Below are 576,716 nucleotides of genomic sequence, written 5' to 3'. Positions count from 1 at the left end.
AGGCTTGGCTGAGAGGAAGCTGGGAGGTGTTAGCCAGGGCTCCTCCTCCCTAACTATGGCCCTTGCCCTGGGTGCTGGGAGCAACTAAAGTTGCCACTGTAGTTCCCTTTTTCCATCCCAACCAGCCCCAAAGCACATCACCTCCAGAGGTTGAAGGGGACTTTCTGCACCCTTCCCTTGGACTATGTTATAGGAATTAAGCAATGTTGCCCTCCACCTTGACCCAACTCACCATAAGGTCATGGAAACCAGCTCTTCAGAGACACACTAGAGGCTATGTACCTGAGCTGGCTTCTCACAGAAACTGGGCCTGGCTGAGGCTAGTGACCCTGCCTGGCACCGGGAGAGAGAGGCCTTCTCCACAGGCAGAGGCAGCAGCAATGAGACAAACCCCAAGCTTAGCTTATTCCGGGTTGCTGGGCAATTATCCAAGTCATTTCAAGGGACAACAGTAGCCTCCACAGCCCATGAATCAAATAGTCTAAGAACACTGAGGCCACTCAGCCAATATGGTAAATGTCTGAGACAATGCAGCAGGATGAACACCATGCCTGGCCAAGATGCCAACACTCTGGGGCAGTCCCTCAAGAGACAAAGTGTGAGGGATGGTACCATGCTCTTTTCCAAAAGAGCCAATTGTAAGACCTGGTTAGGAAAGGGAGTACTCAATATTGTTTCCATCATAGCAGGCCACCCAGGGCCATTTGACACTCAAAACATAGCCCTGGGGACCTCTGGGGACCCTGTATCTGATACAATGTCCTCCACTGATTCCAGCGTCCCCCAGGATGCCACCACTAGACATACCAGAATTCTGTCCAGAGACAGAACTGAGAAACCCCAAGGACTTCACTACCTAGTCCCAACCCCACATTGCCCAGAACAATACCATTAACATCATCACAGACACACCCCCTTTCCAAGGTCACAGCAGCATCTTGGATGGGCAGATGTCTTTGCCATGATTACATACTCTATCCTGGGCACTGGACCTCTATATGTTACAGCTACTACCCTTCTTTCCAACACAAAATTATTCTGTCTCCAGGGGAAGTCTCCCACTCAACCTAACAATCCCAGCCCTTGAATCATATCCCCATTCTCAAAACTCCTCTTCACATGACTTCACATTCACATACAGGTGTCTACCATCTGTTACCCATTAGTCCCTGGCAAGATCAAAGACAGTAGAGTCAGATATACCTGGATTAGATATCTAGTCCTTCCATAAGTGTGGGTCTACACCTTATAGAAAATAGTTGCTATCAAACTAACCAGTCAATAGATGTATCATGTATCCAGCCCTGATTAGCTATGTGATGTTAAGCAAAATATTCCTCTCTGCATTTAAGTTTCCTCTTCAATAAAACAGGGTGATAACAGTACCTATTTTACATGGGCATCGCAAGAAGTGTGTGTGTGTGTGTGTGTGTGTGTGTGCATGCGTGCACACATATACACACACGTGTTCACACAATGGAATCCCAGAATACAGCCACCACTACCACCTCTAGCACCGTATCTCCTGGGTGACACAACTGGCCTGCCAATCTATATCATTACCCAAATTGGTCTGAAATGCCTCATTACCTCCTTCACCCATAACACAGTGTTCCATACCAATAATGGCTTCCCTGAAAGACTGAGTACCCCTTCCATAATGGCCAACTGATACTTGGAAAGACTATGGGATCCTCCCCAAGGAAGACCCCAAGGATCCTCTTCATACCTGAAACCAAAGCAGAGCATGCACCTATAGGCATCAGGGACCTGAGGCACTGAGGATCTCAGGAGCAAGTGACCATGGTTCTCTATTCTCCACCTCAAGCATGGGTGCAGACTCTCCGTGCTACAGCTGTCCTGTCAGCTCCGCCGTCCACCCCACACCCTGAACAAACTGAAGGGAGTGTTTTCATTAATATATAATTTAGTTTTATTGGGTTGCTATAACAGAATACCATAGACTGAGTGGCTTTTCAGTAGCAGATTAAATGTATTTCTCACAGTTCTGGAGGCTGAAAATTCTAAGATCAGGGTGGCATTAGATTTGGTGTCTGGCAAAAGCCTGCTTCCTGATCCATAGATGTCATTCTGCTGTGTTCTCACATGGTGGAAGGGGAAAGGGAGCCCTCTGGGGCCTCTTTTATATGGGCACTAATACCATTCATAAGGGGCTCCACCCTTATGACCTAATTACCTACCAAAGGCCTCACCTCCTAATACCATCACCTTGGGGGTTAGGTTTCAACATATGAATTGGGGAGGGATACAAATATTTAGTCTATAGTAATGTGTATTAGTTAACATAACAAATAAACTTCAATATTTCATTGCCTTAATTCATTTTAATAGTCCAACATGGGTATTCCTGGTTTTTCAAAGGCCTTCCACACAGTTATTTGGGAACTCAAGCTCATTCGATTTTGTGGTTCTTCCTTAACTATAAAATGGAGCAAATAATGGTACCCTTCTCTAGGGATATTGTGACAATTAAATGAATGGATGCATGGAAAGAACTAAGTCCCATGTTGGACAGATCCTAAACACTAAATAAATAGTAGCAAATATCACCATCATCATCATCATCACTTCCAATATTACTATTACTGCTATTGACACGAAGTTTCTGGTTCCTCCTCCTTCCCTAGCCACCCTAGAACTCATGGTCCACTCTCTCACTAATAATCCTCATTCTCTTGACCCCTTAGCCCCCACTGCATTCCCCTTATCAAACCTCAACCCTGAATTGAGCCAACCTCCTTCATGCTCATCCCCAGTTGCTGCCTTCTGCTGGGGAAACAATCACACAACCTGTAAGTTAGAAACACCACAAGGTGGCAATTTTCTGTCTAGGCTGGGTCATCCCTGCCACCTGGATCACAGCCATCTTTCTCCTTGTCCCTGGCACAGTTTTTTCAATGCTCCATGTCAATGTTTCTGAACTTTCACCATCTTTGTAAACTCCCACTCCACTTCCTCTTCCTCACTCTGAGCAGATAAGTAAATTTCCTAAGTTTCCCCCAAAAAAGGACCTAAATGGGAAAAGTCCCATGGACCTTGGTCTCCTCTTCATCCCTCAGGGCTCACTTAGAGGTCTTCCCCCTCTCTGTCCCAGGTTGTCCCCTGGGTTCTGGATCCCCTGGCCTCCACTTTCACATTTCTTTCCCTGTCTTCCCACCCTCTCCCTCTTCTCTGGGAGGCAGTGTCATAGGTGGGCTGGGAGCACAGTCTCTAGTGTCATCTTCCTGGGATCAGAACCGATTCTGTCACTTACTAGCTGAGCAATCTAGGAAGGTCTAGAGCTTCCATTTCCTCAGCCATAAACCTGGGGTCAATTATAGCATCTATCAGCCTCACAGGATTGTGCTGACGCTCAAATGAAGTAATGCATCAATGTATTTTTAAATGTTTATTCATTTATATTAAGAGAGAGCCAGAGTGTGTGTGTGTGTGTGTGTGTGTGTGTGTGTTCACAAGTGGGGGAGGGGCAGAAAGAGGGAGGGAGAGAATCCCAAGCAGGCTCCATGCTGTCAGCCCAGAGCCTGATGTAGGGCTTGAACTCATGAACCATGAGATCATGACCCGAGCCAAAATGAAGAGCTGGATGTTTAACCAACTAAGCCACCCAGTCGCCCCTGCACGAATGTTTTTTTGAGTAAAGTCTGCCACATAATTAGTTATAGTCACTAGCCTCTTCACATTTACAAAATCAACTGAAGTGCCCATATCCGTGCCAAAAAAAAATCCTTCTCTGGACTCCACATGCCACTCCAGCAACCACTCCTTGTTTCTGCTCCCTTTTACAGCAAAACTCCTCCAAAGAATAGTCTGTTCTCCTTGTGCCCACTTCTGCTCCTCCCTTTCTCCCCCCAGATCTGTCCAATCAGGCTGACAAAAACTCATTGCTTCACCAAAACCACTCTTCTCAAAATACTCTCTTTCCTTAACTTACATGGCTCCCACATGTTCCTGATTTGCCTCCTTCTCTGGCTACTCTCCTTTGTAGGCTTTCCTTTCCTCATGGGAACATGTTAGCATTTCTTACGACCCCAGGCCTCTTCTCTTATTTGATATTTTATCCTTTGGTGATTTCATTAAGAAATAGATTCAAAACATGGGCAAAGCTCAAGAAGTAGTGCTGAGCTTTAGATCTAAGAAGAATGGTAAAGTTGTAAGTAGACCCAGCATGGGGTTACACGGTCAGAAGATGGGTGGATTGGGAACAAGTTGGGGAATAGAGTCATCTGAGGGTTCAAGTGCTGGAGATTAAGGATAAGGGTCCTGAACGATGTGAGGGTTTAAAGGGCCTTCGTGCTAGCTGCATAGTAGGCCAACCGGCTTCTATGACCTGGGCAGTGCTGGACACTCTCTCTTACACCAGGGCCTTCTACCTAGGAAGACTTGCTCTCCTCCTCTGCTCTTGGGGGCTGGTCATAAGGCCATGGTGTACAAGCCAGTTGTAAGCAACACAGCAGTAGAAAACCTGAGCCCATGAGAAGAATGGAGTAAGTTATAGAAAACAGTCAATGTTGAAGAATAGTGTAAGCTGGAGGCAGAGGGCAACTTATCCCATTTGAAATGAGCTCAGAGACTCATTCTTGAGTCTTCAACAAGGCCAATGGAAGCAGCTGTGTAGAGTGGTGAGACTTGAATGTCTCATCTGGTATGCAGGGCCTGGGGCTGGGGACCCTGGGACAACGGTTGGCACCCCAGAAGGTGCCCTGGATGATGTGGTGTTCTCCAGATGCAGGGTGATGTTGTAGGTGTTGCTGAGTGCTGCCAGTAAAAGGCAGATTTCCTGTAATGGGGTAATCATCTGTGGAAAATTTCAGGGTATTTGCCCACATTCAGTGGTTGGGAAACATGGGGTACAATCATGTTCAGTGTGGCATTTTGTTCCTAGGAAAAGAACAGGATAGTAACTATAACTAAGCCAGGCAGTCTCCCACTATTGTTGAATGTATCTGTTGCTCTAGATACTCACCAAAATTTGGCATTGTGGAGCTTTTTCATTTTGTCATTCTGGTGGGTATGTGGAGGTATCACAATGATGTTTTAATTTTCATTTTTCTGATGATCAGTCAAGATGCACCCATTTCGTATATTCACTGGCCATTTTTCTATCTTCTTTTTTAATGTTTATTAATTTTTGAGAGAGAGAGAGAGAGAGAGAAGGGGAGGGGAAGAGAGAGAAGGGGAGAGAGAGAGTCCCAAGCAGGCTCCATGCTCTCAGTGCAGAGCCCAACTCAGGACTTGAACTCACAAACCATGAAATCATGACTTGAGCCCAAATCGTCCCAAGCAGGCTCCATGCTCTCAGTGCAGAGCCCAACTCAGGACTTGAACTCACAAACCATGAAATCATGACTTGAGCCCAAATCAAGAGTCAGACGCTTAACCAACTGAACCATCCAGGCACCCTATTTTGACATCTTCTTCATGAAGTTTCTCTTTATTCCACTCAGTTTTCTGTTGGGTTGTCTTTTTCTTTTTATTTGTGTATATGTCATTATATTTCTTTTGACATGACTTCTTTGTCGTGTCTGTGTATTGCAAATATCTCCTACTCTGTAGCATGCATTTTCACTTGCACTTTCTCTTTATTATGTATTTTAATCAACAAAATTCTTAGTTTTAATGTAGTCCATTTTACTGATTCTCCCCATTGTAGTTAGTGCTTTTTTTGTCCTAGTTAAGAAATCTTTACCTACTCTGAAGTCATGAAGATGTTCTTTTATTTCCTAAAATATGTATTGGATTTACCTTTCGCATTTGGGTATTAATACATCTGGAGTCAATTTTTGCATATAGTGTAAGGTGGGGTCCAGACACATTTTCCCCTATGCAGATATCCAGATGGTTAGCATCATTTCCCAAAAAGGCCATTCTTTCTCCTGAACCGCAGTATGATCTTTGACATTAATCAATTGACATAAGTTGGGTCAGTTTCTAGACTCTATTCTGTTCCATTGCTCAGCTGTTTTTCCTATCCTTGTGACAATAATACACTGACATAATTACTGTGGCTTTACAAATCTTGATATATAGTGGTATAAGTGCCCTTGGCTTTGTTCTTCAGGATTATTTTAGCTATTCTCAGTCCTTTGCATTTCCATATAAATTTCACAATCAAGTTGTCAATTCACACACACACATACACACACACCCCTTTCTGTGATTTTTTATTGGAATCACATTGGGTATGTAGATCAATTTGGGAAGAATTAACATCTTAATAATATTGATCCTTCCAATCCATGAACATGATATATATCTCCATTTCTCTAGATCTTCTGTAATTTATCAGCAATGTTCTGTGGTATTCAGTGTAGAGATCCTGCACATCTTTTGTTATACTAATCCTGTGTAATTGATTTTTGCTGTTGCTATTGTAAATGACATTAAATTTTTTTCTATGTGTTCGTTACTGGTATATATAAAGGCTTTGTTCGTTAATTCTAATAGTTTATCAGTAGATTTAAACTTTTTAAATGTCTGTTCCATATTTTAAGTCCAAATGTTACCAAAAACACTGCATTAGTCCAAAAGCTCTACTACCTAACATATTCCAGTCTGCTCTATACAGATGATAGCATTGATGAAAAGTCCTCATGGGATGAAACCTGAGGTTCATGAGACCTGCCCCTGGGCTTCTAATGTCAGGATCCTGAGATTTTAAGCAAGTGAAATTTAGAAATAAATACATAAAACTTTTAGTGAGTGTGTTTTACTTGTCAAGCACTTCTCTAAAGGACTAGTGCTCTTAGTCTTTTACATGTATTAACTCATTTAATTTCCTTAAGAGCCCTATGAGGTAGGTACTATCATAATTTCATTGAACAGATAAGAAAACTGAGGCACAGAAAAAGTAAACATTATCCCGAGGTTAGACATCATATTGGTGGCTAAGCATTTCACCATTGCACTATTTGACCACTCCTAGTCTATAAAATTAAAGTCTTCAGCTTGGGGACGCCTGGGTGGCTCAATTGTTTAAGCATCCGACTCTTGATTTCAGCTCAGGTCATGATCTTGTGGGCTCTGTGCTGAGCATAGAGACTATTTAGGATTCTCTCTCTACCTCTTCCCCTCCCTGCCACTTGTACTCTTGCTTGCTCGCTATCTCTCTCTCTCCCAAATTATATACATATATATATATATGTATATATATGTTTATATATGTTTATATATATAGCCCATAAATATATATATATATATATATATATATATATATATATATACAGTCTTCAGCCTGGCTCTCCCATCTGGAGACTCTCTCTACCTCTTCATCCTAAGCCCTGGGCTCCTCCAAGTCATTGTTACATCTGCAGTTGACTAGTGCCTCTCACCTCAGGGCTACATCTGAAGGTTAAGGATGGGGGGAATCAGGGAAAGCTTCATGGCAGAGGTAAGCTGGGCTTTAAAAGTCACTTATATGTGGAATTTAGGAAACAAAACGAATGAGCATGGGGAGAGTGGAAAGAAAGAGTGAGGCAAACCAAGAGACAGACTCTTGACTATAGAGAACAGTCTGATGGTTGTCAGAAGGGAGATGGGGGCGATTGGTGAAATAGGTGATTGGGATTAAGGAGTGTACTTGCTGTGATGAGCACCGGGGGTTGTATGAAAGTGTTTAATCACTAAATTGTACACCTGAAACTAATACTACACTGTGTTAACTAACTGGAATTTAAATAACAACTAATTTAAAAAGCAGGAAAAAGAGTCAAGTAGGTTTGAGTATGTAACGATGAAGTGCAGGACAGTCTCAAAGACATGGAACAGAAACATAGAGGGATATAGAGTATAGGTTCTCAATATAGGACTGGTCTTGCTGGGAAACAGAGTGTTCATATCATTTATTATTATTACCAATATTATTTTTGCTGTTAGTGCTTTCATCACAACAATCATATTTATTGACGTCAATACTAGAGTCATATGAAAAAGCCCCATCTTTGTATTGTTCAACCATTGTGAAGGTCACATTTCTTCCACAGTATTATTACAACTTTCAATTACTAATGGGAATACTGGAGTTACTAATGGGAATATTTGAGTGTGTTTGTGTTGCAAAGCTATGGAAATACAATTTGCTACAGCCTCCCTCCATCCATTGTAATTGGATCTAGGCTCATAACTTCCCATAAATTAGCAATATCACAACATAATATCTGTAAACATATCAATGTGTTCTCAGAAAAAAAGTAAGGTTTTAGTTTCTTTGCTTGAGACCAAAGACCTTCAATACAATGATTGGGGATAGAGCTGGGGTTGTCATAGGATAAGAAATATCAGAACTACTGCCTTGAGAAGCAGTCAGATGACTCCAAAAACCCAGGATACAAAAGAAAAAGAAGTAAGTTGGACTTCATGAAAATTCAACATTTTGTGCATCAAAGGACACTATCAAGGAAGGGAAGATGACCCACAGAATGGGAGAAAATATTTGCAAATAATATATCTGATAAGTGTCTACTATCCAGAATACATAGACAACCCTTACAACTCAACCATAAAAAAACAAATAACCTAATTAAAAATGTGGCAAAGTATCTGCAGACACATTTCTCCAAAGAAGACCTACAGATGGCCAATAAGCCCATGAAAACATGCTTTACCATCTTTAGTCATTGGGGAAATGCCAATCAGAGCCACAATGGAATCCCACTTCATACCCACTACAATGGCTATAATTTTTTTTAAGTGGAAAATACCAAGTGCTGTTAAGGATATGAAACATTGGAACTCTTATACATTGCTGGTAGGAATAGCAAATGGTGCAGCCACTGTGGAAAAGAATTTGGAAGTTCCTTTAAAAGTTAAACACAGAGTGCTATCATATGACGTATCAATTCAATTCCAAGATATATATCCACAAGAAATTATATATGTTCACACAAAAACATGTATATAAATACCCTTAGGATAATTATTATAATATCACCCAAGTGGAAACAAACCTGATGTCCATCAGTGTGTGAATGGATATACAAATGGAATACAATGGAATATTATTCATCAAAAAAAAGAATGAAGTACTAATACATGGATAAGCCTTGAAAACATTATACTAAGTGAAAGAAACCACACTCACAAAGCCACATATTGTATGATTCCATTTATGTGACATGTTCAGAATAAACAAATCCATAGACACCAAAAGCAGATTAGTGGTTGCTAATGGCTCAGGAGAGGGAAGAATGGGGGGGGGGGCACAGAGTTTATTTTGGGGGTGATGAATTGTTCTTAAATTGATTGTGGTGATTGTTGCAAAATTGTGAATATGCTTTAAAGACACTGGATTGTACACTTTAAAATGAATTATATGGTATGTGCCTTATATCTCAATAATGCTGTTGTTAAAAAATGCAGCCAGAGCTTTGCAGCCAGGTGATATATCAGATTCTTGAACCCAGCTGTAGTTATTTTTTCAGATTAGTTTCAGATTGGTTTCCATGGAAAATTATCACCATATTATCATCAACCTCATTGAGCCGTGTTCTTTCTCCTAGCTTTCACTAACTAGGCTTGAGTCAGGCACTTTCATCACCATTGTTTGTTAAGTTGCCCACAACCCTGCTCTCACTTGCTAAAAGGGTTTCATTCTGCTCTGCTCCCCCCCCCCCCGCCCATGATATTTCCAGAAGGTTCTGCTTTCTGTTTGTCCACTCCCCACTTTGGTCACTGCAACCCATGGCAAAGAAAAGCCCACAGTTACTAGTTATAGGAATATCAGGGTCTCATTCTGCTCTGTCCCCCTCATGATATTTCCAGAAGTTTCTGCTTTCTGTTTGTCCACTTCCCACTTTGGTCACTGAAACCCATGGCAAAGAAAAGCCCACAGTTACTAGTTATAGGAATATCTCTAGATATTTGCTCTCAGAGTCTGCTGGCTTGGGAGTTTCTCATTCTTCAATTTATTACCCTCTTATCAGCAGCTCTAGCTACAAGGGCCTCCATTACACCCTAATTGCCGGTGCCAATTGCCCTTATTTTTTATATTAAAAATCCATTTGTAAACGCATTTCAGCAGCTCCCCCATCTTAGCATCATTGCTAATTTAATCTCCCTCCCCTTCTATTAGCGCCGCAGGGGGCCGACCAGAGCAGGAGGCGCCTGGGCTAATCAGATCAATAGTTTGTCTGAACATTATGCTCAGCAGGAACTCGGTGGGATGTACTGGGTCAGACTGAGGGCAGATTAAATCTTCACCAGCTAGCTCTCAGGATCAAGCAAGGGAGGCACCTGGAATCAGCGACAGTGAAAAGGGGCTGGTGGTGAACAGTCTGGGTGACCGTTAGGCAGGGTTGCTGTAACTGAGGGCTCTGCCGAGATGTGATTTGATGAGAAGGAGAATTTCCTGGCCAATGAAACACTGCTTATCATCTGGTCTGTTCTCTCACCACTTCTCAGAAGCCCTTAACACAGTGTGCTATGTTAGAAAATGCGTTGACCAGCAAGTCAGGAAACTGGGGACTTTTTAGAACTCTGATCCTAACCGAGTGTCTTGGTAACCTCTTTAATCTCTCAGGGTATCATATTCTTCAACTGGGGGGGGGGAGGGTTATAATCCCTACCCTACTGACCCTTCAGAATTTTGAGAAAGGCCAAGTGAAATTTAAAAAAAACCCAAAACCCTTTAGTGAGCATGTATTATTTGTCTACTACTCTAAGAGAGTACTGTTCTTTGCAGTATTAACTGTATTAACTCATTTAATTTCTCAACATCCCTATGAGGTAGTACTATCATAATTTCATTGAGCAGATAGAGAAACTAAGAGAGGGTTAAAAGTTTCCCCAAGATCACACAACTTGTTAAATGCTAAGCATTCTCCATTGCACTATTCAACCACTCCTTGTCTACAAAATCAAACTCTTCAGCCTGGCTCTCTCCACTGGAAGTTCTCTCAACCTCCTTATCCTGAAGCTTGGTTCTCACCTAAGGGTGAGCTTTCTTCTCATTCCACAGTGCTCTTCTCAGGCCATTGTTCTGCCATTTGCATGTGAAATCTCCTGCACTTTACTTACTTTCTCCACCCATTGACTTTACCACCCTTCTTCTCTCCTGGTTGCTGTCATATAATGACCTTCTACTCACGGTGTCTCAGTCACTGGAGACTTAGCCTACAGGATCATAGTATTTTTCCTCCCCCAAAGCCGCACCATCTTCTTGGGTGGCTTCAGTGTCCAAGAGGACAAGTCAGCCATAACTGCACCAGTCACAGTTCAGTCAGGGCAACAGACTCATTATGGACACTATGGAAAATTAAGCCTCACAAAATGGTGGGAATAGCTGGGAAGTGAAGAGATTATTAGAGCAAGGGTTACTAATGACTTCCCCTGAAGCACTGGTGTGGTGGACAAGTCAGAGCTTACAGGAAAATCCAAGAAGCTATGTACATTTAGCTGCTTAAGTCAGCAAAGAGGAAGAGTCTGTGATGAAGTCTATGGGAAGTCGCTGCCTCTGTGTGGCTAGTACCTCTGGTAGGTCCACAACCAAGTGTCTGGTGGTGGGCTTGAGGCCCCAGGCCACTGCTAGGAAGAAAAGCTGGGTACAAAACAGACTAAAGCAAGGACAAACTGGAACATCTACATACATATATGATCACCATATATGATCACGAAGACTTGGAAGGAATAATAGGCTCTTCACACATCAGCCTTCTCATCACCAACGACCCTCCCCTCCAGCCCTCTTCAGCTACCCCTTCCGTAGTGAAAACCCAAATGTACCCATTTTCCAAATTTCCTCATGTAGTAGTCATCAGATGATCTGACCACAGCCCTTTAAGTCAATTATCTGACCCTTTATGTTGTTCTCATTGAAGCCACCAACCACCTCCTTGTCATTTATTCATTGAAAAAACATTTATTGAACCAAAGGATAACTACAAATCAAAACCCAGTAATATATATGCAAAAAAATAAACAGAAAGGAATCCAAGTATATCACTAAAGAAAGCCAACTAGCCATGAAGGAAGAGAGCAAGAAGAAAGGAACAGATAACTACAAAAATGACCATAAAACAAATAACGAAATTGCAATAAGTACATACCTATCAATAATTACCTTGAATGTAGGCTTTTTTTTTTTGAGGGAGAAAGAGAGAATATGAGTGGGGGAGAGGGAGGGAGAGAGAAAGAGAGTCTTAAGCAGGCTCCATGCTCATGGTGGGTCCCAGTGCAAGGATCCCACAATCCTGGGATCATGACCTGAGCCGAAATCAAGAGTCGGACACCCAAACAATTGAGCCACCCAGGTGCCCCCCCTTTTCTTTTAGAGAGAGAGAATGCAATCGGGGGAGAGGCAAAATAGGCTTTAAAACAAAGACTGTAACAAGAGACAAAGAAGGACACAATGTAATCATAAAGGGAACAATCCAGCAAGAAGATATATCAATTGTAAATACTTATGCAATCAATATGGGAGCACCCAAATACATAAAGCAGCTATTTACAGACATAAAGGAAGTAATTGATAGTAATACAATAACAGGAGGAGACTTTAACACCCCACTTACATCAATGGATAGATCACCCAAACAGAAAATAAACAAAGAAACAGTGGCTTTGAATGACACATTGGACCAGATAGATCTAATAGATATATGCAGAACATTCCATCCTAAAACAGCAGAATACACATTCTTTTCAAGTGCACATGGAACATTCTCCAGAGTAGATCATATATTAGGCCACAAAACAAGTCTCAACCAATTAAAAAAAAATCGAAGTCATACCATGCATCTTTTCTGACCACAATGCTATGAAACTAGAAATCAACAACAAGAAAAAATATGGGAAGAGCATAAATATATGGAGGTTAAATGCCATGCTACTATAAAATGAATGGGTCAACCAAGAAATCAAAGAGGAAAATTAAAAATACATGGAGACAAACAAAAATGAGAAAACAACAGTACAAAATCTTTGGGGTATGTCAAAAGCTGTTTTAAGAGGCAGGTTTATAGCATACAGGCCTACCTGAAGAAGCAAGAAAAATCTTGAATGAACAACTTAACCTTATACCTAAAGGAGTTAGAAAAAAACAGACAAAACCCCCAACCAGTAGGAGGAAAGAAATAATAATGATTGGGACAAAAATAAATGAAATAGATACTAGAAAAACAATAGAACAGATCAATGAAACCAGGAACTGATTCTTTGAAAAGATGAACAAAATTGATAAACTTTTAGCCAGACTGATCAAAAAAAAAAAAAAAAAAGAGGATTCAACTAAACAAAATCAGAAATGAAAGAAGAGAAATAACAACTAAAACCAGAGAAATACAAAGGATTATAAGAGAATATTATGAAAAATTCTATGCCAACAAATAGGACAACCTAGAAGAAATGAGTAAGTTCCTAGAAATATATAACGTACCAAAACTGAATCAGGAAGAAATCAAAAATTTTAACAGACTTATTACCAGCAATTAAATGAGATGACTAATAAAAAAAAAAACTCCCAAAAAACAAAAGTTCAGGATCAGATGGCTTCACAAAAGAATTCTATCAGGCATTTAAAGAAGAGTTAATACCTATTCTTCTCAAATTATTCCAAAAAATAGAAGAGGAAGGAAAGTTTCCAAATTCATTCTGAGGTCAGCATGACCCTGATACCCAAGCCATATAAAGACACCATAAAAAAAGAACTATAGACCAATATCTCTGATGAACATAGATGCAAAAATCCTTAACAAAATATTAGCAAACTGAATCCAACAATACATTAAAAATTATTTACCATGATAAAGTGGGATTTATTCCTGGGATACAAGGGTGGTTCATTATTCACAAATCAATCAATGTGATATGTCATATCAACAATAGAAAAAAATAAAAACCATATGATCATTTCAATAAATGAATAAAAAGCATTTGACAAAGTACAACATCCATTTATGATAAAAACCCTCAACAAAAAAGGTTTAGAGGGAACATACCTCAACATAATAAAGGCCATATGTGAAAAACCCTCAGCTAACATCATACTCAATGGTGAAAAACCGAGAGCTTTTCCCTTAAGGTCAGGAACAAGATAAGAATGTCCACTCTCACCACTTTAATTCAGCATAGTACTGGAAGTTGTAGCCATAGCAGTCAGACAACGATTGTTTTATTCCAACAAAGGAATAAAAGGCATTCAAATTGATAATGAAGAAGTAGAACTTCTACTATTTGCAGATGTCATGATACTATATATAGAAAACTCTAAAGACACCACCAAAGAACTACTAGAACTGAGAAGTGAATTCAGTAAGGTCACAGGATACAAATCAATATATAGAAATCCATTACATTTCTGTACACTAATAATGAAGCAGCAGAAAGAGAAATTAAGAAAACAATGGCATTTACAACTGCACCAAAAATAATAAAGTACCTATAGTAATAAAATACTTCCTTAACCAAGGAAGTGAAAAACCTATACTCTGAAAAGTATAAAACACTGATGAAAGAAACTGAAGGTGACACAAAAAAAATGGAAAGACATTCCATGCTCATGGATTGAAAGAATAAATACTTTTAAATGTTTATTTATTTTTGAGAGAGAGACAGACAGAGAGAGAGAGAGAGAGAGAGAGAGCATGAGCAGGGGAGGGGCAGAGAGGGAGGGAGACACAGAATCCGAAGCAGGCTCCAGGCTCTGAGCTGTCAGCACAGAGCCTGACATGGGGCTCAAACTCTCGAACTGTAAGATCATGACCTGAGCCAAAGTCAGCCACTTAACCAACTGAGCCACCCAGGTGCCCCGAAAGAATAAATATTTTTTAAATGTCCATAAGACCCAAGCATCTACAGATTTAATGCAACCCCTATCAAAATACCAACAACATTTTTCACAGAACTACAACAATCCTAAAATTTGTATGGAACCACAAAAGACCCCAAAGAGCCAAAGCAATCTTGAAAAAGAAAAACAAAACTAGATGTATTGCAATCCCAGATTTCAAGATGTACTGCAAAGCTGTAGTGATCAAAACAGTATGGTACTGACACAAAATAGACACACAGATCAATAGACCAGAAATACAGCCCACAACTATATGGCCAATTAATCTTAGACAAAGCAGGAAAAAAGTCTCTTCAACAAATGGTGTTGGGAAAACTGGATAGCTACATGCAAAAGAATGAAACTGGACCACTTTCTCACACCATACACAAAAATAAATTCAAAATGGATTAAAGACTTAAACGTGAGACCCGAAATCATAAAAATTCCAGAAGAGAGGACAGACAGTAAGCTCTGCTACATCAGCCTTAGCAACATTTTTCTAGATATGTCTCCTGAGGCAATGGAAATAAAAGTAAAAATAAATCGTTGGGACTTCATCAAAATAAAAAGTTTCTGCACAGCAAAGGGAACAACCAATAAAACTAAAAGACAATCCACTGAATGGGAGAAGATAATTTGCAAAAGACATACCCAATAAAAAGTTAGTATCAAAATTATATAAATAATTTATATAACTAAACACCAAAAAAATCCAATTAAAAAATAGACAAAAGACATGAACAAACATTTCTCAAAAGAAGACATACAGATGGTCAACAGACACATGAAAAGATGCTCAACATTGCTAATCATCAGGGAAATGAAAACCATAATGTTATATCACCTCGCACCTGTCAGAATGGCTAAAATCAAAAACATAAGAAACAAGTGTTAGTGAGCATGTGTAGAAAAAGGAACCCTCTTACACTGTTGGTGGGAATGCAAACTGGTGCAGCCACTCTTGAAAACAGTATGGAGGTTCCTCGAAAAGTTAAAAATAGAACTACCATATAATTAACTAATTCTGCTACTGGGTATTTACCCAAAGAATACAAAAACACTAACTTAAAAAGATGTATGCACTCTTATGTTTATTGTAGCATTATTTACAGTAGGCAAATTATTCAGCTAGAGTATAATTCTAAGCGAAATAAGCCAGTCAGAGAAAGACAAATACCATGGGATTTCACAAACAAAAGGGAAGAGACAACCCAAAAACAAACTGTTAACCATAGAGAACAAACTGGTGGTTGACAGAGGGGAGGGGAATTGGGTGGGGGATGGGTGAAACAGGAGAAGGGGATCAAGAGTACACTTACAATGATGAGCACTGAGTAATGTCTAGAATTGTTGAATCCCTATATTGTACACTTGAAATTAACATAACACTGTATGTTAACTACACTGGCATTAACATTAGGATAAAAACACATTTACTGAGCCCCCACTCTGTGTCAGGCACTGAGTTAGATGCTGGGATGCAGTGGTTAACAAAAACAGATTAGAACCTGAGCTTCTAGTCTGATGGAGGAGATCGGTATCGATTCTATAATCCCACAAATAAATGATGAATTGCAACAGAGAAAAGCATTCTGAATGACAAATAAATATGTGGTATAATGAAAGAGTAGGATGGCAGAATTTGTCTGAACCAGGGAGGTCAGGGAAAGCTTCCCTTAGGAAGTTAACTAGGCATTGGGAGAGAAAGGATTTCCCAGGAAGGGAACAGTGTCTGCAAAGGCCCTGGAGCAAGAGAAAACAGGATTCAATGGGATCCCAGTTACTTCTCAACTCACTCCAATCTGATTTCCTTCTCTATTGCATTAGCAAAACAGTTGCTGTTAGGGTTACCAGGGCCCTCATCACAAAATCCATTGACCATTTTTGATCCTTATCTTACTTACACATCCTCTTTTTCTCAATCTCTAAACAAGGATTTCCTCATGTTTCAGCCCTAGACCCTCTCCTCTTCCCACTCTTCACCCTGAGCCTTCCCAACCACAGCCACCCCCATGGCTTCCATGACTCATGTGCACAGATGGCTTCTAAGCCTATGTCCCCAGCCCAGACCTTTCCCATGAGCTCCAAGTCCGTAAATACACTGATTGATGAAACTTATCTCCTCTTACAGACATCTTAAAGGCTCTCCGCACTCAACATGCTCAAAATCAAACTCTGCTCTCCCCCTCTTCCGATGGAAAATTGTTCCAAAGTGTATGTCAGTAGTACTTCTTGGAGGAGTTATATTCCAGGAGAGGGTGGTTGGCTAGTTAGCATCTTCAGGGTAGATGTAGCAGCAGGACGTGGTGAGGGGAGTGTGAAGGTGCTCGTACTGAAGGTTTTAGAAGACAGGAATTGAAATGACGCATGATGGGGCCAAGATAAATTGGGAAGACAGAGAGCTAGAAGAGGCTAATGAACTACTAGTGAGTGGTGTAGAGGGAATAGCATGGACAAAGAGTGTGTGTGACCTATGAGAGAGGACTTGAGTGGCTGGAGTGTGGATGGGAGCCTGAGGAGAGAGGCAAGGAACAGGACCTGGGTCACATAGGTCATGGTAAGGAGTTTGTAGTATGTCTTGATAGCCATGGACCTCATGGAGGGTAGGGCATGAAGTTAGACCTGGGCATGGTGACTGGATTTTGGTTGTGGGATGCCCACGTGAAAATGGCCACCTTGCAGTGAGGTATATGATTCTGGAGTTCCGGGAAAAGGTCAGGGTAGAGCCATTGGTAATTCAGGGCCTCAGTGCAGATGAGCTTGGTGGGGAAGGCATATGGCAGAGAAAGGGCCAGGAACATAGAATGGAGTCCTGAAGGACAGATTAAGAATTTTGCACAGAAGTTTTGGAGTTGACATAGAGGTCACAGGAAAGTGGGGAGAGGGTGGTATTCCTGGAAGCCTGTGGAAGACAGCTTTTTGGAAATCCAAGAGGAGTGACAGGTCAGAGCTGGCAAGAAGTCCCAGAACAAAAGAACCCCTTTGAGTGTAGATGGCGGGCCCAGCACCCAGAAATGTGTCTGGCACAGAAGAAGCACTCCAGGTTTGTAGAAGGAGGGAATTCGGGCGTTTAATGTCTCATTAATAAACAGCACAGGCAGTAGTCCTTGACATAAGTGTTTACCATAGGGCACCCCTAGGGCGTACTGGGCTCCTGTCTATACAAACAATTTGAGTCACTAAAATCAGCATGTCAGCACCAGTCTGGCAGCCCAAACTTTCTCCCTCCTGAGAAAGAACGACCTCGCTGGCCACCGGGAGCGATCTGTTTTCCAGACCGACCCCCTTCCCCCCCCCCCCCCACCTCCGCCCTGGAACCAAGGCCTGGCCTTGAGGCCCTGCAGTGACTTCCATAGGCTGGGGTCCCAGAGCTTCTCAGGACATCTGGTCCACCCTGTGGGTGGGAGTAGAAGATCCAAGGGACAGTATAGGAGCAAAACCCGAACCCACGCAGGTCCACAATCGAGATCTGCTGGGGACTTCCTTCGAGGAAGGCACTGCAAAGCAGAGGACCCCTGAGACACTGGGCCCAGGGCAGGGCCCTGGCTTGCTCTTTCTAAGGGCGACAGCCACAATAACCTTGTGAGGTGGATGCTTTTGCCTCCGTGTGTAGTCCCCAAAGCCGAGACTCCGAAAGGGAAAGTCGTTCTGTGACTGTGCATAGGAGGATCCTCAAGCGCTGCTCGGGAAGGGACTGCGGGGACAAGCAGGCAGTTGGGACCGGGACAGATGAGCTGCGGAAGCAGCTGCGCACTCTCAGCGGCCGCCTGTTCACCGCCGTCCCCCTCCCCCGCAAAAGATTCCATTAAGCCTAAACGCAGCCTGCAATGCGCCTGCCTGCCGCAGGGTGGCGCGCGCGTCCAGGGTGGCAGCGGTCCCCGCGCTCCCGCCCAGCCAGCCTCAGCGGCCGCAGCATTTGTATTCCCTGCGAGCTGAGCCGAGCCGAGCGGAGCCGCAGCGTGAATTATTAAAACCTGACTCAGAGCGCGCTCTCCTGCGTCGGCGTTCGTCGCCCTCTGCGGAGCTGGCTCAGCGTGGCGACGGAGGCCGGCCTCTGGCTAAGCCGCAGTCCCTCGGGTTCGAGCTGGAAGACCTTGGAAGTCACTTGGGCCCACCCTCTACTTCAAACATGCCATCCGGAGGGGACAGGGCCTTGCTCAAGCTTCACGGCGGTACACCCAGGAGCAGAAAACTGGCCTCCTGAACACCGGTCGTCGGGGACCTTTTGCAAAATTCTGAATGTCCCTGGGACTCCAGAGTGGACTGAAGGTCCCCAATGCAAAAATCCCCCTCTAGCCCTTTCCCTGGTGTCTTGCTGTCACACCCATCCCAAGCTTCCAAAAGCACACTGCTTCTTCCCCTCTCCAAAAATGCTCCTGCCCAGTTGTACCTACAGATCCTTTCCTTAAACACCTCCATGGTACAGCCAACAGACCGGGAGCAAAGGAGGGGAGAGGCAAGGTCTTTCCAGATTTCTGCTCAGGGCACACCAGGAAATACCAATGGGGTCATTTGATAAGGCAGATGGAAGGGACTTCTCCACTTTCCCTCTGTGTCCTGAAGTCTTCCCGAGACTGCCACAAGCTGTAAGCACCTGCAGAAGGGGAAACTGAAGCAGCTAATCAGTTAATGAGCAGGCAGCCTTCCTTCCTACTTGCCTGCCAGGCCTGGAATCCGATCCTCCCACCAAGTACCAAGGTCCTTGGATCCAAATTCTCCCAGACGCCTAAAGGGATTCTCAAGTTCATGCACTCAGTCCTGAAGCAGGAGCCTCCCCCCTGGGGGTCTGCTCTTCTGAGAAGAACCTGAAGGACTAGATGTCTGTCTGTCTGTCTCTCTCTCTCTCTCTCTCTGTGCGTGTGTGTGTATGTGTGTTTGTCTGCCTGTCTCTCTCTCCTAGAATAGAACATACATGGCCAGCTCCAAGGGAGTTTGAAGCAAAATTGAACCACAACTAGTCAAAAAGTTGTCCACTCCCACCTTTTAAAACCTACCCTGCTCAATTCCCACCATGATTCTACAGACAGGTTTCTCAATTCAGCGGTTCAACCCAGCAGATGGGATAAGCCACCAGCATGTCTCACCTGGATGATTACATTAGCCTACCTGCTGCCTTATAGTCTATTTCCAGCACAGTCGCCCAAGCGATCCTACTAAAACACAAGCCAGGACCCATCCCTCCTCTACTCAAAACCCCGCACCAGCTCCTATCTCATACAAAGAGCCCAAGTCCTCATGGCCTGCAAGGCCACATCTGTCTCCTGGCCCTGACCACCACTCTTACCTCCTTGCCTCTTACCACTCCCCACCCAGCTCGCGCTCTGAATCAGCCACACTGGCCTCTTTGCCTTTCTGCAAGCACTCTCCCACCTTGGGGGGCTTGGCTCTAGCTGTCCCCTCTGCTGGAATGTTCTTTTCCTGAATTCATCTTCATCCTTTAAGTCTGCTCAAATGTCACTTTCTCATCAAGGCCTTCCCCAACCACTCTACTTAATATTTGTGACCCCCTCCCCATCTTGTTCTTTTTTCCCTGACACTTGCTAACCTGCTATATTGCTTCCTTTTTATGATGCCTACCGTAGGTCTATGCAGTCGTTTTATATATATAATGCCTTTACGTCGTGGCTCTGGATGTGGCATGAGAACACCAGAGCTGGAAGAGAGACACATACGCCCAAGGGGCTCACACCCAGGCCCACAAATGCTCTTAATCACAAGCTACCTCTCATCCTCGTCACAAATAAATGAGGATTCATGGGGGGGTGGGGGTCGTGTTGACAGGAGACTCCAAACACAATTCAGGGATCAAAAGCAGGTCTTTCAGCCGATGCTCCTGGAAATTCGCCACCTTTGCTCGAATTGTTTTCTGTGAAAATGGGCCTTGAGGTTTAAAAAAGAAATGAAAAGCATTTTGGAAGCACAGCCTCAAATTCCTTAATCAGGATGGCCTGAACTGAAAACGTGGTGATGGCCCCACTAGAGGGACTTGCGACCAATCTGACACGTCATCCAATCACGTATGGCATCCTGAGTAATGTCCGAAGGACAGTTGGTCGACCAGTTGATCAGCCCGTGTCCAATGCTTCATCGGGAACAGATGTGTTTGTTGTTTTGCTCATTACCATGATTTACTGTCTTCTGGGCATATTAAAGATGAAGGCTGGAGCCCACTTTGGTGTGTGTGTCCTGGGGGAATGGGGGATGGAGGAAGGGAGGGAAGGAGAGAGGAAGGCAGGGCCGGCCAAGGAGCTTGGGAGATTTCCACTCTGCACTGGTGGCTGGGTTCCCAATGCTGCCACCCACAGCCGTCCTCTTCCCCCAGGGCACCCAGTTGGCTGAACCTGGCCTGAAGGGTTGGTCCACTTCGTGGAGGGCTCTTCACCAGGCCCCCTTCAACAACCACACAGCATCTGCCACTACCAAAGTCACACAGCCTCATTCTGTTACATGACCAACCACCAAATGAGCAGAGAAAGAGCTGACATTGCTTTTCTCCACAACAGAGACCGGGAATCTATTTCATTTAGTTAATAGGCTTGTGTGTTTTAGAATATTCTCATTCCACAGCCATAAAAACCCAGATTCTCTTCCTCAGGGCTTGGGCTATTTTGCACACACACGTATGTCCACTTGCACAATCACATGTACACATATTTACACCTATGCTCACAAATGGTCACTGACACAGATATATACATTTACTCATGCATTCATACACATACTCACATACTCATACACACAGGAAATCACTCACAACCACATACTTTCACAGCTATCCCCACAGATGTACTGACACTTTCATGTTCATACACTGGCACTGATGCACTGACGTGTCCCCAGGACACCAGTCACCTTTGACAACAGTATTTCTTCCACACTGTTCTGTGGGATGGAGAACTGGGGGGGGGGGGTGCGGGGAGAGTGGGAAAGAGTTGGAGAAACCTCCAGGCTGGCAAGTCTCAATTTTTTCTGGCTTAAAATCTTCTTTCATAATAATAATACTAATAATCTAATATCATTCATAACACATAGACAAATTTAGACTTTTCCCATCTTCCAAAGTGACATATACTCCTCATTTTAATTTCTATGAGTTATGAAATGCAAAGAATGGTTTCTCGACAGATATCTTCCAAATGACATTAAGCATGATTAGCTTGGAGACCAAATGTATATTAAGATGTGGGTTACATTCAATCACATGTTAGGATCAAATGCATGCAAACCTACTTTTATGACCTAATGTTGGGACTATTCTATTTGAACTTTGAAAGTTAAGTAATTATTATATTTAATTTACAGATCTTATGTCTAAATGATTAATTAAGAAACGATATTTAAGGCTGTTAGTTGTAAGGAATTTACTCCAAAAATAATTTCCGGGGCACCTGGGTGGCTCAGTCAGTTAAGCATCCAACTTGGGCTCACGTCATGATCTCACAGTTCGTGAGTTCCAGCCCCGCGTCGGGCTCTGTGCTGTCAGCCCACAGCCCGCTTCAGATCCTCTGTCCCCCTCTCTGTCCTTCCCCCGCTTGCAATCGCACACGTGTGCGCTCTCTCTCTAAAATAAATAAACATTAAACAAAAAACAAAACTAATTTGCCAGTCTTTATTCCAAATGAATGAAAAGCCAAATTGGCTATAAATGCCCCTATATTATCTCTCCCTTAGTTTTTTTTTTTACGTTTTTTTTTTATTTTTGAGAGACAGAGTGAGACAGAGCACGAGCAGGAAAGGAGCAGAGAGAGAAAGAGACACAGAATCTGAAGCAGGCTGTGAGCTGTCAACACAGAGCCTGACGCGGGACTCGAACCCACGAGCTGTGAGATCATGACCTGAGCTGAAGTCGGACGCTCAACCGACTGAGCCACCCAGGCACCCCTGTTATCTCTTCTTAACATTGTTTTGTGAAGTAATACAAACTTCTTGGTGTGTTTTACAGGAGTTTGGGTGAGATGAATATGATTTCCATATCTTGTGAAAACCATCCTGAGGTAAATTTGCCAAATTATTATCATTTTTATCCTTGTCACCAGCTTGTATTTGAATATCAGGTATTCCTTATTCTTATGCCTTTAAGCAATAGCCCTTTACAAATATAAAATAAACAATGTTTTATTTACATAAGAATAAAATCAATTTACAACTGTATAATGAGTCAAAATGGTCACAAGGGATAGCAGTATTTTGCTGAATTATAAACTGATATTAATTATATCTACACTAAACCCCACACATGTTCACTTCATACTCAGTGAGCTACTTTCAAACTACTCTGGCTTTAAAGAGGAAAATGTTTACAGTTTTTAATGAAGTAACTTTTAATTGAAATCTAACCAGGAGTTTCACCATCTTCAAGTCTATAAAGCCCACGGAACGCCATCACAAACCTTAGCTGGGACAGGCTGATTAAGGCCGTGACCCTCATTTCAGGTGAGAACATGGAAGTCCAGGGTTATAGGACAAGGCATGGGAGGGCCATGGCTGAAAGGCAGGGCAGCAGGGTAGGAAGATCAGAAAACCCGGCTCTGAGTTCTGGCTCCCCTACTAACATCCATGTGAGCCTGGATTAGATTATTGCTTCTCGTGGCTTGTGTTTCCTCAGGAGCAAAATGGGAATAATAACAAACAGTGCCCTACTTACTTTACATTATTTGTACAATTATAACCCAGATTTGGAGCCATGAGAAATCCTACAAGCTTTGCTGAGGGGTTTGAGCGGAGTCCATAGCTAGCAAGGGTGACATCGTAGCACAGACGAAGTACTTGGGTATAGGTATCACCAGCAGGGAGGAATAGCCATCTTGTCCAGTACACAGGGTCCTGACTGCAGCTAAACTAGTTCATACCCAAGGATCTCTGCGTGGTCTTCCAACTTCTGTTGGAGTAGGCTTGAAGAATGCAACCAAATTCCTTGTGTGTTTTGCCGGAGTAATAGTCTGGATGAGCTAAATGGGGGATGGGCATTAAAGAGGGCACTTGTTGGGATGAGCGCTGGGTGTCATTTATAAGAGATGAATCACTGGATTCTACTCCTAAAGCCAAGACTGCACCGTATGTTAACAAACTTGAATTTAAATTAAAAAAAAAAGAGGGGCACCTGGGTGGCTCAGTCATTTAAGTGTCCAGCTCTTGATTTTGGCTCAGGTCATGATCTCGAGGTTCGTGAATTTGCGCCCCACTTCAGGCTCTGCGCTGACAGCACGGAACCTGCTTGGGTTTCTGTCTTCCTCCCTCTGTGCCCCTCCCCTGCTTGCTCTTGCGCTCTCTCTCAAAATAAGTAAAACATATAAATAAATAAATAAATAAATAAGAAAAAAGGAAAAGAGAAAAGAAACAAAAGAAACTACTCTGGACACAGGAGCTAGAGAGAGGAGCAGTGTCTGTATCTTCACTCCTAAACCACCGCCAGTTACAGACCATGGAAGAAGATGGGCTTTTGGGACTCCTGCATTACAAGACCCAAGTGGCACTCGAGACATATCCTATAAGCAGCCCGAAGAGTCATGAGCATGTGTCAGGTCTTCCCTGGTCACTAGGAAAGCAATACAACAATATTAAGACAATTTTGAAATTAAAAGAAAATACGTATAATCCCCTATTCTAGCAGAGCGTTAGCTTTCTCCCTTCCAGGCCTGCCCAGAAGCAACTCCGTGCTCATACTGTGGTTATCATCAGGTACAAAGGATTTTACATTCTGCTTTTTCTTGCCCAAAATTGCATAATTAATATTTCCAAGTTGCTACAGTTTCTGTCATTGTTTTTTATTTGTATTTATTTCTTTAAAGGTTTATTTATTTTTGAGAGAGAGAGCACACAAGCAGGGGAGGAGCAGAGAAAGTGAGGGAGAGAGAGAATCCCAAGCAGGCTCTGTGCTGTCAGCGCAAAGCCCGACACTGGGCTAGAACCCACAAACTATGAGATCATGACCTGAGCTGAAATCAAGAGTCAGACGCCTAACCGACTGAGCCACCCAGGTGCCCTTCTGTCATTGTTTTTTAAAGATAACTTTTTCTCTGTAATAAAGGTAACACATACGCATTTTAGAAAAGTGAAGAAGCACAAGCCAAAACACACACACACACACACACACACACACACACACACACACACGTTTTCTCTGTAACCCACCTCTGTTGTCAGTCGATGTTTGCCTCTGGTGGAAGCTTCAGTTCTGTAAAGCAGCACCCACATTTTGTCCGCTGCCGCAGAAAGAGACTAAGGAAAGAGAAGGCTTCGACAGCAAGCAGCGCCAGGCTGGGAGTGTGAGTTACTCCTACTTGGGACGGGGCAGGAGTGGCTCCCTTCCTGCAGAGGCTGCCGGAGGCACATCACTGCCTTAGCCAACAAGGCCTCACCTGATCTGGTGTCCATAACCTCTCTGAAGTCACCTCCTCCCACTCCCCTGACCCCTCGGTTTCAATGACACTGGCCTCCTTGCTGTACCTTGAACATTTTAAGCACACTTCTTTCTCGGGGCCTTTGAATTTGCTCTCCCCTCTGCCTAAAAAAACCACTCTCTCCCAAGATATCCAAACGGCTAGCTTCCCAACCTCCTCCACAAATGGCACTCCGTAGAGAGGCTTTCCTTGGTCATTGAAACAAAAATAGCACCCTTTATCCCTTGTTCCACCTTGATTATTCTTAGTAACATGTCCCCTGCAGACGTGGTTCCCATGTATCTGTGTGTTTATTTTATGTCTCACCACACTAGAATGTCTGCTCCATGACAGCAGGGGTTCACAGTCTGTCATTCACTGCTGTATTCCCATCCATGGCACAGGGCCTAATTGTTGAATGAACAAACACAGGTAATCCCACCTCAAATGCCAGGTAAGAGAGAAGAAAACACCCATCTTATTTCCAAAATGAAAATAATTTGATTGCATTCTCTGATTATAAGGGTAATAGTACATGATCATTATAAAACCTTCAGAAAATAGAGCAAAGTATTCAGAAGGAAACAAAACATTAGCTGTAATCTGTTCTCAGAAAACGGCTGTTACTATTTTGATATACCTCTTTTCTCTCTCTCTCTCTCTCTCCTTCCCTCTCTATCTCTCCCTCTCCTTCTCTCTCTTTCCATAGATAGGTAGATGATAAATAGATAAAAAACGGAACTCATGCTGCACAAGCTATTTTGTAAGATTACTCTGTACCGAATATACTTGTCATTCAATCTTTGCCCACATCCTGAATTATTCCCTGAGGATAAATTACTAGAAGCAGAATTGTTGGGTCAAAGCAAATGAACTGTCGCATGGCTTAAGCTATGCACTGACAATTGCCTTCCAGAAAGACTGAACCAGTTTTGCTCCACTACCATCTCGTACCCTCACCAACACTGGTGGTTCTACCTTTTTACAAATACTTGCCCATTTGATAGGCATCATTGCTTTCGTTCGCACTTCTCTGTTTATTAGTGAGGAGGAACTATTTTTCAAGTCTGTGGACTACTTGAAGTTCATTATTCCAAGGCTCATTATCACTGTGGGGCACAATAGAGCCAGATCCTCCCCCTCCACTGGCCCTGGCTTTGCATCCTAGCCTCCTGTACTCACTGAGTGACTTTGGACAAGGGTTACCTTTGCGGAGCCACCATTTCACTGACTGTAAACAGAGGATACTGCAGCCTTCAGAGGATTGGCATGAGGATTAATGATAAGGTATGTGTAACGAACTTATCACAGGATCTAGTGCTTAGTAAGTCCCAGTAAAAGTACAAGAAGAAAAACTAAATTGGTGTTATGTACTCTCAAGAGAAAGGACTTCCCACTGTGTCCTGAGTTTCATGGGAATGTCTGTAGGGGTTCAAAGTTAGCTATAATTTAGGCTATTCATTTGAGATTTAGTTTTTAAAATCAAGAAGTTTGCCAAATCTTTTAGTAGAAATATCCCTTCAATTTTATCCAATGTCTGTTTGGCATGTATTGAAATTATGTGCTTAGTCACCTTTGAACTCTTCACTGAAGTCATTGATTATAACGGTGAATTTCCTAATGTTGAATCACCTTACACTCACATATTCATTCAGTCAGAAAATATTCATTAAGGGGCACCTGGGTGGCTCAGTCGGCTAAGCATCTGACTCTTGGTTTCAGCTCAGGTCATGATCTCACAGTTTCATGGGTTCGAGCCCCGCATGAGGCTTGGGATTCTGTCTCTCTTCCTCTCTCCCTGCCCCTCCCCAACTCATGCTGTCTCTGTGTCTCTCAAAATAAATAAATTTTATTTTAAAAAATTCATTAAACATCTGATGTGCCAAGCATTGTCCTAGACTCTAGGGATACAACAGTAAACAAGAGAAAACAAGGCTCTGCTCTCATGAAGCTCATATTCTACTGGTAGAGAGTCAATGAAGAAAGAAATAAATGTACAATGTCCATGCAAAAGACAAGAATACACTTGGCATGTTTGAAGAATGGCAATATGACTTGGATGACTAAGAAGTCTTTGAAGAGTATTAAATGGGGGATTGATAGTCTGACTTATATGTGAAAAATATCGCTCTGGCTGCTGTGTTGGGAAATGGATTGGAGAAGAGTAAAAGTGGAATCAGGAAGACCTTGAAGGAGGCTCCAACTCTCATCCAAGTGTGAGCTGTTGGAGGACTTTGGCTTTGTGGAGCTAGCAGTGGGGGTGCGTTTGCTACACATTTTGATGTATTTTGAAGAGAAAAGCCCATAAGATTCAGTGACGCATGGGCTATAGGGCATGAGAGAAGTAGAGGAGTCACAGGTAGTAGAATGGAGTTGCCATATATTGAAATGAGGAAGACTGCATGAACAGGTTTTGGAGGGAAGAGCAAGTGTGGCTTCTTAGATGTTAAGTTTGAGGTGCCTGTTAGACGTGCAGAAGAAGATGGCAAGTGGTCATTTGGAATAATAACTGCTAGATGTGTTTCATTGTTTATTTTATATCATGCTGAAGTCTATTGCTAGCATTTTGTTTAGGAATGTATATTATATTGGTCTGCACCTTTTTCTTTGCCTTTTGCGTTGTCATTTTCAACCTTTCAAACCCAAATTATGCAGAATACTCTGATCTAATTGGTCTGGGTTGGAGCCCAGGTATTCAGGAAACAATATGCTTCTACGTCTTCAATTTCTTTCAACATTATTCTTCCATTCAACTCTATTTAGCCTTCAGTCCATTTTGGTCACTTATATTTCCCTATGAAACCATCCACGACATCTCAGATTTTCAAAATTTATACTTTACATAATAATACCTCAAAATTTAAAAGAAATCTCTGCATCTTGGCTGGAAATATCTTTCTGGCATTCTGAGTCATAAATTTGTCTGATACTTTTTTACTGATTATTTGTCAGAGTTTAGCCAATTTTGTTTTATCTCTTCAAATAACCAGCTCTTCAATTTACTTTTCAATTAGTTTTCACTTCACTAATTTATTGTATCTTTATTAATTGCTTCCTTTTATTTTCTTTAGGTATTTCATTATTGTTGATGTTATTATTTCTAACTTTTTGAATGCAATAGTCAATCTTTTCCTTTTATTATTTCTTATTCATTTAACAAAGGAGTTGACTTCTGGGAAAGATGTCAGTAAAAGTGTGCCTTGACAGAAATCTCCCACTGAAATGAACAAACAAGCCCAAAGAGAGAAGAAAACCTTTTTTCTAATGAATACATATGCCAGCTACAAAATATAACTTCTACTAAAGCGAAACAGGGTTTTAGGAGACAAAACCCAACCCTCCAGCTCTGGGTCGTAGAGCAGTGAAGATAATTTCAATTGGTATCACTAGTTCTCTCTGGTTTCAAAGAACAAGATCTAAAAAGTACTTCAGAAAAGACAAGAAACACTCTTTTACTTAAGCCCTGTTCTCCATTGAAGATTACTGGGGAGTGGAGTAAAAATCTTAATATATAATTGTGATATTTTTCTGCTAAAACCAGCTTGTGATGCTGAAAAAAAAATTAAGGGAAGTAAGGCTTTGTTACCTAAAACAGGGGGTAGGTGGGAGTGGAATCAAACACAACTCAAGCTATCAATAAAAAAAGAACAGAAAACAGTTGATCACTGGATATATCAGGAATATCAGCAGCAAAAACCATCAAGGCAATCCATCTGAGAAATGAGTTCAAAACAGTGAGACAGAGTCAATCTAGTGAACAAGAAAGAACTTTCTAAAATCTAGTTGGTATTTTCTGTGATATTTTAGAAAATATGCATATATAAAACAGGAACAAACCACTGTAGAAGTAATGGAAAATACTACAGAACAAAAAAGAATCTTTAGAAATATTCAACATAACTGACAAAGTAAAAATACAAATGAAGTACGAACTAGCAAATTGAATGCATAGACATTAGTGTAGTACAACTGCAGAACACCGAAAACAAAGATAAGATCTTGAAAACTTGGGAATGTAAACTGGTGCAGTCACTCTGGAAAACAGTATGGAGGTTCTTCAAAGAGTTAAAATAGAACTCCCCTATGACCCAGCAATTCCACTATTAGGTATTTATATAAGGGATACAAGTGTGCTGTTTCAAAGGGGCACATGCACCCCAATGTTTATAACAGCACTATCAACAATAGCCAAAGTATGGAAAGAACCCAAATGTCCATGGACAGATGAGTGGATAAAGAAGATATGGTACACACACACACACACACACATACACACAATGGTGTATTACTCAGCAATCAAAAAGAACGAAATCTTGCCATTTGCAACTACATGGATGGAACTAGAGGGTATTATGCTAAGCAAAATTAGTCAGTCAGAGAAAGACAAATATATGACTTCACTCATATGAGGACTTTAAGAGACAAAACAGATGAACATAAGGGAAGGGAAACAAAAATAATATAAAAACAGGGAGGGGGATAAAACATAAGAGACTCTTAAATACAGAGAACAATCTGAGGATTGTTGGAGGGGTTCTGGATATGGGGATGGGCTAAATGGGCAAGGGGCATTAAGGAGGGCATTTGTTGGGATGAGTACTGGGTGTTATACACAGGGGATGAATCACTGAATTCTACCCCTGAAATCATTATTGCACTATACGCTAACTTGGATGTAAATTAAAAAATAAATTAAAAAAATAATAAATAGCAAAACAAATTTTAATATATGCATTTATTAACATAACAAAATACAATAAAAGAGTAACAGTAGAACCAATAAAGAAAAAGATGTGGCATATAGAGAACAAGCAACAAAATGCCAGACATGAGTCCAACCATATTCATAATCATATTATAAATACGAATGAGCTATTTCCTTTGTTTTGTTAATGTTGTAGATTGTATTGATTGATTTTTGTAGGTCGAATCATCCTTACATTCCATTCCAGAAATAAATCCCACTTGGTCTTGGTGTATAACAAAAAAAATCTTGAAAACAACTCAGGAAAAAGAAAAAATTACTTATAAAATAATGGCAGTTGGAATTACAGCAGACTTTTCAACAGAAACTGAGTAACTCAGAAGACAAAAAAATAATATCTATACAGGTAAGATTAAATATACATAAACCTAAAATTGGTATGCAGTGCTCATCTTTCTAGAATAAGAATAAGTACATTTACAGATAAATAAAAACTGAGGAAGTTTAACACAAAAGATTTTCTTTACCGGAACTTGTAAAAAATGTAATACAACAAGAAGAAAAATAATCCTCAGAAGGACAATCTTAAATGTAAGAAGGAATCATGAATAATTACAATGGTAAATAAACAGGTAAATCTAAACAAATACTGTTCATATAAAATAATTATAATAGTGTCACATTCATAGAATTAAAAAATACAAAACTGAAATACTGAACAATAATATATCACATTACAAAGTGAAGATTAACACTAAAATGTTTTAAAGTTTGTGTGTCATTCATGAGAAGAGTCAAAATATTGTTTAATTTTAGCCTTTAAGTTAAACATGGATGGTAAGAGTTCAAGAATAATCATAAATGATAGAAATAACGGTCATACATTAAAATCAGTAGGGAGGAAAAGGTGAAAAAAGAGGCATGGAGAGGAATAAAAATATTTAAAATGAGGGGGGAAAAGAAAAAATAAAACATAGGGGAAAACCAGGACAAATAGAAATCTAAAAGTTAGATAATGGAAATAAGTTTAACTATATCAAGAACACAATAAGTGTAAAGAGATTAAACTTGACCTTGAAAATATAGAGATTTTCCTGTTGGATAACTGAAAAGAAAACCCAGATATGTGCTCTTTACAAAAGGCACACATAAGGTATATGTAAGGACATAAATTGAAAATAAAAGGATGGTAAAAGATATGTCAGACAAATACTAACCAAAAGAAGGATAGTGCACCTATATTAAACTCAAGAAAAACAGGTTTTAAGACAAAGAATGTTGTTAAGAATGAGTGAGAGGCTCATTACACCATAATAAAATTCTTGACTTGCTAGGAAGTAATGCAATATAAAACAATATATGCATAATAACATAACTTCAAATATAAAAAGCAAAATTGACAGACCTGCATGATGAAAATAGTAAATCAACCCTCATAAAGAGTAGACATGCCTTTCTCAATTGTTGATAGGCAAGCCATCAAAAAAATTGCATATGTGTAAAAGATTTGAACACAATTAGCAAACTTGATCTAATGGACTTACAGAGAGTTATAAACTCAATAATTAGAGTATTGTATTCTTTCAAGTACACATTAAACATTTATAAAAAATTAGCCATAATGATAGCCTCATCAAAATTTCAAAGAAAAGATATTATACAGACCTGTTTTCACTAACCAAAAGAAATCCAAAGAAGATTTTTGCTTTTATGAAAAAAAGTCATTACTGTTAATGTAGGCCTTTTGTAAAAGTAAAGTGGCATAATGCAAACTTCCAGAAGGCAGGGGATACCTATATGTGTCTGTAAGGTCCATTTGGTCTATAGTGTTGTTTAAATCTTCTGTTTCCTTATTGATTTTCTGTCTGCATGATGTATTGATTGTTGAGAGTTGGACACTAAACTTCTATATAGGGACAACTGGAACAGACCAATGGAACTAGAGAGACCAGTAACTGATTTGCTGTATGAGAGAGGGGGCTTGACAGTTCAGAAAAAGGCATTATTCAATAAGTAGAGCTGGAAAAAAAATTACTGTCCATATGAAAAGATGAAATTTAATTAGTACTTTATATCACAATGAAATGAACTGCCTTACACAACAATTAATTCCAGATGGGTTAGAATTTGGATATCAAAAAAAAAAAACCCTCAAACTTTTAGTTCAAACTAGAGATGAATATATTTTTCACCTTGGAATGGGGAAGTATTTCTATCCATCAAGATCCACTTATAAAAACAGAATCCATGCTAGGTAGATCACGAGAGAGCAATTAAGACAGCAAACTAGTTGCAAAGGTGTTGGAAAGATAAACAGGCAAATAAAAGACAATGAAGCAACCCAGATGTTAACAACTATAGAAGGTCCCTTTTACTCCTAGAAATAGAAGGACAAAGGGAGGAGCTAATGTCACCAGAGCTTAGTAACTGGGGTCACCTCTTAGGAGCTGTAATAGTAGAGCCTATTCAGTGGGAGCAGAAACAGGGTGGCCTAGTAGGAACTGTAACTATAGAAGAGACATAACCACTGCCCAGAGATGCCACCCACAGCAAATTTGCATTACATTAAAAGCTACAAATTGGCAATTCATATGATTGTAAAGGATTGATATATAAAAGACTGCAAATCAATAAGATAAAAACAAATAATTCAACAGGCAAATAGGCAGAAGACATGAATAGACATTTCATGGAAGAGGAAACACATATGGCCAATATCCATATGAGCAGATGCTCAACCTCATTAGCAATCAGGGAAATGGAAACCAAAACTACAGTGAGATGCCATTTTACACTGATTCCATTGGCAAGAATTAAGAAGTCTGACAAGTGTTGGAGAGGATGGGGGCAACAGAATATCCTATATTTGCTGATGAGAGTGACAATTCATACTACGAGGTAGTCAAAACAATTTGGCAATATTGTAAAGTTGGATGTTTGCATACACAATGTAGCAATTCCACATTGGGGTACAATCACAGACATGTATAACAATGTCCACAGAAGCACTGTTTGCCATAACATGAAACAAGAACAACCTAAATGACAATCAACAGGAGAATGAACACGTTAGGATATATTATTCAGCAGTGAAAATGAATGAACTAAAGTCTTAAATGATAATATGGAAATTTTTCAGTAATGATGTTGAGCAAAAAGAGACAAGCCCAAGATTACATATATAGTATGATCCTCTTTTTATAAAGTTCAAAAAGAAGTAAAAATGAAAGCCTATCGCATGGGTGTGTGTGTGTGTGTGTGTATATATATATATATATATATATGGTTACCAGAGGGGAGGTTGGGGGGGGGATGCATGAAATAGGTGATGGGGTTTAAGAGTGCACTTGTTGGGGCACCTGGGTGGCTCAGTTGGTTGAGTATCTGACTTCAGTTCAGGTCATAAGCTGAAGGTTCGTGAGTTGGTTCGTGAGTTGGCTCATGAGTTTGAGCCCCACATCAGGCTTGCTGCTGTCAGCCTGTCAGCCTGTCAGTGCAGAACCTCCTGGGGATCTTCTGTCCCTCCCTCTCTGCCCCTCCCCTACTTGCACTCTCCCAAAAATAAATATTGAAAAAAAGAGTGTATTTGTTGTGACGAGCACTAAGTAATGTATAAAATTGTTGAATCATTATACTGTACACCTGAAATTAATATAACACTGTATGTTAATTATGTTTGAATAAATAATAAATCAATAATAGAAGCAATTAAAAATCTTAAAAGGATTTCTATCTCAGGCAGCTTTTACACCTCTAGTCAGGCGACAGGAGATTTAATCTCTGGGAAATGGGGAACACCAGGCACTGGGAAAGATGCGAGGGTAAGTCTCTCCCTCCCCCAGTCCATAGAACTCTGGAAGCCAAGACTACCAAGTAACAAACCTACACACACACACACACACACACACACTGAGAGAATAAAAAAATTTTTAATATTTATTTATTTATTTTTGAGACAGAGTACGCAAGCGGGGCATGGGCAGAGAGAAAGACACAGAATTCAAAGCAGACTCCAGGCTGTGAGCTGTCAGCACAGAGCCCCACTCAGGGCTTGACTTCATGAACTGTGACATCATGACCTGAACCGAAGTCAGATGCTTAACCCACTGAACCACCCAGGCACCCCTGAGAAAACACTTTTTAACATTAGAGTATCAATCTAAGAGGTCTAACATGCAATAAGAGTTCCAGTAAAAGAGAACAGACTAAATGGAGATAAAAATTTTAAATAAATGATACAATAAAATTTCTCAAAACTGAAAGACATGAGTCTTCACGAGGGCATGAGATCGAAAGGGCTCCAACAAGTACCCATCAAAATAAATGAAAACAATATCCACATGGAATCTACAGTATCACGAAAGTTCAGAATACTGTGGGTAAGGAGAAGATCCTAAAAGCTTCAGGAAAGGAAAAGTGGGTCAAAAGATTGGTAATCAGAATGGTAGAAGACTTACCAACTGCAATAGTGGAAGCTAGAAGACAATAAAGGCATGCCTTAAATTTTTTTAGAGAAAATAATTTCCAACTTATAATTCTAAATTTAGCAAAGTATCAATCCCATGTGAGGGGACAATAAAGCTATTTTGAAACATATGATCCCCCCAAAAATGTAACTCATGCACCCTTTCTCGGTAAGATACTAGAGGATGTCCCCCCTCCAAGAGTAAGAATTAAGACATAAAAAGAGGGTAATATTGGATCTAGGAAAATGGGAGAGAAAGAGGAAGGAGAAGAGAACTTCCAGGATGAGAGCTGGGCAACATGTCTAAAGAAAAATAAGTCCAAATTGGAGCAGGACAATGAAGAAGTCATTATAGGAAAGGGATCTCCAAAGGCAAAATAATAATAATAATAATAATAATAATAATAATAAGGAATCAAACCTGTTGTGCTTGGCTGTATTAAGAGAAATTTTACATCTCTGGGTAGAAAATCTTGACAAAAACTTAATTGTAGGTGTAGAGAAAGCAAAAGCAAGTGGACTAAATGAAGCAAGTATTGACTTCAGGAAAAATCAAAAGGCTTGTAATAGGAAAGAAAAGGGAATCATATTTCACTTGGTGGCTCAGCTGTGGGTAATGTCTACATAGTCATAATAATGTAAACACTGAACATTTTCTTCACCCAACATTATGATAGAACTATATTGAAGCAGGAGGAAGAGAGAGTTTAGGGCAACAGCACCAGTGTAAGAGAGACAACTCCTCATCGTAAATGGTAGGGCCTTAATAAATAATGTGTAAAATTGAAAAATCAAGAAATATTAGCACAAGAACATTGTTTTAAATGTAGGGGGTTCATACCAATGACAACAAATCTGATCTCTGGGGGGTGACACTCAGGAATGGGGAGGGGGCTGAGGCCAGCTGTGTTTCAATATACTGAGAGTGCTGCTTTGTAATTGCATTCATATATCAATGCATTTGATAAAACATTTTTAAAAACCTGAAAGTTCTCCCTCACCTTCCCTACCCGCCCAAGGTCACCAGATGTTTTCCTCCACCTCACACCACGTACAATTAACCCCAGGTGGATCAACTGCTTAAATGTCAAAAGTAAAACATAAAAACTTTTAGTGGACAATAGTTTTCTGACATTGGGGTAGGGAAGAATTTCTTAAACAAGACCCAAAAGGCACTGAGAGAAAATTGATAAATTAGAAAGATCTATTCATTAAAAGACATTCTAATCAAAATGAAAAGACAAGTCCCAGATCAGAAGAGTTTTGTCACACATATAAACAATACAATATCCAAGGCAAAGAACTACAAATCATTAACAAATGGATAAGCATTGCAATGAAAACAGGTAAAGGACATGAGCAGGTATTTCACAGGCAAAAGAAATACATATAATCTCTCTCTGTGTCTCTCTTCGACTCTCTCTCTCTCTCTCTCTCTCTATATATATATATATATATATGTATATATATATACATATATATCAATATAATCTCTCTGTGTGTATATCTATATCTACAATCTCTTTCTGTATGTGTGTATATATATATAATATTCTATATATAATATACATAATAAATATATACAGAGAGAGTGAGAGAGGGACAGTCTACCTTATTATTGATCAGGGAAATCAAGAGAAGCTGGAGCCATTCTCAAATGTCACGTTCTGCATGAGGCCTTCCCTGACCACCTTATTTACAATTCTAGCCCCACAAGGGGTGCCTAGGTGGCCCAGTCGGTTAAGTGTCTGACTTCCGCTCAGGTCATGATCTCACGGTTCATGAGTTTGAGCCCCGCGTTGGGCTCTGTGCTGACAGCTCAGAGCCTGGAACCTGCTTCAGATTCTGTGTCTCCCTCTCTCTGCCCCTCCCCTGCTTGCGCTCTCTTTCTCTCAATAATAAATAAACATTAAAAATTTTTTGATAATAAAAAAATAAAAAAACAATTCTAGCCCCACAAATTCTTTGATTTATATAGCATTTGTCACCGTCTAATACAGTACAGGTGTATTTGACACCGTCTAATACTGTACAGGTTTTTTTTATTTCCTGTTTCCTTCATCCCCCTCAAATGTCAACTGCAAGAAGGCATGGATTTTTGTCTGGCACAATGCTTGGCACTTGGTAGTCCCTTAATAAATATTTGTTGACTGAGTGGATGAATGGATTTAATAAAACAAGAGCTCAGAGAAAACACAACAAATAAAATAGAAAAATATTCAGAGGTTTATTGTGAGCAAATTTCCTCAAAATAGAGCAAGAACTGAATCAGCAGATCATAAAAGCATACCACATATGAAGAAAAAATGAATATAGAATCATTAACTTGGAGGTATGTCCTGATTAAATTATTTAACTTTTAGTATAAAAACAGTTCTTGAGATAGTCAAGCAGAAAGAGCAAATCAGCAAAGGGAATAAAAACCAGACTTCCCTGTACTTCTCCATAGAAACTATCAGCGCCAAAAGACAGTGGAGCAATGTTTTACAAAGTTCTGAAGGAAAGGAAGTATGGCTCAAGAATATTACACCCAGCCAATTTATTCTTCAAACATAAACGCTATCCACGGTCAGGAAAGACTCAGGGAATTGAGTATTCATTAACTCTTCTTGAAAAACATACCCAAAGAGAAACATCCTGCCAACGAAGGGATAGGTCCAAATTCAGAAATAGAGAGCTATGAGCAATGAACCCATTAAAATCTAAAACTGGGACTTTACTATAGAATCTCTACTAAATGACTAGAATGCATTATAGCAATTGACAAAGTAAAGCCAATATAATCAACAAAAATCAGGATGTGGGCGAACAAGAAAACAGAGGTCCCATCCTCTGTTGATAGTGGCTGCATAGATTTTTAAAAGGAAGGGAAGGGAAGGGAGAAAGAGAGGAGGCAGGGAAAAGAGACAGGAGATAGAAGGGGAGAGAAGGGGAGGGGAGGAAAGAAAAAGAAGTTTCCAATCACTTCACTCTACTAGTAGACCTTAAGGAGAGAAGCAGTAACATCAAGTCCTTCAGTTCCTTTATGTTCAGATTCGTTTCTTTTTTATCATTTATATTCAAATAAAACCAAATTTCATACTTTTCGTTGAAACTAACATGACTGGTATGATCCCGGTGTTATAAAATTATTTCTAGATAGTTTGCGGTCTTCTAACTGGATGTGTATATAAAGAGATGTTTGGGATGCTGTTCACCAGATGTTAACTGTATTTTTTTTCTTCTCTATGTAATGAAATTCTTGGTGATTTATTTGTCTCTTCATTGTAAATCTTAAATTACTTCAATTTTATAATATGCATTACCTACTTTATAAAAACAATACAGGCCTTATTCTTTTCAAAATATTAGGAATGAAGAAATATTCTCCCTTGTGTGTTAACCAACCCATAGGAAGCTGTTTATTGCTGCATTTTTTTTATAATAGGGAAAAATGAAAACAACATAAATGTTCATGTTGGAGGAATGGTTACAAAAATGCTGTGGTATTTCCAAAATAAGCTACAATGCAGCAACTTAAAAGAAAGAAGTACAATTCTACATGGAAAGATTGCCAGGACAGATAGGTGAAGAAAGCAAGTTACAGAATGATGTTTATAGTAGGATGTCATTTGTAGTTCTTTTCCAAACACACACCCCCAAAACCCTATGTTTCTGTAGATGGGTTATTGTACAGGAAAAAGTCAGGAGATAGATGCACCAACCAGATAACTGTGATTCACCAGAGAGCAGCCACGGATGGGGCTGAGTCCAGGAAGCTGGCCTATCTGTAAAGGATGGCATTTTTAAAAGGTGGATTTATCAAGTATTAATTACATAATTTAAAACCCCTTTATTTTTAAGACAAAATGTTCAGCTTGATAGTTTGAAGCTCATAGAAGGGTCAGCTTTGAAGCAGAAGAATCATCCTCTAGTCTAGACCCAACAGCAAAGAGCCAGAAGAATCCGTCCCCTCTCTCCCCAAGATGGGAGGCGGTGGAGGACATGGCTCCCTAATGGGGCGAGGCCTTTTCCAGTTAAGGCTGCAAGGGGATGAAGAAAGACTTCTGGGAAGACATTGAGGAGGTGGTGGCATTTGTTTGCAGCAGAATGGGAGTTCTAAAGGGCCTTTGGGAAGAGCTTGGTGGGATGGGGTACTAGCTGGGCGGAAGCAGGGAGAGAATGCTCCTAACAATACTGGGATGGGGATATTGGGTGGGGAAGGGGCTTGTTTGCCCTGAAGTGCCTGAGGATTGCAGTGATGAGAGGTCTAGTTGGAAATGACTGGCCTCAGACATGCCCAGATTGGCTTATGGTCCCTCTTATGCCTGAAAGCGCCAAATTGGCAGCTGGGCAGCAAGAAACCTGTTCTTGGTGAGAGCTGCCAAGAAATTTGTGGAGCGCTGGCAAGAGCCCTGCTTACCTGGCGAGAGGAGTGGCAGCAAGGTGCTTGGGATGGTGGCAAAGGTCATTATTTATCCTCTACTTATGTATGTAATGGATATAATATTTGTTAATAAAAATAGCAAAGACATAGTGCTTACTATGCGTCAGGCGCTACTGAAATGTTTTTACACACATATTCAGTCCTCACAACAACTCTAGGAAGTAGGTCTGTCTCCATTACACAATCATGGAAACTAAAGCACAGTGATGGTAAAAGTGACTGGCCCAAGACCCCCATAGCTTGTACATGGCAGAGCTGGGATTCAAACTCAAGCAGCCTGGCTCTAGTATCTGAGCTCTTAACCATCATGCTACTTATAAAATAACATATTTTAACAATTCTGAGATTCTTCTTTTTCATCTCTGAAGTTGAGATGCATCTTACAATCAGTGGTATTTCATGTTTTAGCTGGCAATGTTTTCACTTTCTTAAGGGTATGCAAATTCATTCTCCTGAAATCACAGTGCCATGGGGCTTCCCATACACTAGTACTTGGGGGAAGATCTTCAGCACCAGCAAGAAAGACCCAAAATGGGGCTGAGGTGGCATGATGACCACTTCATGGTCCATCTCCCAAATTTCATTAGGTAGCCCTTCAGCAGCAGATGCTAGCAACACAGTGACCAGGTAGGACAAAGGGCATGGTTACAGTGGCCAGCAGGGACCCACAGGGCAGCACAGAGACCCCCATGTGGATCTGAGGCCCCCTCTCCCTGAGGAAAGATAAGAATCTTCCCCATGGCATCTGGCAGCTCTCCATACTTTTGTCTCCCAGTGGCCTCTTCTCCACTCATCACTAACAAGCTGCACTTTCTGGAATTCATTCCATGCCCCGGCACATGATTTTGCCTCCTCAAGCACAGTGCCAAAATACCTGGCTCTTCCAGGAAGCCCACACGTCCCCTTCTGTCCACAGAATCCAAACAAATCTATGGGTGAGAGATTTCAGAAGCTTCATGCCCTCAGCCCCAGATCTGGTAGGTCCAGGAACAGGAGGATGTTCCAGGACACTGTCAAACAGGATAGAGAATTGGAAAACCAGAGTCCTTTTCAAGAGGAGCTTAAGTTATGGCTCAGAGATGGCATTATGTGTCAAGTTCAAAAGGGGGCACAGGCAAAACTAGTGGGAGATTAAAGCTGAACTGGTAGCTGGGGAAGCCTACTGGAGTTTGAGCAGTTAAAAACTAATACAACCCTTTCCTTGTCTGTGCTCAGAATCAAGAGAAAGAGACAAAGTTCAGGACTTCCCTGAACCGCAGGGATGTGCTCACCTTTTTCAAGTTCAAGACTCAAATCTTTTTGCCATTTCCACTTAGCATGCTACACAGAATTTCCCTAAACATCAAGAGAACCAAAATCAAAGGAGGGAAATGACAAGCAGCACTTGCTCTAGGGTGGGGGTCCTGGTTCCAGAAAGAGATTTCTCCCAGTTTCCTCTAGTGGGGGAGAAGGGAGGTCATGCAGTGAACGTGTATGTTTTGGTAGGGCCATAACCCTTTTTCCATCATCTAAGAACACTCAGTTTATCTTTTCAGGAACTACTCTTCCTTAATTAATATGGTCTTAGAGGGAGGGGGCTGTCAATCATATCTCCGAAGAGCCAATGAGGGTAATCCACCCCCCTAGCCAGAGGAATTGGTCTGGGATGAACACATGACTGAGCTTGGGTCAATGACAGTCTTCCCAGAAAAGTACATGTTGAGAGAAGCTCTATTGCTCCAAGCATCACAAACTGTAAGAACCAACTAACTTTAGTCATTAGTTACTGTCTACAGAAGAAACAAATTGTCTAAAGAATGAAGTCAAAATTTGAGAAGAAAACGAAGAGATGGAAGAGAAGAAAGTAGAGGCAAAGAGAAATAGAAATATTGAGCCCCTAAGGCCAGCTCAACCCCTGGACTTCCCAGTCTAGTGAGCCAATAAATGTCTTTTTGTACACAAGCTAGTTTGAGTTCGGTTTTCCATTACCTGTCACCTGAATTGGCAATGCACATACATGGAAACCCAGAATTCTGAGTGGATCTTCACTCAGGACACCAAGGTGGCACAGCTCCTCTGCATTGTTTGCTTATAGCTACTGTCACAAACTGGCTTCTTCACCGTCAATTGTCCACTTCTTCTCTCTTCATGGCTTCTATAGTCCTGTGGTTCATGTTCCCTGATAACCAGCCCCCATATCTCATCCCATGGCTTGTCTGATCTCTACGGACCTAATGATCTTTCAACTTCTGCTCCCACTGCTCAGTATCTTATCCTCCAAAAGTTCCCACCTATAAGTTCCTTAGAGGATCTGATAGGTCAAGATAATTTTGTGTGTGTGCTGGGCCATAGCATAGACCAATACATGGCTACCCTGAAATCTCCTTGAAGGCACCTAATAAGTATTTCATATTTGGCAAAATTGTATGTACACACACACACACACACACATATATATACACACACACACACGAGCAGGGGAGAGGGGCAGAGAGAGAGAGTCCCAAGCAGGCTCCACACTCAGCATGGAACCCGATGTGGGGCTCAATCTCATGATCCTGGGATCACAACCTGAGTTGAAATCAAGAGTCAGACGCTCAACTGACTGGCCACCCAGACATCCTGTGAAATTTTAAATAGTAGTGTAATTTTTAATTTTTCATTTCCACATGTTAATTGCTAGTATATAGAAATACAATTGATGTTTATATGTTGATCTTGTATCCTGCAACATTGTTGAACTCACTTATTAGTCCTAAGAGTTTTTTTTTTTAAACTATACCACTTTCTTACACCATACACAAAAATAAACTCAAAATGGATGAAAGACCTAAATGTGAGACAGGAAACCATCAAAACCCTAGAGGAGAAAGCAGGCAACAACCTCTTTGACCTCAGCCGCAGCAATTTCTTACTCGACACATCTCCAAAGCCAAGGGAATTAAAAGCAAAAAGAAACTATTGGGACCTCATCAAGATGAAAAATCTTCTGCACTGCAAAGGAAACAACCAACAAAACTAAAAGGCAACTGATGGAATAGGAAAAGATATTTCAAATGACATATTGGATAAAGGGTTACTATCCAAAATTGATAAAGAACTTACTAAACCCAACACCTGAAAAACAAATAATCCAGTGAAGAAATGGGCAGAAGACATGAATAGACACTTTTCCAAAGAAGACATACAGATGGTCAACAGACACATGAAATGATGCTCAACGTCATTCATCATTAGGAAAATACAAATCAAAGCCACACTGAGATACCACCTCACACCAGTCAGAGTGGCTTAAATTAACAATTCAGGAAACAACAGATGCTGGAGAGGATGTGGAGAAACGGGAACTGTCTTGCACTGTAGGTGGGAATGCAAATTGGTGCAGCCACTCTGGAAAACAGTGTGGAGGTTCCTCACAAAATTAAAAATAGAACTACCCTACGACCCAGCAATAGCACTACTAGGAATTCCCCCAAGGGATACAGAAGTGCTGATGCATAGGGGCACATGTACCCCAATGTTTACAGCAGCACTTTCAACAACAGCCAAATTATGGAAAGAGCCTAAATGTCCATCAACTGATGAACGGATAAAGAAGATGTGAGTTATATATACAATGGAATACTACTTGGCAATGAGAAAGAATGAAATCATGCCATTACCAGCAATGTGGATGAAACTGGAAGGTATTATGCTGAGTGAAATAAGTCAGTCAGAAGACAGATATCATATGTTTTCACTCATATGTGGATCTTGAGAAACTTAACAGAAAACCATGGGGGAAGGGAGGTGGAAAAAATAGATACAAACAGAGAGGGAGGGAGGCAAACCATAAGAGACTCTTAAATACAGAGAACAAACTGAAGGTGGACAGGAGGGTGGGGGAGGGGGAAAACGGGTGATGGGCATTGAGGAGGGCACTTGTTGGAATAAGCACTGGGTGTTGTATATAAGCCATTTTGACAATAAATTATATTTTTAAAAATTAAAATAATAAAAATGCACTAATAATAAATAAATAAATAAATACATAAATAAATACATAAATAAATTCCCTGAGGTTTTCTACATAGAAAATCATGCCATCTGCAAATGAGGACAGCTCTGTTTCATAAGGCCAAAATTAATAGAACCGAAAAAATAAATATACAAATCCATAATTATAGTTAGAGACATCAACCCCCCTCTGTTAGTAATTGATGGATCCTGCAGGCAGGAAATCAGTAGGGCTATAGATGACCTGAACAGCACTATCAATCAATTTGATCTAATAGACATGTTTAAAATACTCCATGCAGTACCTAGTGCAGACTTGGCTTATGATCCTAAGAAGCATCTGAAGTGTGTAGCAGCTGCAAAGCATTGGATACTAGATAAACTAAACAAAGTGCTCCTGGTCCATACGCCAATACTCACAAGCTGAGAGAATGTCTTTCCCCCATCCTTTTTCTAAGGAACAGACTTAAGTATGCTCTAACAGGAGGTGAAGTAAAGGCAATCTGCACGCAGTGGTCCATTGAGATTAATAGCAAGGTCTGCTATTAATGTTGATGGATGTCATCAGCACTGACAAGACCAGAGAGAATTTCTGTGTGATCTATGACACTAAGGATTGCTTTGCTGTCCATCATATTATACCTGAGGAGGCCACATACAAGTTGTGCAAAGTGAGAAAGATCTTTGTAGGCACAAAAGGAATCCCTCATCTGGTGACTCACGATGCTCACACCATCTGCTACTCTGATTAAGGTGAATGACACCATTCAGATCAATTTGGAGACTGTATGGTGAGAAGTGCTAATTTGGGGAAAATTGGCGTGATCACCAACAGAATCAGACATCCTGGCTCTTTTTGATGTGGTTCGTGTGAAAGATGCCAAAGGCAACAGCTTTCCCACTCAGCGCTCCAACATTTTTGTTATCGACAAAGGCAAAAACAAAACAAAAACAAACAAAAACAAAAACAAAAAAACATGGATTTCTCTTCCCTGAGGAAAAGGTATCTACCTCACTATTGCTGAAGAGACTGGCTGCCAAACAGAGTAGTAGGTAAAATAATCTGTAGGTAAGGTGATTGGAAATGTCTTTTACTTAATTAAAGATAATATGGCATGAAAATAAAATACTCCATCCAGGGCACCTAGGTGGCTCAATCGGTTAAGCATCAGACTCTTGATTTCTGCTCAGGTCATGATCTCATGGTTCATGGGATCAAGCCCCGCATCGGGCTCTGTGCTGATGGTGCAGATGCTGCTTGGGATTCTCTCCCTCTCTCTCTCTCTGCCTCTCCCCGGTGCGCTCTCTCTCTCTCTCGCCCTCTCCCTCTCTCTCTCTCAAAATAAATACATAAACTTAAAAAAAATACTCCATCCAAACAACCACAGAATACACAAACTTCTCAAGCTCACATGGAACATTCACCAATATAAACCACATTGTGGACCATAAAATACACCTTGTGATTTTAAAGAAGAAATCATATAAAGTATGTTCCCATACCACAGTGGAATTAAATTAGAAATCAGAAACAGAAAGGTAGTTAAAAAACTGCCAAATATTTGGAGATTAAACAGCATGCTTATAAACAACACATGGGTCAAAGGAGGAGGCTAAAATAAATCTAAAAATAATTTTAACTAAATGAAAATGAAAATACATTTATCAAAGTCTGTAGGATGCAGCAAAAACAATGCTTAGAGGGAATTTTATAGCATTGAATGCATACATTAGAAAAGAAGAAAGATCTAAAATCAATCACCTAAGCTTCTATGTTAGGAAAATAGAAAAAAAGAGCAATTTAAGCCTAAAGGAATGAGAAAGAGAAGAAATAATAAAAATTGAAGCAGAAATCAATGAAATTGAAAACAGGAAAACAAGTGAAAAAAAAAATCAATGAAACCCAAAGCTAATTCCTAGAAAAGATCAATAAAATTGATAAAACTTTAGCCAGGATAACCAAGAAAAAAAGAGAAAAGGCACAAATTACTAAGCTCAGAAATGAAAGAATATCCATCATTATTAATCCCATGGACTCTAGGATATTGAACACCAAAAACAACTTTATGCCCATACATATGATAACTTAGATGAAATAGATCAATTCTTGAAAGATACAAACTACCAAATTCATGCAAGAAGAAATATATATGAGGACGCCTGTATAAAAGAAATTGAATCAATAATTATAAATCTTCCAAAACAGAAAGCATGAGGCCCAGATGACTTAACCGGTGAACTGTACCAAACATTTGAGGAAAAATGATTACAATACTCCACAGTCTCTTCCAGAAACTAGAAGCAGAGGGAATACTTCTGACTCATTCTACAAGGCCAGAATTACACTAATACCAAAGCCAGACAAAGACATGACAATAAAGGAAAACTACAGGTCAGTATCTCTCATGAAAATAGATGCAAAAATCCACAAAACTATTAGCAAATCAAATCAAACAATATATAAAAATAATTATATACCATGACCAAGCAAGATTTATTCCAGGTATGCAAGGCTGGTTCAACACTCCAACTCAATTAATGTAAGCCACCACATCAGCAAACTGAAGAAGAAAAATCATATGACCATATAAATTGATGCAGAAAACACATTCAACAAAATCCAGTAGCCGTTCATGATTTTTAAAAAGAAACTCTAAGAAAACTAGGAATAAAGAGTTGGTTTCAATTGTCCATTTTTCCTTTAGGTTTTGAGCTAAATCTTGACTTCTTGCATCACTAGTTATTCTTTTACTAAGTGCCAAATACTGTTTGTAAAAAATTTAAAAGATACCATGATATTGTGAAGCTGCAGTTAATGATATATTACACTGTAGTTTTGTTTCGAGCAGATAACTAGCCTAGGAATAAATTAGATTAATCCAATTAGGGATTCAGATGACTTTAAACTGACGTTCTGTCCTTTTTAGGGCTAATATAGTTCTGGCTAATGCTTATTCTTAGAATGTAAGATTCCTTCAGGATCCCAGCTCAAAACCTGGGGTGGGGGGTGGGAAGGAGTTACCAAGTCTCTTCTTTAGTGGGTCCTGGACTCTAAGTTTGTCCCCCGACACCCTGAATCTGCACAACTTCTCATCCTGTTGGCTGTGGCTTTTTAGAATTGGCACTTTCCCCTTGAAAGAAAAAAAGCCAAATTCCAGGCACTGCTCCCTGGGCTTCCCTTCTCTTCCAGACCTTGGCCCTATAAATTCTTTCTGCCTTGGTAGCTTTGTGATGTTCTCAGGCAGGGTATCTTAATGCTTTTCTAGCTTCTCTAATTGTTCTCAGTTGGAGGATTTGAAAGCAACATTCTCTTTCTACATTTTAGAATACACTGATATTTTCTTTACGGCCCAATATATGTTCCACTCTTGTGAGTATGGAGGGGTACTGACAACCTGAATTTTATGATTACACAGTATAGAATATGATATATATCAACCAGATATTGTGATAGATTATAATATTGTTCCCAACTTTCTGCTGCTGTCCATATAAAAAGACTACACAATCCCTGCCCACTAGCATGTGATTTGTGGTGCCATCCTGTGAATGGAATATACTTCCCCATCATCTCAGTGACATTAGGCTTGGCCATATGACTTACTTTGGTCAGGGAAATAGGATTGGAAGTGGTCTGAGGCCACAAGGACCTGAAGGAAGCAGTCTGAGGCCACAAGGACCAGAAACTTTAAGAGCCATCACTGGCTGCGCCATTGTTCTTTTCCCTCTGGCGCAATGCCGACACATCCTGGAGAGGGGCTTCTCCTTCACTGGATTTCAGATGGAGCAGAACCAGAGCCTACGCCAACCAACATGTAATGTGATCAAGAAATAAATGCTTGCTGTTGCAAACCACTGGTCCTTGGAGGTTGTTTCTTACCACAGCATAACCTAGCAAAAGATGATAAATATAGATAGATTTTATCATATTGTTTAGATCTTCTATATATTTGTTTATCTTTTGTCTATTTGTTCTGCTATGTGCCAAGAGAGATAAATTTCTTGACTCCAAATGTGTTTCTATTTCTTGTTGCATTTTCTATCCTTTTTCTGCATGAATTTTGACACTTTATTATAATTTGGTTCAAATGAAGGTGTCAACTTAAAAAAGCATATATCCATTACAGTTAGTAAAATGGTGTTAATGCTAATTCAGCTGTAGCTATGAGGAAGACACCCTGGGCTCTGACTCCTAGCAAGGTAAATTCTCAGAGTTCTGTTGTGCAACTAGGAGAATTTATCAAGACTTGCCCCTAGCCAGAGGCAAAATACCTTTCAAGATCAGTGAACTCTACTGGTTTTTGAGACACCTATAGTAACTAACTGGATTTTCCAAGTGTTCTGAGACTGAGATGGGAATACCGTATAAGTAGAAGGCTCCCATCGCTGTACAGCTATCTCCCAGAGAGGGATGAATCTGCTAGCTTCCAGTCCAACCACTTGAGGGTTTAGGTAGAGTGAGCTACTGCCCCACCTTACTCCCACTGTGAACCTCAAATTTCAGGATGAAGTGACAATACAGATACATGGGCTCTGCAACTCTAAGGGAAAAAATAGTGGGTTTTGGTGATGTACTGCCTCCCCTTAATAACTGGTAATGTTATTGTTAGTATAATAATTATTATATGACATCCCTGCCCATTCTATGTGGCTCAGAGGGGCTAAAATTCCCACTCTGCTTGAGCCCCAGGGGTGGTGCTACATGGCTATGCCCCTAACCTCCAGAGGCACAGAGGCATAGACAGTTTGTTCACACTCTCTTCTTCTCCTTCTCTTCTCTTTTTTTGTCTCTCTCTGTTCCCCTCCTCTTCCTTCTCCCCTCCTCCTCCACTTTTCTTCTTCTTCTTCTTTAGTCTCTCTCTCTCTCTCTCTCTCTCTCTCTCTCTTTCTCTCTCTCCTCTCATTGCTGGGGGTAGAGGTGCACCAATCTCATGAAGCAGCTGGGGAATGAGTCAGGCTATTCCAGACACCACTGCCTAGCACAAGGCCCATTTACCCTCAGGTTCCTCTGTGCCAATCTGGCATAGTTACACCTGGCAACTGAAGAGTGTGGCCAGTTGCCCAGGACAGTGATCCAGGCCCATGACGTGCCTCTCATGTGTGTTTTTCTATTTTTTTCTGGAAATGGGTTAGGCATGTGGTACCATTCATTACAGTCCAGGTTCCTTTTGTGTTACAAGATGCTCTGATTAAGTACTTAGGATTATGATGACAAAAGCCTCTCTTTCCTTGGATCCTCCAACGTTCTCACCAGGCACTTGAAAGTGTCGACACAGTGCCTAGACACTGCATGAGCCCTTAGGAAGGAAGTGTTCTTCATTTCTTTCTGTTTCCAGATGGGGACATAGAAGTTTACATCACTGGTTAGAAGAGAAGAAAGGCCTCAGAGTTTTTGATTCCAAGGCTAGTGCTCCTGGCCCTACACCAAGCTAAGTTTCAATGAGCAATGCCAAGCCATAATGAATAGTGCTGAGGTAAGAGCATGGGCCTGCCAGTCGGGAGGCCTGATGTACGAGTTTTCCTGGGCTGCCATAACAAAATTCCATAGACTGGACAACTTAAACAACAAACATCTATTTTCTCATATTCTGGAGGCTAGAAGTCTGATCTCAAAGTCACATAGTCTTCTCTCTGTACATATCTGTGTCCTAATGTCCTTGTGTTATAAAGACACCAGTCATATTGGATTAGGGCCCACCCTAACAGCCTAATTTTATCTTAATTAGTTCTTTAAAGACCTTGTCTCCAAATACAGTCACATTTTGAGGTATTGGGGGTCAGAACATCAACATATGATTTTGAGAGGATTCAACTCCGTCTGCTTCCACCCTGTCACTCCTAGCTTTCAACTTTGGGCCAGTCCCAGACTTCAAATTTGCACCCTATGAAAACAGAATTGGGCCAGATCTCTGAGGCTCTGTTCACTCCTGATATCTTCAGTGTCATAATCCCTCTCATCAGAGATCTATGGCTGGGCAAGTTTCCAAGGCACCCAAACAGACTGGAGCAGGGGCTGACTCTGTAGAGAAGAGCTGCACCCAGAGGTACTAGGGACCCTGCATCGGGGCCCAGAAATTCGACAGCATCAGGACAGAACAGAGAGAATGGGCCAGGAAGATGGGGGGAGTACCCACTTGATATGACTCCACACCTCTGTTGAGTCCAGAACAAGGGAAGTAAATCCAGTGGTCAGGAGCCCATGCTTTAGGGTTAGACATCTGCATTGGAAAGTCCACCTAGCGACATAAGTGGAGGACCTTGAACAGGCTACTCAATCTCTCTGGGTATCTTCCATAAAAATGAAGCTAAGAATAACACATAATTCACAGGTTTGGTGTGAGGAATAAATGAGATAATTTTTATAAAGTTCTTAGCCGAGTGTGTGGCTTATAGTAAGTCCTTGGCGATAGCTAAGTTGGTGCTGCTGTGGTACACCACCCAAATCGCCCTTCAGAACTAAAGTGCTTGTTTTCTAGCTGCTGGGAATGCTGCTTCTCAAGTGTCAACTTCCTTGACTGCTCCATCAAGTTATCAGCTTTTGCAGGAATTGCCCACAGGTACCTAGAGCAACGTAGCCCCAGGTCACAGCCCCTCTGAGGGGCAGCCTCATCCAGTGACTGGTAGATGTTAGGGAGGGGAATAATGACAGTCTCTCCTCCACCATTCAGAAAGATAACTCCAAAGTTCCCCACCAGGTTGGGTGTGTCCTTGTCATGACTTCACCACAGCGCAACTTGTTTCTCTGCTTCCTGCCCTTCCCTTGTCCAAGTATTGATCCTGAGAGAACATTTCCATGGTACAATGGAGGGAATCGCTCTGTGATCTCATTCTTTTCAACTCTACCTTCACTCACCCCATTCCAGGCCCATGGGCCTCCTTGCTGTTCTTCACACACACCAAGCTGCCTTCTCCTTACAGTGTTTGCACATGCTGTCCTCCCTGCCTGGGACACACTCCTCAGCCAAATGGCACACACCTTCAGTGCCCAATTTCTGCACCATCTCCACTATCTGGCACCTGCTGGCCTTTTTTTATGCTTTATTTTTATCCATAGCACGTACTGATATACTATGCAATACAATCCTTTATCTTCTGTATTGTCACTATCCCCCAACCAGAATGTCATCTCTGTGAGGGCAGGAAATTTTGTCTGTTTTTATCTGGCTTGTCTGTTTACCCAGCACCTTAGTCAGTGCCTGGCATGTAGTGGATACTCAATAAATATTTATTGAATGAATAAATGGATGAATGACTAACCTATATGGGAATGGGAAGTGCCACCTAAGCTGAATGTGAAAGTGAATCATGACCATGGGGGTTATTATTCTGAAGAACCTCTAGGAAACAGTGCACAGGAGTTTGACTTGTGAGTTTTCCACCTTGGACTTTTGGGTACTTTAAGGTTATAGGTTTTTTCCATGTAATTTATTTTACAGACCCTCAAAAGTCAATCAGAAACAAACTTTTTTTTTTATTTTACAAGTGTGAGCATGTGAGGAATGTGGTGCAGGCAGAGGGCCCTGCAGCCTGGTTCATTGGCTCGCACACATATGTAAAACCCATTCATTAAACAGGTTTTACAGTAAACAGAAGTCTTTGCTTTTAACTCCTTTTTGAGGTAGCCCATTTCAAAGTGGGCAAGCCCTTCGTGCGATGGATAGAATTCAAGCCTAGAGTCCTTTGTGAGTGGCCCACACATGAGAAACGTTTGAGAAAGACAGTGAATGTATTTTCAATAAAATCTCTGCAGTGGCCTGGGAGATAAGATGGTATGTTCTGGTTAATACATGTGTCTGCCAAACAGAATTGATGTGAATCCCCAGACCTCCATGATCTTGTTCCAGAGGACTGGTGCATATCAAGTATGCAGAATATCAACATTCCACCAAACAGAACTGTCTTTTCCTTTTATCATTCAGGAGCCACTTGAGACACTCGCAAGCCTCACAGCCACTTTGAAGCTTCTTAATGCTCAGTGATCATGCGAGTTTGAGATATGTAGGTATCACTGGCCTCTAGTTGGGAACATGTTCAGTGGTTTTTATAGTGAACTTATCAAATGAAAGTCAGTTCCTTGAGAACTTGTTTTCCACGTATCTTCTAATGTAGCAGTTCTCAGGGCATAAATGGTTTGGAGGAAGCCCCCTTGAAAGGAGGAAAGTCTCTGAATTATCGGGGGAACTTTTTCAATGTGAGTACTCTCACTCACCATTCAGCACAGAGATTCGGACCCTCCCACGGTTGATAACAAAGCAGGTACACTTATATCTGCATCACCAACAAGAGCACTGCTCAAGCACAAACCTTGGGCTCCACTCCCCACCCTCCACCTAATGAGAGTCCAGCAATGGGTAAGCGGGAGGTTGCGATCAGCCTGCCTGCTCTACCTATTTGCAGTACGATCTTAGACAATGAACTTAACATGTTTGAACCTTAGTTTCCTTTTTTGAAAAATGGGGCTAATCATCCCTGCACTGTCTCTGCATATTTTCTACATGCAGGTGGCCACAAAGCCACCTGCAAACAGTCTCGTCTCTGCGTGTGTCTGTGTGGGTATGCACATGCACACAACAAATGGAGTCACACAAATGGCATTTATGTGTGACCAATTTCAATAAATATTCCAAAGGGCCTGCTGCCCTTCTCAGATAAAGACTACCCTTTGATATATTCCAATAATGTTTCTGTATATTTATTGAGTTCTACTCTGACCTCCAGATCATTTTCAGTTTTGCGTGTCTGACCTGCTAGGAATGGCCATTCTGAACTACAATTCAAGTTAGATTTTTCAGGGTGCTTCTCATCTTCCTACATTGTTGCTCAAGGCTAGAAAGTGTGCATATCCTTAGAAACTGAGCTCAAATGCATACAATCACTCATCTATTTAATAATTCATTTTTTTATTTTGCAAATATATGCTGAGGGCCTACTAAGCACCAAGCATTCTGCTAGGCTGCAGGATACAAGTATAGTTTCTACCTTTATGGAGTTTATAGTCTAAAGTGGAAACAAAACTGAACAAAGAAATAGTCAAATACTGTGACAATTTCATGAATGGAGTGTCATGACAGACAATGGAAGAAAAGGATAATCTACTGACATAGGATAATAACAGGTAGTGTCTCTACGGAGGGAACATTTTAGCCAAATCCAGAAGTATGAGGAGCCAGATATGAGGGAATAGAGAGAGGGCATTTCAGGAAGAGGAAAGAATAAGTACAAAGGCCCTGAGGCAGGAAGATGTGATGGGGGAAAAAAAGACAACCTCCTAGTGACCAAGAGGTTGGGCTGGCTCCCCTGGCTTCCACAGGCAACAGGATTCCCCATTTTCTTTCCTGGCTCAAGATGGTAAGGGGCTTCTTGCCCACCCTTGCTTCTCTGTACTGAGATACCAGCTCTGGGCTGGAAGTGGCTTCCTCACTAGGCTGGAAAAAGCAAATGGAGGAGAAATGGGTGTCACCAGTGAAGCTATGTTTGAGGAAGTGCCATCTCACAAACCCCAGAACCTCCATGGTCATTGCTAGAAGACTTTGGGGTAGGAGAGAACAACGCAGGCCCATTACATTCACCCTGATAATTTGCCTACCATGGAAGTCCCTCGCTTGTCACCATTGCCAACACATGCCCTTTTCCTCACCCCAGGACACAACTGAGACCATGTTAGGTATCTAAAGATTCACTTGAGTGCTACAGGGTAATAAAACTTAAAGAAACACAAAAAGTAACATGTAACCAGAAGTGACTTTACCAGTTTAGCATATGGTCTACCAAGGTGTCTCCCTTTCTAATAGCATCTACCTCCCTGTACACAGACTGTTTTTATCTCTTGCCACCAAAGAGGAGTAGAATCATAGACTCTTTGTCCAAACAGGGACTCTTTAAAAACTGAAAGAGCACTACTAATATTTAGGCTGGAGGAGTATGTAGAAATTGCCTTGGCTAACCAGGACATATGGTTACCCTCGGAAGAGCAATATGAGGCAGAGAGAGGCAGAAGCCCTTCCCAGGCTTCCAAAGGCCTGCTGTTTTGCAGATATTTCCTATTCTTTTCGTAGGCATATGATAGAATTGAATTTCCCTGATCCCTTGATATTAGGTGCAACCAAGTGACCTGCTCCAGCTGATGGTTTATGAACACAAGGGTGGTGTTTCACTTCTGAGCAGAAACAGAAAAAACAGTATATAATAGGCCATGTTTCCTTTTTTTCTATTTCAGTGTTACTGGAATCATGAGGTCAGAGCCTCCCTCAGCCTGAGCTCTGAGAATGATATGGAGCTAACCATCAACTGAGCTGCAATCGGCATAAGTGACTAAGTGAGAAATAAATCTTTGTTGCGATTTTTCTCTGAGATTTTGCAGTTGTTTCTTACTGCAGCATCACCCAATCCAACTGACTGATTCTACTCCCAGGTGTCAGTTCCAGGTCCCCATGATGGAGCACCTCTGTGCACAGATCCACTCTTCCCCTAGACCCTTGCACTAGCCTGTCTTCTGGGTTGCCCTGAAGCTACATTCCCCAAATGATGACAGTGGCCTTCTCAACTAGCTGTCCCAAGCCCAAATGAGAGCCCAGAGAAGAGCCATACTAAAGGATGGAGTCACGAGTTTGTAAAGGTATGGTCTTAGCAGTGAAATGAAGGAAAAAAAATGATTGTTATGTGATTGAATTGTGTTCCAAAAAAATTCATATGAATTCCCAACCAGCAGACTCCAGAATGTGACTTTATTTGGAAATAAGGTTAATGCGGATGTCATTAGTTAAGATGAGGTCATTAGGGTGGGCCCTAACTCAGTGTGACTGGTGTCCTTATAAAAAGGGGAAATTTGGACACAGTGGCACGCACACAGGAAGAACACCATGTGACAATGAAGGCAGACATCAGAGCGATGATTGTACAAGCAAAGGAATTGCAAAGATTTCCAGCAAACCACCAGAAGCTAGGGGAGAGACGTGGAACAGATTCTCCCTTACAGCCCTCAGAAGGAATTATCCCTGCCAGAATATTGACCTCAGATTTTAACCATCAGAACATTAGGACAATAAATTTCACTTGTTTAAGCCACCCACCTTGTGGTAATTTCTTACAGAAGTCTCAGGAAACTAATATAATACAAAACAATGGTGGATCTAGCAGCAGAGCTAGCAGGCAGATTTTATAATCCTTCCTGCAAGTCTCAGAGCATCTTCAATGTCCCTTGACACAGATATAGACCCAGACACGGGGACAAATAGAGACACAGATACGGGTATAGATAGACAAACAGATACAGGTATATATAGGGACACAGATACAGGAGAGAGAGAGGTACAGATAGACACCCAGCTATAGGAACAGATAGAGACACACATGCAGGTACAAATACAGACACAGACAAAGGTACTTGTATACAGGTAGATACAGGTACAGATGGAGACACAGATAGGAGTGGATATGGAGATAGAGACAAAGATACAGGTACAGATAGAGATACAGATACAATGTAGAGAGACACAGGTACAGATAAAGATAGAAACACAGATCACAATGGAGACCAGTTAAGATACATACAGATAAACATAGACACTGAGGAACAGGTAGAGATACATAACCAGATACAGGTATGAAGAAAGAGAGCCCTAGAAAGAATTACATATAGAGACACAGATTCAGGAACAGGTAGACATCTGTACATAGGTCCAGATAGAGACACAGATAAAGATTCAAATAGAGACCGGATACATATATTCATATGTATGATTAGAGACCCTGATACAAATATACACAGAGAACTAGAAATAGGTAAAAATACAGTAACACAGACACTGACAGATACAGATAGAGATACAGATATACAGAAAGGCAAAAATACAGATACAGGTAGAGATAGACACAAGGACAGATCTAGATCGAGATACATTTCCAGATAGAGATATAGATTCAGATATAGTCACATGTAAATACAGATAGAGATAGTGACCCAGATACAGGGATAAGTAGAGACAAAAAATGTACAGAATGAGATCAGATACCAGTACAGATAAATGCATAGAAACGGATTCGGGTTGAGATATAGGTAGAGGTATAGAGAGAGTCAAGATTCAAGTACATACAGACCCAAAAATATAGGAACAAATAGAATAGTACAGGGATAGATAGAGACACAGATACAGGTACAGACAGAGCCAGTAACAGGTACAGATGTAGACACACATAGAGGTACAGAGACCCAGATAGGGGCACAGACAGAGAAAAAGTATAGATACAAAAGCCCAGATGTAGGTAGAGATAAAGATCCAGAAAGCATTATGGATAGAGACACAGATGAGGGTACAGTACAGGGAAAGGTACAAATTTGCAGATAGAGGCACAAATACAAGGACAGATGAAGATACTGGTACAGGCTGATAGAGATGACAGACAGATGGAGATGCAGATACAGAAACAAGAGACCTCAATACAGGAAAAGAGAGATACAGATACAGGTACAGATGGAGACACAGATTTGGGAAAAGATAGATATTGACCCAGGTACCTAGGAAGACACAGATACTGGTTCTTATAGAAATGCAGATAAGTGAACAGATAGACAACCAGATACAGGTACAAATAGGTACCCATTTACAGATACAATTAGGGACACAGATACTAGTATAGATAGAGACCCACCTACAGATACAGATGGAGACCCACACACCTACTGAAAACCAGATACTGATACTTGTAGAGATACTAAAACTGGTACAGATAGACACAGTGACTGATACTCATATAGATAGAGAAACAAGTGCACATGGAGACATACTGAAGTATGGAGAGAAGCACAGATACAGGCATAGACAGAGACATAGTTACACACATACAATTACAGATACAGATGTGAATACAAATACAGACACAAATACAAGTACAAATAGACAGTCACTGATATAAATGGAAAGACATAGGTACTTATGGGCACAGATAGAGGTAGTTAAAAAGATAGACACAGATACAATTAGACACACATATACAGATACAGGTACAGGTAGAAACCCTGCTACAGGTATGACCAGAGAGGTAGATACAGGTATGATATAGAAACAGATACACATACAGAGACATAGATACAGGTACATACATAGACACAGATTATTTGGGTGCAGATAGAAACTCAGATACAGGTACGGGCAGAGACATAGATTGATGAATAGAGAGAGACCAAGTACCAGTTAAAGATACAGTTTGAAGCACAGATAAAGACAAGGATAAGTCTGTCAAATAGATTCAGTTTCACATAGGGACACAAATCCATGTACAAACACAAATACAGGTACAGATAAAGACATAGCTTCATGTATACAGACAGATCCAGACACGGGTACAGATAGCGACACAGATACAGGTGCAGGTAGAAACAAAGACAGTAGTACAAGTGGAGAGACTTATTTACCATTACAGATAGAGACCAAGATACAATTACTTATAGGAGAAAGATACTGATACAAATAAAGACACAGGTATTGTTACAGAAATCGATACAGATGCAAAGTTACATTACAAATAGAGACAAATACCAGTACAGATAGGGACACAGATACTGTTGGATATAGAGACACAGAAACACTGATACTTGTCCAGTGGAGAGCCAAATGAAAGTACACATATGCAGGTATTTATAAGGACCCAGATACAGGTACAGATTGAAACAGGGATACAGGTACCTCTCTCTGTACAGATACAAGTACAGATAGAAACACGGATCCAGATATGTTAATGACATAGATACAAGTACATATATAGTTCACACAGAAGTAAGGATAAACCCAAATACAGGTATTGATGAAAACAAAGATAATAAGTACAGATAGAGACTCAGATACAGTGACAAAGACACAATACAATTAAAGATGGAGACCCAATTATAGGTACAGATGGACACACAGACATAGGTGCAGATAGAGAAAGAATACAGGTACACACTGAGACATAGATATATGTACAATAAGAAACACTGATTCCTATACAGATACAGACCCAGATACAGTTACAAATAGAGAGACAGATACAGGTAAAGATGGAGACCAAGACACCAATACTTAGGAGACCCAAATACAGGTGTAGAGAGAAATCCATAGAGCGGCTCAGATATAGACAAAGATACTGTATACACACGTGGGTACAAATAGAAACACAGATTCAGATACAAATAGAGTCATATATACAGGTACATATAGAGATTCAGACACAGGTACAGATAGAGACACAGATACAGGTACTTATTAGATGTAGATACAAGTACCTTTTTTTTTCTTTAAGCACGAACCCAGTCCCCCACTCCCACAAATGATGCAGTCGAGTTTCCCACACTTGGGGACATCACAGGGGTCAGCACATCTGAAGTGCAATGAATAAGCCTCACCCTGGGAAAACCACCCTCATGATCACGGTATCTCCCCTGCCAGGTAAGTATTAGATACAAGTATCTTACAGATACAGATACAGGTACAGATAGAGATACAGACACTGATATTTATAAAGACATAGATATGTAAGATAGAAACAGAGATACAGGTACGGACTGAGACACAGAAAGAAATACAAGTAGAGACACATTTAGAAGTACTCATAGAGACCCAGATACTGATAGAGCTCAGATACAGGTACAAACAGACACACATGTACAGGTACAGATAAAGATACAGATACAGAGAGTGACATAGATGCAAACACAGACAGAGACAGACACAGCTACAGATATAATTCTTCCCCATCACTGACATCAAAACTCAAAGGCGGCTTTAATGGCAACTGGGAGATGTCAAGTGCTAACAGTTGCCAGTATCATCAAACAGCATTTATAAATGCCTTTTAGAATTCTTTGACAGCTATGTTTCCTCTAAAGAAGTTCTCACTGGTAATGAGAATTATAAGGACAATTGGCTTTCCCTTTTCACTTGGGCAGCCTGGCAATTCAGAGCGTATGAGACAACCCCTCCTGTCAACGGTAGCCCTGATATTCTGCATATTCATACATTTCTTTGCTTTGATTTGATTTTCTACTGTTGTTTGTGCTTTCTCTAGGCCTGCTTCTCTATTTCTATTGTATTAGATTGCACACATTTTTTAAGCTGTCTCAAATTTCTTTTCAAATGAAGCCAGGTGTCCATCAATGAAATGGAGGCAGCTATACAATACAGTGGTTGGAACAGACAGACCAGCGTCAAATTCCAGCTCTGCCACGTCCTCCGAGCTAAGACCCCACCCCTGTTCCCCCAGAGATGCTTCAGTTTGAAGGGAAAGGCAGCCATCTGGGTAGTGGACTCCGTGTGTGTGAGACTGCCGGCCTGGGCTGCCTCTCCCACACTTGCCCTTGATCCTTTGCCTGAGAAGGACTGAGGCCAACAGTACCTATGGGGAACAAAAGGCAATGATTAACAAGGCTCTGGGCAAGCCGACCCGAAGTATGAACCCAGCTCTGCAGCCAGCCACCCAACATAAAAGCCTCAGCTCTTGGCCTCAACCTCCTTTCGCCTTGCCCAGAACCTGTGTGAACTTGACCTGGGCCACAGGCCACAAGGCCAAATCCCAGGCTAATGCGGGTCTGGCTCCAGGTCCCAACTAGGCCCTTCTCCCTTCCCAGCTCAGTTTCCTCACCTAGTCAGCATTGTTCATATGTTTATAAAAAGGAGAAAAAGAGTTTCCTTTTGGTTTCTCCTTCGTACTACAGTAAGAAGTACATGTTCAATGTACGAAGATTTTAAAAATACAGATGACCTTCGGATGCCTGGTGGCTCAGTCCGTTAAGTATCTGACTCTTGATTTCGGCTCAGGTCATGATCTCATGGTTTGTGGGTTCTAGCCCTGCATTAGGCTCTGCGCTAACAGCACGGAGACTGCTTGGGATTCTCTGTATCTCTCTCTCTCTCTCTCTCTCTCTCTCTCTCTCTGATCCTCCCCTACTCTCTCTTTCTCTCTCTCTCAAAATAAATAAATAGACTTAAAAAAACAGAGATGGCCTTGTGATGAGTACTGGGTGTTGTATTTAAGTGAAGCACTGAATTCTACTCCTGAAACCAAATTGCACTGGATGTTAACTACAATTTAAATGAAACCACTCGAAAAAATACAGATGACCAAAAAGAAAACAGCGCCCAGTACTCACCCCCCAAACAGAGCCACAGTTAGTATTTTGCTGTGGGTACTTCCAGCCTTGATTCTACCAATGTATATTAGTTGAATCTTGGGAAATTGTTGTTTGGGATGGGCAAAAATGGTTGAATATCTGCTATTGCATACGGCTTATTCTAATAATACATTTAAATTTTTTTTTTAATTTGAGTATAGTTGACACACAATGTTACATTACTTACTGGTGTACAACACAGTGACTCAATACTTTATATGTTGTGCTACGCTCAGCACAAGTGTAGCTACCATCTGTCACCACACGACGCTGTTACAATACCATTGACTATGTTCTCTCTGCTGTGCCTTTTATTTTCGTGACTTATTCATTCCAAAACTGGAAGCCTCCAATCATTTATTTATATATAAGCACATATATGTTAATTTCTTTCAAAATAGGATTATATTATACGTATTTATTTATAACATTTCATTTCTTGAGATAGTGAACACAGTTCCATTTAATATGGTTAGAATCCATATCCGCATTGTAGAGAATGTCTCAGTATTTCAATGTATAGATATATGATAATTCCTTTAACCAGCTGCCTATTTTTTATTATTTACTATGTCAGCTACCTATGAGTACTAATGAATCACTGCAAACCTTGGTGCCTTAAAATAACAATGATGTGTTATTTCTCATGATTTTGCAGGTAGGCCTGCTCTCCTTCTGCTGGGCTCTCCTGGGCTCCCTCATGAAGCTGCAGACAATCAGGGAACCTCACTGAGCCTTAGTGTCCAAGGTCTTTATCGCAGGTCAGGCATGGAAACATGTAGTGCCCATGTAACTGGACTACTCAGACTCCAGCCCTCCAGAGGCCTCCAGCATGACCCAAAGCCCCAGGCCCACATAAATGCACTCAGGCAGGACGATCCAAAGGCTCACAGGTTGTGTCTCAGGAGCCAGTGGCAGGCTAGTCTTTTCTTTGGAACATGCAGCCTCTGAGCACCCCAAGCCTACAGGGTAAACCCTTTACTGCATGTGTCTCCCCTTCCAACCCTGGCGGGTGGCATAGTGGCCTAAGGATTCCAAGAGGATGGAAATGGAAACTGCAAGATTTCTTAAGGCCCAGCCTTGGAAATCACACAGTATCCTTTCTGATGCATTGCACTGGGAAGGCAAGTCACAAGTCCAGCCCAGGGTCAAATGGGTGGGAAAATTCACCCTACCGCTTGATGAAGGGAACAGCAATATTACATCGCAAAGGAGGATGGACACAGGGAGGTATAATTCATTGGGGGCGTCATTATAACAACATACCAAGCAAAATCTCTTCTAATTATTTGCCATTATAAGCAGAGCCATGATAGTCACCCTTATCTAATAATTTTCCATCGATAATGCACTTTCTTTTTCAACATTTATTGTGAAATATTCCATACATATAAAAAGTATAAAAATAATGTAAAAAGCACGTAGATGTTCTAAGTTTAAAGATTTGTAGACTTAAACCTGTGTAGACTTTTCCTTTGCAATTGTAGGTTTTCCATCTGTAGGACAGTGTCAAATTCCGACACTTAAATATATTTAATATGTGATTTGGGTATTTCTGGATTCTGTAGCAAAGGAATACAAATGGAAAATCTGTCAACTTTGTGAAATTTTTGACTTGGATAAGTAGTGAGAAGAGAAATTAGAAAAAATGTTTGTTACCTTAATATGGGCATGTTTTTGAATTGGCTATATTTTTTAAAGCACTGTGGAAGTTTGTTTTTAATAAAAAATCACAATCTGAATTATTCTAAACACACTTTTAAAAGAATATGATGGGATGCACTTACATTTTTGCATGTATGTCAATGGCTTTCTTAGGGTACCCCCCAGGACTATAGTATATGCCCTTTGCACAAATGTTATATGTGTTGCTGAATTTCCTGCCACACATGCTGTCCTAATTTACTCGCTCACCCTTCTTTTGCAGCCTCAATAAGTGAAAATAATTTTTTGTTTCATTTTGTATTTTTTATTACGTTGAAGTTTTTGTATATTTAATAATTATTTGCTTTCTTTATTTTTGTGGGCTTTTTGTTTGCATTTATTTTTCATTTTTATTTTTTTAACTGATGAACAGATTTTTTAATTTTTTTTAATTTTTTTAATTTAAATTCAAATTAGTTAACGTACAGCGTAGTCTTGGTTTCAGGAGTAGAACCCAGTGGCTTGTCTCTTAATATGACACCCAGTGCTCATCCCCACAAGTGCCTTCCTTAATGCCCATCACACATTTAGCCCATCCTCCCTCCCACCTCTCTTACAGCAGCCCTCAGTTTGTTCTCTATATTTAAGAGTCTCTTATGGTTTGCCTCCCTGTGTTTTTGTCTTATTTTTCCTTCCCTTCCCCCATTCATCTGTTGTGTTTCTTAAATTCCACATGAGTGAATCTATGATATTTGTCTTTCTCTGACTGACTTTTCTAAAAAATATTTATTTATTTATTTTTGAGAGAGAGAGAGAGAGAGAGAGAGAGGAAGAGAGAGAGAGAAACAGAGTGTGAGTAGAAGAGGTATATAGAGAGAGGGAGACAGAATCTGAAGCAGGCTCCAGGCTCTGAGCTGTCAGCACAGAGCCCGACGCCGGGCTCGAACTCATGAACCACGAGATCATAACCTGAGTCAAAGTCGGACACTTAACCAACTGAGCCACCCAGGCGCCACAACTCTGACTGACTTTTTTAATCATTTTGTAATTGTGGGGTTTGTCTTTTGCCTATCGCTATTGGTAACTCTTTTATGTTAAGGATATTAACTGGCTATCTGTCCATTTCGGACTTAAGAAATATGTCAAGATGCATGAGGAAGGTACGATGCAGTTGTTCTTGAGCCCATTTTATAGATGGGGAAAGTGAGGCTCAGAAAAGAGAATGCTCATAGTGACATAGTAAGTTCGTGCAGAAGCTAAGGGAGGAATCCAGGCTTCTGTCTCCCAGCCCAGATCACTTCCTCAGCACCACAGGCCTTTTTACAGCACTGACATTCTAGAAGGAGAGGTGACCTTCATGGGAGTCTGAACTGAAGCTTGGAGCTTAGCCCCAAAAGCCCCATCCTCGAAGGGGAACAGGAACAACATTACTGGGGGAGGGGGCCAGTCCCAGCAGACACTGGGCTTTCCACTCCCACTGGCCACAGTGAGACAGTGGGTTTAAGGAAACAAGTGGACTGGCTGAAGGTCAAAGCTTGTAAAACTGGAAAAGAAAAGACCTATTATTTCTTCCCTCCCCCGGCAACCCCACTGGGGCTAAGCATACTTTGCACCTGGTTTGCAGAGGTCAAAGGGTTCAGAGGAGAAATCCATTTATCTTTACTTTTCTCAAGTGACTGTGGTTAACCTGTCACCAGGCAGAAGACCTTGCTCTACCAGATCAGGGCACCTGCTACTGCGGGTCAAATCCAGCTTTCGGCGGCCGCACCCTGTTTATCCATCAACATGAAGCTCTGGCTTGTTCTTTGCTAAGCGACAGCCAGCGGGTGCTTGCCCTTCCCCCTCAAGACAGTCCTTGCTGCATGCTCCTTTGCTTGAGAAGAGTGCAAAGGGAAAAATGTTCTATTTTTTTCCATCATGTGCACAACAGGAAGGATCCTGCCCGGCCCACAGCTCCAGCACTAACATCTGTGAGACTTCAGATAGCTCCCCACCCTCTTGGGACCTCAGCTTCCCCCTGTGAATGATAAGGATTTGGACTTGATGCTCCCACAGGATCCTGCTAGGCCTCCCATCTGGGATCTCTCTGTTTATTATGCCAGGATGTTTGAGTACCCATTTCGGGTATAGCCAAGACCCCCTCTGTAGGAAAGTCCTCGGCGTCAAGAAGGCCTTCAATGGAACAGGCAGAGGACAGGTGCCGTAAGGTGATGTGAGAGGACCCAATAAGATTTCCAGGGTTTGGTGGCAGCAACAGAAACTGACCCAGATAAACCAAGAGCCCCAGAGTAGGGCCAGGGCCAGCTCCTCAGAACTAAGACTGACTTTCATGCTTCTCTGCTGGGAGAACCCTCCCTTCCATGGAGGTGGTAGAGATGCACGGGAAGGAAAAAGTACATGAAAAGATGTTCAATGTCATTAGCCATTACAACAATGCAAATCAAAACCACCGAGAGACCACTTACCGCCTACTAGGATGACAATAATCAAAAAGGTAGAGCGTAACAAGCGCTGGCAAAGGTGTGTTGAAATGAGAACACTCAAGCGTTGCTGATGGGGATGTAAAATGGTGCAGCCACTGTGGGAAACAGTTCTGTGGTTCTTCAGTAAGTTACACATAGAATTAGCATATGGCCCAGCAATTCCACTCCTAGGTCTAGACCCAAAGACAATTGAAAGCATATGTGCACAAAAACTTGTACACACATATGTGTAGTAACATTATTGATAATAGCCAAAAAGTGCAAACAGCCCAAATTTCCATCAATTGACGAGTGCATAAACATGATGTGGTGTACCTACACATTCGTAAAAAGGGATGGTGTGCTGATACACACTGAAAACATAAAAGACCACACACGACATGATTCAGTTCATACGAAATGTCCAGAAGATGCCTACAGAGAAACACAGAAAGTCAATTAGTACATGTGTTATATTTTACAATGAAACAACAAACCCGAAAAGAATAGCCTGGCTTGGGCAGGGCAAAAGATTTTGTTCTCATTAGAGTCTCACACCAGTCCTGTGAGAAAAGACTTGGAAAGGAAAAATAAAATAAATAAAGCTTAAATATACAACCTAAAAATTTATGGTAAAGAAAATTCCTGTGTGGTTACCATCGGACTCAAGAAACAGAAAATTGGAAGCACCCAGAAGATCTTGTAGGAGTTTGCTAGGGCTGTCATAACAAAGTACCACAGACTGGATGTCTTAAACAACAGAAATTTATTTATTTATTTATTTATTTATTTCCTCACAGTTCTAGAAGTTGATCTTAAGATCAAGGTTTCAGCAGGTTCAGTTTCTTCTGTGGCCTCTCTCCTTAGCTTGTAGACAGTCTTCTCCCTGGGGCCTCACATGATTTCCCCCCGCCCCCAGACCTCTTGGTGCATGTCTGTGTCCTAATCTCTTTTCATTATAAGGATACAAGCCATATTGAATTAGGGCCCATCCTAATGACTCATTTTAACTTAAAAACCCTAGCTCCAAATATGGTCACAATCTGAGGTACTAAGGGTGGTGATTTCAATATATGAATGGGTGGGGGGTAGCTCATAACACCCCTCATGGTAACAACCTTCTTCATCCCCCACCAGAGGTAAACACTATTTTGACTTTTATAGTATCGACTACTTGCTTTTCTTTATAATTGAGCCATCTGTGTGCATCTCTAAACAACAGAGTTTAGTTTTGCCTGTTTATGAATTTTGTATAAATTGAATCACACAGCTTCTTTCACTCAGACAATGCCTATGAGATTCATCCATGTTGCCGTGGATATCGCTGAAGTTCATTCGTTTCCACTGTATGAAGATATCACAAATCATTTATCCATTCTGCTATAGATGGACATTTGGCTTGTTTCCACTTTTGTGAATTGCAGGTGAATTGCGGTTGTTTCCGCTCTGTGCTCATTATAAACAGCCTGTTGTTGTTTGCAGTCCCTTTCTTGGCCCTCATGTGCCTGCCCTTGTGTAGAGAGCACATGTAATTTGCTAAGTGATGCTAAACCATGTTTCAAACTGGTGCTACTGACATAGACTCCCATGAGCAGCCCAGAAGTTCCACTTCCTCCACATCTTCCTCAATCCTTAGAATTGTCAGACTTGTTCATTTCAGCCAATCTCCTGAGTGTCTGATGGTAACTCATTGTGATTAAAAGTTTTGTGAAGTAATTGTTCCAACCTTTTGCCCATCTGTCTGACTTTTTCTTATTAATTTGTCAGCATACTTTATATATTCTGGATGCAAGCCCTTTGCATTTATATGTATTGCAAATATCTTCTCCCACTTGGTGGTTTGCCTTTTCGTGTCTTTTGATGATGATCTCTATTGCAATTTATTAGCCTTTTATGGTTAGTGGTTGTTATGTGTGTCTTGATTCCAAAGTATTTCCTTATTTTATGAAGACATTTTCCAATATTATGTTCTCAACATGTTACTGGTTTACCTTTTCACCTTAGGTCTGCAATCCACCCCGAATTGGTTTTTGTGTGTGGTGCCAGGCAGGGCTTTAATTTCATCTTTTCATATGGACCTCTCACTGTCCTAGCACTCTTACACATTTGTCCTAGCACACTGACACACTTGTCATAGATCAAGTGTCCATGTATGCTCTTGGTGGGGTCTGGACTGTGACACTTTGTCCTAAGCTCTCAGCTGTTTCTTCTAGTTCAGCCAACCCCAAACAACCCAGGGCAAAAGCAATTCCAAGTGTCAGACTCACCTCTCTTGATTCCCTACTCTCCCAGATCTTGGCTTGGTATTGTATTTCACTATCTAGTTAGCTCATTGATGCTTCTTTTAAATTTTCTCTTAATGTTTATTTATTTATTTTTTGAGAGAGAGCATGAGAGCAGGGGTGGGGCAGAGACACAGGGAGAGAGAGAAAGAATCCAGGCAGGCTCTGTGCTGCCAGCACAGAATCCTGGCACGGAGCTTGAACCCACAAACCACGTGAGCATGACCTGAACCTAAACCAAGAGTTGGATGCTTAACCAACTGAGCCACCCAGGCGCTCCAGCTCATTGATGCTTTTAAAGTGATATTTTAAAATATTCTGTCCACTTTTTGCCACGGGAGGTTTGGTTCAAATTACCTAGTCTTCAGTGATCAGACATCAAAGTCCAGAACACTTCCTTTTCCTTGATTAAAAAAAAAAAAACTTTTTTAGTAAGAGATAATGAACATACAATAAAGTGTATAAAGTCTTCTAACCTTAACTGTACCCCTAGATGCATTTGTATGTATGTATGCACCTGTATATCCATCATTCACATCAAGACCAAATGTTTGCAGCACCCCAAAAGATGTCCTCATGTCCCTTCCCAGTACCCCACTCCCAAGAATATCCACTATTACTATCCACTACTTTTGCCTATTTTGAGCTTCATATAAATGGAATCATTTGATATGTATTCTTTTTGTGTCTCAGTGTTTTCTTTCAACATTATGTCTGCAAGATTTACTCATGTCATTGCGTATACCTGCATTTCATTACCTTTCATTATCACATGATATTCTATTCTACTGGATGAATATACCACAGTTAATTTTCTCTTTCTTCTGTTGACGAGCATGTGTGTTGTTTCCAGTTTGGGGCTGTTATGAATAGTGCCATCATGAACATCTTGTTCATGGCGTGTGGGTCTGGAGCTATTTCTACTGGTACACACACGTAGGAGTGGAATTACTGCATTGTAGGGTATGCCCATGTTTTGGGTTATTTTACAATTAGTATCTTTCCCAGTTTTATTTAAATAGCATTGGCATACAGCACTGGGTAAGTATAAGGTGTGCAGTGTAGGGGCACCTGGGTGGTTCAGTTGGTTAGGCATCCAACTTTTGGTTTTGGCTCAGGTCATGATCTCACAGTTTCATGGGTTCGAGCCCTGTGCTAGGCTCTGCACTGGCAGTGCGGAGCTTGCTTGGGATTCTCTGTCACCCTCTCTCTCTGCCCCTCCCCTGCTCTCTCGCTCTCTTTCAAAAATAAATAAACATTAAAAAAGATAATAAACGTTAAAAAAAAAAAAGGTGTGCAGTATAGTGACTTGACCGACATATATTGTGAAATGAGTTTAGTTAACATCCATTATCTCACATAGATACCAAAACGGGGCGGGGGTGGGGGAGGGATGCTTCTTTCCTTGTGATGATAACTTTTAGGATCTACTCTCTTAACAACTTTCAAATATAGCAAATGCTTCGTTTTCATAAACACTACCAAGCAGCTTTTCACAATGAATCTACCAATTTATACTCTTACCAGCAATGTTGTCTGTCTTTTTTATTTTAGCCATTCTGGTGGGTGTGCACTGGTAACTGATTGTAACTTTAACTTGCATTTCCCCGTTGGCTAATGAGCATCTTTTCACGTGCTTATTGGCCATCCTGACTTTTTTTTTTTTTTTACGGTAGTCCTTTAATTTCCTTTATATAATCTGTTAATGATTATTTCTGTCTTTAAGGTTTTTAGTTTTTCTTGGGTCAATATTGGTACTTTATATTTTGCTAGGAAATCACCTTTTTTCCCTCGACTCTTTCAAATGTATTGTCATAGAGTTTCTGTAACAGCTTTATTGAGATACACACGTGCCATACAATTCACCCATTTAAAGTGCACAGTTTGAGGCACCTGGGTGGCTCAGTCGGTTAAATGTCCAACTCTTGATCTCAGCTCAGGTCTTGATCTCAGGGTGGTGAGTTTGAGCCCTGCATTGGGCTCTGAGCTGGCCATGAAGCCTACTTTAAAAAATAAAAATAAAAAATAGGGGCACTTGAGTGGCTCAGTCAGTTAAGTGTCTGACTTCGGCTCAGGTCATGATCTCGCGGTTTGTAGGTTCAAGCCCCATGTCAGGCTCTGCGCTGACAGTGTGGACCCTAGTTGGGATTCTCTCTCTCCCTCTCTCTCTTTCTGCACCCTCCACTTGTGCGTGCTCTCTCTCTCTCTCTCTCTCTCTCAAAATAAATAAATAAACTTTAAAAATGAGCCAAGTGTCCAAGAATATTCAAAATGGCCTTTAAAAATAAAAAATAAAAATAAAAAATAAAATGCAAAGTTACATGGGTTTTAGCATACAGAGTTGTGCAACCATCACCACTATCTGATTTTAGAACATTTTAATTACCTGTCCCCTAAAACCCCATTAGCAATCACTCCCCCCATTTCCCCCAAACCCCCATTTCTCAGACCCAGGACATTCAAATGTCTATCCATGGGAGAAAATACATAATTTATAGTATATATACACAATGAAATACAGTAGTCAGAATGAATGAACTAAAGCAACACAATGTGCATGACTCCTTGTGATGCAATTTTGTGTGAAAAAAATAAGCCTTAAAAGATGCATATAGAGGGGTACCTGGGCAGCTCAGTGGGTTAAGCGTCCGACTTTGGCTCAGGTCATGACCTCATGGTTGTTGGGTTCAAGCCCTGCATCAGGCTCTGTGCTGACAGCTCAGAGCCTGGAGTGTGCTTTGGATTCTGTGTGTGTGTGTCTCTCTCTCTGCCCCTCCCCCTCTCGGCACTCTCTCTCTCTCAAAAATAAACATTTATTTTAAAAATTAAAAATAGAGGCATATAGAATGGTAGTACCTCTTTGTAAATTTAAATGCAACTGAAATTTTCTGATGTGGCTCTCAATGATTTCCACCTCCTGGTATTCATGCCCTTGTGTAATCTCCTCCCTTTGAGCGAGGGCTGGGCCTAGTAACTTGTTTCTAATAAATCTAACGTGGCAATGGTGATGGGATTTCACTGCTGAGATTAGGTTCCAAACAAACTGTGACCTCCACGTTGCTCACACACCCTCTCTCCCTGGCCCTTCTCACTTGCTCTTCCTGAATGAATCAGGCACCCATGTTGTATGCTGCCCCGTGGAGAGGCGCATGTGACAATGAACGGAGGGCAGCTTCCAACCAACAGTGGGAAGCTAACCACTGCTTAGAATCACGTGAGTGAACTTGGAAGCTATCCTCCTCCGCACAAGACTGGAGGTGACTGCTACCCTCGCCAAGACCTTGCACCAGAGCCTCCAGCCAAGTGGTCTGGATTCCTGACCCAAAGAGCCAGGAGATAATAAAAGTTGTTATATTTCAAGCCACTAAAGTCTGGGGTAACTTGTTATGCAGCAACACATAACGAATATACGTCTCATTAAAGCAAACTGCTTGTGAGAAACAAGGGAAAGGAAAGGAGAAAGGAAAGGGGAAAGGGGAAAGGGGAAAGGAAAGGAAAGGGGCGCCTGGCTGGCTCGGTCGATTGAGCGTCCAGCTCGTGATTTCGGCTCACGTCACGACCCCAGGGCGGTGGGATCGAGCTCCGTGTAGGGCTCTGTGTTGAACGTGGAGCCTGCTTGGGCTTCTCTCTCTCCCCCTCCTCTGCCCCTCTCCCCAGCTCACGCTATCTTGCTGTCTAAAATATAAAATAATAACAATAATAAAGCAAACTGCTTGCAATTCCCTGGTACTCACTATGCTGCTTCTTTGCTCTGGGCTTTTGTGTGTGCTAGTCCCTCTTCCCATCCCTCTTCATTTAGCTAACTGCTCTGTTTAAACAAATAGCTCCAGCTCCCCTCCTCCAGGAAGACTTCCCTAATTGGGCGCTGCCTAAATTGCCCCTCCTCCTGACTCCCTAGGAGCCCCCTGCTGACTTCTATTAGCCCAGTTACTGTATTTCAATTGCCTGTTTACTTAACTCTGCCGCTGTGTGCCTTCATTTCCATAGCCTCAGCCTCTAGTGGGATACTTGGTACTTAGCACGCATTTCAATAGGCAGGGTGGGTAATCACACAGATTTTGGAGTCAGCGGACATCAGTTTAAATCTACCCCCAACTATCTGTGTAACGTAACACAGGTCACTTAGCCTCTCTAGAACCTAGACCTTCTTACTCCTGGAGTAAGGAGGGGGTGAGCAGCCCCACAAAGTGCATTCCAGGCACTGCGCTAAGTATTTGATGTTCCCACTACAGTCCCGTGCGGCCTCTTAATCTTAGCATGATCTCCAATATCTAAATCAAGGTAGAAACTTTGGGGATTATGCTACTCAATCGGCTGCTTTTATTTCATAAATTAAATATACGCAGAAGAGGGTTTCTTGATATAGAAGTTAAAAGCAGTTCCAGCACAAGAGGATTAAAACAATTATGGCTAGCCCAATGTTTTTAAGTGACATATTTCAGCCTTCTGCTAATGTTTCATCACTGAAATATCAGCCCTTTTTCATGTAAACCACTGAGGGTTTGGACAGAGGACAAAAGCATCATATGTTCTACACATCTTGCAATGAGAACTGTCAAATGTTGCAATCAACATTGCCATAGTATCACCGCTGACATGCTTCCAAAAGACTTTTAAAACAAAAACCCACCACAGGCCTGGAACAAAATACACAGCCTAGGAAAATGTGCATCTCATATGTCCTCTGTGGATTGAAAAAACCAACTGTGGCCTGAGGCCAACAACAGGAAGGCTCTTTGAGCTTTTCCTCAAATGCTCCCAATTTAGAAACAGATTTAGAAGTGTGACTATAGAAAGGGGGAAGCCCCCTTCTACCCAAGGGATTTAGTTTCCCTCCGGGGAAATTTCTAGCTCTGACACTCTGGTAAGATCATACTATAGCAGACAGATCCTACCAGGGTGTCTGCTGGAGGTTTCCCTGGGGGGGAAACTGATAAAAAAAAAAGCCTGAAAAATGCAAATTCCAGACTAGTCCTAAAATGGAAAGACAGGCTGACAGCATGAATGGTCTGTGATTCCAGGTTACGAACTTTCCCTTGTGGGGAAATGTGAGCTTAGACACTGCTAACCTTTGAGACGATTCCCTCTCAAACCTGCTACTCTTCAGGGGCTCTCAATTTTTTTAAAAAGTCTGCTACCCGTCCAGTGCCCCAAGTAAGAGGATAATAGACTCATTCTCAATTCCTCCTTCTTCCTCATCCACCCCACACCCAACCCCTCAGCAAGTCCCCATAATCCTAAGTCTCTCTTGAATCCAACTCCTTTTCCTACCCCCATGACCACCACTCTTGTCCAAGCCGTCAGCGTCTCAGCTAGATAGACTCCAACAACCACCCTTTCTCTCACCTTCCCTTGCAGCTCAGGTGGGAACCATAGACTGCAGGTGACAGGGATGGAATTTTGCTTCCAGGCCTTATCCTAAATGCTGCTTTTCGGTGACATGGAGGTCACGGGTTGAAAATGGTGGCACCACAAATGGAAGGAGCTGGGATCCCTGAGTCACAATATGGAAGGCTGCCAGCGACATATCTCCTTGGACTGTAATGCCAGTGAGATACAAACCTTTTCTTGTGTTAAGTCACCATGTTAAGAATTGTGTCAACAATTGAGGGTTGCTCTTTGTAGAAATTGGCTTATCCTAACATCCTGCTTCCACTCTTGCCCCTCCCCACATCTTCTTTTCTCCTCACAGATGCCAGTGTAATTTAACTACAATACATATCTAAACATATCGCCATCTAGCACTCCCCAAACACCAACATATGAAAATTCTTAAATGCTTGCCCTGGACCTTAGGCAAGTTCAAAATTCTTAAGATGGCCTACAAGGTCTACCCCTGGTGAACTTTCCCCTGATCTGTCTCTATTCATTCATTCATTCGCTCATCCATCCATCCATCCATTCACCCATTTATTTATTCAGTGAATATATACTGAGCACCAACTATGTATCATCTGTAGCTATACTAGGTCCGGGGATAGAGTAAGGGTAAGAGAGAAAGGAGGAAAATCATTCGGGAAGCTATTACATTTGCCTAGGAAAAAAGATGGTGAGGACCTAAGCTACAGCATGTCTCTAGCTCTAACACTCCAGCTCTCATGGCACTTAATAGACAGATCCAACCATGGCACCAGAGTGGAAGATTTCCCTGGAGGGATACTGATAAGCAAAAACCTGCAAATGCAAATTCCAGCCTAGCCGAAAGAGGGAATAGGAGAATTTAAAGATATTTGCCTACATGCCCCTCATGAATGAGAAGAGGGGTGGGTCCAAGATATTTTAGGAAATACATTTGGCAGGATTTGGGAACTGACTGACCAACTGACTGTGGAGGGTGAGAAAAGGAGGCTAGGTGGAGCTCCAGATGGCAGGCTGTGGTGAAGAACACATCTGGAGGAGATCATGAGTTTATGCCAGTACCACACTGTGTTGATGATTGTTGCTTTGTAGTAAGTTTTGAAATCAAGAAGACTGAATCCTCCAGCTTTGTTCTTCTTTTCCAAGATTGTTCTGGCTATCCTGGGTCCCTTGAATCTCCATATGAAATTTGGGATCACTGTGTCAATTTCTACAAAGAAACCACCTGGGATTCTGATAGGGATCACACTGAATTTATAGATCAATTTCAGGAGTATTGCCATGTTAACAATCTTGTCTTCCAACCCATGAACATGGGATGTTTTTCCATTTATTTAGGTTTTTAATGTCTTTCAACAAAGTGTGGTACTTCCCCTCACACAAGTTTTGCACTTCTTTTGTTAAACTTATTGCTAAGTATTTTATTTTGATGCTATTGTAAATGGCTTTACTTGGTTTTATTTTGAAATTGTTCATTGCTAAAGTATAGACATACAACATTGTTGTGTACTGATCTTGTATCCTGCAGTTTTACTCAACTCCTGTATTGCTTCTGACAGTTTAATTTTTTAATGTTTATTTCGAGAGCGAGCACAAGTGGGGGAGGGGCAGAGAGAGAGGGAGAGAAGAATCCCAAGCAGGCTCCAAGCTGTCAGCACAGAGCCAGACTCAGGGCACGATCTCACCAACAGTGAGGTCATGACCTGAGTCAAATTCAAGAGTCAGAAACTTAACTGACTGTGTGACCCAGGCAACCCTCTTCTGACAGTTTTATCTGGAAATTCCTTAGGATTGTCTATATACAAGTCCTGTCATCTGCAGATAGAGCTAGATTCATTCCTTCATTTTCAGTCTGATGCTTTTGCCTTTTCTTGCCTAATTTACCCAGCTAGAACTTTTAGTACAATGATAAGTACGAGTGGCACAACTGGGCATCTTTGTCTTATTCCTGAACGTGGTGGGAAAGCTCTCAATCTTTCATTGAGTCTATTAGTTGTGGGTTTTCCTAAGTGTTCTTTATCAGGTTGAGCAAGTTCCCATCTATTCCCAGCTTTCTGAGTGGTTGTTTTTTTTAATCACGAAAGGATGCTGGATTTTATCAATACTTTTTATCTATCTATTGATGTGGGGTATTTTTTTTTCCTTTATTTTATTGATATTGTATCTCAGTTTCTTTTTTAAACTAAAATCTAGAGTGTCCGGGTGGCTCAGTCGGTTAAGCATCCAACTCTTGATTTTGATTCAGGTCATGATCTCACAGTTCATGAGTTTAAGCCCCACATCAGGCTCTGCACCTGCTTGAGACTCTCTCTGTCCCTCCCTCGTACTCTCTCTCTCTCATAAACAAAAAAAAAAGCTAAAATCTTAGGAGCCTCAAGATACGAAACAGTGGGGGGTTGCTCTGGTGGAAGCAGAAAGTGAAGCCTGGGTTCCACAGGAAACTAGCCAGGGTCCGAAGAAGACGAAGTAGCCCTCGTGGCTGTCATCTAAAAGTCCTCATTGGGCCTGGCTCTGTCAGCCAACTAAGCCCTGACCCTCAGCCTCAGGAGGCCCTGGCTGGCAGGGCTGGCTGACTACAAGTACTTAGCCACTTTATCAACAGCAGCTCATTAGCATCCTGCAAATTGCATATTTATCCCGGCACAGGGCTCCAGAGCCAACTCCCCCACTACCCCTAGGGCTGAAGGGTTGATCTAGGGGCTTTGGAATCCTCAACACTTGCCCTTTTTTGATAGTATCTCTCGATTAAAGAGTTCAGATTCTTGGTTACAGCAAACCTTGTACTTCTAAAACCTTGATTATAATCAACCCAAAATACTGAAGTTTGGTGTTTCAAACAGATTGCAGACAGCCCACTGATTACTTTTTGGGAAGACTGATTAAGACACTTTATTACAGAAAATGAATGCATCCAATGTCCCCAAACACATTTGTGACAAGAACAGACACACAGGAGACACAGACAATAGTTGCTACATCACAGGCCTTGTTCTTTCCAAAGGATAAAACATCATTCAAAAATGGGGTAACGGGGTTGGGAGAGAGGTGGTTAGAGAAAGCAGGTACCGTCCTTTTGATTAAAAAAAAAAAAGTAATAGGTTGACATTGCAAGAAGCCTTAAGTGGTGACACCATCCACTTGTAACTTCACAGAGAAGCTACAGACCATCATACCATTGAGAGGAGCCACTTTGTGCTGGGGTGAAAACGTGAACCAAGTGGCCTTAGCTGGAATCTTTAGAACTAAATTCCTTAGTCAAAGATCACTCAGCACAAGGGGGGGGGCACAAAAGTGTCATCCCCTTGCATAGCTGGCCTGTCTAGCTACAACCAGATAGTCACCACCTAGCAAGTTAGCTCTCCTTTGGGATTACAAGTTGAGCTTCTCTTCCACGTTTGATGAGGTTGACCAGTTCCCAAATCTTAGCCTGGTACATTGTATGTCAGGAGGCAGCAGTTTTAGCCTACGATGCCAAGCCATGGCTAGACAAAGCGACAAGAGCATGGCTGAGGCAGGGGGTTAATCCTGGAATAAGTGCCTCTGGGCAAACCTCAGGACCAAGGGTTTTTCAATTAGTGGTCGTTTTCTAGAGGAGCTAGAAAAACACATTTAGGACAAATGGTTCTGATGTGAAAAGCAATGGCTATGAATACAGATTACAGTTTGGGCCAGTGACCATGACCATGACATACCCATCCGGGACCAGACAGGGTGGGGAAGACACAGCCTGCAGAGGCATGCAAGTTTCCAAACAGTGAATTTTAAGAAAAAAGCTGCTTTCTCCTGAGTCATGTCACGAAAATACTCCCGAGTGCTTCACAGCCTCAAACATAACAGTATTCATGCCAGGTGATACTAATGCTCACCCACAATATAGTTTCCTCTATTGCCAATGGTGAAGATGAGTCAGCCCTCAAAAGGGTTTTCCACACCACCACTAGCCACCGTAGCCATCGCATCACCCCCTGCCCCAACTTGGACAGAATGTTCCACCAGCCACCAACATGAAATAACCACTGAAACACAAGCCGAGCTTCTCCCAGGTTAACAACATGTAACAACCACCTATGTTTGCAATCAATGAATGCCAATTGTGGGCAGGCCATCCAACCTCACATATGACGCGTGTGATGCTTAGAAACAACTGATCCTGGCAGCCTACCTGCAGTTCAGGTGCCCTGAGATGGAGCCTGCAACGCCACCTGTAGCCAGCTTCCTTGGGCTGTTTCGTTCCTTGGAGAGGTAGGAAAACAAATGGATACCACTCCCTACCCCACCACCCTTCCCCCCTCACTGGGGTCCGGTAGACAGAAGCGATAGCTGTGCAGAATGGTGTTGTGGTTGTTGAGCAGAATGGTATTCTGCTACATGTACTGGGGGCAGGGGCGATGAAAGAAGAAAAAGCAAGCCTGAACGAGATACACCATACCCTTAGGAGATTGTTTTTCGCTGTTTAGCAATGAATTTGGCCCCACAGCATGGGGGGCAGGGAGGGCGGTGGCAGGAGGCAAAAAAAAAAAAAAAGCCCTGCATAGTAGTCAGCCTCAATCCTAACCACCCACCTTCCTGCACCTCTGAAGGCTGCTGCTAAAACTTGCCTGGGTCAAGTTATCTTGGCTTCTACATTCAGCAGTTCAGACTTCATCTTACGCCACTCAGACACAAACAAAATCATGCAATACCTTCAAGTAGCCTCTTCATCTCCATTCTAAGTAAGCTGGCCACATTCAGAGAAGATACCAGATGTGCAGGGAGGCTAGTCCCCAAATACAATGGAGGGGGTTGTTAGCTAAGACTGCTGGGAGTCAGAAATTTAGACTGTTATAGTAGAGAACAGTTTTAAAAACGTAATACTGTTTATTTAACTTCAAAAACATTTCAGCATTCTAAACATACAAAAAAATAACAGAACGTTGCAAATTGTGTTTAGTACAGAAGGTTCTTGAACTCTCATTGATGCAGTGGCTCTTCGCTTTGCTGACAATGAAGGGTTCTACGGTTTGTTTCAAAACAGTTTAAAACTACCGCACTTAACTAAAAAAGATCCAAACACTTCTCATGCCAGCTGACCCCCCCTTTTCCACAGCTAAGAATGCCAGCAGAATGCTAGGTCACTATATACAGAAACAAGACAACCTGAAGCTAAACAGATGCCCACTGCAGTGTCCACAGGCCCAGCCTCACAGTGCACGCCCTGAGCTACAGCCCCTCCAAAAGGCATCTTCCCCACAGCCTCAAGCCACGCAAGGAGCATCAATCAAGATTTTGTCTCGGTTGTTCTGTCCTTTTTTTTTTTTTTTTTTTTTTTACAAACTATAGATATGTACAGTTGAGAACTCAGGATTTCTAGCCAATAACCATAGAGTTAACACCACCTTACAAATTCAAAAAAGAAAATGCCAGAAACATCTTTAAATGCCTTGTCACACCAACAGCAAAGTGCACAGAGTGAGGAGAACACGAGAGCCTTTTCATTTTAAAAATGTTTGGAAATATGTACAACTTTGATACAGTTTCAGGGTGCTCCAGACCCCCATGGCCGCTTCATGTAAACCACTGACAATTTCTAGAGCACTTTGAAGAGACTACAATATGACCATGACCCAATTGTGTAATTAAACCTAACGAGGGCAACAGACACGCCTCAAATAAGAGAGGTGTCAATGACGGCGCTCCCTACTCTAAGGTATTCACAAGGAGACAGATAAACAGTTTTTTTATTCATCCTCCTCCTCCTCCTCCTCCTCCTCTTCTTCCTCCTCCTCTTCTTCATCTTCCTCTTCCACCTTTTTCCGGGCAACTTTTGCAGGACCCTTTGCGCCATCAAACTTTCCTTTAGACTTATAGTCAGCGACATCCTGGAAGGAACAGGGACACATTCCAAGTGAACAGACAAGCTCTCCCGCAGCCGTTTTAGGCAATGATGGCAACATGCCATCCCACCTCAGAGTAAGAAAGCAGGAATGGACAACAGGTACGACAGGGCAGCTATCTGAAGTAGGTTTTCAGATACATACAAATTTGGTTCTAAGGCGCTCAGATTTAAAAGTTAAGGGGTGTTCAACAGCACTACCAAGTCCTCCGCCCACGGCGGCCCATGTCATCAAAATTTTTAAGCCTGCCTGCAGTTGTCCCAAAGACCAGATTCTGTCAGAAGCATGAATGCCAGCACTCGCGGCCGATCTTGCAGGGAGATGGTCCCTCACGAGCTATGCTAACTACTCAGCCCACCGAAGCAACCTCACACCCCCCACCCACCCACACCCAGGGCGGCGGACTGCCCACCCGTCCAGCTTGGTAGCCTGGGGACAGCTGGTCCGCCTCACCTTCTCATACTTCTCCTTCAGCTTCGCTGCCTTGTTGTTGTAAGGCTGCTTTTCACTGTCACTTAAGTTATTCCACATCTCGCCCAGCTTTTTTGCCACGTCTCCAATGGAGATACCAGGGTTTGTAGATTTGATCTTGGGGCGGAATTCTGAACAGAACAGGAAGAATCCAGACCTTGGGGGGAGAAAATTGTATATGTTAGATGAGAACCCACAAAAACGTGAGCTTAAGCCAAAAATCCCATTCCTGAGCTCACATACTTCCTACCGCTTGGACACCCCCCTAAAGTAATGTGTGATACCATATTGACAACGTGACCAAGTGGTAGCTTCCAGAAGGTTTAAGATGCTTCAAAAATACCTGGTGCTTTCTCAGTCTCTCAGTTACTGGGAAAAGGGGAGAAAACGTGCCTAAGGACCCTGATGCCCAGACCAGGCTGCCTCCTTCCCAACAGAAAGGCCAACAGGCAGCCAGAAGCACACAGCTCACAAATACTCAGCCTTAACAGCGGACTTCCCTGGCCCAGCCTTGTTAAAGCCCCAAGTATGGAACACTTTGCAGTGTATCTCAACGTTTTTTAGGTAACGTGTCTTCTTAAAATCTTTCAGGTAGAAGGAAAGCTCTTAACTGTTATCCTGAATCCTACAGTCACTTACGGTGGCCTTTTGGGGGCATTAGGGTCCTTCTTCTTCTTGCCTCCCTTAGCTGGTCCATAATCCTTCATTTCCCGATCATAGCGCACTTTGTCTGCCTTTGCCATTTCATCAAATTTAGACTTCTCTTTCCCAGACATTGTCTGCAAAGAACAGGCAAGATGAGTCCAAGAGGAAGAAAACAGCCCCATGGGGCTACTCTGGAAGTGAGTAACCCCCTGCATATGAAATCCAACTAAGACTACCTTGAAGGACACAAAAGAAAAGTACCTTCCACCTCTCAGAGCACTTCTTGGAAAATTCTGCAAAATTGACAGGGACCTCTGGGTTTTTCTTCTTATGTTCTTCTCTGCACGTCTGCACAAAGAAGGCATAAGCAGACATCTTGCCCTTTGGTTTCTTGGGATCACCTTTAGCCATCCTGACTGTGATGGATGAAGGCAGAGAGACAAAGAAAAACAAATACAATGACTAAAACAGACCTAGGAGACATACCAAAGGCAGAGCAAAATTAAAATTAACGTTGCCATGAGGAAGCAGCCCCCCACCCAATGCCTGATGCCACTGGCAGCTGAAGGCAGAGTGGGGAGGAAATCAGCTTCACTGTCGCTTGTCATTTAACTTTTGACCAGCATGAAGCGCGCTGGTTTGCGAGTTACTTCTCCGAGAGCGATCAAGTTCTCCAAATGGAACCGACCCAAGTGGGGTGGCTGAGCGCTACATTCCGATTCAGAGCGACTGCTACGCTTTGAAAACTACAACCACAAACTGGGAAGGGCGCGGGGAGGACACCTTTGTAGGGGTGCGGGCGGATGCCAGAAGCTTGAGACCAATGACTTAAGGCTAGCTGTCAGCTGTTTAACTCCTGTGTTACAGACAAAAATATGGTCACCGCTGCTACACGCGAGATCAAAGCAGAACTGTAAATAGGGAACATTTGAAATTTCACTATTGTTGACACGTTTTTGGCTTATAAAAATGGCTTTTGCAAGAAAGGTGATCTGGCAAGTGAGCAGCTATCCCTGTACTAGTAGTTCAAATCCGTCACTTTGTCATTATCTAAAGGGGGAGGGGATGCCAAAAGGGCTAGTCTTGCTCATCTGTAAAGCGGAACGCATGTCCAGCCAGGAATACTTTCTCCAAAGTTTCCAAATAAAAATGCAGCTGTGGCGTGTCATCGTCCCTGTCCCACCCCCCCAGCTTCCCGCCATCTTTTCCTTTTCCCACACCCAAGGTCATCATGTAAAACTAAAGCGCTCCCCTTTGCAGGGACCAACCGAGGGGCTGCGTTAGGGCCCCGCAGTGGCTGTGCGGGTGGGGCGGGACGGGGCGCAGGGGAGCCCAGGGCTGGCAGCGGGCAGCCGGGCTCGGCCCCGTGCTGGGTCACCCGGACACCCATAATTCACCTTCCATTTTGTCAAAAGCTTCCTGATGAAAGAAACTGCCCCTGAAATCCCCCGCTGCCACCCCCGGGGGGCGCGCGGGGCCGGGGGCGGCGGTGGCAGCAGCGCGCCGAGGGCGCGGAGCCGGGCCGGCAGCGACGGCTGCGGCGGCGCCCGCCGTGCCTCCGAGCCCCGCTCGCTAAAATGGCTGAACCGCGCGCGGCCGGCGCAGGCGGCGGCGGCAGCGAACAAAGCGGTCCCGGCCCCGCCACCGCCGCCGCCGCCGCCGCCGCCCGCTCGCCGGCCCCCACCCCGCCCCGCCCCGCCCGGGCCGCCCGGGGGCGCGGGGCGGCGGGGGCCGCGGGCCGGACCCCCCACCCCCCCGCCGGCGCGGGGCGCACTCCTCGGGATAACAAAGGCGCCCGTGCAGCCATGACGCTCGGCCGCGCCGGGGCCCGCGGCGGCGCCCCCGGCCCTCCACGCCGCCAGCCCCGGGCCGCGGGCACCGGGGCCGAGGCCAGAGCCCGCTCTGGAGCGCCGCCCGCCCGTTCTCCCCACGCCGGAGCCCAGCATCGCGCCAGCCATGTTAGCGGCGGCGGCGGCGGTGGCGGTGGCCGCCAGCGGGCAGGCGACGAGCGGGGGGCGGCCGGCCCGCGCACCCCCCGGCCGCCGGGCGCTCCCGCGACGGCCATGTTAATGCAGAAGCAGCAGTGCAGCCCGCGGGCCCGCGCGGCGCCCGGCCGAGCCCGGGAGCGAAGTTTGCCCGCGCCGCAGCCCCCGGCGGGCACCGGCCGCCCGTCCCCCGCCGAGTCCGTCCCGGGCCGGGGAGCACCCGGCCCCCTTCCCAGTGCCGCCGCCCCGCGCCGGGACGCGCGCCGCCCCAGCCCGCAGCCGCCCCTGGGCTCGCGCCGCCGCCGCAGCTGCCCCAACATCTGGCCTCTGGGGTCCGCGGTCGCTCGGCCGCTGCCCTGGGGGGCGGGGGCAGGGCGGCGGTCGAGGGCGGCTCCCCGAAGGGGGGCTCAGCCCCGACTGCGGGGAGCTGAGGATGAAGCATTGAAAAGTTGAAACACCTGAATTGCTTCTTCCTTCCCCGCCACCTACCAAGAAGGAAGGAGAAGGGGCGGGAAGGGCGCGGGGACGACAGGCAGGGGAAGGCGGCGGCGGGGCGCGCTCGCGGCGGCGCGGGCCGGAAAGTTGTGCGGGCTCTGCGGCGGCGACGGCGGCAGCGGCGGCGGCGGCGGCGGCGGCGGCGGCGGCGGCGGCGGCGGCGGCGGCGGCGGCGGCGGCGGGCGCGGGCGGTGCGAAACGTACCTGTATTGTTCGCTAGTCTGGGCAGCGCAGGGCACGACGCGCGGCTCAGCGCTCCCCAGCCTCGCGCTAGCTGCCTCCACGAGAGCCGCCTGATTGGCCAGCGGGCTCCGCCGTTTAAAACAGCCTCCTCGCCCGGCCATTGGCCGCGGGCCTCATGCATATTAAACAGGCGCGGGCGCCCATTGGGCGCGGCAGCTGGGATCATTCATTCAAACAGAACAACCCGCCGGCGCTGGCTGCTGAGGCAAAACAGAGGAATAATAATATTCTCGCTTTTCCACACCGCCCCCCGCCACCCCTTTGAACCGAGCTGGGATCTCAAAGGACTTTGGAGGGGTGGCCACGCCATTCCCGGAGGCCTCGGCCTCTGGCGTGGGAAGACGAGGTCGAGCCCGGCTGCTCCAGCCTCTGCTCCCGCCCCGCTGCGGCCTGGGCGCCTCTGGCCCGGTCCCCTGGCCCCCAGGCAGCCCCTCAGCCCCAGAAAACCTCCAGGGACCGAGCGGCAAGGGTCGACGGTCCTCCACCTGTACCCAGTTTTCGACACAGCTCCGCGGCGGGGACCCTGCCTCAGTTCGCTGGCTCCTCATTGCAGGTGGAAGACAGCAGCTCGCTCGCCAACACCTCGAGATATAGGCGCTAGGGCCATGCTACCCCTCCCGAAGGGGACCGGACTGCGCTCCTGCGGATCGCGCTCGGCTAGGCTCTCTGCACTAACTGCCAGAAAGTCGATTTGTGCCTGCATTCGCGGAAAAGACAAGCTAGGTGGGCTGGAGGAGGAAAACGGAGTTTGGCAAAAGCAGAAAAATTGTGAGACATTGTAGTTTTGTGGGCAGGGACCCCCTCTCAGCTGCCTCAGTTCAGACCCACATTCCCTCTGCTCTTCTGATAACACACCTTGGTGAAGAATAAAAGTTGTTGGAATAAATGAATGGGCTTTTACTTGGCCTTGGCTTTGCCACTAGCTGGTGATATGGCCTCCAGCAAGTCACTTCTTTTCGGGGGGAGGGGTCAGGCAATGGTTTTCAAAATGCAAGGGGTGTTTGGAAGTGCCCCATGACTGGGAGTCCTTGCTGGAATTTTATAAGAGAAGGGGATGGCCAGTGATGCTAAATGTTCTGCACTGCACATGACAATCACACACAAGGAAGTCATTTCCCACTCCAAAAGCTAGTATCAGCCTTGTTGAGAAATATGAGGGCCCTTCCCTCTTTGAGGTACCACAAGCTTCCTGGAAAGAATGGAAGAAAAACGAAGGATGAGGAAAAAGAGCACATTTTAAGGGTTGAAATTTGGAGAAAACAATGTAAGAGGAATCATGAGCTTTTCTATAAGAATTTCCCTTTCTAAAGCACTTGAGCCAAGATATCCAGCTATTTATAATTCACATATTTAGAAATGAGACCCACCAGAAGATGAGTGTTCTAAATGCCGTTTCCAGAAACTGTGTCTGAGTTTGAGGCGGGCAAGGGAGCTGACTTCGCAAGTCATGTTCCTTGCTACCCCCACCCAGCTCTTGCCAGCTTCTCTGAGCCCCCTGGGAAGGCCTGAGCCCTTGCATCTGGCACTGCTAGGCTTCCATCATTAGGGATCCAACTGAGACCAAAACACAAGGTAGTGCCACTTTTGACAAGAGCTAACAAGCAACAAGTCATTTCCCCAGGTCCCCAATTTAAAGACTCTCAGGAATGCAAACATCTTAAGGCCACCTGGTCCAATCCTTTGCCTTGTCTTGTGAGAGCTAGCTGAGTGGTTGCCTACCTTCTGCTTGCATATCTCCACTCCTGGGGAGCTTACCACCTCACTTTGGGGCTGTCTCTTCCATCTCAGGCAATCTCTGAGCCTTGGGGTCACCATCCTGCACATAGCACAATCTCTTACCCTTCTGGGATTTCATGGCAGGCCAGGTGTCTTCTCCAGGCAAACGGCTCCAGGCTCTACCATGATGGGGCTCTCAGGGTCCAACCTGCCCAGACCACTCCCTCCTGCCCTGTCTCTGCCCTTCCCAGAGGGGAGCAGGGTCTCCACATGTGATCTGACCACTGTCTCCCCTCCTCCAGAGTGCCCTAGCCTCTCAATGTCGTTAGGCCTTTCTAGGCCCGAGATGTGACTTGGGGTCTCAGGTAGGACAGGAGTCTCCTTCTGATCCAGCCACTGCCTGGTGTACTGGCCACATCGGGAAGCTGCACTTAGCAGCTGGCAGGTACCAAGGTGGGGGAACCAGAGTGGTCAACCTTCAGAGCCCACAAGGCACTACTTGGGGGGACCCTGGGTGGATAGTGAGGTTCACACTTATAAGCAGAGGCAACTCACAGACAGCACATGTATACACACTCCCACCAGGGCACACTGAGGGCATTCCCAGAGACAGCAGCCTGAAGGCCCCGTCTAAAAGAGACTGTACAGTAAGTGGTGCCCAGACACCACCCTCAAGACCCATTCTTCCCCACCCCCTGCCACAGCCCTGCCCATTGGTCTCCTATTTCTGTGGACATACTTCGAATGATTAAGGGGTTCGTATTCTTCAAAGGAATGATTTCCATCTCTGCTCCTGAGAAAGTTCCTCCTTCTGTCAAGCCAAAGCGCTTGTCCAGAAGCTAACGCCTATGGACACTGTCATTAGAACTTCACAGAACATGATTATGACATGGCTGAGTGAGTCAGAGATCTGAAGATGGTTGCCATGGTTCCTTGCTCCTGCTGCCCCCCCCAAAATGCACATATCACCCCAAGTCTCTATGTCCTACCTCAGCAGAAACTCATAATTCAGTTCCATGTTCAGAAGGGGGGTGAGGGGATGTGGGGGTGGGGCAGAGGCAAGGTCCTGGGTTTGGGGTCTGTCAGTGACTTTGGGTTTGCCTTTAGCTATGTCACCTCACCTCTCTCAGCCTCAGTGTCATCTCTCAAAGGTGATCTGGCCCACCTATCCACCCTAGCCACTGTGCAGTCTGCTTGTGAGCGAGGTGCCTGAAGGTGGTCTGCTTGTCATCACCACCTGGGAAGGGCTAAAGACCAGTCTGGAAGTTGAAAAAAGTGACTAAAAGTCAGGGGTGCCCAGGCATGGCCTGGACTCAGGGGGCCGGAGGCAGCCTGCCTCCTCTGTCTGCAGCAAAGCCCAGGGCCACGTGACTTGTAGCTCCAACTGGTCAAGGTGATGGAGGGCATTCTGGGCCTCTTTCTGCTCTGGCCGGCACTGGAAAGCACTTTAACCACATTAATCACCTCTGAGGCCCAGCACCAGGCCAACCCCATCCACAGAAGGGGAACCTCAAACCAGAATCCCCTAAGCTGCTTGGCTGCCTGGGGAAACCTTGAAAGTAAATAGGAAATAGGGAAAAGTGTGGCAAATGCTGTTTAACGGGGTTTTCAGTTCCTACCAACTCAAGGCCCCCAAAAGATTAAAGACAGTCCTCATCATTCAACAACAAAAACGAAAGCCTAGTCCCCTACCTTCTTCTCCACTCCTCCCCTACTGCACCACCCTACCCCCAGGTCTTCCTGGGGTTGCCCAAGGCTTAAACGCGGCCTCAGCGAGGCTCAACCTGGGCAGCCTCCTTTCGAGATTTCATTCAAGTGCAGCCAGAGTGGATACCGGGTGGGGCCAAGTTTTAGAATCTTTTAAAATATGTTAAGGGTACTGCTGTGAAGATCCTACAGGAGGCCGACCCTTTCAGGAGGGGTCTAAGAGCCTTTGTAATTCAGATCTTCACAGGTAGGAAGTCTTTAACGGCAGGCTCCCAGTCCCTCCCTGGGGTCCTGCCCTACCCTGCTCACCGCCCCCCCCCATCTGGTTCCGGGCCTGGAAACTCCCGTCTCCCCCCCCCCCGCCCCCCCGCTCTGCTCTTCGGTGGGAACTGCATTCCAGCTGGACTTTTTTTTCCCTAGGGAGGAAGATAGGTGGTCAGGGTCTCTGGCTATTATAAGTTATTGTAAGTACACAGCTGGGCAGAACCTTCGGGGACCGCTAACCCAGCCTCCTCCTGACGCAGGGGACTGCACGGGAATCCACAGGAGTCACGCCCAGCGTACCCTTAATAGTTCAGCCCCACCGTGGGCGCGCCGGCCACTGGCGAACTAGCGGGGGGACGAGAGGGTACGGGAAGGGCAGCCGGCGGCCCCGGGAAGCGCAGCCGGCGGCCCCGTGAAGCGCAGCCGGCGGCCCCGGGAAGCAGGGGCTCCTGGCTCGGGAGGCCCGCCCTCGCTCTCCCGCCGCGACGCCACGCGCAGGTCTGGCCGCCGGGGCCTCCCGGGCCGCGGCGTGCGCGTCCCCGACCGGCGCGGCCGGGGTCTCGCCTTCCCCGAGCGGCTCCGGCCCCTGCGGCGGGAGCGCGCGCCTGGGCCACGACACCGGAGGCGGCAAGTGGGGCAGCAGCGGGAGGGTGGCTGGCCGCCGCCTCCCCGCCCGCCGCCTCGTGGGGACGCGGCCCTGGCCACCACGAGCCAGCGGCCCGGGCCTGCGGGCGAGACGGGCCTGGCACGCAGGGCCCCTGTGCCCTCCAGGCCCGTTCCCGCGAGCGCGCTCGGGGCCGGGGCCGGGGCCGGGGCCGGGGCGGGGGCGGGCCGCGGCGCCCCGGCAGCCACGGGCCGGGCCGGCCCCGCGAGGTGGCCGCGCCGCGGGGTAGCGGTCAGCACGGCGCCCGCGGCTGCTCCCGCCTCCCCGCCCCCACCGACGTCGCGAGGCCCGGGAGACCGGCCCTTCGGTGCCTGGCCCGAGAGCTGCCGGGCCGACTCTGACTCACTGAGCAGCTAATGGGCTGGGACCCCCTGTTCGGGGAAAGGTGCGAGCTGTTTCTCTCCAGCCCGGCGGAAGGGATTCACGCTCCGAAGGGATTCCTGCGGGGGGGGGGGGGGGCGGGGGGCGGGGAGCTGAAGACTGCCGCTCTGAAAAAATGCCACTGGAGTTGCTAGTTTCTGAAATGCACCCCGTTTCCTCTTTCCGGGCCTCAGTTTCCCATCACGAAAACGGGGGGCAAGGGCTGGTCCCTGGGGTCCCTTAGAGCATCAACGTGCTTAGGATTGCCGGTGAGGCCTCACAAAGGGAATGGTTTTCCTATCTTCACTCGCTCCCTGGTTCCCCCCCCCCCCCCCACCTACCCGCTCCAAACTCAAACCCGAAAGGTGGTCCTCTGCATGCACCAGCCCCAAGTTAGGACGACTTTACAAACAGGCCCCATGGATGATGAAAGTAGCTGACTGAGGTGCATGGCCCTTGTACTGACCACACTTGTCCCCACCCCCTCAACTTCAGTCTGTAGTCAGAACAGCAGCTGGAGGGCTCTTGTTAAGTCAGACCCTGCTCCTCCTCTTCTCAGGACCTTCCGACCATTACCTTGTCGCCTCAGTCTTCCCAGTGTCCTTCAGGGGCTTACACAAGCCACTTCCCAACACACACACCTCTGATTCTATGTCTCAGTTCTCTCCTCACCCTGCCCCCACCTGATTCATGAATAGCCGTCCCAGGACCTTGGCACTCGCTCTTTCTTCTGCCTGGGACGCTCTTCCCCCATAAAGATGTACAACTCTCGCCCTCACTTTTTAGGTCTCTGCTCTAATGCCACCTTGCTGATTGATGGGCTCCCCACCTGACAAGTGGCCACAAGAGGACAGAGACCTCTGTTCTCTTTGCAGTTTCCCCAGTATGTGTCTCAGAGCAGCCACTCCATTCAAATTTGTTAACCTACAAATGCATTTTCAATTGACCTTGATGCTCTAGGTAAGCCCCAGGGCAAAAGGACTTCCTTACATTCTTAAGACAAAGTCTCTGTCCTCAAGCAATGCGCCATCTAGACAGTAGACACACCAAAAGCTATCAACAGTCCAGGATGAAATAAATGCCAAGACAGAGGGGCCAGCAAAGTAGAGCAAGTAAAGGCCAAGAAGCAGCCTTTATTCTGATTGTGAGTGCAGCCAAGTCTGGCAAGGCTTTCTGGCTAAGGGGGTCACTTTGAGCTGGGCACCGAGGGTTAGCGAGGTTTCCATGGGCAGAGAAGAAGCAGATTACCCGGGCTGTGGGGAAAGGAGAACACGTTAACCGAGGTGTGGATGTGTGTGATCTGGTGGGAGGACCCAAAAGCTAGAGTGGTCAGGGAGGGCCTCAGTGAAAGGGTGTCCCCGCAGATGTTCTCACCTGCAGGTTCCGAAAGGCCCAAGGCAATAGGGAGCCGCTGCAGGATTGGGGGCACATAGTGACCCAAACTTCTGAGAAAGCTCTCCCTGTTGCTGAGGAGGGGTGGGCCGGAGGCGGCAGAGGCAGAGGGCTGGGGACTTGGGTTTGGGATCCGGGCAGTGAAGGTGGGGAAAAGTACGTGGATTTGTGCCCCACCCACCTCCCATCCAACCTCCAGCCAACAGCAAGTGTGATCTTTTTTCAAAGTGTAAATCTGACCTTCTTGTCAGCCCACCAGTGCCCTCTCCTCCCATTGCAGTGAGGACAACATCCCCGCCAACACACACACGTTTCTGTAGCCTCTTGTAACTTGCCCTCCCCTTAACCGTTAATGCCAGTTCCCTCAGGGGGCCATCCCCACCTCGCTACCAGAAGTGCAAACGTGTACCTGCTGTTCGGCTGCCTAGACCCAGTCCCCTTCTGGGGCCTGGGCAAGGCCTACCCACCCTGGAGACCTCAGCCCAGTTACTCCCCAGGGAGGCTCCTGAGGTCCCCCAGACCACACTTTCCTTTCTCCCTCTGGCACTTCTCCCAGCGCTCACTTGGCCAGTGTTTGGGTGATTGCTGTCTCTGCTGGGCTTCTGCCCAGCTAACGCAGGGCTTGGGACCCAGGAAACGCTCGGAAATGCTAGATGGAGGAATGAACTCCTGGGGAAGTGAAGGCCTGCCTGTTACTGGATGCTCAGTGCAGGGAGCACACCCTCTGTCTGGTTGGGGAAGAGGCTGATGAGAAAACTCAAGGACAAATGCCAACTCCAGAGAGGACTTAATTCAGCCAAGCAGGGGAGCCCCTCTGTGTGTACATCTGAGGGCAGTCCCCTCTGGGTGCCTGGTGCCACGGGGCAGCACTGGGGAACTGGAGCGGGCTGGGTTGATTTTCAGCACTAATCAGGACTTGCTTGCAAAGGGAGCCCCATGGTCCAGTTAGCACCACATAACTGTGTGACTCGGGCAGACAACCTCAGCTCTCTGTACCTTCGTTTTGCCATTTGCAAAACGAGACCAGCAACAGGACCCACATCATAAGTTGCTGTGCAGATGCTATGAAGCACTTGGCGCAGTGCCCGACACGAAATGAGCGCTTGAGAAAGGTTCACTGTTGGAATGGTTCCCTTGGACTTCACTCTTAATTCTTCAGACAGTGCAGAAGAGCAGTAGTTGGAGAACAATCCCAACATCTTCCCTAGCGAATCGCCTCTTTCTGGGCTGTGACCTGAGCCATAGGATCAAGGCAGGCTGGACCCATGTATCTGAATGCACGCACCTACACCCACACTAGCACTACCTTAATAAGCCTTCGTTACGGAAATCCATGGTGGGGTCCCAGTCTTGTGTACCTGATCCTGAACTAGCAGCCTAGGAGTGCGGGACGAGGCTGTGCTCTCTGCTGTCACAACTTCAGGGCACCTTGGAAAACCCCTGGACAAATCCCAGAGCCTCACTTGTCCTCAGTTTCCCCTTCTGTATACTCAGAGAGTAGCAGTAGTATCTAGCCACACTCAGGCCGCTGGAGCGTAAGCTCCCCAGGGCGTCGATTCCCCTTTCCGTGGTCCCCACGTGCCTGGACAAGCACGAACACTGGCTGAGTGAATGGATGACGGTGCACCGTTTCTAAATGTCGCAGTGAAGTGGAAAAGGTATCTTTGTCTTCGTAAACAGGTGTCCTTTGTTTGCTAATCTTTTCAGATTTTTCTGGACAGCTTTTTAGATATGATGTGACTCTCAGATCAGCCAGATCAGCCTGACTTGAGATAGTTCAAGTAAAAGCCTTTTTTTTTTTCTGCCCCCTTTTTTTTTCTGCCCTCCATGATTTATCTGGATTATCATCTCAACTTTCCACTTACCCTGGGATATGTTTGTGCCTGGCCTGCCCAATTCACCAGCTGTTGGAGAAAAGGACAATCAGATAAAATGATAAGGGTAAAACATAAGCTACAAATGGCCCAAGTCAGATCAGAGAACATGATGATAATGACAGTGATGATAATAATAACGCTACTGTTTTGTTCCGTAACACTTTACAAAGTGCTTGCACGATCTGCTGTCTCACCTGTGCCCTACAAAGGTCCTGGGACATATTTGGGCATATTTTGGAAAAATTGAAGCCCAGAAAAACATCTCCTGCCTCCCAGTGTCTTTCAGAGGCTTCACTGCCTAGTTGTTATCAGTGGGCAAACAAACAAAGAGACAGTGGACCCAAGGAGCACATTTCCTGTGTCAGTGACCATCCAGGATTCTTCTGCCTGCCTACAGCCACACACAGGGTCAAAGGGCCTGTGGGCAATTGCTGAAGTCATCAGATGGATGACCTTCCAGGGCCTTGCCCCAGTGTGTCCCAAACCAAGCTCCCCAACCTTGGCCCCTCTCCCATATGCATCCCCAAAGGGTGGCACCGCTACTGCCACCGCCCCCCCCCCCATCATCCTGCCTGGCTCCCCTCCCTCCCTTATCTCCCATATCCTTGCTCTTTTCAAATCCCGTCCATTAGATCTCCCAAATATCTTCCAAATCCAGATGTTTCTCCCCATCTCTCACTACTGACTCCACGATCGTTGGATCAAACCACAGAAAGATGCTTCAAGATCCAGTTCCAGACAGGTTCGTGCCACCAACAAGCACCACCCCCGAACACCTGGCCCCAGTCTCATACGTGGGGGTCCTGTGATGCACCTCAGCATGGTCACACTATTCCTAAGAGTCAGAATGTCGTGAGTGTTCCAGTTGGTTCTGCACCTGCCTGGCTCTTTCCACCAGACCTGGAACGCCCTCAGGGTCAGAACTGCCTCCCATAGCTCTCTAGAGGGCCTGCCGCCCTGCAAAGGGTTTGGTCCCAACTCAGATCTGGTATTCAAATTTGAATTGAATTGAAGTGGCTTGGCAGTGTCGAGAGATGAGGGCAAGCGTTGTTTGGTCATAAGAGGAGCAACCTAAAACTTATGAGAAAAAAAACAAGAGTGAGGAGAGCACAAGACCCACAGTGGCCTTCCTGCCGCTGGTGCTGCAGCGGCCTCTGGGAAATGTCTCCTGCTAGCTTCCTGCCTTCAATCTAAGAGCTGGGTGATGATAATGATGATGATAAGCCAGAGATCACACAGAAAGCCAGCTTCTGGAACACTTGATTGGGGGATCTAGAGAGAAGAGAGTATCAAATTATGCATCACCCTCTCTCTCCTAGATCTTGCTCCACAATGTGGCTTGTGATTATGTGATGAGCTCAGCATATGTTGCTAGCTAATTTAAATATTTATGATGAATTTTCAAAGCACCTTTTAGCATGCCAGTGTTGACATTCTATAAATCATAGAACCTTACAGGTGAAAGGGCAATTAGCATCTCGTGTGAATTTTGCCTTTTCTAGGTGGGGAACCAAGTAGTTCTAGAGACAGCCAGGAGCTGGCTCAAGGTCCCACGGGGCTTAGTGGCAGAGCTGAGCCTGGAACCAATGGCCCCTGGCTCGCTGCCCTGAGCTCTGCCCACTGCACCACACTGCCCTCCTATCCCAGCAAAGTAGGGACTGGAAAGCTTCCTATGTTTTGCAAATGGAAGTGGGTCATGTTTTTACTGCGCCAAAGGAACAAGAGGCACATAATTATCTGGAAAAGAAAATGGATGTGGATGGTGAGACAGTTTAAGGCTGGGAAAAGTGCACATGACCTGTCCCTTACTCCCCAGTTGTGGCACCATTGCTATTGTCCTGACTGAATGAACTCGCCTTTGGAATATACCACACTGTTCCTGCTCCAAAGGGTTGGGGATGGGGAAAGAGTATCCCACCAACTGAAGTTCCCATTCAGGAACTCCAGATTGTACAGCAGCCTCAAAGAATGAGACTTTGAGCAGGATAGAATGTAAGTCAATCCTGGCAAGGATGCATAAGTATGCATCCTGGTGGGGATATTCCGTAGTTGGGTTATGTTCTGGTGAGCATGGGATCTTGTTGTCCTGTTATTTTTGACAGTCTTGGATACCAAATCGCACTGAAGGTGTGTGGTGGGTTCAGAGGTCAAGAGCATGGGCTTTGGAGTCAAGAGTACTTGGGTTCAAGTCTGAACTCTGTCCCTTCCTAGCTGAGTGCCCTTGGGCTGATTGCTGCACCTCTCCATGCCTCAGTTTCCTCGTTGGTAAAATGGGTCTCAATGCCCACCTTATAGGGCAATTGTGAGGACCGTGGGGTATAAAATACAAAGCACACCTAGACTGGGTCCAGGCACATAGAAAGTGTTCGGCCAATGTGCAATGTGATTGTCCTGGAAAGGCGGAATTATGAGTGATCCTTTATTCTATTTCTTTATAGTTTTTGACACTGATCAGAAATTACTTTTGGGGTGCCTGGGTGGCTCAATTGGTTAAGCATCCAACTTCAGCTCAGGTCATGATCTCATGGTTCGTGGGTTCTAGTCCCACATTGGGCTGTCTGCTGTTAGCACAGAGCCCACTTTGGATCCTCTGTCCCTCCTCTACCCCTCCCCCACTCACGCTCTCTCTCTCTTTCAAAAAAAAATAAATCACTTATAAAGGGGGGGGGACTATTCTTGCAACAAAATATTTTTCAATCTACTCTTTCATGATGAAGGAATGAAGTTTGTTCCCTATTCCTGAGTTGAATGAAAACAGTATTGTTGTACTTTTAGGTTCTTTAAGATGTGGGAATATAAGGAAAGCTACTGAGATGGGAACTGCGCAGGGGGTATTCCTAGAGTCTTACTGTTCTGGGACACCTGGGTGACTCAGTTGGTCAAACGTCCAACTCTTGGCTTCAGCTCAGGTCATGATCTCATGGTTTGTGGGTTCAAGCCCCACATCAGGCTCTGTGCTGACAGCTCAGAGCCTGCTTGGAAGTTTCTCTCTCCCTCTCTCTCTCTCTCTCTGCCCTTCCCCTGTTCGTCCTCGCTCTCTCTTTCTCTCTTAAGAGAAATAAACTTAAAAAGTACATATTAAAAAAATAGAATCGTGTTGTTCAAAAGCTATCCACAGCCTATTCATCAGAAACTCTGGATGTTAACTTATACATCAAAAAAAAAAAAAAAAAAAAAAAGTCGGGGCTCCTGGGTGGCTCAGTAGGTTAAGCCGACTTCAGCTCAGGTCATGATCTCACAGTCTGTGAGTTCGAGCCCCGCATCAGGCTCTGTGCTGACAGCTCAGAGCCTGGAGCCTGCTTCGAACTCTGTCTCCCTCTCTCTCGGCCCCTCCCCTGCTCACACTCTGTCTCTCTCTGTCTCAAAAATAAATAAAAAAAAAAACATTTTAAAAAATTAAAAAAAAAAGTCTATGTTGATGTAGATGTAAGAAAGTTTAGGATATCAACATGGCAAGATGATCCTAGATTATCTGGATTGGCCCTAATGCAACTACATATATCCTTATAAGAGAGAGGCAGAGGAAGGATAGACACACAGAAAATAAGGCAATATGAAGACAGAGCAGACAGAGATTTAAAGATGCAGGTTTTGAAGACTGGCGTAATTCAGCCACAAGCCAAGGAACATCAGCAGCCACCAGAGGCTGGAGGAGACAAGGAATGAACTCTCCCTTAGAGCACCTTGATTTCGAGCTAATGATACTGATTTTCCAGCTAACAACCGATTTGGGTGTTCAGGCCCTCAGAGCCAGGACGGAATACATTTTTGTTGTTTTGAGCCACCCAGTTGGTGGTAATTTGTTACGGCAGCCACAGGAAACCAGTACAGGGACCTTAGAGTTCATCTAGTCCGATGGCTTCCACACATTTTCAGCAGCAAAAGGAATGACTTTTCCAATGAAATCATATGCCACAGTGTATCAAGACAACAGATGAAAGTGGAGGGGCAATGGTTGAAAAGGGCGGGGGGAACAGGATTCTTACCTGCTAAGTCTCCTTCTATCTCCATGGTGGCTACTGAAGCACCTCCTAGAACCTTCCACCAACAGAGTATGAAAATCTGCAACTAGTTCCAACCACCTCACTGTACAGATGGGTAAGTTGAGGCCCTGGGAGGCTGAGTGGTTGGCTGAAGGCCTCTTTTGGTGGGAGGCAAGGAATGTTTGCTTGGGAGACAGGGATTTACTCCAACCAGGAAAGAGAAGAGGAGAGAGCAGGCTCCTGTCTCCCAAGCAAATGATTAAGGATCCATTGGAGCTTCTAGATGAATTTTGTTTTTAGCACCAGTTTCTGTTCTGAACGAGGAATGCCAATTGTGTCAAGTGCGGCAAAGCTCTGATGAAATATATGTTCATGAAAAGCACAGACCTTGAGCAGGCTGTTAAAGCATCTTCGGAGATGAAAAACCACTGCTTGATTCCTCACCTGTGTTTGGAAATTTCATCTCCCAGGTATGCCTGTAACAGTAGGAGTGAGGAGGTGGACAGGAATGAGTAGCAAAATCAAGCAGCTGTTGGGGTACCTGAAAATATGAATCCCTTAGTGGATCAAGAGAGCCTAGACAAGAAGACAGCTGAGCACGCGCCACAATCAGAGTTTTCCTGTTGTTGCTAGATTCAAAAATATTGAAGGTCAGTTCTGCTAAAAGGCCTTTGTGGGGAATAAAGAAAAGGTTACAATAAAATATTACTCCCCTTTTCCCTCTGGCCTTGGTACTAATAGACAAAACGTTAAAAGTCAGGTTCTCTTTCCTCCCAAGCATAGCCAAGAAGGATGGCATTTTCTTTTTTTTTTTAATTTTTTTTAATGTTTACTTCTTTTTGAAGGAAAGATAGACAGAGTGTGAGTGGGGGAGGGGCAGAGAGAAAGAGAGAGACACACGCACACAGAATCTGAAGCAGGCTCCAGGCTCTGAGCTGTCGGTACAGAGCCTGACGCAGAGCTCAAACTCACGGACCGCGAGTTCCTGACCTGAGCCGAAGTCAGACGCTCAACCGACTGAGCCACCCAGGCGCCCCTGAAGGATGGCATTTTCAAGGGGAACTTTACAGGGAACTAGGAGAAATCCAAAGGGAAAGAAGCAAACAAGATCCAACCCCCTTCGCCACGGGTCAACATGGTAGACTATTTTCCAAACCGATTCACGGTTCGTGATGACTTCTATGGTTGTTTCCAGGGCCATTGGTCTCATTCTATTTTGCACTCCTGCTACTTGATCAAGTGGCATTAGAAGTATCTGGGAAAAGGGAGGCTGGGTGTGTTCCAAGAATGAAAACACCATGAGAGGTCTGAACCAAGACCAACGTGAGCCAACAATGTCAGCTGCCCGCTCAAGACTGCTGGGAGGCAGCACTCAGCACAGCAGATGGAAAACAACTGTCAGGCAACAGCAAATGGCATTCGTGTGGCTTTCTTTGTTCCTTGGTGTTGCTAAGGAGGGTGTCCTCCCTCCACTCTCGAGGCCACATGGTTCCTCCCTTCCCAAAGGGAAGGATGAAGCTCCCTGGCTACCAGCCGCCACTGCTACAGATGATGGGGCAGTGTATCCTTATGTAAAATGCACCAAGGCGCTTCCAGAGTGGGGCAGCCTTCACTGGAAATGACCTGTCCGGGACTTGTTCTTCTCCTTTGTCTCTTTTGACCCTCAGGTAATGACATTCCTCAATTCTTGGCGTCACCATCATTGGTGTGTGAGGTTCCTCTCTGGCTGGATCCATCCATCCATCCATCCAGTCCTGGTAATGCCCACTTTCTGCTCCAATTCCCCTTCCCTCAGAGTATTTGCTCTGGCAAACGGGTAGGGTAGTGTGTGTGCGCACATGTGTGTGTGTGTGTGTGTGTGTGTGTGTGTGTGTGTGCATGTGTGCGTGTGCATGTGTGTGTTTCAATAAACACAAGTGACATTGTCCTGGAGAACTTGTTCCATTTCTTCCGGAGTGCTTTTCCACTCTGCCCTATGTGCGTGACCTCTCCATGCTGCTGTGTGTCCCTGAGTTGGTTGCTTGTAACCACATGGTTGCTTCTCCTTTCCCCCAGTGGTGGATACCTGGTTGCTTCCAATGCCCTGGTAGCACAAGCAATGCACGGCGAACTCCTTGTGCGGGTCCGAGAGCAGACTCCCCCAATGATATCAGATTCCATTCCCTGGACCCTGTGCAAGTTACCTTATATGGAAAGTGGGTCTTTGCAGGTGTGATTAAGTCAAGAATCTTGAGATGAAGAGATTATCTTGGATTATTTGGGTGGGCCCGAAGTGTAATCACGTGTTGAAGAAATTTCCTGGGGCTGCCATAACAAAGTACGAACAAACTGGGTGGCTTAAAACAAGAAAAATTTACTTCTTCATGGTTCTGGAGGCCAGAGGTCCAAAATCAAGCTGTCACCAGGGCACACTCCCTCCAAAGGCTCTTGGAGAGAATCCTTCCTCCCCTGTTCCAGCTTCTGGTGGCTCCAGACTTGGCTTGTGGCCAAACCATCTCTCCGTCCTCACATGGCCTTCCCTGAGCTTTCCTGTATCCTTTCCTCTTTTTATAAGAACATTGGTCATTGGATTCAGGGCCTCTCCTACTCCAGTAGGGCCTCATCTTAACGAATTACATCTGCAAAGACCCTATTTCCTAACAAGGTCACTTTATAAGGTTCTGGGGGAATATGAATTTGGGGGAGACGATATTTAACCAGTACACATGTATTCTTATACAAGGCAGGCAAGGGAGACATCACACACAGAAGAGAAGGGATGTGAAGGCACAATGGGGAGAGATGTGAAGGTGCTTGAAGATGTTCGAAGGTAGAAGCGAACATCTGCAGCCACCAGAAGCTGGAAGAGGTGGGCAAGGACCTTCTCTTAGAGCCTTTGGAGGGAGTGGGCCCTGCTGACAACTGGATTTCAGCCCAGTGACACTAATCTTGGACTTCTGGCCCCCAGAACTAGGAGATGACAAATTTCTGCTGCTTTAAGCCACCCAGTTTATGACACTTTGTTACAGCAGCCACAGGAAACTCATAGTCCCTCTGTGGGCCCGCAGGAGAATTCGTCAGGGGTTGTACCCAGAAGACGGATTGCTGGGTCAGTGTGGACATGTACACTTGATCCTGCCACATGCTGCCAGGTGGCTTTGCAAAGCAGCTGCATCCATCTAGCTGGACTCCCACCAGTAGCACACAATGGTTTCCCTTTCTCTTTATCCTAGCCAGCACTTGGCATCATTTAGCTGCTTTTTGCCAATCTGACATGTGTGTATCCTATCTCATTGTTTTAATTTGCATTTCTCTGATTACTAACGAATCTGAGCATCTCTTCCCATACTCACTTGCTAGCCTTTTGGGTTTCTCCTTCTGCGAATTGCCTATTCATATGCTTTGCTCATTTTCCTGTTGGGTCTTTTACTTGTTGGTTTGCAGAATATTCTTGTATATTTTATCTATTAATCCCTTGTTGGCTTTAAACAGCAAATATCTCCTCCCCATCTGTCATCTGTCTGTTAACTATCTGTGGTGTCCTTCATGGAAAAAAATTCTTCATCTTGCTGTAAGCAAATCTATCTAAAGCAAAGCTGCCAACAGAGGGGTGGACCGATCAGGGACTGTTGTGCAAACAGAGTAAGTGCGTGTGTGTGCACGTGCATGCGTGCTTGCAGGCGCATATATGCATGCAACACAGGCCACACGTGAGCATGTTGACCCCCAGAGATTGCACATTGTCCACCATTTGGGATGAACTGCCCCCCTGCTTCCTCCACTAATACAAATGGTCCGGCATAGTGGTTCTCAGACTTCAGGGTGCACTACAATCACCCCGTGGCTTGTTAAAACCAGATTCTTTGGCCTCACCCCAGAGTTTATGAGTCAATGAGTCTGTAGTGGGACCTGATGACTTATATTTCTTTTTTTTTTCTTTTTTTAGTTTACTTATTTTGGGGAGCCTGGGTGACTCAGTTGGTTGAGCGTCCAGCTCTTGGTTTCGGCACAGGCCATAATCCCACGGTTCACGGGTGTGAGCCGCACATAGGGCCCCCTGCTGAGAGCATGGAGCCTGCTTGGGATTCTCTCTCTTCCTCTTTCTCTGTCCAACCCCCGTTTGTGCACGCATCATGAGGTCAGATCCGAGCTGAAACCAAGAGTGCCCCTTGAGGATTTGTGTTTCTGATAAGCTCCCAGGTGCTGCTGCTGCTGCTGGCCCAGGGACCACCCTTGGAAAGCCACTCTACAGGGAAGGCCAGTGTGTGGATCCAGAGGCCACACCACCTTGCACATAGCCAACCAGTAGTAGAAGTCTGGAGAGGACAGGGCAGCAGCTTATAATCAGCTTAGTGCCCGTGCTCAAAGGAGCCCCACAGGCCATCCAGGCCAAACGATTTCACAGTGGAGGCAAATGAGACCCAAAAGGGTCAGTGATTTGACCACAGGCACACTGCAAGCCAAGTCCTGACTGCCCACTCAGTGCTCTTTGTTTTGAGGCTACCATGCAGCATTTCCCACCCCACCCCCACCATCACAGTTGGTCCAGCACAAGGAAGCCAAGAAGTACCTAGAAAACATCCAGGGGACACAGCAGCCCTGCCATCATCCATTCTTTGCTTTCTCTGGCACTCAAGAGCAGTACTGGGACACCAGGTGTGTTTAGGAGGGGATCATGGGGGGTGGTAGACAAGGAGGTATAGACAGGGCCCCACCAGGAAGTTCCATCCCTGCTCGCCTCTCCCAGCCCACATCTGCCACCAGGCTTCCTGAGGCCTGGAGGGGTGCTCCTCCCTGCCTCTACCTCCCCACCACTCTCTGTCCACACCCCTTGGCCTCTAAGGAAGGCAGGGAGACTCATGCCCAGCCTTCTCAGCCACCTGGCAATGGAGAGAGGTGGCATGTTCCCTGGGCTGGCAGCAAAGAATGGAAGGAGCGGGAAAGGCTGAAGGCAGGTGAAGCCACCGCAGCTCAGTGAGGAGAGGGTAGGGAGGACTCAAGGGAGAGTGCATGGGGAAGGAAGAGGTGGGGGAGAAGAGGAGAGGAGAGGGCAGGAGAGGCAGAGGAGGGAAAGGAGGGCAAAGGGAACCACACCAGAGAGTAAATGGCCAGAGACTGTTTATCCCAGCGAGCCTCCCCCAGGATATCTACCAGGAGGCACCTGGCAGAGGGGGCCGGGTACAGGTGTCCCAGCCACCAACAGCCAGTGGGAGGCTGGCTGGGTGGCAGGCAGCGGTGGGTGGTGGGGAGTAGGTGAGAAAGGCTTTGGAAAGGGTGACTGATGTGCTTTGGGGGAGGGGGAAGCAGCACAGCAGGATGGTCCCAATACCCTGGCCACCTCCCACTTTGCCCCTAGCGCTCCTCCCTATCCTGACGCTGCCCCACCTTGCATTCTCGGGCTTACTTTCAGTCCTGGAAGGCCAGCCTCCCCAGGTTCCTGTAAAAGGCCAGCCTGGCTGAGGAGAGTGGCAGGGCATTCAGAGACCCCAGGGACTTGGGATTCCCCCCACCATGCCGGTCCAATCTTACCACGGGGCCTTACAGCAAGTTGGGTGGGGGCATCAGGCCAAGGAAAAGGGAGCAGGAGGACAAGGCCCAGAGTGACCCTTAAACCGCTTGGCCGGCCTGCCTCTTGTCTCCTGGTCCCTCTGGCTGTCCGTAGCCCCAATGGCTGCCACCACCACCTGCCCCTGAGTCTTGCCAGCTGTCCCAGAAACCTCACAGGATCTCATGCAAATGGACTCCTGGGAACCTGTGAGGAATTTCTCTCTCTCTGTCTCTCTGTCTCTCTCTCTCTCTCTGTTTGTCTCTTCATTCATCCAAACACATTTTTTGAGTCCCCACCATTTGCCAGGCACGAGGGCTTTTTCCCCCTGGAGACAGGCACCTGTCATTCCAACAGTGTTCCAGCACTGCCCTGGGTTTTGCCAGTTTCCCCAAATCCCGTCTCCTCTGGCTCCCCTAGCGCCCTTGGGCCAGGTTTCCCGGTCGCTGGCTCTGGACAGTCTCTCTCTTCCAACAAACTGTCAGGCCAGCAGGGCCTCTGGGCCTTCACCACACATGCTCCAACCCCCCAGCAATAACGGAGGGCACCGCCAGCACGGTGGCCAACTCAAATCATGTCATGCAAGCCCCGCAGCCTTGACAAAAGCCCTCCCTTGGACCCCATCCCCCACCCCTGTCCCTACCTACTGCACCACAGTGACCATCCTGTCCTGGGCCAGCCATCTAAAGCCACACACGCTGTCCACTTCCTCACCTCCTATCACACCTTAAGCTCCTGCCCCAGCCCTGGCCGTGAGATAGCTCACTAACTAGCCCTCCCCAGCCTAAAGGTTCCCAGGACATTGCGCACCCATGGTGTTCCTCCACCCTTCCTAGCTGCTCCTCCTGGTCTCGTTCAGATTCCTCCTCCCTAACCTGCCCCTTACAAGTCAACACCCACAAATAACAGCTGTGGGTGAGGGTGTGGAGAAATCGGACCCCTCATTTACTGCTGGTGGGAATGTAAGCCGGTGCTGCCACCGTGGAGATCGGCTTCCTCAGCCAGGCACATGCAGTTCCCCGTAGGAGCCAGCAATGCCGCGCCCAGGTGTAGACCCAAGAGAACTGGAAACAGGGACTCAGATTGTGCACCGAAACAGGGAGTGTACATGAATGTCTGTGGCAGCATTATTCCCAGTGACCAAAAAGTGGAAACAGCTCAGATGTCTTTTCAACTGATGAATGATAAACAAAAATGACACGTGCTATGGTGTGGATGAACCCTGAAAACAGGATGCCGAGTGAAAGATGTCAGACACGAAAGACCACATACGGTATGCTTCCACTTATAGGAATGATCCCAAGAGGTGAGTCCATAGGGACAGAAAGCTGATTAGTGTTTGCCGGGGGCTGGGGTTACGGGCGAATGGGAGTGACTGCTTAATGGGTACAGGCTTTCCTTTCGGCAGGATGAAAAGGTTCTAGAATTTTGTAGAGGTGATGGTTGCACAACACTGTGAATGTATTAAATGTCCTCGAATTCTCCACTTTAAAGTGGCTAATTTTATGTTTTGTGCTTTTTGCCGCGCGCCTGCACACGTCACCATCCATCATTTTGTGTATTTTGCTGCGTGCGCGCACACACATCGCCATCTATCCCTTTTTGTCCTTGGCCCTTTCCTCACTCACACTCTTACTCAGCCTTCACAATTCAGCTCAGTTGTTGGGTCCTTGTCATGCTCTGCAACCTTGCCTCCCACCCCCACCATGCTGAGGCTCTCTTTCCTCTCTGCTCTCCCAGGATCCCCTCTGTTCCCCGTGCCTGGACTAAGAGTGGAGTCCAGCAGGTGCGTATTTGGCCAACCAATGAATGAACCGATGAATCCAGTGCCACCCCTCATGCTCACATGGAGAAAGTGGGAGCCGTTGAGGGGAAGTGATTTACCCAAGGTTCCAGGTCTGGCCAGGTGCCTTTTATGTCCCAGCACGCCCTTCCTTCCCACCTCTCAGCATCTTTTCTGGCCCGCCTGTCTTCACCGGCTATTTCTCATCCCCGGATGCCCCCAGGGGCTTGAATCAAATGGCCACTCCTAAGCCAGCGCATCCTTGATGGGAAAACCAGTATGAACAGGTGGACCGGGGAGCCTGAGAGTGTCTGCTTCTGCCCTGGTGGAGGGGAAACCCTGCCGTATCTCTGTCAAGCTCACACAGCACGACCTCACTGCTGCAACTGTGCACTTCTGACCTGGTTTGCAGAAAGGGCCACCAAGAGGCCCCGGGAGCAAAGCTGGTGTAACCTCACTTCTGCGTTTCTTCTTCTCTAGGGCCCATGGCACCCAGGTGTGCCCGGGCCTTGAGGAAGGTGCCCGGACTCAGGAGCTGGGTGCCCGGGCTCCTCGGGCAGGCTCTCCCCATCTCTGTGCCACGGAAGAGTGGCACGGCTTTCTGGGCTTCAGCTCACACATTAGGGAAAACAGGAAACGCCAGCAATGGATCCGAATTCAAGAGCTGCCTCTCATCCGGGCCCTTGTACTCAGGGCAGGAGAAGAGTGTCAAGAGACCATGGCTAATGTACTGGAGCTGCTTTGATGGCAGTTAGAGGAAGCCACGGGGTTTGAATGGCTCCTACAGGCCTCCCACAGACCTAAACTCCACCATGAGAGATGCGATCCTTTGACTTGAACTTGCCTTCTCCCTTCTTCCTCTGTTTAAATTCTCTATACTTTGAACAATTCTTGACATTTATTTGTGTGACATTAGACACTCCTGCCTCACAGAGTCATTGCACTACTGCCAGGAGCAGGCAGGGTGGAACAGGGATTACAAATCTGATTCTATCACTGCAGAAAGCAAAGTCCAGAGAGGGTGATCTATTTCCTGCAAGGAGCCCAGCTAGCCTAGTACTCTTGACCTTGAACTCATGTGTCTCTACTCCCTGTAGACCATAGCTGACTGTAACAGCTTCCCCCAATACAGGGACAAGTAAATAATTAAGTGCAAAACAAACCTTTGCTCGGGAGCCCAAAATCCACATGGAAGCCACTGGAGTTAGAGTTTAGAGTTCAAACTGCAGTTCATTCAGCTATCCCACAAGCATCTTTTTGGGAGGTCACCATGTGCTTTGCACACATCATAAACGCAAAGCTCACCATGTCCCCTTGCTGGATCCCAGGTTGAGATCTGGATTTCTTTCTTTCTTTTTTTTTTTAATTTACATCCAAATTAGTTAGCATGTAGTGCAACAATGATTTCAGGAGTAGATCCCTTAATGCCCCTTACCCATTTAGCCCATCCCCCCTCCCACAACCCCTCCAGCAACCCTCTGCTTGTTCTCCATATTTAAGAGTCTCTTCTGTTTTGTCCCCCTCCCTGTTTTTAGATTATTTTTGTTTCCCTTCCCTTATGTTCATCTGTTTTGGATCTTAAAGTCCTCATATGAGTGAAGTCATACAATATTTGTCTTTCTCTGACTGAATAATTTCACTTAGCATAATCCCCTCCAGTTCCATCCATGTAGTTGCAAATGGCAAGATTTCATTCTTTTTGATTGCCGAGTAGTACTCCATTGTATATATATATACCACATCTTCTTTACCCATTCATCCATCGATGGACATTTGGGCTCTTTCCATACGTTGGCTATTGTTGATAGTGCTGCATAAACATGGGGGTGCATGTGTCCCTTCGAAACAGCACACCTGTATCCCGTGCATAAATGCCTAGTAGTGCAATTGCTGGGTCATAGGGTAGTTCTATTTTTAGTTTTTTGAGGAACCTCCGTACTGTTTTCCAGAGTGGCTGTACCAGCTTGCATTCCCAGAAATCTGGATTTCTTATAGCAGCTTCTTGGTCCTCCCCTCACACCTTCTAGCTCCCACTCAGGTTTCAAGATCACCATTGAATACAAAGGATGCAGAGGTTTCATGGGTTACACTTCCCAGACATACTTGCCTGTTAATAGCTGCTAAATTCTCAAAGAATTTAGCCTAATGGTTGGAATCCAAGTCCCTGAGATCATCTGTCATCATCAGCCCAGCTGAGGCAGGTGGTAGTCAAGGGCGATGGGGTAAGGACCTCACCTTCCCTTCCAGTCCTCCCTGGGTTGTTCAGTCTTGCTCCAGATGGAGAGAGGAAACCCAGATCGGGACTGACTTTGCCTGGTGTTCCCCCCACGCACCAGGCAGATACCTCTTTCCTCCCTGGAGTTCACTGCCAAAGTTTCTGTACATGTCTCCCATGGGGATAGTGTCTGTGGGTTATTCAAAGTCTCTAATAAGTCACCCTAAGGAAAGGTCAGCTGCCCTGTGGAACTGACATAAAGACAACGAGATGCATATACCCCATCATCGCTCCCTCTTGGGCATTGCCTACCAGGAAACTCAAAACTGAACTTTATGTTCAATGACAATAACTGTCTTGCCATGTTTACATTTCGAACATTTCTTTCTGCATCGTAAGTGGCTTTGATGTGCATGTATCTTTATTAGCAGCTGCTTTAATTCCTTTTGGGCAATAGTGGGATATAAATCAGAGACTGTAATCAGAGATTGGGTGGCCACGTGGAGATTGGAACCCAGAGCCCCTGTGTGGATTTGAGCCCAGAAGATCCCCTACTGGGGGCCAGGGGCCAGGTTTGGGCTCCAGTTGGGCCAGAACCTCCCACTGGCTGAAACCTGGGCAACCTTACCCCCACCACCCCATGCACACACACTATTGCTTGTGTGCCCCATTGGCCATTCCCTTCTGCCTGCCAGTTTGGGGCTGCGGCAAGGGAAAGAGGGGAGTCTAGGCTACGGGTCAGACAGCTTGCGTGTGATGCAGGGAGAAGTGGGGCCTTGGGCTGTTTGCCAGCCCCTTGCCTGGGAAAAGGAGCATGCTGAGGCAGGGCCCAAAGCTGGCACAGCAGGAGCTTCTGTGAACAGTCTCAGGGCTCTCTGTGCAGCCCAGTGGCCATGGCAGAGGTTGCTGATAGAACAGTAATCAGAATAATGGTTCAGTTTCCTGCTTCTTACCTTTTACCAAGCAGTTTGCAGGTATTGTGTCTTTGGTGGTTTCTGTTATTGTTCCCACTTTACAGAGGAGGAACCTGAGGCACAGAGAAGTTAGATAACTTCTCCAAGTTCTCACAATGAGGCAGGGAGAAGCTGCCTTTTCCCTGCGGAATGTACCAACCAGAAAACTGACAGGTGTGGGGGGAACCTGGGTGGCTCAGTTGGTTGAGTGTCCGAATTTGGCTCAGGTTGTGATCTCACAGTTTGTGAGTTCTGTGCTGACAGCTCGGAGTCTGGAGCCTGCTTCGGATTCTGTGTCTCTCTCTCTCTCTGCCTCTCCCCCGCTTGCTCTCCCTCTGTCTGTCTGTCTCTCTCTCTCTCAAAAATAAATAAGCATTTAAAAAATTTAGAAAGCTGACAGGCTGACTATGTTTTCCCCACCAAGACGTCACCAACTTGGGCTGACTGGGGCAGTGGGAGTGAAACATTTCCAGCCACCTGAGGCCACTTGCACAGGGGTTCCCCAGAGGTCAGTCCCCTGGGCTCTCTCTATCCTCTTCCTTGAGGTCAAAAGACAGGCACCAGCCCCCCCAAGAGCCTTTGCTGGTCTTGGAAGGCCTTGATATCCCCTCTGCTGAGGGACATCTGGAAGCTGGGCAGACGAGAAAGGTTCCCGGCCACAGTGGCTGAGGGGATAGAAAGGCCAGTAGCTGAGCACCTGGCAGAAAGGAAGTGGAGAAGCAGGCAGCAGACCTTTTCACCTGGTGAAGGTGAGGTGAGAAGCAGGGAGAAGGAAGAGACACGAGGATGTCTTCTGTGTGGGGGATTTGGCCTTTTCACCAGCCTGGACAGTACTACCCAGGCAGTAGAGTGCAACCTAGGGGTCAAGAATATGGGTTCCGGGCCCAAAGGGACCTGGGCTCAACTCCCAGCTCCACTCCTCCTTAGAAGTATGACCTTGGGCAAAGCACTTCAGCTCTCTAAGTTTGCCTCCTCAGCCATAAGCCTAGAGTCCTCTGGCTTCTGCTACACGGGGGCTGCAGTGAAAATTCCAGATGTGAAACCCTTAGGGCGGTGCCTACCCTGTCGCAGGTGCTGCGTTAGGGTTAGCCGCCATCACCGTTTGGTCCTAACCTCCATCGCTGCAGTTGCTGAGTGATGGCCCCCGAAGATGTCCCAATCCCCAGGGCCGGTGAATACGTTACCTTGCAAGGCAACAGGAACTTTGATGATGTGATTAAACTAAGGATCTTGAAATGAGTAGATTATCTTCAATTCTCCAGGTGGGCTCAGTCTAATCACAAGGGAAGGAGGAGACAGGAGGGTCAGAGAGAAGATGTAACAACACAGAGGCTGGCGTGACACGAACAAGACCCAACGAGTGCAGGTGGCCTCCAGACGCTAGGAAAGGTAAGGAATGGATTCTCCCCGCGAGCCTCCAGGAGGAACACGGCTCTGCTGACCCCTTGATCCTAGCGCAGCGAGACCCTTGTCAGCCTTCCAACATCCATAATTAGAAGGTAATATATGTTTAAAGCCACCACATTTGTGGCGACTTGATCCAGGAGCACCAGAAAGCTAATATAGCTGCTTTTTCTCGATACCTGTGAGCCTTTCCTGGCCAAACCCATTGCTTCCCAAAGCCAGTGTGCCCCCTCCTCTGCTCCCCTTACAGACTTCTATCCCAGGGCCTGACCCATTGGTGAGCCGGTGCAATGCTTGCTTGTTCGGTGTGCCCCCGGGACCAGCAGCAGCAGCGTTGTCTGGAACACATAAGAAATACAAGTGCTTGGGTGCTACCCCAGACCTCTGGACTCAGAAACTCCAGGCTGGGCCCAGAAATCTGTGTTGTAAGAAGCCCTCCAAGGGAAGCTGATGGACCCATAAGTTGGCCAAGCACAGGGCTCCTTTATTTGTGCGTCTGCCGCTCCCAGTGGAGACCCAGCAGCGTTAATGCTGTCGGCTTGCCCTGGACAGGGAGGGGCCTCTCCTTCATGTGTCCATATAGCACCTCCGTCCCATCAGCTCTTGGACCCCGCTGCCATTCTCCACTTGTATGTCTTTCTACTAGACTGGGAGTTCTGCCGGGGCAGGGGCTATGTCTTCTTGTTCAAGGTTGTATGTATTCCTGACATCTGGCTTCTTAGTGGGCGCTCAGTCAATATTTAAGAGTATCTGATGGCCTGACCGACTGAATGAATGAAGGGGCTTCCCTGCCGCTTGAGAGACACGTGTGCCTAGCCCCTGTATTTCTTGTCACCTTGCAAGGAGGTCGACAGGCTTGGTCAAAGAAATACGTATTTTTGAAAAGCTCTCCAGGAGTTTAAAAACAAAAATAAAAAGAACTCCTGCTCGTCTTTCAACCGAGGAACCAACCTTCCCTTCTCATGTTTGTGTGAAAGCCACCTTCTCCACCCAGAACTCTGGACCTGCTGGCTTCCTCAGCTCACGAGGACACCCAGGTGGGACCCAAGGACCGCCACAGGTGGGAGTGCCCGGAACGATAGCTGGAATGAGTGAGCGCGTGTGGTGCGAGAGAACGTGTGCGAGGCCTTTTGTGGCGGTGTGAGCACGCGTGTGTGAGGGAGTACGTGTGGAGATGAGAGTGTGGCTGTGTGAGGGTATGCGGGTGTCTGAGTATACGAATGTATGTGGGTTTACGGGTATGTGCAGACATGGATGTAAGTGAGAGTGTGCGCGGGCATGTGCGAGTGTGAGAGAATGTGAGTGTGACCTGGGTGAGGGTGAGAGTGTGGGGGGTATGAGAGGGCATATGTGTGTGAGTGGGGGGCATGTCTGTGAGGGAGTATGTGTGACAATGCGTTAGTTAGGACTTATATAAGAGTGTGGGGGGGGGGCGCCTGGGTGGCACAGTTGGTTGAGCGTCTGACTTCAAGTCAGGTCATGGTCCCATAGTTCGTGAGTTCGAGCCCCACGTCGGGCTCTGGGCTGACAGCTCAGAGCCTGGAGCCTGCTTTGGATTCTCTGTCTCCCTCTCTCTCTGCCCCTCCTCTCTCTCACTCTCTCTCTCTCTGTCTCAAAAATAAATAAACATTTGGGGAACCTGGGTGGCTGTGTCAGTTAAGCATCCGACTTTGGCTCAGGTCATGATCTCAAGGTTCACAAGTTTGACCTCCGCATCAGGCTTGTGCTGACAGCTCGGAGCCTGGAGCCTGCTTTGGATTCTGTGTCTCCCTCTCTCTCTCTGCCTGCTCCACCACTCATGCTCTCTCTCTGTCTCTGTCTCTGTCTCTCTCAAAAACAAATAAACATTAAAAAAAAGTCTGTGTGTGTGCGTGTGTGTGTGTGCGCGCATGTGAGGACATATGTGAGTGTGGGAGGCAGGTGGGGGGGCATGTGTGTGAGGGAGTATGTGTATGTGTGTCTGTGAGGGCTTGTATGAGTCTGTGCACAGGAGGACACACGTGTGAGAGTGTATAGTGGGTACCCTAGGGCATGTGTGTGTGAACGTGTGTGAGTGTGTATTTGGGGTGGCAGTGTGCAGGGGTATCTAAGAGGGTGTGCGTGAGTGTGATGGAGGGTGCAAGAGACGTGAACGCATGCGGGGGTGGGGGGATGCACGGTAACAGCAGGTGGCTGGCCGCTGCTGCACAGGGAGGAGCCCGCCAACAGCCCATGCGAAGTGCGCTACTACACTGTGCGCCCCCGGGCTCTAAGCCCCCGGAGCTCGCACGCCCTACCTGGCCACTTGCAGGCCAGAGCACATGAGGTCAGCAGAACTGCGGCTTGCATTCCCACAGCACTTGCCCAGGGCGTCTCACAGGGGCCAGCCAGGAAATGTGGGTCGAATTGAATTGATCATTACACGACTGCCTTCAGTATAGGGTTTGCCCCCTCTGTCAGGCCCTTTCCCTGCTCCTCTCCTAAGGCCCGGGATCACCCTGAGCTCCGTGCCTGCAGATCAATGAATCGACTGCCCCAAGTCGGCTAAGTGGGATATAATATGGCTTTCGAAGTCAGCAACAAATAATCACTGACTGCTGACGGTCTATGAGGCATACACTTGTGTAGAAGCCAGATTCATCCAACAGGACCGAAGGCGGCTCAGTGCTTACAGGAAGCCACGTTGCAAGGCTGGCCTGTGAGCTCTGTTGCTGTGGGTCCGTTGCCGGGAAGGGAAGGCCTATATCACCTGCGACAGGACGAGCTTGGGTGCAACAAGAGAACCGTGGTCTAGGGGCCGCACCCTCCACTCAGGGTCCAGCCACTGAGGAATTAGGGGTGGGCTCTCGGCTTTAGGGCAAGGAATGGGTGGGAAGAGTAGCCCAAAGTGCCGAGGAGTACCAGACTGAGTCCCGGCCTGTCACAGATTGTCACCTGTGCTACTGGGTGACATAACCACCCTCATTGTTGTCCATGTACACTATTACGTCACTTCTGAACTTGGCCTCATTCCCTTGTCACTGCCTAGACAGGGGATAGGCCGGAGCAGAGTCATCAATAATTGATTTCAGGCCCCTTTAGGGCTCCCCCTATAGGAAAACTGGGATGTACAAACTGGGATTTTACACCTAACAGGATATCAAGCCCATCTGGCTCTAGCCAACAGCTTTCCCAGAACAGCCCTGAAGTGGACATAAAGTGATCATTTTCTCCCCAACAAAGAGGCAAGAGATCAGGGCACCTTAAAGCTAAGGTGTTGAGAACCACCACCCAGTGATGCCAAAGGAGGATGATCCCTCTGAAACGATCAATGGGGGAAAGTTAGGTCTGAATTTTCAGACCCTCCTGCAAATCAAGGTCATCTACCTGAAGGAGAGGGTACTTAAAGACCATTTATGGAACCCACAGGGTTGAATGGGGCCCATATGGATGAGCCTGCCTTTGGGCGGCAGAGGGCAGGGATCTTTGGGCTGGGTGATCTCGCAGGTGATTGGAATGTTTGCTGGAGTTTAAGAACAAAGGCCACTCCAGAGGGCCAGAAGGATTCACACAGGCTCCTTCCTAGGGGGGGCCTAGGTCAGGGCTTCAACAGAGGAGCCAGCTCACCCAGGATGAGCTGCCATTCAGGGAGGGTGGCGCTCTCTCCTGTCTCCCCTCCTTCCCTACCCTGCCCTTCTTTGTCCCATGTTCCCACCACCCCACCTGCCCCAGTACTCAGGCCCAAGCCTTGGGGCCCCACACTGTCTGTCCCAGAAAAGCTCAGACTTTCTGGTGGCCTTGATAAGTTGTCCCCTGTAGAGTGCCTTTTCCACATTCTGTACCTTCATCTGCTTGCTGCAGAGGCCTCACTTTGAGATCCCCCTTCCCCTCCCTCTGCCCTCCTCTCCCCCTGCGGCTCTTCCTCCCCATCTCCTGCAGCCTCACCATTTGAGGTGATCTCTAAGTGCCGCAGAAAGGAGAGATTTTCCCAGAACTTGGCCACCCTTGTTGCCTGTTTCCTTTTGCCACTGCCACTGCTTTAGTTCCTATTCGCACCCCCCTCCTTGGCCTCCTGCAACAGCCTCCTAACTGGTCTTTGCCTCCAGTCTTATCCCTCCCCCTACCTGCTCGCCCCTCCCCTTCACTTACTCACAGGACTGCCAGAGCCTCTAAAGAAAATGTGAATTTGATCTGCTCACTCCAGTTCACACCGGACCAGGTCCCAATCCAAAATGTGAGCTCCAGTTTGAGAAACGCACGCGCCTCACCTTCTCATGAGCTTTAACCCCACCCAGTGCTCTGCTCATTGTTCAGAAGAGGCACGGACTTTTACCTGCCACCCCCATTGCCTGGGTGAGATGGGAGCGAAGGGCGGGGCCCAGCATCACACAACAGGCGGGTGTCAGGTTCCGAAGTATCAGGCAGGTACGCCAGGCAAGCCCGGCAGAGCCACAGCTGAGACAGCCTCTGTGAACCGGAGGGTAACACTATGGGGGGAATTGAGCAAGCAAGGAAATATGTTGAGGATAATAAGGACCAGGTTTCTGGTTATCAAAACAGGGAAATTGCAAATATGGAAAAGTGGAGCGCAAGGATAAACTCGAGGCAATTTCAAATGATAATAGATATAGATGCAGACGTGTGCGCACGCGCATGTGATTATACCCATATTTATTTCCTAGCTCTGTCCCCGGAGAGGGCCCAGAAGCAACAGCGTCCCAGTAGCAACGAGCACACCTAGCCCCCAGTTCTTGGTTTCTAAATAATTTTGTACCCTCAACAAAACAGGCTTCTTGGAGTAATGGCTGATTCCCTGGTTACAGTGAAGTTGCCAGACGAGCCTGGAACATCTTGTACATCTTGTACTGCCAAGAAGGTAAGTATGGGCCCAAAGAATGATGGGACATGTTAAAAAGACCCAGAAGCCAGTTTGAAGGTGCTCCCACTGCCCAAGTCTGGGACAATAGAAGCATCAAAGTAAAACACGTAGTAATGAATGATGCCTGTTGAAAAAAATAGGAATGCATGAGCCCATACTGATATAAACAAACAAAAAGTGTGAGAGGAAGGAAAAAAAAATGAACGTAAAAGAAGTGATGGAATTAGAAAATCATCATCTGGCATCATCATCATCATAATTGATTCAAGCAAGAATTCTGAACGGATGCCAAAAGTTACAGGTGAAAGTTGAATGAGGAACAGACATTTATATCATCTCAAAGTATCTCCTCCCAAATACTATAATTGATAAATTAATAAATATAAAATCCTTGCTAATTCAACTTACAGTGGAAAAGCCTGGCAAACAACACTTTAATCAAGTGATCAAAGTTAATGTTACCAGTAATAGGACAAATCAATCTCATAATCCACATGATATGATGTCCTGAGAACTCATCACTCCCAGGTGTTCTTGAGGGAACATTGATCAAATCCAAATGGAGGACAATCTACAAAGTAACTGGCCTGTGCTTTTCAAAAGTATCAAGGTAATATAAACCAAGGAAAGGCTGAGAAGCTGTTCCAGATTGAGGGAGACTCTTTAAAGAGACACAACAACTAAATGCAACATATGATCTAGGATTGGATCTTGGACCAGGATGGGAACTGGAAAAAAGAAAGATGTTTTGTTGGCAGTTGTTATTGTTGGTGGCAAAGATGATTTTTATTTGTATGTTTGTTGTCTTTGCACTCATTATTTGGACAAGCATAGAAATTTGCAAGGGGTCTATGGATTAGGTAGTAGTTTGCATGGCAATTTTCTAATTCTGATGTGTATCCTATGGTTATGTAGGAGAGTGTCTTGGTATTTAGAAAATATACACTGAAGGATTTAGGGGTAATGAGCATCATGTCAGCAACTTACTTTCCAACAGTTTGGAAAAAATGAAAATGTGTGCGTGTGTGTGTGCGCACATGCACGCGCACCTGTGCACGTGTGCACATGCATGCATGCATTCACACAAGGCCTGGTCTCTCTGGAGCATTCTCCAGTGGCCTACTTGGGTGACATCCAGAGGGGCTGCTCAACTGAGGCCTTGTGGGGTGGACAGATAATCTCCCAAAGATGTCCACATCCTAATTCCAGAAACTTTAGATGTCTTACCTTCCATGGCAAAAGAAATTTAGCAGATGTCACTAAGCTAACGATCTTGAGATGGGAAAATTATCCTGGATTATTTGGGTGAGCCCAATGTAATCCAGGGTCCTTATAATAGGGGGGCCAGGAGGGTCAGCGTCCAAGAAGGAAATGTGACCATGGAAGCAGAAGTGGGGGTAATGTAGCCACAAGACAAGGAATGTGGGGTTCTCTAGACGCTGGAAAAGGCAAGCTGCCAGAAGAGATGGGACCCTGCCCACAACTTGACTTTAGTCCAGTGAGACCCATTTCAGACTCCTGATCTCCAGACATTTAAGACAATAAATGTGTGTTGTCTTAAGCCACTAAATTTTAGCAATTGGTTACAGCAGCCATAAGAAACTTACATAGTCCATTTCCTCTACTGTGGAGAATGTGGGGTTCTCCACAGCCTCAACTGCCTTTCTCACATCCATATCCCTTGTGAGGCCTCCTCACTAGGGGACACCTTGTGAGTGTCCCCTAGTAGGCACTCAGGAAAGGTCTGTTTGAATTCACTCATCCAGGGAAGGCAGTGAGGGTCAATGATGCTTGGCAAACGTGTGAGGCCCCTCTGAAGGAATCAGGGTTCCTACGGATGCTTACACTCTGCTCTGTTTGCACAAGATTGGTCATACCTCCAGCTGCAGGGATGGTAAGTGTGCCTATGAAGGTGAGGTCATTTTAATGCCTGGGAAAGGAGTCCCCGATCCAAGCACTCTGCCCAGGAAGCATCAGGCAGTAGGTCCAGGCAGTAGGCTCTAGACCTTCAGGTTCCCAGAGCTCCTCACTCATGGACCTTCGCCATGCCTGCCTGCCCGGGCACAGATAGTGTGGCAGAGATGGCTTGAGAACCCAGGTGGTTGGTCCCTGGGTAACCGAGCTCTCATTCTCCAGAGCCAGGAAGGGGAAGGAAAAGGACATTGCACCTCTCTCTGGATGTGTCAGAATATGGAGGCAATGCAGAGTTTAATGTCCCCAAATGACGGTGATGATGGCTGCACATCTCTACAAATTTCCTAAAAAACACTGAATCATACACCTACAATTTACAGTATCTACATTAAACCTCCATAAATCCGTAAATAACCAAAGACATTATAACATCTCATTAGAAAACACATAAACAAACGTACGTTTTTGCCAGTATACGCTACTGGCAGGGAAGGCTTCCATTAATATTGTTGCCCACTGAGGTGTGGGTTTAAAACTGTGGGGCCCCTTAGCAGCCCATCTACAACTATCCCTTCTCTGCCCTCAAGGAACTCCCAGCAGGGAAGGAGATAAGGTGCAAAGAGAAGTATCAGGAATGCAGGGGTGGGGCGGGGGAGGATATCCTGGAGTGACAGGTGCCAGGGACATGAGAGAGGAGAGACAAACCGGCAAGAGACCAGAGGTCCTTGGGACTTGGTCTCCAGCCCCAGCCCTAGTCCCCCACCAAGTATGGCGAGTGCCAGCACTATATGAGCCCTCTCCAGCTGACTGCCTTGGGGGCCACGCAGCTGGACCCCCCCTTCCACCGCCGCTTTCCTTCTATCTCTCCTTCAGCTCAATCCATTACTTTCTGTTTACAGCCTCTTCAGACAGTTTTCCTTGGCTTGAGGCCAAGCCAATTTGAATTAATTTTCCAAGCATGACCCTGTGAGTCACTATATTAAATGCCTTCCAGATAGTTCTCATTGCTGCATACACACGGTGCATTTGGCCAGCCATCTGCAATCACAATGAGGTGCCCAGCCCAACGGCGCGGCACCCAGCGCCAGCAACAGCAGGCCCAAGAAGGATGCTCATACGGGCCAGGCACAGACGGACCCGTGGCACGCGTTCTCCTGGGGTTTCTTGGAAATTTAAAGAGATAAGTCAGCTAACGAAGGGCTGCCCCATAATTGGCTTTCTTAAAAATCATTGTACACCTTAAGTGGGTAAGTCTATTCAGAGGTATGTGCAACCATCCGCGTCATCCGTTTTAGAACATTGCTGTCACCCCAAAAGGCAACCAGTCTGGACTTTTCGTATAATTGGAGTATGCGGACTTGGATGGTCAGCTTCTCAAAATTAAATTGCCCGAGGACTAAAGAGCAGGATTTGGGGGAGGAGGGTATGTCCTTAGGCCTTCGCCCTGCCCGCCCCCACCCCCAGGTTGGCTTTCTGTGGGGCAGTTGTCCCCGCAGGAGGAGACAAGGAGGGCTAGCTGTTTAATTCTCAGAAGGAGGCTGCGGGAGCCCTGTTCTGGTTGTACCCCACCAGGAGAGGCACACGTGCTCACGTGCTCACATGGGGCTCACACACGCAGGCAGCCAGCCCGCCCACCAGCAGCCTCTCTACCTACTCACAGAGTCCGGTCCCGAAAGGGGGCCTGCCAGCACGTGAATCTACTGTCAGCCTCCCCTCCTCCTCCTTGCTGGAGCGAATTGGCCTTTCTCCAGTTCACGAGAGCACTGCGGAGGACTTTGGCAGCCTCCCACGGAGTCGTCACCTGACTCTCCGTGTAATCCATAAAACCCAGGCTTCTCAAGGTTGCAGGCTTAGAGGTTGTCTGGCCCAGATCCCCGCGTGTGGGGTGAGCCACGCCACGCGCTCATCCAGGCTCTGCTTGCACACCTCCGGCGCCCCGCTCCTCACTACCTCCTGAGGCAGTGCATTGCCTCTTGGTGAAGCCCTGTAGAAAAGTCTCCCCCACCTCTTTCTAGGGCTCCTATCTTTCCTATTCAGGCATCAGGGAGAAAGTCTAACTGCTTCTCTCCTCAAGGGCCCTGAAGGCCTATGGAGACAGACACCAGCCCCGCCCCCTTGAGTCTTCCCTTGCCCAGGATGAGCGAAACAACCAGGCCATAAACACAATTACAACCGCACCGCCTACATTTATTGAGTTATCCCCTGAAACCCTCATATCTACCCTGCGAGGTGGCTATTATCAGATGCATTTTACCCGTGAGGAAACTGAGACGTGGAGAGGTCAGCAGACGACCCAAGGATGCTCAGGTAGAAAGGGGTATTTGATTCAAAACTTGAATCAAAGTCCCTCTGAGTCCAGAGCCCATGTTCTTGACCTTTGCACCCACCACATGATCTCAGTGCAGCTTTTGCAGTTTATTTTTATTGAGCTAGAATTCACAACCCATGACATTCATCCTTTTGAAGTGGACAATTCAGTAGTTTTTAGTGTATTCACAGGGTTGTGCAATGATTGCCACTATGTTATTCCAGAACATTTCATCACACCCAAATGAACTCTCGTACCCATTAAGCAGTCACTCCCCATTTCTCCCTCCCCCAGGTGCTGCTGGCAACCACTAATCTAATTTCTTTCTGTTATGGATTTTTCCATTCTGAACATTGCATATAAATAGAATCATAGAATACGTGGCCTTTTGAAACTGGCGTCTTTCGCTTACTATGATGTCTTCATGGTCCATGTTGTAGCACGAAGCAGCACTTTTTTTCCTTTTGGTGGCAGAATAATATTCCATGGAATACACACACCACAATTTATTTATCCATTCATCTTTTTTTAAAGCAAACTCTACACCCAATTTGGGGCTCATACTCATGACCCCAAGATCAGAAGTCACATGCTCCACTGACTGAGCCAGCCAGGCGCCCCATCCATTCATCTTTTGATGGATATTTAAGTTGTTTTTACCTTTTGGCTATTGTGAATAGTACTGCAGTGAGCATTTGCACACAACACATTTGTTGGAACACCTCTTTTCAATTCTCTTACATACATACCTAGAGGTAGAATCGCTGGGTCATGTTAATTCTACATTTAATTTGTTTTAGGAACTGCCAATCTGTTTTCCACCATTGCTGCGTCATTTAATATCCCCACCAGCAATATAGGAAGAGTGCAGTCTTTCAGTGACTAGTGTCCTTTGAAGCACCAAAAGGTTCACATTTTGATGACTTCCAATGTATCTACTTGGTTTTTGATAACTTGTGCTTTGGGTGTCATATCTAAGAAACCATTGCCAAATCCAAGGTCATACAGATTGACATCTGTGTTTTCTTCTAAGATATTTATACTTTTATTTATTTATTTATTTATTTATTTTTGAGAAAGAGAGAAAGGGCACAAGTGAGCAAGGGGCAGAGAGAGAGAATTACAGGAGGGGGCAGAGAGACAGAGGGAGAGAGGGAGAGAGACAGAGAGACAGAGAGAGAAGCAGGGCTCACCCAAAGGGGGGCTTGTGTTTACCCAAAGCATGGCTCGAGCTCACCTGATGTGGGACTCAAGCTCGCAAACTGTGAGATCATGACCTTGAGACGAAGTCAGGTGCTTAAGGACTGAGCCACCCAGGTGCTCTCTATTTTTTTTTAATTTTATTTTTAAATGTTTATTTATTTTTGACAGAGAGACAGAGCATGAGCGGGGGAGGGGCAGAGAGAGAGGGAGACACAGAATCAGAAGCAAGCTCTAGGCTCCAAGCTGTCAGCACAGAGCCCAGCGCAGGGCTCGAACTCACGAACCGTGACATCATGACCTGAGCCAAAGTCAGATGCTCAACCGACTGAACCACCCAGGCGCCCCTATTTTTATTTTTTTTAAATAAGACTTAGGTTTATTTATTTATTTATTTATTTGAGAGAGAGAGAGAGAGAGAGCATGAATGGAGGAGAAGGGCAGAGGGGGAGACAGACAGACAGACAGAGAATCTCAAGCAGGCTCCATGCTTAGTGTGGAGCCTAAAATGGGGCTCGATCCATGACCCTGCGACAATGATCTGAGTGGAAATCCAATCGGACGCTCGACTTAGGGGCCATCCAGGTGCCCCCTAAGATTTTTATACTTTTAGTTCTCATATTTATGGCTCAGGTTCATTTCAAGTTGCTTTTCACATATGATAAGATATAGGGGGGTCCAAACTTACTCTTTTGCATGTGAGTATCCAGTTTTCCCACCACCATTTGTTGAAAAGACTATTCCTTCCCCATTGAATTGTTGTGACACAACTATAGAAAATCAATTGGCCATAAATGTGAGAGTTTATTTCTGGACTCTCAGTTCTATTCCATTGATCTATATGTCCATTCTTATGCCAGTACCATGCCTCTGCATTTTTTTTTATTCGAGACTATTGAAACAATGGAACAGCAAGGAAGTATCCTCATCAGGATGTATCCTTGCCACGATGTATCCTTTGAAACGGAAACGTTTTTAATTTTGATGAAGTCCAATTTGTCTATTTTTTCTTGCGTGGCTTGTGCTTTTGGTGTCGTATTCAGGAAACCGTTGCCAAGGTCATGACAATTTAGCTCTATGTTTCCTTCTAAGAATTTTATGCTTTTACAGTTGTAGCTCTTATACTTAAGTCTTTGATGCATTTTGAGTTAATGGCAAGGATGACTGGTTTGCTTTATGTTCTGTCTAGCTCAAGGTCTCATTCGCTAAAGCTGTTGTTTCATTTTTAGCCTTCTGAAGGTAAAGCTTAGCCAGTGCTCACTCTGCTATAACTTGATCAAGAGGCTTGGGGTATAAAGCAAGACTCCATCAGCAGCACCAGAGGACCTCTCACCCCGTCCTCACCCCTTTGGAGAAGGGGCTGAGTACAGGGATTTTTCACTGCCCGCCCCCCACCCCCCGCCGCCTCCTCTAGCTCCATTCCCCTTTCAAATGAAAAGACTTGGGCTCTGGAGGAGAGGTGATTGGATGAAGGTCACACAGCCAACAGGTTCACAGCTGAATTGCAATTCATGTTTTTTTGACTCCAAATCCCATATTCTTTCTATTCTGTCATGATGCCTGCCTATAATGAAACAAATAAGTCAGAGACAGAAAGCCAGTGGAGAGAGATGGAAAGAAGGTGAGCTCACAGCAGATCACCCAATGGGTATCTGTTAGCAGTGATAGGTTGGACACAGGAGAATTTCTGGGTCTTTAGGAAAACTGGAGTAAAGTTTGTTGCAGTGTGGGTAATTCCTAAGAATTATAAGAGAGAGAGAAAGTACAAAGGAGTTGAAATAATTTCACTTGCTCAAAAGGTGTAAGTAAATTAATGGTGCCTTTCTAGTCTACCGATGTTCCATTCAGAAGGTATTGTACACTTAATCCAAGAACCAAACAAGCTTCTGTCATGGTAGAAAAGGTTGACATTAGCTCCAAAGAAGGGCTTCTATTAATTAAGAAGATTCTTTAGTGATGAACTTGAAACAGCCCATCAGGAGGGACCCCTTTAGATTGACTTTCATCCTCTCCTGGGGCAAGGACCCAGTCTGCCTTGGGCCAATGGTTACCAAACACCTAGCATATGCAAACCAGTGTCCCTGGGACTGAGAGCACCAATCCCTCCCGTCACTGTTGGTGTAGAGCCTGTGCAGAGTAGCAAGACCTCATGGTATTTCCCAATGGGAAAATCACCTACAGAACCCTCCAGAATGACTAGGCTGCAAAGACTGCTCCTCCTCTTTCTCACAGTACTCCCCCAAGAGACTCTGCATCAAATACTCTATCTAGAACGGAGCTTCACTACGGTTGGCTAAATAGTGGCCAGCTCTCCACGGTGTCCATTCCTAGGCCCCAGAACTGGTGACTATCTTACTTTACATGGAAAAAGTGACTTTGCAGATGTGATTAAGTGAAGGATCTTGGAATGTGGAGATTATTTGGATTATGCAGGTAGGCCCAGTGTAATCACAAGTGTTCTTACAAGAAGAAGGCGGGGGATGAGAGTCACAGAGAAAGACAGATTGTAAGATGTTACACTTCTGGCTTTGAAGATGGAGGAAGGGGCCATAAGCCAAGGAGCAAAAATGGCTTCTAGATGCTGGAAAAGACAAGGGAACTGATTCTCTCCTAGAGCCTTCAGAAGGAATGCAGTATTAAGGTCATCCTTAATACCATAGAACAGAACAGAGTGGAGGTATATACCAGTTATCTTAAAGAACTAAGTGCAGATTATTTAGTAAACTTCAATTTCCTTGTAATGCATGGGAACTGAATCCAAGTGATAAGCTTAAAATATGGGTGGGATTGGGGCACCCGGGTGGCTCAGTCAGTTAAGCATCCAACTTCGGTTCAGGTCATGATCTCATGGTTCATGAGTTCGAGCCCCAGGTCGGGCTCTGCACTGACAGCCCAGAGCCTGGAGCCTGCATTGGATTCTGTGTCTCCCTCTCTCTGCCCTTCCTCTACTTGTGCTCTGTCTCTCTCTCTCTCTCAAAAATAAACATTAAAAGAATTTAAAAAAATAAAATAAGGGTGGGATAAAGCCAAATTAATTTTTTTTAATTTTTGTCACTTTTATTTTTTTATTAACAGATATAAAGTGCTTTATTTATTTTTTAATATGAAATTTATTGTCAAATTGGTTTCCATACAACACCCAGTGCTCATCCCAACAGGTGCCCTCCTCAATGCCCATCAACCACCCTCCCCTCCCTCCCACCCCCCATCAACCCTCAGTTTATTCTCAGTTTTTAAGAGTCTCTTATGGTTTGGCTCCCTCCCTCTCTGTAACTTTTTTTTTCACTTTCCCCTCCCCCATGGTCTTCTGTTAAGTTTCTCAGGATCCACATAAGAGTGAAAACATATGCTATCTGTCTTTCTCTGCCTGACTTATTTCACTTAGCATAACACTCTCCAGTTCCATCCATGTTGCTACAAAAGGCCAGATTTCATTCTTTCTCATTGCCATGTAGTATTCCGTTGTATATATAAACCACAATTTCTTTATCCATTCATCAGTTGATGGACATTTAGGCTCTTTCCATAATTTGGCTATTGTTGAGAGTGCTGCTATAAACATTGGGGTACAAGGGCCCCTGCATAAGCACTCCTGTATCCCTTGGGTAAATTCCTAGCAGTGCTATTGCTGGGTCATAGGGTAGATCTATTTTTAATTTTTTGAGGAAACTTCACACTGTTTTCCAGAGCGGCTGCACCAGTTTGCATTCCCAAAAGCCAAATTAATTAAACAAAACTATGTAATGACATAATAGTTGAGTTTGAGACCTCCATATAAGCATAGCTGAATAGGGACTATATACTCTGTGCTTATATTATATGTCATGTACAGATAACATGAGTTTGTAACATGTTTTTATTTTTATTTTATTTTATTTTATTTTATTTTATTTTATTTTATTTTATTTTATTTTTGGGAGAGAGAGAGGGCTCAAGTGAGAGAGAGAGAGAATCCCAGGAGGGGCAGAGGGAGAGAGAGAGAGAGAGAAGGAGAAGGGAGAGAGAGAGAGAGAGAGAGAGAGAGAGAGAAAGCAAGGCTCACCTGAAGCAGACTCGAACTCATGAACCATGAGATCATGACCTGAACCAAAGTCAGATGCTTAACAACTGAGCCACCCAGGCACCCCTATGGCATGTTTTTAAACAGCTTTATTATGATATAATTCACATACCACATAAGCCACCCATTTAAAGTGTGCACTTCAATGGATTCTAGTATACTCATAGTCGTGCAGCCACCAGCACAGTTAATTTTGGAACATTTTCATCACCTTGACCCTTTAGCTACCATCCCTCATCCCCACCAGCCCCCCACAACCACTAATCTACTCTACCTGGATAGATTTCTGTGTTTTGGACTTTCATATGAATATAATCGCGTAATATGTATGTGGTCTTTTGTGTCTACTTCTGTCACTTAACATGAACTTTCCAAGGTTTATTCATGTTGGAGCAGGTGTCAGTTCTCCATTCATCTACTAATGGGCATTTGGATTGTTTCTACTTTTTGGCTATTGTGAATAATGTGTCTATAGACATAAGTATATAGCTTTCACTTGATCCAAGTTTGGGGCAGAAGAACACGCACCATGACTGACAGCCCTTTGCAGCCGAGCCTGCTTCAGTGAAGCCAGCCAGGAGATTGACATCTGGACCCGTATCCAGCCCTTCGTCTACTGTCAGCCAGAGCGGAAAGTCCATTGAACCTGCCGGCCAGTGTTGAATATCCAGGACCTGGGGGTGGCTGCTTCTTATCATAATGTTCTAGCTAGCTGAAGGAAGAGAAACACAGTTGACACTAAATGGGAGGAACAGTCCTCTTCGCCTCAAAGGAGCAAGATATTGCCAAGGCTGTTTGGAAGGTATTCTGGGTTAAATCGTGTCTCCCTGAAACATATGTTGACGTCCTAATCGCTGGTACCTATGAACGTGAGTTTGGAAATAGGGTCTTTGCAGATGTAATCAAGTTAAGATGAGTTCATAGTGGATTAAGGTAGGCCTTAAATCCAATGACTGGTATCCTTCTAAGAAGGCTACATAAAGATACAGGGACACAGAGACACACAAGAAGAATCCCATGTGAAGACAGAGGTGATTCTGTCTTGGAGTGATGCATCTACAAGCCAAGGAACACCAGGGATTGCTAGCAGCCCCTGGGAACTAGGAGAGATTCTTTCCTGGAGCCTTCAGAGGGAGCATGGCCCTTGATGAATGAATAAGCAAACACAGCTCAATTTTTAAGACACGTGCAGTTGAGGGCGCAAAGTGGAAATTCATAAAGGCTTGACAATTGCTAGACAAACCAAGAGATGCCTGGAGAAAATCCACTGGATCAGGAGCTCTAATCATTTCTTGGAGTAGACACTGCAGAGTAGATATGTTAAAATAGTGAAAGAATACTCCTTTTGACCACATTCTGCCCTGGCAGGTAGGGCAGATGGCACTCTCAGACACATGGACAGAGTTGGGCAGAACAGGCAAGATTCTGCACCCTGGGAAACTGATCTGCCAAGGCTGAAGAGGGTGGCCCTCCACCACGCCTCTCGTTATTCCATGAAATGTTCCAGTAAGTTCCAGAACAGCCAGGGCATTGCACAGAAAGAAAGTCAGTCCCATGTAGACTGTTGTTTGCAAGGAGCAAATGATCACTGAATGCCCTGCTCCTGAGCCCAAACTTCTGTGACTACAGTACCTTCTCAAAGCATACCTCATCAGGGGAGTTGTATTCATTTCTTTGGGCTACTGTAACAAATTGCCACCAACTTGGTGGCTTCAAACAACACACATGTATTCTCTTACGTTTCTGTAAGTCTGAAGTCCAAAATCAGTTTCACTGGGCTGAAGCCACAGTTTTGGGTGGGCCACCCCCATTGTGGGGCTTTAGGCGAGACTCTGTTTGCTTACTTTTTCTGATATCTCAAGCTACATTCCTTGCGTTCCTTGGCTCATGGGCCCTGCCTCCATTTTCAAAGCCAGCAGCAGAGCATCTTGATTCAGTGGTCACATTGCCTCTGTGTGCAAGGATGGAGAGAAAAGGCTTTCTTTTGGAAGGACCAGTGAGGGAAATTGTCCTAAAGGAAGCAGCCCTTGAGAACCTGTGTAGAGTGAAGAATGACCATGAGTTCCTGAGCCAGAGATACTTGTGTTCGCATTCTGGCTCAGTATTAGTTTCCTATGGTTGCTATAACAAATTCCCACCAATCTGGTGGCTTGAAACAACACACCTTTATTCTTTTATAGTTCTGGGGGCCAGAAGTCCAGAATGGGTCACAGATGACCTAAAATCAAGGTGGTATTGGCAGGGTCCCTTCTGGAAGGTCTAGGAGAGAATCTGTTTCCTTGTCTTTTTTTTTTTAATTTTTTTTAAACGTTTATTTTTGAGACAGAGAGAGACAGAGCATGAACCGGGGGGGGGGGGCAGAGAGAGAGGGAGACACAGAATCTGAAACAGGCTCCAGGCTCTGAGCGGTCAGCACAGAGCCCGACGTGGGGCTCGAACTCACGGACCGTGAGATCATGACCTGAGCCGAAGTTGGATGCTTAACCGACCGAGCCACCCAGGCGCCCCTGTTTCCTTGTCTTTTCCAGCTTCTAGAGGCTGTCTGCCTTGCTTGGCTCCTTCAATACTTAGCCTTTTGTGCCTGGCTTCTTTTACTTAGCCTATTGTTTTCAAGGTTCCTCCACATTAGCTATAATGAATAATGCTGCTATGATTATTCATGAGTAAGTCTTTGTGCAAACACATGTTTTCATTTCTATGGGCAGATCCCTAGGAATCGAACTGCTGGGTGATATGAGAGCTCCAGGAATGAGCACTGGGTGTTGTACGTAAGTCATGAATCATGGGAATCTACCCCCCAAACCAAGAGCACACTGTGTATACACTATGTTAGCCAACTTGACAATAAATTATATTAAAAGATAAAAAATAAATAAAAGCAATCGTGAAAGCATTGCCCCACAGAGTCCCTATATGGTGTGAACATGTCCACATTTAACGCACAAAGAACAATTTTGTTGTTGACCATTCCTCTTCCTAAATCCATTCAAGTGAATCTCTTTGAAGACATACCACCCACAGGTCAGGGGACTTCATCATCAGTTGAACTCTTTCCAAGTACAACCTGTGACAATTTCCTCATTTTTACAATATTTACCCTTCGAAACGGGCCTTGAGCTCGTGCATTTAAAGTGGGGAGTGGAGTTTAGAGAACGTCAAGCAAGTTAAATGGTTTGAGTTCGTTCGTTCTGTTCTATGCCCACGAATAGCATTGGATTCATGGCCTGCAGATAGAACTTTGGACAGGATAGGCTCATCGCAGGGCATAGCAGAATGAGACTCAGCACACTTTCCAAGCTGTCTCTCTGCCTAGCTGGTCAAGTCAAACTCAAAAAAAGCACAAATCCTCCGATAAGGACTGTATTGTTTGTGCTTCCAAATAGCCCACAGGAAATGGTGCTAAGAGAAGCAGCATCACTTGTAAATTATGAGCATTAACTGACTAACATTGAAATCAGCTACTGTCACCCCTTCAAATGCTGTCACCCCTTCAAATGGGTCCTGCTGGAGTGTCAAATTATCCTGTTGGGTAAGTACTTGGTCCCTCCTGGGGTTTATGTATAACTGAAAACCCCGCTGCCGGTTAGAAACCATTCTGCTTGATTTGAACTTGTCGGAAGAACCTCATACAAATGAAAGACCTCCTTTGAGCTGAGGGAACAAGATGGCATGATTGATCCCCAGGAGGCCACCAAGAGCAGCCACAGCCCAGGCAGCCACACCATCTGCAAGTCCACGTGAAGGCAGGCGGCCTGGTTTACATTGCTGATGCCTTGCTTTGTGACTTTAGACAAGTCACTTCCTGTCTCTGGGCCTCAGTCTCTCCATCTGTAAACAAGAGGCTGCCAGACCAGATAACACTGAAGGTAGGAGCCTTCTGCTTGGAAAGCCCCCCACATACCTTTCAATGACCATCTGAGTGAAGAACTCTGTAAGGGTATCGATCACATTTAAATGCCAGGATTTCATTTTCAAGAGATAAAGGGGCACACTGAGAAATGAACTTCAGAATTGTGTTCTCTGGAAATGATGGGCTGGGCACCAGTTCATCAGCTAGACCCTGCCCTTGAAGCAGATAGAATCCTCGCAATTATTTGTGTGCCTCCCCCACTCACTCGTTCATCCTGTTTGTAAAGACAAGACAATAACTAGGAGCTCCTAACAGAAGCTCACAGCCCCACTCTCTCCCCTGGGGTCACAGAGCAAGGGTGGAAGGTGGGCAGAAAAATCTGCATTATGTTCAGCTTGGCCACGAGCAGGACGTGGCAGAGTCTCAAAGGTGTGTCTCAAATTTGGGCTCAGACTAAACAAAGAACCTGCCAAACCCTCTCTTTGCTTTGCTCTAGCTGTTCTGGAAACCAGCCTTTCACTATTGCCCTGGCCCAAACCTGGTGGGGGAGGTGAGTGAGTCATATGGTCTCCAGGTTGGAAGGGACATCAAAGGGGCACTACAGAACCACGCCTAAGCATCCCCAAGAGACCAGCCAGCTCTTCCATCTTGAGGTTGTTCTTCCCCTTAGAAAGTTCCCGAATCCATCACCCCATAGCTTGTCCCCTTTATCCTTATTTCCACAAGTTGAGGCAACACGAAACAGATCAGAACCTTTCCATCACCTTTTTTTTTTAACCCCTTAAAGCCATCTTTTTCTCTTGTCTAAACACTGTCCAGGATTGTTCCTTTTATGAAAGTTCTGAGTTCCTGCTGACATCCTGATCACTGGTTCCTCAGCTTGTTACCATGTCTCAGAGAGGTTCCTGGTAGCCAGAACAAGGCATGCGGCCAGGCATTGTGGGCTGACTAGAAGACCGTAGGACGCTCACCTCCCTCCTTCTAGATCTGAACAAAGCCCTTGGAGAGGGTATAGGGAAAATGATGTCAAAATATTTCTGTTCTGATTTGGGAAGTATCTATAACCCAGATGTTTCTCTTATTGTGCCTCATTTCTTTCCCACCTGCTTAGCCAAAATAATAGCTAAAACAAGCAAAGTAAAAAGCTACTACTGTTGAGAGCTTACTGTGTGCCAGGAACTGTTGTGTGCACTTGCTCTGTGTGTTAACGTTTTTACCCTCTATTTTATGTATTCTGACACTGAGGTCCAGAGAGGCAAGGTGTCTTGACCAAGGTCACACAGTAAATGCTAGTAAATGGCAGAGCCACATTTGGAAGCCAGAGCTGGCTGGCTCCAGAGGCAACACTCTCTGAGCTTACCTCTACAGCTGAATGCTATCCTCTATACCCCGAATGAGCCCATGCCTTTAGTCTCCTCCTAGCAATAAGCAATGCCAGGACCCAGTATTGGCTTCCGTATGCCTCTGCTCCATGATTCAAGGTCCAGCATATACAGAGGCAGAGGTCTGGTCCTGGCATTAGGAAAGCTGAAGGCCAGGGATGCTCTCCCTGGCTGTCTCCTGGCCCTCCAGAGTGGATCCCCTGCTGGGTGGGCTTGGCCCACTGGCCCAAATTTTAAGGCTGAGATTGGGTGGGTGGCAGCCAGCTCCTCTGAAGGAAGGAAAGAGACCCCCTTACCACTGACTGACCTGGGATCTGGGAGCCTTATTCTGCCAGGACTCCCCAGGACAAGCAACTTCTAGGGATTTAGGACCCCTCAAATCCCTCTTCTGGAGTGCCAATGAGGAACCAATTATCCCTTTCCTGACCACAAAACCTGTAGCACACAGGCACACAGTTGTCTACATGACAGACAGTCAGGTGCAGGGGTTTGAAAGCCACATCCTGGGGCTGCCACTTATGGGCTGCATGACATTGGGCAAGCTACTTTACTCTGCCTCGGATTCTTTAGCCTTAAGATGGATATAACCATGGTGCCTATCTGTCTTAGCGTGGGCTGCTAAAGCAAAATACCACAGGCTGGGTGGCTTAAACAACAAGACATTTATTTCTCACAGTTCTGGAGGCTGGAAGGTCCAAGATCAAGGTGCCAGCTGAGTTCAGTTTCCGGTGAGAGCTATCTTGCTGGCTTGCAGACAGCTGGCTTATTGCTGTGTTCTCACATGGAGAAGAGAGAAAGAAAGAGAACTCTGGTGTCTCTTCTTATCAGGGCATTAATGCCATCATGGGGGCTCTACCTTCACGATCTCATCTAAACCTAATCACCTCAAGAAAGCCCCACCTCCTAATATCAGCACATTGGGGGTTAGGACTTTGATATGTGAATTTCACATGGAACAAACATTCAGTCTACCCCTCCATCTCATAGGGTTGTGATGAGAATCATGGAGCTAATGCCTTCAGAGTGTTGGGGCACCTGGGTGGCTCAGTCAGTTAAGCGTCTGACTCTTAATTTCAGCCCAGGTCACGGTCTCATGGTTCATGAGATCGAGCCCCGCATCAGGCTCTGCATTGACAGTGCAGACCTGCTTGGGATTCTCGTTCTCCCTCTCTCTGTGCCCCTCCCCCCTCTCAAAAGAAATAAATAAACATTCTTAAAAATGCTTACTCTGTATTGGGCATGGAACAACTGCTTCATACACACTTGCCAATTGGTTCCTTTCCATTTTTTTAACAGCTTTTTTTGAGATATAATTCACATACTGCATAACTCACTTTCAAAGTGTACGAGTCAGTAGTTTGTAGTCTATGCACAAGGCTGTGCAACCACCATCATTATCTAATCCCACAACGTTTTTATGACCCGGAAAAGAAGCTCTGCCCCTCTTTACCACCACCTCCCAACCTTCCCTCCCCACCCCAGCCCTAGGCGCCACCTATCCCCTTTTCTGTCTCTCTGGGTTTGCCTATTCTGAACACATCATGTATATGGAATCATACAACATGTGGCCTTTTGTGTCTGGCTTCTTTCACTCAGCATCATATTTTCAAGGCTCACCTATGTTGTGGCATGGATCCATACTTCATTCCTTTTTATTGGCTCATGAAATTCCATTGTGTGGATACACTACATTTTATTTGCCCATTCATCAGTTCGTGGACATCTGAGTTGTATAAATAATGGTGCCATGAACACACATGTACAGGTTTTGCATGGACGTATGTTTTCATTTCTCTCGGGTGTACACCTAGGATTGAAATTGCTGGGTCTGTGTTTAACTGGATGGGGGAACCCTCAGAGAGTTTTCCTTAGTGGCAGAAACGTTTTACATTTGCTATAGACTGAATGTTTTGTGTCCACACCCTCCCCAGATTCGTATGTTGAAATCCTAACCCCAAAGCGATGGTATTGGGAGTTGGGCCTTTGGAAGGGGATTAGGTCAAGAGGCGGAGATCCCACGAGTGGGATTAGTGGCCTTATGAAAGAGACCTTATCTCCTCTGCTGTGTGAGGACACGGGGAGAAGACAGCTGTCCATGAACCAGAAAGAGGGCTCTCGCCAGAACCTGAATCTGCTGGGGCCTTGATCTCAGACTTCCAGCCTCCAGAACTGTGAGAAATCCATGTCTGTCTTTATAAGCCCCCCAGCCTGTGGCGTTCTATTATAGCAGCCCAAACAAAGACGGTGCTCCTAGCCGTGTGATGAGCGTACGAAGGCTCAAATTTCTCCGTATCCTCGCCAACACCTAATATTATCTGCCTGTTTGATTATAACCTCCCTAGTGGGCGTGAAGTGGGATCTCATCATGCCCTATTTCTTTCTTTAGAGAGTATTTATTGACTTCATGCTGGGGCAAAGTCCCAAGATGGGGGGAGGGCTGAGGAGACAGGGCTCAGAGATGAGGTGACTCTTTCAAGATGTATTACAAGTGGTCAGATGTTTCAGGAGGGGGGACCTGCCTGGACTGAACCCCAGAGGCATCGACATGCCTGTTTCATTTTGGAAATGAATTGTGCCCTAAGTGCAGTATTAGAATCATAGGAGGTATGAGAGGGGCTGCGACCCAGGGTCAGAGGGTCAGCTCACCTAGAACACCACTCTCAGGAGCTGCGTTTTATCTCAGAGACCAGTTGCCATTTGTGAGCTGGAGAGTGAAAGAAAAACAATCTGTTTCCGGACAGTCACCCTGAGTGTTGTGCGGAGCATGGATTCCTGGAGGCAGCACTGGAGGCAGCGGGACCAGGGAGCAGCTGCTGTAATAATCCTGATGCGATATGGTGACAGCTGGAACCAGGGCAGAGACGGTGGCAGCAGTGAGTGGGAAGAAGTCCCAGAAGACACAGGGAGCAGATCTCTGAGTGGGGTGCTTTCACTCGGTTCTTTCACAAGCTTTTGCCACAGAAAGATCATCTTGGAAAAATTCAAAGGTCAGAGTTTCTAAGGGAAACTTCCGACAGATGACAGAAGGAGAGCTACTGACCTCTCCATGCCCTGAGCCCAGGGCCACCCTCTCTGCTAGAGCCTGATGGAAAGAGTGAAGGCAGCTGAGGCAGGAGGGACCTGAGTGCCAAGAGTACCGAATAATTAGATGTGCCCTTTGTTTTCACCAAGCCAACTTGGTCAATGTTCATTTTGTACCAATTACATGCAGAGGAGAGAAATGCAAAGAAAGATGAGTCCCTGGCTTCCAGAAGTTTCCCTCTAGATAAAATTAATATCGGGGTACATTTTGAAAAATAACAAGAGATGGAAATGCCCACCCAAGGTGGTGACAGATGATTTCCTGCTAAATATATAAGATTTGACTTTCAAAGACCTCCAGAAAGAGGTGCATGATGACCTTGGGCCCAGGGGACACTAGCATTTGGGTACTGGGATAGAGAGGCTAAAGGAAGCACAGTGGATAACAAAAACCTCAGGTGAAAAGCCAAGGGGACAGGGAGGTACAAAGCCCTTTCAGGGGACAGTGAGGTCACCTGTTGGACCAGAGGTACGAAGGCAGGGCAGGCTGGGCATTGAACTCCAGGCAAAGGCATGCGGCCTGATCGCGTAGGCAACTGGAAGCCAAGAGAACATCATATCCAAGGGAGGACACGAGTAGGGTGGCAGACGCTCTCAAAGACAAGCCACCACTAAGTCAGCAGAGGGCACTGGGGGAGTAAGATGGCAAATGTCACTCCCAGGGCTCTGTTAGACTGGGATGGGGGCCAAAAAGAAGTGACAGGAAGCTGGGACATGTGATCACAAATGGGCTGGGTGTGGAGGGCAAGAGTAAGAAAAGGAGATACCAGTGCACGAAAACCTCTTTCTCTTAGGACTCTGCCTAAGCAGAAAAGGAAGGGCCAAACCCTGGGGAGAGAACTGGCTTCAGGGAGCACTGCGCAGAGAGGCCTCAGTGAGTATGCCTGCCCGGGGAGGTTGGCCCCATTGTCACTCCAGTGCATTCCAGAGGCATTCATGGGAGGCAAGGTGAGGCGGCAGGAGCTATGCCTAGCCGACTGTCCCACATTTTCCATTCTAAAGTGCTTTCCTTCAAGCTCACAGGGTTTGTTTTTTTTAAACAGTTTTTTAAAATTGTGGTCAAATACACATAATGTTTATTATTTTAGCCATCTGTAAGTGCACAGTTCACTGACATTAATTACATTCACAATGTTCTGTAACCATCACCACCATCTATACGCAAAACTTTGTCATCATCCCCAACATAAACTCTATCCATTAAATAATAACTTCCCCTTTTCCCCACCCCAACTCATCGTAACCTCTATTCCACTTTCTGTCTCTATGAATGTACCTATTCCAGCTTATGCACTTCCTATAAACGGAATCGTACAGCGTTTGTCCCGCTGTGCCTAGTTTATCTCACTAAGCGTAATGTTTCCATGGTCCATCCACGTGGTCGTATCTATCAAAATTTGGTTCCTTTTTATAACTGAATAGTATTCCATGGTCTGTATATGCCACATTGTGTTTACCCATTCATCAAGCAGTGGGCACTTGGGTTGTCTCCACTTTTTGGTCATTATGATCATGGTCACACAAACATCTGTTCACATCTGTGCTTCCAATTCTTCAGGGCATGTGCACAAGGGTGGAATTGCTGGATCATATGGCAATTCTAGATTGAATTTCTGGAGGAACAGGTGTGAAGGAGTATCTGACTGTGGGTTTGGGAGTGACTAGTCACTTCTTGGCTTTGCACATCTTCTTTGGAGCCTACTTGTTTAATTGGGTTGTTTGTTGCTGCTGCTGGTGGTGGTGGTGTTGAGTTATAGCAGTTTATGTTAATCCCTTGTCAGATATATGATTTGCAGATATTTTCTCCCATTTGGTAGGTCGTTGCCTTTTCACTGTTGATGGTGCCCTTCGAGCTACAAAAGTTTTTAATTTTGATGAAGTTCAATGTATCCGTTTTTTCTTTTGTTGCCTCTGTGTTCGGTGTCTGAGCCACCAGTATGGCTAGATCCAACATCATGAAGATTTTTCCCAATGTTTTCTTCTAAGGGTTTTATAATTTTAGCTCTTACATTCAGGTCGTTGATCCATTTTGAGGTAATATTCGTATATGGTGTAAGGTAAGGGTCACGTGGGCTTTTTGTATGTCTTTTTTTGTCTCTCTCTCTCTGTGAGAAGGGAGGTGTTAAAATGATCCGGAACTCAGCATTGGCTCCTAAGTCTTTAAGGAACTAGGTATGAGGGTAACTGGTCTCATGGCACGAGAGTGGGCTTCAGATTTCTTATCTGTAGACTGAGCCCTGTAGAGGGCTGAATTGTGTTCCCCCAAATTCATGTCCACCAGGGACCTCAGAATGAGATCTCACTTGGAAATATGGTCTTTGCAAATGTAATTAAGTTAAGGATCTCTAGATGATACCACACTGGATTTAGCACGGGTCCTACATCCATTGACTGGTGTCCTTGTGAGAAGGCCATTCAAAGACAGAGCCAGAGATTGGAGTGATGTACCTACAATCGAAGGAACAAGGAACCAGAAGCTGGAAGGTGGGAGGAAGGAGCCTCCCCTAGAGGCTTCAGAGGTAGCACAGTCCTGGTGACCCCTTGATTTTGAACTTCTTGCCTCCAGAACTGTGACGGAATAAATTTGTGTTGTTTTCGAGCCATCAAAGTTTGTGTTAATTTGTTACAGCAGCCACAGGAAACTAACATCCTCCCTCGCAGAGTCCTGAAATTATTAAATAGGATCGTACTCAAGTGCATATCACAGTGTTGGGCACACTACCTAAGGCCTCTCCAGAAATTCTTGTTCTCCTCTTGAGCTCCGCTCACAGCTGCTCACATCCACAACATAACGCAGAGCCGGTCACCACCTGCCGGTGTGCCCTCCCGGCCGGCCACGTTCTCTGAGACTGCGTCCGCTTCAACAGCAGGCACCTGGCACATCCGTGTCACTGGAGGGAATGGGACTAGCTGCACTGGAGTGTGGATGCTGGGCAGGGCACTGACTGGCTGGGTAGCCTGGCTAATGTCACTTTTCCTACCTGAAAATTTGTTGTGTCGTCTGTAAAGTGGCGATAGTAACGGCAACGGCAGCCTTCTCTTTGGGTCGCCAGGAGGACTCGACAAGGTGATGCAGAGGACGGACAGTGCATCTGAAAACTCAGAACTGCAAGGGGCTTCAGAGATAGTCTGCACCACAGACCCACCCCAACGGGGCTTCCCCCAGCTCCAGAGAGGCCGCTCCAGGAGAGAGTGGGTTTCCAGCAGTCGAGTGAAGAAAGGGCCAGATGGTAAATATTTTTAGTTTTGTGGGTCACGCAGTCTCTGTCACAACTACTCACTCCACTGGGCCCCGTTAGTACAAAAGCAGTTCTAGACAACAGATAAACGCATGGGCGTGGCTGCGTGCCGACAGAACTGTATTTATGGACATGGAAATGTGAAGGTCACATCGTTTCACGTGTCATAAAATATTCTTCTTTTTGATTTTCCTCAGCCATTCTTAGCCGGCAGAGCAGACGAAGACAGCAGTGGTCTCAGTCAGTGGTTCACGGCCTTAGTTAGCTGTGTATTCGACTCATCAGGGGAGCCTTTAGAAAAACACTAGTGCCTAACCTGCCTCAGGTCAACTACATCAACATCTTGGGGAGTGGAGCCTGACAGGGGGTAATTTTAAAAGCTCCCCTGATACCCAACAATTCAGGTACAAAGTCAAGAGAAATGAAAACACATGTCCACACAAAAACGTTTACATGCAGGTTCATAGAAGCATTAGTCACAATAGCCCCAAACTGGAAACAACCCAAATGTCCCACTTTTGGTGAATGGAAACACAAAATGTGGTTTCTCCATACAATGGAATATTACTCAGCCAAAAAAGGAATGGGGTTCTATTACCTACTACAACCATGGATGAGCCTTGAAAACATGATGCTTAAATAGAAGAAGCCAGACACAAAAGGCCACATATCATGTGATTTTTTTTTTTTTTTTGTAGGAAATGTCTCGCAGAGGCAAATCCGTGGAGACAGAAAGGAGATTAGTGGTCTCCAGGGGCTGCGGGAGGGGAAATAGGGAGTGACGGCTCAAGGGTATGGAGTTTCCTTTTGGGATGATGGAAATATTCTGGAAGTAAATAGTAATGGTTAGGCAACACTGTGAATGTACTAAATGCCACAAAATTGTTTACTTTGAAAGGGTGCGTTTTATGTTATGTGAATTTTACCTCAGTTTATAAAGGAATCTGAAAGCAGCACGCCCAGTGCGAAGGTAGAGTCTAGCACAGAGGCTGTGGGAGTAGAAAGGTCACTAAGGCCTTACTAGAACATACTAACTGTCAGTACAGATGATGGAAATACACAGGAAAACCTGGAGGCACGAAGCAGTGAGAACTTGTGAGAGCAGTGAGTCAGGCCAGATCATGGAGCACTCTGCAGGCCACGGACAGGAATCTGGATTTGCTCTGAGCGAGATGGAGTGCCTTTAACATGAGATTGATGGGTTTCAAGCAAGGGAACATGATCTGATTTACTTACTAAGAGGCTCCCCCTGGCTGCTGGGTGGAGAACGGGCTGGAGGCAGCTGTGCAGTTATTCAGGGCAGACTTGGGTGCACCCATCCAAGACGATTTAGAAGGCAGAGTTTGCAGGACTTGGTCATGGAGTGAGTGAGACCAGGGAGGGGTCAAGGCTGCCTCGTAGGTTTGGGGCCTCAGCAACTGGGATATCAGTGGTGCCATTTACTGAGATGGGGACCACGGCAGGGAGTGGCAGGGTGCTTTTCGGGACAAGGATGAACAGTTCTTATCTGGACATTGCAATGCCTCTGAAAAAGCATTAGACAATGCAGAACAGGCATTTGAAGGTACACGTACCTTCCCCAGGGCTGGGAAGGTAAAGGTGGGTGTGATCGGCATGTGAGTGTGAATAAGCTGGCCCAGAAGAGAGAAGGGACTGAGACGTGAAAAGATGCCCAACTCATCACTCATCATCAGGGAAACAGAAATCAAAACCACAATGAGATAATCACCTCACGCCTGTCAGAATGGCTAAACTCAGCAACACAAGAAACAACAAGTGTTGGCGAGCACGTGGAGAAAAAGGAACTCTTGGGCACTGTTGCTGGGAACGCAAACTGGTGCAGCCACTCTGGAGAATGGTAGGGATGTTCCTCAAAAATTTTAAGATAGAACTATCCTACGACCCAGGAATTCTATACTGGGTATTTAGCCAAAGAACATGAAAACACAAATTCAAAAAGATATACGCACCCCTATATTTACTTACAATACCCAAATTATGGAAATGTTCACCAATAGACAAATCAAGAAGTGATATATATATATACATATGTATATAATATATATTATATATGATTCATATATATATGAATATTACTCAGCCATCAAAAAGAATGAAATCTTGACATTTGCAACAACATGGATGGAACTAGAGAGTATAATGCTAAGTAAAATAAATCAGAGGAAGACAAATACTATATGATTTAATTCATGTGTGGAATTTAAGAAACTGAATGAGCAAAGGAAAAAACAGACAGAGACAAAGCAAAAAACAGACGGTTTACTCTAGAGAACACACTGATGGTCATCCAGGTTAATAGTTTCAGAAGGTCCTACTTCCCGTACTGTGAAGAGTGAACAGGAGAGAGGAGAAGGAGAAGTAAGGGCCCCACTCGCGTAGGGTGTCCTTAGTGGGGACGGAGAGAAGGGGTTGCTTTAAGAAGTCTTGAAGAAGTAGAATTGCCAGGCACTCAATCGATACATGTTAATCAATTTTTGTTGAAGTTCATATAAACAGGTAGAGGCAGATCCACGCCACTCCAATTTCTCTGCCTTGGTTTACCCATGCCAGGTGATAAAATTCTGCAGTCAAACAGGTTTGGCATTTGCATAGGAGTTAGTGGAATCGAATGATCATTTTGGATGGGCTGGGGTTGGGCTCCTGTAATATTCAAATTCCTGTACACTAGCACCGTATATACACGTGTGTGCTTATGTGTGTATGTGGGGAGAGGTGTTTCATGTAGCGGTTCCCCAAAGGGGAGGCAATGCCTGTGGAAAGCCAACAATGCAATGATATTACTATTAATGGGGTGCTATTTTCTACATTTGTGCCCTTAACTTCTTCTGCACTGCTTTGATTACATGCAAAGACCTAAAGAGGCCACATGTTGATTTCTGTGGTTTTGAGTCTTCTCACTGCTTCAGGGAGACTTCACCAGGTAAGTTACATAAGGTCCCTTACTCCTTTGCATTGCAGGGGCAAATGTTAAGTCCTATTCCCGCAGAGTAGAAAATCCTGCCTCGGAAATATTGCAGAGACATAAGTTATTTTTTGCCAAGTGCTTATGCAAATTTCATATTAACTTGACTGAGCACTAGAAAGAAATTTACAGAACAGTCTCTCCCATTAGGAAAACATGCAGGTATAAGGTTTTGCCCTGCTTGACTTGGCACGCAGGCTTCCAGAAGACGAGTGGGTGTTCTGCATTTAGATTTCTGGAGAAGAGGACTCCTTCTCATGATAATGAGACTTGAAACTGAGTCGTGACCCACGGGCATTTTGCACCCGTCTTCCTTTCCTTCTACACTGTTCTCATTGCGCCATCATGGCCACTATCCTCACCCTTATATGGTCCTTGGTGTGTTAAGAAAACACCACCGGGCCTCCCCTGGCTCCCCATCTCTGGTGCCTCTTCGCTCTTCTCCCTGCCTCTGCATGGCATCCAGCTTCTCCTCCGCTCTCCCCAGGTTGTCACTCTTCAATGGCTCTGTCACCTACAGCAGCATTTTCTAAGGCAGATGCTGAAGTAACGCAGTCCTGAGTCTCCTTGAAGAAATGGATCCAGGAAATGCCAGTCTGATCTCGTCACCCTGCAGCCTCACCCCAGCCCCACTTAAAACGCACTGGGGTTCTCAGTCACGTTTGGATAGAGTCCAGATCTTGCCTGCTCCGTGAGCCCTGCGTGACCTGATTCTAGCCAACTCAAATTCCCTCTGCTGCCCACTCTCTCATTTCTGGGCGTCTCTCTCAGACACCCCTTCCCCCTCCAGCCCTCACACATGCCCATCTGTCTGCGCAGTGGACTAGTACTTCGATGCTCCCCTCTGCTCATAAGTGCCTGTGTCACGTGAAGGCACAGTTGCTTGTCGTGTGTCTCCTCCCCACAGGGCACCTTGGACTTGCTATCCTCTCCTGCCCTGAGAATAGGGTCAGGCCCCCACACACGTCCCCTCCTTTCTGTAGCCACATACATCCTCTGAATCCAAACCCTTCTCTTTAGGCCCATGGCTCCCAGCCTCTTCTCCGAGATAATGCCAGGAGCCATTCCTATGGACCATTTGTGCTGCCCCTCTGCCATGCTTAAAACCCTTCAAATGGCTTCCCTCTGTTCTTAGGATCAAATCTTTGTCATTAGCATGGCATTCAAGGCTCTGCCTGACCTTGCCTTACTATAAAATCCAAGAGAGGAGACTGAGGAATAATTTGTTAACAACTCAAAAAAATGTGAGGGAACATTGTTTCAGAATCCATTTTCAGAGCTTCTGTTTACATGTGGAGTGTGTTTTAAAAATTTCCTACCTACCAGGGCCCTGGGTGGGCTGAATATTGCTGGTGGTTCCCAGATTTGTGAATTTCACTGGCGAGTAGATTTCCTTTCTTCTCTTTTCTTTTCTTTCTCATCTTCTTTTCTCTTCCTTTTTTTTTTTTTTTGAGAGCAAGCGAGCAGGCACAAGTGCATGCACAAGCTAGTGTGGGGGAGGGGCAGAAAGAGAGAGACTCTTAAGCAGGCTCCACGCTCAACATAGAACCTGACACGGAACCGTGAGATCATGACCTGACCCAAAATCAAGTCAGACGCTTAACTCACTGAGCTACCCAGGCACCCCACATTCCTTTCTTTTAATTTGGGGACAGATAGGATTGCTAACTTTTTATTTTGCAAAGTAAGCACATTAAACAAAACCCTATTATGTCTTCAGGATATAAAGGACTTTTGTATACCACGCAAAAATCCACGATTTCGGAATAAAGGTCAGTATTCTAACTTTATGGGGGATAACTTGCCACAACAACCTCATTTGTCTTATGTCGCCTGGGACTGTTAAAGACTTGCATGTGATGTCAGGCATCTTGGGAACTGTTGTGGCCCACAGTGCTCCCCTCCCTGCAGCTAGCTGTTTGATATGCAGGGAGTCTTTGTCTCCAAGTTGGCCTGCACAGTGGGGAGCACGATGGGAGAGTGTGGCAGCCCTTTTGTACCTGCTGCGGAGCAGGACCCCACAAACTACTCTGGTGATGGATGAGGGCCCCAGGCTGTGGGAGGAGAGAGGAAGCCAGGAACGCAGCTGACCTGCCTTGGGTCCCAGGGGCCAAAAGACGAGCTGGAGTTGGTCCCTGCCAGGGCTTTGTCCCTGCCCCTGCCTGCATGTAAGCTCCCTCTCCACTCTGGTGCCCCAAAGATCGGCGAGGGGGTGGGTTTCCCAGGAAATGGCACTCCTGACATGGACAGTGGTGCTTTCGAAATGGGTACCTTCAGCCATGGTGGGGCTGGTGGCAAGACCATTCCAAGGGCTCTGGTGAACTGGTAACAGCAAGTGGGGCTGACTTTGGCCATGGGTCAGTGAGGCCCCCTTGGGGGACTTTATAAGGAAGGGTTTGTGGCATTTGGGGGCAAGAACAGGAACCCTGCACTAGTGACAGTGAAGTAACAGCTGTTTTGGAATTTAGAACTCATCTTCCCAAGGATATGGTGTGCAAGGAGGAAGTGGGGGCAGAGGTTGGGGAGTGGTGGAAAGACGGGCTAGTAGTCAGAAGTCTACCTCGGATTAGGAGAAGCTGTCCCGGCCCCATTTATGCCTCTTTTGTACCCCCGGACCAGCCTGGTGACAATTTTAAGGATATAAAAAGTTCAGGAAAGGTTGAGGAGGAGCAGGATGGTGAGGTCAAGGGGCTGGTATGGACACAAGGCAGATATGGCCAGGAGTTGGTCCCAGCAGTCGTACTGGGGAGCGTATATATGTGTATATGGTACGTGATATTGGTATACAGAATCACGGTTTCTGAGTGTAGAATTTCCCGAATGTAAATCAACTCCATGTTCAATTGTAATGCAGTGGAGTAGCAGCTACCTGACTGAGAAGCTCACCAAGTCCCAGGCTGGACTTCAGCTTGGCAAGGATCAGGGCCTCGATGTCATCAGCCCTCTCAGACTCACACAAACCTAACATATAAAAGACTGAGAGATAAACCAGATCCAGATGAATCATTTTAATAGGGAGAGTTATCTGATAGGCTAACTGACCTCAGACACTTGCAGTATTTTGATTAGTGGCTTTTTTTTTTGAGTGGGTGTCTCTTGGCACATGGTAAACATCATCCTTTTCTGTTGGTGTTGGGTTTTTTCTGTTCTTTGTTTTTGTTTGTTTTTTTTTTAGAGACAGAGACAGAGTGTGAGCGGGAGAGGGTCAGAGAGAGAGAGAGAGAGAGAGAGAGAGAGAGAGAGAGAGACACAGAATCTGAAGCGGGATCCAGGCTCTGAGCTATCAGCATAGAGCCCAATGTGGGGCTCGAACTCATGATCAGTGAGATCAGACTCAAGCCGAAGTTGGACGCTTAACCGACTGAGCCACCCAGGTGCCCCCTTTTCTGTTGGTTCTTATGGCTGTGTCACGTCCTGTGCTCATTCCGTGCCACACCTGTTAACATTCATCCTTGCCACACTTCCACCTGCTAAAAGGGAGGCTGGCAAACTTTTTCTGTAAAGGGCTGTGTGGTAGAGATGTCAGGCTTTGCAGGGTCCATGGTCTCTGTTGCAAGTATTCAACTCTGATGTGGTAGCACAAAACCAGCCATAGACAATACAGAAATGGATGGCTGTGGCTGTTTCCACAAACTTCATGGACCCTGAAATTTGCATTTTGTGTAACTTACCATGTCACAAAATAACCTTTTGATCTTTTAAACCAGTGAAAAATGCAAAAGCCACTCTTAGTTTGCAGGTTGTACAAATAGGCCGGTGGGCTGGATTTGGCCTACAACTACCCCTGAGCTAGGGGATAGCGTTCCTGCATATTATGCCGTGGCCACCGCTTTGCTGGTGGGATTTAGGCATCTCCACGCACCTTTACCAGGTAGAGCTCCATTAGGGTGTGACTGCTGCATGGTGAGTGCATTTTCCTCACCTCCTCGTGCCTTCTCCATGTGAATGGGTATATACGTGCTGGGGTTTGCCCCTTAGAGCCTGTAGGGGTCTTAAAGACCATGATGTCTAGTGCCCTCCTGGTACACATGTGACCACTGAGGCCAGGACACAAGAGAATGGCCCAGAACACTGGAGAGTTGGTGGGAAAGATTGGGGGCATATCTGCAGCCTGGCGTACATAGTAATTGCTCAACCTCACAGTAGCCAGTATTTTTTTTTTTTTTTTAGCTGTTACAAGACTCACAAGAACCTCTCTGCTCACTGTGTCTCAGATCACCCATTTCTCATCATACCATGAAATCCTCACCATAACCTTTATTGGTCCAGCCAGGATCTCAACCCTGTCTGGCTCCAAAGCACACGTTCTTAGCAGCCATTTACTCACTGGGATTCCTAGTGGTTTCCCTGCCTCTTTGATACTGGGGGACCATAGCTGGTTAACTCCCCAACCTCAAGCAACCTCCACTTTTGCTCCTTTCCCCTCATTAGTTATTGGGGTGATGCAGGAAGTTGTGAGAAATAAAAAATAAGGGGGAAATGCCTGGATTATGCTGTGTATATAGTGTTACCTAGCTACTAGGTATTTGTTAATTCTCCAGGTAGTTAGTGTCATTGGATAAGTACTGTCTGAAAATCAAGACATCCACTTACTCCTTACATGTTTTGTTTTTCTAGCCCCAGGATTCAGAGCAATGGATGGAAGTCATACCGGGAAAGATGTCGGGTCTATGTCAAGGAGACCCCTGCCCCCTACTATGGCTCAGGGGGCAGGAGACGCTTGTGCGGAGGTTGTCTCTGGAGGTGCTGGCGGGGCAGAGTGGGGTGGGGAGCCCAGGAAGCCTGCCTGGGGTACACTGGGGGTAGGTGGTAGTAGCCACCCTCTAAGGAGGATGTGATCCAGGGCAGCCCTTGCCGAATAATGGCAGGGACAGGCCGACGCCGCCGCTCTGCCACTCCGGAGAGCAGTGGAGCTCTCTCTTTGTCCTGGAGAGCTGGCTGCAGCTGGAGCCCTTCTGGAGGGTGTTCACGTCAAAGGCTGCGGCGGGCATCTTGCGGTTCAGGGCAGTGTTGGATTCTGATTTCGCCCAGCCCCGGAGATGGACTCCGTTTGCGGGGGTTCATGGGAAAGGACTGCAGCGCGTCTGTCGATCATTGAGCACGTTTTCACATCGACCCTGCAGATGTGAACCTGCGCTTTCAGCGCATTCATCAAAGCCTCGGGAGAGCTGACCCTGTGTCTCCCCCCTCATCTCCCGGGCCCAAGGCGTTCTGGCTCCAGGAGCCCCCCCCCCCGCCCCGCTTTCCTCTCGCCTGCCCCGGCACCCCCGGCCTTGGGCTGATTTCCTCGAGACGTGCCGCTGTTTGCCAACAGCAGGCAGCCACGAAAACGGCCCCTTTCTTTCATCTCCGGACGGGGTTCCACTACAGTTTCCTGCAGGGATCGGCGAGTGGGCGGGCAGCCAGTTGTGAACAGCGAGCTCAGCCAAAGCGACTGGGGCAAGAGCACAGTGCTGCGTCCTGGAGCCGCAGCTGGAAGGGACTCCCAGGGAAGAGCCTTTTACCGGGAAGACGCCAAGTCCGGAGGGAAAGAGCCCTGTCCAAGGTCACCGGCTGGCAGAGCGCACCTGTCGTGTGCGCCGCCTCGAGTCCGCTCCGGGCCGGGAGGAGTCTGGCTCGCGGAATGGAAATCACTGCACACCCTGGCCGCCCGCGCCTCTGGCTCTTCTGCCACTGTTGACACTCCGGACCCGCAGGCTCACCTCTCGAGGACTGGGCGGGGGGTGGGGGGTGGGGGTGGGGAGGCCTTTCGGGCAACCAGCAACGCGCTGGCTCTCGCCGCAACCCGGGCGGACCCACCCGCCGGGTGCCCACCCGCCACGGCCTCGCTCACCAGCCCGCACCCAGGGTGAGGGCCTGCCCTCAGACTGCGGCCCCGCCCCTCGCGCGGCGGCCCCGCCCCCCGAGACTGCAGGCTGGCCCCGCCCCTCGCGCCACAGTCGCAGCCCCGCCCCGCCGCACCTGGCCCCAGCCCGGCGCGCCCCCCAGCGCCAGCGCTCGCGCGCGCTCCTCCGCCCTCCCGGGGGTGTGCGGCGCGCACCGGCTCTGGGCGGGGCCCTGCAGTGGCGGCGGGGCTCCTCCTCCTGCTGCTCCTCCTCCTCGCTCCCAGCACCTCCCCGACCTCCCCCTCGGGCGCTCTCGCGCTAACTGCGCTCTTCCGGGGCCCCTCTGCCCGCTTCCAGCCATGGTGCTCTGGCGCTCGGCGTTCTTCATCTGCCTCGCTTTCTCCTTGGCCACTCTGGTCCAGAGAGGTAAGGCGGGCGGGGGGCGCGCGGGGACCCCGCCCTGTGGGCCCGCGGGGCGGGGGCTCGGCGCCCCGCGGCCCCGTGGTGCGCATGAGCGGCCCGGCCCCCACCTCGCAGGCCTGCGGCGGAGGCTGCGGGCGGGTGGGCGGGGCAGTGGGGGTGCGAGCCCCGGGCCCGGGGGGACTGACCTTGCCGCGATCCAGGTGGTCGGAGAGGAGGGACCGGGACCCCTCTGGGTGCTGGGCTAGAAACAGCGGGTTAATCCTCCTTTAAAATCCTGAAAGAGGTGTCACCGCCGGTGACAACAGCTGTCCCCAGGAGATTGCTTTTGGGAAAACCTTGAAGAGAGCACACTCATTCCCTTGAGCGGGGCTTCTCAGAAAGAGCACACTCATTCCCTTGAGCGGGGCTCCTCAAAATGTGTTTTGAGGCCACCTGCAGCAAAAGCACCCAGGGAGATTCCTGGGCGAATTCCTATCCCCTTTTGTCAGGATATTTGCGGGGACGGGATGGGGGGGCAGCGATGTGTAGGTCTAACCAGCTCCCCAGGTGCTTCTGGTGCCCGCCCCAGTTTTCTAGCCATTGGCGACTTTTGCCAAGGAGGTAGAGAGAGAGAAATGCTGCGGAATCAAAAGAGCAAGTGTCCTAGAGCCGCACTACTCCAAGTGTGGTCCAAGGGCCCTCGTAGGCATCACCTGGGACTTCTTGGGAATGCAGCATCTCAGGCCCCGCCCCTGACTTAGTGAGTCTGATTCTGCGTTTTAACTAGATCCCCGGGTTGTTCGCAGGCATATTTGAGAAGCATCTTAGAATAAATGCAGTGTGTGGTTAAAAATAGGACCTCCAACACGTACAGACAGAATCTTCTTACACTTATTTATATCCCATCTCCACATCAGAAAAAGGTTTGAGGAAAACACTGCAATTAAGTAGAGTTGGGCTCTGAGCTTCCTGACAAGGAAGGCAAATTCAGCTAGTGAAAAACATGAGCTCAGCAAAAACAAAACTTTGTCCTTGTACTGAGTGCTAGTGAGATTTATGTTACACACGAGGAACACTGGAAAACAGTAGACAGTCTAAGGTAGTTTTACAAAAGATGCAGAAATATTTCTCATGTGGGCAGCCATCCTGGACCTGATACAAGAAGAGCCATTCAACATTCTACAAAGGTGTCAGGCTCTGTTCCAGAGACCGATGATGCAGCAGTGAATCAAACTAAGACTGCCTTTCTGGAGCTAATGCCCTGGTGTGGGGAGAAAACAAGCATAGACATCACAATCTACATAATATATTGTTAGTGCTGTGAAGGAAAATAAAGCAAGTTATAGGGTTGTTGCATTTTCTGTTTCATTTTTCTTCTTCGGGGTTAACATTTTAATTTTTTATGATGCATTTGTGGGAAAAAGTGTAATTGCTTGATTGACTTTTGTTGGTATGGAATGTTTGAAAGTGCACGCACAGAAAAATTAGAAAAATGATATTCCCTTCAAGGCTATATTCTTCAGCATGGTATGCACACTGAGAGGAGGAATAGAAATGAACAGGTCTCAGATTTTCACCATGATGTGTCATACTAGGTGATTTAGGAGGTGCTGGAGGAGTCTGTGAACCATTGCAACCATTTTACAGGTGAAAGTGGCACAGAGAAATGTGCGGTAACTTGCCTCAGGTGGCAGAGCTAAGATTTGACCCCAGGCTTGTCTGATGCCACGGTCCTTGCTTATAAGCACCTGGAGGGTGCCCTCCTGCCTTGGGAAAGTTTTCTGAATTTCACTTGGTTTGCTCGGCCTTGTTAGGCCTAACAATGGCATTTTGAGGGGACCAGGAGTATGTCACTCTCAGATCTGTGGCCCTGCCACCAGCTACCACCTCCTGAGTGCTTGCTGTGTGCCAGGCACCTCACATGTCTTGTTTTCAGTTGCCCCAACAATTTTGTAGGAAGGCATTACTTTGCCCTTCAGGGTCTGGCAAGTTGAGACAGACTGTATTTTAGTAGTTCTGAAAAATCCTCTGAGGACAAATATGTTGCCTGCATGCACCTACAGAAATGGGAAGCTGATCTTTTGTGTGGTGGGGGAAGAATCACAGTGGTACAGGAGGGGAGTAATGATCACGAAGGTTCCATTTCCCCAAATGCCTTCCACGCACCAGGCCCTTGGTGCCTCACACACATTTACCCCTCATAACCACCCTGAAGGTTTTGACAGTATGACCCCTCTCGCCTTCTTGTGTCCATAACGGCCATTTGTATATGGCCTTGAAAAGTAACTCACTGGTAACCCATTTCTCAGATGAAAAATGAGTGGCCCAGCGAGGTTTAGGACTTAAACTCAGGTTTGTCTGAATAACCAAAGCAGGGGTCATGAACGTAGAATACCTCTGGGCCTCAGTTTCCCCATTTGTAAAATGGGGATAACCAGAGCATCCACATCAAGGGATTGTTAGCAGGATTGAATGAATACAGATGGATAAAGTGCTTAGCACAGCGTGTGGCTCCCAGCGAGCTGTTAGTAATTCTTACGTTGCCTAAAACATTCCAAGCCACGGTTTAAAAATACGCAGTGCAAACCTTGAAAATATCAAGCTAAGTGAGAGAAGCCAGACACAAAAGCTCACATATTGTATTGTCCATTTATATGAAAGGTCCAGAGTTGGAAAATCCATAGCGACAAAAAGTACATGACTGGTTGCCAGAGGCTTTTGGGGTGTGATTGGGGAATGGAGGAGTGACTGCTTCACATAGGTGCAGTTTCCTTTTGGGGTGATGAAAATGTTCTGGAACTAGATAGAGGTGATGGTTGCACAGCCTTGTGAATGTACTAAGAGCCATCGAATTGCACACTTCTAAAGGGTGAGTTGTATGGTGCATGAATTATATCTCCGTTAAAATTTTTTTTAATATAAAAATTTTTATATGTCCATTAAAAAAAATTCACTGTAGTCCAAGCAGAACAAATGAGAGTGATGGCAGCCTGTGACCCCTGGGACTTGGTCACATAGGGGAGAGAGAAGAGCAGTGGGCCCCAAGTGCTGGTGGTATTGGGATGTAGGCTAGGATCCAGGCAGAAGCCCTGTGGACCTCCTTGGGATGGGATATTGGGTATGAGCCAGAAAGGCCACAGGGGCATGTGCTGGGTTGGCCAGATCTACCCAATCCCTCCAGCCTCCATCCCTGACTTTCCTGGGTTCTTCCAGCACTTGGTGTTGGTGCTTTTCCTGCTGTGTGCCCACTCCTACTCTTTGCACCTGGATGTCCTCGTCTGCTGCTCTGGGTGGGCTTGGGGAGGCCTGGCCGCAGGGGGTCCTGTCTGCCAACCCAGACTTGGCTCTCCCTGAGTCTTACTCACAAGTCCACTGATTAGCCGATCTCGGTTTGCATGTAAAAGGTTAAAAAGTCACCGTAAACGTCTAACCAAAACTTGTGGGCAGTACTTGAAAGAAGGGAGATGATCCATATGAGGGTGAGTGGGAAGCTGTGCTGGGTTCCCGCAGATAGCCAAACCCTAATCCCTGGCACCTGTGACTCTTAGGGTATGTGTAAAGAGGAATTAAGGTAGCTAATCAGCTGGCCTTAAATAAGATTCTCCTGCATTATCCTGGCCAATTGAGGGACAAGGGTCCTTTAAATATGGAAGGTGGAGGTAAAGGAGTGAGAACGGTGCGATGTGAGAGAGATTTGGCCCAAAGATGGAGGGCCACAAGCCAAGGAATGCACACACAACCTCTAGAAGCTGAAAAGGGGGACAGACTCTCCCCGAGAGCTTCCAGAAGGAACAGAGCCCCGCTGACACCTTGCTTTTAGCCCAGTGAGAACTGTGTTGGACTTCTGACCTCCAAAACAGTAAGATTAAAGAAATGAAGTATGTGTTTGAAATCTTTCGGAATTTGTTGTAGCTGCAAGAGCAAACTAATAGAACAGCTAAGGGGTAGATAATAGCTTCCTCTTCATTCCTTGAAAAAACTAGCTTGTGCTGTCTCCTTACATTGTTTCGGTTTTGCTATCTTAAACCAATTCCCTATATGCTCTGAGTTCAGGAGTTTAAATGTGCAGAAAATTGGATTGCAGTGATGTTCTTGGTGTGGAAATGGGCGTTTAGAAGCACCTCTGAGGGCCCTGGAAGACCGCTACATCCTTTTTGCCTGGGTTTGATTTTTTAGAGCTACTTCACAAGGAAATTGGAGCCGGTGCCTACAGTGCCCCCGCCCAGAGGCCTTTACCTTCTCTCCCCCCCCACCCTGAGTCCTGATGGCTGCTTGATGCAGTGCTCTCTGTGGCCCAGCAGACAGATCGAGGGGTTTGGATTTGTCCGGCTACACCTGCCCCTTTGCTGAGGAGGAAGGATGTGCGGCCCCACCGGTGTCCTGGCTTCAGCTGATTGTGTGGTTCCCACTCTCCCCAAGCCGGTGGGAGAAGAGAACCAGAGCAGGAATGGGGCCCGGGGGTGGTCCTGGACCTCCACTTGAGCTTCAACCTGCTTTGAGCTCTGTTTTTATGAGTTTTTGGTCCAGGGCTGCTCATAAGATGTCAAGGGGCTCTGCAGCTTTAGACCAACAAACACACTTGGAAAACTGTGGTTGAATTCCAGAGAGTGGTGCTCAGGGAACATCTGTTTACTGGGGGGCTAGACAACATCTGGCTGGCAATGCCAGGTGGTTCGTTTGGGATTACTTTCCAAATTAGAGACGGTACCCTCAGCAGGAAATACTGTTGCAGTGCGGAATTCACTGCCACCAAAATAGTGCCCCGGCACAGACTGGGCTCATTTTGACATTCTTTTTATTGCTGCTTCAGCTAGCCTGGGATGACGGAATTAACACACAGCCTGCATTCCAGCGTGGCCCCCGCCATTTGCTGGCAACAGTTGCCTTATCTGCACCAAGAGGCTGCTGATGTCTGCTTTGTTGGCCTCACAGAATTGTTGGAGTAGCCAGTTAATTGCTAATGCAAACGGGTGGTGTGTTAGGTTCCCTAGATGGGCCAAGAAGGCGAAGAGGCCACCTTCCTAAGGCGGTTCCAGTGAGAATTCGGGCGCTCGTGTTTACAAAAGCCTTTACTTGGCCTGCACGAAAACGCCCCTGAGTTGGTGAGCTGGGCTCAGAGTCCGAATGAGCAGGAGCAGCTCTAATTTAGTTGCTCTTTATAGCCCTTTCACTCCCTGTGGAGTTCTGGGCTCTTCTGCAGGAGCGATCCCTTTTTTTACCTTTCATCATTCATTCATTTGGCTCCTCGCTTTGGCTCAAAAAATGCAAGAATCCACAGTAGTGCTTAAAAAGAAACAAAAACTGTGTTTTAATCTTTTATTCATCACATACTCTATACCATGTGGACTCGTAGTTTGGGGGCTCCATTAGTTTCTTCCCACCTCTCCCCTGAAACTGCTCCTGGCCAGGGTCAGCGATGGCTTCCTGTTGGGGGAAACGTGACACCTGAGGGACATCTGCCACCTTCTGGTCACCCCTGCACACACTGGAAGCACTTTCTCCCAGGCTTCTCACCTCTCTGACCTCAGGTGCTTCCAGGCTTAAAATTAAATTCCGTCTGCATACCTCTGAGTCTTCAGTTTCTATCCCCAGCCCTGAGAGCTCTTTACCTCTAGTCTCCTACATTCAGGATCCCCACAGCTGCAGGGTCCCTGCTAGTGGTCAGGTTCTTGAAATCAATCCTTCCAGTTCAGTTCTCCCCACCCACCCACCAGATCCTGGCCCTTCCCCCAGGGTCTCTGGAACTCCCATCCTCCCCATAATCTGGTAACCACAGGGTTCATGCCCTGTGCAGCTGTGGTAAATTATTTTGACGCTTACCCCTGCTAATAGGCATCTCAGAAGGACCCTGTGCCATCCTGAACTTCTGCTTGTCCCCTCCAGACCTGCTTCTCCCACCTGAGTACCTGCACCCTGTCCTGCCACGGCTCATTCTTTCACACCCCACGTCTGATTGGTCCACGGACTGCCCTCCGAATCCTTCAGATTCCTACCTCCTCCCCCCTCCCCCCGGCTTCCTCTCTTGGTGGGGTCACCAGTGCCCCTCTTTGTGGGGCCCTGGCAGTGACCTCCCAAGTGGTGTCCCAGAGTCCACTCCTGCCCCCTACAGTTCAGTCTCCACACAGCAGCCAGGTGATCTTTCAGAAACCTAAGGTATCCTGTCCCTCTGCCCAGAACCTTCCAATGGCTTTGAATTATAATGAAAACCAAATGCAAACCCTTACTGAGGCCTACAAGACCCAACAGAATGGGGCCTACTCATCCTCTGGCCTCTACTCCCTGCCCCCCAAGTAGGCTAAGCACTCCCCTCTAGCTGGAAGGTCCTCCCGCAGATAGGTGTGACCTCACTTCCGGTCACATGCCCCTACCTTAGGCCCTCCCTGACCCCCTACCTGAAATAGCATCCCAATACCCTTCTATCCCAGCCTGCTTGGGCTTGCTTTAAAGTCCTCATGCCCAGATATTTTCTGTCTGCTGTCTTGTCTCTGCCGTCAGACTTTTGCTTCATGAGGGAAGGGACTTTGTTTTCATCTGCTTTGTCACCAGTATCTAGAACAATCCCTGGCACAGGGAGTGGGCAGGAAATGGATGGCAGGCATAGATACAGCAATTCAACCTCTAATTAAAGTGCTGTTTACAAGATCTGGGCAGAGTTAAGGGAGGCCAACAAGGGCTGGTGAAGCAAACACAGGGAGTGATTTGTACTCTGGGCTTCAAGGGAAGGAGGGGTTCTGACGTCCCCGGGTAGATAGGGCTGGGGGCGCTGGACAGGCCACCTGCGGGGCAAGAGCTCAGACAATAAACATGCAAGCATGCCCCCCATCCTTCCAGTCTTTGCTTCTGCATCCTGTGGCTCATCCCGTGGGTCCTGAGCCGTGTCCCTGGGGGCACTGCAGCAAACTCTTGGTGATGCCATGGATATTTTTTCAATTTTGAGGAACATGCATCAATCAATGTCTGTCAGATACCACACAAACTGCCACCGTTGAATTGGTTGGAAGGAAGCACTTCATAAACAGAGCTGTTAGGTATTTCTTTTGGTCGAGGGGTGCTGTGGGGAAAACCACAGAGGGCAGGCCTGCACCTGCCCTCAAGGAACTTACAGAGCTGGGAGCAACTCTGCATAGTGACTGCCGCACGTGTCCTGGCTCCGGACCACTTGTTCACGCGGTAGCAGATAAGGCCTCCCTTGCGCTCTGACTTCTGGTTGGGTTCAGCCCTTTGGGTCTCTTAATGTCTCTGTGACTTCCTCACACTGAGAAGTGCCCATCCATTCATCAGCTGATGGACATTTGGGCTGTTTCTACCCTTTGACTGTCGAGCATTGTGTGGTCATGAACATCGGCGTATAAGTCTTTGACCACCTGTTTACAGTTCTGCAGGGCACATATCTAGCGCACGGCCTTGGAAGCCACACAGCGTCCCTTCTCTAACTGCTGGTTCTTTATGAACTAATTGCCATCATGCATCTTATGGTTGATAGCTGTGCTTTCCCCTCTTCCCTTGATGCCATGCTGCTGTCATCAGCTCTCAGGGTGTTTCTCCAGTGAGGGGGTTGGACTAGCTGGCTCTGAGGGTCGTTCCTGCGCTGATGTTCTATGAGCTTCACTTGGCCCTATTTGCACAGGCTCCCTCCATGAGAGGGCGAGCACAGTACCCAGCATGTGGCCCCCTTGGAAGTGCCTGCACAGTGGGAGTTTCAAGGGCTTTGGATTATCTCATTAATGTAAGGCAGCCGGGCATTTGTTCTTCTCCCCCTCTGACTATTTCTACTTGAGAAAGAGTCACGAAGGGTTGAGTACTTTCTGTCCTGGGTAGAGGCTGTTGAGCTGAGTTTCTCTCCCAGGGCACTATTGACATTTGGAGAGGGATCATTAGGATATTTAGCATTCACCCCCGGCTTCTACCCATTAGATGTCAGTAGCACCCCGCCCCACCCCGAGTCTTGCCAACCCCAAAATGATTCCAGACATTGCCCAGTGTCCCCAGTGGGCAGAACTGTCCCAGGTTGAGACCCACGGCTGTAGAGACAGACATGTTGTTTGTAATTCCAGCCTCTGTTTTCAGTATTCCTCGTGAGTCCCTAAAGTTTTCTGTCCTTGTGTTGCCTGCAGATAGACATGTGGGTGTAAGTCCGATCACACCCAATCTGGCTTGGTATCCGCTCAAGCTGACTCTAGGCTTCTTGGCTAGCTTTGAGCTCATCCTAGTCTGATCAGGTACATCCCCAGTCTCTTCAGGTAGTTATTTTCTGCGTAGATTTCCACAGATGGCTCATCCCATCTAGTTTGTGTTCATCCTTATTAGTTTCACTTTTAGATGGTGACCTTGTCTCTTTAAATACCTTTGACGATTTTCTGAGAACCAGTGGAGAAAAATTGAACAGAAAAATGAACCGAAGACTTGACCAGGCAATTCATAGGAGAGGAAATCAAATAGGACAACAAGCATATGAAAAGATATTTAACCTCATTAGTAATCAGAGCTGCAAATTAAACTGTAATAAGATAAAATTACCTACCCTCCAGCAGGCTAAAAATTATAATAAAGCCTGATGATACCAGGTGCTTACATGGTTACAAGAGTAATATGCATTCTTTGTGGTAAACTTGGAAAGTGTAGAGAAAATCCAAATCCTGTAACCCAGGTTTAAGCAGTGTTAATGTATTGGAATATAGTATTTCAGTAATATTTATTATGCAGAAATATATATTGCACATTATTGGTGTCAAACTGTGCATATAGCTTTAACCTTTGTTGTGAAATCTAATATAGATCCAGAAAAGTGAGCAAGGCCTTTAAAATGTGTCCTCACCATGCAGATTGAGAAACAGAATGTTGACAATACCCCCGTAGACGTTCACAAGCCCCCTCATGATCCCAGCCCCCTCTCCCCTACCATCTGATTTTTGTGGAGTCATTTTATTTTCTACTTCTACCACCTTGTGTATGTGGCCCTAAATAATACGATGTAGTTTGGCCTGCATTTTAACGTTACAGAAATGGAATTGCACTGGATGTACGTTTTTGTGTTTTGCCTTTGTCCCCCAACATGGCTAATGATCTGTTGTGTGTGTTTGTAGTTCATTCATTTTCATTGCTATGTATTTTTCTGCTGTTTGAATATACTGTAAGTTTTTGTAATGCATTATCTTACTGACATATATGGAGATAATTTCCAGTTTTTGACTGCTTCAAGCAGTGTTGTGCCATGACCATTCTTCTGCAGATGGGCACAAGTTTCTCTGGGAAAGGAGTTCTCAACCAGTGGTCTGGGGACCTTTGGAAAGCCCATGAGACAATTTCAGCTTGAATTGCTAATATTATAAGTATCAGTGGATATACCTCAAGCACAAGATCTCTGACATTCTCAATTGTTTAGTATTGGAGTCACAAGGCCAAAATTTTGAAAATTGCTCTTCTAGGGTTATACTTAGTCGCATTTCTGGGTTAAATGGTGTTTGTAATTTCAGTCTTAACAGGTGATGCTGCACAGTCTTCCAAAGTGTTTTTACGGGTTTATCTTCCTATCAGCAGTGTATAAGCATTTCTGTTGTACCACAACCTCACAACTTGAGTATTACGTTAGCTGCTGGTGGGGTTATAATTTTATATTGTTATGGTTGGTTTTGTATCTCTCCGCTTACTCATGAGGTTGACCATCTTTGCATATATTGTCCCATTTGATTTCTTCTTTTATGCATTGCCTGGTCAAGTCTTGGTTCATTTTTCTATTTTTTAAAATTAATTTATATATTTTTAATTTACATCCAAGTTAGTTAACATATAGTGTAATACTGATTTCAGGAGTAGAATTTTAGTGCTTCATCACTTACATATGACACCCAGCGCTCATCCCAACAAGTGTCCTCCTTAATGCCTCTCGCCCATTTAGCCCATCCCCCCCACCAAACCTCCTCCAGCAACCCTCAGTTTCTTCTCCGTATTTAAGAGTCTCTTATGGTTTTCCCCCCTCCCTGTTTTTATATTCTTTTGGCTTCCCTTCCCTTATGTTCATCTGTTTTGTATCTTAAATTCCACATATGAGTGAAGTCATACGATATTTGTCTTTCTCTAATTTCACTTAGCATAATACACTCTAGTTCCAACCACATTGTTGCAAATGGCAAGATTTCATTCTTTTTGATTGCTGAGTAATATTCCATGGTGGATACACACACATACACACACATACACACACATACACACACATACACATACACACACACACACACATACACACACACACACACACACACATACACACACACACACACACACACATACACACACACACACACACACACACACACCCCATATCTTCTTTACCCATTCAACTGTCAGTGGACATTTGGGCCCTTACCATACTTTGGCTATTGTCAGTAGTGCTGCTATAAACATTGCGGTGCACGTGCCTCTTCAAAACCGCACACCTGTATCCTTTGGATAAATACCTAGTCATACACCCTTGGTTGTAAGGTAGTTTATTTTTAATTTTTTGAGGAAACTCCATACTATTTTTCAGCGTGCCTGCAACAGTTTGCATTTCCACCAACAGTGCAAGAAGGTTCCTCTTTCTCCGCATCCTCACCAATATGTGTTGTTGCCAGAGTTGTTAATGTTAGCCATTCTGACAGGTATGACATGGTAGCTCATTGTGGTTTTGATTGGTATTTCCATGATGATTGATGTTGAGCATTTTTTCACGTGTCTGTTATCATCTGGATGTCTTCTTTGGAAAAGTGTCTATTGTCTTTTATCCATTTCTTCACTGGATTATTTGTTTTTTAGGTGTTGACTTTGATAACTTCTTTATAGATTTTTGGATACTAACCCTTTGTCTGATATGTCATTTGCAAATATCTTCTCCCAATCTGTTGGTTGTCTTTTAGTTTTGCTGATTGTTTGCTTCACTGTGCAGAAGCTTTTTATCTTGATTAGGTCCCAATAGTTCATTTTTGCTTCTGTTTCCTTTGCCTCTGGAGACATGTCAAGTAAGAATTTGCTGCAACCGAGGTCACAGAGGTTGTTGCCTGTTTTCTCCTCTAGGATTTTGATGGCTTTGTCTTACCTTTAGGTCTTTCATTCATTATGAGCTTATTTTTGTGTATGGGGTAAGAAAGTGGTCCAGGTTCATTTTTCGCTGTCCAGTTTTCCCAGCACCACTTGCTGAAGAGACTGTCTTTATTCCATTGGATATTCTTTCCTGCTTTGTCAAAGATGAGTTGGCCATATATCTGTGGGTGTGTTTCTGGGTTCTCTATTCTGTTCCATTGATCTGAGTGTCTGTTTTTGTGCCAGCACCATACTGTCTTGATGATTACAGCTTTGTAATACAGCTTAAAGTCCAAGATTGTGATGCCTCCTGCTTTGGTTTTCTTTTTCAAGAACGTGGCTGTTCTAGTTGTGGCTGTTCTCTGGGGTTCACTGGGACCTTTGCCTGTGGAGAGGCCGTATAGCCTCTACCAAATGTTCTCCAAGCAGGGGAACTGCTTCTCCTCATGTGGCCCATAGACCTCTCAGACCCTGCTGCTGCGTGCTCCTGGGTATTCACCCTTCCTCCCCACCAGAGCACCACCAGCTACTGAGTTTTGGAATTTCTGACTCTGCGCTCCTCGTGCTCCTCTGTTTATAGAGTCCTAATGGTATTGAAACCCTCTCCTTTCTCCCCATCAGTGGTTTTGGGGGAACAGATTTCTTGCTTAGTCCCTTGTGAGAGTTTTCACTCTCTCTCTCTCCAGCTACTGTTGGGGGAGTTGTTTTCCTGCACTCTCCTGATGTGCCACACTCTCCCCTACTTTCTCTGTTCTCTCAGCAAAAACAGTTCCCTATCCTCCTTGGCTTTTCTCTCCCCCAGTTCCTCTCCACACTGTATACCTGCTGAGTTCTGTGGCTCAAGTTATACAGATTGTTGTGTTAATCGACAGATCCATTTCCTAGGTGTGCAAAATGGTTTGGTGCTGATCTAGCTACATTTCAGGGACAAGATGAGCTGAGAACTCGTGTGCTGATCCACCATCTTGAAAGAAAAAAAACCCATTTTTCTGTTTTTATATTCTCATTAACAATGCTTTATTTCCTCTTGTGCTTGGCTATTCTTGGCTGTGTACTCCTCATTGTCCTTGAAATATATATGTGGGGATTCTTTGAAGGCTAGGATAAATGTGCCTTGTTCCAGAGATTTGTATTTGATTTTGTTAGGTGCTTTGGGATGCTATTCATCTTGGCTCACCTAAAACAGGTTCCTAAGCTTTCCCCCTTGTTTCTCCAGCACTAACGCAGCCTTCCTTGCAGCCCTCTGGAGGCCAAACTGGGAAAGGACAAGTTTGTTTCTGAGTCACCCTTATGTCAAGGGTGTAGGTCTTTAGGGTCCTGATTTAATGTTGGAAGAATTTGCTGTTAGATTTCCTCGATTTAGGTGGCATGGCCCATGTTTCAGATCCTTTTGCCTGCCTTGGAAGGTTGTGGAAACAAGTTTATCCAGTTTGGCAAATGCCTTCAGGGCAGACAGCTGGATCTGCATGGGTTCCTAGTCTCTGGATGTCCTGCCTTCTGATAGGTTTTGTTGTGGTTGTTTTTACCATCTTGTCAGCTGTTCAGGGCTTTTAAGGGGATGTTCTTAAAATCAGCCCTTTTCATCATTTGTAATTGGAAGGTCAGTCTGAATGATGTGTCCTGCCATTGCTAAAAACACAAGTTGAGATACATAAATATCGTGTGTGTGTGTGTGTGTGTGTGCGTGTGTGTGTGTGTGTATCTTTATCCTGTTTATATAACCTCATATTTTCTTAAGTAAAATTGTTTGGAATGCATGATTTTTGATGGATATTGCAGTGGACTCTAGGTCTTTGCGGTTATAAAGTACATTTCAAAATCTTTGTTCATAATATTTGAGGATAATGGTACCTAATTACGGGGTGGCTGGGAGAGGTGGAAGCGAGAAGGTCTGAACCTTAGTGCTTAATTCATGCCAGTGATTGTAACTGTTGTTATCACCCGCGCATATGGAATGGCTTGAGGGGGCACATGGAGCAGGCCTGCCTAATGGCCTGGCCTCGGTGTTTTCTGTGAAGGGAAGACAAAGACAAGTCTTGTGCTGCGAGTGTGAGGAGACAGCTAGAGAGTGAAGGTTGGAAGGGGCAATGCTGGAGGATGGAGGAAGCCGATTAAGGAATTTTGGATTGCCCAGGCACCCTGAGGGCCTGGCTCGAGGAGCACACCTGGAGCCAGCGTCTGTGCCCGTGCCAGTCAGCACGGGGATGCCAGGCCTGCTCCTGAAACCTGGCCCCAGCCCAGAATGCAGCAAGGTGAAGTCGGCTCCTTCCTTGAAGTGTTAAGTGCTGCTTGCACCTGTTGGTGCTGGGCTGGCCCAGATGACTCAGGCACTGGCTTTGCTTCAAGGAGCTCCCAATCCAGTGTGGCCAGAGGGTGACCTGTGGTAGAAAGGGAACCCGGCCACTGCCAGGCAGCTCCACTGTGCTCCATGAGTAGGAGGGAATGTGCTAGAAGTCGGGGGGGGGGCAGCCTCAAGCAAAGGGGCAGTGGCCAGGTAGCTGTAGCCTCAAAAGAGGAGGGAGGTCTGTCTGACAGTGAGGATGGTTTGTTTTGTTTTTGGTTTTTGGTTTGTTGTTTTTTTTTTTTGTTTGTTTTTTTGTTTTTGTTTTGTTTTTGTTTTTGTTTTTGTTTTGGTGCAGCCACAATCCTCCCTTTAACTGAGGAAACAGGCAGAAAATCACAACAGGACTTGCCCATGATCACGGAAGGGACCTTTGTATCTGCTGCCTCTGAAGTGCAGAAGCCTTTGTGTAACAGGTTGATTTCCCTTCCCCTCCTGTATATTAACATAATTCCATTTTTACATACTGCACAATTCAGTGGTTTTTAGTATATTCACAGAGTTGAACAACAATAACCACGCCAGAATTTTGGAACACTTTTTCACCCTGGAAAAAAAAAACCCATTCCCCACTCGCTAGTCCCACCCTCCTCCCCAGCCCTGGCCACCACTAATCTGTTTTCAGTCTGTATGGATTTGCTGGTTCTCAACATTCCAAACAAACAGTTACATGGTATTTCTCCTCTCGTGACTGGCATCTTTCATTTAGCACCATGTTGGCAAGATGCATCCGTGTTCTAGCACGTATCTGTACTTAATGCCTTTTGATGGCCAAATAGTATTCCATTGTGTGGGCATAGTATTTTATTTATCCATTGGTTAGTTACAGACATTTGGGTTTCTACTTCTTGTCTGCCATGAATCCTGCTATAAACATTTGCATACATGTTATTGTGTGGACTTAAGTTTTCAATTCTCTTCAGTGGAATTGCTAGGTCACATTGTAACAGTATATTTAACTTTTTAAGGAACTGTCGGGCTGCTTTTCAAAGCTGCTGTATCATTTTACATTCCCACCAGCAGCATATGATGGTTCCAATTTGTCCACATTCTTACCAACTCTTTTATTTCTGTTTTTGTTTTTGTTTTTGTTTTTTGTTTTGTTTTTTAGGAAAAACCCTAATGAGTGTGCAGTAGTGTTTCATTGTGGCTTTGGTTTGCATTTCCCTAATGACTCATGAAGCTGAGCATCCTTTCACGTGATTATTGGATCATGTCCTTGAGTGACAGTCTGTCCAGTGCAAAGGGTGTTAAACTGGGGCCAGGAGACCCGGAGCTATCCCTAACCCTACCCCAGCTCACAGTGGGTGCTTCACATTGTTAGATTTATTGATTCCCCGGTCCTTTATGGTCCAGGGTTTCTGTTTTAAATTTGTCTTCCCAGCTTCCAACCCCTTCTTGTCTCTTTCCATCCATCACCCTCTCCCTTTCTTTGATTCTTCTCACTCGTCTGAGGACCTGCTCAAGTTTTCCTTCATCCTGTCACAGCTCTGCCTCCTGCCTCCCTTTTCAGCTCCTTTCCTTTCTCCTTCCTTCAAATTTCTATTCACTGCACTTTCTCCTCCTCTCCCTTAACTTCTCAAACAGGAACATGACTTCTGTCATTTTCCCCACTGGTCTACAGAAAGGTTTCATTAAGGCCACTGGGGTAAATGTGTTTTTTTAAAACTTGGTTTTTGAGGTAGCAGGTCCCAGACGGTTTACACTGGTGACCTTTCTGGGGAGTGGAATTAGAAGGAAGGGGGTGACTTCCTCCCTACTGTAGTCTTACTTGGGAATGTGCATACAGGGAGATTCCTGAGTACATTTACTTGAGAGCAGGCAACAGAAGTAATGGGGCATAGAACTGATAATGGAGGTTTAGACTAGTGATGTCCAAACAGTGGGCCCCAATAGCCTTTGAAATGACACTGGAGTCAAGCATTGTCTGTAGACACAGTACTGAAGCTAGGTCATTCATGTACTGCAATTTTAAAGTATATTTAGATGTTACTCTGATTTAAAAATTGCAGAAATCTTAGAGTCTGATCGAGCAAGTCTTCCTTAAATTACACTTTTTGTGAAATTTCCTACTTTCCCAAGTGTTTCATGCATATATACTTTAGGGTAAACTTTTCAAAATAAAAAAGTCCATTGGGATTTCGATTGGAATCACATTGACTTGATTTTTAGAGAACCAGTTTTTTTTTTTATCAGTATTGAACTTTCCCATCCAAACACAAGGTTTCCCTCTCTATTTAGTTCTATGTTCTTTTTGTGTTTTATTTTTTTTAAATTTTTTTTTTAATGTTTCTGAGACAGAGACAGAGCATGAGTGGGGGAGGGGCAGAGAGAGGGGGAGACACAGAATCCGAAGCAGGCTCCAGGCTCTGAGCTGTCAGCACAGAGCCTGACGTGGGGCTTGAACTCACAAACCGTGAGATCATGACCTGAGCCGAAGTCAGTCGCTCAACCGAGTGAGCCACCCAGGTGCCCCTCTTTTTGTGTTTTATAACTTCTTCATGTTTATAATTCACATTTCATATTACTTATTCCCAAGTACTTTATAGTATATACTCCTGTTGTAAATAGGCTCTTATTTTCCCGTTAAATTTCCTAAGTGATGATGTTTGGGATCTGACAAAGCTCCTGAGTTTGTATTTATTTTTTATTACCAGCCACCTACCCAAACAATCTTTATATTTCACCTAGTTTTTCACTTGATCTTCTTGGCATTTCTAGGTATATAATCAAATATTCTGCAAATAGTGATGGCTTTGCCTCTTCTTTTCAAGTATTTCTTTTCTTCCTCTTTGTAATCTCTTATCTGATTCTACTGGCTAGCACACTGAGGAGCATGTTAAGTAATAATGGTGCTAAAGGGCCTCCTTGATTGTTCATGATTTGGGTTAAGGATAAATTCTTACTCCTATTTTACTAAAAATTTGGCTTTTTAAAAAATCGGAATTAAGACACTGTATTTTATGAAGTGATGTTTTGGCATATCTTACATCTGTCTGTTCCCCTTTAACTTATCAATATAACAAATTACTTCACTGGATCCTTCTCTGGCATCCAGGTGATCCTTGGCAAGCCCACTGTGGTTTGTATATATTCTTTTTAAATATCTAACTGGATTCTATTTGTACACTTTTTAAATTGAAGTTAAATTGTTATATAACATTATGTTTTCATTATACAACATACTCATTTAGTATTTGTATACGCTACAAAGTAATCATCACAATAAATGTAGTTACCATCTGTCACCATACAATTGACCCCCTCCCTCGCCCCTCTGATAACCACCAATCTGTTTTCTGTATCCGTGAGTAGGTTTTGTGTTGTTTTGTTTTTTAGATTCTGTATATAAGTGAAATCATGTATTTGTTTTCTCTGTCTGACTTAATTCACTTAGCACAGTATCCTCAAGGTCTATCCATGTTGTTGCAAATGGCAGTATTTTCTTTTTTTATGGCTGAGTAGTATTCTGGTGCGTGCGTGTGTGTGTGTGTGTGTGTGTGTGTATGTGTGTGTGTATCTCACCCTTTTTTATCCATTCATCCATTGATGGACACTTAGGTTGTTTCCATATCTTGGCTATTGTAAGTAATGCTGCAGTGAACACAGGGGGACATCTATCTTTTTGAATTAGTGTTTTTATTTTCTTCAGATAAATATCCAGAAGTGGAATATCTGGATCATAGGGTGGTTCTCTTTTTAACTTTTTGAGGAACCCCCATAGTATTTTACAGAGTGGCAGCACCAATTTACATTCCTGTAAACCATGCACGAGGGTTCCCTTTTCTCCACATCCTCTGCAATGCTTATTATTTCTTTTTGGTACTAGCCATTCTAACAGGTGTTAGGTGGTATCTCATCATGGTTTTCATTTGCATTTCCCTGATGATGAGTGATGTTGAATATCTTTACATGTCTCTGTTGGCCATCTGGATGTCTTCTTTGGAAAAAATGTTTGTTTAGATCCCCTGTTCATTATTTTTATTTTTATTTTTTAAAGATTTTTTTGAACATTTTTATGTCTTTTTTTTTTTTAATTTTTAGAGAGGTGACAGGGGGAGATGGGCAGAGGGAGGGAGGAAGGGAGGGAATGAGAGAGAGAGAATCCCAAGCAGGCTCCATGCTCTTGGTGGTGCTTGCTCTCTTTAGATTTTCTTTCTTCTTAACTAATTTTTGAAATTTTACAGTTTTAGGATAATATTCTTTTAATCCAACTGAATGTAAGCTCCATAAAGACAAGATTTTTTTTTTTTGCCTGTTTTGTTTACTGCTGTATTCCCAGGACCTAGGACACATAGAAGGTGCTTACTTACAAATATTTGTCAAATGATTGAAAGAGGAAATCCGTGAATAAAGTCAGGTTTATTGCATTTATGAACAAAGGTTGTGAAAGCTGTGTTTTGTTATTTTGATTTCCATTGTGTTAGTAGTCTCTTTCTCATTTGTAACGTATGTATCAGTTAGTTTCTCCTCCATTTTTGATTAGGTTAGTGAGTGATTTATCTATTCTGGTGATCATTTAAAAAAAAAACCTAGGCACAATTTCCCTATTAGAAGAAATGAAGCCAGGTTCACTTCATCCTTCATGACACTGTTGGATAGCAGAAGACATCACCACAGTCTCTCTACATATATCTGAGGGGAAAAGTATGTGATCCAAGTTGCCTCTTAGAGGCAGCACAAAGGCATTCGGAAAAATGTAGGGCTTTCTGTACAGAAATGTTGATAGTAGCTTTATTTGTAATTACCAAACACTGGAATCCTTTGTGGTCTTTGATGTTTAAATGGATAAACAAACTGGTCCCTCCACTCCATGGAATACTACTAGCAATAAAAGGAAACAAACTATTGATACTCACAACAACTTGGGTGAATGTCAGATCAATTACACTGTGTAAAAGAAGCCAGTCTCAAAAGAATACATGTTGCATTATTCCATCTCTATGAATTCTTGAAATATCCTTATAGAGATGGAGAATAGATTAGTGGTCATCAGGGGTTATGGGCAGGTGAGAGGAAGGTGAGAGGTGGGTATGGTTATAAAAGGGCAGCATGAGGCACGGAGGTGTTCTTTTTGTTGACCATGTTGATGGTTGCATGAATCTACGCCTGTAATAACATTGTATAGAACTTACAGGTAAAAATAGGAAAACCTGAATGAGTGGATTATATTAATGTCAATATCCTGATTGTGACTGTATACTATAATCTTGCATAATACATATGACCTTTAGGAGAAACTACACAGAGTGTACAAGGGATCTCCTTGCCTCATTTCTTACAACTGAATTGAATCTATAATTATCTCAAATTTCAATTAAAAAATGTAATGCTTTTTAGGAGCTACATGTTGTTCAGGAGACATCTGTTTAATAATCTAAAACAGTCAAGAAGTGGTTCAAATAAGGATTCAGAAAAAGGCAGGTTTAAAGAAGGGAAGCGTTGATAGTGAACACTTTGAAGAGATCTGAAGCATTTCAATAGATCTCAGACCCTAATGCCCTCTCCCTGTGCTCCCAGAGAATGTCTGCCCCCCCTTTCCAAACTGAGTTTTTTTATCTTCTTTCTCTCTCCCCCAGGCCTTGGTACTTGGGAAGTCTTCAGTGTTTGGTGACTAAGTTATCCTGTGCTAACTTTCTGCTCCATAAGCCTATAAAAAGCATTCACTTGAAGGATTTCCTTTAAATGAAAGCTCCCTCGGTCATTGAAAATACGATTGGATTTGCTGCGATTTGAATCGCAAGCAGCACAGTCAGAGCGCTTCTGTTGTGTTAAAGCCAGACACACAGCCCCTGGAAGAACACCATGTTTCATGTCTGGGAAGCCAGGCTCAGGCCCTGGTTAGAGGCTGGATGTATTTATAGTGAGCAAGACATCACCCTGCCCCTCCTCCTCACGCCCTGGGTACTTCCTTGCTTCTCGACCCTTCTCCCACTCCCTGTTAATGAAGGCAGCTGGACTCCAGTCTGGTTCCCTGTAGTCTCTTGACTAGAATCACTTTCACACCGGCTTCCCTGCAAACATCCCATCTTGAAATGCAGTTTAATTTTTTTATGGCTTTTGAAAACCTTGAGATATGATTCATATACTATAAAATTCACCCCTTTATACAATTCAGTGGCATGTGGGGTGGTCACAGAGTTGTGTGACCATCACCTCTGTCTTGTTCCAAGACCATTTCATCACCCCAAATGCAAACAGATGGCCTATACCCATTAGCAGTCACTAGACATTCTTGCCTTCCCCAGCCCCTGACAACCACTAACCAGCTTTCAGTCTCTAGGCACGCACCTATTCTGGTTGTGTTATATAAATGGAATCACGCAGAATGTGGCCCTTTTTGTCTGGCTTCTTTCACTTTGCGTGAGGTTTACAAGGCTCATCCAGGTTGTAGCATGGCTCGGGCCTTCATTCCTTTCGATGGCCAGATAATATTCCGTTGCATGGATAGACCATTCCCACTAGAATTCTCTGTGAGGACATGACTTGTAGTTGCCTTGTTTGCCGAAGTTTCCCAGGGCTGAGATCAGAGCAGGGCAGCTTGTCAGGCTCCTCAATAACTATTTGTTTGATGAATGAAGGGAAGTTGCTGGTTTCCCCCAGTGTCTGGTGATTCTTGGTGTCTGCTCAGTGGAGACCCGGCTGGGGATTCCTCTCCCTGGGCTGGGAGGCAGGCTGCAGGCTGGGGGGATTGGGAATGGGCACAGCGTGGAGGAGGAAGGGCTGCACCCTGGGGCTGTGGGTGGTCAGGGAGCCAGGGAGCAGGCTGGGGCTGGCCAGGTCCCAGGTCTGCCTGGGCTGCCAGCTCCTCCTTGCCAGCTTGTTCAGTTTCTTTAGCAGGGAGATGTCCAGCTTCTCTGCGGTGAAGGGGTGGGGTGTGTGGGCAGTGCAGGGGAGCGGCAGGTCTGTGCTTCTTCCTTGGCCACTTTCCTAGGCCCCTCCTCATTCCCTGTCCCGCTGTTCTCCCCCGACACTGACTTGCACCCAGTGGAGATTGCTTGAGGTTGGGGAGTTAACCAGCTACGGTCCCACAGTGTCAAAGAGGCAGGGAGAGGGGCACCTGGGTGGCTTAGTCAGTTAGGTGACTGACTTCGGCTCAGGTCATGATCTTGCAGTTTGTGAGTTCAAGCTCTGCGTCGGGCTCTGTGCTGACCGCTCAGAGTGTGGAGCCTACTTCAGATTCTGTTCTCCCCCTCTCTCTACTCCTCCCCTGCTCATGCTCTGTGTCTCTCTGTCTCTCAAAAATAATAAACATTAAAAAAATTAAAAAAACATTGACATCAGGAGAATTGACCTCTTTATGATGTCACATCCTTCCAGCCACAGCTTAGTATGTCTTTTCAGTTGTTCAAGTCAAGTCTTCATTTATGTTCTTTGATAGTGTCTTAAATTGTTTCTTCACTTAGTTCTAGATAGTTATTAAGTCCCTCTTTTTATTGAGGTATAATGTACACACAGGAAAATGCTCAGATGTTAAGGTTTTCAGGGTTCTTCAATAGCATTTACAAGTTTTTGTGCCCCCAGCTTTCGTAAGGTTCTCAAGGATTTCTTTTATCGAGGTAAAACTTACAAACAGTAAACACTAAAGTATTGAGATCCTTAATTTCCCTTTACATCACCTCTGAGACTGCCTGCCCCCAAATCCAAGCAATAGCTGATCTGATTTCTGTGCCCTAGGTTAGTTTTGTCTCTTCTAGAATTTCATAGAATTTCATAGAAATGGCACCATATAATATTAGCTCTTTTGTGTCTGATTTTTTTTCACGCAGCATAATGTTTTCAGGGTTCGTCCATGTTCTAGTATGTATCTGCAATCCGTTTTATTGCCGAGTGGTTCGTGTCATGTGGCTATATCACATGTTGTTTGTCCATTCTCCTGCTCAGGGACATTCGGGTCGTTTCCACTCTTGCGCTATTACAAATCAAGCTGCTAGGAACATTGGTGTAGAAGGCTTTTTGCAGACCTGTGTTTTCATTTCTCTTGGATGAAGACCTCGGAGAGTGTGTTTAACTTTGTAAGAAAGTGCTGGAGCTTTCTAAAGTGGTTGTGCCACCTCCCCTCCCACCAACAGTGTAGAAGAGTTGCAGTTCCCCCACACCTTCTCCCATATTTGATGCCATTCCGCTCCTTTGCCTTTGCTTTCTCTGTTCTGATCTCCTCCACCTGCATTCTTCAGGTGGCCGGTCTCTCCCCGACCCCCTCCTGCTGCCAGTGCTTTTCTGACCTTCCCCAGGGGGTTCAGGACTCAGGGAATGTACATGTGCTGGGTCTGCCATCTGGAGCCAGAAGTCAGGGCAGATTCTTAGGTTTTTGAGTAGTTTCCAGTGTGGCGCTTTACCTTGAAAGTGTGTGTTACAAACATAAAAACGCAATTGTTGTCCTGCCTTTTGTCTCCCTCCTCTCTGCATTTGTTTTCAAAGTAGAAAAGAACAAAACTGATGCTTTCTGTTCCCTCCAAGCCTTCTGATAAAGGAATATTAACCTTTCAGCCTAAACTTTACCGCACGTCCAAGAATAACTGAAGAGGAAATGGTACTGTTGGCATTTGACATGATTTCAAATGTTAAAGATCATTGTATGGGCAGGATTCACTGGACGAACTGTGTGAGACACACGGTGGAAGGTGGGGGGGGGGGTGAAATCCTTTCATTCAGTCCCTAGCCTGTATGTCCAGTGTGTGTGGCTGCTACCGTCCCTGCCTGTTGCGTCTTCAGGAAGATAACCGCCTGATGCTTTTTCTTATGCAGGCTTTCCTCAGAGGGTCAGGAATGCTAGAGCTAGTAGGAAAAGGGCCATGCGGGGTGGGACAGTGGTTCTGGCTGTCCCAGCCCTGCCAGGGGGGGGTGTAGGACGTGGGGCCTGTTCAGTGGCAGCAGTGCCTGGGTTGGGAGAATATCTGAGAAAAATCCATTGTACCCCAGGTGTTAAAACATGTTGCATGAACAAAACCCATAGTTTCGGGGTTTGATCTATTGCTTAGGTAATCTTTTCAAGAATAGAGTGTGATACTTCTAGAGTGGGATGGACACCTTTGTGTACTAAGCTGCTGGGAAGCAATTGCATAAGCTAGAACGCATTGCTGCTTTTTTGTTCCCACCTCCGAATGTCTGGTTCAAAACCTCTGTACTCTGTAATTTCTCCTCCTGTCTTCGGCTGCCTTCTATCAGGGATGTGTTGTCAAAATGTGAACATGCTTTCAGGAAGGAATATTCCATCCTGGGAGGGAAGCACACACAGCCAGCCCGGGCTGTAGGCCTGCTGACTTTAAACATCTCCTTTCACCAGAATTTCTCCTAGCCAGAGAAGCCGGGGTGGGGGTGGGGCGACTGGGGAAGAAACCTAATTATGCAAATTTTGATCTTAAAGCTTTATTCGTATGTTTCCTGGCAGGCTGTTCTTTAATCTCAAGAGCAAGATTGCTCAGAATTACCATATATTCCAGTTAATTGCATTAAAATTATAGCAAAGGTTGTTTTTGCTATAATCAAGAATGATTTTGATTAATACTTACGAAATCAAATGCCTCCCCAGTGGTGGGGATGACAACAACCTTCTCAGTCAGCTGTCCCTTCTCTTCCTTCCCTCCCCCTGTTCCAAAGGCCAAAGGCACAAACATTTGAAACGGTTTTCTTTTTTTAAATCTAGTTGCCTCTATGGATAGTGATTTTTTTTTTTTAAGAAAATTTCTCAAAGACCGAGGATGATTATTTTCCTGTGTTTAGCACAAAGGTTATAAAAGAGTCCTTTCTCCAGGAGGGCAGTTGGAGGGTCTGAGCAGAGGTCTTGGCTGGTGAGGGTGACAAGAACACATGCCACGTGATTGGCAGAGATTCGGAGTGCTCGAAAGGCTATCTTCTGTTGGATCAGTAGAGGTTCTCGGGAAGACCCAGAAGAAGCCTTTTGGAGGAGACGCGACCTGCCACATGGAGAAGATGTTAGAATCCTACAGATAGGAGATAGAAACAAAATGGGAAAAGGACCAAGGTGGGGGCAGTGGGCCTGAAAGGAATGGCTGCACTCGAGATTTTTCAGTTGAGTTGATGGGCTACATGTGGGTGTGAGGGGCAGGAGGAATCAAGTGTCCTGTCACAGCCCAAGTTGCAGCTTGAACAGCAGTAACTGGTGGTTCCACTTACTCAGAAGGCAATGGTTTGGGGGATCCTGGTCTGGGGAGGGAAAGGACAACATTTGCTCTTAGTTCTGCACAGAGGCCACCTGGTGAGCCAGCCAGGGAATCAAGTCATTGTAGGGTGTGCCCTTTCACCCTGCAGCTGAGACCGTACCTCTCTTAACCTAGTTACTCCCCAGTTAACGACCGCGATAAGACCCACTCGGCAGAGACCTTCCTGAGAGTGTTCCGGGCGGTGACAGGTGACGTAGAGTGCTTAACGTGGTGCCTGTGCTGAGGAGGCCCTCGATACCCGTGAGAAGCCAACTTCTTCCAGAGCCCTTCTTGCCAGAGTAACAAACCCCAAAGGGAAGATCGCCCGTCTTCCCCATCAGCAGAAAGGTGGGGCCTTGGATGTGGCAAGGACATGTGGAACCAGTGTTTGACCAGTGGAATGACCTGCCACTATTGGCGGAATGACCGCCCTTGAGAATACCTGCACGTGTACTCTGCGAGGACAGCGGAGCAGCGCTCCTGTCCTGACTCACGAGGTGGGGAAGTAGAGGTAACTTGGGGCAATACTGTTCCAGCCACCAGGAGGGTGCGTGTCAAGTGGAGGCCTGCAGCCATGAGTTCGGGGGTCTCAACGTGAGACGAAAGCCAAGTCCGCATCACCCAAGGAGGGGAAAAGAGGAGCGAAGGGACAGATGGATGGACGGATGGAGGAAAGCAGACAGGAAGGAGTAATGGCATAGTTTAAGGCTGAGGAGGAGATTCCAGTCGGGAACCAGCTAAGGGATGGCTGACCAGGAGGTCGAAGGAAAATCCGAGGAAAGAGAAGTCAAGGTGCACCGACACAAAGAGCAGGGAGTCGTGTCTTGTGCTCCAGCTCAGTTTCTGAGGACGCCTTCTGGGAGCGGTGGGCGAAGCCAGCCTCGTGGGGTGAGGCCAGCTCCGAGGTTCTGGGAGAGGCAGCACTGGGCTTTGAGTGCACTTGGCCCCGCAGGGCTAGGGCCCCGGACTTACTTTGCTGCAGAGGGGAAGTGTGATTTGCACCCCGGCTCCCCATTCCTTCGTTGGGCTGCCTTCCCTTTCCTTCCCCATCTGGTGCCTGTGGCAGCTGTGACATTAGCTGCTCCCTGTGGTCTGCGTCAGTCACAGAGCTGAGGAAACCTCCAGGCTGAACTCTGGGTCTGGGTGATCAGAGCTGGGGGTGGGTGGTGGCTTCCTGGCCTCTGTGTCCAAGACCATTCAGCCCCAAAGATGGGCCCCTAGACTGGCAAGTGGCTGTGCCTATTCTGACCGCCCCAACCCAAACCCCGAAAGCTAGCTGCTAGGTCCAGGTCAGGTTTACTGGCAATGACCTGATGTATACATCAGGGGAGCTCTGTAAGTGAGCCGGAAGCTTCCAAATCCTCTTGTGCCCTCTTGCCCCCTCACTCTCTCTTCCGTGGCCTCAAATCACATTTCTCACTGCATCCTGTTGATTGTACCCTGAAAACCTGCCTCCTCTACATTTCCAGCTCCATTGCTGAAGTTCTCCCATGCGATCATATTCTTTTTCTGTGAGCTATAATTCACATGCCATATAATTCACCCTTCATGGAGTTCGGTGGGTTTTGTTTGGTACAATCACAGCGTTGTGTAACTATCACCACTGTTGAGCTCCAGAATATTTTCATCATCTCAAACACAAACCTGGGCCCGTGTGGTAGTCACCCCTCCCCCCCATTCTCCCTTCTCTGTGGCCTCTGGAAACCACTCATCTTTCTGTCTCTATGCACTAGCCTGTTCTGCAGATTTCATATAAATGGTACCATGTAACACGGGGACTGTAAAGTTTGGCTTCTTTCATCTAACATGATATTCTCAAGGTCCATCCATGTTGTAGCAGGTGTCAGGGCTTCATTCCTTTTCATGGCTGAATACTATTCCATTGTATGAATGCACCACATTTGGTTTATCCATTTATCTGTCGGTGGATGGGTCTTTTAAAATATTGACATAAATGTCATTATACTCTATGTATCCTTGTTCTACTCAGTTATAGGTCTCCAGGATCTTTCCATCTAGGTCCCTGTCATCCGTATAAACCGCTGGCCCATATCCACACTACAGCTGTACCTAATCCGATGGAGGCATTTCTCCACTGACCATCGTTCGGGCTGTCTCTGATTCTTCCATACAGAAGTACTACAACAAGCACCTTTGTGCACTTCTGTGGCTGGATGCTGAGAAGTGCTCGCAAGGTGACAGAATTCAGAGTCCTATCTTAATAGATACTGCCAACAGGTACCCCGTCCTTCTGGCAGCAGTGTGCCCAGGTGCTGTGAAGACAGTATTTCTCCTGCAGTTGACGTTCTTAGTAACTGCTCTTCGGATTGTGTTTCCTGGATGTTTCTCTTGTTTTAGTTTACCTTCCTCAGGGCAGGGTTGCCGCCTCTGAGCAAAACTAGAACTGCTAATCACCAGAACCAAGGCTGGAGATGAGGCCAGGAGTCCAGGTGAATTACCTGTGGAGTGAAAGCAGACTCTCAGATGTCTGCAAGAACTGAGACCTTGTCAGCACTGTGGCAAGCATCATCCTCTGTGTGCCCGTGGGCCCTGTGTAAAACCTTCTCTGGGCTTTGTGCCCAGGAGTGGGGCTGTGTGGGTCATGGGGCACACACATGCCAGTTCACCCCAGTGCCACTGAGTTACTTTCACAATGGCTGCACCGGTTCATATTCCCACCAACAGGGCCCCTGGGATTCCATGTTCCCACATCCTTTCCAAATCTTGGTTTTATCCATTGTGCTAATTTTTCCCTTCACCGTAGGCATAAACTTGGATCTCCTGGTGTTGAGCAGCTCTGGTGCCACATACAGTGCCTTGTGTGTGCATGTGCAGATGCCTTGGTATCTCTAGGCTGTGGATGGATTCTGTATTCTGCTTAGATGTTCTTGGTCCCCAGCCTTTCTCCTTCCCAAGATGTGTTCTTCCTACTTTTAGAACCTTCTGTCAAGCTCACAGTTTCCTGGGGAGGTTTCTGGATCAACCCTACCTACTCCTAACTCTTGATTATTCTAGAATGCCTAGGTAATGTGTACTTTAATTGTTTTCCTACGGCTGCTGTGACAAAGTACCACAAAGTAGATGACTTAAAACAACAAAAATTAATTTTGTCACAATTCTGGAGGTCCAAAATCAAGGTGTCAGCAGGGCCAAGCTCCCTGGCTCCCTCTTAGACTCTGGGTAGAATCCTTGTAATAAAATCTACAGCCAAGTACAAGTACATAAACAATCCCCAAAAGAAGAATGTTCGTGTCCTGATGGCGAGGCAGTGTGAAGGTCCACGTGGCCGCTGCCCTTGAGCTAGTGCTTCAAGATCCACATGGAAAAGTGAGACAGGTACTCGGCGAATTCTCACGTCTTGACTTGATGCCTTTGACTGATTTGTGCTTTGGTCTTTTCATCTGAACGTAGGAATGTGAGCAGCCTACCTTTCCGTAACTATTGTGATAATTCACAAGACTAGCAAATGAAGTTCCTTTAGGGTGGAGTTGATACCCACTAGAATGGAGCCCCTTCTGTGTTTTGGGTTAGAGTCACCAGAAGATGTTTTTTCTCAGGTAGAAAAGTCTCTGGTGGTTGTACCACCATCATTTGTCACCTCACCTTGTGCTACTGCCCTTGCAAGTGCAATAATTGGAGAAAGCTGCCCAAATGACAAGACAGTGGTGTGATGTTCACAAATGTCGACTTGTAGCAAAGACCTAATGATACACTAGGTGTGAATCATGGACCATAATTAAGGCCTTTGTCAGTCATATTACCCAATTAGAATATACATAATTGTAAGTAAGACTCTTTTTTTTAAAAGAATAATTGCTTGTTGAAAGTGTGACATTACAGGGTTAGCTGAATAACTACGATCTGGAAAGATTTCCAAATCAATGTTGCAAACGTGTTCAGAACAATGGTGGACACTTGGGCTGCTTCAAACAGGTGCCAGCTGCTTTGGTGACTTCTCTGGAGCAAGGAATGCACTGTTCTTGCTATTCCCCAGGTCTAGGATGATGTCTGGCACGGCATGAATGCTCAGCAAGGGTTTGTTGCCAGAACAGATGAACACGTAACATTGAAGGAAGGAAGAGAGTGTATCAGTCTCCTCTTGCCGCTGTAACAAATCACCGCAAACTTAGAGACTTAAAGTGACTCGATTATGTTCTGTTATATTCTGGAGGTTGAAAAGCTGAGAAGGGTCTCAGTAGGCTAAAATCAATATGTCAACAGGGCTTTGTTCCTTCTGGGGGCACTAGGAGAGAATATGTTTCCTTGACTTTTTTTCAGGGTCTGGTGGTCACCTGAATTCCTTGGCTCATGGCCTCCTTCCTGCCATCACACTGACTCTGACCCTCTTTTACGAATAGGGACCCTTGTGATTACCTTGGGCCCACTGAGATAGTCCAGGGTAGTCTCCCCATCTCAAAGCCTTAACTTAATCACATCTGCCAAGTCCCTTTTGCCACATAAGGTGACATATTCATAGGTTCCAGGGGTTAGGATATAGACATCCTTGAGGGATTCTGCCTACCACAGGGAGTGTCATATAGTTGTTATTACTGCTTTTTAAGATTTTATTTTTAAGTAAGGTCTACACCCAATGTGGGGCTTAAACTCACAACCCGGAAATCAAGAGTTGCATGCTCTAATGACTGAGCCAGCCAAGTGCCCCTACCTTTTTAAATTGAAGTAGAACTAACATACAACGTTAGTTTCAGGTGTACAACGTGATTCAACAAATTCGCACCTCACTCAGTGCTCACCATGTAAGTGTAAACCCCATCTATCACTGCAGAACATAGCTAAGGCTATGATATTATGCACTATATTCCCCATGTTGTACTTTCATCTCCACAACGTTTATTTTATAACTAGAACTTTCAGCCTGTTAAACGCCTTCATCTATTTTGCTCATTCTTTCTACCTCCCCCACCAGTTCTCTGTATTTAAGAGTCTGTTTCTTTGTTGACTTGTTTTTTAGATTCCACATATAAATGAAATCATATGGTTGGTATTTCTTTCTCTGACTGACTTATTTCACTTAGCAGAATACCCTCTAGGTCCATCCATGGTGTTGCAAATGGCAAGATCTCATTCTTAATGGCTGCGTAATATTCCATTATATATATACACCACATCTCCTTCCTCCATTCATTTACTGATGGACACTTAGGCTGCTTCTATAATTTGGCTATTGTAAATAATGCTGCAACAAACATAGGGAGGCATATATCTTTCTGAATTAGTGTTTTGTTTTCTTTGGGTAAATATCCAGTAGTGGAATTATTGGATCATATGGTAGATCTATTTTTAATTCTCTGAGGAACCTCCATACTGTTTTCCAGAGTGGCTGCACCAGTTTGCATTCCCACCAACCGTGCACGAGGGTTCCTTTTTCTCTACATACTCCCAACACTTGTTATTTCTGGCCTTCTTGATACTAGCCATTCTAACAGGTATAACAGGATATCTCACTGTGGTTTTGATTCACATTTCCCTGACAACTGGTGATGTTGAGCCCCTTTAATGTGTGTGTTGGCCATCTGTACGTCTTCTTTGGAAAAGTGTCTGTTGAGGTCCCCTGCCCATTTTTAATTGAATTGTGGGTTGTATATGTGTGTGAATGTGGGTGTTTTTTTTGGGGGGGGGTGTTGTGTAAGTTTTTATTCTTCATATAACCCCTTATTGGATGTCATTTGCACATATCTTCTCCCATTCACTGGGTTGCCTTTTTATTTTGTTTGTTTTCTTTGTTGTGCAGAAGCTTTTTATTTTGATGTAGTCCCAGGAGTTAATAATTGCTTTTGTTTCCCCTTGCCTGGGGAAACACATCCATAAATATGTTACTAAGTGTGATGTCCAAGGGCTGACTACCTAGGTTGTCTTTGGAAGTTTTATGGTTCCTCATATTTAGGTCTCTGGTTGGTATTAACTTTGAATCACGTTATATAATAATGTTTTGTTTTTGAATATAAAATTAATAGTCTCAGAAAATAAGACAATAGGCATCACCTGTGGATAATTACCATTAGTATTTTGGTATATAGTATTCCAGACTTTATGAGAACAAGAAATGAGAGACTCTAGAGAGGGTTGGTGAGGTGGGAGTGTATCTATAGGCCCTCAGAAGCTATTGTGACGATTCAGGTATTTGCTTCCCTCCCCCAACCCCAGCCCAGGGGTGTATATCGTATTGTTGTCTCCATCAGCCCCAGAAGTTTCCTTGAGTCCCTAGGGAATCTCGCTCTGGGTCCCCATCCCCAGGCAACCACTGCTCTGTTTTCTGTCACTATAGATTAGTTTGCATTTTCTTAAAAACAAAGCCAACATACAAAGATTAGTTTGTATTTTCTAGCGTTTTTATAGAAATGGGATCAAAACAGCATGTACTCTTTCTTTTTGGTCTGGCTTCTGGCACTCCGCGTAATTATCCCTGAGATTTATCCATGCTGTGGTGTATATCAGTCCTTCCTTTTCTTCCCTCAGTTGGGTGAAACCTCCTTTTTAAAGGTTTTGGTATTATGAAAAGAAAATGTAGGGCTAAGCGACTTCATTGGACAAAGGTGATGAGTTCTCGGGCGACCTGCGCCACGTCTGGCCTTGCTTCAGGTGCCACGGAGGGGAAGAGGCACAGGAGCTGGCCTCAGACCTCCCAGACCCGCTTTCTGTGGCAAGGACTGCCATAGATGGGGGTTAGAAGTCAGGTTGCTGGATTTGTTTCTTTGACAAAGGTGCCAAGACAATTCAGTGAGTAGCGCTGTGTTGCAACATTTGTTGCTTGCTACCTGTGGGTCTGCTGGCTGCCTGTAGGTGCTAGGTGGGGATGAACATGGTCTGCAAAATGGCTGAGGTTCTTAATGGTGAGCATGCCCACTGCTGAGGTTGCCTTGGTTCATGCTTTAAGGTGCACATGTGGGCTGCAAAGAAGCTTACGAAGCAGACAAATTGGATTCTGCTCCTGACACACAGGAAGCTTTCTTTGCACTCCAAACTGAGCGGGAAGGTTCTACAATGTAGACTTGCAGGATGCTTGTCATTTCCGATGGGCTTTTAGAAATTGCCTGTATCCTCAAAATCTGCACATCCCTCGCACGCTCCACCAGCTTGTGTACAAAGTAGTAAAAAAGGGAAAGTTCAGCTGCACAGCTGTGACTTTATTTTGCACAGTATTAAATAGCTTATTTGATTTATATTATTTCATAGAACTGGCTGATTGACAGATTTACTTGGCCAGATCAAGCACACACAGGCCTGGATATTGCTGTACAGCCCACGACACCTGTCTCCCAAACCTGGGGGCGGGGGGGAATGTGTGTCTCCTTTTGAGGATTTGTGTTGAAGGGTGAGCCAGATTGATTGCCTGCTTCAATGATAAACTATCCCGGGGAGGAGGTTACGGAGGAGGATGTATTTATACCCACAGGCTGGCTCTTTCTATGTTTGACACTGCTACCCAGATTGCTTAGTCAGTGTTTACAGAGCACCACACCAGTGCCAGAGGCCATCAGGGCTTCATCCCTTAATCGTGTATAGTGGTGTTGATAGAAGCAACAATCTGCCGCTGGGTATATCAGGGAAGGGAATTAGAGTAAGCCATTACTTGGAAATATGACATACATGAACAGGCTTATGGAGAAAAGTCCTATGAGTCGAAGGGAGGAAGGGGTTGAGGAAGAAGGTGGTGAGTGTGACAGGCAGATGAGACCTCCTGGCCAGTTTGGGCGTCAAGACAAAAGACATTTCCAGCAATCCAGCTTTTTAAGGTATGACCTTAAAAACACCTGCCTGGACCCTCAACCCAGGTGTTCCTGAGAGGGAAGAGGTTCCTAAGCTTGGTCAGCCTATCCTTTCTGGCTGAGAACCTCCGACTTCTACACTGGAGGTGCGTTTGCTGTCTTCTAAAGGATGGTGGATTAGGTGACGTTTCAGGTTGTGCCCAAAGTTAATATTGCTCTGAGATGGTTGACCTCACTTTTGTGAAGTTTGTTTTTAAGAAACCATCGCTTGCTGTTATTTTTTGAAATTTTTAACTGTGGCAAGAAAAAAACCCATAACCTGAAGTTTACCATCTGGTAAACTTTGTACCGTCCAGTAGTATTAAGCATATTCGCCTTGCAAAACTGAAACTCTACCCATTAAACAGTACGTCCCCGGTACCTGTCAACCACAATTCTACTTTGTGTCTAGGAATTCAGTTACTAGGGACCTCCTAGAAGTGGAATCACACAGTGTTTTTGTCCTTTTGTGACTGGCTAGTTCCACTGAGCATTATGTCCTCAAGATTCATCTGTATTGTAATCACTTGCTGGTATTTTATTTCTTATTCTACTCCACATTGTCTAAGATTTTCAGAGTGGGCATACATTACCTGAAAACAGAGGCAGAGTACAAGAGGGGTGTGCAGAGAGAGGTAGGCAGGGGCCAGATCAAGCCTGGGCCTTGCAGGCCATAGTTGAGCATGTGAAATTTATATTCTGTAGCAAAGGGGGCCTCTGAGAGTTTTGAGCAGGGAAATGATGTGCTGTGATGTTTGTTTAAAAAAAAAAAAGAAAAAGGGGTCTCCCCACCAGCTGTGTAGAGGATAGGTTAGGGTGGGGAGTAGACCTGTGCGGGCCATATGGGTGGCTCTTGCAGTCATCCAGGTAAGTGGGTGGACCAAGGGCATGTCGTAGTAGTGGAATTGACCGTTCATGATGGCATGGCTGTGAGCACGAGATGTCCAGGACATTGTGCAGGTTTCCAGATTGGACAATGGGTGGGCGGCTAGGTCATTCAGCCAAAGAGAGGAGGAACGCAGAAAAAGGTCTTGATTGGAGGGGCAGGTGCAGGTATTTGGTTTGGGGCATGTTGAATGTGAGGTGCCGTGAGGCCTTGAGGAGTGATGGGGGGGGGGAGGAGTGTTTGGTTGTGAGGAGGAGGAGAGAGGGGTGGGGATGTACAGTCAAAAGAGGGTTTTCTAGTTTCAAAGGGGAGAGATGTGAGCATGTTTAAAAATAGACGGGATAATACTTCCCAACTTGATCTGCAGATTCAAGGCAAGTCCAGTCAAAATCCCAGCTGTTTCTTTTGTAGAAATTGACAAGGTGATCCCAAAATTTCTGGAGAAAGAACAGTCTTTTCAACAACTGGTTCAGGGACCACTCAAAATGGGTCTGAGATCCAAAGGTAAGCACTGACCGTGTAAAACTCCTGGAAGAAGAAAACACAGGAATGACTCTTCATGTCCTTGGTCAGGCAAAGCCTTTTTAAACGTGGCAGCAAAAGCCCCGGCGCAGAAAGGAAAACGAAGATAAATTGGGGGGGGGGCACTCCTGCACATCCCATATCTGATAAGGGACTCTATCTGGATTCTATAAAGAGCACTTACAACTCAACAATAAAGACAACCGAATTAGAAAACGGGGAAAGAATCCGAGTAGACCCTGAGAGCTGCTTCGGTTTCCCGACTGATCCAGAAACCAATTACCAGGTAAGCCCTTCGTTCAGATTGAGTGTTAGGTGTCTCTTTAATTGTCTTCCTCACTTGCAGGCACTCTCTTGTTAGAAAGTTCTCAAAACTTCGGTGCTTAGGGGAGGGATATCATAGGTTTTCCTCAGCAGAAAATTTGTTCACTGGTTTAAAGAATGAGTTGAAAGTGTTGGTTCCCTGCACATAGCTGGTCTTAGGTTTCCAATTGAAGCACCTGCTAGAAGACTGTTTAATTTGAGGCGGTGAACTGAGCACTGTTATAGGACAAGGCCCTGTAGTCTGTGGGGGTATGCAGAAAGGCTCAAGGCCTGGTCCCTGTCTTTTTTTTTTAAATCTTTTTTTAATGTTTATTTTTGAGGGAGAGAGAGCACGTGTGTGTGCAAGTGTGGGGGAGGGGCAGAGAGAGAGGGAGACACAGAATCCGAAGCAGGCTCCAGGCTGTGAGCTGTCAGCACAGAGCCCAGTGCGGGGCTCGAACCGACAAACCATGACATCATGACCTGAGCAGAAGTTGGAGGCTTAACTGACTGAGCCACCCAGTTGCCCCCCAGTCCCTGTGTTTAAAGAATTTACAGTCCACTATGAGCGTGACAGGTCCAGTTATAAGATGAAGCATGACCAATGCGATGAGTTTTACTCGGCAGAGGGGGCGGGCACCAGATGGGCTGCATGGAGGAAGTGCCCCTGAGGATGCTGATGAAGTCTACAGAAAGAGAAGGAGGTTAGGGTAAAGAGAGCAGTGGGCATGGAGGTAGGAAAGTACAGAGAATGGTTGGGTTTTGAATGATAGGCAAGGGGTTTGGAGTTGATTCTTTAGTCAATGGGGAGAAGTTGGTAGTTTTTGAATAACAACGGTGACCCAAGCAGGTCTTTGTATCACATTTTTTGGGCAGCAGAATGGAAAAAAAGACTGAAGCTAAGGAGGGCAGCTGGAAGGCTGTTATAATTGAAATGAGATGAGAAACTAAGGGAGTGACCACAGAAGTGGAGGTGATGGGATGGATATGAGATTATTGTGGTGGTAAAAGTCCTATAGCTCCTGCTATACAAAAGGGAGAAGCCAGAATCGGAAGGACAGGAAAGACAGAAGCTACTTGGGCATGTTTCTTTGGAGGAGCTGTGGAAATCTACTCTGAATCACATTGCCGGCAGGATTGGATTTCAGGAGAAGGGTCTGGGTTGGGGACCTGTAGAAGCTGCTGTGGGCTGGCACAGGTGGTAACACTGAAATCTTGATGGGCTGGTCAAGTGTAAACTCAGATTCTACTTCCAAGCCTGCTCATGAACATGGATGGGGAAGTCCCTAGCTAATGCTGGACCTCATGATGTGATTGCTTTGCTTTGCCTTTGAAGTTAATTGGGTACATCAGGCTGTCTGTCCAGGCTGGCTCTTTAAGGGGCCATGATACAGTCCAGGCTTCACCCAGACACATCTGTATTACATAATGAACTGTCTTACAATGGGATTCTCTCGTTTTTGTTTAACCACATTGAAACAATCTCCCCTCCCCGCCAAAGTAAACCTTTTACTGGATTCTATCTCTAAAATGAGTGGGTTGGACTAGGTGATCCCTGAGGTCCTGTTCAACTATGCCTGGCTCTGATTTGGAAGTTTCCATCTATGCAACATCAACCAGAGATGTCTTCCCACCTCACTTAAGAAATTACATAGATATGGGTGGCTCAGTCAGTTACGCGTCCGACTTCGGCTCAGGTCAGGATCTCACGGTTTATGAGTTTGCTCCCCGCATCGGGCTCTGTGCTGACACCTCGGAGCCTGGAGCCTGGAGCCTGCTTCAGATTCTGTGTGTCCCTTTCTCTCTGCCCCTTCCCTGCTCGCTCGCTCTCTCTCTCTCTCTCTCTCTCTCTCTCTCGCAAAACTAACACATTAAAAAAATCTTTTTACAAAAACAGAAATTAAGCATGTAGCCACTTTACATTTCTCTTGGCTTCAGGGGAAAGGAAATGCCACATACATTGTAAGTAGTCAAGAGCCTGTGGCTTAGAAGTGTTTGGGGATCACCTGTGACACTGTTGTGTCTTGATTTGCCAAGCTTATCTCACATCAATAGGATGTAAAGGTTCATCAGACACTAGGTGAGTTCAGATCAGAATGTGGCTTTCCTCTCTGCGTCTTTTAAGTTTTTGAACATTTTATTAAGCCTCTTCTATAAGCTATTTGCTTGTGTATTCTTTTTAAAATTTTTTAATGATTTGTTTTTGGGAGAGAGAGAGAGGGAGACACAGAATCCGAAGCAGACTCCAGGCTCTGGGCTGTCAGCACAGAGCCCGACATGGCACTTAAACACATGAACTGTGAGGTCATGACCTGAGCCGAAGCCAGACGCTTAACCAACCGAGCCACCCAGGCGCCCCTTACTCATGTATTTTTTGAGGGCCTCCTACTTAATAACCTGTTACTAGCTTCTGCTTTACTTAATGCCAAATATAATAATTATAGCTAATATTTGAGAGATTCCTGTATGTCAGCTACTGTGCTAATCACATCCTGTATAATGACGAATTTAACCTTCACAGCAGCTTACTGCAGTAGTCTAGCATTATCACCGTTTGACAGGAGGAAACTGAGGCACGGAGCCATCTCTTGCCCAAGATTTCTCTGCTGGTGAGTGGCAGAGCTGGAACGTCGGCACCCTGGCTGTTGGGTTCCAAAGCTGGTCACTAGGACTGATACCCTCATGTGTTGTGTTGGAACAGCCTTGGACTGGAGTTGGGCTCCAGTTTTTGATGTGACACCAGCAGTATCACTCTCAGCAAGGCATTTAGTATCTTGCACTGCTTCTTAGACACTGTGGCCCTAAGAGCAGTGTGCCTCTTGTCGTAGGGCTATCGTGAGACCCAAGCATCCTGGCACATCATGATGGCACTTTATTTGTCTGTGGTGGCTTTGTTTCGGGCATGTCCCCCACCTTATTCCATTGGGAGATTGAGGAATCAGGTATGACACCTTCAATTACGTATGGGGAGTAGGTCACTCGTATGACATCAAGTGAATGCTCCAGGGCCCCTGATCTGTGAGTGACAGCACTGTTACAAGGCATAGTATCTTCGGGCTCCAGTGCTGTTTCTGTTTCTGCTACCAAATGATTAACTGCTGGGGTCCTCAGGTTTCTGCCTGATAAGGCATCTGATCTCTGAGGTCCTGGGGTACCCCCGTGCACAGCTGAATGCTGGGATGGCACCTGGACACAGCTACTGCATTTTATTGAGATGTGATTCACATAACTTAAAATTTACCATTTTAGGTTCAGTGGTTCTCAGCATACTCACCCCTATGTAACCCACATTCCCCCTTGCCCCCCACTTTGGCTGAGGAGTCCCTTAGCTCTCAGGTTTTACCTCTGTGGAAAAGGTTATCCTGGGGGCGCCTGGGTGGCTCAGTTGGTTAAGCGTCTGATTCTTGATTTTGGCTCAGGTCATGATCTCCTGGTTTGTGAGTTTGAGCCCCATGTTGGGCTATGTGCTGACAGTGTGAAACCTGCTTGGGATTCACTTTCCCCCCCCCCCTCTCTCTCTCCCCTCCTTCTCTCCCCTCCTTCTCTCCCCTCCTTCTCTCCCCTCCTTCTCTCCCCTCCTTCTCTCCCCTCCTTCTCTCCCCTCCTTCTCTCCCCTCCTTCTCTCCCCTCCTTCTCTCCCCTCCTTCTCTCCCCTCCTTCTCTCCCCTCCTTCTCTCCCCTCCTTCTCTCCCCTCCTTCTCTCCCCTCCTTCTCTCCCCTCCTTCTCTCCCCTCCTTCTCTCCCCTCCTTCTCTCCCCTCCTTCTCTCCCCTCCTTCTCTCCCCTCCTTCTCTCCCCTCCTTCTCTCCCCTCCTTCTCTCCCCTCCTTCTCTCCCCTCCTTCTCTCCCCTCCTTCTCTCCCCTCCTTCTCTCCCCTCCTTCTCTCCCCTCCTTCTCTCCCCTCCTTCTCTCCCCTCCTTCTCTCCCCTCCTTCTCTCCCCTCCTTCTCTCCCCTCCTTCTCTCCCCTCCTTCTCTCCCCTCCTTCTCTCCCCTCCTTCTCTCCCCTCCTTCTCTCCCCTCCTTCTCTCCCCTCCTTCTCTCCCCTCCTTCTCTCCCCTCCTTCTCTCCCCTCCTTCTCTCCCCTCCTTCTCTCCCCTCCTTCTCTCCCCTCCTTCTCTCCCCTCCTTCTCTCCCCTCCTTCTCTCCCCTCCTTCTCTCCCCTCCTTCTCTCCCCTCCTTCTCTCCCCTCCTTCTCTCCCCTCCTTCTCTCCCCTCCTTCTCTCCCCTCCTTCTCTCCCCTCCTTCTCTCCCCTCCTTCTCTCCCCTCCTTCTCTCCCCTCCTTCTCTCCCCTCCTTCTCTCCCCTCCTTCTCTCCCCCCCTTCTCTCCCCCCCTTCTCTCCCCCCCTCTCTCCCCCCCTCTCCCCCCCTCTCCCCCCCTCCCCCTTTCCCCCCCTCTCTCCCCCCTCTTCCCCCTCCTCTCCCCCCCTCTCTCCCCCCCTCCCCCCTCTCCCTCCCCTCTATCAAATTAACATAAAAAAAGGTTATCCTTGCAGGCATTCTAGACACCTTTGGTATTTCTCAGAAGAGCCATCAGAGACATTTATGTTTCTGTGTGGAAAGGAGGAATGGGACTGTCCTAAATCGGCAACAAAACTAAACAAAACCCTCCTCCTTCCACCTTTTAAGTCAAGGTCCTTGCCAGGTACATAGGACACTTGGTTGCTTTCTGGAGATCTATGAAAGGATTTTTGGCCATGGCCCCTTGCTTTCCAGGTTCCCCCTTACATAGGTGCGTGGAGTGAAGTGTGCCCTGTGAGTACCCGAAATTAGCTATCTGGGTCGCATGTTGCAGATGTACTGATTGCGGTGGCTGTTGTGGGCTGAGATGCTGACCCCTGCCTTCTGGTGAATTGTTGCCTTCACATCACTGTTGTCCTCTCTGGGAATGCGTTAAATTTATTCATGAAACTAGTGGGAGCTCAGGTGGCAGTAGCTAAATCCATTTAGTAATCAGAATAAGAGCAAAACCATTTTCATGTCCCCTTGCAATGCTGCAGTGCTTAGCTAACCCAGAAGATATTAATTACTCAGCGTGCTTCGAGGTGTAAAAGCATAAATTTATCGAGACAGATGTGTTCGAATGTACATTGAGGCAACAGAAGTTAAAATGGTGCAAAAATTCACGGAAATCAGGGAGCAGCATAACTTAGCGTCTTAGTGGTTTGTTCTCACCCACTCTAGCACGAGGTGGGAGACAGATACCTACTTGTTTGTGTTGGGGTGGGGGGGGCGGGAATTACTTTCACCAGAGACATTTGTAAACTTGACCATGCATGGGAATGAGTTTGTCGCGTAGATTTCCTACCAGCATTTTTCAGGAATGTTTCTATGGTAGGCAGCAGGGAGGTATGAAGTTGTCTTTCTGACGTGCAGGTTTTCCTTTTATTACTCATAGCCCCAGCAGCCCCCTGCCAGGGTACAGGGGAAACACACCAGCTTGACATGCAGCCACATCCGATATGAGGTCTTTATCATATCAAGGTGGAGCATCCTTAGTCCGTGGCTCATTTCAGGTTACATCAACCTGTGCCCCCAACCCCTCCATGAGTAGGCTCTGTCTATAGAGACTGATTTTAGTCTTCTTCCTGAACCCAGGTGCTCGAGGGGCTTATGCCACAGTCCCACTTCCTGGGTTACGGTTTGACCCCTCAGGTCCAAATTTGATTCTGGCCTGTCTTCTAGTGGGTCTTCCCTGCACTTTGTTACCGGCCTTACTGTCGACCAAGTCCGTTTCCCCCTGGAGAAGTAGCTCCACTGTCCTGGAGTTGTGGAACAGAGGCAGGTGCCGGCCCCCATGCCAGCCAGGGTGTTGTCCTGGCTCTCTTGGACAAACTGAAGTATAGCACGGGTATTCATGGGAGCTCCGTTCAGACAGACAAATGGAAAATGCTGAGATGACACATCATGATTTAGTAGGCTCAGAAGTCCGTTGTGTGCTTTTTCATGCACAGGAAAGGGTCAAGATTTTAAAATCTGAAAACCGAAGCCATTTAAGTATTATTCACTTACAGTTTGTACTGAACCCTTCCCCTCCCCAGCGCTGCCCCCCCCCCGCCTGCAAAAAAAAAAAAAAAGCTGCTTATGCATGAAAAGGAAAAAGGTAGAAGAGCAGCTATGCTTAGAGCGCAGGGGCCAGGTGTCCCTGGACACCTGACGGGTGCTCCTCTCCCTGGCTGAGCTGTGATGGCATCTGAGATCTTGGGCAGCCAGGGCTCCAGGCTGCCTCTGCAGTTCTTAACTCAGCAGGGAGCAGACACGTTCCTCTGCAGACAGGAGTTTACTCTTGGCATGAGACCCAAATGGATTTGTCACAAAGTAATAGCAGAGACTATCTACTGGTAATTCCGTGTGAACAGATCAAAGGTATTCCCGCCGCAAGCAGTCGGAGTTTGGAAAATCACGGTGAACGTGCCTGTCGGGTGTGCCTCCTTGCTCTCCGGCCCGTGTTTGGCGTTGGCATACAGCTGACCAAGTCCGAGGCCCTGCTTCGAGCAGCTCCCTGTCTGGAGCAGCACTGTCCAGCGGAACTTTAGGTGATGATGGGAATGTTCTCTGGCACTGTCCTGACACAGTAGCCGCCAGCCACACGTGACTTTTGAGCACTTGGAATGTGACTTGTGTGGCTAAGGAACTGCAACTTACAGTTTTTACTGAATTTTCATTTTATTTTATTTTATTTTTTTAATGTTTATTTATTTTTGAGATACAGAGAGACACAGAGGGGCAGAGAGAGAGGGAGGGAGAGAGAAAGACACAGAATCTGAAGAGGCTCCAGGCTCTGAGCTGTCAGCACAGAGCCCAACGTGGGGGTCGAACTCACAAGCCGTGAGATCATGACCCGAGCCCAAGTCGGACACCCAACCGACTGAGCCACCCAGGAGCCCCTGAATTTTCATTTTAATTGACACAGCCACATGTGGCTAGTAGCTGCCATGTTGACTGGAAAGGACAAACACAAACAACCGGGATGGGTGTGCCTTCGGCTTGAACTCAGTGGAACAGGTCGGGGGACAACAGAGGAGGGAGTGATTAATTAAATCAAAATGAAAGGCTACTACCGGGGCACATCAGGTGGGTCTCCCTTGGGCATCAGGCATTTAAATGAGGGCTTTGGCAGGTGCTGGATCCCAGCCAGCGCATGCTGGAATTCTCTAACAAGGACCTGCAGTGCCTTCTTTTACAGTCCTCATTAAAATGCACCCTTAGCTTTAGACACCAGTCACAGTGGCCATATGAGGTCAAGTTTGTTTCCTCCCAAAGGGACAAAACCTATTTTAGGACAGACACAAGCTGCTGGGGTGTCTGTGGGTAGAACTGGCAATCTGCTTCTCAAATGGATCTTTTTAAGGGCAAGTACAAGTCCATGGGTAACATTTCCAAAATTCTGCCTAATGTGAACAGACATTTGCAGACAGGTGGTACCAGCTCACTACATGCCTTTTCCATTAAATGAAATTCTTTGTGGTCTTCTGCAGTGGAACGAGGCAACTTAATACCCCCCCACCACCATAAGGTGATTTGGGGCTTGTAAATTGAGCCTGAGATGAATCAGCTACTTTTTAATGTCTATTTACACCCAAACTGAGTTGTTCTACATTGCATACAAAAGACCTAGAACACTACCCTATTTTAGAGCATTCGAGGTATGATCTCTCTCATGAGAATATTTGTTCCCTTCTTGATTTTAACAGCTGTGCTTGATTGTAGACTCTGAAGAAGTCTTAATTAGCTCCAGATGTAGGTTGATGCTGAGTGGTTCTGTCCACAAATGGTTTAAGTCCACTGAATCCAAGGTCAATGAGGGCTTAATAAATACTGCAAAATTATGTTCTGTTGCTCTTAACTCTTGATGACGTATAGCAGGATATATCAGCAAACAGTGGGGGAATGGCTCAGGCCAAAAACATATTATTACTTGTGCAAGATGTTAATTGGATGACTGAACGTAGGCTTGCAATTTTGGGGTTTTGAAGGAAGACCCAGTAAAATGATTGGCTTATGATTTGGGAGGGGTTGATCCAGAACTTTTAAATTATTATGATAAGAGAAATACTTGTGCCTGATTAAAAACAAATCCGAGAAGCATTTAAATTAATAATCAACATTCCTTCTCCCTGACCCCTAATCATGTGTAAGTTTCCAGAAAATTTATATGGATATAGACATACACACAAATGGAAAACTACTTGCTTTATTTAATACTGTATCTTGGAGCTCTCTCCCATGTCAGTGTGTATGCTCATGCTGTTCTTTTCTTTTTAATAGACTTCATTTTTTATAGCAGTTTTATGTTCACAGCAATATTGAACAGAAGGTAGAGTTTTTCCATGTACCTCCTGCCCAAACACATGCACAGGTCCCTTCTCAACACCGCCCACCAAAGTGGTACATTAGTTAGAATTGATTAACTTATACTGACATTCTATTATCGCCCCAAGTCCATACTTCAGGGTGCACTCTTGGTGTTGTATATTCTGTGGGTTTTTACAAACTGACAGTGATGTGTACCCACCATCAGAGTATCCTATGGAATATTTTCACTGCGTTCCAGCTGTGTGTGCATCCACCCCAACCTCTGGCAACAACGATCCTTTTGTTGTCTCCACAGTTTTGTCTTTCCAGAATGTCATAGGGTTGGAATCCTACACTTTGTCAGTTTTACAATGGGCTTCTTTCATTTAATAATATGCATTAAGGGTTCCTCTGTCTTTTCATGGCTTGATAGCTTTTTTTTTTCTTTTTAGCATGAAAGAATATTCCATTGTCTGGATGTACCACAGTTTGTTTATCCATTCACCCTACTGAAGGAATCTTGGTTGCTTCCGCATTTTGACAATTCTGAATAAAGAAATTATAAGCATCTGTATGCAGATTTTTGTTTGGACATAGGTTTTTTTAATTCCTTTCGGTAAACACTAAGGAGTACAGGTGCTGGATTGTATGGTGTATCTGTTTAGTTTTGTTAGAAACTATCAAACCGTCTTCCAACGTGGCTGCACCATTTTGCATTCCCACCAGTAATTGAGATTTTTTTTGTGTTCTGCATCCTTGCCAGTGCTTGGTGGTATCTGCAATTTCGGCCATCCTCAGAGGTTATGTTAGTTTCAGGTATACATTATAATGATTCCACAACTCTGTATATTACATGCTCATAACGATAGATGTGATAAGTGTGCTCTTCATCCCCCCCATCTATTTCACCCATCCCCCATCCCCCACCCCCACTGTCTGGCAACCACCAGTTCTCTATATTTAAGACTCTGCTTGTTTTGTTTGTGTCTTTTTTTTTTTTCATTTGTTTTGTTTCTTAAAGTCCGAGAAAGACAGATACCATATGTTTTCACTCATATGTGGATCTTGAGAAACTTAACAGAAGACCACGGGGGAGGCGAAGGGGGGAAAAAAAGTTACAGAGAGGGAGGGAGCCAAACCATAAGAGACTCTTAAGGACTGAGAACAAACTGAGGGTTGATGAGGGGTGGGAGAGAGAGGAAAGTAGGTGATGGGCAGGGAGGAGGGCACCTGTTGGGATGAGCACTGGGTGTTGTATGGAAACCCATTTGACAATAAATTCTAAATAAAATAAGTGAAAAAATAAAGTTGACTTGGTTCCATTGGAAAAAAAATTCCACATGAGTGAAATCATATGGTATTTGTCTTTCTCTGACTTCTTTCACTTAGCATTATGTTCTTTAGGCCATCCATTTTGTTGCAAATGGCAAGATCTCATTCTTTTTTATGGCTAAGTAGTAGTTCATTGCTTTAATTTGAATTTCACTGATGACCAAGATGTGGAGCATACTTTCACATATATAGTTGCCATCTGTGTGTCTTTGGTGAAGTATCTGTTAAGTTTTTTTGGCCCATTTTTTTCCCTTTGGTCAGCTGTTGTTTGTGTATAGCTTTAGAAACACCCTAGGGCACCTGTGTGGCTCAGTCTGTTAAGCGTCCAACTTCGGCTCAGGACATGACCTCACGGTCTGTGGGTTCGAGCCCCGCATAGGGCTCTGTGCTGACAGCTCAGAGCCTGGAGCCTGCTTTGGATATTGTGTCTCCCTTTTTCTCTGCCCCTCCTCTGCTTGTGCTCTCTCATGTGGTTAATCTCTCTTTTTCCTTATCTCTTTTTTCCAGAATTATTGAGATATAATTGATATTACACTGTATAAATTTAAGATACAATGTGATGACTTGATACATGTGTATATTGTGAACTGATTACCATGGTAAGATCATTTAAACCCCCATCACCTTACATAATTACCATTGTTTTGTGCATATGGTGAGAACATTTAAGATCTACCCTCCTAGCAATCTTCAAGTATATGATACAGTATTGTTCACTATAGTCACTATACTGTACATTAGATCTCCAGAGCTTATTTACGTATAACTGGAAGTCTATACCCTTTAAAATTTTTTTTTAATATTTATTTATTTTTGAGAGAGCGTGCGAGCGAGCAGGGGAGGGATAGAGAGGGAGACACAGAAACTGAAGCAGGCTCCAGACTCTGAGCTGTCAGCACAGAGCCCGACGTGGGGCTGAAACCCACAAACTGCAAGATCCTGACCTGAGCCGAAGTCAGATGCTTAACTCACTGAGCCACCCAGGCGCCCTTTGAGAGTCTATACCCTTTGACCAACATCTCCCCATCTCCACTGCCTCCAGGTCCCTGGAAACCGCCATTCTTCTCTGTCAATTTGACTAGTCTACATAGCCTATCTAAATGGGGTCACACAGTATTTCTTTTTCTCTGTCTTATTTCACATAGTATTAATGCTCTCAAGGTCCATACATTTTTTTCTTGAAAAGGTAGAATTTCCTTTTTTTTATGGCTGAGTGATATTCTTTGTGTGTGTGTGTGTGTGTGTGTGTGTGTGTGTGTGTGTGTGTGTGTATCTTGATCTTTATCCATTTATCCATCAACGGTGGACACGTAGGTAGTTTCCATGTTTGGCTATTGTAAGTAATGCTGCAATGACTATGGGGGTGCAGAGACCTCTTTGAGATCCTGATTCCCTTTGTTGAGGATGACCCATACTGTTTCCCATAGTGTAGTAGCTGCACCAATTTACTTTCCCACAGACAGTACACAAGGGTGCCCTTTTCTCCACATCCTCGCCAACACTTACCTTGTCTTTTTCATTTTAGCCATTCTAACAGGCATGAGGTGATACCTCACTGCAGTTTTGATTTGCATTTCTCTGATAATTAGTGATACTGAGCATCTTTTCATGGTCCGGTGAGCCATCTGGATGTCTTCTTTGGGAAAGTGTCTATTCAGATTTACCTAACTGGGCCTTATGTGGGTGTGGGGGATGACTAGGCACCAGAGGCACCTGGGGGGTGGGCCACATTTTCATCGGGTTGTTTGTTATTAAGTTGTAAGCATTCCTTGTATATTTTGGGTAACAGTTTTTTGTTATTGTTGCTTTGTTTTTTTTTTTTTTTTTTTTATCAGATGTGTCTTTTGCAAATCTTTTCTCCAGCCTATGGCCTGTCTTTTCATTCTCTGGACAGTGTTTTTCACAGAGCAGAAGTTGTTAATTTTAATGAAGTCCAGCTTAAGTTTTTCTATGGATCATGCTTTTGGTCATTGCCAAACTCAAGGCATCTAGGTTTTCTACTATGTTGCTTCTAGGAGTTTTATCATTTTGTGTTTTATATTTAAGTCTGTAATCCACTGGAGTTAATGTTTGTGAAGGATGTAAAGTCTTTGTCTAGATTCTTTTTTTTTTTTTTTTTTTTTTGGAGGTGGTTGTCCCAGCTCCATTTGTTGAAGAGACTGTCTTTTCTCCACTGTGTTGCTTTTTCTCCATTGTCAAATATGAGCTGACTGTATTTATGTGGGTCTGTTTCTGGGCTCTCTATTCTGTTCCATTGATCTGTTTGTCTCTCTTTTTCCTAATACACACTATCTTGATTACCATAACTTTAAATTTTTTCTTTTTAACGTTTATTTATTTTTGAGACAATGTGAGAGACAAAGTGCAAGCAGCGGAGGGGCAGAGAGAGAGAGGAGGACACAGAATCTGAAGCAGGCTCCAGGCTCTGAGCTATCAGCCCAGAGCCCGACACGGGGCTCGAACTCACGAACCATGAGATCATGACCTGAGCAGAAGTCGGACGCTTAACCAACAGAGCCACTCAGGCGCCCCTACCATAACTTTATAGTAGGTCCTGAAGTTGGCTAGCATCAGTCCTCCAACCTCATTCTTTTCCTTCAATATTGTATTGGCTATTTTGGGTCTTTGTGCTCTCCATATAACTTGTTAAAAGTTTATTTTTGAGACAGAGCATGAGTGGGGGAGGGAAGAGAGAGAGAGAGAAGCAGACGGAATCCTAAGCAGGCTCTGTCCTGTCAGCACAGAGCCCAATGTGGGGCTCAAACTCATGTGAGATCATGACCTGAGCTGAAACCAAGAGTTGGACGCTTAACTGAGCCACCCAGGCACCCCTCCATATAAACTTTTGAATCCGTTTCTCGGTATCTACAAAATAACTTGCTGACATTTTGATTGTGATTGCATTGAATCTATAAATCAAGTTGGGAAGAACTGACATGTTGACAGCATTGAGTCTTCCTATCTATGAACTTAGAATATCTCTACATTTACTTAGTCCTTTGATTTCTTTCATCACAGTTTTGTAGCTTTCTTCATCTAGATCTTAGGCTTTTTTCTTTCTCTTTCTTTCTTTCTTTCTTTCTTTCTTTTTTTTTTTTTTTCTTTCTTTCTTTCTTTCTTTCTTTCTTTCTTTCTTTCTTTCTTTCTTTCCTTCTTTCTTTCTAGATCTATACCAGGATTTCTTTTTGGGGGCTGCTAATGATGCTTTTTAAATTTCAAACTCCACTTGTTCATTACTGATATATAGGAAAAGGATTGACCTTGCCTCCCCCAACCTTGCTGTCGTCACTTATTAGTTCCAGGAGTTTAAAGAGTTTTTTGCATTTGTGAATCCTTTTGGATTATCTGCATAGATGATCATGTTCTCTGTGAACAAAGAGTTTTTATTTCTTCTTTCCCAATCAGGATCGCTCGATCGATCTCTTTCTTGTTGCAGTAGCTAGGACTTCCACTATGATATTGAAGAGCAGTAGGGAGAGGGGACATCATTGCCTTGTTTCTGATCTTGGAAGGAAAGCTTTAGTCTCACCATCAAATATGGTGTTAGCTATAGGTTTTTTTGTAGATACTCTTTCAAGTTGAGGAAGTTCCCTTCTATTCCTAGTTTACTGAGAGCATCCCATTCTTTTAAACAGCAATGTAACGTTTCATTGTATTGAACTACGTTTTGTTTAATTCTTCTTCCTTGATGGACACTTGGTCTGTGTCCATTTCTTGTTGGTATTTTAGGCAGTACTGTTTTGTACAACCTTGCACATACCCCTTTGGGCACATGTGCAAGTATTTTTCTGTAACAGGTACCTAAAAGTGCAATTGCTGGGTTGGGATATACGTATTTAAATAATTTTAATTTTTTAAATGTTGAAATAATTACAAACCTACAAGAAACTTGCAAGTATAAGGAGGTTCTCCCCACCCCCACAATCACCTGAGAGTAAGTTGCTTACCTGATACACCATCACCCTCCCCCTAGTCACCCCCCCCCCACCCCGCACATCTGCAATATACCTTTAGGGAGCATTTTCTTTTTTTTTTTATTATGAAATTTATTGTCAAATCCGTTTCCATACAACACCCAGTGCTCATCCCAACAGGTGCCCTCCTCAATACCCATCACCCACCCACCCCTCCCTCCCACCCCCCATAAACCCTCAGTTTGTTCTCAGTTTTTAGGAGTCTCTTATGTTTTGGCTCCCTCCATCTCTAACCATTTTTTTTTTCCTTCCCCTCCCCCATTGTCTTCTGTTAGGTTTCTCAGGATCCATACAGGAGTGAAAACATATGGAATCTGTCCTTCTCTGTATGACTTTTTTCACTTAGCATAACACTGTCCAGTTCCATCCACGTTGCTACAAAAGGCCAGATTTCATTCTTCTCATTGCCAAGTAGTATTCCATTGTGTATACAAATCACAACTTCTTTATCCATTTGTCAGTTGATGGACATTTAGGCTCTTTCCATAACTTGGCTATTGTTGAGAGGGCTGCTATACACATTGGGGTACAAGTGCCCCTATGCATCAACACTCCTGTATCCCTTGGGTAAATTCCTAGCAGTGCTACTGCTGGGTCATAGCGTAGGTCTATTTTTCATTTTTTGAGGAACCTCCACACTGCTTTCCAGAGTGGCTGCACCAGTTTGCATTCCCACCAACAGTGCAAGAGGGTTCCCGTTTCTCCACATCCTCTCCAGCATCTATAGTCTCCTGTTTTGTTCATTTTAGCCACTCTGACTGGCGTGAGGTGATATCTGAGTGTGGTTTTGATTTGTATTACCCTGATGAGGAGCGACATTGAGCATCTTTTCATGTGCCTGTTGGCCATCTGGGTGTCTTCTTTAGAGAAGTGTCTATTCATGTTTTCTGCCCATTTCTTCACTGGATTATTTGTTTTTCGGGTGTGGAGTTTGAAAGAATATCCAATGGAAAAAAGACAGTCTCTTTAACAAATGGTGCTGGGAGAACTGGACAGCAACATGCAGAAGGATGAAACTATACCACTTTCACCATTCACAAAAACAAACTCAAAATGGATAAAGAACCTGAATGTGAGACAGGAAACCATCAAAACCCTAGAGGAGAAAGCAGGGAAAAAACCTCTCTGACCTCAGCCGCAGCAATTTCTTACTTGACACATCCCCAAAGTCAAGGGAATTAAAAGCAAAAATGAACTATTGGGACCTCATGAAGATAAAAAGCTTCTGCACAGCAAAGGAAACAATCAACAAAACTAAAAGGCAGCCAAGGAATGGGAAAAGATACTTTCAAATGACATATTGGACAAAGGGCTAGTATCCAAAATCTATAAAGAGGGAGCATTTTCTTCAAGCAAGGACATCCTTTTATATATTCTCAGTGTAACTATCTGAGTCAGAAAATTAATGTTGATACCTTACTGCCACCTAATCCTCAGACCTAATGCAAGTTTCACCCGTTGTCACCGTAATGTCTAATACAAGGAATTCTGATTTACTGTCCACCTAGATTTCCCAGTTGTACCACATTGGCACTGGTGTGTGTAGGTGTCTCTAAATATTTTTTCAGAATCACTTCAGAATCAGTGGCAAGCAGGCCGCTCATTAACTCTTAATACTTCAGTGTGCATTTCCTAAAAACAAAGATACCTTCTTCCCTGACCACAGTAAATCCATGAAGATGGGGAAATTGACAGTGATCCAGTATTACCACCTGGTCAACAGACCTCTTTCAAATTTCACTAAGTGTCCCAATAATGCCTCTTATGCATTCAGGATCCAGTCCAGGATCACCTGTTGGATTTAGCTGTCACAATTTCCTTGATCTCAGGGATTGCTGTTCAGTGCTGAAAGCTATTGGCTCATGTTTTGTCCATTTTATAGTGTTCACAGTGGGAGAGCTAATCTTATGCCAATTACTCCATCATAGAAAGAAGCAAAAGTCTACTCCAGAATTTTAGAAGCTAGGTTACTAAGTGTCATAATTTTTATTTTCTTGGTGGATTATATGCTTTATAAAATATTGGCCTTTTCTTATTTAGATGTTGGGGTCTTAAATTTTATCGTCATATTAATATTGCCACATCTGCTTTCTTCTTGTTAACATTTACCAGTGTATATTTCTGTTATATATATTTTGTGTGTGTGATTATGTTGTTTTATGTGTATATTTTGTCAACAGCATATAGTTATATTCCAATTATCTTTGGATAGGAGATTTACCCTCTTTATACTCATTTTTTTTTTTTTACTGATAGGATTGTACATATTCTTGTGTTAAGGTTCATATTTTCTGTTTAACTGGTTTCTTTTTTCTGTTTGGTGACTTTCGTTGGATTGATTTTTAGCTGTTGGTGTTGACCTTTTTTTTTTTTTTTCCTTAAATGAGGTAGACGTAGTGGTTACCCTTAATTCTTTTGCTATGGGAAGTGGATTTTTAAAAATAAGACACGTTTTTAGAACAGTTTCAGATTTATAATGCAAAGCTTGTAAAGACACTTCTCATATGCTTCACATTCGGTTTCCCCTATTTTTAACATTTTACATTAGTGTGGTGTATTTTTCACAATTAATGAACCAATATTGATATACTATTATTAACTAAAGTCCATACTCTATTCAGATTTCCTTTGTTTTAACCTGAAGTCCCTAGTTTTGTTCCAGGATCCAATCCAGGATACCAGTGACCTTCCATCATTATATCTCCTTAGGCTCTTCAGGCTGTGCTGGGTTCTCAGATTTTGTTTTGTTTTTGATGACCTTGGTTTTGAGTGCTGGTCACATATTTTGTAGGATGCCCATCAATTGGAATTTGTCTCATGTTTTTCTCATGATTATACTCGGGTTATGGGCATTTGAGAGGAAGACCACACATGTATGGTGCTTGTCTCATCCCACGATATCAAGGGTATATACTATCAGCATGACCCATCACTGTTGATGTTAACCTTGATCTGATGTAGTACTTCTTAGATTTCTCCACTGTAGAGTTACTCTCTCCTCCTACCTACCTTCTCATATTGTAATCCTTGGAAGGAAGTCAACACTTATGGAGTGGAGAGTTATGCTTCATCTCCTTGAGCTAGAAATACCTACATAAATTAATTTGAATTCTTCTGTTTTATCCCTTTTATGTATTCATGTGTTTATATCAACATGGACAAATGGATATTTTATACTTTGTATTATAATCTAATACTACTTTATTGATTAAATTGTTCCAGCTTTAGCTGTTGGGAGCTCTTTCAGCTGGCCCTGTGCCTCATTGACATATACCCATCAATATCAATATTTTAAAAAATACCTCCTGGAACTATAAGATGCTTCAGACTCCTATATTTCTTGTTCCAATCCTAGAACCTGCCATTTCTCCAAGGAGATCTGTTTTTCTTTAACTGGAGAATGGTATTTAGAAACCACGATCTGGGTGCTAGGTGTGCTTATTGCTACTGGGGTGTTACTGCTTCCAGGCCCTCTCAGGTCACAGAGCAGAGGTGTATGTCCGCATACTAGCCCATGTTTATATACACACGTGTCTATAAGTATTTCTATATGTAACCATCTGTATGTATGTTAAGCTAAACATGATTCATACTGAGGTCTCCAACTCTAATCCATTATCACATAGGTCGTTTTAGCCTTCTCTTATCTGTAACCTCTATCTGAAACAGTGAGAAGCCTGGCTTCTACAGTTCACCACCCATTTACCGATGTGTTCAGTTCCAGTATACATGCATGGTAGTTTGAGAATTGATAATGTATATACCCCTGTAGGAAACTACATGCCCATCAGAGGGAATGATAACTGTCAAATTCAATAGCAGGCATAATTGGGCAGATGGGTCCACCTCTGAGAACAGATTCTCTCGTTAAAAGCTTTTCCATAGAGCCTTTTAAGTTATGTATAATCAGAGCTACTAGATATGGATGCTGGGGTCAGGGGGGATGATACGCTGAGTTGACAGTGGAATGGGATGAAAGAACCTGGCACATATCGATGGAACTTTGGACTCCAGTATTCCTCATTGCAAAAGTCCTACATACCATGGAGAAGGCTTTTTGTAAGATTGTACTTCACGTTCTGTACAGTTGAGCCTTCAGCCTTCTAGTGGACTGAAGGTGGTTGTTTTTTTGTTTTTGGTGAGGGTAAGTTGTTTGTAGAAGGTTATCAACTAAATATATCTTTGGGTGGCTTCCACTGATTTCCTTTTCTTGTGTTACCTTCGTGACACTGTATCTAAAGGGAAGTAACCATTATAAGTACTATTTTGTTTTACGCAAAAATAGTTAAATCTTTTTTTTTTTAATTTATAGGATCTGGGGACTCTGATTTACGTCTGGAGGATGCATTTGAAGAAACTTCCTCAGTAAAGCGTGAGTAGTAAATCAGACTATTAAACAGCAAACAATAATGATTAGTATACACTACCCGCTCAGGAGACACACTCAAGGAAAACAGTAGGTGGCCTATATTGATCAGATAAAATATGGGTGTCATAAATTACATTATTTAAGACAAAATCTGAATGTTTAACATCATTTGTTTCCTTTGCAAAGAATACCAAACAATGTAATAGCTGAGACAGCATTTTCTTCGGCAGCAGCCTCAGAAGACTGCCTTTCCCTAGCTCAAGAAGAGGTACTTTGAAGTGAATAAGAGATTTGTTTCTCCTCCTAGATTTTTTTATGACTTTTCTTAAAATGGCGTCTATATGTAATCTCTCAAATGCTAAGCTTTGTCATCAGTTTCTCTTTAGTTTTTTTTGAAAAAAATAAACCATTTAAAAAAATATGTGAATGTTAGAAAGTGAAGCTGAGATTTTGTGTGATCTTTCCCCATCCTGCTAACATACACTCCCATCCCAGGAGGGAGCTGCTGAAGTGAGTTTGGATCTGCTGGTCCCAAATGATTTTTTGTGCTGTTACATACATCTATACACATAGATTGTTCGGTGTTGTTGTTGGTTTTTTTTGTTTTTTCGGGTTTTTTTTTTGCTTTATATAACACGTGTAGAGCTTTTTAATTTAGTTACATGTGTGTTATTGCACAACCTTTTTTATTTAATATATATTGAAGACCTGAATGAATATATCTATCTGTATTAATTTCCTACAGCTGCTGTAACAAAGTACCGCAAACTGGCAGGCTTAAAAACCAGAAATGTATTCTCTAACAGTTCTGGAGGCCCACAGTCCAAAATCAAGGTATCGGCAGGACCACACTTCCTCTGAAGGCCCTGGGGCAGAAAGCTTCCTCACGTAGCCCTGCTTGTGGTGGCTTGTAGCTGTGAGACTCCAGTCTGTGTGTCCATCTCAACAGGGCCTTCTCTTTTGTGGGGTGTCGTCTTCCCTTCTGTCTCTTACAAGGAGACTTTTTGTTGGATTTAGAACCCACCTGGATAATCCTGAATGATCTCATCTCAAGATCCTTAACTTAATTACATCTGCAAAGACTGTTTTTCCATTTAAGGTCACATTTATGGCTTCTGGGGATTAGGACTCTGCTGTATATTTTTGGGGCCACCGTTCAACCTATATCATCTATATATCTTCATCTTTATATCTGTCCTTCAGATTTAAACTTGTGTTTCGTGGAGCTGGCATTCCAGTGGTGTGGCTTTGGCCATGGCCCATGATGCCATTTCCTTACTGACAGATGATGTGATTTGTTTTTATTTTGCATAATTACAAATAGGGCTTCAGCGAACAGTCTTGTCCATATCCCTTGTGCACGAGTTCAATGGAACTACCAGGTCGAAGGGTATACGTATTTTATATTTTAATAGATTCTGCCAGAATGTTTCCAAAATGAATGTTTCATTATATATTCACTGAACACTGTTGAGTTCCTTTTCTCCCAGATCCGCACATCACCAGGACCACGTTACCTATCCAAGGCATTTTACCAATATGATGGACAAAATATCTTCTTGCTTATTAAGCATTTCTCTAATTATAGTAAGATGGAGCATCATGCCATAGATTTACTGGCCATTTGTATTTTCCTCTTTGGTGAATTGTCTGTTCCTATCTTTTCCCCATTTTCTTGCTGGTTTGCTTGTCTTTTTTATGGGTTTGTGGGCTCTCTGTATATTCTGGATGGTGAAAGGGAGGGGCTCTGGAGCCAGACTTCCTGCGTCTGAACCCTGCCTCTGCCACTTATTGTCACCGTGGGTGAGTTACCTGACTTCTCTGTGCCTCTGTTTCCTCGTCTGTTACGTGAGGTTAATAACGAGCCCTACCTACTAGGATTATTGTAAGGATTAGATGCGATGGCCCATGTGAAGCACTCAGCACAGGACTGGTATGAGGTGAGGGCTCAGTAAGTTCAGTGGAATAGAATTGAGAGCCTAGAAATAAACCATTCTGTCTATGGCCAGTTGACTTTTGACAAAGATGCCAAGATTGTTCAATGGGAGAAGAATAAGCTCTTTAATAAATGGTGCTGGGAAGACTGGATATCCACATGCAAAAGCATGAAGTTGGACCCCTGCCTCACGCCTTATACAAAAACTAACTCAAAATGGATCATAAACCTGAAACTACAAATCTCTTAGAAGTTCATTTTCATGTATGGTGTGAGGGAAGAGCTTAGGGCATTCTCGGGTCTTTCCTGAGTATGCACACAGTTCTGTCCATCCAGGTGGCCTTTTGGATTCCCAGGAAAATAAATATACTTAGTTTATTAGCAATGATGGCTTTCATGAAGTCATTTAACATCTTCCAAAATAAATATGACCAAAAATTAACAAACCCCAAATAAATATAAGTATAAAGATCCCCAGTTAGGAAATTGTTCTTTTCCTGATGGGAGACCTTTTACTATTTACATCCCTTTCTCAGTTGTGTACCTGCCAATCCGATCTCCATCACCTATGAGCCAGTGTGTCAGGGACCCATAGGACCACCAGCATGTGATGTCTTTGGTCAGATCATATCCTTCAAAGCCTTATCACTCTGCCATCCTTTTTTTTTTTTTTCCTGTCTTAGCTTACGTCTCATGCTACTGAGGGTCAAAGAGCTAGACCTGTCCATCTCTTCTAAGCTCAATTATGTTTTCTGGTGGAGAATGTTCTCCTTTGTATATCGTACCTTTCTTACATAAAGAATCCCTGGACCTTCTAGGTCTGGCTGTTGTGAAGGACCTTCCTTCATCAGCTCAGCAGTGATTACTGAGTGCATGCTTGCTGCCAGGCACTACTCCAAATCTGCCCTCACAATGTTATTATCTCTGAAGAGACACAGTACACGAAATGATTTCAGGTATCGCTGAGCACTCTGGAACAATTATAACAGGGAGATGGGACCGGGAGGGCCCAGGGAGGTGGTAAGGGGTGGCTACTTTACATGAAGTGGTAAAGCCCCCCCTCCCCCCCCACTGGACAAGAAGTGACCTGCAAGGAGTGGGGAAACAGCTGTCAAGGCCGAGGAAGCAGGTGTAAGAGTCCTGAGGCAGAAAAGAACTGTGTTGGCTCTGAGGCTTGGAAGGTGTGTGACTAGCGTGTGGTGGACGTTGGAGAAAAGACAGAGAAGTTGGAAGGGGCTGGGTCATATGGGGTCTTTAGGGCCTGGTGACCACTTGATTCTAAGTGCAAAGGGGAAGCTCCTGGAGTCGTTTTAAAAACTGCTTTATTGAGATATAATTTACATAAGATACAATCCATCCATTTAATTTTTTTAATGTTTATTTTTGAGAGAGACAGACAGAATGTGAGCAGGGGAGGGACAGAGACGTAGGGAGACATAGAATCTGAAACAGGCTCCAGGCTCTCAGCTGTCAGCACAGAGCCCAATGCAGGGCTCGAACTCCTGTACCGTGAGATCGTGACCTGAGCTGAAGTACAATTTTTAACCGACCACCCAAGTGCCCCATAATTCACCCATTTAAAGCATGCAATTGAGTGACTTTTTAGTATATTCGCAGGGTTGTGAAACCATCACTACAGTCCATTTTAGAACCTTTCCATCACCTCAAAAAGAAACTCTGTACCCCTTAGCTGTCACTCCCCAATCCCCTGATTATTTCCCTCCTCCAGCCCCTGACAACCACTGATCTCCTTCCTGTCTCTCTGGATTCCCCTATTCTGGATATTTCCTATAAGTGGAGTCCAATAATAATGCAGACTTTATGTTCGGCTTCTTATACTTGGCATAATATTTTTGAGGTTCATCCATGTTGCTTTCAGAATTTTGCTCCTCCCTTGCTCCCTCCCCCTTCTGCTTCCCTCTCCACCCCTTTTCCCTCCATGTGTTCCTTTTGCTGTGTGTGTAATCATCTCATGGGGAGCGTGCTTCTGCTTTTGCCCTCTAAAGCTGCTTATGATTGTCCCTATTTCCTCAGAAGGCCACGGACACCATCATTAAGCCACAGCCGGGCAAACCTGGCCGGTTTTGTTTACTATGTTGTAGCACATAGGAGAAAGACTCCCTTCTGGTAGGAGTGCCATATTGCTGGCAGCATTTGCTGAGCAGCAGAGAACATTTTCTAAGTTTGTCATTTTGAGCTTCACAGAAATAGGTGTCTTTATTTTAGGAGCTCACTGCTTTGATGAAGTTGACCTACTATTCTAATTCCTTGGTAAGCAGCTAGACTTTCCTCGTCCCAATTGTGGGTGATAAATCCCATTTAAAGGTTCATGACAAGAAAATCTGTAGTTAATAGTATCTTAAAAATCCCACAAATCCAAGCTCATGTTCCCCACAGGATTCACATGCATGAATGTTCTCTCAAAATGGCACCTACAGCCATTGATAAGACTATTGATAAGCTATTGATAAGACTGTGTGGTACTGGCATAGGATTGACATGATTAGATCAATCAAACAGTCTGAAAATAAACCCTTACATGTGTGGTCAGTTGATTTCTTTGTAATCTGGAAAAAAAAGTAATTTTACATGAGCTATTGGAGTCCTACGGATTTGGAACTAATATTATGTAGGTGGCAATTGCTTTTTTGAGAATTGCTCAGGTAATGGTTTCAGCATCATAATTTCTCCTTCCTACCCATACCTATCACCGTAACATAGGTATACGTCCAGAACCTTCTTCACACACGTGTGCTGTACTTCGTTTTACAGCTTAAAGTCCAGCGGAAATTCTATACCTAAAATCCTCTCTAAACTGATGATGAACTAGATTCGAAAGTACATTGACAGTAGGTTATCACGTGTGGTCGCCTTACCGTAAAAACCTGTGCACTGGTGTGGTTTTCACATTGAGGTGCACGTTGGTGTACCAGCTGCCTGCCCAAGGAGTTAAGCAAGCACGGTCGTATCAAGGGAAGGACTTGCCACATTCTCAACTTCCATGTGCACTTTTCCTAAAACTGACTTGTGGTAGAACGGACGTGCAGTTGTAGTGATGATCTTCTCCCCGCCCCCGTCCCTCTTTGTTCAAAATAATTCTTGAAGTGAAATTCACGTAACGTAAAATTAGCCATTTTAAAACATTCACTGTGTTGTGTAGCCATCTTGTCTGTCCAGTCCCAAAACCTTTCCATTCCCTGAAAGCGAAGTTGCTTACCCATTAAGCCGTTTTTCCTCCTCCCCCACTCCCTTTTCCCCCAGATGATCACCAATCTGCTTTCTATAGCAGTTGATTTATCTATTTTGAGTATTTTGTATAAATAGTATCCTACAATATGTGACCGTTTGTCTTTCACTTAGCATAGTATATATGCCACCTTGTAGCCTATGTAACAGTGCTTCATTCTTTTTATGACCAATATCCCATCGTATGGATAGACCTCGTTCACTCGTTGGTTGATGGACATTTGGCTGTTTCTGCCTTTTGGCTGCTGTGAGTAGTGCTGCTGTGAACATGCGTGTGTACGTTCTTGTTTGAGTGCCTGTTTTTAATTCTCTGGGGGCGTATACCTGGGAGTGGAATTGCAAGGTCATATGGTCGTTCAGTGTTTAATGTTTTGAGGAGCCACCAGACTACTTTGCACAGTGGCTGTACCATTTTACATCCCCACCGGCAGTGTAGAAGGATTCCAGTTTCTCCACACCCTAGCCAAGTTACTTCCCTTTTTTTCCCCCGAAATTTTGTACTCTTTGACTAACACCTCCCCATTCCCTCTCCCCCCGGCCCTGGGTAACCACCATTCTGGCCTCTGATTCTATGTATTTGACTACTTGAGATGCCTTGTAAAAGTGGGATTGTGCACTATTTGTCCTTCTGTGTCTGGCTTATTTTACTTACATCATGTCCTCTGGGTCCATCTGTGTTGTCACAAATAGCAGGATTTCCTTCTTTTTAAGGCTGAATAATGTTTTACGTACATTAGCACATTTTGGCTCTCCATTCATCCATCAGTGGGCGCTTGGATTGTTTATTACAGCTATTGAGAATAATGCTGTGATGAATAAGGAAGTGCGGATCTCTCCCAGAGATCCTGATTTCACTCCTTTGGGCTATATGCCTAGAAGTAGGATTGCCACATCCAGTGGTAGTCCCATCGTTTTCATTTTTTGAGGAGCCTCCATACTGTTTTGTTCGATGCAATTTTATCGCACGTGTAGGCTTGTGTATTCACCGTGAAAGGCACAGAACTGTTCGTTCCCCGCCAGTATTGTTAGGTGGAGTAAATTCAGTCTTTTATGAGACCGAAAACAGCTAATTCAGCTCAAAATTGAAATAATCACATAAGTGACTTTTCTTGAGTCACTTGTTACGCTTTGAGCAGTATAATTGCTTTAATAGCCTTTCCCATTTCTTTGCCCAGAATGTCAGAAAGTTGTGTACTGAAGGTTGAGCTTTTAATCGAGTATTTTTTCTGCTCCCTTCTATTAATTTTGTATCGCCTCATAGTCAGTTACCATAGATTACTGAGTTAGAACAATTCCAATGCATTCTCTTAGTCACCTGGGTCAGGAGTTTGGGTTCTGTGTTGCTGGGTCCTCCACTCAGTGTTTTCTACAGAGCTACAGTTGACATATCGGCTGGGGCTGGGCTCTGACGTGAGGTTTGAGGTTGTGTTAGTTTTCTGTCACTGCTGTAATGGATCACCGCAAAGCTGGTTGCTTAAACAATACACCTTTATTATTTTATAATCATTGAGATCAGAAATCTGATCTGGCTGTCACTGAGCTAAAACCAGTGTGTCAGCATAGCCGTGTTCTTCTGGGGGCTATAAACAACATCGATTTCCTTGTCTTTTCCAGCTTCTTCGGGAGGCCTGCGTTCTTTAGCTCAGGGTCCTTTCCCTCCATCTTCAGAGCCAATGGTGCCATGCAGCATCTGCAGATCTGTCTCTCTGGCTCTCTCCCTTTTAAAGACCCTTGTGATCGCATTGAATCCCCACAGATAATCCAGTATAGTCTTCCCATCTCTGTATTCTTAACTCAAAAACACATGTAGAACCTTTTGCCGTGGAAGGTAACGTATTCACAGGTTCTGGGAATTAGGACATTGCTGTCTTTGTTGGGGGAGCATCGTCTTTCTACCACATCTGCTCTCTGGCTCCCAAATATCCATATCCCTCCCACATGCAGGAGACATTCACTCTGTCCCACCATCTTCACAAGTTTTAACCTATTACATCATTGACCCAGATTCCAAAATCTTAATTTAATCAGCACAGATGACCAAAATCTCACCACCTAAATTCTCTACATCAGGTGTAGGTAAGTTTCTGGATATAATCCTTTCTAAGGTACGATCCTTCTCCATCTATATACCTGTGAAACTCAAGAAACCGGCTACTTGCTCCCCAGAATATAATAATAGAGATATCCCATTTACGGGAGTGAGCAAATGGAAGGCAAGAGGACTTTACCGGTCTCTAGCAATCCTCAGAGCCATCCTTCCATTTCCATGAAAAATAGCACGTGTTTGCAGCTGAGTCATTCTATCCGCCTGTTTCTCTGCCTGTAGAATTGTGGGAGGCTAAACGGCGTTTTTCCTTTTGTTCTCTTTCTGTCGCCTTGACTTCCAAGCTGGCAGTGTTCCTGCTGCTGTCAAATTCTCAAGAACCTTATGGACCTCCCATGTGTGTCATGGAGATCACTCCGTTGGACAAGAGGCTCCTTCACAGATCTTTCCTGGATGACCCCATCTCTATTCGTGGCTTCTGCTGAGGTGGCTGAGGGAAACCATGAGTCACACGTATAATCTCTTCAGAGAGCCTTTGTGTGACTGAATACTCTGACCTTTTGACCCTTCCAAGGCACTAACGCAAGGTTTTCCAGGCACACCATTGGCCGCCTCTTCAGAGCATGCTCTCTTGGCAGTGAATTTTAGCACTTTTTGCAATTAGGTCAGGATGGAAGTTTCCCAAATCATCAAGTGCTGGTTCCTGTCTGCTTATGAGTTCTGCCTTCAGTCTTTGTTTCCTCTCACATTTTCCTATGGACAGCAGAAAGAAACGAGGTCAAACCCTTAACACTTTTTTTGGGGGGACCCTCCTCAGCTAGCCTATCCAAGTTCATTATTTGTAAGTTCCGCTTTCTGCGCAACTACAGGATGCACAGTTCAGCCAATTTCCAATAGCATGTTCCTCAATTCCATCTGAGACTGCAGTGGCAAAGCCTTTAACAACCATGTTTCTATCAACAGTCCGTTTGTGGTGATTTAAGGACTCTCTAGCATGATAGGAGTATTTTTGACCATGTTCTTTCTGAATCCTCATTAGCTGTCACTAGTTAAGATCCCTATTTCTACTGACAGTCTGTTCATGGAACCTAGGCTTTTTCTGTGATGCCCCTCAGCATCCTTCCAGCCTTTGTCTATTACCTGATTCCCTAGCCACTTCCACATGTTTAGGTATTTATTACAGCAGCACCTTAATCCTACTACCCAAGTCTATAGTTTCTTATTGCTACTGTAACGAATTACAGCAGTGTGCTGGCTTAAAACAGCACCGATTTATTCTCTTACAGTTCTGGAGTTCAGAAATCTATGATTTGGGTTTTCACTGGACAGAAATGAAAGTACTGGCAGGGCTGTGTTCCTTTGGGAGGTTCTAGGCGGAAGTCGGTTTCCTTGCCTGTGTCTGCGGAGGCCGGCCACCTGCATTCCTTGGCTAGTGGCCCTTCCTCTATCCTCACAGCCAGCAGAGTGGTATCTACACATTTCTCCCTCACTCTCAGCCCTGCTTCCCACATCACGGTCTCCTCCCCCTGGCTCTCCTGCCTGTACCTTCCCCTTATAATTACCCGGGGCTTCCTACGCAATCCGGGATAATCTTTTCATCTCAAAGTCCTTAGCTTAACCACATCTGCACAGTCCGTTTCCCCGTGTAAGGTGACCTACTCACACAGTTTTGTTGGCAGAATTCATTTCTGTGCAGCTACAGAACTAGTGGCCACTTCTTCAAGGTCAGAAAAAGGAAGAGTGTCGGCTACCTTTAATGTCAGCTCAGGGAAGGCCGAAAGCCCTCTTTCCAAGGACTTACCACCTGATTATGTCTGAATCACCCAGAATATTCTCCCCTTTGAGTAATTCATTCATATTTATTGGCATCCTAATTATATCAGCAAAATCCCTTCACCTCTGCCATATGTCATAACCCGATCTTGAGAGTGACCTGGTTGCCCCCTTCCCCTGGGCCCCTGCACTCAAGGGGCTGGGTTTATATAGGCTGTGTACACCAGGGGGCAGGAATCCTGGCAGCTGCCTTTAGGATTCTACCTACCATCTAGGACATTAGGTAAAACGGTCATTCTTTCTTTTTTAAGTTTATTTATTTATTTTGAGAGAGCGCACACACACACGAGTAGGGGAGGGGCAGAGAGAGAGGGAGAGAGAGAATCCCAAACAGGATCCGTGCTGCCAGCACAGCCCAATGCAGGGCTCAGACTCACAAACCGTGAGGTCATGACTTGAGCCGAGATCAAGAGTCGAACGCCTAACTGACTGAGCCCCCCCCCAGGCACCCCAGAACTGGCATTCCCTTTCACCTGCTATTGTGTAGTGAAGAATCTAATTCATTCTCATAACGTTTGGTGCTCCTGCCCTGGTTCACACTAAGGACCAGTTGGTTTACACGCAATTGCTTTTGCACCATGTAAAAAGTGCAAAGCACATCTGAGGATTATGAAAACAGTTATGACTGCATAGACCCCCAGGGGTTCTTGGAACACTCTTTGAGAACTACTGTCTGAGAGCTATTTATGTGGCATCCGTCTGTTTTACCCTAAATCAAAGATTTCTTCATCAATGCATGCTGAGCATGTATTTGTGGAGCTGGGGCGAGCAGGAAGGTCATTTTAGATGTCTTCTGTGGTGTCAAGCTCTGCCTTTACAATTTCACTCCTATAGGCAGTCCTATAAGTGAGGTCTACCTTTGGAGAGGGCGACTTCATAGCATCTTTGAAGCAGCTCTGCTTCCGAGCATTTTCCTTCTAGGCACACCACTTCGTGTGCACAGCTGTCTTGTGTTTTATATCCACCCCCAATGGAACGCTAAAGTCCCACAGTGAAATGGCTACATTCTAAGCATCTGTGCTCTCCAGCCAATATGGAGAATAAGGTCGGTCTCTGGAACTGACATGAGGAAGGTAAGTGACAGAATCAAATGTATGTAGTATGAATCAACTTTTATCCAGTAAGCGTATCCAAGCACACGTACGGGAGTGCGTGCTTATGTGAAAACATTCAGAGTAGCCACCTCTGAGGGTTGATTCGAGGCCAGCTTTAGTATTTTCTTTGCGTTCTCTACAATCAGATTACTTTTATATTAAGCATACATTACAAATTTAAAAAAATTCTGTACCATTGGATTACTTTTACATTGACCATATCTAACAAATTTAAACAAATTAAAGCCATCTTTACATGAGGAAGAACTCTAGGTGTCGGAACTGGGGAAACCTTCACGACCCCATCCTTCCCTCCTGGTTTAGATGAGAAGGGCTTGTCCAAGGTCCTGCTGCAAGCTAGCAGGACTGCGGGACTGGAGCCCAGCGGCTCTGGCTTTTCCTCCAGTGCCTTTTCTCCACAGCACGCTGCCGTTACATGTGTCTGCATGGGGAGGGTGATGGCCCCAAAGGGTAGTTTAGCATCAGGTGGTGCACCCTGGCCAAAAAATCCCCAGAAAAGGCCGCTACTGATCCACAGGTCAACCTGCCCCAAAGAAGTATTACAGTCCCTCGCCTCCAAAATGGTAAGCTTTGGCTTTATGGTGATGACTGGCCTGCGTGGCAGTGTGCCTCGCCCATGGAAGATGAGATCCAGTAATCTAGAAAGAAGATGAAAATGGGACTCTGGTCTTTAAGAGGTAAGCACGATGTGCTAACAGAAAAATAGTGACCCCAGGCCCTCTGGAAAAGTCGTATTTTATACCTTCATCTCAAAGAGACTGAGAACTGTGTTATTTGTCCTGTAAAGATATCCTCTCTGGAAGATTTTCATTGTGCCGCAAACCATTGGGATCAAGAAAGAACAAGCTTTAGTTGCCTGGAAACTTCACTCGTGTTACCACCTCATTCCAAGATGTTCTTACTGCCCTTTCCTACTTGATTTGCTCTTTAGTTGGGTTTTTTTTAAAACATTTGTTTAGGTTTGAGAGACGGAAAGAGAGAGCACAAGTGGGGGATGGGCCGAGAGAGAGGGAGACACAGAATCTGAAGCAGGCTCCAGGTTTGTAGCTGTCAGCACAGAGCCTGACATGGGCCTCAAACTCATGAACCATGAGATCATGACCTGAGCCAAAGTCGGACGCTTCACTGACTGAGCCACCCAGGTGCCCCCAAACTATTTTTTAACAGACTTTTTTTCTTTTGAGGTAATTGTAAACCCCTGAAGATCTAAGAAATGCTGAAGGGAGATTCCGGGTATCCACTACCCAGTTTCCCCAAAGGTGACACCCTGCAAAACTATAGTATAATATCATAAGCAGGGTATTGATATGGACACAAAGCCGTGTGTGTGTGTTTTCATTACTGTGCGGTTTTGCCCCCTGGGTGGGTGAGTGTGTCCACCACGATAGTCCACAGGGAGCTGTTACATCACCATAAAGACCCCTCCTGCCGCCCTTTTATGAACACTGACCATTATCTCCTCCCCCCGCCCCTGCACCTTTCTAGTCCCCACCCCCTAACCCGTTGTCCATCTGTAGAATCTGGTAATTTAGAAAATGTTACGTAAATGGAATCACGTAGTATGTAATGTTTGGGAATTGCTTCTTTTTTTTTTTTTCACTCAGAATTCCTTTGAGATCCATCCCAGTTATTACAAGTATCAGTAGTTTGTTGCTTTTTCCTTGCTGAATAGCATCCCATGATGTAGATGTACCACAGTTTGTTTATGAAGGTCATCTGGGTTGTTTCCAGTTTTCGGCAGTAAACATTTATATATAGGTTTTTACATGAGTGTGAGTTTTCCTTTCTCTGGGGTAAATGCCCAGGAGTGTAATTGCCGGGTCTATATGATAGTTGTAGGTTTAGTTTTTAAAGAATGTCGCCAACTGGGTTTCCAGAGTGGTTGTACCACGTGACATTCCCACCGGCAGTGTGTGAGTGACCCAGCTTCTCCGTGTCTTTGTCAGTCAGTACTTGGTGTTACCACTAGATCCTAGTCATTCTGATAGGTATGTTGGTGGCCTCTCATTGTGATTTTAACTTGAATATCTTTTGCTCATTTCTAGTTGGATTGTCTGTGTTTTACTTTTGGATTTTAGGAGCTCTTCATAGATTGTAGACACAGTCTTTAGTCATATATGTGTTTTGCAAGTATTTTCTCTTAACCTGTAGCTTGTCTTTTCAGCTTATTAACAGGGTCTTTTGCGAAAGGAAATGTTTTAATTTTGATGTAGTCTGGTTTATCTTTTTTTTTTTTCTTTTGTGCAGCATGGTTTTGTTAGCAAGTCTCTGCACTCTTCACCAAGCCCTCAGTCCCAAAGATTTTCCTCTGTTTTCTTTTCTTTTTTTAAACATTTTTAAAAATGTTTCTTTACTTTTGAGAGAGAGAGAGAAAGAGAGAGAGAGAGAGCCAGCAGGGGAGGGGCAGAGAGAGAGGGAGACACAGACTCCAAGCTCTGAGCTGTCAGCTCAGAGCCCAATGTGGGGCTTGAAGCCACAAACTGTGAGATCATGACCTGAGCCAAAGTCAGATGCTCAACCGACTGAGCCACCCAGGCGCCCCTAACCATTTTTAAATGTACAGATCATTGGCACTGAGTACATTCCCCATGTTGTGCAACGATTACCACTACTATTCATTTCCAGAATTTTCTCATCATCCCACACAGAAGCTCTTTACCCATCAAACAGTAACTCCCCATTTTTCTCTACTCTTACCCCTAGTAATCTCTAGCGTCCTTTCTGTCTCTAAGAATTTGCCCATTCTGAGTGCCTCATGTAAGTAGAATCCTACAATATTTGTCCTTTCGTGTCTGGCTTCTTTCACAGAGCATAATGTGTGCAAAGTTTGTCCATGTTGTAGCCTGTGCCAGAATTCTATTCCTTCGTGCGGCTGGGTGATACTTCATTGGATGCGGACCCCATTTTGTTTGTTCACGTGTTGATGGACACGTAGGTGATTGCTGCCTTGTGGTGATTGTGCAGAGTACTGCCATGGGCATTGGTATGCAAGTATCTGGGTCCCTGCTTTCAGTGCTTTGGAATGTATACCTACTCGCGGACTTACAGGACCGTGTGCTAATTCCGTGTTTAACCTCGAGGAACTGCCATGCTTTTTCACAACAGCTGCAGCATCTTCCATCCCCTGTACCAGTGCGCCAGGTGCTGGTTTCTTCACATCCTCTCCGACACTTGTTAGTGCATTTTCTTTTCAGAACGGCCTTTAATGATCGTGAGGTGGCAGCTCCTCGTGGATTTGATTTGCATTTCCCTTAACAACTAGTGATGCCGAGCATCCGGTCATGTGCTTATTGGCTGTACTTGTATATCTTCTTTGAAGATCTGTTTAAGTCCTTTGCCCAGTTTTTTTTTTTTAATAATTTTTTAAGTTTGTTTATTTTGAGAGAGGAGAATGAGAGTGAGTGAGCGAGCAACAAGCGTGGAAGAAGCAGAGAGAGAGAAAGAGAGAACCCCAAGTAGGCTCTGCACTAGAGCCCGACTCAGGGCTCCAGCTCAAACCGTGAGATCATGACCTGAGCCGAAGTCAGACACTCAACCGACTGAGCCACCCAGGCGCCCCGATGCAGAAAAGTTTTAATTTGATGAAGGCCAATTAATCTTCTTTATTTTGTTCCCTGGGCTTTTGGCATCACATCTGAGAAATCCTCACCAAATCCAGGATCATGAAGATTTTCTGCTACTTTTTTTTTTCTAAGAGTTTTATAGTTTGAGGTCTTTGATTCATTTGAATTCGTTTTTATATATGGTGTCAGGTACGGGTTGAACTTCATTCCTTGGCGTGTTATGACCAGTTTCTTGGTGCTCTTGTCCAGAATATACATATTGGCCGCATATCTAAGTGTTTATTTCTGGACTCTGTTCTATTCCATTGACCCAGGTGTCTGTTCTTATGCCAGTACCACACTGTTTCGATTACTGTACCTCTGTACTAAGTTTTGAAGAAGAAATCTTCCAACCGTGTTCTTCTTTTTCAAGATTGTTTTGACTATTTGGGGCCTCTTGAGATATTCCACATGAATTTTAGAATGGGTTTTTCTAGGGTACCTGGGTGGCTCAGTCGGTGAAGAGTCTGACTTCGGCTCAGGTCATGATCTCACGGTTCGTGAGTTCAAAACCCCGCATCGGGGTCTGTGCTGACAGCTCAGAGCCTGGAGCCTGCTTCAGATTCTGTGTTTCCCTGTCTCTCTGTCCCTCTCTTGCTCACACTTTCTCTCTCTCTCTCTCTCTCTCTCTCTCTCTCTCTCTCTCTCTCTCTCTCTCTCAAAAGTAAATAAGCATTAACAAAATTAACAAAAGAATGGGTTTTTCTGTTTCAGAAAACAAAGTGTCTTTAGGATTTGGGTAGGGATTGCCTTGAATCTAGATCGCTTTAGGTAGTATTGTCATCTTAACGATGTTTGTCTTCCAGTACTTGAACGTGCACGACTGGGTTGAGTTGTGGTGGTTTGTGGGTTTTGAGAAATTGGTCCATTTCTTCTCAGTTGTCAAATATATGAGCGTAAGTTCATTACATTTTATTCTCTTCTAATGGCTACAGACTCTGTAAGGAAACACCTGGTTTCATTCATTATAATGGTATTTTGTCCTTTCTCCTTTATATTTGTTAGTAAGGCTAGAGGTACGCCAATTTTATTGACCTTTTAGAGAAGCGGCTTCATTGATCTGTATTTTCTATTTTCAATTTTGTTGATTTCTGCTCTTACTTCCTTCTGTCTGCTTGCTTTGGGTTTGTTTCCCTACAATCTAGCATTTCATTTTCTAGCATCTGGAGTTAAGAACTTAGATTATTGATCCGAGGCCTTTCTTCATCTCTAAGCATTTAATGCTAGAAACTGCCCTTATCACTGCTTTAGCTGCATCCCGCATGTTTCAGTGGTGGTGTTTTTCACACAGTTGTATTTAAAAATTTTTTTCTTTGACACTTTCTCTCTGATCCTGGTTTTATTTGGAAGTGTGTTGTTTATTTCTAAGTGCCTAGGGAGCTTCTTGTTTTCTTATGGTGTTTTTGTTTCTAGTTTGATTCCATTATGGTCAGAGACCCCACTCTGTATAATTTCAGTGCTTTGAAGTTTATTGAGCTTGGTTTTCTGGTCCAGGATGTAATCTCTGCTGGTGAATGTTCCATGTGTGCTTAAAAAATTCCTTATCCTGCTGCGACTGAGTGGAGCGGATATTTACTTGATTGTGTGGTTCGGTTCTCTGTCGTTGCTGATTTTTATCCTAGTAGTTCTGTCAGTTGCTGATGGTGGAAGTCCCAACTCTAATTGTGGTTTGTTTGGTTTTTTTTTTCCTTTTAGCTCTATCAGTTTTATCTCTGTGTGTTTTTATGCTGTTGTTTGGTGCATACAAGTTTAGGATTGTTCTGTGTTCTTGGTGGATTGACCCTCCATCATGATGTGATGTCTCCCTTTATACCTAGTGAGAAATGTCAGGTCATGTCCTACTGTGTTTTTACACTCTTTCCAGAAGATTCAGACTTACATTTCTTTGATCCACAGGCCTTAAGGCCCTATCTAGAAAAGACAGGTAATGCATTGTAAATTACCTGGGCAGTTTGAGGATTACACCACCACCACCATCACCACCACCACCACCACCATCATCATCATCTAGAGAGAGAGAGAGCATGAGCGCATGCACACCTGAGTGGGGGGAGACAGAGAGAGAGAGGGAGAGGGAGGGCGCATCTTAAGCAGGCTGCATACCCAGGACAGAGCCCAATGCAGGACTCCATCTCACGACCCATAAGACCATGATCTGAGCAGAAATCAAGAGTCAGACCCTCAACCAGCTGAGCCACCCAGGCACCCGAGGATTACATTTTTGATCTGTAAAACTCACTGAGATTTTTTTCCTCACAAATATTGCTGTTTCTTTTCTGAGTGCTTGCCATATATAGTACTGTCTTTGCGTTTCTTCTCCCTTAAATTTCCTTTCCCTCTGCCACCTACAGTTGTAGAACAGTTTATGGAACATTCTGTAAGCTCAAGAAAAGAAACTATTAGAAAACTCATGCATGTCATGCCATGTAATAGATGTGAAAGAAGTCCATATTTTTAGAGGAATCCGGGTGAGCTGAAAAAGCTAATAGTTACAGTAGTAACAACCATGCTTCTATAAAATATTTTGTTGGTGTTATACTACTTTCAATTGATAATAGATACCCCCGTACCCACCTGGGAACATAGCCTCAGTCCATCCCTGGGCAGTATGATTTATGATTCTGGTGCCAGGTTGATAGTGGTGGAAACCAGAGCCTGAAGTCTCCAAGGGTCATGCACAAGCTCTTGAACTCCCTGGACCCACGGGGTCCCATCCAGCAGATCTAGGCTGAATACTTAGCTCCATGAATCCCCGGATCCTATCTGGGAGCATGTCTGCCTTACCACCAATCCTCTGAAGAGAAGTGAACAGAACTCCTCTCATTTAAACCTTCTACATTTCTTTGCCTTTCTCCAAGGGATTGTCAGAAGCCTTAGAGGGGCCTCAAGGTCTGAGACAATGGTACATACTCATGATGTGACATACCTGAGCCAAGAAGTGGCTGCTGTATTTTGTTACTAAATGTGCTTTCCTTGCTGCCCTCCCTCCCATTTTAGAGAGATGGGACCATGGCACCACTACAACCAAGAGACCAGTAGCAACCAGAGCTCCAGCCAAGCCTGCAGGTAATATGGCTGTTCTGGGGAGGGCAGGAAAGAAGAACACTGTGGAACTCTCTTTGGGCCAATGTCCACGGAGCTACCTGCAGCTTAACCTGTTGACTTTCTCTTTTATGTTTTGGGGCCCACTGCAGATAATGATTTTAACTTGGCTGATGCCTTGGATGATCGAAATGATCGAGACGATGGCCGCAAGAAACCAAGTGCAGGAGCAGGAGGTAAGTCACAGAAGGTTGGAAGCGCCAGCCAGCACTGCGGCTCCCTGGCCAGGTCGTTTCTCACGAAACTACAACAGCCCGCAGAGTCACCCGGGCATGGCAGGCCTGGGGGTACTTCAAGGCCCAGGAGAACCCTAAACCGTAGTTATCGAACTTTTTGGTCTCAGGACTCCCCAAACCATTGAGGATTTCAAGGGCTTTTGTTTATGTAGGTCGCATCTAACAATATTGTCTTTGAACTAAAATTTAAAAAAATATATGTAAGCATGTATTCATTAAAAATGAACAACAAACCCATACATGTTAACAAAAATAGCATGTTTTTGTAAGACATAACAGGCAATCCAAAACCAAAATTGAGTGAGAAGAGTGGCATCATTGTACATGTTTTGCACATTTCTGTAGTGTCTAACCAGAAAAGCTAGACCCTCTCTGCTTCTGGATTCAGTTGTAATGTGTTGTGATGGCTGAGGTGTATGAAGGAAATCTGGCTTCGTATAGATATGTAGTCAAAAAAGGGAGGAGTATTTTCATAGACTTTTCTGATCAACATAGATCTTTTCCTTTAGTAACACACCCAAACTCGACCAGTGGCCGTTTGTTACCATTTAACTACAGTGTGGGACGTGACCATACCAATGAACTTTTCATACGTGATTCTTTACAACCCCACAGGACTCTCTTGCGCTTTCAGTGGAGCCTCTCCTCATTTGTGGTTTTGCATATTATGTATGCATTGGTCATTTGGAAATATTGGTGTCCTGGTCTTGTGAACTTCCAGATAATGCCCATGTTTCAGTACGCGGTATCCCAAATTCACATTTGCTAATATCACCCCCATCTCCTTAGATAAAGTCTTTAAGTACTGGGAAGCTGCTGAGATCAGAGAGGTGGATGTAGATTTTTCAAAATTACACGTTTTGTTTGAAATCTTCCCATTGGCAACAGACACGGCCAGTGGTGTTCTTCATAGTGACCACCCCATTTTATTCATTTGCAAGGAAGCATGTGCCAAATAGTCAAGCCACCATAACCATAGTTTGATCATCATTCATTCTTCCTAGGCAAAGTGGTCTTTCAGAGCACAAGGCAGATAATACAGCTCGGAACTGAAACACTCAAGTGCTCTCCAGAGTAACTACAGTTGAATCAAAAAAGCATTAGTTTTCTATTGCTGCTGACAAATTACCACAAGTTCAGTGAGTTAACACAGCACCTGTTTATTAACTCAGTTTCCTTTTCATGAGTGGGGAGTTGAGGAACCGCCAAGCTGAGTTTTCTGTTCAGGGCCTCATATAGCTGCAATCATGGTGTCTGCCAGGTCCGGTCTCCTCTGCGATCGGGTCCTCCTCCAAGTTCATGGGGTTGTTGGCAGAGTACGTTTCCTTGCAGTTGTAGAACTAATGGCTGCTTGCTTTTTCAAGACCAGCAGGAGATAGAGACCAGGGAGAGCCCAGAGAGGAAGACTAGCTCTGTTGTTTCTAGTGGCTTCACCCTGGTTTAAAGGGCTTTACCTGATGGGGTCTGGCCCACCAAGGATAATTTCCCTTTTAATTCATGCAAAGCCAAACTGATTTGGGATCTTAATTCCATCTGCAAAATCTTTTCATGCTTAAAGTGATGGGATGTTAAGCAAGGTGTGTACTCCAGCGGGAGGGAATCAGGGGCCATTTGAGAGTTTTGCCTACCATATTCATCAAGGGTATTCTTAACTGGACGTCCTTTTCTGGGGATGTTGGGCAACATTAACATAAGGTTTTTGTCCCTGAAAAAGGTGTTTTGGAATTGAAATGTGTGTTTTGTTTTCTCCAGGTTTTTCAGACAAGGATCTTGAAGACATACTAGGTGGTGGGGAATACAAACCTGACAAAGGTAAAGTTAGGAGTGCTGGTCCGTGTAAATACCTTACTCTTGTTACAAACGTGATTACATGGCGACCAGGTTGATTGAGCCGTCCTGACGCAGCCTCTGTGATGGGAGAGGTAGTTGCCAGACATCCTGCTGATAACTTGCGGCTCACTTGGAACAATGTGGGCTGTGCCGCTCAAAGCCGGGATTTATAAGCCAATTTGGAAACGCCACGTTGTTCCCCTTGATGTCCCTAAGCCAAGGTGCCGCATGGGTTAGGATCTCCATACCGAGTCGGAGCCTCTTGCCCAGGCAGCGCCAGGTACGGGTCAGGGGACTCACTGGGAACAATTCCCACCTCCAGCCTGGGGATCTTGTCACCCTTGGGATGCAAAGAGCAAAGCTCATCATGACCAGCATTTTTTAGGAGACCCATAGCAAGTCCGGCATCTTTTAAAATACTTTTTAGTTTAAGATACTTTAAAACTCATGGGAAGTTATAAAAATCGTTCAGGAGAATTTCTGTGTACTCTTCACCCGGCTTCCTCTGATGATGACAGCTCACATAACCATAGTATGTTGTCAAATTGATACAGGCTGTTACTAAGTCACATATAGGCCTGATTGACATTGCATCAGCGAGTGTGTGTACTCGTATGTGTGTGCGTGCATGCGGACACACGTGGGTCTATGAAATTTTGTCATGTGTGTGAATTTCAGTAACCATGACCGATCGGGATGCAGAAAACAGAACGACAAGGAGACTCCCTCGTGCCAACCCTTTCTAGTCACGCCCTCCCCCCAAACCACCAAAGATTTAAACCTTTTATCTTAAATACACATCAAGAACTGATCATACCATGGAGACCATCAGCCAGATTCAATATGACAAAATATGTTATGGTTGGAATTTGTGACTGTTACTTGCGGTTGTAGCCTATTGTGACGGTAAGTTGTGGTTGTGACTTACTGTGGTTATACGTGCACGAGTTAGGTGTGTATCTGCTGGTAACCCTGCTACACTCCCCGCAGTCCTGGCTGTGGCGTCAGCATGAGCTCCCTTCTTGTGGGGACCGTGTGCCTTTCATATGGAACCGTGTTCTCTTCTGATTAAAGGATACTGTGGTCACATCTGTCCTTCAAAACCCCTTTCCAGACAATGTCATCTTGAGTAAAAAGTTCTAAAAGCCTTTAAATGAAACTCACAGGTGTCAGAAGAACATGGAACGTTTAAAGGGCAAACCCAGCAAATTGGCCAATTACTCCTGGGTGACAAATGGTATTTCCAGATGGTGAGGTGCGGGCAGTGATAGCGTGTGGAAGCGTGTGCACAGATGAAAGTCTGAATGGCACGTCGGGGGCTTCCTTATTAACGGTACATGTTTTAGCAAGGAAGAAGTGTTGGGAAATTCTTTAATTAGGCTCATATTTGAATTTCTCTTCTAAAGAATAATCAATTGTTAGCTTAAGTTATACCATCTGTCATTATAAGCATCATTAAAAGAAAATAAAGGGGGTCCCGGCAAAAAATACAAGTGTGAGCCTGAAACATGGTTATGATGAGCACACGATGAAATTCTCAGACACTCGCCTCTGTGCGGACATGTGGATGCCACGAGTGAAGATAAAACATATTTCTGTACATGATGATCTTCAGCATAAAAACAATCCTAATTAATGTATTTTCCAGCTTTGGGTCTTAGGCACATCAACTCAACTATGGTTTTGGAGTTTATTTCTGAAATAATAGGTTATCTGTTATGTATTTTTTTTTCTCATGAGAATATTTCTCTTGGCCTTGCAGGAGCCCCATATTTTGTTCCTAGGGGACACTGGCAGTCTCTTGTCAGCAGGTCCCGTCAGCCACCTACTGTGTGCAAGCCTCTGCTCCCACTCTTGAGTTGCTCTTTGTTCCCCAGTGACCATCTGCTGCCTCACACTCTTTTCTCCCAGCTTCTCCTGGTGCTCTCCCACTTCCTTGGTCTCGTTCACCTCCGAAACACCGTTGCCTGCTGGGAATGTTTCCTTGGGGATCCTATTCAGTACATCGTTCTCTTCCTCACCGGAAGCGATCGATGTTAGAAACAAAGATCTGAGTGTTGAGTGTGTTCATCACTTTGTGAGATGTCGCTATTTTCTACCCTTTCAGTGGGCAGAAGTTGGCGATAAGTACATGGATGTATACCAAACCATGTATACAAATGTATCTGTAATTATTTCTCTATTCGTCAGCATGTACATTCACCTCAACATGAATTCCTACTTAAGTCTCCAACTGGAATCCGGTGCTGAAAGCTTTATTTTAGTCTTCCTTTCTGTAACTCCCCACTCTGACAGGGAGAAACCTGCCATTCGTCAACCATTTGCTTCCTTGCTCAGTTGTGGTACCACGGGTAGCATAGTCAGAATCGTCAGCTCATGCCTCTGTGAGAAATAGCTTTACTATTGAGAGTACAGGGTTTATGTGTAAATTCTTGTGTCTTTACCTTACAGTTTCCAGTCGAAAGAGCATTTTTCAAGATGACTTGGGTCAGCCCCTTTATCCCTCCACCTCCATCCGGCAGTTGTGGCCTATGTTTCTCAAGCAGTTAGACCCAATTGTTACAGTCTGCATTCCGTCCCGGGATCTGCCACCCACCTAGTTGATGTTTTGTTTCATTCTTTTGCGCGCATACGTTAAAGGTCACTCTTCACGATGTACAGTTACGGGTTCTTACAAATTCATATAGTCATGTGTCCACCACCCAGGTATCATACAGAACAGATCTATCGCCAGGAATGTTCTTCTATATATCCCTTTCGTACCCAGCCCTTCCGCAACCCCAATCTGTTTTCCATTAGTGCAAGCACTACTGTGTTTTACTTCTTTGTAGTTTTGTCTTTTCCAGAATGTCCTATAATTGGAATCTTACAGCATGTAGCCTTTGCTGACTGACTTCTTTTGCTTAGCGATATGCATTGGAGGTTCTTCCGTATCTCTTCATGGCTCAATGGTATCTTTCTTTTTAGCATTGAATAATATTCCGTTGTCCAGATGTACTGCTTTTGCTTATTTGTTGACCTGTTGAAGGACATCTTGCCTGTGTCCAGCTTTTGATGATTATAAAGCTGCTGTAAACATTTCTAAACGTTTACATACAGGTTTTTGTGTGGACCTAAGTTTTCAATTCCCTTGGGTGAGTACCTGGGTGCATGGTGGGTCCACGTTTGGCTTTATGATAAACTACTGAGCTCTCTTTCTTCTAAAGTGGCTGCGCCATTTTGCTTGCTCTGGAACAACAGATGAGAGTTCCTGCTGCTCCCCGTCCTTGTCAGCAATTGGAATTGTCAGCTCCTTTGGATTCTGGACATTTTAATAGTTAGGAGGGGTATCTCCTCATTTTTCATTTGTATTCCCCTAATGGCCCATGACGTTGAACATCTTTTACATTCTTCTTTGGTGAAGTCTGTTCAGGTTTTTTGCCCATGTAAAAAATTCAAGTTTTTGTTTTGTTTGTTTGTTTTGCTTTTATGAGTTCTGTATATAATCTGGATACAAGTCCTTTATCAGGTATATGATCTTGGAAATCTTTTTCCCAGTGTGTGGCTGTCTTTTTTTTTTTCTTAAGAGTGTTGTTTGTTGAATATTTATTTCTTTATAAAGGGCAATGTATCAATTTTTTTTCTTTTGTGAATGATGCTTTACTGGTTAAGAACAGTCAAGGTCATGGAGGGTTTTTTTTTCTTACGTCTTCTAAAAGTTTTATAGTTTTAGCTTCTCCATTTGGGTCTTTACCGTTCCATTTTGAGTTAATCTGCGTACGGTTATCGTTTTGCATGTGGCTATCCAATCGTCCTGGCACCATTTTCTGATAAAATTATGCTTTCCCCCCACGGAACCGTCTTGGCTCCCTCGGTGAAAATCAGTTGACCAGAAGTGTGAGGTTGTGTTACTGGATTCGGCCTGCTCTGTCGATCTCTACCACCGGTCTTCAGCCAGGGCCAGACTGTCTCTGCTGGGCATGTGCTCAGCTTCAGGGCAAGGAAGGCTATGTGCAGAGTGTATCCAGTCCCCTATGGCTGCCTTAGCTCCTCACCTCCGTACTGAATCCCTGGCCAGTTGACTGCTTGGTGTAGCTGACGGTGCTCCGAGTCACGTGAGTCCCTTTGGCAGCTGCAGCATTTTGTGGCCTGTCTGCCCCTCCGCAGACTAGCTGCTCTTCTCACTGCACCTAAATGTGTCTCTGGACATGGCTGTCTTGGGTTGGCCAGAGTTACATTTGCTTTGTGAGGAGAGGATTTGCTGGGCTCCTCACTCCATTCTGCCTGAAGTCCTCTCTCCTAGTATCGTTTGACTTTGGAATATGCTCTGCTTCCCCTCAAGCCTGCACCCGCATCTCCTCCCCTTGGGTCCTTGCTTTAACCTCGTAACTGGCCTTCTGGTCCCCACTTGTCTTCCAGACAGCTGCCCGACAGAACCATCAGGAGCATGAAACGGATGTGGTCAGTCGTCTGTCTAAAACTATTGTGTAATAATGAAAAGACAAATAGCCCAATTAAAAAAGGAGCCAAGGGGTGCCCGGGTGGCTCAGTCTGTTGAGCGTCCGACTTCGGCTCAGGTCATGATCTCGCGGCTCACGAGTTCGAGCCCCGCATCGGGCTCTCTGCTGACAGCTCAGAGTCCGGAGCCTGCTTCGGATTCTGTGTCTCCCTCTCTCTATGCCTCTCCCCCGCTCATGCTCTGTCTCTCTCTCTGTCAAAAATAAACATTTAAAAAACTTTTTTTTAAATGAGCACAAGATTTGAATACTTTATAGAGTTCTGTGAAGCTGCTCAAAATCATTATTTATTGGGGAAATGCAAATTAAATCCACAGTGAGCTACCATAAGACACCCAGCAGAATGGCTAAAATTAGAAAGACTGACAATACCAAATGTTGGTGCGGATGTGGGTTAACTGAAAGTGTCACGTATTGGCGGCAGGAATGTAAAGTTTCCTATCAAACTGAATGCATAGACCTAGTCAGTGACTCTGCAGTTTCACTTCTATTCACAAGAGATGACGGCTTCTGTCCAAAAAAGCTTCTAAAGAATATTCATAGCAGTGTTTATAATAGGAAAACAAAAACGAAAAATCGGGAACAGCCCAGTACCAACAAGAGAACGGATAGACAAAGTGTGATGTATTTATATATTCAGAGGACAGAATGAATTCCCAATACGAAAACGTGGGTAAGTGTCAAATACATTATGCTGAGTGAAAGAAGTCTGTGAAAAGAGGGTATATAACTAGATGAGCCCAATCTTCTGAAATGTGAATGCTTGCAGAACTGACCTATAATGTCAGAAATGAGATCCGTGGCTGCCTGAGTTGGGATGTGGAAGGGGATTCACTGGACAGGGATGTGAGAGAACTTTCTGGGGTGACGGTGCCATTGCATATTTTGGTGGAGGCTTGAGTTCTACAGGTGTATGCATGTGCCAGAACTTTATCAAGTGTAAATTTGTAAATTTTTACCTTAGAAAAGGCATTGTAAGCAAATGTGGAACCCTGGGTAATAGATAATAGGTTCAGGGTGGGGTGTACTGATGTCTGCGACTGACTTTGAAATGCAGTATAAACATAAGAGACACTGATAGATGGGCAGACAGATGGAAGGACATAAGATAAAGCAAATAATGCAAAACATTACTTACAGAATTCAGATGGTGGGTAGGAGTGTTCACGGTATGATGTTTTCAACTTTTTAGTATGCGTGAAATTTTTCTTACTATAGGGAAAAATGTTTAAGGAAGCCAAAACAAATGGGCCCCCCGCTGCCTCCAGGATAATTTCCACCCTTGGCCTGCTGACTGGTCTCTCCGCCACACAGCACCGGGTTCCTTTCAGCTCCCAATATGCAGACGGACTCGTAGGTGCGCCTCTCTGGGCACATGAATTCCCGCTCATTTTCCAGCGAGTGCTAAGCTACCCCTCCCTTAACTGAGGCCTCAGAGATCACCTCCGCTGTCAGGACGGCCCTGGGGTGCACATCTTGCCTTTGTTCTCCTCCTAGAACCTCTGTCGTCCTGCCGGTGCAGGCTAGCACAGACCGTCCTGAATCACGCGCTTTCACCCCTGCTGGATTTGGCTTCCCAAAGGCAGGCACCTTTTTTCTCGCGCATCCCTGGCACCCCAATAAATGTTTGCTGCAATGAGGGGGACTAAAGTAGAACAAGCCCTCTCATGTGTGCCTCCCCGTGAAGGGGACTGGTTTGGCTGATGACCCTCTGGGCCCCATTTGTGATGGGGTCGTGGCATGAAATGCTTTCTCCAGGACCCTGAAGGGCCCTCTGTGCAGCTGGCTGGGTAAGCGCGCTCTTAGAGGCTGTGAACTCTGTGATCTGGTCTGTAAATGCAGCTTTCCCCCAGGTGAGCTCCAACGGGATTTTGTGAGAGGGGAGTGGATGAATAGGAAGCTTCCATTTGGCCACAGGCTGTGCCCCTTAACGTCGTATGCTTTGGTGGAAGCCGTAACCTTAGCAGTGATGGTGTACTTGTGTGGCCCCTTCATGAAGCAAATACTTTGCCTGATTTTCCTCTGGCTCCTTGCATCTGTTCTCAGTTGGTAAAGGATCCGGAGTGGAGGAGGGGTGTCATGAGCACACCCGGATCACCCGCGCTGGTGTGTTGTCTGAAACCCCTTGATAAGTTGACCCAAGGAATCCAGTGGGGCTGTGAGGGGAGAGCAGGCTGGGGAGGGCGCCCAAAGGGACAGGCCCTCATTCACAGCCTTCCTGGTCTTGGGAGGGTTTTCCTCAAAGATTGTTCTGGGACAGTAGCTGTTTGGTGGTCTGGCTGGAGGGTGACCTTTCTCATCTCTGAGGTGCAGGATGGAAGAGATCAAGGCCTTAGAGACTTTCCAGAACACTGAGGAATGATCTCTCCAGTGGTTAGCTTAGGCAGCCGTGTTCTGGTCGGTTTTTTCCAGTTTGGTTTGACTTTGTATCCATGAGTCAATTGAAGCAAGTCTTTTTCCTTATTTATTTTTTTAACTTTTTAATTTATTTTTTATTTTTCATTTCTGCCGCCGGTTTTTCTATAATGAACATTAAAAAAAAAAAAATCTGGAAGCCCTAGCTGTGCGTGTTGGAAGTCTAGAATATTTACAAAAGTCCTGAATACTTGAACCCCGCCGCCCCCGCCCCCCAGCAGTTCTAGATAGAATCTCCCCACTGGTACATGACTCTCCGTGCCCTTGGCAAATCACACATGTGAGGCACTCACTGTGAGTGAAGACTGGCGTGCACATTGTTAGCTTTTGTATTTGAAGATGCTATGGATAGAACCCTTGTGTTAATGACCGGGCATATTTAGGAGTTCCTCACGGAGGTCATGCCTCCTGCTCCAGTGCTCCCTGTGGCTACGGCAGTCACCGTAGGTATAGGAGGAGTTCTAGCTATGGGGGTGGCTGTGGCTACAGCAGTCATCGTAGTTTCAGGAGCCAGTTGTCCCTAGAGCTATGGTCTTCCACGTAGCTATCTACATGGACAGGTCTCTGTACTTAAAGCAAATTGCAGGATGAGATCTGCTCTGCAGGGCAGTTTCTCGTACATCAGAGGGCAAGGCTAGTCTCTTTGGTATGCAAGTATGGTACATAGTTGTGGACTCAGAAGGCAGGTGGAGATATAAAACATACTGTCCTTGGGGCACCTGGGTGGCTCAGTTGGTGAAGCTTCCGACTTTGGCTCAGGTCATGATCTTATGGCTCATGAGTATGAGCCCCGTGTCGGGCTCTGTGCTGACAGTGCAGAGCCTGCTGGGGATTCTGTCTCTCCCTCTCTCTCTCTCTGCTCCTCCTCTCTCTCTCTCTCTCTCTCTCTCTCTCTCTCTCCCCCTCTCCCCCTCTCTCCCCCTCTCTCCCCCTCTCTCCCCCTCTCTCCCCCTCTCTCCCCCTCTCTCCCCCTCTCTCCCCCTCTCTCCCCTCTCTCCCCCTCTCTCCCCCTCTCTCCCCCTCTCTCCCCCTCTCTCCCCCTCTCTCCCCCTCTCTCCCCCTCTCTCCCCCTCTCCCTCTCTCCCTCTCCCTCTCTCTGTCAAAAAATAAACATTAAAAAATTTTTTTTAAAAAATCATCCTATCCTTGAAAATGAAGATCCTGCCAGTGAGCTGTGGAACAGCTTCTGTGAGCTGTCCCTCAAGTTGTGGGACATCATGGGCTTGTCTATTTTCAACATTTTTTATAAATTATATGAAAGTACTTCTTTTTTTTTTAATTTTTTAACATTTATTTATTATTGAGAGACAGAGAGACATAGAGTGTGAGCAGGGGAGGGGGCAGAGAGAGGGGGAGACACAGAATCCGAAGCAGGCTCCAGGCTCTGAGCTGTCGGCACAGAGCCTGACACGGGGCTCGAACTCACAAACTGTGAGATCATGACCTGAGCTGAAGTCGGATGCCCAACCGACTGAGCCACCCAGGCGCCCCTATGAAAGTACTTTTTTACTGTTTCACCATCTAGGAAGAATTACCAGTAATACTTTGGAGTAATATGCTTGCGGTAGTTTTTCTGTACATAACAATACATTGGTAAATATTTCTTTTTGTGAAAATGGGACCATGCTGCTCTTTTAAAACCAGTTTTTATTCAAGAATATCTTGAATATAAGGGGCGCCTGGGTGGCTCAGTCAGTTGGGCGTCTGACTTCGGCTCAGGTCATGATCTCACGACTTGTGAGTTCGAGCCCCGTGTCGGGCTGTGTGCTGACAGCTCAGAGCCTGGAGCCTGCTTCTGATTCCGTGTCTCCCTCTCTCTCTCTCTCTCTCTGCTCCTCCCCTGCTCACACTCTGTCTCTCTCCCTCCGAGATGAATAAACTTAAAAAAGTTATTTTTAAAAAAGAATACCTTGAGTATCCTTGTCAGTCATTAAAGAGTACTGTAAAATACCGTGTTAATGATTACGTAATGTTATACCAGAATTTGTTTAACCACTACTTGTTTTGAGAGGGTTTATCCTAGCCAATATACAACCGCCATCACTTGCCAGATAAACTCCTAGATGTGGAATTGCTGGGTCACAGGAAGTGTATACCACTGGAAAGGAAATTCTGGCTTTGAAATCTTTGTAAATTGGATCAGTGTAGAATGCTGTCCTGTTGACATTTGCATTTCTTTAAACGCAAGATCTTATTAGACACTCTTAGTATATTGTGTCACATCGCCTCTTCACATTCAGTGCCTATCTTTTGTTTTGTTTTCCTGGAGTCTGCATCTTTTCTTATTGATTCGTAAGGGCTCATTTTACATTAAGGATTATTAAGCCCTTCTCATATATTCCAAAAACATCTGATTTACCGGTTCATTAAGTGATCGGCCTTGGGGTGGTTTCCACTGCTTGGCTTGTATGAATAACACCGTCCTGTTCACATTTTGTGTAACATTCTCCTCGCTCACGGTCCTACAGATTGTGAGGTTCAAGTTGCTATGTCCTCGTGACCAAGTACTAATGAGGAGAGGGAGGGGCACATCTGGGTGGCTCAGTTGGTTGAGCATCTAGCTCTTGATTTCGGCTCAGGTCGTGATCTCACAGTTCATGAGTTCGAGTCCCGCGTTGGCTGTGCTGAGCGTGAAGCCTGCTTGAGATTCTCTCTCTCTCCCTCTCTCTGTCCATCCCCACCTTGCGTACACGCACACGTGCTCTCTCACATTAAAAATTTGTTTAAATATATCAACCATGTTTAAAAAAACAGTAAGGAAAGAGAGACTTGAGGTGAAAGAAAGAATGGGTTGAATTGCTCGGACCTATCTGGAAATCTGGTGATGTGCGCACACCGGTAGAGGACGCCTGGGGGGGGGGGGCCTGCCCCCACCCTTGACGGTGGCCACCTGCAGCACAGCTGAAGGGCCAGCAGTCAGACTCCAGGTTGTCACGAGTGACCTCGCTGGTGACAGGTTAATGCGCAGAGGACCTCGTGTCATCCTTTCTGCTCGGAACTTTCCAGAGGCACTGATTGTGCTTTTGCAAAAGCCAGCTCTCCTTGTGTTGTAGATAACCATTCATGTCCAATCAGGGTTCTTTAAGTCAACGATTCAGCCCTAAGTGGGAACATAGCAAACCTCACTCTCTTCCACCCTGCACTCTGTCCAAAATAGGCCTCACTTTCCAGAGCAGTTTTAGGTTCACAGCAAAATCGAGCAGAGTGTGCACTTTCCCTGTGCCTCCTGCTCCCCACGGGCTCCCCCGTCACACACCCACCCCCACGGAGGCACACGTGTTCCAGTCCACACAGGAACACGTCCCCAGACTCCCAACTGGTGAAGGAAATACCAGAGTTTGTTGCCTCCAATACCCCAGAGCGGGTTCCCGTAAAAACCCTGGGCTCTGGGGACGCAGCGTCCCTCCATTAACCAGCACTCTGCCCTGAGGACGGAGGTCTGGAGGAGGTAAGTGTGTGTGTCTGTGGAATTCTGCATGGTGTTGTCATGCCCCCGGGTACAGACGCGTGTGACCACTACTGGGCCCCGATAAAGACCACTTCTGTCCCCACACGGTCCTCTCCCTCCCTCTCCCCCCACCTTCATCCATGCCAGCCACTAATCTGTTCTCCATTCCCATGATATTGCAGAGCCTTTTGAATTTCAAAATATTGGGTGAGAGATTGTCGGTCATCCTTTGCTTGTGTGCCAAGGTAGAGGTGGAAGGCCTTAAAAACGTCAGGGTCATCACATGCTCCTGCAGCCTCTCGCTAGGGTGCTGAATGTGTAGCTAAGAGCTGATTTGTTTTTTTTAAGAAACAGATTTATGTAAGCATTGTGTATAATCAGCTCAAGAATAAATACTTCTTACAGGGGTACACGTAGTGCTGTCCCTCAGAATGAGTCTCGTCTGGCATGGGCCCCGCTCTGCCACCTGGTGGCAAGTCCCTCCTCTGTGAGCCTCACTGGTTTGAAAGAATCCTGCGTATGAGGAGCTGCGATCAACACGTGCTCCATGCATAGTCACTGTCATTTTACAAAGAAAAAATCCCGCTTGGCAGCTGGGGCTTTGCAGATGACAGGCCACAGGAAGCAGATCCGGCTACAGTCAGGCAGAAGCCCCGTGGGGATTTACTGGCGGGGGCTCTGTGGCAGAGGTGGAAGCAGAAGGGTCAGTGAGTTGGGAACAGGCTGTCCCCCAGCCTTGGGGTCACGGGCTCACAGCAGACACTAAGTGCTTTTCTTCTTTCTCCAGGTGATGGTCGGTATGGCAACAATGACGACCCTGAATCCGGTGGGTTTGCATCCCGAGGTCTGTGTTGGAAAGCCCAAGGACATAGTGCTGGCCTGCCGGCGTCCCAACCTTTCCCCTCAGTGTCCCCAAGTAGGGAACCGTGAGGCCGGTGGCAGAGGGATACAGTGATTTAAAGGAATGAAGCACGAAAAGCGGGATCCCCAGGGAGGTGGTCCCGTGGCAAGGCTGCCAGCCTGAGACCCAGAGGCCACGGCCACCTTTCAGGCTTCTCAAGGTGGACAGCCTTATGGACAATGAAAAGGCCTTGGCAGACGCCTTAGCTGCAAGTGTCTGCACCCTGTCATGCTGGCGTGGGGGTCATGGGCATCTGAACGACCTTATTAGCTCAGTGGCTGGAGGGGAGCCAGGGGTCCGAGCCGCGGCACCGCCCCCTCCTTTGCCTCACGTCTGCACCCTCTCCTTTGCCTAGGAATGTCGGCAGAGGCTGGCACAATCGCTGGCGTGGCCAGCGCCCTGGCTATGGCCCTGATCGGCGCGGTCTCCAGCTACATCTCGTATCAGCAGAAGAAGTTCTGCTTCAGCATCCAGCGTGAGTGCGGCCACCCCGCGGGGTCTTTCTGGGGAAAGGGGCAGGGACAGCACGCTCGGGCCCGTTCCGCAGCCCACCCGAGGGAAACTCCCGACGAGGCCTTCCAGCATGGACAGGTCGAGGCCGGACTGGAGTGTAAGGTGGCCGGATCTCTGGGGGCTGCGCCCGGGGACAGGGATACCATGTCTCACAGAGCTGGACAGAGCCCGGGGTCTGCAGTCCACCTCGGGCCTCACCTGCTCGCGCTGCCGGCCGCCTCGGGAGCACAGGGCCGTGGCCTCGGGTGCTCGAGAGCCAGGCTGCTGGGATGTCGAAGGGCTTTAGAGGAGCAGGAGCACAAGGGGCAGAACGGAGTGTGGGTTTTGCCCCACTTTCGTGCTAGACGTTCATTTTCTGCTATAGCTCAGTGTGTCTGCGTTGTAAGTCGAATAGCAACCAGCACAACGGTGTCTGCCCAGCCTGCGGGGACCTGTGCTGGGCGGGGGGGAGGGCGGAGGGGGATGCCAGGGAAGGGGAGTGAGAAGAGCACCCTGGCTGCTTTCACAAATACAGCTCTGACGTGTCCCTCCTTGCTGAGGGTGTATCTCTAAAACACGCGATTTTTAGTTCCAGTGAGAGGGCCTGGTTCAAGCATGGCTTTCCTCTTTTCTGAAGCTTAGGAGCATGTCCTGTGAGGCGGCCTCTGCCCTTAATTGTAGCCTGGGGCCAAGCTTCCCAGCAAATGAACTTGGTCCCCAGAATGCTTAGATGTACATGTTGCAGAAGCGTCTACCTGGTTTTCCTCTGGCAATCATATTTGCTTCCCTTGCTCTTGTACAATATTCTTAACCAGGGCTACCACATACAGTTACACAGGCTGTGCACAGCAGTACTCCTGGGGCACCGTTCATGTCTCAGTGCACAACCTGCACAACTGTTCGTGGTCGCCCTGCTTGAGATCCTGTTGACCCGCCATGGACCCACCAGCTTGGCTGTAGAGTACTGTCCACAGGGAAGTGTCAAGAAGGAGTGTTGAACTGGAAGCTGGATTGTCCTTAGAGCTATCCCTTGTCCTAGTTCAAAAGCAAAGAAACCAGGTGGCTTAAAATGACACAATCTATTCATTCCCTCATGGTTCTGGAAGCCGGGAGTCTGAGATCAAGGCATCAGCAGGTTATGTGCTCTGTGGAGGCTGTAGGGGAGGATCTTTCCTTGCCTCCTCCAGCTTCTGGTAGCTCCAGGTGTCCCTCAGCTTATGGCTGCATCCCTCTGATCTTTGCCTCGGCCTTCACATGGCCTTTTCCAGTGTCTTTGTGTCTTCTCTTATAGGGACATTTGTCATCCAGTGCAGGATTCACCCTAAATCCAGGCTGATCTCATCCTGAGATCCTGAACTTAATCACACTTGCAAAGACCATTTTCCAAATAAAGTCCCATGCATAGGTTCCACACGGCTGAGGACTCGGCCATGGCACTGGGGGACCACTGTTTGCTGTGGTATGGCATTGCCCCACCACCAAGATGCGTACAGTCCGTTGTTATCAAAGCTGGGCAAGATGGCTCATATGCCAGGAGATGGCGTGAAGACATTAGGAAGCAGGTTGGATAAAAGAGAAACTGTTTACATTTTTTAATGTTTATTTTTGAGAGCGAATGAGCAGGGGAAGGGGCAGAGAGAGGGGGAGACCGAGGATCTGAAGCAGGCTGTGAGCCGTCAGCACAGAACCTCATGTGGGGCTCGAACTCACGAACCGTGAGATCATGACCTGAGCCAAAGTCGGACGCTCAGCCGACTGAGTCACCCAGACACCCCAATGGGGAACCTATCTAAAAGCTGGGCCCATAGTTACAGTATGAACGGCTTCCCAGGCGTTGTGTGCTCCCCACCTGCCTGGCGCTCCCCGGTGCCAGATGGGGGTCCTCGCCCCGCTGGGTCTGAGAGCATCCTCGCTTTATCGGCGAGGAGACGGAACAGCATCGGAGGACCGTTGACGGGAAGCACTGTGTCCCACACGGGTGCCGGGAGGTAGGGACAGGAAGGGGGAAAGCAGCAAATAGGCCTCGTGACTGTGCGTCCGCATGTCTGTCTTGGGGCTGCGGGGGGAGGGGCACCAAGGGCAAGTGCCAGTCCAATTTGGGGACACCTGAAAGCTGTGTGGCAACACTGTGGGAGGACCTGGGTTTGCCCTCTTTGTGAGGGCAGCCTCACTCCATCCCTCAGGCCTCCTCCTTGGCCCCCATGTTCCCCTCACATCAGTGGGCCCCCCGCCGCCCGCCCCCCCGTGGCTGGTGCCCCCTGTGCACGTCTGCTCTGGGGCCGCCCCTATCCATCGCCACTGCCGTGGCCTCTGCTTGCCCAGGGCCAGGTCTGCCTGTCCTCCATGTGGATGGTCCCGTCAGCCTCCTGCCTGCCCCGATCTCCCCCACGGTCTTCTCCGAGTGGCCAGAGCGGGCAGCTCTGCCTGGACCTCCCATGTTCCCCGCTGACCTCCAGGTCACGGTCCAGCCCCTGAGCTCGGCCACCGAAAGCCTTTCCTGGTTTAGCTCCAGCCACGCCGGCAACCTCTGCCCCCCACAGCCAAACTCCTGTCCCTGAGTGCTCCACGCTCCGCTGTCCCCCCTCCTCACCTGGCTGCTCTGATCCTTGGGCCTGGGCACCCTCCCAGGAAGCTTGCTTGCCCTGGCAGCCTGTGCCGAGTGCGGCCACGGCGCCCCCCGCCGGCCAGGCGTGGAGCCGCTGGGGCGGAATTGGGCTTGGTTCCTGTGGCAGTGACTGCCCTGCCCCACCCCCATCACTCTCGGGACTGTGTGTGCTTTGTCCACTGATGTGTCCCTGGCACCGAGGCTGGGCTGGAACTGGGAGCAGCCCATGGATGTTTGTGGAGTAACTAAGCTCCCTGAGAAGCTGGGGGCCAGGACTTGCCATTCCCACCCCTTCCGCCAAGCCTCTTCTCATGGTGGCCACGGCCACAGCTGCACGCAGGTCGGGAAAGGCAGAGCAGAAACCATCCTGCACCCCGTCACCGGGAAGCCCCAGGAAGATGGCGTGTGGCTACTAGGAGAGCCTGTCCCCGTTGTGGTGCTCGGGGACCTCCAGCCTCAGCTGCCACCCGAGGGGCCCAAACTTGGGGGACTTTCTGCTTTCTGTCTCTGCCCTCAGTGACAAAGTTACAGTGACAGGGTCAGTGCGTTTCACAGGAGGCCCCTGTGGTCTGTTGCTGGGGGCGAGGTACTCCAGAGTCCTAAGCTTTGTGTCTTGCCTTCAGATGCAGCAGAAGGTCAAGGTAATGACATGCTTTGACTTCATTTTCCTCATCGTCCACCCTCCCCACCCTGCTGTTCTTGCTGTCCACCCTGACCCCTTCCCTGGCACTCACCGACTTGGCTGTGACCATAACCATCTTTAGCTTGCCCTGGTGTGTGTTGGGAGGGTGCCGGCCAGGTCCCCAGACCAAGTGGGTCTGGCTGCAGGGACGCATGGGCTGGTGGGTAGGGGCCCCGTCGGGAACCCAGATGCCCACTGGTGGTCATCACTGAGGAACACACCGACAGGGCTTCCCATGGGCAGAAGACAGCTTCCCTGGGTCCCTCACCTGCCTTGTCCCAGATGGTGGCCCAGCCACACCCACCACCGAGCAGTGCCCACATTCCTCCCAGGCCTGTGTGCTGTCTACCTTAAGCTCGGCAAGCACCGGGGCGGGCAGGCGGGGAGCCTGGGTGTAGCCTGGGGCAGCAGCTGGACGGAGACTGGCACCTGCTCAGTCGTGTGGTGGCTGAGAATCGTGGCCCAATTTTCCCACGGGCCCTGGGCTCTGCTACGGGCTTCCGGTCCCCGGCTTCTCCTGGGCCACAACAGGGACTCCTGACTCTCCCTAAGTAGCAGCAGGCCAGGGTTCGCTCTGAGTCCCGAGTTCGGGCTCTTGCACCCACACGGTGCCTCTCAGGGACCCGAGTGATGGCATGTGGCGGATGCTTGGAGAGTCCCCAAGCCCCTCATGGAAGTCACTGGAGAGAAAGGCCATAGGACTGACCAGAGCAGCGGTGGGTGGGCCCGGCTTCCTCTGCACTAGGGTGGGGACAGCACGTACCGCTTTGGGCTGGAGGAGCCTGTTGGCCCCGAGCTGCGGGTGTTGCTGGGAAGGCCGGAGGCGGCAGCCCCGTTCAGCCATCTGCCCCTCCACCCTGCATCTGTCAGTCACTCATGTGGCGCTTGGCTCCTTCCCCACCCTCCTGGCCCCTGGGCTGGCATGTGGACCTGTGGGTAGCGCTGACCCTGCCATCTGGTGCCTTCTGTCCCGTCCCTGGTCCCACACGGGGTAGCGCCTGCCCTACGGGGATGGCTGTCAGAGGCCGCTGCCCTGTGTCATCTCTGAGGACAGTGACAAGAGCCCCCGGGCTTGGTTGGGGGCCCTTTGGTTATATGTCAGTCACCAACTCTGCCCTTTGCCCTTTGCAGAGGGTCTAAATGCAGACTACGTGAAGGGAGAGAACCTGGAAGCCGTTGTGAGCGAGGAACCCCAAGGTGAGAACTTAGGGCTCATGGTCTCTTGCTGAAGGGCCGCTAGTTGGTGGGCCAGGCACTAAGCACAACTTTGCTAGGAAAGCGCAGAGGCGTCCGTTTCTAGAATTTCCAGCCAGAGCTGGGGGCTACGGGGTCCCAGGGGTTGCTGCGCTCTGCCCTTGATGAGGCAGTCTCCAGCCTCACGCCACCAGGGGCACAGGGACCACAGCCAGGGCTGTCTGCTGGCATGTCAGGGACTTCCGCGCACTGTTGGGACCGTGCTCCCTGCCGGCGACAACCGATGCCTCCCACACAAATGCCAACGGAGCTGCGGGGCATCCTTCAAATTAGGCCTGTAACTTTTCATCTTGAAAACTGCCACAGGCCCGAGGGAACTCGGCTAAAACAGAGCCTCTTACCCCAGCCCTCGGCCCTCCCTGCCTGCCCCTCCTGCACCGAAGCACTTTCTGGGTGCAGGAGCCCCCGGCGATTGGAGGCTTCGTGAGGAGCAGCCAGCCTCTCAAGGCAGATACGTGTTGCAGATACAATGTGCCGGTGAAGATGAGGAGCAGGCGGGGAGCCCGGGGGCGTGTTGTCACTGGAGCTGGAGGCGGCAGTGGGGACAGGCCCGGTGCCGGGTGACGGGGAAAAGTGGCGCACAAAAGTGACCCGAACTGCAAGCAAGAGTCGGACACTCAACCGACGGAGCCCCCGCGGTGCCCCCCTCGCTGTAGTAATTCTTAAAACGGCGAGCCCTTCACGCGCCTCTACCACTGGCCAGCAAGCCCAGTCAGGAGCATTCCCATTTTCCAGATGAGGAAACAGAGGCCGAGCTGTCTACAGGGTTTGCCTAGCTTCCTCCTCCTCTCTGGGGACGGAGGGCGTGCCAGAGGGGAGGCTGGCTAGGAGCGGCTGAGCTGCCCCAGCCTCTGGACACAACAGGCCAGGAAGCAGGTTTCCGCCCCGGCAGGGGCTTGATTGTGCACCTGTACCTTCCGTGCGGGGTGGAAACGACGCCCTCCTGACCACTGCCTTCTCTCCCTAGTGAAATACCTGACGCTGCAAACGCAGTCTGCGGAGCTGCCGCCCTCCGACGCGCCCCGGATCTGAGGGCCCCGCTCCGCGGCGGGCGCACACGGTGCCACCGCTTGCGACCGGCTCCTTGTTTCCTTTGGACCCCCCGCTGCCGTACTGCTTCGCTGTCGTCATTGGCTTCTCGTCTTAAGTTTTCCAGAAGAGCTGTGGGTGTGTGTGAGTTTGGCTTCCGTGCCGGCCCCGCCACAGGGGCCCTGAAGCCGCTCGGTGTGGAATCCTGGCGGAGAGCCAGCACCTGCCTCGGAGTCGCCGGGCCGCCACCCCCCAGGGCCAGCCTGTGCCCGGGCCTGAAGGAGCTGGGGGCTGGGGAGACTGAGATGACAGAGGGCGGGAGGACCTTTTTGCTCAGGGGATGAGACTCTGAACCCAGGGTCGTGTGATCCCCCACACGCTGCGTTGACTCAGCGTGGCCCTGGCAGTGGCCTCCAAGTGCTATGCGTAGGGATCCAGCAAGAACCTGGTTTGCTTGGAGCAAACCAGCGAGCATCAGGTAACCACACACACACACACACACACACACACACACCACCCAGTGGGGGTCAGGGGGTCCGGGAGCAGTGCGGGGCGGGGGGCAACTTTCAGCCCTTCTTTCCGGTCCCAACGTTTACACTGCTGGGCTCCCAGACAGCTGCTCCAAGTGGTGGCCTTTCATTTCTTGAAGGGCAAACATGCATGTTTGGATAGTCCTACCCTGAGAGTTTAGGAACCTTCTGGACAAGTAGGAAGCTGTGACTCTCAGGTCTAATTCTTGGTGCGGTCTCCCGGCTGATGTGATTAGTTTTTAGGAATCGTTGATGCATTGAAATGAGTGCTCCCCTTCCACTCTGTATTCTTGTTTTAGCCGCAAAAGCTACAGACATCAAGGACGAGCAGCGAAGCCGGAAGCATGCATGTTGTTTGCTTGAAATTGTATTTGATGTGGCAGGGGGATGGGGAAAGGGACGTCTCCTTGGTTTACTGAAACCTGCCTGAGTCCGTGTGTCCACTTATCCTGCCTGGCCTGTTCTGAAGAGCCTTTGGGGTGTTATGCTCACTGCAGTAAATACCAGAACCCAGGGCCTGGCCTGTCACCCGGCCCGGAGCTGTCTGGTCTGGGCTAGCTCCCTGAAACGTTCCATATGGCCCCCATGTGGTCCTGTCTCCGGGAGCTCTGCTGAGGCCGAGCTAAAGTGTGGAGCCACCATCTACTGATAATCAGTGTGTTGTGTCCAAAAGCACTTCCAGAAGCATAGGTCGGCAGGAAGGCGGGGTCCTATGGATACGACTGCACGCGCCCCCTTTCGCCGCAGACAGCCCCAAGCATCGTACGGGCTGTGTGTTAGCGCCCTGGCGTCGGCTGAGCTGGGATGACAAAACGGTCAAATCGGGGCGGGCCCTGCAGGTTGTAGAACACACACCTCGTGTGCCGGGGTTAGCAGCTGTCGTAAAAACACATGTGGGATGGGCCTCTGCTGCAGCGCGCATCCGCAGGCTGCCCTGCAGACCCATGTCCGCGTGTGTCCGTGGCCCTGAAAGGCCCCTTCCCCCAGCGCGACCGTGTGCGTGCGAGGCGGGTGTGTGGCACTGAGGAGACCCCTCTGCGTAGAGCCTCGGGGTCGTCGACTTGGCCGGGCTCGTCCCTGCCACGGGCAGCGAGGGCCGACGGCCCCATCCCTGGCTGGTGCTGGGCAGCTGTAGAGGGTCTCTGGATCCCTGGCCTGCCGCCAGCCAGTGTCCTAGGTGGTAGGACTTGGGCAGGGATCAGGGCGGTGCTGGGCGGCTCCCCCGGTCCGGATGGCTGCCCCGCGAGGTCCCCGAGGCATTTCAAAGGAAGAAAAACGAGGCAGTGGTCGTGCGTGGTAAATTCTCTCCCTGCCGCGGGGAAGTCCGAGAAGTCAGTCATGGTGGCCCGGAAGGAGGCTGCGTGTGTTGTGCCCCTGCCCCCCGTTGCCAGCTGTGACTCTATAGGGAGGCTTCTGTGGCGGCGGAGACCCTGCACTCCCACCGCTCTAATGTACAGTCAGTGCTGCGTGCGAGTCCCTTCGCTCACAGCAGCGACTTCAGTTAAGAGACCTGTTTTGCGCTCCCTTGCGAGAACGGCCGTAGCCCAGCGCCCGGCCCTCCTGGTGACGGGCTGGGCCTGGAAAGTCACTCGGTCACCTGACTGCAGAGCTCCCGCCCCTCGGGGTGCTGGGCACCGATGCCCGCAGAAGCGTCGCCTCTTGGAACCGTGTCTATTTGAACGTTGCGTTGACGGCCCCGGGCCTGCCCCAGATGATGTGGAAGCCTGTGGGAACTAGAAGGGCCAGTGGAGAACACGTGACTCGTTTCAGCTTAACCAGGCAGTGGGAGTGCAGTGTGGATGACCGAGTGCTGAGCGCGGGAGGAAGGGCGCATGGCCGCTGGCTGGCGGGGTGCCGTGGGGCCCGCCAAGCTGGGAGTGCCTGTGCGCTTTGTCCGAGGAAGAAATGGAGACTGGCTCAGAATCCTCTGTACTTTTTGTGTGCTTGTGTTTAAACGTGAATTGTCAACTGTCTTGTGTTTGCATTAAACAAAATGGAACCTAACAGCTCATCATGTCGTGAAGGCACTTCCTTTGTCCAGTGAGGCTTCTTTCTTGAGGCAGTTCGTGATGAGGAGGCAACCTTATTCCCCTCCTCTGCAGCCTGAGGCATTTCTCCAGAAGGTTCGAGTCCTCCCATGTACCCCGTTGGTGAATGGCTTGGTGTCTGGGCTCCCGGGTAGCCCCTCCGGTACCAGGAGCTGAGGCCCGGAGCTGCACGGGGACTTGCCATGTGCGAGGTCCGCTGTCGGGGGCGGCAGTGTCCGGGGCGGCTGGAGACTGGCAGAGGCCGTCCCCACGCTCGACGTCCTCATAGCCGGCCGCGGGCCGGGGCGGAGGCATGTGCCGTTGCCTCGCTCATTCCAGCCGTACTGCAGGATGGCCTTTTGGGAGCGATGGTGCCCTTGTCCTAACTCCGTGGCTTGGCTCACAAACAGCACAGCCGGACGCTAGAGCTGAGCGCGATGTGGAGGGCGCCGGGTCCTCGCCTGTGTGTGTCACACCAGCCACATAGTAAACGGCGGCGAGTCCTCGCACGCACACCCGCCACGTGAGGCTTCGCTGAAGGAGGTCTCCGTGGCCGGTGGGGGGCCAGCAGAGCAGGCAGCCCTCCCAGCCTTGTGACTCAAGTGTCGCCGCTGGGGACCACAGCTGCGGCGACTGCTGCAGGGGGACATGGACCCTAGGCCCTTACAAGAAGGGAGACCCACGGGGGGGGGGGGGCAGCGAAAGGTCCCCAAAAGGCCCCTGTGCCTGCTGTAGACTTGGGGTACGGACCCGGGGCTTCTTGGGAGTCTCCCATTTCCGGCTGTAGGACTCAGGGCCTGGAAAGAGCACCCGGCCCCCTCGGAGTGGCACCTGACTCTGGGGTCCCCGGACCCCTGGGGTCAACATTTTCTCAGGCTTATGTGTGAGGAGCATTTCAGATGTTAAAATCGGAGTACTTACCCAGTTGGGCCAAAACACTCAAGCCGTGAGAGACTGTGTTTATGATTTAGTATAAATCCTGTAAAGGTACTTTATGTCTATTGACTGTGCTTGACACATAAAATAACAGGTATTGAAGGTTTTGTCGTTTTCCTCAAGGGAAAAATCGTAACTTAAAAAACCAGACCGTGGAGCAAACATATTATTTTAATTACAGATCGAAATACAGTGCATCAGATGAGGCAAATACGTACTGTACCAGTTTTTAAAAATCGGAACCATAAAGGTTTTACATTCTAGTACACTTAAATAAAAGAAAAAAAGAACTGCTTAGGTAACAGTATTCAAGTTGTTTTAGAGAGAGTTCTGTGCTAGCTACACTCCAGGAGAACGGTCTGTTCTGCTTCTCAATCGCACAGGTGGGTCTCGGGGTCGCCTCCGGGGGAGGGTGGCACCGCCCGCTCCAGCCCCCCACCCCACCCCGGGCCACCCCACCGCTGGCTAAGGGGAGCTCCAGGGAAGCCAAGGGTCGCCATGCAGCCGCACGAGCAAGCAGAGCTGGGGAACGCACCTGGTGGAGCAGGGGCAGCTGGGGACGATGGCCATGCGGTGGCGAGAACAAACAGAGCCGCAGGGTCTCTGTAAAACGAGAAACCTCTCTGACAGGCAGCTGCGGGACGGGGGCAGGCTCGCATGGGCACACACAGCCGGCAGCAGTAAAGGAAGGGCCGGTGCCGCGGCCCGGGAGGTGAGCACGGGTGTCTGGGGGGAGGACAGGACATTGTGCCATCTCCAGGGCCCCGTTCGAATCACGTGCCAGATGTGTACCACATCAAGTTGGTGTGAGCTTTGTGCGCAAGGGCTTGCCCAGCCCGTGGAAGCGGACGCCTCCTCGTCTAAACGTAAAAAAAAGGGCGTAGGAAAATAAAGACCGGTTTCTCTTTCTTAAAAATGCCTTCTATGTACACAGCAGTAACTGGTGCAGGAGGCCCCTTGCGTGAAGGGGACGGGAGACGTGGTGGCAGCGGTGGGCCCGCCCCCACCCAGTAGTTCAGTTTGAAACGTTTTTCAGGTTGGAGCAAAGAGCTGAAGGAAGCCACGTGGCTGGCACGCAGTCTGGAAGTGAATGGAGTGCGTTTGAAAATGAAGGATTTACCTTCCAAGGAACTGGAGAGAGACCTGAAGCCCCACACCCCATGCTTCCTCCCCGTCCCCATTAGGCGCCGCCACAAACAGCCGGCGGGAGGGGCACGGGTCACAGAACAAAAAGCACTTGACGGTGGGAGCGGTCCTACCCACACAAACGGTCAGTGGCTGAAAGTGCCTTCCAGAATGGGAGGACGTCGGGCCCAAGCCTAGAAGAGCAGAGCACAGGCTGCGGTCCCTCGCCTGGGCCACCGGGCAGGACGTCCTCGCCCACTGGAGTCGCCGGAAGTGCCGCCCTCCGCAGCCCGTCAGACGGAGGTGTGGACGGGGGTGACCGAGTGCGACGGTGACGAGCCCCGCTCGGACGAGGACGAGGCGCGCGTGGCCACCTCCCGCTGCAGGTCCTCCACCCGCTTCTGCAGCTCCGCCTTGACGGCCAGCAGCTCCTTGAGATTCTGGTGAATGGGCATCTGGGGAGGCAGAAACCACCGCAGTGAGTGGGCCTGTCCCTGGGCACCAGGACGCCTTGTGCGATCAGCCTGCCACACCATCTGCCAAGTGTCCCCCCCACCCTCCCCCCCACAGCCAGGGGCAGCAGCTGGCGCACTGCTCAGCCGGTTCAGGGAGGAGCAGTCAACTAAGGACACTGCAGAAAGGTGACCAGTGCCCAGCCCCCCTGCCCTCTGCGGTTTTGCATTTTTATAAATTGCCCTGCTGACTGAATAGTATTAAATCACCACCTTCTACAACCTGAAGTTGTGTTCGTTTTCATCGGTCGCAATAGGCGTAGGCAACGGCCCCTGGACAGGATGGTGCCGGAAGAGTGGAGCCTCTGGGGGCCCAGCGGCCTCCCTGCACAGGGAGGACAGGCTCTGTGCACAGCATCTCCAGCCCCACCGCAAGGCCTCCCCTGAGTATCTCTCTTTTAAGCCCATTCATGGGGTGCTGGGCCATAAAGCACTGAGAAGGGTTTTCCTGGGACATATGGGACACCAGGTCTGACTACTGGGGTCACAGCATCTACTCCCTCCCTCCCCTAGCAAGCCCAGAGACCCAAGACCTGACCTTTCCCTCCTGCGGCTCCCAGGCTGGGGGTGAGGCAGACCCGGGAGAGAAGGCACCACGTGGGGGGCTTCTCTCCTTGTCTCTGCCCACTCACCTCCCCTTGTCCCCGATCCAGTGTGCACACTGCAGCCACACGCCTGGGCCCTAAGCCTCACCCAGGCTATGTGATGCCAACCTAACGGCGTCCAGTGGCTTCCTTCTGCAGCCCTGACCTTGGCCTCAAAACCATGCAGTGTGGCCCCAGCCTGCCTCTCTTCATCTCTCCCCAGGTCCCGCCTCCTGTCCCCTCCTACATTCCAGAATCTTCCAGGTTTCGAAAGACACCATGAATGTGCTGTCCCTTCTGCCTGTGGCACTTTCCCCAAAGCCTCGGCCAGCTCCCTGGAGACTGTGAGCTCTCCCATCAGGGTTGCCAATGGCGATCAGCCTCACTGGAGGGAACTAGGAGGCAGACACAGATGAGACACACAGGAGGGAGGGGGAGAGGCAGAGGAGGAGGACAGCTGGGTGCCTGGGAACCAGCAAGAAACTAAGTCTTGAGCAGGCCACAGGAAGAAGGGAACGGACGACAATGTGCATCTGATGGTGACAGCCCCCAAAAGCAAGGGAAAGTTACCTTATTGGCGGCTGATCCCAGAGGCCACCGTGACGTGGGCAACAGCACCCCTCTTAGCCTTGGAGCCTCTTGCAGGATCACTTGGTTCCCAGGGAATCACACAAGGGAACGTTCTGCAAACTACTGTTACTACCGTGACCTCAGAGAGGGGCAGCCTGTGCAGGGGACTCCACGATTCCACACGCACCCAGGCCGAGACGATCGTCTGACATCTCCATGCTGCCTTTCCTCATATGTCCTTTACAATAAATCTGACGCATGCTCACTGAGAAAATGCCCAGCAGGGGACCTCACTCAGTGGGTGCTAGCGCGCGTCAGCCACGAGCCAAGAGGGCCCCAAAGGAAACAAGACAGCCGCCTGGCCCTCCTCCCCACCCAGCCATCTTCTGACGGATGCCCAGGGAGCTACTCTCAGGGCAGCCAATCTAGCCCCCTCCTCCTCAGAAAAGGGGCCAAATAGGCTAGTCCCCTGCCCTTCCTCCCCAGCCTGCTCCCCATCCCCACCCATCACACTGACAGCAGCCTTCTCACCGATCCCTTTGCCACAGCCCTTCCCGCCCCGTAAGTTCCATGTGCCTAGTACCACGACGAGCTTGTCCCACGAACCCTGTGGCAGCCTGGCCTGTCCACCTTTCTGGCCTCTGATGCCCCCCTGGGCCCTGCCTGCTCCCCAACATGCCTCCGTGCCAGCCGCATTCAGGACACCTTCCATTCTCCCTTCCATACTGCATGGTGCAAGAGGAGCACGGAGAGCCGCAGGCCAGCTTTGGAGGAACCCATTTCACACTCGTGCTCCTGCTCACATGAGGTCTCAGCAAAGCTCGGGACCCCACCCACAAGAGGCATCGAGCCGCTGCTAGGAGGGACTTTGGCCCTGGCCGGTGGGCGCCCTTCCCTTCTGTAACTACACGTGCCAGGTAGCGAGAACGTGACAAGCCACGGCTCCTCTGGCCCTTCCCTCTGCCCGGCAGGAGGTCATCAGCATCCCCCGGCGCCCAGAGGGTCTGGACTTAGAGCAGCGAGGGCTCCAGTTCCCGTCACTGTTGTGATGGCCACAATGAAGCTGACTGCTCACACATGTAAGGACCCGAGCGCGGTCGGGAAGGAAGGCGGCCTGCGGCTCGCAGGGTTTTAGAGACCACGTGGGAGCTAGTGCCGCCACAGCAAGAGCGGGGGCCCACGGGACACCCTTCATTCCAGCAGCAGTGCCTGTGCGGGCTTTCTGTGCTAAGGTTCAGGGTAGCCCCCTGACCACCTGTCCTTTGTGTCACCAAGAATACGATGTGGTAACCCTCCCTACGTGATTTCACAGAAGGGACTTCCCTCCACTCTACGCTATAGCCCCTCCTCCTTGTTGCTATGACACACGAAATAGAACCACCCAGGAAAGGACTCGGCAAAGAGCCTGAGGAGGACAGAAGCACATGCCGGTTAGGAGGGAGCTGCAGGAAGGCAGATGCTGGCCTGGGTTCTTAAGGAAAATGGACTCGAGCAACTGGAAAGAAGTGCTTAAGGGGCCCCCTGGTCTGGCATTCCAAAATAAAGCAGCAAAGGTCGGAAAGAAGTATAGTTCTGGAAGCTGGCCCCCATGAAAGGAGGGCAGTGCACCTGCACTCAGACTGTCTCAGTTGTGAGCCACCACAGAAGCTGCTGACGGGGCTGGCCACCTCTGGCTCCCGGATGCTTCTGGGCCCGCACCCATTTTCTCTCTCACATGTGGCTCTCATTTGGGGGAGGATTCAATCTAATAACAAGCAATTATGGCAGAGGCCTACCCTTGCAGAACACAAAGTCTGAGAAACAAATAGAAATAAGCTGTCACCACAGTCCGATGGACGTAATCTGGAGCTTAGATGATGGGACAGTGGGGGCCAGGGAGGTAGAAGGCACGGAGAGCTGGAGCCATCCGGTGGCCACGGGAAGCCAGTCCCGTGCCCAGTGGCCAACTTTGGCCACGTGACTAGGGGATGGGGAGTCGCAGGAGGTATGGGTCACTCAGAAGAGGGAAGAGAGAAGGATTCGGGGACCATGCTTATGAGGAGGCTTTCTGGAGGCCATGGGCAATGGTCAGCTAGCTCCACGGCACTCTTTATAGATGCCACAGAGCTAACAGGATGGACACTATCAGCACAGGCAAAAGCATAAAACATTTGAAATTAGTTACTGATGGCTCACCGGCCACAGATAAAATTGAAAACCTGTATTTAAAACACTAACCACTGACCAAAGAACTTGACTGTATGTATAATGTTTGTTTTATGGAGAAAAGAGCAGAGGAAATAGTGCCATAACACAGGAAGTGGCTAATGGCCCCTTACTCCCGGTTAGAAATTTGCCTGGTACACAAGGACAGCAGGTAGGTAGGTCTTCTTACAGTAAACGGAGGGAAGTTTCAATCAGGGAAGGTTTCCTAAAGAAGATTTTCAGAGGACCAGCTCTTGGCACGGTGCCAGGCTGAAGCAGAGCATTTCCAGAGTTGGGGAGGGGGGTTAACAGGCCACCTACAGGGACATGGAGTCCCTCAGACCAGGGGGAAGAGGGGAACTTGAGGCCTGGGTGCAAGGCCTGCTCCGAGAGAAAGACAAGTACTGGGCTGGGCAGGCCCTGACCACGGTGTTCTGGAAAATGGTCCAGAGCCAACTCAGAGGGTCTAGAGGAGGAAAGAGCTTTCATAGGTGAAGTTTTATGGACTGGAAAGCAGCCAGAAACAGGGAAAGAGGCAAGTGGGGAGCAGCGGGGGCGGTGCTGCTGGGAGCAGAACAGGTCAGGAGGGGAGAAGCACTGTGCACACTCAGCCACTTCCTGGAGCTAAACCTACAGTGAGGGAGTTTTCCACCGGGGAGGGAACATTACCGAAGTGATGGTCCCTCCAAGGTTCAGGCGCCCGGCGACTGGAAAGTGAAACGAAGAGTTGGGTATTCTCCATGGTTAGTGGGACCTGGGGGTGGTTATGGGTTAACTGGTCACGCCAAGTTCCTATGTGGACGTTGTACCCCCAGTCCCACAGAGTGTGACTGTATGTGGAGACAGGTCTTTGCGCAGGTAATCCGCTTACGATGCGGTCATCAGAAGAGGCCCTGCCCCAATGCAACTGGTGTCCTTATAAAAAGGGGAAATGCGGACACAGACGCACACATAAAAGGAAGACAATGTGAAGGCAGGGGGGAGACGGCCAGCCACAAGCCATGAAGCGAAGCCCGGAACAGACTCTTCCCTCACAGCACACTCGGAAGCAAGCCATCTAGTCAGCGCCCTGACCTCCAGGCTTCCGTCTCTAGGACTGGGAGAGGATGCGTCTCCACTGCGTAAGTGCCCCCGTGTGTAGTACTTGGTTAATGGCAGCCTGAGCGAACAGAGAGCCGAAACACTCCTGAGTAGATGGCGAAGGCACTGAGCAAGAACGAACTACTGAGGAGGACAGAAGTAATGGTGTTAAACGAGGCCCCAGAAACCCGTTCCTGGCAGGCCGCCAGGAAACCCAAAGAATACTCAACCTACCAAGACCCTCAGTAGAAGGTCCTCTGACCCCACAGAAGGTCCTCTGTCCCCCACAGAGCTGCCTCCATTGCTCTACCCACCAACTACCACCGACGGCACCCAGCCACCCACATGCCACCTGCATGGACGGGAGAGGGCAGGGCAGGACCAACAGGGCACAGGCTTGGGGGAGCACCTTGGGAACCCTAACTGGTGGTGCCTGAACCACAGCCCGGGCTTAGCCACTGGACGCCAAGGGCAAACACAGCTCGACTCCTGCCGTGCATCGTTCTGCTATTTGTTCCAGTCTCTGGTTCTGCCGTGCATCGTTCTGCTATTTGTTTCAGTCTCAGGAAATGTTATAGTGAGAGTGTGGCAGGGAGGGGGAGACTACCCCTTCTTCAAGGGTCGCCTACCTGCAACTCAGCACGTGGTCTCTTTCTCTTTTGCTACCAGCGTCTACAAACTCACCAAGTCATTGGAGAGACTAAGAGTCCAATGCAGTAAACAATATTACTTCATCCATACACCTTTAGCAAAGACAGAGGTGCTAAGATGTTTAACTCTAAGCCAGCAAACGGCATCTGGGTTGGTGTATGAAAAGAAGATGCTAGAGGCACGTGGGTGGCTCAGTCGGTTAAGCGTCCACCTCAGCTCAGGTCATGGTCTCACAGTTTGTAAGTTCAAGCCCCACATCGGGCTCTGTGCTGACAGTGCCAAGCCTGCTAGGGATTCTCTCTCTCTCTCTCTCTCTCTCTCTCTCTCTCCCCCTTCCCTGCTTGCTCTAAAATAAATAAACAGAAAGAAAGAAAGAAAGAAAGAAAGAAAGAAAGAAAGAAAGAAAGAAGAAAGGAAGGAAGGAAGGAAGGAGACAGAGGAAGGGGAGAGAGAGAAAGGAAAGAAAGAAGGAAAGAAAGGAAGGAAAGAAGGAAGGAAGGAAAGGAAGACAGGAAAGAAAGAAAGAAAGAAAGAAAGAAAGAAAAGAAAGAAAGAAAGAAAGAAAGAAAGAAAGAAAGAGAAAAAGAAAAGAAAGGAAAAGAAGGGAGGGAGGGAAGGAAGGAAGGAAGGAAGGAAGGAAGGAAGGAAGAAAAGCTGCTAGAACATGAGCGCAGAGGACTGAACCCTGAGAGGCGAGGGCAGAAGTACAGCATGTCCATCCCTAGCATGAACTCATTTCTAAACCACCATCTTTGCTCAGAAAGACACACTCTTTTGCGAAGAACAAAAAGATACCTGAGGTCTCATTCGTGGGTTCCATCGCACATAATAGTTTACCCATAGTTCCAGATGACTCAGACTAGCAACGGGGTATAAGACATGGTTTTCATAATTCACAAAGAAAGGATTCGAAAATTCTTCGAGCTGGCTATTGACATACGACCATAAAGATATAGTCTTCGTATATACATCCTGAAAAACAAAAAAAAGGAATACATTGAAATAAATTCACCTTTTTTTTTCAGATTCTCAAGAATCTGTGTTGCAGAGAAAAAGACTTGAATAAAAGGAGTTCAGACACTGAAAAAGCGTAGAACATTTACTAAGCCCCAGCCCCATCCTTAGTGCTATGGCGTCACCTCACGCAGGGGAGGACATGAAAACGCATACTGTCCTGGAAAAACATATTGCTGAGTTGAGGAACATCTGGGGACTGTGTGTGTGTAGAAGGCAAAACGAGAACTTTCTAGCAACCACAGGATGATGAGAATTTTCTAGCAACAACAGGATGATGGGGCCCATTGATAACAAATACATTTTTTATTTCCAGTTTGCAGTTTGCTTTTGTGACTCTTACATATTGAGGGTTGGGGTAGAGTTCACAGATAAGATTCCTTTCACTGGAAAATCATGGATGGACATCTGGGGAAAAACCTGTCAGGGTGGCAGGCCGGGGAAACCTTACATAGAGAAGTAAATATATCATTAAATTCTATCTCCCCACCTCCCGACCTTCGAATACACTGAATACAAATGCTGGAACTATTGGCATTGCTCATGTGAATGAAACCCTACAGGCACAGGAAGGCAGGTAAACATGGAACATGGATTGAACACCGTGACAAAGTCAAAATCAGAAAATCGCAAAAGCCAGCTGATTTCCTTACAGGCTATCTAGACATAGAAAATTCTGTCAGGACCTTTTCATGTTTTATATTTTGTATTTATAAGAGAAACGCCAGCAATAATTCACAGGACCCTGAATGGCCAAAACATTCTTGAAAAAGGAACGAATGTGGAGGTCTCACACTTCCCAATTTCAAAAGTTACTACAAAGTCACAGTAATCCATACGGTGGTGCTGGCCTAGGATGGATAGATGTGTGGAATCGATGGAAGAGAACAGACAGTACAGAAATAAGCCCTCACATATACCGCCAACTGAATTCCAACAAGGGCACTGAAACAGTTCAATGGGGGAAAGAGAATCTTTTCATCAGCAGCATGTGAATGACAGGTTAGCCACGTGCAAAAGAATGAAGTTGGACCCTTCCTACACATCGTACACAAAAAGGAACTCCAAGATGGATCACAGACCTAAATGTGAGAGCTAAAACTATAAAAATCTTAGAAGGAAACACAGGCTCAAATCTTCATGACCTTGAGTTAGGCAACAGCTTTTGCACATGACCCCAAAAGCACAAGCAAGAAAAGAAAATAAAGTGGACCTCATGAAAAGTAAAGACTTGTGTTTCAAAGGAGACCATCAAGAAGGCAGAAAGAAAATGCACAGAATGGGAGACGATGTTTGCAAACCATGTATCTGATAAGGGACTTGTATATATCAAGAATTCATCGGGAACTCTTACCAGTCCCTAATAAAGAAAACCCGACTAAAAACTGGGCAAAGGATATGAATAAACATTTGTCCACAGAAGATAAACAGATGGCCAATAAACACATGAAAATGTGCTCACAATACCATTGGTTAATTGGGAAATGTAGATCAAAACTCACAATGAGCTACTCCTTCATACCCACTGGGATGACTAGAATAAAAAAGATACACAACAACAAACATCTACAAGGATGTGAGGAAACTGGGTCCCTCAGACATTGTTGGGGACAATGTAAAATACTGCAACTGCTTTGGAGAACAGTCTCTGGGTTAAACATACACTTGCTATAGGACTCGGCAATTTTACTCCTAGGTACATACCAGAAAAATGAAAGCATAGGTCCACATGAAACCTTGCACATTTGAATGTTCCCAGCAGCATTATTTGTAAGAGCCCGAAGTGGAAACAACCAGAAGTCCATCTGCGGATGACTTAGATGAACAAAGTGTGGTGTCTCCACACCGCGGGTATTACTGAGCCATAAGAAAGGAACAAAGTACCAACGCCTGCTAAGACACAGATGAACCTTGATGACATTAAGCTTGGTGAAAGAAGCCAGTCACAGGAGGAGAAATACTGTTTGATTCCATTCATATGGAATGTCCAGAACAGGCGAATCCATACAGATTGAAAGCAGATCAGTGACTGCCAGGGGCTGGGGGAGGGAGGGACGGGGAGTGACTACTAATGGGAATGCGGTTTCTTTCTGGGGTGATGAAAAGTTTATGTGGTTTAGGAAATTAGATGGTGGGGATGGCTGCACACTCTGAATATACTAAGGACCATTAAACTGTACACTTTAAAAGGGTGAATTGTATAGTATGTAAATTCCATCTCAAGAGAGCTGAGTTTTTAAAGAGGATATTTGGTTAAAACAAAAGAGAAGACCATAAGTGTTTAAATTCTACATATGAACTTCATTCTTCTGTTCATATTTTAAAAATAGCTTTATTGAGATAGAAGTCAAATACCATGAAGCTCGCTCTAAATTTTTTCTTTTTTTTAAGAGGTTAACAGGTCTCTATCACCCTGGGCCCACAGGAATGTGGATCTTACCGGGATCACGACAGAAGCCACAGGGAGGTTTCAAGCAGGGGAGAGGCTCAGGATGGGACTAGAGTCAGGGAATGCAGCCCTAGTTGCTGGAGGTCAGGAATGACTGAAGCACATTTACCAGCAGCTGCCTTAGTCTGGCCGCGAGACCGTGGGGGCTTGCACTAGGCTGTGGGGCAGTGACAAGGGGGGACCAGCTGTGGCAGCTGGGGGCAGGGTGAGGGAGGAGGCAAAGGTAGCTCCTGTGCATCTCGAGGAGCAGGGGTGCCCTTTACGGACATGCAGAAGGGCAGAGGGAAGAGGAGAATGGCATTTAGATCCTGAGAGGAGACAGACAGCGACCTAGACAGAGGACAGAGTTTGGGGAAGAAGACGACCAGGGACTGGGCCCAGGCAGGCTCCCAGCTGAGAGAAGGGCTAAAGGGAGGAGACTGAGTGGGGTGCAGGCAAGGAATGAGGGGTGACAGCTGTGGGGAAGCTGCAGAGGGAGGTGGGTGCTAGCAACCCACTATTTTTCCTGAAATTCGACAATGTTCTAATGTACTTAGCCCACAGGCGTTGGCCCTTTTCTGTTAACCAGAGGACACTCTAAGGTGCCTTTGCCCAATGCTTCCTCACTTTTGATCATTTCTTTCTTTTATCCCAAAGAGGAAAGAGGGGAAATAGAACTCAGAAGCTGGGCAGCTGCTTCATTATGAACCTGATGGAAAAGAGTCTGGCTTGCTCCTCAAGGGAAGTTCTGGGCTCATCTACAGACTTCACCTTCCTAGGCCTCCAAGTACCTTTGTGCCCAACGGCCTGGAGAACGAAGGGCAGAATCACATCATTTTGGAGTCATTGCAGTAGAAAATAGAAAGTACATGAGCTTGGGATTCAGGGGGTCCAGGGTTTAGAACTAAGCCTACAAGAACTGAGAGACGTCAGAGAGCTATGGGCTTGCTAGGCCCCAGCCCCCAGCACCCACACAGTAAGGGGCTCGTGTCAGGCCACCTGGAAATTAGACACATGCACTGGGGCTGCTGAGGCCTGGAAGGGCATCTAATGCAATCTCTCCATTTACGCACGGCAGCAGGGCTAGACCCAAGTCCCCTTTCCACCCAGTCCCCCTTTTACAGTGGTGCCTCATGGGAAAGGCGCCCGAGTAATTGGGAAAGCAATAGACACTTACCTCTTTGAGTCGCTGCTGTTCACAGTTGCACAAAAAGGTCCCAAAGAGACAGCTGTAGAGGTGATCCAAAATCGTGATCAAGAACAGTTCATTGAACTCGAATGCTGAAGGAAACTTAAATGGAGAAAGAAGGTTTAAAGTTCAATTTCTAAAACATAGTGGTACTAGTTGTCTGTGAAAGACCGCTAAAGTACAACTCGGAATACAGTCCAAGATTAAAAGGAAGACTGAGCCCACGTAGAATTTAACTTCCTATAGTTTCAAGTCCAAGCTTATAGATCTGGCTGAGAACCTGAAGTAACGAAAACTGTACTTTTCAATGCCTGAATAAGCATCGTGCAGCTTCCACTTCTTGTCATGCTGGTAGAACACAGCCCACAGTCCTCCTTCTGCCAGAAAGCACTAGAAAACTGGATAGAATACATGAAGCGGCTGTTTTCAGACACTGGCAACAGGCAGCAGGAGGCCATGACCCCACCCCCAGCACCAAAGGGAAAAAGACGAGTCAAGTCCAACTCCTGTCCCAGCTTTCTACCTGGGGTACATTTGGAGTCACAGAGAAGGGAGGTGGGTTCCCGGGCACAGCATATACCAAAACTGATTCACGAAGAAACAAAATCTATTCTCTACTACTCATTGTTAATAACCTTCCCACAGAGACAACTCCAGGAACATACATCCCCGTGATCCTTCCTAACGTATAAATAAACTGACCCCCCGGCAACATATACAAAGGGTAGCACAACATGACCTCGCAGGGTTTGTCTCAGGAATGCAAGGCTGGCTTAACATTTGAAGATCAAGGTTAAAAAAAATAATAATTACTGTAATTCATCATATTAACAGAATAAGAAAATGACATAATCATCTCAATTATCGTTTTAGGTCATTCTTAATGGGGTTTTGCCAAATTCCAACAAAGACTTTACCATTTTTGGGACATCCTAGCCAGTAGGTGTCATTTAGTAGCCGTGAGGAGACGGTCTGGAAATGACAATAATGATTAATGATAATGATGATGATCCTAGCGGCAGGCAAGTACTGGCTGCCTCCCATGTGCCAGTAAACAGTGAAATATTCATTACATGCTGAATGATGCAGAGCCAATTAGAACTAAACCAAACAGAACTACCCAGCATGTTTTTATTTAACTCAGTTTACAGTATCAAACCATTCCCCAATCAGAGTGACATTTGCACATGATCATGAAATCATGTCATCTCTAAAGAGACGACCAGGGTCGCTGATAGCCTTATTACTTTACAAGGATAGGGACAAGCTTCCCGATTAGAAATAATGGCCAATCCAGGACTATCCACGCTCTACCTGAAATTGTTCCCTTCCTCACCAGGTTGTTTATTATATTAGCCAACTTGCGGAATTCTGCTCAGCTATCTTGGATTCAGATGTGCCTCTCTCTCCATCCTAAGGATTGTTCCCATAGAAACATACAACTGTCTTCTGAGGAGCCCCATCAGAATACTGCTTCTTCAGAAACCTCTGGAAACTAGCTATGGTGGTTGTTCTTACCAGCACTCTTGTTCTTAGATGAACTAAATCAACTAAATCTGGCCAAAATGCTAAAGAAAGCTACTGATTAATCTGAGCCTTTAACTTGCAACTCTGACAATGGCCTCACATTCCAAATGGCTATCTTTTAATAATTTTTTAAAAATGTTTTACTTATTGTTGAGAGAGAGTATGAGTGGGAGAGGGGCAGAGAGAGAGAGGGGGACAGAGGATCCAAAGCAGGCTCTGTGCTGAAGGCAGCAAGCCTGATGTAAGGCTTGAACTCATGAACCAGAAGATCATGACCTGAGCCAAAGTTGCATGCTCAGTCGAGCTACCCTGGCACCCAGCAAATGGCTATCTTTTTTTTTTTTTTTTTAATCTTTATTTTTGTGAGAGAGACAGCATGTGAGCAGGGGAGGAGCAGAGAGAGAGGGACACACAGAATCTGAAACAGGCTCCAGGCTCTGAGCTGTCAGCACAGAGCTCGACGCAGGGCTCGAACCCACGAACCATGAGATCATGACCTGAGCTGAAGTCAGATGCTCAACCAACTGAGCTACCCAGGCGCCCCATCAAATAGTTATCTTTTAAAAGGCCAAGTACATCCTGTCCACTTTTCCCAGCATTTTTCTATGTGGTTTAGTTACGCTCTATGCATAAATTATTGGCACCACAAAATTTATCAATTTGAAGCAAATATATAACATTTATGTACACTGAAGCTTTATTAAATCAAGGATAGTAATGGAAGATCTAGATTTTCAAACATTTAAATTATATGTTTATTAGCAGGACAGCAAAGCTTCTATGGGCACTTTTTTTTTTTTTTTTTTTTTTTTAAGTCAAATGAGTCTTTATTCCTAACCCTGAGCACTCGTTCTGAATCTGGGAGCTTGGTTGGATGTATTCTAGTACCACTGACTACAAGCCTTATTGTGGCCAAGTGGGTACCAGGTAGGGGAGGTCAGGGTGGGTGGGACTCTGCCTAAGGCCATCAGCCCCCGCAAAACCAGAACGCAAGAGCTCTGCTCATGTTCCGTCAGGACTGCTATTCACCTTCAAATGGCATTGTGGCCTTACGCTCAGCTCCAAAAATATTTCATTTAGAGGAAGTAGCAACAGCTAGAGTAATAAAAATAAAAGATTAAATGTCATAACTCCGATTTTATTTTGGCCTGTTCTTGCAGAAACTATACCATATACCTAAAACGTATAGTCTCAAAAACTCCATAGAAATCCATAATGAAATCCTACACCTCTTGAGAAGGGTAGAGAGTCCATTAAACTATGGCTATTGTAGAAGGTTGGAGACTCTTTTCTCAAGAGTCCCCTCAATTACTCTGCCCTTAGATCCTTTTCTATCAATTTGTGTACACAGGCTAGTTCATTTTATCCTGAGATTTCTAACAATTTCATGAGGATTTAAGCTTCCTTGATTTAGCAGTAGGCAACCTCCAAATAAATTAATCTTATTACATTAATGCATCTTTTCTAACAAGCTACATGTCTCATCCTCTTGTGACTTAACTGGTAGACTAAGCAGTGATATTTCTTCTTCTATTGCATTAACAACATTGTTTTAAGAGACATTAATTATACGCATTTCAGGGACAGAATCTTAGAGCTGAGAGGCATCTGAAATCTAATCTACACCCCTTGTGTTCTTAAAATCCAATAAACAGCACAAAAAATATATAGATTGGACATGAAAATAGACACTAAGCAGTATTGAGAACGGAAGTCAGTTTGAGGATATCACAGACACACACGCACGCACGCACGCACCCCTAGGCATTTGGGAGGGAGAAGCTACTTAACATCAGAATTATTTTTTGTGTTCAGCCTTTTAATGCGATTTTTCTAAAAGGCATTTTATACTTTTTTGTTTTGACCTGAATGTAACCATCATTTAATTTTGTTACCAGCTCAATCAATTAATACAAACAGCAAGAAGTTCATGGTGCTACATTACAATAAGACCTCTGGCCAGTCTCCCGGCTTTCTGAGTATGTGTTCACTGTCAACTGTCACTCACCCTGTCGATGTCGGTGCCTACCTCTCTCTGAGACCCGCCCCCCCTCACCAGGTCTTCCCTCCAACTGGCTGCTCTGAACCAGTTGTGACCTCGCACTCAGCTAACTGAAGATCCCCATCAGCTTGGGGAAGTGGGCCTAAAAGTAAGAGGAAGTTCTAAGTGCAGGCCTGAGGCTCACATTCTGTGAGATCTCCTCTTACTGATTAGAACCTACCCACCACCCCCTTCCTTTTTTATTAAGTTTCTTTTATTTTTGAAAGAGAGCACACACATGCACTCACACGCAAATGGGGAGAGGGGGGAGAGAGAGGATCCCAAGCAGGCTCTCCACTGACTGATGTGGGGCTCAAACTCACAAACCATGAGATCATGACCTGAGCTGAAGTCAGACACTTAAGCGATTGAGCCACCCAGGCACCTCTTTTCTTTCTTGTTTCTGAAAGTATGCCACTCTCTCTAGATCCTTGCTACTGGGGGAGATCTGTGGGAAATGCAGACTCTCAGGCTTCGGGGCCCAGACTCACAAATCAGAATCTGCATTTTAAGAAAACCACCACGTCCAGTGCCATGTGAGTTTTCATCTCTAAGTCCCCAAGGGAAGCTGAGGCTACTAGCCACAGGACTGCACTAGGACGGAGCTCCCTGCCTGGATGCTGGCCTTCTACCTCACTGGTACCACAGAACCACCTGGGGAACTTTGTAGAACCACACACACCCGGGCTTCCCCCTAGGACCACGGGAGGAAGGGTCTGCAGGGGCGGGGCCGAAGCATGTGCATCTTGACAAGTTTCCAGGTGCTGACAGTAAGCCCTCAGGTGGAGAGCGAGGTTGGGGTGCCCTAGATGGCCCTCGAGGAATCGCTGCCACGAGGGGTCCAGGCTGAGGCGGAGCGGGGCAGCATCAGCAGCGTGGTGGTTCTCTCCTGCCCCCAACACCCCCCCCACATCGGTACAGAGGCTCACGGTGAGAGATTTCACAGACAGTGGTACATCGGGCACTCTCCGGGCTCAGGGAGGCAGAGGTCCTTTAAAAAGACCCTAAGGTGTTGGTGCTGATGTGGTCAGGAGTCTCAGTCACGAGCACCGTGGCTGCTGGTGGAGTCACTAGAGGTCGCCAGCAGTCTTTCCGGCTGGCCCCCTTCACGTGACTAAAGCAGCTAAGGCTAGACCTCTGGGCCAACAGGAAGGAGAGGGCCCAGGCCATGGTTCTCCACCCTCGGACTCCTTCCCCACATAGGCACTGGGAGGACTCCTGACCTCTTATTCTCTCCGTGTTGGTCCCTTTGCGTCTGCGACTCTTGGTCTCTTCCTCTGTGTCTGTATCTGTCTCTTTCTGTGTCTGCGTGTCTCTCTGCATGTATATCTGTGTGTCTCTGGCTTGCTCTCTCCTCACCCCTCTCTATAGGTCACTCTATCTAAGTTCCTCTCTCTGGCTTGATCCCCAAACTTGGGCTCGGATGTTGGAGACTAGGGAATAAATAGCACATGCCTCATGGCAGTCCATGCTTTAAGCTGAAGCCATCAGGACCCACCCAGCTCAGGGAAGGAGGATACCTGCGTGGCCAGCTTGCTTCCCAGGGCTCCGTGCACTGGGGTTTGGAAACTAGGCACCCAGTAACTAAGCACCAGCAACTCCCTATCTGTCATCACTTCCTGGACACTCCTTTACTTCACCGACTCTGCACTGGGGATGCTGTAGCCTGGAGTAGGTGTGGAGATTCCTGAGTTCCGGGTCTAACACTCCCCTCGCAGGCAGTTCAGTCACATCCCCATTTCTAACACCTGGCTGAATCTTCCTGTACCCAGCCAGCAAGGAACTCTCACCCTGACAGGGGACAAGAGCAGCAGGAGGACTGGAGCACAGCTGGCAGACAGGATGACCGACAAAAGCCATTTGCACAAGGAATGGAACTTTTGTGGTGAAGTTGATCATTTCTAATTTTCTGCTTATACTTCTAAGTGAATTAGAATCAAACCGAGCTAAATAACGGAAGGGGTCCTGTTTTCACATACATACACATGTCTTCATTTTGAATGAACATGAACGTTTATATAATCTTAAACTGTAAGGTCAGAAATATACTTGAAATCACTCACCTGTCTTGTCATTTGCCAAACACAATCAATAAACTGAAGAAAAATAGGGGACCGGTCAGCATCTGCGTGGTTGTCATTGCCATGGCCCACTCTCTGAAAAGAAATAGAGGTTAAGCATGTTAATGCAGGCCACACTCCTCCATAAAGTCACTTAAAATTGCCTAGTGGCAAGCATCAGGTGTCATTTGTACATCCCAAGGCCTAACAGAATTCTTGGCACATAATAAGTACTCAACAACGTTCACTGAATTGAACTGACTTCCATTACTCTTAGGAAACAAAATTTCAGTGTACTATATTTTCCCATGTTGACGGTTTTATAATTTCACTTTACTGTAGTTGAGATCAAGAAGTTACAAGCAAATAGCCAGTAAACTTTTCAGTCCAAATGATGGGGTCAAGCCCAGCCACCACCACAAGGGCACAGTGTCACTGTGAGACTACCAATTAGCAGCTCATGAAGCACATTACGACTCCATTCTCTCCACAAGCATAAAAGCAGGTTTTCCCATTTTTCAGAAATGTCACGAAGTGTGAGAATCAAAATAATAATCTACAAGCTTTAACCAATTCTACAGGACTCAGAAAACCCCCAAATCTCACACTTGAAATGGTGGTGGGGAGTCCTTGCTCAAGGAAGTCCAGTATTGTATTCCGTTTGCAATTTTGAGATATACTTGACATGCAATGTTATATTTCACACCTTGTGGTATTTTTGAACATGTTAATAGATTCGTAGTAAAAGGTAAAAGGATTTCAAACATAAGTAGGACAAAAACATTGAAAATCTCAGGTTAAAAAACAGCTCCAGAATGAGCATTCTAAGAGAACGCTCAAATAATCTGATAACTAAGCAAAAGGACAAGAAAGGAAAACAAAACAAAACAAAACAAAACAAAACAAAACAAAACATCATGAAGATACAATGCAACCAGCATAGAGAAAGTACAAGAAACACTGGGTCTCTGAAACTGCCAGCAGGAAAGACATAAAAACAAGGAAATCCACGCCTCGCAGTAACAGCATATGGTCTTTCTTCTCTACTGGTTTGTAACTGTGGTGAAACACACATGACATCAAATTGACCATCTCAACCACGTTTAGCATACAGCTCAGTGTTGTATGAAGGACATTCACATTGCTGTGCGACCATCGCTGCCATCAATCTCCAGAACTCTTCCGTCTTCCCAATCTGAAACTCTTCCCCATTAACACTAACTCCTCCTCCCTGGCACCAACCATTGTACTTTCTGTCCCTATGAATGTGACTTGGTGACCTCTTAGGAGTGGAATCATACAGTAGATGTCCTTTTGTGACTGGCTTCTTTCACTCAGCAGAAGGTCCTCAAGGTTCATCTGCACTGTAGAAGGTGTCAAATTCTTTCCTTTTTAAAGCTGAATACTACTTCCATTGTATGGACAGACCACATTCTGTTTATGCGGTCATCTGTCGGCGGACACTTGGGTTGTTGCTTCTACACGTGCACTATCGTGAGTCATGCTGCTATAAACATGGGTGTGTAAATATCTGAGTCTCTGTTTTCACTTCTTTTGGGTCTATACCCCAAAGCAGAATTTTCTGGATCATATGGTATTTTTAATTTTTTTGAGGAACTGCCATACTGTTTTCCATAGCAGCTGCATCAACTGCCTTATTTCTGCACTTCTCCTTTACAGAAATAACTTGTAGAGCCTGCTCTTCAGTATTTAAGGCACCTTGGGAACAGTTTGGCGTGACCACTCACAATTTAAGATTCATCCTTCTACTAGGCATTTATTGAATTCCTATGGTGGATGCAAGGCATCTTGCCCGGCCCTTGGAATTTCAGCAAGTTTCACGGTGTCCAGTAGAGGCCAGGCTCTTGGCTACACACCTGACGCACCAAGACAAATGAGATGCAGTACTTGTGCTAAATGAGTAATTCCCTTGTGGTCTAGTTGAGAGAAAGACCTGTAAATAACAAGGGCAATAAAATGTTCTAAGGGTTTCCAAGTCTGTGATGGGTATCCGGGGGCCACAAAGGAACAAGTGGCCAACGTAGGATGGGGTAGAGAGGGGACAAGGAAGGAAAGTCACAGTCACGGAGGAGGTGTCATTTGAGATAAACCATGAAGGATGGAAGGAGGTGCCTGCTTTCCGGCTGGCCAGAGGTACATTATAGTAGAAGCAGTGGGAACATGGAGGGGGGGATGCCAAGGGCACCGTAAGTAGCTGGACATGAGGAAAGGTGGCAGGGGGTGGGTTGGGGGGCGAAACAAGGCTGGAAAGGTGGACTAGACCAGATCACCAAGGGCCTCAAATGTTGAGCTGAGGAATTTGCCCACAACCCCACAGGCCACGGGAGGGCTCGGAGAGATTCACAGTGGGCAGCAGCAGATGGGCTTCTTGGAACACTCCATCTGGCTGTAGCAAGGACAAGGATTGGAAGGGGACACAGGTGATAGAGAAACTAGTTAGGCTGCCATCATAGCCCCAAGGCAGATGGGCAGGCTAGAAGGAAGGGGGCATCAGTGGCACTGAGGACATGGCAGATTGGAAATACACATATTTAAAGATGAGGGACCAGTCGGGATCACTGAGGTATTAGGCATGCAGAGAAAAGAGAAATGATCTGAGAACTGAGCCCCAGGCCTGCCCCTCAACACCACGAGGCTGGGGAGAGAAGGAGGACCAGAAGACTAGAGGAAATTCAAAAGGCTAGAGAGACCTAGAAGCCAAGGGAAGAAAAACAGTTTCCAGAAGAAGGGAAGAACCAACAGCCTCCAGTGCGCAGGCCAAATAAGAGAAGGACTTGGCAAAGTGGCAGTCATCGGTGGTGGTGACAAGCAGCTTCGGGCTGGAGTGGGTGTTGTGAGGAGAAAGCCTGGTGAAGTGAGTTCAACATAGCCTGAAAGGAAACAGCAACAGTAGGTACAGACTACAGCTCTGAGGGGCTTTGTTGCAGAGGGGGCAGGTATCTGCTGTGACAGATGGAGGGGGAAGTCGGGTCAAGAGAGGGATAAATAGTGGCAGGTTTCTAGACCAGTAGGACCCCTCTAGGCAAGAGGGGAAATGGAGGCAGGTCGGTGGCAGGTTAGAGAGTGGTCCGGGAAAAGGTCCAGGAGGTAGAAGATGGAACAGGGGGGCAAGGACAGAAGTTGGCCTCAGACAGGAGCTTAGACAGAACTCAAGGGAAGGGAGAGTAGAGGGAGGCAGCAAGAAGGTGGCTGCAGGATGGAAACTGCTGTGTGGATGCCGGTTCAATCCTCAATGGTTGGGTGACCTCGGTCAGATAACTTCTACTCCTGAAATGTCAGTTCCCTCCAACTGCCAGTTATAGCAGCTGCCGCTCAGGGTCATTATAGGATTGAAGCAGATGATACGTGCCACGGTGCTGGATACACAGTGCCGCTCAGTAAAGTGAAGCCATTAACAATCCTAGGATCTCACTACCATGGCGAACCCCAGCGTCAACAAGTAGGGATGGGAGAACGTGTGCATGTGCCCTGACGTGTGCTGTGCAGGGCCGCTACTGGAGTCTCAGTAGGTGGCCTTTAGCACTGCCCACCTAGTCAAGGGCCCCTGCCGGCCTCCTGTCTTCCAGGACACACAGTGTGGAGAGGAAAGGTGGAACAGAATGCCCTGGGAGCCTTCAGAGATGGTCAGATGCAAACATTGGGGAAAACTCCACACTCTCTCCTCTCCCAGGGAGAAGGAACAAAGGAGTTCGCGATGATGTTTAAAATAAGCACAGGATCTAAAAGGTACCCAGCACGGGCCAGGCCCTGTCTGAGCACCTGATGTACACAAACTCCCCTCCTCTGTAAAACACTCCACTTTGAGAAGGGAACCAAGGCGCAGACAGGGAAGGCATGTAGCTGAGGACCGGACAACAGCCCCCAAAGGGCATGTGGTTCAAAGCCTGTGGAACTTCCTTTCCCTCTCCTCATGGACAGTGCACTTGGTACCCCGTGGTGGGAGCCACTGAAGCTCTCCACTGCCTGTCCTGCTTTCCAGAAGTGGATCTGAATGTGGCTTCAGGGAGTTTTCCAATGCACAGTTAAGATGAATCCCCAATGGCTTAATGACCGAGAAGGACGAGGAACAGCCATTAGGACTAAAGCACAAAAATATGTACCAGATGATGGGGGCACCCAGTTGGCTCAGTCAGTTAAGCATCCAACTTCAGCTCAGGTCAGGATCTCACAGTTCATGGGATCGAGCCCCACGTCGGGGTCCATGGTGACAGTTCAGAGCCAGTTTCAGATCCTCTGTCCCCCTTTGTCTCTGCTCCTCTCCCACTTGAGCTCTCACTCTTAAAATAAACAAATTTAAAAACAAAAGAACACCTACCAGATGACCCAGTAATTCCACTAAAAGGGAAATACCCAAGTGTGAAAGCAGGCTGTTATGGGCTGAATTTTGTACTGCCCCAGTTCCTGTCTTGAAGCCCTAACCCCCAGGGCCTCAGAATGTGACTATATGTGGAGATAGGGTCCGTAAAGAGGTGATTAAAGGGAGGGTGGCAGGGTGGGAGGGTAGGCCCTAATCCAATCTGACTGGTGTCCTTTTAAGGAGAGGAAATTTAGACACAGAGACACCAGAGAGGTGCACACAGAGGAAAGGCCACATGGAGACAGAGTGAGAAGACGGCCGCTTACAAGCCAAGAAGAGGGGGCTCAGGAGAAACCAACCCTACCAGAACCTTGACCTTGGACTTCTGGCCTCCAGAACTGTGAGACAATACATTTCTATTGTCTAAGCTACTCAGTTTGTGGTACTGTGTATGGCAAAAACTTGTAGGTCAATGTTCATAGCAGCATTATTCACAATAGCGTACTGCTGGAAATAATTCAAGCATCCACCAACATAAATGAATAAACAAAATGTGGTCTATCTATACAAGGGAATGCTATTCAGCTATGAAAAGGAATGAAATTTTTACATAGGCTAGAATATGGATAAGCCTTAAAACCAGTGTGTTTAATGAAATAAGCCAGTCACAGAAAAACAAATATTATAGGATTCCACTTATATGAGGTACGTAGAACAGGCAAATTCAGAAAGCTAGAAAGCAGGTTAGTGATTGTCAGGGGCTGGGGGAGAAGGGAGATGAGAAGTGACTACTTAATGGGGTGGAGAAATGTTCTGGAACTAGACAGAAGTAGGGGTTGCACAACGTTGTGAATGTACTAAATGCCACTGAGCTGTATGCCTGAAGATAGCTAATTCTGTTATATGAATTTTGCCTCATTTATGTAAAAAAAAACATACCTACACTAAAAAAAATTCTAAAAAACAGAGTGCCCTACCAAGAAACATACAATGCTGAGGGGCCCATCGTCTTCCATTATGGTGACTCAGGTCAGACACAGAGAACCCACAAGTGTGTACATGTGTGTGTGTGTGTGTGTAGATGTGTGGTGTGTGTGATACGCACATGCATGGGAAAGAACAGTCAAGCACATACCTCACTGTCTCAACTTACCAGGGCAAACCTATGTCCGAAGCTTATCCACTCCTTTTCTATGAGAGCCTCAAAGCCTTTAATGGTGCGGTAATAACTGTCCAACATCAGCATAGCCAGAGAGGTCAGCTGGGCTGTTCGGTCCCAACCATCGCTGCAATGCACCACCACCGAAGTTTTCCCAGATTCTATCTTATCAGCAATTCTTACTGCCCCAGCAAGAAGCATCTTCAGAAAAGAAGGCACATTAGAGCAGGCTACATTTAATTTCTAGGACAGCATTTAATTTCCAGGACTGTGAAGAATGCTGGAAGTTCAGGTCAATAAACCAAACAATGCAATCAACTGAGGATCATTCGGAAACAGTAACATTGGGGGTGGGGGAACACCTTACATGAAGAAAAATGACAGCAGTAAATACAGTCCTTTTTTAAAGGGCCACAAAGGTCTTTAAAAACCTGATCTGAGGCAAGCATTATCCCTTTTTATGTCACAGAAGCCCTCCAACAAAGACCACCGTCTGGATACTGCCCATGGAAACTGTGACAGCAAAGATGTGCTTATTTCCAGTGTTGAGAAACCACATGGATGACCAGATTTATGGCAGGTACAGAGAGAAATCTTAACCAGAAAGCGTGTAAAGGACCAGCCCACTTTACCCTTATATACTCCAGCCAGTGCGTCCCATCCACGTTGGAGAGCCACCGTGCCTCATCGATTGAGGGGTACACGATCTCTTTCAGTTTACGCAGGGACTCTCTCATCACGTGAATGTTGTGGATCTCCAAGAACACAAGCTCCGCGTTGGGGTAAGCACCTTCACTTTCGTATCCTCCACCCTTGGCCTGTGAAAAACAAAAGATACATCACTTCATCTGAGTTCCCAGTTCTAGTCTTTCTAGTGCTATCACACGGAGAGCACTAAAGAAGCGACAAGCTCATCTCTTTGTAATCAGCCTCCCGATCCTCGTGGGACTCTCCCCTGGCTGCTGGAACACAGTACCCCAAACTACGGGGCTTAACACAACAGAAATGTCCTCTCACGGTTCGGAGCCCAAATCAAGGTTCTGGCAGGGCCGTGCTCCCTCAGAACCCTCTTGGGGCAGAGTCTGCATCTTCCAGGTTCTGGTCGCCCCAGGTGTTCCTGGTTTATAGACAATCACTCGAATCTCTGCCTCATCATCCCATGGCATTCCCCTTGGGTCTGTCTCTCCTCTTCTACTAAGGACCCCCACTCAGACTGGATTAGGACCCACCTGTGAATGAGGCCACATTCACAGGTACCAGGAGTTAGGGCCTCAGCATATTTTTTGATGGAGACACGATTCAACCCATAACAATCGTCCATCACCCATCATCAGTTTCTAAGCCATTAACAACTGGATCCTACTCTAGGTAAGTTAGATTTTTAAGGGTTCTCTTAGTGCTATCTGTCTGAACAGAGAAAGGTTGTACTACCGCAACATTTCCGTATAATCAAACTATTTGTAAATCTCAAAACAGGGAAGTTTAAGCCACTGAAAGGAGAATGCAAATGAAACAAAAGTGGGGGATATGGCTGGCTCTTTGGTAATCTCCTAACAAAATCTGGCCTATAGTTAGTTTATATTCAACATTCAAAATCCATCCATGATGGGAATGTAGAGATATTGAAACCCTAATATATTGCTGGTGGGAATTAAAACTGTGCAGTCTCTGTGGGAAAAAGTTTGGTGGCTCCTCAAATTTAAACACAGAATTACCACGTAACCCAGCGGTTCCACTCCCACCGAAGACAGGTACTGCAACAAAAACCTGTACGTGAAACACCACAGCGGCGCTATTCACCATAGCCAAAACCTGGAAGCAAGCCAAATGTGCATCAGTGGGTGAATGGATCAACGAAAGGTGGTCTCTGCATACCGTGGAACATCACACAGCGACACAGAGGAATGAAGTACCTTAAAAACATTACACTGACTGAAAGAATCCGGGCCCCAAAGACCACATATTGTAGGATTCCATTTATATGAAAGGTCCAAAACAAGGAAATCTATACAGACAGGAAGTCAATACGCAGTTGACAGGGGCTGGGGGGAGGGGAGAATGGGCAGCAGCTGCCAGTGGGCACAGGGTTTCTATTCGGGTCTATGAAAGCATTCTGGGGTTAGACAGTGGGGACTGTCGCACAAAACTGTGACTATTATCAGAAATCATTGAATTGTGAACTCTGGAATGGTTAAAATAGCCTGAGTAACAGTATAGGAACTTTATCTCCGAAACACATCATAAGTGCATCTGTGAACCCAAAGACCACATTCTTCAGTTAGGCTCCAACCACCATCTGAGCAGGTATTACGCCTGGCCTGGAGCGAAATGCTGGGGTGACAATTATGAACAAGCAGAGACCCTGGTCCTCCAGGCACTCAAAATCCGGCAGGGTACGCAGGTGAGGAGAGGGCACATGCAGCACAGGGGGGCAAGTGCTTTGCTGCTGGAGAGCACAGGGTACACTGGGCATGAACGGCCAGGCCCGAGAGGCTCCCAGGGGAACAGAAGAAAACACAAGTCAGGAAAGCTTTGCCGTGTGGAGGAAGGTCAAGAATACACAGGGCAGAGGGGCCATGGTGTGTGGATGCCCAGAGATGGGGGAGGACACGGCTTCCCGAGATGCAGGCAAGTTCAGCTGAGAGGACCCCACGGCAGTGGGGAGAGCAGCATGAGACTTGGCCCAGGGCCGGATGGCATTGGCAAGGGGAGGGCCAGACTGCACACAAGTGTGGGGAGGGTACCACCAGACTTGCGCTGTGGAGTCCGCACTGACTGCGCTGGGTGGAAGGGCCTGGAGGAGGCTGGGACCCCCACGGGTAGACCAGCTCAGAGATGGGCACTCATGTGGCTGAGAGAATCCCGGTGCAAGCAGCAGGGCAGACAGACGCACCTGACTGGAGATATTTAGGGGGCAACAGAAGTAAGTAGGACATGAGGAGGCCGGGATACCGATGGCTCCAGGCTGGGTGACCCAAGAGTTGGTGAAACCATTTCCTGAGATACAGACTATTACAGAACAGATCGAGCATTCAGCTGTGTGTGTAGTGAACGTAAGATGCCTGGGAGAAATGTAAGTAGAAGAGTCTATGGGCAGCAGGTCTGGAGCTCAGAAGACAGGTCTGAGCTGTGGCCAGCAATTCAAAGTCACGGGCATTTGCAGGATACTGGAGGACAGGGGACTGGCATGTTTAAGGACATGCATCCAAGGACAGCGTGTAAGCGAAGACAGAAGCATAGGCCAGAAGCCTGAAGAAGGCCAACATTTAAGGCACATAAAACAAAAGGGATGGAGAAGAGCAGCCAGAGACCAGAGGAAAAAGAAAAAGGGAACAAGTACTGAACTATGTCAAAAGGTTGAGAAGGCAAGGAAAATAAGAGCTGGAAAATATGCACTGGATTTTGTGATGAGGAAGTACTGGGTGAGCACAGAGACGGGATGAGCTAGTCTCACGGCGTGAGGGGCAAGTGAGCAATGGGGCAGCAAGAAAACCCCTCCGAGACGTCCGTGTGTAAAGGGCAAGAAAATGGCAGTGCCAGCTGGAAGGGGACAGTGACAGTGGTTGGAGAGCTTATCTGTGTAGATGGGAAAGGCTTCATGGCAAGGAGGGCAGAGAGGAAGGCACCCCTCCACCATTACAGGAGGCTTCCATGGTTGGCAGTACAAGGTAGTTTCTGGATACGGTGGCAGGAGGGGAGAGTGGTCCTGAGGGTTGGTTTGTCCTCTGTGCAGAAGGGCAAGGTTAGGGGGCGCCTGGGTGGCTCAGTCAGTTAAGCGTCCGACTTCGGCTCAGGTCATGATCTCGCAGTTCGTGTGTTCGAGCCCTGGGTCGAACTGTCTGTGAGGACAGCTCAGAGCCTGGAGCCTCCTTTCAGAGTCTGCGTCTCCCTCTCTCTCTGCCCCTCCCCCGCTCACCCTCTGTCTCTCTCAAAAATAAATAAAAATGTTAAAAAAATTTAAAAGAAAAAGAAGAAGGGCAAGGTTAGCTACCGAGGATGAATGGGGTGGGGCAGGGTCATGTATTAGAAAAGAGTCATAAATGGGCTGAAGTGGTCTCTGGAGAGCCTAGGGGATCGGGAGGAGGGACTTCCAAGCACCACCGAGGGCCTCAGAGGCTGGAGAATTCCAGCGTGAATCTGGAGTGGTTCCAACCTGCACATTGTGAGCCTCTGTTCTCACGGCACATTCGGCAGTCTGGGGTGCTGGCAGGACAAACACGGGCAGGAGAACTGAACTGGGCCGGGTGGGGTGCCAAAGGGCTAGTGGGCCAAGGTGTTGGCCGGAGGACAGTAGGCAGGACAGCCTAAGGAGGCCAGGGCTGAGAGGGAGCCAGGAGGCTCTAGGGACAGGCTGTGGAACAACCTGGCACAAGAGGCTGAGGTCCGAGAAGACAGGCTGCATCTAAAAAGTCAGAAGGCAAGTCGTTCCGGGGAAGACAGGACTGTAGGTGGCTGGCTGAAAGCCCAGACACGGACATGGGAGCAGGTGCTAAGTAGGAGATAAAGTTTGCAAGTGGCAAATGTGACTGGCAGGAAAAGAATTTCATATATTTGGATGCCAGCTATACTTCAAGTTATTCCACAGAATTATAGGAGACGCTTTCGCTTCAAGGAAACACTTTCGAACACCCACTATGGACAAAGCAGTCTGGAGCACAGCCCTGCCTCCATGACATAATCATCTTTTCTTAAAAAAATAACCTAAGCATCCAATGAAAATACTGCCGGTTAAGGTAGTAACAGCATAGAATGGAGGTTAAAGGCGCAGGCTTTGGCGGTAGGGGAAATGGGCTTGTAATCCCAGCTCTGCCACCCAGATGGTTATAGGGTCCTCCCCATTTCTCTGCACCCCAACTTTCCCACCCGTGAAACCTTCAAAGCACCGCTATGCAAATTAAATGCCAATTAAATGAAGTAAAACCAGTTACAGTAATGCTAATCCACGCAAGGCTTAGTGCTTCCCACCCCACAAGATTCTTAAGCACTACGACGTGATGACCTCATCGAGCACCTTCCATGTTCGTAGCCCTGCGCCAGGTGGCCGTACTGGACCCAGTCCCCGCCTGACAGAGCCCAGAGGCCCGGGGAGGCCACTCTGTGAGGTGGTGTGCTGGGCTCAAGCTGATCCAGCACTTCAGCACGGAGGAAGCACGTGCTAAGGAGGAGAACCAGGAGAAGCTTTTTAAAGGCAATTTGTTGCCCAGAAACCGATTACTAAAGACACAAATAAGACAAATGAAAATCAGGAAATGGCCTTATGGAAGAAAACGGACGCAGAGAACAGGCATCTGGAGGTCTTGACATGGAAAGGGAGGGAGGCTGAGAAGGGGTCCCACCTGTACCCCAGAACGAACAGGGGGAGGGGTTTCAGAGCATCCCGGAAGACTAGACTTTGCTGACCAGACCTCCCTGTATAGGGGCAAAGCAGGGTTCTGGGGAGAAGCCGGAGATGTTGGGATGCTGTTACCCACCGGCCCCAAGGCCAAGCTGACAGCAGTGGCGGCAGCGTCATCCCCAGCCCTCACGAGAAAGAGAAACACAAACACCCCTGGGGAGCAGCCAGCTGAAGGATGGACTCAAGTTTCTCTGGTTTCAGACCAGCTGGCCCGCACTTGGTGATGGCCTAGCAGGCTGTCAGCCCAACCGTCTGCCCATCCTCCTCAGCACGGAGGGCTCCTGCGTGACAGACCGGAAGCCTCCTAGAGGGCAGGCAACTGCCAAAGGCCAAAGGCATGAAGTGGCGGGACAGGGTCCCCACGCCCTGAGACTGCAGAGTCCACACATCTCTCTCCAAGTGTGGGCTGCATATTTGCATCCCCCAAATCCATGCACTGAAGCCCTAATCCTCAAAATGATGGTGTGAGAAGGTGCGGCCTTTGGGAGGGGATCGGGTGGTGACGGGGGAGCCCTCATGAAGGCATCAGTGCTCTTTTAAGAGACAGAAGAGAGAGTGCCTCTTTCTGCTCTCGGCAGTGTGAAGACACAGCGAAAAGGTGGCTATCTACAAGTCAGGCAGATACTGAGTCTGCTATTACCGTGACCTTGGACTTCCCAGAATCCACAGCTGAGAGAAGAAATGTCTGTTGTTCATAGGCCACCCAGCCTACGATATTTTGTTGGAGCACTCTGAGCTAAGACTCCTCTCACTCCCAGTTCTCCTGCTGGACACTCCTCCTCTCCTGGCATCTAGGACGGGCCGCTCCCTCCCTCCTTGGGGTCTCCTCCCACCACTTGAAACACCCCTTCCTCCCTTAATCCGTCTCCTGTCCTCCACAGATGGCTCGCACAACCTGGACTCCTTTGGTGGCCTCACCCCTGCCTGCCCCCAGCCTGTAACCACCACCTAGCATGCTACTGGGCCCCAACCCTAACGTTCAACCTGACCTTTCGCTGAGCTCCACAGCATTCTCTTCCCCACACAAGCTCCACAAATGCAACAGTTAAAACTAAATTCCTTCCCCCCATTTTCACTCTCTCAAGGAACAATCAGACTTCAAAACCCTTTGGTGACATCACAGTGGTTCCACAATGCAGTCTGGACTTTTGAAATTAACATACAATGTGACCTGTCATCAGATCCCCTACATGGCAACTATCCACTGAGAGATGAACCCAACCCGACCCACCGACCCCTCGTTCCAGCCATGGAGCAGCTATTGTGTCCTAGCTGGGTTCTGGGGGTCCTCACAACAGTCCCTTCCCTGCCACCATGGACCCAACAGCCCAGCTGCTAGCTATGCACTGAGTGAGGAAGTGCTACCGTGCTCAGAGCTACAAAATGTGCCAGGCGCCACAGCGCAGGGGGAGCTCCGCTCATCTGGAAAGACCTCCCCGAGGAAGTGACACTTGAAGTGTCATCTCAAGGATGGGGGAGTGCTTAGCTGTGGGGGCGAAGGCTCTGAGGGGACACTGGGACCCACTATGGGAACTGAAAGCAGCAGCACACAGGGGGGATGTGGCCCTGGGAGCCATGGAGATAGCAAGGAAGGGCCGGGCTGGGGGAGGGCTTTCAAGGCCCCGTTCAGGAAGTAGATGTCGCTGCCTCCACGTTATGAGACTGTGCGACACACTGAGAGCCGGACACTGAGAAGATCACTCTGGCCATGATATGGACACCACACTGCAGGGAACCCCTACACAACACTCGCAAACCACATCTCGCAGCATATGAAGGAGATTGGACACCATGACCGAGGGGGATTGACTCCAGGAACGTAAGGGGGTTGTACGAGTTTCCTAGGGCTGCACCAACAAGGTACCACAAACTAGGGGGCACAAAACAACACAGACTTATTCCCTCACACTTCCGGAGGCTAGAGGTCCGAGATCAATGTGTGTGGCAGGCTTGCTTCCCTCTGGAGGCTCTGAGGGACACTGTTGCACACCTTGCTCCGGGCTTTTGGTGGCAATGCTTGGTGCCACTCGGCATGCAGCTGCGGTGCTCCCATCTCTGTTCGGTCATCACATGGCCACCTTCCCTGTCTGTGTCTGTCTCTATGTGGCCTTCTTACAAGGATGCCAGTCACTGGATTTAGGCACCCCCCTCCTCCAGTATGACCTCATCTTCACTAATTGCACATACAAAGACCTTATTTCCAAATAAGGTCACATTCTGAGGTTCCAAATGAACATGAACTTTTGGGTGACACTATTCAACCCACTACAATGGTCAATATACAAAAGCCAGTCGGCATAATACACCAGAGTACTAAAATGAAGAAGAAAAAAAAACACTATCATCTCGATACAGGAAAGGTCTTTGAAAATCCAATACCTTTCGTGATAAAACCACTCAAACAACTAACAACAGAAAGGAAGTTCCTTAACCCAGTAAGGGCATGTTGAAAAACCCACAGCTGATACACCCAATGATGAAAGACTGAAAGCTTTCCCCCTAAGATTAGGAACAAGACAAGGCTGACTACGTGCACCCCCTCTATCCAACATGGTACTAGACAGAGGTTCTTGCCGGGAAATTAGGCACGAAGAAGAAATAAAGGGCATCCAGATCGGAAAGGAAGAAGTAAAGCAGCTCTGCTTGCAGGTGACATGATATTACATGCAGAAGAGTTAACCAGGACCTAGACAGATAAATGTCCTTGCTCACTTCTGAGACACCACACCACTACAGTTAAAATCATCGTAGACATGCGGTTTGCTGTCCTGCTTCCGTGTCTTCCACGTGACATCACACACAGCGGGCCGCCCTTGCTCTCTTGGATGTTTAGAAGAGTGCCTCTGTGAGTACAGAATTTCTCGGCCTTCTCGTTGCCCTGGGATAGTGCTGCGACATCACAGACAGGTGGAAAGATGGACGGGGTTAATGACACACCAGTTAAGGGAGCATGGGGAGCTAATTATGAATGACCCCCTGTGGGAGGCTGAAAAACACTCCCTCCCACCCCCGGATATCTACATCAAATCCTGGGTGATTGTGAATGTGACCTCTTTTAGAAAAAGGGTCTTTGACTCATAAAATCAAGGATCTTGAGATGAAGAGACCATCTGGATTATCTTGGGCGAACCCTAAAAGCCATCAAAGGTACCCTCAGAAGACAGAGGGGGGAAGACACAGACACGTGGATGAGAAGCCCCTGTGAGAGCCGAGGGAGAGATGGATGCACTGTGGCTACACACACAGAGCAGCCTCCAGGGGCTGGAAGGGGCAAGGAACAGACTCTCCCCTGAAGCCCTTAAGAGGGATCACAGCCCCGGCAGCTTGCAGACTTCTGTCCTCTCGGACTGTGAGAGAAGAAACTTGTGTTGTCGTAAACCACCCAGGTGTTTGTGCCAATATGCACAGGGCCGCGGGCAACTCCTCTCCTGCCCATCTCCTTCCCCGGCCCATTCCTCTGCCAGTCTTGTCCATATCCATAACTGGCACCACCAGTCATCCACCCCCCCCCCGCCCCCCGGTCATACAACTGGGGTGGCAAGTTCATGGGCATCACGTACTGTGGCCGCTACACACATCCTTCTCAGTTTTCATGCTTACGTCTCCCATCTTGCAGAAGACGCGCCTGGGGCTTACGGCGAGGTCAGTAACCTGGCCAGGGTGCAAGGGCACCAAGGGCAGAGCCTGGAGGAAAAGCCAAGCAAAACGGATTGGGAAGGCAAGGGTTCTCATGGCCCCACCTCTCAGGCCAATTTGGACACACTGAAGCCATTACCTGGGGGATGGCTGAGCAAAGATGTCAACCAGGCAAGTGGATTGAAATGCTGTCACGACTTCAGGAGGGATCAGGGTGAGATGGAAATCCGGTGTCAAATTCAACATACAGAGGGTGTCTGGAGTCACGGCATCGGAGAAAAAGGCCCCGGGGAGATGGTGAAAAGTAGAAAAGGGGAGCCCGTATGGAGTTCAGGAAGCACCACCATTTGGAGGTTAGGAACGGGGGGAGGGGCTAGTGAAGGAGACTGAGCAGCCCAGGCTGGAGAGAGATCCAGGGGCCGAGATGTCACGAAGGCCAAGCGGACAGAGCATTTTCCTCTGAGGTCAGGAATGGGGATGGCTAACACGAACCCAAATGCTCTCTCTGGGACAGGCCCTGTCCCAGGCCATTTACAGCACTTCCTTCACGTTGACTCCAAGAAGTAGGCGTACCACCAGTCTCATTTTAGAGACGAGGCAATTGTGGTCTAGAGGGATGAAGTCGCTGCCCAGGGTCATGAAGCAAATAACCGTGCTCCTTTGACCCTCCCTCAGAGCACGCTTTATGTTCTCCATGCCACACTGGATGCCACTTGGCACACTACGTGACTGCTTGCTCAGCGTCTCTCCCCAGTGCCTAGCAAGCCCTGACACACAGCAGGCACCCAAGGACTGAGGGAAAATGCCATGTCCGATGCCCTGTTTGACCTACAAAGGAGAAGGTAATGGCTTCTCTCAAGAGTGAGCAGAGGAGGCATGAGGTAGGGGTTTTGGAGATCATGGTCAATGACAGAATAATCACCGTAGCAAGAACCGGCACAGACTGCCAAGAGAAAGACACTCCCAAGCACTGCTGAGGGGACACAGGCTGGGCATGGGGTTGGTGACCACACCCTCAGACCTCTTCCTTCATGCCAGTCTCGTGAGCGACGTGCTCTGCAACACTGTTAGATAGGGACCCGCGCCCGTCTCTTCTCACCTACCACCAAAGCCACTCAAACGCCTCCTCCTCCGTGAAGCCTTGTCCAACTTCACAAGCAGGGCTAGCCAGGCCCTCTCCTGGCCCCCCTGCATGTTGAGCTGACACCTCCTATGATACAGCACCTCGCCTGGTCCACCTTCGTATTCCCCAGCACCTGGCCCTAGTAGGTGCTCATTACACGTCTGTTACCCAAGCGTCATTTCACAAGTAAGCATGAGACGGTAAGGGCTGTCGCCACCTTCCTGATCCCTGAAAGCACTTACAGAGAGGGCCAAGTCCTCTGACTGCCAGATGTACGCCTGCAGTAACACACTGTCAGAAAGTCATTCTTGGGCAACAGAAATGACGCGGTTGAGAGCCTTCCCTACTTGGAGGCCAGGTGCTGGAGGTGTGGTCTTATAGCTGTGCCTGGGTATGAAGGATCCTGCCCCCTTTGGCTGGTGGTGATCAAATGGCAGCTGTGTGCACATGCCACTGCCGCATATGATTTATGGAAACTTTGTGTATTTGCCCGGTTGGACACAGGTGACCGTGTTCTAACAGAGACCACATATGTCACAGGTTAAAGGGACTTCTAGCGGCCTCACCATCATTTCACTAAAACTTGATTCTTTAGGTGGTAATTCGCTTTCTGGGCCTTTGCTGACCTAGTGGAGCCGACAGGATTGTGGAGAAGCCGTGAAAGAGACCCCACATGTAGGCCCACAGGCCACATAGCAGGGATGAACAGCTATGGGCTGCTCCGATGGAGCCCACCTTCAGGTGGGGAGGAACTCAGCAGTCCGACTGAACCGCAAAACAATCTATGGCCACTGCATTAAGAAAAGATCCACCGTTTCTGCAAGTTTGTTGACAGTGTACCTTGTTGGTATCAGCAACGCTGTTTTGTCGGGCATCGAAGATGATAAGTTTGTGAGACTGTGCATTAGCATCCATTATTGTTTGCAAGTATTTTTCATCTTCTTTGCAGCGTTTATCATTGGGACCCACAAGTGGCTGGCTGCAACGGGTAATTGTTGCCTGACTTTCTGGATGAATCCATGATAACACCTGGTGTTTATAAGCAACAAACATTAGTACAGTTCCCCTGATCACCCTGATTCCCCTGTTCCCCGATCACCACGCCTTAAAAATAAGTTCTCTCTTCAAGCACAGCTTCTTCTGCGTACTTTTCTCAAACATGATGGGTAAAACCAAGCACAGCATGATAGTGGCCATGGAACTCACTGTTTTTGAGTCAGGTTGGAAGGAGTCTGACTCGATAAGCTCCAAAAATCCCCTTCCACCACTAAAATTGTATTCTACGAAAAACAAACTAAGTCAAACTATAACTAATGTCAAGCCCCACTCCTATTTGAATGATTAGTTTTATTTTGTCTCCTAATTTAAAAACATCTTTGTATCTTAACCATCACATATGTGGCAGGATGAGGGCAAAGTGAAGACGGTCCCTTACAGGATCTGAAACTATGCCCCCAAACCTCCCATTTTCCTTAAGCGGCCAAGAGACTCGAGATTATACCCGACCACAAATGCTAAGTTCAAAAACGTTCACTTCCTCCTTGATTATGGTGAGAGGGTCACAGGTGTGTATACATATGTTCGATCTCATCAAGCTGTACATGTGCAGGTTTTTGTATATCAATTATACCTCAATAAAACTGGCTAAAACAATTCACCCCCTGCTGGCTCCTATGTCTACTTTTGTAATGATGTCCCTGTTGTGCAGCTATAGTATTCCACTTAGCATCTAAGAAAGCGTATTTGCTCTAAGAGGACTCATGGAAACCAGAGATGCACACAGTGTCAACGCAAGAGCACGCTTTCTTGCCACTCCTTCCTCATTTGCAGCTGCCTTTTGAGGTTTTTCAGCTGAGTTTTCCACTTTCTATTTTGTTCACTAGAGTTTTTCTGTCTTGTTCTTTCCATGTTAGATCTCATACAGAGTGTGTTTGTGCCTGAGTGATGATGTTTATCACTTACGGGGACTCTGCCTTTTGCTCGAAAGGCCGCCACTTTTGAAAGGTCATCATCTTTTACACTAGTTGGCACCACAATGACAGCAGGATAGGTGTCGCAGAGCTCATAGCTACTGTTCACTTTGGATATTTTCCAGCTCTCATTTGGCAAGCCCTGTAGCACATTAGAGAAGGCAGGGGAGGGGGGGAACAAACTTTTACACTTTCAAAAAGTACTAGGCATGAACCACATCCATTTCTTATTTTCCCCTAAAATCCATTTATAATTTGTTGTTCATTGGTACTTAAAAGTTTAAATATATATTTATCTAACATAATCCATTTCTTACCCATGTTTAAAAATGTAATGAAACAGAAGAATTTCTAAACATATTTTAAAATGGAAATTATATACTAGAATCGAATCCCATATATATTTCTTGTTGTGTTTTCTTTTTCTTAAAAGTCTATTTATGTATTTTGAGAGAGAGAGAGACAGCATGAGCAGGGGAGGAGAAAAGAGACGGAGAGAGAGAATCCCCAATATGGGGCTCAAACTCACGAAACCGTGAGATCATGACTGAGCTGAAACCAGGGGTTGGACACTCAACCAAGTGAACCACCCAGGTGCCCCTCTTGTTGTATTTTCTATATAGAATGAGGATGGTGTTGCCTCTGAAAAACCCACGAAAGTTGTTTAGGAAACAACATGTACATGAACATGTACAGAAACTTTTTACAAACATCTATAAAATAAGTAATGTAAACCACCATACCAAATATACAGTGGGGGCAAAGATTAAATGTCATGCAAACAGTCTAAGAACATCTTGAAACTGACAATGCACTGAAAACTACATAGGTATAGGAACACCACAGCATACTGATATAGTCAGGCCACACACATCATCTGATTTAAGCCATTGGTTTGATCCTTACTCATCAACTCATCACCAGAGTATGTAATAAAACCCACCCCAGCCAATTTGCTTTGTAAACCCCTGTGCTTGTACTCCACTCGGCCTCTGGAAAAAGGACGAAGAGCAGCGTAACGAAAGGTGTGGCATCGGGAGAATGAAGAGCCTACAGGCTAAGTGAGTCACATACACAACCTGTTTCAAATGGTTTCTTCTCTGCCACATTCCTAACCTCTGAGAAAAGGGAAAAAAAAGCTCCACCCACTATTTTCGGTTCGATAAGCATCATACTTTACCTGTCTCTTATATTCAGATACAGGATCATAAACTTTCCATCCGTTTATCGGAAATTTTTCTTTGTAGTTGAATGCAAAGAGAGTCTGGATACAATACAAAATATACATGTTGGTATTTCTCTGCTATATCATATATCCAATACTAAAGCTGTTCATTCAGCTCATAGCTGAATAGATTAAGATTTCTACTTTAACCTATAAATTTTGAAGCAACAAGTTGGCAGTTTTCTTAATCGTTACACAGAAGTTACACAGAACTGACAAATTTTAAATATCCTGGTATTAGTTACAAACAGAGAAAAATGAGATGAAAGAAACCTCTGAAAAAAAGGAAAAATTAAACATGACTTTTGGACACCCACCCCCCAAATGCATGCAAAAATGGTTTATTTGGGTGTACTTACCTGCCCATTAGAAAGAGGAAATGCGTGTTTGTTGAGGTTCTCAAATATCCCAAGTTTACTCTGTTCTTCCTGTTTATAAGCAAGTCGCAAGTTCCTCATATCCTATTAAACAATTAGCAAAACTCATTTATTCAACATTTATTGAGTATCTACGAGGCAGCCACCATGCTATAATGAGATTAATCATGTTAGATATTGCTTCTACTAACAAAAGCCAATGAACAGAAACACTCCCCACAAGATAAAAGCAACTGTGCAAACTGGAATAAACGGGACATGTTGGGGAAAGAACTCATCCAGATGGAACCAAGAAGGCGGCTCGTGCCTGGAAGATGTGCGACCGGGTCCTGTGCACTTACTGCTAAAGCTGTGCCCCAGAATCATCAGCTTTTAGCTGCCCGAAGAGTCGATTACAGATTTTGCACCATCCATACACCAGAAATACACCAGAGGTACTCATAGCAAGGACTCTATGTCACATAAAGACTATGTCCCTCGGTGCACTCCTTACAGAAATTATAATGCCGTTTCTCAAAATCACAGTTTCTTAAATGCCCCACCATGCAAGCTGCTGGCCGCGGGCCCGAATGCAAGCCCACAGGAGCACTCCTAGTGATGTGGCTCCGACTTTTCCCCAAGACTGCTTTGAACAGGACCCCCTGACCTTTTTAAACTTATGCCATTGATTAAACACAAAAATCTCAGTCTTCTTTAACATTACATGTAATTCGAAGATAAATATGACCACAAAGAAATTACGAGCAAGAGCAATTTGGGAAGTGATGAGGTTATTGTCGCAATGTTACTTCTAACAGAGAAGAAGGGAAAGAACTAAAATGTCCCTCAACAGGGTCTGGCTAAATAACCTATAGTACTGCTAAGGGAATACTGAAGAGATGTTAAAAACCAGAAGCAGTTCTTTCTGTACTGATGCTGAGGGCTTCCAAGACATATTGTTAAGGGGGAAAAGAAAGGGACAGAACGGTCCATGTAATATGCTACCATCTACATTTGTAAAGACCATACATACATGCTTGTGCACCCAGGATGTGCAGGGAAGTTGGAAACAGCGGGTGCCTGCACGGAGTGGAACAAGGTGGCTGGGGGTTGGGTGGACAGAGACTTACTCTTTCCTACACACACCTTTGGTACCTTTTGAATTGTGTACCACTTGTTAAAAAAGAAACAAACCCTACATCTTGGAATGCTCCCCGGCATGAGCTGAGAGGGCTGGGAGTGTGGCCCTAGTAATACTAGGCTGGAAAACATTTTAAAGCAGCTATTAGCAAATGCTCACCCCAGCCATGAAAACATCTTCTTTAAACAGCCACAAGGCACCTGCCTAAACAATGTAACTTCCTGGTGCGCCCTCCCTCCAAGCTCCTCCCGCTACAGACGTGGTAGCTCATTGAGCTCTCTCGCTATTTAGGATTGCTGAGAGAGAAAAGCATTCTCAGCAAAGGAAAGAACGCGTGCGAAGACTCCAAAGTGGCGGGGGGGGGGGGGGGGACGACAAGGTGGACGTGAGCAGCTAAAGGAACCGGGATGGCAAGAAGGAGGGTAGGGTGGTTGGAGAGGACACTGCAGACGGCAGTCATCCAGCTCAGACACACGGGCTTTGGGTAAATTTTCCCTCTAGCCTAAGGATGATGGCAAACTACTGGGGAGTTCTAAGAAGGGAAATGTCATGTTCCCAAAATGCAGGATCAAATCATCGCTCTGCTTTAAGTTGCACAACTGTTACACACATCTCCACATGTGGAACCCCGGCCTGTTCTAGAAGGGCAAATGCAATTTGGCACAGGATAGCACAGCCATGTAGTGTCCATAGGGAGTCTAGTGTGCCAGCAGATTCATGATCTGCAAGAGTAAAGGATTCTTTGAAAAAGTGGGTTCAACTGCACTCTGGGGCCAACTGGAGGGAGCTGTCTTCAGAGACGTGATCGCAGCAAACAGATGGGCAGGAATGCAAACCCCGACTGTTGGAAGGGACCTTGGCGATGCTGCACAGGCTCTTTCCCAGAACTTTAGGTAGGGGCGTTAATAATGTGTGCCCCATGAGGTAAAGTATTAGGGAATAAAATATACCAGTTAAAGTGTTTCTTAAATGACCAGTCATCATTAAAGTAATCACACACATTTCTACTTAACCCAATGGAGGAAGGGTAGGAAACCAAACATAAGCACGGCTCAGGTGTAAGTGCTGACACTGTGTGTTTAATCACAGAATTTATGGAATACTGCTGTTCCTTCAGGAAGTCTTTGACCATCCTCTGTTTTGAAGGGTAGTGTTAAAACAACAAACTGAAAACAGTATTGATCTCTGCTTTTCACTTGGTTTCTCTGAAATGTAACAAATAACACCAGCGGTTACAGGACCGCATTTATCAGAACACTTCAACAGAAAAGAAGAGGTTTACTTAGACTGCTTACATAGTGGTAAGAATTAGCTGATACAAGTTGTGAAGAGGCCCCTGTCCAGAAAACACTGGAGTTACTAACAGTAGCAGTTAGTTTCACTGCCCAAAGACCGTGAAGAATGCGTCAGAAAAAGCTCCAAGCTGACCGCCCCCTCTGTTTCAGCCGTGTTTGTACAATACCTTGCACACGATCTCTATACCACAGGAATTGTCCCCGTGGCTCTGTGCTCCGATCTTCTCAACTCTGCTGATCACACCAAGGGGAACATCAAGAACAAAATTCGGGTCCTGGGTTGACAAATTAAAAGGAAGACCTATCATTGTCGGTCAGCAGCGCTTTCATACTTAAAGTATTCGCTGGGTTAAAACACACATTTGTTTATGTCACATTTCCTCTTTGTCCCAACTACAAAACAAAAGTCTGATTTATAACCTGCTTTATGAAGTAGATGTTCAAGACTATAACTCAACGCCTCCCACCAGGTGTGATACTTTATTTTTTGGGGGTTTTTTATCTGTTTAATGTTTATTTATTTTTGAGAGACAGAGAGAGACAGAGCCTGAGCGGGGGGAGGGCAGAAAGAGGGACACACAGAATCCGAAGCGGGCTCCAGGCTCTGAGCTGTCAGCACAGGGCCCGATGCAGGACTTGAACCCACAAACCGTGAGATCATGACCTGAGCTGAAGTGGGATGCTTAACCGACTGAGCCACCCAGGAGCCCCTGTGACTGCTACTTTAATAGCATTTTTTCCCAGATGCACAATCTGTTTGCAAATGTGCACATGTTAAAACTTACCCTCCGGTCCTCTCAGGGTGATGGGATTTCAGGTTTCAGGGTTCTTTGTACTTTCTTCGTTATTGTTTACTTTGTTTTGAAGTGTCTTTAAAAATGAAATACCCCTTTAAAAACTTACCCTCTCCACACTTTTGAAGTACATCTTAAAGTCTGTCACTGTTAGGGTTCCAGTCACTGCTCCCACAAATGGACAAATGTACATGACGTCTTTCACTGAAAGAAAAAACCCAGAGTAGCAACTTCTGCCATAGACATGGGCTTCAATAAATCTTGAGCTTCCACGTATATATATTTGTGATGCCAGTTTTCTAGGAATTTTACATTTTTATTACATTAAATAACAACATAGCTAGTCTTCGTAAGAAAATTTCATTTTAGGGGCGCCTGGGTGGCTCAGTCGGTTGAGCGGCTGACTTCAGCTCAGGTCATGATCTCACGGTCTGTGAGTTCGAGTCCCGCGTCGGGCTCTGTGCTGACAGCTCAGAGCCTGGAGCCTGTTTCGGATTCTGTGTCTCCCTCTCTCTGACCCTCCCCCGTTCATGCTCTGTCTCTCTCTGTCTCAAAAATAAATAAATGTTTAAAAAAAAAAAAAAAGAAAGAAAGAAAATTTCATTTTGTAAAACAAAATTCTGATTTGTTTATTAGGGAGGCCCTTAAGTAAAGGGCCTCAAAATAAGTTACATTTTGTCATTGTTCTCCAGGTAGTTAACATTTTCCCTGAGTGATAAATTCATCATATTCAAAAACACATTAATTAAACTCTGAAGACCCTGGGCTGCTGTTTCATAAATTACTGCTACTGAGAGCTAATGCACCTGCAAAGGAAACTGTTTTACAGATGACAAAAACTAGAACCGCATCAGTGGACTGGAAAATGGCTTCTTTGCCTCAAATTACTTATCAGCTTCCATGTCGAGTTTTCTTATTGTTGATCCCAACATATTTAGCATCACTCTCAACAACATACTGGATTCCTGCGGGTTTTTGGAAGGTCACACCTGTCCCAGAGGTACCACATTCTCACCATCTTCTCTAAGTGCCACTCCACAGGAATAACAGGGGCGTACACGGCTACATAGGAGTTTCGGTGGGACCTTTAAAGGCACTAAAGTTGTCATCCAGCCAGATTCTCAAAACACTTCCATTAGACTTTTCCACAGCTCAGTATCTAACAAGCAGCGCCTGTTGTTGGGCTTAGAGGGCAAAGCGGGCAGAGTCGCTGCTTACAAACAGCCAAGCCCTAGGAGAGGCACTACACAAAAAAATCACCATTATACTATAGCCTCACAAATGCTATCATAACCCTGTGGACACAGTAAGAGCTCGGAAAAGGATCCACTCAGATCAGTAGGGAAGGAGGGGGGTGAGGAGGGATGGGGCAAAGGGAGGGAACAAGAAGAGAGCACAGAGTTGTTGGAGGTTAGCAGGGCTGGGTCAAAGCATGCAGCAAGGATGATAGCACATGAGGCCAGAGAAGACTTATTCATGAAGGTTCACAGCAGCTTTATCCGTAACAGCCGCCAAGTAGAAACAGCCCAAATATCTACCAATAGATGACTGGATAAGCAAACTGTTGTGTAGCCACACAATAGGACACTGTTTGGCAGTAAAGAGGAATGAGTGTTGACCCTTGCCACAATGTGGAAGAATATCAAACTAATTATGCTGAGTGGAAGAAACTCGACAAAAGAAGAAAATACTCAATGATTACATTTCTATAAAACCGTAAAAAATACAGTCTACAGTGCTTGGGATGGGGGAGATGGAGTGGGAGGCAGGGATTATAAAGGGCCCGAGGAAACTTCTGGGGGTGATGGATATGTTCATTATGTTGACTGTGATGATGGTTTCCCAGGTGTATAATGTGTCAAAACTCTTCATGTTGTATATTTGAAATCTGTGTGCTTTGCTGTCTAGAGAAGGAGAGGCATGATGTAATGAGCTCTGCATTTTAGTCAGATCATTACTAAAGCAGTGTGGAGGCAGGACTACAGGAACTCCCAGAGAAGGAACAGAGAGGCCAGAAGTTCCAGAAGCTAAAGACAAGAGTTTCCAAACCATGGATGGGATGGGATAAGCAGGGTCTGGAGCCACAGACCAGGATACTCAGCAGCAGTATTGTTTGGAGGTCCTGGTAGGAGAGCCCAGCTACTCAGACGTTCTTGACACAAGACGATTATACTCTGAGACTGAGCACAGTCTCTGGGAGGGCACCATGAGGAAAGAAGGGAACACTCGGCGTGGCAACTAGACTATCCAACCCACCCCGGCCATCATGAGGTGACCAGGTCGTGACCAGCCGCCCTCCCTCGCACCCACGGCACGGTGCACTGGGTTGTTAAACTGTTAAACAGTTAAAGTTACAGTTGTAACAACGCGAGGTGGCAACACACCCTCTTTTCCTTGTGATCAAACTGTACTTTCTGGAATCTCATAAGCCACTGAAATTGCTCTGCCGACTTCTCAAAACTTTATTAAAATAGGATATGGATCTTCTGTCAACATATTTTCCTTACAGTGAAGGACTGCAACAAATCATTACTTTACAGTCGGCGTCTAATCAGCCTTCGGTTCACACTCAGTTGGAACTTATAGTAGTCCTATATAGTCTTCTCTCTCTTCAGGTCATGAAGACATTAATAAGAATGAATAGACCTAGTCCCTTTGTCCTCTAATTAAATTGGTTTGGCTGATCTCCAGCATATACATCACCCGTGCTCACAAGTGCCATTTCATTTTATGGCTCCCTATAAGCAAAGTGTACTCATTATACTTACCAGTGGCCTTGATTGATTCTCCTGGAAAAAGTGGCGCTTCTTCCATCTGTGCCAGTTTATTTCCATCTCTTAGAGCCTGGCAAAAAACCAAACAGGAGTAAATCTCACTTTCCTGCTGTATACCCGGAAGAATTGCGGCGTCCTGTGCTCTTGCTACGTGGCTATAGAAGCGTGCAAAATGGACGCCCCCTCCCCTTACAAGACAATCTCAAAGCTCAGCATCACAGGACACCATGCTGCATATTCTAGCAAATTGTTACACATATTTAATTCACAGTTAGAAAGCATTAATACAGAAATGGCTTGACATGACAGATAGATACTGTAATCACTACACAGACAGCTATCATAAGGTGCCTCCAGAATTTGGAAATAAGGTCAGAAAAAGGTTACCTTCTGAGCATGAAACTAACACAAATGAAGTCAACATTAGATGTAGGTGCTTAGCTAGCTGTAGACATTCCCCACCCAGCCTATGAGCACTATCTAGTGTGAGAAACTCTGAAATCTGATCTTTAACCAGGGAGGGGGTCTCATGGCAGTAACATTAAGGAAAGCCCTGGGCTTCCGTGTTGCAGCTCAGCTACCCGTGTGTGTGCACAAAGCGTGGGGGTGGGGGGTGGCGAGTGGGCTTGTCAGTGTGTGTCCCATCCAGGCCGTGAGCGCGTGCTCCCATCTGGCAGACAAGAGGATGCCCATCACTACTGTGGAGCAGGGTGTGTCCATCAGCCTTTTCTGGAATCAATGCCCTCTGCGTGGATTCCATGCTCACCAAGCAAATCGCTAATGACTTATTAGGCTTCCTGGCTACAATGATACTGGGAAAATGCTGTCTGGGATGGCTGCAGAGATACACGCCCATATTCCCAAATGTCCAGATTGGCCCTGCTGCCCAACTAGCCAGTTTCTTGTGAGTGTGCTCGGATGGTGCTGGATGGCTCAGGGGAACTGAGAAAATGGTGTTCGAACTACAAAGCTATGGACAGGAGCCTGAGGGGCCTATTCCAAGTTACTGCCACCCCATGAGATGCTGCCAAGGAAACTGGTTACTTTCTCCTTAGCATCTCTGACACAATGTGTCACGAATAAGAATAAGGTGTTCAAAACCTCAGCAATTCCCAAGCCGTGTTTCATAGAGCATTAAATTCCCAGGAGATGTAGTCTTTTTTGTTTTCTTCCAAGTTTAGGTAATACTGGGTTAAAGAAAAGCTAAACTGTGTTTTTTTTAATTTTTTATTTTAGTGAGACAAGTCTTTAGCATGTTAATGCACACCGAATCAGCAAGAGGGCACTAGAGTATGCGGCATTTCCAGTACCTATTTGATCAGGGGCTGCTTTCGCGAAAAAATACTGTTAACATCGGGAGGCCACTAGTGTTCAATGGAAAACAGGTCAGACAATACTAAATTTTCAGCACAATTTTGTGAAGTAAAATTTTTAAAATGAATATCTTTTATAATTCTAAATTATTGGAAATTCAAAACAACCATGATTTGCATAGTTATAAGAATATTTCAATATGTTTTATTAATGGGACTTAAAGGTCAATTTAAAAACCCTATACATCGTAGTTTTATCATTGTTTTATAAGACAAAGAAAGGAAAAAAGGCAAAACATAAAAAGCAGATTCAATGCTAACTGTTGATCAGGGTATGTCTGTCCTATAGGGAGGGCACAAAATGACATGGTCCATCCTCCTTATTAAGACACACAGTTAAAATACAAATTGAGGGTCACTGTTACCTCCAAACAATTTTATTCAGTTCAATTTTTTAGTCTGGATTGGTTTTTAAAACAGTGTCAGCCAAAACTTTTAGGGACATAGAGAACTGTTAAAGGTTAAATGGAGAATTGTTAATAGAATCATTTTTATACTCACGCCCAATTTGGAAACATCTTTTATGCAATAAAGCATTAGCCAATATTTATACTTTTAAATGCCCAGTTTTAGAAATGCTAACAGCATCACCAATCTTAACAGAAGCCTTAATTTGAAAGTCTGCTTTCTCTTGTCTGAACCAGCGACTAATTTTATGACAGTTACAAAGTGAGAAAACTAGTTCAATCAATATCTAAGTTTAAAGTTACTTCAAATATTACACTATTAAAGGTTATTTTAAAGGCTAAATATTATCAACTATAAACCTAAATTCCTTAACTTATATTTAAAAATAAGTGAGGATAGGTTATTTTGAAATATATGTACTAAAGCAAGATGTTCTAATCAACTGAACCTGGAATGGGAGGGGGGGCGGTCCGGGGTGTGGGGAGATGTGATTCACATTAAGCTTTATAACGAGCCATATCAAATACCTTAAAGTCCTCAACCCAGGACAGCTACTAAAATGTTGCAGATGGGACACACCGGTGACTGGGAGCATTTTGAGAATGTACTAGGCTCTCAAGATAGAGGCCACGTCTCTTCTCTTCTACAGTCATGATAGATTCAGCTTGAAATACCTGTGTTATTTCTGTGAGGCATGAACGGGCTGGTGAGACAGAGTGAGACAGACCTCTCACTCACAGGAATTAAATCTGGGACATGCTTTATAATGATGGAAAAGCACCTATCAGAACAAAACAAATGATCCCACTGCTTCTGATTTTCCCATAAAAGGTTTATTTTGTACAGGAAACACATTTAGCTTCAGCATAGGAATTCAAGAGAAGAATAGTTTTTAAAGGCTCATGATTTTGTGAGTACAGTAGATTCCCTTTATAAAGCTGGTGTTAGGAAATGGGACTCACACTGGTGTTATATTAAGCTTTGACTGCAACTACGAAGTTGCACAAGACATGATTTGACCCTTGATTTATCCAACCCATGTACAGTATAATCAGAGAATGGAATATTGTGGACAAAATTTGATCTCACGCACACACCCGGGCCTCTTGGTGTCTTTGCTCCAAGTGTTGCCCAGCTGAAGAATTTCCTGTTCCAGTGACCTGAAAGTGCAGCGGAAGGCCCACCAGCTCCCTGAGTTCGTCCCCGAGGACCCTGCCTCCGAATGGCCCGGCTCCTCTACCACCTTCCTCATCGTGAGTGTAGGCTGCTGGGTGGGCAGTGTCTGCAAGTGGCTGCACGCCAAAAGCAGTGGTTTCCAAATCAGGCACTTCAAGGTGCTTCCAGGGTCACCAAAGAAGGGTGGGCTGGGCAAAGGCACAGCTGAGCATGGGAGGTGTGGGAGTGGCTGGCCATGCTTCCCTGGAGCTGCTCTTCTAGCACTTTCATGTATCGAGATGCGACATAAACTCTGGAGAAAGCTGTGCTGCTTTCAAAGCCTCCAGAGAGTCTAAAGGCACTGAGCAAAGAGTAAGCACTCAAGAATACTTGATGCATGATTTCTTCTTCTGATTAATAAATACAAACTATATGGACTCGCTCCACAAATACTTGTAAGATGCCAGGTATCATGTTGGGCACGGACCTTGCGAATGTGAATAAAGCAACGTCTACATCCTCAAGGAGCACCCTAAGCATATGCATCTGTCCCCTCTCAATCTTTGTAGAGGCATTTCTGAACCCTGTCGTGACTGCTCACTACCTCATGGCTAATCCTACCTGGGAAGACCAAAAAGCACAAATGAACAAATTTCTGGTTGACAAAATGTTGGATAAACCAATTTTTGCAAATAATGTCATAATGGACTCTACCAAACTCGGACAGGAGGGCACTGCTATAGTGGTAAAAGCATTTGCTTTTCATCTAGAAATCTAGTATGAAATGGCTTCTAAGTACACGATCTGTAGCTACGAACAGATGAACACGTAGAACTTGCCACCTGATCAGCTTCAGCTTCAGAAGGGTAGCCATTGTGTTCTTCCTGAATCTCCTGCACAGCACCAGGTGCATGGACAAGAAAAGGCAAAGAGGAGAAAGAGAAACACGTGCAAACAGACAGGTGAAAGGACAGAAGTTTTTTAAAGAGACAGTAAGCATGTAAAAGTCGACACACCTTTCACGGCTTTGCAAATCACATTTTCCCCCTTGGAGTTAAGGAAATAGCATCCTCAGCCTAAAATGCAGTATCTATTCTGTGTTTGTGTTGGGGTGGAAAAATGAAAAGCAAACAAACATCATGGATTTCAAAGAAGGCACTGTCTTTTTAAAATCAAGCAATACTGGGGCGCCTGGGTGGCTCAGTCGGTTGGGCGTCCGACTTCGGCTCAGGTCACGATCTCGCGGTCCGTGAGTTCGAGCCCCGCGTCGGGCTCTGTGCTGACTGCTCAGAGCCTGGAGCCTGTTTCAGATTCTGTGTCTCTCTCTCTGACCCTCCCCCATTCATGCTCTGTCTCTCTCTGTCTCAAAAATAAATAAACGTTAAAAAAAAATTTAAAAAAAAAATCAAGCAATACTACAGCATATGGCAAAGAAACAAAATAACAGACACATAATATGCTTGGAGAAAATAAAGCATACCATTGTAACCAAGTAAAGGACAAAACCAAGCCAAAATACAGAGGCAGTTCATAGACATATATTTTAAACACAGTAAGTATTCATGTACACTAAAGAACTACTGTTCAAGGCTCAACTGCACTAGTATTAACGAGCTTTCCACACGCATGCACATGCACATGGTACATGCTGGAGACATACATACACATGGGATCTGTTAATTACTGCTAAATAAATACTGTGCTTTATGAATCATACCACCTTAAATATTTCTAGTTACAGTATCAATGTGCTTCCAAGAGACAGCTAAAAGGTCACATATCTTTATTTCAGTGTTTTCCAATCCCTTTAAAGGTATACTGTGCTTAATTTAACTACTCCATAGAAGCAATTTGCTTTGGAAACTTTAAAGGCTGGACTGCTGGTTCAGCAGGTGGCAGAAAGCCTATAAATGCCAAAGACGACAAGACTATAATCCCTTTTAAAAGTTTTATCAACTCTCTGAGGCTGAAAATATTAATATGATACTTTTTTCTTCAGGAAACTTGGGCTCCCGTGACTGCATTTCTTTAAAAGGCAATCAGTAAGGAAGTAGCTAAGCTTTAAAAGAGTTACTGTTTCTCACCTTTCATTTTTGTCCATACACTAAAATAGCTACTTAATACATTTATCATCAGACTGAATTTAGTACACAGTTGTTACTGCTACCCTTCAAAGCAGGGTAATTTTTAAAACGCAATGTTTTTTGAAACTTCCATCTTTTTACATGCAAAGAAAAAGCAATCATTCTTTGATAAAATTTTTTTGAAAACAGAAAAACGAATGACTGAATAACCAAAAACCACACAGTAGTTCAAAGTCCATGCAAACGGAAAGCCAAAGACGAATATTTAACGTGAATCAGTGAAAGAAAATGATTCCCACGAGCAAAGGAAAACATGATGAAAAACAAGATTAAACAAAGCTACACCAACTAGGATAACAAGAATTTGATTTAACCTGCTTGTGTTTGTACGGTTTCATTGGCTTGTCTTAAGATTAACATTTTTAAACTCAAGTCATTAAATTATTCTGTTAAAATCCACGTTATTTTCACTGAATGGAAATAGGTTAGTTTTCAACATCTGATACTCAGTTTCAAATGCATGCACATTACCAATCTTTGTCTTGCTTTATGAATATTCTGAAATAAAGGGAAGGAAAGTCATGAGGAAAATATAGGCTGTAATCCAGTGTCCGTAACAGCTACATCTGTATTTTAAGAACTACTCGTTGGCACTGGTTCCCCTAAATTTATTCTGGAGACGAGTACTTGCGTTCCTTTGATTCAGCATGCACACGGCAAGGTGACTTGAAATCTGACTTAGGATGGACAGCAAATGAGCACTCTGTTGTTGTTGTTAAGTTCTTTAGCATGAGTTACATGGCAAACAAGGTAAAAAGAGGACTCTGAAGGCCTGGTCACAGAAGCCCCTGCCATGAATATCCATTCAGTCAGAATTCATGTAACCCAACAAAAGTCAGTACTGCACGCCGGCGACAACTTTGGCACCCTGCCCTCACAAACACTGGCGTTTATTGCACGTAAAAACACTGTGACGAATAAAGCGTTTCTAGTGAACACTTAAAGCTATGACACAGCAGCGCAAGTTGATCTGAGTGACTCATAAACCCAGTGAGAAGGTAAAGAGCACTAAATAGACTGAGTGTTTGATCAAGCACAAAGACACACAAGTAGGAGGCCCATGTGCGGAAAGCCCCATATCCTTACCCTTATATCAGGCCTCCTGAAAACCTGTTAGTTAAAATACAGAACATCGTCATCACGGGCACATTCCCACTGACCTGTGAAAGATGCTGTTAAACTCAGCAGCCCATCCCAATGGAACATGATAATCCGCTAACTAAACCAACTGGATCAATCCTAACACATTTGCCCTCCAAGTTTCATTCGGTATCAAATCAATCTGAACACATTTGTCCCAGAGTTCTCAGGCAAGTCTCTGATTTGGAGAAACGTATTACTCTTAGGCAAAGACAAACTACATTATTTTAAACACAAACCCCTTTGGGCAAGTACCATTATAAGCCTGCGAACAGGCGGTGTTTCAAAAGTTCACTTGTGTGTCTGTTTGGAACACTGAAGGCATTTTCCCCATAGAAACAATGATACAAAACGGCAGTTCTGCTCCCAGACCAGCCCACAGAAACAAAACAAAAGGGAACCCAAAAACCACAAAAGCCCCCACATTTGACCCAGAGCACAACTCAGCTGTTGGCACTAATGGCATCATGAAACGTAGTAAACCATAAATCTTAGGCTGGTTTCTACAGAAATTCTGTTTCCAACTCGCACTCCGGACTCCAAAGTGAAACTCCCTGATGTGCCCACCTCTCACCCTAACTCCCACTGCATGGGGAGGGGGCAGCTGCAGGTGGGAGGAAGTGCTGGGAGGGCAGGGGGGAGGGAAGGGGAGGAGAAGCCAAGCTTTACTAAATGGAGGCATGTTATTCCTACACCCTAGCCTGTGACTCCTACTCGAGCGTGAACAGATGAGCCTTTGGAAAGCAAGGAAGACTTGGGTGTCTATTCCCCAATCCAAAGTCTGTAATCCCACCATCTAACCACTAGATGTGCTATGGGAAACAGATTAAAAAAAAAAAAAAAATCACCAGAGGTTCTTATTACCTTTATAGGTTTTACTTAGGATATGTAAGAAGATGACAGGAATACAACACTACAGACTTCAAAAAACATCACTGTATCATCATTAGAATACCCCTTGAAGTAAAAAAAGGTTCTAAATTAAGTCATGCTGTAGCCCAAAGAGAATTAAAGCCCATAAATTCCTAAATATAGACTATATTAAAAAAAACCTAAATCTGGCTTTTTTTGGAGGAGGGGGCGATAGATATATTTATCCTCTTAATTGCAGCGATAGTTTCACAAGTGTGTACCTATCAAAACATATCAAATCATATACTTAAGAATGTGAATTACACCTCAAGAAAGTACAAAATCAAGAAAATACATGCTTATGTTTCTATACAACTCAAAATGGGGCACAGGTAGCAATAAAAACTCAAAAGAAAGTCTCCCCTCTCTGAGCATATTCATGCCCTAGTGATAACCATATTTAACTGGACCGATTTTTCACTCTGATGGATGCCTCCATAACTGTAAATATGGTGACACCTCTAATTCTTCATATTTCGACTTCAGTTTCTGTTGACCTCCCACTCTAAAAGGTGAGAAAATACTTTCTCAAACTCCTACCTCACCTCCCCATCTCTGCTGATGGACACTTTAATTTTTAGTTCTTGTATTGTTTTTCCTTCAACAGAAGCTACATCATACACAAATACTCATGAGAGAGGTGCATCCCAAGTCCACGGGGACAGAAGCTCCTGCACTCAGGACCCTCCCAGACCCTGCCCTATGTAGCTCTTCATCTGGCTGTCCATCTGCCTCCTTTGTCATGTCCTGTAATAAGGTGGTAAGCCTAATTTAGTGTTTCCCTGAGCTCTGTGAGCTGTTCTGGCCAACGAGCAAAATCAAGGAGGGGGGTCCTGGGGACCGCCAATTTGTAGCAAAGCTGGGCAGAAGTCGTGGGGAACCCAGGGGCCCACTACTTTCATTTGGTGTCTGAAGTGAGGGACGATCTAGTGGGACTGACACCTTAAGCTGTGGGGTCTATACTTACTCCCAGTTGGTGTCAGAACTGAACTGAACCGTAGGACACCCGGCTGGTGTTGAATTGGCCAGTGTGGGGAAAAAACCCACACATCTGGCATCAAAAGGGCTCAAAGCGTATAGGGTGAGTAGCAGAGAGGGAAACAGTGAATGTTTCCACAGATGAGCCCCAAGATTTAAATTTGTATAAAAGTTTACACCGGGGCTTAAACTCCCTCTGCCCTCAGATTCTTTTCAAGTCTTCCTTTGGGACACTCCTCACCAGAGAGGTGAGGGGTCCCGATGACCACCCACTCTTGATAAGGGAGCCGGTGTGCTCCTCTTTGACCCTCTGGGCTCTCTGGGCTCTGTGCACCAGTCCGCCAGGAGGGTACCGCCTGGCCTCCCTGGCTGGTGGCGAGTTGGCCCGTGTGAGCCCTGCCCTGAGGAAGAGGCCCCAGGTGTCCGCAGCTGCCTCTGGGTGACTGTGTTGAGCTCGGGGCACGCTGTGGCCTCGCCCCTAAGCCAGGCCCTCTAAGCCAGCTTTGATCAATTACTGTGTCGATCTCTGCTTGGCTCCCATCTTAATTCTTCATAATAGGTGACACCCCTAAATCTCCAACAGCGTGGAAGTATTTCAGGAAGTTTTCAAACACAGCCAGTGCCAGTGATATAAATACCAACAAGCAGTTGAGGGTCCACCGTACGCCAGGTGCTGTGCTAAATGCTTTACACGTGTTATCTCAACCCTCCCAACCCTCCCAGCCACTGAGGAGATACTATTATCCCCATGTGACAAATGAGGAAACCGAGGCAGCAAGCGGTTAAGTAACTTACCCAATGTCACAGGGCCGGCAACACAAGAGTAGGAATTCAAACCCAGGCTGGTTGGTTTTACCTCCCATGTTCTTAACCTCAATAGGGCCCCACCTAGACCTGTTCCCCTTCTGAAGGAGACTGACAAAGGCCCTCAAAGCTTAACGCCCTGAATGTCCTGCTCTGCCCTCCTCACTCCTCTCACCACATCTCAGGGCTCGATCCCAGGAACCACGAGATCATGACCTGAGCAGAAATCAAGAGTCAGATGCTTAACCAACTGAGCAACCCAGGCATCGCCAGGCTAATAAAAAAATCTTTAGTCATCAAAATACAACTCTGGTGTTTGGGAAACTAGCCACACCTGAACCCTGCCTGGCGCCCTTTGTCAAACTCTAACCTGAAACCATCACTTTCCACTCTCTAAAGCCCTCCAGGAAACGTGATGAAGGAGCGGTCCAATTCCATCCTCGATGAAACATGAACCAGTACAAGGATAATTGCCGATATCCTTTCACCAACCAAATTCTAAGATCTTTACTAACATAACTTTATGTTTCACTTAAATAATACTTCTGACATATCATGAGTTGTTATACATATTAATCAAAATTATTTTACATGCAATATAGAATCATTCAGCAGTCTGCAAAAATATTGATTTTTTAAAACTTAAATTTTAATTTTGAGATAACTGTAGACTCACATACAGTTGTAAGAAATAACAGATTCCATGTGCCATGTCACTCAATGTTCCCAATGGCAGCATATTGGGAGTATAGAACAATGGCAGAACCAGGAAGTTGACACGGATACAATTCAGATGCAGAACAATTTCATCACCAGGAGGACCCCTACTGTTGCCCTTTTATAGCCACATCTACTTCCCTCACCACCCCTCCCCTTCTTACCCCCTGGCAACCACTAATCTGTTCATGACTATAATTTTCTCATTTGAAGACTGTTACATAAATAGAATTATATAGTACGTGACCTTTAGTGAGTAGCATTTTTCGCTCAGTGTTAATTCCCTTAAGACCCATCCAATTCTTTTCTCTGTCCTCTCTCTTCTATTGAACCCATTCATTGAGGGTTTTTTTAATTTTCGTTATTGTATTTCTCAGTTTTAAAATTCCCATTTGGTTCTTCTTCTATCTCCTTTTCCTTTGCTGAAACTATTTCTTTTCTTTCACTATGTTTCCATTGTTTCAAGCATATTTGTAATTGTTTACTGAAGTAACTTTATGATGGCATCTTTAAAATAATTTTCAGGGGCACCTGGGTGGCTCAGTCGGTTAAGTGTCCGACTCTTGATTGTGGCTCAGGTCATGATCTCACAGTTCGTGGGTTCAAGCTCCGCGTCGGGCTCCATGCTGATGGCACAGAACTTGCTTGGGATTCTCTCTCTCCCTCTCTTTCTTCTCCTCACCTGCTCAGGCTCTCTCTCAAATAAACATTTAATAAAATCATTTTCACATAATTCTAGCACCTGTCATCTCAGTTTTGCCACCTATTGATTCTCTTTTTTCATAGTTTGGGTCTTATTTAAACCATCGGTTTTAGCTCGCTTTCTGTGACACTGCTCCAGCAGAAGCGGGGGGACCACGTCATTATAGCCAGGTAGGGACAGAAGTCCAGGTTCCCCACTGAGCCTCTGCTGACACCAGATGGGGGATTCCTGGCTCCTGCTGGGTCAGTGCAAGAGTTCCAGCCCCTTCTCAGGCTTCCATGGATACCCGGCTGGCAGTGGCAGGGATACCTGGTTACTGCCCCTGACACGGCCTCCACTAACAGCACAGGGGAGGCACAGCCTCCTTACCGATGGGCGGCCGTGAACGTCTGACTCTCCATTGGGCTTCTTCTGACATTACCACCGCAGGAGTCTAGTGTGCCTCATTGCAGCCTGGCAAGGGTGGGAATTCTAGGCTCCTGACTTGGCCTTGTTGGCAGGGTGGGTGTGGGGCCACAACTTTTTCTGTGGTGTCTGGCTGGAGTACAGTGGTTAGTGTTTAAAAGTTTTCTTTCTGCGAAGCTGTCTCCTTCCTGGTCCTTTGGCTTGAGAGAGTAGGCTTTTGTTGTCTGTGCCCACTGGCATTTCTGGGTTGCTGGCTTCTTCAGCAACAAGTCTGGGACATCCGTGGCAGAAACAGAACCCAGGGACTCACCATCATGTCATTCCTGGGTCCCTAACCAGTCTGCCTTCTTCTACCTCTCAGGGCACTCTTATGTTTATTGTATAGCAAATATCTACAGCTTTTGGTTGTACTTAGCAGGAAGAATAAGAAAAAATACATTTGCTCTGTCTTTCCAGAAGCAGAAGCTGAAATCTTGGGGTTCAGTTTTTAAATTTGTTAGTTAACAGTGTAATATTAGTTTCAGGTGTATAATAATAGCGATTCAACACTTCCGTACAACACCCAGTGCTCATCACAAGTGTTCCTTAATCCCCATCATTCATTTAACTCATACCCCCCCACCTCCACTCTGGCAACCACCAGTTTGTTCTCTATGGTTAAGGGTCTGTTTTATGGTTTGCCTCTCTCTTTTGTCCTCCCCCCACCCCCCGCCACGTTCATCTGTTTTGTTTCTTAAATTCCACATATGAGTGAAATCATATGGTATTCGTCTTTCTCTGACTTACGAAATCTTGACATTTTTAAGAAATAATTTTTTCCCTCAAGTAACCCTGAGAGAGAGGACAGCACTTTTCCACGGCAGTGGTTACAAAACAGAGGCCTCGTGCTCAACCAGGCAGTAGCAGGTTTTTCTTCAATTGTTTTTAAGGGGACATGCTGTTCTCTCCACTTCTGCACTGCCCCCTCCCATGTCTGTCTAGCTTGCAGACATTTGCAAACTCTGATTTAATACACAGATCATGAAGCCATGGATTCTGAAAGATCATGCTCAAGCTTCCCTTCACATACATTAGTACTCAAGCAGTATTGACTAAAACCCAGCTCAAGCATAATGAAGCCTTTCCCAAGCACTGCTTCTTACGTCCCTCCAAAGCCCTTCTGCAAGTTTTTGTTTAGGATCCAGAATTTAAACTGTACTAACTTGCTAAATGATTAAACTTAGTACAGGATCCTCTCTATTTTCTCCGTTCACTTCAGAATGTTTACAGAAGAGATCTAGCTACTGTGTGTACATGGACGAGGAGAGGCAGAGAGGGGTGGTGATGGTGATGATGATGTCACTTGTACTGATGACTATTAAGTTTTGTCACAATTTGTAACTGTATTATTTCATCTAATCTATGGAACATTGCATTCAGATCCTGTTCTTAACATCTTTGACAAATTCAAGAGGGAGACTCTTTGTTAGTCCAGTAAAAGTGAAAAGCAATTGGGTTGAGTTGGTAGCGGGGTGCAGAGAGGGGGTCGGGGGGGATGAGACAAAACGAAACATTTTATTACATCTCTAGTAGTCTTCACAGCCAGGCAAGTCTTCAGGGTGACTTGGTATTAAAGCACACATTTATTAATTTAGCTGATCCACAATCCAACATAATAGCTATTTAATCTTTCAGCTGGGACAATGTCTCCCAAACTTCTGTCATTTCGTATATGGCCTCTACAAGGTTGGTTTGCCATATCTATACATTGCCTACACGAATATTATTATTTACATTTATAGTGACTTTAAGTCCACTCCGTTTTCATACTTTGCCTATATAACATCCATTAAATCACAAGTGTAATGTGCTATTTTTTCTAGCACATATTTAAAATAATTACATAACTGTGAAAACATGTCCATATGGACATGCCATCTAAATTTATCTTGTGATAAAAGCAATATTCTTACCACAGTTTGGGTGATCTGACCCTGAGCCTACTGTCAATTTATGATATAAATAATAAAACAATTATTCTCCACAACCTAACATGAGTTGCTAATTATTTAGATATGTAGGAATTTTCCTGAGATGCATGGTCCCATCACCAATTTCAAGAGCTATAAACCTAGGAAACCTAGTGTTACTATACATAAGAAATATTTGAGGCTCTTGGTTCCACACCTGCAGTGACTGTGACTCACTGGGTGGGATGGGGGCCACAGAAGCTGCATTTTTGCAAGCACCCTAAGGAGTGCTGCTATGGGAAAACCCAAAGGCCACATTCTGAAAAACAGTGGACAGGGCAGGGGGAATTTTTTTTTTTTTTAAACTCACCCTAGCTTATCAACAGAATAGTCATCCTAGTAAAAAATCCCAAGTCTAACTATGTGATATTAAGCAAGTCATTTCATGTCTCCGAGTCTTGGTTTCCTCATCTGTTAAATGATGATTATAATAAAAGCTACCTTATTTGGTTGTTTTAAGGCTGCAATGGATTATATGCCCAAAAGTATTACAAAATCATAGAGCCCAATGCATGCTCAGGGGTTGATGAAGAGGAGGATGTAGACCCACCCTCAGCAGCCCACAACACAAAAGAATCAGCATTTCAAGTCAAGATGCCAAGTGTTCATATAAACATCTGCTCCCATTGAATTGCTGACCCTGAGCTTAACCTATAATAAATCAACCCCCATACTGAGTGTGTATTTCAAATAAGCTATTCGCACAGTAGATAATTTGAAATATTATTGACTGACGACTGAAAATTAGATCCTCAAGGAATTGTAGCTGGACCATCAGGAAAAACCCCATGCAATGGCTCCCATGCCAGAGGTATCCCAGAGGCCCATCTTGGGTACTCTGATTTTAAGAACTACTTTCTAAGTAGCACATAAAATTATCCTTGTGGTTTAGAAACACTTTACACTTTTATTACTTAAAAAACTCTCTTCTGGAAGAAAACAACTCCTGAATTATTAATTGAACACTGACTTTGCAGACTTGGCTACAGAGCAAATATAACAACGACAATTATAAAACATGTTCTCTTATAATAATTCATAAAAAACTTTAGCTATGACCTGATGCAGATACCTAAAATTCAACTTACAAAATATAGAAAAGCCTCTTATTTTTTCTGAATGCCATCTGTTAAACCATTCCAACGTGAGCTAATTCTGCTGCACAAAATTTGTAAATAGACTAAAATTAACAAAACTTAGTTGCTTCATGTTAAAGTACAGATTCAGTCTGATCTACTAATGTAGAGGTTAGAGAGCTATGCGATCTTTTATTGAACCCACAAAACACTAACAAATATTCAACCATAATGAAAACATTACAGTTAACTCATAAATATCAGTAAATAAAATTATTCCAAGGCCTGAGAGCTATTCTCTTTTAATATGGGTTCTTGAGCCTCTCCAGTCAGCGGAGCAGTTTCTCAGCTAAGATGGGGGCAACAGGGCAACCGGGACCGGTGGGGTCAGCAGCTGCTCAGTGATCCGCCACGCAGGCATCAGTGATACAGCAAATGCTCCTCCCACCTGGGGACGGCACGTTTGCCCAGCTGGGTTTGGAACACTAGGAACTCCAGCTGCTCCACCGTGGACAGACATGAAAACCAGACAGCAGGGAAACCTAGTGAGAGTGACAGTATGTCTGTCTGAACAGATTATCCAACTTCTACTAATCTGCAGCCCCGCTTCCCTTTGGTAGAGCTAATCAAAGGCACTGGATGGCTTGGATGAAGCAAGTACAGCAGGATAGCCAGATTTCAATTACATGGCCTCTTGAGTCACTTTCTGCACTTGGCGCATTATGAGATAGGAGAGGAACGGAGGCCAGAGCCCTTAAGCAAGGAGCATGTATTAAGAATTAATTAGGATCTTTATTGTAGTTCTTGAACTGTTTGTAAGCCTTGGCACCTGGCAAGGACCATGATTTTGAGAGACTGTTGACTGAGGGCAGTCCACGATACTAAATGTAGCTCACCTATAGTTGTGAAAATCAATTCCCTTTTATTAGCAGGCAAAGATAACTATAAGAAACTGAAACGTCAATTCAAGCAAACACCACTACTGCAATGTAAGCATGGCTTAATCGTTGACTGACATTAAAACAAGGTTAGTCTTACCCTTAACAAAGATGGAGCACATACATTTTTTATTTGTTAATCGATTCAACAAGTATTTACTGAGCACCTGTTATATTCCAGGATCGTGCTGGGGAAGTACTGATGAGTAAAAAGAGCCCCTGTTTCTGCTGACAAGGAGCTTATCACCGTTAACTTTACAATAAACAGAGAATCCAAATTAAGGACTAAAAAACGAAGCTGCCCATACAATAGTCTGGAGTTGTGCAAGTGTTTTTACATTGCAGTACCACGTGTTAGTGCTGAATACCCACTGGGAACACCTAAATACAGAAACAAACTGTGAAGTTGGGAAATATGGTCCATTAGACGTTTTCTGAAATTCAGAATACCATCGAGGAAAACAGACGCATTTTGTAATAATAAAAGGTAAAAATACAATGTGTAATAAAATAACAAAATGGAACTAGGTTTTTTTAGAAGAATGATCGCAATCTAAAGACAGCTTTTCCATTCAACTGAAAACCATGAGTACATCTACTGGATCCTGGTAAAAGTTCTCCTCTAAAGTTCAGATCTAACAACAGAGAACCTTTCACCCTTGTTCCCAAACAAATGTCTGTTGAACATCAAGGGGCCAAAGTTTCACTGAAATTAAAAATGCAAAGCTTCTTGGTACATTGAAAATGAATTAAGGACTCAATGCTGCTTACCTTGTAGTCTCTGGATACATTTTCAGATGTCACTGAACCTGAAATCTGACTAGAAATTGTAGCAGCTATAAGCTGTTTACACCATTCAACATGTGATCCTGTAGGACTAAAACAAATAGAGTGATTAAAATATTTTAAGACGTCAGCTCTCCATGAAAAAAAAATGAGTACTGACTGGGGATATATGTACATTTCTTTTTTTAGAAAACAAACAGACTACTTGGTTATCTTTACATTTAATATAAGAACTGAAATACTGACAACCAGGAAGTAAGATTAGGTTCCAGGTTGATTTTAAAATGAATCAACCAATTGTTCTAAGTTTAAGAGTCTAGGCGTGAGACAGTTAGGCATATCATTCTCTATCATTTAATGGAATTTTACTATATTACAATTGTACAGAGTATTGTTAACATAATGCACACAGAATATTAATTCTAAAGCGAAATATTTATCTTACGGTGTTGTATTTTTCAAATAGACTTTTAAGGGAACAGAGTTGATGATGTGACTGTAAAAAGAACAGACTAGACAAATGCCGTCCTGCACACAGTCGTCATGCCACCTTGCATTTCTGTCAGTGCGCTGACAGCTCACGAAGGCTCTTCCAGTCTGTTGGGCTATCAGAGCCTCACGACCACAGTGTGAAACGGAGGCGGGAGTAGCTAACGTGTTTCTGAGGTGAGAAAACCGAGGCACAGAGGTGACGTGCCTGATAAAGCGGCGGGCCTGGCTCCAGCTTCACTGAGGCTTCCAGGACATGGCGCAGCCAACAGTGCCCAACTCACTGAACCGGAAGGCAAAGCGGAGGCCAGCGCCACAGACTCCAGCCACTGCCCCATATGACAACGCGACGATGCAAGGAAAATGGCATCTTCCACTTGCATGGTGGTCTAAAGGGAAACCTGGGCCTCACAGTGACCCATCTTACAGATGACCAAAGTGAGACTCCAGCGTTTGACCAAGGTCCCATGACTGGTAAGTGGGCAGGCTGTGTCCACCTGACTTAAAGGAACACATAAGCAGACTAGGAGCGTGTGGGAATCACGTGAGGGAATGAGGCTCCTCATCGCAGCCCTGAAGGAAGGGCAAAAGATGCTTATGAAAGTTTACCTTGCAGGTGGCTTTCACTCTAAAGAATGTTCCAGACCTGGAAAAATCGCATCACTAGTTAAACCCACATTCATGTATTAGAAAGACAGAAAAAACTGGAACCCCTAGGCAGTATGTAAAATAAGCTAAATAGTGAAATGAAGATATCCAGTGTTCTCTACTAGTGATCTAAATTACAGCCTCTGGTTAAGGGAGCCCAGTGGTTAGCTGTGGGTCTGCAAACATAAGTTCAAACATGCAATGAACGGGCAGACATTCCTATCATGTGTCAAGAACCTATTTAGTACAATTTAAAAGAAGAGAGGAGGGAAAGAGGAGGGATTTTAGTTTCTTTTTCAGTTTTCTTTTAGCATTTTTGAAAAAGTTTATTTATTTACTATGAGAGAAAGGACAGCATGAGCAGAGGAGGGGCAGAGAGAGAATCCCAAGCAGGCTCTGCACTGTCAGTGTAGAGCTCAAAGCAGGGCTCAATCCCATGACTGTGAGATTGTGACCTGCGCCACGATCAAGAGTGAGATGCTTAACCACCTGAGCCATCCAGGCACCCCTTTAGTTTCGTTTTTAAAGGCTAAGTCCCCTTTATTTCTGGTTACGTCCCACTCTTCTTGTCACGCTGCCAGCACCCATCCCTGACTGCAAATCTAACAGCAGGAACCCGCATGGTCACCCAGTGTGGGTGACCTGTTGCTACCATCCGCCCAACATCCTTCCCTCCTTCTGATAAGGACCCTTATCTACTATGGGGGGCCCGCCCCTCCCCACTTCACAGGATGCTGTTCGGGAGGCAGAGGGGGGCTGACCCCCTGCTCCTCCTGAGCCCACCTGCAGGGGAGTGACCCAGGCCAGGCCAGTCCCAGGCTTTCCTCTCAGATCCCAAGCTGCACAGATCCACCCCCGGCACTGCTGCAGGCTACTCCTCTCCCCCAGCACCTTGAGGAACCCACAGAGATAAGGAGCAGGACAAGAAGAAACAAGACAGGAGGAGTCCCAACAACGCTGTGTGCAGCTCCGGCTTCAAGTGTGCCCGTTGCCATCTTTCCTCGTGCGCAGGAGTGATGTGCGCCAGGATCTGACCTTTTGGCTCAAGCTAGAGTGATTTTTGTCACTCGCAACCAGAAGTGTCCTGGCCAACACAGTCACAAACAGCATGGCACACTGGGCTGCTAGACAGCAGGCTTGGCTCTGAGTCCTGTTCCTGTTACCAGCTATCTCTGCGACCTTCAGCAAGCCACATCCTCTTGCAGGACCGCAGCTCTGTTGTCATGAAGTACAGTATGCAGGAGACAGGGGAGGGCTCCCCAGTCCCTGGGGGCCAGGCTGAACCTGGCGGGCAGAGCCAGGTGCCACTCTGTGAGTCACTCTTCAAAGAAGAGTATGAATCACAGTCTGTCATGACAACAGATCAAAGAAGGCAGGCCAGGATCCCTCTGTACAATCTCCCGCCTCACTCTTGGTATTAAGAACTACTCCCAGGGGCGCCTGCGTGGCTCAGTCGGTTAAGCATCTGACTTGGGCTCAGGTCACGATCTCGCGGTCCGTGACTTCGAGCCCTGCATCGGGCTCTGTGCTGACAGCTCAGAGCCTGGAGCCTGCTTCAGATTCTGTGTCTCCCCCTCTCTCTGCCCCTCCCCCACTCATGCTCTGCCTCTGTCTCAAAAATGAATAAAACGTTAAAAAAAAATTTAAAAAAAAAAGAACCACTCGCAGCCTGGGAGAGCCCAGCTTTGTTTCGCCAACCTGGATTCCCCAGATCTGGATGCCCATGATCCAATGAGACATCTGTCCTAGTTGATCCTGAGAGCCTGCCAACTCGACCTGTCGAAGCCAGCACAGGTGGCTCAGCACACAACCCATTCTCCCAGCCCTGTGTTGCCTAAGTCAGGGAAGGGCACAGCCAGTTACCAGGGTACCCCACACCCAAAAGCTGGAGTCTACCTTGGAGCCCACCCCCCACTTCACTTCACTCTCACACTCACTCACCAAGCCATGTCACTCCCATGGGCTGATATCATGACAATGCACCTTGCTCAATTCCCATTGCAAGACCCTCTTCCACACACCCAGCATTTTGTTCTCCTCCTGTCCCCTGAATTTAGGCCCTATCTCTAGGCCAATGACTCCCAAATTCAGGTCTCCACCTCAGACAACACCCCTGAGCTCCAAACCCATATAAACCAGCCACCTCTCTGACCTCTGCTCTGGGATATACAACTGGCATCTCGTAACTATGTCCAGACCTGAGACCCTGCTAATTTCCTGTGTTCCATTCAAAGGCTTCTCCATCTCTGCAACACCATTTTCCTACAAGCCAAAACTCTTGGCATCTTGATTCTTCCCTCCTATCCAACAACCAATCTTCAGCAAACCATACTGGCTCTACCCTGTGGATTTTCCTCAAATTATATCCACAATCTGACCACATCTCCTGTCCTCTACCCCTCTGCTCTAAGCCACCATGCTCTCTCCCTTGGATAACCACAGTAGTGGTCTCCTACTTGCTAGTCCCTCTGCTTCAACCCCTTCCCCTTTCAGTCTGTCGGCCACACAGCAGCCAGAGAGCTTACTGAAATCTACACCAGAGTATGTCACTCCTCGGCTTCAAAAGTCCCAGTAGCTCCGCATGACTCTCCATCTGCCCCTGTGACCTCTATGACCTCGACCCCTACTGATCTCTTCCTAGCTCCCTCTCTACTAACGACATTGGTCTCCTTGCTGATCCTGGCACACTTCACTCACACTCCTACCCCAGGGTACACAGGTGTCTGCCTGGAATGCTGTTGCCCCTAATATCTGTATGACTGGACCCCTTCCTTCTTTAGGGGCATTATTCAAATGTCACCTTTCTCAGCCAGACTTTCCCTGACCATCCTACATCACATTCCAATTTGCCCCCAAACTGCAGACCCCCAACACCTCCTACTCCCCTCCCAACTTACTTTGTCCCCCTAGCACCTGCCACCACCTAACAGAAGATACAGTTTACTTGTGTTTTGTCTGTCTCTCCCCAAACATACTCTCCACCAGGGCAGTGATTTGTGTGTCTGTTGCCTGCCAAATCCTCAGGCCCCACACAGTGCCTGACACAGAGCAGGCACTCAGATTCACAGAATAAGTGAGTGATTAGTTTTTCCATAACCTACTCAACAAGACTGCCCACCTCTGGTCCATTCACCACACCTCCGCAGAGCAAATGTTCTCAAATGTCAATCCCATCCTGATGGAAATTTCACCTGATGGAAATCCTTTTGTGATCCCCATAGCTAAGGGACCATTTAATTTCCTTTCCAAACCAAGACACTAATAACAGCGTCGTCCTTCAACTCACCTGGGCAAGAGAGACCACCTGGACCAACCTTCTTGCAGCTACAGGTACTTGGCAAAAGTACAAAATTTTAGGCTCTACCCCAGATGTGGACTGACTAGACTTAGGGTGGGATCCAAGACTCTGCATTTACATCAAGCACTGGAGGTGATTCCTACACAGGGTACACAGAATCAGGCTCTGAGAAGCACGGCACAGAAGATAATGGCACAATTCCCTAGGAAGGCACCCAAGCCCCTTCGAGATCGGGCCCCCGCCTTCCCACACGTCTTCTGGCGTTACCAGTTCCGCATATCCAGCATCGCCTGCATGACTGCACATTGCACTCCCTAGGCCAAAAAGCCCTCCCCACCCTGTCCCCTGGCTAACTTCTCATTCCTCACCACTCAGTTCAAATGTCAGCTTCCTCAGAAGGCCTCCTTCCCTTAACTGCCCATAGTGTCCCACCCCCCACCCCCGACTAAATAATAAATGAAGCACCCCACCTCCGTGTGCCCACAGTGCAGCGCATCACAATGGAGTCTGCAGAGGGTTTTTGAAAAATATTAACTCCTGAAGCCTTTGGTGTGGGGCCCGCTCACGTGGAGCTCTTAGAAAGCTTCTCAAATGATTCCCATGCACATGCACCCCATCCAGAGCAGTTCTGTGCTGACCTCTACCCTAGCACTCACCACATCCGATTTAAATTGCTGGTTTGTTTGCATTCTTCACTAAATGGTAATCCAGAGAGCAAACCCCATCTTATATTATTCTCTAACTTTCCAAGTCCTCATACATTGTAGAATGTCTGCAAATGAGTGGAACCCTGACCCCTCCACGTTCTACCTTAGCTGTGATTAGTTCTCAGTGAAGCTGATCACTAGGCTCATTGATTTATCAGACTACATTGTAATTACACGGAGGGAGAAACAAAGGGAGTGTTTCTAGTTGTTCCTATGCTTCAGGAAACTCCCCAAAGTTCAGCTCACTGTTATGACTAACACAGGCAAGAACGAGCATCTGACACTCACCCAGCTGCCTTACCACACTATCCCTTGCCTAACCGCACCCCCCTGTTGGTGAAATGGCCAACATGTGGGAAAACTGGATATTCTGGGCTACGGGATAACCCATCCCTTGTCCTCGGAGCCTTAGGGTGGCCCTCCCGGCTGGATGTGGTCAGTTTATACTTCTGATTGATATTGGCTCTGCAACTGCCTAAGAACCAGTGGTAGGCTTCTGTGTTCCTGAAAACAATCAACCGGGTTCCTTCAAAATGTGAAGGGCTGAAAGTAAACGACCGTGTGTTCTTGCATCGGAAGCAGTTTGAAAGTTTTCCATCCCAGCTTTTCAAAGCAGGGTAACTTTGCCTCCATCTGCACCACCTCCAACACCCACGGGGTTGAGTCCCCCAGTCCCCACTCCCAACCCCCCATCAAAGACTCCCAAGCAGCGTGGCGGGATTTTGGTCTTCCAACCCCAGAAGGGAAAGCCGCGCTAAAAGAGAGCCCCCGGGTGAAATTTCCCCCCAAGGGCCGGGTGGCCGCGTCTCCAAGGTGCGGCTGGAAGGGGAACTGAGAAGGTTTGACAGCAGCGAAGCCCCTCGGGGTGCAGGGAGCCCCAGCCCGCGAGGCGGAAGTGAGCCAGGTGCGAGGCCCTGGGACGTGGGGGCAGGGTCCGGGGTCTCGTTGGGGGGTGAGAGGGACCCGGCCGGGCACGGAGGGGGGCAAGGAGGGGGGCACGCCCCACCCCGGCCTCGTCGGCGCGGCGCGCGGGGCCCTCGGGGGTCGGGGCGCGGAGGCCCTGGCGGCCCGGGTCCCGCTTACCTGTCCAGGGTCTCCACGCTGGGCTGCCGGGAGCCGGCGGCAGGGGCCCCCGCGCCCCGAGGAGGCCTCCTGCCGCCCACCGGCACCGGGCCCGGGCCCCCGCCGCCCTCGCTGCCCGCCGCCGCCGCCGCCGCCGCCGCCGCCGCCGCCGCCGCCGGCCTGTCCATGGCGCGCCGGGCCCGCCGCCACGGGGAAGCCCCAGCGAGTGGGGAGCGGCGCCCGGAAGGGCCCGCCGCCGTGCCGCGCCGCGCCGCGCCGCCCGCCGGCTCAGGCGGCCGCCGCCATTAGCTGTCACCTGGCGGCCCCGCGCTACCCACAAGGCCGCGCGCGGGGCCGGGGGCGGGGAGCGGCGCGCGGGGCCCGGCCGCGCCCCCGCTCGCAGAGCCCCACCTGGGCCCGGGCCGCGGGCGCCGGGAGCCGGCGACCGGCCGGCGCCCCCGGCTGCGCGCGGGAACGCGCCAGAGTGGACGGGGAGGCACCGGGTGAACGAGAAGTTGGGGGGCGTTCAGGGATTAAAAACGATCTGTTTCTCTCCATTTTCCTTCCCGGGAAAGTTTTGAGGTGAGGGCGGCCCAGGACCCCGGGAGTCTCTAGTCTCGTCGTCTTAAAGCCAGAGCAACTGCGTACATTTTAGCAATTCCTCCCCACGCCATTCTTCCCTGCCTCCCACAAACCCACCTCCCCACCATCTGTGGGGCGATGGGGTGTTCTGATGTCGCCCTCGGAACTTCCGGCCCTGCTTTACAGTACCAGTAATGTTTAGCTTCTGCTGCTATGGAAATCCAGCCAGTATCTGATGATAAAGGCTCATCGCCTCCCAACTCACCCCTGACCTTGCTGGGGGTGGTGATGGCAATCATGACTAAGGCCTTTGCTGTGATTTCCCTGGGTACAGACAGCAGAGCCGTGACCCTGATAAAAAGCAGAACTGTAGACAGAAACATGGCCATTCCCATCCCAGACCCATCCTGTCCTACTAGCTTAATAACTTAAAACTGAACGTAGAGGATGAGGATGTGATGTCTGGAGCCCTGGCAGCCATTGTACACCCATGAGGGGGTGGGGCCTGGCGTGAAAGGATGACTGAGTGAGGATGGCTGGGAGGAAGAACGGGAAGATGTCCAGATCCAGACACACCGGAGACCCATCTCCTGCAGGTTTCTGGCTTTCTAAAATTATGAAATCAAATGTTTAATCCGCTATTATAGACTGTTTGTGTTCTCACCTCCCCCCCCCCCATTCATGTGTTGATGCCCTCCCTAACCCTCAGTTGACGGTGTTTGGAGATGAAGCCTTTCGGGGTGATTAGATACTAGGATGGACCCTGGCATGATGAGATTACTGCGTTTATTAAGAAGAGACACCAGAGAGCTTGGTCTCAGTCTCTCTGTGAGCAGGCACTGTAGAAAGGCCATGTGAGGACACAGTCAGAAGCAGCTTTCAGCAAGCCAGGAAGAGGGCTGTCATCAGGAACTGGACCTCAGTCTTGGCCTTTCCTGCCTCCAGAATTCTTTGCAAGCATCCCAGCTGCCTTGAGATTTGTCAGAAAGAAAATGGTAAAATTTTAAACGTATTTTAAGTACCATAAGCTTCAAGTAGGATTAGGCCATTGGGGAATTCACTGTGACACTATTCCACCTAGAATTCAGTGAAGCAAACATAGGACTTAGGGCACAGAGAAGCAATCAGACATATTACTGCCTAAGAAGTTCAGTCAAGTGACTCCCTGTTGGTGAGAGCAATGACGGTGGCAAGCCCACAGGGCTATAGGAGGAGAGGGGTTAGGACTGCTTCCTAGAAAAGTGTGCGCAAAGCTGAATCTTAAAGGATGAGTAAGCCTTCGATCAGTTGAAAAAGTCAAGTCGTTGTAGGCAGAAAGAACAATTATGGACAAAGGTGTGGAGCTGTTTAAACAGCATATTATGTGCAAGTGAACTCTAAGAAATTACTGAAATTTGCTGGAGCATAAAGTCAGACAAGGCAAGTGAGAAGGTCAACTAGAGGCCAATAGGGCCAAGACAGGGAGCCTAAGAAGTTTGTGCTTTGTGCTGGATTCCGGTGCAGGCAGGGCTCAGAGCACTTGGAGAAATACTATTATGTGGTCCATCTGTGGTTCTGTGGTCCATCTGTGGTTCTGTGGTCCATCTGTGGTTCTGTGGTCCATCTGTGGTGGAATGTGCCTCCAAAGGCAGCTGCAATAATATCCCCCGTTCTGCATGCTCCTCTGCAATGTGACCTTGCCACTTCCATGTCAACAGGTAGAATCTATGTCCCCTCCCTTTGAATGTGGACAGGACCCATGACCTCTTTTGGCCGACACAATATGGCAGCAGGGTGGGGTGCTATGTAGTGACTTCCAAGGATTGGACCTAAGGGATCTGCAACTTCTGCCTTGGATGCTGGGAACACTCTTTCTTGGAACTCAGCGGCCATGCCGTGAGGAAACCCGACCAGCCGTACAGAAAGGTCCACGTGGAAAAGAACCAAGGCTCCCAGCCAGCGGCCAGCACGAGCTGGCGGCCATGTGACTGAGGCCATTTCAGGCCTCCTAGCCATCCCGATGATTCGGCCAACACCAGGTGAAGCTGGAGACTCATTCCGTTGAACCACAGAGTTCTGAGAAATAACTTGGTATTTTAAGCCACTAGGTTTTGAGGTGTGTGTGTGTGTGTGTGTGTGTGTGTGTGTGTGTGTGTGTGTTCAACAATAGAGCGCCCAAACACCGCTCTTGATGTGGGGCCCAGAAAAGTAGCCACCTCCCACCCCCGGCAGCCTCCTTCCGCACTCAGCTGGGGATCCATGCCCAAACTGTTGCTGCCCTCTGAGGAAGGTGCCACACACTCTGAGGTCCGCAGCTGTGGAGGGTCTGAGATTTACTGCTAGTAGCAAACTCGAAATGTAGCCTGCTACTCCACTGACAATCTGACAGAAAACGTGAGGTCTCTGGGTCAAAACTAAATGCAGTTTATCATTTGCGGCAAAAGCAGCAGCCAGGGCAACATCCTGGATGGATTTGCCCAGCCCTGATCTCCACATCGAGAGGTGGGGTCTACTCCCCTCCTCTTAGAAGGTGGCCAGCCCCGTAGTCTCTTTTGACCAACAGGGGGCCAGATGGTACCTGCACATGTAATGGGGTGCACCATTCTCTCTTCCAAGAGAGCAATTCCTCGTTATCCTGGAATGCAATAAATCTCTGGGGAGGGGGGAGGGACGGCCTTTTCCCTGTACCACTCTGAACTGGCTCTGGGGACGACGGTGTCTCTAAGCTTTACTGTCTTGAAATATCTCCTTATATCACCGGCCTTGAATTTGGGATTCCTTTCCTGTGGAGCACTCACCCAGAGGACCTGGGTCACGCAGAAACCTGACATGGCCATGGAGAATTGCCTCCCAGCATACACGTGGCCCTCCCTCCTCTGCCCCACAAGGCCCCCATCGGGGCCTACTCAGTTATTGGGTTGACCACCGGGCCTTCCCAGGGATCACTGTCGGGGAACAGGTGCCCACCTGTGCGGTGGGAGGCAAGGGGAGTAGTGAATTGTCAGGCCCACGCTGGTGCTCACCTGGGGGAAATCAAAGTGCCTTTGTCCTGCCAGTTGCACAGTTTTCAAAAATTGCATGCATAAAAATAACCTGGGACATCCACTAATATACAGACGCATGAGCCCCCCTGCAGAGAATCTGCAAATCCAGGAGCTTGGCAGGGAAGGGGATGCTGAGAGTCCACATTTGATAAAGCACCTCGAGTGAGTCTGATACCGATGGCCTGTCTATCTCACACTTGGAGATACCCTGTTAGAGGTGACAAGAAGCCACAGCAGGATCCTGCAGAAGGGTGAACTGACCATAGTTACACTTTGGAAGCATGGCCGAGGTTGCACGACAGAGGATGGACTGGAGGGGCAGGAGGGGCTGTGGGAAGATCCTTTCAGAAGCTGATGCATGAGGGCCTGACATCAGACAGGACACAGTGACTGATGGGATTCTGGGCGTGAAGAAGAGAGAGAGGAAGAGGTTAAGAGAGGGGTCAAGACTGGCACCAAGTTTTCGAACAGATAGACCACGATAGCGGTCACTGAGACAAGGAACGTGGGGTGACAAGGAGTTGGGAGAGATGGGTGAGGAGGACAAGTTCATTTTGGACATGTCAAGTGTGCCGTACCCTGACCCCCAGCCCTTACAGAGCTCTGGTGTGCATCAGAACAAGAGACCCCCTCCTCCAACACTGGGCTGCTGTTTGCCATAAAATGGTCACAATATGCCGATGTCGTCGAAGCTCAACCTCTGAGTGCCATGTGCCAAGAAAGGGCCATAACAGACCTAGAGATCTATGAGACTTCCACTGTGAATGGTCCCCCTTAGAGGTGACCCCCTTGTGCACATGTGCACAATGATGCATGCAGCCTTGCAAGGTACCTACGGGTTATCCAAGTGGAGATGTCCAGTTGGTCACAGGCGTCCAGAGCTCAGGAGAGAGAGGTAATAAAGAAGATGGTACCTTTTCATAAAGTTTGAAAACAGAGAAACTCTTTGAAATGTAATCTTCAGCTCCATGATTCGGTAACTGTGAATGAGGCCACCACTCTCATTTCTGGAAAAGGAATCAAGCCAACGAAAGTGGACCTGAGGATTCTTTATCAAACGAGTTTCTCAAAAGCATCATCTTGCTAGGAAGAAGCAAATGTCATCTTTTTTGGAGCTACACATGAGTGCCACCGCAGAGAAATGGTCCCATTGTTTGGAGGGATCCTCATGTCAACGCTAAAGAGTAAGGTTTTGGTCCGGTCTTTGCAGGCAACAGTAGAGGCAAAGTATGGTGCTGTGTGTGGCTTCAGCCCCAGGAGTGTGTTCAGTTCGTGGTGTTCGTTTTGGGGTCTATTATTGTGCTGTTTAGCCCAAAAGCAATTCCTGGTGAATACGGTGACAGACGGACTTAAGTTCTGTGTGTCCTAGCAAAACATTGCTGCATTGGGTCCAGGTTTGTAACAAGTCCTTAATTAACCCCACTCATTCCAGAATCACCATGTAGCTGTGTTTAAAAATGTTGCCTTGTCTATATGCATGTTTCCAGGCTTTCCCCAACACAGTAATTAGTTATTCTGTGTTGTTGCACAGTATGAAGCACTGGGTTCATTTTCTATTGCTGCCACAATAAATTACCATAAGCTTAGCAGCTTAAACCACACACATCTATTTTCTCAAAGCTTCTGTAGGTCAGAAGTCCCAGTGGGCTCAGATGGGTCCTCTACTTACAGTATCACAAGGTTGAAATCAACGTATTAGCAGGACTGGGGGCCCTTCTGGAGGCTCTGCAGGTTGCTAGCCAAATTCAGTTCCATATGCTTGTGCGACTGGGGTCCTCATTCCTTGCTGGCTTTCCATGTGCCCCCCGCCCAGCAGTGGTGGGTCAAGCTTTGATCTCTCTGACCTCCCCTCCTGAAGCATCTCTTCTGCCGCTAGCCAGAGAAAGTGCTCTGCTTTTAAGGACTCATGTGATTAAATAGGACCCACCTGACTGATCCAGGGCACTCTCCCTGTCTTAAAGTCTGTAACCTTAATTATATCTGCAAATTCCCCCCTTTACCATGTAACATAACATATTCAGAGGTTCAAGGATCAAGGCGTGGACATATTAGGGGGACCAGAATACCTACAAGGGATACTAGGTCAGGGTTCTCCAGAGAAACAGAATAGAACGTGTCTGTGTGTACAGATAGAAAGAGAGAGAGACAGAGGGAAATTTAGCTTAAAGAATGGACTCGTGCAGTCGTGAGCAAGTCTGGAGTTTGCAAGGCAAGGCCAGCAGGCTGGAAATTCCTGCAAACATTGATGTAGCAGTGCTGAGTCTGAAGTCAGAGTCTGGGGCAGAGTTCCTTCCTTTTTGAGGGACCTCAGTCTTTGCTCTTAAGACCTTCAACTGATTGGATGAGGCCCACCCACGTTATGGAGGGCAATCTGCTTTACTGAGAGCCTGCTGCTTTAAATGTTAATCACATGTACAAAATACTTTCACAGAAATACCTAGGTTAGTGTTTGACTAGATACCTCTGTACTACGGCCTCCCCAAGTTGACACATAAAATGAGCCATCGCAGTGTCTGAAGGTCCTTTTGTGATGTTGCAATTTTCAATGACGCTTCAAATAAGTACAGTTAAATGAGTGCAGGTACTAATTCCTGTGCCTCCACTTGTTGGGATGAGCAGTGGGTGTTGTATGTAAGTGATGAATCATGCAAATCTATCTCCAAAACCAAGAGCACACTATATATACACTGTATGTTAGCTAAGTTGACAATAAATTATATATATATATATATATACATATATGTGTGTATATATGTATATATATGTGTGTGTGTGTGTATGTGTGTGTCACACACATACACACACACACACATAATTCCTGTGCCTCCATTAGCTGCATTAGAAAATGCCACAGATTATTTTGCCTTCAGGTTTATCCAGAAGGTCTCAGCGTTAGGTTTAAAATTATGGGAAGGGCTGAAGGGTGGCTTAGGAGGTTTTGACCCTGTGCCCCATCATCTCCACCACCCATCATCGGTCTTTGATATTGACATGAAATGTCTTATGTCAGGTGCTCGTCTCCATATAAACTGTCATCCAGAGACTCCACACTCTGAAAACTCTGGAGACTCCACTGGCTTCAACCGGCTAAGCATGTCTCAGAGACATCCTTTCTGCCTCAGTCAGTAAACACTTTCATCAAACCCCGCCTAAGGCAGCCACATTTAAGCAGTCAGGAATAGGGCAAGGTCAAGCAGATGAGATTATCATGGAACCCAGAGGGAGAGAGAAAGTCATCTTCAGAGACAAGGAAAAGAACCGGGGTAGAGGGGTCCAGGGGGCGAAAAGAGTATAGTTTTAAGTAGGAAGGCATGATCCAGAGTGTCAAGTGGTGCTGAGACCCTGGTAAGATGGGGCAGAGGAGTGTCCCCTGGACTCAGCAATGTGGACTTGGTATGGAATTGATGAGCACACTCTCAGGGGACAATTGGAGCTGGAGGTGAGGGGTAAGAACTGGCTGCAGGGTGTATTAGGTTTCTGCAGAGAAACAGAGTCTGTCTCCGTCTCTGTCTCTGTCTCTGTATAATGAGATTTATTATGAGGAATTGGGTCACACGATTCTGGAGGCTGAGAAGTCCCAGATCTGCCATCTGCAAGCTGGAGACCCTGGAAAAGCCGGTGCTGTCCTACAAAGGCCTGAGAACCAGAAGATGTATGTCTCGGCTCAAAGGTCAGGCAGGAGGAGTTCAGTCTTGCTCAGCCTTTTTGTTCTATTCAGGCCGGCCAGGGATTGGCCGTGCCCACCCACAGTGGGGGGGAGCCATCTTCCTTACTGAGTCCGGCCATTCAAATGCTAATCTCTTCCAGAAACACCCTCACAGACGCATTCAGAAATAACATTTAAGTAGATATCTGGACACCCTGTGGCCCAAATTGATACATATAATGAACCATCACTGGGGGGGGAAGAAAGGGAGACACTGAGTTCAAACCAGTTAGTCCCAGACTTTTGAATTGCATGCACCAGTAGCATAAAACAAAAAACAAAAAACCACCTAAACCAAAACCAAAGCACACAAGGGCCCTGCCCCCCCCGCCCCCCCCCCCCCCCCCCCGCCACTGCCAGGGAAGCAACATATGGTTGCCAAGTAGGGACTTTATGCATCACCTTCCAGCTTCTAGAGCAAATGTTAGGCCTTCAGTTGACCTAGTCATTGTGCAGAGTTTGGAGGACTTGTTTCCATTGAACAGTACCCCATAAGGCTCAACCAAGTGGGAAGAAAAGCATGCGATCTCTTTGCCACCTATGGCAGCCAGGCGCGGGCACAGTTAGGCTGCGGGCAGCGGGGCTTCCCAGTCCCGGGGCAGAGTGCAGAGCAGGGGGGCCGGGAAGCGAAGCCGGACGGCCTTCGCAAGGCCTTCAGTGGGTTTTAACACTCCGTGTGAGTGTTACGAATCTTTTGAATGGTAAGTTATCCATATTCAAATACAAGCTAAAATATCAGATATCGTACAGGGATGAACCATTTCCTTTCCCAACCGTGAAATGGCATGGGTAATTGGCCTGGTGCAATCAGGGGCTGAAAATTTCTAGACGGTAAACATTGATGAATAGAGATATGTTTGTTTAGGGACGAGAAAGACATTCTACCATGTTCTGCTTTCACAGGACCCTGAATCCTTTGGCGAGGCGGCATAGTGTCCCAGAACACAGACTCCCGGCCACACTGCTTTGGTTCAACCTGGCTCCACCACGCGGCCCCTGGCTAACGTTGGGGAAGTGACTTCTCGGTGCTCAGTTTCCTCTGCTGCAAAAGCTGATGCTACTGCTGCTGCCACTCCTACTACCACTGTTAACACGGCTAGCCCTAGCCTTACGGTGGCAGTTACATGAATTTTAATATATGTAAAGCACTTAGGCTAGTGGTTGGTACCTAACTGTGAGCATGATGCAGACATAAGCTATTACTATTTAACGACAACTATAAAACCTTGTCTCTCACTTGTCAGGGTAGATGAAGTAGTCGTTTGGTGGTTTTTTTTTTTTTCTTAGATGAAGCACTCTTAATGTTCACATGGACAATGTTGAGGCCTGAGCAGATTTACCTTGTTGGCTTTGCCCACACGTCCCGAGCGGTCGGGGCTCCCAAACACCCCCTTCTCTGGGGGATTGCCCTCGGGACTGGTAGCCACCGTGCCTAAAAGGTGACACACGCCCGCATGTCCCTACCGCCACGTGTCCTCAGTCAGCTCTGTCCCCATCCCCCTCTCCTCAGAGCTCTTCTTCACGTGCCCTCAAAGCCCTGCCTGACCTAGGACAGGTGTTCACAGGGTAGTGGGGGGAACAAGTGCGTTCAAATCCCAAGGTCCCTCTGAATGTCTTGCCATTGCCGCGGAGTTATCACTTTACAAGAACTTTGTCGTGGCAGCATTTGTGTCTTTAGTAGAAATAGCTAGACATTTGTACATTCATTCTCCTAAACATTATCGAGTGCTTAATATGTGCCTGCCATTGCCCTAGGCTTTGTGGCCATACGTAAGATTACTGGTTTTCAACTGGGACAAAATGGAACTTGAGGAAATCCAGTGGATTGGATTAAAGAGTCACAAGACCCCTGGTTTCAGTACCACGAACAGTTGTTCTTGGAACAGCTGATTTAATTTTCAACTGAGGGACACTGTGAATTATAAAATGAATCGTGACATCTGTGCTTTGCTGAAAACATGGATTTATTTATTTATTTATTTATTTATTCTGAAAACTTTAGAAACAAATACGTGTCATGCCTCTGGTAAGTGTATAAGATCTTGAAGCTTAAATTCTTCCTTTTGTTTTCTCATTTCCCTGATGAGCTCGCTTTTTTTTTCATCTTCGTCATATACTTATAAATTTCCTGAAATTCTCTTTTTAAACAATTGTGGATATTGGGCAGTAAACAGTAAAACATAAACCTGCAGATTCCCTGTGAAGTTATTTTTTTTCTCGTGGTGGTAATAATCTTCTAAACCGTTCAAACTCAGTTCTAGGACACAGGATGCTGGCTCATTAGGAAGATAGGATGTATAAACAGCCTTCCTTCAGTTAATTGTCTGTGGCAGAGATGCAAATCATCCTTCTGACGATGCACAAGTGGTTTTGGAATGTTTCTAATTCAGGAGATGGGCGCCCAGGAAGTTCGACACCTTTGTTCAGCTCCTTTGGGCTTTGTATGGCATTCTGGAGACAGGTGCTTGGTCTCCATTGCAAAGCACCAAGAAAAACCCCAACTCCCCCTCTCAAACATTCCCTGAAGAAAAGGTGGTTAAAAATGATTATGGGAGCTAGTAGACTGTACCAGACATGGTCCGATCCGGAGACTGAAACCACACTGCCACTTGAACAGGGAAAGTTTAACGGGGAGAGGTGCTAAGGGGATTGGAGTTTGAGAGTTTGACTAGGAAGTAAAGACATGATGGCTCCTGAACGACAGTTTCTTATATTCAGAGATCCCAAGCGGAGAGGCCATGTCTCACCACTGGAGGCCACACGGTACCAGGGTCGGTCACAAGGTGGGGGGGGGGCGGGGGGGGGGACTGTGGGCAAGAGCCTTTATTGTGGTTTGTAAGGGAACGGATGGGTAAGGCAGGGCAAACAGGCTTAGGATTGACTAGTTTGAGTAATTTCGGCCAGCTCTGGGGCATTGGGGCTCTCCCTAGCTGCCTGGTACCTGGCCCTGGGGTGATTGCGGCAGGGGCACAGTAGCCTGGAATGTGAAAGTCTTTGGACAAAGGAGGTGGTTGGGGATAAGGGCTCTGGATTGGTTGGTTTACGTTTGTAAAGCGTGTTTGCAGAACAGTTATTTACTGTCTCTAGGAATTGGCTAACCCTGAACGGGGCGGTCCCTCCAGGGTGGACAAGGCACCAGACAGCAAAGCATCAGAATACAGACAATAAAGGACATGCTTAATACACGCAGGAGCCAGTTCAGAAGATACTACACGCGCAGGAGCCAAGCCGTGGACGAAGCCTTGCTTCGCAGGAGGCTAGCAAGCGAGGCTACCAGAAGGGGAAGGGCAACCCCCTTCTCTCCCAGCAACTCTCCAGCACCCTCTACTGACAAGAATTAGCATCGCACCAGTTGGTAAAGGAGAAGTATTTACACAGCCCACCTCCATTAGCACAGAGGTGGATTCGAAGCTGAGAGAAATCGCTTGCAAAGTGGCGCAGAGGCTCACGACCCACATCGCACTTGACTGAATTCCCCCTACAAGACCCTGTATCAGGGACCGCTCCTACAGGTGTCGGGGTCAGTATTTTAAGCATCCTCTCGTCCAAAGTCTCCATCAGTACAACAGCAAGGTGTTCCACAGGAAGCTGACTGCATGATGAGTGATGTGTTATTTCAGTGCTTAGTTGCTGCCTCCTGTCTTCCTTGGTGTTCTGTTCACATCTTTTGCCCACTTTTTAATTGGGCGCTTTGTTTTATTGTTGACTTTTAAGAGTTCTTTGCATATTTTGGATAACCGTCCTTCAGGTGTCTCTTGCAAATATTTTCTTCCACTGCGTGCCTCGTCTTCTCATTCTCTTAACGGTGTGTTTCACAGAGCGGAGGTTTTTTTTTTTTTTAACTCTAACGTGGTCCATCATGTCAAGTTTTTTCTTTCATGGGTTGGGCTTTTGGTGTTGTCTCTAAACCCTCATTGCCAAACCCATGGTCACTTAGATTTTATTTCTTTAAAGATAACATCCCTGGTAATTTTATAACCTGCATCCAGCGGTGTGCTGGTGAAGTTGGTTTTCACTGAGGGCTTTCTATCTCTGCCATTTTTAATGTGAACTGCTCATTTTCTTTGGAAAATGACTTGTGAGAATTCTTAGAGGCGTTCTTCTAGGGAGTGTTGCATTTCCTTCTGTCAAGCACCTGGGGGCGCCACAAGACTGGTGCCTGAGATTTTTGAACTCGGGCGGTGAAATACATTTGGGCTACGTAGCACAGAGCCCACACTTCTCGGCAACGTTTTCATCTTCTTCCCCGGCTCTGCTCTGGGCCGTTTTGAGTTTGCTTCCAGTCCTCTGATATTAAGAAAATGGAATTAATCAGGCACGGTACCCCCACCCCGTTCAAATTCTCTGTCTTCCTTGTATTAGTTTCCTCCTGGTGCTATGACAAACGAACACAGATTTATTTATAGGCTTAGCCAGCATGCATTTATTCTCATACAGTTCCGGGGGTCAGGAGTCTGACACAGGTCTCACTGGACTAAAATCAACGCGTCAGTATGGCTGTGTCCCTTCCGGAGGCTCTGGGGGAAAATCTGTTCCCTTGCCTTTTCCCGCTTCTGGAGGCCACGACATTCCTTGGCTCATGGCCCCTTCCTCCATGTTCAAAGCCAGCAATGGCCAGGTGTGCCCTCTTCCACTTTTAAGGACGCTTGTGATCACACTGGGCCCACCTCGATAATCCAGGATGATAGCTCCATCTCCAGGCCATCTAAGTGGCACCCTTAATTCTAGCTGCCACCGTAATTCCCCTTTGCTGCGGCACCTTGCAGATGCCCAGGTCTGGAGATTAGGACGTAGACATCTTTGGGGAGCCATTACCCTGCTACCACACGAGCCACAGCACCTCAGCCTGGCGCCAGAGTCAGAGTTTCTCAAACTGGATGCCAGGAGCTGGGCCAGCGACTGTTAACTCACTGTCATAGGGGAACGGGGCTGTCTGCTGTCCAAACTGACCGGACGTGCCTTCATTCTGAACTCACCGGCCCTGTCACAGTAAGCACCTGCTCTTTGAAATTCTCTTTTCTCCTACCCTCCATTTCGTGCTGGGTCCCCTCTTCCTCAGCCTGCCCCTTAAAATCTGGAGCTGGGGCTCGTCATTTTCTTCACTCGCTTGCACAGGCGATGGGCATCCATTCCATGATTTTGTCCCCAAATCTGTGTTTCTGTCCGACTCCTTTTGTGAGCCCCGGGCCCTCATACTCCTCCACGTCCTGGGCGCCCGCCTCAGACAGGCCTCAGCACTGCCCCCCATTTGCTCCTCCGCTCGGACAGTCCCTGTTTCTGGAAATGCTACCACTTGCCACCCCATTCCCCTAACCAAAACCTCACCTCTTCTTCCCAACCAGCCCACGTCTGGTCAAGCACGAGAGCCTCAAACTGGCCTGTCCCCAGTCTCGTCACCGTACAACCCACTCTCCACTGGCTGTGAGAGCGGCTCACATTTTATCACACCCTTCCCCTGCCCCAGTGGACTCCTTCAGTGGCTCCTACAGCCTAGAGAAGAAAATAGCAGTTCTTCAACATGGCCCCAAGGGAGTTTCTTGACCAGCCCCTGTCTACCTCTCTGTCATCTTCTCCTGGTCCCGTGCACTTTACAATCCGGGAACACCAATTTTCTTTGGGTTCTGTACATACTGCACCACGTTTAAGGACCAGATGCTGCTGTTCATACTGTTCCCTTCTACGTTGACAATTTCTTTGCTTCTGTTTCACCATGCAGACGCGCCCAAACAAGACGTTGGTCTGGCTTTGAACTTACGTGACTGGAAGAGTATCTGGCTTCTTGCAATCAGCATGCTTATGAGAGTCATCTGCTCTGCTGTAGATGGGTATTTGAGGTGTTTCAAGTTTGGGGGCGGGGGGCATTAGAGATAATGCTGCTGTGAATATTCTTGTACGTGTCTTTTAGCGCCTAGAAGTTCTCATTTCTCAGAGGCATCTATATACCTGAGAGTAGAAACACTGCATGAGAATTCCTATCGGCCCACAACCTTTTCAACACTGGGGACTGTCAGACTTTTAAAAGTTTTGCCAATACATGGGTGCGGGATAGTATCTCACTGTAGTTTGAATGTACATTTCCCTGAAGACAGATGTGACCGAGCTCATACTTACCTTTCAAGATTCAGTTCTGACAGCATTCCCAAGAAGTTCTGCTTGACCCCCCCCTATCCTGGCCCTAAAGCCCGGGCATCTGCCTTTGTGAGCGCAGGCGGCACCCTGCATGGGAATCCGCCCACAACTGAACTGTTTTCCCTCTAGGCCAGGCACTCCTTGAAGGAGGCCACTGTTTGACGCATTTTTGTTTCCAAGTAAAAACTAGCTGCACAGGTCTGGGTCACAGTACACAGTGTTTGTTGCAGTGACCTTACTTTATAAAAGCACTTCTGGCTCTGAGCATTAGTCTCATCTATAAAATGACCAAAAAAAATACATCCTGTCAATCTTATGAGGTCATGGGGATGCCGGATAGCTAGCGTTCGGCACATATGCCCCCTGATAAAAGGTGGTCCGGGTGCACCCGGTATAATTGTCAGGGTTCTTTAAACGTCAATGAGGGACGCAGAAGAGTCAGCGTCCAGACATTTGAAGACAGGGGAACAGGCCACGAATCCGGAGAAGCTAGAAAAGGCAAAGGACTCTCCACTAGGAACGTAGCCCTGCCGATACCTTCATCTTAGGCCAGTGAGACCTATTTCAGACTTGTAATCACCACTAAGTTTGTGGTGATTTCTTGTAGCAGAAACAGGACACCAATACACGAGGCAAATGTTCTTTTGGGCCACAAAGCTTGTATGTGCACAAGTGGTTACAATGCATTTTCTGGGAAGGGCCATTTGAATTGTAAGGAAACTTCGAGAATGTGAAGTCCATACCTTAGCTGAACAGATGGACCACTGAGTCTTCCTTCAGGCCACCAGACCCATAACATCTGGGAGGTGGGAGGACCTCACACCTTCCATCCAACAAGCAGTTCCAGAGCTCAGACGGGAGCCCGGGTCTCCACGCGCCCTGACTACGGCAAGTCTGTGAGATAAAACTCCTGAAACGAGCGAGGTGAACAGCTTTCTCTAATTTCTGTGGCATGCGCATGAAATGCAGTCGATTTCAGCAGCACATGAGTATTACCCACTGTAAACAAGTCAGTCATGTTCTCCAAAGCTACTAGAAAACGAACTATTAGGACTTAACGGTCATGTCCAAATGTGTAGCCGGTAGCAACCCTATGTGGTTGTGGTTCCGTTACTGCCTCTGCAAATAAGGACTAATCTGCATCTGAATCTAAGCCTCATAAGGAAACGAGGAGGCTTGGTTTTGCTGATTGTTCATACAGAGGATTTTGCTAATTCCTTAATTAAACTAGAAGCCCACCAGTAGATGTTGGTGGGCTAGACTCACTTCAAGCATTGGTACTCCAGCATTGTGCTTTCAGTGAGTGATTCTGTGAACCTAAAACAATTCGACCACAATCTGTTTCAGCCAGGGCATTTTTCTGTAAATGTGCTCATCCTGTTTGTGGGATGCACGTTGCATACGTCTATTTGCTTTGGGTGTCCCCTGCACTTTTGCTTTGATGGCCACGTCCTCCAGTCACAGGTGTACATACTCTGTGAAAAATTCTTGCATCGAACTACGTTCCCTCGATACAGGCCTGCTTTTTGCCTGATGCCCCAAATGCCACAAGGGCTGCCCGAATGATGCCACAAACCTGTGTTCTGTAGAGGGGGGCCGCAGGCGATGAGCCACCAATCTGCTGGTTTGGAGAGTGTCGTTACTCCTGCCAAAAAGCGTAAGGATAAGCTTTGCTGCATTATCCAAAGTAGATCAGAAAGTGCTGGGACTACATTTAGGAAAAACTATTGTAGGATCCCAAATCCACAGGATTCCACATTATTTGAAGGGCTGTCCCAGGAAGAGGGATTATTCTAGTTCCTTCCAGAAGGCAGAGCTAAGGCTCTTCACTGGGAACACCAGAGAGATTGAATTCAGTTTAATACCTGTACACGTTTATTTGGATGCCGTGGGACTCTGGGCAGGTCACTGCATCCGTGGAGCAACGACATTCTCGTCAGGTGGAAAACAGGGATGACAGAAATACCACGTGGCCCATGGGGTTGTAGTGAGGACTAAACACAGCCATGTCAGAGGCAGAACCTTTGCGAAGTATCTCAAATACAGTTCTAAAAGAGACATGATCTTTTAAGAGTCCTATTCAGATTTTTAAAAAGTGGCTAATTTTAGTTTACTGCTAGAACTATTAAAAGCATCCTTAGAATGCAAATGTAATTTCCAACTGGCTGTATCTGAGAAAACATTGAATTCTTACCAAAAGGGACACCGCATATGGCTTGCTCCCACCAATGTCTTAGCCTCCCTCAATGGCAGCCGCTATGTTCTGCATCCAGTCTGAAGTCTTGGGTCTATGCACCCTGGCTGGCTCTTTTGCAGAAGCTCTCCTTACTTTAATAAAGATGGTTGTGGCTTAAAATTGGCACTGTTAAGGGCACCTGGGTGGCTCAGTGGGTTGAGCCTCTGACTTCATCTCAGGTTATGATCTCCCAGTTTGTGGATTTGAGCCCCATGTCGGGCTCTGTGCGGACAGCTCAGAGCCTGGAGCCTGCTTCGGATTCTGTGTCTCCCTCTCTCTCTGTCCCTCCCCTGCTCATTCTCTCTCTCTCTCTCTCTCAAAAATAAACACTAAAAAAAAAAAAAAAAAACCCATCACTTTTAATACACTCAAATGTCCCATACACAATTTTGGGAGAGCCCTGTAAGGTCTCTAGTAAGATAAAACACATATGTAGCAGAGCCAGGAAAAGAAGACACACACACACAGTCACACCCCCGAAAACAGAGTGCTATGTTTCGTTAATATATTTATTACAGCAGGACTTTAGTCATTATTGTCATGAAAACTTTTTCATGAAATTTCACAAAACCCTTTAAGCTATTAGTATTAGCTTTCTTCTTTTTATGGAGTGACACTTTGTTAATTTATGAAATATTTACAGCGTTTACAAAAAGCAAGAGAACGTCTAATAAAATTTCTTATACATACAAAATTTATACATTATACTACTATATTTGAGATGTCTTATTTGGTAGACCAATTAAGCTAGGACATAAAATAATTTACAAAGATATACTTAATCTCTCTTAATTCATTGAAAACAAAACCATATTAGCTATAAATAGTCCTTTACAAATCACTGTAAAACATTAATTGTTTTAACTCCAGCCTTAACTTTTACAAATATACTTAACTAAATGAATTAGTTCAGATATCAAATAGAACTGCATTTGCAATTTCATTTACTACTATTACTACAAAAAGCAACAACAAAGAAACAAAAAACCCAAAACCTGAAAAAGCAAAATGCCGGGTACACTTCAAGTAAAAATTTGTAGAACCAGTTTAATGCACGCTTGGGGGGAAGGGCATCCAACACCATGTAAATGGAAATACAATACTTTCAAGAATATGCTCAACAAATGTACATCTGCGGCTTTTATTTCAAAGAATGATGCTCTAGCAACAGCTCATATGTCCGAGATGGTCGACCCTACGCTTTGGCAGATAAGCTGGTCTGACTAGAGCGATGTTTGCGAAAACAGTCACCTCAGCAGCATAACGCCCCCGCCATCCTCAAACAGTGCTATATGAGGGGTTTTCCATAACTAGAAAGTGGGTCAGAATTTTAGGCAAGCTCATGGAAGAACTCAGAAAATAGAACGGGCAAAACGTTAAAAAAAAAAATCAAATCCTATTTGACTCGGCCCCATCTGTGTAATATAAAAATACGCTCCTCTTGAAAATTAGGGGAAAACACTTCATATTCTAAAATTTCAAACTAATGAAAAACTCATCTACACAGCTAGTTCTCTTTAAGTCACCACTTGACGATGGTATAAAATTTGGCAATTATTTAAACACCTTGCTTTTGGATGATGCCTCAGAAGAAGAGCTCAATTTGTTTTGGCAATAACATCTTTCACATTTGGATTCATTTTAGGTAATCCAAAGCAACTGTCGCGAGCAACCTAAGGCAAATTCGTTTCGCACAGGTTTTCACTTTAGTTTAAAATCACGTCGTTCCAATTAAGCTCACAAAATAGATATTGTATACATAGTATTTCAAAAGAGGTAAATTAAATTTAATCTCTCAAAACCTGCTCTTGAAAGGTGTTAGCATTTTCCAAAACCTCATCTTGGCTCCTTTCTTCTGATTGCCGTGTAGACGCTAGAGTTTTCTTGTAATATGTATTCTAGAAGGCACATATTCAAGAGTTTAAGATCGTGTTAGTTCCAGTTCTACATGGAGGCAAGTATTTCAATCTACTTTGTACAGAGGCCCCTGATGAAAGGCCACGACGTCCTCTGCCCGGAGCTGCGCTGCGGCGCCCAGGTCCCGTCTCAGAAGTGGGTGTGCACGTGGGGCATCATCGGCGAAGGGCCGGCCGGCGAGGTGGAGGGCTCGGCGAGCTTGGCAGAGCCGGCGAGCTGCAACTCCTCGAGCCGCTGGATGTACTCGTCACGCAAGGCCAGGAGCTCCACGTAGCGCTGTTCCACCGGGTTGGGCTGCTGCAAAGAGCACAGACAGGTGTTAGGGCTCTCCCTGCCCACACACAAGGGGCCCCACTCTGCACAAGGGTCCCTGCCACGCGCACAAGGGTCCCCCATGTTTATAGCAGCACTGTCAACAATAGCCAAAGTCTGGAAAGAGCCCAAATGGCCATCGATGGATGAATGGATAAAGAAGATGTGGTATATATAGACAATGGAGTCTTACTTGGCAATCAGAAAGAATGAAACCTTGCCATTTGCAACTATGTGGATGGAACTGGAGGGTATTATGCTATGTGAAATTAATCAGACAAAGACAAAAAGCATATGACTTCACTCCTATGAGGACTTTAAGAGACAAAACAGATGAACATAAGGGAAGGGAACCAAAAATAATATAAAAACAGGGAGGGGTACAAAACAGAAGACACTCATAAATATGGAGAACAAACTCATAAATATGGAGGGGTTGTGGGAGGGGAGATGGGCTAAATGGGTAAGGGGCACTAAGGAATCTACTCCGAAATCATTGTTGCACTAGATGCTAACTAATTTGGATGGAAATTTTAAAAAATAAAAACTAAAATTAAACAAACAAAAAAAACCCCAGCACAGACCTCACAGGGTTGCCGCACGAGTGAAGTCAGCCAATACAGTCAGCTTGGACGATTTCTTTCATTGATGGACAGGGGCCTTGCGGCAGTACAAAGGTTAGAAGTCAGGCGGGAACAGAGTGTGCGTCTCCCCAGCATGCTCACTTTCAAAACCTTGGTACTGATGTATAAATTAACAGGCAGGAATGTGCACGAATCTTAAAATGCTCACCTCAGTGAGCCTTTACATATACGTACACTAATGTAATCAGCACCCAGACCAAGATACACGGTAGGGTGGCCCACCGAAGACTCCCTCATCACCAGCGTGTTTTGAGATAAAAGGAAAGCTCCTAGAAAGCTTGAGCCGTATATGAAGACATTAAGAAAAGAGCCAAAAGTCTGTACAAGTGCGTTCCTATTGTGTTGAGCTGAGCAGCAACAAGGAAGCTGTGAAGAGACGCCTGATATGCAGGCCGCAGCCTGCACCGCACGCGGAGGACAGCGGGCTGTGGTAGGGGCACAAGCCCTCCGGGACCTGTACTTCAAGGAGGGAGCACGAGCCCGGGGCTTTAAGATGGTGTCTGAGCTTCCTCTGGCTGCCATGACACATTAACACAAAATGGGGCGGGGTGCTTAACACAGCAGAAATGTACTTTCTCACAGCCCTGCAGGGCACCAGCCTGAAATCAGGCCCTCGGCAGCGCTGTGCTCCCTCTGGAGGCTCCAGGGAAGGGTGACCTCTTCCAGCTTCGGGTGGCTCCAGGCTTCCTTGGCTTGTGGCTGTGTCCCTCCCTCCCTCCCTCCCACCTCTCCTGTTTTCGCATGGCCTTCTCCCCGTGAGTGTCTGTGGCTCAAATCTCCTTCTGCTTTCTCTTATAAGGACACCTGTCACGCAATATAGAGCGCACTGCAAATCCAGGAAGATGGCATCTTCAGATCCTTAACCTAGTAACACCCCTAAAGACCCTTTTCCCAAATAAGATCACACTTACAGGTTCGGAGGGGCCACGTCTTTTGGGGGAGACCACTCAACCCAATTCAGGCTGCCAAGGAGTGGTCGACAGAGGCCAGATGAAATGCCACAGATGTGTGATGGTGCCTGCATTTCTAGTGGCACTGGTGCTTCCACTAGAGCTCTGGTTACAAAGGCCCATGGGCCAGAAGAGGTCTCCTCCTCCCTCCTAATCCTATTCTTCCTGTAAGCCCTGTTTTTCTTTCGTTTTTTTTTTTTTTTGTTTTGTTTTGTTTTGTTTTTACCGTAACTGCAGAGCGCGAGGTTTTCCAGAAAGATGCATGTGGCATTGGAACAGGAATGCTTGGTAGAACGCCTGATACCCAGTAAGTGCTGTGCGTGGCCTGGTAATGTCTTTTGTCCGTCTTTCTCTGTGTATTCAGCTGAGGGCAGACACTGTTCCAGGCGCTTGGGACCCATCAGTGAACAAAGGAGCCCCAAATCCCAGTTTTTATGCCATTTCTCTTCCAGCAGAGGGAGACAGACAGAGAATACTACAGGTCTGAGTTACAGAAGGTGTTCAAAGGTGAGGAACACTATGGAAGAGAAGTAGAGCGGTGTAAGAGGGACAGGGCTGGAAGGAGGCCATGTCAGGCCTCAGAGGCCATTGCAGGGACCTGGGCTTTGGTGCCGGGTGAGGCGAGTGGTTCCCTGGACACTTCCGAGTGGAGGGGTGGTGGGATCTGGAATCCGCTTTGCAAGGCCTGCTCTGGTTACCATGTTGAGAACGGGCCAGAAGGAAGCAAGGGTGGGATCGGGGAGCCCAGCTACAAGGCTAGGCAGCATCACACGGCCCGCACGGGCCCAGCAGCAGGGGGACTGGTGCAGAGTATCCAGAGTCCTATAGGTTTGGAGGGCCCAGTCCAGCAGGCTCTGCCGACAGACTGGATAAGGGGTGTGAGGGAGGAGGGAGTCAAGGAGGACTGCCTGGTCTCTGGCCAGAGTGACTAGGATGGGGTTGCCGAGAACAGAGATGGGAAGATGGCAGGAGGCACAGGTTCTGGGGGACGAAGAGTTCCATTTTAGACACGTCCACTTTGATCTGCTGTGCCAGGCCTGTTCACCATCAACCGTCCATCCTCTCTGCTTGGTGTCACCTACTGGGCCCCACACCTGTGCAGTCTGTTTCTGGGCTCTACACTTTCGATTCTCAGGGCAAGTTCTTTCTCGAGATTCTCTCCTTCAAAACTGTCTTGGCTATTTTTAAAACTGTCTTTTCTTCATATGACTATGAGGATCAGTTTGTTATTGTACCAGCAAGCACAATTAGACAAGAAAAACAAATCAGAGGTAAAACTCATTTTTGCAGAGGACAAGGCTGTATAATTAGAAAACTCGAGAGAGTAGACCAAAAAAAATGACTAGAAATAAAACGAATTCAGTCCAGTGATGGGTACAAAATGTCCAGAAGGCATTAGCCTACAGAAAAATACAAACCATTTAGAGGATACAAGGAAAGAGTCTAACAGACAAAACCATGAGAAATGAGGTTTAAATACAGTCAAGTGGCTGTAAATGCCATGCCGCAGCCTCTCACTCGGGACTGAGTGTGAAATAAAGAGTGTCGACACAGCACAGAAGACAGGCCCTCCTACTGGAGATGACTTCAGCACCACACAGGCCAGCCTGTCCATATCTGACTGTCCTCGTTCTCAACCTCTGGCGATCGCTACGCAGAGACGTGAGCTTGCCAGTGCCAGCCTGGTTAACAGCTGCAGGGAGCACAGTGGCCCCCGAAGTAGAATATGAAGCTCCCCAGCAGCCCAAGGCCCCACTCAGGTTTATAACAGGACTCACTGAATACTTGTGCTTCCGGCATGAGCAAGTCCCACGTATTAATACAGGTACCGAATTTGCTTATGGAGAGCTCCTCTAATGTAAGTATTGGTCTTTCCATCAACTCTGCTGAGTTTTTATGTCGTAGCAAAGGTTGGTGGCTTTTGCTTTTCAAAAGCACACACACCTGGGATGCCTGGGTGGCTCAGTTGGTTAAGCGTCCGACTCTTGATTTCAGTTCAGCTCATGATCTCACAGTTCTTGAGTTTAAGCCCGTCGGGCTTTGCGCTAATGGTGCTTGGGATTCCGTCTCTCTCTCTCTCTCTCTCTCTCTCTCTCTCTCTCTCTCTCTCTCTCTCTCTTCCCCTCCCCTGCTTGCTCACAATCTCTCTCTCAAAATAAACATTTAAAAGAAGAGAAAAGAAAAAAGAAAAGCAAAGCACACTAACCCTGCCTTATTCTAGGCTAGAGCTCATCACAGGGAGGGGCTGGATGTAGTATATGCTTTTGTATCTTTCAGTACTGATGGGATACTTGCAGTGCTCTGAATGCTGTAGGTACCCAGTAAAGGTGTGTGTACCCACTGGGCCAGACAACTGAACAACTTAACTTTTAAGTGGTTAAGTGTATTTCTTTAGGTTTACATTCTGTAATTTAAGAAGCCCTATGTGATCGGATTTAAATCTATTTCTGTATGAAATAATGTTCTACGTGAGATCTTTAAGGAAATCTAAGGCATTTAATTCACACTTCTATTATGACATTTCTCCCTGAGCACTATCATCATGGACTTATGTTCCTGGGCACCCCCATCAACCTGGGAGCTCCTGGGGGCTGACACTGCCTCCTCTTAATCTCTGTGTCTCCCTCCCTGAAAATACAAAGATACATGTAGAAATCTACAGAGAAAGCGTAAGTTACTTTCTTTTTTGAGTACTTTCACAGATCATAATACAGACCAATTACTGTCTCAAAATAGAAACCTCTATCAAAAAATCTGTGTTCCTATCTGGACCAGGTCCATTTTGCTAAGCTCTATGAAAATAAGGGGAGAGAGATGCAAGTTATTCTAATGATGTTTCTTCCAACTTGACTTGTCACCCAATTGTCACCTTTATATATTCAGAAATGAACTGCTCTAAATTCCTCCAATCTTAAGAGTTTCTCCAAGTACAAATGGGTGAGGGGAGATTAGAGGATCTGTACAGAAATTGTTGATACTTTCTAATTACTAATGGTTTAAAAAAAAAAGGCTACAATAAATACATAAAAGGATCAATGTGCAAGACACAGTGCACATCTATAGAATATTTTCTAATTAGAAAAGGAACATGTCCTCTGTAACAGCAGTTAGAACCCTGGCAAAATTCCCATTTCCTCTTTACTTGATATTTCAAATGCAAGAACTACTGTTGAGTAAATTCCCTCAACATGCTTCTCAAACCCCAAACTAAGCAAGCGAGTGCTCTCCAGCCCTGGAATCTGTCACTTTCTGAGAGATGACACATTGCCACCATTACCGAATTGCAGAAGCCTTTCATGTGAGCAGCAGAGACCTTGAAACGAGAGTGCCAGCTAGGAGCGGGCATTCCCCAGTGGGAAGAGAGGGCACAGGCTGGCCCGTGGCCAGCTGCCCGAGTGGGATAAACAATCGAAGAGACAGACCACAGAGCCAGGGCCCTGCTGTCACCCTGCGACTTCTAGCGGGATTAAAGCTGGCACTGACGCCACACCGGCCTGTGAGAACAGGTAGTCAGTTGACCATCCACACTGCAGGAAAACGTGCAAACCTTTACAAAGGGCAATTGCAAATACTGAAGATTTACCACGCTTAAAACAAATCATGAACTGGCGGTGCTTCCGTGCCTTTACAGCGCAGGCTGTACTTTTCTTCTCTGATTTTGGAGCGGAGCGGAAGGGGGAGAATGGAGAAGCCCGAGTGTGTCTCCAACAAAATGTGGAATCTTTTGCTTCAAAAATCAGTTTCCCGTTTTGACTGACAAATGGCCAATCTATCCACTGACAGATCACTTATCTGTATTTTAGAAGACATGCCCCTCAGTGAAATGCGCTCTGATATTAGCTGACCTGGTACATACACCTGGGGTAGATACCGGAAAATATTTTCTTTCTTTGAACGATCATCTAAGTCTACTTCCTGGAAAGAATTTTCTTATGATGTGCAAGAATGTCCACTAATTGAAGGAAAACCTTGGCTATCAAAACTCGAAAATTTTCCAGAGCTTCTAATCAGTTTACATTTTAGTAATAAAAATTATATTATTATTTTTGTAATGTTTATTTACTTGAGAGAGACAGAGACAGAGGCACAAGCACGGGAGGAGCAGAATAAGGGAGACACAGAATCTGAAGCAGGCTCCAGACTCTGAGCTGTCAACACAGAGCCCGAGGTGGGGCTCGAACTCACAGACTGCAAGATCTTGACCTGAGCTGAAGTTGGATGCTTAACTGACTGAGCCATCCAGGTGCCCCCAAAACTGTATTATTTATTTATCTAAAAAAAATTTTTTTTTACATTTATTTATTTATTTATTTATTTATTTATTTACGAGAGACAGAGAGAGACAGAGCACAAGCGGAGGATGGGCAGGGAGAGAAGGAGACACAGAATCCGAAGCAGACTCCAGGTTCTGAGCTGTCGGCACAGAGCCTGACACGGGGCTCGAACTCACAAACTGTGAGATCATGACCTGAGCGGAAGTAGGACGCTCAACCGACTGAGCCACCCAGGCGCCCCCAAAATTATATTATTTATAGGAATATAAGTTAAAGCCAATCAAAATAAGTGGCTTAGCAATTAAAGCTGCATTTGAAAGCAAGTGTATTTTTTTGTCTATTTCCCCCCTCATAATATTTTTGAAAAAAACTACCAAATGACATTATCTAAGTCCAGAAGCAATAATTAATACACATCACTGCCTTTTAACAATGTCATTTCACTTACTTGTTGCTTGATTCTGGGGTTCCATCTAATGTAGTAATTCACCCAAAGTTCCAAGTGACGCATACTGGCAACTGGATATAAAACTCGATTGATTTCTTTAGTATAGAAGGGGTTTTTGAATTTGTCTTTATTACTGTTTATCAGTGACCACAAAGATACTGTTCTTTCTGTAACTTTCTATAGAGAAAGAGAAAGTGGAAAGCCTAAGTAAAAACACACAAGTACGCAAACCATTTTTCAGCCTGTGGCAATACATTTGAGCTTCTACTTGAATCACACATTTACATTATCCCCATAATGGCTCAAAAAGCCTCACGGGTCAGTGAGTGCCCAGCAACCACTTCCTGATATTTGCATAGATAATGGCCTAGCTTGAGAGCCACTATTTCTGCCAGAAGACAGAGGTGCAGAACGCTGTACCATTAAATGCAATTCACTGACCTAAAATGACTGTTCCTGGCGAGGTAAAACATTTATGAACACATATCTGGGCAGTATGTTCTTTTTAATTCAGCAGAAAGAAAAATTATCGCAAGATCCCGCTGGCTCTTTTCATTTTTATATTTGTTAGGACTGTAAGGTCTTCACCTGTGCCTACTTGACAGTTGGTATCTAGACATAAAGTGATTTTAAGTAACCATCCAGATGTGTAATCTTTATCATATGCTGCCATCCAGGTATTTGAAAACACCTAGATAACGGACTTCAATCTTTACTTTTTCACTCAGTGTCCATCATCCCACACAGAGATTCACATTTGCAGTTTATTATAGATTGCTACCAATTTTGAGCATAAACTAGGAAAGAATCCAATGCTTGGGAAATAAAAGGTACAACTACTAAAATTACCAACGGCACAATGTGAAATTCTTCCTAGTAATGACTTCAATAAGAAAGGACCAATAAGCTAAAGCTGGATGCTAAAAAAGAACAGCTTGAAGCCAGGAACTGAAGACATGTCTTTAGCATGCATATTTCATTAATGTGTGAACAATAACAATGGCAGCAAAAGTCTGCCTTCCTTGGAATCCACCTAAAACTTCATTTGTACCTTTCGGATGCCACAATCTATATTGCGTTGCGTTTATTTGCATGCTTGTTTTTATTTTTATACATGCACATAGTTTAAAAGATCAAGTAGCCTGATGAGGTTTGTTATAAAAAGATTAACTCTCTCACCTCTCTCCACACAAGCAACTGTGCTTGATTTTTTTAAGTTGATTTGATTACCTGGTACTTAAGCTCCACATCTCTAGATAACATGCCCTCCTTGCTACCTGGGGGCTAAACGGCTCTGGGCACTCAGTCTCTTTCCTGCCTCACCCCCCACCCCCCCACAGCTTTCAAGAGACTGACATTTAGTGTTTTGATCATTATCGCGAAGCAAATGCTTTTCCCAGGCAGGCTACATAGTCACTTTTTCTCCCCAATTTTTGTCGTCTTCCCTTGGTTTAACAACTGCCTATTCCGTTTGCTAACTTTCCTTGGCATTTACCAGTAATCCAATCCCCAACTCTTCCTCCAACGTCTCGAACTTCTGTCAAGACACTGTACGTTCAGAGCTCACAGTCTGATCCTCGGAGGAAAGCAAGCTGCGCCGGGTGCTTCTGTGTCTTGTGTCCAGCTCGCATCTATGATCTCTTTCCTGTTTCGCCCTGAGCACCCCCTCTTGCCTCTCTCTGAGCTGGATTCCAGTCTTCTTCCTTGTTTGCGTGGAGCAGATGCTCCAGCAGCTTCGAGAGAAGCTGGTGTGGGAGGGAAGCCTTGATGCCATGCATGTCTGAGAATATCTTTGGCCTACCTAATCATTTGACGGTTTGGTGGCTGGAGAATACTAGGTTGAAACCATTTTCCTTTAAAATTCTGAAGGTAGGGGTGCCTGGGTGGCTTGGTTGAGCGTCCGACTCTTGATTTTGGCTCAGGTCATGATTCCAGGGTTGTGGGATAGAGCCCCTCATCAGGCTCCGCACTGAACGTGGAGCCTGCTTAAGATTTTCTCTCTCTCTCTGCCCCTCTCCCCTGCTCCTGCGTGCACTCTCATTCTCTCTAAAAAAAAATAAACAAATAAAATTCTGAAGGCAATGATCTACTGAGTTCTAGCTTCCAATACTGATACTGAACAATTTTGTGTTCTCAATCTGCTTATTTGCAAATAACCTGTTCCTTTTCTCTTTGGAAGCTTGGAAGATCTTTTCTTTGTCCCCGGTTGTTTTGAAACTTCATGGAGATGTGTCTTAGTAGGGGTCTATTTTTTTCCACTGCACTGGGGCCCTTGGCAGGCTTTTCAATGTGGAAACTCATGTACTTCAATTCAGGGAAACATTCTCAAATTATTTCTGTGATTTCCTGCTCTATGGCCTCCCCATTTTCTCTTTCTAGAACCTCTACTATGTGGATTTTGGATCTCCAGAAGTGATCTGGTCTCCATATTCCACCTCTATCTCTAATGCTCTTTCTGGGAGATTTCACCTCCTCTTCCAGCTCTTCTTCTGAGATTTTCATTTCTGTGGACGTCATGTGTTTCATTTCAAGTTGGTTTCTGATCTCGAAACGATCTTTCCAAACAACATCCTGTTATTATCTCGCACCACCAACATTTTCTGATCTTTCTTGGGATATTAAATGATGACTGCTTGTGTATGTTTCTGCCCTCCCTGCCTGGTAACTCTTTTCTCCACGCTGCTTTTTCTCACTCCTGGCTGTCTGCTACAATTTAAGAGCGGAGGGCTGAAGAGCCGACTGGAAGCTCTCGGATCATGAGGCTCGTCAAGCTGAGTTTCACTGTGGGGAACCGTAGGTGTTGGTATCTTTAGGTTCTTCTTCTCAGGCCAGTTTCCCCAGAGATGATTGTTTTTAATTGAAGTGGAATTCACATACCATAAAACTCACCATTTTAAAGTCTACAATCCAGTACACTCACAAAAGCTGTGCCACCATCACCTCTATCAGGTTCCGAGATATTTTCATCACTCCACATGGAACATGTTCCGAGATATTTTCATCACTCCAAATGGAAACCTCATACCCATTAAGCAGGCACCCCCCATTCTCCCCTCCCGCTCCTGGAAAACACTCATCTGCTTTCTTGCCTCAATGTACTTGTTATTCTGGACATTTCAAATAAATGGAATCATGCGATCCGTGGCCTCTGTGTCTGGCTCCCCTCATTTAGCATGTTTTCAAGGTTTGTCCATGCTGTTGCCTGGACCCTGACTTCATTCCTTTTTATGACTGAATAGTATTCCAGAGTATACATAGACCACATTCTGTTTCTCCCGTCCTCGCTGATGGACCTGGGGTCATTGCCACCTTTTAGCTATCGTGAGTAGTGCTGCTGTGAACATCTGTGTGCGAATTTTTGTTTCAACTTCTGCCTTCATTTCCCTTGGGTATGTACTAGGAGTGGAATTGCTGGGTCCTAGGACAACTCCATGTTTAGCCTTCTGAGGGAGCCACCACATGGTCTTCTACTGTGGCTGCACCATTTTGCATCCCCACCAACAATGGCCGAGGGCTCCATTTTGTCCCCCGACCCTCACCAACAGAGGTTCTTTCATGCTCCTTCCCGGAACGTGAGGACTTGCTTCCAGAATGCTGGGAGTCAGTAGGGGAAAGAAGCTGCGGCCCTCAGAGTCAGCTCCTCTCCATTCGCCTCACCCCCAGGTGACACTCGGGTCCTCTGCCCAGAGACTCACTCTGCCAGAGTCCTCAGCTCCAGAAGAGTGGAGGGGATCTGAGGAGGCTAACTGCTGATTTCCAACAGACCCTCGGGTGGTCTTATCCTTCCGCTCTGCCCGAAAACCCGAGTCATCTGGGACTCTAGGCAGTGCAAAGAGGGCTGCTTCCTGGCTCCCCTCACTGCTGATCTGAGACTCAGTTTCTCAAGCTACGTTGTCTACAAACTTATCAGCTTCTAAAATTTGGTTGCCACATCTCCTTTTTCATCTTCCCTGTTCTTGTAGGTTTATGCCTTTAAAACAATTTCCTCTACTGACATTTTTATGGTGTTTTGGGAGGGAGCCCTTCCATACCTTTAAAGTCATTCCTACTCCCTGAGGGCAAAGTTAGTGTCTTACCCCTGCACTGAATAGCAGACACTCAACAAGCCCTGGCTGAAGTGAAAGCACCCAGGCTCCGTGGTGAAAAATGAGAAACATTTGCATTTCACACAAACCAAGCTATCATTTTGTTTTCCTTCTTCCTTCAGGAAAGACCAGACGCATTTAATTAAGACGATTAGCATTTCCACTCACCTGTCTTTCTCGAGCAGATTCACAGTTGTATAAGAAAGTACCAAACCGGCAACTATACAGATGATCCAAAATTGTAATCAAAAACCGTTCATTGAATTCAAAAGCTGTAGGGAACTAGACAAAAGCAAACAAGCCAACAAAGCATGAAAACTTGGGGCTGATCTCTTACAGAACTGAAAAGAGGTGCATAATCCGCACACATCCTACAGCTCTTCTCTTGGTGCTGTGCACAGGACTGAGGAGAGTCGAGTTTAAAGGAGAGTCGAGTAGGGGTGCCCGGGTGGCTCAGTCGGTTAAGCTTCCGACTCTTGGTTTCGGCTCAGGTCATGATCTCACAGTTCGTGGGATCGAGCCCAGCACTGGGCCCTGTGCTGACAGTGCAGAGCCTGCTTGGGATTCTCTCTCCCCCTCTCTCTCTCTGCCCCTCCCCTGCTTACTCTATCTTTCTCTCTCAAAATAAAATAACTGAATAATAGGAAAGCAAGCCAATTATCTCAGTTCTCCTGGGTGCACAGGGCATATAGGGTAGTTTTATTATTTATGGTGTCATATGTTAGCAGGCATAGCTATATACACGTGCCTCTATACATGTACTGTCAATTCCGTTAGTAGAGATGCTACAGTTAGATATTGAATTTTTAAGACATTATGGAAAATCCCAGACATAAATAGTAGTGAGAATAAAAACGCAAACCCCATATACCCATCATGCGGCTTCAACGATTATTAACATACAAATGTAAATAGAGATGAGGCAAATCCCAGATATTAGACCAAAATATTTAAACACTGAGTCAAACGTATCTTTATCCTATATATCCCTTACCTGTTTTGACATTTGCCATACACAATCAATAAACTGGAGAAAAATAGGAGATCGGTCAGCATCGGCATGGTTTTTGTCACCATGACCTATTCTCTAAAAGGAATTGATGAAGACGATTTGTTATAATTTAAGGGCATGAGACTGAGAAAGCATACAACCCACAAAATGTGACAATACAAGTCCGTGATCTGCTTTCCGATGCCGAATTTTGAACTAGTGGAAATCAAGTATATAAACATCTATAAAATAGCAATACCAACACATGTGCCCCAACTATTTCATCTGACTGGAATTCTGTACCAGTCTAGGGCAGCTGCAGGGAGACAGGGCCAGATGACTCTGCGGTTATGTCAGTGGCACGAAGGGACCAACCCTCAAGTTTGAAGCCTTGAAGCTGGGTCCAAAAGGGTGTTATCATTATCATTAAAAGTAAGTTCTTTCTCTCTTAAAAACAAGACAAAAGCCTTACCATTTATTCTTTTATTAACCATGATTCTTTCTACTTGAAAATGTTATTCACACTACTTAGGAAATGTGGATGACCATCACCTGAGTGACCTTGTTCAGAAGGGTTATGCAAAGGATATCTGGAACCGAGAACTGGAAATGTGTGTATCAGAATAATAAGAATCTAGTATCTCTGTAAAATGTATTTGGCTCTAACAGCTCTAATAGTAGTTGAGAAAGAATTGTCACCCTATCCTCCTCCTTTCACACAAAGTCAATGTGAACATTTTCATGCAGGCTCCTGGTATTACTTTCAAATCAAACTGTAAATAGTGCAGATGGATAGAGAAGTCTCCTAAAACAACTTCTACCTGACCCCAGGCATCACACGTTTTCAAACCTGTAGAGTCCTTATCATTCAATACCTCGGATTTTCCTTTTCAAAAGCAAATATGTGGTCTAATGACTAGTTTTTACATCTCAAATGGCAGTAATCTGACATTTAAAAAATGAACTTTATGGTTTACTTACAGAGGCAAATTTATGTCCAAAACTTATCCATTCTTTCTGTACCAGTATTTCAAACCCTTCGATGCTCCGGTAGAAGCTGTCCAACATCAGCATGGCCAGGGACGTCAGCTGGGCAGTTCTGTCCCATCCATCACTGCAGTGCACAAGCACTGAGCTCTTCCCTGAAGAAACTTTGTCTGCTACTTGAATGGCTCCCGTCAAAACAAGCTGGCAAAGAACACGCGAGTCAGTAGGTGGCTGTAAGAGACTGCTGAAATGTGAAATTACAGTTTTTTACTAGCTTACTGGATTAAGGGCCCACCTTACTCCAGTAAGACCTCATCTTAACTAACTGCACTTGCACTGACCCTATTTCTAAAGAGGTCACACTCTGAAGTACGGGGGGGGGGACGGGGAGGGTGTACCTCAGGACTTCAAGATATGAATTGGGGGAGGGGAGGAGACACAATTCAGCTCGTAACAGTGATCATTTTAGAAAAATCACTGGTCCAATAGGTCTAGACCCTAAAGGCTTGATACAGTGGAAATGACCACTGAGCCTTTGACAAAATATGAACTACTCTGTGGCTCACTAGTAGAATACTTATGTAAGGATACAGGGATGGCCTTCTAGTAAAAGTTTGAGACTTAGAAGTACTACTAAATTTATGCACACAAACATTTATTGCCACAATGTCATTTTTGGATGATTTAGGTGTTTATGGAGTAATCCTTTACGAACCATACAATTTACCCATGAGTGTGTGGTTTGGTAAGATTTTGTAAATTTATACAGTTGTGCAACCATCATCACAACCCATCACCCATAAAAAGTCTCGTGTGCCATCTGAGGTCAAACCCTGCTCCCTTCCTCGGCTCCTGGCAACCAATGATCTGCTTTCTTTCTCTACAGTTCTGTGTTTACTAAAAATTTTATGTAAATGGAATAATAAAATAGGTGGTCTTTTTTTTATGTTTATTTATTTTTGAGAGAAAGAGAGAATATGAGCAGGGAGGGGCAGAAAGAGAGAGACACACACAGAATCCGAAGCAGACTCCAGGTCCGAGCTGTCAGCACAGAGCTCGACGTGGGGCTTGAACCCATGAACTGGGAGATCATGACCTGAGCCAAAGTCAGACACTTAACTGACTGAGCTGCCCAGGCACCCTGACTGGCTTAATGCACTTAGCAGCGTGTTTTTAAGGTACATCCATGTTGTCGCCTGTATCAGTCCTTCCTTCCTTTTTAAGGCCAAAAAAAATTCCATTCTATTGACAGATCACATTTTATCTATCCATTCATCAGCTGATAGACATGTAGTTGTTTCTCGTATTTGATTACTATGAATGATGCACACATACACATTTCTAGGGACTTAAGTGTTCATTTATCCTGTGTAAATGCCTAAGAGTGAAATGGTTGGCTCACACGCTAATGTGTACTTATTTAACTTTTTAAGAAACTGCTAAACTGCTTTCAAAAGCCACTGTACCACTTCACGTTGCCACTGTCAGTGTACGAGGGCTCTGTACATGACGCTATTTGGGGGCTCCCCAAATTGTAACAGCTGTGCAACAGTCAAGTATTATGGTCGCTTTCACTAATTCAAGGAAAAGAGTAAGTGAAAGATCTGGTTTTTCATTTCACTTATTTATTTTTTAAGTAAGCTCTATGCCCAATGTGGGGCTTGAACACTCGACCCCAAAATCAAGAGTAGCTTGCTCTGCAGACTAAGCCAGCCAGGCACCCCTAAAAATAGGTACTTTTATCATGTTGACATAAACAGTAACCAAAGATAAGTGGACAAAGTAGTCCCAAGAAGGACAGGTTAGGGGACCTGATGGCACATCAATTATTCATGCAAAAATCACTGTTTTTACAATGACTAGCGCAGCTTTATTTCTTCCAGCATTCTAAGTATCTCCTCAAACTCCCGTTTACAGTTTTTATTTAAGGTGCTTGTGAAGAAAGGGCTGTTGAGAAGCAGTGGTAATGCAGCAGGTCACTTGAGTTCAACTGAAGGAACATTTTTACAGAGGGCAACTTCACTCCAGACACGTCCCTTATCACGAAAAAGAATGCAATCCCAGCCAATTATCTTTAGAAATTATTAGATGTTTGCCAATAGGGTATGAATTCCCGCCATTGCTTCTTGACAGGAACGCCTGGTAGTTATGTAATGACATGTGACACATTGAGCCAATCACAGAATTGTGGTTCCTTTCTAAAGTAATGGTACCCGCCCCCACCACCAGCTTCTGTTGGACTAAAAGAGACAATGCCCACAACACGATGACATGGATTATGTCGCCTTCTAGGAAACACAAAATAATATGTCACTTTCCAACGGGAAGGTCTATAGGGGAAGATTGTCGAAAAGGACAGAGTGGGGCGCGGGGCGCCTAGGTGGCTCAGTCAGTTAAGTGTCCAACTTTGGCTCAGGTCATGATCTCACAGTTCGTGACTTCCGTGTTGGGCTCTGTGCTGACAGCTCAGAGTCTGGAGCCTGCTTTGGATTCTGTGTGTGTGTCTCTCTCTGCTCCTCCCTCTCTCTGTCTCTGGCTCTCTCAAAAATAAACATAAAAAAAGAGAAAAGGGCAGAGAAAAAAATGTAAGCTCCAGGAAACAGAGACACTCTACCCTGTCAGGGCTCCATCGGTGAACTAGAATGACGATATAGGACACGTGCCAAGGTGGTGGTCTTTTCGCTCGCAAAGCCTGCCCTGTGTTGCACAGAGTGGTCGGACCGTTTTGCCTGAACGCAGGCTAGTGGTGGCCATGCCACGTGTCTATCAGCAGTCCTGGGGCCGCAAAATAGCATGGGAGGCTGAATAATGCTCACCAAAGATGGCTGGGTCCTAGCCCCTGCAAATCTGTGAATACTGCCTTATATGGTTAACAGAGACTTTGCAGATGTGATCAAGATAATGACTTTGAGATGGAGAGGTTATCCTGGATTATGCAGGCGGGCCCTAAATTCCATCCCATATATCCTGATAAGAGGGAGCAGAGGGAGATTTCACAGAGAGAAGGCAACATGATTGTGGAAGCAGAGACTGAAGTGATCTGGCCACGGCAAGGAATGCCAGCAGCCACCTGAAGCTAGAAGAGGTGAGGAACAGATTCTCCTCTAGAGCTTCCAGAAGTAGCACAGCCCAAACGTGCTCCCCCATTCCCACCTTATCTTCAAGGTCGAGCTCAACGCTACCCATAACTCTACTCCTCTGTCTTCTAGCACAATCTGACCTATGCCTAAGTAGCCCTGAGTCAGATGTCATTACAGGTGTCTCTCTGGGCTCCCCAGTTACAGATGGTCTCCAGATAGAACAATGACAGTTTCTTTCATTTCTTTTGTATCTCCCTCTCTTTGGGCAAAACGATAAAAATTTACAGGGGTCTTTTATGGCATTTTCCATATTCCTTAAGTTCTAACTTCCATACTTCATCTTATGTGATGGCCTTGGACTCCTAATTTCTTCAGACACGTGAGCCATTGAAGAAGACCTACTTCTGACCAGTCTCTCTTCTATCTAGCTCAGAGTAGGAGCTGACTCACCTTGTCTAATAATTCCTGTGCCTGTGCCCTCTCTTTCAGAAAAAAAGCTCTCTCCCTTATTTACAAAAGTAATATATATTCACTGGATAAAAATGGAGAAGGTGAACAAAAGCGCAAAAACGAAACTAAAAATGACCATAATCCCATGAACTCAGCAAGAATCATTGCTAACGTGTCCCTCTCAGCATCATTAAAGGGCTCAGCTTGAGTTGGTTGCCCAACAGCTGATTCTCACGTTTCCATCTCAGTCCCAAGCCCCTGTTCTGAGTTCCACCTTGCAGGAAGAAAATTGCCTGTTACCTATCACCAGGTGGATGGCCCGCTGCTGCCTCAAACAGATGATGTTTTTTTTTAACCAAGACCCTGCTCAGGACAATCTTGCATCTGCAAATGGTGGTGTCATCTTCCCAGTTACCCAGCTTCACCCTCTTGGCATCAGCCTACATTTCTTGAGATCCTGTGTCTAGGTAATCATCAAGCCCACAGGCCCTTCCTCGGAAAGCTCTCCTGTCTGTCCCTTTCATAGTGCCCCCCTCCCCACCTGGACATGTTCTAATTCTGATCATTACCACCCTGCCTCTGGATACCTGAAGTGGTTATTTTCTGACTTTACCTTCTTTCCTTTCCTATAAGAACCTGCCAGAACATTTTCCTACTACTTCACTACTCCAAAACCTCTGGGGCTTCCAACAACCTAGCTTCATGGCCAAGGCCTCTGACCACCTGGCTTCTCCCAGGTCTCTGAGATGAACCTGCAACTCCAGAATTCCTCACTCTTCCCAACAGGGCCTCCCCCAGGCCTGTTCCTGGACTTTGGTTCAGAATGTCTCCTTCTCTAGAATGGGTTCCCTCGTCCCTTCCACTTAACACACTGCAGCAAGGAGCAGAAGCTTTCCTGTCACACGTACATACCACGTCTTCAACCGCACAAACTTCCTTAAAGGCAGAAGTATGTCTCATACCTTCTTCCATTCATGAGGTCTAGTGTGATGCTTTGCATATAAGAGTACACTACTTTTTTGTTTACCTTTTACTAATTTTATTTAACTCCGGTTTTAACAAACTGATACATATATATTCTGAAAATGGTAGTAATTTTGTTTCTAATACTACCATTTTAAAAAATAAATGTTTATTTTAGAATAGTTTCAGATTTACAAAAAAGTTATAAAGGTACTACAGAAAGTTCGCATATACTCGACCCAGTTTGCCCTATTCCTGACCTCCTATAATGGTGTGGTACATTTGTCACAACCAGTGAAGCGATATTGACATACTATGAAATTATCAATGAGCATATTAACTTATTTTTAATAAAGCGCATACTTTATTCAGGTCTCCTTAGTTTCTACTTAATGTCCTTTTTCTAAAGCAGGCTGCCAGCCAGGACCCCACGTTACCTTCAGCTGTCACAATTAATTTGTTTTGCTAACTCCTTTTTGAGAATAATGAATTAAGAAAAAAATGAAAGTTATAGACAGGCAAAAGAAAAATATGATTCCTATCAAATTTGAAAGTACAATTTGACTAGAAAATAATCTATATCAAAAATGCACCTAATTAAAGTGGGCTTTTCGTTTGTTTACAGAACTAAATGGTGGTTTCTAAAAGTGTTAGTTTCCTCAGATAGCTTCAAGTACTTTTACTCTTAAAGACTGCAGGCTTTTGATGCCTTTATCAAGATGAAGGATTGAATATAATCAAGGCATAAAGTTCATTCTTTAAAATAAGTCAATTTGAGATTATTTTCAATAAAAACAATCTATCTCTAGGTCCTTGAGGGTCATACCCAGTAACGGTTAGATAATCAATTGGCTGTTCCTAAATAAATCTGCATGAAACCCCAACTACTTGCTATCGACAACACGGGAAGTGACATCTCTACCAACACTCAAACTGTTCTGGAGTGATGCTGTGAAATCTGTAATTTAGGTAAGCAAATTATAAAGAGACACAAAACCGTCAAATGTAGAACCCTACACTACAAATAACTGCTCAATTTTAAAACTGAAGGAATTAAAAGAGATTCCTGTTCCACTAAACAATGACTTCCTTTTTTATACATGTAAATCTTTTTTAAAAAAAATATACTTGCCTTGGGGCATCTGGGTGGCTGAGTCAACTAAGCATCCAACTCTGGCTCAGGTCATGATCTCATGGTTGATGAGTTCGAGCCCCACATTGGGCTCTGTGCTGACAGCTCAGAGCCTGGAGCCTGCTTCGGATTCTGTGTCTCCCTCTCTGTCTCTGCCCCTCCCCTGCTCTCTCTCAAAAATAAATAAACATAAAAAAAAAATATATATATATATATATATATATACATATATATATATATATATGTTTACTTGCCTTGATGTGTTCTAACCAGTGAGTAGACTCCAAACTGGACAACCAGTGAGATTCTTCCACATTAGGATAAACAATGTCTTTGACTTTTTTTAAAGATTCCCTCATAACATGAATGTTATGAATGTCTAAGAAGAAAAGTTCGGCGTTGTGATATGCATCATCACTTTCATATCCTCCTCCTGTTGCCTGAGAAACAGCAAGATATACAAATAATCAGTTGGATTTTCTACTTCGTCAGTAACTTAGCCAAATATTTCAAGTTACTGGTCCTCCAAATCTCAACTTAAAACCTTCCGACTTAGATGCGATGACTGATGTGACCTGACTTCCTACCCAACACAGCCTCAACAACATTAGTCACACTCTGAGCTAGAAGAAAATAGCAGGCTGGCAATTTCCTGGGGATCTGTATTCACAAGAAAAAAATCATTTCAAAATGTTCCATAATTACTAGCTCTTCTTCTGGATCTGGAAAGGCATGAGCAGGTTCTCAAGGGTCCTTGTCCTCTATCAGCTCTGTAGAAGTACTCTTCTTCAGCAGCGGTGGAGGGGGGGTAGAAGGGGGTGGAGGCGCTTTGGCCCCTCTTTGCTATGTGATTTGAGGCAAGGCACTCAACCTCCCTGAGCCTCAACGTTCTCTCCCACAGAATAGGCAATAACACTTCAGCAGGTTAAACAGGATTAAAAGGAGGCACACTCTATCACAGCTAACACCAGCCACCATTTAATGAGCCCCAGTGAGGTTCCAGATACTGATTCTTGCTTTCCATAATCTTATCTAATTCTTACAGCAATGCTGCAAGCAAGGGAGGTATTACTATCCCCATTTTGCGAAAGAGAAGAGATACTATTTAACGATCCCCAAAGCCCCATGGTAATCAACAGAATTCACGCTGAGTTCAAAGCCCAAACCTTTTCTAGTGCACCATGACTGTTTGTCTGCTGTGCAAACACCAAGGACAGAGAGCTGCACGTAGTAGGCCCTCAAAGAGCAAAAGGTTTCGAGGGGAGACAAGATGGCCACCACCTATACCACAGCACCTGAAAGTATTATCTTGCCAGGGCAGGTATCCGTCCACCTTCACAATGTGGTGAAGATACCCATTTTCCACGTAGAGAAAAAGAAATGTAATGGTTTTGTTGAAGAACCTGGTTGCATTTTGTTTAATGTTTTAACATGCCATGGAACATGTGGCCTCTGGCCCTTTAAGAAAAAGTTAAATAATTCATAGACTTGCCAAGAAAGCAATGTTCTAGAAGCTGAAATGGAAGGGGAAGGCACTGGACAAATGTGCTATTGCTACATTTTGCCTCTTTTTATTTATAACAATAGGAAGAATATATAACATATTTTAGAGCTTGTTACTAACAGCATCATCAGTAGTTAAGTAGACAATACACATTCACATTACCATTTTTAAAAAGTTATTAGCTAACGAATAGACAGATGAGCCTTATTTCCCTGTTGTTGGTTATCCATGCCTCAGGGCATAGCACTTTGCAGCTCAGATCAGAGGCCAAGACAGAGGCGCTCCTATCCACCTGGCAGTTACTTCCTAAGCTGCAGGCTACCAGCCTGGGAGGAGACAGCAAGCCTAAACTTTGCTGGAGCTGCAAGCCTATAAAGCAATGACACACGTCACCCTCCCAGAGATGACCTGCTTCTCTACACATGTGGTTTTTAAAAAGCTACGGTGATTTGCAAAGAGATTCTCAATGCTGGAGTTTCTTTCATACATAACTGAAGATACCATGCAAAAATAAAAAAAAAATAAAAGGAAAACTATACTTGCTGCTCATTGCCAGAGCAAAGACAGGCATTAATGCGGTTCCACTGTAACCACAGCAGACCGCCACCAAATTGAAGCAGCCTGGTGCTGAGTCTTATCTATGCCTGGGGTTGGTTTGTTTACTTTAAAATGGTGTAATGTCGCTTATTACATCGGAGGTTGTAAATTTCTAAATCTCCACAAGGGAGGAACAATTAGGTCCAAAGAGAACAGAAGTCACAAGGGTAAAAATCAATTAGTCAAGCATAGATTGAGTTCCCAAAAGTTCCAATTCTCCATCTCTGGTTACTTTGGAAGTCTTTTCAGTTTCCTTCTCTTCAACAGAAAGGAACAACCCAGATTATCTAATATGACAATGCGAAGGTTCAAGGGCCTGTTGCTATGGATATAGATGACGAGGGGAGAGACACAGCCAAGGGAGGAGGGAACCAGAGCTTGATTTTTAAAGAATGCTGCAGAGATCTTTAAAGCCTAGGTTTTTTCCTTAATTTTTTTCTTCCCTTCATCCCTAACAGGACTAGCAACACAGGCATATTTCCTGAGTGTTAAAAGGCATTCAAGAATTCTACTGCTATAGCAGTAAGCTTGAGTTAATATGATGAAGGTATTTGTTTTATACATTTACATATTTTAAAATATTCTTTCTAAATACTTCATTTTAATGTAACACCATATCTATTTCAGGCTAAATGTGTACATGCAGATATTGCATTTCATGCATGTTTTGAACTCTCAACTATATATGAGGGAAGGAACAGAAATATCTAAAGTTATGAAGAATGCAAGAAGATATTCATAGTTAGACTTAATTTCCTACATGTTTTACTTATAATTCCTAATTTACTCATGAATACCACTCCTGATTGCTTTACATAGAATTTCCAAATCATTTCCATCAGTGAGACAAAAACTGTTACTGCAGTAATAGAGAGCTTGTCCAAGAGCACACCGGGAGCAGAGGGGACCCCCACCCCCCATGCAAATGTGGAAGACACACGATCCGTGTGCAAACAACCACAGTCTGCATCTCTCTCTGAGCCACTGGAGGATGTGTTTTGCTTTTGGGTTCTTGTCTTGTGCTATGAATAATTGAAGATGCCAGAAAAGTGACCTCGGGATAAGCAAAGTATTCAAGATGATGAAATTTAAGCCTACAGCTGACGAGAAACAATAAATCTGAAAGGCGGAATGGTGGTGAACAACGTGGGGCAGGCCCACTGTGAGCACTTGGGAGTGACAGCTGGCAATAACAGGAGACGGAAAACACAAAAAGAAAAGAAGAAATCGAATGTTAAAAGCATATCAATCTGGGGCTGATTAGAGTCTGGGCAAACAGCCTTATATCTTGCGGCAACTTCTGGGGAGCTTCTGAAAGCAACGCTACATAGTCACTGATGTTCACAGCGACGTCCCCAACCAATTTTAGGGGCACTTGGCACACTCTGCTTAAGAAGGCCAAGAAGACAATGGAGACAGATTGCTGCTGAAAACAGTAACATTGTGTGTGCCTGATTGTAAAATCCATATACAGAAATCTCCTTTTATTGAATTATCTTATATAAATGAGCAGGCACATTAACAAGTGCAGTGAAGAGACCGTTTGGATGAAGCTACAGATTTAGGGTTTAACCATTGCAGCTTCCCACAACTCCTCGTAGATGCCTAAGGCACTCCAAAGAGGGCTGAACTTGCGACAGGATTGAAGTTCATTATAGTTCGATACTCATCTAATTTACCTAAAGGTTATTCTCATTTAACGGATTCACGTTTTAAAATACGTTTTGTGATTAAAACTACTTCCTATGTCAGCAAAGTAGTCTTCCTATTTCAACTAAGTTTAACTATTAACGTAAGCCCACAAAGTGCCACACCGCGGCAAACCCAATCATGTAAAACATGGCACACTGTATCTAAGAGAAGCATTTGTCATGTCACTAAATGCACTCACCTTGTTCGCCACTGCATTTACATTGGGTCTTGCATCATAGATTGTGAGTTTAGAAATTTGTCTATTAGTCTCCCTGATAACATCGAGATACTTCTCATCATCCTTATTCCGTTTACCACTCATACCGACAAGAGGCTGACTGCAACGCACGATGACGGTCTTGTTTTCTGGATGAATCCATGACAGCACCTAAGGTTAGTTCAGAAATTTTAAGCTATCAGGAAAAAAACAAATCTCAAAACAGAAATACCCAAAACAGAAAGCACTAACAATCATGAGGAAGTGAATCTGATTTTGCCAAAACAGAATACCGGTTCACCTGTGATTTTACGCAATGTGCTCAGCAACACACATTTAACAGTGACAATTATCCAGAGGCAGCTAGAATAACCAATTGCTTTACTAGTGTTTTCTTGTAGAAGTTAAATGCTTACCGAAAAAAAAAAAAAAAGTTCTCTCGCTTAAAGGAAATAAAAAGCTTCTGATATTACTTCTGCTCCGTAGCTTGTACTGGATTTCTCAGTGATACGTAAAGGAAATCACGTCTGGTACAACGTGTCTCCATAATACCAACTCACATCTACAGCTCATGTAGATGTGAAGCACATGTCTGCTGTGGCTGTAGCCTGGGCACTAAGCTCACAGTCTGTGTCACTTCTGTCTCCTCCGCCATCGAATGAGGAGGAGCATGACTCCATGGCCCTGCTGGGAGGATGAATGAAAAACACAGGTGAAGTACCTTCCAGGGGTGAGCTGGGCAGCCCACGGAGTCAGATATGAAAAACTATGAAAAGCAGACAGAAGAACTAAAGAAGCAGAAGTGTCTGAGCTCACTTAATAGAAGGCCAAATGCGCCGTCATCCCTGAAGTCACCCCCTCCATGACGGCAAATGATAAGCACTGATGTCCATGAAAATCGATGTACATGATGCCGACATTGGGTTAGTGAGAAAAGAGGATGTGACGGCATTAATGAATACTCATTCATGGACTCTTCACGCCATGAAGAGACCTGTACAAAACACCACTGTGACTCCTAAGAGTCCAAAGGCTGAGAAGTGGGAAGCCCTGGGACAAGAACTGGCCCTCCCCGACCTCCACTTTGTAACCAACAAGGTGGAGATGGGACCTGCCCAGCCTGCCTCCTGTGGCCCTCGCTTTAAGACCAGTAAGAGACACGAGATCACTTTGACATGTGCACGGAGTTGTCATTTTTCAGGTTTACTGCAATGTAAGTGACATGCGGCACTGTGGAAGTTTAAGCTGTACAACATGTTGATCTGATACAAGATCACTTTCAAAAAAGAAAATTGCTACACGTAAGAGACCTATTACTTGATAGAGACCCTCCCAAGTTTTAAACTGAAATCAGGTCCTGGGCAAGACACCGTCCTGTGCCACCACCCATGCCTTCCCTTCCTCCACCCCTCTTCTCTCTGCTTGGGAAGTTTAAGGCTGGAGTCACCAGATCATATTAAGAAATGCTTCTAAGTTGTTTCACTTCCTCTTTTCTTTTTCTTGAGGGATCTTGACTACCTTTTTATTTTTTTAATATTTATTTATTTACTTAATGTTTATTAATTTTTGAGAGAGAGTGTAAGTGGGGGCAGGGCAGAGAGAGAGGGAGACTCAGAATCCGAAGCAGGCTCCAGGCTCCAACCTGTCAGCACAGAGCCCGATGCAGAGCTCGAACCCACGAACTGCGAGATCATGACCTGAGCCAAAGTCAGACGCTTAACCCACTGAGCCACAAGGAGCCCCTATTTTTGAGAGAGAAAGCAGAGAAGGGGCAGAGAGAGAGGGAGAGAAAAAATCTCAAGCAGTCTCTGCGCTGTCAGCATAGACCCCAACACGGGGCTCAAACTCATAAACCATGAGATCATGGCTCAAGCCGAAAATAAGAGTCAGATGCTTAACTGCCTGAGCCGCCCAGGCACCCCTTGACTACCTTTTTAAAAGGATGCTTGCTGTTTGGCTCACAGGTATAAATAATAGTAGCTTCACAACATCAACTACCATGACTGCTTTCAAAGTATATGGTACTATATTAGGTTATTCCTACTAAAGTTAATATCTAGAAGCCATAGATAATTAAGGATGTACACAAATATTTAGCCACCAAAAAAGATGTTGATCACAGCGTTGTTTATAATAGCAAAAAAATCAAAAAATAACCAAGATGTCTCATAATAAAAAACTGATTAAATACATATGGTGCATGTACACACTGGCACACAGATGTTTAACAGCAGGAAACGCTCTTTCCAAGATAATGTTACACAGAGAAAGCAGAGACACAAATGACAGCATAATTTCTTTTTTTTTCCAAATAAAAATATGTATGCATAGAAGGAAGTCTGGAAGGACATAGACCAAAATGTTAACTGTGGTTCTCACTAGGTGGCAGAATCCTTTTTCTTTATCGGCATTTTGTAAAATATGTGAAGTAACTATGTGTTACTTATATGTTAAGGACTTGTGTAACATTAAGACAAACCTATGAGAGAAAAAGGAATGCATAAGAGAACATATGTATGCATTGATGGGAACATCAATGCATGTGGATCATTTTGTTATTAAATGGTATCTTATAATAGTTCATATGCTATTTATGTACAAATAACAAAACTGCTTTCTCATCAATTCTTCTTGTATTTTTACATGGGCTTTCTTAAAAAAAGAACTGAATATCAAATAGTAAGGATTTCACATTAAAAGCGAATGCATTTTCTGGGTTATAGTCAAGAGTCAGATGGTTATGAGGTATATCAGAAAAAGTACATTATCTACTATTAAATATGATTAAGCATGGTAATCTATAAAGATATAGATGTGAAGGAGAACTTAGCTTTAGTTTTATTAGGAAAAATAAATACAAATTTGTGGCCACTATGAAGTAAGAAGGATCAATAAAATGGGTAAATAAGTAAAAAGTTAAGCATCTTATGTGTTCTACAGTGGGCTCTCATTCACTCAGAAGAGTGGAAACTAGGGGGTCAAGATGGCAGCCTGAGCACACTTGTTTCCTCTCCTCTCCTGACCCAAATCCCATGAAATACACACACACACACACACACCCCTCCTCTCCTGCCCCAAATCCTGTGAAATACACACACACACACACACACACACACACGTTTCTCATGGTAGACGTTCAACTGAATGAAGGCATGAAGGAAGTCGATCCACACTACCCTAACCTCCTCCTCCTGTGGGCAAGACAAATATTAGCAAAGACAGCTGGCCAAGGCAGGGGTGGAGTCTACGGCTACAACACAGAAAAGTATGTCGCAGAAGAGCACGAGAGGAGTAAACTTGTAATTCTAGCCTCGTTGGCACTGTATTCTAGCAAAACCAGCTGAAAAACATGTTCAAATACAATATACATCATTACGATCTGAACAGACACTGAGAATTAGAGAAGGGAGCGAATTTTAAAGTTATGATTCCTGTTATGTTGACACTAGACCAAAGTTTCACACGAATGTCCTTTTAAGGACAAAAAATGTCTAGACTTGGAGTTAAAGGCAAGGTGACATTAAATCTTAATTTCTTCTATCCTTGTTTTTCCAAAATCTGTTATTTAGAAAAACAAAAACAAAGCGATGTACTCATTATGACATGCTCTGATAATTAAGAGAGGAAAAATTCTCTAAATTTTTAGTCAAGAAAATTTATGTACACAAAGTAGATGGCGTGACTCACATAAATATTCAAGAGCCAAAGAGAACTTGGTGAACTAGGTCCAAGGATACTGTAAGCATACCGTCTGGAATCATGTGCATTTGGCGCTCGGGCAGCTGGCAAACATGATGAGGATGAGCTAACCCTAATAAAGGTGGCCGCATACAAAAGCCTGTACCCATGTGCTCTGTGCTCTGTGACATTAGACAGATAGTGCGTTGTTTCCAGTATGATTTGGCTGACACTTGTCAAGGGCCCGTCACACATAAGGTATGGGGCTGCAAAGGTGAAAACCGGAAAGTCCCTATACTTCCTTCTATCCTTCCAGCAAGCACCTGGTTTACGTATGGTAGTGTCACTTTCACCCTCTCCTGTATGAGAATTACTTGCGCTCATTCTCTGTCCTTGATTGTGAACTCCCGGAAGGCAGGTGCGGTCTCACTTCTTTTCCCGTTCAGCGCAGTCCTTTGTGTGCTCAGCGGGCACTCAAAAACGACACGGTGGACTGAGATTCCAAGAGTGTGTCTCTGACTGGATTCCTGTTCTTATGGGACAAAAGGCAGTCTTTGAGGAAAACATTAACTGTAGTACTCACTGGAATTCGGTTTCTGGATCTAAAAGTTGCGACTCTCCTGAGATCATCATCTGAGGCACGATATGGAACCACCAAGAGAGCAGGGTAGGTGTCACATAGTTCATAGCACTTATTGATAAAAGTGATTCTCCAGTGGTGGTTAGGCAAGCCCTGCAGGAGAGAAGGATGTCCAAGTCAGTATTGCACGGCTCCGTCTCCGGACTGGCCTTGGGTCTCCTTTCCTTTTGCTAGCAGAATCTGCATGTGCCTCTTTGAACACAGGGTAGGGACGGTCTACTGATTTATAATAAAGGGAGCCAAATCAGTCATCTGGACAACATAAGAACACAAGACAAAACACTGGTGGCTTCCATAATTCTAAAATGTCATTGGTAAATACAAATTCTCTTGAATTTGAGCTCCTCGTTAATTTCACGTCAAACTATTCCTTACTATGTGTGTAACAGTAAGCCCAAGTGCATCTCCCACCTACGTACCCTCCCCACCCCAGAGAAAAGTGCATCACATAATTTTAACCTGTGTCCACTTGAGGGTAGAAGAGACATTGGGCAACTGCCTCTCCCTACTCAAAACAGAGTGAATGCATCAGTCTGCTCCAAAGTAGAAAGAGGCTAAGTTTATGCAGAAAGTCACAGAGGGGAAGTAAAGGAAAACCCCTCTGGGGAGGCTCATTTCGCCACCTCCTAAAAGTGTTTTCAACCAAGTTGTTTGGGATTGGCGGTCACTCCGTAGGCTGTGTGAGAAATACAGCCACCTGCATTCTAAGCAGATGGCTAACGTGACAGGGAGACATGGAATACACTTGCCATTCTGCCAGCTACCCACAAAACCGCGTATGGACAAGATCCAGAGGTGGTGGAATATTCTCTCCCCATACTCACAAATACACAAATACACACACAAAGGTGAGCTATGTGGGTGTTTGCTGTGGGGACAGACATTGTACCTTTTCCTTAGGTCTGGTCCTATAGACCACGGACCAAACAGGTGAGTCTGATGCTGAGTCCAATTAGAGAGTTATAAGTCCCATGAGAAAGTTATAAGAAGAAAAGATGAAATATAATGGCAGTCTAGAACAAGATACCTTCAACAGTTCATATATGCATGCAATCTGAAAAACAGGAACTGTTTTGTTTCAAGCTAGAAACGTTGGCCTACAAAATAAGTCTTAATATTGTCCATAACACTCCAAAACTAAGGTACAAATATTTAAATACATAATGCTACAGAGGCCTCCAAAACATGCAAAATGTTTCAATGGTCTTTCTTCTGCCTCAAGATCTGACCCAGAACAGAGATCATTAAAATGAAACACATATACAGCCTTTGAAAACCCACCAGTCTAAAGCGGACTTCTGGAAGCACAGGACGCCCTACTTCCTATGTGTGATCTAAACTCCCACACCCACATTCCTGAGCATTGAATCTGCTTATGAATATGTACGCCGCCGATCAAGACTAGAAAGAATAATCAACCCAGATGCTTGGTAGTGGAGGTGGTGGCTAGAAGGTTCTCCTCGAGTCTAGGGTCCTAGAATTTTACTTTACATTCACTGCCTTTTCATATAAAGCAACTGGGCTCGATCGGAGTCTCACAGCTCACTCAGCAAATGCTCCCAATTATTTTAAGAGCTTTGTAGGATGAGGACTATGAAAACCTCCATCACAAAACTCCTACCTGGCCTACAAACTTGATTAAACCACAGGTCAAATTGTGGCTCCTGTTACATAATACACACTGGCTCTTCTTCACAAAAAATGCCACAAGAGACCTTTGTCCCTGAACAGCAACATTGTACCAAGCCTCTTGCCTTTATTACAGCAAATGAACATGCATGCAGGTGAAGTTCACAGAAGAGAGCAGTAAAAGCTATTCTAATATATGTTCATCAAAGCTTTGTTGGAAAAGTCAGCATTATAGGAAAATAGTCCTAATTCATTTCAATCTGCAAAGTGGAATAAATATAATTTAAATTTAGCTGTCAGTGATAGTTATGCTCCCAAATGTGTAAATACATAGTGACACGAACGCCTCAATAGTAAGATATAGAAGTTTGACTTTTCTAGACTCCACGTATTTGATTCATTTCATGAACAACATACAACCGACATTGTTCATGTACCAGAAGGAAACAGAACTTGGCTACCCAGCTTTCAATGCAACTTGAATATAGCTAGGGAATGAGCTCATAAATCATACAGTAATCGAAAAAATGAGCTATAACTGCCACAAAAAATATACTAAGCAAGGATTTCACTGATTCTCAAAGAGTATGACTGACAACATAGTGTCACCATGCGTGTTTGAGATTTACCACCTGCCATAGCACCTGTTGACTTACCTGCCTTCTGTATTCTTCTACTGGGTTATAAACTGTCCATCCATCCACGTTAAACTTTTCTTCATTTAGAAATGCAAATATTGGCTAGAAAAGGCAAAAGGAAAAAGAGAATTTAAAGTGCAGCGTGACAGAACTGATAGCCTACTAATACTACACCCTCCAAGTTTTCACCAGATTTGCCTACCATGAAATCACAACCCAAAGTGAGACTTTCAAAAAGAAATGACGGTGAAAAGTGCACACTAGACTTCTGCTGCCTTCTTTTTTTTTAAATTTTTTTAACGTTTATTTATTCTTGAGACAGAGAGACAGAGCATGAGCAGGGGAGGGGCAGAGAGAGGGAGACACAGAATCTGAAGCGGGGTCCAGGCTCTGAGCTGTCAGCACAGAGCCCGGTGTGGGGCTTGAACCCACCAACTGCAAGATTATGACCTGAGCCGAAGTTGTCCCCTTAACCAACTGAGCCACCCAGGTGCCCCCCTACTGCCTTCTATCTTGAGTAATAATTACTTCTGAGACCTCAAGTTTCCATGGCTGCAAACATCTCTTTTTTTTTTTATCTTTATTTATCGTGAGAGAGAGAGAGAGCATGTGCACACATGTGTACAAACTTGAGCGGGGAAGGGGCAGAGAGAGAGAGAGAGAGACAGACAGACAGACAGACAGAGACAGAGAGAATCCTGAGCATGCTCTGCACTGTCAGCACAGAGCCCAATGTGGGGCTCAAACCCACGAACTGTGAGATCATGACCTGAGCCAAAGTCAGACACTCAACTGATTGAGCCACACAGGTGCCCCTACAAACATTTCTTTCTTTTTTTAATGTTTTCTTATTTTTGAGAGAGAAAGAGACAGAGACAAGGAGTGTGTGTACTAGTGGGGGAGGGGCAGAGAGAGAGGGAGACACAGAATCCAAAGCAGGCTCCAGGGTCTGAGGTGTCAGCACAGAGCCCAATGTGGGGCTCGAACCCACAAACCATGGGATCATGACCTGAGCAGAAGTCGGAGGCTTAACTGACTGAGCCACCCAGGTGCCCTGCAAACATCTCTTTTAATGTGCCCTTGTTTGAAATTATCTTCCAGATAAGTCAGATTTCTAGACCAAAACTACACCTATCAATTTTAAACATCAGCAATTGATCAAAACCCACCTAAAAAAAAAAGGAAATTCAGGAATAATTATTAAATAGTACAGCTGTCTCAAAACATGAGGGACAGGACATTAGGAAAATTCTTAACTGTTTGTTCTCTATGAATTCGGAATCAATGCCATGATCTCTGTGAGATGAAGGACCCAGACCTCTCCTTGCTTTTCCTTCTGTGCTCACTCTGGAGGCGATTCTGATGAATTTCACAGCTTCAAATACCATCCAGACCCTAGTGACTCCTACCTAGTAGCTATTGCTCTTCAGCGCCAACTTGGATCTGCAGGCCAGGCAGTCCAAGGGACCACCCCACAACTCCAGCCTAAGAGGCATCTGGAAGATTCTAAAGTTAACACATCCAAAGCCAAACCCCTGACCACCCCTGTATCCTGCTCCTCCCACAGCCTCCTCATTGAAATAGATGGCAGCCCCATCCTTCTAGATGAGCCCAAAAACCTTGGTGTCATCCTCATCAGCTCACTGCTACCACCTGGTCAAAGTCTTGACCGTCCCCCATTTGAATCATTATAATAACTTCCTAACTGGTCCCCTACTTTCTATTTTTTTTACCTCTATAGTCAGAGTAACAGTGTCACAACCTAAGTCAGTTCAAGTTATTCCTCTGGCCCAAATCCTCCTGTGGCTTTCCATCTCACTTGGAGCCAAAGTGGAAGTCTATGCAATGGTCTACGCGGCTGTCCACCATCTGGCCACATCCCTTACCATGTCTCTGCTCTTCCACTGCTCACTCCTCTCCGGCCAAATTCACCTCCAGTGCTGTTCCCCCAAAGCGCCAAGTGCATTCCAACATCAGGGCCTTTCCACCCACAGCTCCAGCCGTCTGGAATCCTTCCCCCCGCCCATGGCTTTCCCCCTTACTCTTTCACATCTCTGCTCAAATGTAACCTTAAACAGCGAGACTTACTCTGATGCCCTATAGAAAAACTACATGCTACCCCCAGAACAGCACCCCCTATTGTCCTTTCCATTTTATTTCCCCATATTACTTATGACCATTAGACAGATTGTAGATTTACTTGTTTGTTTACCGTTGGACTCCCACTGTCCCCTCCCTAGAACATGGACTCCATAAAGACAGACGAGCTTTGGCCACATCCTCTTTTCCTAGTAACTGGAACAGTGTCCGGTCCATAGTAGGCAGAACATGTATTTTTTGTTGCCAATGAAACTGTGAAGCCTATCCAGCCTCTGTACAATGACTTTCTCTGGAGGCACCATGTTTGGGCACTTTTTCCTCTGGGGGTCTTCCTTCCCACCCATTTTCCTCTGTTATCATACTACAACTTTGAATGGCAGCATTCTCTCTCCTACGTTACAGAGAGTTTCTGGAAAAGCCTTACTTGGCAGCAACAGTTTAGTGTATCTAAAAGGCGGGAGTTTTGGGGGTACCTGGGTGGCTCAGTTGGTTAAACGTCCGACTTGGTTCAGGTCATGATGTCACGGTTTGTGGGTCTGAGCCCTGCATCGGGCTCTGTGCTGACAGTAGGAGCCTGGATGGAACCTTCTTCAGATTCTGTGTCTCCCTCTGTCTGTGCCCCTCCCCTGCTCACGCTCTTTCTCAAAAATAAACAAACATTAAAATAAATTTAAAAGGCAAGAGGTTTAAGGTGAAAACTGATCAAGAACATGCTCTCCAGACTCTCCTCTTCAACTTTCTAAAGCATAGGACACCCTCAGCAGGTCTCAGTTCTGGCGGTGGTAGGTCCAAGTGCTATGTATTCTGCATGGGTAGCATGCCGACCACACAATACTGATCTAGCTAAGCAATTCGCTGATTGCTTAAATAGTTAATTATTCAGTACCACTGGGGAAAACAAATGATTTCTATTAACTGAAGTTTAAACGACAGAGGGACTTTTGATGAAAACAACACTAAAATGTATGGTGTACTTCTTCATCCCGAAACAGAATCAGTAGAACATAGCAAAGCAGTCTCTGGGTGACATCTGAGCCCTGGATATTATACTGGTCAGTAGCCGGCACAGGTACTGCTCAACACTCCCGGCTGCTGTGCTGTTGACATACTTGTACATGGCAGGTGGCTTAAGGCACAAGGGTGTCATTCACTTTAGAAGAAGACCTATAATCTGCTTTCTTGAAATAAGTTCCTGATCTCAACATGGTTTTTGTTCAGTTTGCTTCTAGTTATTTATATCTTTCCCATGAATCTCAAGTGAATATGGCAGCCTTTTAAAAACAAAGAATAACACTGCTAACCCAAAGGCCAGATAAAACTTTCTCTCCAGAAAACTCATGATGTATGTTAATGCTATCAGTGTCCTTTGACTTGCCAGCAGCATTTTCAACGTACCTTACTATTTCTCAGTCACCAATAATAAAGCAATTCCTCTCTTGCTTCAAATACTCTCTTGTATCTTATATTAAAATTACTGATAAGCATAATATAAGTTTACAAGTTTGTTATCAGAAGATGAAAGTTACACACCCCAAACCAAAATGATCTCCACGATTTCTTTCTTTTTTATTTCTTTAATGTTTATTCATTTTTGACATACAGGGAGAGAGAGACAGAGCATGAGCAGGGGAAGGGCAGAGAGAGAGACACACACAGAACCTGAAGCATGCTCCAGGCTCTGAGTTGTCAGCACAGAGCCCGACGTGGGGCTTGAACTCACAAACCGTGAGATCATGACCTGAGCTGAAGTTGGACGTTTAACCTACTGAGCCACCCAGGCACCTCTCCATGATTTCTTTAACGTGCTTGATTTAAGGGAACTCTGAACACAAGTAATATAAAAAAACTGTCATTAACAAGAGAAAGATACAATGTGCTCACAGTAGCAACATCTCAGGTGGCCTTTCTCATGAAATCATTCTGGAATGACACTTCACATTATGATGATGCCCAGATATACAGGATGATGCCATGAACTGGCATCCCTTATCCCTGAAACATGGCTATGAGAACTCTATGATGGAAACTGTCCCCAGGTTAAGAGCTGAGAGCCAGACTTGGACCTCAGACATTTCAGGAAGGTTTATGAATCACCTAACAGCCAGATACTTCTGGTCATGAAATACACAGCAACACATCTAATACCAAACTGGAGCTTAAGGTAAAAAAGACCAGGTGCTTAAACTAATATTTTAACCATCTAAATAAATTAGCTTACAATTACAAGGAAATAAATCTTTTTTATAAAGGACGACTTGTTACTTTTTAAAGAAGAACCCGATGCAAACAGTAAGTTGTCCATACTTGGCTCTCATACTGAGGCAAGCATTCTAAAAGAACCCATGAGGATATTTTCTAAAGTTGAATGTACCCAGACTTAGGTCCCAGATATTTTAATTTTTTTACCCTTTTTTTTTTCTCCTTCAAGATCCAGATAAGAGAACAAAGCGAGAATGTTAAAATACAAGCTCTCAACAGAGGAACATAAAAGCGGATTATACAAAAAAACCTACTAAGCATTAAAGGACAGAAACAAAACCCTTCATCTGCATTATTACAAAGCACAGAATTCCCTACAAGTGGGGACTTGTGACAAGCCTAATTAAGGCTTCTGTCTGAAAACTGTTAAAACCTAAAGTTAATGGGCTACACACCTTGAGGTTTTCAGCTGACATTTATTTTCTCTTACAGACAACACATTTTTCAAGACTTCGAGTCTTTTAGTGCTTTATTAGTGGGGTTGCCATTTCCCAGTCATTCCTAATGATAACCTTGGCCCGATCGGGACCCTCTCTTGGGGAGACCCAAGCACCGTGGAGAGAACCCTCCTTCAGGAGGATCGCCCAGGGGGAGGGGTGTGTGAGGCAGGAAATAGTCGAGTCGGCCGCTGGAACTGGTCCCGGCACCGATCTCCTTTCACTCCTTTCACGGCCCGGCCCGCGGACAAGGCAACCAGGAGTCAGTGCGGGCTCAGCAAAGCCTCGGAGCCAAGGGGTTCGCCAAATCCGATCTGTGCTTCGGGAAGCGCCCCCACCCTAACCCCCGTGGCTTTCTTCTGGGGCCTGGTCCCTCAGCCTGGCTCTGCCTCAGGGTAGGGGCGGGGGTGCCTGGGCCCCGCCTTGGCCCCACAGAACCGAACCGGCAACTTGGCTGCTGCCAGAGGGTGGGGGAGGGGTGGGTGGGGCCCGTGCAATATACACAGATGACACTTAGGAACACAGCCTCGGGCCTCTGTGCAGATGACCTATCTGGCCGGCTGCTCTCCTTTTTTAAAAAAGTTATTTTGAAATAATTACAGATTTACAAGAAGTGACAAAGATGTACAGTCAAGTCCCGGGCAGCCTTCACTCAGCTTCCCCGATGTGAACATGCTGCATAGACAGCTAGAGTACAGTATCAGAATCAGGAAACTGACACCAGAAAACAGCCACCGTCAAGTGCCTATCCTGGTTTCAAATGAGCAGGTCTTCCTTTATTTGGCTCTTTATTGGTATTTTGGCATTTCACCAATTCAGATTCCTACTAGTCAAGAGATCCCATGCATGGAGACTTAAAAAAAAAAAAAAGCAATCATGTGCATTTTTTTCCAGGTTTAAAAATAGCACAATGTAACATTTGAAAAATGTTAAAAGGACAAAGTTGAGATGAAAATCTCCGATTTCACACTAGGGATAAAAACAGCTCTGACAAAGAGAATGTAACTTGTCATTTAAATTTTCCTACATTTATCACTGTTGTGTCTCGTGGGAGAAAAAATCTGAAACGACAACAGGTTTTGGCTTTCACTTAATTAGCCATTGGTTTTAAATGGCAACTACATGAAGACGCATCAACTCACTTAAAACACCTAGACTGGACTTATTTATTTATTTAGTAGACTCTATCAATGTTGAGTGATTTAGAAGTTTCCTTCTTTGAGGTGGGAGAGCTGTCTGTCTGTGAATTAGGGTTCTAGATCTCATGGAGCCCCTCACGGAGAGCCTCTTCCCTTAAGGACTCTTCACAGTATGTCTCGGAACTGGATGTCACAGAATCAGATTTGTAAAAACTAAATATCATTCAAAAGGGAGACAGTTACAGAAGAAAACTATTTTCATAGTACGCAGGGGAATGAATCGATAAACTACGGAGATTTAACAGTGCTTTCAAATGATGCTACCACCATGCAATGGCACGGTCATTGATGGACACAAGTTATAGAACGAGCAGACCCTTTTCAGGAAGTAAACAAAATATAACTCTGAATATCTAGTATTAAAAGTTCAGGGGCTCCTGGGTGGCTCAGTCGGTTAAGCGTCTGACCTCAGCTCAGGTCATGATGTCATGGTTTGTGGGTTTGAGCTCCACATTGGGCTCTGTGCTGATAGGTCAGAGCTTGGAGCCTGCTTCAGATTCTGTCTCTCTCTCTCTCTCTCTCTCTCTCTCTCTCTCTCTCTCTGCCCATCCCCTGCTCATGCTCTGTCTCTCCCAAAAATAAATAAATGTTAAAAAAAAAATTAAAAGTCAGGGGACTGTTAACTCCTTTCCAGATAGAATTTTGCAGTGTTGGAACAGGAATTTAAGGGAGCATTTTTTTTTTTTTGTTCTAACTTGATTTCTGAAATTGAAGATACCCGCCTTTCTAAAAGCTTCTATCTACCACATAAGGGTGAGCAATGTAAATGCATGTCATTTTCATCTTTTAGATTACACTTAGAAAACAGACCTCTTCATATAAGAAAAAACGCTTTCATTAAAGTGGGGGGGGGAGCTAAAATTTTTAAGGAAGAACCACAGGAGGTACTGACACTTGGCAACGTTTGTAATTCTAAGTAACATCTTCAGGTAAGTGCATCAAAGGTAATTGAGTCGAAAAATCTGACACAAGTCTCATAGGTCAAAAGCAGCTAGCACATCAACTGCCATTTATACTTCCTGCATAAATAATTCTCCTCGTCCTCTTTCCACCACCTTCCCTGGGGAAAGTGGCTTAATATTTCTGGGTTGCCATCACCTTCATATATAAATATACACAGTCATTTATTCAGGAGAAGACGACTCAGTAAGTACATTTGAAATGTCATTTGAAACCATTTGGAAAAAGAGCATTCTTTCCTACTTGTCTACAATCATAATCACTTATGGTGACATTTCTCAGGGTTCATCTGTCGCACCTCTTCTCACTGTAATTGTCTCTCCTGGCAATTTTGGCCACATCTATGAAAATGCCAATGATCACATCTGGGCCTGCCAAATAAACCTTGCCCCGGGCCACAGCTCCAGGTACGCGGCCACCTGCCTCCTAGATATGTCTGTCTGGCTGTCCTACAGACACCTGCAATTCCACATATCTGAAACGGGGCTCACCGCCTCTTGCCTCCCCACTCCAATACTGCCCATCTCAACCAATGTCAACCTGTTTATCCAGGCTGGATTCTTCCCTATCATGTCATCCCCCATCATAATTATATTCACACAATCAACAAATTCTACTGTTCTTCTAGATCGTCCTCAAATCGTCACTCTCCTGCCCCTCTCCTTTGCCCCATTTGAAGGGCTCACAATCATGTACCCAGGTGACTAACGAACATCCCCAGAATTAAACTCCTGCCCCTCTCCATGCAGTCTGTATGCTGCAGCCCAAGCAATCTTCTGAAATCGAAATTTAATGTCACTTTACTGCTTCAACCCCTTGAATGGCTCCCCTCCCCTTCAGATAGAAAGTGGAACCTCTTGGTGGGGCAGGTTAGGCTCTGCGAGCTTTGGGGCCCAGCCTTCCCCTCCAACACCATCTGTCACCACTACTCCCACATAGACACCAACCCACGTGTGGGTCCAGTCTGTATCCAGTCTCTTCACATTTGCACACACTGTTCCTGCCCTTGGCTGTTTCTGCCTGGCTAACACTCCTACTTGTCTTCCAGGATTCACCTCCTCTAGGAAGCCTTCCTCGACAACAAGCCCCTTACTTGCCGCTCCCCTGATGTCCTGTGCACATGCATCTATATCGTGTCTGTTTGCTCTCCCAGGGGCCAGGGGGTTGGCATGAGCCCCAGCTCCCCGCACCTAGCCACAACACAGGCGTTCCGGAAATGCCTGGACAGCACAAACAGGGAGGAAAGGGATGAAAAAAAGAGGAGAAACAAGGAGAAGCCTGCTCTACCAGACCTTTCATCTTATGAAGCCTCAATAGTTAAAAAGAATGTTACTGGTACATGAAGAGTGATTGATGCAAGAGAGGAAACATTCAGAAATCAAACACCAAGCAGAACGAAGTGTGTGGTAAAGGTGGTGTTTCAAAGGAGCAGATCAGATAACCAATGGTGTGGTGACAACAGTGGAAGAAAGATTGGGATCCAGATTTTACGCGGACACGGTCACCCTGAAAAAATTCCAAATTGATGGAATATTTAAGTTTTAAAAAGAAACGAAAGTATTAAAATAATATTCTAGGGAGAATTCTTCTAGAACTCTGAGTAGAGAAAACCTCCCTAACAGGGATACAAAATCCAGAAGTTATAAAAGAAAACCATGCAGACAAGAATCATCCTAGCGACCCTGGCTGCTCTCGTTACCTAGGTCCACTCGCAAGACTGGCCCTCAGCCGGACTCCAGGAACCTGGCTCTCGGGAGGGTTCCCATCGCTCCCTAACCACGAAGAGTGGTTGGCGGTGCCCAAACTGTATACACGTGATTTATGCTGTGCGCCTGCTTTCCTTCTGAGAGGCTGGGGTTTTGGTACATGTTAGGCAGAGGGGCTACATGACCGGCCTCTGATCAAAACTCCAGGTGCCGAGCTTCCGCAGTTGATAACATTTCCCACGCGTGGTCTCAACTTGGTGCTGTAGGAATTAAGTGCTTCCTGTGTGAATCCATGGGGAGAAAACTCTGGAGGCTCGTGCAGAGTTTCTACCATGACTTCTACCCCATACACCTTTCCCTTTTGCTGCTTTTCCTCTGTACCCTTTTGCTGTAATAAATCACACTTGTGAGTACGACTATATGTTAATAAAGTCTTGTGAACTCTCCTGATGAATCATCAAACTTAGGGCTGTCTTAGGGATCCCCATTGCCAAAAAGAAAAAAAAAATGATGAACACTCACAAATAAAGATTAAAAAAAAATCCCCATAGCAAAAGCCACCCTAAGTCAAAAGACATACATATGGGGAAAATAACTGCAACTTGTATTACGAGCATAGCTAGTACATAAAGAACTCCTTCAACAAGAAAAAGACCAAAATTCCAAAAGAAATATAGGCAGAAGTCACAGAGAACAAATAGAAAGGCAAATAGCTCAAACCAAAAGATACTCAATTTTAGTCAAATAGGATAGGATAAATACAAAATAAAACTATGAATCCACATTTTCACCTATTAGATTAGCAGAGATTGAAAAAGTCCGAGAGCATACTGGATTGGTACAGTTGGCAGAACGACCCCACAAAGATGTCCATGTCCTAATCCCTGTGACCCGTGTCATGTTACCATACATGGCAAAGCGGAATTAGGTTGCTGATGGAATTCAGATTTCTAATCGCCTTTTAAGATAGGAAGGGTACCCTGGATTTCCCCGGAGTGCCAATGTCATCAGAAGGGTCCTGCGATGTGGAAGGAGTGAGAAGAGTTGGAATCAGAGAAGGAGAGTGATGATGGAATAAAGTCAGAATAATTCAAAGGACTTGACCACTGCTATTAGCTCTGTAAAGGGAGTAAGGGGCCATGAGCCAAGGGACGCAGGCACCTCTAGAAGCCGGAAAATGCAAGGAATGGACTCTCCCCAAGAGCCTCCAGGAGGAACACAAGCCCCACACACCACAATTTTAACCCAGGGAGACTCATTTTCGACCTCTGACCTCTAGGACTGTAAGACTTGTGTTTTCATAGGCCACAAGTTTGCGGCCGTGTGTTGCAGGAGCTTTAGGAAACTAAGAGTTGGAGGGGATGTCTGGAAACAGGCAGTCAGACACAGTGCACACGGGAGGGAATGCCAATACATCTTCCTCGAAGGGAATTTGGTAATAGCAGTAATTCTACTCTAAGAATGTATCCTAAAACATACATGAACACATACAAAATGATGTATGTGCAAGGTTACCGACCACAGTTTGTGTAACAGCAAATGATTGGCAATGATCTCAACGCCCGTCAATAGAGGACTGAATAAAGTATGGTACGGTCAACAGAGTACCATATGGCCATAAATAGGATGAAGAAGTCCATTATTAGGTGATATGTACTGGTAAATTTAAAATCAAGGTATGGAAGGGCACATATAGCATACTATTGCTAGGGTCAAAGGGGGAAAGAATACAACGAACAAGTTGCATGAACAGGCCTAAACCATCACTGGGTGGACATTAACAGAGTGACAACCCTGGGTGTCTGTGAGGAGGGGAAAGAGATGGGCGAACAGTGCTGGGAGGGAGAGATTTTTACTACATGCCTGTCTTAGTTAGCTCTGGCTAGCATAACAAGTTACCACAGACTGGGGGCCTAAAACAGTGAACATTTATTTCTCACAGTTCTGGAGGCTGTGAAGCATAAGGTCAAGGAGCCAGCATGGTCGGGTTCTGGTGAGACCCACTTCCTGGTCTACAAAGGGCAGCCAACCAGCTCTGGTCCATTGCTTTTCCTCCAAGGTCACTAATCCCATCATGGGGCTCCACCTCCAGGACCTCATCTAAACCTACACCTCTCAAAAGCCCAACCTCCAAATATCATCCATCACACTGGGGGGTTAGGGCTTCAAAGTATGATTTGGGAAGGACACACACATTTGGTCCACAACAATACCTTTTACACTTCCTGAATTTTCAACTACGGTCATATATGGCCTATTTTCAAAATTTTAAAGTAGTACTTGTTGAATAAATGCCCTTTCTCAACAGAATATTCTTATTGATGACTTGGTTGCTGCTGGTTCTTAATTTATTCACTCTACTGACCTTAGTATATTAATTCAACAAACATTTACCAAGGGCCTACTATGAACAAGGTATTAAGTATACAAAAAGATGAGTAAGACCCAGGTACTGTCTGTAAGGGGTTAGAAATCCTCCAAAGGAGAGTGACAAGGAGGCACAACTATCAATCGTGTAAAGAGGAGAGCAGTTAAGTGCCATGAGAGGTACAGATAAAGCACCTGGGGCTCCAGAGAATGCCTAGGTTACTTTTGGAGAGAGGGGCCTGGAAGGGTAAGATGACTTTGGACATGGTAATAACAATGATGTGACAAAAAGGCCCAAATGGGACCCAAACTCCGAAAATATGAGGCCATCAGCAAACACCAGAGCATAGGAGGGGGTAGAAAAAAGTGGGGACAGTTGACAGGTGAGGCCACACACAAAATGAGGGAGATAGAAGTCTGCACTGACACTGACTGAGAGGGAGAGACTGGCAAAGTTTTAGGGGCAGGGGAATGTGAGTCGTGTCCGGGGGAGAGGGAAGTGACAGACAGCACGTGCAGGGCTGTACCAGATCGGAGACAAAAAGGAAGCACGGCAACTAGTTTAAGTACCATCTTGGCAGTTGAGAAAAGAGGAGATGAAAACCTGAACCAAGTCAGGCTGGCTTCAGTAAATGTTCAGGAAAAGGGAAATCTTCCAGTGGCCTGGATTTTGGAGGAGGGGAAGACAGCACAAGAAACTGGGAGCACAGATGAGTAGGTTTAAGGGAAAGAGGAGAGATTAATTTTAGACAAATGTTTAGGTGTCAGTTGAAGTTATGGAGCCGCGAAAGGGAAACATGAAGCTTTGGATGTGCAAGTCGTGCCCAGACAGGCAATGCCGGAAGACATGAGGGGAAGGGAGACTGATGAGGGGATGGTGTAGAGCGAGGAAGAGGGGAAGGATGGATTTTTCTAGAAAACCCACACTTAGCGCAAGGAAGCCAAGGAAGCTGAAAAGAAGCTAAAGAGGCAGAGGACCAGGCCCTTCAGATCTCAGAAGCCACACAGAGAGGTATCTGGAAGCGCGATGGTACAGATGCCCTAAGTGAGCCTTCTGCTGAGAACATCTAACGATGCTGGATAAAACAGAAACCTTTCTAAAAATGCTCCAATGAGCTGGCTGGGGAGGAATAAATACGCAGAGGCTAAAAACTAGCCACAAACAGGAACGCAGAGACCAAGAGGAAAGCACGGGCTTTTACCTCAGGGTACTCACGGAATTGGTTTCCATGGCCTCTTGGGGTTCAAGAGATAGGACATAAGGACATAAAGCCCCAGGCCCACCCAGATGCTAGGATGGGCATCAAACTGGAAATGAGCTCCTGTACAGGCTGGCCTCCCAAGTGCTACAACCTCAGGGTTAAGCACAAATAGGAACTGGCCCCCTGAGACTCCAAGGAACTTACCTGTCTAGATTATTGGTGTTAATTAAGGGAGAAAAAAAATCTCTACTGCTGTCCCCCACCAGGAATTTGTAGCCACACGGCAGCAAATTTAACCAATTTGTAGCCTAAACTCATAAAAGTCGGATGGCCCAGAAGACATCAGGCAGAGAATCTAATCTGTAACCATCCCCCATTTGTGGTGCCCTAAGATGCCTGGCGGAAGGAAATGCCAAACTGTCTTCAATCCTGGCCTCAGAGGATTCCCACAAAGGTCCAAGGAATAGGAGCTCACCGGCAAAAATCACAAAACAGCCTGGGAAACTAGGCACCTCGAGCCAGCAAATCAGAAGCCAGCAGACCAGGCCGGGCTGCAGAGAGCCGTGGTGAATGAAGTCAAAGACATGATATCCTGGGAGACAGATGGATGTTCCAGATCGCATACTTCTTTATACTTTACGTATGTTTTATAAACATTTTCTTACAGCTACTCAGTAGTTAAAAAACAAACAAACAAACCTCTGAAAGGAGCGGTGGCTTGAGAACTTACAGGGTCTTGAGTCACGTTCAAAAGCACAGGTTCCCTGGAGTAGGAGGGCGAGAAGTCAGGTGAGCTGTGAAGTGAGCGGCTGCCAAGGACGTGCAGGCAGGCAGTGAACACTAGACTTCTGAACGGGGGTGGCACTGCGGGGACAGCCCAGCTGGGAGCACGGTTCCAGGAGATGGAGAGCAGGGAGAAGAGAGAGACTGACAGAGACCAAGGCCAAGTCTTGGAGGCGGAAGGAGGCACAAGGAGACCCTCAATTGGCACACATTTACTGCTTATCCAAGAAAGAAAAAAGAGTCCTGGGCACAAAGAAAATTGAGAACTAAGACATTCTTCAGTCCTAAAGCCACATCTAGGCTGAAAGACAGGTAGAGGTAGGTGTGTAGGGGTGTGTGTGCGTGCGTGCGTGCGTGTGTGTCTACACACAGTACTGCTTCTCATTTCAACTGCCTTCTGAAAATGAGCTGTGTGCTTTTATCCTGTGGTCAGCCTGGGAAGTAAGAGTCCACTAAATTTCAGTCTGAAATTTTTAAAATCTCAAAGCAATTTATAAAAATTTCCCCAATTCTGGACTGAAAAACAAAGGCCCAGGGAAAAGCACCCTTGTTTTTAATAGCCTATCCACAGGACCACTTACACCTCTCATTCAAGTCATCAGAACAGATGTGCACCCCCACAATGTGTACATCATCATTTTTATAAGCAAGTACAACTGGACTTGAGCGAGAGAGGACACAAGATAGAACCGGCACAGTGCTTCAGCCAGATACCAGATTCGATGCGGCTCACCAAAGCTGGCCCAAAGGAAGAGAGTGCCAAAGACTCAGAAGCAAAGGCAGGAGTCCCAGACACCTGCAAATGCAGACAGGCCCTGTCCTAAAGGTGCAGCCATTTTTAACACCCTGTCCTCCTATGCTGCTCACCGTAGCAGGCGCCACGCCATCGGTCCCCGGAAGGCTGCTAGTATCCATGGAAAAGGCTTTGAGACCCAGCTGTTTCTCTCAAAAGCACAGCCAGAGTCTCCTCTCCTGTGCCTATTCCTACTGCCCACAGGAAGGTCAAGTGTACGAAAACAAACGAGACACTGCCAACCTTTGAAACTACCTGGGTGCTGATGAGCTCACAGAGCAACAAGAGGCAGGAAACCGTGCAGTGTTCGAGAGCTTCATCTAGAACGGCACAGAAAAGTACAAAGCACAGGGACACACACCCGGGTGAGCTGTGCCACCCGGAAAGCAGGAGGCCTACGTGGGGTCAAAAGATGGAAAGAAAGCAACACCGGAAAACCATTTCTGAGGAGTATCATTGCCGCCCCTCATTCACATTTCAAGATGCATTTTGGATTTGACACACCGAAATTTAACACCTTCAATTAATCCTTTATCAAAGTACAACCGGTGGTTTGTTAAGAACAGTAACCTTATCTATATGGCATCTTTGTTTTAAGGGACTTAAAGTGTCTCACATATTATCACAATTACTTTATTAATGTTCTGGGGAAAAAAAGTGTGTTGGGGTAATCATCCTTCTTTGCACCTGCTGGGAAAATGGCGCACGACTGCACAGCTGACACCAAAAGGGCACTTATTGCATGCCAGGCACTGTTGTAAACAGTTTACATTTAATCCTCATAAAAACTCTATGGGGTAGAGACTGTTATTATCCTCATTACAGATGAGAACACTGAAGCACATAAATATTACGTGGCTTCCAAAGTTGCCAAGCAGGTATGCGACTGAGCCAGATTCAGACATGGGCCACTGGACGGCATGGCATGTACTCGTGACCCCACACCAGAAGAGCTCTGTAAACAAGTCCTCTGTCTGCCTCTCCCTCATCAGCGGCTGCCATGAACCTGGTGACCAGGTCCCAGGCTCTACTCCTTCCAGCTCTCCACTTCCCTATGAGTCTACACCCCAGGATTTTTGTCAAAACTCAAGCCGTTCACTGCAACAAAATTCAAGACAGTACAGTCTACAGTGGTAAAAACAGATGGAAGTGACTTTATTAATGCCTAAATTAAGTTAAAGAGCATTTTATTCTACATATTCTGCCATTACCTCAAAGACTGTTTTTCAAGCTTTCTAGATGATAATAAACAGAAAACCATACACATTACACTCCCCCTGACCCTGTACACACACACACACACCTCTGAAACAAACATTTGACCAAACCATATGTGCTTGTATTAGGTACTGTGCTGTTAACATTTTCTCTTCTACTCAATTTAAAAATGTTAGTTGGAAACTAATAAATTGAGTTCATGGCTCAATGACACGTTGGGATTAACAGTTACACACTCATCTAAAATTTATATTCTGTCTGGTTATCCCAACGGAGTAACAAATGAGCAAACAATAAAGGAAATCAATGAAAGAAGAATTTCGGCATGGAGCAAATCACCCCAATGATTACGTACTCTATTCTGTAGTGCTATCAGGCTCTGTTCATATGTACAATTTTTGTTCTGCCTTCAAAAAGTTAAGTCAGAAGTGTGGTCACGTTTCTTATAAAAATATATCATTTACCTAGAAGTAGCATTTACAATGCAGTTTGTAAAAATACAATTTCTAGCGTTTGTCAGGCAAAACAAAAATAAAGCAAGAAAATAAACACTTTGGCTGAAGTGGAAAATGCTACAGGAACAATGTTCAAGTCTTAATGGATTGACATAATATAGAAACAATCGAATGGGTTGGGGTCGACTGTGGGTGGCTAAACTGCTCAAGTTCAATTCATAGTTTAGGTCGCAACAACAGGTGTTGGCAAGGATATGGAGAAAGGGGAACCCAGTTACACTGTTGGTGGGAATGCAAACTGGTGTAGCCACCCTGGAAAACAGTATGGAGGTTCCCTTAAAAACAGAACTACCCTACAACGCAGCAATTGCACTGCTAGGAAGGATAGAAAGGATATAAAAATACAGATTCGAAGGGACACATGCACCCGATGTCTATGACAGCACTACCAACAATAGCCAAAGTATGGAAAGAGCCCAAATGTCCACCGACTGATGAATGGATAAAGAAGATGTGGTGTATGTATGTATGTGTACAGACACAGACACACACACAGACACACACACACAATGGAATACTACTCAGCCACCAAAAAGAATGAAATCTTGCCATTTGCAAAGATGTGGATGGAGCTAGAGTGTATTCTGCTAAGTGAAATAAGTCAGAGAAAGACAAACACCATATGATTTCACTCACGGGTAGAATTTAAGAAACAAAACAGACGAACATGGGGGAAGGAGCAAAAAAGAGAGAGGGAAACAAACCACAAGAGACTCTTAACGATAGAGTTAAGAGGGTTGATGGAGGGAGGGGGGCAGGGGATGGGCATTAAGGAGGGCACTTGTTATCAGCAGCACTGGGTGTTGTATGTCAGTGATGAATGACTAAATTCTACACCTGAAACCAATATTACACTATATGTTAACTAACTAGAATTTAAATAAAAATTTGAAACAAATAAAAAAACAAAGTTTAAGTCCTAACGTGAACACACTGCATGGTGAAAATACTACTGAGGAAGGAGGCAAGACAGAGCCAAAGGGGTGGTCGGAAAGCAAAAAGCCCCCTAGTACACTGTTCACCCCATGGCTGGATTTGGAACCTAGGTCTCCCGGCCTCCATACACCATTTCATGGATACAACAGCAAGATTACTTGTGGCCTCAAATGCTTACAATAAAAAAAAAATTCACTGAGATAATCTGCAGCTGATTTACCAGTTTCAACAATGTTAACAAAGTGATATTTTTCAAGCAGGGCCCTTTGTATTGTTTAATGCAATCAGGCTTAGATTAGGGCTTCCAGGAAATCCCTTTCTGGCACACTCACATTCCCCACTATGGCAGTGTGCAAACTTTTCTTTCCCTCCTGTCTCAGAGGAGTAATTTGTCCCTTCTCCTTTCCCAAACTGCCCCACCAACTGGGCTTCACCCTGTCCCCCTCAGCCTTCCCCAGGGATCCTGCTCCAGAAAGATCCCTTCTCTCTCTTGCCTTGAAAAGAGGCAAGGCTCCTCTCCCCTGCACCCAAATATATTCATTCACCTTTCTCGGGTTCTAAGTGAAACACTTCTTCCCTCAACCCGGCTGATACCCCTTTGTTTTTTAAACACCACCAACTCTTTCTTTAGATCCCTACCAACTGGCTTCTGTCTCCGCGCTCGGGCCACTTTTCCAGATTCAAAAAAGTCGGGATATGGAACAGTTCCGTATCGGGGCCACACATGTGTGTCCTATCTCTTGTGTCACATCTGTGAATAGTACGAGGTAGCAACCACTCCTCATTTGCGCCCTCTGCTCCCTGATGCCACCCAACACAGTGCCCTGAAATGAAGTCATGAGGCGGCTGTACATGTCAACTTGCAGAGCAGGAACGGATATTCCAAAAGCCACGCTAATAGCTGATCGGTTTTTAGCTGTATCTTGTATTGATTTGATGACTAGTTTAACTTTTTTTTTTTTAAGCTGACTTTTAGTGGTTAAAATTTAGAGAATGTAATTTCCTAAAACTTTGTATAAGCAATCAGGCTCACATTTTTTCTCAAGTTTGTCACTTTACTGACTTCCCAAGGAAGACGTAGTGATTTCTAGTACAGGTACAAGAGCTACGGTGAAGTACCACAGACCTGGGGAATCAACCCCTCTGGGGATTGCTCCAGTGGCAGCAACTTGCCATCCTAGGCGCCTGAGCTCCATCCACAACGTCCAGAAATGCATCCCGTTCATTTCCATAAAATGGATTTTTCCTTCACTTTCTACTAGCCCTGAATTCAATAAAAAAGCCATCATTATACAACTCCCATGCAGAAGTCATTATGCTGAGGTGAGAAAAATAAAGGCTGGTCCCCGCCTTGATAAGCCCATAGTAGAGCAGGAGGTAGGCAATTACTACATAATTATTACGTAAGGCAGACTGAGGTAAGTGCTTTAATGGAGGGACCTGCAAAGTCTAACAAGTGAGAGGCCAGACCAACCCTACAGGGGGCGGTGAGGGATGCACACAGTATGTAAAAGGACTTAGGGCTGAGCGAGGTGGTGGAGGATGGGCTTTAAAGAGACAGGAAGCCTGCTGGTAAAGGGGATAGAAAAACCAAAGACTCCACGCTGAGAAAGCTCCATGTATACCAGAGGAGCACACGGTGGAGCACAGGGTATAAGCCACGGGAAGTCACTGAGCATTTTGTGTGTGCGTGTGTGTGGAGAGTGGGACGCACTTCCACTAAAAACAACTGGCAGCACCGTGAAGAGTAAATTGGAAGGAGAGAAAGTGAAAGAACAGAAGCCAGTTAGGAAGCATGGCTTAAAAGAGGAAGCACAAGCAGAAATGGGAAGAAATATATGAGAGTTACTAGTAAGTAGAACCTCTAAGATTTGGAATGGATGTAGCTATGGGTGGCAAGGCAGCAAGGGAATAAGACAGTTGACTACAAACTCTCGAACCTGAGCAAGTGAGGATCCTCCCGATTGAGGGACATGTAGGCTGAAGAACAGGTCTGGTGAGCTGCAAAAAGTCGGGAGAGACAACAAGCTTGTGATTCTCATGGACTTCCACAGGAAGATGTTTAAGAATTAGGCTTGTTAGATTCACTGGAGGCCAGCATCAGGGCTAGATTTTGAAATCACCAATATAGCAGTGGCGGCCTACACTACAGGACGAAACAAAACCATCAAGGCAAAGTGCGTAACAGGAGAAGGTGTCTGAGAGCAGACCAGCACCGAGATGGTCCACCAAGGAAAAGACAGAGGCAGTGGAGACTGGGAAGGGCAGTCAAGTTGGCAGAATAACACAGAAACCAGGACTTGCTAGAACGGGTGCTCAAAACTGGTGAATTCTGAGGGAAGATCAAACAGAATAAAGACTGAAGTGAGCCACTAGATTTGGCCAGTAAGAGCCTGAGTTCCAAAAAGGTACCTGCAATAAAGGTAGATACTGGGGGCACCTGGGTGGCTCAGTCAGCTGAGCGTCCGACTTCGACTCAGGTCATGATCTCACGGTCTGTGAGTTCGAGCCCTGCGTCGGGCTCTGTGCTGACAGCTCAGAGCCTGGAGCCTGCTTCGGATTCTGTGTCTCCCTCTCTCTCTCTCTGCCCCTCCCCCACTCATGCTCGCTCTCTCTCTCTCTCTCTCACTCTCTCTCTGTGTCAAAAATAAACATTAAAAAAATTTTTTTTTAAAGGTAGATACTGAAATGGGCTGGAGGAATGAATAAACTGGAGAGGAGAACAGACTATTCTTTCCAGAACTTTGGATGGAGGTGAGAGATGGGACAGTAGTTTAGGAGAAAGTTGGTGTAACAGCTGACTTTTTAGGGGAGTATACCCTAAAAGAGACAAAAGATGCCAGAGAGATGGACTTATAGGAGCAAATTTCTGATTATTTCGGGCCAGATATGCAAAGCCTAAGACAGAACACACTCCCTAACTGAATTTTCGTGGATTAGACTTACATTCACACGTTCATATTCCAAAGATGTGTTCCCATAAAACTCTATTAGCCCTAATAGTTAAGGAAATTGTTTAGTTCTTAAATAGGTTTTCAAACCCACATTTAATCAAAAACTGAGAAAAGGTTGAAAACGTGTTCAACTCTGTATCATTACATTTGTTTAAAGCATTACATGTGAATCTGTAATCAACACATGACTCATGAGTTCTTCATATCTTTCTAGACCTCCAGTCTTTGTATAATTGTCCCTTCCATCAACCATGAATTTCCTTCGGCCAAAACAACCGTCGATGAAATCTGGGAAGAGAGGAACCTTGTCTCACTAGAAAAAAAAAAAAAAAACAAACCTCAGGCCTCTATTGCCAAAAAGCCCTAAAAGATGGCCTCAGGGAGAAAGGCTACATTACAAATGATCTCCTTCAGGGGCACCTGGGTGGCTCAGTCAGTTGAGCGTCCAACTCCAGCTCAGGTCATGATCTCACGATTTGTGGGTTCGGGCCCCACGTTGGGCTCTGTGCTGATAGCTCGGAGCTTGGATGGAGCCTGCTTCAGATTCTGTGTCTCCCTCTCTCTCTCTCTCTCTCTCTCTCTGCCCCTTCCCTGCTCATGCTGTTTCTCTCTCTCTGTCTCTCAAAAATAAACAATTATTAAAAAGAAAACAAAAATCAAATGATCTCCTTGATCCCCTTGTCTACGCAGTGGCATACTCATCCTAGACTCAAAGCAAAGGCACTTATTTATATTTATATTTATATTTATATTTATATTTATATTTAAATTTAAAGAATTACTTCCTTGCCGTCCCCGTAGCAGGTGTTTGCCTCCAAGTTTGCTTAGACTAGAGCAGGGAAGGAGAGGGGAGAAGAGGTGCAAGCCAGGCACGATGGAGAAAGGAAGGTGCCGACGGTCCGCCTCGCTACCTCATGCCTTTTAAAGAGGGTGAGCCACGGCGGGGGGCGCCCTGGGTGGGGGGAGAGCACAGGCTGCCCAGGGTGATGCTCCAGTCACCTGGGGTGAGCCATCCCACATGGACTAGCGGAGGAGAGGCCTGCTCCCCCCCACCCCCGGAACAATTCAATCATCTTTAGTAAACGTCCTGGCATATGTATCATGCCGGGAAGTACAGCACAGAGCGTAAGATGAAAGAGTAGACTCCCAACAGCCCCCCAGTGCTGGGGAGAACCCTGGAATTTACCAGACTGTGTGCCAGGGGAAAGGCGTATCTTGTGAGAATGTCAAACATATCCCTTCTGCTGTGGCCTTCCTGTTTCAGCGCAAACCTCAGGTTCCTCATGTCCTAGGGGGCAGACAGATTCGACAGTTCAGTCTTCAAATAAAGTGACATTCCTTAGCAAAAAATCTATTCAACTAAAGGAGTGGAAGATTCACTTACCTGAAAGGACAATTATCGAGATTACTAAGAAAATCACTTTGGTTTGTGTGGTATTTTGAAATATCCAGTTTAAGAACACCTCAAAACACTCCCCATCGTAGTCACGAATGTAAAAACAAAGCAACTAGTGCTAAAAAGAAGACAGAGCTACAATCATTTTGTAACGAGAAAAATCACACCCTGCCTTGCACACCCTCTACGGTGTCTATCTGCTCCAACTGGCTGCTGCGGTATTTTCATCACAAAAGAGTGTTTTATTCATAGAACTTTTCAAATGTGTACCTGCTATCACATGTAATCTCAAAATTGTCAAATGTGTCAGGAAAACACGGAAGCTTTCTCCCTCTGCTTCCTGCTACTTTCAAGTCTAACAGTTCAGGAAATGCTTGGCACAGTAAGTGCTCATGCAAAGCAACGGGACATATTCTTCCTATCGAGTTGACTTGCACAGAGTTCCAGATAAACCACAGTGAAGGACTCCTATGCTTCCAGGAACTAAAAATCAATGCTCAAACCTGGATTGTAAAAACAGCTTCTAATATGTAGCTCTTTGATAAGAAAACCTTCTTTTAAACCAAACCCAAACCAAAAGTGCTCCCTTATATATCAAGTTGTTTTTATAGAACATTCTGTCTTCTCTTTGAAGTGAGGGGTTTTAGGCTGTCTCTTAAGTTGATCATGGTGCTGTGACCAAGTGATGGCTGAGCACTAAAACCGGCACATTCTGCACTGTGCTTTCAGCTACAAAAAAAACGAGCCCTGTGCTGGACCCTGGGGTACTTCGTCTTGGACATCACCATCTTTATATTTGTTTCAAAGTGCTTTTTCATTTATTATCTCAGGAGCACATTTAAAGCTTCGTAAGTCTTTGGCATGAAGGACTAGCAAGCTCCTTGCCATATAAAAGACATCCCAGAATGCCACTGGCAGCAGAGGCGGTATAAAGAACTGGACCCTAAGACCGCTGATGAGTGACCCAAGATTGCTCACTCTGTACACAGATGGCATCTGCCGGGCCTTGCCAGCTACAGGATTCTGTGCTTTTGTTTTTAAAAGCACATAACTGAATAAAATCCAAAAGCCGATTCACAACATATTCCAAGAAAACTGGGTTATTAGTTGCTGGCTCGTGATGCGAAGAAGTAGTCAAATAAAAGGGAATAATCATCTCACTGGGATGACATGGTTTGAAAGGGTCTGCAACCGAGCCATGAGCACAGCCCTGGATCGCCAAGGATCCGCAAGGCTGAAAGACCCGCACAGAACTTCCCTCCTAACAGCCCGGGGTCAGATGATAATGTCGGAACCTCACTGCTCTTCACCCCTTGGCCAGAAATTAGACCATTTCTGGATAGCCATTTATTTTGATCTATCAGTGATTCAAACAACTACTTGCACTGTGCCAAAGCACAAGTGATTCAAGCAACTTCTTGTTGCCATCTGATTCAGATGTAATTAAAGGACAGAAAGAATTACTACCTCATCTTGCCAACAAGAAAATTGAAACGGAAAAGGCAACTGACTCACAGGCAGCAGCTCACCAAATCTGCAAGAGAAATATGAGCCGATCCTAAGTGGTAAGTTCCACCTGGTCTCCTGAGAGCCTGACTTGTCAGGGAAGAGGCACCTGACAAAGAGCCTTGTGGCAGAACTGGACGGTCAGACCCTCGGCCTGTTTGACAAGTGGGTCCTGTGATGATCCACCAAGCCTCGCTGTAGTAAGTGAGTCCAAGTGAACATCCCCCCATTGCACCAACACCGAGGGGCTGATTTACGGACACATCATTTCTATAACGCATTTCTATAGAAACAACACCCATCACCGCTGACCTCGAAATACCACGCTGTCTTTAAAGCGAGTAAACGGGGGTGCGGCATGGAAGAAGAGAGGAGGTTCTGTGATGGTAAGGTTTGGCTTGCTCTTTTTTTTTTTTTCCTTAAGGCTCCAAGGTGTCAGCAGGGGCTCCTGTGGCGCCTGGTTAAAAATTCGCATATTCAGAGCTACGTTCTCCTCTGCTGCTAGATGACACCCACTGGGACTTGCATCCCCAGGGTGAAAGACGCTGCTGGCAAGCCAAATTCCCCACGTGCAGAGCCGATAGGACCAAATTTGGGGGGCTCAGAACTACCCATGTCAGTAGAGTAACAGCTGCACGATGCTTCTTGATGCCAGCTGGAGCTGACCTCCGAGACAGAAGCATCCGCCTTGGACCCAGCAGGGTCCCTTTCTATCACCTTCAGGTCTGTTCTATGAACATGGGATTGGACTCTTGAGACATCGCCATTCCCAGGGAGAGAACGGAATTAAGAGGCTGAGCCACAAGTGTTCTAGGCCGTCATCTTTGGGCTGAACGCTAATACTGAGAAACGTGTGTAACATTTGCAAGTGATGCCTGGTGGAGTTGTTCCTAAGCTCTTTGTTTTTATAATAAGCAGTCAAAGGGGGAAATGTGCTCTGTCTTATTAATTTTGGGGGGACTAATGTTTAAATACAAAATTCTTCCTACTGATAAGGCAACAAATAGGACTTTTAAAAAAATTCTATCAGAATGAAAGTCACTTTCAAAACTGTCGATAGAGCAACCCCATTTTCTCTTGAGTACTGTAATAGGAAACTCTATACTCCCATGGATCCTTTTATGCAAAATACAAAAACCTTCCTTAAAAGTAAATTCTTGTATTTCTAGGCCCCAAAGTGAAGACAGTAGCTGGGATCCTAAATAAGGAATTTAAGGTAGCTTGGATTAAAACAAAAACCAAAAACCACTTGCAACTACTTGGATGGAACTGGAGGGTATTGTGCTAAGCAAAATTAGTCAGAGAAAGACAAATATCATATGACATCACTCATATGAGGACTTTAAGAGACAAAACAGATGAACATAAGGGAAGGGAAGCAAAAATAATATAAAAACAGGGAGGGGGACAACACAGAAGAGACTCTTAAATATGGAGAACAGAGGGTTACTGGAGGGGTTGTGGGAGGGGGGATGGGCTAAATGGGTCAGGGGCATTAAGGAATCTACTCCTGAAATCATTGTTGCACTATAGGATAACTTGGATGTAAATTTAAAAACATTAAATTAAATTTAAAGAAAAACACCAAAAAAACCCCCCAAAAAACAAAAACAAAAACAAAGCCAAGGTGGGGAGTGATGGAGAATTTCAGTTCAGGTCTAATGGTGACACAATCCTTTGCTTTGTGATGGAGTGTACTAGTCTTCATCTTTTATAAACTGGAGGTAATAAAACAAATGTACCACATTCATCATCAAAACAAAATCATAGGAGATTAGTTTTAAGAAATCAAAGTGCCTGAGCAAAGGCCACACCTTCCAGATATAGCTGTGAGAACCACTGGGACAGATGACCTCCAAACCCCTTCTAGCTCTTTCTGGGATTGGCCATTATTCTCTTCTATTCTGTTATTATTCTATTTTATTACTCGATTCAGATTGTAGTCTTCTGATCCTTAATCCCTGGAAAGGAAGTTTTCTTTCCAGAAGGTTTATCCTGTTGTTTGCAAAATGACCATCTCATTGTATTTGGATCCCAACCTTGCCATTTGTTGGGTGATCTTAGCTCAGTTACTTAACTCTTCTTATGCTCAGGCTTCACAACTATAAAGTGGAGACACCACTGTCCATCTCCGAGCATTGCCCTGAGGACTGAACGGAAAGCACCTAGCACGTGTGTGGACTAACACAGAGGCTCACTGAAGCGTTACTATTACTGCTGAGTGAATTTTGTTACCATTAAATCCCTGCCACCCACCACACCAAAGCAACATGGTAGACCACTGTTAGAGAGGTTGTTAGAGGTGCAGCCTGTTCACAGAGGGTAGAATCTCTTGCATTTCTCTTTCCTTTCAGGGTGTGAAGATGTCCAGCTGGCAACACATCACGTAAAGGGACACCAGGAGCAGACTCGGGCAAAGACTAGAGAGTGTGAAAATTCTATCTATGAAGTTTTCTTCCTATTCAGTCAAGCTGACAGAAGGACAGGTGTTAGTCCTCACACATGCTGACAACAGCAGGACTCTTTCATAGGAACTATTTCCCCAGGAGGTTTTGGAAGCTTGATCCCGAGGAAGAACCATTCTTTCTAGGGCCTTAGAGGAATAAGGGTCTTTGATTATTTTTTTGTAAGTCCCCATTGACCTTTACTTATCATTCAACAGTAATGTGTCTTTTTTTCACACAAGAAAGTACTGAATCTCTTACTTTACAAGTAATATCTAGACCATAGGAATTTTCTCCTCTACTTGTCGCGCCTCCCATTTTTTCAATTCTGGAGATCACACCCAGAGGAACGTCAAGTATTAGAGCAGAATCCTGTAATGGACAAAAACGCAAAAGTCAATATCTCTGTCAGTATCATTAAAACATCAAAAACGTCTGTTAAAAAAAGAACATATGCTTTAGGGCATTTTACCTTGGCCCTTTTACCACTTTTTATAAACAAAAATAGGATACAGATCACACGTGAAAGAGCGAGCATTACAATAGCCAGTTATGCAATCGAAATGCATCCCCAAACATGTGCCATTCTGCATCGCCTATAGAATAAAGACTAAACTCCCAGGCACACAATTTCAAGGGCCCCATGGTGTCACATCCACCTGGTCTCTGCAGGCCTTTTTCCCACACCGTTCTGCACTCCGGCGAAGTGAATACCTTCAGCAGTCCTCAAACACGGCACGGTGTTCTCTTTGCCCCGGATCTTCTATCCTTCCCAACTACCAGATGTTTTCTCCCCGTGGCTCAAGCCCTGGCTCAGCAAACATCACCTCTAACAAAGCATTGCTTCCTAATTAGAGTTGACCACTCCCTCCTCCGAAGTTCTAGAACACTTGATTCAGATTGCTGCTACGTCACTTGCTTCACTCTGTCTGCCGAAATTCATAGGTCTATATTCCCCACGCTAGAAACCAGACATCTGGAAGGAGCGCCTAGTTTAGGCAGGGGCGCACTTCACGAAGTAGAAGGGCCTGAGTGCATAGCCGTGCCTCTCCATCATTCCTTCCCCACCGCTGGGTGCGAGGGGTCCATACAACTGCTGGCAAGACAGAACCACATTAGTGAAGTCACACCACAAGCATCACGAGACGACGGCAGCCGCCATGCACGAAGAAACCCGCCTGTGCCAGGTGTACAGGGGCATCGTGCACGCCATCTTTCTGATTTTGTCCTCACAACCATTCCAGATGCTGGTGTACTACTCCCGGTTCCTGACATGGCAATCAAAGCTTTCAAAAGCTTCTGTGGCTTGCTTAGGAAATACGGGGAAGGGCTGACATTTGAGCCAAGCTCTGGGAACACGCATCAAAAGAGCCAAATGCTCCTGCCCTCTGACTCTTAAGCATTCTTAAGAGCTTGGCTCCAGCTATCGCACGACAGGAAGAACACTGTATACGTGAAGATGCTCAATGGAGCCGGAGGTGGACATCGGGGTGGAGAAAATTACCACTCGTCAATGTGATGGACTAAGCATGCAGCTACTAAAATAATTACAGTACGTGGAAAAATAAGCTTACGTGGGAAGCAGCAGCATACAAACTACACGGGCTACAGTAACGTAAAAGCCACATGGACAAAGGGAGACCTACACAGGTTTTTTAAATCCAATACTTCCTTTATTGCGGTGATTACTTTGATAATAAAGAAAATGTTTTAAAGGTGCTCACTGAATTTTCATTCTTTAGAAGATATCCTTTTGGGGGATACAAGGAAAGCTGAAGTTTTACTTCCAATCCTTCTCCTTTATATAACAGAAAAACTAAGCATTTCTTTATAAAATATGAATACAGCTTATAGGTATCCTAAAAATTCAAAAAGTCTAAGAATGTGGTACATCCATGCCATGGAATACAACCCAGCTACAAAAAAGGATGAACTATAGACACACACACCAACCTGGAAGGCTCTTCGGAGCATCATGCTTGAGTGGATGAGGCCAATGTCCAAAGGTCACACACTATAGGAGTCAGCTTAGGACATTCTTGAAGTGACAAAATTGTAGAGATGGAGAACAGAGGAGTGGTTGTCAGGGGTCGAGGGGAAGGAGGGTGTGGCTATACAGGGGCAGCATGAGGAAGTTCTTTCACACTGGCAAAATGGCTGCTTTTCTTGATTGCTAGTGCGTGGTTACGTGATACATGGGATCAAATGTCATAGGATTGTATGCAGAAACATGAAAACATGAGTGCATGAAACACGGGTGAAATTCAAGTAGTCAGGGTCTCAGTCGACTGTATTGTGCCATAAATTTCCTGGTTGTGATCAAGCAGCATAGTTATTGGAGGGGCTATAGGTATTGTACTAGTTTTCCAAGTTCTTGAGTGTTCATAATTATTTCAAAATAAAAAGGTAAAGGAAACGTAAGAGCACAGTTATCACAGTGTAGAGAAAAGAGCACAAGCTCTTATGTTGCACAAAATTGGTTCAAAGTAGAGCTTTGGCATTTATTAGCTGAATGGCTTTGGCAAGTGATGGTACCTCTTGGCCACATTTTCCTGTCAAGTAGGGATGATTAAAGATCACGGACTTAAGCACCTGGCATGGTGCCTGTCATTTGGTAGCTACAAAACAAAGGAAGTTATTATTACGTGAAGACTATTTTAGCATTTGGAAGATATAACTGTGCTCTACAAATATGGATCAGTACGCCCTTGCAAACAGCTAGAGGTCTCTTTGTACCCATAAGGACACAGGTTATAGTTGTTGCCGTGGGGAAAGACACCTCGCTACATGACTCAAACCCAAGTGTCTAGAGAAAAGGAGACAGTACTCAGTAACTGTACGTTTGTAGCTGCATATTATAACGTATTTACCTCTCCACACAATCTAGTTATTGAAAACTATCAGGGGTGCCGAAGTGCCTCTGTTGGTTAAGCGTCTGACTTCAGCTCAGGTCATGATCTCGTGGTTTGTGAATTCGAGGCCCGCATTGGGCTCTGTGCTGACAGCTCAGAGCCTGCAGCCTGCTTCGGATTCTCTGTCTTCCCTCTCTCTCTCTGCCCCTCCCCGGCTTACACTCTGTCTCCCTCTGTCTGTCTCTCTCTCTCTCTCAAAAATAAATAAAAAAATACTTAAAAAATTAAGAATAACATAAAATAGAAGCACACGATCAGGCAGTCTGTTTAGACTGAGATTTAGGAGTGTCCAACTATATGCTTAAATACCAAACTTACAGTTAGATCTAAAAATACACAGATGAGATACTAAATAAAAGTCTCATACTCTAACATCAACAAGGAAGCAAGAATGCAACCAAAAAAGTAAAAAAATTTAAAGTGAGAGGAGACCTCACTGTCCTTTGACCTTGTATGGAGGCAACTCTATAGCTCTGACTATCCTGACCCAACAGAAAAAAGGACACTGAGGAGAACCAGCCAGTTCCTGACCAAAGACACCCATAGTTTAATGAGGCTACTTGCCATGTTCTCCCCGAGAGACAGGTTCAAGATCAGATAACCCAGCAGGCCAAACTGGAAGATCCAGGAATAGAAAAATTAGCTTAACTCTGTAGAAACCTGAGTTGTTACTATCTAAATATCATTAAATATTTAAGAATTCTCAAAGGCCCGTTCTAACTCAAAATTCTATACATTTAAGGATCTAAAATAGTGGGGAAGTAAACAGAACACGAACTCTGCAGAGATGCAAGCATTTACTGTCTTTCTCGAGTGTGTACAGGGTAACAGAAGCCACACTGGATGCCGGGAGCCACGGAGACAATATGCAAGCACCACCCTCACGGAGCCCAGGGCACAGACTGGGAGAGAACACACAGGTACCCAAATAGCCATGCCGCCAGGCCGCAAGTACAAGAGCCACAAAAACCAAAGCAAACCACCCACATCCAGACAAATGGGCTGAGAGGTCAGAGGAGGGCAAAACAATTTCCTATCGGTTGGGTCTCCTGAAGGTTCTGGGGCAATGGCGATGTGAAAAATGATCCTTACAGGATGGAATGATAGCAGCTGGGAGATCTGCCTTCCAAACACAGGTAACAGTGACATCAGCTACACATGTGGGAAAGTATGGGGATTTTGCAGGGGAAAAAAAAAAAAAGCAAGCGGGTCAGGTTTACAAAAGGATGGCAGGGGAATTCCCTGGGGAGCACCCCAGGGCTTGGATTGGGGTGAATGGGATCCATGAAATGTTTTTTGAGAAGAGAAGACAATGAGCCACTGGGGACGCATCAACAATGACTCAGATTTAGGCCCAGATGAGAGATGTGGTCCCACAAAGAGACGTAAAGAACACAAAAGGGGTTCTAGAGAAAGATTAACATGGTCACTTTGAGATACACTGGGCTGGAGGTTATGGTAAATTAATCAAGTATAGATAACCAGGAGGCAGCTGGAAATACAGAACTGGGAGAGATTCCAAAGGCCCCTTGAACTCAGAACGTCCAGAACTAATCATGTGATGTTTCTCTCTCCCAATTATGTCTTCCCATCTCAGTGGCTGGTGCTCCATCCACGCAGTTACAAAAGCTGGAAACCTAGGAGTCATCCTTGACATCCCCTTCTCTGTTATCCCTCATCCGGTCTCCCACGTTTATCTCTTAAATCAATCTTGAGTCCGTCAACCCCTCTCTACTTCTAGCAGCAACTTCTCTGGGCCACTGGAATAGGCACAGCAGCCTCTTTGCATGGACCGTTGCTCCCCTTAGAGTCTGCCCTCCACACAGCTGATCGCTTACAAAAGTCAGTCTGAGGCTGTATCATTCCTTTGCTTAAAGCGCTTCCAAAACCTCTCACTGCTCAACTCCAAACACCTCCATCCTTAACGGGATCTACCAGGTCTCAGCCATCTGGCCCCCAACCCCTCTCCCTCCCGCTCACTCTTTGCCGTTCTTCCCACCACCAACCCAGCCACCTGCTTGCTCCTCGGTCCATGTTCCCTTTGCTCTCAGGGCCTCTCACGGGCTGTTCTCTCTGCCCATTGTCTCCCACCCAGTCTCTGCCAAACATCTAGGGAATCCCTATTCATTGTTTTCTTTCCTTTCTTTTCTTTTCACATTCATTCTTCAGATCAGGGGTGAAGCAGCATTTTCTCAGGACAATTTCCCAGGCTCCTCAAACAACTGCACTCCTGTGCTACTCACAAGCAACACAACAACTTGTTGTCATATACCTGGTATGAGTATCTGATTAATGCCTGGCAGTCCCATCAAAACTAAAGCTTCATGAGGGAGAGACCGTGTCTGCTGTGCACACCACTGGATCCTAGCATCTGGCACAGTGCTCGACACACGGCGGCCTCTCGAATGGTCAACAAATAAGGAATGAAAGATTAGGACTAGAGCTATAGAACCGGAGAGCAACTGACAGCTGAGAAAGAAGCAAACTCTGGGGACAATATATATCTAGGAAGTAAGAAGGAAAAAATGGGTGGTAATAAAGGCAAAATGGCAGACGTGGGGGAAGACCCAAGAAATATGGAGAAAATTACAGAGGAAAGAAAGAGTAGTCAACAATATCCGTCACTGCACAGAAGTTAAAGAGTTGAGAGCTTAGGGTGCCTGGGTGGCTCAGTCTGTTAAATGTCTGACTCTTGATTTTGGCTCGGGTCATGATCTCACAGTTTGTGAGACTGAGCCCCACATCGGGCTCTGTGCTAACAGTGCAGAGCCTGCTTGGGATTCTCTCTCTCCCTCTCTCTCTCTGCCTCTCCCCTATGCTCTCTCTTACTGTCTGCCTCAATCTCTCTCTCTCTCTCTCTCTCTCTCTCTCACTCTCCCAAAATAAATACACTTTTAAAAGGAGCTGAGAACTCAACCAAGCCCACTTGGAATTGAGCACTGAAAGAGGACTTTCAATAGGGAACAGAAGTCAGACCACAAAACACGAAGGAGTTAACAGTCTGGAGGTAGAAGCAGTGAGTGTGGACTAATTTTTAAAGAAGTCTCCTAAAGAAGGGGAAGAAAGAGGATGGTAGTATTGGGGCAGGGGGGGTAGCAGGGATCCAAGACATAGAGACGTGAGCAGGTCTGTGGGGCCGGGTGGGGACAAAGGAGCCAACAGACACCACAACTGGAAGACAGAGAATGACTGAGGGGGCACTACACTCCAGAGGAAGTAAAAGAGGAAAGGAAAAAAGGCTCAAGTAGAGGAATTTTGTTTTCAAAAAGGCAACTAGTCCCTTCCTCTCAGATGAGAGGAGGAAAGGATGGGTGAAAACAGACAGATATCAGTGGGTAGTGGTGGGGGGGGGGGGCAGGTAAGCAGCTCAAGGAGGAGGGCTTTTACCTGTTCAGCAGAACAAGAGAGGCAGTCCGCTAAAGAACATGGAAGGTTTGTCAGTGACACAGTGGGGGACGGAAGAAGTCAACCTGAAATCCAAAGAACTGCCCAGGAGGGAGGAGACCCTGAGGTTTGAAAGCCTGTACTTGTAAAGGGACTAATGAATTAAATCTACTATGGGACTTGCACAGCAGGGTTCAGTAGCCCACAGACTCTCAAGTTTGGGGACCAGAAAAGTGGGAATGATATGGCAACAAGGGGCAAGGGAACCGAAGGTGGCAGCCGGCATTGTTTTAACTGACGACAGCATTCATTTTGCAGCAGCAGTGTAAGAGGATTCAAGACTGAAGTTTAGCAGAATACCTACAGCGCAGGTCCCACGCTCCCGCTGACTTTCCTACTTATAGACACAAGAGAATGTTTTATTATTACAGTCTTTTTTGCATTATTTCAGCTCCCTTAAAACAAAAACAGGTGCTAAATCTATTAGCCTGAGGAACCCAAGAAAGAACAATCTTGAAAAGCCTCCAATGGACTTTCTTGAAAAGAAAAGTATTATAGGAATCCTTGTCAGTCATCCTTGTAATGAATGAGACGGGCCTTCCCTCTGGGAAAGAATACATATGTGGCTCTGACTGTCCATACCACAAGGCAAGGGTGGTGTCCGAGGCTTACACCTCCAGTTGCAGCCAGTGACGGAGACCACAGAACCGAAGTGCTCCCACTCTTGTTAAAACACCCAGCTTCCAGCTGGCACGATACCCAGCACCTGCCCAAAGCTCATTTCAGAACTGCGTATTTGAGAGACAGATTCTGACAGACACACCGCCATCCATTCATCTTTCTCCAAGTCCTGTCTGTACACTGACTGGTAAACCATCGAAAAGCTAAGGAAATGGACCTCATTTTTCTAGTCCCTCAAAGAAATACATTTACCAAGTAAAGATGAACGTGTGTCCCATATCCTTATAGAGGGTCTTAAATGGGACTGAAGAATGTTTGGGTAATACTCTGCCTGGAGAATGGAATCACTGTGTTCCTTTCAGAGAGATTTGTCCTTGAATTTAATCCAGGAAGAACACACTATTTCTGACTTAACCATCAGAAAATGGAAGGTGTGTGCACAACATGTTTCTCATCTCATCAGCATTGCTCAGTTGGAAGGCCCAAAACCCTGTATTCGTCTAGCTGCCATGCATCCGCTGTAGTCCATTCTAGTTTAGAAAGGGGTGTGTGGGTGACCAGGAGCAAGAAATACCAACTTTCAAGTGGGATTACCTCCGCAGCAAAGGGGAGATGGGGTTTCTTCAGCTGGGTGGTGGATCCATAGATGTTTAGGGTATTCTTTATAAACTTTCTATCTTCAATATTCCAAAATAATTTTCTAGTAGAGATGAATGCATGATCTAGGTGAAAAAAACTGGCCTGAACGCATGTCCAGAACAGAAAGCACAGGGCTTAGTCGGGGGACAGTGAGTAGGGCACCTGAGCCAGAGCGCAAAGTGGGCACACCAGACAGAGGTGGGAAGGTGCCCCTAATTCCCTGGCTAAGGCACTGGAAATGAGGGAGGAAAGGAGCCGAGCCTCTGAGGAAGGGGAGGGGCATGACTATAAGGATGTCTTTGGGGGCCAGAGAGAAGGGAGTGGGGAGAGGCTGCGGGTAGGGAAGCTGATGTGTAGCCCCACCAGCAGACTGGGACAAGACCTTGGACTAAGGTGGGGCACAGCACGCGTGAAGAGGACTATGGAGAAGGGAGGGGAGGGGTAGGGATCCCAGGATGACTGGAAGACAAGCAGTGCCACCCAGAGAAGCTAGAGCACCAGGAAGGAAGGAACTGGGGAGGGAGGCAGAGCTGAAGGCCCCCACCTCGGTCCAGGTATCTGGGATGGCGGGTGAAAAGGCAAGAGGTCTCGAGCGGGCAGCAAGGAATGAGAAAGGGGCCAGAAGACAGGTGGCACTCGAAACCAAAGGAAGCCCAGGGATGACCAGGGAATCGCTCTGCCTGTCAGTTGCGGCCAGATGGGGACAGCGTGTGGGAAGGAGCATCGCCAGCAGGGAGCGGAGTTCTCTGCAGCCAGGGAGCAGGGGAAGCCCTGGGGAGGGAGACTGGAGACAAGCCCGCTGTGCCAAGGCCTGGGAGGTGGAAGGAGCGAGATGCCGATCAGACTGGCATCTCCACAGAATCGGTTCCCACCAGGGCTCCCAGTGACCTAATGACCACCCTCTGTGGCCTCTGCTCACTCTTTCTCCCACTGAGCCTTGCAGCATTCCGTCCGTGGTCTGCTCCCTTCCTGAGTCTTTTCTCTTCTATACCAACTTCCACCAAAGCCTTCGCTCACATTTTCTACTGCTGAGACTGCCGCTTCTCTTCCATGCTGGCACTCCCCCCGTTTCCTGCCCCCCCCCACCAAGAATGCTCGTGCTCCCCAGGGTTCTCGCCACAGGCCGCATGTCCTTGTCACATCTTCTTCTCAGGTAATCGCATGGATGTATGCGGTGTTCACCAATACTGATGTTGCTAACAACTTCGCAAGTTTCAGAGTCACGCTTCCAACTGCTTCAGAGACATCTCTACCCAGTGGTTGTACGGTGATCAAGTCCACGTGTTCTGAGAGCCCCAGGGGCTTCTCTCACGCATGTTCCTTCTCCTGTGAGGTTCATTTCAAAGGCAAAGGATCACAGGCATCATTCGCCACCTGAGGTCCTTCCTCCAACTCCCGCCTCCAAAGGGCCACCCTATTCTCCTGAACCTTCCACGCTGTTGCCTCCTCCCGGCGCAACGGTGACCTTGTGAGGCCCGGGATGCTCACCTGGACAGCTGACTTTTCCATTGCTCTCCCTCCCTCCAGTCTCCTTCCCTAATCCATCAGACACACTGCAACCTGACATCCCTTCCAGAAACCCACATCCACCAGGTGGTTGTCCACAGAAGGTGGGCGCTGACACGTGACTTGCGAGACTGTTGGGGTGCACCCTTTTTCCAGTATCATCTCCTGCCACCCTGCTCCCCTCCATCTCCAACAGACAACTCATCTGTTTTACAGTATGTGGTCTTCTCCATATTGTCATACAAGTGATAGGGAAACTCTCTACCTGATGTGCTCCTCCCTCTCTTCCCTCCTGTCCAGGAAATTGTTAGCATTCGTCAAGACTCAGTTCAAATATCACCTCCTCTACAAAGCATGCTATGAGTCATTACACAGTTAATCACCCTCTCCCTCGTAACCTCGTGGCATTATGCAACCACTGCGGGCTTTGTCATATTACACCCCAATTACTCGTTTTTGAGTTGTTCACCAAGTTCAGTGTTAGTTCACCATGCTGCTTGCTGAAGGTTCTGGAATAAAGGTATGAGCACATGAACAAAGGGTTACTTTGCTTTTCTCACCCACTATAGCACTTGAACCCAGTGTTCCTGGAAGGGAAGCTGAAGCAGTCTTCCCCATGGTGGTGTACTGATTATAGACTATTATGTGCCTAAAGTGTCCCCGCTGTGGTCACAAGATCGACCCCAAGCCAAATTCCTGAACACCCTCAAGGTCAAAAGGGGACTATGAAATTTCCAAACTCCAGAAGCAATGTTGGTATTCAAGATGCCATGATTTAGTGGGGCCTACATTGAGGTCAAACCACAGTGACAAGGGCGCCTGAGCGGCCCAGTTGGGTGAGCGTCTGACTCTTGGTTTTTAAATTTTTTTTTATTAGTTTTCTTTATTTTTGAGAGGCAGAGAGAGACAGAGCACATGTGGGGGAGGGGCAGAGAGAGAAGGAGACACAGAATCCGAAGCAGGCTCCAGGCTCTGAGCTGTCAGCACAGAGCCCGATGCGCGGCCCAAACTCACAAACTGTGAGATCATGACCTGAGCCGAAGTTGGACGCTCAACCGACTGAGCCACCCAGGCGCCCCTGACTCTTGGTTTTGAGAGGTCAAAACCTCTCACAGTTCGTGAGTTCCAACCCCTTGTCGGGGTCCATGCTGAGAGTGTGGAGCCTGCTTGGGATTCTCCCCCCGACCCATGTCTCTGCCCCTCCCCTGCTCATGCTCTCTCTCTTAAAATAAACAAACTTAAAAAAAAAGACACCACAGCAATGAAGCCTGTTCCCTCCCGAGTTCACTCACGGAATATATTTTTACTGAGTGCCTACGATCTAGTGGACACCGTGCTAGCTAGGCACACAGGACCAAGCAGATGCACCATTAGTAAAGGCCACAGACATAGCAGCAAGTAAAGAACACCAGAGTTCCTTCATTCAGCACAGCCCGACTGGGCACCTTCAATGTGCCAGGCCCTAAGCACAGAGGGGACACGGGGCGATAGACAAGCATCCCTGTCCTCACACAGCCAAGGAACAAGACGAAGCAGTGACATATATAAAATAGGAGGTGGCGGCAAGTGCTCAGGAGAAACAAACACGAAAAGGAAAGAGGAAGTGTTGGCCAGTAAAGGGCTCACAGCAATAAATGCTAACAGAGAGGCATGGGGAAAGGCTACCGAGACACAAAGAGGGAGGGGGTCCCTCACCGTGAGCTGGAGGAGGCTCCGAAGATGGTGTGATTTTTGAGGTGGGTTCTGAAGGACAAACAGCAGCTTCTGAAAAGAGCATCTGGGGACAGTGAGAACAGCACGTGCAATGCATCCACACAGATGCATGGAAGGGCCTTGCGTGTTGGGAGAAGGGAAGGTGGTTTAAGAACAGTATGGGCAGGAGTGGTGTGGATCGAAGCGAGAGAAGTTGCAAGGATTTTAATGCCATATAAAGGACAGCAGATTTTATTCTATGGGCAATAGGGAGCCAACGAGAGTTATAGAATGGAGAAGTAAGCTGGCTGGCCTCGTTCCACGGAGGATCACTGTGCAGGCAGCATGCAGGGGACAGTGGGGGAGGGGGAGATCATGAAGGAGGGCCACGATGACAATCTAAGGATACAGCCACTGTGCTTCTACCATCCTTGGGAAGGGGACTGTGCAGGGGTGGGTGGGGCAGACAGGAAACTTGCCCTTGACACCTCAACCAAATGGGACAGCCGACTCCCACTGCAGTATTTACATACCTGAAACACACAGGTGTCCGCTTCCAAATGCCCGTGAGAGGACAGCTCTTTGCCAAACACACAGTCTGCAGCAGAATCCACAACTGATGCTCTTATTTAGACTTTGAGAAACACTAGACTATGATTTGAGGCTTCTGCAGAACCACTTACATGGCTTTCTTTATATGGTGTTTTCTGCCATTAGCTTCCCGCTTTTATACTTGGACTAAATGTTATAGCCAATTGGTCAAAAGGTTTATGTGAAACAGTGGAAGGAGGAAAAAGTTAGTAGCTGGTGTCAAATGGGCATTTCGTATACCCATTTGGTGCTAATCCCCACCTGTTAAGATGCTGTATAAGAACAAAATAAAGCTTGCTAAGCGCTCTCCCAATTATAAAAGTGATACATGCTCACTCCAAGTGGAAGGGACAAAACAAAGCATGTATAATTCCACTCCCCAGATACCCCAAGTACTAAGACGTTTGCTATATTTCCTTCTGGCCTCTTGTCTATGGATAGTTTTTGCTTGCTTTATGCAGTTGAGATCATACAATCCTGTCACGGCACTCCAGTTTTAAAAATCTCCCCACTTGGAGCGCCTGGATGGCTTAGTTGGTTGAGCATCTGACTCTTGGTTTCTGCTTGGGTCACGATCTCACGGTTTGTGATTTCAAGCCCCGCATCGGGCTCTGCATGACAGTACCAAACCTGCTTGGGATTCTCTCTCTCCCCACCCCCGTTTTGGCCCTCCCATGCTCTCTCTCAAAATTAAAGACAAAATTAAAAAAAAATTTCCCCAGTTCATCATCAGTGACAGCATGAAATGGAACTGGGCACGCGTGGCAGCCCAACGAGCCAAGACTCTTAGAGGGGAAAGGCACCGTAACACTTGCTTTAATTCTCATTTTTGACAACTCTTGAATATATCAGCATAAAATCTCTCAATCTGTCCCAGTTTGCCCCTTGGGAGCTGTACAGAATGAGTCTGATCCCTGCTCCACAGAAGGCACTCCAAACACTCCAAGGTAGCTCTGTCATGCCTGCCTTCGGTCTTCAGAGGAAACATCGACGCTTATTTTAATCATCGCTCATACTACAGCCTCTTCACAAGCCTTGTTCCCTTTGTCTGAACCCTTGCTGGTTTGCCAATGTCCCTCTCAAAACATGGCACCTGGATCTGAACATGACACTTCAGATGGGACTACAGTCTCATTTTGCTATTATATTATAGTTTTGTTAGTTTAGCCTACAGGTATATTAACTTTCTAACCAATCATGCCCAATTACCGGATCAAATAAGCTTGAGCCACTATTAAGACAGACCTCCTCCATCCTTTATTGGTACAACCGGTTTGTATGAACTAAATGTTACCTATGTTAAACTTTATATTATTAGCTTCACTCCCAAATCCTGGTTGATTAAGACCATTTCAAATCGCACCTGTGTAGTCCAGCACATTGGCTGGTTTGCTGTTTTTCACATGTTGGACACACGTGCTTTCTGGGTGTTCAACTGTACTGCATTAGAAACGCTGCAGAGGAAGGGCCCTGCACAGCAAGACATTAGAGACCACCCTTCCTGGATGGCTATGAGCTTTTAACACCAGTGTATAACCTCACCTAAGTGTACCACCACCATTCAGCCCATGTTTCTTAGCATCAGTCATATGCCTTGATTCAATCAAGATAATGCATCAATAACACAGTCCTGAAGAAATTATAGGGTAAAAACAATGAAACACAAGCTAGATTCCTCCAAACAGTCTCACCATCTCCTGTGTATAAACCACTGTTAGGCTATTCTTCCATGTACCCTGGACCAACCGATCTATCTATCTATCTATCTATCTATCTATCTATCTATCTATCTATTTATTCCCCCCTTGGTCCACCCCCAAAATACAGCTGCCCCTTCAGGCTGGCCTAGACAACAACCTATCTACTGTAAGTCCTTCTGTGTCAGCCACAACAGCTATACTCTTACCTTCCCTTCTAGAGCACCTCGTCTCTATTTCATTGTTCCATCAGTGGAACATTCCTTGAAACACTATGGCAAATGTTTCATCTTAGAATGAAAAGGTAGAACGGCACTAAGCCATACCATAGGCATCCTAGTTCTAAACTGCTACCTGGTACTTGGTAATTGAACACTAGGAAAGTTCTAGAGTAGAGACTCACATCAGCATCCTCCTCTGTAAAGTTTTAAAAATAACAGCCACACATGAACTACAGATATGGACATTCTGATGCAGGACATCAAGGACATCTGTGGTGTCTGTTAAGCAGCACAAGTGGTTCTCATCTGTGCTTCTGGTGAAGAACCACGGTTCTATATTAACCAACTTCTCCAGGCTAGCAAATGGGTCTAGTTACCAACCCCTCCCCAGTATTTCCCAGGATAAAAACTTCTTTTTAAATTCACTCTATTCCTACATATACAGGTGTTAGTGTTAAATGAGCTTTGCGTAAGCCAAAAATTAAGAGCTGAGAAGCAAATGCATTCCCATGTTAATCTGGTCCACAGTCAGTCTTGCAAGGTAGAAGAGAGACAGTTTAGCATTATCTTTAACAGTTAGGGTCATCTTTATGGTCTTAGATTCTACTTACCGTTTCCAAACTTCTTAAATAAAGACGATAATTTGTGATGTAAACTCTTCCCTTAATGGGGCCATTGAAAGGACATATGTAAATAACTTCTTTGTCTATTAAGATAAAAAAAGTACCCTAAAATAATGGAAATATATACCAAAATACACAACAAATGGCACTAATTTAATATAAACTATTTGGCTAAGAATAACTACAATAAAAAAAAAAAAGATCACCGAAGAAGTCGAAAGCAAGCACCAGCAATGTTTCCACATTACCGTGCTAGGTCAAGAGGGGCCACACGTCACGTCCAGGCACCAGCTTTGCTCCCCTGAGCTTGACCAAAATGCTGTCACCAGCTTGGGCAAGGTGGTAAAAGCTGGAGAGCAGAAGTGAAGGAGGGTACAGCCACTGCTCCCCCCAGGTGGCTATAAAGGTAACTACGGAGCTACTTCAACCAGAAGATGGCAACTCATGGAGGAGGACAGTCTCGTGGCCTAACCACCAGACAGGATTTGCCGTTTGCCAGCCTCTAATCATACCGACATCATGACGTTTTTAATAAATGAATGTCAGTGGTTGAAATATTTCTATAGTCTATTCTTTCTAATAGTCCAGAGAAGAGTGTTAAGCTTGATTCACTTCAATTATTTAAGTGGTAAAAAAACAGATGGCCAAAAGAATAGTACATCTTTAGTAGACTCAAACATAAGGGGAGACTAAATCAGGAGAGTAAATTTATTATAATAAAAATATCCTTCTGTTATCTTTCAAGGGTGTCCTTGAATGTGGTAATGGGTTTTAATTTTTTTTTTTAACTACTTTGAAATCCCTTTCTCCATGGGTACTAAATGAAAAATACCCAGTAAGGCTACTTCATGCTAATTCAATAAATTACTACCTCGGTTAAGCATCTGACTGATACAGAGCACCAAAAGCTCATAGAGGAAGACCGCCCAAAGTAAGCTATCCTCTCTGCTCTTATCCAGAAATTGGGATGGACACATGCCACTGGTTTTCTTTTCAAGACTAGGATCATGTGTGCAAGTCTGTGGACGTGGAATAGTTTCTCATGGTGCATGGCTAACTAATTCACAAAGGGACCATATCTTATGACATTAATCTAATCAATACCATGTTTTAGCCATTTAACCTAAACAACCCAGATCTTAGTTAACAAACCAAAGAGTTCCCTGAAACAATGGTAACTGTATCACCACCAAATATGTGGTGATCTGAGGTGAGGGAGGGTATTGACCCCAATACAAAATGTGAATGCCCACAACATCAGCATTTGGCTTAGAAGCTGTCACATGCTTCTGTATTCTTAAGCCAGAATGATCTGGTCCTTCCAAAGTAAATCCCTTCCCCTTAATATGAATTTATCATGAAAAAAATAAGTAAACAATCAAAATATTGTATCAACATTACTACAAATGTACTACTACATTACTACAAATGTTTTCAGACAAATGAAAGATATTTTAAACCAATATGGTCTCCTATATTTCAAAGGAAGACTACTTAGGTGTTAAGTCTTTAGGTTGATCATTTTAAAAAGCACACATCATAGGCTGGAAAAATTTAGTATTACTTTGTTCTTACAACCTCAAACCATGAGAGCTTAGGGCTCCAACAAGGACGTTCAAGAGATAATCCACTTTTCTAAAATAATTCTCAGTCTTGGGTACAGAGGGGAAAATATCATTATCCTGGACCACACGAAACTCTTGAAAGAACTCTTTGATCAAGAAACTAATGCAGAGGGTTGTCTTTATGTTAACACTTTCAAACAAAGCTAGCCTATTTATCTCAATGTGACTTCTAAAAGAGAAGGAGGGACTGAAGCCACCTGACCCTGCTGGGATGCTCATCACACTATGTGAATCCTAAATTCACAGGACCCTTACCAGTGATGCGAGTTTCTCCTGGAAGTCGAGGAACAGTCTCACTGAGGTCTCGATTAACTCCATCCCTAGAAGTCTGGAAATGAAACAGGGGCATCAGAAGGAATGACATTACATTTGCACAGGTTTTTAAGCAACCTGGAACACAACCAACCAAAAACATACTTTTTAAAAAGAAAAAAAATTACAGTGATATTTACCATTATTTAGATGATTAAATATTTAAAATTTTTTAAAAAAGCTGCCAAAGTGTGTCTACAGAGTATGCTTGATATTGGGGCACCTGGGTGGCTCAGTCAGTCGAGTGTCTGACTTTGGCTCAGGTCATGATCTCATCGTCCATGGGTTCGAGCCCCGCATTGGGCTCTGCACGGACAGCTCAGAGCCTGTAGCCTGTTTCGGATTCTGTGTCTCCCTCTCTCTCCATCCCTCCCCATTTGTGCTTTGTCTCTCTCTCTCTCTCTCTCTCTCTCTCAAAAATAAATAAACATTAAAAAATTAAAAAAAAAGAATATGCTTGATATTGACTTTTTATCACTTTCCTGAATGCTGTTAACTGTAAAGCACTTGGACCCGGTGTTTAGAAATTAATACTGAAAAGTGTGCTAATGTTATTTACAGACTAAAAGTTAACACAGCTAACGAATATTGATGGCAAGTTGTGTGTGTGTAACTGGGTTCCCCTTTCTCCACATCCTTGCCAACATCTGTTGTTGAGACTTAAACTATGAATTGAACTTGAGCAGTTTAGCCACCCACAGTCGACCCCAACCTTACTGAGCTGTCCATGCCAATCAATGCCAAGGATGCGCTGCCTATGTCCACATCCTTAACATCTATTCAGGCACAAGACTTTTTCAGCATGACTTTCCATGTGTAAAGTTAGTAATACTTCTCTCAAAGGGTTTTTGAGATGAGGTGACACAAAATGCACAAGGCACCATTTGGTGAATTATCGAGGGCTGTGCAGATGTGAAGTATTATGAAATAAGGGGAGTGTCAGTTGTGTATTTAGGTCAGATACAAGCTGTCAAAGTTAGGTGCTCTGCTGGATTTTTGATGGTTTTATCATTTTTATTCAGGCACAACGTGAAAATTCCTAGCCAATTTTCCACATGTTAGTGCTTGTAAGCTAAGCATTTTAACTAGGAGGGCAAGACAGATTGCTCCCAGCCAGGAATGCCTTCCCCAATAGGGAGCAAACCTGCACAACTTACACTAATGATAAGACCAGAAAGAGATCATCAACACCCTTTAATGCTGCCTCTCACTAACTAAACACAGGCGTAACAAGCATTGATATTCATTATACCCTTTAAAGACCAGAGTTCTGGGCTAGGCGAAGAAAGTAGAAGTCAACCACAAAATTAGGGAAACACATGTTTGATTAACACAGGTAACATGGGATTAACACGGGATACACTATCTATTAGAGTCACATTCCACATGGACTTACAATTAGCTTCATGAAGTAACTCTTGTGCTTAGAACGGCTTCTTGTACCATAACGATACCAAAACACAATAAAAACTTATATAATCTTGAGGATGAAAAAGGTCCTTGTAAACATGACACCCAAAGCAGAAAATATGAAATACAAAAGACTGAGGGATGTGATTACACACAAAAAAATGTAAACCTCTGTATTTCAAAATCAAAATGCCACAAATATAATCACAAGGCCAACAATAAGCTAGGAAAAAGACTTGTATATTATAAAGAACTGATTATCACAATATGTAAAGAACACTTATGAATCAATAGAAAAGTATCCCTCAAACACCCCAAAAAGCAAACAGGCAAAGGACACGAGCAGCCACTTCAAAAAAGAAAAGCAGGGGCGCCTGGGTGGCGCAGTCGGTTAAGCGTCCGACTTCAACCAGGTCACGATCTCGCGGTCCGTGAGTTCGAGCCCCGCGTCAGGCTCTGGGCTGATGGCTCGGAGCCTGGAGCCTGCTTCCGATTCTGTGTCTCCCTCTCTCTCTGCCCCTCCCCCGTTCATGCTCTGTCTCTCTCTGTCCCAAAATAAATGAAAAAAAAAAAAACGTTGAAAAAAAAAAAGAAAAGCAAATGGACAATAAACACTATTTTTTTTTTTTAAAAAAAGGTCACCCTCATTAGTATTCAGGGAGCTACAGATTCAAAGACACTAGTTGGCTTCCTTCTGATCGCTTCAGCACCCAGTACACTGCCGGCTGGGGTGTAAATCAACCTTTCAGCTGAAGAATTGGTAAATGTATCAAAAGCTTCAAAGAGCCATGAGTAAACCTTATTTTAAATTCAACCCTTCCTTTCAATATAGGTTTCAAAATCTCTCTCTAATGACATAATTTTCTCCTTGATACTTTGAACATTTTTTTCTTAATGCTGTATTTGTTTCGGTCATACAACCATTTTATCATAATTAGAAAATAAGGCCAATATTTAGGAAGGTGTAACAGCCTGCTCAAGTTCCACGAAAGGATTTACAAATGCAAAACTTAACATGTAAACGGCATTCTGTCTTTTCTGGAACAAGGTAGGATAGCATATAAAACCACATATATTCAAGAATTCACACTATGTGAATGAATAATGAAATTAATAATTCAATAAGCCTGAAATGACCACCTAGTATGCAAATATAAGAAGAGAAATGCAGAAAAAGAGGCACAAATAAAGCTGAAAACACAACTTACCCTCTTAATAGACTCATTCTCCAAGGAGTGTGAATTATATTTAGAAGTCGGTGCAGAAGCCATTCTGGAAACTCTAACAACAACAAAAAAGACAACATTCAATATCAACTGAATTTGTATGCAATGTCCAACAATAAGGCACCTGAGATTGGAGTATTGCAACTGAAAACCAAAGGACTCTGCTCTCCAGGCCCCATTTCCATAGTAGTCTCCCCAATGGGAACGAGACACATGAGGGACTAAGCACAGCACAGGTCACGTGGAAGAGCTCCAACAAAGGTACAGGGAGCTGGGGAAGAAAAGGGCAGCTAAGTGTACTTGGGGGAGCACAGTGGGAGACATTACACATACTCCCAGAATTGTTATCCATAGCATTCAAATTGTCATCTCAAAAAAACACCATGTTTAGTAATCGTGCAACAGGCCTCAAATCTCTACACTTCTTAATTTTTACAGATAATTTAGAAGCAGCCAAGCAGAGTGGTAAAAAAGGTAGACAATTGAACCCTCACACTTCTTTCGCCTTTAAGAATTCTGTCTTCTCCAAATTGAGGCAATTTAAAGTGGCATGGATTTGATGGAAATCAAATTAGCGACATTTGATTTGATCAGTGTTTTCCAGGGAAAGTTTATACTTCATTTAAATAATGCATATTCATCACAATTCAGACTTAAATGAAAGCATCGTATTCAGAACACACAATATTGTTTTAATGCGAGGATTTAGATTTGTGAAGACTACAGCCACAGTAGGAAACTAAGCAATGCTTTAGTTATTTTCCTTCTCAAAGTGAGTAACACAGAGAGATACACATGAAGTCACTGGGAGGTGAACCACATCAACTAGGGGGCTGCAGATATTTATGGGATCTTTCTGTGAGGCTCATTAAAAAAGCAACCACTCACTAACAAAACCTGGCACGGCAAGTATTAACACACCTTGGCACAAAACCTAGTGATTTGGTAGCTGCACAGTGCTGGTTACGGTCAAGAAGCAAGGGCCAAGAGAGGTGACAAAGATGCAGGTAAGGGTAACCACCAGGATAAAGATGCAGGAATGGCTACGTGAGGACAATAATCCAAAATTACGACTGCCAGGCTTCCCCCACTGGAGTTCAGGCCACCAAAGGCAAGGATGGGGTCCATCTGGGTCATGGCTGCATCCTGGCACACACTTGGCACTCCTATTTGGTCAATGAGTGATTATGTACAAAATACACAATATTGTGAAACATCATAATGGGGTGAGCTTGTTTACTGGTTTACCAAATCCTACAACAGTGGAACTACAGAACTACCCTGAGGCTTGAAAGTAATTACGGCAAAATAAAATGCTTCTTTATAAACTTAAACCTGAAAGTATTAAGAGGTAGCACAATCTAAAATTAGAAATAGCTTTTTAGAAAGATCAATGTGTAATTCTGAAATGAGTGAAATTCAGATAAAACAGTTTAGAAAAAAATAGCTTTGAAAGACCTAACCTCAAGTTCAAATCCAAGCAAAATAACTCATTATCTCAGAGAAGCAGAATGGATGAGATAGACTAGCGAGAGCAAGTCAGACATTTTTCTGCCCTGAAATTATTCTACGCACTAAACAAGATTATGTACTTGGGGGATTTTCTCCAGTTAGATATAAAACTACTTTTTAATCAGATACTATAATATTTAAAATACTTTACTAATATAGGTCAATGTTTTCAAATAAAGTTAAATTATTACTGTCAATATAAGAAATTTAAAATGCTGGGTTACACAGTCAATTCAGTCTTCACTTTCCTGTTCATGTTTGTAAATCATAAAAGAAAAGAGGAGTATTCCTATTTTATTCAGTCCTCATTAAGAAAAAAAAAAAAACAATCTTCAATTTAAAATGAAGTAGGGGTGCCTGGGTGGCTCAGTCGGTTGGGCGTCCGACTTCAGCTCAGGTCATGATCTCGCGGTCCGTGAGTTTGAGCCCCATGTCGGGCTCTGTGCTGACAGCTCAGAGCCTGGAGCCTGCTTCCGATTCTGTGTCTCCCTCTCTCTGGCCCTCCCCCACTCACACTCTGTCTCACTCTCTCTCTCAAAAATAAACATTCATTAAAAAAAATTTTTTTTGATGAAGTAAATACAGGGGTGCCTGGGTGGTTCAATCGGTTGAGCATCCATCTGACTTTGGCTCGGGTCATGATCTAGAGGTTCATGAATTCAAGCCCTACATCTGGCTCACCGATTCAGATCCTCTGTCCTTCCCTCCCCTCCGTTCTCTGCCCCTCCCTAACTCATGCGCGTGTGTGTGTACTCTCTCTTTCAAAAATAAACATTTAAAAAATACATAAAAATAAAATGGATTAAATACAACAGAGGAAAATTTCCTCCTCGTTTCTAACTATCTTACTGAGCTACAACAACTCACTACATGACTCACCCCTTTCAAGCGTACAACCAAGTGGCTGCTTGGTTTTTAGTATATCTGGAATTGCGCAGCCATCACCACCACCAACTCTAGAACATTCTCATCACAGAGAAACTCTGTATCCATTAGTCATGTATCACTCCCCATTCCCCCTGCCCCTAAGCTACCACAAACCTGCTTTCTAGCTCTATAGATATGCCCATTTAGGACATTTTTTGTAAGGAATCAAATACAGTTCGTCCTTAAACAACACAGGTTTGAACAGTGTGGGTCCACTCACACACGGATTTTTCAGTCGAATGAGTACTATAAATGTATTTTCTCTTATGACTCCCTTAATATTTTCTCTAGCTTACTTTATTGTAAGAATACAGTATATATAATATACAACATACAAAATATGTTAATCAACTTTATGTTATCAATAAGGCTTCCAAATTAACAGTAGGGTAGCAGTAGTTAAGCTTTTGCATAGTCAAAACCCATATGTGGCTTTTTAAATGCATGGGGGGTTGATACCCATAACCCCCAAGTTGTTCAAGAGTCAACTGTAATATGTCTAAAGTCATTTTTAGAGTTACACAGAAACTACTACTATTAAAAGCTGGATCAAGCCCAAATCTGAGAAATCCAATGGTCCAAGTAACATGGGTCAGTTCCATGAGGTTCGCTTTAAAATCTCATCAGTGAACCTCTCTGTTGAATGGTTCCAATTGATCCCTGAAATGCAGAGAAGCTGGAACAGCACGATGTTGGAGAGCACAGTTATTGGAGCCAACTCCATTCAAATCCTGATTCTGCAACTCACTGACGTGGGGCGGGTTACTTAACTTCTCAGGACTTTGGCTGCTATGATCTCTTTTTTTTTTTTTTTTTTTTGCAGCATAGATGGGCAAAATGAATGCATGAATACATACAACAGGCTCAGAAGAATGTTCTAGTATATACATTAACAAATTATTACCATTTTTTCAATTATGAAAGGATACTTCTTGAATGCTGACATCACAAAAAAGTATGCTACAAATTAGTCCTGACCCTGTAAATACTAGCTAGAAAGTTAACTAACACAGGGATAGTGCATGGCTGGCGGTGACCTAGTTATAAAGCTTTTCTTTAAAAAGTACATGAAAATACCCTTTTGGTTATATTTTGTTCCAGACACCTAAAGATTGAGTTTCACTCCTTTTTATTTAAAAAAAAAACAACAACAAAACATTGAATTTGGGCTACCCTGGCTTTAAAGTAAAAAATGAAGCTTAATCCCTGTATCTATTTATATCTATATCTACACACACACACACACACACACACACACACACACACACACATATATACACACACACACTACAGGAATCTAACCAGAGGTGGGCATCTCTCACTTTTGATCCTGAAAACAACTTTTGTCATACATTCAGCCCAATCCTCTCTGAGGACAGAGAAGATGTCCAGAAGAGCCTCGAGGGCGTGTGTCAGTGGCAGGGCCTAGGCCTCTGGACTAACACTGCAGTGTCCTTTCCACTCAGAGAAAAGTGCTTCTAAGTGGTCCCCATTTTGAAAGAAACCAGGTTGGGTGTCACCGGTACCAATCTCAGCAGAAAAGGAGTTTGAGACTAAGAAGTAGTTAAGACTCAACTCATGTAGGCAAGCAATCTGAGGCCCCCTAACCCCTTCACATAAAGCTACATAAAGGAGGCATTATTTAATATATCAAATGTAAAAGTCACAACACGGCCTTAACTGAGTCCCTCTTCACAAATTCAAGACAACTAAACTCATGGTGTCACTCTCTCTGTCCCCCTACCCTGTCTCTCTCACCTCTCTTCCCCCTCTCCGTCTGTCTCCCCCTCTTCGCTTCCTCTATCAGTCTATTCTCCCTACCACTTACCACCTTTCACATAATCTGTTGTTAGTGTCTGCCTTCCCCCACCAGAATACAAGCCACCCCCCAGATGGGGATTCTGGTCTGTTTTACTTACTTGTTAAATAAATGACCTGGGCAATAAAGACTTAGCCAAAGAACCAAACCGTCATTCACCCAATATTCCATTTAAGCCAGAAATCGATACAAACTTAAAAGGGTGGAACCAACAGTTGGCTCATCAGGATATTCAAGGCGGATGACTCTGGGCAGTGGAAGGGCAACATTAACTTATGCTGCTCTGAAGCAGCTTGCACCACAAAGAACTAGAGCCCTACCAGCCCACGCTAGACACTTTTCCTGTGAGACACACTTCCAATTCAGGTACAGAAACCTCTTCCACCAGACCCTGCTTCCAGACTAAGGATCTGCTGCCCTCTCTGTTGCATATGAAAAACAGGATTCCACAAATAAATAGATTCCACAAATAAATATTCCACAAATAAATAAACAGATTTTTTAAAAAATCTAAAAAGGGGTGCCTGGGAGGCTCAGTTGGTTAAGTGTCCGACTTCAGCTCAGGTCATGATCTCACAGCTCATGAGTTTGAGCCCTGCATCGGGCTCTGTGCTGACAGCTCAGAGCCTGGAGCCTGCTTTGGATTCTGTCTCTCCCTCTCTTTCTGCCCCTCCCCCACTCACACTCTGGCTCTGTCTCTCTCCTCCAAAAATAAGCAAACATTAAAAAAATCTAACAGAATTAGAAAATAGTTTTGACCTCCACCTCACAGGGCCTTTGCGAGCAAAATCTAAACTCCAAGAGGAGTTCTAACTCCCGTGGTCACGTGATTGGAGATCAATGGCCCTCAATTAGTGGTCTATGCAAACTTTCCATGTACAGTGACAAAGTGCATACGGGCCTTCTCTTTGGATTTTACTCAATGTGCTTTCGTACTCTGTGCTGACGTGTAAATGAAGTGTAAAGATAGTCTTTCTCTGGAGGCTCCTTTGAAAGTTGTGGAAAGCTACCCAGTCTGAAAACCCACTTCTAAAGCCTGCCAGTGAGCAAGAAGCTGTGCGTAAGCAGCCTCTGGGTCCAGAATTACAAGTCTTTCTGAAGGCACTCTCTTTACTTGGAAGTCTGCTTTGGAAAAAAAGGCCAAATACTTAGGGCAGTGGTGCTCAATACCACTAGATCCAATCCTCTCTTTGTTATTAAAGCAAATTCCTGCAAAGGCCCTTTGCTAGTCTGAAATGAAAATCATACATACTACCAATCTAAACACAATTTCAAAAAATAATCAATATAGTGCCTCAACTCCAGTGTAAAGGAGAAACAAAGGACAGTGATTTATAATAATGTATTTTTCTTTTAAAAAAATTGTTAAATAATGTATTTTTCAACACATTACACTAAAAATAAAAACACCCCCCCATTTCCAATTTGACCTCTAGGGGGAGTGTCACCCCCAATGAGAACCACTCAAGCATTCCATTAGGTACCCGGAGTGCCTGTAAACACAGGATTTACTAAATTAACTTCTTCTGATTTTTGCATTGAAGTTCCTTTCACTGTAGACCACCTAGGAGGCAAGAAAATAAAAATGATGCCTTGAGAAACCACTCTGTACAAAAGAGAAATGTTTGTATCCTAGCCAATTTGAGACCAGGTACACCATCAATTTAAGTTCCATATGTGCTCAACCCACAGGGAAACACATGATGGTCCGTAAAACTAGGAGTTTCATTTTTATACATCTTCCTTTGCACAGGGGTTGGCAAACTTTTTCTACAAAGGGACAGATAGTAAATATTTTAGGCTTTGTGGGCAATACGGACTCTGTTGCAGCTACTAAACTGTGTGTTGTAGCACTAAAACAGCAAAAGGCAGGTTCACCTCACTGGCAAAGTCAGTAGAGCATGCGACTCTTGATCTGGAGGTGTGAGTTCAAGCCCGACGTTGGGTGTTGAGCTTACTTAAAAAAAAAAAAAACAAACAGTAAAAGTCTATACAGAAATGAACGGGTGTGCCTGTATTCCAGTAAGATTTTATTTACAAAAACAAGCTGTCACCCTTCTGCCTTAAACTATTAAAATAAATGATTTCCAAATGAACTTTCTTCACCCCAATGACAATCATGTCCTTTTAAGCTAAAATAGAAGCTGTTACTCCCAATTTGTAGCTTATACCTTATAAAAATGCACTATGACCAGCTGCAAAACTGGGTGCTACAGTTGAAAAAAGGGATTCTGTACTCAGACCAGCTTGTGTTTCAAACCCCAATGTTGTCACTTGATTAATAGTAACAGCTCTGCACTGTTGGACAAACTACAGTTCCCAGTCTGTGAAATGGGCATGATACTACCACAGCAGATGGCAAAACAGAGGCACTCAAATACCAAGTTCCCCCTCCTACAGAGATGCTTTGATGAACTCTAAGTCATTCCGCAAGCTGGTGCTAATACACTTGGATGGATTTTCCATAAAATATATGATGTCTAACACTGCCTATGCACTCTGCATACACACCTTCTAAGATGACCCATCTCATCTTGGCAAGGCTCTGAATAGCCTTAAAGCATGCATACTTACATTAAAAGAGAGAGAGAGAGACAAAACCAAAACACTGGACTCCTGGCCCAGGTTAACTTTCCACAGGATCCCTAACATGGAGACCTTGCCTCATCACCTTCTATTCTGGATCAAGGATGTAGAAATATGTTAGATGTTTCTAGTAAATCTAATTGTGTTTATTCTGCAACAGTGCCCACCCATCAAAGCAAGTGGCTTATTGTCCAAATAGACACACACAACACATATGCACCACAGCTCAATTTGTCTCAGCCACATCAAATCTCAGGGCTCCAGGGGCTTCGTTTTGATGATTCTTCTTTGGAAATTATAAAATGTTAAACAGGGGTGCCTGGCTGGCTCAGTAGGTAGAGCACGTAACTCTCCGGCTTGTAAGTTTGAGCCCCACATTGGGTATAGAGATTACTTAAAAATAAAATCTTAAAAACTAATAATAAAAATAAAATGTTATCTATTTCATTTAGAATCTCATTCTTTGTAGCCCTTTGATATTTACTATTCATTTTAGAGATCACGATACACTTACTTCTATTTCTTTAAATGCTGCAAGGACCTCTGGCTATAAGCAATGTAATTCAGATCCGGTGTTGAATGCTTTTTGAATCATTTTTTCCAGCAGTTAGTGATGGATTTGAGCTGATCCACTCACCCTATTACACGGTCCCCTCGTGACAAATGGCACATCTTCAAGGCAGCTGATTGGCTTCAGTGGCATGAGCTGTGGCCATGGAACAAGGTAACCCTAGCAATGCTCCCTGAATTGAAATTGGTATGCTACATAAACCCTTCAAAAAGTCAGCTACCATCAGGTTAACTTTTCTGATGCTAAAAGGCTACCTAGTAATATTACATACATTTAAACAAATCATTAAATCCACCAATGGATTTTGTAACCATCAAATACCTGCCAGTAAACAGAGTTTTAAAATAGGAACAAGATCAAGTTCCCCATCCACTTGCCAGTTCCCAAACTCATGAACCCAGCTGATGTGCTCTATGATAAAACTGCATTTTGTCAAACTATCTTACCCTGTGAGAAACCACTGCAAAAAGTCCATTTGAAATTTATAAGTGAAAAGTACCTTCTTAGGCAAACATTAAGATAGTAGTTGTTGAAAGGAAGAGTAAACTCATGGAAACAGTCACCACTAGGGTAGCAATGAAGGCGCCAGTCCAGAACATCTCCTTACTTTCCAAGGACCTTCTCAGAATGGCATTCCTGACAAAGATTCCTCCAACTGGAATTAGTGGGGAAGGGGGAGGAACAGAAAGGAACTGAAAAGCAGATGTGCAGTTTCTAGAAAAACAGAGAGAGGATTAGAGGCCAGAGATGGATAATTGGTGAAAATAGAGGCAAATCAGCCCTTTGAGATGAAATCTCCGGGTACTCAACACTCTAATTCGAGCAGCAAGGAGGGAAAATGCAAAATAACGGATAGCTGTCTGAGTTTCCTGGGGCTACTCTAGCGAAGTACCACAAACTGGATAGCCTACAAGAGAAATTTCTTCCCTTCCCGTTCTGGAGGCTAGGAGCCTGAAAACACAGTATGTGCAGGGCCATGCTTCTCTGAAGGCACTGGGGGACGGGCCTTCCTTGCCTCTTCCCAGCTTCTGGCGGTGGCTGGCAGTATTTGGCAGTCCTCGGCTTGTACCTGTACCACTCCAAGCTCGGTCACATAGAGCTGCCCCTATGTGTCTGTGTCTTAGTGCAGTGTTCTCCTCTCTACTAAGGATATCGGTTGTATTGGATTAAGGGCCCACCCTACTCCAGTACAATCTCAACTAGTTACATCTAGGATGACCCTATTTCAAAGGAAGGTCCCATTATGAGGCACTGGGGGCTAGGCCTACCAGCGTATCTTTTTGGGGGGCAAAATCCAACAGGTAACAGGCAAGAGGTTAGCTGAAGAAATTAACAACCTACAAAATGATCATGTCAACATATGGTTGCATTCAGAACAATTTAGTTTGTCAATCCATCCATAAGCATTCACTGAACACTGATTAAATTAACCAGCACTAAAATATTAATATAGCTTCTGAGAAGAAATAATGAAATGACACCAAGCCAATCATTTCTGAGAAACTCCTTGCTCAGCATATGTAATTATTTAAGCCTATTTCTTTTAATATGAAATTTATTGTCAAATTGGTTTCCATACAACACCCAGTGCTCATCCCAACAGGTGCTCTCCTCAATGCCCATCACCCACCCTCCCCTCCCTCCCACCCCCCCATCAACACTCAGTTTGTTCTCAGTTTTTAAGAGTCTCTTATGTTTTGGCTCCCTCCCTCGCTAACCTTTTTTTTTTCCTTCCCCACCCCCATGGTCTTCTGTTAAGTTTCTCAGGATCCACGTAAGAGTGAAAACATATGGTATCTGTCTTTCTCTGTATGACTTATTTCACTTAGCATAACACTCTCCAGTTCCATCCACGTTGCTACAAAAGGCCGTATTTCATTCTTTCTCATTGCCACGTAGTATTCCATTGTGTATATAAACCACAATTTCTTTATCCATTCAACAGTTGATGGACATTTAGGCTCTTTTCATAATTTTATTTAAGCCTATTTCCAAAGAGATCCAAAATCAGTCAATAAATCTATACTAGACAACTAATCTGGACCATGGCGTGAAATTCCAAAAAGAAACTGAGATGGGTCTTCAAGGAACTAGCAACTGAGTTGGGGAGATGAACAAATATAAGTTAACTGGCAATAAAGACAACAAATAGGTAGAAGTTAAACAGTAATAAAGATAATCATACAAGTGATACTGTATAGTTAAAAAAACAAAAGAGAACATGTACTCATGGGTAATGAGCATGGCTTCATTTTACTGACCCTCCACTATGTGCCAAGCATTGTCCTAAGCAAGATGAACTCATTCAATCCCCACCCCACCCCCCCAACAACCTTATAAGGCAACTGCTAGGACTATATTCATACGAAAACACACAACCCCAAGGAGCAAAAAGGTTAAACAATGTGTCCACGAAGAACCGTCAAAGTCGGAATTCAAACCCAGTCAGTAGGACCCTCTTGTGCACTAACAGATATTTGTCGCTCTAGTAGATGATCAAATGAAAAATGAGGAATGCCTCATGCTTACACAGCTGAACAAAAAAGGTTTTTTTTGAATTCCATCTCTATGTGATAAAATCAGATGGTCACAAACAGGAACTCTAGCCTTCATTTCACAGACGAGTAAACAAATAGTGCCTCTTCTCCCCAAATCCACGTCTGGGAGGCAAGGAACCAGTACATTCCTTCTTGTCTGCCCACTGTTAAGATTACTTTGTATCATGGAAGAGTCTTTGCAAACTATATCAGAAAGATGGGAAAACTTCATTATTGGTGGATAGAAATAGAATAAATATCCCATGAGGTACAACTGTGATGTAAGGAGGCCTCTGTTAAGATGCCTATCAGAACATACTTGGCTAGAGGAGTTCTTCAAAGCAGTCCATTTTGGTGGTGTGCACTTTGTCCAATAACACTACCGCCAAAGTATTCTTCCTATTCTTTTGAAACTGCCTTTAGAGTTTTTAGAGCTACATAAGACATCATCCCATAAATTTTACCATATCTCAGTTTTTCAGTGAATACCAATGCTTCCCACAATACAGGTGCCCACTTGCTCTAATAGATGAGCCTCAAAATTATTTTGGTCTAAAGTCAAATTTTAAGTCCTCACTCAAGGATTTGACACCATTGAGGATATTTTTTTTTTAAGGTGCCTGAATGCAATTCGAAACAAGAGTTCCAAACATGAGCTGGACAGTTTTGGAGTTTCCTGTCCCTTCTCTACATGGGCCAGAAGGAGAAAGCAGTGAGGTTCGCAAATGTTGCCAACCGCTGCCAATGCCGGGCCTGATGAATCTTTATTAGTCCTAATTTACAAGAGCAGGCTGACCTTGGAGGTTAGCAGAGACCAGCAGCAGGACTAGTTAGCCTGCCCCACAGGCAGTCTGCCAGCAGTTGAAAGGAGTGTCCAAAGGGTCGTCCAAAGATTGGCATCGTCATATGCTTTGGAGACTCAGAAAGAGAAAGGCTTGCAGTGACCCACTGTAATTAGGACTGACTGCCAGAGTACGGCAAAGAGTCCTAAACACGCTGGCCAACCAGCCTAGCTCTACAAGAAGGCAAAGGGCTGAACACGTGAACACACACACTTCTAAAACTTGGCACTATCAGCAGGGAGAATGCTTTCATACATGTGAGAAAATAATCTCGGGAAAAAGGCAGAACTAAAAAGGGCAAAGAGATGAAGAGGAACCCAAACCAGTGTCAAAAGGATGGCAAAGAAAGAGAAGATGAATGTGGCAGAGAATTTCCATGGCTTGTGAAGGAGCAATATATGATGCTCCATAGAAGAATAAAAAACTCTCCACACTCCAGATAGAAATTCTGTTATCAACACTAGGAGGAAAAGCTGGAGAGTGGTGGTTGGTGATGGATAGGAATGCAGTGATACGTAGCATCAACAAGGCTATTCATGAGGTATACTAGCTTCCTAAAGATTGTATCTGAGACATGGCTTCTACCCACACAGTTCAACATCTAATCATCGTTTAAAAAAAAAAAAAAAAAAAACACCTCAGCAAACTAGGAATAGTCAAGGGCACCTACGGGGCGGGGGAGGGGGGGGGACTATAGCTCTATAGCTGATATCATACTTAATGATGAAAGATGGAACGCTTTCCCACTAAGTATGGGAACAAGGCAAGGACAGTTGCTCTTGCTGCCTGCATATTCCATAGCTCTTAGAGATCCTAGCAAGTTTAATAAGGCAAGAAATAAAAGGCAGAACACGTTGGAAGAAGTAAATCTGTATTTGCAGACATGATCATATATGCAAAAAATCCTAAGAACGCCATAGAAAAACTATTAGAACTGGTAAGTAAATTTAGTAAGGTTGCAGGATATACAGGTCAAAATAAAAATTAATTGTATTTGTATTGCTAGCAATGAACAAATGGACATTAAAGTGTAAAAATATTATGTGCATAATATAAAAAATGAACTCTTTAGGGTCACATTTAATAAAATGTGTACAAGATTCATGCAAGGGAAACTATAAAACACTGCTGAGATAAATTAAAGAAACCTAAATACATGGAGATACATATCATGCTCAAGGACCAGAAGGCTCAATATTCTTATGATGTCAATGTTGATCTAGAGATTTGATGCCATCCCTGTCAAATCTCAATGGGCTTTGTTGTAGAAACTGACAAGACGATTCTGAAATTTATATGGAAAGGCAAAGGACCGAGAATAGCCAAAACCACCTTGAAGAGGGAAAAAATAAGTTGGAGTACCTCCACTGTCCAATTTACAGACTTACTAAAAATGCCTCAGTAATCAAGACAGTGTGATACTAGCAAGACTAAGTTTGCCTGCCCAACAGGCAGTTTGCAGTAATAGAGAAGTGTGCAAAGAGATTGCCAAAGATTGACTTCAGAATTAGACCCATCTTTTGGAGGTCCCAGCAATGGTCAATTGATTTCCAACAAAGGTACCAAGGTAGTTCAATGGGAAAGGATAGTCTTTTCCACCAATGATGCTGGAATAATTTGATATCCATATGGAAAAATAAGTGAGTCTGGACCCTTCACACAATATACAAAACAACTTGAAATGAAGAAGTATTAGTTTTATATTGCTACATAACAAACTCAGTAGCTGTAAACAACACACAATTATCTTGCAGTTTCCGTGGGTCATGGGTCAGGAGTCTGGGTACAACTTAGCTGGATTCTCTCCTCAAGGTCTCACAAGGCTGTAAACTCAAGGGAAAGGGGTTACACAGGATATGAACCCTCAGGTGGAGAGGGGACGGACACAAAAGATCTAAACATAAGAGCTAAAACTACAAGTCCTAGTGGGAGACACAGGAGAAAGCCTTTGTGAACTTAGGTTAGGCAAAGATTTCTTAGAACACAAAAACATAAACTGTAAGGGAAAAAAAAAAGATAAACCTGACTTCATCAAAATTAAAACCACTGCTCTTTCAAAGGCACAATTAAGAAAATGAAAGGGTAAGCTACAGATTGGGAGAAAGTACTTGCAAATCACATATCTCATAAAGGTCTTGTATCCAAAATATATAAAGAAGTCTTATAATTTAACAAGACAGACAATCCAATAAGAAACAGGCAAAAGATTTGAGCAGACACTCCACCAAAGAAGATGTACAAATGGCCAATAAGCCCATGAAGAAACACTCACCATCGTTAGACATCAGGAATATGCAAATTAAAACCACAGTGAGCTACCATTACACAGCCACTAGAATGGCTACAATTTAACCAGATGGACAATAACAGGATGATGAGGATATGGCCCAAGCAGAACTGTCATGCTTCGCTTTGCCAGCAGGAATGCAAATTGGCACAAGCACTTTGGTAAATAGTTGGGTCGGTTTCTTGTAAAGTTAAACATACACTAAGCATACTGCCCAGCAATGCCACACCTAACTATTTACACAAATGAAAACATCGAGTCCACACAAAGACTCATAAGCAAATGTTCATAGCAGCTTTATTCATAATGGCCAAAAACTTAAGTCAACTCACATGTTCATCAACTAGTGAATAAACAAATCACTGTGGAACACTGCTCAACAACAGAAAGTCACCAACTATGGATACCTGAGACAACATGAATTAATTTGAAAAGCATTATGCTAAGACAAAAAAGCCAACCACAAAATACTGTATAAACCTACCCTCAACACATCTCAAAGAACTACTAGTATTCAGGTCACAATCTCTGACCATAATACAGTTAAGTTAGAAATAAGTTTTAAAAATACCTAAAAAAATGTACTTGTAGGGGTGCCTAGGTGGCTCAGTCAATTAAGCATCCAACTTTGGCTCAGGTCATGATCTCGCATTTCGTGAGTTCAAGCCCTACATTGGGCTCTCTGCTCTCAGCTTAGAGCTCGCATCAGATATTCTGTCCCACTCACTCTCTGCCCCTCCCCTGCTCAGTCTCTCTCTCTCTCTCTCTCAAATAAATAAACATTTTTTAAATTTTTTTTTTCAACGTTTTTTATTTATTTTTGGGACAGAGAGAGACAGAGCATGAACGGGGGAGGGGCAGAGAGAGGGAGACACAGAATCGGAAACAGGCTCCAGGCTCCGAGCCATCAGCCCAGAGCCTGACGCGGGGCTCGAACTCACGGACCGTGAGATCGTGACCTGGCTGAAGTCGGACGCTTAACCGACTGCGCCACCCAGGCGCCCCAATAAACATTTTTTAAATGTATTTGTAAATTTAAAAAGACACTTCTAAACCCACAGGTGAATGAAATAATCACAATGGAAATTAGAATATACTAGAACTAAATAAAAATTCTATGTTTTGAAATATCCAAACCACAGAATAAGTCCAAACAGAGGACAAAACGAAGAAAAGAGTGATGTCCAGAATATATTTTAAGTGACAAAAACAAGAGGCTGAATAGTGTACACAGTATGCTTTTTGGGTGTGAGAGGGGAAATGCAAATATGTGTGTGCACGCACTTGCTCAAATTTGCAAAAGGAACAGAAGAATGCTCGCTTTGGCAGCACATAAACTAAAATTGGAATGATACAGAGAAGATTAGCATGGCCCCTGCACAGGATGATACACAAATTCGTGAAGCATTTCATAAAAGAAAAAAGAAAGAAACAGAAAAGGAAACTAAAAACTATAATATCAATGACCTGAGATGGGGGATAGAAACAGCATGTCCAGCAAGAGACAGGGATGTAAGTACGGCTTTTTGGAATAAACTCTGATGTAAATTTGACTTTAAAATGATATAAAGTTTTTACTCATTAAAAATTAATCAGAAAGAAACTGGGGAATGTCATTACGTTCATTCATTTCTACATCCTAACAAACATCATACTACATAACCACAACTGACAAACCTGTGGTAAGACTAAGAAAAAAAGAGAGAAGGCACAAACAATGTTAAAACTTAAGAATGTGGGCACCTGGGTAGCTCAGTCAGTTAAGCGTCTGACTTCAGCTCAGGTCATGATCTCACAGTTTGTGGGTTTGAGCCTCACATCAGGCTCTGTGCTCACAGCACAGAGCTTGTGTGGGATTTTTTTCTCTCTCTTTCCAACCCCTCACCCCACCGCGTCCCTCCCTGACTCACACTTTTCTCTCTCAAAATATAAATAAACCAAAGAAAAAAGATTTAAGAATGAAAAGACAGACATAACCACAGAAATGGCATATATTAACTGGTAGTTTAATATCTTCCCACTCCAGGGGCTCAGTCAGTTGAGCATCTGACTTTGGCTCAAGTCATGATTTCACAGTTCGTGGGGTTGAGCCCCACATCTCGCTTTGAGCTGAAAGTGCGGAGCCTGCTTGGGGGGAATCTCTGTCTCCCTCTCTCTTTCTGACCGTTGCTTCACACACTTGCTCTCTCTCTCAAAAATAAACATTAAAAAAATTTTTTCTTTAAATCTTCCCACTCCAAATATACCAGGCCCAGGTGGTTCTAGGGGTAAATTCTACCAAACACTGGAGAAACGGTGGCACCTGGGTGACTCAGTCAGTTGAGCATCCAGCTCTTGATTTCGACTCAGGTCATGATCGTGCGATCAAGCCTTGAGTCAGGCTCCACACGTGGAGCATGTTAAGATTTCTCTCTCTCCCTCTCTCTCTCTCTCTCTCTCTCTCTCTCTTAAAAATAAAAAAATAGAAAAAGAAAAAGAAACACAACTCCAATCTCACACAAAGTTCCAGAGAACAGAAAAAGGTAATACTCTCACTCACTTTACAAGGCTAGCAAAGTGATACTAGATCAAGTACAGGAAAGCAAAATCTCCCTCTCAAATACAGATGTCAAAATCCTGAAGAAAATATTAACCAATCCAATCCAGCAGAAAGAAACACGCTGGTTTCACGCCAGCAGGCAAACTGGTTAATGCTACATTATATTAGGCAATCCTTTAAAATACCTCCATCACCTTAACAGGTTTCAAGAGGAAAATCACATAGCTCTGTAAAGGCAGAAAAGGGGTTTGATAACAGTCAACATCCACATAGCCCAAAACAGAGGTGCGCTAGAAGTGCGCCTACATAAAACATAAACTAAACACTTTATGGTGGAGTGTGGAAAACATCATGCCTTCTCAAATACAGCTCCTGGGCCCCACCCCAAACCCACCGAATCAGAAACTCCAGGCTTGTTGCCAGTGAACTTGTAGTTTGGGAAACGCCCTCAGGTGTTTGTCAGGCGGCCGGCTACCTAACGTCAAAGGGCCGGGGACAGAGCCACAGAGGTGCGGCATCAACTGAAGCTGGCTCTCCCGACCCGCCAGACCCAGTGAGTCAGATCTGCGTCCCAGCCCGAAGTGCAGGTGATTCTAAGCACGCTCAGTGTGCCGGAGACACACTCCCATAACAGCTGCTCTCAAGCCGACCTGCACGCCGAGCAATGCATGTCCCGGGGAGGGGTGCTGGGTGGCTCAGTCGATTAAGCAAACGACTCTTGATCTCAGTTCAGGTCATGATCTCGCGGTTCATAAGATCAAGCCCCAGGTCAGGCTGCGCGCTGGCAGCAGAGCCTGCTTGCGATTCTCTCCCTCTCTCTCTGCTTTCTCCCATTCATTCTCTCTCTCTCAAAATAAACTTTTTTTTTAAAGCCTATGTTTGATTAAGTACATCTGAACATCTGTGGGTGGAGCCTGGGCAGCAGGTCGTTAAAGTTCCCAGGTGATTCTAATGAGCAGCCAGCGTGGCAAGGAAACTTCTATTTAGCCGAGTCCACACCCTTTAGGATGAGCCAGAGAAGAAGGGTGGAATCCATGAGTTCTTTGAAGATACCCTCAAGAAAAAAGCCTGCATTTCACTCATATACCAAGGGCGAGTTCTTCATACCACTTACCAAGCCGAAACGGAGAAGAGAACTGTCTTGAACAAAGTTGTGACAAAGTTGTGGGATGTTGTGAGGATTCATACGGGATGTACGTAATCACAAGGGGCAAAGGGCTTGGCACAGGTTACAACACGGATCGTGAATGCAAGTTTATTACTGAGGCGACCACGGCTCTAACTGCTCTTCAGGCATCGACAGCAAATCAAGGCCAAAATGTATCTCTCGAAGCTGTGCTGTCCAATGCGGGGGCCGCTAAGTACATGCAGCTCCTGAACACTTGAAATGTGCCTAGTCCAAATGGAGGGGTGGCAGAAATATAAATACATGCCAGGCCTCGACACCTTCGTACAAAGGGGAGGGGAACATCTCACTAATACTTATACTGATTACATGTGGAAATGATAATATTTTGGATATACTAGGTTAAATACATTATAAAAATCAACTTCATCTGTTCCTTTTTTAATGCGGCTACTAGGAAAATGGATTACACATGTGGCTCAAATTATCTTTCTAATGGACCACAAGGTCTCAAAGGATCAGGGGGAAGCCGGGATGTGAGCTACTAGTTAAACTGGCCTTCTCAAACTTTAATTTACAAACAGATCACCAAAGGCTGTCATCAAAATGCAGACTCTAGGTGTAGATGGGGGGGGGGGTACTGAAATTCTACATTGCTCTTGGGCTCCTAGGAGCTGAGGAACAGCAGGAGCATCAGGACAATTTTTTATCAACAAGGAAAAACTGTTCTGTGGCATAGAAGGGACGGCAACCTCTGGAGAAATGATCATGCCCTGTCAGAGTTGAAAACGGTGAAGAAAGGAAATGGCCAGCAGGGTTGCACTCAGCCTCAACCTTAAAAACTCAGTTGTTAGGCCTCACGGCAAGAGCTGCAAAGAGATGAGGGCCAAATCCAATTGCCCTCCGTCTAGGGACTTACTTTCTCTCTCAGATTTGGAACCATCAGTGTCTGCAAGGAACACTTCAGGACCAGAAAGCTCAAAATGGAATCTCGACTGAGGTTTCTCATATCCTGCCTGACACATGACTAGCGTCAACGGCACTGTCCTCCTACGGTGTGGCTCGTCCCTGTTACCTTGACCCACCTACTACTGACAAGCCATGGCTGGGGGTCACTGCCATGGGATACGTATCTTCTTTTAGCAAAACAGCTCAGGCCAATTCCAGGACTGCTGGAACAAACCCTGACAGCACAGCCCTTGTTCTAAGTCCCCACCTAAGTCATCTCGGGGCCATAAAGGAACTAAAGGCTCAGCCAAGGGCAATTTAAGCACCACCATCTGATGCCACGAATCCCCTCTGTGACCCACCTGTGCCTCGAAGCTCCCATGAAGGGGAAAACATGGCGCCGGGACATAGCAGCGCGTTCCATTTCAAGAGGCTCCGGGAAACAGCGCTTCCTTTTCCCAGAAAGCCCAAGGGCACAATATAGATATGTAACAATTATCACAAGCTAAAGAAAGGATATCACGGTGTTGTCAAGGTTTTCAGGCAAGGGCATAAGAAAGGAATGAGTTACAAACAAATTACTTTTATTTTTACTTTTAATTATTACCCTTCAACTTCCCATACCCCTCCCCACCCCCCAAAATGTACCAACGAGCAAAGCAAAAATGAACCTAAACTCAAACTGCTTGCGACAGTAGTCCAAAAATCCAGAGGCTGGGAATGTAATGTGTGAGACCTCTCCCATCACTGGACTCAAAGAACTTTCTTATTCATTTGCTAATCAACCACGGTGGGGGGGGGGGGAAGGCTCAGGATGAGCTCCCTTCCATCGTGCAGTGGGGGTGGGGGGAGATATGGATATGGTCTCTATACATACAACCCGATTTGTTGAAATGAACACATCCAAACAACTCTGAACTACCCCTCCACTTGTCCAGTTCAAGTCAAAGAGTGTTTTCTAAATGTCTACTGTGTGTAGAGGGCCATGTTAGGTTTCACCTGCCCAGGAAAAAAAACGTCTCCAACCTCAGCCCCAACTTTCAGCACAAGCTTGGAAGATGGAACAAGTGATATTGAAATATTCAGGTACTACGTATCAAAACAGAGTTGCAGCTCAGCAACACTGGACGAACCTAAGTACATGACATTTCAAAGAGCTACTTATAATAGAGTCCTTCCAGGATCCTGAGAAACAACTTCAAATAACAAGAACAGAGCACTAAGCCCCAGTTCTGTTGGAAAATGAAGGCAGCAGGGACCCGGAGCACAATCAATGCCCTGGATGTCTTCTCACCCTAACCCCTGGAGTGAGAGCATCCAGGCTACTGTGGATGGAGGAGCTCCACAGGGCCTCAGGCTGCACTGAGGGGCTAATGGAAGGTGTCGATTTGAAAAACGAAAGATTTTCACTCCGAAATACTTCAGAAAAAAGCAGGCAATATTCCCTGATGCAGAGATCGCTTGCTGTTGCCCTGTGATTGTTGGCTATACAGTACTACCGTCTTGGGAATAAATAAAATGGAAGCTCACAAGGTGTGCCAATGGCTTCAGGTCCATTTGAGAGAGGCAATGAAACACCCACATTTTTCAATGCTGACAAAAGAGGGAAAGCAAGGCAGAGGCCACACCTACAGCCATGGGGCAGGTGGGCCAACAACAGGAGGGACACTGCTCTCTTACACCAGTTCTCCAAACAGTGACAGCTTATATAACACATGAAAGCAATAATAATGCTGCACAGCCTATGAAGGATACTGTTGTACATGTGATTCTCTGCAAAGTTCTGGAAGCTTGGTAGGGATCACAGCTCTATCATACAAATGGAAGAGGCTGCAGCAGTGAGGTAAAATGACGTATCTGGTGTCACAGAGTTAAGACGTGGCAGAAACGGGACTTGAACCCAGCTTCTGGAATCCAGACTCAGGAAGCTTTCGGCCACCTCACACAAAGGGCTCCTTTATCACCCCTCACTCCTCAGGTAGAAACAGAAAGTGCTAGTGCGTGATGCCAATGTTCTAAAGAGGTGCCTGCTAAAGAGGTGTTCTAAAGGAACCTTTTAAGGTTCCTTTCCTTAAAAGGAAAAGGATGAGACTGTCCAGGTGCTCAGATGGAAAAATACATTGTAAACATTTAACATGAAAAACCATCCTCCAACTACAGGATGGCAACTGGATCTCACCCGACTAACTCCAACTGGGTCTCCTGGTACCCTCTTGCTTTCCAAGCAGAGCAACTGGAAGAAGGCCACTCTTGTTCTAATCATGTTTGTAGAAACAGACAAAATGTGGCCTCGAGTAATTTCTGAGTCCAAACACTGACGGGAACTTCACACTGCAAGAACTGTGGATACCGCTGCCAATATCACCTGAAACTAAAAGCTCGAGTCACCCACAAAATGCTAAGAAATGTCTAGAAAAATAAAATCACGCTTATTTGATGTCCAAAAGTTTATTAGGACATGTCTAGAATCATTTCTTTATCTTTCAAAGAAAATAAGACACTATTCTAAGCACTTAACATAGATTATCACTCAGTCTAGACAACAGCCCTTTGAGGAAGGTGCTATCAGTATTATTTTCATTTTACAGATAAGGACACTAAGGCACAGGCATAAGTAACTCACCCAAAATCACACAGGTAATATTAGAGCCAGGATTCAAATCCAGAGTCAATACCTCGTAGGCAAATGACAGCCCCAGCCCCTGCCCCTCCCCCATCTGCCAAAAAAGAATAATGAACTGAGAAACTAGAAAATAAAGAAAGCAGAACTTCAAAGAGGTCAGAAGCAGGGAAGGGAAATTACTAAAGAATAATGAAAACAAACTCTTATTCTTCTATAAAACTGAAAAAACTTTAGAAATAACAAGAAACTCTGGCCTTTGAAATCCTTTGGCCACCAGTTCAAAATGTCGCCTACTAAGCCTTGAAGAGGCTCTGCTTTTCTCCTTATTTTGGAGCCCTCAATAAGAGCAAGAACCACATGTTCCTTCAGTGGTTTTTAAAGTAACTACATTTTGTTAATCCTCCTTTCATTTTGGAACAAAGAATATTTGAGTATTTTTTTTTGTGACTTCAGCCATTTTTCAGAACCTGTAAGAATGAAAAATTTGCTTTCAAGCCATTGAACATACAGACTAGGAGAGAACTGAAAAGGTACAAACAGATGAACTTGTAGAGTAAGCTATCACGAATGCCATTTTACTAGCACTTTAGGGGTTTTTTTAAATTTTTTAAAATGTTTATTTATTTTTGAGAGAGAGACAGAATGTGACTGTGGGAAGGGCAGAGACAGAGGGAGACACAGAATTTGAAGCAGGCTCCAGGCTCTGAGCTGCCCACACAGAGCCCAATGTGGGGCTCAAACTCACAAACCATGAGATCATGACCTGAGCTGAAGTCGGATGATTAACTGACTCAGCCACCCAGGCACCCCACTAGCACTTTAGTTTTTAAGACGTTGAATGCTTCTTTACTCTAGAGCTAACATCAAAATGAACTCTTTTCTTTAAAAACCATACAACCCAAAGATTGCGGATCATTTCAGATAGTAGGTTCTCTGTACAAACCAAAGGGCAAGAAGAGAAATTCTTGTGTAAGGTAGCCTGAGGCAGGCTGACACTGGCATGAAATCAACAAGGAATACTGACCTCAGCAGAGCCTTCTGTAGCTAGAGTAAGGTAACTACTGAGATAGCAAGGGATTCAAAGACCACCCCCCTAGGTGTTTGAAAGCACGGTTTGCATGTAAGAGAAAAAATGCAAGTAAAAATGAGGCCGTGATGAATTTAGGATCCAAGAGGCAATCGCTAGAAAAATGATGACTCCACGGAATCTCTTTTAGACAGATTTACTTTTGGATTTGATTATTTACTTTAATGGAGCAGCAGCTGACACTCAAAAACTAACAATTCAATGTAATTCCCAAGTCACTCTCAAACATGCCAGCCTGTTTTATTGACATAGAGTTTGGGAGTTCTATTTTTCTGCATAGTGCTCATCTCCACTAGAAAATGTATCGTTTACTTTTTTTTATTGTCCTCTTCCCCACACATAAGCTCTGTAAAGCTTCATCAGTAGTACTGTCTGCTGTCTTCTCAGTGCTTGGGACACTGTAGGCACACTATGGGCTTTCTGGGTTTGATGGGTAAATGAAGCCACTGAGAACTTGATAACTATATGTTATAACTTTAAGGTAAGGAGACCAATCATTTAATAGCTAGAATCTAAAAGCCCCAATGAATGTTCTGTACTTTCAAGCACCTGGGGAGGCTGCTATGCACTGGCAGCACCACTGGTTGGAATCTACTCCATGGAGTGGAATCTCTCAAGGGTAGATCTGGTTTAGTGAAACAGCCAAAAGTCACTGGATCAAATCTGGTAATAAGAGATCATGCCCAAAACATATGTTGGATGAAAGCAAAGTGTGTCTATAAAGTAACAAGCCTGATTGTCTTATTTGGCTGGTAAACTCGTTTTGAAGGGAATTCAAAATGGTTTGAACTATAGCAAAATCACTGGCTCAGTCTCAAGATTCTAAGGTGGACACTCTACAAAAAACAAAACTAAGCTGTGATAAAAAGTACCCAGGTTAGACGCCAAGATACTCCCTAGAGAACTGACTTGTGATATTAGCTTTGCCGTTAGGTTGCCCCAAATCCTGGGTCACATTAAACAGCGTTACCCTCTCTGGGCCTCAGTTTCCCCATCCTAGAAACTAACTACTATGAACTTCAAGGTCCCAGTCAATTCTAACATTCCATGGTTCCATTCTTGTGAAGGTCTAGTATGTCTATTTAAAAGCCAGTCACAATTCACTCCGCCCCATACTTCGTATGTGTCTATAAAGCCCATAATATAATCTTTGCAGCAGATTCATTTCATATTTGCTTAGGCAAAGACTAAAATTAGTTTTCACTTCCTGAGCGCAGCAAAAGACAGTTAAGGGAGGCAACCCGGCAAAGGGCGCTTGCTTGCTCTTGCCTGTGCATACTTCCGACTGCGTATCAGGGAACTAACCGTTCCTTCTCAGATCTTCTCTCAACTGTTGCAAAAGCAAATAAACCTCCCGTGCGTGACACAGAAACTCTGTTCGAGAGCGCCCACCGAGGCTTCCCGGACAGCACCGGGCTGCGGCCGCTCCGCAGGACCCGCGGGGGATGCGGCGGGCACTCACCCGAGGCGGACGGCCAAGGCGAGGACCAGCCGAGGCGCGTCGCCGGGGAGGCAGGACGGCCGCCCAGCGCGCTCGCCGCCACAGGACGGGGAAGCAAAGTCCGGGGAGCGGCCGCGACGCCCCCAGCGTTTCCCCTCGGCCCCGATTCCCGTCCCGACCTTCGCCCGTCGCCAGCCCAGGACCTTGGGCGGGGAGAACGGGAGGAAGCCGGAGGCACCTGCCTGCGGCTCACCGGCCTCACTCAGCCCTGGCTGGCGGGGACAGCGAGGCGCTCGGGCGACACCCCCCCCCCGCCACCTACGCCCGCGGGTGCTGCGAGAATACGCGGGACCCGTCGGCCCGGGGAGTCCCAACTTCCTCCTCCCGCCCACCTCCCCCCCAGGTCCCCGCAGCACCCGGCTCGGAGCCAGGCCAGAAGCGAGCGCTCACCCACCTCGGGCTCCGGGCGCCACCGCCGTTGCCAGGCTGCTTCGCTCCCGGGCCCCGCTCCGCCCCCTCCAGGGCCCGCCCCCTGCGGCCTCTCCGCCCCTGGCCACCGCCTGCCGCCCTCCTCCGTGCGTCGGTTGGCGGGTGTGCGTCACGTGACATGGCTGAGGCGGGTGGAAGGCGCCTGGAGAGCCTTGAGAGCCACCCTGAGAGGCGGGGCTCTTTACCCGGGAGGCTGCTGGGAAGCCCTCTTTGAAAGGCCCGGCGCTTGGAGGCATCTGGGAGTTGTAGTTCTAAATACGATGCCAGTGGGCAAGGCCCAGATACTAGGGGCCGCCCCAGCAGGGGAAGTTGGAGTAGCAGCCCGGCGGAGGCCGCTGGGAAGCGTAGTCCCAGGACTCCTCTGTGTCCCATTGTTTTTTTCCAATAAAGGGGAAATCCAGAAGGAAAACTCTAGATAAAACTTTAGAGGATGTCACTAAATTGAACTGATATTGGGTACATAGAGTTGGCTGCGTGAAGTTGAGATACTACAAGGGGGAAAAAAAAAAAAAAGAAATTTCACTGACTCTGGCCCAGAATCTGCAATTCACAAACCAAATGAACAGCTGAGGTGTGTACTTCATGCCGTGCCAGTATCTTTCCAAGAACTCTCTTGAGACTTAGTGAAAGGAAACATTTAAGGACAAAGTTCCTTCTGCTTTTTTAAGGTTAGGGACGGGCGACCATTAACACAGTAAAAAGAAAGGAAAAGAAAAAAAAAAAACAGAAGCAAGACAACTTCAGGAAAAGAATTCTGTGTGTCATCAAATAAACCAAACTTAATAGGACACATTGAAGAACAGGAGTAAAATTCCTCATGCTACGTAATAATTACTAATATATAATATATATACATCAACACTTCATGTAAATGATGGTAAACAGGATCCCTTCAACATCTTTTTCCTCTTATATTTGTTAGTACTCCAGCATCTAAACACAATTGTTTTACCTGATACTAGTATGTGTATTTTCATATGTATCTATATACAGTCATAAGTCACTATGTACATTAAACGCACTACACACACACACACACATTAACCCTACTGAAGAGTCCAGACTTCTTACATGAGTAACAAGTCCCTTCAGACTCAACCCACCTACTCTCCCAATGTGCCTCTTCTCTCTCCTCGCCCCAAATTCTGGTCTAGTCACAGAGAACTTCTTTCTATTCTCTGGATGCACCATGTTCTTTCCTCCTTCCAGCCCTTTACACTTGCTGTTTCTTTCTCCTGCATTGGCCAAACTCCTGGAAGGGCAGCAGAATAGCACTTGTTCCCGGGCCAGGAAGAATTAGCTCTCCCAGAGTCCTTTTCATCACGATGATGTCATCATTTGCTTACATGTCAGCCTGCCAACTCCCCTCCCCAGACTGTGAACTTCTTTGAATCACATTCACTTTTGTACTGGGTTTCAAAAAGTGCTCAGTAAATGCTTCTTGATTGCATGCATTGCACGCCAGAGAGGCTGCCTGGTGGGTTACTGAATAATCTGAGTCTTGAAGCAGAGGGATCGGGGAAAACGCCATGGAGAGAGGGCAGCAGCTCGGTGCGAGACCTTGCATACAGTTGGCTGAAACCCTTTGTTCAACCAGGGGATGGGGGTTACAGAGCAAGAACACTCCTCCTCCTAAAGAGGTTAACCCAGCTCCAGCTCTGAAGGATACAGCCCAGGTAGAAAGGGCCAGTAAAGATCAGTCTCTGGCCTGTGGGATGTAGAGTGACCCTTGCCTCAGTGTAGGTGCGAGGATCAAGTGAAGGGGGGAGGGCACTTGGAAAACTGTAAACATGGAGCACTACTGGGGAGCAACCACCTCATCTTGGGTGAGGTCACTGTATTCTTGACCCAGTCCTGCTCTCAGGCTGGAGCTGCATCTCGTAGTTCAAAGTATGTGTGTATCTGTGTGTGTGTTGGGGGTTCTTCAGGCTTCCCTGCATTTTACACACACACACACACACACACACACACACACACACACACCCCAAATGCAGAGGAGCCTGTCAGTAGACAGCTGGCTCTGAGACACTAGGGAGGGAGCAGCAATGCATGTGACATTAAGGCTGATAACCTTCCTGGGTAGTACACAGTGCACCCATCTCCCCACCTAGGCCCTCTGGCGTTGGCTAGGGCATAGGCTGGAGGTGCCTCCTGTCCTCTGGGGCCTTATCCTGTTCTCTGAAGTTAGGGCAAATGGAGCATGCAGGCCCCAGGATGAGTCTATGTTGATCCCACTTCTACAGTCCTCAGTGGGAAGCAGGTCTGAGAAGGGAAAATTCCTGTTCCCTTAGTGTCCTCACACACGGGCCCAGTGCTGGTGCTCTGACCTCCCAGTCCCCACCCCTGCTGTAGGCTGGGGACTGCAACCACCTGGTTCTACCAGGTTCAAGCCCAGGGTGGAGGAGAGTGGAGGAAGGGAAGGGGCATTCTTATAGAAGGAGAAGGCTGTTGGTCTTGGGAAAGTTACTTCTGATCATTAGCGGCTTCCTCTGAAAAAAGGAATCAAATGCCAATTCTCACGGTTACTGTGTCCTAGCACAGTAAGAACAGAGGAGAATGTGCTGTCTAGAATGTCAAGGCAGCAGTGTTCCTAAGCTGCCAGGTTGTGGCTGATAGGAAGAGAGGTGGGAGAAGGCAGGAGCAAGCCCCTGGGCATTCCAGCTCCTTCCTTTGTTTGTTAGGTGTGTGACTTTGGGGCAGTACATCTCTTTCAACCTCAATTTCCTCATCTGGGAAATGGGGACATTAGTATCTACATTATAAGCTTATTGTAAGTGATTCTACCCACGGCCCCCTCACCTCTGCTCTTTATTAAAAAGTAGCCATGGGGCGCCTGGGTGGCTGAGTCGGTTAAGTGACTGACTGTTGACTTCAGCTCAGATCATGATCTCACAGTTTCTGAGTTCCAGCCCCACATCAGGCTCTGTGCTGACAGCATGGAGCCTGCTTGGGATTCTGTCTCCTCTCCCTTTGCCCCTCCCCGACTCATGTTCTCTCTCTCTCTTTCTCTTTTTCTATTTCAAAAAAAATAAACTTAAAAAAAAGTAGCCTGAGCAAGGGCACCTGTGTGGCTCAGTCGGTTGAGTGTCCAACTCTTGATTTCAGCTCAGGTCATGATCTCAAGGTTGTGAGATCAAGCCCTGAGTCAGGCTCCGCACTGGACATAGAACCTGCTTAAGATTCTCTCTCCCTCTCCCTCTGCCCTTCCCCAGCTCAGGCTTTCTCTCTGGAAAAAAAAAAGCTATTATTAAAAAAGTAACCTGAGCAGAATGATGTAGCCACTTTGGAAAACAGTTTGGCAGTGACTCATAAAGGTAAATGTACATAAGACCCAGCAATACCATTCCTAGCTATTTATTCAAGAGATATGGCAACTTATGTTCACAAAAAAACCTGTATTCAAATCTTCATAGCAGCCTTTCACAATAATAGTCAAAAAGATAAACAACTCAAATTTCCATCAACTGATGAATGGCTACACAGTAATGTGTGCATGCAATGGAATACTACTCAGCAATTAAAAGGAAGAACCATTGATACATATGCTACAACTTGAATGAATCTCAAAAATATTATGTTGAGTGAAATAAACAATACACAATACACTATATTTACACTACATTAGGAAAAGGCAAAACTATAGTGATAGAGAGCAGGTTTGTGGTTGACTGGAACCAGAGGTGTGGGAAGGGGGCTGACTGCAAAGAGGCAAGAGGGAAGTTCTGGGGGTGATGAGAATGTTCTATACTTTGTGATGGTGATCACGTGACTGTATACAATTGCTCAAACTCATTAGACTCTAAACTTGAAATGAATGAATTTCACTGTGGAAAAGTTATACTTCTGTAATGCTGGGGTTTAGAGGGGCAGGGGCAGGAGGGTGAGTAGCCTCAGTTAAGTTTCCTGAGACTGCCCACAGTTGTTTGTTTTTGTTTGGCTGGTTGGTTGTTTTCAAGAGCCCCAGGGTTTTGAATGGGAGAGGATGGTGCAGCTTGCCCGCCACACACCAAGGGTGTGCTACAAGGCAAGAGATTGGCTCAGGCTAGGAAAAAGCCCCACCAGGAGAAGATGGTGGCCAAGCCCCATGGGGGCAGGACAGGGAGTGCTTACCTGGGAGCTGAGTCTGGACAGAGGGAACCTGACATCCGTAGACTCTAGAAACCAGAAGTTTTCCCCCCATCTTCTCTCTGGGAACTGCCAATGACCTATAAGCACACACACAGAGGGGCTCCAGAACACCAAGGAGTCAAGCTGGACTCTGTTCACGTGCAGATGAGAGCTCTGTTGCTTCTTGCTGATCTTTCCCTTCTACTTTCTCATAGAACTCAGTGTTGAGTTTGGGGCCTCCTTGGAGAGGCCCTGCTGGTCAGCAGAGTCTATTTTCCCAGGTGCTGGGTGGAAGTTTGAGCCAAGTAATGGGACATAAAAACACTCACACACAAAGAGAAACACAATTTTTTTTTTGGTCTCAGGGCCTCTTGGACATAGGGGCCAGACATGCAGAGATTATTGTTATGACATTACAATGTTTCCAAGGGCCAGTTTTGTTTGTCTCCCTCATCACTACACAAAAGTAGGGTGTTTGGGGATGGCTTTGAGGTCTAGTCTACAAGCAGCATGGTGAGAAAATTGCTCCAGACCCCAGTCATATCACAAATCAAACCAAAGCCACACAAAAGAAAGATCAGCTCACAAGATGCCCACCCTTTGCCCCTAATAATGAGGGTTTTTTTAATCTCTATTTCTTACACTAAGAAATTTTTTTGAGGAAGGAAGTCCTATGAGGAACTGTTTCATGATACATTCAAGTGTGTTTTACTCAAAATAGATGTTTAAAAAGAACTTTATCTTTGTCTTTGAGGGGGCTGTCTGATTCATGCTGAGGTGAATAGTATGCTACTTCTCAAACACTGAAATATTCGGAGACCCAACATTAAACCTAGAAGAGAATATATGAGAAAAGAAGAAATGAAAGAGAAAAAGACCTGAATGTCAGCAAATATTTGCTGAGCATGAACATTTTGTTATTCAGATTAATCAATCAAAAAGAATAAAATACTTAGGAATAAACTTAACCAAGGAGGTGAAAGATTTGTACACTGAAAACTACAAAACATTGCTGAAAACAAAGACACAAATAAATTGAAAGACATCCATGTTCATTGATTCAAAGATTTAATATTGTTAACACATCAATACCACCCAAAAGGGATCTAAAGACTTAATAAAATCTCTGTAAAAATCCCAATTCTGTTTCTTTTGCAGAAATAGAAAAATCCATCCTAAAATGTATATGGCATCTCAAGGGATCCCAAATAACTGAAACAATCTTGAAGAAAAAGAAAAGCATTGGAGGTGTCACACTGCCTGATTTCAAAACAAATTACATAGCTATATAGTAAACAAAATAGTGAGGTACTGGAATAAAAAGAACATATGGGGCGCCTGGGTGGCTCAGTTGGTTGAGCATCTGACTCTTGGTTTCAACTCAGGTCATGATCCCAGGGTCCACACTGAATGTGGAGCCTGCTTGAGATTCTCTCTCTCTCTCTCTCTCTCTCTCTCTCTCTCTCTCTCTCAAATTAAAAAACAAAAAGAACATATATACCAATGGTATAAAACAGAGAACCCAGGAATACACCCTCACATACATGATCAAATGATTTCTGATAAGGGTACCAACACCATTCAATGGAGAAAGGACAATGTTTTCAATAAATGGCATTGGGAAAAGTGTAGATCTACAGACAAAAGAATGAAGTTAGATGCTTACGTGACACCATACACAAAAAATTAACTCAAAATATATGACATCAAAAGCTCAGGTAACAAATGTAAAAATAGATAATTAGACTACATCAAAATTAAAAACTTCTGTGCATCAAAGGACACAGCCAACACAGTGAAAGGGCAACCTAGGGAGAAAATATTTGCAAATCACATATCTGATGAAGGATTAATATCCAGAATGTATAAAGAACTCCTACAACTCAATAACATAAACTCAAATAGACCAATTAAAAAAAAACAGCAAAGAACTTAAATTGACATTTCCCCAAAGAAGACATACAAATGGCCAATAGTCACATGAAAAGGTGCTCAATACCACCAAGCATTAGGGAAGTGCAAATCCAAACTACAATGTGATATCCCCTCACACCCTTTAGGAAAAACAACCCCCCCCAAAACCAGAAAATAACAAGTGTTGGTGAGGAGGTGGAGGAATTGCAACACTTGTGCACTGTTGGTAGGAATGTAAAGTGTGCAGCAACTGTCAAAAACAGTATGGTGACTCCTCAAAAAATTAAAGATAGAATTACTATATGACCCAGCAAGTCCACTTCTGGGTGTACACCCGAAAGAATCAAAAGCAGGGTTGCAAAAAAGTTACCTGTACACCTATGTTCATAGCAGCATTGTTCACAATATCCAAAAGGTGGAAACAACCCAAGTGTCTATCAATGAATGAATGGCCAAACAAAGTGTGGTCTATCCATACAATGGAATGCTATTCAGCCTTAGAAAGGAAGGAAGTTTTGACACATGCTACCACATGGATGAATCTTGAGGACACTATGCTTGGTAAAAGAGACCAGACACAAAAGGACAAGCATTGAATGATTCTACTTATATGACGCACCTAGACTAGTCAAATACATGCAGACATAAGAATGGTGGGTGCCAGGGGCTAGAGGGAAAGGGATGGGAACTTGTTTAATGGGGACAGATTTTTCAGTTTCTCAAGATGAAAAGAGTTCTGGAGATTGGTCGCACAACAATGTGAGGGTACTTAACACTAGAAAACTGGTTAAGATGGTAAATTTGGTTATGCGTATTTTATTACAATTGTTTAGAAAAGATTAATTAAGCCTCCACAGTAGTCTGAACTAAGGGGGCCAAAAAACCTAGACTCCGTAGTTCATCTTAGACGTGATCGTACCCCGCAAGGTTGGCCTCCACCTAGGACAGAAGGTCTTGTGTCCCACTTCTGGGGCCCCTGGGTGGCTCAGTCAGTTAAGTGTCAGACTCTGGCTCAGGTGATGACCTCGCAGTTGGTGAGTTCAAGCCTGGCATCGGGCTCTGTACTGATGGCTCAGAGCCTGGAACCTGCTTCAAATTCTGTGTCTCCCTCTCTCTCTGCCCCTCCCCTGCTCATGCTCTGTCTCTCAAAAATAAATAAATGTTAAAACAAAACAAAACAAAACTTCCCGCAGGGAGCCAGAAGCAAGCAAGAGCCCAAGTCCCAGGCAGCTAGAAAAATGAGGGAAGCAAGAACAAGAGTCTTTTCCAAGATAAACACCACCACCTCTTCTTTGTGTCACCGCCAAATACTCACAGGAGTTGTTGGGGAGGGTCTTTCCCGGATTGCATCCCTAAACCCTTCTTATCCACTCTGAAGAAAGCATCAAGGAAAAGGTTGGCGTGTGCAGGGAAGCAGATGCCCTGGAATTTCCCTAGAATCTGCATCCTAAGGATCGCACCCATCAGAGGTGCGGAGCTAGGGGGAGTTCTTTCCAAATGTGCCCCAGGGAGAGTCTGAGGAAGGTCCTCCCTTTCCACGTAGAGTACCCGGGGATCACTTCAACCAGTGGAAGGCGTGTTCACCCACCCAAAGAAACCTGTTAATCTTATGAGTTTTCCGGGAGTAGCTATTTGTGAGCGGGATGGAGCCTCAGCCCCTTCTCCAGCTCTTAATCCTTGCCTCTGTCAGGCCCCAAGAGAGTAAACTGTGTGATGTTTCTTCTAGCGTTTCTTCTAGTGGCAGTGCTTCTAGTGAGAGCGGCAGACAACTCACCTATCCTTCCTCAGCAATGGGGCTCATGGGAGCAAAGCCCAAGTGCCTGGGAATGAGAGGGCTGGCAATTCTCAGACAGCTAATAGAGCTCCAGGAAAGCCTGGTCTCAGTGCTGCATGTGGCAACCTGCTTAGGCTAAGCTCCCCCTCTCGTTCCCCTCTCCCCTGCCCCCAACACAGAACGTTACATGAGCTCTCTCTCTCTTTTAACAGCTTTATTGAGATAAAATAAAATTCACCCACGTAAAGTGTACAACTCAGTGGTTTTTAGCATATTCACAGAGATGTTTAACCACCATCACGATCTAAATCTGGGACCGGGGCACCTGGGTGGCTCTGTCAGTTAAGCATCCGACTTCAGCTCAGGTGGTGGTTTCATGGTTCCTGAGTTAGAGGTCTGTACTGGGGCTCTGTGCTGACAGTGCAAAGCCTGCTTGGGATTCTCTCTCTCAAAATAAATAAATAACTTTTAAAAAGTAAATCCGGGACATTTCATCACTCCCCAAAGAAATCCCACACCCATGAGCAGTCATTCCCTATTTCTACATCCTGACTATCCTGGGGCAACTACCAACTTTCTCTCTATAGATTTGCCTATTCTGGGAATTTCATCTAAGTGAAATCCTACAATATGTGGCATTTTGTGTCTGGCTTCTTCCACCTAGCATAATGTTTTCTTTTTTTTTTTTTAATATTTCTTTTTTTTTTTTTTAAGAGAAAGAGTGCCAGCAGAGGAGAGGCAGAGAGAGAGGGGGTGGCAGACAGAGGATCCCCAGCAGGCTCTGTGCTGACAGCAGAGAGCTCGATGTGGGGCTTGAACCCACAAACTATGAGATCATGACCTAAGCCAAAGTCGGACACTCAACTGACTGAGCCACCCAGGCGCCCCTAGCATAATGTCTTCAAGGTTCATCCATGTTGTAACATGAATCAGTACTTCATTGTGTGTATATATACCTACCACATTTTGTTTATCCATGCATCCATCGATGGACTTTCGGGTTGTTTCCAAGCTCTTATGAATGAATAACGCTTCTCTGAATCCTCATGTACACACATTTTCATTTTTCTTGGCTATACACCAGTAGAATTACTGGATCATACGGTAATGCTATGTTTGGCATTTGTTAGAACTGCCAGACCATTTCCCAAAGTGGCTGCACCATTTTACATTCCCACCAGCAAGGTGTATCAGGCTGCCAATGACTCCACGTCCTCACCAACAGTTGTTACTTTTTCATTCTAGCCATCCTAGTGGGTGTGAAATGGTGCCTCATTTTGATGGTTTTGATTTGCATTTCCTGATGACTAGTGATGGTGACCATGTTTTCATTAGGTCACTGGCCATTTGCATATTATCTTTGGTGAAATGTCCATTCAGATCTTTTGCCCATTAAAAAAAAATATTCTATTGTTGAGTTGTAAGAATTCTTAATATATTTCAGATTCAAGTCCACTGTAGATATATGATTTGCAAACATTTTCTCCCATTCTGTGGCTTGTATTTTTATTTTCTGCATGGTTTCTCTTGAAACACAAATGTTTTAAATTTTAATGAAGTCAAATTTAGTTATTTTTTTCTTTTCTTACTTGTACTTTTGGTGCCATATTGAAGAAATAGTTGTCAAATCCAAGGCCATGAAGATTTACCACTATTTTCTTCTAAGAGTTTTATACTCTTAGCTCTTACATGGAGATCTGTGGTCCACTTTGAGATAAGTAAAAAAAAAATTTTAGCTTATTTATTTTTTGAGAGAGTGAGCAAGTGAGCAGAAAAGGGGCAGAGAGAGAGGGAGAGAGAGAATCCCAAGCAGACTCTGCCCTGTCAGCACAGAGCCCAATGCTGGGCTCGAACTCATGAACCGTGAGATCATGACCTGAGCTGAAATCAAGACTTGGACACTTAATAGAGTGAGCCACCCAGTCACCCCAGTTTGAGTAATTTTTGTGTATGGTATGATGTATGGGTCCAACTTTATACTTTCACTTGTGGATATCCAGTGCTATTTGTTGAAAGTGCTGTTCTTTTACACAAAATAGTCTTGGCACCCTTGTTGAAAATCAATGACCAGGGGCACCTAGGTGGCTCAGTTGATTAAGTGCCTGACTTCAGCTCAGGTCGTGATCTCACGGTTTGTGAATTCAAGCCCCACATTGGGCTCTGCGTTCTTAGTGCAGAGCCCACTTTGGATCCTCTCTCTCTGTCCCTCTCTCTCCCTCTCTCTCTGTCCCTCTGTCACTTGCTCTCTCTTAAAATAAAATAAAAATTAAAAAAAAATCAACGATCATATGTGTAAGCCTTTATTTTGCGGCTCTCAATTCTATTCCACCAATTCATATGTCTATCTTAATGTCAGTAAGGTACTTCTTTCTTTTCCTTTTCTCTCTGGGTTTATTGGGAAGACCATCTTGGAAGGCCCCTAGTATATCCGGTGACTTCAAGTTCCCCAACCACTCTCATCCCATCTTGTTATCTGGTCCATACAGCAACCTTTGAAGACAAGTGAATAAAGTGATCATCCCACTCTTACAGATGAGGAAACCAAGGCTCAGAGAGGCTGCAGGTAGTTCAAGGTAACTGTGCTGGTAGCCGGCAGAGCTGGGAACAGAACCTCAGTTTTCAACGATCAGGCTCCCTCCTGGACAGTCACCAGTGTGACTTTGGAGACACACTATTTGACCCTTTTAAATAAAGGCAGCTTCCAGCGCTTCTTTCTCTGCCCTGGCTAGTTCACGAAGGTGCTGTGAGACCTGGTGTAGCTCATATAAATCAGAACTTTGTACAAATTCTCAGTGACTCAATACACATGTAGAGTTATTAGTCGTGCATTTCTACAACAGCTCTCACCTGAAATCACCTGGATCAGAGGTTGAAATGGGCCATTTCCCACATCTTCCCTCACCTTGCAGCGATTGTTGGACAGGAGATTACTGTAACTATATCATTTCTCTTTCCCAGTGGAACAGTCACTCTGAGAGAGGTCATTGTCTCAATTGTGTTTGTTGTCCAGAAAGCCCCCAATATCCTTCAAGAAGGGAAGCAAATGCAGTATTCTTTTTTGACTCATAGTATTATATGGCAACTGAGTTAGGCTCTTAAATTAAGCATGCTCTTAATAAATAGGCATTGAACACCTCTGTTGTTCTAAACACAGTACTAGGTGCTAACAGTGACACAGAGAGGATTAGGGTACAGTCAAGACTGGCAAAACCTGACAGCTTTAGAAGGGAGGATAAGCACTCAAAGAAACACCTAGATGCTCTTTCATTCAAGTTGTGTGCCAGGACACACACACGGTCCCCACTGCCACAGGTTAGGAGCAAGTAATAGATTACTGCAGTGGATATGAACTCCCCCGAGTAGCTCATTACAACCCAGACTACAAACCATGAAGGGAGGAGAGCCCAGGACACTGACAGCAGTGACCAGGGCACTGAGTCAGGATGTCAGGGAGCCTTCCCCGAGAAGGGCACGTTTGGGCTGACATGATATAGTAATAAGTATCGTGGTCTGGAAACGTATAAACTTCTCTGGGGACCCAGAGGACCAACTGATGAAATCTTGGCTGAGGTGGTGTGTGTTTCACAGAAGCAGTGATTTTTGGGACGGGTTTTGAGCAACGAGGTAGCAAACGAGAGGGGGATCGCTCGAAGCTGGAGATGGCACAGAAGAATGCTACGGTGACCACAGAATACACAGTCCAAACTAGGATGCCTTTGAAAGGGGGCACTGTTCATTATTATGCTGGCACAACAATCACACGCTGGGACTGTCCCAGTAAACCTGGACGTGTGATTCCTCTTGGCCAAGGCACAGAGTAGTGGGAGTGTAGGATTGGAGGTGGCCGGACGGATCAGGACGGAAGGTGAGCGCATTTCTTTGCTAGGGCTGCCCTTACAATGTACAACACGCTGAACTGCTTAAGCAAGCAAAATGTATCATCTTCCAGTTCTGGAGGCCAGGAGTCTGAGATTAGGCTGTGGGCAGGGCCGTGCTCCCACTCAAGGTCCTAGGGAACGATCTGTTCTGGGCGTCTCTGCCAGCTTCTGGTAGCTCCTTGTAGCAGCATCACTCTGGTCTTCTTGGTGTCCTCCCCATGTGCCTCTGTCTCTGTGTTCAAATGTCCCCTCTTTCATGAGGACACCAGTCCTACTGGGTTAGGGCCCACCCTAATGACCTCATCTTAATGTGATCATCTGAGAAGACCCTATTTCCAAAGAAGGTCACATTCACAGGTACTGGGGGTTAGGACCTCAGCATCTTTTGGGAGGACACAATTCAACGCTTAACAGTGAGGCAGAAGATGGTGACAGCTGCAGAAGAATGCCACGTTAAAAGGTCTAGACTATCCCGAAGGTCATGGGGCATTACTACCAGTTGGGAAGCTGGCACACAGCATGATCTCTTTCAAAACAGTAATCCTGGCAGCCAAGCCCTTCAATTTAGTCCAATTAGACACGGACAATGCTTTTTTGGCTTCCCCCCCCCCCCACAGTTACAAAAATACCTTGTTTAGTATTGCACTTCTGTTTTGGAAATCAAAGAAAACAAAATATGCACCCTGAAAACAATGGGGCCCCTTTAATAGAAAGGGTATTTCCTCACTCTCCAATCATTTTCACCACCCAGCTTGCAAGACAACAATTGCACTCTCTACTAGAATACACAGTGTAGGCTGACTCTTGGTAAATGCTTGTGGGGTGGAATAAAACACTGTTGAATTTTCCCAAGCAAATTTCAGGGGTAGTCCTTGGTGCTCTGTGTGATGTATCACTGGCATTCAAACATTTCATTTGCCTTTGACTCCTGACCTACAACAGGGATTTCCACGTGGCTCTTGGTGCCCCCAGGAAGTACCCTGGGGACTATCCAGAGGGTGGGCAGGGCAGACCAGAGGGGCTTAGCTCAGACTGTTTTCATACTTGTGAGATTTGTGTCAAAAATGCCTCACACTCTTTTTGTAAAAAGTTGGGAAAACTTGGGACTTCGTGCCCCACAACCAGTTTCTCTTAGCCGAAGGGCTAGTCCATTTGGCCATTAAATGAATTTCATTACATTCATTCAGCCAACGAATATTTATTGAGCACGTACTATATACCTGGTACTCTTCTGGGGACTGGCATTTCAGCAGTGAGCAGGGTGTGTTTCTGTGGTTATCCCTTCAGAGGGGAATTTGATGACAACAGAAGCTACTTTGAAGCACATATTTCTTTTCTTTAATGTTTATTTATTTTTGAGGTGGGGGAAGGGGCAGAGGGGCAGGGGGACAGAGGACCCGAAGCAGGCTCTGTGCTGACAGCAAAGAGCCCGATGTGTGGCTCGAACCCATGAACTGTGAGATCATGACCTGAGCCAAAGTCAGATGCTCAACAGACTGAGCTGCCCGGGCACCCCTGAAGCACATTTTTCTCAATCAATGATATCCTCGTAAATAATATCTAGTAAAGATCATTTCTGAAATGTCTACACTGCTGCAGAATTCAGTTAGGAGCATGTAGTGGGTTGAATAACGTCTCCCCCAAGTTCATGTCCACCCAGAACCTCAGAATGTGACCTTATTTGGAAATAGTTTTTGCAGGTGTAGTTACTTAAGGATCTTGAGATGAAATCATCCTGGATTTAGGGTGGGCCCTACATCCAATGACCGATGTTCTCATAAGAAGGGGAAAAGACACAAAGACACACAGAAGATGAGGCCATGTGAAGACAGGTGAGATTGGAGCGATGGGGCCACAAGCCAAGGAATGCCTGAGGCCACCAGAAGCTGGAAGAGCCAGGGGAGTTTCCACCTCTGGAAACTTCAGAGCCAGCACGACTCTGCCATCACCTTGAGTTTGGACTTCTAGCCTCTAGAACTGAGACATGAAGTTTCATGAAGTTCAAAAGAACACGAAGTTCTTTTGAGCCATTGCTCCATCAGTTCTAGAAAGGCTTTCTCTCAAGGCTTCCCAGACGCTTTACTTAACCTTCTCTCAGCAGAGGAGGGACAGGCCACAACAGTCTCCGCATGCATCATGATGAACTAGCACTAGCTGCTTTCTTGCTTCCTCTTCCTTCTCAGCTTCTCAGCAAAGGTTGGCCATGAGTGCTGGGGGTCCCTCTGCTCTTGAACGACACTGGGAGAAGTGTCCACAAGAGTAAGGGAGCAAGTCTAGGTGGTTTCTGCTCCCCTCCCCTCCTTTCTCGAGGCAAAAATGTCTCACACACAAGGTTTTCAGCAGCAGCTCCAGCCCTTCCGAGTACCCCAGCCCAACCACCTTGGGCTGGCCAACACGACCTTGGTAGAGGAACACAGGCCTCTCCACTCTCCGCACCCCCCCCCCACGCCATCAATTCTGCACCCTCAACCTCACAGTGGCCAACAGGCCAGCGGGAAGTGGGGCGTGATCAAGCCCATGCCAGGTAGGGCAGCTCTAAGTGTGGGAGCCACTGTTGGGAAACCCCTTTTGAGAAATCTGCCTGGGTGACGTGTGTGGAGTGAAGAGCTGTAACCCTGTGAACAAAACACCTCTAGCCCGACTCCCACTGCTTCCTGTCTGAGGGCCATTCATTTGCGTGCTTCTGACAAGAGTGTCCATTTCCTGAGCCCTGAACATATCTTATTTATGTTTATTATCTTATTTATTATCTTATTAAAATTTCACCACTGCCCTGAGAGGTTAGGAGGATTACTATGGCTGTTCTAGAGATGAGGAAATGGAAGTTCAGAAAGGTGTGGGGGACCCTCCTGACGTCAGGTGGCTCTTGAACCCAAGGATGATCAACCCCAGAGCCAATGTGTCTGCCTTTGCCCCACTGCAACTCACGCTTTCAGATGCGCTGTGTAGAGGGCAAGCTTCAGCAGCTGCCGTATCTCCCCCCTGCCTGTGTTCACTAGCTGCTTCATTTGTTTTTAATGTTCACATCTAAGACCGATGGGCTGCTTCCCAAGGCCTCCAATTTCTATAGTGGATTTATGGGACCTAAAGAGAAGGCACTGATTGCCTCAACCATCCTTGGGGGTGTGCCTGCTTCAGGAGAGATCTGGACCTTTACAAGAATCTCCCCCAAATGCCCCAAGCTTGCGAAAAAGCAAACAAAATCGCTGCTAGTTTGTAAATTTCTTCCTGTGTACCGTGGTTAGCATTTTAATTTTAGGCCCAATTATGGGGGCTGTGTACACTTTGTGTGTTGGGCCTTGTGTGATCCATGGCCAGATAACACCAGTGCCCACTGACCCCGTGCTCCCTTTCTCCATTTTCGGCGATTCTCCGGGTTTAGATGGCTGTTGGGCTGGGTATATGGTGGTCGTAGTTATGCTTTATCAGATGTCAGTTGGTACACCCTCAGTCGAGGAGCCCCAATATGGCAAAGGCACTGGCAACTGTCTTTTAGACGTGGAGTCTCAGTTTGCACCACAAGTGGCAAGGAGAGAGCTTACAGGAAAAGCCTGCCAGGTTTTTGGAAAGTAGCCTTGGAGAGAGAGGACTGGAAGGGACACGGGAACCAAGAGTAGGGCCCAAGGGCAGGGGTTTAGAGTGTTGAGAGGGACAGCCTCCTCAGATGCCACTGCAGTTCCTGGGGCCACACCTGCACTGCCCGGAGCCCTGAGTTTTGGCTGGCATGGAACCAGCTCACACTCCCCTTCCCTACTGCACCCAGAGCCTGCCCATCCCTTTTTCATTGTTCACCCCCAGGGGGAAGCAGCCAGCCAGCCAGTGTCTTCCCATGCAGGGAAAATAACAAATTCCACACTTGCAGTCCTCAGGACATTGTGCCTGATGTGGGGGCCTGGAGCCCCTTTCAGAAATCATCCTGGAAGCATCTAGGCCTCTTGCCCTTATTCCTTGGGTGGGACTCATCCTACTTCTTCTATTCCTTCCTTCCCCAGTTGGTGGCTGTCCCTCCTTTATTGCGCAGGGTTGAGCAAACAACCGGCTGGACACCAATCAACACTTGCTCCAGGGCTCCAGGACCCTGGGGAGACATTTTCATCTGAGGGAAGCACCAGACCAGACCGGGGACTCTAATCAATGCCTCCATTCTCAGACAAGGTCCTTTTGGGCCATTGCCACACCTCTTTCCCCAAAGTTCCCAGATTTGCAAAATAAAAACACAGGTCATGTAGTTACATTTGAACTTCATGTACACGACGATTATTTTTGGTGTAAGTATATCCCATGCAATACTTAGAATATACTTATACCAAAATTGATAATTTTGCTTATTTATTATTTATTTATTTATTTTAGAAATAGAGCCCAAACAGGGAAGAGGAGCAGAGGGAGAGGGAGAGAGAGAGAGAGAGAGAGAGAGAGAGAGAGGAGAATCTTAAGCCCCAACGTGGGGCTTCATCCCAGGATTCTGGGATCATGACCTGAGCCTAAATCAAGAGTCAGATGCTCAACTGCCTGAGTCACCCAGGCGCCCCTGCTTATGCATAATTCAGCTGTGACTGGAAGTCCTAGTGAATGTACTGTCCCCCACCCCGTCCCGCATCCCACTGATCCATACCGCCCGCGGTAGCAGCACCGGGCTGCAAGCCACGCTCTGGGAATGACCAGGGTATTCGTGAGCAAGCATGAGCTTCCCCCCTTCTCAGTAAATGGCTCTGCTCTCGTTCTCTGCAGGAAGCAGGCCCATTCACACTGTCTTCTGTGTTCACAGTCACCTCAGGCACAGCACTTACTGGCTTCCAGTATAATTATGGGTTTGCACATCTTATTCTCCACTGGGGTTGGAGCTTCTTGAGGGCTGGTTAATCTTGCTCCTGTCCCTCTGCTCTCTCCCGTTCCTTGCGGTGCCCAGCAGAATTCAGGACTCAGGGCAGGGTGAGCTCAGTAATGGCTAAATGGTGAAACACCCGCCTGCATAAATGCCTCTGATCACAGCGGGGTGACTTGTGACAGGAAAGGCCTGGTGTGTCTTGCTTTATGTACTAGAATGGCTGGTCCCTAAGGGCAAGAGCTTACCTGATCACTCCCTACTCTGTCTTCAGGGCCTGGCGTGGTGCCCAACCCCCAGCAGGTGCTCAGTAAACACGTGTTGCATGAATCAGCAGTTGTGCTCCTGGTGACAGAGGGCAGCCTCCACGAACATTTCCCAGATGTCTGGCCCCGGATCCCATGGAAGGAGTGAGCTGGGGTGGCGGTGACCGCCTCCCAGGGCTGAGAGGCAGAGGAGTCTGCAGGGCAGGGAGCAGGGCAGGACTGTGGGAGCAGGCTGCACGCCGCGCTGGGGGAAAGGACTGGGCCCACTCGGGAGGGAAGCATGGCGTGGCCGAGCCCCAGGGATAGAGCCCGGCCATGTGCCGCGGGAAAGGCCGGGCCCTGGGGAAGCTTCCCGTCCTGGTCCCCGTCTGCGCCCTGCGAGTGGGCAAGGGCACAAGGGATGGCTTCGCGGCCGAGCCTGCGGCCCGACCCTGGCGGGGGGGGCGGGGGGGGGGTGGAGGGGGGTTGGCTCTGGTCTGTTGTCGCCCGCTGGGCCGGGCCCGTGACCCGCCAGGCCAACAACGGGGCGGCGGGGGACTGAGGTCAAGAGCCCAGGGTGGCGCCGAGGCTCGCTGCTGCTGCTGAGGAGCCCGGGCCTTGGGGGGGCGGCTGCCAGCCCTCACGGGCGGGGGAAGGGGCGCCCAGGCCTGGCCGCCTGGCAGGAGGCCCAGCCCGGGAGGGCTGCCGCGTGGGTGGGTCCGGCCTGGTAGCGACTGCCAGGAACGCCGGCGTGGGCTCCCCCTTGAACCAAAGCCGGAGGGAACGGAACACTCCCCCCGGTGGCGGCCGGCCGGAGCGAAAGGCGGCCCCTCAGACGTAGGCCTGCCTGGGAGCCTCTGCTGTGGACACCTGCTACCCTCAAGCTGCCACCAGCCAAGGCCCCGCCTGCCTCCCTGCAGGGGGACTGCTGAAGCCCACCTCGCCAGGGGGCAGCTGCGAAGGACCGTCTCACCCGCCTCACCTAGCCGGGCTCTGAAAGAGTGGCGAGAGAGGCACGCGCACCCTAGAGGACAGTGAGGGAGCCCCACCATGATGCCCTTGTCAGCGCAGCGAGGCCTGGATCTGTGACCCCACACCTAACACCTCACTCCTACTAGGTGCTCGGGAAGTGTTTGTTACTGAGGAAACAGATGAAGGGATGAATGAAGGAAGGGAGCCTGGCAATGACTGCTGAGGCTGAGGACCGGCCCCTTGGGGGATGCCTCCCCTCCGTGGGTGTCTCCGTCTGTGGGGCTGTGGCCATTCTCCTGTATAGTGTGTCTTTTAAAACAGGGCTGTGGAAGAGGAAGCTGTTGTTCTCTCCTGCCCAGAAGGGGTGAGCTAGAGCCAGGTAACCGCAGTGCCCACTTGGGGAGGACATTGTAAGTCTGAGCCATGTGGGGAAACAAACCTCAGTGTCTACTCCTCCCCGTGTCCCTGTCCTCCTGCAGGACCACAGCGCTCTCCACTCTGGGAGAGTGCCTTGGGTGCCTCTTCTGTGGACCACCACACCCTCAAGGTCCTCCAGTGCTGCAAGGCCAGCATCAGGGGCCTCCTCACTTAAGAAGCCTCCTGCCTCCTACCACAAGGGGCCCTGGACCCCTCCCTTCCCAGGATGTCGCCCGAACATTGTATTGTGGTTCCACACTCTGAGCATAGTCCTGTATCCTGGAGTCTGAGAAAGCTGGGTGGAGATGCTGGCACCCCTACTTCCCAGCTTGTCTTCGGGCCTCTTTATCTGTGTCTGTAAAATGGGATGACCGGAACAGCACTAGGATTACTCTGAGGGCTGAACGCAGTGTCTCCTCTGAAGGGTCTAGCGCAGAAGTGGTCCTCGGCAAATGGCAGTCTTCAGTCTCCTGGAAGGTCGGGGCTGTATTCTCTTGGCCCCCCAACCTAACTCTGAATCCTCCCAGACGGGATGGCGTGAGCAGGCACTCCAGGAAAATCTGTTGTCGTGCTGCCTTGCCCGACCAGGACTGGTTCCCAAACTGGGCAGGGCTGAGCTTGCAGGCTGCTGCTGGGGCTGGGACAGGGAGGCTGACCAGTCTGCCAGAGTGGCTCGAAAAGCACCCACCACTGAGACCAACTGTGTTTTGAACTGGGTGCAGAGAACTCCTTCTTGGGAGCTGAACTCCCTTCAGCTGCCCCCATGGCCCAGCACAGACAGGAAACGAGCATGTTTGGCTGTGTCCTCCTTTCAGTGCCATCCACAAGATGGCTGCCTCCGGAGGTCTGGGAAGCTGGGGCGGGAGCTCAGGCAGGCTTGATCCCCCGCTGCAATTTGCCTAGTGACCTAGATTTGTGGCCAGGCGCCGGTCTAAACTCCTGCCTGGTTTGGCTGGTGCTAGGGTTTCCAGTTATAGCAAATAAAAATACAGGATGCCCAGTTAAATTGAAATGTCAGATAAACAATGAATAGTTTTGTAGTAGTATAAGTATGTTCCATGCAAACTTTAGGACACACTTACACTACGAAATTATTTGTTGTTCATCTGAAAATCCTATGCAACTGGACTCCCTGCGTTCTCCCTGGCAAACCTAGCTGGAGCTTTTCCAGCCACTGGGGATTGGAAGGGACTCAGCCTTGGGGGGCGGAGTGGGAGGGGATGTCTCCCACCGAAGGCACTTTGAATTGATGTCAGAACAATGGCAAGGGTTGTTCTGTTTTTCTTTGCATAGAAAAAGAGCATTCCATGTCACTCAAAGGAAAACAGAACGGTGAATTTCAGCTCTCTGCCTTGCTCTATTGATGTTGACCCGGAACATGCCTAGATTCTGAAAGGGATATTGACTGTTAGACAAGTGGCCCTTTCATTTGTCTCTGCAACGCTCCTTCCAGTGGTTGGTGCCCACTACCCTGTGGCCCGTTTGGCATACACTCGGGATGGGATGTGCAGTGGCCATTTGCCTCTCCAGAGGTCCCTGTTCTGCAGGGCTTTTCTGATGCTCCAAGTACAAAGGCCACTTAATCGAGTGGCCTGAGCCGCACACTAAGGAACAGATATAAAAAAGGAAGGGTTGTTCAATTTCCCAAGCACCTCTGAAGCCTGGGGTGCTTTGCATTGTATGATCTCTAATCCTCATAACTCTGAGAGGCCATGTTATTCCCATTTTACCTATGGGTAAACTGAGACCCAGACAGAGAAGAGCATTTGTGTGGGATCATACAGCAGATGAGCGGTGAGGCTGTGGTTCAGACTCCTTTCTCTCTGAATCCAGTGCTTAAACTCATCCCTATTGTCCTGCTCTGTGACCCTTGTGCCCACCAGCTTGCTCAATCCCTGCTCCAGGTCTCAGTTTCAATATTCATTAAATAAGGGGGGATAGAGGAGGTGATACCTGAGATCTGTCCTAGTGATTCTCTTTTTCAAAAAAAAAATATTATATTATATTATATTATATTATATTATATTATATTATCTCAAACTCCCAACATGGGGCTCCAACTCATGAACCCAAGATCAAGAGTCGCATGCTGTACCCACTGAGCCATCCAGATGATTCAGTCACCACTTTCATCCACATACCTGTTGCAAGCAAAGCGACCTCTGCGGATTGGCATTTCTATTGCAAAGCTTGGCTAGCAACTTGCAGGCTGCCTATTCTCCGCAGCACGGGCATGGTGGCGGTATAGAAGCACTGAAGGTCAAGGGCTCACAGCACTTTCTGTGCAGGCCAAGGGCTCCTGCGTGGAGCCCTTGGTCTCCAGGCCTGAGTAGAAATGCGGCATTGGGATTAACTACATGCCAGAAATACCTGTGACATACTTGTAAGTTATGAAATACAGGCCTGGGTTCCGCATCTGGACCTGACTCTCCCACAGACATCATGAGAACAGAGGAAGAGTAAGTCTTTTCAGACCTGCTTCCCTATTTCATGGGAAATGGATTTGGGATTTGAAGACCAGGCTCTGGGTGAATGGCCTAGGGACTGAACGTCTTCAGATGCAGCTCCTGGTAACTGTCCTTCGGTTTCAACCACAGGGGTGGGACGCTCCTCACACCATCTGGTGGGGGAAGGACATGGCTTAGAAGGAGCTGGTAGTGCCTGACCTGACCCTCCCATGCTCTAGGATGCCTACAGGCTGCCGATTCCAGGGCGCTCGGCCCCACACAGCCCACAGATGCAGAGGCTCTGCTCCCTGGACACAACAACAGGCACAGGTGTTCGGTGGGCTTTTCCAGAGGCAGTCCTTGCAAAACACTCTGGTGGTTTCTCCAAAAGTTAAGAACACAGAGTTACCACGTGACCCAGCAGTTTCACTCCTAGGTATATGCCCGAAAGAATTAAAAACAGATGTTTGAACAAAAACTTGTACATGAATGTTCATAGCACCATCATTCACAATAGCCAAAAGGTGGAAACAACCCAAATGTCCGTCAATGGATGAATGCATGAAATGTGGTATTGTCATCCAATGGGGTGTTATTGGACTATAAAATGAAACGAAGTATAAAATCATTATACTGTACACAGAAACTAATATTATATGTCAGTTGCACCTAAATAAAAGAATGAAGTGCTGGTGGATATTACATGACCGATGAACTTGAAAGCATTATGCTAAGTGGAAGAAGTGAGACACAAAAGTCCATGCTTTGTACGACTCCATGTGTATGAAATATTAAGAATAGGCAAGTCCACAGAGACAGAAAGTAGACAGAAAGGCTGCCAGGGGCTGGGGGCAGGGTGGGGTGGTGAGATGGGAAGTAATGGCTTGATGGGCATAGGGTCCCCTTTGGGAGGGAAGGAAATGTTTTGGAGATAGGTAGGAGTGTTAGTATGGCTCTGTGAATGTGCTCAATGCCTCTGACTCCAGCTCTTCAAGTGGTGAGTTTTATGTTATGCAAATTTTGCCTCTCTTTTAAAAACAAAAACCAGCCTTCTCTGCCTTCGGGTCCTCACCAGGGTTGAGTTTCAGGCAAAAGCAAGAAAATGGTAGGCGGCTTCTTGCCAGGAATCCCTGGGCGTTGGCACTGATGCTCCTTGGTTCACCCAAGAGCCTGCTGTTCTGCACTCGTAATTTCCCTTGGTATTTTCACTCCTGAGAGAGGTAACCAAATAAATAACTATTGTTTCCACCCTTTGTGGGCCAGTGTCCAGAATATATGAGATGGGGGAGTCCTGTGGCTTTTCACATCCAGGTAACCCCCCAGGAATTTCTGGGGCTAGCACACCAAGTGTACAATTGCTCAATTTGGCAATGGACAATAGCAAAAGGCAGCTTCTGCTGGGAGGTGAACATTGTCACTCAGAGAACAATCTCTGCTCCAGGCCCACAGCATGTAGAATTGTCCAGAAGCATGGCGCTGACTCACGGGCAAGTATTCAGATGGGTGGTGCTGCTGTGCCAGGTCCTGCTTCCCTCTAATGCTTCCTGAAGTGCAGGAACAGCCTGTGGAAAACCTTAGAAAGAGCAATCAGGCTTTCAGAGCCCCCCCCCCCCGCCTTTCCCAGGGAAGGTCTCAGTGTATTCAGGCTACTGCAGACTTCAAAAGGTCACCTTTGTTAGAAGCCAGAGTCCAGCCAAGTCCTCAGGTCTCCCACGGCTTGCTGGGATCTCCCACGGCTCGCTGCCCCTGCCCACCTGCTCAGCCCTCCCAGCCCAGGTCTGCTCTGAATCTGGAACACAGCTTCGAATCCAGTTTGGAAGCACATGGGGACTAACTTATACATTGATTAACATAGCCCTCAGTCATACCTCCTGATGCCAGAGAGATCTTAGTAAAGTACACATCTGAAGGGGCCAGTGCCTGCTTAACACTCTCCTAGACCTCCCCATTGCCTTCTGGATCAAGTGCAAGCCCCCTAGCCTGCATTTCAGAACGTCTGTAGATCCCAGGTTCATCCTGGCTCTAGCCTCTTGCCCCACCACTTGCGTGACACTCTTCCCCGCTCCTCCCTTCCACCACCTCCCCAGACTCAAGCTTGATGGTGTTCCAACCAGACCTTACACATCTGGAGTGGGGCACAGGGAAGGGGCTTCCGTGAGCTGGGTGCTAGAGTCAGGAGGGGCCAGGCAGGCATGAGGCTTCTGGGAGAGGCTGGCAGTCACACAGAAACGTAGCCTGGACCCCAGGACAACAAGCCAGGTCACTGAAGCCAGAGTAGGTGTGCTCCGGGTCTGCCCTGAGCTGCCTTCGGTGGGCTAGGAAGACACCTCCTGGCTTTTGTTCCTCAGCATCTTAAACTTGCCACCAGGCCCTGTCATGCTAACAGCTCAGCCTTATGGAGCCTTCCCGATCACAGCTTCTGGCCTTCCTCTGTCACCTCAGCTTGCAATGTCCTTAGGCCCACTTTTGAGCTTTCAAGCAATAAAAAAGTTATTAACTCATAGCAGAAAGTCCAAAGGTGGGACAGACCCCATTATATCGTCAAGCACTCGGATTTCTTTCTACCTCTCTTTGCTGTCAACCAAGCACTCATCCAAAGGCCGGTTCCCCCTGTGTCCCTAATATGGCTGCCAATGGCAGTTCTGGCTTCTGAGATTCCTTGTTTGCACCCACTGGGTGAGAGAGCCAGTAAAGGTCTCAATGGGCCCACTTAGTTCACAGGCTCGTCCCTGAATCAGTGACTGTCCCGGGAGGAAAGGTCGTGTGCTTTTTGGCTTAAACCTAGGTGGTCACTGTCACCCTGAACCACAGGACTGCCTGTGTCACCAGGCCACACACCGTCCCACGCAGAGTCAGGCAGGGCTACCCCAGCCACTGTGCCTCCTTTGTCATGGCACTGCTGCCACTGTGTGGTCACTGACGTGTTTTTACTGTCAGCTCTGAGAGGACAGGGGTGCAGAGGTCCTTCTCGGGGTCTCTGTGGCCCCGGGGGCTGTCCTAGGAGAGCTGCTTTGCGTTATTTGTTGAATGAAAGACAGAAAGGCTGAGTGATAGGTGCAGTGAGTGAGGGACACAGGAAGCGTGGAATGGAGGGAAGGGAAGGCTACTTCCCCAGGCGGGTTCCAATATGTAAAGCCAGAGTCAAGGTGGGATATGCCCACGCGTGAGCTCTCTCCTCCCATCTGGAAGCCCTGAGCTACAGCCGCAGGAGCCCTGGCTGCCCAGAGCCTGGCCTGGTGTAGCTCCTTTAAGTAGCTGGGCCAACACCAGGTCTGGCCCATCCTCCCTCCCCCACCCTGGCCTTTCCTGGCCACTGACTTCACCCCTCTTTCTGCCGCCTGTCCTTGTCTCACCCTCTGGATTTGACACACACTGGTGCCCTCTGTCTGGTTATTAATAATATTCAACTAGCTGTGCCTCTTCCCGGAGTTTCTCAGTGCCAGGCCCCGCACCAGGGGCCGCTCCAGGTGTGGGAATCATCTCCCTGATTCCCAGAGGGCACTGGGATCGGGGTGCTGCCTGATGGGTCGCTGGGAGAAAAAGAACCTTAGCCGAGGCCAGCGTCAAGGTGCAGTGCAAAAGCAGTAGCTACCTTTCCCAAGGGAGTCTTCGGTTAGGTCCCTGTCAAAAGGTGGATCATAAGACAATTGCTCTGACTGGGCCTTGGGGACGGGAGCCCCGCTGCCTCAGCTCCCCACCTTGTGCTCAGTGGACTCCAAGACTCAGCCTGGGTTCAAATCTCACCTCTGCCACTCAGTAGCTTGGTGCCCCCAAGCAAATTGCCTCTCTAAGCCTCAAGTGCCTTGTCTGTAGCGAGGAGGGGGAGAGCAGGGAGGGTCCTCACCTCAAAGGATTCTTTTGAGCGTGGCGCGATTTGCTGAGAGGTCAACGAGCCCGTGCACGTGAAGTTAGCACCTGCCTGGCACTCAGGAATTGCTCCTTGCTCTGCTCAGGTACTTGTCCCTGCATCTGAGGACCACAGCAGAATGCAAGCCCACTTTTTCTGTAGCTCTTCCTATCATCTCCCAACCTGCTCTTTATCACCCAGATTGCCTCCCCATCCACGCATCCACCAATACATTTATTAATGTGATAAATATCTGTCGGGTGCCTATTACGTGCCAGGCACCAAGCTGGGCACGGAAGGCTGCCCTCTTGGAGCAGTTGTCATCATTCAGTGTCTAGGAGAGCTGGACTAGGGAGGCGCCTCTGCCCAGATGTCATGGGAGATACATTCCCACCTCCCCAGGTTCCTGTGCGGCCGACGACTGGGACCCAGCCCTATGCCCCCATGCTTTCTGCGTCTCCTGATGCCTCGGGGAGAGGGCAAATGGTGACAGGCCCCTGCGTCCCCCGCTGTGCCAGGCTGGTGCCCTCAGCAATGTGGTCATGCAGTGGACACGTGCTGGATGGTCCTAGGCCCAGGAGGTTCTCTTGGGGCCACTCTGGATAAACGCTCTGCGGCTCAATTCAGGCAGCTGAAGAAGCCCTCCCTCCACTGTGAACTGGAAATCCCTTGCAATCACAGTCACAATGTCTGAGGGGAAGAGAGCATTTGATTTACAAAAATCCCACATATATATGTCCCACAGCCTTGGGTGACTTTCTGGGCACTCTGATTTGCCACTGTTTCTGTGCATTCCGGCTGCTGTAACAAAGTGCCATATGCTGGAGGGCTTATAAACAACAGAAACTTAGTTCTTATACTTCTGGAGGCTGGAAGTCCGAGACCAGGGTCCCAGCGTGGTTGAGTTCTGGGGGGGACCCTCTCCGAAGATGGAGACCATAACCTTACACAGAGGACGGCAGAGAGGGGAGGCAAGCTCACCCGTGACTCTTATGAGGGCACTAATCCCACTCAGGAGGCTCCATGCTCACAGCCTCATCTAATCCTAATCACCTCCCAAAGGCCTCTGCTTTCTCATGCCATCTGCGTTGGAGGGTGGGGCTTCAACATACCAATTTTGGGTAGACATGAACGTCCAGTCCATAACAGCCATGGGTGTGGGTGCAGGGAGTTAGGGGACATGCCTCTCTGGTGGGAGAGCCATGCCCTCTCTTTCTTCCCACAGATCTGATGGGGCCAATGGGGCCCTGTTGTGACAAGCTGGGCAGCTGGATGGGTGCATGAGCTGGGTTGATGTGCTCACAGATGCTAATCCCAGGATGCCAGGCCTGTCAGCCTTGGGAGCATCAGGACACTCATGGAGGTACTTGGAGATCCTTAGCTGAAAAGGGCAGTGCGTTCTCTGATTGTCATAAGGTCAGCACCCTGGCAGGAGTGCAAGCTGTTGGCTTCACCTGGAATGGCCTTCCTTCCCCAGACTCCTGGGAAGGTCTTTCTTCTTTCATCATAGGCTTTACTCCCTCCAAGAGTGACACCTCCCCCTGTACCCCTGCCAGGCCAGGCTGGGCCTTCTCAGTTGTGCTTTCACTGCCCCCTGAGTTTATCTTTGCCAAGATACTTACCGTCTTGTACTATCACGTATTTTCTCCCCATGACCTTGTGACCACTTCCTATTGTCACTTACACCCCAGCTCCTGGCCAAGTAGCTGACATACAGTGAATGCTCCAGAGGATGAATGAGTTAACAATCTTCCGTTGAGAATATCTTCAAGGACAGGAGAGATGAGCCATATAGACATCCCACCAAATGCCTCTGATCCCCTAGGCTCAACCCTGACATCTCAAGTTCAACAGGCGAAGCTTGTTGCCAGGCACTGGGAGCATGTAGGCAGGCCAGGCTGCTGCTGGCTGTGGTATGCAAGGCCTTGAGTCGTCACAAGGCAGAGTGCATGCACAGGACCCGCCAGGCCAGCGTGGGTTGGCTGGAGGAATAGGTTCCAGCTCTGGGAGGGGGAGTGAACAAGGTCAGGAGGGCTGGGGGGAGCCGTGACCCTCTTGACCTGTGTCCTGAGGGCAGTGTGCAAGGAAGCACCGCCTGCTCCCCGGGGAGGGGGGAGGGGTAAGCGTGGGCACTTGTTAATATTGAATATCAACCTGGTGAACACCAGGCCTTTCCAGCTGGGATCCCTACAGCCCATGATCTCTTCGTGGAGGGTCAATTTTACTCTCAAACTGGGGGCAAATAGTTACTTTAACTGGTAAGACTTGTGAGTATTATTGTATCATATTTGAATAAATATGGATGCAGTATGCCCTTGATTGCAACCTTCCTGTGGACTTTTGATGCCCATAACATAAGGTATCAAAAGGGCAACGTTGGTCTGTGCCCTTAGACCACCTGTGGGGGCTGCATCTCATTCCCTTCAGTTGTTAGGGAGACCTGGTGGAAAAACTCGAGAAACCCAGCATGTTGGGGGGAAACAGCAGTAGCCTCTGGCATTAGATTGACTTGAATTCCCATCCCACTTCCCCCCACTGGCCTCCCTGCTGATAAGATTGCTGGGACCTTGAGCCGGTGATTCTAATATTTGGGGATGATGAAGCCTGCCTTAGAGATTGGCACAAGGGCTAGAGACTAAAGTGGGAAAAGAGATCCTGCCCCGATCCCTGCCTGGGGCCGGGAACCCGCCGACTGCCGGGATGGGGATGGATTGGAAGTGCCTTCTGCTCTCATTGGTGGGTGGGGGCATGGCTGTTCCTGAGCCTATGCTGGGTCCGCTCTGTCAGGCACGGGTCTGAACAACTTGACCCCACGAGTTCTGCCACCTTCCTGCCAGCTATGGGAGAAGACAGGAGTCTCTGGGGCTTTTAGGGGAAGAGAGGAGACAGGGGCTTGAGGGCCCGGGAAGGCTCTAGCTTGCACACTGAGTGCTGATTTGTTGCTCCCACTCTTGGAGGAGAAGTGCCCTCCTCCTCCTCCTCTCCATGGCCACCTCAGCTTCTGGGTCAGCCTTCCCTGGTCTGGCCTCTCCTTGACCCCAAGAAGTAGACTCAGTCTGACAGTTCATTCTGCTCACTTGGCCAAGCCCACTCCTGGGTCTCTGTATGGGGAGGTTATAAGTTCCTGAGCCCCACAGGGGTCTGAGCAGGGCCTGCTTTCCTAGTCCCCAAGTATTAGCATCACCTGCCCAAGGTCCCAGTGATCTTCTTATTGTTGAGGTTGGGCTATGGAAGAAGGTAACAAAATACCACAAACTGTAGACAACAAGAAAGGACTGTCTTGTAGTTCTGGAGGCTAGAAGTCTGAGATCAAGGGGTCAGTAAAGTCAGCTCCCTCTGAGGGCTGTGCAGGAGGATCTGTTCAATGCTTCTCCCCTCACATCTGGTGTTTTGCTGGCAATCTTTGGTGTCCCATGGCTTGAGAAACATCCCCCGGTCTCTGCCTTTATCTTCATGTGGCCGTTTTCTCCCTGTGTGCACATCTGTGTCCAAATGTCCCCTTCTTATAAGGACCCAGTCATACTGGATCAGGGGCCCGCCCCACTCCAGGATGACCTCAGCCTAGTTTACTTAATTCCATTTACGATTATTCCATTTCCAAGTAAGGTCACATTTTGAGGAATTAGGGGTTAGGACTTCAATATACAAACTTGGGGGGAGGGACAGGATTCAACCCATAACAGAAGAGAAATGGAAATTCAAGTTCATCTGATGCCAAAGGCCACCTTTTATCTCAACACGCTGGTGCTTCTCAAATTTTGCCACGGAGCCTCCCTAACAACTGCAGAAAATGAGATTCTGAGTGATCATCCTTGGTACTGACCTCCCAGGATATCTTTTGCTCAGGGCCACCTCCTAATGATTCACATGCCTTGGTCTCCTGATGCCTCCCTCCTCCCCCACCCTCCTCCTCACCCCTCCTCACCCCACACTGTCCTCACCCCACCCACCCCACACCGTCCCAACCAAGTCCAGGGTTGATTTTAAGCTCCTCGATTTGTTCCAGACTCCCAATCTTGGTATTCCAGCTTTTCTTCCAGAGGGGAGGCTTGGGTGTTACCACGTAGGAAGGATTCCCTTGGTCTACTATGCAGAGCCCTAGAGTGTCTGCAGTGGCTCCCAGGTTAGGCTTCCATGGGCACCTTAACTGCAATTCATTGTCCTGCCCATTTGCACCATCCTCTAGACTGGGAGAATGTTATTCTGGCCCAGGCTTCTGGGTTTGTGGAGGCCTCCAGACTGCATCTTGAAGAGCAATTCCTTGGGGGACCATGTGGAGCCCTTTCCTGGATATGCGCGTCCTCATTTGCTGCGGGCTGTCGGTCAGAGCCTGAGGGTTCTATGATTCCCCTCTCTGCATGCTGGCCGCACATTTACTTTTAGACTCATCTCAGGAAAGCACGCTCCGATTTAATGCCTTTCAGCCACACTTTCACACTGCTCAAGCCTGTTTCTATTTCACAGTGTGAACACTGAAGGGCCTTGATTAGAATAATCAATTCTGTATCAAGAAACCGCCTCCCCAGGAATGCAGAATCCAGCCAGGTGCCCAGGTGCTGAGAAAATGGTCCCGTCTTATAGCCACATTACCCCGGTCCTCAGGGGCTTTTGTGCATGGTGGGCTCACCATTCCCCAGGTCCTGCCACTATGAGAAAGGAAATCAGTTCTGATCATGTCCTTCTCAAGGATTTACCAAGGGAGACTGCTCCTCCTGCACAGTAGCTTTGGGTTTTAAGTTTGTCAGCCTTCTTAGCCAGCCTGTTGTCAATCAAGCGTTCGTGATAAAAAAAACATTTTTTTAAAGGAAATAAATAATTTGAGGATTTGATTCAGCCTCTTCATCTGTGGGTAGGGACACTGATGTCTGGGGATAGAAAGGAACCTGCCCAAGTTCATAGGGCAAGGTGTAGCCAATGTGACTTCACAAGTTACCACAGTGGGGGGATGAAGCGAGCCCCTCAGAGATCAGAAGGAGAGGCCATTGCTCTGACTTGTCTGTACTTGAAGCAGTCCCAAATCTTTTGAATCACCCCTCGAGTGTCCCGCTTTCTTCAAAGGTGAGAAAACCCCAGAAAAATCAATCCTATGCTAACTCAGAATGAGGGTCTTGCACTCTTTACTGCTGGGCATTTATTCACACCTTCAAATATTTATCATGCGCCTAATATGTGCCAGGCACTGCTCTACGTGCCAGGGAAACATGAGTGAACAAGACAGACACAAGCCCCCACCCTCATGGGATTTACGTGCTAGAAGGGAGACAGCAATAAGATGGGAAAAAGTAGGAACCCCAAGTGGAGAACATGCTATGATGCCATAGAGAATAAGTGGCTTGGGTAGTCAGGGATGGCCTCAATCTAGCCATGGGAGGCTATAGAGGAGCACCGCAGGCAAAGAGACCAGCAGCTGCAAGATGTCGTGTGGAGAGGAGCTTGGTGTGTTGAGGAACAGAAAGGGAGCCGGCAAGGCTGCGGTGTGATGAACATGGGGCAGAATGGTAGACGAAGTGAGAGAACTTAGCGGGGCTGGGCCTGTGGGGCTTTGCGAGCTGAGGAAGGGTCATGCTGATTTCTGTGGAGAAGAGGCTGGGAGTGGGCAGGAGAAGCAGGGAGACCAGTCTGGATGTTGCGGTGGGTTAAGTGGTGCTCCCCACCCCTCCATGCCGCAATGTGTCCACCTGGACCCTGTGAATATGATCTTATTTTGAGAAAGGATCTTTGCGGATGTAACTAAGCCAAGGACCTTAAAATGAAGACCATCCTGGACTACCCGGTGGGCCTAAATCCAAAGACAAGTGTCTTTACAAGTAAAGGGAAGCTGAGAAGGCATATGAAGATGGTGATGGGGGAGCAGAGATTGGAGTGATGTGGCCACCAGCCAAAGAACACCTGGAGCCACCAGAAGCAGGAAGAAGCAAAGAAGGATTCTCCTGTAGAGCCTGCAGAGGGAGTGTGGCCCTGCAGACACCTTGATTCTGAATTTCCAGGCTCTAAACCATGAGAGAAGAAATATTTGTTGTTTTAAGTCACCAAACTCATGGAAATTTCTTACAGCAGCCCTAGGAAACTCCTACAGATGCTGCTGCAAGAATCCGGGTCGAGGTGATGGTGGTTTGGACCAGGGTGGTAGTCATGGACCTGGAGAGGTGTGGACAGTCTTGGGATATGTTTTGAAGGTCCAACTGGTAGGACTTGCTGATGAATGGACTGAAGGAAAGGGAGGAGATTGCTAGCTACAGATCTCCAGTGGTCACCCCACACTACCTGGCCATCTTAGGAGACTGCCTGGATTTGCTACTTGAGTAATAGGGAGAATAGCAGTGCCATGTATTAAGGTGAGGAAGACTGGGGCAGAAGGCTCAGGAGCAGCCAATTGGCAGTGTGTTTGGTCAGGTAGCTTTGAAGGACCTGTTAGATATGCAGGCAAGGTTGACATGGCAGCCAGATATTTGGGTATGAAATTTAGGATGGGATCTTGATGAGAATGCCTAGATTTAGGGGGTTGTTGGTGTAGACATGATATGTTTTTTTTTTAATTTTTTACTGTGGTAAAATACATATAATAAAAAATTGACCATCTTAACCACCTTCTTTTAAACAGTATATTTTTTTATTTTTTTAAGGATTTTTTTAATGTTTATTTATTTTTGAGGGAGAGAGAGAGAGAGGAAGAGAGCAGGGAGGGGCAGAAAGAGTGGGGGACAGAGGATCCAAAGTGGGCTCTGCATTGAGAGCAGAGAGCCTGTTGCGGGTCTTGAACATACGAACTGTGAGATCAGGCTCTGAGCCAAAGTTGGACACTCAACCAACTGAACCACCCAGGCACCTTGACCACCTTAACCAGTTTTAAGTGTACAGTCCAGTGGTATTAAATACATTTATAGTGTTGTGCAACCACAACTAACATCCATCTCCAGAACTCTTTTTCATCTTGTAAAGCTGAAACTGTCCCCATTAAACAGTAACTCCCCATTCTCCCCTCCCTCCAGCCCCTGGCAACATCATTCTACCTTATGTATCTATGATTTTAACTACTCTAGGTACCTCATGTAGGTGGAATTGTGCAATATTTGTGTTTTTACAACTGACCCATTTCCCTTAATGTAAAGTCCTCAAGGTTCACCTGTGTTGTAGCATTTGTCGGAATTTCCTTCCTTTTTAAGGCTGGATAATGTTATATTGTATGGATACACCACATTTTGCTTGTCTATTCATCCATAGATGGACACTTGTGTTGCTTTTATGTGTTAGCTAATGTGAATAATACAGCTTTGAACATATGTATGCAAATACCTCCTTCAAACCTTGCTTTCATTTCTTTTGGGTGTATATACAGAAGTAGAATTGCTGGATCATATGGTAATTCTATTTTTAATTTTGTAAGCTTATTTATTTATTTTGAGAGAGACAGACAGACAAACAGAAAATCCCAAGCAGGCTGAACACTGTCAGTGCAGAGCCCAACATGGGGCTCAAACCCACAAACTGTGAGATCATGACCTGAACCCAAATCAAGAGTCAGATGCTTAGCCGAATGAGCCACCCAGATGCTGCTCTATTTTTAATTTTTTGAGGAGCCTCCAAACTGTTTTACACAGAGGCTGTACCATTTTACATTCTCATCAACAGTGCACAGGGTTCAGATTTCTCCACATCCTGGCCAACACTTGTTATTTTTGTTTTTTTCTTTTTAGTAGTAGCCACCCTAATGGGTATGAAGTGGTATTTCACTGTAGTTTTGATTTGTATTTCCCTAATGATCAGTTCTGTTCAGCACTTTTTCATGTGTGTATTGGCTATTTGAATATCTTTGGAGAAATGTCTCAGTGCTTTTTTTTGGTTGCTGAATTTTGAGAATGTAGAGGTGATATGTTTTGATAGTCATGAGACTGGCTGATACTATCTAGCAGGGGAATACCGATAGATAGGAAAGAGAAGTCTGAGGACTAAGCCCTGGTGCATTCCACTGTTCATAGATTGAGTTGGTGAGGAGCCAGCAAAGAGTCAACTGCTGTCAACAGATCAAGGAAGATGAGGACTGGCTGTAGGTCATTGGTGACTTTCATGGAAACATTTGTAGTGGCATGATGAGGCTGCAAACCCCACTGGAGGGAATTGCGGAGGTAGTGAGAATGAAAAATGGCATTAGTCTGTGTAGAGAACTCTTTCAAGAAGTTTTGCTGTGAAGGGAAGTGAACTAGTGAGGCAGATAGCTGGAGGGAGATAGGAGTTGGGGTAGGGGGATATCTCAAGAATGATCTAGAGAAGGGATAAATCAATGCAAGGGTGGTGAAAGGGGATGACTGTATGAGCAAGACCTTTGTGAAGGCAAGGTAACTGGGGTCCAGGATGTATGTGGAAGGGCACAAGAACATGTCTTCTATGGTGACATCAGGGAAGACAGGATGAGTGGGTACAGATGTGAGTCCTTGGTAGGTATGGTATTGTTTCTGTTTTTGGATGGGAAGGAGGAAAATATGTGTGATAGTAGTTTAGGGAAGAGAGGAGAATGTGGTAGGGTACCGGGCAGTGTTGAGTGCCCACATGGTATGTATTGCTACTATTATATTTAAGCAGACTTAGGTAACACCACGTCTAGGCATCACTGCTTGACAGGTGGTATCATAGGTGAGAACTCTGACTTTGAATGTCTGCTTCTTGGAGGGGCCCTTCCTAGCTGGGGAACCTTGACCAAGTCACTTACATTGCCCAGGGCTGCATGGCCAAAAAGTGATGGAGCTATGCTTTAAACCCAGAACCTCCAGGCTTCCTCCTGTGTGGCATGGACGCTGTTCACCAGAGAAAATGCAAAATATCAAGAAATAGCCAAAATGCTTTTACTTTTAAGATATTGTTTGGGAAAATGTGATTTGGGGGTCCATACAGTTTGCCACAGGCTCATTTCTGGTTATTCCAGTCTGGGTTTGAGAGACCATGGAATGCTCCATGGGCTGCCCCTGCCAGGTTACCAGGCTCTGCCTCTCCTCTCCCCATCCCTTGGGCAGCTTGTCCCTGGCACCTACGAGCCCCTCTCTTGGGGCCTGGAGCCTAGCCCAGCCCAGCTCAACTCTGTACACCAAGAGTTTTGAAGAGAGGCAGGCTTTGTCAGGCCCTATGGGATTCTTCCCTCATGTTCCCAGAACTAAGAGGAGCCAGGCCTGGGACTCTCCGATGGTCAGAGAACTCAAAACTGCTCTGAAGGTCTTGAAGAGACTGGCAGAGAGGCAAGGGCTTCTAGTTCCATCCCACTAGGCACCCATTAAAAAACATTCGGCCTGGTGCCAGATGGTCATGGAGGAAACATTGCAAGCACTATGATTGGTGTTAAAAAGAACTTTAGACGCAAAGGTATTCTGGGCCAAAGAAAAAAATATCAGAATTTTTCAGTGAAATCTTCCATTTTGTTTGTTTGTTTGTTTGTTCATTCATTCATTCATTCATTTGAGAGTGAGCGAGAGAGAGAGAGAGAGAGAGAGAGAGAGAGAGAGAGGCAGGAGAGAGGGAAGCCTAAGCAGGAGCCATACTCAGTGTGGAGCCCAACACGGGGCTTGATCTCACAACCCTGGGATCATGACCTGAGCTGAAATTAAGAGTCGGACACTCAACTGACTGAACCACCCAGGCATCCCTGAAATCTTCCATTAAAAAAATGTTGGCCATCAAATCAAATCAAAAACACAACAACAAGTGTCCCAGGCCCCTGTCCTCATCATTGTTTCTTCCTAGCACAACATGAGTCTCTTTGGTGGATTAGAGAATATGGCAACCATATCTTTAAGGCATTCATGGAAACCAAAAGAATCACAGAGGGATCCAGTTGACTTCATGGGTGAATTGAAGATTTGCTTCATTGATGAGCATTTTTGGAGACTTCTTGGAGTCTTTTTGATATTCCATTGCTGCTTGCCTTTTGAGTTTGTAGCAGGCCATTTTGCTGGTAGGGTTAGAACAGGAGTCAAAGAACCATGCACATAGGCTTCATTTCTGTCCAACAACAATGTCCTTGAGCAAAGGCATTTAACAGAAAGGATCAAATTGGCCGGCTGGGACTTGGCCACCCCACCACCCCTTGACCCCATACCATGCTTTGTGTTCTACCTGGGCAGCCTCCAACAGGAATGCTGACAACCTGGGACTATCCCAATGGTAGGTAGATATCACAGAAGGGCTGTTATGAACTGAATGTTTGTGTTCCCCTAAATTCATATGTTGAAGCCCTAACCCCAATGTGACTATATATGGAGATAGAGCCTCTGAGGAGATTAATGAGGTTAATGAGGTTAAATGAGGTCTTAATGGTGGGACCCTAATCTGATAGGGCTGGTGCTCTTATAAGGAGAGGAAGAGACACCAGAACTCTCTCCATCATATGAAGACACAGCAAGATGGTGCCATCTGCAAGCAGCGAAGGGAGCCCTTACCAGAAAGTGAATCTGTTGGCACCACTGCCCATTCCCCATGCAGGTACCAAGCACATCTTGGTACAGAGGTTGCACTCCCTTGGGGGGTCACTCACCCACCAGGGCTTGGGCAGTGGATTGTGGAAAGGGAGAATGACTTCCCTAGCCCCAGCTTATGTGCCACATTTTCATTCTGCAGCTTTTTTATTGCTGAATGATAGGGTGGCGTTCACCATTCTGTCTGTAACTCTTCTGCCTTTACCACAACACCCAAAGATGAACATCCCGGGTAGGACTGGGCAGGTAGTGACTCTACATGCATGTACCTGGGTGGAACAGTGCATCCGGATGGTATCCTTCGCTATCCTACAGCTGTGGTACCTAGTGGATAAGAGTGGGGGGACAGGAGTGCACCCAAGGGTTTGTCCTGACTTCACCTTTATCAGCTACATGGCCTTAGGCAAGTTACTCCACATCTCTGAGCACCAGCTTCTTCCTATGTAAAAGGACGTCATAGTACCACCTCTTGAGTGTTAGTAAGAGAAGAATACCCCATGCCCTTAAGGCTCTGAGCTCAGTGTCTGGGATATGTCAAGTGCTTAAGTGGGATTGCAAATTTACCCCCATGAAACTCTTCACATGTACAAAGAAAAAGGTCACTTCAGCAGGTAATATCACAGCTTTACCCTTGCTAATTGATGATACTGGTCTTGTCAGGCCTGGAGGTAAATGCATCCCTTCCCTGTGTCGCTTTCCAAGACAGCATCTCAGGCAGGCCCAGGTATCACCCCCTCCACCCTCACTACCTCTGGGTCTTTTCACCTTTACTACCATGGGCTCCTCCCATGCTCTTGGACGGCATGAGTGGAATTAGCTTTCATGTTCCCTGAACCACCGTCCAATGTGCTCCTAGTGTGCATAAAGCCTTCCTGGGATGCTAGTCCCAACGAGAGAAAAGAGACTCATGTGCCTACATCTCTCTTTGCTTTCCTTTCCCCACCAACCCTTTGGCCTGAAGTGGGCGTGGGGAGCACTTTCTACCTTTTTTCATCACAGCCTGACCTTGTGCTGCCCCTAGCATAGAATAATATGGGCTCATCTTGATATGATGATAATGGGAACTCTATTAGTCAGGGTTACACCAGAGAAACAGAAACAGTAGGATATAGAAAGTGTGTGTGTGTGTGTGTGTGTGTGTGTGTGTATTATAAAGAATGGGTTTAGGAGCGCCTGGGTGGCTCAGCTGATTGAGCGTCCGACTTTGGCTCAGGTAATGATCTCTTGGTTCATGAGCCTGAGCCCCGCGTCGGACTCTGTGCTGACAGCTCGGAGGAGCCTGGAGCCTGGAGCCTGCTTCGGATTCTGTGTCTCCCCATCTCTCTGCCCCTCCCCTGCTCATGCCCTGTCTCTCTCTAATTCTCAAGAATAAATAAACATTAAACTAAAAAAAATGGGTTTATGCTACTGGGGAGGCTGGCTAGGCAAGTCCAAAATTTGCAGGCTGGAAACTCAGCTGTTGCTGCAGCATCGAGGCAGAATTTCTTCTTCTTCAGGGAAACCTTAGTCTTTGCTTTTAAAGCCTTTCAACTGATTGGATGAAGCCCACCTCAGTTTATGGAGGATAATCTCCTTTACTTAAAGTCAACTGATTACAGATATTAACTACAGCTATGAAATTCCCTTCACGGCAACATCCAAATTAGTGTTTGATTAAATAACTGGGGACTACAGCCTAGCCAAGGTGACACAGGAAACTGACCATCACAGGAACCAAAGGAATTTAGAAAAAACATCTTTTCTCTGTAGATAATGCCTGGCTTTCAAGACTATTGTCTAGTCATGGACAGAAAAATCCTATTTTAGATATCAAAAGCAGACTTTATCTTTCTTGTTATATTTCTTGTTATGTTCTTCCTGTGATCAGAATATTGTGGGTAGAATATCGCCCACAGGAAATGTGAATGAGAAAAACACATTAATAAATTTTTAGCACAACGTTTTGACCAAGGAAGGACATTTTGTCTTTACAGCCACGAGTTATCTCACCGGAGAATAAAAAGAAGCAACTAATGAAACCAGCAAGCTCTCATTTGAAAAGAGCGTGAACAAGGGTGGGTGGTGGGGCTTGTCCATAGACTGTCAGAAAGACACCAGGAAGGCCAAAGCTGAGGGGATGGGAGGCACAAGAGGTGCCGAGGACACAGCCAGGGAGTGTTTGTAGCCAAGCCTGGTCCTTGGTGAACCCGGAAGGATGGGCTTGTTGCCTTAGGAGGCAGGTTTAATATTATCAGCTGATAGAGGTGGGGAGAACAACTCAGTTTCTAATTTACTTCTCATCCAAGAGATGATCTCACACCACAAAGGGCCCAGCTAATGTCACCAGCTCGTAATGGCCTGATTCCAGGCTCCACCCAGCCCTGGTTCATGCTCCCGTGCTCTTGGAAGACTTGACGAAGAAGCGAGAGGGAGGAAGGTCAATCTGTGCACAGTTGGTTTTGCTTCCAGAAAGTGTAAAGAAGGTCCTCCCAAACCTGGACCTATTACTGTCTTCTCCTCTTTTGATCCTTGCAGCCCAGCCAGTGCCAGGCCATGCCCAGGGGTGGGGGGCCAGGAGCTTGGGTTGCATTTGAACCCCCTCCTGGGAGGCGATGAGGATACTGGAGAGGTGGGCAGCTGGGGTACTGAGCACTGTTCTCCAGTCTTCACAGGTACTGATGCTGTATCTTTCCATGTAATTCAATGGGAACAGACAGTTTCTTTTATTTTACTTTGGTAAATAGTTTAACATTTTTGGTGTTTCAAAAGACAGTTTTGTTGACATCTAATTAGTATATCATACATTTTACCCACTTAGAGTGTGCAATTCAATGGTTTTTTAGTCTACTCACAGATACGTGTAACCATCACCATAGTGAGTTTTAGGGCATTTTTGTCACCACGATGAGAAACCCTGTACCCCTTAGCTATCATCCTCCGTGCCAACCAGCCCCTGGAAGCCACTAATCTCTCTTCTGTCTCTATGGATTTGCCTCTTCTGGACTTCCAAATGAGTGAAATCCTATAAAATATGAACTTTGGGGGGGGCGCCTGGGTGACTCAGTTAGTTAAGTACCTTACTGTGGCTCAGGTCATGATCTCATGTTTCATGGGTTTGAGCCCCATGTCAGGATCTGTGCTGACAGCTTGGAGCCTGGAATCTGCTTCGGAGTCTGTGTCTCCCTCTCTCTCTGCTCTTCCCCTGCTCAGGCTTGCTCTCTCTCTCTCTCTCTCTCTCTCAAAAATACACTTGATCTTAGCCAAAAGGCCGAGAAGCGATCTCTGTCTCAAAAATAAATAAACATTAAAAATATTTAAAAAAAGTAAAAATATGACCGTTGGTATTTAACTTCTTTCATGTAACAATGTATTCAAGGTCCATCCAAATTGTGGCATAGATCAGGATCTAATTCCTTTTTATGGCTGAGTAATATTCCATTGTACAGAGAGACCACATCTTGTTTACCCATTCATCTGTCAATAGACATATGGGTTGTTTCCATTTTTTGGCCGCTGTGAATAATGCTACTATGAACATCGTGTCCAAGTTTTTATGTGGACATTTGTTTTCATTTCTCTTGGCTATTGCCCAAGAGCGTCATGTGGTAACTCTATGTTTAATCTTCGAGAAACCTATTGATTCTTTTACTCTGCACAACAGCCGTATGGGGTATAGATACTACTACTATCTTCATGCGGCAAATGGAGAAACTGAGGCACAGAGAGGCTAAGTGGTTTGCTGAGCTGCCCAAGGCCCCATAACTAACAAGTGGTAGAGCCGTGATTTGAGCCCAGGGGCTCTGGCGCCAGAGTTCCAGTGCTGACGGCTGCCCTTTGCTGCCCCTTGGCTCACAGACCATGTCCAACTCCCATGAGGCTCTGGGGCAGCCAGGTCTTTGACTTTGGCCGGCATCCACTCTTGCCAAGTCCTCCCACTGCTGCTTTGCAGGCCAGGATGGTCAGTGTGCCAAGCCTGTTCCTTTTGTTCCCAGAGGAGCTTTGCGGCCACGGCCGCTCAGAAAGAGGCCGGGTCTAGGCGGTGCCTTGAAAGGCCCACACATTTCTTTATTTCTTGCTGACTGTGGGCCATGCTATTGAGTGCAAGGAAATTGATTTCTCAAATCCAAAGGCAAAGCGATGTAGAGAACAGGACGAGGGTGCTGCATTTCCACGAAGGCTCTGTGTCCCATACCCCTTGCATCTTTAATGACCAGAAGAATTCAGTTTACAGAGAACCGGTGAATGTTTCAGTGGCCATGATGAGGCTCCAGATCTTCTAATAGAGCAGCTTCCACCTACAGCCACCCAGCAGTAGGGGATTGGAAAGAAAAGGAGGAAAATTCACTGTAGAAGAAAAGAAATGGAGCTGGTCTGTGCCCATGGAGATGGCCTGGGAGCTGGAGCCAAAGCCAGGCAGATGGGGTCAGAGTAAGAGCCTTCTGCAACCTGAGATTTGGAAAGCCTTGCACCTGAATCAGCAGCCCCAGTCCTGTATCAGGGTGAACTCCTTTCAACTGTGGGCTAGGTGACTTGGGGACAAATTAAACCTGCTGGGGTCATAGCTCCCCCATATCAGAAACCACAGCAGCAGAAAGCAGGATTCTCCCTCTTGTCTGCCCAGGGACAACCTCGGGTAACATCTCTGGGCTCCTTCTTTCTGATGGGTTGACCAGGTTACTCTAGGTGGCAAGAACTCTCATGAAAAGATCGTTCTGTGTAAGTGTGTGTGTGTGTGTGTGTGTGTGTGTGTGTGTTCTCTTTACAGTCCTCCTATCCCCAATTTCAAGCACATCTCTCTGCCCCAACAACCTTTTGCTTCATACCCTTACTACTGGGTTGCACCTTGTCATTGACTTTAGAATCTGAAGACACACATGCACATGAGATGTGCCAAAGGAATGGCCAATTATGCTAATAATCATAATTCTTTTATGCAGGTATAATTCTGTGTCTTGTTGCCACCTTGTTTTCAGCTTCCAGAAAGCCTCTTTGCAAGGCAACACAGACGTTCACACCTGTATCCAACTGGATCTCCATCCTGCGTGCAAGACAAGCCATTAAAAGTGAATCTCAGATGCTTTGGAGTTTCTGTGTCATGAAGAAACACCAAGTTCCCATTTCTGCTGACTGTTTGATTAGATCTTTTCTTCTTTGTCTGGCTGCTGGAACAGCTCTTCCAGTAGGTGGTAGTAGGACTGGTGGTCAAGTTACTGAGGCCCTTAACTGGCATACATGAGGACAGATAAGAGGGTGCTTTCTTTACTGTAAGATTTGAAGAATGATTTATGAAATTCAAATTCAAATTTCAATCGACTCTGATAAAATAAATGCTGAGTAAGGGTTAAGTGCTAAGCAAGAGCTCTCTGTTTCATTAGTTTTTCAACATCCAAAGTACTGTGTCTGCTCTCATGGCCTCTTTTGTTGGATCTCTTCCTTATTTGTCCTGTGCTTGGGGCAGTCAGTCTGGTGGGGGGATGGGTAGTTGGTACCAGGACTGAGGGTCAAGTTACTGGAGCCCTCTATCAGCATTTCTGAGGAGGAATGATGAGAAGCTGCTGTATCTTCTCGAGAATTTTCTTTTGAAGGCATCTGGGAAAACTCAGGATCTAAGGCTAGGTTGAACTTCTGCGGTGACTCCATGGAGCTCTAGTCACAGCTTGAAGCTCCTCTTGGATCATTGCGTCTGAACAGGAAAGTGATGCTCGAGGCTCTCATGTTGGTATAAGTTGGCCTGGAAAGGAGTTCCAGGCTAGTTTGGGCAGTGGAACCAGACTTCCAATAATACGAAGCTTGCATGCTTTTTCACAGCTACATAGCTGAATGGCTTTACCTAGTCCCTATTTTGGACACTTAGGTTATTTCTAATTTTGGCTAGGTCAAACAATGCCGCAATCAGTAATTCCATACACACATCTTTGAGCGCTCGTGTGAGTTTTCCCTGTAATGGATTCCCACCATGTTGAAGGCATAGCCAGTTATCCTCAACCCTGTAGCTTTAAATACAGGTTTCTGGGCTTTCCTCTAGCCCCTCTGAGTGATATTCTCATGGATGTATTTATTCGAAAGTTCCAGGTGGTTCTGACTCACAGCCCAAGTTCAAACTCTCCCATCAGGGAGAGAGAGGGCCTGTGTGTCCATGCTCCGTCTATACTGGCTGTCATCAGTTGTTACATCTGGGGCCAGTCTGGTAGAAAGGCATGACAAAACATCATTGGTGTTCCTGTAATTTCTGTCATTATGAGGGAGGGCTAGCACCCTCTCTGTGTCCACTGGCAATTTGGGTGTCCTTTGCTCTATTTTTAGTTTTTGAACCCACAAAATAATAAATGTTTATTAACGTAAATAATTTAACTATGAAACATGAAAATGGAGAATTTTGCAAAGATCCATTTCAAAGATACTGAGAACATAGAGACAATTGAGTTGAATAAAACAGGCGAGCAATGGTTTGAGCGAGCAGTTGCTGCAAAATGTTGTCAGAATAGGGGGAGACAAGACGGATCTGTCTAGTTTTTCATGTAGCGACTGGCTATGAGCTCCCTGTGGTTTTGTGTTAAGCTATACGGGATTCCAGAACAGACGCTGTAAGAAAATCAGGCACTATTCCTCTTCCTCCTTCCAAATATAAACTTCGTCTCTGTGGCCTTTTTCTTCCACTTCAAATCGCTATATTTGTACTTAAAAGCACCTCTCTACTTTAAAAAATTTATTTTCCTCAATGTTTTGTTATGAAAATTTTCAAGTAGTCAGAAAAGTTTGAAGAAATGTACATTGAATCTTCATAGACCACCTCCTACATTCTATAATTGACATGTTACTCTATTTGCTTTACCATATCTCTCTCTCTACCCATCCCTCTACCCATCCACCAATCATCTTTTTTTTTAATGTATTTCCAAGTAAGGTCCAGACATGAGTACATGCCACCCCTATGCACTTCAGCAGATAACTAGAGTTCAATATTTGCTTATGATTTAAAAAAATTTTAATGTTTATTTTTGAGAGGGGGGTGTGGAGGGGCAGAGAGACACGGAGACAGAATCTGAAGTATGCTCCAGACTCTGAGCTGTCAGCACAGAGCCCAACGCAGGGCTCGAACTCACGGACTGAGAGATCACGACCTGAGCCAAAGTCGACAACTTAACTGACTGAGCCACCCAGGCGCCCCTGTTTAAGATTTTTCTATTTTAGGTAAAACTCACTTACAGTGAGATTTCTAGATCTCAAAGGAATCATTCTCTGAGTTTTGGCAATGCATGCACCTATGTAACGCATGCCCCTATCAAGATAGAGAATTTACCATCACCCCAGAAAGTTCCTTATGTCCCTTTCCAGTCAAGCCCCATACCTGTCCTGAGGATCTCCTAGTTCTGATTTTTTTGTTCCCCATGGATCACTTTTGCCCATTGTAGCACTTTATATAGATGGAATCATACAGTACATATGCTTTCGCATCTGGCTTCTTTCTCTCAGCATAATGCACCTGAAATTTATCCACATTGTACCTTGTTATCAGTTCATTCCTTTTCATTGCTGAGGACTCTCACTTGGTGCACACGAGGAGTACCACGTTGCATGAACAGACCACTTTGTTTATCCACTCTCTGATTGGTAGATGCCCAGGTTGTTGGCAGGTTTCGATTACTGTGAATAAAATTGCTATGAAATTCTGGTATTTGTCTTTGTAGACAATCTACTACCTTTATTTGCAAGTATTAGGTATATCAGCCTTTGTCTACCATGTGTTCCAAAATTTGTTTCTAATTTGTCACTTATCTTTGGACTTTCATGGTGTGTTTTTCTGTATGCAAGTTTCTATGTCTTTTCCTTTATGGGTCCTGGATTTCGTGTCATGATTGGGGAAGTTTGATCTACCCTATATTATAGGAATAGCCATCCTTGTTTTCTTAGAGTGCTTTTACGGGTTATTTTTGCTATTGTAATCTTTGAATCATCTGAATTTATCTTGATGTCAGGAATGAGGTCAAGGATCCAGATTTATTGTGCAAATGGCTAGTCAATTTCTCCAACACCATGTATTGTGTCTCCCTCACTGATTTGAAATGCCACCTTCCTCATTGTCTCAGTTCCCGTGTATGCTTCTATTTCCTTTCTTCTGGCTCATCTGTCTTGCCCTGTGTCAAGGGCCACATTGGAAGAGAGAGAGAGAGAGCTAGAGAGAAACAGTTAATTATATACAGTTGAACCATGAACAACACAGAGGCTGGGGGGCCAATCCCCTATGCAGTTGAAAATTCCACGTATAGCTTTTGATTTCCTCAAAACTTAATTACTATTAGCCTACAGTTGACTAGAGCCTTACTGATAACGTCAGTAGTCGGTGAACACATATTTTATATGTATTATATACTATATTCTTACCATAAAGTAAGCTAGAGAAAAGAAAACGTTATTAAGAAAATCATAGGCAAGAGAAAAAAGATTTACAGTACTGTTAGTGTATTTATTGACAAAAATCTGCATATGAGTGCCCCCACATAGTTCAAAGTCATGTTGTTCAAGGGTCAAATATGTAGATAATGTTTAATTTTATGTGTCACCTTGACAGGGCCATGAGCTTCCCAGATTAAACCTTGTTTCTGGGTATGTCTGTGAGGGTGTTTCTGGATGAGATCAAAATTTCAAACAGTGGACTCAGCAAGCAGATGGCCCTCCCCAGCGTGGGTGGGCCTCTTCCAATCTAGTAACGAGCTGAACAGAGCAAAAGACAGAGGAAGGTGGAATTAGCCCCTCTTTTCCCCTGCCCCGCTCCTTAAGCTGGGACACTTCATTTCATCTTCTCCTGAGTTCAGACTGGGATTTACACAAATGGCTCCCCTGATTTTAGGCCTTCAGGCTCAGACTGAACTACAGCCCTGGGTGTGTGGAGTCTCCAGTCCGTGGATGGCAGACCGTGGGACTTCTCAGCCTCCAGAATCGTGTGACCTGATTCCTCATAATAAATCTCAATCTCTCTCTCTCTCTCTCTCTCTCTATATATATATATATATATATATACACACATATATATTTATGCCTATATATCTACAGATATCTCTATATATGTATATATATCTATAGATATAGATGTCTCCATCTTATTAGTTCTGTTTCTTTCTTTGGAAAACCCTGACTCACTCTCTCTCTCTCTCTCACTCACACACACACATACAGACACACACCACACGTATAGCTCCCACGGGTTCTGTTCTCTGCTATAACCCCGATGGATATCCCCCCCCCCCAACATACCCAGTTGACTCCATGAGGCAGGGGACCATGTCTGTCCCCATCCCTGTGCATGGCACCAGCATGCTTGTTGAATCGCTGAATGGCTACACAGTAGAGAAGCCAACAGTACATGCTTCTTCAGAACCCCATGTCCACTGGCAGATCCCCTGGGCTGAACAGCAAGTGAGAGATGGTACCTTATCTAGGGATCTTGGCCCTGGGGCCTCCAGTGGCTTGAACCTGCTCTAGTGAAGGAGGGAGGCCTTAGGTTGTCACAAAGCTACCTGGGGACTTGTAGCATTTCCCCTGGGGTTGGCCCCAGAGTTGGGAGGGGTGTGATAGGAGAGAGTGTGGAGGCTGTGACTGTGGTTCTTTCTGCAGCACTGTGGGAAGGCCTTCAGGTAGCTGCCTGTAAGCTCCTCAGGAACCATGGGCAGTGGATGCCTTGGGTCTTGCAGCCCCCCTCAAGGAAGGACTTGCTCAGGCCACGGGCGTATGAGGGACTCAGACCAAGGCTGCTTTCTGAAGCAGATGAGGGAGAACTGTCTTCTCAGGACTCATCTGAGGCCTCTAAGCTCTTTCACTCTTTCTTCAAGGGGCCTAGAGGGTTTCGGCTCAATGTGCCACCCAGTCCAGAAGCATTCCCTTGGGGATTGAAACTTAGACCCTGGCCCAGATGCACCATACTCTTCTTGACCAGGCCGTCAAGATGCTGAGATGCTGAGATGCTGGGATGAGGAATCAGGTCACACAGGCTCAGAAACCTATTTGTCTGCCCAGGAGAAGGGAGGCAGAGGAGGAAGGAGCAGTGTCTCCTTATAGAGGGGTGGGTGAGAACACACCTCAGAGCAGGACAGGGTCAGCCTGCAGGCCAGAGGGGATGAAGAATCCAGGGGCCTGTGGCTCCTAGGAGCCAAGGGGCAATGTTTTTCTAGAAGGAAGGAGAGTGTAGTGCTACTGAAGGGGCAAATCCACTGAGGACTGAAAAGCTTGCATTGGAATTAAGGCCAGGAAGAAGCCATACTCTAGCAGTGTACTTAGGGGAGAGATGGGGGACTGGAGCTAGGTTGCTCTGGGTTGAAGAGTGAGTGGGAGGGTGGCAGGGAGCTAGGGTGGCAGCTGGTTGCACTGTGGTACTTAGGGTCATTTGAACACGGGTAGGTTGGAAGCCCTTGGGAAGAATCCAGCAGAGGAGAGGCTGAATGCACCAAAGAGAGGGGAGCTAAGCAGTGGCAGAATGGTGGGAGCTGGCACTCCCCGAGATCAGAGGGAAAGGGCTGCTGGGGGGCAGGGAGACCATGCTGGGGTCTGGTGGCAGGCATCGCTCAGGGAGCTGTCAGTGCTGTGGTCCACGCTGGCTCAGCTTTGAGGTCACGTCTGGCTGGGGTTGGAAGTGGGCCCTCTAGGACTGGAAAATGGAACCAGCTCAGTGGGCCAAGCTCAGCTTTTCTTTGGGGGTTTGGAGGCCAGCAGAGTGGGGACAGCTGTGGTCCCCAGAGCCCTCTGGAAGGCTGAGGAGGCCTGACTGGGAGTGCTGGACTGGAGGATCTATGGGGATTCAGCTCCCCAACTGACTGGCTGTGAGCAGCATTCACTGGGCAGGTGGGTCCAACACAGAATCAGGAAGGGCACCTGGTCCAAATCCGGATACCCTGGGGCCATTGGAGAGAGGGAACAGGAGAGCTGGGCCCAAGTGCCCTGGCATGGGCCTGACGTGAAGCAGGGGACTGCCTGGGGCCTGGCACCCTGGGGCATTTGGGGTAACACTGGGAGCCCCCATGAGGATGGTTCCTGGGGACGTACTGCCTGTGAGAGGCAGAGGGAGCAGGGACAAAGAGTGTGACAGGGAGTGAGGACAGGAGCTTGTGAGAGACACATACATTACCCAGACCTACAAGGAACGCTCCGCAAGAAGCAGAAGGGGCCTCTGTGAGCCAGTGGGCCAAGAGCAGGGCTTTTGAGTCAAGGCTGTTTTTAGCACCCGTCTGACCTGCAGGCTGGGGAGGTCAGCTTCCATCCCTGCCCGTCTTTACTTAGTCACAGCAATCAAGAATGGTGGGTGGGGGCGTCCTCTTGGAGCACTTCAGGCTCTATTGGACAGGACAGGCCTGCCTCAGTGTTCCAGCCTCCCTCGGCCCCCAGAGTGTGCCATTATCCTGGAACATTCTGTACCTCCAGGATAGGATATAAAAGTCTCCCAGCCAGTTTGGAGGGTAGATGTGATGTATTCAGTTTCTGCAACGATCTACAAATGATCACAAGCAGTGCTTCGGCTCTGCTCTCAGAGCTCACGGCAGGGGTGTCCTGGCTAGCTTCCTCGCTGCCTCTGCGGAGGCGTGCTTTCGTGTGCACCCCCTGCCACCTCCTGGGAGAGGCACAGGTCCCAGCCCTCCGAGTAAGGTTCTCTTCCGAATGAGGCCCGACCGTAAGCCAAATTCCTATTAAGCTCTGTGGAAGCCACTTTTTTGCTGTGAGGGGGTGGCTCGAGCATGGAGTGACAGCAGTCCCTGCTCTTTCTGTGCAGTTTAAATCGGAAACAACCAGCCGCCAAGCCGCGTGCCACAAATGCCAGCGGGGAGGGGGTAGGAGGGGACCGGAGCGGGAGGGGGCGGGGGGCGGGTGGGTGGTGGTGGTGGCGGGCTGGGCCGGCAGGTGCTGACCGCGAGGGCCACTCCGGGCCTCCAGGGGGCGGGGCTCCGGAAGGGGTGGAGCTCGGCGGGGGGTGGGACCGCGGGGCAAAGCTGTGGCAGTAACTTCCCGTCCACAGCGGTCCCGACCCTGAAGCCAAGTTCTGCGCCCCGTCGCCCCCGCCCCCGCCCCCGGGCGCGCTGAGCTGCTCCCGCCCCACACTCCGGAGGAACAGGGTTGGATTTAGCCTAGGCTTTGGGGGAGGAGGTGGAGGGGAGGCGGGAAGGCCCTCCTCTCCCGGGTTGTCTTTGTGAAGTGACAGGACTTCTCTCCCGTGCAGCAGACTGCCTCAGCGCACCCCCCCCCCCAACTCGCCGCCCTACATGGGTATCCCTTAAGTGGGAAGAATACAGATCTTTAATTGGGTCTGTCACCCTCTCAGGGGTGAGAGGATAGTGGTGCAGAGGGTCTACATTGGCAGTGGGAGTCTCCCCCTGCCCCTTGCCCCCTGCCCCCAGTGCACTTGGTTCAGTGGCCTCGGCTTCCTTCTCTGGAAAATGAAGGGCTGCAGTGAAAAATAACGTGCTTCCGTGCTGTGATGCAGACTGATGGCAGAGGCAAACTTTTTACCCCTCGCCCCTCGGGGCAGGGCCTGCCTGGTGCACAAGGCATGTGTAGACTCTGAAAGAACCAAAGACACCAACAGGCTTAGCTGCCATGGCTTTGTAAGTACTGAATGCTCCCTTGAAAATTGAAAACATAGAGGCACTTTTCTCCTGGCTGTTTATTACAGAACAAAGAAAAAACGCACTGGCTTGAAACAGACGCCAGATTTCAAATGTAAAGGCGAAATAGGAGGTGGCAATTAAAATGTGATTACACAGAGTCTGGACACTGAGAAAAAGTTTACAGAACACGTGTGGGTTTTCTATAACAGACACTTAAATATACATGACAATAATTGCAGATAAAAACCATCAAAGACAAACCCCAAATCAACTATTAATGTTTACAGACTACCCCCCGCCCCCCCCCCCCCCGCCCAACCACAGACCATACATGAAAACAAATACTGAAAGGCTTTAAACCAGGTACATCTGATCTCCACCCTGCAAGGTGCCACTGGAGAAGCGTGAACCTGGGGGTTTCTCTGTCTGAATGATAAACGGAGAACACTCTAGATCCTCAAGGTGGACAGCGCAGCCAGTGTTCAGCTCACAGGCTCTCTTTTCACCCCTCCCAAATCTACAGAACTCTTAGCCTCCTGGCAAATTTCCTCTGCGGGGCACTTGTAAAGCTTCTGCTGTAATATGCGCATCAGAAAAGAGCCAGGGGAGACCCAACAGGTTTGCGAAAGAGTTTAAGAGTTTAAGAATCACACAAGACGATATAATTTTTAGTGAAAATGGCAATAAATGGCCAAGGGGTTTCTACTTGGCATTTGTCAGTTTGTACAATGCCTCTTGGTCACATCCACACCTGCCATTACATCAAAACCATAAGCAACAACCACCTGGCTTCTAAGGTAGTGCTGGGGCTTAACAACCAGCTTAACAAGGTAGCGCTGGGGCAAAGAACACAGCCTGCATATTTGCAACAATGTATAGAAAACACAAACAATGCATAATAAACACAACTCTACTGAAACAAAAGCCGTCACTTTATTTACAAAGTCACAAAATGAAGTATAAATACTTCTGTCATTAACGTTTACGAAAACCATTTACAAAATTTTCAAATATGTACAGGTAGCTTGAAAAATCACCAGCTTTCCATTTTGTCACAGGTAGAGACAGGGATGAGCACAGGCTGATGCCACTCAAAGTGTGATGAGGAAACAACTGTGTGGCTGTGGGGGTGGCTGTGAATTTGCTATGGGTCCACGCCACTGCCTAAAGTGGTGGCAGCGCGGGGTTTTCCACGGGCACTTAAAGCCCCCCCGCGCTCTGGGCGGCAGCATCGTGGGCGGCGGCGTGCTCTTCCAAAATGTCGTCGATGAGCCTCAGGTCGCACACCCAGCCTTCCTCTGGGCTTGCGCTGGGGCCCTTCAACAGAGCTTCGATGAAATCCGCCTCACTACAGTCAGGCGGTAAGATCAGACCATTTAGTTGGGGCTGGGGCAGAAAGTCATAGGGTGGCGGCTCAGGGGGGTTGCCCATTCTGGGGAATGGACCTGGGGACTGGCTGGCAGCGACGGCAGAGGCGGCGGCGGTGGCGGCGGCGGCAGCCATGTAGCTTGGCGGCTCGATGCCCTGTATGGGACTCATGGGACCAAAGCTGGCCATTCCCTGCTGGAGGGATTTGGTGGCATTGAGCGCAGGCACGGGACCCTGCACCGGGCTCTGGCCGAGGCTCTGGTTGCCCAGCGGGCTGAAGCTGGGGTCAACCAGAGCCGCACTCACTTTATGGCCCGGCCTGCCTCCTGGGGTCACCTGATTGGGGGGCACAATTGCCTGATGCGGTGGAAATGTCGGGGCTACCATGGGAACTCTTGCGGGCGCCTTGGTGAAGATGGAGTTGCTATCAAAATGCTGCTGGATGCTATTATCTACACGGCTCAAGGCCGGTTCCCTTGAGACCGCTGTGGTCACAGCTGCCGCCGCCGCCCATGCAGCATTGTTGAACACTGCGGGCATTCTTGGCACACAGGGCTGTCTGAGCTGGTGGGGGCTCGGGGGCTGGCTACTCAGGGGCCTGGGACAGAACCCAGGCAGGGGCACTCTTGAGGGAGTGGCCTTGGGAATCTGCAGACGACGACAGACAGAACCGAGGCTACTTAGGGGGTTCTGGCCCAGGCGCACGGGTACGGGAAACAGGGGGCCGGAGTTGAAAATTCCTTGCTGCTTGCCCGGAGTCGGTGAGATCACGCCCATGCCTTCATGGCTCTGGTGCCTGGTGGGTGGGATCATTCCTGGACTCAGATTGTTCTGAAGGAGCCCAGCTCTGGGTGGCATCATAGGCTGGTTGGATGGGGGGCTTGCGTCAGTCTGGTTACACTTGGACGTGACTTGTTCTTGGACGGCTACAGAAAGGGAGAAGTGGCGGTCAGTTCCACAGTCACCTTCAACTTGGGCTGCAGCTGCCGCTGGGGAGCTACTGGCCCGGCACTGATTTCTTGCTTTCTGCACTCAGCTCCTCAACTCTTCTCAACTCCCCTTCTTCCTCCACCCTCAGCTCTCCCCACGCACACACCGACATACGATCCCACTGGACTGAAAATGCCAGCTTCTCGGTCTGTCTTTTCAGGTAGATCGTAAGCTCCACAAGGCCAGGGTCCGGGTCTGGTTTTATACTCAGCACTCCGTACACAGGCGTGGCCCTTCACACGCCTTGACAGTGGTCCACCCCTTGCCTCTGGCCTTCCTGAACTTGTCTGTCCTGTCACTGCAGCTGAAGTATGGCCTGACATGCTACTCCAGCTTGGGCAGGGAGGACATTCGGCTGGTGTCAGGCCCAAAGGAACAGGGGTTTTTGCTGGAGAATGGAGGCAGCGCTGGGCTAAAACCAGGTGAGGGCATTCTTGGCCCAGCCCAGTGTCGCTCTGCTGGCTGCTAAGTATTGTTTCACACCCATCTCCCCAGCTAGTGTGAAAGTTCCACGAAGTGGAGACCATGCCTGGCTTTTTTGTTAAGGACTGTATCCGCGGCCAATAAATGTTGAGCCCATTCAGAGCTGCCGAGGTAGGGAAGGGACCCCTGCTATGTGTGCAGGCTCTGGGAACCCCCGCCACAGACTCTTTGAGGAAGAGTGTCCTCAACCCCTGTCCCACTGCCCACACCTGAGGGATGGCTCAGGAATGATTAGAGTGGAAGGTCACTCCAGCAGTGGCTGGGGTGGTGGTGGTTGGGGGGCAGGGACAGCTGCATGCTAGTTAACTGAGTTGCAGACCTCCCCTTTCTCCCTCAGGAGTTTCAGAAACACTGACAGTAACAGCTTACTCTGGAGTGAATTGTTCCCCCTCCCCCGCCCCCCACTCCGCCTGCCCCTTTGGGAACAATGACCTTAACTGCTTACCTTGAAACTGACTCATCTGTTGGGCAATATATGCACTCCGCTGTTCAGGGGTCATTGCCATAAGACCTGATCTCTGCTTCTCTTGCTAAACAGAAGATGAAAAAGATGTGTTAGATAGCGGCTACCAAGAAACTCAGCCTTGGGATTGCTGCATGGGGGCCCAGGACTTGGCTTTGGTGTAGCAGAAAGCATGAGTGAACACATCAACACACACTTGCATGCATGCCCCACCCTCCCGCGCAAAACTCCACAGGTATAAACAAAAGTAGGATTCTGCACCTGGGTTAAAAAATCAACTGTGACAGCATAGGATGGGGGCGGGAGAGACAGAGCTTAACAGCAACAGCACACAGAAAAAAGATTCAGGCATTTTGGATGTCCTTCTGCTCAGGATGGGCCAGCAGTGAGATGTGGTCACCAAAAGAGCAAATGTAACATTACGCTGCATTAATAGAAGCAGAGTATGTAGAAGGAGGGAGGTGACAGTCCTACACTCCTCTGCCTTGGCCAGACCATGTCTACAGTGCTGACAACAGTCTTGGCAGGCCAGCCTCAAGGAGACCTAGACGAACTGGCTATATTCTGAGGACACTAAGCGATAGGGGTAGGGCTCGGACCCGGAACCACGCAGACAAGGAATGGCTAAGCAAACCAGGGACACCGTGGCTGGGGCAGAGCAGACTCTGGGCTATGTGGTGGTGGGTACCCCGCTTCTGCAGGGCTGTCACGGGGAAAGGGCTCAGGCTCCTTCTGGGTGGTCCTGGCATGAACGGCAGGATGATCACATGGTCAGATAAATGCATTGTCTGCCACCCAGAGTAGCCACTTACTGCCAACTTCCCGTCATTCTCCCGCCTGGCTGTAGGATGGGTAATTGGGACAAGCTTCCTGTCTCCCTCTCAGGGGACGGCTGGTGGGCTGGGACAGGAGCCGAGCTTCAGGGCCGCAGTCTCAGCACTGAGTCTCAGTGGCCCAAGGAGACAGCAGAGAACCAGATGAGGGGCCGGGGGCACGACTTACCCGGAGACCCTCAGCCATTTGGTTCCAGGTGGTGACTGGGACCCAGATCTCGCCCACTGCCCTCTCTCTCCCCTTCTCGGGAAGCCTGCTCCACAGTGTGCTGGCAACCAAGGCAGCTCCCACCCCTTAGCCCATGTTTTGAGCTGCAACCCCCTCCCCAGATGCCAGAGGACTTGACCTACAACATGGGCTGCCCAGCGGGGCCTGCTTTTCTGCACCCAGTGGGGCTGGCGCTTGGGAGAGTGCTGGGCTCCCAGCCTGGCGGCAGAGGACAGACACAAGGCACTGGGCAGACCATGCCAGAAGCGATTTCACCATCCTGCAGTTAGCCTGCTTCCTGTCTGGGCTCTTGTCCTCCTCCACCGGGGCAGCTGGATGTGGGCGGTGGGGCGCCGCTCCTGGGGCTGCCCATGGAGCTGCCCTCTTCCTGCTAGAGTATGGGGCACCCAGGGCCAGCCCACGCGTGCTCACTGTGCTGAGCCGCCCGCACCCTTCTTTCATATCATTGCACTTAGGGATCTGGCCCCCGAGTAGCATGGGGGTCACGTGGCTGCCCGAGGCAGGAAGCAGGGCATCGAAGCCAGGCTCTGCCTGCCACACTGGGGGCAGGCAGGCTTTCTGAAGGCAGGCCTTTCACCCTGGGCTGGCACTTTCACTTCTGCTCTTCCCTTCCATCCTTATACCAGCGGCCAAGATCTGGGCAGAAGATCCACAGCCCCCCGCTTACTAATGTGACATGTGAGGCTCAGAGAGGTTAAATGCCATGCCCAATGTGATATGGCTAGGAAGTGCCGTGTGTCTCAACAGCAGACCCGGTGCTCTGGCCTCTCCAGCCCATTGCTTCTGGGGACTGGCTGCTTCTGGGGTCCGGTTCCTGTGGCTGGCTGGGTCAACACCCACCCTAAATCCATTTCCACTGTTTGCCCCATTAGTTGCCTCAAAGAACGCAGTTGTACAAGGGGTGGGGGTGGGGGCCAGGGGGCAGGTGGAAGAATATAGAGCACAACTGAAGAAAAAACCAGGAAAGGGCAGAAGAGTCCAAAGGGAAGGAGGTAGAGAGGAAAGACGCCCATGGGGCAAGGGGTGGAGAAACTGGTTGGTGTTGGCCAGATGAAAGAGAATGCTTCTTGAGCAGTCCGGCATTACAGGGACCACAGGACAGTGCCCAGTGTTCATCCACGGAAGCAGAAAATCCGGACCTTCCCGAGTTTAAGGGCAAATCTGGTCAGCGGCATGGCTACAAAAACTCTCAAGTTCACATAGCACGGTGACACCTGGCCTGTGGGGCTGGGCCTCTGGCATCCTGGGACACAGACATCAAGCAGGAGTCTCTTCAGTGGCCTGGGGCCTCCAGAGGCCAAGGCAGCCCTCTGCTCCTGGCCCGGTCCTGTTGGCCCTGGCAGAGGCGGCCTCCCTGGGAGGCTGCTTCCTTTGTTTTGCAGACGGAGGCCCCCATCCTTTGTTCTGAATCAATGTGCTCCAAAGATAAGCCCCAAGAAAACAGTTGTTGCCTTTTGACACTGACAATTGGAATCGTTGGAAAATGGAGAAAACAGGAAATGACAAATGTTTTCAGTGACCAGGAGGAAGTGATGGCTGAAAGTTGCTGCTTAGTGACAGACACTTGTGAATGATGGCCCAGGCAACCTGTGGCTTTTCATAAGCATGGTTCTGGAGAAGGTCATCAAATGACTCATTTTTCTAGTGCCTCAGTTGTGGTGGTATCCCATTGTGCCAGGTGACACTGACAGAGCAGTGTCAGGTGAGTGCTGTGTGAGCCTAGCTGTGCTTTCCTCATGGAGAGAGAGAGAGAGCAAAAGGCTGGCCTGAACCCCACCACTGTCCCCTGGCACAGCCCAGCCTCACACAGTGTCCCCCACCAGCAGGCCAGGCCAGACGCTGTGTCAACCTCACCCTTCAGCCACTGCAGGTGAGTGTGTCCTATAAGGCCCAGTGCAACCACCTGGATGCTTCCTCACCACTGCAGGGAAAGCGGTTGCCAGATTCAATCACTTAATCAGAGGGACTCTAAACTGGATGGGGGATGGGGGAGAGAAGGAAGAGCAAAGGACCAGCAGGACTCATGGACAAAAGCCTACAAAGGGTTTCTGGATTTCAGCCAGATTCAGACTGAGGTTACTGTCCCCAGGACCCTGCAGGAGGAGAGCATTCTGACTCAGAAGGGGATTCCAAAGGAATAGCTCCAGGGGGATGGCAGGGAATGGGCCCAAAGCCTGTTTTGTAGAGCACATTGAGGGTGAGAAGGAGTGGGGGAGAGGGAAAAGGGGAGATCTTTTTCTGCTTTTAGGTAACTAGGCCTCCTTTCCAAGCAGACCCGCCCCCTGAGTGTCCCCACAGGGAGCCAGCCTGCCTGGCTGCTGAAGGCACTCAGCTACCTTAAAGGTTCAAAGGTTAATGAGTTCTACTGTGTAGGTTTGTTTGTTTATTACTCCACTAGGAAAATCACCTTCTTTTGTAGTTTCTGGAAGCTAGATTTGGAAACAACTCACCCACCTTTTGACTTTTCTTTTGAAATGACAGGAAGACAGCTTTCTGCCTGGAAACTATAAAATCAAGATCAGAATTCTTGGGACTCTCACTCCCATGGGGGTGGGGTCCCCTGATACCCATGGGCTCTGGCTCATGGCCGATGGATGAAGGCAGTCAGATACTTCCATCGGGAGCCCTGTTTTGAGGGGATGTTGACTCTTTTCGGCTATAATCCTCCTCAGTGTCCTTCGAAACCACAGGGGCTTTTTCCTACAGTGAATGACAAATGAGGTTCATAGTTTCCTGGTCCCTCCTAACTCTCAGAACCCGTGACTCGGTTTCTCCAGAAGGCCTCTCCGTGGACCGCTAAGGCCAAGATCTGGGGAGCGGGGGATTGCCGAACACCTGTTCTTTTGAGTTGCCTTTGCTCAATGCCCTTCCTGGCCCAGAGTGCACCCAGTGACATGTGGGCCTCAGTGGCTCTGGAGCCCCCAGCATGAACATGCTCAAGGACTGGATGGGAACACAAGGTTTACTTAGCAGCTCGGTTAGTCCCTTTGTCAATCAGCGGACAAACACTTCTTGTGGGCTAGCGCTGGACTTCTCATTTTTCCGGAGCTTATAATGGAGGGGGAAACTGACAAGATACAAGTCAATCAGTCAAGGAAGATCACTTCAGATGGTGACACGTCTTCTAAAGAAGATAACCACAGAGTGAAGGGATCAAGAGTGGGTGGGCACGGCAGAAACCTTGGGTCAGGGCATGGGACCCTGAGGGTAAATTAGAGCCTGCCACACTATTCTCTAAGACAGGTGAAGCCTGGGGCAGCAGTGGTCTGCTAGGGTCTTTCTGTGCCCCTCCCGGCCCTTGGCATTCCTACGCCAGAGACCTCCCCCAATGGAGACGCTGCTGCTTTTGGGTCGGAACCCATCTGAGGCTGTCACTGGGGGCTTCACAAAATCAATGCCACCAAAAGCCAACAGCAGAGAGCTGTAGCTCAGGTTTTTCACTCTCCGGTTTTCTGTCTTTGCACTTGATCTCCAACTGCATGAACTCTATTCTGACTCCTCCTCCGTCTTGGTGGTTTCAGGGCTGCCTGGTCCCGGAAGGGCTTGGCCTCAATGCTGGGAACAATCCTGGGGCAGAGGAAACAAACGTCTTTGCAGCTCACCTTTCTTCTTCCCCTATGGTGCCTGCGTCCTCCGTCTCACACTGAGTCTGGCCTTCCTGAGTCATGGGCTGAGCTGGCAAGGCTCTGTCCCTCAAAGCCCCCCAGGAGGGTCCAACTTCCAGAGCTTCTTAGGAAAGATTTGGGGGCCAAGCGTCTGCCTGGTCCTCCACTGCTTGGTGGAAGGTGTTGCCTCGGGAAGAGACATAATAAGGTAGGGGCTAGGAATTTGAGGCAAGCTAGCTGGGATCCCCTTCAATGTTTGACTTCTGAGGGAAGGGAAAGGCAGGGAAGACTAGGGTGGAACAGTGACATCCTGAGTGGACCATATCCCCATCCATTTTTGCTAATTCTGTTTTCCTGGTGGCTTTGTGCTGGACGTGATTTCTCAGGTTTCAGCTGAAGAGCGAAGGGCTGAGGAACACGGTGACTCTTGAGAGCACACACAGAAAAGGGGGAAAGAGGCAGGAATCAATAGACCTTGAGCAAAAGGCACTGCTTGTTCTTCCCGGCTGGGGCTGGCAGGATAAGGAGAACAAGGCTGTACCTACCAAAGCAGAACTTCCATTAAAGGCCAGAATCCCGGCGCCCTTTCAGCTTGATGACCATCTTCTGATCACTATCACTTAGCAAATGCTCATTTCGCCAGTTTTTTTTTTTTTCCTGCAGATAGGGCAGATGTCCTGTGCACACTGATATTTTATGTACCAGAACAACATTTCCACGACCCAAACGATACGCCCTGCAAAGGCCCGCTCTGGCTGGCGTCCACCATCTTGCTCCCACCACCGCTAATGTGACTCTTCAAGCGGTTCCTTCTAGGCTGCGGGGGATGGTCCAAACTCACAGCCATTGTGGACAGGCTTGGCTTGGCTTCCTTCTGCCTGCTCTCCTCCGGCTGCCAGTCCTCCAGTGAGGTGATCCAACTTCCCACTTTTAGGGCGCACGAGTCTGGAGTGGGGTCAGAGAACACCGTGGGGTGCAGAGTCCACAGCAGATCACTGGCAGGAGAGGCCGTTCCTGGGTACCCGCTAGGCACAGAGCAGGCAGGTAATGGAGGGTATCCAGAGGTGCAGAAGCAGAGTCCCTGTCCCCCTTGGGCTCACAGTCTGGCCGCAGGGACAGACAGGCAAGGAAAGACCCAGGGTGCTGGAAGGCGTACCACAGGGAGGGAGTAATTGCAACCAGGGCAACCCCCACTCATTTCCCTGGAGGTGAGGCTCAGGCGCCTGGAGCACTCTGCTTGCTTGGGTGGTCTCTTTGCCAAAGATGGGCTGGGACACAGTAGAGAAAGCACTAGAAATCCCTCATAGGTGTACAAGAGCTTTATGGGCTGTCACCTCCTGTGTTCCTCCCAACAACCCTGTGAGGCAGGCGGGCAGGCTGAGCAGGGGACTGCGCCCCAGTTGACAGATGAGAAAGCGAGGCTCGGGGGAAGTGACTTACCTACAGCGTCGCAGCTAGGCAGTAGTGGAGCAGGCACCTGCCTCCAGGCCTTCGGATCCCAGCCGCCCCAGGGCGCTGCCTCTGAGGTGCTGTACGAGGAGGTGACTCGGGCCAGCTCATGAGCAAAGGAGCTGCCGGGCAGGAAGGACTCACTCCCCAGGGCCTGGCAGGATGGGGGCTGTCGCCCGAGGCTGACCTGGGGGGGCCTGGCTTCCCCAAGCTTGCAGGCTTTGTCTACATGAGTCTACAACAACCGATTGAACAATCCATCAGCTGTTTGGCCACAAAATGGTCCTGACTGATCTTGTCACTGCCATGACCGCCTGCCTAGCTGGGTCCTATGAGTGTGGTGCTTATACACACCACCTGGTCTGGGGCCACAAAACCAAACAGCTTTGCGCTCTTAATTGTCATGGGTCACAAACTCCTTTGAGAATCCATTAAAAGCTATGGTCTCTCTCCACAGAAAAAGCACTCCCAGTGGTGTTTCCCTTTCTCGGCCCACCAACATTTTACATATAATTTCAGGGGTTTTCTGGACACTTAATACCCATCCAAGGATCTCAGTTAAGGATCCCCTGCCTTGATCAGTCATTGTTTTGTTGGAAACGGGAGGAAAGCTAGGTCACATAAGCTGGTTCATCGGCAATGACCTTGACCAATCCCGATCCCTCCCATCCCTTTACCGCCCCCCACCCACCCAACAGAGCACACAGTTCTAAACTGGTTTGTAGGTTTGTGTGTGTAGAAATGCTGAGGAATCTGCAAAACCAAATGGTGAGTGCAAAACCAAACAGTTAAGTGTAAATCCCACAACAGCCAAGTCCTGAACTCTAGCCCTCATTGCACTTCACCTTACCAGGGCCCCGAGGTTTTGGGACTTGTGTGTGTGTGTGTGTGTGGGGGGGGGGACCTTTCCTTTCTGTCATGTTTTAGATGATAGGGATTTCACCAGAACTGAACATATGACCCGATTCTTTCAGCTAACAGCGATTTAAAAACCTCACACTTGATAACTGTGTCAGAGAACATTTCAAGACTCAAATGAGCTGCTGATATAGCCCTGACATCCTGATGAACACACCGAGCGCTTGACACAGCCTCTTCACTCTCGTGCTGTAACACCTGGGCTGGGAGGCACGATCTGTGTCTCCTATTACCCCAGTAGAAAGGGAAAGCTTCATCCCCCAAACTAAGCTAACCAGCTGGAATCAATTCAATTCACTGCAATAAACACTTACTAAGCACCTACTGTGCACGGGTCTCTGCCATGGACAGTAGGCCAGTAGATATTTGGATGTATCGTTTGAAATAACACTAAACATCACCACCTGATTTTATTGAGCATTTGCTATGCACCAGGCACTGACCCAAGTGCTTTCAATATTCAGTCTCACTCGGTCCTTTAAGGAGCTGTCTCTGAGGCAGGAACTACTATTGTCCTTATTTCACAGATGAAGACGCTGAGGCCCAGAAAGGTTAACTAAGTTGCCCAAAGTCACACAGCTAGTTAGGAGCAGAGCAGGATGCAAACTCAGGTTCGCCTGGTTCCCAAGCCCACACGTAGTTTGCCATGGTGTGTGTGTGTTCAGTCATTAGCTTACCAAACGCAAAATGTGTTTTGAAATGTAGAAACTATTCAAATGCAGCATTTAGAAAAGTTCAAAGTTTTACAAAGGCGGTCCAGACAAATTCTTAAGAACAAATTATAGACTTCAGGAGGGGACTGGGAAGACATTCTAACTACCTGGAGAGTTTCAGAGAGTACACCCGTCCCCCAGACAGATACAAAACCAAACAAAACCAAACAAAACAAAACAAAACAAACAAACAAAAAAACAACACAAAATATCCTTAGCAAGTAAAGTCCATGCACTTGGGAAAGAAAAGCTCTTCACCATCTGATGGTGTACCCACCGCACAGGGCCCAGTGCCCCTCCTCTTGGGGCGGTTCACTCGTACGGAGCTCAGCTCCCTGGCCATCTGTGGCTCCGGTTTTTCAAGCTTCAGTTTGTCCTTGGAGCAAGGTCATCCGGGACGTAAGCAGAGAGGTTGCTTTCTACAACTGACAATTCTTAGTGCCCGCACACCTAGCTCCTTGATAATTTTACACACTATTTTATAGCCACATTGGAGTTTTTACAACGCCCAAATGCAAATATTACTAGACTTCTGATTACTCACCCGCTCCATGACGACACAACTGAAAAGCAATGAATAGGGCTTATTTGTAGGGAACTGAAGCATTTTAAGCTTTTGCTCAGGAATCCCTGGTAGCTTCATGTGACTTGTAGGATATTAGTGATGGGTCAAGAAACAGGACCCCCCATCAGTGTTAACATACGCTTGCAGTGCCTCAGTAGTTTATCAGGCAGAAAAAACTGCAGATGGCACATGGAAATTACCAGCGGCAGAAGATGCCCCAAAAGTGTGGGCAGTTCTATTTCGGCAGCAATTGGGAGTGGGCCTGGAGCCATTCATTCGAGTGGAGCAGAATGGGAGCAGGCACTTGGCGGACCAATGCAATCCCCAGTTGAAAAACAAAACACATAAAATACATGAGATTCAATCTTGACTGTGACTGACTAGCTTTATAGCTGATGCTCATGTGTCTCCTCTGTTTTATTTGGTTTGGAAAGAAACCCTGCTTATCACATACCCTGTAAGCGTGAGGCCTAAGTTTCAAAGAAATGGTGGTTAGGGACATTTCAATTCCTTGAGGTTTCCAAACGTAAGGTAAAGCCATCGCTTTCTTTGGAATCACTGAAAATCTGAGAAAAGCTAGTCAATGAACAATTGGTGGGCACAGTCACTAGCTCTTAGACTGGCTGGTTCCACGTGACTCCAGATCTCAGAGAATTAGACCACAGGTGGATAGTGTCTGAGAGTAGTGCCCAATTTCACAGAACTCACAACCATTCAGTTCCCTGGATCCTGAGGTTTCCATGGTTGCAAGAGAGCCTGCTGGACTGAGGTTGGCCAAAGGTCCCTCCTCCTGAAAAATCCTCCAATGGCTCGCAGCTGCCTAGAGATGCAAGCGCATCCTGTTAAATGCTGCTCTTAGGGCTGTCCACAACCTTGGCCTCCTGTCGTCTTGGCAGTCAGGTTTCCTGTCCCATGGTGTCACGTACTCTATCCTCCAGTCATGGCAAAATCTCCTTTGAGCTCATCAGATCTCTCCAGACAGGCTGCCATGTGTGTTCAGCCCTCTGAGCTTGTGCCCTTTGATTCACCCAGCCTGGAATTCCTTTTCCCCAAGTTTTCACTCTGGGAATCCTACATGTCCTTTGAGATCCAGCCCCTCCACCCTGAGAATTCTGCCTCTCCTTCAGCCTAGCTCCTGTGGCTGAACACCTGTGGCTGACTGAACATCCTTGCTGGACCAGGTCTTAATTATCTCTGAATCCCTCTGGTGCCAAGGCAGTGCCTGTGCCTTTGCCAGGGGCTCAGAAAATACTCAAAGTCCAAATGACCTTGCTTTGTTATGAACTTGGCGTGATGTCCCGGGCGCTTGGGAGATGGTAATCTGGTGAGAACTGTGCTGGCCTCTTTTTGGGATGAACCTTACTGACAAACGGAGCCTTGACCCTCACTGAAGCACATCTACTCATCCTTTTTCAACATTGTCATGTTAATAAAACCCATCCAAAGAACAGAGAGGAATCATAACCGCACCATAAAAATAACATCAGCTAACATATTTACTGGGCACACACTGTGTGCTGGGCACTGAACTCTGCATACATGCAGTTGAGACTGTGGCTAGTTTACAAGACAAAGAAGTAGAGATACGTTTACCCAGGGCACACAGTGGCAAGGAAGGGTACAGACCCGGATCTGATTTACAGCGTGGCTAAAACCCAAGCAACTCCTGGGTCTGGAAGTACAGAGGATCCTTCTCTGCACATGAAGAGGAACAGTAAGGTATCCTCTTTCGTTTACAGTGGAGTAACTGCACCTTGTTGGCTATTCTGTGACATCATTGTAGTTCAAATGGGCTCTGGGACATGGAGTGAAGGTTATGACTAACCCCTGTAGACATTCAGCTGCTTTGCAAGAAGCGGATGGGTGTTCTAACTCTATAAATTATTGGCTAGATTATATATTGGTCCAGTCTTCTCCACCATGGGGATTCAGAAGGAAGTATATGTGTACTCACAAGGTTATAGCTGTGTACTATAATTCCACCAGCTTCCGGGAGCTTGCGGATTTCTAGCCCCCATCATCCAAGAGTTCAGGCAATGAATCTTGAACTCCTTTCTTTTCTTTTCTCTGGCCTTTACTAACCATGTAACAGAAGTGAGCAGAGAAAGCCCAAGAGAAGGACCTGGAGGCTTGGCACAAATGCCAGAGACCCTCAGAGCCCAAGGTCCTTCAAGAGCTGGGCCGACTTCAGAAGCCAGCTCCAGTTGTTATCCAGATAGTGCAAAGAGGTCAAGGTGGAGCTGTGGAAGAAGCTGAATCTTTGGGCATATTGGTGAATGTCCCTATGTGTCAAACAGAAGTGACAGGAGACAATTTTGTAAATGTGAAGTAATGCATTAGGAAAACAGGAAAAATGTAATGTGAGTTAGACTTCTTGGTTTTCTGCTTGCCATTTCCCTACTTGGCCAAGTGCAGATGAGAGTTCAATATATCACAATCACGTGTCTGTTAATAATAACACAAGACAGCTATACAACTCAAGTCTGGGATTTCATAAGGAATAAAATCCCAGAAGCTCTATCAGCAGCATTGTCCCACAGAACTTTCTGAGATGATGTTGAATCATCCTCCCAGAAAGGAAAGAAGGCTCTATACCTGTGCTGCCCAATATAGTGGGCACTGGCCTCACGTGGCAAGTGAGCACTTGAAATGTGGCTACTGCAAATGGAAAACTGAATTCTTTATTTACTTTTAATGGATTAAATTTATTTAAAAAGCCACATGTGGTTGCTGCCTACAATACTGGAAAGCACAGCTTTTGGCAAGGCAGCCAAGAGTGCATGTAGGCTCTGGAGACAGAGGTTTGGGCTGGGGTCATGGACTTGCTGCTTCTTAGCTATGTCATTGTAAGGAAGTTACTAACTTTTCTGTGCCTCAAGTGGTAGGGATTGTGAAGATTCTTTGAATTAACACATATGCAGGGCCTGCCTGTAGCACGCACTGTCTGAAGACTAGTGAGTGGTAGTCTTCATTAACAGTAACACTTCTGCCATATACTGAGCACTGTTGCGATGCTCCATGTGGTGTCCCAAGAATTGTTCAGGGATTAGCCTGGAATCAGACATGCTACTTTAAGCATGGTTTGGCCAACACAGTTCAACAGGGCCATCACCTCTCCCATCTCTTGGTAACCCCTTCTGGGGGTGTCTTTCAATTAATTTTTGGGACAAACCTATGAGGAAGGTACTATGATGAACCCCCTGTAAATATGAGGAAACTGAGGCACAAAGAGGGTAAGCAACTTGCCCAAGGTCACTTGTTAGTAAGTGCCAGAGCCTGGACTAGAACCCAGATATTGTCTGACTTCAAAGCCCACCCTGAGTTTTGCTCAATCAAATGGCCCAGCTGAAACCTTTGCTATTATAACAAGCAGACCAGCAGCAAGAACATTCTGGAAGGCCCTGAGGGTTCCACAGCTGTGAAATGGCTGCTGGGTTGGCTACTGTGTGGCCCACATGTTCTTTTTGCAACAACTGTATCCCCAAATTAGGAGAACTCCGAGTTGGAGCATTTCTGTTATGATACATGTGGTACAGGGGATGAGAGGGAGCTAGGGCTCACTAAAGAGATTCTGCTAAGAACTCTAGGGTAGCACCAATCCCACCCACTGGGTGAAGCTTTCCCGTAAATTTGCATTTTGTTAAAGTGTCCTTGGAGCAGGGTATTCTGTATGCAAGAGCTGGAAGAGTTTGAGCTTTTCTGGATTTTTCCCCTTTATAAATGTATATATTTAACCTTAATTTTTCAAAGTTTAAATGTCTAAGGCTGACTAAAATTGATGAGGTCCAAAATCAAGTTCACTTAGTCAATCAAGTTCTCAGACTTGAAATTTAATCACAGGATTAAGTTCAACTGGTAAATTGCTACTTTGCTGAGAGAAGAAAAAAAAAGCCAAGAACACAAAAAAGGCAAAATCAATAATGTATACATCAATTATACATGAATGTATGTATTATACAATTATACATGAATGAAGGAATAAGTATCTTTTCTGCAGCATGAATTCCAATGAGTAGGCAAGTGGCCTGAGAAGCGCCTGGGCTAAAGACTGGCATACACCTCAGTATCCCCCATCGCGTGAGGCTCAGAGCAGGTCTGTGGTAGTCTTGATATTTAGGTGAGCTGTTTTCTGTGGGGCACTTCTGTAGTGTGGCCAGTGCTGCACCTGCTGTCATTAATGCTGGAAAATGAGATAGGAAAACTGGCTGGTCAAGGCTAGGTGGGCCACTGGGAATCATCCCAGGAGCAAGGTGAGGTCTAGACCCCTGCTATGGGGGACATCAAGGGCGGGGCAAAAGGGAGGCCATCAAGGCTCTCTGGAAGCTAGAGCCTCAGCAGCCAGAAGAGGCCTGTGGCACTAGCTGCTCTGACAGCTTCTGGAAGGTTCCTATTGTCTCATGACGGTGATGGTGATGGTAAACCCCTACAATGTACTGAAATTGCACAACATGCCAGGCACTGAATAAAATGCTATACAGTTTTTATCCCATTTAATCCCCATGGCAACCCTGAAAGATGGGTACCATTACCACCCTCATTTTAATAGGGACGAAAACAAGGTTCAGAGTAACAAAGTAACTTGCTCCAAGTCACACAGTAACTAAGTGGCAGAGCTGGAAGCCAAACCCAGGTCTGGCTTACTCCAAAATCCAGGCTCTTAATTACAAATACTAACCCTTATGCTTATGCATTCCCACATTCTTTCCTCACCAGTGTCTCCCTGCTAGGCGTAGTGAGCACTGCTGACAGGCCCCAGGGCGCCAAAGGAGCCATCCGACTAACCATCACATTCGGGCAACCGAGGAAGGGAGTGGCAGGATTTCCTTTGGAGACTTCCGGATTTAGACAGCAGATTTAATGCAAGCATCTAACTTCACTCCCTCCCAAAGCCCCACTAAAAGTGCGGTAAGGGTTTTGTTTTGTTTTTTAAAGGCACAATCCCATGAGGGTAAGGAGAACAGGACAGAAGACAGCAGCACCATAGTTTCCCAAGCCAGTGAATGGCTAGACCAAGGTTAACGGACTACATAGCCCGAAGAAACTGAATCACAAGATGTCAGAGGGAAAGGCAGAAAAGCAGTTTGGTCTGGATGGCCTAATCTTCATTGGGCTCAGGGACAGGAGCTCCAGGTTTTCTCTGGAAGGAGGTGAAGGGGACAGAGGTGGCCAACGTAATGCAGTAGATCCTGGATCCCCTCCCTCACTCTATGTCTGTGGGTATCTGCCTCTCCTTGACCCTGGCAAAGGTCTGGCTTGACCATTTGCTTCTAAATTCCTGCTCTGCCTTCCAGATCCTGCTGCCTGGATCAGCTGAGGACACTCAACTTCACCCCACAGAGGTGTCCTGTGTTCACCTATGCCTAAATGCTGGAGGAACTGGAGGCAGGCTGTGGTGAGCTCAAAAGGAGACACAGAGCAGCCCAATCCCTTCTGCCATATTTTCTGTGTGTCCAGTATCATGCCCATAACTCTGCCAGGAGTCCTGATGGTGGTGGGCTCTATACGTGCCCCAGTCCACCATTGTCTTTGGCCACCAACTTCCCTAAAAGGGGAGCTGGGGGCAGACAGTGGCCAGGACTACCCAGCTTCTCTTCTTTCGGAAGCCTTCAGCTAACAGCAGCACTATGGTTCTTTGCTGCTTACGTATCTACTTCGTGCCCGCTGCTCAGTTCTCCAAAATGAAGGGACTACTTGTTTAACAGTTCATTAAGGAAACTATAGAAAAGCAAGAGAATGATTACATCAGAATCAAGAGAGTGGTCACCTCTGTGGGGAGGAGAGGCTAGGATCACAGAGGCACATTGGGGGTCTACTCAGGGGGTGGCAACATTCTATTTCTCAACCTAACTGGTGGTGACACAGGTTTTCACTTTGTACTTCTTCTTTAAATTGTACATATGGGCCTTGCACACTTTTCTGCACCTATATCTCACAATAAAAGTAAAAGCTATATACAAAGCTTGGTGTCAGTAATGTGACAAATATATTTCTGCATAGGAAAAAATGAAATGTTGTATTCCAACATGTTAACAGTGGTTATTCCTGGCTTATTTGTATATTATATATTTGTGTATTTTATTATCACACGGAGTTTGTGTTTTCTCTATACTTTCTTGCACTTTCCAAGTTTACTATGAAGAACACATATTACTCTTGTAATCAAGAGATCGTAAAATGTATTGGAAAATGACGAGGTCCCCATCTAAAATTGAAACCAATGAGGATCAACACAAAATAGATGGGAGGAGCCATCAGTGGAAATCTATGCAGACAATAAGTACCTAAAGAGATTGGAGAGAAAGAGAGAGAGAGAGAGAGAGAGAGAGATTGGTGACTGTCTAATCTACCTAGGAAGACCTCAAAGCTCATCAAGGGGCTTCAGGTGCATTCCTATATTTGACTCTTAGAAGTCAGGAGAGTTGTTATCTCTGGGAAATGGGAGGGGTACAGAAAAGGCTTCTAAGATATTTAACAATTTTTTAATGTTTATTCATTTTTGAGAGAGAGAGAGAGAGAGAGAGAGAGGCAGAGGCAGAGAGCCAGTGGGGGAAGAGCAGAGGGAAAGGGAGACACAGAATTGGAAGCAGGCTCCAGGTTCTGAGCTGTCAGCACAGAGCCTGATGCAGGGTTTGAACTCACGGACTGCGAGATTATGACCTGAGCCAAAGTCAGATGCTTAATGGACTGAGCCACCCGGGCGCCCCTAAGGTATTTTGATAATGTTTCATTTCTCAACCTGGTTGGTGGGTACATGGGTATTGGTCTTATTTTATATGCTTTATATACTCTTCTGTATGTATCATATGGATTCAAGAAAACCAGGATTAGAAAAATCCAGGAATCCTGTAAACAGAAAATATGGTGCTACGTCAAAGGAACAACTCAAGTTCATAAAAAAATCATCATTGTTTACAAGTTAAGAAAAGTTGCTTTGGAATTTTGACCTTATTTTATTTTCTGTTGTCAATCCCATCTCTCTGGAGATGCTCCAGTCAGACAGGTTTAGGGTGAGGTCAAGGCTGGAAAGACCTAGCACAGCACACTCTTCATGAAATTTAGGGTTGACCTGGTTTCGGCTCCCTGAACCCTGGCAAGAATGCCAATACTCCCGGAGCTCAGGATTCCTTCCCCAGATTTTGTCCACAAGGATGTATAGGTGAACTGCAAATGAACCAATGCTTTCCTGCTACCAATGCTTTCTCATGCCTACCTGTGTGCTCTCCTTCCTTCCCAACCTTTAAGGGGCATCATTCTCTACTTTCTTTTTACTGAAATCCCCATCTTCTGCCGTCTTCTGACCCATTCTGCCTCCATGGGGCTAACACCTCACCCTACTACCCTAGCACTTTTGTAACTGGAGGGGAAATGAGAGATCACCTACTTGAGTCAATATTCCCTGTAGATGGAGAGGTCCATGGTTTGCTCAAGATTGCCAAGCAATGGACAAGCCTTGCTCTGGGAAAACAGCCTTGGTGATCATGGTATCCCTCCTGTCAGGTAAGTACAGTGGTTGCCAAGGGCTGTGCAGAGTGTGTCATGAAGAGTATTGTTTAATGGGGACAGAGTTTCAGTCTTGCAAAATAAAAAGAGTGCTGGAGATGGATGGTGATGATGGCTGCACAATGTGAATGTACTTAATGCCACTGAGCTGTACACTAAAAAATGACCATTTCTATGTCACGTGTACTTTAACCACCATAAAAAATCAGGGAAAAAAAGATTGCTGAGCAAGTTAAGGACAGAGAGTCTGAGAGACCTACAGGGAGCACCTGTCTCTGTTTTTGCAGGGACTCAGTCTCTGGGAGTGGGACCTTGCAACACGACCTTCTGAGAAATACTGCTTACTACCAACTTCCTACCTGGTGGGTGGGCACTCTGGGGCTCATGGTAGGGAAGAGCTTCGCCCCAAGTCAGAGGAGACTAGAACTCAGCACTTGTGATTTCCAATCCATGGTGCCTTCTTGCAACCCCTTTATCCCAAAGGAAGCCACTTTCCCTGGTCTAAATGTCAGGAAAGAAGAAAAGGACAGGAAGAGTATGCAGTGTTGATGCGGGGCCTGGTGGGAACATATCTATATGCGAAGCAGATGGCATGAAGAAGAGAAGAGGTGTCCCATACAGAGTCGACCTCTTTCAACCTCTCTGTGATTCTCAGTGAGAGAAAGAAAAAAGGGTGCCCCACATTGCTGAGTTAAACAGGCAGAACAGTACTGGGAAAGCCCTGCTTTGTACACTGCTGACAGCCGGCACACCCCCACCATAGCCCACATGTTCGAGCCCTGAAAATGGCCTGCAGGCTCAGTGCCTGACTCTGGGGTGGGCTCTCCCAATGCATTTTTGAGGAGAAGAAGTTTTGGAGGCCATGGTGAACACATCCAGAGGCAACTTGGCCAACTGGGCCCTCAGTAGAGCTCCATCTGAGATGCGCATCTGAGATGTTTTGTGAGGCCAAAAAACCCACAAAACAAACAAACAAACGAACAACCACTTCACTGCATCCTGGCTCTGCTGTGTCTCTCTCCCTGACTCTCTGAAATGTTTGCCTTCTTTTTCTTGTCCCAGCAGGGAGAGCCAGGACTCAGTGGCAAGAGCTCTCATTGGGCTAGGCCCTGCCAAAAGCCAAGCCAGCCTGGCCCTCAGCTTCTCCGGGAACAAAGAACAGCCTCATCCTTCTCTTGGCCCCACCGGCCTCCACTTCCCAGCCTTCTGGCCTCTGGCTTCCCCAGGGCTTCTTTACAGACCTCCAGTCCTTGCACAGATGTTCTAGTCATTAGCATATACAAATGGCCACTTAGCCCAGATTACACCAAGGTAACTCAACAGCTTCAGCTCTGAGAGTTGTCACACTCTAGCACAGGAGAGGGGCTCTTCCCCCAGAGAATCTGGAGGACACTTGTATCCACTCAGCAAAAAGCCCATCTATTTGGCTTGGCAGCAGATAATGTGAGAACTAATGGAACCAGGTTAATCCAGTAGCACCAATCAGTAAGGGGAGCAGTGAAGGGTGAGGGAAAGTACCAGAGGGAGAGACAGGAGACCTGGGGTCTAGGCTTAGCTCCTCCTTGTGCTTGGCAGCTGGGTGGCCTCAGGTGGCCTCTCTATGCCTGCTTTTTCATGTGGAAAGTGCGCTTTGCCAGGGGCTATTGTGAGAAGAGGATGGAAGGAAGAGGGGAGATTCCTCAATATGGGCTCAGTGCAGTGCATGGATGTGGAAGGGCTAGTTCCACCTTCTGTCCCCATTCCCACTACTAACTATGAAGAGCTCTGGCCTGGAAGGTAGGTGACTGCAGTTTAGCCTGGGCTTTGCCATTAGCTTTATGAGCTTGAGAAAGTCTCTTGCCTTTTTTGTCTATTGAGATGATCTTTTTGTTGTTGTTGTTCCTTGTTTTACTAACATGGTTCATTACAATGAATGATTTTCATAGGCTGAACCAGCCTTGCATTCCTGGGATGCAGCCCACTTGGTCATGGTGTCTAATCCTTTTCATAAGTTACTGGATTTGTTTTCCTAGGGTTTTGTTGAGAATTTTTGCATGTTTTTTTCCCTAAAGGATACTGGTCTACTTTTTCCCTTTAGGGCCTCACTGTGTCCTCATCTGTAAAATGATGTTGTTGAACTAGACAAACTCTAAGGATTCTTTCAATATTCATGTTCTCTGATTTTAGCATACTCACACAACTAAAAAAATAGTGATTCTTAGGCACTAGACAGACAAAACTAATACTCTTCCTTGTGTAATCAAGAGGCTGAATATTCATTTGTTTATTTCCCAAATAATTTTAGTCCCTTCAGTCTGCCCCACTTCCAAAGCCTGGGAATCTTTTGATGCTTAGGAAAGAAACTAAAGCCAGCCAGATAATTCATTTTAAACTTCTTCCAAATGCACATGGTTGTATTTTCCTAGACCTGGGGTCAAAGGGTGAATTGAACAAACAAGGGGACAGGAGGGAAAACCAAGAATCCAAACACTAAATAAACAAACAATGAAGAAGCACAGTCCACCTACAGACTAATTAAACCAGCCTTGGCCTTGTTCTCCAAAGTAGTCAGTCTCGTTCTACCCCATGAATCTATCCTTGTAGCTATCTGTCTGCCAGGGACTCTGGGAAGGGCCTTCCTAGTCATAGCTACCGAAGGGAGGGATGTGGTGGCTGTGCTAAAGGCTGCTGGCATCTCCAGCCATGGGAGGCATAATTGACTGATAGCCTCCAGAAGCCATCCCTTTGGATCTGTCACCGTATCTGGCCCCAGTCCCTCTCCCAGCCATTGACTGAACATAGCAGGTATACTACTAATGCAGGCCCACTCCTGTGAGGTACGGGACTCTTCCAACAGCAACTTTGGCTCGAGGACTCTCCACTGGCCTTGCTGAACCTTTCCTGGAGCTGCACTGCAGTCTAACATTGTTCTTTTTTTATGTTTATTCATTTTTGAGAGAGAGAGAGAGAGAGAGAGAGCAGAGGAAGGGCAGAGAGAGAGACAGAGGATCTGAATCAGGCTCCATGCTGACAGCAGAGAGCCCCATGTGGGGCTCAAACTCACAAACTTCGAGATCATGACCTGAGATGAAGTCAGATGCTTGAATGACTGAGCCACTCAGGTGCCCCTGCAGTCTAAGATTGTTCTTACCCAATCCCCCTCTGTCTCCCGATCATCATGGACCACCTGCACTGTGGGCTGAGGCTCTCCCCACCTTCTCTTGCTTCCTTTGCCTTTAGCATTCATAGGCTTCCCTTACCTCATACATTTCTTATATGTCTAACTCCATACAGGTGTCTGCCTTTCAGCAGACCTGAACAGACACAAAGGAGCACTTGGCTAGTTAGCTCTTCTTGCTTTCCAAAAATATAGAGGAAACCCTTTTTTCTCACCCCCTGCCCCGCCACTCCCCACACTGCCCGTGAAGCACCACGGTGAGCAGTGAGCAACATGAGAAGCACTCTCCTGCCTCTTCCCTTAAGCACTTGGCTCACAGCTCAGAGATTTCATTTCTGTCTGAGTTTTATTGGAATTTCTGTAATTTCCTGGGCCAGATATCTTTTTCTGTCATCTTCCTGCCTTACCCTAGTCATGAACTGGGCAATGCGAGTTGTGGGGAAACCCTGGACAAGTCCAGCAGCTCTCAGCAAACGCAGTACGACTGGCCTGCAGAGTAAGTTGTGATATCTACCATACTGCTCTCTCGACCTCATCAAAGCTTTGCAACCCAGTAAATGGGTGGATTATGGGGCTGTTTTGCAGGAATAAGGGCTAGCTCTGGGAACTATAAAGGCAAACATATACATAACCTACCATTAAGGCTGGGCGAACAGACATCCTTTTTGATGTGTGGACATCCAATGAGAATGGGTCCAGCAGTTACACTGAACTTAGGCACAGTCTTCAACGTCAACATCTGCAGGATATACTTCTAGTTAGTTTGTGGACTTGAATAATTGGCCTTCTCCAAATAAATTATTTTAAGGGTTTGGTTTGATTTAATTATAAAATTCTATTTAATAGCAGAGGGTTGATTACAGCAATGGTAATAAACTATCAAGAATGTATGAAGTTCATATCCCATTCCAAGATTTGAAGCCACCTGCCTGCTTCAAGATGTAGAATTTATTTATTTACCTACTTATTTATTGAAGTTGATTTATTTATTTTGAGGGGAGGAGGGGCAGAGAGAGAGGCAGAGAATCCCAAGTAGGCTCCGCACTGTCAGCACAGAGCCTGATGCAGGGCTCGATGTCATGAACCATGAGATCATGAGTTGAAACCAAGAGTCAGATGCTCAACCAACTGACCCACCCAGGTGCCCCAAGATGCAGAATTTATGAACTCAGAGTCTGCGTCAGAAGTCAGGGACTCCAGCTATTACTCAGAGCCAGTCATTTCATGGCCTTGTGGAACTCCCACTGCCCCAGTGGGCAAGTGCAGGGTTCACCCAGATCAGCTCTCTGTGTCCTGCTGCCTGGGGCATCCTGTGAGCCGAGGGGCCTCTACTGCCTTCCCCCAACTGCCTATCTCCAAACTGTATGGGTGTGGGATAAGAGGGAGCTGGGTGCTCAAGAGGCTGCTACCTATGGTGAGGAGCCCCAGGGTACCTGGTAGGTAGGGAGATACCCAGGGTCCCTGAGGCACCAGGCTGCCAGAGAGAGGGGGAGGGGGCTACAAAAGAGTTGGCTGCAGTTGCCAGGGACACTAGGGTTCTCTATGTGTTTGTTTCTTCTGAGGACTTGACTGTTGTGTTCCTTTGGAGCATCTGTCATCGTACACTGTAGAATGCAGAGTGTAGATTGTTCCATAGTTCTCCACTGTAATAAAATACTGCAGCTCAAATCTGCTCATTCTGCCTTTTATAACATTCACATAACACATATTTACTGAGCACCCGCCACGATCTAGGCCCTCTGCTGTGACAGCATTGGTGGACAAGACAAATGTGCTTCTTGCCCTTTTACAGCTGGCACATTTGTATTATGGAGAAGCACTTAGATGAGGGTCGGTAGTACAGATTGATTAAGTGCTGCACGGGAGCACTGCAGAGTGCTAGAGAACAGGAGAACCCAATCCAGTCTGGGGAAGGGTTGGTTAGAGCAGGCTTCATGGCAAAACTGAGCTTTAAGCTGTGGCCTGAAGAACGATGGCATGTTAGCCAGGTGAGAGGCCCTGGGCAGGAAATTGGGAAAGTTCTCAAACCAACTTTATCTATCATAGCTGCACCCAGTGCCACTCCTCTTCCAAGACCTGACTAATACCTAGGTTATGGATATTTGGGGGAATGCTTACAAAATGAGGCCTAAGGATACGGGTTCTCCCTGGATAAAGGGCTACTTCCAGGAGTTGCACGGTCACCCCAAAGAGCCACCTTCACATTTCTGTTCCTAACTTATTAAATGCCAGAACTTCGTTAACCTTCTTAAAGCCCTAAGGTGTTCCGGAACGTGAGGGTGGTGCATCACCTGCAGTTTCTAGATTGGAACCGAATCCTCTTGGGGAGGGAGTAAATGGGCTTTCTGTAGGGGTGAGCATCTGGGAGGCATACGCTTGGGAAGGAAAGAGCAGATGGACGTCGATGGATGAAGACGCCGATTGTCACAATATAGTTGGCCGCTTGGCCAACATCTAGTTTTCCTTCCCTTGGCACCTTCCCCAGTTTCCGCTCAGGCAGCCTCGCCTGTCCCATGCTGCCTATACACTTTGGGGAAACCTGGCTCCACTCAGGGTTCTAGAGGTGGGGCACTTAGCTCAGCTCACAGGAAACAACGCAGTAGGCGTGCAATCGGTTCAGGCCATGAGGCCCCGAATTCCCAGGGGTTTCTGGGAAAGAAGCCTCCTTGTTTACCTGACAGAGCTTCTAGAAGAAACTTTCTCTCCTGCTTCTCTGCCTGAGGGAAAAGGAAGTTTGTAGCCCCTGGAGCTGCTGGCAGCCATGGGTGCCCACAAGGGGGAGCCAGCTTTAGGATGACGGTTGAGCTGTTGATTCAAACCACCGCTGCAGTCCCCAACTGCTGGACTTCCGCTTATAGGACTCAGTCCGTTCCTTTTATTAGCTGAGCCAGTGTAAGCTGGTTTTCCTGTTATTTGTGACTCAATACACCCTAACTGGTAAGGATTATAGCCTGGGCTCCTAGGCCTCTGAGGTCATGAAGTCTACATTGTACCTCCAGACTCACGTTGGAGAACATTGCATTTCTAATGATGAAGCGCAGAGCCTGTTGGACCCTGTTCAGCCTCCAGTCATGCTCCTTTATCCCCGGACTGGTTTAAAAAGAAATCTACCACACGTGAACCACCTGCACCACCTCCTCCAGCAAACATATCTAGTGCAGATCAACTACGGCAAGCTTGGGCTCTTCATTCAGATCTCAAGTGCAGTAGTCAAGCTCTTAAATAGTCTATTTTGCATTAGTTGAGTGCATACACATTTTAGAAGCAATCGCGTAGCTTAACAACATTAAGGATTTCTAGTTCATATTCAATTCCGATGCAAACCTGAATATGTACTTTGTGGCTTTCTGTGAAGAAAATAATTGAGGACCCAAACTGGAATTCATCTATAGAAAATAGGCAGCGCTAGCTCCTAAAAGCAATTATTGGCATTGAGCTCCTGAATTTTTAAATCCCTTCAAAAGTCCAAGAACATACCAGAAAGTAGAGATTTCAGAGGTAATAACTGTAAACAAAAAAATTAAAAGCCCGTTAAGAGGTGTTGCCAAGTCGGATGCTGATGGCTCTAGAAACAATTATGAGGGTTCATTCTCTTTCTCAATCCCTAGTCCAATATTGTATTGCAAACTTTATTTACCAGGAGGGTGGGAAATAGACAAGTCAAGCGCAAGTTTACAGAGAAACACTTCGCCTTCACGAACCTCTTCTGCAACAGGGGAGTATATAGATTAGAGTTTGGTTGGACAATGAGATCAGGCAGGGCGGACAGGGTATGTGGTCACCCACCACTGCAAGTGACATTCAGGGGGGCAGGAACAACGCGTGAACCTCTCTGTGGCCTCTGCGCAGGGCTGATGCCTCTGGAGCATTTGGGTTGGTGGAATAGTGCCTTCTCTCCCCAGAGGGCATTACTCCAACGCTTTGTGCTCCTTTCAGAGGTAAGCCATGAAGACAGGGGCGAAGGACTGGGAGGGGTGTGTGTGTGTGGAGGGGGGAGACTCCATAAGAACATCACAGTTGTCTTCAATTCTCCCAAGGACCCTGAAGTCAGGAGACCTTTCTAGAGGGCAGTGAGAACGCATCTCCTTGTAATGTAATTATTCTGCCAAAGAAGACACTTCCAAATGAAAAGTTAACAAATCAAAGAAACAAACAAGACAGCTGTCAAAATGACAAAAACACACAAATAAGAACAAAACCCTCAGGACGTCGTTTCCGCAAAGGGTGTAAAAATCTGTGCTCATGAACTGGTAAAAAACAAAAACAAAAACAAAAACCTGACTGAAATGTATTGGTTTGTCAGGAATATTGGTGCCACCCCAGAGTGGCATGAATGAATCTTAAGTGGAAAAGAAGCAATGGAAAGAGTGGCCTGAATTTCTAAGCCAGCAATTTTTTTGGGGGGTGGGGTGCAGTTCTTACGTGCTGCTGTCACTGTGCTACCTGCAGCGGCCCCCAGAGGTCCCGTTTCGGCCTTCCACCAGCACCACCACTGCCACAGAACAGCCGGTGCCAACTGCCACCTGAGGTACTAGACTGTGGGTCTGTCAGAGGTGGAAGAAACCCTGCGCTCTCAGATCCCACATTTGGGGAGTGCCAGGCACTGTTTGCCCAGTGCTGCAGGAGGACACGGGCCCCAGCTGGAGCAGAAAAAAGTGTCACGAGCAGGGGGTGGTGGCACAACATGAGAGCCCAAGTTCATCGGCCTCCTAGGCCTTGAAGTTTGGGACTTCTGACCGATAATGACTCAGAAACACTCAAAAATCGTCTCAGGAGCTTAATTCTGCAACACCACTTTATCCCTTCCTGCCAGCTCCCATTCATTCCCCCAAAGGGTCCTCCAGCTCACCGCGACCGAGCCAGAGAAGACTTCTTCCTTTTTGTCATCAAGTGGCAGCACAGACAAGACACAAGTGACTCTGATTAAACAGTGGACACCACCAAGCCCTGAAATGTCGAAATCAGTGGTCTTGGGAACCGGGGTGTGAGTAACCAGGTGTGTCGACTTTTCAAACGTCAGTTGGCATTGGTCAGAGGCTCTCACTCCCTACATTGTGTGCCAGTGTCAGGCCTTATGCGCTGGTTCTTGTGTGGTTGAGATCCTTCACTTTTTCCAGAACTCTACCCCAGGGCCTAGCACTTGCTCCAGAGGGATACTTTGCACAGAAAGCCAGTCACAGACAGTGAGTGCCTAGCATCATTCTGTTGGCTCTTGTATTAATCAGCAAACTGTGAGTCATCGCAGCGTTTCCAGACCCGCAGCTGCACCAGAGAACCAATGAAGCAAGTGGGGTTTCTTATCCCATTCAGAAGCAGAGACAATGTCCCTTCCTGTCTATAATCGCTTCTCTGTTCTCCGACCTGCGTGTTGTCCTGTCTCCAAAATGTCCAGAGAAGGACAGAAATTGTGTTCAATTTACCAGGAGAGTTATTTCTCCATGGTGGCTGTGCCCGAGAAGTCTATCCCATGTGTTTGACATGCATGCATCTTGCTAGGACATCCAGCAAACGCAGCTGGCTCCCCGAGACGATGCGCATACCCATATCCATACCGCTGCTCCCTATGACAGAAAGTGGGCAGTGCACCTTGCTGCCACCTGTGCGTTGTCTGCTAATTCTATTTGCAAATAAAATATTGCTTTTGATTGAGAGGAATAGCAAGTGTTTTAAAACTTAAGGTTTTTGGGGCGCCTGGGTGGCTCAGGTTAAGCATCCGACTTCGGCTCAGGTCATGATCTCGTGGTTAGTGAGTTGGAGCCCCACATCGGGCCCTGTGCTGACAACTTAGAGCCTGGAGCCTGCCTTGGATTCTGTGTTTTCCTCCGTCTCTGCACCACCCCTGCTTGCACTCTGTCTCTCAAAAATGAATAAATGTTAAAACTTAAGGTTTTCTTTTTTATCGTGGTAAAATTTGCCATCTTAACCATTTTAAGCACACAGCTCTGTGGCATTAGGTACGCTCACAGTACTGTGCAGCCATCCCCGCCATCCATCTCCAGAACTTTCTCATCATCCCAAACTGGAACTCCATCCCCATTAAACACTGACTTCTCCTTTTCTCTCCCCCAGGCACCCACCAGTCTGCTTTCTGTCTCTAAAAATCTGCCTACTCTTGGTGCCTCATAGAAGTGGCACTGCACAGCATTTGTCCTTATGTGTCTGGCTTCTTTCACTCAGAATAATGGTTGCAAGGCTCATTCATGTAGTAGCACATGTCCGAATTCTCTTCCTTTTTAAGACTAAATAATAATCCATAATATGGGCATATGGATTTGTTTTTCCATTCACCAGTTGATGGGCATTTGTGTTATTTCCACCTTGTGGCTACTATAAATAGTGCTGCTATGCACATTGGTGAACACATATCTGTTCAAGACCCCGCTTTCAATTCTTTGGGGTCTATACCTAGAAGTGGAATTGTTGGGTCAAATGGTGATTCTATGTTTAAAGTTTTAGGAACTGCCATCACGTTTTCCACAGTGGCTGCACCACTTTGCATTTCTACTGATAGTGCATATGATTTCCAATTTCTCCACGTCCTTGCCAATGCTTGCTATTTTCTCTTTTGTTTTGTTTTAAATAATAGCCACTCTAATAGGTGTCAACATTTTGTCTGTTTACATTTTCCACAGCTTGTTTCTGAAAGTGTTGCCTGATAGAGGGAAAGGGTCATGGAACTATTCCCACTTATCTGCACTCAGGGGTGGTTGGGGGCCTCCCACACCTTTCAAAGCTTTGTCACACGGAAAGAAATGATCATTGGTCAAAATTGTAAGTGAGGAGTCTACCTTCGTCTGCTGGCCTATGGAGTCGGCTGCTTTGGCAAACTCTCTTCTGGTGCCACCCGGCCATGGGCCTGCAAAAAAGAGTCTACGTCCCCACCACTATGCTCACGTTCTCTTCTCAAACATGGAGGATGGCCGAACGCAGCAGCATGCTACAGGGGGAAAAGCCGGGTGGAACCTGTGCCGGCAGCTTCAAACCTGAAGTCCGCCAAAGCAAAGCAAGACTTGGAATACTTTCTGCTGAAACAGGGCTACACATGTGTCAGGCCTTCAGGGCCACATTTAGGCCAACACTATATGATACTTTCCTAAAGTGCCCACTTCCCTTTTTCCTGCATACCTAGTTCCAACTCGCGACAGCCTCACTTGTTTCGATGGGAAGAACAACAACCAGACGGAGTAACGTGGAGAAAGCATCATTTGTCACCGTGGGCAAAATTAACGAGACCAAAGAGAAACCCAAACTTTTTCAATCCCATAGGAAAAAGCAGAATCTTTTTCTTTGAGGGGGAGGGATGGGAAGGGTTTTGCTTTAACCATAAAGTATTCTACCATCTGCTGCCCCCTTCAAGCTCACCAGTAGCCAGGCCAGAGCACACAGATCTTCGAATTTGTCAACCCCCAAGGGACAGAAGAGGCTAAGAGTACAAATGGACTCAGGAGAGGTTTCCTAAATCTGTGCTATGCGGGCCCTCAATGGTGGCTGGGGGTGGGGGGGATGTGGGAGGGAGGCGGAGGAATGCAGCAACATGGCGGGCTCTAGGTATCAGGGCCACAGCTGAATGGTGCAGGCCCCCCGTGACTTTCCAGCCTCCCTAGACAGTTTTTACGTCTTATAATTTTTCATGTGGGGTCCATTGAAAGGTGCTCACCACACAAATTTATGTCTTCTTCTGCTCTTTGCAAACCTTCTTTTGCTTTACAGTGACAAATAGGTTTTGCTACACTTCGTTTTAAACGCCTCATTTTCAATACCCTGGCTTCAGCGAAGTTCACGGTTTCTCGTCAAGTATGTGAAGGCAAGAAGAACGAACAAACAAAAAACCCAAACAAATGTGACACAGGAGGTTTCTGAAACTGGTGGCCTTCTCGGCCTTCACAAGTCAATCACTAAGCAACTACAAAATTATACCTATCGATCTCTATGATTGAGGCATCTGTACTGGGGGGGGTTTGCGCATCCCCACGATTTGGCTGTGGACCTCACTGAGTGATGGGTTGTGACTCCAGGTGCAAAGCAACGTACCCCTGCCTCACTGCAACATGCCACCTCGTTCTTCAACTTCCAACAGAAAAAAAAAGTTGACGTTTAAAAGGTTAGCACTTGACAAGCAGCACATTTTGAATTTCCACTTTTTAAAAAAGAGCCGTCGCTTTGAGGTGGAGGGTCATTAATGATTCTCAGAAACCGGAAAAGAAACAGAAAGAAAAACCTGAGTCTTGGTAATATTAGTACCAAGTTCTGAGACTGCATTTCCCAAATTCAACACCCTTTGGAGTTTCGTTTCCTGGCAATTCAGAGTGGTTAAAACAAAACTTGGTCAACACGGAGGAACTAGCCCCTACATTTTCAAAAATGTATGTTACACTGTGTCTAATTATATTTCCTCCCAAAGCAGCTAAAAAAAGGTTTCCCCAAACGAAATAGCATGTTGCGGCCCAATTTAGGAAGAAAGGAAAAAGTAAGCCGTTACGTACAATCACTCTCACATACAAAATGAAGACGCTTATTCAGGAAAATGCTGCCCCATCTGGCAGAGAAGATATGTGCTGAGCTGGCCCCTGGCTCTAGTGCACTGGGAACCTGACTCACCTGCCCCGTCCTCCCCAGGGTGCTTAGAGCTTCCCCAGAGGCCTCCACTCTCGCATTTCAGCAGGAGTAACCTTTGAAATGAAGCTGTGATGCTTCGTGCCAGAATTAGTAAAAGACAAACGCAAAGAAACTTTTCTCATAATAGGGGAGCAGTGCTGCTCTCCCCCAACCCTTACCCTCAAGACAAGAGAATAATGAAGGGGAGCAGCGAAAGGACTCAAGAGCCCAAGGTCACAGGCCACCCCCGACCCCGACAATATGTGCTGTGTCTGATTCCAGGGAGATCAAGTATGCCAGGCCAGAGAACGGCCACCTGGTTTTAAACGCTAACAGACAATTTGAGACTAGAAGAAGGCTCATGTCACCATCTCTCCTGACTCTCTCTTGTTTTTAAATTAAAATGGTTTTTAATTTTAAAGTTTTTTAATTCAAGTATCATTAACATACAGTGTTATATTAGTCTTAAGAGGACACTTATTGTGATGAGCACGGAGTTAATGTATAGAATTGTTGAATCATTACATGGTACATCTCTGAATCTTTCTCTAGTGAAAAATGGAGCCGATGTGACTTTGACAAGAATAGACAATTCTCTTGGTGTAGCCTGCTTTTATCATTTTGTTTTCCATGAGAGGTCATGGTGCAAATACAAAGATTTTAATTTGCAGTGCTAACTGAGACAGCAGTAATTAAAGGTTCTGCTCTACTGAGCAGGTGAGTACAGCCCTGGAAATTCAAACCAAAAGGAATCTTGAGTTTCTGCAAAGGTTCTTGTGGGAGGCTTTGGGAGCGGAGTGAGTGGTGGAGGGGAGGGGGGAGGAGAGCGGAGGAGGCATCCCTGAAGGTTCAGCATGGGTGCTCTGAGCACCGCCATCATCCATCTGGGGCCCTTAGCAAGCCTCCCCATCCCCCAATGCCAATGACTAAGTGGAAGCAGCGGTCCTGGACCTCACTCTCCCTGGCTCTCTGCTCTCCCACTCTCCCGCTCTCACTCTCTGCTCTCCCTGCTGTTTGCTCTCTCTGCCTGTCAGCCACAGTCCTGGGGTTGGCCCATTTGTTACTCAGCATTCACTCACTGCACCACCCCCCCGCCCAAGGCCCCTAGCACTTCATTTTTTAGAAACTTATTTATTTAAATTCAAGTTAGTTAACATACAGTGTAATATTGGTTTCAGGAGTAGAACCCAGTGATTCATCTCTGACATGTGACACCCAGTGCTCATCCCAACAAGTGCCCTCCTCAATGGCCATCCCCCATTTAGCCCATCCCCCGCCCCGTCCCTTCTAGCTCATAGCACTTCTTCGGTCTGCACTGGGAGGGAGGAGCAGCCAACGTTCCCCCCTTCTCCCTGGCCAGGAGTGCTCAGAAAGCTATGGCCTGACTCAGCCGCTCTGCTCCTTTCTGGTGTCACCGACCAGTGTTGTCCACCACTTGGCTTCTCTTCAGCCACCTCGCAAATGTCCTCCCTGACTAATCCCCCCCAACCCCCCCCCAAGAGCTGGTGAGGAACCTGGACACTGAGGCAGTCTAACCCATTCCACTGGGTTACTTACTGGTGTTCTAAGTTTCAGGAACTTTCCGGATGTAGTGGCAGCTAACATGTATGGAGCGTTGTTGTGAGCCAGGCCCTATGCCAAGCACTTTTACCTCACTTCATTTAATCCTCCCAGTGACCCCCTTAGATAGGTATACTAGTATCTCCATTTTATAGATGGGGAGACTGAGGCCCGGAGAGGGAAAATAGCTTGCCAAACTAAAAAGTAGCAGAGCCGAGATTTGGACCCAAGTGTTCCAAAGCCTGGGCTCTCTTGAACCTGGTCTCAAGCCCAGTCCTGGGGCCTACACCCTGCCAAGGCCCTGGGGTCCCCTCCCCTGTGCTGTCTCCATCAGGCCCTGGGCAGTGGGAGTGCTGCACTTTAGAGGGCTCCGTTTGCCAAGGCCAAGAGGGACCTATGGCTGAGGGCAGTGAGAGGGCTTCCCCAAGGCCCCACTTTGGACCAAGCTGCCCAGATCCTCATTGCAGGCCCAGCCCCTCGAGGAGGGAAGATGGCGAGTTCTCTCAATTTGCCCACTGTCTCCGCAATTGCTGGGTGCTCATCGCTGCCTCAGCTAAGCGGATGGGAGGCTTATCACTAAAGGTAGAAAGTGTAGCAAACCCAGGAGGGGCCTCAACCAGCCTCCCTCCAGTCGGGCTGGACTCCCCTCGTACCCTTCTCAAAATCTGTCCAAACAATATCATGTGCCTCTTTGGTCTGTTTCTCCACAGCTGCCCCCTTCCCCTGTGCCTCAGCCTGCCTCAAGGATCAGATTTCAGGCCTTTTTGTTCTTATTCCAACTGGCCGCCATCCACATCCCTCTTCCCCAGGATGCTGCGCTCCCAGCTCTCCAAGCCATGTGCACCGAGGGCCCTCGAGCTGGGCCGCCTCCCGCCGCCCCCATCTCCTCAATGGACCTGTGTTCGTCTCTGAGCAAATGGAAGTTCCATTCACCCATGGTTGGTGGTAAAATTGAAGTTCTAACACTGATTTTTGCATGTATCTCCAATAAGTCTTCAGGGAGAAGGAGACCTAAATTACGGAAACAAAATTCATCTTGATTAAAAATGGAGAGACGTCACCCAGCCTTGGGAGTAGGGTGGGGAATACAGTGAGGAGATCTGGGGTCATTAAAATCCGACACAGAAGGGCTGGATGCCCCAATTCCAAAAAGTCACTCCCTTAGTAATTCCAAGCCCACATCCCTTAGCTGTAATTTCAAACCCCAAAAGCTCTGAAAGCCTATTTTATTTTGGTAAGTTGGGCATCAAAATTTATTTGGGGACAAAATTGATGTGGACTTAAATATTTGTATTTCTCTGCAAAAGTAATGAAATGCTGCCCCAGGTTCTATCGGAGGCTTGTGTGATATTTGGTATATGCACCACATGATCTTTCTATAGTCCCAAATGTCCTCAATTTGGAAACGCACCTGTCCTCAGAGGTGGTGGATCCCAGCCCAGCACGTACTGTGTGCCAGGCAGGGCTCTGGGCAATTTCAGCTTAGCGCTTCCTTTGTCTTCCAATGTCCTAAGGCTCAGAGCGACTAAATGACATTGCTCCCCACCTAGAGCTCAGTCAGTATCAGTGCCTAGACTTGAACCCCAGTGCCCTCGCTTCAGCTGCCATGCTAAACTGCCACCCTGGAGCCAGATGGCATTTGCCTTTTACCTTCAGTGCAAGCAAATGGTCCACTGAAATTGGGTCGTTTACCTAACTGGTCAAGAGAAATTCTCAGAGCTGAGAAATATGAGCTCCTGTAGATGACTGGACGTGGTTTTTCTGCTTACTCAAGAGTTGGTTTCTCACTTTTCATTTAGAAAGTACTCTTTTCAGAAACCAAAATCTGGATTCAAATGAAGGCCCAGTGCCTCTGTGGTAACCACGATCACATCTGGAAGTGCAACAAGGTAGTCTGTGTCACCACGTAGTAGGTGAAGAGTATTTTCTGAGGCTCAGTCTGGCCATCAGTGAAATTCGACCAGCTGGCCCTGCTGGAAGGAAGAAGCTTGTGCTCTTTTCTCTCCCCTGGAAGGGTGAGCAGGGCTGAGTTCTCAGGCCTCAGAGCAAATGCAAAAGGCCATGAGAAGGCATGGTGAGCTGTTGATGTGCTCAGCCTGGATGTCTACTCTGTGTTTTGGCTAGAAGAGTGCCATGGACAGAACCGGGAGCCAGGAGAGGGGTAGTGAGAAGGAGATCCCTGCCTGCCAGGCAAAGATGACCTTTTCCTTTTCCTTTTCCTTTTTTTTTCGTAGGAAGTGTATTCTGGTTTTTTTTTTTAATTAAAAATTTGTTTAATGTTTATTTATTTTTTGAGGGACAGAGCACAAGTGGGGGAAGAGCAGAGAGACAGAGGAAGACACAGAATCTGAAGCAGGCTCCAGGCTCTGAGCTGTCAGCACAGAGCCTGACATGGGCCTTGAACTCACGAACTGCAAGATCATGACCTGAGCCGAAGTCGGACACTCAACCGACTGAGCCCCCCAGGCGCCCCTGTTTTTTTTTTTAAGTTGATTCATTTGTGTGTGTGTGTGTGTGTGTGAGAGAGAGAGAGAGAGAGAGAGAGATAGAGAAAGCATGAGGACAAGTTGGGGAGGGGCAGAGAGACAAGGAGACAGAATCCCACACCGTCGGCGCAAAGCCTGATGCAGGGCTGGAACTCATGAACCTTGAGATCATGACCTGAGCCGAAACCAAGAGACCGACGCTTAACCGACTGAGCCACCCAGGTGACCCCCGCCTTTTCCCTTTTCCACCAGGCCTGGAGTTGTGTCAGTGGGGCAGAGCCTGGGACAGGGAGAACCCGCGAGGCTGTAGGCTGTCAATCTTGTGGTAGGCAGGGGGTCTGGAGAGAGCACTGCTCACATTTTGTCCTGACACATCTCAGCCCCCACCAAATGGATCTGGAGGCTCAAGGCCAGGAGTTAGTCATAGTGATAGCAAACCTTCCTTGGCAGGTACTTTGTGCTGGTAGGCCTTGTTCAAAATGCTTTAGACGTATTAATGCATTGAATCCTCAATCAACATGTCATAACCTATTGCCCATTTTGTAGAAGAGGCAACAGTTTGGAGGTTACAGCAGGATCAGAAGGCTCTGGAAGCAGTGCCCCATGCATGGGTTTACAAGTATGGGCTCTGTAGCCAGACTCCCTTCTCTGGCCCTAACTTCCTGTGTGACTGGGCAATTCTAGTCACTTCTTTGTGCCTCAGTCTTTTTGGCTTTAAAGGGAATGATAACGGCCTCTATCTCTGATGACTAAAATGAGAAAAAGGCAGGTGAAGAGCTGAGTTGTATGCCTGGCCCGTGGGCACTGGCCAGCACTGGCAGCGAAGGCAGCTCTTGGCAGCAACAGCCTCCCATCCAGGGAGCCCAGGCTCCCCCCTCTGCTGGTGGCGGTCACCTGAGCCCTTCCTAGCCTCAGGGAGCTTGGCTGCTGGTCTTTCCCCGGAGCACTTTCTCCAGCTCACCTAGGTAATCAGTTGGGTGTGATTTTAATGACACAGGTCATTAAGGATTCTCCCTCTGAGCCAGCTGATTGGGTTCTGAGGCCACATGGGCTACAAATGTACCCCACTGAAGAAAAACCCCAAACGGCTCACAGTGTTAGATGGTGATTGGTCTCCAGGCTGAGGACCTTGCCTGCTAGGGGGAGACTTCCAGCTCCACGAAGGCAGATGGCGGTAAGCCCGCCGCAGACTCAAACCCAAGTGCTCCCGAACTGCACATGAGGGCCTGTGGCTCGCCCTGGCCGCACCCACGGATGCTCTGTTTGCCGCACAAGTCCATCAGAGGACCAGTTCCCTGGTGTGGAGCTCTCTGCTTGCTTATGCTTCATGAGGCATGGAGGAAAAAGACTTGGTTTCTCTCCTCCGGGGGCTGCCCCAGTCACACTCATCCAGGGCCCTCAGAAAAGAGGTCAACCCTGACAGGTGCTTCCCTTGGGCCAGGTCGCCGGCCAAGCTCTCTTCCTTGGCTGTTTTAGAGAAGAGAGAGGCAGAGTGGGAGACAGAAGTACCAAGGCTGGTCCTGGAGGGGATGGTTCCTGAGCCTTAGGAGCTGTGGGGGTGGGGCAGGAGAAAGAAGGTGAGAAGGCACTGCCAGGCACAGGGGATGGTAGGAATAAAGCCGACTGCCAGCACTTCGAATGATAGAAGCAAAGTGCCAGACAGGGCCTGATGTGCACAGAGTCCAAGGAGATGGATGGAGCCAGGTTATGGGCCCCCGGAAACTTCTGGCCAAATGTGAAACATGATCAGGTCTCTGTTATGTCAGGTCTCTTGAAGGTAATGTTTTGAGTGATGGCTGGTTTATTGGGGAAAACCAACTTAAGAGTCAACTCTGAGTCCAGGCAAAGAATCAAGAGGACTTGAACTTGGGCAAGGCTGAGAGCAATGGAAAGGAGGGACCAAGATAGAAAGTGCTCTGGGTAGGCAGAAAGTGCTCTGGGTAGGCAGATATCTGACATGGTCCCCAGTGACCCCTGCCTCTTGGTATTCACACCTTCATGCTTGTGTCCAATGAACAGAATACAACAGAAGTGATGGGACATCACTTTCAAGACTATGTTCTAAAGACTGTAACCTCTGACCTGCTGGCAATCCCTCTGCCTGTCTTGCTGGCACATTCTGTCTTGCTTAGTCAGACGAAGCCGGCTGCCATGCTGTGAGATGCTCTATGAAGAGGCCCACGTGGCAAGGAACTAAGAGAGGCCTCTAACCAACAGCTCATGAGGAATGAGGCCTCAGTCCAAACACCTGCAAGGAACTGCTTCCAGCCAACCACCTCAGGAGTGAGCTTGGAAGCAAAAACCTTCCTGGTTGAGCTGGAGATGATGATAACCTTACAAGTGACTCAAGGCCAGAAGACCCAGCTAGGTGATGCCAAGACTCCTGGCCCATAGAAACCGTGAGGTAATACACTTGTGTTGTCTCAAGCAGAGGTCTTGGAGTCATTTGTTACACAGCAATAGATAACCAATGAGGGCAGGGGTCAGAGCAATGACATGGGGAAACTGTGATCAACACCCCTGGGCGGGCATCAGCTGAGCTCAGTGATTGATCATATTGTAGATGAGGGAGGGGGAGAAGTCACAGTGATTCTGAGAAGAGCACAGGCTCTGGACTAACACTTCCTGGTTCCCAGTTCCTGCTCTGTCCCCTGGCTATGTGACTCCGGGCAAGTCATTTCAACTCTCCGAGCCTCAGTTTCTTTGTAGAATGGAGATGGTAAGAGTAACTACTTTATTCGCATCTGTCCTTTTCATTTAGGGCCTGCCTCAGTGTCCAAGCCAGCACAGTGGTGAAGGGCACACTGGGGCTGCTCAGCAGAAGTTTGCTGTGGCACTTCTGGAAGGCTCAGCGTGCAGCCATATGCCAGCAGGGTAGGATTTACATGCCTTGGTGCAATTTCCTTGCGTCCTACAAAGGCTTCACTAGTCCTGTGTGAGGGAACACGCTACCTGGCCCGGTGCAGGGGAAGGCAGTTCTAGGCGATTCTGACTCATCTCCCCTGGTTCCTTCCCCTAACAGCACCTTCTGGGTGCACTTTTCCTCCCAGGGAAGTTAAGTGACTTGCACAGGAGCTAAAACCATAACCTCGGCCTCATGAACACTGCACCTCGACCACACAGAACTAGCTGCCTTCAATAGACTTCTCCAGAGTCAAGTCCAGTCTCAGAGAGGACTACGGCCAGATTTGCCTCCAGAGCCAAGTATCAATAGCATGAGACACGGTTCCTATGTCCAAAACAAAGGAACGCAACTGGACGCGAGACCGTCTTACCTGTCTGGGCAGAGAAGGCATGGAGTCCGGGGCCACTGGCCGCTGAAAGCGTGGGGGCGGCTGCTGCATCATTTGCTGCAGGAGGAGAGAGGAGTGGTCAGGCTGCTGCTGCAGCTGCAAGGTGGCAGTGGCGGTGGAGGAGGCGGTGGCAGAAGAGGCCGGGGTCGGCGTCGGCTGCTGCAGGTAGTGGAGCAGGGACGGCTGCCTCGAGGTGGCGGGCATGGAGGGCATCTTCTGGGGGCCCGGCTCAGAAACGAAATGTGACAGGGGCTTGGTGTTGCCAAAAGTGAACGGCTCCGGGGCTCCCGGGCTGGGGCTGGCCAGCCCCTGCTGCATGATCACGCTCAGGGTTTTGGGTGGGTTGGTGGCCATGGGCTTGAAGATGGTGTTTGCCGGCTGCTGCGAAGGCGGCTGCTGCTGCTGACTTAGCGGATTGCCGGAAGGGGTGAGGCTCCGGATCAGGGAGCACTGCGGAGTGAAGGACTGCTGCGGCAAGCCTGGGCTGGAGAGCTTCTCAGGGCGGTAGGGCGGGGATGGCCCCGGGTTGCTGGCGGGCAAAGCAGACATCAGGTGTCCCTGAGGACTTTTGATACTAGAGGACACCAGGTTGGCAAGGAGGGAGCTCTGTGGGCTGTACTGCGGCTGCTGATTGAGAGCCGGGCTGGGGAGCTTCTCGGGAGTGTAGAGCACGGGGGGCCCCAGGGCGGCACTGCTGCCGGATGCCATGCTGGCCAGTAAGGCGTTGGGGGAGCCTTGGAAAGTGCTCCCGGGCAGGTTGCCGGACGCCATACAGGACACCATGAGGCTCTGAGGGCTGAATGGCGGTGGCGGCGGGTGTGGCGACGGCACCGGGCGGTAAGACGGGGAGAGGCCTGGAGGAGGCAGGCCAGACCAACTGGGGTTGGGCCCTGGCTGCCTCGTAGCAGACCCCTGCTTGCTGGCTGCCAGCACCTTCAGCTGGTGGGCGTGATGCCACTGAGGCACTGGGAGTGGGGGCAGAGCGACAGGGAGCATCCCCTGGACCTGGCTCTTGGTCTGTGCTGCCGAAGAGCCCGGGGAGGCCACTTGCTTCCCACTGGCAGGAATCACATAGCTGAGCCCGGCCGGGGAGGGCGGGACTGGCAGTGGTGCGCCCGGGAGCTGGCCGCAGCTGGAAGCAAACTCCTTGCCGGAACCGAGGCTCTCCAAGTGTGGCATCTGAACCGAAGGCTTGGCACTGGCACCGAGGGTTGGCTGCGGGTGCTCTAACACCAGTGGTTCTTCTGGTTTGCTCCCCAGTATCTTCTCAAGATCTAGCTCATTCGGAGAAGGTTCTTGAATTTTTGTTAGCTCCTCCAGGAGATCTTGAAGTTCCTGGTCCACAGCTGGCATGCTGTTGGCTTTGTCATAGTAGGGACCGGAAGGCCCTTTCAGTCCCATTTCTGCAGCCGATGGCACTGCAAACGGTGAGCCCATTATGCTGCCATTCATGGGATTAGTTTCGAGTGGTAATGGATGGCCAGGTACTCCCATGGCGGCAGGGCTAGGGTTCATTGTCAATGGAGGCACCTGTAGCTCTGCACAGGGTGTGCTGTGATGGGCACCTGGGCCCATAGAAAGGGTAACGTCTTCAAGGCAAGGCCTCTTGATTTTATTAGGGTAACCTCCGTCAGCCATGCCTGGAAACTGGAAGCTATCTCCTTCCTGTCTCCTTTTAGTGGGTCCCTGTGGTGGAAAGAGAGAGTGAGAGGGAGAGAGAGAGAGAGACAGACAGAGGGAGAGGGAGAGGGAGGGAGGAATTTTTATAAAGCCTTGGCACATGAAAGCTAATGAACAGGAAACTTGCAACATAAAACATCTCTCAGTTTCAAGACTTGTCAAAACTATACAATACAGCCTATTTTGGGGGACCATAATGCTTGCTTCTTTGTTGCTGTGTTTCATTTAAACTGTCTTGTTACACTTCAAATTAGGCATTATGCTGTCTGTATACTAAACACCGCAGAAAGTCCCACAAAGGATCTTCTGTGCCCACGTAAGGGAGAGCTCACCAAAACTATGCGGAAGTCACTAACTGAACTGAGCCGCCCCAGACAGGCACTGGAGGGCAAACTGGAAGTACTTCAGATGCTCTCAATTCCTACCTGTGTACAGATATCCCCATTTTTAAAAAGGAAAAGCACAACATAGACAGGCAACTTTTAGGTTGCCTCCCCGTCTCGTTTAAATGCACTGGGCTGTGGTGACCAGACGGAACACAACAGAATCTTTAGAGGAATGAAGTAGATCTAGGTGTGTGCTTTGGGGCAACTGTCTGAGATGTACTGTCTAGGGGAAAACACAAGTGGCAGAACAGTCACTGAGGCATGGTTTCACTTATCTTTGTACGCGCGGACACACACAACACACACACACTACTAGGTACATACAAAAATAACGTGGAAGAACCTACATGCAACCATCGGGAGTAGGGATCTTTTGGGGAGATTGGCAAGTGCCTTTCTATTCTCTATGGTTTTCTATCACTTGTTTGTTTTTATTGAGAATGACTTACAACCGTCCCCCTCAAAGTACAGGAAAAGGCCCTGATCTGCAACCTGCACCTTGGGGGAGCTGTTCACCATTTATAAAAGCATAGCCTTTGGGAACAAAGCAGTTAGCGAGGCACTATTTCCTACTCGTTCAAGGCTTCATACAGTCATCTGTGGCTGTCATGTTAATGACCATGACCTGCAAGTAGAGGGGAAAGCAAGTGGGGTGGAGTGGAGGCATGTGTGAAAAGAGAAGGGCTTGGGAATTACCTACACGCCAACAGTGGAACACATATACAGGTGAACCTTGAAAAATGCTCTGTGGTCAAAAATCCGACTATAATTTTTGACGCCACTCAGAACTTAACTACAAATAGCCTACTGTTGACTGGAAGCCTTACAATAACATACAATCGACTAAGCACATATTTTGTATGTTATATGTATCATGTACTGTATTCTTACAACACAGTAGGCTAGAGAAAAGAAAATGTGATTAAGAAAATCATAAGGAAGAGAAAATGCATTTACGGCACTGGACTGTATTTATCGAAAAATATTTAAGCAGACCTGTGCAGTTCAAGCCTGTGTTTCCAGGCTCGACTGTATTTCTCTTGACATACTTTTTCATGTAAAGAAACCCTGTTTAGCTTTAGAAGTCTTCCTGGGACATTCGTTGCTGATCCTTTGATGTCCCTTCACGTCTGGCTCACTGGTGGGGCGGAGGGTCAATGTGTGTGGTAGCGCCACACCGGTCACGACTGTCATGACAGAGTGAACATCAAAAGAGGGATGCACATGTCACGTTTTGGTGTTCATCAGCTTCATTGAGAAACATCCACATTCCCAGGGCTTCCCACCACAGACGAACTGCTTCAGTCTCATCCAGAGCAGGGCCCGGGTATCTGAGTTTTCTCAAGGCTTCTGGGCCGATTCTAAATGCACAGCCAAGATGGGAACTACTGGCCCAGAGCGCGAGTGGAGGCAGTGTGGTGAAAGGTCCTGGTTCTGAGGCAGACACAAGCAGGTCTTGGCCTTGCCACTTAACCTCTCTGGACCCCGGTTTCTTCATTTGCAAAATGAGCCTTATTTTAGTTCTCATCTCATGATGCTACTCTGCCTATTGAGTACAATGAAGCAGATTCTGTGACACCTAGTAAATCCTCACTGACTGGTAGCTGGCGTTACCAAGGGCAGCCATGGAAGGGCCCTGGAAGTCCAACCTTGTCCTAGGAAGAGACAGGGGCCCTGACCCCCAGGGAAGGGGAAGGACTTGCCCAGAGCTGCTCAGCTGGAGGGCAACAGGGCACAGGCCAATGCAGGGCCCCTCCATGACCACTGGGCAGCCTCACAACCCACCGCCTTAAACCGCCCTGGTGGCAGGACACTGTGTCACTTCTGCAGGAGGGGTTCCACCACCTGGAGTAACGGGACTTGGCTCCTTCTTTGCCTTTTCTCTGCAACCTGGACAGGGGCACTTTGAGGGGCCGCTCTGCCATCAAGTCCATTGGGGGTGAGGGCCACAGGGGAGGCAAAAATGCACTGGGCAGGGTAGAGAAGGTGTAAGAAGAGGCCTATCTGGTCATCTGCGTCTGCTCTTCCATCCAGGGGCAGTGGACTCTGTATTGGCCCGGAGCAGGTGCTCAGGAAATAGCAGCTGAATGAATCCATGGACAAATGAACCCAAATGCCCCGGGACACAGGCAGTTCTGCCGCATGCTTTCCCGGCCGTTCATTCCATCAGTCATGGGGCAGCCCACAAACAAGTCACTGAGTCCCAAACGAAAATTCCATTTTGTCTACATTCCCCCAAGGACTTGAAAGAATTCCCATATATCAAAAATAGAAATGGATGACCGAGTACAGGTTTTATAGCAGACCCCTTGCGGGGAGTCCGAGCCGGCAATGGCTGGGCCCAGCGTGCTGTGGGTGGTATCCTGGACTGCACTACAGGTGTAATGACAGGGAAGCATATGTGGCACCAGACAGGGGAAGGAAGGGAGGGCGGGGGCTGTGAGTTGCAGCAGCCTGGAATCCCTGGCAAACTCTGTGGGTTCCCAGACCGTTTCTTTAATTGTTAGTCTGCCGTTACCTCGTTGGAACCAAGGTAGCAGGACGTGGGGAAGACCAGGCATGGCCACGGGACGCGACAGCTAATATTAGGAACCACTGGCAAGGGAAAGTGGTCTCTAACTCTCTGAAATGAGAGGGCACGTGCATGCAACTTTCCAGGCCCCCAACCCAATGGTCCCCACTCAGTCCCAATTCTGGAACCCAGCTGTCTCCTCAACAACAAAGCGGACCCCAGGATGCCCCTCCAGGGTGTTAGCTCGCTGCCGGTGAATCCAATTTGCTGGAGTGGGTGCCCCCCCTCGCTGCGCCAAGTTGGCAGCTGGACGCCTCACTGAACACTTTGGGAGGATGCCTAACCAGGGGCCACGTTGGCCTCGCTGTCCCTGGGAATGCAGTTGCGGGGGTTGGGGGGGGGACATGCTGGCTGAGGTTACTGGTTCGGCAGGGCAGGCGGGAGCCTCTTTGGCGCTTCCCTTTTTCAATGGACGTTAAGGGAAACTTCGCTTTGTTAGAGGCCTCAGCTCTGCATTTCAGGTTTTATGCTGAGAGCTTTCAACAGCCAGCCTGAAGCACCCTGGCTGAATGGCCAGAACCCCAGCCAAGCGTGCACAAGGCCAAGGGAAGTGTTCACACAGAGGCACTCAGCCTCTCGACATCAGCATCTGCCTCCCCCAGGCACCGCCAAGGCTTGGAAGTCTGCTATCCAGTGACTTCTGCGCCTAGATACAGGCTTGCATGCATGCCTTCTCTTGTGCACCCCCGGGATTTGTTACTCATCTCAATTTCCAGCAGCCAGCTGGGCTTTCCTCCTTCCCCAGCGCCACACCGGCTCCTCTGCGGGTCACCTGGGCCAGTGGGTGCTGGGCTGAGGTCTGCCTGACTGGGCTGGTTGCTGCTGACTGAATCCCAAGGCCACCCTTGGGTGCACCCTTGTTGCAAGTGCAACAAAAGCTGCTACTCTGGAATGACTTCCCTCTCAACGTCATGTTATTGGTGGCAAGTCCCTCCCTAAGCTTCCAGAACCTTCTTAAACAAACCTTCCAGCTTTGCACGTGTCCTGTTTTCCAGTCTCTGGACTCTATGACAGCAAACTATTGGTTCCAGCTACCATCAGCCCCTCTTTCCTCAGGCCATGTATTGTGCATGATCCTGCCCACTTGCTGTGAGTTTTGTTTTTGTTTTTTTTTTTTTTTTTTTACAATAAGTAAATCAGAAAGAAAATAAATAAATCATTGGATGGTAGCAGGATTTCTAGAGACCACATCTCAACCTTCTCTTTTTACAGAAAACAGAATGAGATGTGATTTGCTTGTGGTGGACACAGCTAATTAGTAGATGATGGCAACACTAGACCCCAGGTGTCCCCACTCCCAGCCTGAGCCCTCACAGGCCCTTTGGTGGCAGGAGGTGGGGCAGGGAGGGGAAGTGAGGGAGGTTCCCTGGTGTCTTTTAGAAAGGAATGACCATCTCCATCCCCAAATGCCTGCAGAGTCCCATTTCATAGGCAGGCAGACACAGCCACCGATGGGTCCCCAAAACCTTATGAAAATTCACTAAACTGCATTTAAAAGCACGTGATGGCTTCCCCACCCCCTAAATAATGAGAAAAGAAAGGCAACCCTTCCGATAAGGGCCAGGTTCAGCTCTGAACTCAATATTATTTCTGGTTCTGTCTGGATAAAAAGAGCAAGGATTTCTTGGGAAAGGTCTAGATTATAAGAGTACAGTCCAGGCTCATAAAATGGGCATAAGAATAAAGAATATAATATATGTGTGTGTGTATACATTATAAATATATATGCATGTAAAATACATAAATATATTACGCTTCCCAAAGAAACCTGGCAGGCTGGTATGAACACTTAATTTTGGAAACTGTAGCTAGAGGTTTAACATGGACACGGTTCCTGTTGGGTAAGTTCATAGGAGGCCAAAAGCGTCTAGGAGAGATCAGTTCAGGGAGCCTCATTTCCCTCCGGAGGTCGCTGGGCACATGGGGCCTGAGCAAAATTGTCAAAAAGGTGGAAATGGCCTGTGGCTTATTAGTCTCCCCCTTTCTCCCCCACTGGTGCCTCCTCCAGGTCAGCTTAGGCCAGTCCGCTTGCCGGTTCTCTCAGTCTCTCTCCCAAGTACATCTGTACTCCATCAACATCTTTCTTCAGTACTGTTCCACATTCCCTGAGTTTCTGAGGGCCTGATGTTGCCTCACTAGATTGGATTTCAAGCCCTCGGAGACAAGTATGATCCCTAGTACGCTTGCTTGGAAGGAAGGAATAAAGGTATCATGCATGGTGGACGTAGCCTCAGAATAGGTAAGACAATGATGCATCAGGATTGGGTTTGCAGGAGCAGAGAGAAGATGGAAGGGAGGGAGGGAGGGAAAGAATATGCCCAGATATATACAGGGGATCAGATGAGTGTCTATGTGTACAGTATAAAGGCCGATATTGGGGCGTATATTCCATTTGCATGTTTGTTCTTCAGAAAAACCTCCTCATACACTGAAATGGACTTTCTTGTAGATCAAACAGGATTTTCAGCATTTCCAGAATTGTAAGACATGATGCTTTGGACAACCCCAGGGTAGCTGAGAATGGCAGAGAACCTGAAAGCCGATTGGCTACAAGAGGAGTCAGTTGGTCCCAAGCAGGAACCTCTGCTAGTAAGCGGTTTGGAGCAAGAGTCTGATGCTACACATAGGGGATTTATTGGTGCCCCTGGCTTGCCCTGATCCAGCAGGAAGTGCAGCCTCAGCACCCGATGCAGCCGGCGGCAGGCAGGGGTGCACGACAGAGCCTTGAAGGAGGCACTGAAAGACCTGCATTGAAGTCCTACTCCTTCATTTGCTGTGTGACTGTGGGCCAGTCACCACCCCTCTCTGAGCCTCAGTATCTTCTTCTGTAAAATGGGCACTCAGCCTGCACTGTGTGCCTCATGGCATCACTGAAGCATGCACACTGGGAGCAGTAATTGTTACTGATCTCATTCTCCAGGCCCTGGGTCCCCATTCCGCCCCACTGCCCTCCAGCCTCGGCCTTGGCTTGCCCTCTGAGAAAGAAGGACATGCCCACTAGGACTGGATAGAGGATTGGAGGGAGCAGAGGGACGTGAGCAGCCTAGACCTGACAGCCAGCAGTGCTGCCTCCTTCTGCGTGCCACCGCCCCATAGTCTGGGCACTGTCACACTGCCAGTGGCATTCTGCTACCCCAAACTGGGGACTTGTGGCTTTGGCAAGCATCCACCAGACCCATCTAAGCAGCAGCCCCAGCAAATGTAGAAATGAGCAGACCTGAGTGGGTAATTTTCTAGAACTGCATTCTCCCTTTCTTTAGTGTAGACACACTAGTTGGAAGAAGAGTTGGCAAGTCTTAAGAACGGCCTCAAACTTATAGACACATACAGATCCAATGAGCTCATAATTCATATTGCCCCCCTCACCCTGAGAATTGAAATATTCTGTCACTGGACATGGGTTTCTGGAGCGCTACCCTTACACTCCTAGCTTGCCAGAGCTTCCAGGCTCTTAGAGACAGGCTGGGGCCTCCCACTCATGTTAGGACTGGTGATGCCTGGAGCCAGGGACAGATGCGCCCATGGGCCAGCTTCTCTGACTCTCAGGTTGGTCTTTCTTCACAGGAAGAAACCCTGACCTCATTTCCTCTGAACACATTCCCATGTACCCTCAATGGTGGGATAAGGATGATCACTCTGGGGAGAAGAGAAAGATGGGGAGAAGAGAAAGTCTCAAACGGTTGGACGAATTTGGCGAGGCTGGCCTACAGATGAAGCAGGTACTGCGTGGGGCTGGAACAGAAACCGAAGGTCAAAGGCAAAGGCCCTGCCTGAGTCCAGACAATCCCATCTGTGCAGGACCCAGGTTAACAAGCTTTATCTGCGTTTCACTGGAATTATGCTGATGAGCCCAGAATCATGCAAAGAAGGGGAACAGTGGAGGCGGAGCCAAGGTTGGAGGCCACACACCTGATGTTGGGAGGCTGCCAGGGCCGCTGGGCAGACCCGGGTCTCTATATGTGAAGAGGGCAGAGGAACATTCAGAGGTCATTTAAACTGAACCTCCTCACTTCCCTCTGGGCTGTGCTTCTAAAGACCCTGTGGTATGACCTCTCCTAGGTCTCTGCCCCACTCTGGGCTTCACTTTTCCTAGCTGTAAAGTGAATGCCTCCCAGCTTTGGTAAGCTAATGCTGTGACTTTCTTCCTCTACTGCTCCTGTAGGGAAATGAGGGATTCTCTTCTCTTTCACCCAAGGGGGCCTCTCTCCCTGGGGCGGGAGTAGGCCAAGGACGGCCCAATGGCCCACAAACGCCCTTTCCATGCACAGGAAGTGCACATTATTGCCAATTGCAGATACTCTTAAAGAAAGCACAACATCCCCCAACCCAGTGGGGGTCAAATTGTGGTCATCCCCGAATATCTCTATGTCTTTTTAATAAGGGATTACTTGAACGTGTGTGTGTGTGTGTGTGTGTGTGTGTGTAGACTAGCACTGTAGTCCTGAGAATAGCAGGTCTGCTCCAGTTGAATCGAGAAAGGTGGCCTACAATTTTGGTCAAATGAGCTGTGCTTACTTACACATTCTATTAGAATCCTACCAAGTCACCAGTCACCAGGAAGGCTGCCAGCTCCCCAACCAGCTCAAAGGGCATGTGAAAATCAGTGATGCTGTTTTAAAGCTTGTTCCTAGAGATCTATCCAGAAGGACAACTCGGCAATGTGTTATGTCAGTCATCTGGGCCTCTGTCCCCCCCCTGCCTGCCCTTAATTGCTTCAACCAGTCACTGGAGGCATTGTCCAACTGCAACTTTGGATATCTCCAGTTGGAATCCAGCACATAGGAAATGAACAAAACTGAAGGGAGGGTGAGTGAGCTCACAGAGAACACTATGCCAAAGGCACCACAGTGCTTCCAGTTTTCCAGAGGTCGTGAGCTCTTATATTTTGATGGCAAAGCCTCCTGGCAGGAGTCAGGCCTAGCTGCCAGGGAGTGCTTCTGTAACTGGGGCCTGGCATCCCCTCAGCCCTGTAGCTTCAGTCCAGCCTGGCTCACCTGTGGACTCTTAGGTATGGACAGTGTGAAATCATGGTCACAGAGCTGTCATTTCCTGAGGTCTAGGTCATCTCTTGGTCTACCTCATAGCCAAAAGAAATCTCTGTTGAATCCATGGAGGCAGCTCTTGAGAAAACACTCTTTGTCTAGAATGCTCGAGAGGTGGAAGGATTCAGAGGTGAGGAAAGAAAGTCCCCACCAGGAGGCTAGGCAGTTTTCATTGAAGCCAAACTTCCCTTCATCCAGAGGCTGACACCAATGGAAAACACCCTCAAGCAGTAACCCACAGACACCCTGTTGAGCCAGTGGGGTCTTGACACCTCTTATGCTGGCAGACTGTTGAGTCTGGTTGTCATGTTGCTAACATCTCTATGTTGCCCTGGGCTGTGGCTGACCCTGTCCACAGCTCTTCACATCTCTAACCAGAGCACATGCACAGGTGGTCTAGTGCTCAGAGCCACCCAGGAAGGTGGGGCGCAGCCACACTGGTAGCTCTGGACCCACTTGGTAGGCCCTGCATCCATACCACGAAGCCTCCAGTGAGGCCCCCGATTTGGCTGATGACCATACATTGGATGGGAAGCTCTTATCCCCCCTCCCTTGCTGTCTGGCTCCTGGCTCCCCAGGCCTTCCTTTCACAAGTGTCTCCATATTGGCTGGAACTCTGGATGTGGGTTCCATCAGGAAGTGGTTGTCTCCTTCCTGATGCTTATGAGATTAGGAGTGGGGTCAGCCGGGACGCCTCTGGTCTGGGCCCTGATGGGCTGAGTTCTGAGAGGGGGTGTTGGTGCATTTCAGGGACGTGACTTCTAGCACAGCTAAGCCAGGGTAACAACCAGCCACTGATAATCCAAGAACTGGAAACAAGTCCTGGGTCATTTGGCGCTGGAGCAGTTTGAGCTGTATGGAAATCATGCACCCCATTGGGTACTCATGGGTCTCTATTCAGATAACTCTAGAGACCTGTGCTTGTGTACAGGTGAGCACAGCAGCAATATGTCTCCTCATAGCAAGGTCCCATTGGATTGCTGTGGCTGAGTCAGGGCCACGGGGACAGTCCTGGTTTTGTGGGAGGCGCTCCTCCCCATTGCCGGGACACCAACTTGAGTAGTTTAGAAAACAGAATGGTTGCTTATTGTTCATCACCTTCTCTGTTTGCAGGAACAGATCTCTACATTGTGGGGACTGGCTGATGCTTATACAGTTTGGGGGGCTCTCTTCAGGGAAGAGAATATAACCTGAAAAGAACAAAATTAGGGGCATCTGGTGGCTCAGTCAGTAGAACGTGCGACTCTTGATCTTGGCGTTGTGCATTTGACCCCACGTTGGGTGTAGAGATTACATGAAAAAAAAATCTTAAAATCTTAAAAAAAAAAAAAAAAGAACAAAATTAAGTGCCAGGCCTTGGAAGGTTTGAAGGGCGAGTCTTAAAGCTTACGCACAATGTGACCTCACTTCTGCCTGCACCCCAACAATGGGCTAAGTCAAAAGGCAACAGGCTTTCAAACACGGCAGGGATTCCCTTGCCTGAGAAACCCAGCAGCTGTGTAGGTGGGAGAAGAATCCAGAGCCACCTGGTCAGTCTCGTGCATTCTGAAGGTCATATGCTCGGTGAATAAGCACATTTTAGCAGCTGAGTGCCAACTTCTGACTCTAAAATCTACTAACTGTCTGCAGATGTATCAACCCCGTCAGTAGATTTTAGCACCAGGCTGTTTGAGCTGTGACGCCACAGACACAGAGGCTGGGAGGGGATATGGGATAAGGAGCATCAGGTCAGTCCAGAGACCCTCCCCATGGTTAGGTCCTCTTTTATCCACAGCTTTATCGAGTGAGGCATGATTGATAAAAATTGTATGTATTTAGGTTATACAATGAGATATTTTAAATGTATAGTGTGATGATTTAACAGACACATATGCTGTGAAATAATTTAGGTCTTTTTTTTTTAAACTGAGGTTAAATTCACAGAGCATGAAATGAACCTTTTTTAAATGTACAGTTCAGTGGCATTTTGGTCGTTCACAACGCTGTGCAACCAAAATGGGGATAGGAGGGCCCACTTCACACATTTTTATAAGATCACATGAGTTTAGAAATGTAAAGTGAGCATCGTGTCCAGCATGGTGCACATGCCAAATAAATATTCTTTCTGTTTCCACTCTTGAAAATGCAAACACATTCTTGGTGGTCCCAAAATAGCCTTTAACATGGTTTACTCAGCAGCATTTGTCATTCAAGGCAGATCTACATTTACTCACTGGCTGTACTTCTGAACAGCTGTATGCAAGGCTAACTTTTGTAAACTAAATCGTAATAAAATGCAAGTAGACTTTGCCATTAGGAAAAGAAAGAATGTGCCATTGAAAGGAAATCGTTAGTCAATCCTTTTATGAAGTAAAAGATCTTTCATCCAAAGTCACATGCTCTTTAAGGTGTGCACTTGGGGATATAGGCTTTTTTGGGTAATGAATCCTAATTTAATTTTGCCCACAAACTCACGCTGATGTTCCAAAAAGCACACAGCAACAGGAGTGGGTTACATATTGAAAACAATGACAATTCCAAATATTCATTTCTTTCACTGTATATGGAAAGTGTCTGTGATTGCCTCATGGAATATGTCATAGAATATAAAAACTTCCCCTGCCTCGGTGTGTGTGTGTGTGTGTGTGTGTGTGTGTGTATGCATGCGTGTGTGTGTGTGTGTGCGTGTGTGTGCGAGGGTGGTGGTGCCGTGGTATAGATGGCAGTGATGGTGGTGATAGTGGTAGAGGTGGTGGCGATGACGGAGGCAGCAGTGATGTGGTGGTATTGGAGGCAGTGGCAGGGGTGGTGGCGGTGGAGGCGGGGGTGGCGGTGGTGCTGCGGATCTGGGGGTAACCCTAAGGACCCCTCCTCCTTGCTCTACATCTCTGTCAGAAGCTCCACGAGCTGGGCCAGAGGAAGAAGACTCTCTCTGAATTAGCGAAACCCTCAAAACGGTCTCATTGCGGTCATTTCTAATTCTCTTTTTCTCATCCAGAAAGCAAACTGAATTACTGGTGAAAATGCAGGAGATTTTTGTTTGTTAAAATGCTGCCGATAAAGTAATTTTATGTCAGATTTAACTACAGGAAAGGGCAAGGCATTTCTCAGTTCCTTAGCTGTCATGTGGCTAAAATAAATAGGATGGACAGCAGTTAGCCCCCGTACACTTAGCTCTTTGAAGCCATATATTCAGAAAGCAGATGTTGGGTGTTGGTGTTTGGGGGCTGGCTTCCTGGAGATATTTTATATTGGCCAAGCTCATTGTTCTAAACCCCAAAGGCTTGACTTAAAGGACAAAAAGAGGCAAGAAAACGTCCAGCTTTCTTGACAGTGTCCCACCGGCAGTCCTATCACTAGACAGTGTTAGCACCAGAGGCTCATTCTAGAAAAAGAGGCAGCTAGAGAGAGTGGCACATGGCTTCTGTCCACTAATTGTGCAAAGCAAGGCTGTCTAGGGGGTCTCAGGTGAGCACACACCAGAGAGAGAAGTGGTGGGGCAGCCTGAGAAGAAGCTGGAATTCCAGCAGCACAGACAGTAAAGTGAGCACAGAGTGAGCGGTGTTCGTCACAGGACTGAAGAAACGACTACGTGACAAAGGCTAGGTGGCTCCCCTGAAAGGAGACAGTTAAGTGGAAATCTAAATGCAGGCCTCCAGGCAGGAGGACAGAAGTGAGAAGGCCTTGTGGGGAAGCTCCTGGCATGTTCCCGGGGCAGGCAGGTGGCCAGCGGGCTTGGTGCGCAGTGAGCCAGGGAAGCAGCCGTGTGCTGGCACAGGGCGCCACAGAAGGCGGTGGAAAGGTGGTTGTCAGCAGTGGGAATGATCAGTTCAGCTTGTTTGTGGAAGACCTCTCTGGACGCTGACGGGACAGGGAGAAATGGACGTTGTGGGAAGAATGGGGAACAGTCACAGAGGCAAGGACTCCAGAGGAGGGAAAGGCTCCAGAGCAGGGGACCGAGCCGGCTGTGGCATAGAAGAGGAAGCAGAACACTCGGGGAGGTGTGAGGGTCTGTGCTTCCTCCCCCAAGCGGTACCCACTTATTAGGAGAAACTGTGGCTTCAGAAAAAATGAACCACAGCCCAGTGACCTAGGTCAGAGGACGGCAAACTTTTTCTGTAAAGGCCCAAACAGTAAATATCTCAGACGTTGCAGGCCCTGTGGTCTCTGTCGCCCTTCTGTAGTAGACAATATGTTAACGGCCGGACGTGGCTGTGTGCTAATAAAACTTTACAAAGACAAGCTCCCGGCTAGATTTAGCCCACGGGCTGGAGTTCGCCACCTCTTGACCTAGAGCCCGAGCTGAGCATTTTCCCCGAGGGACATAAGTTATTTCCAAATTGCCCTCCTTACACTGCAGGGGGGCACGGAGGTCTACTGTTCACAAGAGCATTATGCGACATTTCCAGAGCTGAAAAGCTTCACGGTTTCTACCATCGCCCAAGTCAGGTGACCATTTCTGAATCGGGCCTGAACTGGGCAATGTAGGCAGCAGTCTCAAATGCCATGTTTCACCTTCACTAATGACAGTGAAAGGAGAGAACACCACCTCCTCCAGGATGCCTGTCTGCCTTGCTCTTCCAGCTTTGGTATACCCTTGAACCATTCACATCTTGTCTATCAGCTTAAAACACCCCCTCTTCCCTCAGGCCTTCACGGATCTCTATGATAATGCAGCCTCGTCTTCTACCCCTTTTACCCCCAGCCCACTGCTCTGGCCCACCTCCAGGCTGCCATGTTAGGCTTATAGCTCTCTGACAGCAAGGATTGTTTCCTCCTCATCTCTGTACCCCCAGAGCACCTAGCCTTGTGACAGGGCTCAGCTGGCATCTGCAGGTTTGAATGAACCATTGGAGCAAAAGGTTTCCTGCAAATTATTCTGTTCTTTTTGTTTCTAAGCACAAGGCCAAGAGACAACTGCTTTTCAGAAACTGTGATTAAATTCACTAACTGGCCCAGTGACCTTGGACATGTTCCTTCTCCTTTGTGTGCCCTTGGCCTCTTATGTTCAACACTGGGGGTGGACTGAACGATTGCTAAGGGACTTTATGGCGAAGAGGAGCAGTAGCCACTGCTTACTGAGCATTTATTATGTGCCCAGGCCTGAGCCTCGGGTGGGACAGGAGACCTTGGGGTCCCAGGGCTGCCTGTGCCCGTTGGGGAGCAACTGAACTGTGAGGGTGACCAAACCCCGCAGCACTGGAGGAGACAGACAAAGGCACATTTCTGTGGAGGGGCAGGGTAGCGGGAGAGTGGGAGGTAGTGGCAGTGGTAGCCACACCTGGGCCTTGGGCCTGGGCCCCCAGTGGTCAAGTCCAGTGGCCTGTGGCTCATGGTTGCCTTTCTAACTTTGGTATTTTGGGGGTTGGAGATCTGGTGAGAAGGGAGGAGCGAGACGAGGAGAGAGAAAAAGCAGGAAGGAAGGGGAGGAGAAGGAAAGGCAAAGGGGAGAAGGGAGGGTATTAAATTATTCTATGTCGACTGCAGAAATCAAAACCTGAACCCCAAACCTCAGAAGCACATGCTTCCCTTGCTCCCCTGTGAGGTCTGGAACTCCGCACCCCAGGGGCAGCTCATGACCCATATATCTGTCTGCAAGCGGAGTTATATTGAGTTCCTAGCTGGGGATTTTCAGCAAAAGCAAGAGGCCTTAGCTGACACAGGCCAGCCCAGGGTTTGGGGGAGCCCCAGGCCCTCATCTCCAGGGCTTGCCCCCAGTTTGCACATATCCTGTGGGGAGTGATGCCTGAGCTTCTGCTCAGCTGGGCCCTTCTACTGCCCAGATCTGGGGCCCAACAGAGTCCACTCTCCTTCCCGGGAAGCTCAACCTCCAGAAACCTGTCACCTTGGGCCTAATGTCAAGGCAGCCAGGGGCAGGGGCCAGGCAGGAGTGCAGACAAGGCAGCACCGAGCCCCCAGATGCCAGCAGAAGCCAGCTGCCAAATGGAACTCGCCTCCCAGCATCCTCTCTTTCAAACAGACTGCGATTTTCAGGTCACCGGCTTGCTGAACTGGGCTGCCCGGGCAGGACCCAGATGCGGAGCCCAGCGGTATCCTGCTGGCTGAGCAGCACTGAGACCTGGTGGAAGACATCGGTCTGGAGGCAAGGCCTCTGCCTGGTGGCCGCCCTGGCTGAATGTCTGAAGCAGGAAAGGGCCCTTCCTGCAGGAGGAGGAGGAGGGGAAAAGGGAGCGAGCAGCTGCGTGCTCCGTGGGGAGGATCCCCAAAATAGAAAGGCGCATACGCACTGCAGGCCTTGACCCAGAATGTTCAGAGCTACAGCACAAATCCAGCTCTTCTCAGTCAGAGAGGCTGCTGATGAGACTGAGGTGTCCTCAGGGGTCCCGTGAGTTTCTACCTGAGCTCCAAGGACACGCTCCCCACTGCCTTCTGAGTCAATGCCAATCTCTGATCATTAGAAAAAAAGTGCAAACATCAGTAACACCTGGTGGTGTTTAGGCTGCCTTTATATCCACATCTTGATCGTCATCATCCCAGAAACCCTGGTATGGGAAGAGGGTGGATTATCAACCCTACGGTACTGGTGCGGACTGAAGCCCAAACACTCAGGCAAGATCTCACTAAACATCAGGTACAGTGACCTACCTGAGGACCTGGTCCCTGGACCACCTGGTGCCTGGAAATGAGGCCATACACATACCTCCCATCTCCTGGGGCCAGACCTGTACCTGCAACATGCCCACAGCCTGCATGACGCAAGGGACACTGGTTTTCCCCTCCAGGATTCCAAGAAGGCCGTTTGGACAACTTAGTCCAGATCCTGGCTGGCTGTCCCTATCTCCCTGTAGGGTTTTTAATCAGTCTGGCTCACTGTGTACGGGCTGGGCTGTAGGCAATGCCGGTCAGAAGGTTCCAGGGAACCACCGGGATGAAATAAAGATGCATCCACTCTATTTCTGTTGATGGGCTGTCTCTGCCACTGGAATGAAATCTCCAGGCAACCTGGGACTCTGATCCACTGCTCTGGCCTGAGTCCCCAGAGTCATGGCCAGCCTACAGAAGACTCTCTCTGGGTTCCTAATCTGGGAATGGGAAGCAGCAAAGGAGGAGGACCTTTGGAGTCAGGACGCCTGGATTTGAGATCTGAGTTTCCAACCTACTGACTGTAACATTGGGAAAGTCAACATCCTCTCTGAGCCTCAGTCTCTTCATCACTGAAGTGGATATACTAATCCTCCAGTCACAGGAGCAGATGAGCCAATGTATACAAAGTAGGTCATGCAAGAGAGCCACTCCACTCTTCTCTCCTCCCAGTTTTAAGGTAGGATAAGTAGAACTACAGAGTATGACTGATTTGTTCCCACTGCAGAAAACCTGGGAACAGTCCACTCCTCGACTGGGAACTGCTGGAGCCCGGGGTGTAGCACTGGGTTGGGCACACAGGAGAGACCTTGGAAATGTGGTGGGAGGCCAGAGACAGGCCCCCCGAGCTCAAGAGGAAAGGAGCATGCTCAAGGTCTCCCGAAGCACTAGTTCGAGGTCTCTTTACAGGGTCCTGTGCTTGTTTTGGAAGGAAAAGCATGTGCTTCCAAGGACGATGGATATACATCCTGAACCTGATCACATGCCACAGCAGGAAGTGACTAGCCCTCCTCCTCCTGGGTAACATTCCTTGTTACACTTGGGGCTCCTCTCTCCCCCTCACTCAGCCCCACTTGCCTTTAGAGGTGAGAAGCAGAAGGGGTGATGTGTTGGTTTTGGGCAGTCTGTGGGTTTGGAAAGCAGGCTGCACTTGGGGCTACCCACATGAGGACTCTGTGTTGCTTGCCACCTTCTTGATGGGCATCTTTCTGTAAGTCACTGGGTTTCTCAGGCCTTAGTGTCCTCATCCATAAAGAGGGAGAATGGTTGGAAAATTCAGAAGTAATGCCGAGCATGCCAACTCACTGTCACCTATAGCGAGCCATTTAGTATGATTAAATGACAAAACACAGAAGATAAGCAGAGACCACAGTGTCTCCTTCCTTCTCCAACTGTGTGCCCTTGACACCCCCATCTTGTCTGGAGCCGAATGGACTAGGTGGCTGCTCAGAGCTGAGCCATCTTTGCACCTGCAGTGGGTGTAGACTGAGACAGTGATGACATGTGACATGTACTCTGAGTTCTACTTCCATGCAGGCTCCAAAGCATTTCCATCTGCAGTGCTAATGTTTTCGAGATTCTCACACTAGTAATCAGTCAGCCCACCAATCTGGGGGAGGAATGGAGATCTTAACTTCAAAAGGAAGGACCAAACGTTCTGCCTCCTGTTAAAACTCCATATACACTGATGGCAGAGACTGGATGCCTTATTAACCTTGGGTGGATGCCCAAATGTTCAAAAGGTAAAACTCTGCTTTTCTCCAGATCACAAGACTCATTAAGCAATCATGCTGCTGAATGAATGAACAAATACTGAAAAGGTACTTGTGCCGCTGAGATCTCTAATGATGGCTACCGCTGCCTGGTATGTGCTTAGCGCTTTGTGATTTTCAACGTGCTCTATGACTTCGGTCAAGTTGCTTAACCTCCTTGAGCCTCAGTTTCCTGGAGATAGCCTCTTCATCTCAGGGTTAGCTTAAGGATTACAAGAGCTAATGCTCCACAAGTGCCTGGCACCTAGTCAGTGCTCAATTAAATGTGGCTATCCTTACTCCTGGCTCATTTGACTTTTGGCCTCCGGGAGGGCAAAGGATGGACAAGGTCCCAGAGCTATTTAGGAGCAAAAGCAAGACTAGACTCCAGGTGTCCCGAGCCCTGGTCTTAGGCCAAGAATAATCATCACATCAGATGTACATTTTCCTGCAAGGGGATTCTCGATTATTCGCATTCCTGGAAAGCCTGGGGCTAATTTAAAAGAATTCTCCTTTGAGGGTGATAGAATTTTATTAACAGATCTTTACTTGAAACATTTTTGTTGTTGTTGCTTTTGTTGTTGTTGATAGTTTGTTTTGGGGGAAAAGACAAGAGAACCAAGTCAGCTGAGTGTCTCAATCAGGTCTCCATGGGAAAAAGATGCTTGCAGGATGAGGGAGAGTGGTGTACACAGTTTCCTGCGGCTGGGGGTGGGGGCAGGGTGTCATCGTTGGATGTTAGTAAGCAACGGAAACAGTGGAGATACAGCTGAGGCAAACCAACAGGCCATTCTGCATTTCATCTGTCTCTGTCCCTCAGGCCACAAACACCCAGGCTGCTGAGAACCTCAGTGTGTACTGCAGAGCTCCATGTTAGAGCCGGTGTCTTCCCAAGGCTGCAGAGATTTAACAACCAGGAAAATTCAGCTATGCTCAAGCCAAGGACCGCCCTGGCTGCTGGCTGATAGCAACAGCAGTACCTGCTGGGCCAGACTCTATGCCTACCTATCAGGCCCAGCCAAAGGAGTGGGCTCCTTCAATATCATCACCTTCAGAGGCCGCATGCATCTTCCAAGAAGACACATGTGCTTTTTGTTGCAAACAGGACTCATCTGACAGAGGTGCTTTTGGAGCCTGAGGCATGTTTTTTGGATTCCCTCAACTGGGGCAAATCCTTGGTCTTCTAGGATAGCTTGGAATTTTGGAAACGGTCAGGTTGCTCAGTTAGAGCCAAGGGCAGTGAACAAGGTGTGCCACAGAAGAAGGAGAAGGACTGATTTTGATCAAGTCCAAGGAGTGAGTCTAAAGCAATAAATGTGAGCTTTTGGCAAGGCTTACAAAGGGCTCTAAAAGGCCATCTGCAAAGAGACGCCAAGCCCAGAAATGGCATGAGCAATGGCAACTTCTCCCACGTGAGGGCATGGATGGCTGTTCCAAGGGCCTATTCTAAGGAAAACCCTTTCAGCATTGAGTTTATACTGATGAAAACCAAAGCAGTTACTTACTAGTCATAGTTTTTTTAAAGGGTGTTGGTGGGGCTCATGAGGAGAAGGAGAAGAGGACCCTTGCAAATACAACCTACCCATGGCTCCTAGGAACAAAAACAGGTGTGAAACAAAGGAGAAATTGAAAGTCACGCCCAAATGAATCTGGACTCTGGATGTATTATCATGAGGTTTTCCTTCACTGATTCGTTTGTTGACCATAAAAGAGAAGCAAGAAATCTGAGGGGTAATTAGGATGGAGGTTAGAGATTGCCTGCTACAAGATGCCTGACTGAAGGGCTGGAAACTTGGAGGACAGGTGGCCGGCCAAGTGATTGCTCCATGACTGTCATCCCATCTGACTGCCATCTCTGTGAGCTGGAACTCTAGTAATCAAAGTCTGTTAATGTCTATGTACTCAACCAGATACTACATTCTCAATACACTGTTGGTGGTAGACAATGAGGAAAAACAAAGAAGCAAGATTTCGACAATCTTTCCCAACACCTGTGCACATCTCAGAATCCTAAACTAAATAGAAAGCTGACTTACTGAAAGTGGATTGCCCTTGGAATTGGAGAGGCCAGGCCCTCTAGTTATGTGAAATGACGTTACCTCAGAGCCCCAAGCTCCCAGTTCTCTGAACAGGAAGGAAGCAGACCCATGGCTCTATAAGAGCCATTTCCTCTCTGCTCTATTAATTTCAGAGATTAAGTAAGCCACTCCTCTGTGGACCCAATACACTGAGATAACAGCCATTGTGTTTGCTGCAACTCCTACTAATGGAGCTAATCTTGGTAGACTAGTGATGTTGCAGGCTTTTGATGTCAAATTCAACTAACCAGTGGCTCTCATGGTCTCCTCTATCATCCTGGCTCCTAGACCTACCACTGGAAGCCCTAACCCCGAGTTTCAGATATTTGGATGATGTCTGGGTCCCAAGGGGGGAAAGTAGGAATTTGTCAAATGGGTTTTTAAAAGGACACCAGAGCCAGAGAGTTGAATGGGAATCTCATTCTGTTCCCTACTCACTGGCTTCTTGTTCTCAGTGGTACTAGGAAGCTAATGAAATATATCTAGTGCCCATCAGTCCCACATTCCCTGGTTTCTATTAAGAGAAAAAGAAGGCTTTTCTTCCCTCTCACTCTTCCTTTCTTTCTAGCTGAAGGGGTGCAGTGCAGAGATCATTAGACCGGGAATCCAGATGGAGCCTTGGACTATATTTCCTGCTCTTCCAGAAATTCATAAGGGGTAAGGTCAGCTCATCTCCTACATCTTTTCTAGGTCAGATTCTAGTCCCTTACATTTTGGGTTGGTTCCCTGCCAACAAATTTGCACAGAGAATTTCAATAACACATCTTATGTTCAAGTTTAAGATTAGAAGCATTCAACACCCCCCTCCCCCCAATAGCCCATTGTCTGACCGATTCCTGGAGCTTTCTGGGCTCCTGACGATTTCCCACCATGGCGAAATGGGGAACCATGCTCTTGATTACAAGCCGACTTTTCCAGTCATCCATTGTTTGACCTGCAATTTTATTCTTGACTCTCCAAGGCGCTTCCCAAACGACCTAGACACAGGGCTTAGGGAGACAAAAAGTACACTGTCTTTCAGATATGAAGATGAGACCATAGACCCCATGAATCACAGACTTTCACTCTGAGGACAGGTTTGGGTGGAGTCAGCCACATTCCCTTTCATGTCTCTCTCCCCACCCCACCACCCTCATTGAGTCCCTCCCACCCCCAGGGATGAGGGGCACTTCTGTAAAGCAGTTGGCTGGGATGAGATGGCAGTCCCCAGCTATGGGGCAGAGCAGAATTCACTGGAGAGCTGAAGGATGGGTAGAGAAGCAGCCTGATGTAACTAAAATAACACTAGGCTTAAAGGCAGAGAATCTGGGTCCTAGGTCTGGCTATTTTGCATGTGTGATAGATATGCAGTGAAATCGAGGGAAAGACTCTTCTGTTCTCTAGCACAATTTTCTTATACTAAAACCATGGTAGGTGGGTCAGGTGACAGCTTATGGCCACTTCCGCTCTACTAGAGTAAGCCTTATGGCCCACTGAAGGAGCAGCTCCCAACTCTGGCCCCACTAGCACCCAGCCAAGTGATCTGACTAACAGTTTATAGCCTGACTGTCAGTGGAACGAGGCAATGGGTGTTGGAAAGGGCTCATGAAGCCCTGCTGTACTGGTTTATGAAAAAACCAACAAAGCAGGCTGTGATAAGGTCTACCCCAAGGTATGCTCTCCACAACAGATAAGCAGACCTGTGCTAAACCAAGTAAAGCTTTTTTATTTTTTTTCACTTTATTTTATTTCATTTCTTTTTGTTTTTCATGATGTAGACATGAAATAACTGCTCTGCATTCATTCATTTCTCCTCAGAAATCCCCTTGACAGTATGGCATCAGGCACTAAAATGCAATGTCTACACTTCTGCCTCTGGAAAAATGGAAACGTACTCTTCCCATTTTCCCACTGAGTACACTAAAATCTCTGGGTATTTATATAAAACAAACATAAGAAGACCCCAAAAAGTGGAAAGAAGAAGGGACCTTGGGACTTGAGGAACGATGTGGTGGTGAGTTCTCTGGGTTTCCTTTTGGCTCACCAATATCAGACATGGACCTGAAGAAGTTGGCAACCCCAAAATGCCAATGGACACAGGCAAAAAGTCCCCCAACAAAAGTTTACTTTCTTTAGCTAAAGGACTAGGACAAGGGAAGACTACCAAGGCAGAAAATTTGTATCCAAGAACTGGTACAATTCACCTAAATACCACCGAAAAAAAGTGTGGTCCCACCAAGTCCCAACATCAAAGGCTAAGTGGGGCCTAGACTCCACCCCCATCTGGCAATAATGATTTATTTCTTCCTGTCCCCCTGGGGTGGTATCAAAGGAGGCCTAACAGACAGTCAGGATCTTTTACCCTGCAGAGTGGTAATGAGTCCACATCCCATCACCGCCAATTTCAGTGGGATCATATGGGGAATGGTAATGAGGCACTTCCACCGATCCCAGCCAGGATGGTATCAGTGAAAGCCTAGTAGGAAGCTAGAACTACCACACTGCCCAGCAGTAATGAGCCACCCTAAACTCCTTGGTGTCGATGAAGGCTAAGTGAGGAGCCTAGACTTCAATACCCACATGAAAGAAATGAGACGGTGCCTCCTTCCCTGCCAAAGCATTGTCAGAGAAGTCAGCTAAAACAGAAGAGCTAAGTAAGTGCTGAAATAAGAGAACTGTCAACCCGGAATCTTATACCTAGGGAAAATATGCTTCGGATATGGAAGGGGAATCAAGATATTCTCAGATAAAGGGACACTGAAAGTATTTGTTAGTAACAGACCCCTCCTAAGATAATGGCTAAAGGAAGTTCTCTAAACAGAAAGGAAGTGATAAAATAAGGGATTCTGGACACCACCAAGGAAGAATGTACAATGGAAAGAAAAAATATGGGTAAATATAATAGACTTTCCTTCTCCTCTCAAGTTTTCTAAATTATGGCTGAAGCACCAATTATAACATTACATGCTGTGGTCCTAAATGTTATGTGGAAGAAATATTTAACACAATTACATTATAAACAGGGGAGGGTAAAGAGGGGAAAAGAGGGCTAAGGTTCCCATACTTCACTCAAAATGGAAAAAGGTTGACATCAATGGACTATTACAAGTTATGTATATATGACATAATACCTAGAATAACCACTTAAAATGGCACACAAAAAGATCCATGCAAAAACACTCTACATGAATCATCAAATTAATTTCAAAAAATGTTTAAGTAACCTACAGGAAGTCAAGACAGAGAAAATAAAGAAACCAAAACATTTCTATACACCAACAGTGAAGCAGCAGAAAGAGAAATCAAAGACTTGATCTCATTTACAATTGCACCAAAACCCATAAAATACCTAGGAATAAACCTAATCATAGAGGTAAAAGATCCGTATGCTGAAAACTATAGAAAGCTTATGAAAGAAATTGAAGAAGACACAAAGAAATGGAAGAACATTCCATGCTTGTGGATCAGAAGAACAAATATTGTTAAAATGTCAATGCTACCCAAAGCAATCTACACGTTCAATGCAACCCCTTACAAAATAACACTACATTCTTTACAGAGCTAGAAACAAACAATCATAAAACTTGTATGGAACCAGAAAAGACCCCAAATAGTCAAATAAATCCTGAAGAAGAAAACCAAAGCTGGAGGCATCACAATTTCGGACTTCAAGCTATACTAAAAAGCTGTAATCATCAAGACAATATGGTACTGACACAAAAACAGACACATAGATCAATGGAACAGAATAGAGAATCCAGAAATAGACCCACAAATATATGGCCAACCAATCTTTGACAAAGCAGGAAAGAATATCCAATGGAAAGACAGTCTTTTTAGCAAATGGTGTTGGGAAAACTGGACAGTGGCATGTAGAAGAATGAACCTGGACCACTTTCTTATACCATACACAAAAATAAACTCAAAATGGATGAAAGACCTAAACATAAGACAGGAAGCCATCAAAATCCTAGAGGAGAAAACAGGCAACAACCTCTTTGACCTCTTTGACCTTTGAAGAAGCAACTTCTTACTAGACATGTGTCTGGAGGCAAGGGAAACAAAAGGAAAAATGAACTATTGGGACCTTATCAAGATAAAAAGCTTCTGCACAGCAAAGGAAACAATCAACAAAACTAAAAGGCAACTGACAGAATGGGAGAATGACATATTGGATAAAGAGCTAGTATCCAAAATCTATAAAGAACTTATCAAACTCAACACCCAAAAAATAAATAATCCAGTGAAGAAATGGGCAAAAGACGTGGACAGACACTTCTCCAAAGAAGACATCCAGATGGCTAATAGACATATGAAAAGATCCTCAACATCACTCATCACCAGGGAAATGCAAATCAAAACCACAATGAGATACCACCTCACACCTGTCAGAATGGCTAAAATGAACAACTCAGGAAACAACAGATGTTGGCAAGGATGCAGAGAAAGGGGAACACTTTTGCACTATTGGTAGGAATGCAAACTGGTGCAGCCGTTCTGGAGAATAGTATGCAGGTTCCTCAAAAACATAAAACTAGAACTACCCTACAACCCAGCAATTGCACTACTAGGTATTTATCCAAAGGATACAAAAATGTTGGCTCAAAGGGGCACATGCACCCCCCATGTTTATACCAGCACTATCAACAATAGCCACATTATGGAAAGAGCCCTAATGTCCATCACCTGATAAATGGATAAATAATACATGGTCTGTGTGTGTGTGTGTGTATAATTTTTTTAACGTTTTATTTTTGAGACAGAGCATGAACGGGGGAGGGGCAGAGAGAGAAGGAGACACAGAATCGGAAGCAGCCTCCAGGCTCTGAGCCATCAGCCCAGAGCCCGATGCGGGCTCGAACTCACGGACCGCGAGATCGTGACCCGAGCTGAAGTCGGCCGCTTAACCGACTGAGCCACCCAGGCGCCCCTGTGTATATATAATATTACTGAGCAATCAAAAAGAATGAAATCTTGCCATTTGCAACAATGTGGATGGAACTACAATGTATTATGCTAAGTGAAATAAGTCAGTCAGAGAAAGATAAATATATGATTTCACTCATATGCCGAATTTCAGAAGCACAACAGATGAATATAGGGGAAGGGAGGGAAAATAAGTTAAAATGAGAGAGGAGGCAAACCATAAGAGACTCTTAAATACAGAGAACAAACTGAGGGTTGCCAGAGGGGAGTTGGGTGGGGGGGATGGGCTAAATGGGAGATGGGCATTAAGGAGGGCACGTTGGGATGAGCACTGGGTGTTATACATAAGTGATGAATCACTAACTTCTACTTCCAAAATCATTATTACATTACATGTTAACTAACTTGGATTTAAATAAAAATTTTTTTAGAAAGAAACAAAAACAGAACAAAATAAATTGGTATAATTAAGCACTAACTAACAGTAAGTTCGCTAAAATGAGAATGATCTAAATCCACCAATTAAAAGACAGACATTGGCAGAGTGGATTAAAACAAACAAACAAACAAAACCATGACCCAACTATATGCTGTCTGTGAGATGCTCATCTCAAATATAATGATATGAACAGGTTGAGAGTAAAAAGATGAAAAAGGATATATCATGCAAGAGTTAATAAAAATAGTAATGGGGTGGCTCTAGAATTAGTAGATAAAGTAAACTTCAGAACAAAGAAAATTACCAGAGACAGAGAATGGTGTTACATAATGATAAAAGGGTCGATCCACCAAGAATACATAGTCATCCTAACTATGCATGCACCAGCCTATAGAGCTGCATGATACATGAAGCAAAAATTAAAAGAATTGAAAATAGAAATAGAAACATTCACATTTATAGTGGAGACTTCAACATCCTCTCTCAACAACTGATAGAACTAGACAGAAAATCAACAAGATACAAAGAACTCAACATCATCATCTAACAAGATCTAATTGACATTTATAGAACACTCCAGCAAAAAAACAGTAGAATTTACATTCTTTTCAAGCACCCAAGGAATATATACCAACAAAGACATATTCTGGACTATAAAACAATCCACAAACATTTAAAAGAATTGAGGTAATTCACAGTGTTTTCTCTGACTACAATGGGATCAAATTAGGAAACAACAGAAAGACAATAGGAAAATCTCCAAACACTTGGAAACTAAACAACACACTTAAAAAAAAAAAAAAAAAATATATATATATATATATATATATATATATATATATAGGGCACCTGGGTGGTTCAGTTGGTTGAGCATCTGGCTTTGGCTCAGGTCATGATCTCACAGTTTGTGAGTTTGAGTCCCGCATTAGGCTCTGTGCTGACAGCTCAGAGCCTGGAGCCTGCTTCGAATTCTGTGTCTCCCTCTCTCTCTGCTCCTACCCCGCTCATGCTCTCTCTCCTTCAAAAATAGATAAAAACATTAAAAAATTTTTTTAATATATACATGAGTCAAAGAGGAGTTCTCAAGAGAAATTTTAAAAATATATTGAACTGAATGAAAATGAAAATACAATATATCAAAATTTGTGGGACACAGGTAAAGCTGTGCTGGGAGGGGAAATTTATAGCACTAAATGTTTATAATAGAAATGGGGAGAGGTCTAAACACAATAATATAAGTTTCCAACTAAGGGACCAAGAAAAAGAAGAGTAAAATAAACCTAAAACAAACAGAAGGAAGGGTATATAAACAACAGATATTGATACCGAAATTATATTGAAAACAGAAAAACAATGAAACCCAATGGGGAAAAGGTGGTTCTTAGACAAAACAATAAAGCTGACAAGCATCTAGAATGACTGACAAAGAAAAATGAGGGAAGACACAAATTACCAATATTGGAATGAAAAAGGTAATATTGCTACTGATCCTGTAGACATGTAAAGAATAAGGAAATACTACAAGTATCCCTACCCACATGAATTTGGAAATTAGATGAAATGGGCCAATTATTCTAAAAGCACAAACTACCAAAATTTACCCAAGATAATTATTAAAGGAATTCCTAATTTTAAAAAATTCCAGAAAATGACAACTCCAGGCTTAGACAATTTCACTAGAAGTATTCCGATTGTTTAAAGAAGAATTAGCACTGATTCTACATAATCTCTTCAGAAACTAGAGGGAACACTTCCCAAGAACTGTGTTACCCTGACTGTAAGAATGAAGACTGTATAAAGAAGACTACGGACTAATATTTCTCATGCATACCAACACAGAAATCCTTAACACAGTTCTAGCAGTTTATGAGAAGAATTATACACTATGATCAAGTTGGGTTTATTCTAGGGATGCAAAGCTGGTTCAATATTCAAAAGTCAACCCACATTATCCACCATACTGACAAGCAAAATAATAAAATTCATATGATCCCCTCAAAACAATGTTGAAAAAGAACAAAATTGGAGGATTCACACTTTCCAGTTTTAAAACTTACTGCAAAACTACAGTAATCAAAACAGCATGCTATTGGAATAAGACAGACATATAAGCCAATGGAATAGACTCGAGAATCCAGAAATAAAGCCATAAAACTGTGGCCAATTGATTTTCAAAATGGGTGTCAAGACCACTCAGTGGAGGAAATAGTCTCTTTAGCAAAATGTGCAAATGTGTCACATGCAAAAGGATGATGTTGGACCCCTCCCTCACACTACATTAAAAAAAAAATCAACTCAATGGATCAACCTAAACATAGGAGCTCAAACTATAAAACGTATAGAAGAAAACATAAGGGAAAATCTTTATCACATTGGGTTTGGCAATGGTTCTTAAACATCACACCAAGAGCATGAGCAACAAAAGGAAAAAATAGGTAAGTTGGACTTCATCAAAATGAAAAACTTTTATGCATCAAAGGTCATTATCAAGAAAGTAAAGATAGCTCACAGAATGAAAGAAAACAACTGCAAATCATATATCTGATAAGGTTCTAGTATTTAGAATGTATAAAGACCTCTTACAACCCAACAATGAAAAAACAATACAATCTAAAAAATGGGCAAAAGACTTGAATAGACATTTCTCCAAACAAGATAAACTTATGGCCAATAAGCACGTGTAAAGATGCTCAATACCACAGGTGTTAGGGAAATGCAAATCAAAACCATGACATACCACATCCTGCCCATTAGGATGGCATACTTAAAAAAAGGAAAATGACAAGGGTTGGCAAGAATGTGGAGAAATCGGAACCCTCGTACATTCCTGATGGGAATTTAAATGTTACAAGTGCCGGGGAGAACAGTTTGGCAGTTCCTTAAAAAGTAACACAGAATTACCATCTGACCCCACAATCCCACTCCTAGGTATATCTCCCAAAGAATCAAAAATAGGTATTCAAATACTTTTACACAAATGTTCATAAGCACATCATTCATGATCATCAAAAGGTGGAAATAACCCAAATGTCCATCAATGTATAAATGGATAAGCAAGTTTTGGTATAACCATACCATGGACTGTTACTCTGTCATGCAAAGGCATGAAGTACTGTCTGCCACATGCTGCCATGTGTATGAACATTTATAACATTACACTAAGTGAAAAAAGCCAGTCGCAGAAAGTCACGTAATGTATGAAGTTATCTTAAATGTCCGGAATAGGTAAATGCATGCAGGCAGAAATCAGATTGGTGTTTTCCAGAGCTGGGGGAGGGGAGAATGGAGAATGACTGCTTTATGAGTAAGGGGTTTTATTTCGGTAAATGTTTAGGAACTAGATAGAGGTGATGCTTTAGTACATTGTGAATGTATTAAATAACACTAAGTTGTTATGTGAATTTCACCTTTAAAAAAATAGTGACCAAAAAAAAAAAAAAAAGAAAAAGAAAAAAGAAACTAGTGACCACACTAAATACTGGCAACAGTGAGAGGAATCAGATTGCACACGCATTGCTGGTGGGAATGAAAAAGTCACTCCGCAAAAACAGTCACTGCAAAACTGTTTAGTGGTTTCTTTAAAACCAAACACGCAACCGTTATAGGACCTAGCAGTTGAACTCCTGGGTATTTACCCCAGAGGAATAAGGACTTGCGTTCATACAAAAATTCGCAAAGGAGTGTTTGTAGTAGCTTTATTCATAGTAGCCAAAACACGGGAAACAACCCAGAAGTCCTTCAATGGATGAATGATTAAACAAACTGGTGCATATATACCGTGGAGTACTATTCAGCAATACAAAGACATAACTGTTGATCTATATAATGACCTGGATGAATCTGCAGAGAATTCTGCTGAGTGAAAAGAGCCAATCCCCTCAATTTACATACTGTGTGATTCCATTTATGTAACAATCTTGAAATGTCAAAACTATAAAAATGGACTGATTGGCGGTTGCCAAGGATTAAGGAAGGAATGAGTGAGGGAAGGAAGTGGATGCATCCACACATGGGCAACATGAGGGGGTACATGTGGTGATGGAAATGTTCTGTACCTTGACTGTACCAGAGTCAGCATCCTGGTTGTGATATCACACTATAGTTTTGCAAGATGTTATCATTAGGGGAAGCTGGCTAAAGGGACATGGAATCTATTTGCATTATTTCTTACAACTGCATGTTCATCTACAATTATCTCAAAACAAAAACTTCAATTAAAATCATATAATCATATCATTTGATGCAGAAAAATCACTTCACAAAATTCAACATCCATTCATGATAAAAAAAAAAAAGATCCTCAGGAAACCAGGAATAGGTGGGAACTTACTCTACTTGATAAAGAATGTCTACATTGAACCTACGGATAACATCACACTTAATGATTAAAAAATAAATGCCTTCCCTATAAGGGGCGCCTGGGTGGCTCAGTTGGTTAAGAGTCCCAATTTGGCTCAGGTCATGATCTCGTGGCTTGTGGGTTTGAGCCCCCCGTCAGGCTCTGCAGAGCCTGCTTGGGATTCTCTGTCTCCCTCTCTCTCTCTGCCCCTCCTTGACTTGTGCTTTCTTTCTCTCAAAAATAAATAAATAAACTTAAAACATTTAAAAAAATGCCTTCCCTATAAGATTGTTAACAAGGCAAGGATGTCTGCTCTCTTCATTGCTTGTACCAAATCAATATGTTGTACACTTTAAACTTACAGTGTTGTCTGTCAAATATATCTCAATTAAAAAAAATGAAGCACTGGGAAGTTCTAGCTAGTACATTAAGGTAAGAAAATGAAATGAAAGGCATGCATATTAGAAAAGAAGAAGTAAAACTATCTCTATTTGCAGTTGACATAATTGTCTACATTGAAAAACCTTAAGAAATTTACAAAGAAACTCCTAGAACCAAGAAGTGAGTTCGACAAGGTCTCAGGATACAAGATCAACAAATAAAAATCAATTACATTTATAAGTACCATCAATGAATAAATGGACACTGGATTAAAAATACAGTACCATGGACTACTGCCCCAAAACTTCCTAGGTGAGACCCAAACAAAACATGTATAGGACTTACATGCTAAAAACTGCACAACACTGATGAAAGGAAAGAGAGAAGAGCTAAATGAATGGAGGGATATTCTGTGTTCATAGACTGGAGGACTCAGCATAGTAAAGATGTCAGTTTTTCTCAAATTCATATGCAGCTTTAACCAAGTCCTATCAAAATCCCGATTCCTTTGTAGATACAGACAAGATTTACAAGATTTAAAATAAATGGGAACAATTTTCCAATATTAAGTGGAAAGGCAATGGAAGTAGAAGAGGTGAAACGATTTTCTGGTTGCTAGACTTATTATATGGCTGCATTAATCAAGACTGTCCGGTATTGGCAGAGGGACAGACACACAGATAACTGAAATAGAACCCAGAACCCAGAAAAAGACCCGCACTAATATGCCCAACTGATTTTTGGCAAAAGCACAAAAGCAATCCGGTGCAGGAATGATAGCATTCTTAACACATGGTTCTGGAGCAAAGGAACATCTGTAGGCAAAAAGTGAACATCAAACTCAACCTCACCCCTCACACAAAAATTAACTCAAAATTGACCATGGAATTAAGTGTAAGATGTCAAAATATACAAGTTTCATGAAAAGAAAAAAGTAGAACATCTTCAGGATGAAGAGCTAGACAAAATGTTCTTTCTCAGATGTGATCCCAAAAGCATGCCCCATAAAAAATATCGACAAATCAGACCTTATCAAAAATAAAATCTTTGGCTCTGTGACCCTGTGAATAGGAGAAAATATGTGCAATCTCGTATGTGATAAAGGACTAGTATCTAGAATATGTAAGGAACCTCAAAACTCAATGGTAGGAAGACAAACTACTATCCAAGTAGAAAATGGGCAAAAGACATGAAAAGACATTCCACTGTCGAGTTTCATGGGTGGCAGATAAGGACATCCAAAGATGCTGAATGTCATTAACCATTAGAGAATTGCTAAAATCAAAACCAGTTATGACAGCAAAACCAGGTGAGGATGTGGAGAAATGGGTTCACCCATGCACTGCTGGTGGGAATGTAAAATGGTACAAATACTCTGCAAGACGGTTTGGTAGTTTCTTCTAAAACTAAACATGCAAGTGACAATTTCTTTTTTCTTTTTTTAAATTTTTTTGAATGTTTATTTTTGACAGACAGAGTGCAAACAGGGGAGGGGCAGAGAGAGAGGGAGACACAGAATCCAAAGCAGGCTCCAGGCTCTAAGCTGTCAGCACAGAGCCTGACATGGGGCTTGAACCCATGAACTGTGAGATCATGACCTGAGCTGAAGTTGAACACTTAACCGACTGAGCCACCCAGGTACCCCTGCAAGTAACAATTTCTGTCCATGCGAGAGAGCTGTAGCAAGACTCATTAGAAAAAAAAATAAAACTGTAGCAGGGCACCTAGGTGGCTCAGTTGGTTAAGCATCTGACTCTTGAGCTCATAGGTCATGACCTCACAGTTTATGAGATCGAGCCCCGCACTGGGCTCTGTGCCGACAGCATGGAGTCTGCTTGGGATCCTCTCTCTGCTCCTCCCCCACTCATGCATGCTCTCTCTCTCTAAAATAAAACTGTAATAAAAAAGAAAAAAACCTGCAGTAATATTGATTTTTTAGTTTTAATATTATACAACTGTGATTTGCAATTTCCCATGCATCTGTAATTACTTCAAAATAAGAATCGAACTGCTATTCCAAACAGATTTCAGTGTCCAGATCCAGAAGTTTGTATAGACCTTTTTATTCTTTAAAAAACAATTCCCACCCAAATCTTTCTTGAGTACTTCAGGGGCCAAGCCCGAGGCCTTGGCTGTGACCTCACTCAAATACTAGGATCTGGGGACAAAATGGCATATAACATACAATGCACCCAAAGAAAACTGGAAAAAAGAGACCCCATTTACCACAGAGGCCATCACTAACTCTCTGGCCCGGCATCTGGAGCCCGTGTGGGGGACGGAGGCCCAGATCTTATTTCAGGGCTGGCAACACAAAACCTATCGACATCAAACAAGCTACCCATTCAGCTCGAAAGAAAAAAGGCAAAAAAAAAAAAAAATGCCGCTTTTGCTTTTAAAGACTTCACTCCACTGATTTCTTGTCCTGCCCCTTTGTGGCTCCCAGCAGCCAATGTAAAGGGGACAAGTGGGGGTAATGGCCAGAGCTTCCTGAACAAAGGCCTGATTCTCTGGTCCGCAGTAGCAGCCTACTGGCTCAGCATCACATCAGTGCACTTGGGTACTGGATGGACCCAGGGCTGGGGATCATAGCCAATGGAGGAGGGCGCTGGCAGGATGTCCCACCTGGAAATTGACTTTGTTTGGTCCAAGTCATAGGAGTCTCCCACCCCCAGCCTCGGGACACGGTCTCATTTTCTCTTTCCCTGTAGATGAACCTGGGCCTGGGAAAGAGCCCTTGGGCAGACCTTTCTGTCCACAGCAGGGGTCTGCCACCTTCCCACCCCTGAGGCCTGCCTGGGCTTCTCCTCCCCTGGCAGTGCCCATGAGCACCTGTCTGGGAAGTCTACGCCCCTTGCATTAAAAGAAACCAACCCCCAGCAATTTTTCTCAGCCAAGCACAATCCAGGGCTGTAGACGAACCCTAAAACCATCTGCCACGCAGTTTGGATTTGAGTCTCACAAATCCATGTACACTCAACTTGCCATTTCATAAAGAAATGAAATGCTCCAGGGATATGTGTTGCTTTGTGAGTTTGCGGACTGAGCACGTGGGGATCAGGGTGGGGCAAGGACTGATCTCAGACCTCAGCTTCAGAACAGAGGCCGGTGGGCAGTCTCTCTTTCCCCCTCAGGCTCTAAGTGCATACCTGGGAGCTCCTGGCCACCCACATCTGGAAGACATCAGCCTGAGCTCTGAAGGCACACTAGTACCTCTGGGGCTATCACCGGCTCACCCCACCCCGCATTAGCCATGCCTCTAGTGCCTGACCTCTTGCAGGTCTGCAGACTCTGCCAGATCCCTGATGTCCACCTCTAAGTGCCAGCGGGGGCCAACTCTACCTTTCTGCTGCCTAACTTCACGTGTGACAGTGGAAGGAAACGAGGAGCCAGATTAAAGGCACGTGGCAAGAAAGGAAGGGGAGCATGAGGATATTGCTGGAGCAACCCTGAAATCTTCTTTTTTTAAATGTTTATTTATTTTAAGAGAGAGAGAGAGAGAATGCAGGGAAGGGGCAGAGAGAGAGGGAGACAGAGAATCTGAAATAGGCTCCAGGCTCTGAGCTGTCCGTACAGAGCCTGATGTGGGGCTCGAACTCACAAACCATGAGATCATGACCTGAGCCAAAACCCAGAGTCAGATGCTTAGCTGACTAGGCCACTCAGGGGTCCCCTGGAATCTTCTTTAAAAGCACAAAGCAGTCCTGGGGTGCCTGGGTGGCTCAGTCGGTTAAGCGTCAGACTTCGGCTCAGGTCATGATCTCACAATTCATGGGTTCAAGCCCCGCGTCGGGCTCTGTGCTGACAGCTCAGAGCTTGGAGCTTGTTTCAGATTCTGTGTCTCCCTCTCTCCCCCCCCCCCACTTATGCGTTTTCTCTCTCTCTCTCTCTCAAAAATAAATAAACATTAAAAAAAAAAAAGCACAAAGCAGTCCTCACGCCTTTGGCCCCCAGCCCCTACCAACTTGGCCAGGAATAGCCTTGGGTTTTGGACCAGAAGAGCCAAACGGCATGCTGCACCGTGAGGCCTACTTCTCAGCTTCACCAACGGACCCGAGAGTGTCCCTCATCCCAACCACTTCTTCCTCTATGTACCCTGGGTGGGGTGAGGGTGAGGAGACGGGCACTGCTCAGCCATTCCCCAGGCAACCTCTGAGCCCATGATGCCCCACCCCGAGGCTCCAGGTTGTTGGGCAGATTTTTCGTCAGGACAGAAGCCATTCAATAGGAGAGCCCTCATCTTTCAAGGGTGAAATTTAGCCCCCAAAGCAAAGAAAAAATCCCAAAGACCTCCAGGTTTCGAATGGGCTTGCAGATGAACACATCTACAATATGGATGGCTAAATAAGTCAAATCTGTTTTCGAACATGCACACTACTGCTATAGGTCAGGTGGAACTGTGTCCCCTTCCCAATCATATATTGTCATCCTAACCCCAGTACTTCAGAATGTGACTTCATTTGCAAATAGGGTCATCGCAGATGTAAGTAGTTAAGATGAGGTCATACTGGAGTAGGGTGGGCCCCTAATTTGGTATGACTGGTGTCCTTACGAAAAGGGGACATTTGAATCCAGAGGCACACTCACAGGGAGAAGGTCATGTGAGGACTGGGGTGATGCTGCCACAAGCCAAGAAGTACCAGATCCTTCTGTGGCCCCTTCAGAGGGAGTGTGGCCCTAATGACACTTTGATTTCAGACTTCTATCTTCGAAGTGTGAGAAAATAGATGTCTGTTGTCTAAGCCTCCCAGTCTGTGGAATTCTGTTATGGCAGCCCCATCAAAATCATACACCAGGGACAAAACTGTTTTTATGAGAAGGTGGAAACCAGCAAGGAGTGGCCTGTGTCCACAGCAGAGTACACTCACTGGTTGGGCTCAGGGTACTTCTTCTTTTGTGGCGAAATATAATCTCTCATTAGGATGTCTAAGAGCTGGAGCGTTCAGAGCCCAGGGCAGTCTTCGGCTCTGGGCACTTAGAGAACACTCGGTTCTGGACTATTATTCATCTGCCCACCCCATTAACCTAAAGCCAGGGATCATCCTACCTATCCCAGGCAGCTTGGAACCAGAGCACCTGATGCAGTGCTGTGCTCATGGCAAACAGTTTACAAAAATTCTCTAGACAAAACTGTGGTGCAGGGGCCACGTGGGAAAGGAGAAGCAAGGAAACAAAGGGAAAGAGGTTCCTCCAATGAAGATTCCCTTGGCTTGATGGCTGGCTGCATGCAGACCAGGAAGCTAAGGCCACTCATACCTTCCAGACTTCCAGGCTGGATGGTGGGAAGAAGTATGGGGCTGCTGATAGGCAGAGAACATTGCATGAGGAACAGACCCAGCAGCTCACTGCCATCAATCATGGCCACTGTGGGTACTAATCACAGCAGATCACTAAAAGGTACTGGCTAACTGTGAATAATTACTATCTGCCACTAGCAATCTTAGTGTTAAGCTGGGCACAAGTCAAGTAGGATGCCATGGTCCAGCAGGATTCAGACCTAGGAGAAGCAGGCAGAACCCAGGCTGGAGACAGGCAGCTCAAGTGTTAAAGAGGCCAGGCTTCTATGTCAGTATAGGCAGGGCTTTGGAGCCCAATGACAGGCCCTGAAGCAGGAAGACCAGATTCTTAGTCATGAGTTATGGGGCTCTGGGAAAGCTGCTTAACCTTAAAGACTCAGTTTCCTCTTGTGTAAAGTGCAAACTTCTATGCAGAAATACAACAGCTACCACTGGGTGCCCACCATGAATCAGGCATCTGTTTGGCAATTCACACAGAGCATTTCACTGGCTCTCTCCAACCCTCCTACAAGGTACATATGAAGAGCTCCCTTTGTGTCCCCATCAGCCAGGGCAGGATGTACTTGTCTAACAGTTGGCTTCCCCTCTGGTTTGTAAACTCTCTGAGGGAAGGAAGCATGGCTTCTATGTGGCTGCAGCTCCAGAGTCAGAACACACAGTAGGGGGCCAGGAACTATCTGCTGGATGGATCTGTAGAGTGGATTCGAGTTTGGGTGGAAGCCTGGACTAGAACCTTCTAAAGCAGTCCCTCAGTCTAGGGTGCTGATGACCTGGTGTGTTGGAGCCCATGTGTCCGTAGGAATACATGACATGTTCCTCAATATTTCTGTGCATTTGAAAGGACTGCTTTGATAGTGTGCAGAACTATAAGGCATAGAATTATATAGCCTTGTGCTAATAAATATATCAATATTCCAAAACACCAATACCACTCTTACTTTTTAAAAGTTGGCTTTAAAAAGTCCAAAGTGATGTGGAAAAATTGGAACCCTCAAATATTGCTGGTGGGAACATAAAATGGCGCACTCTGGAAAACAGTGTGATGGTTCCTGAGCAAGTTAAACATAGAGTAGTTACATGATTCAGCAATTCTGCTCTTGGGTGTATACCCAAGAGACCTGAAAACATGTCTACACAAAAACCTGCAAATGAATGTTCATAGTAGCACTATTCATAACAGCCAAGAGGTTTAATCACCCAAATGTCTATCAACTGGTGAATGGAGAAGGAAAATGTGGTCTATCTATACAATGGGATGTTATTCAACCATAAAAAGGAATGAAATGTGGGGCACCTGGATGGCTCAGGTGGTTAAGCATCCAATTTCGGCTCGGGTCATGATGTCACAGTTTGTGAGTTCGAGCCCGGCGTCAGTCTCTGTGCTGGCAGTTCAGAGCCTGGAGCCTGCTTCCGATTGTGTGTCTTCTTCTCCCTCTGCCCCTCCCCCACTCACATGCTGTCTCTCTCTCAAAAATAAACAAACATTTTTTTAAAGGAATGAAGTGTGATATGTACTACAACATGGAGGTACCTTGAAATCAAGATGCTAAGTGAAAGATGTCAGGTACAAGAGGCTATAGATTGTATGATTCCATTTATATGAAATGTCCAGAATAGGCAAGTCTGTAGAGAAAGAAACTAGATTTGTAGTTGCCTAGGGCTGTGGGGAGAGGGGAGAATGTGGCGTGATGGAGGCTGGGATTCTTTTGAGGGAGATAAAAATGTTCTAGAATTGTGATGATGGTTTGCACATGTCTGTGAATATGCTAAAACTCATTCATTCATTCTAAATTTTCAAACAGTGAATTGTACGATATGTGAATTACATACTAATTGAACTTTTTCAAAAAGCCCAAATTATCACTCCTTAATCTAACTTGGGATTTTAGAAAGACGCTCCTTTTAGAGAAAGGATGAAAGAACATCTTGTAAGTTTTTCAAAAAAAGAAAGTCTATATCCTCTACTCTTTTTTTAAGTTTTTATTTTAATTCCAGTTAGATAACAGTGTTATATTAGTTTCAGGTGTACGATATAGTAATTCAACACTTCCATGCATCACCTTGTGCTCATCAACACAAGTGCTCGCCTTAATCCCCATCACCTGTTTCACCCATTTCCCCCCCCCCACCCTCTCTCCTCTGGTAACCATCGGTGTGCTACCTATAGTTGAGAGTCTGTTTCTTGGGTTCTCTCTCTCTTCCTTTGCTCATTTATTTTGTTTCTTAAATTCCACATATGAGTGAAATCATATGGTCTCTGTCTTTCTCTGACTGACTTATTTGGCTTAGCATTATACTCTCTAGCTCCATCCATGTCGTAGCAAATGGCAAGACTTCATTTTTTATGACTGAGTAATATTCCATTGTGTATATAAACCAACTCTTCTGTATCCATTCACCTATCCTCTACTCTTAGTAAAACTGGCTCCTTGTGAAATGGGATGTCAATGGGCCTTTTCACCTGTTGCTGGTGACCTTTCGCTAGTGACTCACATACTCAGGAGAAAATTTACCAAGTTGATGTGGAAATGATATCTCAAGGTCTGGTTGATTACACTTTTCGCACTGCCACTGCTGCTCCCCAGGAACTCCCCACTTTGCCTCCTTTTGCCTTTGGGGTTTCATGCCACTGATGTTAAAAATGTCCTCCCTCCCCAAATGACCCCCATCTGGGTATCATGTGCCACTCAGTGACAGATACACTTGGAGTTGGGGCTTCCTGGCAAGTACAAATGTCCTGCAGTCCCACACAGTGGGCTCAGATGGCAGAGTCCTGCTTCAGGGGGCCAAGACTGGTACAGACCACTAAGTCAGCTGACAGCACTGTTTGTCCAGTTGGCCCCGCCCTGAAAGGGATTTGACTTTAAATCTGAGCAGTGCATGATGGCCACCCATTATGGCAAACAGAGAGCAGAGTTTTCTGGAACATGGGGACACCAAGAAATTAGGGCAGACTGAGACAGTCTTAGGGCAGTGATGACAATGCTAATCTTGTCACGAATGACTGCGGCAGGACTGGCCTGCGAGGTGATGTGAGGCCAAGTTTTGTCAAGACGTCATTTTTTATTAGACTTGTGCAGCATTATCTTTTCCTGTTATAGACATCATATACTTTGAGAACTGAAAGAGCCCTGAGATTTAACATGGTAGTGCAAGTGAAGGCCGGGCCCACTACTTGCTGACTTTTCCATGTGTTGAATGCCTATAAGTTGACTTTCTCTAAGCTTCTGCACAGCTGATCATTAAATTTGGGGTTGTGTTGGAAGGTTTCAGGAAACTGCTGTGGTGTCCTCTGCAGAACCAGACCATCCCGCTCACATGTTGTTACATGAACGTACACAGAGACACAGATGCACACAGTCATATATGCACACAGAAACACATTGACACACACACAAATGTCACACATACATACACACACATACACACATACAGTTGCATGTGCATTCAGAAACGCACACAGACACAGACACAAATGCACAGTCACACATACATACAGAAAGAGATACACATAGAAATGCACACACAGGCAGACATACACACATGCACAGACACACACGTGCACACACACAGACACACGCAGACATGCACACAGACACACACGTGCACACACATACACAGATACACAGACACAGACAGACACACAGATTTCCCTCCATCTCCCCGCCGGGAGCACTAGGTGCCCTGGAGAAAGCGGTCCCTCTCTCAGCTGGGAACACTGCCTCAGTACTGGTGGGAGCCTGGCCTCTCTACCTTCTGGCTGGGCCCAGTGGCGGCCAGCAGAGGGAAGCACGCGGCAGCTGCCCTCCTCCTTTCCAGCCCTTCCTGCCACTTAGCTATGGGAAGGCACACACTCAAGCAAGGTCCATTCCCCTCGAAGTGACCAAAAGCAGTGTTGTCCCCTGGACTTCCCATACAAGTAAAACTGGCAGTGCTGGGCTACGGAGGGGGAAAGCGTTGGACACGGTTTGACTTTGCAGTAACTTCACCAGGCAATAGCCTCAGAATGTAGAAACAGCTTGTAAACACCTGTCACTTGGGCCCAGGTGCCAGCAGCCAACCGTAACCACAGCCAAACCAGGCACATAGTGGTGTGTAGCGTGCTGTTAGCTAGTGGCCAAGGTGAAATCACAGGCAGGACCTGGGAGCCAGGGGACCTGGGTTCCACTTCCATGTTACACAAACCACTTGACCTCTGTGAGCCTCAGGCTCCTCATCTGCAAAATGGGACTGATCTCCTTGGCTCTTCTCCCCCTCACATGTATCATGTGAGGGTCAGAGGAGAACCTGAACTGGAAAACCCATGGGACAGAGGGGCGGGGGCATGGGGTGGGTAGGCCCTTTCTACAATGCAGGAAATGGAGCAAGCCACTGTGCTGAAAGGAAGTAGTCCCTTTTTGTGCCCTCCTCCTTTACAGTAAAGTTTGATTAGGATCCTAGAATGTTAATATTGGGAGGGAAAACTAGAGATTATAGGTATACCAGTATGGAAACCAAGGCACAGACTTGTTCAGGATCACAGGAACGATGGGCAGGGAGAGCTGACAATGAATCCCAAGTCAGGGCACCATGGCAACAGCTGGACTGAGGACAGGCGCATGAGCTAATGTTCCCTCGGGTTCACATTCTGAAAGGTACCAGGCAGAGGAAGCCTAATAAAACCCTGAGGCTGCCTCCCAGGCTGTCCATGACCCTGCCTCCCTTCAAAGTATGACCCTGCCAGCCACACTGAGGTTTCAGCCTGTCCCTGCCAAGGCTGATGGGCGAGCCTCTTTACCTCTTTGGGTTTCACCTACTCTCAACGTCTTAATGACTTTGGCCTGGAGGACCCTATGAGGCTTATCAGCCGGCACCACCTCAACATCAACTTTCTTCTACAGCCATCTACCTGTTCTGACTTCCTTGCCAGAGCTACTGGAAACACTCTAGACCGGCTCCTGATTCCCAGTGGGGCTGGGTGGACTTTGGGATCCTCTCTTTCTGCATTAAACCAAAGACCCATGGAATCCCCTGCTCCCTGTCCCCTGGGTGGTACACAGGCAATCTGGGGATCAGAGCCCTGGGTCACTAATTAGGACAATGTTCAAGAACTCTTCATCAACCTCAGAGTCCAAAATGCTCAAAAAAGAAAGTGGGAGGAAATGAGGCCACAGTTAAGAGAGGAATGTGGCCAGCTGTCACTGGGCCTGGCAAGAAGATGTCCCTGTAAGGCCTCCACCCACAGTCTAGCCTTCTGTCTCCAACTACACTGTCAAGGGTCCACTCAGAAAACTACCTAAGAAGGTGAGCAGTACAAGGGAAGCGTACTTAATGGCCTATAGGAGCAGTGAGTTAAAAGAAGAAACAGAACAGCCGTTTCTTTCAAAATAAAGATTACTGTTATTAGGAAAGAAAAGATTTGTGAAGAGTTCATGTTTAAGTTGTCTTCCTTAACACATTCCACTCTATATATGGATTTAGAATAATGGGAAAAAAACCCTAGTGTTGCACTTACAGACTTCATGTGAAATCTCATTTGATGGGAGGAAAATGTGCTTTCAGGACTTATGATGATGAAATAAATTCTCTCCATTCTTGGAAATGCTTCTTTGCAAATATTTTAGATATTATTTCACAAATGAAAGAAAACAGTCAAGGCTGCTACCACCAGCTTTGGATGAAACATTCTAATTTTCAAGATATTTATCACGAGTTGGCAACAATGGCCCTGGTTTCCACAAAAAGTGGGAAAATTGCTGTGCATTTCGGAAATGGTTCCCAGACACTCCCCTTTGAGGACACAGTCAACAAAATGCACACAAGTGTGATCAGCAGGCAACTGGCTGAAAGGGAAAACTGTCATGAATACTTTTGGAGGCTACTTGGCTTGATAGCAAGAGTGAATTTACACAGTTCAAATTACACGAGCCGATTCCTGTTCCCAGTCCTATGCCGAGTTCGCCTACTTATCCAACATGAAACTGCACTGCTGTGATCTGTCACGAGCAAAGGACAGACGGCTGCGTCCCAAGCAGATCTTACATGCAAATCACTTGACACATCCCATAAATTCAAATGCTAATACAGAATGAATAAGACATCTTTTCTTGATCAAAACTGTCTTGCCTGAGACAGAAAACAAACAAACTCATGCCATTGGCTGTGGCTTAAGACTGTGAGGCCACATGTACAGTGTGCTAGCTCACCAGGAGGAAGTTTCAGGAAAGTGACTAAAGTTCTACTTTGGGCTGATTCTATCCTGCTCAAGGGCCCCAGCTGGCTCCGATCACCTGAGGAGGCATCCTGAGCCCGCTAGGAAAGATGCAATTCTAGCTTCTCCTGAGCCTGACTCTATCCACTGCATTTATTTCTTCTGGACTGATCTCTTTGCAATCCAAATCAGTACCACCTCCACAACTTCACTAGTCCATCATGCTCTAATTCCTTCAAGGAGAAATATTTAACTCTGTTCTTGGATTAAATGTAAATGTATATTTCTGGGGTTTAAGGGTTCAAACAGCCAGAGCTTGAAAGGCATATCACTAGGGCATGTTACAGAGCCACAGAGCCACAGGCTCTTCACTAGAGTGTCATCCATCATCACCCGTCAACTGTGCACAAGGTTGGTTAGGAATTCAGAAACATTCCAAACACACACTTCTGTGCCAAGACCACAGTTCATTCATCCAATCAGCCATCCATTTATTCATCTAATCAAGCTGCCTGTGTCATACTGGTTCATCCTTCCTCTTTTTACTTATACAAAAAAAAAGGATGGGAGAAATACTGAAGGTGTAAGACAAACTTTTCATTGTTTATTGCAGTGAAGTTAAGGTACAATAAAGTTCTGCTAGCTGTATAACCTTGGTGCATCCAAAAGGTATTGTTTTGTAATTGTAATATTTCCCTTCTAAAACGGTTAAGAAGGTTCTGATGGTTTCTGAAATTGATTTCATATTCATTTAAGAAATTGCTTTTTATGACAGAGTATCTCTGCTGAGTTTCTCTCGGGTATCGAAGTTAGAGGGAGGAGCCTGCACATCTACAAAGGCTGATAGGGTCTCTGCTTTCTATTAAAATGTTTTCCAACTCTCAAAGCATTCGTCAACATGCTCAGAAGAATCAGAATGAAATGATTCCAAGGCTTGGTGTTCAGTGTCTATAGCGTCTTGCATGGGTGTTTATGAAAAAGCTCTGAAGTTGGAATCAGGGTCCCTGGGTTCAAGTCCCAGCATGGGAGGTTGCTGGCTGCATGCACGTAATTTTGAGCCTCTTTATCACCCCGTCTCTCACCATCCTGCTGGCTACTTCTGCTTGTCTATACCACTCGATATGAACCAAGGACCAAGCCCCAGGGAAGGACACAGCAGTACCTTCAACATCACACCCAACAGCCCACTGCGGGCACTCAGCCTAAGATCATGGTGACACCGTTGGCAGGCCCAGCAGGCCGAATTATTCTGGCAGGCCGAATTACACTGAGGTCACAGTCAATAAAAAGTCCCTAGTTTTTTCTCAAGCAACGGTTCCCGCATCCTACACTTGGGCAGATGGGTTCACAACCAAAATGGAAGACTTGCCATTTGTCCCTGTTAAATTTGCCATGACGATCTCAAGCTTGTCAAGATCTCTTTGGATCCCAAGTTCATGATACAGAGAATTTATCATCCTCTGGCACTATGTCAGGGACAAACACCAGATTTGGGTTTTTCTATTCTCACCCAGATCATTGAGGAACAAGTGAAACTGGCCATGAGAGAGCCCTGGGTCTTGCCTCTAGACTTCCTTCCCTAAGGGAGGACATTAATCCATTACCCATGGCCTTGAGATCCAATCCTTTAATTGGTTACACAACCATATAACTGGGCTGTAAACAAGGATTTCACAACTGACACTACCAATTGCTTTGCTGAGGTTTAAAAAAACACTTGCTTGCTTTTCTCTGACCTACCTGCCCAGTGAGCAACTCCAACAAAAAAAGGAGGCTATTCTAAAACTTTTTTGAGAGAGAGAAAGAGAGAGAGAGAGCCGAGGAGAGGGACAGAGAGAGAGGGAGAGAGAGAATCTCAAGCAGGCTGCACACCCAGCGAGAAGCCCTATGTGGAGCTCCATCCCACGAACCGTGAGATCATGACCTGAGCCGAAATCAAGAGTCAGACGCTTAACCAACTGAGCCAACCAGGCACCCCAAAAAGCAGGCTATTCTAACACAATTAACTGCTCTTAATGAGTCCATCGTGGCTCCACGGGGTCCCTACTCCTGCTTTTGTTTTAGACTCGATTTTTACTGGTTTCTTTTTCCTTTCTTTTTTTTAATGTTTATTTATTTTTGAGAGAGAGAGCGAGCACGCACGCGAGAGAATGAGTGGGAAGGGGCAGAGAGAGAGGGAGACACAGAACCTGAAGCAGGCTCCAGGCTCCAAGCTGTCAGCACAGAGCCCAACGTGGGGCTTGAACCCACAGACCTGTGATATCATGACCTGAGCCAAAGTCGGATGCTCAACCAACTGAGCCACTCAGGCGCCCCTACTGGTTTCCTTTTCTAAGCATGCATTCGCTCACTTTCTCTAATAGCATGTTCCACAATTTTTCCAGGAAGACATACCACTCTGACTACAGCTACATAAGATATCCAGCATGGGGAACTTCTTTTCTGGCAGTATGGAAGTACGTGCCCATCTGGTGGCTTATGGTTCCTTTTTGCAGTTGTGTGTGATTCCTTAATGCTCCGTGATGAAGGTTCACGGTTTTGTTAGCAAGTGCTTTCCCTTCAATGCCTGGCCCTTTGACTCCCCCTCTCACAATCCCCTCATCTGTCATGGTCTCCAAGTCTAGCTGAGCAGCACCAGCAGTCCATGGATCTCTGCACGACGAGTCTCTTCACTATCCAGGGACTCCAGGCCGTGGGGTTTCTTCGCAACCTTCTCTCTTTCGGGTCACACCCCTCCAGCTCTCCACCTCAGACTCCACTGCATCTCGGCCACTGCCATCAGATGCTACTGCCTCTCCAGGAGCTCTCGACTCTTCCTCTCGGTGTGATGAGCTCTAAACTATTGTTTCTTGCTCGTGGAAAAGGGTTTCTTCTGGTCTTCCCTGTATCATGCCTTTCTCCACGTTCCTGACTCAATCTTCTGTTAGAAAGCAGCGTTCCTGGGAAACGTGCGAAGGGGAGAGATGCGCTTCCATAACAAACTCATAAACGTCCAGTGTAAGCTTGTTAGGAATTGCCCTGGGCCCCCAGCCTTCCAGTGATGGCTGAGTGTCACTTGCTGCATTTCCAAAACAGGAAACACACAATGTTTGTGCAGAAGAAGAGATCTGAGAAACACTGTGCAAGAGAATCCTGGGGAGGTGGGGGGAACTGCGTGGTCATTGACCAAAAAGACATCTCAGATTATTTCTCAAGATGCCTGAATAGATAGGAGAGGTGATCTGATTACCCACAGTAACGGGAAATACAGGGACCAGCAGCAAACACATAGAAAATTCCAAAGTTGAGTTTGTGACGCTTCAGGTAGCTAAAGGAGTGTTGTGGTTGGAATAAAATTGATAGTGTTCAGTTTAATTGAAAAACAAACTCACGTGGCTATTTATGAGAGAGAGAGGTAAGGGAGCTGAAAAGTGGCTGTGAACTCAAATTAGTGGGGGAAGTTGTCACAACTCCATATGGGCTTGAGGCACTCACACTCACGATTATTTTCATGTGTTCTGACATTGGGTCATGGGTCTCAGGGCCCCAACATTACTGTCTGTGGCTAAAACTACAAAATAGAACCCCAGTGTTGTTGATTTGCTGACACGTGGACTCTTCTCTTCCTAACGAGTATGTCCCCTTGAATGAAAATCTGTATGGCCACACTAACACCATTTTAGCTCTAGAGCATTTTGTGGGGCACTTGAAAGTCCTTCGCTTTTAACATGGTTGTCGATCACATGGTTTTAATCACTAAACTTTGATTCCTTAAATGTGACACCAAACAATGTGATTTGCAAAGTGCACAGGCCAGTTAAATAAAGTGGATTCAGTTCACTGGTGGCCTTCCTGCTTCTCCGGCCAGTAAGTGCCATTTCTGCTCTCATGGCTCTGACAGCTGGCTTGCTGGGACCCAGGAAAGAAGGAAATGGGCCAGAGAAAGCCACCCTGGCAACAAAGGGTCCTGTTAGGCAGGTTTGTAGGGCAATCCTGAGACAGGGCAGTGTGGGGTGTGGTGACAGCATCCCAGGCACATTGACAGCCTCTAGGCAGCCGCTGATCCAACTTGTACATGTCTCCTCCGCTCATCACAGTGGCCTCAGCTACAGCTTCTCCAGCTGGTTTGGAGGCCAAATCCAAGAAGCACTTTGCACGATAAAGGCAGAAATGGCCTTGCAGCTGGCAAGACTGCTCCAAATCACAGGCAGAGCTGGTGCTCATCTGGCCCGGCAAGACAACAATCTATGGTTCTCTGCAAAACTTACTGTCCCATCTTGGACCCAGACTGGGGTGGGGGATGGTCAGTGCTGCTAAACGTTTTGTGGGGAGGGAATTTGGAGTGATCGGAGCTGGACCTTCCTGGAACTTGGTGGGACTTCACATTCTGAGGGGCAGGGTAGTAGCTGAACAGTTAAAACACGGACTCTGGCACTCAATGGTTTGGGTTTGAATCCTAGCTTTGCCTCCAATTAGTTATGTGACCTTGGGGAAGTCACTCAACCTCTCTGTGCATGTTTCCTTATCTGTAAAAGAGATAATAATTGCCTTTGCCCATTAGGTTGTGATAAGGATCAAAGGCATGATACCTATAACGCACTTAGAATAGTTGCTGACATGTAGTAAACCCAACCAAATGTTGGCTAGTGGTACTGTCTTCCTCTAGACCCCCATCCAGGCCCAGCAGAGGGGAACCTGGCCACTGTGGCAGTAACTGCTGGGTGGAATGAAACATGTCAGGTGCACAAAGCAACGTCAACTGTTTTTCTGTCCAGTCTCCCCCCACTGGATATGAGCCACATGCTGAATACCCGCTTCCTGGAAGACAGCCTGGCACATGGTAAAAGAGCAGGTGCAGGAATCCCCCCTGGAAACAGTCCCAACATTTAAAAATTCCTAACTTGGGTGCAAACACAGGTGGGCAACAGACAACAAGAGACCTAAACAGGCTTCAGACACTCTACAGAGCTAAGAGCTGGCCTAGGAGTCTGGAGGTTGGGTTTTGAGAACCTTTGCTGCTCCCTTGCTGTGGGGCCTTGGGCAGTCCCTGCCACTTTCTGGGCTTCAGTGTCCTCTCTGGATGACAATGTGAGGTGGGACCATGGTCTGTACCCTCCATGAAGTTCCTTTCCATCAGGTCTCAGAACACACGTGCGCGTGCGCACACACACACACACACACACACACGTGTGTGTGCGTGTGAACAAGGCACTAGCACAGTAGCACAACAAGAGGGGAAGGGATACACCTAATTCTAAGGCTTGGGCTCACTACTATCAAGTTCAAGGTCAGGCTCAATCCCTTCCTCTCCTCCCCTTCCCTTCCCTCTATGTTTCTTTCAATTCAAGTTAATTAACATCCAGTGTACTATTGGTTTCAGAAGTAGAACCCAGTGATTCATCTCTTAATGTGACACCCAGTGCTCATCCCAGCAAATGCCCTTCTTAATGCCAATCACCCATTTAGCCCATCCCCTCTAACGCCGCCACTCAAGCAACCCTTAGTTTGTTCTCTGTATTTAAGAGTCTCTTATGGTTTGCCTCCCTGTCTATCTTTTTTCTCCTTCCTTTCCCTATGTTCAGCTGTTGTGTTTCTTAAATTCCACATATGAGTGAAATCTATGATATTTGTCTTTCTATGCCTTATTTTGGAACTCTAGTTCCATCCACGTTGTTGCAAATGGTAAGATTTCATACTTTTTGATCACCACGTAGTATTTCATTATATATCTATTCATCAGTCAATGGGCATTTGGACTCTTTCCATAATTTGGTTATTGTTGATAATGCTGCTATAAACATTGGGATGCATGTGCCCCTTTGAATAAGCATTTTTGTATCCTTTAGATAAATACTTAGTAGTGCAATTGCTGGCTCATAGGGTAGTTCTGTTTTTAGCTTTTTGAGGAACCTCCCTACTATTTTCAAGAGTGGCTGCACTAGCTTGCATTCCCACTAACAGTGCAAAAGTGGTTCCCTTTCTCCCCATCCTTATCTGTTGTTTCCTGAGTTGTTCATTTTAGCTATTCTGATAGGTGTGAGGTGGTATCTCATTGTGGTTTTGATTTGTATTTCCCTGATGATGAGTGATGTTGAGCATTTTTTCATGTGTCTGTTGGCCATCTGGATGTCTTCTTTGGAGAAGTGTCTATTCATGTCTTCTGCCCATTTCTTAACTGGACTATTTGTTTTTTGGGTGTTGAGTTTGATAAGTTCTTTATAGATTTTGGATTCGTACCCTTTACCTGATATGTCATTTGCAAATATCTTCTCCCATTCTGTCAGTTGGCTTTCAGCTTTGTTGATTGTTTCCTTTGCTGTGCAGAAGCTTTTTATCTTGATGAGGTCCCAACAGTTCATTTTTGCTTTTATTTCCCTTTAGGCTCAATTCCTGACAGCAATATCCACACACCATTTCTATGTCAATTATAGGAGCCAATTTCTCTGGCTTACTTTATAATATGTTCACTTCCCCTCCCCCATGCCTAAATGTGAAACTTATATTTAAAAAACACATTTTGTGAAGCAGGTACATTTTGACAGGAAAGATTTGAAATTGCCACGGGTGTAAACACACGTGAATAGCGAGTGCTGTCTGTCTGGTTTGCTTCAGAGAGCCACATCGTCTGTGCAGAGGCTCCTCAGCTGGCCCCTTTCTCTGAATGGCATGAACTATGGCATACCAGAGAAAAGGAGAAGCCCAGACTAGCCAAGTGGTTGGCATTGTTTTAGGTTGTCAGCTTACGACTTTTGCTTTCAGAAGCCAGTGCCCATGTTGGTAGCAATGGTCCCCATCCCTAATTCCTTGTCATCTTTGGGTAATGACGATATTAATATCCAGTCTGGATGATGAGGCTGGCTCATCTACCTACTGCCAAGCAGCCAGCCAGAGGCATTATCCAAGTGAGTGAGGTTTTAAGGGGAGGAGAGACAGAGACACGGACGACTATTGTGCGCATCACAATAATGCTGACTACAGGCAAAGGAAAGAGTGGAATGCGCTGAGGCACCCAACCCACTGACCCTAGCCACATTTCATGAGAATCCCTACGATCGCAGAGAAACCCGCATCGAGGTGGGGAGAGCGTCAGACCAATGCTCAGCAGGCCGCACAGTCTCTGCAGAGCTCCACAAGGCCATAGGGAGTGTAGCTACACACTTTCCCTGGCAGAGCACCACATCACATCCCCACACAAGAGGCTGTGGCCTTCCGTCCCTTCCAGAACCCACTTCTCCACGGTTCTAGGTTCTCTTGCAGCCCACCTCCACCATGTTTGCCTTCTCCATCATGTGTTAGTAGACACACCAGGTGGAGAGCAGCAAATACAACTGGCTTATAGACTGTGGCAAGCTAGCAGAGAAGCACTGGAAAACAGCTCATGCAACCAAATGCCAATGTTTGAGCAAACCACCACCCTAGGCCTGCCTCCCCCGCATTGGCCCTGCAAGTCTAGCTACTCAGCGCTTCCATTTGCAGACATAAACATCCACTTACGGGTTCTGAAAACACCATCTAAGCCAACATTTGGACTCAAGTAATGCTAACAGGGCTGCATAATCAGTAAACTCCCTTTTCTGCTGTGTGGCTTTGCAACACTCTCCGGGAAGGAGGCACCGGAATCTTACAGATAAAAGCTGACATGGAAGTAAGTTACCAGTACATAAAAATATTGGATTTTAAGTAAAAAATATCGTCCCCTGAAGATAAAGAGAACAGAGATTTTTTTTTTCTTATCTAAAAACAGATCCTTTTGCAGAATTGCTGAAATGGAGGTAATTATGAAGAACTGAGAACATTAATCAAGAAAAACCTGTTCTTTCCTCAATCCCAAACCGTGTAGATAGACGAATCAATAGACTGAAAATGGAATTAACTTACACCACAAGGAACAGTTAGTTTTCTCCTCCGAAATCCATCTGACGTTCACGCCCTCCCCAGACACAGCAGAGGTTGTCCCACCATCAGCAGGGTGAGAGGCGCCCCTCACCCTCCTCTCTGAGTGCTGTGCTGGTAAATAATTAACATGCAGCTCTCCAGGGGAAAAAAAAAACTCTCTCGGGGGCCAGTTTCTGGCCACCAGAAAAATTCCTGCAAATGTAACAATAGGCTTTCGGGAGCAGGTGTGCACCAGCTCTAGCACACCACCATCCCCCGCAACTCCCCGTCTGCGCGTATCCTAGGTCTTCTACTCCAGGATTGTAGAGATGGCAAAAAGATAAATCACCAGAGAACGCAGATTACTCTAACGGTCATACACATGCAGCCTTCTGGTTTAGGAACTCTTTCCCTAATGATAGTTATTAAACCTAGTCTTTATTAAGGACTGACACCGGGCCAGGATGCTTTACAAGCATTACCTCATTTAATCCTCATGTCAACATAAGGAGGTGGGTACTCTTGTCATTCCCATTTCACAGAGGAGAAAACTAAATTCAGAGAGGTTCAGGAAGTCACCCATCGTCACACAGCTCACAAGTGGTATGTGTGTGGGGGGTGATGACCAGAACGTAAGTTCCCTGGTTGTGCTTTGGCAGTAAGAAGAAAGCACAACACTGTATCAGAAAAAGTTGTAAGGTCAACAGTTTGACTTAGCTGAAGAATCAGGAAAAAAAAAACAACACTCAATCAATGAACTAGGTTTCAGTGTTGCCCTAGCAGAGGGCTCTTAACCTAGGGTTAATGCGTAGAATTCAGAGAGACTGTAATGTTCAATGCAGGAAAAAATTACATTTCTATTTTCACTAACCTCTAACTGCATTCCTTTCGCTTATGAATGTTGGCAACACACCACAGTAATATTTACAGAACCTGTGACTTTGTCACCAGAGAAATCGCAGATATTTTTATTTCACATTATGGTCATAGCAGGAATCTCCAAATAGCACTACCTTGAAATTACAGTAATTATGAGACCTGCTGCCAGATCTTATCTCATGTGTTAAGAAGCACTTATTAACAGAACAAATTTGTGATATATGTATATATGATAGCTATCTTGATAATGATTTCAGTCTAACTGGTATCCTTTGCGATCCCATTGCTTTATGTGTGCATTTAAGAACAGTTTTTTTTTTTTTTTGAAAAAGGTCCATAAGTTTCACCAGAAAGCCTTCCAGAAGGTTTGAGGACCAGCTTGGTCCCAGAATGCTCAGAAGCCACCCCTCACAATTGCAATAAGATTCCTAGAATCTACAGCCTCCCCCGCCCCCATCTCCAGGTATAATGAGCTTTTTGATTGCTAGTTAGAGAGGTTCTCCCGAGAGCTCTGTGTCTGGTTTCCAGAAACAGGCATGCTTGTTTGTTTAGGATGGCTGGGCCCACTCGGACAGAGGCCATGCCCATGGCTTATAATCGTCCACGGGCACTCCAACATTTTTCCCTGGTGAGACAGCTTGGGATCATGAGTCAGTCCTTCCTGGGAAATGGCTGAGAAGCAGCTTTCAGAGATGAGAATGAAGTGGAGGGGGTGACTGAGGGATGGGCAGGGGAGAGGTTGAGTCAGATCCCAGCCACTCTTCTAGGCTATCCTAGAAGCCCTGCTCTGAGGAAAGGGGGCCCTGGTCTGCCCTCCCCGGGGGCTGAATCACTTGGGGGCGGTTCGGCTCCTCCGCCTACATTTCCCTTGGTGGGGCCCCAGACCCAATGTCCGCCCCAGAGAAATTCTAGAACAAGTGTGTTACTATCTTGCTGGAAAAATACTAATAGGGTGGGTCCCAGGGAGTATGACACCTACCTCCTCTTGGCTTGGGCATCAAGGGAATCCCAAAGGCACCCACAGGATCCAGAGGCACTTGTATTCTAACAGACTAAGGAAGCAAAGCTGTAGTTTGGGGTTTGGAGTAGTTCTGTTTGGACGGCACTTGGTTTTGCTCATTTCTACCCAGGCTCTGTGAGGTGATGGCGGTCCGAGGGCAGTGTGCCCTTCCTTCCTGACCTGCATGCTTGAATTTCATCTTCCCTGGCCATATGACAGGGAGCAAGGACTTCACCCCGAGCTCCCTCCCCGCCTTGCCTTTCTCCAGTCAGTCTTTTAAAAGATAATAGAAGAAAGAAAGGCTATACAAAAGAGGAAGTAAGCAACAGGTGGGAAACAGGTAACCTCACAACTGCCCTCTCTTTCTGACTTAGCCCAAGTTATAAGCCAAATGGGCACTGCCCATTGCAATGGGTTCTGAGACCCAGGCAATACTGTGGCCACATAGGTGGGATCCAAGGCCTGGAAGTGGGTGCCCAGGAAAACTGCCCATTCGTTCCACAGAGAGGTCCCAATTCTCTGGCAGGCAGCCAGGAGAAAGGCTCTGAACACATGCTTAGTTGTTGCTGCTCCCATCCCTCGGCCACTGGCCATTATCAGGCTTCCTTCAAAGGAGCCAGTTTGACTCCTGATGACGTTCCCCTATCCCCAATGTGCCTCTGTCCCCCACATCCAGTTTGCCCTTCACCACATGCCCTCCTTCTGATCTGGTTTCATAATATAGCTCCGAGAACTAGACCAAAGGTGATTTCTGGACACAGCCTAACGTCTGATTTGCTACAGAACCGGTCAAAACCCCACAAACCTCTGCCAACCCCACAGAAAGGCATGGATTTTAAAAATCGCAGCAGCGTAGGGGCACCTGGGTGGTTCAGTCGGCTAAGCGTCCAAATCTTGATTTTGGCTCGGGTCATGATCTTGCGGTTCATGGGTTCAAGCCCTGCATCGGGCTCTGCGCTGACACCACAGAGCCTGCTTGGAATTCTCTCTGTCTCTGCCTCTCGGTCTGCCCCTCCCCCACTGGCTTGCACTCGTGTGCTCTGTGTGTGTGTGTGTGTGTCCGTCAAAATAAATAAATAAACTTGAAAACCATTTGGGAGTTTCTTTAAAAGTTAAATATGTATCTCATGACCCAAGCATTCCACTGCTGGCCATTTACCTAGGAGAATGAAAGATTATGTCCACACAAATACTTGTAACTTCTGTTGACAGCACTTGTATTTATAGTCACCAAAAATTGGAAGCAACCCAAACGCCTACCAACAGGTAGATGGATGAACCGATGCGGCATAATCTATACAACAGAGTATTAGTCAGCAATAAAAGGGCATGGGTGTCAGTCATTATGCTGAATGAAAGCCAGAACATGGGGCACCTGGGTGGCTCAGTCGGTTAAGCATCTGACTTTGGCTCAGGTCATGATCTCGCAGTTCGTGAGTTCGAGCCCTGCATCAGGCTCTGTGCAGACTGCTCGAAGCCTGGAGCCTGCTTCGGATTCTGTGTGTCTCTCCCTCTCTGCCCCCCCCACCCCTGCTCACACTCTGTCTCTCAAAAATGAATAAATGTTAAAAAAAAAACACTAAAGGAAAAAAAAAGACGCCAGAACAAAAAAGAGTCCCAATTCTGTGATTCCATTTATGCAAAACTCTAGAAAATGCACACTGCTCCACATCGATTGCAAGCAGACTAGCGGCTGCCCACAGATGACGAAGAGGGTCAAGAGGGAGGGACCTACGGTGGTGAGTACATCATTATCTGGCCTGTGGTGATGCTGTACACACGTGTCAAAACTGATTAAATACGAGCAGCTTGTTGCATACCAGTTACCTCGACAACGCAATGAACCAATCCGATTGGCGGCTCAGCTGCCAGCTTTGTGTGCCACCCCTGAGCTTTGGACTATGGCAGTATGGGCGACTTTTGGCATCTCATATGATGCATCAACACGCCTTCTCATTGTTCTGGTGCCCGTGCTTCCTTAGCTCTCTGGATGACAATCTCCAGTATATTTTCACTTGAATTTTCTGGAGGGTTCCAGGAGACCCCAGCCTAGGGAGAAGCCACCAGTGAAGGAAATCCCTCTTTAAACTCATAGCCATTTGTGGAGATCCTTTAGCAGCAATGTAGTGAGTGCAGTGGGCCTTGCCTCCTTACACTTGGGTTTCACCCTTTCCCACCACAGGATGCTGCTAATCCACCCAGAGGCCAGACAGAGCAGAGAGTGCCCCAGCAGACGGTGACCTGCGGTGGCTCTCCTACCTTGCTCTTTATTTCATGGGGACAAACGGGAGCTCTGTGTTGCCTGCTGCTCAGCTGAAGGTGGTGGCAGGGCCACAGATAGGGTTACTGACCTCTCAACTTTCAGAAAATGAATAATAAAACCTCGTGTCAGGCCTGCAATGACTTGGTTTACTGAGGTAAAAATCATGCAACATTAAGCTAACCATTTTAAAATGGCGTTTAGTCTCTTCACAATGCTCTGCAATAGGCTTTATGTGATCCCAAAGCATTTTCATCACCCCAAAAGGAAACTTTGTAGCCATTAGCAGTCACGTCCCATGTCCCACCCCCCAACCCAGCCCCTGGAAGCTATTAATCTGCTTTCTGTCATTATGGATTTAGCCATCTTTGGACATTTCATATAAATGGGATCCTACAACAATTGGTCATTTGTGTCTGGCTTCTTTCCCTACAGACTTTGGGAGGTCGTCCATGTGGTAACACAGATCAAGACTTCATTCCTTTTCATGGCCAAACAATATTCCACTGCATGGATTTGTAGGCCGCCATCTTGTTTCTCTGATAATAGCATGTGACAACTTCTGAGCAACACCCAGAATTTTTTTTCTAATGTTCCTCCTTTTAGAGAGAAGTGAGGCAACCTGGGTCTGAAGTATAAGACAATCTCTCCCCAAGCCACGACAGCCACTGCCAGACTTTTATGACATGAATGTCCCCCTCATAACCTCCTCAATAGTCCCCAAAAGCCCATTCAGTTATCTTTCATACCACTTGTGTTAGTTTTCTGTGGTGGCTGTGACAAATAAAACAGTAGAAATGTATTCTCTCCTGCTTCTAGAAGCCAGAAGTCTGAAATCTAGGTGTGGGCAGGGTCAGTTCCTTCTGGAAGCTCTGAGAGAGAATCTGTTTCCTGGCTCTCTCCTAGCTCCTGTTGTGTTGCCAACGGGCCTTGGTATTCTTTGGTCTGTGGTTCCATCATTCCATCTCTGTCACTCTTCATGGGGCCTTCTCTTGTGTCTCTGTATCCACCTTTCCCTCTTCTTGTAAGGACACCAGTCAGATTGAATTGGGCCCACTGCCATGACCACATCTGAACTTGAGTACCTCTGCAAGGGCCCCATTTCCCAGTACAGTCACATTCATAGATGGTGGGGGTCAGGGCTTCACCGTATCTTTTTAGGGGACACAACTCCACCCACAACACCGTTCGAGTCTCCAAGTTGAACACCTTCCATACTCGTTAATAACTTATTTTTATCACAAATTCTAGCTTACATCCCTGTGTGGGTGAGACATCAGTCAAGCCTGTCTTCGGAGTAATAGCCATCTGTTGATTCTGCCTCTCAGCCGTCTGTCAGGCCTGTCTCCTTCCACTGCCCTGGCTTATCCTCATCATTTTTCCTCTGGACTCTTGCCACAACCTCCTCTCAGGGGACCTCCTCTGCCTCTGGTCTCTTCTTTCCAATTTTTCCTCTACACTGCATTCAGAGCCATCTTTCCAAAACACTGATCTGACCATCTTCTCTGCTCAAAACTATGGGTGGTGCCACAGTCCCTCTTGGGAAAGTTCCAAAGCATGGCCTTTGGAGTCCCCCATATTTTCCTGCTCCTTTCTGTCCTGCCTTCAGCCCCCTGGAGCACCTGCTGCTCCCAACCTGACCACCTCAGGGCCTAAACAAAGGCCTGGCTGCTTCAGTGGTGGCTTCTGCTCCTCATGACCTCTTCCTCACTGCCTGTGACCTCTGAGCCATACATTCCCCTCCTTTCCCTGAACCTGAATTATCACTTGGTTTGGACCCTTCTGGCATCCATTCATCTGCCCCTCTGAGCATTTTTTCTGGGCTGCACATTAAGCTTGGATCTCAGTGGGAGAAATTGACCTATGACACATATCAGAAGGTGCTCAACACCAAAACAGAAGGGTTTTGAGGGTGATAAAGCCTGACCAGATTGTAAGTTCCTACAAGGCAGAAAGCACAACACACCAGCATTTCATACTCAGTAGTTAGTACAGTAGCTGGCACAGAACAGGTGCTTGGGAAATGTCTGTGGAATGAATTCTGACTAAGAAGACTGATAGGAAAACAAGACAGAGTGGTTTCTAGCATGCTTCCTAACATCAAAATAATGCTAGGTCCAAGGACCTAGGACAGTTCCTACAGGAACTGCCTAGAAATAATTATACTGCAAGGCTGGAGGCAACCGATACCTTCAGCAAACAGAAATGTCCTTTGGAGATTAATGGAGGAAGTAGCATTCTATAGTTTACTTTCTATTTATGGTCACTGGTGTTATATTTCTTTGTTGGTCTGTCTCTTCCACTAGCCCAAAGTTTTTCGATGGCAATATATGTGTGTCACTATACCCCAACTATGTCAAGGTAGTAGGGAATGGCTGCTGAACATCCATTATTGAATTCACATCAAAAATGCCCTGGTGTAATTATCATTGACCACTGACAGCCTTCCTACAAAATGTGCCAATGCTGCCAGTTCTCTTTACCTGCACTGATAGAGTAGGAAAGAAGGAATATCTACAACTAATATTGAAATGAGCCTTTGGGAACCTAGTGTGATCTCGTTTCTTACTTCTCCTATTCCTTCTCCTCCTTCTCTTCCTCCTTTTCTTCCTTCTTTTCTCCTGCCTCCACCTCTACCCCCAGCCAGAATAGTTGGAGGTGACGTGGGAGAGGAAGGTTAGGTCAGCTCAGAAAATGCCCTGATATATATATATATATATATATATATATATATATATATATATATAATAAAAGGAAAGAGAGAGTGAGAGAGAGACAGACAGACAGAAATGACCAGGAATAAAATGGACTGCCCATTAAGGGAATAACCTTCCTGCCCCTGGAAATGTATGTTCAAGCAGGAAACAACATAATGAAGAAAATGAATAGAGAATTTAAGGAGCAGAAGTGTGGTTATGCTAGATGACTTTATGATTCCATCTAACATGGAAACGAATGGCTTCTAAACTGCTAGAGAATCAGGACTGAATGACGAATTAGCTGGCTAGGGGGTGAATAAGAATGAGTTGGAAATAACGTATTGGAGTGAGAAGGAAAGAGGAGCAAGTGATCCTTGCACACACTGACTTGAAGGTGTGAGAGGGCCAGCCAGTGAACAGGCTCCCTGGGACTGGAGTTCATGTGACAGGCTGTAGATCTAGATTTGAAGGTCACTGGTTTACTTCATGTACCCAAACAACCAGGGATGGTATTCACACAATAGGAAAGAAAACCCCATTTATAGAAACAACAAAGAAAATAACATTCTTAGGAAGAAACAAATGGAAAGATACTTTTTGCTCTTGAATAGGATGACTCAACTCACAAAAACATCAGTTCTCTCTAACTTAGTGTATAAATGAGATGCAATCCTAATAAAAAGTACCAACAAGCTTCTTAACACTGCTGCATAAGTTGACACTAAATTTCATATGGAAAAATAAATACACAAAAATAGCCAGGAAAACCTATTTTAGGACATGTTTGCTTTCAACCAAGATGGAGTAGTCCCATTTGTCCCAGGTCCTCCCTCTTACAACTAAAAACCCTGCATATTGCCCAACGATGTGAATATATTTAACAATACTGAATGTACACTTACAAATGATTATGATGATAAATTTCACATTATGTGTATTTTACCATAATTAGAAAGTTTGGACATAATATAACAAGCATAGGAAAACTCTAGAAGAAAGAGAAGGTGGTCAGCCTAGGGACTTACAGACTTGAAGAACAGCATGTCAGGGAGTTGGATGGGTTTCCTTATGGACTCCCATAGATCCTGGGCAGGATACTGCAGAAACCTACAACCTATAACTGCCAACAAGTACAGGTGATAAATAATGATATAATAATTATTATTATTGTCTTTTTCCACTAGTCAAAAAACTGAGGAAAGGTGGCCTAAATGACAGAGAACTTTCTTAAAATTCCCTACCTTACACCAGCCAACACCAACAGAAAAGCCATCCTTGTCCTGTGGCTTCAGCCAGGCAAAATAGGAAGTTGATATTCCACATCACCTCACTCCCAGCCCTATGTAAGCAGATGGCCATGCTCTGATTCCTTGGCCCAGAGGTGTTGGGGGTCCAAGCATGCTCCCATTTTCCCACAGGAGTAGTGTCAGCTCAACAAGAAATTACAAATACTCCTGAAACAAATTAATGAAATAGAAAATCTCAACAAAGAAATAGAAGTTATAAAAAAAGAACCAAATGGAAATTATAAAACTGAAAAGTATAGTAACAAAAATAAAATTACTCACTGAATGGGCTAATCAGTAGGATGGAGATGAGAGAAGACAGAGTTAGTGAACTTGAGGACATATCAATACAATTCAGCCAATGTGAACAACATAGAGAAAATAAACTAAAAAAGGAGAAGGAGACCTTCAAGGACCCAGAAGAAGAGGAGAGAGTGAGATTGAAAAATTAGTCAAAGAAAATATAGCTAAAAATCTTCAAAATTTGGCAAAATCATAAATCTACTCAAGAATCTGAGATAATCCTAAACAGGAAAAATCCAAAGAAATTCACACCAAGACACTTCATAATGAAACTTTTAAAAACTAAAAGACAAAAAAAAATCATAGGGAAATATCAATTTAAAAGAAAAGGGATTTCTTTTCAGGAACCATGGGGTGCAGAAGGAAGTGGCATAACATTTTACAAGTGCTGAAAGAAAAGAACTGTCAACTCCAAATTAGAACTCTGGCAAAAAATATTCTTCAGGAATGAAGGGGAAATCGAGACATTCTTGGATGAAGGAAAACTAACATATGTTGTTGCTAACAATCCCACCATTAAAGAATGGCTTAAAAAAAAAGAATGGCTAAAGGAGGTTCTCCAGAAAATAAATAATACAGAAAAAGAAACTTTATAAAGGAAAGAAGAAATTCAGAATAGGTAATGACAGTGATAAGTATAATAAATGCTTCTCCTCAAGAGTTTCTTGAATCTTATATTTGATGGGTGAGGCAAAAACTGTAACACCATCTCATGTAATTCTCAGTGTATACAGAAGAAATGGTTAAGACAATTATATTTAAAAAGTGGGGATGGAAAAGGGATCTAAATGGAAGTAGGATTTCCACACTTCACTCAAAGTGATAAAGTGTAGACTGTAGACTGTGATAAATTACTTATGCATATTGTTATGAGAATAACATTAAGTGGTTACTAGAGTAATGACTAAGAAAAATTATACAATGTGATACTCAAAAACGCTAAGTATAAATCAAGATGTAATTCAAAAATATGTCTCAGTCACCCACATGAATGCAAGGAATGAGAAACAGAGGAACAAAAACCAGAGGAAGCAAACAGAAAACAATAAACTAGTATACTTGAGTTAGAACACAGCAACAATTACCTTACATTTATATGGTATAAACACTTCAATTGAAAGAGACTGGCAGAGTAGATTATAAAAAATAGTGCAACTATATTCTATCTATAAGATATTCCAAATATAATAGCATAGGTAGGTTGGAAGTAAAAGGATGGAAAGATATGCCACGCAAACAGTAATTTAAAAAAAAAAAACAGTAATGGCTGCATTAACATCAGAAAAAAACTTGAGAGCAAAGCAAATTATGGGAGATAGACAATACTTAATGATAAAAGAATCAATCCACTGGTAAGACCTAATGATCCCAAATGTGTACACACCAAACAGTCTCAAAACACATGAAGCAAAAACTGAGAGAACTAAAGGTAGACAAATCCACATGATACTTGGGGACTTCAACGCCCCATGTAAGTAATACTCACAACCAACAACAATGAAGAACTCAACAGTACATTGTGGACTAACAGGATCTAGATGACATTTATGGAACACTCCACCCAACAACAACAGATTACACATTTATTTAAAGGGCCCAGAGAACATATACCAAGATAGACCATATCCTGGGCCCAAAACCACACTTAAACAAATTTAAAAGCATTGAAACCACACAGAGTATATTCTTTAATCACAATGTTTTTGATCAGAGTAGAAATTAATAACAGAAAGAAATCAGGAAAATCTCCAAATACTTAAAAATTAAGCAACACACTTTTAAACAATCAATGGGTCAAAGAGAAAGTCTCAAAGGAAATAAAAAATGCATTTAACTGTATGAAAATGAGGACACAACTTCTAAAAATGTGTGGGGCACAGCTAAAGCAGTGCCAAGAGGGAAACATGTAACACTAAATGCATACACTAGAAAAGTGGAAAGGTCTCAAATTAGTATCTAAGATAAATCAATAATCTAAGCTTATACCTTAAGAACCTAGGAAAAGAAGTTTAAAATAAACCCGAGGCAGCAGAAGGTAAAAAATGATAAAGACAAAGAATCAATGAAATTGAAAACAAAAAACAATAGAGAAAAACCAATGAGACAAAAAGCTGATTCTTTGAAAAGATCAGTAAAATTGACCTCTAGGAAGACTGAAAAGAAATAGAGAAGACACAAATTACCAATATCAGAAATAAAGCAGGGAGATATAGCTTACAGACCTGGCAGACACCAAAAGGCTAATAAGGGAATATTATGAAAACTTTACATGCACAAATTTGACAAATGAAAATGGACCAATTCCTTGCAAAGCACAAGCTACCAAAATAGATTATTTGAATAGTCCTATCACTACTAAGGAAACTGAATTCATAATTTTAAAACTTTCCCTCCAAAAAACACCAGACCCAGGTGGTTTCATTGGAGAATTCTACCAAACATTGAATATGAATGAATACCAACTCACACATTCTCTTACAGAAAATAAAGAGGAAGGAACATTTTCCAACTCATTTTATAAAATTAGTAGTGCCCTGATATGAAAACCAGACAAAAACAGTTGAAGAAAGAAAACTAGAGACCAGAGCCCATCATGAATAAAGATGCAAAAATCCTTAAGAAATTGTTAGCAAACTACCACAACTCTAACAAACTACCACAACTTCTACAATATGAAGAACTGTAACTGTTAAAGAGATGAATTTGCAGTTAAAACCTCTCAAAGAGAAATCTCCAGACCTAGGTGGTTCCACAGGGGAATTTTATCAGATGTTTAAAGAAGAATTAGTACCACTTTTACACAATCTCTTTCAGAAAACAGAAAATGCAGGAAAACTTCCCAATTCATTTGACGACTCTGCTATCAAAGCCAGACAAACACAGTACAAAAAAAGAAGACTACAAACCAGTATCTTTCATGAACATAAATTGAAAAAAATCAACCAGATATTAGCAAATAAAATCCAGGAATATATAAAAGGAATAATATATAATGATCAAGTGGGGTTTATCTTGGGATTGCAAGGTTGGTTCACCTTTTAGAAATTAACTCATGTTATCCACAGTATTAACAGGCTAAAAAAGAGAAACCACATAGTCATATCAATTGATGCAGAGAAAGCATTTGACAGATTCAACACCCATTCATTAATTTAAAAAAAAAACCACTTTTGGGGCACCTGGGTGGCTAAGTCGGTTAAGCGTTTGACTCTTGGTTTCAGCTCAGGTCATGATCTCATAGTTCATGAATTTGAGCCCTATGTCAGGCTCTGCACTGATAGCTGAGGAGCCTGCTTGGGATTTTCTGTCTCCCTCCCTCTCTGCCCCTCCCCCGCTCACTCTGTATCTCTCCCTCTCAAAATAAATAAATAAACATTTTAAAAACAAACACCTTTCACAACATAGGAAATAAGAACTTCCTCAATGTGACAAAGAGCATCCACAAAAACCCTACAGCTAACATTATGCTTAATGGTGAAACACTGAATGTTTTTCCTCTAAGATCAGAAACAAGGCAAGGATGTCTGCTGTCACCACTGCTATTCAACAAAATACTTGTAGTTCTTCTAGTTGGTGTAATAAGGCAAGAAAATAAAATAAAAGTCATACAGATCAGAAAGGAGGAACAACATCTGTCCCTAGCTGCAGATGACATGATTGTCTACATGGAAAATCCCAAACACTTTACAAAATAGCTCCTAGCACAAATAAGTGAGTTCAGCAAGGTCACAGGATACAAGATGAACACACAAAACCAACCACATTTTCATATATTAACAACAAACATTTAGAAACTGAAATTAAAAACACAATACCAGAATGGCATAAGGATAGATGTATAGATTAATTACACAGAAGTGAGGGTCAAGAAATAAATCTTATATTCATGTTCCATTGCTTTTTTACAAGAACACCAAGGCAAAACAATAGTTTTTTCAACAAATAGTGCTGTGGCCACTGGATATTCACAGCCAAAAGAATGATGAACTCCTTTTACACCATACACAAAAATTAACTCAAAATGGAAGACAGACCTAAATGTAAGAACTAAAATCACACAAACTCTTATCAAACTTAACAGTAAATTGTGGTGCCTAGATGGCTCAGTTAGTTGGGTGCCCTAATTAGGCTCAAGTCATTATCTTGTGGTTTGTAGGTTCGAGCCCCACGTCGGTTTCTGTGCTGACAGCTTAGAGCTTGCTTCAGATTCTGTATCTCCTTCTGTCTCTGCCCCTCTCCAGCTCACGTTCTCTCTCTCTCTCTCTCAAAAATAAATAAACATTGGGGCGCCTGGGTGGCGCAGTCGGTTGAGCGTCCGACTTCAGCCAGGTCACGATCTCGCGGTCCGTGAGTTCGAGCCCCGCGTCAGGCTCTGAGCTGATGGCTCGGAGCCTGGAGCCTGTTTCCGATTCTGTGTCTCCCTCTCTCTCTGCCCCTCCCCCGTTCATGCTCTGTCTCTCTCTCTGTCCCAAAAATAAATAAAAAACGTTGAAAAAAAAATTTTTTTTAAATAAATAAACATTAAAAAAAACATAGCAGTAAATCTTTGTGTCTGAATTAGATGAGAGTTTCCTGGATATGGCATCAAAGCATGTGATTAAAAAAACTAGATAAATTAGATTTCATCAAAATTCAAACTTGTGTGCTACAAATAATACCATCAGGAAAATGGGAAAATGACCCAGAGAATAGAAGAAAATATTTGCAATTCATATACCTGATCAGGGTTCGGTATCCAGAATACATAAAGAACCCTTACAACTCAACAACAGGAAAACAAATAACCCAACTTAAAAATGGGCAAAGGATCCAAAGAAATATTTCACCAAAGAAGATATACAAATGGCCAGTCAACACACAAAAAGATGCTCAACATCAGTGGCTATAATCAAAAGGACAAAATTGCAGATGTTGGTGAGGATGTGGAAAAATTGGAACCCTTATATATTGTTGGTGAGATAGTAAAATGCTGAAACTACTTTGCAAAACATTTTGTCAGTTCCTCAAAATATTAAAAACAGAGTTATCATATGACCCTGAAACGCCACTTGTAGGTATAGACCCAAGAGAAATAAAAGCTACATCTACACAAAAACTTGCACGTTAATGTTCAGAGCGGCATTATTCATAATAGTACGAAAGTGGTAACAACTGGTGAATGAATCAACAGAATGTGGTATATCTTACAATGGAATATTATTTGCCAATAAAAAGGAATGAAATACTAACACATGCTTGAACAAGGATCAAAGTTGAAAATATTATGCTAAGGGAAAGAAGTCAGTCACAAAAGGCTACCTATTGTATGCATTCATTTATAGGAATGTCCAGAATAGACAAATCCACAGAGACTGAAAGCAGATTCATAGTTGCTAGAGGCTGAGGGTAAAGGGGAATTTGGAATGGCTGATGATGGGTATGTAGTTTCATTCTAGGGTAACTAAAATGTTCTGAAATTAGATATGGGTGATGGTTGCACAACTCTGTGAATATACTAAAAACACCACTGAATTGAACACTCCACTTTTTTAAGTTTATTTTTATTTATTTTGAGTGAAAGAGAGAGAATTAGTGGGGAAGAGGCAGAGAGAGAGAGAGAAGGAGAGAGAGAGAGAGAGAGAGAGAGAGAGAAGCCCAAGCAGGCTCCACAATGTCAGCACAGAGCCCCATGCAGAGCTCAAACTCACAAACCGTTGAGATCATGACCTGAGCCAAAACCAAGAGTCGGACATTTAACTGACTGAGCCACCCAGGCATCCCTGAATTTAACACTTTAAGTGAATTTTATGGTATGTGAATTATACCAGAAAAGAAACATGTCTTAAAAACACAGTACCATTTACAACTGCTCCAAAGGAAATGCAATGCTTAGATATTAAAATCTAGGAAAATATGCATAGGGTCTGCATCTAGAAAATTACAAAATACTAATGAAATAAATAAAATTTCAATAAATGAAGAGACATCCTCTGTCTATTGATTAGAAGACTCAACATAGTAAATATTTCATTCAAACTGATCTATGGTCTTAATGTGATTCCTATCACAATCCCAGCGAGGCTTTTTGCAGACACAGGTAAGCTTATTTTAAAATTTATATGGAAGCTTCAGGTCCTAGAATAAAACAATTTTGAAAAAACAGAATACAATGGGAGGAGTCACTCTACCTGGGATTAAAGTTTATTATATAGCAGCATTAATCAAGACTGTGTGACAGTGGCTGAGGGATAGGCACATAGATCGATAGACCTATACAAATATGCCCCACCCAGTTTTGACAAAGGTATGAAAGTAATCCAATGGAGGAGAGAAAGCTTTTTCAACAAATGGTGCTTGAGCAAGTGGGCATCCATGGGCAAAATAAATAAAGAAATAAACCTCAACCTAAACCTCACACCTTATGTAAAAATTAACTCAAATAGATCAGTCATATGTGTAAGGTACGTAACCAGAAAACTCAAAACATACATGAGAAAATCTTTGGGACCCAGGGCTTGATGAAGAGTTCTTAGAATCAACAACAAAAGCATGATCCGTAAAATAATCTTTCTGTGAAAGAATATGTTAAGAGGATGAGAAGGCAAGCTACAGATTGGGAGAAAATATTTTCAAATTACATATTGGATAACGGACAAGTATGTAAAATATATAAAGAGCTCTCAAAACTCAATGGTAAAAACCAAAGCAAACCAAACAAAAATCCCACAAGTGATCCAATTAGAAAATGGGTCCAAGTCATGAACAGACATTTCAGCGAGGAGAATATACGGATGGCAAATAAGTTCAAGAAAAGATGTTCAATATCATTAGGCATTAGGATGCTGCTCTCCTCCTGAAGAAAACACACAACAAACAAACTCCGACAATGAGATAGCACTACACACCAATCAGAAAGGACCTCTCATACATTGCACTTCACCACTACCAAAATTATGCTGACTGAAAAAAGCCCATCCCAGAGGTTACATGTTGTTTAATTACACTTATATTACATTCTTTTTTTAAAGTTTATTTATTTATTTTGATATAGAGATAGAGAGCACAAGTAGGTGAGGGACAGAGAGAAGGAGAGATAGAATCCCAAGCAGGCTCCATGCCATCAACACAGAACTGGATGTGGGGCTCAAACTCACAAACCACAAGATCGTGATCTGAGCCGAGATCAAGAGTCAGTTGCTTAACCAACTTAGCTACTCAGTAGCCCCACTTATATTACATTCTTGAAGTGGAAAAATTATAGAAGTAGAGAACAAATTAAGTGGTTGCCACGAATTTGGGACTTGGGGTGGGGCCGGGTGAAGAGGAGGTAGGTTTGGTTATAACAGGGCAACATGGAGGTGATGGAACTGCTCTTACTTTTGACCATAGTAGTGATCACATTAACCTGCCTATTTGATAAAATGGCTTTCAATTAAATGCACACACATACATAAACAAATGCATGTAAAATTGGTCAAGTCTGAATAAGGTGGATGGATTGTATCAATGCCCATGTCCTGGTTGTGATATTGAACTACAGTTATGCAAGATGTTACCTATGGGAGAAACTTGGTGAAGGGTTTATGGGATCTCTGTTTCATTATTTCCTAAAACTGCATGCGAATCTACAATTATCTCAAAATAAAAAGGTTTTGAAAATCACGATGTAAGTCTTTTATATTAAAAGAGTGTCGCATTAGATGAACAGACAAATTGACCAGCAGAATAGAGCATACATCTAGAAATAGACTCAAGTATATGTGGAAATTGAATATGTGATAAAGGTGAAATTTCAAATGACTGGGGCAAAGATAGATGTTTTTAAAAATGGGGCTGTGATAACTGAGTAGCCATTTGAAAATAAGCAGAGATCCAACCCATATAACCATTCATAAGAATAAAGTCCAAATGGATTAGGAATCTAAATATAAAACTTGAACCCTTACAAACAGTGGAAGAAAATCAGGTAAATTCCTCTTTAACCTGGGTATGAGGAAAAACTTTCTACATGTGACACAAATCCAGATGCAATAAAAGAAAAGGCTGATATTTGACGACATAAAACCACTTTTGCAGGGTGCCTGGCTGGCTCAGTTGGTGAAGCATGCAACTCTTGATCTCAGAGTTGTGAGTTTGAACCCAAGGTTGGGTGTAAAGATAGCTTAAAACTAAAATATTTTTTTAAAAACGCTCTTGCATGGCAAAGAAAAAAACAGTATCAGAAAACAACAAATTGGGAGAAATTACAACACATATCACAGGTTAGAAAACAAATAGCCTTAATATAAAAATTCTTAAAAATGAGGATAAAAGACCAAAAACTCAGTAGAGAAAGGGAGAAAGACATAAACACATAATTCACACACACACACACACACACACACACACACACACACACACACAAAAGGCTCTAGAGCATATGAAAAGATGCTCCAAGTCACTCATAATTAGAAAAAAGCTAATTAAAATTACTGAGATGCCATTTCTAACCTATCAGATTTACAAAAATTAAAAAGTATAGCAAACACTTTATTGGCAAGGTTTTAGGAAAACAGACCCAACTCTCACTCGTTACTGATAGGAATGCAAACCGTTCAGGAGGGGAATCTGGCAATCCCTAACAAAACTATATAGGTGTTTACTGTTTGATACGCCAACATCATTTCTAGGAATCTGCCCTGAACATATATCTTCAGCAAAATGAAAATACATACGCACCAGGTTGCTCAGTGCAGCGTTGTTTTAATTGCAAAATACTGGAAACAACCCAAAGCTCATACATAGGAAGGTGGTTGAATAATCTATGGTATATTCACATAATACTATATTATGAGCTGGAATAATAGAATGAGAGAGAGCTCTGTGAAATGATAAGAAGTGATTGCTAGGATGTACTGTCACGTGAGAAAGCAAAGCTCCCCCAAAAGGATCTGTAGGATACTATTCTTCATGTAGGAAAAAAGGGCTGTGGGAAAAGACGTGCATATCTGCTCATTCGTGCAAAAATGAATGGAACGAGGTAGGAAGGGTAGACGTAATGTGAAGTGTCACTTTCTGTACAGTTCTAACTTTTGGAATTCTGTTATTTTTCACACGCTCAAAAAAAAAAAAACACAAAGAATTAAGATTAACAAATACGGGGAAACAAAAACCCCAAAAGGAATCTAAACAGAAACAAGTCAACTGAACCATACTCAAATGACCACACTGGGGATAAGGGGATGGAAAACTAGCTCAGGTAATTTTTTAACACAGTCTTTGGATGATATAACCTCAAGCTAAAGACAAAAAGAACTCTAAACAAATATTGTACTCTAGTTAATGGGCTTCTTCTCACAGAGTTATGGGTTAGCAATTCTGGGACTACCTTCTGTGTATTTTAGGGTTCAGTAAATGAGTAAATACATTATGGATAATAGCAGAGAGATTTCTCGCTGTCCTAAAAGGGAGTTACAAATATGGACAAGGAAAGAGAACTGACTTTGCTGTCGGATTAGAATTTAAATGTATCAGTGTGAACTGCTGGATGATAGAGAGAGAGAGAGGAAAAGAGCAGATATATGGTAGACAGACATGTAGGTGGGTAGAAGGAGAAATTACCACAAAAAAAAACTGATAAAATAGTAAGATAAAATGAAATATAGATGTAGGTTAATTATTTTCCTACCTTTGTAAGCTGAGAGAGTCTATTAGGAATGATGCTCTTGTAGAAATAAGCATATATCTAGTACCCAGATCTTGGTTTCTAAATACCATTCTCCATTAAAAGAAACTAGGGCTCCTTGGAAAAATGGCTGATTTTTAGGGCTGAGGCAGAAAATGTACAAGATGAGCCTGGAGCATCTTGTTATGTCAGAAACTAAGGCCATGCTCAGATAATAATTAGAGATGTGTCAAAAAGACTTAAGAGCTAGTACAAAGGGGCTCCCACTGGCCAAATAATGGGGCAGTTTGAGCATCAAAATAATGATAATAAAGGATTATAAGTCAATGAATAAAAAAAATAACCCACGAGCTTATCTGATATAAATATATAAGTAAAGAAATCGGAGGGAGGGCGGGGGGAGGAAAACTCTCTATTATAGTATAAAGCTGAACAATACATATAGAAGGCACGATGAAATTAGAAATTCATTCTTTGGCAACCAGCATAATAAATTTGCCTCAGGCAAGAGGATCTTCAATGGACGCTAAACTGGTGAGTGAAAGTTTTCAGAGTAACAGGATATTAACACTTCTTCCAATATATCCCCATTTGATCATTTCAGCAGGAAAAATAGTACCTTGGCAGTGGAGAAACCTGGCAGACAGTGCATTAACCAAGCGATAGAGGTTAATATCACCAGTAATGAGACATCTAGATATCACAGACCTCATGATATGATGCACTGAGAACGACACAGCATCACCTCTATGGCAATTCCTGCCAAAAGTGCAGAACCTGAATCTAATCACAAGGAAACATCAGACAAACCCAAAAGGAGGGACATTCTGCCAAATAACTGGCCTATAATTTTCACAAATATCAACACTAAAACCAAAAAGACAGATTGAAGAATTGTTCTAGAATAAAGGAGACTAAAGGGACATAATGACCAAACATACCATATCACCCTGAACCTTCTTTTGCTGTAAAAGATATTATTGGAACAATCAGCAAAACCTGAATAAGGTCTTTAGATTCGATTGGAAACAATGTTAGCTTCCTGATTTTGATCATCATCCTGTGCTTGTACAAGAGAATGCCTGTTTCTAGGAAATATACATTCAACTACTTAGGAATGGGGGCATCATGTCTGCAATTTATTCTCACACAATTCAGAAAAAGAAACTCTTTCTCTCTCTCTCTCTCTCTCTCTCTCTCTCTCTCTCTCTGTGTGTGTGTGTGTGTGTGTGTGTGTGTGTAGGGGAGTGGATAAAACAAAATGTGGTAAAATGTCAACATTTAGGGATCGAGTGAAAGGTATCCAGAAATTATTTGTACTATTCTTGTAACTTTTCTTGAATCTGAATTCATGTCAAGGTAAAATATTAAATTCAAAAAAAGCTTAGAAGCCATCAATTAATCCCCGAGGATGAAGGTGTAGAGAGCAAAGAGTAGAGGCCTAAGGGTCAACCATTAGAAAATGCTCACAGTTGATGGCAGGGTTTCCCAGAAGCAACAGGACAGGAGTCTCTAGGCATACGCAGGAATTCAGGGAACAGTTACTGTCGTTTTGATAAATTTCAGGTCAAAACTGGAGCCTTCCTTGGACAAAAGACCTGTTGCCAATGTTCACAAAGCCCAGCTCAGGGTGACAGAAACCAGCTGTTTCACTGAATTCCCTAATGCAGAAAAGGGAATCCTCACGAGGCAGAAAAACAGAGTCGTTTTGGAGGATGACTGGATGGAAAGGTAGATGGATGGAAGGATGGATGGATGGATGGACAGGAGACGGAGAGTTAAGATGCAGCTGCTGAGCACTTATAATGTGGCTAGTCTGCACTGAGATGTGCTGTGAGTATAAACTACACACTGGAATGTAAAGAGTTCGCGTGATAAAAAATGTACAATATCTCAGTAATTGTTAAGTTGATCATATGTTGAAATAATATTTTGCATAGATTGGGTTAAATAAAATATATGATTCAAATTAGTTTCACCTGCTTTTTAACTTTTTAAATGTGGCTATTAGCATTACATTTCTATTGGACAACAGTGGCCTAGTTGAAACGTGGTTTTGCAAGTTTCTGTTCAAATCTCACCTTCTTGGCAAGGTCCTTGCTTCCCACCCTATTTAAAAGTGCACCCTTCCCTGCCACTCCCCAATTCCCTTCCTTGATTTATTTTGCTGCAAGTCAGTTATCACCTCAGACATATTATATTTTTTACGTATTAATCTTGTCTCCCTTTGGTCTCCCCCACTGGACTACCTTCCATGAGTGTTGTTTTTTTTTTTTTTTTGTCTGCTTTGTTCACTCCTTCATCTTTGCCCTGACAAATCATTAATTTGCATATGTTCTTTCACATTGGGTATTTAGTAGCCTTTCACATCTTATGTCTCATGTATCTGCCTATCCTTGCTTCCTTCTGTCCATCCATCCATCCATCCATCCACAGTGCCCGGCACATGGTCAATACACAAAGTAGCTTCACTGAATCAACTTTTCAGAATGACTTTTGGCCTGTTCTTGAATTGATCAGCACCCAAGTTCCAGTTTTGAATGACTTTGGGCTCCAGTTTCATACTGGCTCCTGACCTGTCCAAATCGGAGAGGAGAAGCAACCCAATGTACCCTACTACCTGTAAGGGTCCACATTACAGAGAAGGGTCTTGGGCACTGCCCTCCTTTCCACCTCCCTTCCTGCCTTGGTTTCAAGGCCAAAGCTCCTAAAAAATCTGAGTGAGGGGAAGGAGATAGATACATTTTTCCAAAAGGCAGACAGCCGTCAGGAACTATGTGGGCAGAGGAGCACATATACTAGAGAGTGTTTGTCCATTTCCGTTTTCTTGCACTCAATGTCTACCTACCTCTTTCAGTGATTCAGGCAATCACTGAATTTTACCTCTAGAAAGGATTTAAAGGTCATATATTCCATTGGTCAAATCACAGCCTCTAAATATAATCCAACCCAAGAAGAGGAAAATCTCAGAGAGCCGTTTACTCTTCTCGGCCAGCCCAATGGAGTGATGGGGGCCATGGGGCCCAGAGAGGGGAAGAGAATTGCCAAAGGTCACACAGTGAGGCAGCAGAACTGAGCCTAGCACCTAGGCTGCCTCCCTTCCAGATGCTGGTCATGTTTCAGGCCAGAGGAAGGGGTGGCTGGGCACAGATAAGAGGTGGTTGGGTGGGCCACAACCAAGAAAAATAGTCCCAGGGTTGGTGGCTGTATGGGGATGGGCCGGGTAGATTTAGTAAGTGCCCCACGAGCTATAGGTGGCCAACACAGACCCTTTGCTCTGTGGACACTTGCAGGTGGTGGGACACATTGGGCTGCTTCTCCTCTCCAATTTGGACAGGTCAGGGGTCAGTATACACCTGGAACCCAAAGTAATTTTTAAAACAAACAAACAATAAGCAAATATGCCAAGTACTGTGGGTACAAACAGTTGAGAAATTTAAAGCTTCTTCTAGACAAGAAAAAACTGTTACTCGTTACAAAAATAAGGGTGGGGTGGCTTGAGGGTTTTTTCATAATGAAAATTAGCAAATATTAAGTCCAACTTAAACAGCCCATATGTTTAAATTAAAATAATTCCAAATAACAAGTGCCCAAGGACCATATCCCTACCCCCGCCCCATTATTTTTAAAAAAATCTGTTTTATCTTAAATTAAGCATTTGGTACCAACAATATTAAATATTTACTTTAGTTGAGAACAACTCTTAGTTATTGGGGGCAAGGACTTTTTGATAAGCTACTATTTGATAGCTAGAAATCAAAATCAGCCCTATCTTCCTTCTGCTGCCCACAAGCTGGATGATGCTTCTGTAAGAGTCTCTGTACAATGGGGTGGAGCAAACAGTGCCACAGTGGGCTGAGAGTGGGAACACCTGAGTCCTGGACTAGCTCAGCCCCAGAATCCTCCTGTGTAAAACCAGGGTTCTCTAAGGGAACTTCCACTTTTCCCATTCATTGGTCCTACATAAATACATATCAATTCCTTTTGTCTTTACCCAAACTTTCAGAACTACTCTTGCCTATATAACAGTCACAGCCTCCACCTACCAAGCTAACAGAAAGCTCCCACACTGTCAAGTCTCTGGTCAAAAAAGAATAAATTTTGATATTGGGGCATCTGGGTGGCTCAGTTGGCTAAGCATCTGACCCTTGATTTCAGCTCAGGTCATGATCTTATGGTACAGTTCCTGAGTTGGAGTCCGGCTTAAATTTCTGTCTCCTTCTCCCCCTCTGCCCCTCCCCCTCTCGTGTGTGTGCTCTCTCTCTTTCTGAAAGTAAATAAAAATAAAAACTTTAAAAATATTTGACTTATCCTTTTCAAATATTTTAAGTAACTTAGAGTTTAATTTGTAACCAGAGAATCATGGAATATCGGGGCTAGAGAAGCTCTTCAGATTCCCTTTCAGATTCAGTCAGTTCCTTCATTGTACAGATGGAGAAACTGAGGCTCAGAACTGGACCTGGAGCACATACTGGCTGACCCCCAGGTGGATGTTCTTCCCACTATAGCACTAGGAACCCTTTCCAGACTCAAAGCTGGTCCTAAACAGTGAACCTTCCAAAAGGCAAGTGCCAACTGCCATGATTTCCAATTTTCAGTTGATTACTCCACGTGCCTAGAATTGCTAGAGGTCATCTGCTTTCAAATGACTTGCACAACTCCTCCCCCTCCAGATGAACACTGAAGCTGAGGCTAAGACACCCCAGCAAAGGACAGAGTTGGTGCCACTCCGCATGCATAAGGACCCAGTACCGAACAGCCATCTTCAATGTGATCCCTACTTAACGAGCCCCCTGGCAAATCTGGCTTTCTTTAACACAAGAAACAAAGGATGGGGGGACACCTCAATCTGTGTGCAAACCAGTTCAAAGCAAAACAGCACGCATCTCTTTATAAAGGAGAGAGAAAGTCCAAGCTCCTAGCAACATACTGCCTTCCAAACGGTTCTACCTTGAGGGTGGGGGATGGGCATAGCCAAATCTGCAAATGTGTGGCAAGGCACAGCAACTGGCTAGGCAAGGCCAGGATCATCCTCTGAGGGTTCAGATGGCTTCACAAACCTATTCTTTACTGTCTCAGCTGACTCTCAGGAACTGAGAATTCTTTAGGGCCAGACAGGCTTGTCTCTAAGAGAGGTAAAAAGCCCCTGCTGTAAGGAGCCAGGGGGCCTGGAAGAGCACAGGCCCAGCAGGGGCCAAGAACTCGCCTTCATGCTCACCTGTGCTCTTGCGCAGCCCCTCTCAGTGTCTCAGTTTCCCTACCTATGGTTTATGAGCTCTCCTGGCCTTGCCACAAATCTTTCCACATTTGCAGTGCTGGACGTGGATGGTGGAGGAGGTCCTCTGAACTGTGCCCAGCAGGCCAGCCCCCTCTCCGATCACAGTGCCTGCATACCCCTCCTGAGGCTGCTGTCCTCACCACGGAGAACACAGGGAACACGACGCTCCCCTCCCTCAGGACAGGGCCCTGGCCAGATACCCGGGCAGGTCCACCACCCCATTTTCGCAATGAGCTGGCTAGACCTTTTCAGTGGTTTGGGGGAAGTCAAAGACCCGCTTTGACCTCGTAATGCCAGGTGTGACAGTGGAAATGTAGAAAAGCAAACCAAATCATTGGCCTTCTCAGATTCATTTGCTGACTTCCGTAGCAGGCAGACAGGGAACCTCCCCCAGGGCACGGGCCAGATACACATGCCCTGGCCCCACTCTGGAGCTGCTGAGGGCTGGGTGAGCAGGATCCCTAACCAGGGAAGGCCTCCACAACTGTCTAGATCCCAGAAACACTGCATGGCCTTGGGGGTCCCTCCTAAGCAAGAGACTTTTTCATGCTGTTTGCCTGGGTGTAACTTACATGATTATCAAAGGAAGAAACAAAAGGACTTTCTGTGTCAAAAGAGACCTGTTTTTATTTTGTTACACTTCTCAGGCCACATGGGAAGGCAAAATGAAGAGTAACCAGTGACAACCCAAGAGTGTATCCTGAGCCTGATGTCTGCAAGACCATCTCACCAACACCAGGTCTTTTGAATCTCCCATGATGCCATTTCGCTGGGTTGGACTGGCATTCTCATATTGCCATTTGTCAACTGAGGACACTGCAGCTCAGGTAGGTTCAAGGACTTGCCTAAAACCCCACAGTTGGTCAATGACCTATGCCCAAGGCAAAGCTCATTGTTCTTCCTGCCACATCGCAGTATTTCTATGCCGATGAGGTGACCAGGGATGACCATGCAATCTGGCACAGCCCAAGGCACCACATTGAGGTGTTCTTAACCTGGCTTAAAGAAACCTTGAGGGAACCATGAATGGGTTTCCAGAAAGGCCTATGAGCCCTTGAAATTAGATGCAATATTGCATATTCTTGTGTGGTGGTCTAAGGAGAAGACCCACGACTTCCATCAGATTCCCAAAGAAGTCTGTGACCCACAAAAGGCAAAGAGCTATCCCTGCTCCAGAGAGACAGGTATTATTTTTGTTACGATTTGGGGCTCAGGAGGCTAGCTGGAGTCGGCCTCCCTGGGGGCAAGCTCAGGAAAACCTTGGCAGCCAGGTGGTCCTGGCCATTCTCCAATCTTATGAACAGAACCAGCTTTATGCAGGGCATGGTGCCACTCTGGGGGGTGTCCAAAAGGGCCTCCCTAAACCCCCAAACCCTCCTACTTCCAAGCTAAAGAGACAGCATGGCAACCCTTGCATCCCATAATTCAAGTTGGAGGTTCCAGACTCTTTGGAGGAAGGGAATGACATCAGAGCATAGAGGGCTAAGGATGGTGTCTTTCCAGGTAAGGGGGAGGGGTTGTGAGGGGCAGGTCTAGGACCCAGGAAGGGAGACTGGACCCGAATTTGGTTTGCTCAGGATTTTGCAAAGGGCCAACCCAAAGGCGTGACTGAAAAGGCCAGAGAGCCTGTCCCCAGCCATGTGGGGAACAAGGGCTTCAGACCTAGCCCTTTCTATCTGGGTCCCACCTTCCAGAAAGGATGTGGTGAGGATGAGAGAGACCATGTCAGCTTCTAGTTCTCAACTTCTGGGGTGACATGAGCTCTAGAAGGCAAAGTGCTTCTCCTTCCTGAGAGGTAATGAGGAGTGATCGTGCTTTTCCGCCCCTGAGACAGAGGTGCCTGTGAGAGTACAAGTCTGGCTTTCCAGCACAACGTGCTGCCCTGTGCGCATTCCGCGCCAGAGCCTAGCGCGGTACACTCGGAAATAGGAGCAAAAATGGTGCTTTGGGGGCCTCCAGCCTGGGGTCTGAGAAGCCAGGCTTCCCAGCCACCCCAGAGAGGGGAGTGGTCTCTGGCTCCCACACTTACCCACTGCCCTTTGGCGAGAGGGGCAGAAAAGGCCCGTAGGGGCGCCAAGGGGCTGTCACTCTGGAGGGATGCAGGGAGGAGGAGAGAGAGAAGCCTGCTTGGAGACCTCCTGTCAGGGGAGCCCTGCGGTTTCTATTTCGTTGTTGCCACCTCGGGAGCAGATCTTTGGGGGGCTCCACTTTGACCTCACCTGCACCGTGGGACCAGCGCTCACCACCCAGCCTTGGAGAGGCGGGAGGCAGGGCTCAGGCCGTGCTACTGCACAGGGAATCGCGCATGCTCCACGGATTGTTCAAATGGCATGGACTGTTAAACTTTAGTTCAAATGGCAGCCCAATTATTCTAACACCAAGTGTGTCGAATTTGACTCCGTATCCCCCAAATTAACTTAAGAGTGGCAGTGAAACGAAATGGCATACTTCTTTGAGCTTTTGTTACAGCACGTTTGCACGGCAAACTGCGAAGAAAATGTAGTAATTAGGGGTTAAATTAATCCTTGACAGACAAGCAGCTTAGAGACACTGTGCCCTCCTCCCTGGACCTAGCATAACGCATGCCAGTCTTTCATGTGACTCTGGCAAACACACCACAACTACCGTCCCACTCAAAATTCCGAGGTCGGCGCTGAAACTTCCGGAAGCAGATGGTAACCCTGAGATCTCTTTAAGAACCGAACCCAAACAATCCCCTAAACTGCCAACAGAGCTCACCCGGCCAAGCCCTCGGAGGGGCTGGCTCTGCGTGACTGTCCATCCGCGACTTGAAAACAGGATGAGTGGAGACACACTCCTTTCTGAGGTCCCCAGGCCCGGGCCCCAGACTGCTCCTTAACTTACAACATGCCATCTTTGCTGGTTTAGATTTGGAGTTCTAATCACAAGGCACCCCTCTGCCTTCCTAACAATGCTAAGAAGCCAAGCACACCACGATCTCGCGGCATTGGCTCCTCCTCAAAAGGAGAGGCCTGTGTGCCCATAGCATGGGTGCAGAGTGGGGTTTCCTGACTCAAATATGGTTAACTGAGAGTCAGTGTACCCTCGGGAAAGTTGGGCCCCTCTCTGGGCTTTGCCTTCCTCTTATGTAAAGTCACAAGGTCTTCTCAGCTAGAAAATTCTCCACCTTTTAGCACGGGAATTTGTAGGTGACTTGGGGCATCTAGGCCAACCATGTGCAGGAACTGTAGTCAACAAACTAATGGGGCCGTGCAAAGGAAGGCAGGGCTGGATCCTGTCCCCCTCCTCTCTGTGTCCCTGAGCCTCCAAAAGAAGCTAGCAGGGTGTAGGGTTCAGGATCAAACACTAGGAAAAATATGAAAGCTGATGCCATTGACTAGCTCATGCCCGGTGGCATCCAGGGGCCTTTTCTAGAATCAGCAGAAATACATCCCTATGGCCCAGTGTCCAGGTCCTGGCACAGGTGAAGGGAACAGGGAGACACAATGGCCAGCTGGCCAGGCCCCCTCCCAGCATGATGGAATGCCACGTTCAGCCCCATGCTCCTCTGGGCCTCATGGAACAGCTCTCGGCACTCAGAAAACAGCACTGCCCAAGCCCCACTTAATGGTTATTTACTGGGCAGAGTGAGCAGCAGGGCATACTGGGAGGGGAAGGCAGCTGGGCCCCCCACCCTGAGGAAATGGAGGGACTTCCAGGCTGGCACCCAGACTGTACAGAAAGGGACACTGGCTCTCCCCAGAGTCAGAAGGCAGTCAGGGCAGGACTGGGTTGCTATGGATGGCCTCCTTCTCCGTGGTCTGGTCTGTCAGGAAGAGCCTACCCTCTGTGGGCCATGGAGGAAAGGGGAGTCTGAAGCTGGGGCTCTGTCTAGGCGAGGACAGTTCTCACAGACTTTGCAAAGGGCTCTTTCTTTCTGGTGCTCGTTAGGCCCTGTCTCTAGGAGCTTTTACTCCGGGGAGCCCATAGTCAGCAAAACCCCTCGATTTGCCTCACCCTGGGTGACCTTTCTGGGCTGTGACAAATCTGATTGCTTTGGAAAATCTAAAGAGGTCAGATTTTAGGGGTGGACTCAAGGCCCAAAGGAAATCGGGGAGGCTCTGTGAACAGGGAGAAAAAAGAGAGCAACTGCAGGGTAGGGAGGAAACCCAACTCTTTTGCTTCTATCCCCTCCTCTTGCACAAAATGCTCCTGGGGCTAGTCATTTGGGAGCAGGACACCACGGGGGTTGTGCGGCCACAATCCTCGAAGGTAAATATTATATCACGCAAGCTACTGTTCCTCACCTCCAAGGGACCCCTGACCAGTGACTCCATGGGCCTGTCCTTCCTTTGCTACAGTTGCAACCCAATGATGACAACAGTGACAATGACAACAAGTAATACACCTTGCCATACAACCCCATCAGAGTCATGTGGATTTAGGAAGCTTCCCTGCTCTCCACCTGGAAATGTTTCAGGACTCAATGCCTGCAAAATCAGACTGCTTCCAACTGAACTTCGAGAGGCTTCTTTCTTACCGTACAGCTGACTGATGCTGCCTAGGTTACCCTGGGTGGCGGAGCTGGGAGGGGTGTGATGGGAATCGGTTTATTGTGCGGGTGCATGGTAACCGGCTGCTGCTCCCTGCCATCTATCTCCCTCCCTGGCCACATCTGTCTGCTCCAACAAACACTCAGCCTTTTCTGCTTGGATAAGGAGATTTTCTAGTTACATCCATTATATGTGTATCAACATTTATGGCAGCAAGATAATTGCCAAAGAGCTCAGAGGATAAAAGGTCCTTCCCCATAATGTTCGCACCCCCCTCCACGTTTAAAAAAAAAATCAATATTAAAATCAAGCAGGACAGTGGCAGGTTCTTACATGGCTGCTGTGTCCTCAAAGTTGGAAATGTGATTTTTAAAAAATACCCAGCTGAAGTAGGAAGAAAAGAAAAGGTTCAACAGCGAGTTCAGAGCCCAAACTCCAGCGGGGCACGTGTGTGTAGAGGGAAGGCCTTTTCGCCCTTGAAATCTTTGCTAAATAACTGCAAAGCAGCAAATCTGTTCTCCATTAGATGAGTCCTTTGGAAACATGCCAGTCTAATTTCAAAGAGTTTGGATCCCGTTATCTGTAAACCAACCCAATGATTAGGAGGCCGGCCGTCAATAGGCCCTGAGATCACCAGATTAGGGTTACTGGACAAGAAGCCTTCTGGGTTGCCTCCCAGCCTCCAGGATCTATGTTTCTGGGTTAGAAGTTCACACTGGCATAAGACACAGAGAGAGGGAGTACTTCCCACTTTTATATTGTTTTGATTGGACTTCTGCCATTTTTTTTTACTTCTCCCTCTTCTTGCTGCCCCTCAAAAATCTCAGTCCCATTTCCCTCTATATGTAGCCATTTTCCTCCAAGGTGTTTCACTTTTCCAGAAAATGACTATTTCATTTACAAATCACAGTGTGTTTGAGCTGGAAAGCACTGACTCCTAGGTCATGAAGGTTGGGGGGAGGAGGAGGAAGGAGGGGGACAGACTTGCCCAAGATCACTCAGCTAATTAGTGGGGAGAGTGTTCTAGAACACAAGTTTCCTAGCTCCTAGGCTGATTATCTCTCTAGTGCACCACTGCAGAAAGAAAGAAAGAAAGAAAGAAAGAAAGAAAGAAAGAAAGAAAGAAAGAAACAGAAAGAAAATCAGACTCTTAAAAAAAGGAAAGAAAATCAGACTCTTAAAAAAAAAGAAAGAAAATCAGGGTCTTAAAAGAAAAAAGAAAGAAAAGGTTTACTGCATAGAAGAAGCCCCTTGAAAGGAGAGTAGTCCAACTATCGTCAGATGAACTGCTGATTTAAGATCAGTTTCTGCCCATTTTATAAGCTGGATAGCCACTGAGTTTCCTAGGGATGATCTATTAACAGGTGCATTTTAAACCTTTAGGTGATCTGCTTAAAATAGGGGGGGGGGGGATGATACTAAACATGCTGGTCACACTTCAGAAAAAAAGGAAAAAACAAAAAACCTTTCCTTATTGAAAAGGATCAACAAATCAACAACAGTAAATCTCCTAACTTAAGATGCAGTGAATGGATGCCCCCCCCCCAACCCAGCAACAGGCTATTTCCTGGTTGAGTTTAAAAATTCAATGACGTTCCTGTTTCAACCCACACATCTGTGTCACTGTCAGCGTCAGTGGCAGGAAAACAGACGAAGTCACCCTTTGCTAATGATTTCCTAACATGGAATTTCCTTGTATCTCCTCAAACACTTTGTACTGAAGGAAAACTGAAAATGGTCGCAGCCGGAAGATCTTTGTGATATTTTTAATGTGTGTATGTGTGTGCGGGGTGGGGGGAGAACTGCTAGTTTTTCTAAAGCTAATACGAACAAAACAGAGAGATTTCCTCCCAGGCATCTGGGACCATCTCAGCCCCTCTCCTGCCTCCTTCTTCCCAAGTTCCACTTGGGGCAACATTCTTTTATCAGTGTTAAAGGAAACACACCCTGTAGGCACGCATGCAGAGAGAAGCCAAGGCAGCACGCAGAGTAGCGGGCTAGGCGTGTGGAGAACCACCAAAGCACAAAGCAATATAGAAGCCCATCTCCTATCTCCTCTGGAGAATATCCTATTTAATATGCAAACTGGTCTTCAAGAGAAAAGAGGGATGTTACTTTAAGGCAAAGAAGCTGATTAGTTGCTCTGGCTGGCAGCAAACAGCTGGTCTGTCCGGCAGGTTCAAGGCCATTTCAGCTACTCTCTTATGGAGGCACCATATGTTCCATCTCGCACATCAGCAGCTTTATTTTCCAATGATCTTGCTACAGAAGGGAAGCACAAAGGGGGGAGGAGAAGGTAGAGCCTGTGGTTTACCCTTTGAGTACTTTCTTGTGGTTTTAGATGCAGTTGGGATGTGTGTGTGTGTGTGTGTGTGTGTGTGTGTGTGTGTGCGCGCGCGCGCGCGCGTGTCTGTGTCTGTGTGTGAGAGAGAGGAGGGGGTGGGGGAGGTTAACGCTTCACCTTCAATTCCAAAAACCAGAGAACAAATGTTTGACCAACACTTTCGAATAACCTCCAGAGATGGGAATGGAGTGGATTAGGGGAAAGATATGCAAAAAGGTACAAATAATATGCCGCCACAAGATTAAATGGGAAGGGGGACGGAGGCGGGCAAGAGATCGGGAGGAATCTGACTTAGCTGTTCGGACCCCGCCTACTTCTCCTTATTTGTCAATTTTTTTCTTATTGTCAGTATTCCTTTTCGGAACGGAACAAACTTTAGGAGAGAAGCGGACAGATTTGGAGAGGAGGGCGGAGGCGGGGCAGGCCAACAGGATGGCGAAAGGCTACTTCTAACATGTTTAACATTCCTCAGTGCAAGTCCGGGTTCCCACAAGTTTGGGGGGAAGGGCAGGTGTAGGGGATAGGGGCCCGCTAAATTCTCAATCCAACTAATGCCGGCAGCCCATGCATCCTGGACACCCCCAACTGTCCGGCGCTGGGTCCATGTAGAGGCGACAAACCGACGCATGGTCGGGAGGTGCAACCCCATCCCCACTGTCCACTCAGGCATCAGGAACCCCCGAGGCTGCGGTTCCGACTCCCTCCCTGCCTCCAAACAAAGGGGGTCCGCAGAGCATTTGAGCCCCGGTGTGTGTGTGTGTTGGGGGGGGGGGTGACCGGCAGGAGGGCGCAGGAAGGAGTAAGGAGTGTAGCCGCAGGGTGGCGAAAGCCTCAGCAGTCACTACCGTCGTCTCCGCCACGGGCGGGCGCGACAGCCGCCCTGAGCCGGGAGGTGAGGGGCGCGGGCTGCAAAGCGAAACCGAGGAAAGGGCGCCCCCTATGCCCGCGCCCCGCGAGCGCAGCGGCGAGCCGCGTCTGTCCTTCCCGCGGAGCGTGCTCGGCCTCTGGCCTCCGCGTCCTTCTGCTCGCCGTGCCTCCCGCCCGGCGGTCCGTGCCGCCGTAGCCCCGGGTGTCCGCAGCCAGCAGGCGGGGCGCGCGGTGGGCGGCAGGAGCCAAGGGCTCCCCACGCGTTCTGGGGTTCCTGGGGAGGGTCTTCGAAATACAACCCCCTCCCCCACCGCCTACACTTGCCCTCCTGTCCCGAGCGACTCGAGGCCACTGGGAGGCAGCCGCCCCCGCCCCCTGCCTCTGCGTCCCTTTTCCCCTTCCCTCTCTCCAGCCTCCTGGGAAACAAAGGGGCTTTTTATAAAGCGGATTGTTGGCGGCTGCGGCGGCGGGGGTAGGAGGGAGGGGGATCTATAAAGACAAGAAGAGGTGGGGTGGGGGGAGAAACTGTGCGGCCTCCGGGAGCCCCATGCGGCCAGGCGGCCGGGAAGCCCCCACGGGTGCGCGGCCCACCCCGCCCGGCCCGCGGGCACACTCGGGCGGCGGCCCGCGCCTGCCAAGGGTTGGGCTGAGCCGCTGCGATGCTGCCCGCCGGCTCGCCGCAGCCCGGGAACAGATCACTCGGGCCGTGGGGCCCGGGCGCTGGGGACCGCACGGTTCCCGCGGGGGTCTCCCCTGGGAGACCCGGGCCCTCTTCCCAGCCAACTCTTTCGAAATTGCTTGGGCTCGGGGAGACTTTGCGTCTTTGTTCCAGCGCGGCCGCCTCTGGTACGCTCGGCTCACTCGCCCTCACAGACAATGTCCCGGAGCCGGCCTCGTTCGGCTACCCGCAAACGACACGTTCGCTGTGGGGACGGCACCCCGGAGGCGGGGGGGGGGGGATTCCTTGCGCTGCCAAACAACGACGACAAGCCACCCCGGCAAGCGGAGTCCCTTCTCCCCGAGTCCCCCAGCCATCCCGTGCTCCCTCCCGCGCACACACTCAACACCCACACTCCGGGTGCCCCGCTTAGCCGCTCAACTGCAGGAGCGCGGTGGGGCTAAGCCCCCCGCCCGAGGTGCGTCAGTTTGCTCAGGTTCCGACGACTTCAGGGCAGTTTTCTGGCAGGCTAATCCTATTAGTGTCTGCTCAGTCCGCATTTAATCACGGATCAAAATCAGACGGTACGGCCAGCTTTCCAAGTGGCTTCGGACACACTGCATCGGGACGGAGCCTAGCCGAGCCAACTGGCCCAGAAAAGTATTTGGCGGAGCTCCGGGGGGCTTCCCGCCCTCCCTTGCCGGCGCCGGGCGCCCGGCTCCGCCGCCGCTCCGAGGCCTGGGAGCTCCGAGCGCGGGGGCGCCGGGAGCTCCGGGCAGGAGCCCAGTCGGGGCTGCCTCGAGCCGCCAGCTCTGCTCGGGGCTGCTCTCCAGAGGAGGATTTGGCAGGGGAGGGAGCGCAAGGCAGCGGGCTCGGCGCACGCACACTCCACACTCCCGACTCGGTGGCGGCAAACCGGGTTGGGGGGGGGGGTGGAATCCTGTGCCCAGCGCCCACTGTCGACTGGCCAACGCTCAGGGAGCTGGCATGCGATGGCAACGTCGCCAGTGGCATCCGGGCCGCCAGCGGCCCGGGGAGCGCCGGAACGGAGTGGGAGCCTCCCGGTAGCCCGGCAGGGCCAGAGAAGATCATGTGGCTCGCGCCCCTCTGCTTTCCCTCGCCGGTACTTAACGGCCCCCGCCCGGTTCCAGACGCCCGTTGGGCGCTGGGGAGCAGGCAGAGGCCGAAGTCCCGGACGATGGGAGCTGCGCTCAGGCCGGCCCCGGCGGTCCGAGAGAGGGGCTGGCCGCGCATAGCGCCAGGTGGGCCGTGTGCTCGGAGCAAACTTTGGGGTCCCCTCAGCTCCTCCGCGACGGGAACCACAAGTGGGGGCCACAAGTGCCCCCTGGACCCCCCAGAGCAGCCGGACCTCCCGCTCCCGCCCTCAGCCTTACCGTGCTGCGGAGCTCCCTCGGCGGCGGCGGGGGCAGTGCCCGAGGGGCGGGCGGCCGCCGGCGCAGGCAGCCTGGCCTCGGGCACCGGCTGAGTGGCCCAGCCCGGTTGCAGATCACCCTCTGGCTAGCGGCCGGTGCCCCCGCGCCCGCCCGCCGCCGGCTGCTTCAGCTTGCGGCCAAGTTCATGCCGGCGGCGCTGCAGTGGCGGCCTCAATCTGCTCGCTCCATTCCCACCGCCCGGCTCCGCGCCGCGCGCCCGGAAGGTGGAGTTTCGGGGGTTTAAGTTACTGATAGGCATTTCTCACTGCTGTGTCACTCGGGGAGGAGGAGACACGCACGCCGCACACTCACACACCCTCACACTCACGGCGACGAGCGGCTCGGTCTTAAAGGGGAAGCCACGCTGCCCCGCCCGCGACCCCGCCAGCCCTGAGCCCCGAAAGGCCGAGTTTCCAGGCAGGATGGGGCCGGGGGCAGCGGAAGCGCGGCGGCCGCCCAAGGGGCCTACCCGACCCTCCTGCCACTCTTTGAAAGGGAAAGCGGCCGCAGGCTGGCTTCGCCGTGGTCGCCTGGTTTCTCCAGCCCACTCGAGCCAGGGCAGCTGGGGAGTGAGGGAAGGAAGGAAGGGCCACGGCCGCACGTACCTCGGTGGCTCCGCTCTCAGCGGGAGGCGGTCTGTGCCCTCGGCGGCAGGTGGCCCGTCTAGACGGTGCGCTGATGGGGAAGAGCGACAGCGGGGTCACCGCGGGCCCCTGGGCACGGGCGGATGGAGCTCGCGGGAGGGCCGCAGGCGGAGCCCGGAGCACTTGGAAACCCGCACGCGGCAGGTAGCCTTCCCGCGTCTGGGCCGAGCGAGCCGGTGAGCCGCGCGCGCCCCTGACAGACGGAGAGCGAGCAGGGAGAGCGAGAGAGCCGGCACTCACCCGCGGCAGGGCGAGACAAGCGCGCGAGACTGACAGAGACCGAGAGGGACCGAGGGAGAGACGGAAACCGAGACGTACGGGCAGACCGAGAGAAAACGACGGAGACAGAGTGCTAGAAAGACACCAGGGGGGAGAAAGAGAGACAGAGAGAGAGAGACAGAGACAGAGACAGAGAGAGGACGCGCGAGCCGATCCCCGGAGGACGCCGGAGAGTCACAGGGACGGGAGTCTCACCATAAAGTAGCCTGTTCAATCCCCTCCCCACACACCCTTTCCCCATTCTGAGCAGAGCAGAGACTGACTCAAGAGCTGGGAGCCGGGCCCCCCTTCCCCCTCGCCCTGGGAGGGCGCTCACCTTCAGCGGTGGCTGCTTGGGTAGGTAGCGCCCGTCCCACTGGCAACGCGTCTGCTAGCTGGCTCCCGCCACGACAGCCAAGCCGACCTGCTGTGACGGCAGTGGG

The 576,716-nt window shown here is 46.2% G+C and overlaps 5 protein-coding genes, 1 non-coding gene and 2 pseudogenes across 12 annotated transcripts; 3 read left to right on the top strand and 5 right to left on the bottom strand.

Moving 5' to 3' along the window:
* The first annotated feature begins 43,012 nt into the window (after positions 1–43,012).
* LOC102953752 lies at positions 43,013–43,789 on the top strand (annotated as a pseudogene).
* Positions 43,790–57,009: 13,220 nt separating this feature from the next.
* LOC122235634 lies at positions 57,010–57,163 on the bottom strand (annotated as a pseudogene).
* Positions 57,164–74,868: 17,705 nt separating this feature from the next.
* On the bottom strand, positions 74,869–82,890 carry HMGB3 (high mobility group box 3). 2 transcript variants are annotated; one of them, XM_042975273.1, is made up of 5 exons: positions 82,790–82,890; positions 77,873–78,027; positions 77,606–77,745; positions 76,949–77,123; positions 74,869–76,480 (listed from the first exon to the last, which is right to left on the bottom strand). In XM_042975273.1, the coding sequence occupies exons 1-5, from the start codon at positions 82,833–82,835 to the stop codon at positions 76,340–76,342; spliced, it is 657 nt and encodes a 218-aa protein (XP_042831207.1). In that variant the 5' UTR covers positions 82,836–82,890; the 3' UTR covers positions 74,869–76,339. The 2 variants fall into 2 exon arrangements, with proteins under 2 accessions (XP_042831207.1, XP_042831208.1); XM_042975274.1 differs by lacking the exon at positions 82,790–82,890 and adding an exon at positions 80,296–80,370.
* A 56,266-nt stretch (positions 82,891–139,156) lies between these two features.
* Positions 139,157–229,068, top strand: CD99L2 (CD99 molecule like 2). The gene is made up of 9 exons (XM_042975275.1): positions 139,157–139,281; positions 190,205–190,264; positions 207,035–207,103; positions 207,232–207,315; positions 209,128–209,187; positions 220,352–220,390; positions 220,821–220,940; positions 225,376–225,441; positions 226,466–229,068. The coding sequence occupies exons 1-9, from the start codon at positions 139,215–139,217 to the stop codon at positions 226,528–226,530; spliced, it is 630 nt and encodes a 209-aa protein (XP_042831209.1). The 5' UTR covers positions 139,157–139,214; the 3' UTR covers positions 226,531–229,068.
* Positions 229,069–230,172: 1,104 nt separating this feature from the next.
* MTMR1 (myotubularin related protein 1) lies at positions 230,173–294,044 on the bottom strand. 5 transcript variants are annotated; one of them, XM_042975266.1, is made up of 16 exons: positions 293,945–294,044; positions 287,705–287,810; positions 278,338–278,361; positions 272,166–272,241; positions 269,507–269,601; positions 268,771–268,878; positions 266,171–266,272; positions 265,767–265,850; positions 264,579–264,728; positions 263,457–263,645; positions 253,095–253,280; positions 252,457–252,663; positions 246,989–247,081; positions 241,346–241,459; positions 237,522–237,698; positions 230,173–231,600 (listed from the first exon to the last, which is right to left on the bottom strand). In XM_042975266.1, exons 4-16 carry the CDS (start codon positions 272,209–272,211, stop codon positions 231,439–231,441), a joined length of 1,713 nt encoding a protein of 570 aa, XP_042831200.1. In that variant the 5' UTR covers positions 272,212–272,241; positions 278,338–278,361; positions 287,705–287,810; positions 293,945–294,044; the 3' UTR covers positions 230,173–231,438. The 5 variants fall into 5 exon arrangements, with proteins under 5 accessions (XP_042831200.1, XP_042831199.1, XP_042831201.1 ...); XM_042975265.1 differs by lacking the exon at positions 278,338–278,361 and adding an exon at positions 275,950–276,000; XM_042975267.1 differs by lacking the exon at positions 278,338–278,361 and adding an exon at positions 275,947–276,000 and having other exon boundaries at positions 293,945–294,038.
* A 16,046-nt stretch (positions 294,045–310,090) lies between these two features.
* MTM1 (myotubularin 1) lies at positions 310,091–407,072 on the bottom strand. The gene is made up of 15 exons (XM_042975268.1): positions 407,021–407,072; positions 383,704–383,776; positions 381,029–381,101; positions 379,137–379,231; positions 365,464–365,574; positions 361,043–361,144; positions 340,446–340,529; positions 338,104–338,253; positions 333,825–334,013; positions 330,087–330,272; positions 324,202–324,408; positions 323,224–323,316; positions 322,398–322,511; positions 318,145–318,321; positions 310,091–311,813 (listed from the first exon to the last, which is right to left on the bottom strand). Exons 2-15 carry the CDS (start codon positions 383,764–383,766, stop codon positions 311,646–311,648), a joined length of 1,812 nt encoding a protein of 603 aa, XP_042831202.1. The 5' UTR covers positions 383,767–383,776; positions 407,021–407,072; the 3' UTR covers positions 310,091–311,645.
* Positions 398,116–398,221, top strand: LOC122235561. Its single transcript, XR_006213615.1, has one exon. It is a non-coding gene; the product is annotated as a U6 spliceosomal RNA (small nuclear RNA).
* A 47,741-nt stretch (positions 407,073–454,813) lies between the features above and the next one.
* MAMLD1 (mastermind like domain containing 1) lies at positions 454,814–575,517 on the bottom strand. 2 transcript variants are annotated; one of them, XM_042975261.1, is made up of 5 exons: positions 575,333–575,517; positions 513,633–513,791; positions 492,694–494,397; positions 457,791–457,875; positions 454,814–456,798 (listed from the first exon to the last, which is right to left on the bottom strand). In XM_042975261.1, exons 2-5 carry the CDS (start codon positions 513,726–513,728, stop codon positions 455,705–455,707), a joined length of 2,979 nt encoding a protein of 992 aa, XP_042831195.1. In that variant the 5' UTR covers positions 513,729–513,791; positions 575,333–575,517; the 3' UTR covers positions 454,814–455,704. The 2 variants fall into 2 exon arrangements, with proteins under 2 accessions (XP_042831195.1, XP_042831196.1); XM_042975262.1 differs by lacking the exon at positions 575,333–575,517 and having other exon boundaries at positions 513,633–513,823.
* Between the last annotated feature and the right edge of the window lie 1,199 nt (positions 575,518–576,716).

Source organism: Panthera tigris, chromosome X (genome assembly GCF_018350195.1).
Source record: "Panthera tigris isolate Pti1 chromosome X, P.tigris_Pti1_mat1.1, whole genome shotgun sequence".
In the NCBI taxonomy this organism is placed as follows: Eukaryota; Metazoa; Chordata; class Mammalia; order Carnivora; family Felidae; genus Panthera; species Panthera tigris.
The sequence above is the reverse complement of the archived record's forward strand: the minus strand, read 5'-3'. Positions and strand labels throughout refer to the sequence as shown.

Bases quoted from the DNA above. Each gene is read 5' to 3' on its own strand.
- HMGB3 (XM_042975273.1), bottom strand. From the start codon at position 82,835: ATGGAAATCATTCCTTTGAAGAATACGAACCCCTTAATCATTCGAA. The intron at 78,028-82,789 runs GTATGTCCACAG...CATCCATCACAG, and splicing joins GAACCCCTTAATCATTCGAA to TCAGGATGGCTAAAGGTGAT. The intron at 77,124-77,605 runs GTAAGTGACTGT...TCTCCCCCCAAG, and splicing joins AATGCCCCCAAAAGGCCACC to GTCTGGATTCTTCCTGTTCT.
- CD99L2 (XM_042975275.1), top strand. From the start codon at position 139,215: ATGGTGCTCTGGCGCTCGGCGTTCTTCATCTGCCTCGCTTTCTCCTTG. The intron at 190,265-207,034 runs GTGAGTAGTAAA...CTCCCATTTTAG, and splicing joins AGAAACTTCCTCAGTAAAGC to AGAGATGGGACCATGGCACC. The intron at 209,188-220,351 runs GTAAAGTTAGGA...TTCTTTCTCCAG, and splicing joins GGAATACAAACCTGACAAAG to GTGATGGTCGGTATGGCAAC.
- MTMR1 (XM_042975266.1), bottom strand. From the start codon at position 272,211: ATGGAAGAAGCGCCACTTTTTCCAGGAGAATCAATCAAGGCCACTG. The intron at 264,729-265,766 runs GTAAAGTATGAT...AATGTGCTACAG, and splicing joins TATCTGAATATAAGAGACAG to GGCTTGCCAAATGAGAGCTG. The intron at 252,664-253,094 runs GTAAAGTGGGCT...TCTTTTCTGAAG, and splicing joins ACTGGCTGGAGTATATAAGG to ATGCTTCTTGCTGGGGCAGT.
- MTM1 (XM_042975268.1), bottom strand. From the start codon at position 383,766: ATGGCTTCTGCACCGACTTCTAAATATAATTCACACTCCTTGGAGAAT. The intron at 361,145-365,463 runs GTAAGAGATTCA...TCTGCCCCCTAG, and splicing joins GTCTAGATATTACTTGTAAA to GACATGAGGAACCTGAGGTT. The intron at 334,014-338,103 runs GTGAGTACTACA...AACTAACCTTAG, and splicing joins GATCCAGAAACCGAATTCCA to GTGCTGTCATGGATTCATCC.
- MAMLD1 (XM_042975261.1), bottom strand. From the start codon at position 513,728: ATGGATGACTGGAAAAGTCGGCTTGTAATCAAGAGCATGGTTCCCCAT. The intron at 457,876-492,693 runs GTAAGACGGTCT...TCTTCTGTTTAG, and splicing joins TGCCTTCTCTGCCCAGACAG to CAAGAGAAGCAGAGATCAGG. The intron at 456,799-457,790 runs GTAAGCAGTTAA...CCCTTTCTGTAG, and splicing joins ACAGATGAGTCAGTTTCAAG to CCGTCCAAGAACAAGTCACG.